We start from the raw sequence: 576,716 nt of genomic DNA on the forward strand, positions 1-576,716 counted from the left end.
TGTGGTTTATTGGAAAGTGTCCAAATTGAGAGCAGGTAATGGTTTTCCAGAAGCAAAAGTAGCCTGACTTTACAAAGAGAAAGTAATTCTCTTTGGCTACAACTGCATCTCATGCCCTCCCTATCTACCAGATTTCAAAGGTAGTGATTAAACCATGCAGCTTTTGAGTAAGAAAGACCATCTGGAAGAACCCACTGGAACTTCCTGGAGCATCTCGTTAGGTAGGAGGATATATGATTAGCACATCATTCACAACATAATTATCATAAGCATCATATATTTTTCTCATGGCAATGTTTCAGAACATAGTTATATGATGTTTTGAGGAAGCAAGGTGATTTCCTGATTTGCACAAAGAGCTATATGGGCCAGCGGGGCCCTGGGGGTGCCAGCTGGGAGTGGCGAATGGGACATGTAAAGAGGAGATGAAAGAAGAGAGCAATGGAGTGGGAAGCCCCCAGGCCTCTGCAGAACTGAATGGAACTTAAATTACCCCAAACCCAACTCCTCAAAATTTAGTGAGAGCTTAGGACCATCACACATGGAAATTAACATACCCTGCTAGGAAGAACACAGCTTTTACAAGCTGGTAAGTGCAAGTTGGTCAAACAAGCCATTGTGATAGATTCAGTTCAAGCCCTTTCTCCAAACTCTAGTCATAGCTGGACAAATGCACACTAAGGTGTGCAATGGGGAACCTGCTAACCTGTTACAGTATAACAGGAAGCTGTAAGACCATCTCCTACTGAAAATGCTTCCCAAGGGAAATGTAGGAGCTATTGGCAACATCTAAGCAGAACTTGTCCTGCTATTATTGCCAGAAACAAACCATGCAGCTTCTGCCCAGAACTGGAAACAATGGATGATTTGTACCTAGTGTTCTTTTGGGGTGAAAAAATCTAGATTTTACTGTCATAGTAAACTTAAAAAATAGTTCTACTCATTCATTCTCTATCAAATATACCACTAAACATGTGATGGCATTTCTAAGGACACATAAGAAGAAACATCATGCAAATATAAATTAGGAAAGGTTCTTCAATTTGTTTTGACTATAAGGCATCTATCAGAACAACGATGTCTAAGAAGTTTTCAACATGCACAATTAATTGTGCATATAAGTGAAGTTAAAATAAACAAGAGCCTATTGCTCAGAATGCAGTGGTTCTTGCAGGCAGAGTGCAGATACTTTCAGATTGGGTGGTGAATTTTGGCCTAGGTCATGTGTGGCACGGAGCCATCATAAGAAGCAAGGAGGTAAAAAGGGGTTTCCCCAAGTCCTGAACTAAGCATCTGTTGTGGGAAGAAAGGGGTGGGGATTTTTTAGTATCACCTCTTCATTAAAGCATTATGATGCTGTTAGCTATAGGGCAAGTAACAAACAGCCAGACCTATTTTCTCTTAGTATTTGTTGTAATGACAATAATGTGGAACACTTCATATTTTTAGTGCATAGTCATCACACACATCAATAAGCCCCCAGATTCATTTGTGATAAGAACACTAAGCGAGTCGATGCTCTTAGGGACTATTAATGGGCTTGCTCATCACTCAGCCATGATATGCATAACTACATCCTAAGCTGGGTGAAGGGTGGGGCTCATGCCACAAAAATGATATAGAGCATGCATGAGGCCCAGTCTGGCTAACCAGAATCCCTGGAAGAAAGATACTATCTTTCACTGTGTGCAGCTAAGCTGGGATGCCACATGTCAGATCTGGCTACAGCAATGTCCTTTGCCAAGTGGGAAGCCTGGGAGAGTGAAGGAGATTCTGAAAGCAGGGAGGAGAATGTTCTGAAAGCACAGATCCTGCTCTCAGCTCCTAAAATTCCCCAGACTCTTCTCTCTGCTTCAGATCTTTTGAGTCAATAATCTACCCCATTTTCCTATTACTTAATTCCTGGTTTTATTCAAGCTAATCAGGTTGCAACAGAGAGACTTTTGCCTAATGCAGTTTGCATCAAAGTGACTTCTCAGCATGGGGAACCAAAATAATTGCACTGTGTCACCACCCAAGGAGCCCACTTACATCATATCCAAGAGCTGAACTTGCAGCCATGAACCCAGCTACATCTGTACTTTCTGAATGGACCTCTTGGGACTCTGGAGGCACCTTCTTGATGAACAGAGAGACTGTCAGGCTTTGGGACTCATGCTCTCCCTCAAGTTTGGAATAGGGATAGCAGCAAGCCTGGGGCAGTACTGAGCAGCTCTGGCTGCAGAAGGAGAAGGCACCAGGTGGGAACTCAAATCAGCCTTGTCACAGGAATGTTGGTGGGAGCCTTTCTATCCTGGCCCTAACATTTATGTTGGCTTCCACATAGAACATGATGTCTTTTCAGTATCCTGACCCAGGAGACCAGGGAGAGGTGGAGCCAGCTCTGGGACATTTGGAGCCTATTATAAGGTGGGGCAGCCACGTGGTGGGGCTATTGACCTCCCCCAACTCACACCCACCCTGTACACTAGACAAAAGCTATTCACTGGAATGGAAAACAGAGAAGAAATCCATGGTTTGAAGAAAGGGTCTGCTTTCAGTGTGGATATGTTGAGCTTGAGCTATAATGGGGTGCCCACATGGGTAGGAGAGACCAGTGGTCCCTAAACTTTAGGATAAGCATGAATCATTGGGATCTTATTAAAGTGGATTTTGGTTTAGGAAGTCTGGAGCCTGGCAGCCTGTGTTTCTAATAAGCTCCCAGGGATTACCAATGCTGCTGGTCCCCAAACCACACTTTTGATTGGCACAGATGTAAACTGTTGGGAAAATGTGGACCTGGAACCCCTGGGGAAGTGGGGGTGTCTCCAGAATATAGGTCACAGCTGAAGCCCTGACTGAGCAAAATCCCCAGGGAGAGGTACATAGAGATAGGAGGGAAGATGCCCAGGCCTGCATGATGGAGAGGCCCTGCTGGCAGATTCAGAAACAGGCTGAAAGCCTGAGGATCAAAACAGCAAGGACAGGAGGGTGGAGGGGCCCAGAGAAAACTGTTTGGGAGCTTCTCTAAGGAGGAAGAGCTCAGCAGTGTGAACTATGCCAGGTCGAGTACAATAGAGGGTTAGCCTCTGCTTATTTTGAATTAATTATACATTTCACATTTTAAAGAACAGTTTGTTTTGCTGGAGAAAACAGTTCCCAAAGTGCTCAAGCCTAATGCTTTGGTGTTGAACCATGGCTGCTCTGCTCAGCATATTTTCTTCAAAGCAATCAGTGTCTTTCCATAGGGTGGCTATTTGGAGGAGACTCTTTTTTTTTTTTAATTTTAATCATTGTTCAAGTACAGTTTTCTCCCTTTTACTCCCATTCCAGCTGGAGGAGACTTAATTAATGCATAGGGCAGGGAGTGATGGTAGCCAGGGTAGTTTCCTGCTTCTTCTGTTGTCATTGATAAAAGATGACTTGGTGCCTGCCTGCTTTCTAATAAACACAGCTTGATTAGCTTCACACCAATTTAGTGTGTGATTGTTAAATGTTAATATACTGCACCCTATAGTTTTAAATAGAATTAGAGATGTTTACAGCTTTGGTTAAATGCACCTTGTTCTTCCACATTAAACTTTATTGCAAGTGTCCTCCATCAGCAAATGGGAGAAAAACTCATTAGCAGCTGGTCTGCGCAGGGGCCTTGGCTGCTCCTGAAAGAACCTGCATTCTAGTTTCCTTTATTACAGTTTTCTAGCTGGTGGGGTGGATGGGAGTGATTGCTTCCTATTTGAATATGATTAGAACCTCAGAATCACAAACACATAGGAATTGTTATGCAAAAGTTTGTATTGTGTGTGTAAGAGTCTTATGTTCACCCCAGTTTCCTAAAGATGGAAATTTTAGAGACCTTTGCCAGGGTCCTAATTGCAAGGTCCTTTAGGAGCATTATGATGAAGATTGTGACTTTACTGCCAGGGAAGCTAAGGATATAGGAGGGATCTCCTTCCCTTGAGTGGTGATCATATGGGGGCAGAGCCCAGCTGGAACATGCCTGGTGGCTCTCCATGCATCCCAAATTACTTTCCCTCTCTTCTCCTGCCTGTGTGAATGCTGGCCTCTTGCAGGCCTGGTTTGTGACTCAGGTAAGGATTAGGGCTGCCCAGCCTTCCCTCTGAAGACTTTGCAGTTCTCAGGGTCTCCCAGTTCTAAATGCCTTGTGATCATACCCAGCCTATCGAATGGCCCATTTTACTTTCTACTGGGGTCTGTCTGGTACAAGAACCAAAAAGGAAGTAATCCCAAAATGCCCTGGTAACCAGAAGGAGGAAAGGGTCAGAACAGACATTTGGCAGGAAGTGTCTTTCTGAGCACAACTCTGGTGGAGAGTCAAGAATGTGCCTGAGGGCAGAGAGTAGGGCCTCCCTGGGCTCTAATTATCATCTTACATGCAGTCATCATAGTGGGAGAGCACATCCAGAGAGCAGGGCATTAGGAACCTTGTCAGCCTCACCTGGGGAACTGCAAGGCAAAGGACTAGAGGCTGTTTGGTAAGTGAGATTTCAACAGCAAACAACCAGAGAGGGATGCTGGCTTCTCATGCTTTTCCTTACAACCAACACTTGGGATTGCTTTATTTTTATCCTGAGGAAACTGAGGTTACTCAAAGTTAGGTGAAAAGCTATGGTAAAAGAACCATTAGGTATGCTCAATGGATGGCAGAAAGAGCAAAAGATACATTGCAAAGACAAAGTTTTTTACCTAAACTGTTTCTAAAATTCTGGAATTCTTCTCACTCTCAGCCCCAAGGAAGGGAGCTTGGTGGCTTGGTTACATTGTCTTTGTTTTTTTTTCTCTTGATTTTGACAGATTGAAAATTTATGCAAGTAACTATACACATGATTTATTACAGATATGTTAGTAAGCAGGAGACCTCTGCTAATTTTACACTCCTGTTAAGGGCCGGCTTGACCACTGACTGGCATCTTGAGCATCTGACTAGCAAGACTAATTGTCAGTGTAGAATTCATCCAGGGTTTGGGACTTCCTAAGTTAACAGATACAGTCAGGGTGGCCACACACTATTTCCTTGCCCCTCCCCAGGCTACTCTCGCCTCTGTCCCTCTTTGGCCAACACTGGACAGCAGCAACTACTCACAGTTGAAAGCACTCCTTGGTTGCCATCACCTAGAACTTCAAAACCTCTCTTGCTTCTACACATCCTTTTTCACAGGAACCTTTCTTATTCCCTCCCCTTCACAGCTAGTTCCTTCTGCCTCCTCTATATCCCCACACATTCTCTTTCCAACTCAACCTTGGTCCACATCTCATTGTTTCTCATCTTACATTATATCTCCTTCCCTCTCTCCCTCTCTTTTTGTTCCATTTGCTAGTAAAGTGGTTCTTTATACCATGTGTCAAAAGTAGGGTATGAACCAAGCAAGTATTAGGTTGGCCAAAAATGTCATTTAATTTATTCCATAAGATGGATCTAGTGGTTCTTAGTTGTCCTAACTTCATTTGAAACAATATGGTTAGATTGTATTGTGACAGCTGTAATATCAATGTGCATTTAAAAAAACTTATCAGACTTCCAGCCAAGATGGAGGCATAGGTAGATACACTTTTCCCCCTCACACAACCAAAAGAAGGACAACAACAAATTTAAAAACAAAAATAACCAGAACTGCCAGATAATTGAACTATATGGAAGACTGATGACCAAGGAGTTAAAGAAGACATATTCATTCAGACTGGTAGGAGGGGTCAGATGGGCAGCCAGGGCAGAGAAGACACAATGCAAGGGGGAAGCTGAAGGAATGGGCGGTCCCACATTTGGGTGTGGATAAACCGGGAGGAGCAACTGGGCAGCAGACACACTGTGCAACCCAGGGTTCCAGCACAGGAAAAAGAAAGCCTCAAACCTCTGGCTAGAAAAACCTGTGGGAGATGCACGGGCAAAAGAAACTCCCAGCCTCATAGGAGAGTTCATTGGAGAGATCCAAAGGGTCCTAGAATGTATACAAACCCACCCACCCAGGAACCAGCACTAGAAGGGTCCAATTTGCTTGTGGGTAGCAGGGGAAGTGACTGAAAGTTGACTGAGGGCCAAGCAAGCAACATTGTTCCCTCTCTGACCACTCCACCACATACAGCACAAAAACTAAGCACTGTGGGTTGCCCCACCCTGGCAAACATGTAAGGTTCCACCCCTTACAATGTAACAGCTGTGCCCAGACAAAGAAATATGGCCCAAATGAAAGAACAGATTCTATTTCCAAAAATAGAACTAAGCAATGAAGACATAGCCAACCTATAAGATGCAGAATTCAAAACACTGGTAATAAGGATGCTTACAGAAATGGTTGAGTATGGTTGCAAAATAGAGGAAGAAGCGAAGGCTATGAAAGGTGAAATAAAGGAAAATGTACAGGTGTGGCAGGTACCGGCCAGCAGTATCCATTGCCACTGCAGATGCTCAAGATATGAGAAAAATACACACAGACTACTGAGTCCTGTGGAGGAATAGGAACAGCATGGCCCTCTCTCTAGTGGAGAGTGTGCCGAGTCACTGCCTGAGTAGGCTTTTTATTAGTCAGTATTGGGTAGGAGTACAGATACAGTTTGTGGATTATAGCCTGGCAGGAAGATCAAACGAGTAGGTAACTTTCAAAGAGTTGACAGAGCTCACGCTGAGTTTGGGGTTTTATCACTTAAAAGGCTACAGGGCTAGTTTTAAAATTTCCTGCCTGTGCCTTCATATTCAAGACCATCCTCAGCAAGCAGGTCTCACAGGATCTTGTATATCCTATGCCTCAGGTCTAATTACCCCAGGGGTCCACCAACTCTGGCCTGGACTGCACTGCCCCTGTTATTTCTGCAGGACTGAGTCAGGCAGAGGAGACAAAGGCAGCTGGGAGACTTGGATTTTTCACAGCCAGAACAAGGACTCAGGCTTTGTCAAAGCCAAGGGGGCAGGGGTCTATATTGATCACCCCCTCATTTCCACAGCCCCCCAAGTCCTTCCCTGTGGCTTTCATGTGATCATGCCTGTCTTAGATGATTCCCCCCTTAAGGAATCTTACCCATCATTGGCTAACTTATCAAGCATTGGGGGCCAGGCAAGGAGCAGAAGCAGCACTCCTGGCCAGGGAGATAAGCTTGTCTCCTTAGTGACTTCTGGTCTGGATGTCTCTCACTCAGCATTAGCCATGGGGGGGGGGGGGGGCTACAGCTTCCTGAACCAGGTAGGGCAGACCCCAACATACAGGGAACCAATAGTGAAGGGAAGGAAACCAGGACTCAAATCAATGGTTTGGACCAGAAGGAAGAAAGAAACATTCAACCAGAACAGAATCAAGAAACAAGAATTCAAAAAAATGAAGAGAGGCTTAGGAAACTCTGGAACAACTTTAAATGTTCCAACATATGAATCATAGGGGTACCGGAAGGAGAAGAGGAAAAGCAAGAAATTGAAAACTTATTTGAAAAAATAATGAGGGAGAACTTCCCCAATCTGGCAAAGGAAATAGACTTCCAGGAAGTCCAGGAAGCTCAGAGTCCCAAAGAAATTGCACCCAAGGAAGCACACACCAAGGTACATTTTAATTACATTACCCAAGATTAAAGATAAGGAGAGAATCTTAAAAGCAGCAAGAGAAAAGGAGACAAGTTACCTACAAAGGAGTTCCCATAAGACTTTCAGCTCATTTCTCAAAAGAAACTTTATAGGCAAGAAGGGGCTAAAGAGGTCTTCCAAGTCATGAAAGGCAAGGACCTACATCCAAGATTGCTCTGTCCAGCAAAGCTATCATTTAGAAAGGGAGAGCAGATAAAGTTCTTCACAGATAAGGTCAAGTTAAAGGAGTTCATCATCACCAAGTCCTTATTATATGAATTATTAAAGGGACTTATCTAAGAAAAACAATATGATAAAAACTATGAACAGTAAAATGACAACAAACTCACAAGCATCAACAACTGAACTTTAAAAAAAAATACACAAAGTAAGCAAACAACTAGAACAAGAACAGAATCACACAAATGGAGATTACATGGAGGGTTGTAAGTGGGGAGGGCAATAGGGGAGAATAGGGGAAAAGGCCCAGGGAATAAGAAGCATAAATGGAAGGTACAAAACAGACTGGGGGAGGTTAATAATAATATAGGAAATGGAGAAGCCAAAGAACTTATATGTATGACTCACAGATAAGAACTAAGTTTCGGCGGCAGGGGGGATGCTGGTGAGAGGACGTTTCAGGGTGGAGGGTAATAAAGAGAAGAAAAAATGGGACAACTGTAACAGAATAATCAATGAATTACTTAAAAAAATCAAGCCCTGGCTGGTGTGGCTCGGTGGATTGAGCACCAGACTGTGAATCAAAAGGTTACAGGTTTGATTCCCAGTCAGGGCACATGCATGGTTGCAGGCCAGGTCCCCAGTAGTGGGTGCAAAAGAGGCAACCACACATTGATGTTTCTCTCCCTCTCTTTCTCCCTCCCTTCCCCTCTCTTTAAAAATAAATAAAATAAAATCTTTAAGGAAACACCCAAACTGGTGAATTTCTGTGTAGCCATTTTAATATTGAAGGAGGAAGAACATAAGCAACATTTTTTGCATATTGTGCTTTATTATTTCAAGAAAGGTAAAAATGCAGCTGAAACACACACACAAAATTATTTGTGCAGTGTATCAAGAAGGCTCTGTGACTGAGTGAATGTGTCAGAAGTGGTTCGGGAAGTTCTGTGCTGGAGATTTCTTTCTAGACAATGATCCACAATTAGGTAGACCAGTTGAGGTTGGTAGTGATCAAATCAAGACATTAACTGAAAATAATCAACATTATACAATACAGATGATAACCAACATACTGGAGATATCCAAATCAATAAAGTTATTGGTGAAAATGAAAAATGTGTCTTTTATTTTACTGAAAAAAGTACATGAACTTTTTGGCCAACCCAGTACTTCCAAGCTATTCTCTTGGATGCCAGAGTCAGGATCAGAGTCTGGCATTATTTCTCTTTACACACAGTTTGCTTTCTTTTGCTGTTCTTCCATTTTTTCTCAATCAGTAGCATGAGTAAAAGGACTTAGGGGAGAGTCCAAATATCTGATCCAAATCCTGGGTCTGCTTTTTAGTTGCTATATGTCTTTGAGAAGTTCATTAAGCTCTCTGACCTGCAGTGTCCTCATGTGAAAAATGGCTAGTGCCAACAGGCTTTAGAGTTACTTTCCCATGTGGAGCCAAGTCCACTTTTGGCATTGAGGACAATCATGTGCTCCTAATTCCCAACTCTGGACATGAGCCTCAGAAGACATCAGGGGATGAACAGGTATGTGTATGGCTTCCAGTGTGGGGGCGGGGCAGGTGGTGGCTGCCCCATCCCTACCCCCTCCCCAGGCAGGACCCACTCCACAAACCCAGGACCAGAACACTTGTGCTAAGTAAGAGGTCTAGCCCTCAGGGCTGGCTCTCCTGTCAGCTTGTTCTCAGCTTATCTGGGGATAAAGCATCTGCTGGTATTTACATGGCCTGTGTGAACACATAGAGTGCTGGGCCTGGTGTAGAGAAAATTCTCTAGTCCCTTCCATGAGCCTTGCACCCAGGCTCCAGATCTGATTCTTCTTCTCCAACACATGTTATCTCTCTTAGGCAGCTTTTTGGGGGAACAAGGCAATTAAATAATGACTTTTTTTTTCCATAGGGACAGTGAGTCCCATTGAGGGTAGGCCCCTTGCTGCTTTGTCACCATGCTGTTCCTACAGAGTGTCACACAGCATAGTACCCATCTGCTTCTTAATACTTAGAACAAAAGTGAAGAAGAACTGGGAAGGTGCTTTGAAAACTAAAAAAGCCCACAACCCACATAGAAGGGATTTTTTTCTACAGATTCTATTCCTCTCTAAAGGCCTCAAAATCTTCTGCTTCAAACCACATTATCCAGAGCTTCCCCAGTCAGCAAAAAGACATTGCTATATTTATCCTGTTCTGTCAAAGACCAGCCTGAAATAACATGCCTGTCTGGGGTGAAAAGGCCACAGTGGCTGGCAGCACCCTCTGGCTGTGGTAAGGCCTGGCAGGGAGGCTTGATGAGAATCCTGGGATGTCTAGCACTTAATGCTCCTGCAGAGGTTCCTCTCCAGGGACAAGAAGGAGCTGGTGTGTTGTTCTGAGCAGCACTGTATGGTGGCACACCTGGATCCCGACTTGGGGCTGGCCCCACAGTCTTGAACTCACAATTGCATCTGAAGCCACCACAGTCAGAAGACCACAGCTGAGGTTTGAGGTCTTCAGGACAAGTTGTCAGCCTCCAAGAAAGGTACCTGGGCACAGTATCGAGGCAGTTCCAGACCAGTCTGTAGAAACTGAGACAATATTTTATTTCCTAACTGTGGAATAGGTAATGAGAGTGGCTTATGTTTGTAAGTTGCTTACACTTTACAAAGGGTGTTCCTGGTATGTTATTTTTCTCCCCCAAATCGAACACATTTTTTCAGTACTTTCTCTGAGGAACAGCCAGGGATCCTTTTAATTTCCTACCACTCCAGCACTTCCCTGCAACTTAAGAAAATCAGGGCATCTCCCATTGCCTCCCTGCACCCCCGGCCTCCTCATTCCTCTCATGTTCCTTGTCTGTGTCAAATTGCCTCTCATACCCCAGTGATGCCACATCCCCACCTACTCTGCTGCCTCTTATGTTCAGCCAGGCTCAGTTCTCCCCTGAGTAGCTCAGTATGACTCTACAGCTCACAAAATGACATCTTGCAACAGACGGAAACAGAACATTTAGCCACAGATGAACCCAAATGGACAAACATAAAATGAATTAGTTTGTGTCTGTCATTTGAGCTGTCATGTGTCATCTGCAGTATGGATCATCCCCACTAGAAGCCATGTTTCTTTGCTTTTTTAAATTGTGGTAAAATATGCATAACGTAAGATTTACTATCTTAACCATTTTTAAGTGTACACTTCAGTAGCATGAAGTGGCTTCAGTGTTGTGCAACAATCACCACCATCTGGAGGACTTTTTCACCTTTCCACACTGAAACTCTGTACTTGTTGTTAAATACTAACTCCCTAATACCCCATCGTCAAGCCCCCTAGAAACCACCACTTTACTTTTTGTGTCTTTGAATTTGACTACTCTAGGTACATCACATAAGTGGAATTATACAGTATTTGTCTTTTTCTGATTGGCTTACTGCACTTAGCATAATGTCCTCAAGTTTCATTCATGTTGTAGCATGTATCAAAATTTCCTTCTTTTTTGAGCTGAATAATATTCCATTGTATGTAGATACTGAATTTTGCTTATTCATGTATATGTCAATGCACACTGAGTCATTTCTACTTTACAGCACAATTGTAAATAGTGCTGTTATGAATGTGGTGTGCAAATACCTGTTGAAAAAGCATTTGATAAAATTAAGTGCCCATTTATGATAAAAACTATCAGCAAACTGGGAATAGAGGGAACATGCCTAAGCATAATAAAGGCCATATGTGACAAACTCAGTGCCAGCACCTTACTCAATGGGCAAAAACTGCAAGTGTTCCCCTTAAGATCAGGAACAAGACAGAGATGCCTGCATTCACCTCTCTTCTTCAACATAGTACTGGGAGTCCTAGCAATAGCAATCAAATAAGAAGAAGAAACAAAAGGCATCCAAATTGGAAAGGAAGGAGTAAAACTGTCTTTCTTTGCAGGTGACATGATACTGTACATAGAAAACCCTAAAAGGTTCTGCCAAGAAATTATTACAACTGATAAATGAATTCAGTGAAGTAGCAGGATACAAAATTAATACCAGAAATCAGTTGCACTTTTATATAGCAGTAATGAACTATCAGAAAGGGAGATTAAGAAAACAATCCCATTCACAGTTGCTTCAAAAAGAATAAAATACCTTGGAATAAACCTGACCAAGGATATAAAAGACCTGTTCTTGGAAAATTATAAGAAACTGAAGAAAGAAATTGAAGAAGATACAAATAAGTGAAAACACATACTGTCTTCATGGAGAGGAAGAATTGGCATCATTACAATGTCTATACTGCCCAAAGCAATCTATATATTCAATGCAATTCCTGTCAAGATACCAATGACATGTTCCACAGAACTATAACAAATATTTCAAAAATTTATATGGAACCACAAAAAGCCCCAAATATCAACAGCAATCCTGAGAAAGAAGAACAAAGTGGGAGGAATCATGTTACCTGATACCAAACTATATTTATAAGGCCACAGTAATCAAAACAACATGGTACTGTCATAAAAACAAACACATAGATCAATGGAACAGAATAGAGAATACAGAAATAAACCCAAGGCTTTACATTCCATTAATATTTCACAGAGGAAGCAAGCACATACAATGAGCTAAAGATAGTTTATTCAATAAATGGTGTTGGAAAAATTGGTCAGATACATGCAGAAAAATGAAACTAGACCATCTTCTTATGCCACACATAAGAATAAATTAAAAATGGATTAAAGACTTAATTGTTAGATCTGAAACCATAAAAATCCTAGAAGAAAACATAGGCAGTAAAATCTTGGTCATTGCTCATAGCAGTATTTTTTTCTGATATCTCCTCAGGCAAGGGAAACAAAAGAAAAATGGGACTACATCAAACTGAAAACTTTTTTGCACAGCAAAGGAAACCATCAACAAAATGAAAAGACAACCCACAGAATAAGAGAACATATTCACCAATATATCTGCTAAGGGGTTAATATCAAAAATTTATGAAGAACTTACAAAACTCTACACCATAAAAACAAACAACTCAAAAAATGGGCAAAAGACCTGAATAGATATTTCTCCATTAAAGGACATACAGATGGCCAATAGACATATGAAAAGATGCTCAATGTCACTAATCATCAGAGAAATATAAATTAAAACCACAATGAGATACCATCTCACACCTGTCAGAATGGCTATCATCAATAAATCAACAAACAAGAAGTGCTGGTGAGGATGTGGAGAGAGGGAACCCTATTGCACTGTTGGTGGGAGTGCAGATTGGTTCAGCCACTGTGGAAAGCACTATGGAGATACCTCAAAAATTAAAAATAGATCTGCCTTAATGACTCAGTGATTCCACTTTTGGGAATATATCTGAAGAAACCCAAAACACTAATTAAAAAAACATAAGCACCCCTATGCTCATTGCAGCATTATTTACAATCACCAAGATATGGAAGCAGCCCAAGTGTCCATCAGTAGATGAGTGGATAAAACAACTATGGGACATTTACAGAATGGAATACTACTTGGCCATAAAAAAGAAGAAAAAATTACCCTTTGTGTAAATTTTTCAGCATGGATGGATCTGGAAAACACCATGCTAAGTGAAATAAGCCAGTCAGAGAAAGACAAATACCATACGATTTCACTCATATGTGGAATCTAATGAGCAAACTGAACTAACAAGCAAAATAGAAACAGACTCATAGATAGAGAGCAGGCTGACACCTCTGGCAGGGGAGGGGGCAGGTAAGGGATAGAGGAATTAAGCAAAAAAGGAAAAAGGACTCATGGGCATGGACAACAGTGTGGTGATTGCAGGCAGTGGTGTATAAAGGGGACAAATGGTAATGGAAAATACAATAAAAAAGACCTTACTTTCAAAGGATGCATTTTTAAGGGGTTTTTATCATTGCCCAGCATGAGGCCTTGCACAGATGGACCATCCAGTAGATGAGCACTAGCTGCCTTATTGCCACTCTCACCATCCTGGAGCAGGTCCCATACTGTTGAGATGAAAATGCCTTTGGAAGTCAAGGTTATCTTTGAGGGACATGTAGAAATTATGATGTATTCAATTAATAATAACCAAAGATATAATTTAGTACTACATTAGGTATCTAATTTGTACTTAAGAATATTCTACTAATGTAACTCAACAATTTGGGGAATGGTAGAGTATCCTGAATGAGAATTGGGATAACACTGGAGTCTTTGGTTTTTATAATGGAACATTCCAGAAGTCATGTTTGCCAAGCATCATGTGAGATCTGTATTGATTTGTATCCTCACAGGATCTCAGGGATTGATGAGAATGGATAGGCTCACAGGTGTGAGGGTGGCCAGCACTCTCGCCTGGCAGCATCTCCATCCAGGAACCATTGATCTAAATTGATCTACTCACACAGCTCAGCTGAAGCAACTCTTGTTTCTGTTCTTTAAAAGGAACCCTAAGGGCATGAGGACCAGCAGGCTGGGGAACTTAGGGCATGGCAGAGAGAGGCCAGCACTGTCTGAGTCGCTGGGGCGGAGCTGGGCACCTGGTGACAACTCTTCATTTTTGTGAGTCTCAAAGCATTTCCCAGCCTCTTTCTTGCTGTTTTCAGCTTCTGAATCTCCTCAATTATCAGCTTCTCATCTATAAAATGGAGATATTTCTCCTTGGGATGGTTGCAAGCTTAAAGAAGCCAGTAACAGGCCAGCAGATTCCTTAAGGTGCTCATTTCTGAAAAAACAGGCACAGTCCTGGCCAGCCTTCCAGGCCTACCAGCCACACCTCTGCTTCGTCACTTCAGATGCCCTCAGTTTTGCATTTTTCAAGGTTCTGCCATCACTGGTGTCCTGGAAGACCTTTTGTGAAAATGAAACAAAATTGCATGGAAAACTGCTGTGCCAGGAAAGGTGGACAGTAGGTGCTGAGTTTATGGTGATGGCTCTCTGGGGACTGGCAGTAATTCTGGGTGACACAGGTATTCCTTTGCTTTCCTTGCACTCCATGTGTCTTAATGGCTACCTTGGGCCTCTGGCAGGGGTTGCAGGTGGGAGTCCCCAGAAGGTCTCTGCTCAAGCGATACTAATTGTGCCAGGGAGAACGGCTCACTAGAGTGGAAAATAGTTTTCATATATCTAGCCGAAGATGATAATGACCTTTTAAATAACAGAAGCAATTTAATTTCAATACCTCGATTACTCTGAACTCTCAAATGTCAAAGTGCTTGGCACTTTCAAAATAGCTTAATATAGACATTTATAGCACTTAGACACAGCTAGTTTCTTACCTAACCTAATTATGTGTTGTACAGGAAATGGCAAGGCCTGCCATCTGTATGATTTTTCAGTGAGCCCCACGTTTGGCCTGGGGCTTGGCCTGGAGTCTGGCAGTTGGAATTTCTCCCCAGCTGAGGATGTGCTGTCCTAGGAGAAGAAAGATTGAGTCCCTGTCAGGACCTGGCTTTAGCCAAATGGAGAAAGGGGATTTGATGTGGGCCTCCCAGTTTGGTTCATGTCCATAACACTGTGTCTGGATTTTGATGACAACTTCTGCATGTGTGAGATGCCAGGGCCACTGGGACTGGAAGGAATGGCCAAGAAGTGGGTGAGTGTGATCTGTGGCAGGGGCAGCACTCTGCCTCATAGGGCAAAGCCAGGATATGGGTGGTGTGAGGCCAGGATGACCTGGCTTGGCCAGACTGCTACATTCTGTTGCTATTTTTTATTTTTATTTTAAAAAATGTGCCCTCAACCAAGGGCATGCTTATTGATTTTAGAGAGAGGGGAAGGGAGAGAGAGAGGAAGAAACATTAATTAGTTACCTCCAGTGTGTGCCTCAACTGGTGACCAAACCCACAATTTACACATGTGTCCTGACCAGGAATCAAACCCATGACCCTTTGGTTTACAGGACAACACTCCAACCAATGGAGCCACACCAACCAAGGCCTGTTGCTATTTTTTAGAAGTTACCCTCCCTTCTCCATGTCTGCAATTCGCAGGCTCTAGGACTCCCTATGATTCTCTTCCCCTTTCTACTCTGATCCTTCCCCTGCTCTTCTCCATCACTCTGCCCCACTCAGTCACTTTTCAGCTGTTTCTCAGGGCAGCATGCCTCTGTTTCAGGGACCTTCCCTTGCTTATCTCTGTGCTGGAATTTTCTGCCCTAACACCTACATGGCTCACTCCCTTGTGTGCTTCAACTCTCATATATCACCTTACTTGGAAGGCTATCCTGGGTACCCTGTCACATGTTTCTCTTCATACTTTCTTACCTCCTCCCAGTTTTTTTTCTTTTCTTTCTCTTTAGAGCAGTATGTTACTTGCTAAGTATTTTTCTTATGTATCTATTGTTCATCTTCCCACAGAGAATGTAAGCTCCTTGAAGGCTGGGGTTTTTGTTTATCAGTTACTACTCTGTGTCCACTGCCTTGACCAGTGCTGGACACACAGCAATCACCTAATTAACAGTGTTCAACATACGATGAATGAGTGAGTGGGTGGAGAGCCAGGAAGACAGGGCCAGTCCAGGGGAGATATCCATGGAGGGGTCAGGCTAGGCTGGTTGACAAGTATGCTCTAAGAGGCCAGCTTTGCCACTTACCACTGTACCAGGAACCTGACAAAGGGAATGCATGCTTTGTATGTTATACATTTTAACCCCCCCCCCAATAGAATTGGTATGATCACCGACATTCTACACATTTGGAAGTTGAGGCTTTGAGTGGTTATGCAAGGTTCCTGGCATTCCTCAGATGGGCATGTACAAAACTGGGGTGTAAGTCACAACCTATTCTACTCTAAAGACACATCTTGGTTGGTTCAGTGTCCCCACAGTTGGCAGCTGCAGTGAGACTGCCAATCTTGAGAAGATCTAACTGTGTTTGCTGATTACCAGGCATTCTGCTCCCTATACAGTCCCTGTCTAAAAGAGGGAGCCTGATCCATGGGGCAGTAGGCAGCCCCTTGCACTCAGTATATCCTGTCTTTCTCTTGGTTTCTCTGTCTCCACTTTGCTTCTTTTTGGTTATAAATATCTGGCTCCCACTTTCTTAATCCCAAACCAAGCACCTGCTGGCCCCAGGCAAGGCATCACAGGGGCAGGTAGGCAGTCCTCCTGTCCTTCCACCACAGCGGTGCTCTCTGCACTGTTATGCTCTTTGCAAGACATTCACAAAACACCTTTGCAGAACTTTTGAGGTCACCTTTCAGTTCATCATTCCTTCATTTATCCACTTACTCACTCATTCACCACGCCTTTATGGAGTACCCATGTGGGACCAGCCCTTCTATGCAGTACAGAAAGAGATAAATAAATAGAAACTTATCTCTGATCTTGAGATCCTCACAAGGGCTTTGGGGGCTGTCTGGAAATGGGAAATTTCAATTCAGAATGTTGGGCTGGCATATTGGCAGCACAGGATTAGAGGAGCCAGGAAGGGGTCTAGCTAGTTGCTGGTTGGTACTTTGGCACAGGGTCTCCTCTCTCTGGAATCTTCTTATCTTGCAACCCACATGGAATAAAGAGTCTTCCTTAGGGTCTTCATGGGAAGAGGAGGGGCAGATTTATATCCTCCACCCTTGCTGAGAAGAGGACACCTCTCCCAGCTGGCGAGGCACTCTGAGCAAGCCTGGGCCCTTTCAAAGTAGCTTCTGCCCTGCAACAGGCCATGGGCTTGGCACTAGTGCTCTGACAGAAAGTAGCAAGGACCTCCTGTTTTGTTGATTGCATAGCACAGGGGCAGGCAAACAGCAAATAGAAAGGAGCTCCCCCTCGGTAGGGCTTGGTGCTGTTGGCAGGTCTCTGGACAAGAAGTCCTGCAGCTCTTTCTGTGGTGCAGTGTGGAGCATTGAGAGAGACTCAGTGGAATCCAGGCCACTGCAGCTGGACTGGCTCTCAGCCTCTCCAAGCATTTCCTTAACTGTAACACATGAGGATTACATGAGATAACAAGTACCTGCATCCCTCTCAACATTCTCTGGAGTGTTCCTCACTACCCTACCTTGAGCATCTCCTGATCTCCCATTTCAGAGGACACAGCTCCTATTCAGCTGAGATCTTCTCATTTTTTTGTTGCCTGTCTCCATGAGTAGACTGTAAACTCCCTGAGGTCAGAGATCTTATCTGCCTCTTTCACCATTGTATCCTGGCACCTAGAAGAGTTATAAGTAAATGTGGAATGAATTGGAAGGTGCCTGGCAGAGTGAGTCACTCCAGAAAGCTGTTTAGAAATCCTTGCAAACCACTTACTGACTTGAAGTGGCCTGGAGTCTGGGGGCAGTGGGCTGTGCACAGCAGGCTAGAGACACCTGCACATTTCCCAAGCCCTGACTCTGTTCCAAGGTGCTGGCCCAGTATCCATAAATTAAAATGAGTCTGGGAACCATCTACAATGTGAATGCCTAAAACAGAAAGCAAAACAAAGCAATAAGAAATGGTGGGGTCTGCTGTGAAATGAAAGGCTAAACCAGCCTCTCCAAGGCAGTCAAACAATTAGCACTGCATGACCTTAACAGGAGACACCGGCAGGCTCTACCTGATTCCCCAAACCACCAATCTGTGACCCTACTTTGGCCAGTATAGAGACTGGGAGGCCAAGGGACCCCCCGTCAAGGCTGATGTAGATAATCACGAGTCACAAGGTACACCACTAGCCGGTCCTTTGGTCATTACACATGAAACCAGAAAAGACACCAGAGCTCATGCTGCCTGTCACTCTACCAAACCAAATAAGCAGAGACAGAGATTGAATCTTTATGGGCACTTTATTCAGGTGGCCAGCGATCTGAGAAGGCAGCCAGTTCACACCCTAACAGACTGTCTTACATTTTCTTTCCAGGCTAGACAAAGTGCAGTGAAGGGTTTTGAAATTCAGGGAAAATTAGGTTAAAAAACTGCAATATTCTCGCCCTGGGCAGTTAGCTATTCCCAGGGGCGGGTGGTCATCTGTCTCTTTCAGGAACACAATGGCCCAGCTGCCTCCACTTGTCCCCAGGCAGTAATCTTTAGCAGTGTCCCAGGAAGTTTGCTGTTTCTCCCAGGAGTCAGGATGGTCCATATCTGTAGTTTCTGAAACAAAAGCTTTAACATATGCATTACTTTCTAGGCTTATAACTATTTACCTTAAACTAAAATTTTCCAACTCTTGAATCCCCTATCACATGTTCCTGAAGAGCCGAGGCCCCTAACACTGGTGAGGCAGGCCTTGCTCACTGCATCTTGGGACCCAAATGTCCAAGATTTTTCCAGCCTGTGGTTCATGTGAGAAGTGGGAATGTCCCACCTTTGGGGACTGTGTTCCCCACTGCATAATGGTAGGTCCTTTAGATGGGAACCTTCAGTTATTTAAGGAAGTCACCTGAGGGTGTACTATGCCCACAGGATTGGATCTCCCAGGATGCTTCTGCTCCAGCTTCCCCATGGGTCACCTCCAACACCTTGGGAGCTGCTTGCTTCCCTGTCCACCTTGCTTCCTGAACCCCCTGTGCTGTGCCCCTCAGCTTTGTTGAACCCCAATCACACTGAATTTCATGCTCAATAGGGAGAGGATGTCCTCCTAATTGGGGTCTACTTTGCTGCCTTGGTCTCCCATCAGGGGCCTTATACCTGGGGTCTCTACTGCTCCTCACAAAACTAACTGCCCCAGGTACTTATCCAAGAGCAGGGCAGAGAACTATAGACTTGTTTTGATGCACCCAGCAAGTTAAGAATGATTTGAATATTTTAACCTGTTTGAAAAAAATCAAAAGAAGGATAATATTCTGTGATGTGAAAATTATATGAAATGTACATTTCAATGTCCATAAATAAAGTTGTATTGGCACAAAGTCATACTCACTTATTTTTATATTTTTATATTGTGTATGGCTGGTTTCACACTATAAGGGAGAGTTTATCTTTCTAGAAACTGCCAAACTGTTTTCCAAAGTGGTGTATCACTTTACATTTCCATCTGCTATATATAAGTTTCTGTTTCTCCACATCCTTGTCAATGCTTGGTATGAACAGCCTTTTAGGTATTTTTATAGTATAGTGACCTATCATTTGGTTTTAATTTGTGTTTGTGTTTGTCTAATGATAATGAGAATATTTTCATGTGCCTAATTTACTGTCCAGATATTTTCTTTGATGAAGTATCTGTCAAACATTTTGCACATTTTTTTACTGGGTTGTTTTCTGATTATTCAATATTGGAGGGTTTAACATATAATGTGGATACAAGTTCTTGGTCATATATGTGATTTGCAAATATTTTCTCTCAATCTGGGATTCATCTTTTATTTTGTTGACATTATATTTCAAAGAACAGAAGATGTTCAATTTGACAAAGTCCAGTTTATCCACATTTTCCTTAATGGATCATACTTTGGTATTGTATCATTGAATAATCCAAGGTCACAAGAATTTTTCCTTCCTTTTTTCTGGAAGTTTTATGATTTTATCTTCATGTTTAGGTCTATGATTTATTTTAAATTATTTTTACTTTATACTGTCAAATGCAGATGACAGGCTTTTTTTTGCATATGAATATCCAGTGTTTGAGCTCCATTTTATGAAAAAACTATTATTTATCCACTGAATTGCCTTGAAACCTTTGTTGAAAACCTTATTTGAGTTTCTGGACTGTCTTCTGTCCCATCAATTTGTCTATTATGATGTTCATAGAACTCTGTCTTAATTACTGTAGCTTTCTAATAAGTTTTGATATCAAGTAGTGTAAGTCCTTCAACTTTGCTTTTTGTTCAATGTGTTTAGGTTATTCTAGGTCCTTTGCATTTCCATGTGAATTTTAGAGTCAGCTTGTCAGTTTCTACCAAAAAAAAGCCCCTTCTATGACTTTGATTGGGATTGTGTTGAATCTGTAGATCAGTTTTGGGAGAATTATCACCTTATTGGGGTTGAGTCTTTTGATCCATGGCTACAGGGTTATCTCTGCATGTATTTAGGCCTTTAGTTTCCTTCAGTAATGTTTTTGTAGTTTTTAGTGGGGTTTTCAGATCTTTCACATCTTTTGTCATATCTATTCTCTAAGTATTTCATGTTTTTAATGAGATTCCAAGTGGTACTGACATTTTAGTTTTAATTTCTAATTGTCTGTTAGAGCTGAGACAATTTCCTAAGAGACTAGGTATGGAGTGTGAAGGAGGAGCATACTCAAAGATGTCCCAGAGGGTTTTGGTCCAAGCTACTAGTAGGATCCCGTCCTTGATGCTGGCCAAGAAGAGACTGGATGTTAATAATCATATAACTTTTTTATCACTATTATATTGCTGATAACATTGCATGTTCCTGACATTGGATTTCTTACCTCACATAAATATTTTTTAAAAATTCTTACAACCATCCTATATGGTAGGTTCTATAATAAGATTCTTGTTTTACAGAAGAAAACACCAAGATACAAGAGCATTAACCAGCTTTTCTAAAGTTACCTAGAATGTGAGAGGAAGCCAGGTCTTGAACTCCATCTGCCTGCAGATGGGAACCACAGCCTTGTGCCTCCTCTTCTCAGAGCACAGTAAAAGGCACTCCTTGGGGGGTGGGGATGAGAGTTGGGCCCTCCCCCACTTTACTAATCCAGGGTGGGTGAACATACCCAGGGCTTCTCTGGTCCAGCTGCTCCCTGAACAAAACATAGTACCTGTCCCAGGACCTTGGGTAAGAACAGTGTCTCCTAAAATGTGGGTCAGGGACCTCAAGACCATGTGGTGATTATAGTGGGTATAAGGACAAGAGTTGTTTTTTCTGTATATTTTTCTGTACCTAGAAAAAAAATAGACTGTACATCAAAACTGTGATTTCAAAGACATTACAATAAATAAGTGATTAAAGACAATATGAAGGTACTTGTAATTGATACAAGTCAGGTAGAAAAATCGTGAAGGCGGTAAGGGATTGAGAAAATCCAGAAAATATATGAATGAAAGGGACAATTTCTTAAAGAGGAGAGCAGAGAAAAGAGAATGTATTCATTATTCCCTTATCAGGCTCAATGTGAGAAACCACATTAATCATCATCATCTTCATAATAATTAACATTTGCTGAGCCCCTGCTCTGTGTTGGGAACTGTGCACACATTATTTCATTTACTCTTCACAACAACCTGTGAGGTCAGTAATTATTACTTTAATTTTATCAAACAGCAGCAAGAAGACATGAGAACAACTAAGTCTGTGGGACAAACAGCACAAGAATGCAGAAGAGGGTCCTGAATTGTGTGTCTCCCAGCTTTTACTCCAAGGAGCTCAGGGGCCTCCTGCAACCTGTACTCCAAGGAGGGAGGATGGTCCACCAAGTTGCCATCTGTGGCAGTGAGTTTCTTGTCCCAGGAAGTACTTAAGCTGGTCTCCTCCAACACAAAGGTGCTAACCCTTTTCCTGTTTTTATTCCTCCAAAAGCATCCTTTGTGTTTTGTGATAGTGTGGGGGGAGCAGCTGCTCTTTGAAACCTAGACACTGGCCAGCAGGAAAGAGGCCCCGAAACTCTAGGGCCTGGAGGCAGGCTGTTTAGACTTCAACCTGTCTGTGGAGCCCAAGGAACATGATGCTGCATTGTGCTGCAGAAGGTATGCTCTGGCCTAAAACCTTGACCAGGTTCTGTTGCTGACCTTAGACAAGTCCCTTTTCTGGGCCCTTATCTGAATATGGCAGAGTTAGAGGGTCTGTGGCCATGAGCTCTTAGGAGTTAAGTTTCAGGCATCTGTGTCCAGACTTAGCCTCTCTCCATCAGGCCTAGCCTGGCTTGGTACAAACACTCAGTGAATCCTTGGGAAATGCTAGTGAGTGAATGAATTGATGTATGAATGAACAATTGAATGAATTGACAGTTAACGTAAGCCATCACTCTGATGTCAGTGCCTGACACCTGTGTGGCAACTACAGGGCTACCATGTGTGCTCTGCACAGCACTGGGGCATTGAGTACTCTGAATCTTTGACTGAGTGATTTATTTATGACAAAGTATTTTTGGCGAATGGTAGTGAGGGGTCTTGGACAAGGGGTGTCCCTGTATCAGCTAGTTTGGGGGCAGAAAGAGATCTCAGTATGAAACAGTGTGCAGCCAAGAGGGGGGCCCCAAATAGGGATTTGGAATGGGGTCCAGACCCAAGGTGTCTAGGAAATATTAGAAAGATATATAAGATGTTCTCCCCCTCTCCCCCTCAACAGGTTTGAGTTGGGGGAAGGGACACATGGAGCAGGAGCATGCAGAGCCGTTTTGTACAGCCACAGCTTTGCAGCTAATCCATGGCATGGTCATTTAACATATATATAACTTTTAACTGGTTGCATAGAAATGTTAAATAGATGTGGCCATGCTCTGAGCCAGGGGAATGGAAAGGACTTCCACCCAAGAAGGAACTGGGAGGCAGGTCCCCCGGGTTACAGTGCCTGCGTGAGAGCTTGGACAAGATTGGCTCCATGACATGGGGCCACACCTGCCCATACTCACAATGGCAGCCCAGTAAACTTGGAATATTACAGGAATGCTGGCAGGTGTAACTGATAGGAGGAGTCAGAAATGGGGATACAGAGGAAGATTAGCACGGGGATTTAAACCCAGAGATTGCAGCCATTGGAGAGAGAACCACGTGGCTTTGTCAAAGTGGGGGCCCCTGCAGCTTTGGTAGAAGAGGGCCATGTGGCTTTGGGGTGCTCCCTTTGGCCATGTGGCCTGGGAAGCAGGAAAGACTTTGCCTGGAAGAAGGGTGAAAGAACATTTGCCAGTAGGCCATGAGAAGGTGCCACACAGCTTTGGATTAATTAGGGATCCTGCCTGGATGGTGACACAACTGATGGTGCTGGCAGCCTGAATCACAGATGTTTGCTTCTTTTCCTTAGATACGGTATCCCAAATTAGGGCAGGGGGAGAAGGAAACACTGTGGGTGTCTGTGGGTATCCAAAGGACTTTGATATTTTAATGAAGATATTGGGTCACTACTTTAAGTCTGTATAGCTTTAAATAAACATTTCCTTTCCTTTTCAGAAATCTCTGGCATTGAGAGACGTCTTTCCTAAGGCAGCAGACAATCAAACCTAGTGGGGGGTCCTTTTGGCAATTGTATATCGTACCCTCCATGGCCTTGTTCTGTAACAAGTGCAGGGCAATAGAGTGTTCTTTGAACTTTCAGAGATATGGGAGAAGGAGACTTTGGAGAATGCTGTTTACTAAAATGGCTATGAAGGTGCTGAAGCAACAGCCTGTAAGAGTGAAATGGAAACAACATACTCTTATGTGAGCACACACACACACCAGATCCCAGCCTGTCATATGTATGTAGAACTTACTAAAGCAAAACTGATTTGGGCTGAGACAGATTTGATTTTATGCTAAACAAATTTCATCAAGATTTTCATATGAAGAGTCTATTTCTCCCCAAATGTACTCTGCTTGGCTGCATGTTAATGTGCTCAAATCCAATCTCAAGTTCTCTGCCACTTTAGGGGAGGCAGTTGTCCTGAGTGGCTTTCAGGGAGCTCAGAGTACAGAGAGAGGCCAGGGTAAGAATTGCCATGATGGATGAGTGGAAAAGAAGCACTTGTTTGGATGAAAAAAGCTGAGACTTTCCCCAGGTGGGAGCAAGGTCTGTGGCATTGCTGGTGAAGGCAAGAGAGAGAGAGAGAGCGCTCAGCCATCCCAGTGGTGGGGTAGGAGTAGGAGCTGGCCTCATGGCTATTAAGAAGATACAATGGGAAGAAGCTCAGCTGGGAGAGAGCTAGGCCTGGCTGCTGTCTCAGGCTGAGCTCATGGAAGTGAGTGGAATTGGGGTCCCTCATCCCTGAAGCCAGGAAAGCCCCTCACAAGTCACCTGTCCTGAGACTATAGGGCAAATAATTCCATGCTCATGCTGTCTTGTCACTGTCCACTGCAAAGTATCTCCAAGTAGGGATCCTGGAGCCTGCATCAGCACTGTCTGGAAAATGGTTTCACATGCATGCTGTGGCTTCGGCTCTAGCCAGTGGGTCCACAGTCTGGGGACCAAGAGTCTAAGACTGGACTTGTATTCTAGATGTTACAAAAGCAGTACCATCCCTGTGTGAGCATTCCTGCTCCAGTCTGGTATAGTTCTGAGCATAAAAATGTGCCTCCTCCCATGTTTTCTCTGCACCTCTCTCCAGCCCAGGTAGAGAACTTCTCCAAGCACAGCACATGTTTTTCTGTCCCCAGGGCCTGCCACAGGGCCTGGATCTACCAGATAAAACACTGGCGAGTGAATGAGTAAGTGATTTGTTGAAGACTGCATAGTGTCAGGGATAGTCAGTGTGTCATTGGCTTCATTCCTCCATAAAAGAAACAGACATGATTTTAATCTCATGAAAAACCATCAGGTAGACACTGGGATCCAATTTTATACATACAGAAAGTGAGGCTAATATTGGCAGGAAGTGAGGACATAGGGAATGGGGCTCAGGCTGTCTGGCTGTCTGGCCTTGCTCTTATCTATAACCCTCATTGCAGACACCAGTCCTGACATTCACTCTCTAGATACCAAGCTGTGGTTGGACAGCTTTGCACTGATCCATCTCTGGGGTCTCCTGGTCCCTGCTGGATTTGGGATTCTGCCATCTCTGGATCCACATGGCCCTTGCAGCTTGGTCCAGGAAGCCAGAACTCCTGGCCACTGATCCAGTCTGTTCTTCTGCTCTGGTCCTTGGTGTAGAGCCTGCTCTCTCCCTCCCCTCCCTAACCCTCCGGTCTCTGCCCTGAACTTTTCTGCATCACTGACAACCATCAAGGACTCTTTTTTTTTAAATATTTTATTTATTTATTTTTTAGAGAGGGGAAGGGAGGGAGAAAGAGAGAGAGAGAAACATCAATGTGTGGTTGCCTCTCATGTGGCCCCCACTGGGGACTCGGCCTGCAACCCAGGCATGTGCCCTGACTGGGAATCAAACCTGCAATGCTTTGGTTCATAGCCTGTGCTCAATCCACTGAGCTATGCCAGCCAGGGCTTCCATCAAGGACTCTTGTCTTGGCCAGTTAGCTTCTGAAATACTGGGACCAGCAGAAACCACCTATTCCCTTAGTTGCCAAGAAACTTTAGTCTCAGCACTAAAGGACCTAGCCCCTGGGCCTTGTCTCCATGCCCCCATCCCAGGCCTGCTCTGTTTGTCTCCCCAGCAGACTGTTTCTGACCCCGTTGGAGTGTACAGTATGACCAGGTCTGCAGTGAAGGCCCTGGGTGTCCCTGTTCCCTCTGGATTTGTGTGTGGAGCAGAGAACTGGCCCTGGAGGATGTGTCGTAGGCCCTAGTGAAATGCCAGGATCTCGCTTTAGTGCTACAAGGAAAGAGGCCACTCCCAGGCAGTCACCTGAATCTTACCTGACAGACACAGGAGGGCCTGACAGTGAGCCTGTCTTCTGCAGTCTTCCTTTGCCTCCTTCTCAGAGCACATTCTGCCCAATGCCCTCTCCTCTTCCCATGGTTGCCTCTTATGCTCTCAGCTCCATGGATGGCACTAGTTTACTCTCAGGCTTCTGGCATCATCCCCTACAACATCCTGGTCCCAGACTATGACATCCCACCAGTTTCCTTGAGCCTCTTCCCACCTTTTTCACTCCATTTTGCTTTACCCCACTATGAAAGGCTTGCTGCCTGGACCTGCCATCACTCAGTGTAGGAGTCCATTCTGCATGGCATGGGCCCAGCTCCCACTCAGAGATGCACAGGACCCACACCCACAGATAGGTTCTCCCGTGGGAATCAGGCCTGCAATGTACCTAGGCCACTTTGAGACTTGCTTTTGCTAAAGCTCCCTCACCCTGAATTGAGGCAGCAAACCTTTACTGCAAAGTAACTTCTTAAAATCCATGCTAAACCTTCCAAGGACAAGTGTAACTGGTTCAACCACTTTTCTCTTTGCACTTGCAAATATCTGTCTTCTGTGATGTGATTAGTGGCATTGGCTCCTTTGTTTTCTGTAAAAGGTAACCATCTAAAGTGAACCTGTGCATAGTAAATGAGGACCATCATGTAATGTGCCCAGAAAAGAAAGAAAGGCCTGTCATGGTGGATGCTGCAGCTTTCGCTCCCCTTGAGAGAAAGGTCATGCTTGCCCTTTTCCTCCACTGGACTCCATAGTCTGTGTGAATGTCTTGTGTCTCATCCACAATGTGGTGGACCCCACGAGCCTGGGTCTGCATCAACTCAGAGATACTTTTTTACTCCCAGAACCACCAACTTTGAAATGTCTGTGATCACGGCTCATTCATTCATCTTCATGTTCATATACTTAAGCAACATTTGTGGAGCATCTTCTATGAGCTGGGCACTGGGAATATATCTCTATGGGGTAGATGGTCCATCTCTGCCCATGACTCCCACTCACCTTTCCCCATCACCTGCCTCCAGCCCCTGTAGCCTCAGAGCAATAGCCTCTCTTGCTGCCAGCCTCCACTTGGCCCTCCATCTTTGCCCATTTGTTCATTCTACTTCTAGCCCCTTGTGCCCTGTGTGTTTGTCAATGTTGTCCCTTCTTCCTGTAATACCCTACTCTTTATTCTAACAAGGCCAAATTATATCTGCTCCCCTAGGTCCTGCTCTAGGGCCACCTCCTTCAGTCAGTGTTATAAAGTGAATTGTGTCCCTCTAAAATTTGTATGTTGATATCCTAATCCCCAGTATCTCAGAATGTGACTGTATTTGGAGATGCTTCTTTAAGGAGGTAATTAAGTTAAAATTATATCATTGGGGTGGGACCCAATCTATTCTGACTGGTGTCCTTATAAAAAGAAGAAATTTGGACACAGTTACAAAGGGGAGACCATGTGAGGACACAGGGAAAAGACAAAGAGAAAACAAAACCCTGCTGTCACTTTGATCTTAGGTATCTAGTCTCCAGAATAGTGAGACAACTTTGTTGCTTAAACTGCCCAGCCTGTGGTCCTTTGCCATGACAGACAAGTGAAGGAAGACAGCCAGAATGCCACCTGTGTCTCCCCTAGGGCATGAGCTATCTCTCCCTGTAGCTTCTCCACCTCTAGTCAAGTCTTGTTTGCACAGACTCCAGCAGCAAGACCCTGCAGTGTCCCCCATCTTCCCCATGGTATTGGGAAACAAAAGGCAATGCTCAGGAAATGCTTGAATGAATGTGCCCAAGAGAAGCTATGGACCAGCAGACCTTCAGCCTTGGACAAATATTGTGAATTGTGTTTTGAAACACATGTGAAACATAATAGCAGGCCCAGCCTTGATGTTTATGACATTGCTTCTTGGCCTTCCTGGGGAGCTGTGCTCTCCACTCTTCAATTTATGGTCCTCTGGTGTAGCCCCAGATGGACGAGGAGACTGCAAATGACTTGTCTGCTAATAGTGCAGGCAGACAGTACAGGGGGTAGCTGTCCTTGGTCTGGGGTCAGCCCTTCTCACCCAGGGTCAGTGCTCTGAACCTGAAATGTGTCTCCTCCTCTACCTTCCCCTTTGCAAGCACTTCAAAATTTACATATAGGTCCCTATTTTCTAACAATCCCTTACTCTCTATTTTAGATATAGCTTCTTTCTCATTTTTCTTTAAATTAACCCTGGCCATAAGACACTGAGTCCATTTTATTGCTATCCCCAGGCCTATGCTAAATTGGGTGGTGTCAGCCTGTGGGGCCTCTGCATAGCTAGAAGAATATGGGAATGCTTAGGATTCCCTAGAAGGAAAATCTCAGGGAGGGTAGAGGACATTAAGGATCTTAGCTGCCCAAGTCCCTCTGCATCCACCTGGGCTTGATATTGAGAGGCACGTGAATTTCTTTCAAGGCATTCTGAGGGGTGGGGTGGGAAGAAGACATCAGAATGAGGGTGAGGCCTTCAATGTCCAGCAGTTGAGTCGAGGGTGACCCAAGCACTGGAGGGTACTGAATTTCTCAGAGGGACTAACTACCTACTTGCCATGTAATTTTACATGTAGAACAAAAGTTACATAGCTATCAGATTTTCCCAGGATGAGCTCCAGCTCAAAATCAATATGTGAGCTGTGGCCCTGGACCTCCATGTAAGGATGTGCCCTGGAAAGAGTCTGCCAAGCCAGGACCTGACCAGGACCCACCACCTGCTATGGGGTGCAGAGACAAGGCAGGCAGGCCTAGGTGGGGTGTCTCTCCAAGCTGACTTCCCTATGCTTGCAGTGGGCAGTGTCATGTCTGTGTCCTGTGCCTCAGCCACAGAAGCCTGTTGAGAGTGGCCCCTCACTCTCCATGAGGCTCTGCATGGCAGGCAAGACCACCCTGGAGGAGCCTGGGGTGGAGCCAAATTCCAAGGGATTTGGAATTTGGAGGAGGATTGAAGAATGCTGAAGAAAGGTGATACTTCCCTGGGGCCTTTCTGCCTATCTCAAAATAGAGATGTAAATACCTGAGTGGAAAAGGGTGGCAACTTTAAACTCAAGAGCTCTTTATACTGGAAAATAGTTGTTTTAATAAAATAAAGACAATACAATATTTCCCCTTAGTTTCCAGTAAGCGATACTTTTTTTTTTCAGTGCAATAAGCTCTTTGGAAAAGTGAGAACTATGTGATTTGGTGTGCAGGTGGCATCCAAGAATCTGGGCTTCCAGTGTACTGCCCCCAGGGACCCCAAAACAAGCTTTCATTTGTTTGTAAAAGCGCATCCTTGTGCCATTCAAGGCCATAGTCCCACCAGCCCTTCCTCAGTGGCCATGTGGAGTGGAAATCCTGAGGTTTTCCTTGTGCCCAGGCACTGCGTCATCCTAGCAGCTGCCATGACTGCCAGGCCAGGGCCACCACCATCTCCTTCTTCCTATCCTTCTGCAGACCAGCAGAATATTCTCCCCTTCTCATCACCTACAAGGAGTTTGGTCTGGTTTCTGAGGAAGAAAAAGAATAGGCAGGAGTGTTAGAGTCAAGCCTGTGGTCCCGCTCATCCCAGTGGGCAATCAGGAAATTGCCAATATGGAAGTTTCAGTCAGGGACACCTGGAGCCTGCACCTAGCCTCCACCTGAGGCAGGGGAGGGAGCAGGAAGACTGGAGAATCTTTTGACTCTGCAGGGTAAGGGGAGTTATGTTTGAACTAAGAGGGTTGTGGCTCCCAAAGCACTGGGGGATTATCCACGAAGCTGGGGCCCCAGGAAGCAGGAGGAAGCCCTGGCTTTTTCTTTCCAATACTTCTAGCTGCCTCCTGTCCTGTCCTCTGAGAGGTGTGGCCAGGACCCTGTGGTGCATCTGACATTAGCTGTTCTACATTTGTTTGGAGCCCTTGAAAGGCATTTTCTGCAATATAGGATAACTATCACCTCAAATATTACAATTGGCAGTGGCCCTCAGGAAAAAGTTCCTCTTTAGGAAAGCAATATAATCTTTGGATTTTTTTATGAATTCATGGATATTCAATGAGAGAGGGCAGAAACATTGTTAAGAAACAATTCCTATGGCCATACATGGTCACCTGTCCTGAATCCTGTGCATGGCAGGCCCACCTGAACCACTGTCCTGAGGCTACTTCTCAGGACCAGGCTCCTAAGCAGAGACACAGACTTTCTCAGGGTGGCCACAGCACTCTCTGCGGGAGGACTCAAGGAGCCAAGCTGTGGTTACCTGGACATGGCGAGAGCTGTTACTGCAATGCTGGTCTTGCTGGACTTTCCTGTCAAAGCAACACTGATGTCCAGCTCTCTGCACAGGGCAAGATTCTTCTCCCACCTGTGGCCTGTGGGGATCGAGTGAGAATGTAGTTAGAAAACCCAAGTGGCTTCACACACATGCATGTGTACATCTACACAGAGGGCCACAAACACATACACACATATTTATATTTGTGGTCAGCAACTTGTTAAATTGAGGGGGAAAATATACTTAATCTTGGCCTGTGCTGTTGCAAAAAGGGCTGCCCCAATTTAATTTGCAGGCTGTGATAGTTACATGTGCTGACGTGCTGCGGTATCCATTGTGTACCAAATTGGATTTGTGTATTATTGCTTTCTAAATTGCATGCCTAGTTCAGCAAAATTGTTCATCAGTGTTTACTGGCTTTATGCTTAATAACATGCCCCACAATACCTTGCTGTTGGGAGGTAATGTAGCCCATAATTGCCTAGTGAAAATAAATTACATAAAGTTGGCTTTATCAATTTATCCAAATCCTCTCACACCACAGCCAATAATTAAATGCTGAGAATGTTTTTTCAAAAATATAACTCAATGATTGTTACTTTACTCATTTTAATGGCCACATTTGGGGGCAGACAGTAATGCCTTCAATGTGGAGGGTGAAAAGGCGAGACATGAGCTGGGTCTATCCCTGTGAAGTCACTCTGCAGGAGTCAGGAGAGAATGATGCAGCTGCCCCAGCTGTCCCCAGTCAGGGGCTGAAGGTGGCTCCTTGTGCATGCAGACAGGCCTGTGCACCAGGAAATGCATGTGCCCTGTTTGTGTTTATGGAAAAGTCTAAGCAACCAGCTTTCCCCAAGCACTTTTTATAAGCCAGATTGAATAAAAATCTATGAGGTGTTCCCTAAATAAATTGTGCTCAACTGGGTTGGTCCTGCTGCCAATAAAAAAGAAATGAATTCCAGACAGAAGTTAGATTACATGTGCACACACACACGCAGTACCTTTAATATCTTCAAGGATCTCCTTTTTTTGCCCCTTTTGACATTTGAGGAATATAGTAATATACACAACAGGAGAACACATATGCAAATATCCACTACTGGTGTCCTTTCCAACAATGGAAAGTTTTGAACAATGTTATGAGAACAACAAGACCTTCATTGGCTTAGGTTTGTAGATTTGCACATGGGTTTGCTAACTCTAAATTGTGGCTCAGCCTGATTTTTATGACTATCTCTGTGGCCTCTTGTCATTTTATCCTAATCCTCCTGTGAACTGTAACCACACCCTGGCACTTAAATCTATGGGGAAGTGGTGACCACAGGTCAGGACAAACAACAAGAAAAGGACATGGACCCACTGGCCTGAAGCCAGCTTGTAAGTTCCCTAATGTCATCAGCTGGTATATTAGGGGAACAGTTTCTTAGAGATCTGAGAAAATGACAGTAATTACCTACATTTTGTTGAGTAGATTCTTGTTTATGTCTATAATTTTTTGTGTCTTCCTCTCTGTACAAGTTAGGATATACAAAAAAATACCTCCATTTGACAGAGAATAAAATTGTGTGCCAGAGAAAGCTAGGTCTAGGACCTACTTTCCTGTTTCTCATCTCTAGTCTTCTTTACCAATAAACACAGCCTCACCCCAACTCTTGATCCTGAATAGAAACCTATGAATTTACCAGCACTACCAGAACCAATGTAGTGTCTCTGAGGTGTTCTTTGTTCATCTGCCCTTCCATGTATCTACCAAATCATCCAGCCATCATTCTTTCCCAGACATCCATTTATCAACCATCAGCTGAGCTTAGCTTACTGGACCTTGATAGCTTCAGAAGAGGACAGTAGAGCTCTAGACTACAGTGGCATGCTCTCATCCAGGTATACCACAGAACTGCTTCCTAAGCAGTCTAGAGAAGAAGAGCCCTGTGCTTTATCTCTTCCAAATAGATGGGAATAGGGGAGGATGTTTGCTGCCTGCTCTCTAAAGAAGAGCTATGAGTTCCTTGCCTAAGCCTCACCTCTCTTTTGTGAGATAGGCTGATTCCTTGTGGCCCTGAAGGGCCTTAGAGATACTAGGACTAGTGAACTGAATGTAATTGTAAATCTTTTTGAGGTCACTACTCTAGGTCAGCCCAGATTGTTGATGAGGGCTCCCAGATGGTATTATTTTGAAGCAAATTATTCCCATGTACAGCCTAGAACCTAGTAGCTGAGTAGCTGTGAGCTTGTATGAATAAAGATCCGTAAATCTATGACTAAATTAATCAAGGAAGTATGGAGTACATTTTAGAAATAAACTAATTGAATATGGCTACTCTTTTCCAAAGGCAATCCTCAGCAATCTGGAAAATTCTCTCCTGTTGTTAATTATGGGTCTGGGGATTCAGAACAAACTAGCAGGCCTCATAACAACAGAATTCTCACTTCCTAGTAGAATGTCTCCTTCCATCAAAGGCACCAAGAAAGATGTCTCTGTTCTGGGCCAGAACCTTTGATGAACACAGTACTAGGAAAGGTAGGCTTCATTGAAGTAGGTGGTGGTGGGACCACTGGGAGGTGAGAAAAGGAGGTGATAGCTGTGACAGGTCTGGTGGTGGTGGTGATGGTGGTTACATGGTAGTCACTACCTATGTTGATATTAACTTGCAGAGGTCACATCTGCTCTGGTGGCAGCACAAGTGAGAATGATAGTAATCATATGCTTCTGGGTAACTTTGGGCAAGTTACTGAATCCCTCTGTGCCTTAGTTTCCTTCTTTCTCATATGGCTGCTATAGTAATATCTACCTCATAGGGCTGCCATGAGAAGTGAGAGAATGCATGGCAAGTGTACACAGTGGAATTGCTCATGGTCAGCTCTCACCCTCACAGCTTTGTAATGATGGTGACAACAGAGCCAGTGGTCATGAAAGCAAAAGGTAAAGCAGATTTTCTTACTTCAGTCACCTCTCCCACAACTCAAAGAGGGCTCTCCTCCAGAAGGGTGGTTCTCTCACTTTGGTGCACTTTGGGAACTTGATAGACACAGAAAGTCTAACAATTCCAATCTTTTCCCAGGAGTTGGGTTGAGAACAGAACCCAGATCTACATCTTAATAAACCTCCTGGGTGATGCTGATGCAGACAACCCTGGAGCCAAGTTGAGGAATTTGTCATGGGGAGTTTGTTGGGTTGAGCCAGAATTAAAAGGGCAGGCTGGGGCCTATGGAACCACTTCCTATCCCTATGGATAAGGCAAGGCCCCTCCCTGCTCCTGTCTGTAGCCTCACTCTCCAAACAAGTAGCCAGCTGGACCCAGGCCCTGGGCGGGGAGTTTGACATTGAAGAGTCCTCCAGGCAGATGGAAATCATCAGATTAAGCTCTGCAAGTTGTGTCCCTTTCCTGATGCTCAGGAGGCCCTGGCAACTCCCACCACCACTGTTCACATATCCAAGCAGCACCCCAGAGCTCACTGGTCCCTGCAAGATGAGGTAGGAACTCAACAGAGCTTCTACATGTAGCTTTACTTTCCACCAGCATTTCAAGATAAACTGTGTTTCCATATCCCCAGCCCTTGGCAATGGCTTCCCTGGGCTCTGAAAGCCTGGGTGGAGCCACAGCCCTCAGGCTGAGCGGGGAGACATGGAGGCCTGAGCAAGACAAAGGTACCTTGCATTTCCCCTAGCAGGGCAGTTACCTCTCAGGCTGGCAGGCTGAGCCGAGGGCTCCTGTTGGGCTACCAGCCCAGGAACAGACATCTTCACATCCTCAGTCTTCCAAATCTGCCCAGAAAACAAATAACACCATGAATTGGTGAAATGATCCTGTCTGCAGGCCCAGGGCCCATCCCATTCTTTCATACCTGGGGTACCTCCAGGGAACGGGCAAGGGCATGGCACCTTTTCACCTCTGATTGTAATGGATTATTGGGAAAAAGGTACTTGGGCTCCAGCTTCCATGTGCAAAGGGTTAGCCAAATACAGTTGCAGCTTGAACAAGTTTACTCTCTATCCCATGTGCATAGTACATCTTCCCCCAACCCTTTACCTGTTGGGATGAGACTCAGCAGCCAATTTATTATCATTTTACATAGCTAATGTCATCTTGTCCCTCTGCCACCATCTCTGGAGGCCTCCTTCACCACTCAGCTACTGGGCCTCCCTGTCCTCTGTATCTGGCCCTTAGTCCCAAAGCATACTGCCTGGCCTTTAGTCCCTCAGGCTGACCACACATGGCTTCTCATTTTGCTGAGTCTGGACTTTCTGTTGCTTAAGGACAAGGACCATTCCATTTAAATGCTGCTGGGCCATACCAAGAGCTCAGTCACCAAGCTGAATGAGCGGTGGGCCCATGGAAGAAATGCACTTCATGCTCAGCCAGCCAGGCTCCTCTGATTTACCCATGGTGTGGACAATACCCCACTTCACATTCCAGCCAGCTCAGGATACCCTGCTCTGCAGAGATTCTGTGCTCCTCACAGCCCACAGATGGGGTCCTGTAGAGAGACTTCTCAGGAGATCCTCCTCAGCCTTATTTCCTGTTCATGTACACTGGCCCCTCAGCCAGCATGGCCTTCTCCATATTCTCTGAATTTTCCTTATCCTCAGAAATTGGTTGAAATGCCACCTTCTCTGATGCCTCTGTTGAAGATAAGTCCATTCTCCTGTTGATATGTCCACCATGTTATCCATTCTGTTTCTTGAAGCATCATCTCCATGATTACCCTGAGACTGAGGGTGGAGGGCCTTGAAGGGCAAGGCCAGGTTGGCACACAGCAAGCTCTCAAAAATGCTTGTGGAATTCAATGGGCATTTTGTTGAATATCTTGTAGTATTTGATTAATATGTCCTTTTACAAACTGTTAAATTCAATTGAGAGTTTTTTGAGTAAGCCTTTTAGTTGTTTATATCTTTACTCATTCATTCATCTTTCATGTCAGTTTCAGAAAAATCACCTATATTTTGTTTTTTTCCCATCCAGTTCTTTCTACCTCAGTATTTCTCTTTCCTTCTCAGTTTCTTGATGGTCTCCCTCTCTCTATATATATATTTACTATATATAGTTTCCTGATGATCTCCCTCTCTATATATAACATATATGTATAACATATATATAACATATATATTATATGTATAATTTTAAAATTTATTTAACTGTTGGCCTGAGAAGAGCCTTGTCCTTGCTCTCACTTGCTATAGGGACCTGGTCCAGAATGGTCTCAAATGCAGCTGCAGATTCAGACCTTTGGAGGAAGCAAGCAGAATAAAGATGAACACATTTCTTTTACGATGCCCTCATTCTGCCCAGGCCACACCTACCCGGACTATGCCATCTCGACTTCCAGTGATGATGACATGGCTTGAGTCCCATGCTGGCCCTTCCACCATGCAGCAGCAGGTTATGGCTCCTTCTGGGCCCCAGGCTGTGGTGATGTTGGCTAGGGGCTGTCCATTGACATTCCACAGGGACAAATGGGCTCCAGCACAGGAGACAATGGTGCCCTGCAGCAGTGAGATTTGGCATCACTCCATGCTGGATTACTGCCTGCCCATCATGCACTTGCTTAGCTGCTCAGTTTGTACACCCAACCACCCTCACCCTGATATCCTTTGAAGACTAATCAAGAGACTCCCAGACCTGCTAAGACATTTCCTTTTTCCCAGCTGCCTCACAGGCTTGCTCTGCTTCCCCATAACTATAAATTCCTAGCTTTTCACATCCTGTAACCACATGTTTGGGTACTGCCTTCCCTGCACCACTGACTGGCTCACCCTTTGGACTCCTCTCACAACTCTCTCCCTGGCAGTGTCCACCTCTGGCTCTGTACACAGGGCTTACACCTGGTTGGCCATCCCTGTTCCCAAGAAGTTTTGGACATTATCTGAGATAAAGCAGAATACAGATGTTCAAATGACTGCATGTGGCTCATAAAATTGAACAATATCTCCCTAGTGAGAATTTCTGAAGAGAAATTTTCTTACTGCAGCTTCTAAAACGTTTCTATCCAGAATGTTTTCTCTTCAAGTGCTTGTCTACTTTGTGTTCAGTACAGCAGTCACAGGTGCTCAAAGAATCATGTCTTTAAGCCTTGCATTATTATCCACAGAAGGGATTCAGACAGCTCTGTGACCTCCATAGCCTCCCTGAGCTGGGCTCTATCATGTCCCTGTCTCAATGGTTTGCTGTCCTCTTCCTGAGGCCAAAGACCTTGTCTGCCCAGCATTGAGCAGTAGGACCAGCAGGTAATTAGTAAACTAAGTTGGCTCCTAGACGAGTTCAATAATTTGCCCTGATAAGTCTTCTCTGATGTCTGGTACATCACTCATTATGGGTTTTGTCACTCATCACAGATCAGGGCTGGCTCCTTCCCAATACATCTACCCATTCAGCTACTTACCCAGTATCCTTCCATCCCTTTATCCATCCATTCCATCCATCCATCCATCTATCCATCCATCCACTTGTCTATCCATCCATCCCCCATTCATCCATTCATTTATCTATCCTCCATCTGCCCATGTAACATTCATTTTGGATTCAAGCCTACCTGGGACATCATTTTTAGCCAAAGTTGGACCAGAAATCTCCTTTATCTCCCCTACCCTATGTTCCCCTTTCCTACTGTATTCATGTCCTAGGGCCCTGGGGTTTTCTATAGCAGATGTAGAGCCTCTGTATTTTCAGGGAACACTATACCCTATGACAGGGGTGTCAAGCTCATTTCCACTGGGACCCATATCAGCCTCACAGTTGCTTTCAACGGGCCAAATGTAATTGCAACTCCTTAACAGGTAAGGAGTAGTTACATTTATATAGTCCTAAAATTATTTTGGCCCTTTGAAGGCAACTGCAAGGCTGATGTGGCCCCAGTAAAAATGAGTTTGACACCCCTGCCCCCCTATGATGTGGATTCTAGCTTGGGAGAAACTCCCCACTGAGATTTACATATGTATTTATCTAACTCTCTCTCTCTCTCTCTCTCTCTCTTTCACACACACACACACACACAACTCTTGATAGGCTTTTCTTTGGTGGCCAGCATAGAGAGACAGGCATAAACACTTCCTGCCATGGAGACCAGAGGCACCAGCTGAGTCAACACTGATTTATAGTCAACAAGCTGAATTAGTTAAGCCCAGTGGATCCCTCACCAAAGCCAACTTCTTGCCCCAACTTCCTGATACCCATGCCGGAACAGAAACTTCCCACTGCCCCCACTGCACCAAGGGAGAAAAATAAGAAAGCAAAAAGTTAACTCTAGACCCAGATGCTGCACGTGTTAATGACTCCATATCTGCCTGTGTAGAGAATGCTCTACACATTTGGGGCCCTATCAGCATGCTAGGGTCAGCATTTCTCTGCCCCTGAATTTTCTCTAGGGGAATCATCTACCATGCAAGCACCCAGGCTCACAGAAATGTCAAGGACATAGACATTATGAAAGAGGGGCCTCACTGAGATGTCACTGATGGCCATGGCAGATATGCCCTCCTGGTGGGCAGGCAGGCGAGCCACATGAGTGAGGTGGTCTAGGTCCCACAGGATGCAGGTGCAGTCTTGGGAGCCACTCACAAGGATGCTGAAGGTGACTGATGCTGCCAGGCATGTGACAGCCTGCGTGTGTCCATACAATGCCTAGAGACACAAGGCAGAACCACAGATTATGAAAGGGACCAGCAATCCAGCTACTTGGTGAGATACTCCACCCTCCCTTTTATTGTTGGGCCCCAGATGAGGAAACAGATTTGGAATGATTCAGTGATTCCAAAGTCTGTAGGATGTGTGTGCCTGTGTGTGTCTATGTGTCTATGGCAGCCCCCTCAGTTCTATCCATCTCCAGCATTGAAGTCCAGCTGAGAGAACTGGTATCCTTTTATCATAACTCAAGCGGACACCAGCAGCACCCTTATGCTCTGTATTGCCTATGTTTGTCTCTCATCCTGAAGCAGCATGTGCTACTATTAATACACAAGGGTGCTGATTTACAATGTGTGCATTCCAAACAGCGGCATAAACATCACTTGTGAACTTCTTAGAAATGCAAATTCTTGGATCCTAACCCAGATCCACTGAATTAAGAACTCTGGGGGTAGAACCCCAAAACTCAGGTTTTCACAAACCTTCTGGAGAATTTTCACACACATTCAAATTTGCATGGAAAAAAAAAAGGGACCTCAGAAATGCATGCAACCCTGGAAACTAAATTTGAAAGAAAGCAGGGAATTCAGGTCATAGTTAAAACAATATAACTTTTCAAGTCTAATGAATCCAGGTTCATAGCCAGTCTGGCCATGTGGCAGTGGGTGACTCAAGGCCTCAGCCTCAGCTCCTCAGGATGGCCTGCCTGTGCATGGTCTGGCCTGGCTCATGAATGGTTTGTGTCCATATCAGGCCAGAGGGCTTGTTCCCTAAGAGCTTGTTCCTGGGGGGTTGGGAACTGCCACTGGTAATGATGTGTTTGCTACCAGAACTGTCCTGGAGGTTCCTGGTAAGCCTGATGTGAACCGCTTTTCACACATATGCTTTCTGCCCTCTGAAATCAGACAGAGAAGTGTGGAGGTGGCTGTTTTAAATGTGGTAAACCTCCGTCTTCTGCACAGACCACCTCTCATTCACTTGTGTCAAAACTGTCACTTTGCCTGGTCACAGCAGTTATAAGTTCTGCCTCAGATTTCTGTTTGTCCTCAGTGGAACCTAACATGGCACCAACCAGATGGTACTGGCAAGGTTCTAGCCATAACCCACAGAAGAACATTTTGGTCATCTTGGGAAAATAGAAACTGTCTAGATGAATAGAAGAAAGCAGAGGATTTGACAGGAGCTTTCTGGTTGTCTTTTCAGAATAAGTTAAGTATGGTGACTAAGTTCTAACCATAGGGGACAGTGACTCCAAAGAGTGAAGGCCAGGAGGCCCAGGAAGAGGGCTGGGGATTCAGAGTGAGGAGCTCTGAGCCTGCTGTTTGTTAATAGAGCTGCATCTGCTGCTACCTGCAGGGAAGCTGCAGAGTGAAGGATCAGCCTGCATACATGGGCACCACCCACCTACACAAGGCTTGTTGCCTAAACTGAAGCACCAGGAGGCAGCCAGCATCACCCCATCTAGAAAGACCTGGGAAATCAGAGAAGGTGTACAGCAGTTTTAAATGTGTCCTCCATCAGTTCCTGTTGTTCCTCAGAATAATACTTCTCTCCATGGTCAGTTAAAATAACTTCATTGTATCATCTTAGGAAGAACTAAAGTAGCAAAAATTAAATGAAATAAAAACCTCTTACAATAATTCTTCATGCTGGTACAGTGAGGTAAGATGGGCCCTCCTAATTAAGGCCCTCCTAATTTGAGGCACCATAAATCTATATAATCATTATAGAAAGCATTATGTCACTGTTCCCTAATTTTGCTTCTTAAAAATTTATTTTAAGGAAACAATCAGAAGCAAACAGCAATCTACATAGGATGTTTGCTGTGGCACTATTCAAAATAGTTAAAGCTTGGTAACAATGGAATTGTTTAGTTTTAGAAGAAATGGTTTATAGAACTATGGCACATTGACATAAAACAATTGAAATGTAATTTTATGAAAATAAAATAATATGAAACAAATGAAATGTAAATTATAGAGACTGTAGAAAAGCAAAAATGATTTGACAGGCTGGGTGAAAATGGAATAAACATATGTACACAATGGTATACACAGAATGGTATAAATGTGTATATTTGGGGTGATAGCATGCAATGATGAAAACTTTTATAGGGATTACAGAAAATTGTTCTACTTGGAAGTAAATTTGAAATTAGTCTTTAATGGTATAATATCTTTTAAAATAAAACACTTTCAAAAACTGTTTATAAAACTATTTAATGAAGACTTCTCTGTTTATAACTTAGGGGCAGGCCCCCAATGCCCAGCAGCTGGTAGTCTGGGGGATCCCCAAGTCCATGTCAGCCTCTGTAGGCACATGATAAGGGATTTTATTTTGCCTAGGAAATAGGAACATGCAGGACTCCCATACCCTTTTCTCTTGTTTTAGAACAAGGAGAGGATGATAAATTACATTTTATCCTGTCAGTGCTGGGCTTGTACAGTGCATCTTCACTAGTGAACAAGACCTTGGAGTAGGGGTGCAAGGGTTGCTTCCCTTGCTCCCAAGGCTTGTGATAGCTGGGAAAGGAGGACAGTCTACAGAGCGATGAATGCACAGTGTATTCACTTAGGTCTGGAATAAAAACCCAGACCTCTGACATGGCAGTTGATAGAATGGAGAAACATGAAAATGTGAAAGGGCAGAAGCTCTGAGATTGGCTTTGGGGGACTCCTCTGAGAGTCTAGGCAAGGCAGCCTGCACTTGACCTGCACAGCTGCCTCTTAGCAGGTTCTGCCACCTCTGCAGACTGATTAACTCCCTCGTGGTTACTGTGTGCCCAGTGCACACCACACATGTGCTGGGATGGACTGGGAACACCCACAGAAACCCAGGATTAGTTCCAGTGAGACATGTTCAGTTTAGGAAATCTGGTCAGTGGTCTGTTTTGTATGATTAATTTTGTTTTTTGTTACTTTAGGGCTATATGGTTATTACAAAACAGATATAAAAAGTCATGGCATTTTAGAGTTGGAAGTGTCCCCTAGTGATATTCTTGGGCAGGTTCAACAGTACACAGGGGAAAAGCATGGGTTTAGAGTTAGACAAACCTAGATTAAAATGCAAACTTGACCTTTCTGAGTGTCAGTTCTGAAAGTAGAATAAGAATACCTGCTTTACAAAATAGATTAATGTGTGGAGCTTTCCATAAACAGTGAATAGCATTCTGCTTATCACTAGGAGTAATGCTGTTTGTGAGGTGAGACCACCCCCCTGCCCATCTGCTTTGCTTTCCTGCCACCACCACTCTTGTCTTTCATTTCCTGACTCTGTGATTTTGGATGAGTCATTTAACTTCCTCGCACCTAATTTTTCCCCTACTAGTAATGTAGGAATGACAATGGTACCTACTTTACAGAGCTGTTGAGGGGGTGAAGTGAGGTTACCTACATAAATGTGCCCATGGCAAATGCTCAAACATGTTCTCTAATGCAAAGAAACCAGTCTCACTGGCACTGAGGTGTGGTGGCACCTACCCTGTGCACTTGCATGGACATGAAACTGTGCCCTGATGACACAGAGCTATATGCCACCCTCTGTGCATCACTTCATTCTCTGCTTCTGAGGTTAGGAAGTTGGGGCCTGTGAGCACACTGTACCTGACCAAGGTACACTTGCACTATGTACTATACCTGCCCAAGCCACCACACCTGCCCAGGCACTGTACCTGCTTGAGGTGTAGGCCTCTTGGGCGGCCTTTGGCTGCATTGAGCTCCCATACACACACCACAGTGCTAGTCCCTGAGGTGATGATTGTCGTGGGGGATGGGCACACTGCACACAAACAGCGGCCCCAGGCAGCCAGGTTCTCAAATGTCATCAGGATCTGTGGAAGACAAATAGAATAGACTCCTTAGAATGAGTTTGGAGGCTCGGCCTACAAGTACCCTTGGCACAGTCACATGAACCCTCTTACTCCTGGGCTGGGAGCAGAGCTACGTGGAAGATATGGGCCATGGGTGACTGTGCCTACTTTAGACTCACCCATCTCCTGACCATCTCTGCCCCATCCAGAAGGAGGTTGAGACCTGCAGTTGCCCTGGTTCTCTGGCCTACTCACCTTGTCAGAGCCATAGTTCCCCAGGCAGCAGCTGAAGTCATCAAAGCCCCAGCTGAATGTCCTGTTCCAGAGAGGAGGCAGCAACACCTTGTTCTTCTCCACAGCCAGGATTGTCTTCTCAGTGGGAACAATGTGGCCAATGGCACCTTTGGGGGACTCAGAGCCTAGAGAGAAAAGGTACATATCTGCCCCCTAGTTAGTATGGTGGGGCTCACAGTCAAAGGACAACATCCCCTTTAGCTGAGCCCAGAAAGGAGCCAAGAACAGGCAACCTGGACTCAGCAAAAAAGGAACCTGGGCAGGAATGACTGGCCAAGGCACCTCACCTTAAGGCCTTATTCAAGGGGCAATGTTAGATCCTGGCCCCTAGGAAGCCCCATGGCCCTGAGGCTATCCCCTGGTCCCAGGCTCTATCCCTAACTTAGCAAATACCTTCAGTGTGTGGCCATGTGGGTCTTCAGTGTCTCTTAAGGGATGATGATAGGGAAGCAGAGGCCAAGGTTGTAGAGGCAGATGGCACAAAACCATAGGAGCCTCGGGAGGTTCTGTCCTTCTTGCCCTTCACAGGCACCATGTCTAACAGGGCTGGATGTGCCAAGGACACTGTTCTTGGACTTCAGAGCAAAAAATTACAACAAACTTGACTTTACACTGCTCGGAACCAGAATGTCCTATGCAATGGGATTTCCCAAATTCAGTGCACACCTCAGGGTGTCACAGATGTCAGAATTCACCCACCCACAGCTTCTCTAGGAAGTGACAGGGCTGGAACTCACACCCAGGCCATCTTCCCAAGGGCACATACTCTTGTTAACTGGCTGCAGGCCCACCTAGGTACTCAGGAGAAGCAGAGACTTCAGGTACCAAGCACAGGAGGCTGCAGCCCTCCCTTGAGAAACCTGGGACTTCACCATTCAGCTTTGAAGGTATGGACAGGTGTATGTGTGCATGAAATGGAGAGAAAGAAAAATAAGAGAAAGAGAAATAGGGGGTTGTATATGTATGTCTCAGATAGATAGACACACAGGGTGTGATAAAATTCATCCTGGACACTGTCAGAGCAGAGGCCTTCCCAGATTCCTTCTAGGCCTAGATACACAGTTGGACCCAAAGCCCCTGCCAAAGTCTGTGCCCCTGAAGCTCCAGAGGAATGCCAGTCACTGACGGGAAACTCTTGAGCAGAGAGCCAAACTAAACAGGGCCAGATACTCACCTTTGACTGTAACCTGGGAGGGTCGCAGTGACTGTAGGCTATAGAAAAAGGGCTGTGGGTGGCTGGGCAGGCTCAAAGGTGTGGAAACATCCTTTCCAGATGAAGGCTTCCCCGCAGCTGTCCTGGCTGGGTGGGGTTTAGTAAAGAGCTGGAAAGACAAGATGACAGGCATACATGCACAGACCCTCAGGGGCACACAGATAGGCAGACAGGCAGACAGTTAGAAGAGTTGTGTGCGTGCAAGTTGCAGCTGCCCTCTGCTCTGGGTGCTGCCTAGGCTGGGCTTGTCCCTGACCTGGGTGGACATAATCAGCATAAACAGAACCATCTGGTTAAACCCTTGGATGTCAGAGATGAAAGGCTTGGGGATCAGAGAGGGGCAACTAGTTGCTCAAGGTCACAGTGTAGGATTGGTAGGCATAACTTTCCTGGCTGCCAAATTTGTCTTCTTAACCAAGCTGCTTGGGAAAAGCATGACCTCACTGAGGAGCCTCTGGTCCCCAGAACAGTTGTCTTTCATATTATGGGATCAGAATGGCCCTCTCCTCATCCCAGATCAATGTCTCTCTTCATTCGCTGATACTGTTTCTCACATTTTCCCCTTCCTTATACACTTTCTGCAGCTGTGTCCATCTGATACAGAATTCTTTAATAGCTTCTATTAAAGTATTTCAAAGAGCACAGGCAAACCCCATCAGAGGCCTTTCTTATTTTTATTTTTCATAGATCTCTATTGTCAAATTGTCCCTAATGCCAAACTTTTTGCATAACCAGGCAAAGGAGGAAGTGAAGTCTGTGCTGCCTGGCAGAATCCTTGCTGCTAGGCAATAGAGGGTGGGAGAGGCTAGTTCTAGTCCTCCATATCCCCTCACTTCATGACTGAGTTCCTGATAGGATGCTTTCCTTAGTCAGTGGGCGCATTCCTAGGTACCATAATGGAGGGGCTGAGGTGGGAGCTGGCCTCAGCTGGGCACTCAGGCAGAGGCAGGGCTCTGTGGGCAGCTGGGGGCCTCAGAACAGCCTTGGTTCAGTTACAGTACTCTATCACATGCTGATTACTTAGTAAAGCTAGGTGGGTGGCAATAGAAACAGAAATCAGAGTGATGATCTTTACATGAGCATTAGGTAAAGAACATTCCCTTGCACAGCAGAATGACTATAGCACTGAGTGTCACAGCTTTGGCAGGCACAACCTCTTGATGGAATGGTACACAGTACTACACCATTTTTTAAAAAGATTTTATTTATTTTACCTTTAGAGAAAGAGGAAGGGAAGGAGAAAGAGAGGGAGAGAAACATCAATGTATGGTTGCCTCTTGCATGCCCCCAACTGGGGACCTGGCCCACAGCCGAGGCATGTGACCTGACTGGGAGTTGAACCGGCAACCCTTTGGTTCGCAGGTCAGCCCTCAATCACTGAGCCACACAAGCCAAGGGCTGAACCACTTTAACTTTGTCTTCAGGATGGGACCACTTGGAGAATTCTAATTCTGATAATTATTTATAAATATTTTTAACAGCTTACATGATATATCATTAAGTAAAATCAGAACCTAAAATTCCGTGTACTCTATTATCACATGATGTGAAAATATTTTTCCTTATGAACAAGATTGTGATTATATAACACAGTACACAGATGGTAGTGACTACTGTTTTGAATTATTTACTTGCTTTATCTGTATTATTCTACCTTTAAAGTGAAATAAATAAAACCATTAGGCTGCCCAAGTTTCTTTCCTAAAATTCTCTCCTTTCTACCAAGCCTTCTCTGAGAAAATCCACATTCAAATGTGCCATCTATTCTTTAAGTCACCCTTAGGACTTGGACCTTCCATAGTCCCCTTATGATAGCTAAGTAAACACAAGCATGTCACCTAAGACCAGGCAGAAAAAGATGTTATCAGTTTTGCATTAACTGAGTTGATCCTGTCCACTTCTCATGCAAGAAAGGCTGTTGCCTAGGATGGGCCTGGAATTGGCTGGTCTTATGCATTCATTTCGCAGTGTAACTCCTGATTGCCCAGGCTGGGACACCAGCTGGGTGGTTATGCTTCTAAATCCAGATGGCTGTGCCACAGATAAAATTCCTCTACACTAAACTCAAGTTTGAAGATCAACAGAGCCAGAATCATTTAAGTAAATATTCAACTCTTCTGCACGCCATTCGTCAGAGTGTCAACATGAATGTACAGCCTCATATTGCTACATGACTATCCTGACAGGGAATGGAGCCAGTAATAGGCTCATGTGAGATCCCTGTGATTTCACCAGGGGCCCAAGGGGGGCAGAACTGAAGTGTTCTCCCATGAGGGCAGTATGACATGGATTTGCTGGTCAGCCAGATATGGCTGAAGCTCTACTTCTGTTCCCAGCTAATGATTCAATTGTGGGAAAATTATTTATTTCCTCATCTATAAAAGAGTAATTATTTTTACACAGAGCTTATGAGAGGATTCAATGAGGTAACCACACTAGTAACTAACATTTGTTGAGTGCTAATCATATTTCAGGTACTTTTGAGTACCTCATATCTTCACTCATTTGATCTTCACAACAACTCTAGAGGGTGGATATATATAAAGGATTACATCCTGTGGATTTATCATACTGTCATCAAGTACATCAGAGATGGATGTAGTCTTCATCATTATCATGAATAATGTCATCACTTTCATCAGCACCTGATGATAACCGAGAGTGGGCTTTGATATTGAAGGTGCAGGCAGATGAACAGAGACCATTTTGCCTATTCAGTCCTCTCTCTTGCTCCCATCCTAGGGGCAAGTTCTCTCTCTCTCTCTCTATCTCGCTTGCTCACTCTCACTCTCACTCTTGCTCTCGCTCTTGCTCTCGCTCTCTTTCCTCTGTCCCCACTCCAAGCTCATTTATTTGATAAAGGAAGACAAAGGATATGGCATGCTGTACCTGTTTGGGAACCTGTCCAAAGTTGCTGACAAATCCCAAGATGGTGTTCCTGATCAGGGGGTCACTGATGCTGCTGAGGTCCATTTTGTCACCATAGAAGTAGGGGTGGAAGGTATTAACAGCCTCCACTGCTGCTGATCCTTGCTGCTTATACCCAAAAATGAGGTCTATCCAGTGATGGAGGTTGGCACTGACGAAGTCACTTTCCAAAGCCTGGAACAAAAACCCAAAGAGCATGTAAAATGCAGGCCTCTCAGAGACTCACTGCACATATCAGGAAGGGCAAATGGTTCCTGACTCTGCACAGGAAATGAGTGATGACTCCCTGGACTTGATGAGTTCTAAGTGGGCAGATGTGCAGGACACCCAAGGATACCCAGTTACTGCCCTCAGCTAGTGGCAAAACAGATCTGACTGTTCCCACTACCCTAGCTCATCCACTCCATAAAATAACCATGAGGGCCAGAATATCTAAAAGAAGTGACAGCCAAAGGGAAGAGTCCAAACTGAAAATAAATTCTTGGGGTCCTGCTGAGATCTGACACAGAAGAAATGAGAGCTGATCCTAATCAGAGAATGTTGGGTGGCTGAGACTAAATGTTACAGTTAGGAGAACATACTCTGGAGAGGACTGGACCCTAGCACTGCGACTTATGTTCCTTAACATCTCTGTTCCTCAGTTTCTTCATCTGCAAAATAGGGACAATAATTGTACCTTCTTTATGGGTTTATGGGCAGATTAGTTCATGCCTGGTGCATGGTTATCTCCATGTAGTATTAGCCACAATGATTACATTGAGCACCCACTAGGTACGGGGCATGGCTTGGGGTTTTATGTGTGCTGTCTCTGCTCATTAGCACCACCTTTTGCTGGCATGAAAAATGCAATATTCTTAGTGATTTCACTCTCTCACCTTTGAATTCCTTAAGCTTCATTTCTACAATGACTTTTACCTCCATTCAACCTAATCACGCACTCCCATAGACACACCTTCACCCATGCCAGTATCTGTAACTACTTTTCTTCGAAATCACTCATTCAATCATTCCATTGGTGAAAGCCACATCTTCACTTTGCTGGTTGTTTAACTGCTTTCTAAAATTATTCTTCCACCTTATTAGTACATACAGTCCCTTGCCCCTCTACTTATTTTAGTTGTTAATCTATCAACACTCTCCAGTCTTTAGCAACATCTTGATCCAGCTCAAATTTAGTGGGCCAATATTTCAATAACACTATGGCCAATATCTCATTTTATGAATCATATGTACTTCCATCTTTTTATAACATTCTGAGTAAATTCAAATATTTTCTGTCTTCATGCCTATACCAGAGCAGCTGAAGAACATCACACAAGTGGGAACATTGAACAATCTATAATTTTGGGTCATTAATCTCAAATGGACAATGAGCATTGCCAGATAACCCAGATATGTTTCTCTGGTCAACTCATGCTAAATTGTTTCACATAACTATTTCCCATTTCCTGTAAATCTCCTCAATTCTGACCCTGGCAGTCGGTCCACTGTCAGCAGTTAACCATACCTTCCACTTTACAAAGAAAAATAGAAGCCAATTAGGAAGTCATACATCTTCCTGAAAACACATAAACCTACCCTCATCTGCTACTTGCTGATTTCCTTCCTTCCTGTTTAAATCAAGAAGCTATCCCACTTCTTCCACAAAGTTTAACCCTCTACCTTTGATTTCAATTCCAAATCCTCCTGCTTTCTCATGAAGTTATTAATCCTTTTTTATATTCAATGTCCCTTTCCCACTGTCTCTTAAACATGCTTTTTAAACATTTAGATACAAAGCCTTAACATTTCCTTAAACTGTCATCTCATCCAGGTACTATTCTCTCTTCATTCTCTCCTTCACAACCAGAATTTTTGTTACCCATCCTTACCCTCTCCATTTCCTTATTGTCGTTCACTTACTTTATTTTTATGTGTATTTGACTTATTGTCTAGTGCCCTTTTTTCAGGATGAATAACTGCCTTTAATATTTCGCACACAGCAGGCCTGCTAGTGATAAATTCTCTGTTTTATTTATCTGGGAATGTCTTAATAAATTTATTCTTCAGTTTTGAAGAATATGTTTTGCTTGACATAGAATTCATGGTTGGCATTCTTTTAGCACTATCAATATGTCATGCAACTGCCTTCTGGACTCCTGGTTTCTAAAACAATATTAAATGTTAATCTTATTGAAGACAAATTTTAGGTGATGACTTCACTCTTCTTGTTTTCAAAATTCTTGTTTTGACTTTATCTCTTTTTAAACTTTATTTTTCAACTACAGGTTACATTTAATATTATTTTGTATTACATTCATGTGTATAGCATATTGGTTAGATAATCATATACTCTGCAAAGTATTCCCCCAATATTTCAAGTACCTGCCTGGTATCATACATAGTTATTACAATACTATTGACTATATTCCCTCTGCTGTCTGTACTTTATATCCCCATGACATTTTGTATCAATTTGTAGTTCTTCATCCCTTCACATTTTCACCCAACCTCCCAACCCCTTTCCCTTCTAGAAATTGTCAAAATGTTTTCTGTATCTGTGAGTCTGTTTCTATTTTGTTTGTTTATTTTGCTCATTAGATTACACATACAAGGTCTGGAACAAATAATACCCTTTTATATTACAAAATCTTTTATTACAAAATCATGAGCATGTAATTCTGTAACAACAATATCACAATCAAGCACACCTATACTATAAATTATACTATACTATACCTATACTATACCTGTACTATAAGTTATACTAAAAACTATAAATTATTACACTTATATTGTTACCCTACCAACCACACTCACACAGGTGTTACTTCTGCTAGATCCTGTGTAATCAAAATCATGAAGTATTTGTCTTTTACTGTCTGACTTACTTCATTTAGCCTGAAACACTCTAGGTCCATCAATACTGTTGTAAATGGTAAAATTTCATTTTTTTATGGTGGAGTAATATTCTATTGTATATATGTACTACAGGTTTTTTATTTTTTATCCATTTGTCTATTGATGGGAACTTGGGTTGCTTCCATAACTTGGCTATTGTAAATAACACTGCAATGAACATAATGGTGCATATATCCTTTCAAATTAGTGTTTGGGACTTCTTCAAACTTATACCCAGAACAGGAATTGCTGGTTCATAAGGAAGTTCTATTTTTAATTTTTTGAGGGATGTCCATACTGTTTTCCATAGTAGCTGCACCAATATGCATTCTCACTAACAATGCTCAAAGGTTCCCTTTTTTCCACAGCATTGCCAACATTTGTTGCTGGTTGATTTATTGATAATAGCCATTCTGGAAGGTGTGAGGTTATATTTCATTGTGGTCTTAATTTGTATTTCTATGATGATTAGTGACTTTGAGTTCCTTTCATATGTTTATAGGTTATCTGTATGTCATCTTTGGAGAAGGGTCTGTTCAAACCTCTGCCCACTTTTACATTAGATTGTTTACTTTTTGGTGTTGAATTGTATGAGTTGTTTATAAAATTTGGATATTAATATCCTTATCAGATGTATCATTGGCAAATATGTTCTCTCATTCAGTGGGTTGTCATTTCATTTTGTTGATGGTTTCCTTTGTTGTGCAAAAACTTTTTAGTTTGCTTTCTGACTGATGTAGTCCAGTTGGTTGAGCATCATCTTACAAAGTGAAAACTCACTGGTTTGATTCCCAGTCAGGGCATGGGCCTGGGTTGTGGTCCTGTTTCCCCTGTCAGGGCATGTATGAGAGGCAACAAATTGATGTTTCTCTCCCTTTCTTCCTCCTTTTCCCTCTCCCTAAGAATAAGTAAAAGTTTAAAAATCTCTAAAAAATAAAATAATTTTTTTTAGTTTGATGTAGTCCCATTTGTTAGTTTTTCTATTTTTTCCCATTCCTGAGGGAATATTTCAGAAAAATATTCCTAAGAAAAATGGCAGAGATTTTACTACCTAAGTTTTCTTATAGGAGTTTTAGGGTTTGGGTCTCTTACATTTAAGTCTTTAATTTATTTTGATTTTATTCTTGTATATGGTGTAAGAAAGTCATCTAGTTTTATTTTTGCATGTATTTGTCTAATTTTCCCAATACCATTTATTGACTAGACTGTTTTTATCTCATTGCATGTTCTTGCCTCTTTTGGTATATATTAATTGACCAATTATGTGTGGATTTATTTCTGGGCTCTCTATTTTGTTCTATTGGTGTTTGCGTCTGTTTTTATGCCGGTACCATGCTGTTTTGATTACTATAACCTTGTAGTATAGTTTGATATCTGGTAGCATGATACATCCAAATTTGTACTTCTTTCTAAGATTGCTATGGCTTTTCAGGGTCTTTTGTGATTCCATATAAACTTATGGATTATTAGTTCCAGTTCTGTAAATAAGGCCATTAGTATTTTTAATTAGAATTTTGTTGAATCTATAGATTTCTTTGGGTAATATGGACATTTTAATGATATTAATTCTTCCTATTCATACACACAGTATATGTTCTACTTATTTGTATCTTCTACATTTTTTTTCAGTGTTTTAATTTTCTGAGTACAGGTCTTTTACCTTGGTGAAATTTATTCCTAGGTATTTTTTGGATGCAATTGTAAGTGCGTTTTCTTAGTTTCCCTTTCTGATAGTTCGTTTTTGGTGTATAAAAGCACAACAATTTCTGAATATTTATCCTTCTACTTTGAGTTCATTTACCAGTTCTAGTAATTTTTTAGTGGACTCTTTAGGGAGGGCTCTCTATGTATGTCACCTGCAAGTAATGACAGCTTTACTTCCTTATTTCCAATTTAGATACTGTGTATTTCTTCTTATCTGATAGCTATGGCTAGTACTTCCTGTTGTATGGTAAGTAAGAATGATGAAAGCAGATATCCCTGTATTTTTCCTTATCTCTAGCAAAACACTTTCAGTTTCTTCATACTGAGTATGATGTTGGCTGTGGGTTTGTCATATTGCCTTTATTATGTTAAGGTTTGTTCCCTTTATTCCTGCATTGCTTAGAGTTTTTATCATAAATAGGTGCTGAATTTTGTCAAATTCTTTTCCTGAATTGATTGATATGATCATATGATTTTTAGCCTTAATTTTGTTTATGTGGTGTATCATGTTAAGTGATTTGCAGATATTGAAACAATGTTGTATCTCATGAATAAAGTCCACCTGATCATGGCATATAAGCTTATTAATGTATTGCTGAATATTTTGTTGAGGATTTTTGCATTTATGTTCATCAGGGATATTGGCCTATAATTTTCTTCCTTTGTAGTGTCTTTGTCTGGTTTTGGTATCAGGATTATGCTGGCATCATGAAGTGATGTTGGAAGTTTTTCCTCCCCTTAATTTTTTAAGAAAGTCTTGAGAAGAGTAGGTGTTTGTTCTTCTTTGAATGTTTGGTAAAATTATCCATGTTAAACTATCTTATCCCAGGTGTTTGTTTGATGGGAGTTTTTTTATTACTGAATTGATTTCATTGGTTATAATTGATCTGTTAAGATTTTCTGTTTCTTCTTGATTCACTCTAGGAAGAGTTCATGCTTCTGTAAATGTATCCATTTCTTTAAGCTTCTCCAATGTGTTGGTGTATCCTTGTTCATAATATTTTCTTATAATCCTGTTTATTTCTGTAGTGTCATTTGTTACTTCTCATCTTCATTTCTGATTTTATTTATTTGTGTTCTCCCTTTTTTTTCTTGATGAGCCTGGTTAAAGTTTTATCAATCTTGTTTACGTTTAAAGAAAACCATGCTATTTGTTCAATTGAACTTTGTATTGCTTTTAGACTTTATTTCATCTATTTCTAATTTTACTTTATATTTCCTTCCTTTCACTCACTTTGGGCTTGTTGTTGTTGTTGTGTTTCTAGTTCCTTTAGGTGTAAGGAGAGCTTATTTATTTGAGAGTTTTCTCATTTCTTGAGGTAGTCCTGTATTGCATAAATCTCTCTCATAGAACTGATTTTACTGTGCCACAGATTTTGGGGTTGTGTTTTCATTTTCATTTGTTCCAAGGTATCTCTTGATTTCTTCCTTGACCTCATTGTTAACTCATTCATTGTTTTAGTAACATGTTTTTAGCCTTCATGTGTTTTGTGTTTTTAAGTTTTTTTCTTGTAAATAATTTTTTGTTTCATATTATGGTCAGAGAAGATGTTTGATATGATTTCAGTCTTTTTAAATTCATTGAGATGTGTTCTATATTGGAAAATATTCCATGTGCACTTGAAAAGAATGTATATTCTGCTGCTTTGGAATGATATGCTCTGAAATATTATTTAAATTCAGCTGGTCTAGTGTGTCATTAAGGCCACTGTTTCTTTGTTGATTTTCTGTCTGAAAAACCTATCTATTGATCTCAATGGAGCATTAAAGTCATTTATTTTTACTGGTTTATTGTCAGTCTCTCACTTTATGTCTATCAATATTTGCTTTGTATATTTAGGTGGTTCTATTTTGGGTGCATAAATGTTTATAAGGGTTATGTCCTTTTGTTGAATTGATCTCTTTATCATTCTGTAATGTTTTTCTTCTTCTCTTATTATGGTCTTTGTTTTAAAGTTTATTTTCTCTGATTTAAGTATTGCTACCCCAGCTTTTTAATTTTTTTCATTTCCATCCATTTCTTTTCAGTGTTGTGTATTTCTTTTTATCTGAGTGGATTTGATCTTTTGTAGACAAAATAGTATATGGGATATGGGTCTTGTTTTCTTATATAATCAGCTATCCTAAGTCCTTTGATCAGAGCATTTAATTCTTTTACATTTAAAGTGACTGTTGATGGGTACATATTTATTCCCATTATACATTTTATGTTTTTCTTTTTCTTATTTCTTCTTACATTAATATTTCTTATAATATCGGGTTGGTGGTAATGAACTTTAGCTTTTTGTTATCTAGGAAGCTCTTTATTTCTTCTTCAATTTTAAATGATAGCCTTCCTGGTTAGAGTATTCTTGGTTGTTTGTCCTTGCTTTTCATCAGTTTATTTTGTACCAGTCTTTTCTGGTCTGAAATGTTTCTATTGAAAATAAGCTGCTTTGTGTGATCTTCCTGTCTTTAACTAAACATCTTGTTCTTGCTGATTAAGATTCTTTCATTTGTTTCATTTTGTTCTTAACCTTTGCCATTTTAATTTTAATGTGTCTTAGTGTGGGCCTCTTTGGGTTCATCTTGTTTGGGGCTGTTGGCACTTCCTGGACTTGTGTGCCTTTTTTCTTCACCAGGTTAGGAAAGTTTTTAGTCATTAGGTTCTCAATCTCTTGTTCTTTCTTTTCTCCTTCTTGTACCCCTATGATGGGGATGTTGTTATGCTTGATGTTGTCCCAGAGATGGCTTAAACCATCCTTACTTTTTCATTGTTTTCTTTTTGCTGCTCTGAGTGCATGTTTTCTGCTATCTTATCTTCCAAATCACTGATTTAATCCTGTTTTATCTAATCTATTTTTATTCCATCTAGTGTATTCTTCATTTCACATATTGAATTTTTCATTTCTGATTCTTTTTTTATGATTTCTATTCCCTCTTTTATGTTTGCTATCTCTTTTTTGAAGTTCTTACTAAGTTCATGCATTCTTTTTCTAAGTTTCTTGAACCTCTTATAACCATCGTTCTGAACTCTAAGTCTGGAAAATTGTTTGCCTTCATTTAATGTATTTATTTATTTATGGTGATTTCTCTTGTTCTTCATTTGGAGCATGTTTCTTTGTCTTTCCATTTTGGCTGCTTTTCTGTATTTGTTTCTGCATACTGGGTAATCTTCTATGTCCCCCAGTCTTGTTAAGGTGGCTTTATGTAGTTCACATCCTGTGTGGTCCAGAGGAACAGTTACCTGATCATCTGATTTAGGTGCTCCAGGAATGTCTCTTATGTGGGCTATGTGAGCACTCGCATTATAGTTCAGTTTTGAATTCCGATGGCCCATCCATGGGATTGACTCTTAGGCTGGCTCACTGTGAGAATTTCCCCCACTCACAGTGTATGAGCTCCTACGCAAGGGCTGACCCCACAAAATGAAATTTGCCTCTGCAGGCTCTGGAGCCTGGCAAGACCTCACTTGAGTATGCCATTTGGGGAGCTAATTGGGTCATGCTCTGATGTGGTCTAAACCCAGCCACCAGGTGTGTTGGTCCTAAAGCCTCTTCAAAGGGACTCTGGTACAGGTGAATGTCAGATACTGTCTGTGACTGGCCCTGGGCTACCTGTTTGGATCTATAAAGCAAATCATGCTCAGTAGCTGCCTCTGCTGAGCCTGGGTGTGTATAGGAGAAGTTCAGCTTCTACCAGTACCCAGCCTGGAGAAGTATAAGAAAAGGCTCAAAACACCCTGAGATCCATCTCTGCCTGCCGGCTCTCTGTTAGGGTCAGTCACTAAAAGAGTTGCCTGAGGTAAGTTCTCAGTGTGTTACCTAGTAGGTGAGAGTGGTGTTCAGAAGACTGATACAGATTCAAACTTGGCACCAGTACTGAATCTGAGGCCAGTTAGCAAATCTCTCAGAGTTAGTTCATCAAGGCCAACTGTCACCTGCCTGGGGCCTGTGAACCTTCGGGGCTGGGTCACAGGGAGTCATCAGGATGAGGCCAGTGAAGTTCATCAAGCTAAACAGATTAAGATTTGGCCATGTTGGGGGAGGGCTCTGCATAGGAATGATGGTGCCAGTTGGGTCACACAGAAAAAAATGGTCCTTGCCTAAAAGCCACACAACTCAGTCTCTCCCTGTGTCTTCCACAGCTCCTGAGTCTGCCCAGACCTCTTTGAGAGCCTTCCAAGAAAGATTGTCTGGGCCCACTCTGGCTGCAGTTAGGAGACTCTCTGAATGTTTTGAGCTTGGCAGGGCAGAGCCACAGGTAGTAGCAAGGGTGGGGCTAGTGCATCTGCCCAGGCCAATGCTGTGGGGAGAAAGTGTGGTGCTGATTGGGCACTGGGGAAGAAGGAGGAACAGCCCTTCCCTAAAGCTGCTCCATTCAGTTTCTCTCTATGCATCTCTGACAACCCTGAGTTTTCTTGGACTTCTTTGAGAACATTCCAAGAAAGATTGCAACAAGCCCAGACTGGCTACAGCTAGCTGATTCCTCTGCTGGGCACAAGTATGGTAGGCAGGACAACTGGTAGGATGGTGGGAATAGTGCATTCCCTCCCAGGCTGAATTAATATAGAGGGGAGTGGTCAACTCAGGATTGATGGCATCTGTGGGCAGTGTGGGAGAGGGTCTCGGCACAGAGACAATGGTGGCTGTCCCTACAGCTCGATATCCAGAGCCACACTATCCATTCTTTCCCTGCATGACTCCAGTCTACTCTGTACTGCCTTCCCTGGGCTGGAGCCCAGGATAAGTGTCTGCAAACACACTTTTTTTGTGTTAGGCTTTTAAAAGAGTGCCTGAGTGTTTAGCACTTTCTGCCTCACACTGGCAGACAGAATCTTCACTGATTTTCACAGCGAGATATTATATAGTCTTCTCTTCCTAGCACTAGTGTTCTGGTTTGGGGAGCTCTGCATGGAGTTGGGACACTTCACTTCTTAGGAGCAACTTTTGCAGCTGAGATATTCCTACAGTTTCTCAATTGCTGTACATAGATTCAGGTCCAGCTTTTTTCACATCTCTGCCATTTCTATCAGTCTTGATGTAGCTTCTTTTGTATATCTTTAGTTATAAGACTTTTGTTCAGCTACTCTCTAGTTGGTTATTCAGGTTGATTGTTTCATAATTTAATTGCCATTTTGATTTGGTTCTGGAAGGAGGTGAGTATAACTTCCACCTAATTCATCACCAGTTTGAATCTCTTGACTTTATCTTTTAACAGTTTATGTTGTTCCTGAGTGTGGATCTCTGAGTTTATTCTTCTTGGAGTTTCTTTAGTATTATGGACATATAAATTAATGCTTTGCAACAAATTTGGGATATTTTTGGACATTATTTTCTCAAATATTCTTTCTTTCCCTTTTTCTCTTCTCTTTTTTGTACTTCCTTATGTGTATGCTTGATGGTGGTACACAGGTCTCTAGGTTCTGTTTATTTTTCTTTATTATTTTTTTCCTTTTTCCTTAGAATTGATCATCTTAATTGATTTATCTTTCAAGTTTGCTGATTCTCTCTTCCACCTGCTCAAACCTATTAATTCCCTCTACTGAAATTTTCATTTTAGTTACTGGAATTTTTAATTTCACAATTTCTATTTGGCTCCCTTCAACAATTTTAATCTTTTTATTGATATTTTCTATTGATGAGATGTAATTATCACTCTGCACCTTAATAACTGAGATGTGGTTTTATTTAGTTCTTGAAACATTTACAATAGCTGTTGTGAAGTGTTTGTCTAGTAAGTTTAGACTTACTCAGGTATGGTTTTATTGACTACATCCCCCACCACACCCCACTTTGTATGGTCCATACTTTCTTTTTCTTTACCTGCTTTATACTTTTTATGGAACATTGAGCATTTTAAGTAATATGATGTGGCAATTCTGAAAATCAAGTTTTCCTCACTCCCTAGGACTTGTTGTGGTTGTTTGTCTAGTAACTTTTCTGAACTAGTTCTACAATGTCTGTATTTTTTGTTGCATGTGGCCACTGAAGTCTCTACTCTGTTAGTTTAATGATAAGCTGATCAGTGGGTAAAGATTTCTTTGTATGCTTGAAACCAGTAAGTCTCTCAGTCTTTGCCAAAGGGCTTTCTGTGCATGATAGGGCATGGTTTCTATGTTCAGCCAGGCAATTAGAAACTGTACCTTTGCTTTCAAATCCTACTTGTCCTGAGCCTCAATGTCAATTTGAAGTGAGAACATAAGACCTTTTTGTGTCTTTCTGGAGTGTGAGCACAACCTTATGCATAAAACAGCCCTTCAGATATTTGTCCTTTTAGGTCCTCAGTGATATTTTTAAGTTTTTTAAGGCCTCCTATAAACACCTCATTTGCCAGTTTTTCCTTAAGCTTTATTGTTGGCCAAAAAATATTGTTTGCCAATTATCTACTGCCTCTAGCAGCCACTGTGGTTTTTTTTTCTGATTGTTTTTAACAAATGATGCTAAAGAAAAGGCTGTTTGCACTAGGTAGACTCTAAGTGGGGTCTTTCAGGGAACACCAGACAGGTCAAATAATGACAGTTCTCTGGGTCTGGGTCTTTGAAGAAGTTCCAATTCCATTCTTCCCCCACCAGTGACTGCCAGGCTGTTAGTTTTTATTGTGATTGTAGACTGTTGGTTTTCAAGGCTACTATGGAGCTGGTAAGGAGAATTGAAAATAGTGCAAGTTAAAACACTGCAAGTCTTTTTATTCTTACCAAGATTCAGCCATTTTCCTTGATGGAACATTCCACTGATTATTACAAGCCTTTGGCTAATTCCCAGGGGTCAAAACATTTGTTTTGACCATTTTTCCATTACTTTTACTGATTTTATGGAGTAGAATATTTTCAGTATATATTCTGATGTTTTCACTGACATTGATCTTCAACATCCTAATTTACTCCAATTCAATCTTCATTCCTCCAAAAGAGTTCCCACCACTGTTATCATCACTATCCAGTTTCCCTGGATCATATTTCTAACCTATATTTTGTGGCACTCTCTGTGTAACCTTTCTAGCATTTTCAGATACAGTTTCCCTACTATTCTGTGGTTGTTTGATTATCTGGCTCCCCACTACACACACCATTAGCATCTGCAGCCATGCCTGTAGAGTGAGCTTTCTCACTCATTCCTGGCCAAGAACTTGTCTGAGAACATCTGGGGAAAAAGACTGCTGCCACCTGAAGGTCAAGTTCATCTCTGGTCCAAGTACTAAACACCAGTGGACTCTATGAGGTATGACTGCTGTTACTGAATTTTCAGAGGCAAGGCAGAGTTAAACTAGAGGAGAATTTTCATTTTGGAAATAAATCAGGACAGAGAAAAGGCACAGCTTTGTTGTTAGTAGTCAGGCCTTCCATAGGTTTTTTTTTTAGGTATAATTTACATACAATAAAATTCACCTTTATTAAATATACAGTTTAATGTATTCTGACAAATGTATGCAGTCATGTACCCATGACAATAATCAAAATATAGTACATTTACATAAACTCAAACATTCTATACTCCTTTGCTGTCACCCTTACTCTAGACCTTAGTAATCAGTGACCTGAGCTCTGTCCCTACAGTTTTACTTTTTACAGAATATCATATAAATATGATGTTATAGTACATAGCTTTGGATTTGGGCTTTTTTTTCTGCTTAAAACAGTGCTTTTGAGAGTCATCATGTTGCTCCAGGTATTAGTAATCTGTTCCTTTTTATTGTTAAATACTATTCCATTGGTGTGTATGTATTATTTGGTTCTTTTACCAGTTGATAAACATTTGTGTTGTTTTCAGTTTTTTGACTAAGATGGATAAAACTGATGAATTTTTATGTACATACTTTCTATGGAGCCATTTTCATTTCTCTTATGGAAATAGTTACAAGCGGAATTTCTGGGTGATATGATATGTTAAGTGCATCTTCAACTTTATAAGAAACTACCAATATGTTTTGGTTTTGGGTTTTTTTTTTTTCCAAAGTGGTTATGCTATTTTGCTTTTCCTACCAGCAATGTATGATGAATTCTGGTTGTTCCACACTCTTTCTTACTTACTCTTGGTTTTATTTATAATTTAAATTTTTGCCCATCTTGTGGAGTGTACAATAGCATTTTATTGTAGTTTTTTTTAACTTTTATTTTAATGTATATTTCCTTAATGACTAATGATATTGAACATATTTTCATGTGTTTATGCTAACCCAGGTACTTGATCCAGCATATGTATCCCAAAATGGACTCTGCCTTCCATCCACATGAGCCTTTCTGGATAATAAACCAAGTCTTCCCCAATCCTAGTAAATCTTTTGGCCACTGGGGACCTCTTGGGGGCTGGAGTCCAGGATGTGGCCCAGGATATGGCTCTGCCTTTAGGGCTGACTAAGGACACTGACTTGTCCTTTAGGGCATCCAACAAGAATCTGAATTTACTTCCTTAAGAGATTTACACAGAAAACTGGCATAAGGGCAAAGCCTAATGTAGCTATCAAAAAGCCCAGAACATAATCATTTTCTTTCCAACAGGGAGCATAGAGCCCAGCCCCTTCTCTGGGCTCTCTAGACATAAGAACCTCAGAAGTGCTTGTTGGTAGCCTCCAATTACACAGAAAGTCTTCCTGGAGATTGAGGTGATGTTGAGGTCTTTACTCAGGATTTCAGGCACTTTGTCATGACCGTGATCAACTCACCTGTCTGTGCAGGCTGATGAATTTTCGAGGATCCTCATCAGCCCAGGGAGGGAGTTGCACATCCCCCAGTACTGTCCCATCCTGCATGCAGCCTGAGTAGGGTGAGAAACAGCAGGGATTTGGGTAAATGGAAGCCAAAATTGGGCTAGGAATTAGGGCATGTGACAATGTGCTGTCCAGGACTACTTATTCCATGCAGATCAGGCTGCAGTTTGTATCCTACATGGGCTACACTGCCTCTTGCTTCCTTTGTCTGGAATGTCCCACTCTCTAACTCTCTAAATCTCTGACCCCTCCCCAAAGCACCCCCCTTGCTTCCCAGGCAGTATCTGTGCTTGATCTACAAGTTGTATAAAATGATTGTAGTGTCATTATTGCTTGTACATTTCTTTCCCACCACCCTATGCTTTCTCATCAGGGTGCCTTCCATACAGTATTAAAACAAGGAGATAATAACAATAGAAATGAAAGCTGTTGTATTTTGAGCACCTAGTTTGATGCCAGGTCACTATACTAGGTGCTTGGCACATGTAGTCCTATTGAATCTTCATTCAGTTCCATAATTTGTACATTCTCTCTCCATTTTTAGAGTGAGGACAACTTGGTTTTCAGACAAAGCATCCCCAGACACAGGGATGTCCAACCAGCAGCCCACTGGCCACACATGGCCCAGGATGGCTATGAATGTGGCCCAACACAAAATCACAAATTTCCTTAAAACATTTTGAGATTTTTTTGTGATTATGTGTCACAATGTATTGAACTTGTTGCCCAAGATAACTCTTCTTCTTCCAGTATGGCCCAGAGACACTAAAAGGTTGGACACCCCTGCTTAATAAAAGCAGAGTAGATTCAAGCCTGAGTTTCTCTCCTGCCCATTAGCTACACAACCTTGAGAAAATTGCTTAATGGCTTTGGGATTCACTTTCCTCACCTATTACCTCCCATGGCTGGTATAAGGATTAAAAGAGAAAATACATATAACATTAGAATAATTTCCAGCATATGAAAGTTGCTCTACAAACATTAGCTATAGTCTTGCTTAAACTCTCTAGAGCCTTCATGGTACAACTGAAATAAAACCTTCCTCTCCTCTCTGTGGCCTACAGGGTTGTGCCTGGTCTGGCTTTTCTCATCATTCAATCTCAGCTCACCTGTTACCTCCTTAGGCAGGACCTTCCTGGGGATCAGAATTAATACAGGGCCCTCTGAGTCACTCTCAAACCATTTTCCTACCTTCTCAGCATCAAACAGTATGTCATTTATTTATTTGTGTTTATTTTCCATCCCCTTCCCCCATTTCTGCATAGAATATAAACACCTTCAGGGCAATCTATTCCAGGAGATCCAACTAAATCCCTAGTGCCTAAAAAAGTTCCTCCACAAATTAGGTGCTCAATAACCCATGGTTTCTTTGACCTTCTTGGGAACACCCAGTCTTTGGCACGTGCACCATTTCTGAGGCTAAGTCCTTGCCAATTCTGCATAGAGCCTCACCTTCCTTTCCAAGACAGAATGAGTACTGTCCCCGGCCCCAGCATGAGGCCAGCTGGCCACCCCTCTTTTGGTTTCCATTGTCTCTGGTTTCCTTACTCCTTTCTTGGACCACCCCCACCACTATGCCTCATAGGAACTGGCCTTTACACTTTCCCATTCTCATCCTTGGTGTACATGAATATCTGAGAACCTGAATATGGCAAAGCCACCAAGTTCCATGGGATCAGACTCACTGGGAACAAGCATGTTCTAAATATTTCACAGGTATTTTGGCTGCAAACAAGAGGTTAGTGCCTGGGGTAGGGACTGGACTATTTCACCTGTGTCCCTAGGCCTATATCTGGCTTCATTTGAGTTATATGATGGAATGTGCTGTTTGGAGAAAGAAGGACAAGGAAGAAGGGGAGCTCTAGGCCCCCAACTGTGTGCTGGTGACATTCATAAGTGTCCTTTACAGGGTGGGTGATTCCATCTCTGTCTTGGGTGGAGTTGCCCATGCCCTGCTTTAGGCTCTGCCCACATAATCTCTCTACACGTCACCCTGACATTTGCAGTGGAGGCTCCTAAGGTATATACACAGTCACAAGGGGACTTGCTTACTGGGCCTTCTGATATGAAATGAGCCTCAAGCAATCAGTGAAAAGGTGTGGTTCATCCTGGGGTGAAGCCTGAAGAAAAAGGAGGAGTCACCAGGGTGCTTGTACAACTGCCCTTGGATACCATCCAGCAACATATCTTAACTGCATCTCTGTGTCTCGCTCACAGAATATAAGTTAACCCATATTTGGGATACAGAAGGAAACAACACTAGAGGTGGTCATGGTCTTGCCCCAGGTCACACAGTAGAGCAGTGCCAGACCTGGCTGTTAGCAAGGTCTGTTGCTCCCCAGCCACTCCTTGATACAGATGAAGGCCTGGAGAAGTCATGGGTAGGACTGTGTCTCAGAGCAGTTCTGGTATCCTGGGCCCAGTATCCTCCAGCTCTCACCTTTTCATTGGGTGCTGCCACCCAGTGGAGGCCTCTCACAACTGCAAAGGTCTTATAAGGTGCCTGTATAGTTAGTTGCTCAGCCAAGATACTGACAAAGTTAGAACTGTGAGAAAGAGACCCTATGCTGGCCTCACCCAGGGCTCCACTCACCAAACTCCACTGCATTGCAGTTGGTTAGAAACTCAGGCAGGTAGAAGAACTCCGGTGTCAGCTCCCTGACATCACTCATGTTCTCTCTGGAGGCTGACTCCCATGCATTCTTTACGCTGTGGAACATTCTATCTGCCACATCGAAGCTTCCACCCTGTGAGGAAAAGGAGCCAACATGATCAGCTGCTTGTGGTGAAAACTTAGGCTGTGTGGCACCCAAGTTCAGGCTTGTGTGTGCCTCCATTTGTCCCTTCAGTCACTGAGAAAAGGGTCCTGCCATTAGAACTCCTCATTCATTCCCCTACACATGTTTATTCATCAGCCCATGCATGTATGTGATAGTTTCTTAAGACATTTTTTCACTCAGCCACTCTCTGGAAACTTACACTAAGAGCTTGCACAGAGAATGCATAAATAATCACTGTAATAAAAGAGTCAGATCAGAGAGGAAAACCCTGATCATTTGTCTGATCAATCCTTGCATATACTAAGGACCAGCTCTGAATCAGGAACCAAGATAGGGTCCAAAGAACCAACTGCAGGACCAGACTACTGCAAGAGTAGTTCAGACATTCTAGGTGAAGGTCAAGGGAAGATTCCTGGAGAAGTGGACCCCTGGTGAATCTGCAAGCCTGGTGACAGAGAAATTAGTGTTCTAAGCAAAGAGCAAGGATCAGAGGTGGAAGAAAGAAGATTAGGTCAGGGTTATCTAACTTAGCATGGGGACATTTAACATAGCAGCCTTGAGAAGAGTGAGCAGGTCTGAGGATGGAGAGCCTGAGATGGGACCCTGCTGTATGAAGATGTCTATAGCACTAGCCAAGGGCAGCCTTGGTTCCAAGGACCATTTTCACACAACTTGATGTAGCCCTGAACTTGGCAACTTCAAATGGAACAGATAAGACAAGGCAAATTTTTTGATTCCCTGCTCTACTTATTCATCCACTTGTCTTGGTGATCAGAGGGGGCAGAGAGGTTCCAGTGAGAATAATGAAGGTGCTGGGGGCAAAGAGTCTCTAGGAAACAGTTTCTGAAATGGGGCTTTGGGTCTACTTAAGCTTAGGAACACCGTTAAGCTTAGGAACACCTTCTCAAGCTTTAGGAAAACCTTGATGTATCATGAAAGCTAGGCCTTTGTTCAACCAGGACTTGCTTTCCTTCTGTCAGCTTCTGCAGAGTGCACATGTGGCTTTAAAAACAGAGGAGTACAACATAAAATGTCAATCCCTCCTCTGCTCCCCTTGGATCCCTTCACTTTTTAGTGGTCTAATTTTTCTTCTCAGCATACAGGGTGAAATAAAATAGGTTTATAGTTGTGAATACATGAAACAGTTTATTGTTATATTATTACTGACTAATTATTATATTATTTTCCATATGAACAACTATAAACCTACTTTTCCCTTTCCCTGTGTACCTAGGTAAAATGTGGGCAGCTGCACGTGGATGAAGGGTAAAGAAGGCAGGAGCCTTCTCTATGCTGGCACACTGCACACATAGAAATGCTTTCTCTCACAGCAGATGCGTTAGGAAAGAATTAATGCTGTCATTTTGCAGACCAGAAAACAGACTCCTCAAAGTTTATTGGCAGAGCAATAAGTGGCAGAACTGGGGTTGAATCCATGGTTGCAACTTCAAAGGCCATGTTTTGCCTTGTTCCAGTTTACTAGGGGAACCCTTGAGCCTGGGCAAACTTAATCTATTATATGTGGGCCAAGGGGACTCAGCTGTTTCTGAAAAGGGAGATCTTGCCACGCACTTGAGGTGGGCCACTCCTGGGCATTATGGAGGCTGGTCAATTTTTTAAGTCAGACTTGAGGATCCACTAAGATCCATGGGTCATTCTTTGCATAAGGACAAGGGCACCAAGAGACTCAGTTACTTATCCCTGGTATCCCAACCATACACAGTACATGGGCAGCTTAAAGATGTGGCTTTCCTCTAAGGTCACTCTTGGTTGACATTAGAGGGATGGTGTCCACCATTTGATTGAAATTGTGATGGAATCAAAATGGAGATAGAATGTTTTAAAATAAATTTTCACCTAACAAGTCACTCATTGAAACATATTAAGAGCTTTGCATATTTAATCTGCAGCTCAAGCCTCACATTGGCAGAGATTGATGCCTCCTCGTCATTCCATTTTCCTTTTGCAGCTTTTATGAGTGCTGATGGTAATCTCCTGAGACACAATATGATTTGGTAATAAAAAGATTACCTGTATTAAATAAAAATAATATATACATAGGAAATATTGTTAGTGCTACAAACCTGGTTAAAGATATTACCACAAAGAAAAATGTTATTTTTTTCACAGCTGTCTAATGCATTTTAGCAAAAGTAATATCTTTAAAACTTAAGCCTGTATTATTTATAAAGGAAGCAATAACTGATTTCCTATTTCCTATATTAATAAATGTATTTGCATACATCTGTTTCAAAATTAATGGGTTTTCTCACTTCTGCAATGCAAAAGAAACACCAATTCCCTGGAACAAAAGAGTGGAGCTGCTTTTTATGGGCACCAAATGCCTGTGGGGCAACACAAAGGCTGCTGGCTGCCAGCAGTGAGGCCCCACCAGGACTTGACTCTCAGGACAGGACAGAAAGAAAGGGAAAAAGGGAGAGAAAGAGTGAGGCAGAGAGGCAAAATTGAGGTCTATAAAATGCCTTAATAAAGAAAATCCAAAACAAAAGAAAATAAAACAGCAAATGAAGTCTGGAGATTAGATGGAAACAAAGTGATCAGAGAGAATTACTGAACCAAGATCTACCCCTAAATCTATTCTGCAGATACTCTTGATTATCAAGAAAACTGAAATCTATGTGTATCCAAACAGACCAAAGAATAATAGCAAGATTATTATCATCAGTGAAGGAACAGCCTGTTCTTAGCAGCAGACATTTCCCATGTGACACTGAAAACAGGAGCCAAGGGAGCCAAGAGAGCCAAGGCTGGAGGTTCCGAGGCAAAGGGCACAGTGTGGGTTGTGTGGCTGTGTGGCTAAGACCTTGCTTATATGTAAAGACTCCAGAAACATATTTTGAATATTTAAGGATTCAGATCTAGACCACCTTATTATACCACACACAAGAATAAACTCAAAATTGATTAAAAACTTAAATGTTAGACTGAAATCATAAAAATCATAGAAGAAAACATATGCAGTAAAATCTCAGACATTTCTTATAGTGATATTTTTTCTGATATTTACCTCCTAGGGCAAGCGAAACAAAAGAAAAAATAAACAAATGGGACTATATCAAACTAAAAAGTTTTGTACAGAAGAGAAAACCACCAACAAAATGAAAATGCAACCGAGTGGGGGAACATATTTACCAATGATATATCTGATAAGGGGTTAACATCCAAAATTTGTAAAGAACTTGTAAAACTCAAAACCAAAAAAACAAGCAATCCAATTAAAACATGGGCAAAGGACCTGAACAAACACTTTTTCAAAGAGGACATGCAGAAGGACCATAGGCTTTTGAAAAGAGCCTCAATGTCACAGATGTGCCATTGGTGACTATGTTCTCCCATTCAGCAGATGGTCTTCATTTTGTTGATGGTTTCCTCTGCTGTGCAAGGTTATCAGAGAAGTGTAGTGTGATATCACCTCATACCTCTCAGAATGGTTATATCAACAAATCAACAAACAACAAGTGTTGGCAAGGTTGTGGAGAAAAGGGAATCCTCATGCACTGTTAGTGGGAATGCAGACTGGTGCCACCGCAGGAAAGCAGTATTGAGTTTCCTCAAAATTAAAAATGGAACTGCCTTATGACCCAGCAATTCTACTGGGAATATATCTGAAAAAAAAAAACCTGAAATGCTGTTTTAAAAGAATATAAGCATGCCTATGTTCATTGTAGTGTTATTTATAATAGTCAAGATTTGGAAGCAGCCCAAGTACCCATCAGTAGATGAGTGGATAAAAAAGCTGTGGTAAATTTACACAATGGAATGTACTCGGTCATAAATAAGAATGAAATCTTATCTTTTGTGACAGCATGGATAGACCTGGAGAGCATTATGCTAAGTGATATAATCTAGTCAAAGAAAGACAAATACCATATAATTGCACTTGTATGTGGAATCAAATGAACAAAAACTAACAAGCAAAATACAAACAGACTCGTATATAGAAAACAGACTGACAGCTGTCAGAGGGGAGAAGGGTTGTGGGGCTAGGTGAAAAAGATTAAGGGATTAAGCAAAACAAAACAAACTCATAGACACAGACAACGGCATGGTGGTTACAAGAGGGGAAGGGGGAAGGCAGAAGAGGGTAAAAGGGGTTAAAAATTTATGAAAGGAGACTTGACTTGGAGTGATGAACACAGAATACAATGTACAGGTGATGTACTGTAGCATTGTACACTTGAAATCTATATAATTTTATTAACAAATGTCACTCCAATAAATTAAGAAAAAGAAATAACATCATACTAGATAGCCCTCCTCAATTAAAATATTTTAAGAGGTGCTTGACTTTGCTAAGATGAAACAAAATTAAAATCAAAATAATGATGGAATATGTGACCAACAAAGTCTATTGTTGAATATTGACTTGAGTTAAAAAACAGAGGAGAATATGGTGGTGAGATAGGAGGGAGCAGATTCCACTTTACCCTATAAATGGGAGAAAAACCTAGCTAATCTATGGAGGAACAGAGCAAACAGCCAACAGTACCCCAGCATATATGAAGATAGAAGACCAAAAATTGTAGAGGACATTGAAAAACCAGACAGTAAAGAGAGTGCTTCAGGACAATAAGGTTCCTGGGACCTGTGCAGGGACCAGGGCAGTGGCAGTCCCAGGCCTGGAGCTAGCCACAGAGAGCCAGGTCAACGGCTCTCTCCCCTGCCAAACAAGGTTTGAATAGCACTGGGAGAGACCTGGTTGCTTGAAGTTGAAGAGAGGGGAATAAGGACTAAGTGGCAAACACACAGGGGCCGTGAACACCCATGGAGTCTGTGGACATGGCTAAGGAGCGTTGAGAGTTAGGCCCAGCTGGGCCATGACAGGCCGTGACCCAGTAGTCCCTGGTCTGATTGGGAAATTGGGTTGTGTGAGAGGCCAGACCTCTGTACAGAGTGCCAGGCTTGAGTAGGAGGAATTTCTCAAAAAGAAAAAGTAAAAAAAAATAGACACTGTTTGGGGAATTCTACAGCAGCAGCTCCAGCCTCCTCCCCACTGGGGATGTGGCATGCAAAGCCCTGCACACCCCCATAGCCCTGGGAAGAGGGCTTACCTGAACCTGAGGGATTGGAGGTGGTCTGGCCACCCGCAACCCAGGGAGAGTGTGCTCTATCAAAGGGCCCGAGTCCAAAACCCTAACCCCAGGCAGAGTGCGCTCTGAGGAAGGCTGGGCTACCACAAACAAAGTCCCAGGGAGAGGCACCCGGTTAACCCTGGGGAGAGTGTACAACTGAACTGTGGAACTTGAGGGGCTAGAGGCTGCTGGGAAGCTAAGCTGGAGGCTTACTACTGCTGATTAAGAAGGGAGAAAAGCAAAATCAACTGCCCCTCAGCCTGCTGCAGCCAGGAAGACCAGCAAGACCGGCTTGGTAGATTGAAGCCAGCAAGAAACTTTTTTAAAGTAATTCTTTATTTTTTAAATTTTTATTATTTTTTATCTTTTAACTCCTTTTCCCTCTCTTTCCTTTTTTTTTGTTTAATTCCACCATACTTTCTTTCCCATTTTATTTGTTCTTCCTTCCTTCTTCTTCTTCTTTTTTTAATTCCCACAAGTGAGACAAAAAAACCTGGAACTGTGAAAAGACCAGAATTGGACCCAAAGAGGGGCCATCCCAACAGCTGAGACGGTGAGACAAATTACACTTTGCTACTACAGAGAACCTGCAAGTTATTGCATATTTGTATTATTATTATTTTTATTATTCTTACATCTTTTATTTTATTAGTATTTTTGTATTCCTCTTTCTATTTAGTCTTCTTTGCTTGGCTGGTTAAATTGTATTGTTTGGCAGGTTTTCCTTGTTCTCTCTTTCATAATGTATTGTTAATTTACTGTCCTTCACTTCACTTGTGTTCCATTAGCATACTACTACAGGTCCTATACTTCCCATTCTTATTATCCAGATCACAGAGATTCTGTCACATGATTGTTGCTTCATTATTATTGTAAATAATAGCTGTTCCATACAATTGTAAATACTACACAACACCCCTTCCAGATCTTAGCTCATTTCAAAGTTTCCTGAACTCTATTACCATAGTGGTTAACTCTATTCTCTCACGCACTACACTGATTTACTAACTTTTAATGTCACCTTACCTCAAAATCTGACCTACCACAACCTCACTTCCTTCTAGATCCAGCTCACAATCCTTCCCTCCCCAACAAGAGTATTATCTTCTTTCCACACTTTCTAAAAAGTTGTTAGTTGGGTGGAAGACCACAGTTAACACTATACATAGCCAAAGGATCTCCTATCTCTTTTCTACCAGCTGCTACTGTAAATATCATAGAATACTCTCTTGCTGTTTTAAACCATTTTGCCTTCCCCCTCCAACTGATCACAAAAAAGAATAGGTGGAAGCTGTGAACACCAGGATACCTCCTGGGAGAGGAAACCCAACAACAAAGGAACCACTAACAGATAACAACAGAAGAAGGTGAAGGAGGGAGTGGAAGCCACACTAATCTGAATCCAGGACCTATCTGGAAATACAACTAAATACAGGAGAAATTATCCAGAACAAACAACTGAACAAGAGCAAGAGAGAATCATCAAAACCTTGTACACACAGAAGAACAAGCTTCAACACAACCTGCCCACACTAGCACAACAAAATATGAGAGGTGGTGGACAGAGTGACCCTCAGTTAACCAGCTGGTGAAAAGGACCCACCGAAAAAACACCCAATGACAGTCAAAACTCAAAGACAAACACAAGCCAACATAAATGACAGCCCAAGACCAGTGAGCTTGGGAGATCAAGGAGATGGCACCACTGAACAGGTATTCTTACCATAGAAGTGTTGGGAGACACCCTGCTTGGTTTCAGCAACTGTAACACCCCCCCATGGCTAAGGCTGAGTGAGCAACCTTCAGAACATAAGCCATTAGGGGGACAAAGCTTATCTCCCTGGCAGGAACCCTGCTTCTGCTCCTTTTTCTATAACTGGCCCTGAATGCTCGATCAGTTAGCCAATGATGAGTAAGATTCCCCAAGGAGGGAATGACCTGATACAGGCATGATCATGTGGAGACCCCAGGGAAGGACTTTGGGGGCTACAGCAAAAGGGGGTGATGGATCCTCACCCACCAGCTTTGACGAAGCCTAAGTCCTCATCCTGCCTGCGAAAAGTCTCCTAATTTCTTGGCTATCTTGCCTCATCTGCCTGACTTAATCCTGAAAAAATAACAGAGGGCAGTACAGCCATGTGCTGGAAAGGGCAGGTTCCCTGGGTGATCAGGCCTGAGAAAGAATACACAAACTCCTGTGAAACTTGCTTTGCTAAGAATGTTCTCAATTAAATGATAAAGGTCTGAGCAGGAAATGAATTTGTTTTCCAAAGTTTTGTAGCCTGTTAGCTAACAGGCTCTGACTGAGAATGGGCCCTCAGAGTCTTTGTATGTTATCTATTGTTTGATCCTTACTGCCTGACAATGATTAATAAACTTTACCTGTATTTCTGAGCAATTTAAAAGACAATAAAAACCTATGAAGAGAAGGATCGGTGCTCTCTCCCATAGAGAGAGTGGCCAGGCTACTCTAAGGCACCCTCCCCTTGAAAAGGTAGCTGCACGATCCCTTTTCCTCCACAGGACTTGGTAACCCATGTGAATGTATCTGGTCTTATCCATAACGCTATGGACACTGCAGGCCAGTATCTGCATCAGAAGTTCACACCATAAACCCAGGGAGTCAGGAGAGATAAATTTAAGAAGCTGAGGTTAACCAGAAGAGTCTCAAAAACACCTGGAAGACAAAGACACAATCCCCAAATAAAGGAAAGGAGGAATCCTCAGGCAGCATGTTAAATGAAATACAGGCAACTCAACTATCAGATATTGAGTTCAAAGCACTGGTTATCAGGAAGCTCAATGAGCTCACAGAGAATTATCAGAAACTACAGGGAAACAACAATGAACTCACAGCACACAATAGCAACATGAAAAAGGAAATAGAAACTATTAACAAGGTCCAAGAGCAAATGAAGAATACAATTTCTGAACTGAAGAACACAGTAGAAGGAATCAAAATCAGGCTAGATGAAGCAGAAGATCAGATCAGTGAGCTGGAAGACAAGGTAGGAGAAAAAAAAACCAGAAAGAGCAAGGAAAGGAAAAGAGGCTCAGAAAGAATGAAGAGGAAATAAGGGAAATGCAGGACAATATGAAATATAATAATGTCCATATAAGAGGTGTAACAGAAGGAGAAGAAGAGCAAGCGATAGCAAACCTGTTTGAAAAAGTAATGACAGAAAACTTCCCTAATTTGATGAAAGAAAAAGTCACAAAAATCCAGGAAACACAGAGAGTTCTAATCAAGAGGAATCCAAAGAGGCCTACTTTAAGACATATCATAATTAAAATGGCAAAATTCCAAGACAAAGAGAGAATCTTAAAGGCAGCAAGGCAGAAACAGGAAGCAACATACAAGAGAGCCCCAATAAGGTTAGCAGCTGACTTCTCAATGGAAATCCTCCAAGCCAGAAGAGAATGGCAAGAAACATTCCAAGTAATAAAAACCAGAGGTCTGCAACAAAGGCTACTTTACCCAGCAAGGCTCTCAATCAAGATAGAAGGCCAAATAAGGAGCTTCCCAGACAAAAGAAATCTAAAAAAAAATGCACCTCCACCAAACCAGCTCTTCAAGAGATGCTAAAGGGACTGCTTTATGGAAAGCAAGGAAGAGAGAGACAGAGAGAAGAACACACGTACAAAAATGGCAATGAATAAGTACCTATCAATAATAACCTTAAATGTAAATGGACTAAATGCTCCAAGCAAAAGACATAGAATAGCTGAATGGATAAGCAAGCATGAACCACATGTATGCTGCCTACAAGAGACTGACTTCAGAACAAAAGACCTACACAGACTGAAAGTGAAGGGCTGGAAACAAATATTCCAAGCAAACAAACAGGAAGGAAAAGCCAGGTAGCAATACTCATATCAGACAAAATAGACTTCAAAAAAAGGGGCCATAAAGAGAGACACAGAAGGTCACTTCATAATACTCAAGAGAAGAATCCACCAAGAAGACATAAACATTATAAATATACACACACCCAACATAAGAACACCCAAATACATACAGAAAATTGTAGACAACTTCAGGAAAGATGTTGACAGCAACACAATTATAGTAGGGGATTTTAACACCCCACTGTCAAAAATGGACAGATCTTCCAAACAAAATATCAACAAAGATATTGTGGCATTGAACAATGTCCTAGATGAAATGGACTTAACTGATACATAAAGAGTCTTTCATCCAAAAGAAGCTAAGTACATATTCTTTTCAAACCTGCATGGACCATTTTCAAAGATAGACCACATGATAACACACAAAGCAAGCTTCAACAAATTTAAGAAAATTGAAATCATATCAAGCACTTTCTTTGACCACAAGGGACTGAAACTAGAAACAAACCCCAGGGCAAAAAACCCAAAACACTCAAAATCATGGATATTGAATAGCATACTATTAAACAATGAATGGGTCAAGAATGAAATTAGGGAAGAAATAAAAATGTTTCTGGAAACAAATGAAAATGAACTCACAACAACCCAAAACTTATGGGACACAGCCAAGGCAGTCCTTAAAGGGAAGTTCATAGTGATACAGGCCTACCTAAAAAAGATAGAAACATTTCAAACAAACAACCTAACCCTACATCTACAAGAACTCGAGGAACAACAACAAAGACAGCCCAGAGCAAGTAGAAGGAAGGAAATAACCAACATCAGAGCAGAATTAAATAACATAGAGACTAAAAGTACAATACTAAGGATCAATGAATCCAGGAGCTGGTTCTTTGGAAAGATAAACAAAATTGACAAGCCTTTAAGCAGGCTTATCAAGAAAAAAAGAGAAAGGATCCAGATAAACACAATCAGAAATGAAAGAGGAGAGATTACAGCTGATAGCACAGAAATAAACTTCAAAAAAAGGGTCCATAAAGAGAGACACAGAAGGTCACTTCATAATACTCAAGACCTACCTTCTTAAAGGATTGTAAGAAATTACTATGAAGAACTGTATGCCAAGAAAATTGAAAACCTAGGTGAAGTGGACAAATTTCTAGAAAAATATAATCTTCAAAAACTCAATAAAAAAAGCAGAAAGCCTGAACAGACCAATAACAGCAGATGAAATTGAAGCAGTAGTCAAAGAACTCCCGACACACAAAAGTCTGGGTCTGGACAGTTTCACAGGAGAATTCTACAAAACATTTAAGGAAGAGCTAACCCCTATCCTTCACAGACTAGTCCAAAAAATCCAGAATGATGGAAGACTCCCAAACTCTTTTTATGAAGCCAGCATCATCCTAATCCCCAAACCAGATAAAGACACAACAAAGAAAAAACAAACTTCAGGCCAATATCGCTGATGAACATAGACACTAAAATCCTCAAGAAAAATATTGGCAAATTGCATCCAGCAATACATTAAAAAGATCATACACCATGTCCATGTAGGATTAATCCCAGGGATGCAAGGATGGTACAATACTTGCAAATCAGTAAAAGTAATACATCACGTAAACAAAAGCAAAGGCAAAAATCATATGATCATATCAATGCCCAAAAAGCATTTGATAAGGTACAGCACCCATTTATGATAAAAACACTCAGTGAAGTGGGAATAGAGGGAGCTTTCCTCAACATAATAAAGGCCATATATGAAAGACCTACAGCCAATATCATACTCAATGGGAAACAACTAAAAATTTTCCCACTGAGATCAGGAACAAGACAAGGTTGTCCACTTTCACCACTTTTATTCAATATAGTATTGGAAGTTTTAGCCACAGCGATCAGACAAGAAAAAGAAATAAAAGGCATCCAAATTGGATAGGAGAAAACAAAACTGTCATTGTTTGCAGATGACATGATAGTGTATGTAAAAAATCCTATAGATTCAGCCCAAAACCTGCTCTACCTAAGAAATGAATTTGGCAAAACAGTGGGATACAAAGTCAATATTCAGAAATCAAAAGCATTTTTGTAAACCAACAAGGAAACATCAGAAGAAGAAATCAAGAAAAAATCCCATTTGATACAGCAACAAGAAAAATAAAATACCTAGGAATAAACCTAACCAAGGAGGTGAAAGACTTGTACTCAGAAAACTACACAACACTCAAGAAATAAATCAAGGAAGACACAAACAAATGGAAACATATACCATGTTCATGGATTGGAAGAATAAACATCATCAACAGGTCCATAATACCCAAAGTAATCCACAGGTTCAATGCAATACCTACTAAAGTACTAATGGCATATTTTAAAGACATAGAACAAACACTTTAACATTTATATAGAACCATAAACAACTCCAAATAGCTGCTGCAATTTTGAGAAAGAAGGGCAAAGTAGGAGGGACCACAATACCTGATACTAAACTGTATTACAAGGACACTGTAATTGAAACAGCCTGGTACTGGCATAAAAACAGGCATATGGACCATTGGAACAGAACAGAGAGCCCAGAAATAAACCCAAGTCTCTATGGTCAATTAATTTTCAAGAAAGGGGGCAGCAACATAAAATGGAGTAAAAATATCCTCTTCAACAAATGGTGTTGGGAGAGCTGTATAGCTACATGCAAAAAAAAAAAAAATGAAACTCAAGCACCAACTTACACCATCCACAAAAATAAATTCAAGGTGGATAAAAGACTTAAATATAAGCCATGTCACTATTAAAATCCTAGAGGAGAACACAGGCAGGAAAATCTCAGATATTTCACCCAGCAATATTTTCAGTGATATGTCCCCTAGAACAAGGGACATAATGGAAAAAATAAACAAGTGGGATCTCACCAAAATAAAAAGCATCTACATGGCTAAAGAAAACAGTATTAAAATAAAAAGATAATCAACTGTATGGGAAAACATATTTACCAATGATACCTTAGACAAGGGTTTAATCTCCAAAATATATAAAGAACTCAGAAGACCCTACTCTAAGAAGACAAGCAACCCAATTAACAAATGGGTAAAGGACTTGAACAAACAGTTCTCCAAGGAGGACATACAGAGGATCCAGAGACACATGCTCAGTACTGCTAGCTACAAGAGAGATGCAAATTAAAACCACAATGAGGTACCACTTCACACCGTTCAGAATGGTCATCATAAACAAAGCAACAAACAAGTGTTGGAGAGGTTGTGGAGAAAAGGGGACCCTAGTGCACTGTTGGTGGGATTGCAGATTGGTACAACCACTATGGAAAACAGTATGGAATTTTCTCAGAAAACTAAAAATGGAACTTCCTTTTGACCCAGCAATTCTACTGCTAGGATTATATCCTAAGAACCCTGAAACACCAATCCAAAAGCACCTACATACCCCAATGTTCATAGTAGCACAATTTACAATAGCCAAGTGCTGGAAGCAACCTACGTGCCCATCACTAAATGAATGGATCAAAAAACTATGGTCCATTTACATAATGGAATTCTATGCAGCAGAAAGAAAGGAGCTCCTACCCTTTGATATCATGGGTGCAACTGGAAAGCATTATGCTAAGCAAAATAAGTCAGGCAGTGAAAGACAAATACCATATGATCTCACTTTTAACAGGAATCTAATCAACAAAACAAACAAACAAGCAAAATATAACCAAACACAGAAAGAGATAACAGGCTGACAGCAGAAGGAGGAGGGGAGGGAATTTCAGGAGAAGCGGGGAAGGGTTTGCAGGAACTAGTAAAAAGGACACATGGACAATAATAAGGGTGGGGATGGTGATGAGAGGGAGAAGGGGAGGGTTGGGGGTGGGGGGTAAAGGGCAGAAAACTGTACTTGAACAACAATTAAAATTAAAAAAAAACAGAGAAAATTCCATAATTATGGAATATTGATTAAAACAAGAAACATTCTTGAAAGGAGTGTTCTGTAATAAAGTTACTACCTGTTTGTGGATAAAGTTAATGTACACCTGTGTCCCTGGGTAAATATATCTATTGTGACATTCTCAAACCCTGATCCAATGTGGGTAGGAAAACTATGTTGAAAAAAAAACTCAAATTTTAATCCATATCCTCAAGAATATCAGCAATTGCATGTGCTCGAGGACACTTAAGCACAGAGATATTTTTAAAATACATGCTAGAAAGTCTATTCCTTCTTTCAGGTGGTACTGACCCAAATCAACCACTGCCACATGTAAATAACGGGATTGCTTCTGTGAGATGGCTGACAGCCTGCTCTCTTAACAGATATTTTTTCTACTTGTTTACAAACATCTCATGTGAACGATGTCCTTACAGCACCCTGTGGTTACATCAACTGATCTCAGCTGCTGTTCTTCTTCCATCAAAAAGACAGTGTGTGGTGAAAAGCACCTCAGCTTTGGAACCAAGCTAACTTGGATGGGAATTTTAGCACCCACTACAGTGTGAACTTGAGAGAGTTCCTCAGTCCCTTTAATTTCCCATGGTCTCCTCCACCAGCCTGGATGATTGTTGTGGGTGTGAAAACAATGTGTGTATGAGTGTGTGAGAGTGTGAGTGAAAATGTCAATGTGGGTGAATATGAGTGTGTGTCAGTGTGCAGGTGAGTGCAAAGTGTGTAAGGGTGACAGTGAATGCGTGTGTATGCCCATGTGTGTGATGTATCTTGGGCAGTGCCAGGCCCACAGGAAGAGGTGTGGGATGAGCCCAGCTCCTGTGTCCCTTTCCTGTCATAGACTAGAACTGGGGAGCAATCCTGAGTATGGGCCCCAATCTCAGTGTATACAGGAAAGGTAACCAGAGGCTCAAAAAAGTAAAAAGGACTTAGAAATTATTGGAAGTAGATGGTGGAGTGTAGGGGGAAGTGAAGAGGGTTAGGATCCTGGGATGGTTTGGGGGCAGTGAAGACTAAATGCCTATGGGATGGGAATGGAAAATGGCTTATGCATCATCGGGGCAGTTTTGCAGTGGAGAGTAGGACTTGGCTTTCTGTCAACTTCCACAGAAAATACCTGACTCAGGAAGCTAAGAGTTGGGTGTCCGACATCAGATCTGCGAAGCCCATGGACCAGTTAAGTTACTTTGTCAGTCTTATTCTTCTTGACTGAGGACAGCTGACTCCAGAGTAGCCATCAGCCTTCCTCCCTGTAGAGTATGGCCTTTTACTCAACAAATAAAACCCATAAAGGCATTTTGAAAATCTGCTTCCTACTCTTAAGGGGTGGAGAGCAGACATATATGGTGTACTTAGACATAGCCAAGCAGTTCGTTCTCATGCAGTATCTCACTTAAGTCTTACCACTAGCTGAGTTAAAAGAAACAGGATCAGTTATTCAACACCATACCAATAGAAAGTTCTACAGCCAGGACTTCTTCCCCAGTCTGTCTGACTCTATTACAGTGCATTTTTTAACATGTCTCACTGAGTCAGTATAATAATAATTATACCTTTATTTTTTACATAGCTCTGCCCAGACCTGGGGCTGGCACCAGAGAGGCTCCCAGGTGAATAGCCTGGGCTGGCCAAGACCTACCTGTGGCTCTCAGCTTCTCTGTAGCTACCATATGTCTTACACAAGAGACAGCCATCTCACCTCAGGTGGTTCAAAAAACCCCCACTGCTGGTAACAGCTGACTTCACACAGGCTGTGACTTAATTAACACAGCACTTTATTTCAGCTTCTTATTAAATACAGCAGCACCACCACCACTGAGCCCTCACTGGGGCACTGGCTGCCTTGCTCTGCCCCACCTAGGTTGAATCTGAGCTCAGGCCTGAAGTATCTGGTGCTTTCACCGGGTCAGAAACAGGAACCTGGCTGTGGCCCCAGCAGCAGCATGGCCTCCCAGTTGCTCACAGACACCAGCTCCTCCAGGCAGGTGAGGTTCCCAAGAGTTATAGCATCCTGCAGGCAAACCTCACTCCAGCAGGCAGCTGTCATACCTCCAAGGGAATGGGGCCAACAGAGCATAGCTGACTCCTATCTGGGTCACCCTGTCTGTGTGTGTCACCTGTTCAGGTCATACTGCACATAGCCATATATTCTAGATTTAAGAGTCTATCATTGTAATAAATGGTTTGAGGCAGAAAAACAAACACACATGGCATCAATTCTAGGACCTGCTCAAACTCAATAAGGTATAAATGTGAAGGGAATATAGCACAACTGATACCCAGGAGTCATAATATGCCTCACTGAAATTCTTAGGCTCTGTGTGACAGCCCTCATGCTGGTCACATCTCTGCACACTGCCCAGTGGGCAGGCCGCTGTGCCCAAAGAATTCTGTGCCTGCCTCTTAGTGCATCAGCCCACACTGGGTGCACCACATAGGCACACAACTCTTCACATAGAAGGTACCTCCATGACCAAGCCATCCTGCAGGAAAATAACTCTGGCTCACTCACAATAACAGCAAACAAGTAGAGCTTGCTTACTGCAGAAGGGAGAAGTATACACTTTCTTATGCTGATGGTTGCAGGTACGTCTGGCTCTAGAACCACCCAACATTCTCCTATTGCCACTCCCCAGATAAATGAGGAAGACCTCAATGCCTGGATTCTGCACCCTCTCTACCATTTTTACTCTTTCCTGCTCTACTTTCCACACTGGGATTGGGAGTCTCAGGCTGTTGAGAATATAGAGGCTTTTTTCCTTATTACCACACAAGGGCGAGGCAAAGGTCTCTTGAAAAGAAATGGTCCTGCCCACTAGAAGGGAAGATCCTGAGCTCAGAAAGGTGCCGTAACATTCCTAAGAAGTCCTGTGAAGTCCCCAGGGCTTCAAAGGAGAGCTGGGCATGTTCCCCCTAGATGTATCCTTTGTACCCATTCCCTTGAGAGCTAAAATTCATCTTTTATTTAAGGGGAAAAAGCAGATGGTTGGTTCTTCTGCTAGTTCCAAAGGCTTGAAACAGTTGTGACCCACTAGAAAAGGCAGTTAAAAATTGTTGAAAGCAATTTAGAAGTACACATGGAGAGCCCAATGTGGCTTAGATGGGTCAATAAGCCACAGGTAGATTTGAATCTGGAAAAATCAGAGTCATATCAGATTTCAACATGGGAGACAAAGGCTCAAACTAATGGCTGCAGATAGGCCAGTATGAAAGCACATAATATTGGCTCTGACATTCTCATACTGATTTATACCATCTCAAACCAGTTTGGACTGGTCACCAATGGACCAAACTGACTAAAATAAGATCAAACTAGTTGTGACTAGCTTCAAAGTGGCATTAACCCAGTATCCTTCTGGATTCACATCACAGTCTTTCTTCTGGATCATGCCACATTGCAACACTCAGATGCTGTCCAGACTGTTTTGAATTAGCTTAAAAGGGGATGAGGAGGAAGGGGCAGCTAGAACAAGTTTAGGCTTGCTCAGATTAGGCCTACTCTGATTGCAGGGGGAAGAAGAAAACTAACAATGGTAAAATAAAGTCTTTAGCTCAGGGCTGTACACTACATAGAAGGAAACTAAGTATGTAGTGTACAGCCCTGAGCTAGGGACTTTATCCACACTGTGCCATTTAATCTCAGTAGCCTGATAAGGTGTGTATAATTAATTACTCCTATTTCCTGAGGTATTACAATAAGGTGTGGAAGATTTTGTATCTATTGAGTGGCAGAGCTGGAATGCAAATCTCGTGGCGGGCACTCTTTCTACTTCACTCTGCCCTCTCTCCATGTGAAAGACTCTGAGTAACAGGTAGAAATGTGCTTTAATAGATTAGACCATAGGACAAGGAGAAAACTTAAGGCTCCAGAACTCCCTAAATGGAAAGTCTTAACAAAATGCATCACCCTCATCATCAACAGTGATCATCATTTTTTGTGGATTAATGAGCAAAAGCTGGATGGGATTCCTGGCATGGAGTATAGCTCTGGGACCAACTGTGTTCCAAACCAAATGTACTTAAAATGCTGGATGCCTGAGAAAGTCTCAGGGGAAGCACATTTATTATTTTTGAGTGAATTTCCAGGGAGAGGGGTTACACAATGTCTAGACAAGCTATTCTGTCAAGAAGAGAGAAGACCGTGCCAAGAAACAGAACACAGGAAGTTTTTTGCCCATTGGAGAAAGCAACTTGACCTTGCCTACCCATTCCTGTCCAGAGGAGTGATCCCACCTCAGAGGAGTGATCACAAAGAGCGACCTTGCTGGTGAGGCAGACCAAAAAACACAAATCTTGGGACACTCATACTTTCCTTTGGTAAGATTTTATTGTCAGAGCAAGCCCGTGCATGTTCCACGCAGTCATGCCTTGCTCTCCACAGGTCCCTGGCAAGGCCTGAATTGGGGCAGGTCCTAAATTTGGGTGTGTGCTGTATTTGTTGTGGAGTTGGCCAAGCCTGCAGGCTGCAGCTTGGCAACTTGGTAGTTGTTCCCAGTCAAAAGGTTGCCCCTGGGACAACCAAAGAAACAGGATCCCAGTGATGAGGTCAGAAGGGGATGAGAGAAAAAAATCTCTGCTGCTCCCAAGGGACTGTCCAGCAATCCCACGTGCATTGGACACCACTGTCCATTCAGACTTGCTCACTTCCTGTTCGTATAAGGTGTCCAGGAAAAACACAGGAGGCCAAGCTACCCTTGAATTTCAGATAAACACAATTTTTTAGTATAAATCATTGTCTACCTTAAATTCAAATTTACCTGAACAAGTTGTAGTTTTATTTGCAAAATCTGACAACCCTAAGCTGCCATGTTAATCTGTTTGTTCATGAGTAAGCAAGGTGATTATCTTCTTTATCTGATTTAGCTGTTCATTTCAGTATTCACATATTTTGTTTGTCCCTTTAAACCTCTTGTATTTAGAGTAGCTTTATGTATTCTGTTATCATGAGTGATATACTTTTTATTCTTCCTTCTTTGTGTTTATTTTTATAATTGTTGAAGACCTACCTTTAAGGAAGTCTTTAAGCTTCCTGCTTTTCCTTTTCTACTAAAACCTGTTTAAAAATTCCCTGCATCTCTCTCATTTCTTATATTTCAGAGTCTTTTTGCAAGACTGTTGGGCAGACATACAGGTACAACTGGCAAAGAGCAGTGTGCCTACCAGACAGCCAGGAGACTGAAGCCAGTCAAGTGGGAATCACTGGCTGGAGACTGGATTTCTAGCAGGGTAGGTCCCTGCCCCATCCAAGCCCCACTGTTAGTCTGTGAGATATGCCTCTGTGTGTGAGTGCATGTGCATGTGTGGAGGGGAGTGAGGGAGCTTACCTGCAGAGAACAGAAGGCCTGGGTAAAGGGTGGCATCCGGACCAGGTAGGAAGCAATGATGATGGCCGAGGAGTAGTGAGTACAGTAGTGACATTGGACAGTCATGTCTCCTGCAATGAAAGGAATTTCCTGGGTGGCTTTCCACCCGTGCTGGGGCAGGCTGCAGACACACAGACTGTATGGTGCTCAAGGATGAGCAGCAAACATGAGTCCTGCTTTGGAGAGAATCTGCAGGTCAGCAGAGCTTTAGTGTTCTGCCCACAGATGTCATAATTTGGTCAGTGGCTACCACTGGTAAAAAGCACATTCAAGACTGAGATGCAACATCCCCTTATGCCAAATACATGACAGAAAAATTTCTTATTAAAATACATTTATTAAATTTTAAGTAAATAGACCTAAAAAAGTCATAAAGGCAATAAGTCATAAAGGCACAGTGGCACATGAATAGGCAAAATTTGTAAAGGTGGTGTGCAGATGACCAAAGTTGGAGCCCTGAAATTTAAAGGTTATACTCTTGAATAAGTTGCTTGAACTCTCTGAGTTTCAATGTCCTTTTTGAAATAGTCCATTGTTTGCATGAATGCAGGTTGGCCTGTGCTTGCAATATAGAAAACACTGCAGAAATGTTCATTTCCTCTGCATTTCCTGCACCTAGGTATGGAGGTATTAGCTGTTAGCACAATAGTTCTCAGTCCTTGTTGCACTTCAGCACAGACTAATTCCAATCAGAATTTCTAGAGATGGAGCCAGATCATCAGTATATTTTAAAAGCTCTCTAAGTGATTCTTACATGCAGCCAGGGTGTAGACCATGGGATTAAAGAGTTCTCTGTTGATGTGTAATTATTTGTAGGCTAAGTAATGGTCTAAATAGTTATCAATTATCATTTTAGGGCATTCAGATGAAGAGCATTGCAGAAAAAAATCAAGCTGGAGTCTACCCACCTTCAGTCTTCTCAACCTCTTTAAACCTCTGGATAAATTTCAGCTTTCTTTCCTTGGTCTGGGCTCCCATGGGCTTTGAAAGGTCCCGAAAAGTCTTGGGATTTGTCAGGTTCAATGTCTAAAAAGCAGATTGTGCAGCTGGAGTTAACTACCCTAGGCCCTCGTGTGCCCCAGTGAGATTTCAGGAGCCATGCTCTTTAGTTTTATGGTTTTCTTTACTGGTTTAGTATCATTTGGTCAGAACCTTCTGGTGATTAGAAGGTCTGCTGAGGTTTAATGACCCTGGAACCAGTGATCCACAAAGACTTAATAGGAGGGAGATGAAAAATTAGAGGAGGGGAAGATTGAGTTCACACTGAACCTGTTCCAAGTTGACCCAAATCAGAACATCACCACCAGTTACTGAAAAGTTGTGTTCAAAAGAATTCCTTTTGTCTCTGAGGTACTTGACACAGCCTTCCTGAAGCAGTTTGCTTAAATAGTTCAAGGTCCCTGTTTAGAATCAAACTGTTTTCTAGGAAGTGAGAAATCATTTGTTTGGGGAGGAATGTAGAGGGGCAGCCTCATTTCTTGGGATACCCACTGCAAAATGAAGGCATAGAAGGTTGCCCCTTCCTCTGCCCTTAGGAACACACAACAGTGGTGCCCTGAAGAGTTTTTAGGGCCAGGTGTCCTCAATATTTTAGTTTATCAAGATGTTCTGTGTGTTAGCAGAGGGACCACATGCTCCCCAGGTTTGCATGTCTGTATAGAAGGAGGGGTTTTTAACCTGCTTCCTTATCACTAGCAGTTCCCCAGGGGTCAGCGTCTGCAGGTGTGAGGTCACCACCTCACACCTGCAGAAACTAGGTGTGGGCAAGAGAGAAGCAGGCTCTCTAAGACTCCCAGGTGCCACCATATGTGGGGACCCACACTCAGCCATGGCTGATTTTGCCAGGGCAGAATGGGGCTTCATAGCTGTAAGATCTCCTGATTCTTCAAAAAGTAATGGAAATCCAGATTTGGGGGAGGAATCTTGGCTTTTAAATGCCAATAAGTGATCAGAATTTGGGGCTAAACCAAAGAGGCTGGTAAGCCAGCACTTTGTAAAATGTGAGTTAAAACTGCAATTTGCAAGTTTTATTTTAGAAATACCTCATATGGCTGGTGAGAAAAGTTGTTCTGTGTTAACTGCCTTAAGTGGGGATGGGAGGTTACAAAAAACTGAGGCCACCTTTCCCAAATCCTGAGGGTCAGTCATCTAAGCAGCACCAGGCAGGACTGGGTGTGACTGGTCTGAACCAGGACCCAGACACCTTCTTCCCCTTACACACACACACACACACACACACACACACACACACACACACACCTCCTGACAGCCAGAGCCAGGTGATGGAGACACTGCTGCATAGTCTGGTCTTCCCTGTGTGACACCACCTTGGTCCAACTGTGTCAGTTCTCCTTTTTACCCCTCCCCTACCTGCTGGGGACCAAGACAAGAAGCCAAAAAAGTGAATTATCTGGTCTTGCCATTAGCCTCTCCTGTTGCTACATGTCTCACTCCAGACACTGGGCCAAGTGCACAGACCACCACTTCAGGCTGAAGTTGGTCTACAGTGGAGTAGTTCATTCGTTCTCTGTCTCTGTGTCTCTCTCTCTTACTTTTGTCCTTCCTTCCCACAACACCCCACCCCAATGCACACATACTGTTGATTCTAAGAAAAATTCTGTGGCTCACTTCATGTAAAGGACCATGTCAGTCCACAACACTCTCAGCCGATGAGTGTCATTTGCCCTCAATGCAGTGAGTAAGCCAGGAAGCCCTCTGGGGCACATGTTAGATGTTGTCCTACCCATGTTGATAAGCTCACAGGTAGGGCCACCTTCCCACAGGTGTGGCTGGACAGGATCCCAGGCAGCTGGACTCACAGGCCTTCCCCAAGGTGAGAGGCTGACATGGAGCAGCCTTGTGCCCAGGTGGACTGAACCTTATAGCAGAGGCTGTGTGGTGATTTAGAACGCTTTGGGAGTCAGAGTCAGAATGCTTCAGGAAGCCTGCATAGTGCCCATGTGAATGCCATACCTGTGAGGTGTAGTCAGCCAGGACCCAGGGAAATACTGGGTATTGCATGTAGTCATTGTAGGTCCTCCCAGCTATGGTGTTGAGGTGCATGAGATACTCGAAATTGCTGATGTCCCTTTTCTACCAGAAGAAACAAAAAAAGGATAAAGAAAACACAGTTGACATCTCCCTGAGGACCATGGGGTTTAAACTCCCAGCCCTCTGCAGGAGGCCCTCATTGTGCAGGTAAGAGCAGGCAGCAGCCACCGCCATTGTTCACCATGCACCTATGTATTCACCATGTCAGCTCAGGGAGACCACGCTCATTCCAACATGAATGAAAGCAAATATAGTCTGGAAGCAGAGCCTGCCTGAAAGGAAGTATAGCTCAGCAGCCTGAAGCCAAGGACAAAGCATTCCTTTGTGTTAACTGTTGGGTGTGATACTTAAAGTTGGTTAAAATAATAGCATCAATGCTGTGTGGATAAACTTACTGCTGACCTCATTATGATTTAAAAAATAAGTTGAGGGGACTTTGCAGTCACAGAGGGAGAGGCTCTCACCAGTGGGCTAATTGATCTGTCCTCCTCTTAGACTTTAGAATTTTTTTCCTTTGTCTTTGAGATAATACTCACTTTTAGGGCCCTAAAATGTAGTTACAGATGGAGAAAGCGACTACACTTGGGAAAATTTCACCATGGGCAACTGGTGAATGAATGAGCAGTCCATTAGAGTCCCATATCATCTCTGACATGGAACCTGCATGCTGTGGTCTCTTTCTTTAGCCTGCTCCTGAGTGACAAAGAATTACTTTCTTGTTGCCATGTAACCTCTAGGATGGGTCCTCTTGGGGTTCCTTCTTTTCACTGAGAACCCCAGGCTCAAGTCAACTCATCGAGGCTGGGAGTCAGGTGCATCTCCCCAGGACAAGAAGTGGATGGTGTATGCTCCTGAGCTATGTCCATTGATACATAGGTGTACACCTTTATGGACAGAGCATGCATGGACACACACAAGCACGCACGCACGTGCACACGCATGCATGTGCACACGCACACACACACTCCATAGCTTTGATTCCAAGGCTCAAGAATCACCTTCAATCACTGAGATCTTTTCAGGAGATTATTTGGGACATTTTGGTAAATTAGAAAAACAAGATCCTTTCTGATTCATTCACAAGCTTTCTCTTTCCATCACTGGAGCCTGAACTATTTTCTGACTTACAGTCCCAGTGGGACTCTGAGGGGGTCACTGTACCTGCCACCTCTGCAACATGGTCCTGTCAGAGCCAGGATATTTCCTGTGGGATGGAAAAAAATGTTGATCACCAAATATCCTGAGGTACAAGCATTAGAAGATGTGGGACTTCCAGGATTTTGTGGGGATAGGACTTTCAGGAGAAGATAGACTTCTAGAGCACATAGCAGCTCTCCCACATTATTAGCAGCCAAGGCAACACATTATTATCCAAGCTCTTCATGCCCCCACCCCACCATGATGAAGGTGAGGTTCTTGCAGTCACTGTCACACTTATGTGGCACTTGTGCCAGAATATGTCACTGCCTTAAGTGTGGCCCATGTAGAGTCCCAGGGTCATGCAGGAGCAAGCTCAGGGCCTCATGTGGCACATTGATTTCCCACGAATACATATCAGCTTTCTTTGCCATTGTGAGTATAATATAGGTCACATGTATTATGTGAACATAATATATGCATGTGGTTAAAAATGCAAACAATGTAAAACACAAATATAAAATAAGAGTTTCTGAACTACCTCTCCCATTTAGGAATAACCACAGTTACCAAGTTTCCAGATGAGTTTTTCTCACATGCTGTCTATATGCTCATATAGTTTTTAACTGATGATGAATGGGGCTGTCTCATCTGTGCAGGCCTCCACCTGCTTCATGTCTAACAGCACCTTGGGGCATATTCACTCCTCCAGCAGCGGATGCCACCATACAAGTGGGTTCAAACTTGGTGAGCCTACCTCCGTTGTAGGCTTTGGCCTAGCAAATCATATTTCCATGACCACCTTCAGACATGCATCTCTGAATATTCTGTGTCTCCATGAGATAAATTTCCAGCTAAAGTACCACTGGCCTAAAAAGTCAATATTTTTGTTTTCCACATATTACCAAATTGTCCTCTTAAAAGACTGTGTCTACTTATGCTTCTACAAATACAATTAAGAAATACAAATTAAATTTGTTCCTGTAAACCCTTCCCATTCTCCCTTGAAATTTAAAGGACACATGGACAAAAACTAGGGGGAGGGTGGCAATGGGAGGGAAGTGGTGAGGGTTGGGTTGGTGGGCTGGAATGGGAGTAAAAGGGAGAAAACTGTACTTGAACAATGATTAAAATAAAATTTAAAAAAGAAAATATTACAGGAAAAAAAAGAAATACAAATTAAACCAAAGAAATACCACCTCTGACCAATCTGGCAGTGAAGGGTTAGAAGTGTTTGGAGATCCCATGTTGGAAGGTTGTGAGGAGGAAACTTCTCCATGTGAAGTGTCCCTCCTGCTCAGCAGGGATTTGTATAGTTCAGTTCCTCAGCCTCTGTTTTGTTCCTTGGCTCCTTTTCCATTTTGTTTCTTTCCCCTCTGTGTCTTTGAGACTCTCTCTCTACTCCTAAGACCAGGTCTTTGCTCAGATGCTCCACCAAACCAAGCCAAATCATGTTTCTTTCCAGATATGTCCTCTGCCTCAGTGCTGTTCAGGCACCCACGGCCCCCTCTCCATGTGCATTCTATGTCCAGCCACATGAACTGGGCCAGAATCCCAGGCCTCTGCCTAGATAAGCCTGGCTGCCTAAGCTCCCCAGCAAGGGCAGCGTCTCCTGCCCCCTCACAGCACGGTGGTCATATCACCTGTCCCAGGCTCCCAAGCCCCCCTTATTCAATTCTTTCCTAATGGGTTTCTAGAAACAGAAAGCAACTTCCAGGCTGGGATCCACTTCTTCCCCACTATAGAGAAATCATCTATTTGGTCCATTTTATCCACGTAAAGAACAGAAGCAAAACACTTTTATTTCAGTCTGCAAAGGCTTAGGTGAAGATCTGGTTCTCCTGCTTTGTTTATGAGCCTGTCTCCTACCCCATCCCAAATGGCAGGGCACTTTGAAGGTTGTTAACAATAGCAGAGCCAAGAATGGAGATAGTAGGGTCAACTCCTTGAAAAGGATGTGTGCTGAACCTTCCTGAGGATGTGGAGTTGATATGGCAAATACCAACTGCTCATCTTGCTACTTTATTTTAGAAGTTTGAGAGTGGAGAGGAGGTAGCAGAACAAAATGCACCTGCTAGGGAGAGAGGTTCTGTCATTTTCTCTTTCAGAAAGAGTTCTAGAATTTTGCTTGTGGTCTTTTGTGACATTGCCACCAGGTAGAATGGTGTGCAGAAGGTAAAGGCATTTTACCATCCCATTCCTCATTTCATCTGCTATGAGCTCCAAGGAAGATCCATCACTTTGGTACCATCAAAAAAAGGACGCCATTGCCAGCAGTGCCAAGACACCTAACTAAAGGCGAGCTCTTTTTTTTAAGTCATATTAATCTGAAGGTGATCACAGAACTACTAGTATAGTAAATTTTTCAAATTCCTAATTAAATTATTTCTTTAACAATAGATAACTGCATTATTTCATCAATATAGTATAAGTTTTATATTAAACAATGTGCCATAGGTGGCTCTTGACTTTTCAAAGCCCCCCTACAGTCTGGGACAGGCAGCGTGGGAAAGCGCACTGGCTTTGGAGTCAACAGAACCTGAGTCCAAGTCCTGCTCCCACTACTTGGCTGCTCTGAACTGCTTTTACCTCATCCTTTTAACATGCAGATCACACCTGTCACACCTGCATGCTGGGTGTGGAGGACAAGTGGGATCATAGCACTGGAAAAGACTATCACAGGTCATAGATGTGGGCACAGGGCTTCCTCAACTGGGCAGAGTTCCAGTGGCTGCTGATGCTACTTCAGAGCAGGGTATATTCTCTCCTACTTTGAGAGGAAGAAAAGTATGGTATAAGAGTGAAGACTTACTTCTGGTCAGACCTGTCTAGTTCGGCCAACAGATTTCTGTATGATCTTAGATGTATTGTGCCACTTGTAAATTAGATAATACTATTATGTGGCCTCAGGACCCTCCCTACTCTTATGCCCCTGGTTTGCTGACTCTACTATCTTGGACTAGCTCCACCTGACTCATACCTCTACTCTACCCTCTACTCCACTGTGAGCCTGGCCCTCAGAGAGAAACAGAGTTATGGCCCAGAAACTCACCTCTTTCCTAGAAAAGCTGGCAGAGAACCCTGGAGGAGCCTTCAGAGGGTGGGTTAGCCCAGGCCAAAGGGTCTCTGCCAAGGGACTCATCTGGTTGGACTCCATGTTCTCAGTCCAGGAAGAGATAGGATCTGGGGCCTCTGCCTATCCTTCTTAACTCTGGGACTAGGGGACCAGGGCTAATCCTTAGGCACTGAGAAAAAATAACACAGGTATTTGAGGCAGGCCCTCCAGGAAACTGGGGCTCCCGAGCTAAAGCTGACACATTTGAAACTCCTGCTTTCTCTTCAAATTCTTCTGTGCATCTCCCATTTGTGAGATAGCTATGAGGACATGGTGAAATAGGTTAGTGAGGGACTGAGAGGGGTCAAGAAAATACAAGCCAGCCCTGGCTGGTGTGGCTTAGCAGATTGTGCACTGGCCTGTGAACCAAAGGGTCCCTGCTTGATTCCCAGACAGGGCACATGCCTGGGTTGCAGACCAGGTCCTCAGCAGGGGGCACTTGAGAGGAAACCACATATTGATGTTTCTCTCCCTCTCTTTCTCCTACCCTTCCCTTCTATCTAAAAATAAATAAATAAAACCTTTTTAAAAAAGAAAACTGAAACCATATGAGAAGAAAAGCCACTCATGTGGGCAAACTGGATATTTATTTGCCTAATAAAGGGTTCAGTTTCTGTCCCAGAACAGGACAAGTGTCTCGAGGGTCCTGTCCATCCTCCCACCTGTGTGAGGCTCCAGAATAAGGAACATACTTGGTTTGCTGAATGATTCTGGGGAGGCAGTCTGTAGCATAAGAAAGTTTTCCATGAGCAGTCCAGAGATTAGCCATACAGACACACCCCTTCTACTCTTTTTCTCCTGAGGAGCAAATTTGGGTTAGTCTAGTTTTCAGATCCAGGTTATAGGTCAATAGAAATCCATGAAAAGACAGACATTTTTGCAAACCAGAGATTTTACCCTGTATTCAAAGAATATTCACTCTTTCTGTTATAGTTTCCTGACTTTCTTCATTTTTCTAACATGTAGAAATCTTGCATGTGGTCCTAGATATAATAATAACAATAATTGCTTAAGGCATTATAGACTGCAGTCTCTGTTTGTTGTCTAATTTTTACAAAGACTCATGCAGTAGCATTCTCTCCATTTACAGATGAGGAAATGGAACCAAGGTGAGGCAGTGGGTGGACTAGGGAAGTCTGCAATAGCTGGCTGGAGCCACCCAGAGGCCTGGTGCAGAGCAGGTACCCATGCACTCCAGCTCAGGCTATGCAGGGAGGGCACCTGCAGGTACCAAACCTTGACTCCAGAACCTAAATCCAAAGACAAGCTCTTTCCTTTGAAGAAGAAAAAAAATAAAACAAAAGCAAATAAAAAGGGACAACACAAAACTCTGAGTTTTATACTTACCTGAGAAACTACTAATTTGTGTATATCTGGAGTCAAATGAGCATTAAAAAAATAACCAAATTATTATTGCATACCTGTGCAATAACATAACATTGTGCATGTATTAAAAGTCTGGAAGGTTATACAACATGACTTTACCTCTAGATGGTGAAAATGGGTTGCTTTAATTTTTATTAGGTTTTACATATCTGTATTTTAAAATGTATCTATTGTCTCATGTATTTTCTTCCTTAAAATATTGACTTATTTTTGATTACCTGTGTTTTATAATTTTTATATTATTTATTTTCTAATTTAAAGCATGCACTTTCATGAATATTCTTTTTTAAAATTTTATTTTAATTGTTGTTGCAGTATATTTTTCTCTTTTACTCCCATCGAAGCCCACCTACCCAGCACCCCCCTCCTCCCTCCCATTTACACCCACCCCTAGTTTTTATCTATGTGTCCTTTATACTTGTTCTTGTAAACCCTTCCCCTTTTCCCCTGAAATTCCCATGAAATTCCTCCCCTCTCCCCTCTGAACACTGTCAGTCTGTTCTGTTTCAGTGTCTTTGGTTATATTTTGCTTGTTTCTTTGTTTTGTTGTTTAAGTTCCTGTTAAAGGTGAGATCATATGGTATTTGTCTTTTACTGCCTGGCTTATTTCACTTAGCCTGTTGTTTTCCAGTTGCATCCATGCCATTGCAAAGGGTAGGAGCTCCTTCTTTCTTTCTGCTGCATAGAATTCCATTGTGGAAATGTACCACAGTTTTTTTATCCATTCATTTACTGATGAGCACCTAGGTTGCTTCTAGCACTTGGCTATTGTAAATGGTGCTATTATGAACATTGGGGTGCACAGGTTCTTTTGGACTGGTGTTTCAGGGTTTGTAGGATATAATCCTAACAGTGGAATTGCTGGGTCAAAAGGAAGTTCCATTTTTAGTTTTCAGAGAAAATTTCATGCTGTTTTCCATAGTGGTTGTACCCAGTCTACAATCTGACCAACAGTGCCCTAGGGTCCCCTTTTCTCCACAACCTCTCCAACATTTGTTGTTTGTTGCTTTGTTTATGATGGCCATTCTGACTGGTGTAAAGTGGTACCTAATTGTGGTTTTCATTTGCATCTCTCTGATAGCTAGCAGTACTGATCATCTTTTCATGTGTCTCTGGATCCTCTGTATGTCCTCCTTGGAGAAGTGTCTGTTAAAGTCCTTTGCCCATTTTTTAATTGGGTTGCTTTTGTTCTTAGAGTGGAGTCATGTGAGTTATTTATATATTTTGGAGATTAAACCCTTGTTTGAGGTATCATTGGCAAATATGTTTTCCCATACAGTTGGTTCTCTTTTTATTTTAATACTGTTTTCTTTAGCCATGCAGAAGCTTTTTATTATGATGAGATCCCATTTGTTTATTCTTTCCTTTATGTCCTTTGCTCTGGGGGACATATCAGTAAAAAAGTTTCTGCGTGAAATATCTGACATTTTCTTGCATATGTTCTCCTCTAGGACTTTAATAGTGATATGGCTTATATTTAAGTCTTTTATCCACCTTGAATTTATTTTTGTGGATGGTGTAAGTTGGTGCTCGAGTTTCAGTTTTTTGCATGTAGCTGCCCAGTTCTCCCAACACCATTTGTTCAAGAGACTGTTTTTACTCCATTTTATGTTGGTGCCTTCTTTGTCAAATATTAATTGACTGTAGAGACGTGGGTTTATTTCTGGGCTCTCTGTTCTGTTCCATTGGCCCATGTGCCTGGTTTTATGCCAGTACCAGACTGCTTTGATTACAGTGGCCTTGTAGTATAATTTAGTGTCAGGTATTGTGATCCCTTTTACATTGCTCTTCTTTCTCAAAAGTGCAGCAGTTACTCGGGGTTGTTTATGGTTCCATATAAATTTTTGAAGTGTTTGTTCTATGTCTGTGAAATATGCCATTGGTACTTTAATAGGTATTGCATTGAATCTGTAACTTGCTTTGGGTAGTGTGGACATTTTGATGATGTTAATTCTTCCAATCCATGAATATGGTATATGTTTCCATTTGTTTGTCTTCCTTCATTCCTTTCTTCAGTGTTGTGTAGTTTTCTGCATACAGGTCTTTTACTTCCTTGGTTAGAGTTTTTCCTAGGTATTTTATTTTTCTTTTTGCTATATCAAATAGGATTTTTTTCTTGATTTCTGCTTCTGATGTTTTATTGTTGGTTTACAAAAATGCCTTTGATTTCTGAATATTGACTTTGTATCCCACTGTTTTGCCAAATTCACTTATTAGGTCGAGCAGTTTTTTGACTGAGTCTACAGGATTTTTTATGTACACTATCATGTCATCTGCAAACAATGACAGTTTTGTTTCCTCCATTTTCATTTGGATACCTTTTATTTCCCTTTCTTGTCTGATCGCTGTGGCTAAAACTTCCAATACTATATTAAATAAAAGTGGTGAAAGTGGACAACCTTGTCTTGTTCTTGATCTTAGTGAAAAAGATTTTAGTTTTTGCCCATTGAGTATGATGCTGGCTGTAGATGTCTCATATATAGCCTTTATTACGTTGAAGAATGCTCCCTCTATTCCCACTTTGCTGAGTGTTTTTATCATAAATGGGTGCTGTACCTTATCAAATGCTTTTTGGGCATCTATTGATATGATTATGTGATTTTTGTTTTTGCTTTTATTTATGTGATGTATTACTTTTATTGATTTGCAAGTATTGTACCATCCTTGCATCCCTGGGATGAATCCCACTTGGACATGGTGTATGATCTTTTTAATGTATTGCTGGATGCAATTTGCCAATATTTTTCTTGAGGATTTTAGTGTCTATTTTCATCAGCGATATTGGCCTGAAGTTTTTTTTTTTTTCTTTGTTGTGTCTTTATCTGGTTTGGGGATTAGGATGATGCTGGCTTCATAAAAAGAGTTTGGGAGTCTTCCATCATTCTGGATTTTTTGGACTAGTCTGTGAAGGATAGAGGTTATCTCTTCCTTAAATGCTTTGTAGAATTCTCCTGTGAAACTGTCCAGACCCAGACTTTTGTGTGTCGGGAGTTCTTTGACTACTGCTTCAATTTCATCTGCTGTTATTGGTCTGTTCAGGCTTTCTGCTTTTTTTATTGAGTTTTTGAAGATTATATTTTTCTAGAAATTTGTCCACTTCACCTAGGTTTTCAATTTTCTTGGCATACAGTTCTTCATAGTAATTTCTTACAATCCTTTAAGAAGGTAGGTCTTGAGTATTATGAAGTGACCTTCTGTGTCTCTCCTTATGGCCCCTTTTTTTGAAGTCTATTTCTGTGCTGTCAGCTGTAATCTCTCCTCTTTCTTTTCTGACTGTGTTTATCTGGATCCTTTCTCTTTTTTTCTTGATGAGCCTGCTTAAAGGCTTGTCAATTTTGTTTATCTTTTCAAAGAACCAGCTCCTGGATTCATTGATCCTTAGTATTGTACTTTTAGTCTCTATGTTATTTAATTCTGCTCTGATGTTGGTTATTTCCTTCCTTCTACTTGCTCTGGGCTGTCTTTGTTGTTGTTCCTCGAGTTCTTGTAGATGTAGGGTTAAGTTGTTTGTTTGAAATGTTTTTATCTTTTTTTGGTAGGCCTGTATCACTATGAACTTCCCTTTAAGGACTGCCTTGGCTGTGTCCCATAAGTTTTGGGTTGTTGTTAGTTCATTTTCCTTTGTTTCCAGAAACTTTTTGATTTCTTCTCTAATTTCATTCTTGACCCATTCATTATTTAATAGCATGCTATTCAGTCTCCATGATTTTCAGTGTTTTGGGTTTCTTCCCTTGGGGTTTGTTTCTAGTTTCAATCCCTTGTGGTCAGAGAAAATGCTTGATATGATTTCAATTTTCTTGAATTTGTTGAAGCTTGCTTTGTGTCCTATCATGTGGTCTATCTTTGAATATGGTCCGTGTGCATTTGAAAAGAATGTGTATTTAGCTTCTTTGGGATGAAGGGCTGTATATATATATCAGTTAAGTCTATTTCCTCTAGGGCATTGTTCAATGCCACAATATCTTTGTTGATATTTTGTTTGGAAGATCTGTCCATTTTTGACAGTGGGGTGTTAAAATCACACACTATAATTGTGTTGCTATCAATATCTTTCCTGAGGTCCTCTAAGATTTTCTTTATGTATTTGGGTGCTCCTATGTTGGGTGCATATATATTTACAATGTTTATGTCTTCTTGGTAGATTCTTCACTTGAGTATTATGAAGTGACCTTCTGGGTCTCTTTTTATGGCCCCGTTTTTGAAGTCTATTTTGTGTGATATGAGTATTGCTACCCGGTTTTTTTCCCTGTCCATTTGCTTGAAAAATTTGTGTCCAGCTCTTCACTTTTAGTCTGTGTAGATCTTTTGTCCTTAGGTGGGTCTTTTGTAGGGAACATATGTGTAGGTCATGCTTTCTTATCCATTCAGCTATTCTATGTCTTTTGCTTAGAGCATTTAATCCATTTACAGTTAAGGTTATTACTGATAGGTACTTATTCATTGCCATTTCTGTACCTGTGTTTCTCTCTCTCTCTCTCTCTTTTTCCTTCCTTTTCTTAACGCAGTCCCTTTAGCATGTCTGGCAGAGCTGGTTTGGTAGAGGTGTATTTTAGATTTCTTTTGTGTGGGAAGCTTCTTATTTGGCCTTCTATCTTGATTGAGAGCCTTGCTGGGTAAAGTAGCCTTGGTGGTAGACCTCTGGATCTCATTACTTGGAATATTTCTGGCCATTCTCTTCTGGCTTGGAGTGTTTCCATTGAGAATTCAGATGCTAGACTTATTGGGGCTCCCTTGTATGTTACTTCCTTTTTTACCTTGCTGCTTTTAAGATTCTCTCTTTGTCTCGGTATTTTACCATTTTAATTATGGTATGTCTTGAAGTGGCCCTCTTTGGGTTCCTCTTGATTGGAACTCTGTGTTTCCTGGATTTTTGTGACTTTTTCCCTCATCACATTAGGGAGATTTTCTGTTGTTACTTTTTCAAACAGGTTTTCTATCCCTTGCTCTTCTTCTTCTGGTATCTCCATTATATGGATATTATTATGTTTCATATTGTCTTGCATTTCTCTGAATCCCTCTTCATTCTTTCTGAGCTTCTTTTCCCTTTCTTGCTCTTTCTGGGTGTTTTTTTCTACTTTGTCCTCCAATTTGCTGATCCAATCTTCTCCTTCATCAATCCTGGTTTTGATTCCTTTCACTGTGTTCTTTAGTTCAGAAATTGTATTCTTCATTTCCTCTTGGCCCTTGTTGATAGTTTCTATTTCCTTTTTCATGTTGATATAGTTTGCAGTGAGTTTGTTGTAGGTTCCCTGTAGTTTCTGGTAGCTCATTGTGAGCTCATTGAGCTTCCTGACAATCATTGCTTTGAATTCAATATCTGATAGTTGAGTTGCCTTGTTTCATTTAGCATTCTTTCTGAGGCTTCCTCCTTTCCTTTGGGGATTGCTTCTTTGTCTTCTCATTGTTTGTGAGACTCTTCTTGTTAGCCTCAGCTTCTTCAATTAATCTGTTCTGGTTCCCTGGATGTATGGTGTGAACTTATGTGGTAGAATACCAGTGAGTTTCAGTGGTGCAGTTCCCTTGATCTCCCGAGCTCACTGGTCTTGGGCTGTCATTTAAGTTGGCTCTGTGTTTGTCTTTGGGTTTTGATTGTTGTTGGGTCTTTCTTTGGTGGTTCCTTCCCACCAGCTGGTTAAATGAGGGTCACTTTGTCCACCACCTCTTGTATTTTGTTGTGCTGCTGAGGGCAGGTGGTGTTGAAGCTGTTTTTTCTGTGTGTATAAGGTTTTGAGGATTGTCTCTTGCTCTTGTCCAAGTGTTTGTACTGGATACTGTCTCCACTGTTTAGTTGTATTTCCAGATAGGTCCTGGATTGATGTTTGTGTGGTTTCTACTCTGTCCTTCACCTTCTTCTGTTGTTATCTGTTAGTGGTTCCTTTGTTGTTGGATTTCCTCTTCCAGTCAGTATCCTGCTGTTCATTGCTTCCACCTACTCCTTTTTGTGATCAGTTGGAGGGGGAAGGCAAAATGGTTTAAGACAGCAAGAGAGTATTCTATGATATTTACAGTAGCAGCTGGTAGAGAAGAGATAGGAGATCCTTTGGCTATGTATAGTGTTAACTGTGGTCTTCCACCTAGCTAGCTGATTTTTAGAAAGGATGGAAAGAAGGTAAGACTCTTGTTGGGAAAGGAAGGATTGTGAGTTGGATCTATAAATCAGTGAGGTTGTGGGAGGTCAGATTCTGAGGTAAGGTGAGAGTAAAAGATAGTAAATAGGTGTAGTGTGTGAGAGAATAGAGTTAACCACTATGGTAATAGAGTTCAGGAAACTTTGAAATGAGCTAAGATCTGGAAGGAGTGTTGTGTAGTATTTACAATTGTATGGAACAGCTATTATTTACAATAATAATGAAGCAACAGTCATGTAGCAGAATCTCTGTGATCTGGATAACAAGAATAGGGAGTATAGAACCTTGAGTAGAGTGGTAACAGGACACAGGTGAGGTGAAGGACAGTAAATTAGCAATGCGCCATGAAAGAGATATCAGGGGAAACCTGTCAGGTGATACAATATAGCCAACCTAGCAAAGCAGACTATACAGAAAAAAAGAGGAATACAAAAATACTATGAAGAAAAAAATGTAAGAATAATGAAAAAATAATAATACTTATATGCAATAACTTGCAGGTTCTCTGTAATAGCAGAGTGAAATTTGTCTCACTGTCCCAACTGTTGTGATGCCCTTTCTTTGGGCTCAACTCTGGTCTTTTCACAGTTCCAGGTTTTTGTCTCACTTGTAGGTATTTAAAAAAATAAAAAAGGCAGACAAAGGAAGGAAGAAGGGATAAAATTGGAGGAAAGAAAGGAGGAAGGAATAATACAAGAAAGCAGGAAAGAGAGGAAAAAGAAATTGAAAGAGAATAAAAATAATAAAAATTTTAAAATTAAGAATTGTTAAAAAAAATAGAATAAAATTAAAAGCCTCTTGGTTTCAAAGTGGCCAAACCAGTTTTTCTGGTCTTGCTGGCTGCAGCAGGCTGAAGGGTGATTGGTATGGCTTTTCTTCCTTCCAGATCTGAGATATGCACTCAGTCAGTGGGGCTAACCTGGCTCCTTGCCCCTTCGGCCTGGTTGTGGGAACCAGGCCATTCTCCAGGGTTACTGCTGTGGGCTGGGGTGTGGGGATGCACTCCCGCACACATGCGCCCTCAGCCAGACTGCCTCACCCTTCCCAGTGCTATGGGGGTGCACAGGGTCTTCCACACAAGCACAATCTTCCGCACAACCTGGGGATCACTGCCTGGCTGGGTGGCAGGGAGGCTGGAGTAATTGCTCTAGTAGAATTCCCCAAACAGTGTCTGTCTTTTCACTCCTTCCTCTTGAGAAATTCCTCCTACTCAAGCCTGCCGCTCCATACAGTGGTCTGGCTTCTCCCACAGCCCAACTCTCCAGCCAGACCAGTGACAGTGGTGGTCAGGGCCCATTGTGCGACCCAGCCCCACCAGTGTCCACAGACTCCAAGGGTGCTCATAGCCCTTGTGTGTTTGCTAGCAACTGGGTTCCTCCCAGTGCCACTCAGACCTTGTTTGGCTGGGGAGGGAGCAGTTGCCCTGGCTCTTTCCCAAGGACTCTGTGGCAAACCCGGCAGTGGGTGCTGAGGCTGGGGCTGCAGCACCCCTGGACCCCACGCTGGTCCCTGGGATCCTACCATGTTGCAGCACTCTTCTCACCATCTGGTTTTTCGGTTCCACCACAATCCTTGGTCCCCTATTTTTACATATGCTGAGGTATGTTGGCTGCTTGCTCCTCTACTCCGTAGATTGGCCAGGATTTTCTCCTGTGTGCAGGAAAGAGCAGAATCTGCTCCCTCCTACTCTGGTGCCGTTGTCCTTCTCTCTTTCATGAATATTATAATTAGAAATACACTATGTCATAGTACTTCAGGTAATTAGCAATTATCTACTTATCTTACTTTGCTAATTATTTTAAATTCATTTATTGTCTAAATTAAGTGAACCATTTTATTTTACTATTTTATTAAATAAAACAGTGGTGGGAACATATGCATAAATTTTTCATGTATTTAAAATTCATACATTTAAAATTTTTATTGTTAACTGTATTCCTAATTTGATGATTTATTATATTTTATTTTGTAATTTAAACTAGTTCATTTTGCTTTTTGTACTTTCTAAAATTTATATTTCTTAGATTAGTTTGCATTCCAAATTATTTACTTGATAATTATTTTCCTAATTCTGTCTAGGTAGGACAATTTAGAGTATTTTTATTTGTATATATGCATTTTCTAATTTTCTACAATGTTATTTTATTATTTGCATAATAATTTTAATATTTATCTTTTTCAACAATTTTCTCAATTTCTAGAAATTGAATTTAAAGAAAAAACCTGAACAAAGTCTATAAATGCACACAAATATATTCATTGCAGACTTAGTCATACTAGTGCCAAATTGGAAACAACAGGAGAAGCAAAATCCACCAGATTCAGTATTATGCATTCATTCAAAATGTAGATTTAATGGTATAAAAAGGGTGCAAAGAGAAAAATGCAAGAAATAATTAAATTTAAATAAATAAATAGATAAAACACAGCCTTCTTGAAAACCAAAGAATAGAAAAATGCTAGCTGGACAAATTACAAGGAAGTATAATGATATTTCATGGGACTCGATACTATAGAAGTAAGCTACTTGTCCCTGGAAGGAGACAAAAGTGTTTTTTTCCATTAGCCATGTCCACTTGGGTTGTCCTGTGGAAAGCTGCTCTGTCCTGGAGCTGTACCCCTCCCACTGCACTGTGGGGATGGGGCAGGAGTAACCCCACTGTGGGAGTCCTCTCAGCCCCAGCCCAGGAAAGAAAGTTTGGTTGTCCTAGAGACCCTTTCTTTCAGCCATTGCATTCTTTCATTTTGCAGACTTGCGTCAAGACTATGCTAATTAACTCCAGAGGAGTCTCCTGTTACCTGGTGATGAAGTTGTACAGTTGAGGAGGAAGAACTGGGACAACAAGGTAAGTTTTTCTCTGGTGGTGGTCCTGCATTTATAGATTTACTTTGGCAAACCACTTCAAACTCTGTGTTTTCTCTCTTCCTCTGAGTTAGCAGCTTTGGAAACACTGGTTCTCCCTGTGTGCTTTATTTACAAACCCCAGCTGTGAGCTCATTCATTATTTAGGAGAGGAACAAGCTAGCCCTGGGCCCTGGGCAGGCAAAGCAACTATCTTAGAACCCAACTGGGTTCTCAGGTGCTCAGCTGTGAGACCAGCTTGGACAGGATGGGGTGTGAGTCCATGGGGCTTTGGGGTCATGCCTGATTCTTTTTCCAAAGTCTGAGTCTCCTTGAGCATTTTGTGGTTACACAAGCAGGTAGAGACTAGTGTTTGAAGTGCTTCTTCCTCCAACCAGTTACCACTTTAAGGAAACTGCAGTGTGGATACTGGTTCACTCAGGAGGCTTGAGCTTGGTAAGGCAACTTAAGCAGACTTTACTTTGTTATTGCTACCTGTGCTGAGCTTTGGAGCACAATTCATCTTTTGAGAAATCTGGAGGCAAACCCCTTCCACAAACTCTCCCAAACACTGAAACTTGTTAACAAGTGGTTAGTCTGAGGTTGGGCAGGGCCTTGCAAAGATGGACTCTTCATGGGAGATAGTAGAACTCACACCTCATGACCCTATTTCCATAGCAGGTATAATGGGAAAAGGCAAGAGCCCTTATTTCAAATCTGCATGACTGTGGACAAGTTACATGGCCTCTGCACCTATGTTGCCATATCTGTCCAGTGGAGATAAAAATTAATACATCAGGTGGTTATGAGAGTTACATGTAATATCTGGACCTAAGCCTCAGCCTGGAACGGTAGAAGGGAGGTGCTAAGACTGCCACTGTCCTCTCTGCAGAGTGCCTCAGCCCCACAGTTGTCTAGAGACTGAATTTTATGGCCTGGCACTTGGTAGCTCCAGCTTCATCTTCCCAATGCTCCATGGCTAGCAATGCTGAGGAGAGGGAACAGTGACCATGCTCTGATCTCCACCCATCATCTGGGTGATGGGGGAGGCCAAAGACAGATGTGTCCTAGTCCCTGGTATCCCTAGAACACAAGGTGTACAACTGAACCATACCTCCCCAAATGGGCATGATGGACTACCATCCTGTACAATCCATCACCAGCTTTTAGTTCATTACCGATTTTTAATTTTCAAGCTCTCTACCAGTGTCACACAACAGAGCTCATCTCAACTCCCAGAACAGGCTCTGATAACACATGAATGCTTTCTTTCCTGTGAGGCATGAGCCTTAAAAATGGGCCTTAGCCTGGATTAAAGTTCCCATAAGATCCAGCTCACCTTAGGCTAGTGTTCAGAAAACATGATGAGTTAGCAGCTTCCTTGTTATCCCAGAGAGACAAATTTATCACAGGATGTTGTAACATCAAACTTTTATAGAAAAGCCCAATGGCAATTAAATCCACAGACAAGGGAACCGAGCTGATGTTGGCTCTGCTTGTATAGTGTGTGACTTTGACAAGGGATATGCTCTGGAGGCTCAGTGTTCTATCTATAAAGTAGGCTCAATACAAAATATATAAAAAACACCAGGTCCACTAGTAATTGTCTGCTCTGGCATTTTTGACCCATATATGCAATCACAAGACTGTTCAATCAGTTCTGCTTCAGCCACATATCTTGAATATGTACTGTTGTCCCCTGCCTCCCCTGCCCCTCAGTACATGTTCCCTTCTTTTTCTGCTTGCAACCAGCCTGTCTTCATCTACTCTCCCCTCCCTATCTCTGTTGCCTTCCTGCAGTCAGGGTAAGCCTTTTAAACTTTCCCCCAGCTCTGCCCACATCTTCTACCTTCTTTCTTCCAGCTCCTGCTCTGACTGCCCCACCCCCCAACACCACATTTCCTTTTTCTTAAACACCTCTAGCATCTCCCTACTGTGAGGGCTTTGCACTTGGTATGCCCTCTTCTGAGGTGTTCTTCCCCAGATCCTCCTGTGTGGCTCTAAGGCCACTTCAGAGAGGACTTCCCTAACCATCTCATTTTAAATTAGCTCTCCCTAACTAGTCTCTTCCTGACTCTTGGCATTCCTTCCCATACCAACAGATTTTATTTTCTGAATTCTTGGATCTTTTTGTTTTGTTTTTATTGTTTGATTTGCTTTCTCCTAAAATGGGAGCTTCATGAGAAACATGACAGTATTTGTCTTATTCACTGCATATCTTCTGACTGGACCTGACCAACAAAATGATGCAAATACCAATTGTTGAATGAATGCATGCATGAATGAATGAATGAGCAAGTGAGTAGCTTGGGCCATAGTGAGCTTTAGAGGTTAAAAGTGGATAAAGGTATAATCATATCTGCAAATTGCTATCATTATATTTACATTTATTCTTATTAATACTATTATTAATAATCTGTGTTTAAAAGATGGCAAAGAGTTTTGTGCTTGGGAATCAGCAAAGATTGTTCCACAAGTCCTATATCTGGGATTAATGACCAGTGGGGAGTTTCCTGGGCTGCTAATTTGAGGGAGGCAATCATGACAGTGCTGTTTGATGAACCTACCAGAATTATTTACCATCCAAAGGCAATGACTGCAGGAGCCAGATCACTGGGTACCCACTACACATTAGTCATAAGATATAGTCATCACCTCAATACTCTTCACAACAACCTGCATTTTTCTAAACCATTTTGCATATCTGTAAGTTGAGCTCATGATTAAAACCAGGTTGGCAGTGAAGGTGAGAGTGTGAAGCTTAGTTCCATTAGCCTCAAAACCTATTTGTTGCCTGCTGCCCATATGCCTGCCTTCTACTGAGCACTTTTATATACACAGGAAATGAACAGACTTCACAGAATTCATCTAATCAAAAAGGAAGTGGAATTGTGAGTATGTGAATGCATGTTTGTTACTAGGTGATATCACCAAGGAATCGAGTGTAGATCAGCAAGGCAAGTATAGATAGAAGAGGAGCAGGTGGGTTGGCCATGGCCTCAGGGAGTACGTGGAAGAGGTAGCTTCCAATCCAGCCTGGTCTACTTCCTTCCATGTCTGGGCTACTTCTATTGCCCCCAGGTACACCCACTTAGTGGGCTGGATTACGGGGTCAGCACATGGTAGCTCCCTGGTGGACTCCAGACCCTATTTGTGAGCACACACTCAGAGAAGAGAAGGGCCAGCCCAGTACAATTCAATGGCTAATGCTAGCCTCAGGGCTGGGTTTCCTCCTATCTCAGGTATAACTCAGAAGACAGAGGTCAAAATCCTGTCTGTGTCCACCTTGGGAGAAATGCAGACACTGGCTTTTTCTCCTTGGTTTGACATGCCCTGGGGATTCTTCTGACAATAGTTAGAGGATCATTTGAAAAATAAGCCTGATCATGTCTGCCCTCATTTTGTTTTCCTAAATTATGCCCCGACCTTCCTTTCTTCCTCCTCTTTGTCTTTCTTTCCCTCCGTCCTTTTCTCCTTCCTTCCATCGTCTCTCCTCTTCCTCCTCCTCCACTTGTTGTTTCTCCCTTCCCCTCTGCCTTTCCATCTGATGTTTCCTCTATCTGGAACACCCTCCCCAGCTCCCTGAATCCTCACTTCCCTCAGTATCTGTTCAGCTGTCCTTCCTGGTCAGCCTCTCCTAAGAAGTACATCTCCCTAGTGCCACCATTTCTTTTGTCCCCCTTCTTTCTCTAGCTTTATTGCCACCTGGCCTTATACATTTGTTCATTTTCCTCTAGAAGGTGAACAGAGCCTTCATTTTCGAAAGAGCCATGGAAAGTTAAGTTGTCCCTTTATACCCGATCTTCAGGGCTTCCCTCCAAAGTATCTCTCAGCTTCATAGGTTGGTGGATTTACAGAAAAGCCTTCTTTAGAGCTGGGAGCTACCTAACAGCAGAGGGGATACCACACCTGGGTACCTGCCAGTGTACACCAGGGACTGTGCCATGCCTATTCTCAGTAAGTTCTTACTGGGGCCACATGGAGTTGTGGGTAGAATACACACGCCACAGGGCATGAAAAGAACTGCCCCCACTCTGTGATTCTGGAGGGCTTGTGCCTCAAAGAAGGTATGACCCTTTGTCCTCCAGGATAAAGTAATCCAAAGTCTGCACAGACAAGGCAGGGGTACCTGAGTAAACAAGCACTCTGGGGTGTAGACTCTGAACCTGGTTTCTCCCTGGTGGAATCCCTAAGACTGGTTCCACCATGGATCAGCTATGCCATAGCTCCTCTTCCAACTCCCCTTACACAAAGTCCCAACAGAGGTGTTTGAGGTCCCCACCTACCCTCACCTCACCCTTCAGAAGCAGGTGTTTCTAGTATCCTATCTACAGAAGGAGACCTAAAGCTCAGTGAGGTCAGGAGGCTGTCCGGGGTCTCCTGGATGGTACGTGGGGAGCTGACAGCAGTGCATGTGGGTCAAAACTCGGTGTTTTTCCCTTCCCAAGTAGTTTCTATGAACTCCAGTTTCCATATCTGTAAGGGAGGCCATGGCTGTGAGGAGAAAGCACAGTGATGTATGTGGTTTTAAGTAGCAGCACTTAAACCATATTGTTGAAATTGAATTATTGCTCTCCTCATGGAAATTAAAGGTGCCAGGACTGACTGTGGTTCCTATACTTTCCTGTGTGTTGAGATTCACTTGTGTGTTTTGAATGTGTTGGTTGATGAACAGGGCATTCCTGGTCTGTTAAATTAATAATCTTAATATTTTACTTTAATTGTAAGGCACCTATTCCCTTTTGTTCTTTTAACAGATGCAATTAAAACAGAACACATTCAGAATTACAGAATGGATGCTATTAAACCAATAAGAAATCATCATCTTTTGTTATTGGGCCATGTGACCCCCTGGGAACGTTTGCTCCAAATAAAAGTTGAATTTTTATTTTCAGCTAGGGTAAAGGGGGTAGTTGACAGATAATAGCTTCCCTGGCAGTCCATGTACAGAGCTCCACTGGTGATGGAGAAGCAAATACTGTTAGGGGTAGACAAAGCTGCACACGCATATTCTCCAGAAAGGTGCTCAAAAGCCATCAACATGGCTTTTTCAGCACCTTCAAATTAGCCTGATAATTACCAAAGGACATGAACCCAACGATTTCCATATAGACAGCTTGCTTGCTGAGGCTGAGATATCATGGAAAATGCTTCATCCAGAAATTCTGGGACAAAGCAAGCTGTGTGAGTGCATAAGTCACTCTCCCTGCCGTAGCACCACCGGCATCCTTATCTCTGGGTACGGGGACTATTCTTGCCCAAAGGAGATCTGTGGTGACAGAATGAAATGGTAAGTGGGAGGTTGCTCTGTAAAGAGAAGGCTTGAGGTGCCTCCAAGGGGTGGTGTGAAGAATGTGTGTTAGGGCAGGGGGCAGGGAATAGCATCAAAAGACAGACACATGGGGGAGGCTGTTGTTTGAGAAAAGTGGAAGTGGATGGTATAGCAGTTAGACTTTAAAGGGAGCCTACATGGTGAATGTCTAACTTCTGGTGGCCTGCATGCAGCCTCTCAGGGCCACCACAGAGACCACAGCTCCCAGTGCAGAGGAGGGCTCTGCTGCTCTGAGCACCTGGGAATGAGTGGACTAATGTTTCAGGCCAGGCTGCATGAAAAACCTATATCTTTACACTCACTATGGGGCCCATGGGGACTGGAAGGGCTGAGCAACAATCAATACCTGTATCCATCACTGCTCACTTGAGACACATGCTTAGTAAACGAACTGACCGGTGGCATGATGTGTACCCTTTAAACTGCTTCTCTCTCTCTCTCTCTCTCTCTCTCTCTCTCTCTCTCTCTCTCTCTGTCTCTCTCTTTATCTCTTTTCTCCCTCTTTCTACCCTTCCCTTTCACCTTTCCTCCCCCTCACTGCTGATCTCCAAGCTCTTATAGTTAAATGACTCTATTAATGCTATTAAAATATCTTTAAAATTCACATTATGTAGATATGTTTAGATATATGCATGCATATATGTTTCTACAAAAATGAGCTCCCCACACATTAGCCCTTAGGTAGTGGAGTGAATAAGTATTGGGTCCAGCTGAAATGGTTTCTTTGGGAACCCTGATTTGGATGTGGTCCCTTCAAAAAGTCATTGGGACATCTACATTAGTTATCCCTGCAGGGACTTTGGACAGAAATTGCACCTCCTTCTCCTCACTGTCCGTAAGGTTGACTGGCTACCTCAGCTGAGAGTACTCCAGTCTCCTTTAGGCGGTCTGTGGTGAATGCCTCCTCAGGTCCCTCACTAGCCCACACCAAACTAGAATGGACCCAAGCAAGAAACTGGTCACTCAGAGAACTCTGTGACTCTCCTTGGTTCCAATGTCAGAGAGCCCATGGGTGACCCAAAACAGCACACACCTAAAAAAGGACATGTGGGGCAGGCAGCCATAATTTTTTGTCAGAGAGGCAGCACTTGCCCTGGGAGTGCTAGTGCTCCAGATTACCTGCTACTCCTTGGAGTCCTTGGGCCCAGCACTGAGTCCTTCAGGTCAAGGCATTTCCTACTGCTTGGGCAACAGCAACAGAAGGCAGAAAAGAGAGAAGCAGAAAAATGTACTGACAAGATCATAGCTTAGGTATCAGACACATCTGTGGTTGTGTTGTGTTGTCTGTGTGATCTTCAGGAAGTCACTTGACTTCTCTGAGCCTCAATTCTCTTATTTTAAAAAAAAAGGATTGACACTTGGCATAGATGCTATGGAGATTAGAGATGCAGGAAGAGCCCAGCAGCATGCTTGCAACAGTTAATTTGGTACATGTGACCTGACTGAGTGATGGTAAGTGGCTCTTGACATTATGTAATATACCTCAAATTAATGTTGGGAGACCCTTATCAGGCAGGGCTTCTGTAAGACTCCATTCCTACTGTCTACATCTCTTTCCAACCTATCTTTGTCATCTCCATCAATTCTTCCAAGTGTGTCTGGTGCTGCTATCTTGGGAGCACCACAGAAATCTTTCTGCCTCTAGGTCATCCCTGTCCTAGCAGTCTTTCCTTTCCCTAACATAATACAGTGAGGCAGGAGTAGAAAAAAAAAATTAAAGCACTTCATGTTTACATTCCTAGTGAGTCTATACTCCAAAAACCAGATAACACTGTAGAGCAACTAGCAGAGCACATAGCTCCTAAACCAAAGTGGGCACCAGACAAGTGGTTATTCTTTCCCCCCATGCAGACTTTGCCTGAGTCAAACATTAATGTCTATTATAGAGGTCTGACCAGAGGTTCTGGACATACCCACTCCACAGAGGGCTCTGTGGTGACCACCCCACATCTCTACCTGCCATGTGGCTTCTTGTGTGAACATGCAGCTCATTCTAGGGAGGGGTGGAGGACACAATGAATGATTTGGAGCTATGAAGGAAATCACAGCAGAGGTGAGGCTGGTCTGTTACATGTCTAGTGAATGGGTCTCAGGAGAATTGTGGGAGAGAATAAATGCAATGACTTTTGAATGAGTGACTTTATAGAGGGAGGTTTGCATCACTTTCCCTTGAGAGATGGCCCATAAGCAAATGGTATTTCTCATCCACATGGCTTGAACCTTGCATGAAGTTAGTCCTGAGTATTGATGATGAAAAAGCAAATTTGAGGTTTCAGTTCTACAGTGTGTCTATCCTGTGTCTCAATGCATCAGTCAAAAGAATGAAATTATTATGAGGTCACATTAGCAAGATGTTTAAAAATATCATATATATCCAAAACTGTTTCACTTAAAAACATAACAATACATGAGCATAAAGCATCAGATAAATTCTATTATCATAGTGATGATAATGATCTTACAACTGGAATGCTTGCAAATATTTTGATGGCATTAAATATAGATTTCCATTACATTTTTAATTTAGATATCCATGGGGTGTCCCACCATGCTGTTTGATTCACAATGACTAGATCAAAAAAATTAATTAGAAATTAAAGTTAAACCAACTGGCTCAGTTTTTCCAAAGTATAAAAACAAATTGTACAAGAGGAAAAGACATTGTACATTTAGAAACTTCTCATATTTGGCTTCCTGAGCTGTTCATGTAAAATGTAATCTATTATTTGTCTATCCATCCAATCACCTGTCCTTTGGTCTGCCCATCCATTCATCCAGCAATCTATTTACATCTCTCCTGTCTATAATTGTCACCTTCTCTTGCATAGGTTGGCCCCACACTTAAGAATTCTGTGAACTGATAATAGGCCATCTAACTAGTGTAAGTTGTTTCTAAAGATCTTCTCTTTCACACTTCTTTTGCTAGCAGGCCTGGGCAGGATGTTGACCATTGAGAGTTGAATGAGAGAAGGGATGTCCTGTCAGTGGTCTGCTTCTAGTAATATTCAGTAGCTTAGGTCCAGAATGGATGCTGAGCAACACAACACACCTTGCCCTCCATAACCAAATGCAAGGGGCCCAGTCAGGTAGGGTGGCCCTTAGGAGAAGCATGGAAGGATTGGGGCTGATCATGTTCTATCTGACCTAGAACTTTCTGGAGACTAAAACACATTGGGGAGGAGGTGAAGTACATTATCCCAGCCAGCCCTTACTTAGCTGTGGAGGTGAGTGACGAACAGATTTAGAGCCAAAGCTTCTGTTGGAGAGAAGCTCCTTAATAGAGAAGTATTCTGCAGACAGCTCCATGCTGCTTCCTCCCCATCATTCATCAGAACTGATAGGGCTTCTTATCATGGTGCAAATGGGCTATGGGGAGCAGGCTCAGCTACAATGAACTGACTGGATCTCCAGTCTCCTGGAAGCAGCCTCCCTATACACAGCTCCTCTAACCCTTGCTTGATGCATTTGGCCTCCTGGATCTGAACTTTGTGTTAAATATAAGAGACACAAAAGACAGCCCAGGCTTTTGGGTGCTCAGGGGAATCTGGTGGCCAGAATCAGTAACAATCTAGATTTTAGCTCTTTGAACTTGAAGACTAGCCATATTTATTGCTCATCTGTGCAACACAGAATTTTGATGCATAGTAGGCTCTCAATGTATTTACTGAATGAGTGAACAAACAAAGGTATGCAGGAATAAGCATTGACTTGGCTTAAATTAGTTCCAAAAGACTAATTAGGGGTCATGGACAAAGGAAACTTTATTAGTTATTCAGGCCTATGGGATAGAATTACCAAATATTATAAAATACAGAGCTATGCAACATGTGGGACATGCATACTAAAAACTACCTATTGCTTATCTCAAGCTCAAATGTAACTGGACATTTTGTAATTTTATTTGCTAAATCTGGCAATCCACCATGAGGAGAAGTCATTGATAAACATATGATCAGAACACAGGCTCCCCCAATCAGGCTATCCTTTTTTTAATTAGATTTTAACTTAACTGCACTAAGACAATTTTTCTGACATACGACCTTGTGCAGTTATTTCCTGAAGTGTGCAAATGTGCACACACATGGTAGACATGCATACATACCACAGCAGTGCCCACATGGTATACATTTGGATGACCTTTACAAGGCAAAACAGGGCTGAAGAATGGGTGGCATGAAAAAGTCACAGACTTCCACATTGGGCTGAGCAAGCAACTGAGGTCAGAGAGACAGAAATAGAATATAGAGTCCCAAATATTTCTAAGATTTTTAAAAAACTTAAATTTATCTACAATAAAATTGCCTTTTTTGTGTGTAGACAGTTCTTTGAGCTCTAACATATGTGCAGCTTCGCCTAACCACCACCACAGTAAGGACATAGATAGTTCTAGCACTCCAGATACTCAAACAGCTACTCTCTTCCCTTCAAACCTTCCCCACCCCCATCCCTGACAAACACTGATCTGTGATCTCTACCTATAGTTGTGGCTTCTCCAGTATGTCATATAAATACAATTATCCATTATGTGCACTTTTGAGATTGGTTTCTTTGCCCCAGCAAAATGCTTTTGAGATTCATCCACATTGTTACACATATTCATAGATTTGTCCTCTTTATGCTTAATAGCATGCCATTACAAGATGTGCCACAGTTTCTTTTTTAAACATGTTTTAGAGATTTTATTTATTTATTTTTAGAGAGAAGGGAATGGAGATAGAATGACAGGGAGAGAAACATCAATGTGTGGTTGCCTCTCATGTGCCCCCTACTGCGGACATGGCCTGCAACCGAGGCCCTGTGCTCTGACTGAGAATCGAAACAGGGACCCTTTGGTTAGCAGGCCAGTGCTCAATCCACTGAGACACATCAACCAAGGAAAGATGTGCCACAATCTCTTTATCCATCTACCCACTAAAAGATCTCTGGATTTTTTTTCCTGCTTTTGCAATTATGAATAGAGCAGCTATAAGCATACATGAACAAGTTTTTGTGTGAACATAAGTTTTTGTTTTTCTAGGGTAAATACCTGGTTGGGGAAATGCTGGGTCATACGTACTGATTAATTTTATAAGAAATTGCCACAGTTTTTCAGAGTAAATGCATTGTTTCAAATTCTCACCAACAATATATGAGTACTCTTAGTTGTTTCACATCCTTGCCAAATCTTTGTATTATTGGTCTTTATGTTTTGTTGGTTTTTTTTTTAATTTTAGAAATTCTAATAACTGTAGTGGTATCTGATTGTGATTTTAATTAGCATTTTCCTGGTGACTAATAATGCAGAGCAACTCTCTGTGGGCTCATCTGCCAACTATATAACTTCTATAGTAAAATGTTTTATTAAATCTTTTGGGCATTTTTTAATTGCATTGTTTGCTTTCTTACTATTGACCTTGAGTTCTTTATAGATTCTGGATACTAGTACTTTGTTGAGTATGTGATTTGCAAATATTTTCTTCTAGCCTGTACCTTGTCTTTCATTCTCAACAGTTGTTTTTACGGGGCAAAAATTTTAAATTTTGTTGAAGCCCAATTTGTAAGTATTTTCTTTAAGGATTGTATTTTTGTCTAATTCAAAGTCATGAAGATTTTCTCCTGTTTTCTTTGAAAAGTTTAATGGTTTCATATTTTATATTCATATCTATCATTAATTTTGAGTTAATCTGAGGTAATTTCACTAAGTTAAGATTCAGTTTTGTTTGCATATGGGCAACCAACTGTTGCAACATCATTTCTTGAAACTTTACTGTTTTTCCATTGAACATTCTCTAACTTTTTTCAAAAACTAATGGACTATATTGACCATAGTTATGTGGATCTGTTTCTGGATTCTACTTTCTGTTTCACTGATCTAGGTATTTGTCCCTTTGCCAATATCACATATTGTAATTATTACATGATAAGTTTTAAAATTGGGAAGCATGAATCCTCCAATTTTATTTTTATTTTTAAATTTTTTTGTATTTATAGTTTCTTTTCCTTTCAACATAAATTTTGGAATCTGTTTATTCATATACATGCATAATCCTGTTGGAATTTTTATTGGAATTACATTGATCTTTAGACCAATTTGGGAAGAGCTGACATCTTAACCATACTGAGTCTTCCAACTCATGGTCATGGTATGTTTCTACATTTAATTAGATTTTTACTTTCTTTCATCAATATTTTGTAATTTTTACCCTAGTAATCCTGAATATTTTTGTTACTTATGTGAAATACACAAGTGTTTTAATTTCTAAAACATTATTTTTCAAATTTCAGCATTTAGTTCTTTATTACTAGTATATAAAAATTCAGTGGGGGTTTGTGTGTTAACATTGTATCCTGCAACCTTGCTAAACTCATTAAGTAGTTCCAAGAGTATTTATTTAAATTCTGTAGGATTCTCTATGTGGACAAATCAGGTCATCTGTGAGTAGGGACAGTTTTATTTCAATTTTTCCTATCTGTATGTCTTCTATTTTTCTTGCATTATTGCACTGGCTACAATTTCCATTATAATATTGAAAGGTATAGTAAGAGTTTACCTTCTTGCTCAGTTCTTGAACTTAGGGGGGAAAACATTTATTCTGTTACCAAGCATGATTTGGTTGTGGGGTGTGTGTGTGTGTGTGTGTGTGTGTGTGTGTGTATGAAAGAGAAAGAGGAGGAGGAGAGAGAGAGAGAATCCTTTATCAGGTTAAGAAAAAGCCTTTATATTACTGGCTTGCTGAGAGTTTTTGTTGTGAATCAATGTTAAATTTTGTCACATTTTTTCAGCATCAGTTGATATGATTATGTACTTTTTTCTTTTAAACCTAATATGCTATATTACATTGATCACTGAATAATGAATCAATTTGCATTCCTACTTGGTTGTTGTGTATTTTTTTTTACATATTTCTGGATTCAATTTACCATTTTGTTGAAGTATTTTGTGTCTATATTCATTGGGAATATTGACCTATAGTCTTCTTTCTTTACATTGTCTATTTGTGATTTTAGTATCAGGGTAAGCTGGCCTCAGAAAATAAGTTAAGAATTGCCCCTTCTTCTATTTTCTGGAAAAGATCATGTAAAATTGTTATTGTCATCTTTAAATGTTTGGCAAAATTTTCCATTAAAACCAATTGGTGCTAGAGTTTTGGGGGAAAGCTTCTCAACTATAAATTCAGCCTCTTCAAAATATATAGGTCTTTATGGGCTATTTGTTCATGAGTGAGATTTTAGTTTGTGAGAGCCTTATAGTTAAATAATCTTCACTCCCTTGAAGCCCTATAAGAGGGGGGTTTCCACAACTGAGTAAACTGAAGCACTGGAACCTAAAAAAGTTGTTTGTGGCAGAGCTGGACTTCTAAGCCAGCATCTAAAGCCAGAATCCACCCCTCACTCTGTGCATTCTACTTCTCCATATGGTAACAGTCATAACCATCAGAATACCTTTCAGTGCACAGGTGTCTAGAGTTGAATTTCACTGTGAAGAATGGGAACAGAGGCAGTGCAGGGGGCAGGAGGTAAAAAGGGCAGCATTCTCTTTTAAGTTCTGCCAGGCACTAAGTTCAGACCTGGCCCCTCCATGCTAACAGGCATGGTGTAGGCAGATCCTCTTACTTGTGGGCTGAGCAAAAGACTTTTATGAGCTTCTCCCATTGCATGACAGTTAGAGTAGCCACAGCTTGACTAGTTCCTCTGGGTCCTGAAGGTGAAGAAAGATATAAGTACAGAAACTGCAGGGCACTTAAGTCATTCTTAACTCTCACCCTATTCCTTCATATCCACACTATGGTAGTTCTGAGAACTCAGCAGTTCCACACTAGGAATATTGAGATAACTCTAAGGAAAGACAAGATTTATGTGAGGATCTGTTAAATGGCAGATACCCAAGAAAACACACAAACACACATACATGTACCCTGGGCAAAGAGAGGAGGGATATTTGAAAAGTTCAGGACAATGGAGAGATTCACAATAAGACAGGAATGGCACAGCCAGATGGGCACTGAACATCCTTCAGGCCAAACCTGCACCTCTCACTTTACATCTGGAAACATTGAGAAGAGAGCATTCAATTTGCTGAAGGTCTTTGTCTAGGTTACTTCTGCTGATGCCCTATTTTCTCCACTCTCCTCTTTCTTTTCTTTTTTAAAAAGATTTTATTTATGTATTGTTAGAGAAAGGGAAAAGTGGGGAGAAAGAAAGAAAATCATCAATGTGTGGTTGCCTCTTGAGTGTCCCCCAACAGGGACCTGACCCACAACCCAGGCATGTGCCTTGACTGGGAATTGACCCTTCAGTTCACAGGCTGGCATTCAATCCACTGAGTCACACCAGCCAGGGCTCTTATTTTAAATTATTAGAGAGAAAAGCATTATGATTTCAGGAGAATCCAGTACCCTCATGTCATCACCTAACTTGATATTTTTTTCCTCTTATTAGAGTATATCTTCTAGTAGTTTCATGTGATTTTTTTCCTCAAACTGATCACCAACCAACCAGAACAACATATTTCATACATACTTCTTTATTAAAGAACATGGCCAAAGGTGGAAAAGGCCCTAAGGGCAAGAAGATAACCCTCAATGTGGCTAAGAATTGTATCAAAATCACATTTGATGGGAGAAAGCGCCTCGACTTGAGCAAGATGGGAATTACGAACTTCCCTAAGTGTATTCTGAGACTCAATGATATAGATGAGCTTGATCTTAGCCGGAATATGATCAAGAAGATCCCTGATTCAATCTCCAAGTTCCAGAACCTACGGTGGCTGGACCTGCACAGCAACTACATTGACAAGCTCCCTGAGTCCATTGGCCAGATGACTACTCTGCTCTACCTCAATGTCAGCAACAACAGGCTGACTACTAACGGGCTGCCTGTGGAACTTAACCAGCTCAAGAACATCCGCACTGTGAATTTAGGCTTGAACCACCTGGACAGTGTGCCCACCACGCTGGGTGCTCTGAAGGAGCTCCATGAGGTAGGACTCCATGACAACCTGCTCAACAACATCCCCAACAGCATCTCCAAGCTGCCCAAGCTCAAAAAGCTCAACACAAAGCGAAACCCCTTCCCCATGGCAGAGGAGGCTGATGCATTCATAGACTCCATCAAGAGGCTGGAAAACTTATACCTGGTCGAGGCCAAGGATCTGTGTGGGCCTTGCCTGAGAAAATGCCAGCAGGCCCGAGACAAGCTGAACAGAATAAAAAGCATGGCTGTGACAACACCAAGAAAGGCCATCTTCAGCAATTTGGTCTCACCCAACTCCATGGCCAAGGAGTCTCAAGAAGATTGGAGGTGACCTTGGACCCTGACCCTGAGGCAGAAAGGGAAAACAGAGGGAGGGTAGATGACAATGGGCTGCATCCACAGAAAATTGAGAGATTGACTTATTACTGCAATAGTTCTTCCAGTCAAGCCCATAAAATACCTTTCCCTACCATGCTGGTTTGTGATTTTGTTGATTGAAAGGCTTTTAGTTCTTTGTCATTGTCTTCTCCACCCATTCACACCCACACATGAGAAAAGAAAGAGCTTTCCATCTCACTTATGTTCCATAACTCTCCTGCCTGCAGACCCATGGTCTGAGCAGTTAATGTTGTTAGCACACTCTTGGTCTCATTATCATACATTTCAGGACTAACCACCAGCTTCCAAAAGTGGAGCTTGTTCTATGGATCTGTTTGGGGTCAGAGCTTCAAATGCCAGGGATCTCAGAGCATGGGTGCTAGAAGCAGATGGGCATTTAGCCTTGGATGGGAACAAAACTAGGACACAGAGATGGGCAGTTATTACCATTAAGTATTGGCAGATAACATATTGGGCTCAAAGCAGTGCCATCTTCTCTTATCTGTGTTTGCATAATTTGCTCTAGGTGATTTCTATAGACTAAACCTCATGCCCTTAACTATGAATGAAAGAGGTTTCAGTCCCATCTTATTCTGTCCAGTTCTTTTCCAGACTCTTGTAGGAGCAGGGAAAGAAAGGCTACAGGAATGAGTTGGTACAGTCAATAAATAAATGACCTTACTAGGCACTGTGCTTGGTGCAGGGACTGTGTCCAATGGGGAAAAGCTTGGCTTATCCTGTGCGGCCTGTAGGGAAGACCCACTGAAAACAGATAGACAGAATGCCATTATCTGAGGAAATTAGGAGATCAGGACCATGTAGTGCACAGGGCTGGCTTGGCAGAGAGAAAGTCAAAGACTCAGTAGTTGGCCAGATGTAGGTTCAGGAATACTGTTCTTGCTATTTTCTTGGGCATCTCACTTAGATTTGGTTCCCTCATCTGTAAGGTGGGAATAATTCAACCTCAAATCCAAGGGTCATTGTGCGTCTAAAGCAAACACCATAGAGTGTAAGTACTCAATAGAAGTAAATTCTCTCCAAGAACTGGAACTTTGTCTGAAGTACTACTTTGGACATTGTCTCTCTTTATACCAGATCTTTAGACAGAAAAGATGGGTAGAGTCAGTCCTCACAATAGCAGAGAACTTTCACTGTACCACTCACTCACACCTCCATACTGCATAAAAAATCAAGAAAAATATCTTTAGGAAAGATACTTTTTAAAAAAATTAATGAAGAATTTTCTGTGTTGGCAACCAGTTCTATCAAATGAAAGCACTGAGAAACCTGCTGGGTTTGGTGGAAATAGCTTATTTCTTTTTTCACATTATAAACCACAGCAGACTGCATACTTCATTTATTTATTTCTCATTGCTTATTCTCCTTTATAATGCTTAGCCATTGTCTTTCTAAGATATAGATTAAAAATTTCCTTTTCAGCATTCCCTTTATTAAATGTTTTCCATTATGAAAGTGACAAAACCACACCATAATTTTAAACATAACAGCTTTAACATAGACACAATTCTATGGTGTAAGCCAGATATAATATTGACAGAGTTCCTTACTAGTTATTTTTCTGTGTGTATTTTTATGTAGTTAAAATTACATCATTCACCTCATTTTCATCTTTCTTTGAAACCTGTGTTGTTACATGGTCTTAATAACCATAATTTCAAACATCTGCAAGATAAACATAGATATACATAACTATGTTACTATTGAGCATTTAATTTGTTTCCAGTTTTTCACTAATAGAAACAGTTTTGTGATGAAAGCCTGAATGATTAAGATTTTTGAAATATGTTGCATTATTTCCTTGGTATAGCTCCAATATTACAAATATTGTGTTGAAGGGTGTGTTTTTTAAAAAATGTTTGATACATGCTATCAATTACCTTATAAAAAGTTTATGCATATTCATATATCTACTAGTAATATTTTAGAGAATCCATTTTACTGTGTCCTTGCCAGCATTAAATAGCATCCTTTATACTTTTCCCTTTGTTTAATGTTGGATAAAATTAAAAGCCCTTCTGAAGATTAATGGAGCAGTTGTGTCCATGATATATATAGTGAGATGTCATGCTAGGAGCCACTGCTAGTATGTTGGGCCTTGAGCATGTCCTTAAGGTAGACTTCCTGCTATGTTAGCTACTTCACCTCTGGGCCAAGAAGTATAGAATCTCCTTAGAATTGGTGTTCCCTTCTTATTTATTCAAAAGGATCAGCAAAGAACCAGGGATTAAGTAAAAAGATTTCCCTTCGCCCCTAGGAAGGATCTTGGCCTGCACCGTGGATTTGCCCCTCTACTTGCTCTCTGCCCCATTGCAGCACAGCTCTTTCACTTCACTGGTCCTCAAAATCCTTCTCCAAGGTACCACTCTGGATTTGCTGCCAACTGAATGGTTGGCATGCAAGATGACATTTATCTGCCAGCTTTGATATAGGTGCTTTTTTATGCTGTCTTTCTCACAGCCATATTTTAAGAAGAGTATTTTTTTAATCTCCACCCAAGGGCATGTTTATAGATTTTAAAGAGAGAAGAAAGGTGAGAGAAAGAGATAGAAAGAAATATCAATGTAAGAAACATTAACTGGTTGTCTCCCACATATGTCCCAACCAGGGATTGAACCCACAAACCTGGTTATGTTCCCTGACTGGGAATCGAATCCACATTGGGTGTATGAGATGACGCTCCTACCTGGCCAAGCCACCCAGCCAGGGAAGGAAGAGGTTTTAAGTGTATTTAATTTCAGCAGTATTGAGATATCAATGGACAGAGGGTTTTGGTTTTCCATCAGCCCTTAGATACCTTAGGTAACATTAGATACCTTGTTAACCAGGAAATCCTGGCTGTTAAGGATGAAGCAAAGAATAGAGATAGAAATAATTTAGGAATCATTTTCTACATTTTGTTTCTTTTTCTGTCAAAGAAAATGTTTGGTGTTGATGTTTATTCATGCTCTAAAATACCACTTTAATCTTTAGTTCCTGGAAATTGTAGTAAGCCTAAAAACACTTGATAGGAAAACCATGGGGTTTCTCTTTCTTCAAACAGAATGAAAGCTTATTCCACTAACCCACTCATCACCCTCTCTGAAAGCCAAGTGTAACCTAGGTGGCCCATGTATGACCTCTGTCCTTGTGTTTTATCTCTGCAATCTGGAGTAATTGCCTCTGCCTCTTGTGTCTCTGTTCCCAGGATAGGCTCAGCATCTCCCTAGAGTAGCTTATGTCAAAAAGTTGAAGACTGATCAGCTAACACAAATAATCAACTCTGAAGAAGAAAAGCTCTCAGAAGGAGAGAGTGAAAGGGAACATTCTGGAAGCCAAGCTTCCTGGTGCTGGCCAAGCCACAGACTTGCTTCTTAAATTCACTATGCCTCTCTTTGCTTTAGATCATCTGTGTGTGGAAATGACTTTGGAAAATATTTTTCATGTATATAAAGAAAATATTAAAGAAAATAATAGATATAAATTATAGACAATTAAAATTTTTAAAGAAGACATTAAGACTTAAAAGACATATGGTCTGTACACTTCACTCAACCTGGTAAAATCTTGACACTAGTTGCCTGTCATGATTTATGTACATATAATGTAATACCCCAATCAACTAAAATGTATACAAAAAATTTATAAAAGAAATATACTAAAATACTATAGGTAAATCAAAGTAGAATTTTAACAAATCTTTCAGTAATGCACAGGCAGGAAGGAAAAAGAAAACACAGGTGAACAACAGGGAAAAGAATAAGAAACAAGAAATAAAACAGCAGACTTCTGCTCTAACATTTTAATAATTACATTAAATGTAAATAGTCTTCTTTATTTGTAATGGCTTCAAACTATAAGCAACCAAATTTCCCTGAATAGACAAGTGGTTAAACACTATGGTGTACCCATACCATAGAATACTCATCAGCAATAAAAAGGAACATAGTATTGACACATTCAAGAACTCAAGATAGATCTCACCGACGTTATGCTGAGTAAAACTGGCCCATCTCCAAAAGTCACATACTCTGTGATGCCATATGGAGAACATTTTCTAAATGACAAAAATTATAGAAATGAAAAACAAATCAGAGGTTGCCAGGCTTTCAGGTTGGTGAGGTGTGGTAGAAAGTGGGCTTGACCACAAAGTGGTAGCACAAGATATAGCCTGCAGCAATAAAAATAATTCTGTGTGTTGGTGGTGGTGGATGTTACACAAAACTACACATATGATAAAATGACAAAAGACTGTGCACTCATATTGTACCAACATCAATTTACCAGTTTTCAAATTGTACTGTAGTTACATAAAGTGCAAGTATTGGCAGAAATTAAATGAAGGCTATGTGGGGACTCTATGTATTATTTTTGCAACTTCCTGTGCATATGTAGTTAATTTAAAACAAAAAAAATTAAAAACAATCTTACAACCCAGATCCAGCAATAAATGGATCTTTGTACATGTGTCAAGTGTTAACTTATGAGTAACCATGGGGAAGACTATCCCCTAAGAACATCCCAAAGAGTTAAGGCATTTTAGGACAAAGAGTACCTTCACCTCAGTTCACCAAACTAATCTAAATTATTCATTGTTCATCATGTCCTTGAAGGTCTCTGAGAAAGATGCTGAAATAAAAGAAAACATCTGGCTTCTCTACCCTTGTCCCAGGCTTTTTGGAAGAGGCTGGGCCCAAAATCAAATGGATGGGTGGGCTTTGAACCAGTGAATTTCCGCCTTCACAGTTCTGGGTTTCTGTACTCCTGTCCCTAACCCCATGGAAGCAGCCCACCAGGTTGTTCAGTTCACTCTGGTTCCATCAATCCTGCCCTGGACCCAGGTCTGAGCTGGGTAGTCTCTATAATCACACTCCCAGGGCTGTGCTGTACCAAGAAGCATATGACCATGTTTCTGTACTCAGTGACAGAGCTGCAGCTCTCTTCACCCGAGTAACTGTGTGCATCACAGACACATAGCCTCTTGGTTGGTCAGCCATGTCAGTCTCCAGAGAACAGGATTGAAGATCAGATTGGGGAGGAAGAGGACTTCAATTTTAGCCTCTACACTGCCAGCAGTGGTGCCTCTGGGCTGTTATTGACTCTCTTGGAAGGTCATGTTCTTATAGGTGTTTATGGCTCTTTAGGGTTTGATTTTTAAGTTCTTTGTCTTTCATTATTTTTCAAAAATAACCTATAAAAGGAAATTCTGACAACACTGAAATATAGAACTTTGTGCCAAAAAAATACATTTCATTCTAAACATTATTAAGTAAGCTATGCAACTGAGAGAACGCTTTAGAAATTATAGACACCCAGATACAATAGGGTCCCAAATATAAGCAATGTCTCACACCCAACATCTTCCTCTAAGCCCAGGATACTTCTGACTTGATGACACATCAAGTGAGTATTTTACTTGGTCAGAGACCACGGCTACAGAGGAAGGCCTTTTGCACATTTGAAGATTTGTGCTGTGTGAGAGTGGAAGAGCCAGATAGGCATCCTAATCTTGTATCTGAGTTTTTCTAAATTGAATTTTCTAAACTCTCTGCTCAGTATGAACCAAGATCAATGGGAAGCAATACAACTGAACTAGATTATGCTAGCTTCCCAAATAAATGTCTGTATACAAATAAGTCCAAATACTAGGGCCCTACTTTTTCAGAGAAACAATATAGAGAATTATATTCTGCAGCACTCTTTCTTCAAATTTTATAAAAATGACATTGACTTCTTTGGTACCCACTACCCTTTAGGCAAGGGCACACTTGATATTCAGTGCCAAAAGAAAGTATATTTTGTGGGGAAAAGTATAAAAATCCCCATTTCTTGTTATGTGTCACTGGAAAATGATGTAACCCAGCACAATGGCTTTGTTCTTTTATAGTTTCAGGACAATTAGAATAACTGGATGACTCCAGGTTCATGATCACATTTACTTATTTTCTCCTTTAAAGGAGTTTTGGGGTAATTTTTAAAAGGTCATTGTACCTCATATTTAATTTTGAAGCTTTTTGCAGACCTTTGTGGAAGGGCACAGATAACTATAATTGTAAGGATATATGTTTTTTCTCATTGATATTCTAAACTAAGCTGTCCTTTCCCTATAACTTCAGCTGTTCTTGCTGTTTTCTGGCTGGTCCCCTCACCTCTCAGCATAGCCTGCCTGCATCTACCATGGAGGAGTTTTCTGGCTGTCAGACTTATCCAAGGGGTCTGACTGGTTTTAGAGTAGAAACCTTTGTCAGCTTGCAGAGCCCAGCAGCCCACAAATGTTTGATTATGCTGCCATGCTGCTTTCAGAATTGTCTAGTCTTGTACCATGGGGAGATGCAGGTAGATTACAGATCCTAGGTTCATCCAAACTTTGCAAGTATTTTCTCCTCAGGATCCAGGCTCACAGAAGCTCCTTGGAATTCAATTAGGAAAGCTGCCATGACCATTGGAATTCTAGGCAAATCTCTGGTACTCAAAGATTCTGTTTTCCTATGTGTGGGGGATGGCCTCCAGAGAGGCTAAGTCAGTCACCAAGAGCTGGAGGCTGGAGGTATGAAAACCTATAGAACAAGCCAAGCATCTTGGGCCAGTTGAAACCTCTCAGAATGGACCTTCTTCAATGCAGAGAAGCTCGTGATCACTAGAGTGTCCAAAACACAGCTTGGCATTTTTAAAGATTAATAGTATGGACTGGGCATTGTCATTTGAAATGCAAATTTAAAAATGTCAGGAACAATGGCCAGCCTAAGGCTGGTAGCTACCACTGCCTCATCATCCTGAAGTTCTAAAGGCATGAGGGGGCTCTTGAGAGAGGGCAGAAAAGGAGGGAGGCCAAAGAGCAAACAGTATAGAAGCTGCTTGTTTTTAATCAATCACTCCATAAACATGGCCCCCAAAGACAGTAGGTGATTCTTAAACTAAGCAAATAAATTACAATTTATTGAGTACCTACTCTGAGCCCAAATTGGTTTGATCCCAAAGGTCACAGCTGGATGTTGCTGCACAGCCTCACCATGTGCCCAGGCTGCGTGCATGGTTTCGAAGCCTAGCACCAACGATCTGGCTGGGGCTTCCTCATTTTGTCAAAGCTCCCCCTCTGTTACTTCTTGGAGCACTGTGCATTGTTCCCAACTGACCTCAGCAGCTTACCCATTTGATATTTTCCAAGCATCTCTATGCTTGGAGCTGTGCTGGTGCTCTGCCAGGGAAGCACAGAGTGGCCCTGGAACATCCTGCTCCAATAGGCTCAGATGGCCATGATGGAAAAAATTAACACAGTGGAAATAAAATCCACACACTGCCCAACTGTCCCACAGGTGCAAAGTGATACACAGGTTGCTGTCTAGAGTTATTCCTATGGATGAGTGAGAAGTAATTTCTGCACATTTGACTCATCCCCAGGGTAAGAATGATCTCTTCCACTTGGCAGTCATTTTTATATAGACAACCAATATAGTGGCCATAGCCACAGTTTGGCTTCTCTGTCCCTCATCTATAGCTACTCCCTCTCTATCTGGGGCAGAAATTTAGACCCTTACCTGTGTGGATAAAGGTACACATTATTGGGGCAAAGCACCTCTAAAACCCTGAGGACAATGAAATAGAAATGGATAGGCTACTGCTCACAGCTGTAGGGACAGCTACATGATCACCGAGTGATATTACACACATAATACTTTTATAAGAGGGTGATCTGCAGAGACAAATGGGATTCAGTGAAGTGACCTGTTTCAAAGTTGATGCAAAAAAATAGAAGTTTCAGGGAGTGAGAAAATGGACATCCAGCCCATGAGTGCTGTAGTCCCTGGGGGAGCTTTCTGGCTGGAACAGTGGATGACCATCTGCTTTTGTTGACACTTCAGCATTTACCCGTCTGTGATAACAGCACCTGAATCTTCTTGGAAAATGTCTATCTCCTCAGTATGGTCTCTGTCATTGGGTGGGACTGAATCCCCAAGCTAGGTGGGCACAAGCCCCTGACCTGGCCTATGAAAGCACTTGATTGGTTCTGGATTGAGCGCTAACCTGACTTGGGCAGATGAAAATCACTTTTGGGGACTTTTGCTGATATTACTGGGACAGAGCATTCTTTGTGTGACAGAATCCCTATGTAATTGACTATCAGCATGACACTGTTGGGGGGAAGTGATGCCCTTCTGCTAAGATAGCCTGCTAAGAAGGGAGCTAATCCAGGGGAGATTCTCACTGTGAGATGGAGAGCCACAGTGTCCTGAGGACTTAGTGAGTCCGAAAATTCACACACCTGGAGCCAGACTTATTTTGTCCTTTAGATTTGTGAGGTGACAAATCTTCTTTTCTGCTTGTTAGTTTGAAATGTCTTTTTACCACTTGCATTGAAACATTACAGAGTAATCTAAGTATGGAAATTAAAGTTTATATGAAACATAAACAATATGAGATCACCAGGGCTAATATTCAATTTATATATACAGTTAGGTTTCTACTATTATTGAACTATTGAAATACACCCAGTCCAGTTTGTAAACAGCTACTCCACCTCCGGTGGCTTCCTGCCACCCAGGCCTCCTTGACCATTGCAGGGTATATCCTAGACTTCTCCATAATCTACCAAGTAAAGAGGTATTGCCTGAAACCACAGGGAGTTTCTTCTGGCAGCTACTCAAATGGATCTTTTGAAGATCATTAATGACCCCCATGCTGCAGTCAATGGTCATTTCTTGGTTCTTATCTTACTTGGCCTACCAACAACACTTGATGAGCAGCACAGTTGACCACTCCTTCCTCTCTCTGCTCATTCCTCTCCAGGTCTTTAACTACTAAAGTCTGATGTACCCCAGGGACAAACCTCTTGTCCATGTATACTCATTCTCTTGGTAATCTTACCCAGTCTCATGTTTTAAATACTATTCCAAATTTACCTCTCACCTGGATTACAGAAAAGCCTCCTAACTGACCTCCCAACTCTGCCTTTACCCCCTTGTGATTTGTTCTCCACACAGCAGACAGGTAAGTCTTTTAAAATATAAGTTGGTCACACCATTCCTCCAATATGCCAACACCGTTACTGTGAGCCCCAAGGCTTACATGAGCTAGCCCTATTATCTCTCTCACCTCTCTTCCCACTGACTCCCAGCTGTCAACCACTCTTTCCCCAATCATGCCACCATGCTGTCCCTTTTTTGCTCTTCCCTTTGCCTGAAATGCTCTTTCCTTAGTTATCTGCATAACTTGTCTCCCCATTTTGTTCAGGTCTTAAATTAAATAGTGCTTCTTACTGAGGCCTTCCCTTACTATCCTGTCTAAGATTTCATTACCTATTTCTATCTACTGTATATTTTATCCTTATTATTATCTAATATGCTTTGTATTTCATTTATTTAAATTGTTTTATCTTCCTCAAGAGAATATAAAGGCAGAGAAGAGCTTCAATATTTTGCTCATTGCTCTGTCAAGTAGCAAACATGACATATAACAAACTATCAATAAATAATTTTGAATGACTTGGTGGTCCCCATTCCATAGTCAGTATAGTTATTTTGAATACTACTCCTGAAGAAATCCCTCCCTCCCCTATCCCCACACACTCCTGGAGAAAACTAGCAACCAACATCTTTCTTCCTTTATTCTCACTCCTAAATGGCCTACTGATTACCAACTGGCCTTATAGAAAACTGGGTACTTGTAAGGGGTGCCTTGGGAAGGGGCTGTAAGCATTTCATTCCCTGGGAAATATGCTCCCTGCCATAGATTGATAAATTAAATCTGATTCACACACCAACATACATGAATTTAGGTTCTGAGTTTTCTGAGAGCCTCATATAGGAAGGGCAGGCCTGGGACTGCTCACAGCCCTGCCTGAGGGCCTGATGCCAAGGCTGCCCTGGGATGGCACTTCTTTGACAACCTGCTCCCCCCCCCACCACAGGCAGAGGCCTGCTCCTTGCCACTTTGGTCTGAAAAAGCCACAATGCATATGGGACATTCTATCTGGTTTAGAGGTTTAATTGGCAGAATGAATTTCAGGAGCAGGATGAGGCAGTCTAGGCTGGGAGAGAGAAAAATAAGGGGAAGGTGGGTTGGCACATTTTTTGCATGACAACTTTACAGTAGGATCAGGCAAATGAAATCAAAGCATGGCTAACACCATGCCTCCAGAGCATGGCTGGACCTCTCCCCACACCATTACCTTAGATTGATGGGTTCCTCGATAATGCTTTTCCCCTTCAAGCTGGGTTGAAAAGAGCAGAAGCTAAACAAGCAGACAAAGTAAAAAGGATCATTTTATCAGCAGAGATGAGACCCTTCCACCACCAGGGAGACACTTTCAGAGCTAGGCTAGAGCTTGGGTGCTTGACCCTCCAGCCCCATCCTACATCCAGGCTGTGAGCACTGAGCACGAGGCCTGGGTGCAGCTCTGAAGCACACACAACACCTTCAAGCTTTGCACACACATTCAAAAAGCATTACACATTCAAGCCTTGGTAATACCAATTATAACAATAAAAAAACAACAGTTACAATTTTAAAAAATACATGTTTTAGATACCTCCTCTGGGCCAGTTTCACTGGGCAAACTTGCCCAGAGACAAGTTTGCCTCTGGGCAAATTTCTATTGCCAATTTCACAAAGCACTGCTGTATTCGGGGGGCAAATGCAATCTTAATTGAAAGCTCCTTGAGTAGGGTGGGGTGCAGGTGGGCAAGGTTCACTACACGGGCTACAGATGCATGACTTCTAGATTAGCTGAAAAAACTTTAATACCCAGAAATCACAAGGGAAAGGAACACAATGTTCAACATTGCATGTCTACTGCTTTAGTGTAGTCTAAAATGGAGCCTGAAGAAAACTTTAGAAGCAATATAACAGTAGTTCTTGGAAGAACCTCAAAGGGAAGTTCATAGCTAATGGAGATGTGCCCAGACTGGTGCACACAGACTCTCTGCAGGAGTTTTCTCCGCTCTGGCCCTGTCTTGTGCACATTGCAGCTGGTCCTGGTGCCAGTGACTAGCCAGGGCCAACAGGAAGGCAAGGCTAGAACATCTGAGCACTAAATGGCCTGGGACATTCAGGTCAGGGATGTCAAATCTTACTTCACAACTTCCTGCCCAGAGTGGAGCCAAACATTGCCACCCCAACTTCTGTGTGGTCTGCTTATGGCTAGGAACCTACCTTCTCTTCTGTCCCTACTAGATTCTCTCTACAAATCTCAAATTATTTATAAATTTAAGAATAATAAAAGTAAATAGATATTAGTATGAAATGTTTTAGCTTACATTTCTTAGATTGATTAATCTATTTGGAGAAAGAAAAGCTAAACTAAAACAGCAGACTTCGGTCTTTAAGAAAAAAAGATGTTTATGCAGAAGTGGAAAGTCAGGGTTTGGAATTCTTTCCAATGAAATATAAAGTTAGAACAACCTAAAATTGGCAACTGGACTCAAAAGAAAGTTTAAGCCAAGAAAAGTAACTTGGAAAGTTACAATATGAAGCCAGAAAATTCTGGAAGGCCCATTAAACAGCCAGTTTCTTAAATCTGTTGTGTCTGCACAATTTTTTTCTCTCTTTAGGAACTACTGTCCTAAATTAATGAATTTTGCCATGTGTAATGCACACCTACATTTTTGGCCTGAACTTCTAGGGAAAAAATCTTTTATTTTAATTTTTAATTCAATTTTTATTTATTTATATTTAGAAACAAACCAATTGTTGTATTTCAAAGTATTATTTTGCATATGGATATTGTTATTATTTTCTAGAGTTATACTTTTAAAGCATAAGCATAAATAAAAAAATGAAAAACATTTATATAGATACAGAATTAGTACTGACCATGTATAATGCACATCCTTATTTTTCCCTGAAAATTTTGGGCAAAAATTGTGCCTTGTATGCAGCAAAATATGGTACTTCAGTCCATAAAAAGGATCCTTTTTCTCAGGACTTAGAAAAGGTGATTCTCTAGTTTTCTGTATACTTTGTTCCATAATTCAAGAGCTCTGTGGGCCAGTAATTTCTTCCTTGTGTCTAACCTAAATCCTCTTCACTGTGGGTTTGAACAGTTCTCCTGAGAACAAGCTGAGCAGCCTCTGTTCCTTTGCTCTCAGCTCTGGATCAGTTTCCTCAGAGGATTTTCAAATGCTTACCTTTTGAAGACTTTACTCCGATCACTGTTGTAGAAGACAAAAAACTTGGAATATCCATTTTGGAAAAAGATCTCCAGGGCAATGTCCTACAAAGAGAAACCTGTGTACTTATCCTGAAGTTTCCTCAATAGCAATATCCTCAGTCAACAGAGCTATTGGCAATAGATCATTGGGTCTCTGTGTCAAGTGGGAAAGGATTTCAATCTAAAATGGAACCAGAGAATATGAAATGGAGACTTTCATGCATGCACCCTCAGAAGACTGGAACTTAAAAACTGAGAGACTGATTTCCCATAAGTGCCTGATTTACAGAAGATTGAGACTTATCTCCTGACCAGTGAACATACACCAGGTCGTGTGGGTCAAGGTCAGACTCGGATGGAATGCTGCATCCAACAACACAGTCTGGTCCTGCTTCTGCCTGGCTGCAATGGAGATCTCAAAGTTCAGTTCACTGGGCTCCTGAGCAGAGGGAAAGTATTTGTAATGATTAAGCAAACCACTGTCCTCTACAGGTGCACATAAGAGCCTCGGATTTTTTTCTATAAACAGAAATATAAATAATGTGTGAATAGATGGTGAATATAGAATCTATAGAGGTTGTGGCTTGTCCAACAACCTTGAGTGCCCATGATCAGACCTCCTCCTGGGAGAATCCAGGGCTGGACACATGGTGGCCTTGTTCACACAGCTCCCTGCCCCACTGGTTGTGCACATACCACTCCCAAAGCTGGCTTCCACCACTCTCAAGCTAGCCAACCATCTGGAAACAGTTACCATTTGCTGGGGGAAAGAAGTTCACTTACTGATACCTATCTGCTACTATGTATTATCTGTGAGGTAGATAGACAATAACTGAAAAATACTTTTGATTATTAGTATATGCCCCCCAAATGTGCTAGGTCCTATATATGTAATGGTAGAAAAGACAAGATGTGGTCCTCTGCTTACTTGGGGGAAACAGGAGCCCAGAGAGGTGCCCAATTGTGCCTATGTGGTGGAGCTGTGGTCAGGACTAGGTCCATGCTGGCCACACTGCCCTGAACCTTCAGGGCAGGACCTTTGCAATTCATCCCCTTCTCATTCAATTCTTTGCAAAGAAGTGCAAGAATACCAGGCAAAATGAGAACCAACACTTTGTGAGCAAAAGCAGTGGAGTGGCAGGAAGAAAGAGAAAGAGATGGTCAGATGCCAGCAGCTTGCTGGACCTTTGTCATTTCTGATGCCTTTTAAAATGAGCCCCACAGAAAGGCCTCCCTGAGTTGTAGTTTCAGAGAATAATAAGGACACCTCAAGAGGATCACAGGCTAAATTATACAACCAAAGAAATTTATGAATAAAAGGCATTCTTATTCTCTCCTTAGGGCAAAGCATTGCCCCCTATTGGACTTTGCAGAACAAACACTCACAGAGAGGGTAGGGGGTGAGGATCTGGCCCCTCTTTTCCTAAAGGGTAAATCCTGATCTCCCCCTGCCTGCTGCCTGGGAGGCCCCTGGGCAAGAGTGCAGCTTTGCTATCACAGAGGTTGGGCTGGCGAAGGTCAAATGTGTCTAAAGCCACTGGGAGCCTCACAGTTCTTCCTCCCTTTGCCACTAAGCTAATGCTTCTAAACCTTCTAAACTGAGTCATTTATACCTTAGGTGGGACCAGAACTTTAGGTTTTGACTAGCTGACAGCAGAGCTCTGCCTCTGAAAGGAATCTGCTCTGTTTAGTATGTGGGTGAGCGCTTCAAAGACCCCCTAAGCATGGCTCTGGGACCCTTGCTGAAAGAAACAATCAGTACATCTCTAAACTATTTGGCCCAGTAAATTACCAAGAGCTTGGAGATAGGTGAGACGTGGGGAGGGTGGATGGAGGGTGGCAGCCAGCTGAGAGGTCCACAGGATCAGAACAGATCAGGGCAGACCCTCACTCAACTCTCAGGTATCAGCTCCACTCTGGGACAATGGAGCTGCCCTGTCCTGTATTCCTGAATATCCCAGGAAGATCTGGGGATGTCAAAGGGAAAATAAAGCAAACAGGCTGGATTCTAGATGACACAGAGCCACAAGCTCCTGATAGTCAAGTGGCAGGTGCTGGAGTGAGAGTGAAAAAGTGAGAATCCTGAGCCAGGGAACCAGACCCAATATAAGCCAGGGGAATGCACAGGTATGTCCCACAGGTCACTGGGCTATGCACAGGCAGGAAGGGGTCAGGGGCATGTGTCCCTCACATTGAGATGGGGCATTGATGGCACCTGGACCACCAGTCTAATGACAAGATCGTCTTTCCCTTCCCCTTCCTGGAGCATACCTGCAGGAGAAAGCGTGCCTGCCGGAGCTCTCTGAGGTCACCATAGTTGTGGCGCTGGCATGAGTAATGGTTGGAGCACCTGTCTTTGCTGCACAGGTTGAAAATGAATGGATCACTGATGCTGAAAAGAAAATAAGACATGCAGTGAGAGGGTATCTAGTGGGCTTGTCCTGCTTCTGTCCCACAGCCCTACCTGAGTTTCTGGGACATACTGGGGGTGCTACAGTCAATGCCACCCAGGGTGTCAGTACCCACTGACCCGATAAACCCTAAGCACCTGTCCTCATTAGCTCTGCCCTGAGGAGTAGGATGGGGCATCAGCCTCACCAGGTGAGGGGGCAGCAAAGGGACAGATTCCAGGACTGACAGTGGCACTGAATGAAGAGCAGAAGAGCATGCATATACAAAATCTCCCTCAGTTCAGTGGTCCAAGTGGATTGAGGGGGTAGGGGAAGACTGAAGGAGATACTCTAGTCATATCTGGGGAAAGTTCAGGCTCTGGAAATAGGGCATAAATATGACAAGACCCAATAAAAAAGTTCAAGTTAGGCATGGCCTCAGGCAGCATGGGGCCTGGTACATTGGCATCTAGTATAGCATGAGAGAAAGTTGCAGAGAACACCGAGCCCCCACAAGGGTATGCAGCAGGTCTGAGATGCCAGTGTGCTGGGAAACAAAGACCACAGCTTCAGCAATGGCCTCCAGAGCACATGCCCAGAGCCAGAGACCAGACACATGGCAGCAGAGGCCAGACCAGGGCAGCTCCCAGAATTGAATAACTCCCCATGGGAAGAAAGGAAGAAGAAGGGTAGGGAGAATCATAAGTTTGATTAATACTTACCTCAAAAAGAATTTCTGCACTGGAAGTAACTGAAATACCTTTAGATAACCACATGAAGCTTTTATACACCAATACAAAGGGAACTCAAGAAATAAAGTGATTTCAGTTATGGACAGTTACATTTCTGAATATCTGAGTGATGTGGTAATTTCAGATCATATACATGACCACAGAAGCTCTGATAGAACGCCCTTTTAAGACCTGAGGAATGAAGGGTCTCAAAAGCCCTTTAGCCCCCATGAGTACCAATTGTAGCCCCAAAGAATCAAGAGCTGAAAGAGTCCCACACACCAGTACATGGTGGCATAATTGGTGAGAAGAATGTGTTTTACCCCTTCCCCATCCCAGCTCCAACTACAGCCCTCATTGGCTAGCCTACCGGCCATGCTTCCAAGGGAAACCGAGAAAGAGATCAGGCCCTCAGGCCAGACCAGCAGAACTTCTTCAGTCAGCAATCAGGAGTGGTGATCCAGCACCTGTCATGCTAACAGCTTGGACTTATTATTGTGCTTAATGGCCACTGCTGGGCAGAAGGGAAGGCTGCTCACAAGGGACACAGCCTGAGCCATTGTTTAGCTCCCTGCATAGCTAGACCTCAAGGGTATGGATTCCAGCCCTCTGCAGCTCCTCCTGCCCCTTCTTGGAACAATCCTCTCAGGCCTCCTGCTCTGAGCCATGTTGCTATAGGACTGATCAAATACAAGTGTGGCTCTTATTCTGGATGCTTCTGCTCAGAGGCTTTAATTCAAACCTACTGCTGGCTGAGGCCCTTAGTTCATTATTAATGCCTCCCTCTGTGGCCAAGATCAGTTTCCCATAAATTTGTCTGACTCCCAATGAGGCCATAGAAGTAATTCTAGCTCCTACCCTTGGCTTAGGTTAAATAGCATCACAGGTCAAGGCATTGGTGAGAATGACAAGGACAACTCCATTATCCAATTATTATTATCACCCAATATTCAATTATTGTCAGAATTTATACCTAAAATTCATACCTAGAATCATTCACTAGATCACAAACTCTTTACCAGAATCAGCCCACATCTGACTTACATTTTTGTATCTATGGAGTCTATCACAGTGCCTGGCACAAGACAGATTTTCAATGAGTATTTGAAGAATTGAACTAAATGGAGAAATGATGCCTTAAAATGCTGACTGATAGGGAGGAAATATCTGATTAAAAACACCCTCTTTCAAAGAGCTGATTGGATGGTTTGGATTTCTACCAAATTAACTTTTGAACTTGACCAACAGTGTTATGATTTAAATTATTTCCCCCTAAAGAGATATTTTGAAGCACTACCCCACAAATACCTCACTATGAGACTTTATTCAACAAAATGAACAAGCAAGCGAAGTATAGCCAAAGACATTGAAATTGAGAACAGGCTGACAGTGATCAGAAGGGAGAGCAGAGGGGATAATGGGGGAAAAGGGTGAAGGGTTTACAGGAACAAGTATAAAGGACACATGGACAACAAAAAGGGCGGTGGAAATGGGGGAGGGAGGTGGGGATGGTTGGGGTGGTGGGAAAAGGCAGAAAACTGTACTTGAACAGCAATAAAAAGTTTTCTAAAAATAAATAAAATAAAATAGGTAAATACCAGAGGTAATAAAATCAAAATAAGTTGTTAAGATAGGCCCTCATCCAATATGACTAGTCCCCTTATGGGAAACTTGGACATAGAATAGACATGCACTGAGGAAAGATCATGTGAAGACACACAGAGAAAAGATGGCCATGTGACTGGAGTGATGTATCTACAAGCAAATGAATACCAAGGATGGCCAGGAAACACCAGAGGCTAGAAAAGGCAAAAAAGGATCTTCCTCTAGAGCTGTAGAAGTGGAGTGACACCTCCCATACTGCTGTCTGACTTCTCGCCTCCAGCACTGTGAGACAATAAATATCTGTTTTTTAAAGCCACACAGCTTTTGATATTTTGTTACAGCAATCCTAGTAACCTAGTGGAGTCATCCTATTCAACTAAAGTGGGATACTATGAAAACAAAATAAAAACTTCTAGAAAGGTTCTTAGTTTCTAAGAAAAGTTCCAAAGTGCAAACTCCAATCTCTGCTGGAGGATGTGCAGTGAGTGTTCTTGAGTTTATTTCGATATTTTTATGGTACATCAGAGAGCTTCTTTCAAAGTCTAATGCTCAACTGCACTCAATTTGATGGCAGTCTTTTAGAGAAACATTTCAGGGTTGACTTAGCTTTATTTTTAACTGGCTTGTTTATGTATCTTCTTTAGTCTCCATGGTCAAAACAAGACTTGATCCCCACTGATTTGACATGATCTATAGCCTGTCTGTCTCTCCACATGAGTGCTGGCAGTTTCTTAGGGCAGTAGACAAGATCTTGGAGAGAAAGCACTGTGTGGGTTAACAAATACTTCTCTGAGGTATGGTGACTGAAATTACCTATGAAACCTCCAAATGACATTCCAGGGTGTAATTTGTTTTCACTATACTCCTACATGCATTCTAGAAAAGTGTATTTCCAGACATGGGAATCTCCCTTTTCATTTCAAATCCAGTGAGTACATACAATCTGAAAACTGTGCTTCTATTAAAAGCAAAGATATAGTCAATTTGATCATTATTAGATGCATCTCATAAACGCAATTTTTCTAATCAATAAGATCTTGTCTAACACTAGTGGGATTTAACACAGAGGTGAAGAGGGAAGCAATGGATTGTGCCAGTTATCACATGTGCCCACCATGAATATAGGTACAGTAGAGAGCTTTCATCAGCTCTCAGAAAGGCAAGTGTGCAGACGCATTGTCCATATTGATCAGTATCAATAAAACATGAACAATAAGATGAGATGTATGTGCCAAGTATTAATTATGCTCTCCTGCCTTAGAAAAGCACAGAGGACTCCCAGCAATCAGTAAATATTTGGTATGAATAAAAGATGAAAATTAGCAGAAAGAAAAATGTCAAGCATTTTAAAGCAAATCTAAATCAAAGGAGGGTGGGCTGACATCTACTTTTCCACACTCCTTGAACCCTGCTTCCTGACATAGGCTGGAAATAATATAGCAACTGAGAATAAAAATTCTTAGTTATTGGCAGGTAAGACTCTGACTCTGTCAATAGTCTAAAACAGTTCTCAAAGTGTGGCCTCCAGTCCAGTAGCACCAGCAGCAGAAAAAAAACTTGATAAAATCTCAGTCCTTACTCCTGGTCTGCCAAATTAGAAACTGGGGTAAAAGTGAGTCTCAAAAATCTGTTTTAACAAGGCTTCCAGGTGATTCAGTGTAAGTTAATTTGAGAAACACTGGACTAATAGGTCATCATTTGAGCCTTAGAAAAGTCTGGGCTTATCTCTGGATGAAGAAATCCTCATCCAAATCCTTTCAAAAGCAATGATTATCTAAAAACACAACTTAATAACTGAACTTCTAGCAAAAGTGCAAACATAGTCAACTTGATTTTTGAATGGCCATAGTCTACAAGCATGAGAGAATTAATAAGAGCTTGATTGAACTAAAATAGACCAAATACATTTGATCATAAAAAGTAACCTTGGAATTCCCTGCCAGAGACCTCTGGTGTTAGTTGGTATAAAGTAACTCTTCAAATTTCTACCCAAATCCTTCAAGATTCAGATCTTAGCCCACTTCCTTTTGCCATCTTTCCAACTGTGAACTCCAAAGAATCCTTCTATATCACATATTTTGCCTTGCAATGCTAGTGTGATCCAAATTCTTGCCAAAGGAACCTCCCATGCTGCCATTTGCACTTGCTGGGCATGAAAGGGCAGCACCTGATGTCTTACATACGAATGAGTAATCAACAAGTTGTTGAATGAGTAAACTGGTGGGACTGGATTCTATTACCCAAATAACCTAAGGAATGACCCCTTTGTCTTGTGGTGGACTCCACATCAGGAGAGGCATGAGGAGCTGTCACACTGTTATCCATTCTGGATTTTAGCTTTGGGGAACCAGAGTCAAGGAAGCCTGTGCTTTAAGTTTCTTTTGTTTTACTTCATGGTTCATTTCAGGCCCATATCTAAGTCCATTGTAACAGCAAAGTGGGAGGGGTAGCAGTGAGAGTAGCTGAGAAGGAAGATTGGAGCTCAGAGGACAATCTGCTGGAGGAAGTGGAGACTCACTTGGATAAGCAGTGGCGGGTGCAGTACACATCACCCACAGGAGAGAGTGTGAAGTTCTCGCAGATGTAGAAGTGCTGGTGGCCAAAAAGCAGGAGCCCTTCAGAGATTAGGTGGCCTTGTACAATCACCATGGAGTACTTCTGTGTCACCTGGAGGAAGAGAGCACCAGAGTCAGGCCATGGGCAAGTGAAGCATGTCTGTCATTTTTATGAAGGGTGGGAGGGCAGTGACTGGTCACCCACTGGGCATTTGGAGGTAAGAGTAGCACCTGTAAGAATAGCAGCCATTGTCCCAGAGCTGCACTGCTCATCACAGTGTAAGTGGGTCTTCTATACCCAACACTTTGTTTAGTTACTTGATGTACTTACTATCCATGGCCACCCCCACTTTCATTAGAGATTTCATCACAGCACCACTTCCCCCTCTGCCCAGTCCTATAACCCTCACTCTCAATAAGCTTCCTGGCTCAGACTTGGATTTCCAGGGAGCCTAACTTGTGACCATGTCTTGGTATGACCCAGACATGGAGTAAGGACTTAGTGGGCCCGTACATGGAATAAATTTCTGAAGAAATAAGTGTGGGAATAAGTAAATTTCAGATGATAGCCCAAATGGACCAAGAATAATTCAAAGGATGAGATTTTTTCAGGATAATAATGAGTTAATTCCTGTTACACAAAAGAAGACCTGACATTTTCTGACTACCCTCCATATGATGATTGTAAATATTTTACACACTAACCAATATAATTTTTACAATTGGGCAAGGGAGATTTTACTACTCTAATTTAGAAATAAAAATTAAAAATAGGTTCCAGAGATAAGACTCTCATCAAAGATTGAAGCTAAGTTTCCTGTTCACCATTGGGAGCAAGGATGAGGGCACAGCAGTGAAATCTGGAGAGCAGGCCCCAAGTGAGTTGTCTATAACTTCCATGTCAAATGGGATTAGTCAAAGTGAGAGTCAAGGCCACCAAGGGCTTGTTCCAAGATAAGTATTTACCACTACAATCCAGGATAAGTCATTACGGAACTATTTTTACTAACTGAGAATGAGCTAAGGGTCTTACTTAGTTCCTATAACCCAGGCTGCTGCAGGAAGCTGGTTCCTGGCCTCTTCTGCATCTACTGGAGTAGGCCCTAAAACCATCCTCAGAGCCACTTTCAACATGGACTCATTTACAACTTCATTTATTCGGTCAGACATTTTTCAATTCAACAGTTACAGATTCAGCATTGACTACATGCCAGGCCCTGAGCCAGGCTTTGAGCATAGAGGGAGGAACAAGATAAGCAAGAATCCTATTCCCATGGGACTTAATGTCCAGTAGAGGTACATGAATAGTAGACAAATATGTCAACTAATAAACTATTACAAATTATAATATGTGCTGAGAGGGAAAAAAGCAGGGCAATGACAAGGCAGAGAGAAACTTGGGGGCATTATTTTAGAAAAACCCTGAGAATTGAAAGGTGGAAATGGGGCAGCATAGAAAAGCTGGGAGAAAAGATATCAGGGAAAGGGAAGGTTGGTTCAAAGCCTAGAGGCAGGGAGGAGAGAGAAGAGATCAGTATGACTGACACAAAGTTGGAAAGTAGGAGTGCTCAGAAAAAGAGGGCCTTAGATGCCTTGGTAGGGCTATTGGATTTTATTCTGGTTACAATAGAAAGCCAAGGAAGGGTCATTCCTCAAAGATGACACTGGCTGCTGGCTGGATAGTAGGTTGGAAAGAGCCAAGAGTGGCAGGAGGGTGATCAGTCATGTGGCTACCTCAGTGGTCCTGTTGAGGGGTGATGGCTTTGGATGGGGTGGCAGAAGGAAGTGGGAGGACAGGAAGACATAATTGAATCTAAACAAGAAGAGGTAGAATTGACAGTAATTACTACTAGACACGCTGCGGAAAGTAAAAGTAAAAAATAAAAAAGGAAGCATTGAGGATAAAAGAATCATTAACCATGATTCCATGACCACCATAACCACCATAACCATGAGCTTGTATCAAGCTCAAACATGACACCTTGGCATCAGAATTATTTTGAGTTAAAGGCACTTGAAAAATAAGGTACAAATAGGCTACTTGGGCTTTTCCTTTCCTTCCTGAAAGCAGGCAATAAAACTCCCATATGAAAGATGGCCACCCTATGTCAGGAGGAAAAGAACATTCTTGTCACCAGAGATAAAGAGGCAAGGCTGAGAGAAATCTGTACAAACAAACCTTAATAAACTAACCCTTACCTTCCTTTAGCCTCCCTATACATTTTAATTGCTTTTTCACAGTTACTACTCTGTTCAGCCTAGTATATAAACACTTAAACCTAACCACCTTTAAGGTCTTCATTTTCCGATGAAGGCTATCAAGTACACATGAAAATAAAATGTTTGCTTTTCTCCTGTTAATCTGTATTCTGTCAACTCAATTCTCAGGCCTAGCCGAACACTCTAATAAGAGGGTAGAAGGGAAACTTTACTTTTCCTATAATATATCCTTCTGAAGAGATTCCATGAATAATGCATAAGCCTGTTTTATACATATTCTCTTTATTTACACAAATAGCATATTCCTATACTTACTGTTTTGCATCTAGTTTTTTATTCCTCTAACAGCCCATCTTGGAGACCCTTCCAAGTAACTTCTTATAGAATTGTCCCACCCTTATTAATTGATGCAGACCGTTCACTTGCACAGTTGTACTACGAGTTATTGGAGCAATCCTCTCTTAATTAGCATTGTTTTCAAATGTTTTGACATGACAAATGATGCTGCAGAGACCATCCTGGACATATGGCCCTTTGAATACACAAGTAAAACTGTAGATTAAATTCCTAGAAATAGAATTTCCAGTCTGGGGTGTGAGTATCTTCAACTCTGATAACTATTGCCAGATTGCCCCCTCACAGGTGGCACCAGTTCACACTCCTATCAGCACTGTTAGGAGGGCTATGCCAGGCTGTTCAAACTTTTTTCAAGTCCACCTGGTGAGATGTAGAATGGCAGCACCAGTTCTGCCTTATGAACCTCCAAAACCCCTCCCTCCACAGGGGGTCCCACCTTCACCCAACCCCTGTGGCCCCAACAGCAGGGGCTGGAGCATATTCTCATAGTGTTCTGGTGCTTTCCTTTGGGAAGAACTAAGTAACAATGAGAACAAACCAAACTACAAGAAAAATGTCTAATGAGAGCAGGGTTAATAGCTGAAACATTGATTCTGCTAGAAAAGAATGGCATTTTAAAAACTGGCAAATGAACCCAAGTGAACTATTGCCCTCTCTTCCATTTAAATCAGCCCTGGGAGGGCCCCAGCCCCAGTTTACTCATGCTTAAGAAATCTCTTATGCCCTGAGTCTATTGATCATTGTAGAAAGAGTAGAACTTCTGCTTCGTAAGTAGAATTTCTTTACAATCAGCTGGATGAGACACAATCTCCTGACTAGGTAAATAATTAAGATGTGCTGACACCTGGACCTGTGTGCAAGGAACAGTTTGTCTGGAAATCCAAAATGCTAGAGCTGAAATTAGAGAAGCATTCCATTGAAGCCCATGACAGTAGGTCCTGCAGGAGTCAGGTCTCAGGGTGCATATCTGCAAAAGCAGAAGATCAGCAGCAGGTGCTCAAATTTTTTCCCATGCTATTCACCTGAAATTGAGTGCAACACTCTGATATCATTAGTGGGAAAATAGAGGTGCAGAGCTGTCATATGAGGTATGTGGAACAGAGTTAATATGTCCATTCACTTATATTTGTGCAAAATCTACCAGAGAATGCTTTAGCCTGCTCATATGTAGCATGCATGCCTTTCTGTACATCTCTTGCTTGCATACACCTTGTATTGATACAGTCTCCTATACTGGCATATAGAATGAGTATGCTCATTTTTCAAAATTGCACAGATTGCTGAGGAAAAGTTGGGTATCAAAAAAGAGATAAACTATATGAATTACATTTATATTGGCTACCTAATGCAGTGTGGCATATACTCTTGCTACCTTGAACATTTTTAGATGAAGCACTCTGTCACACTAGTAATCAATAAAAGTATATTAAAATGATAAGGACATACTGTGTTTTATATACTGATTTGGCAAATCTGAGAAGGTAGTGTGAGGATCTCTTTGCATAAGCTCATCTCTTTCAGCAGATACAGAGCAGGAAAGCCCCTTGCCTGCCTCCATGAGCCACTGCCACAAGCAAGCCCGTGATCAGGCATGACTCCAGCCCTGCCTCATGGAGGAGACTAGGTGGGAAAGGATGGAAACTACCCCAGCATACAGTGAACGTTTTACAGTTCTGAAGATTGTTCAAAGCGCAATATCTGGCTGAAGCTGCATTTACTAAGGATCTGTTCAATGGTGACTAACTGAAATGGAAACACGTTTCTCGCTGGGGCATCTCTGAATATTGTAAAACCTGGACTTGTGGATCTCAGGCACTTATTCAAAGAGTTGATATGTATAAGAATCACTTGGATGCTTGTTGAAGTTCATATTCTCAGGTCACATCCCCAGAGATTCCCATTTAGGAGGTGCAGAGCAAGCCCTAGAATCTGTATTTTAATAAACAGCCCAGATGATTTGGATGTAGGTTATCTGAAGACTATACTTTGAGAAACTGACTTATGAATACCTGTGAGGCTATGAAAGCATATTTCTCAACACTCATTTATTTGTTCATGCATTCCTTTAATAGATAATTATTGAATGTTTGGTGTGTACCCCACACACTGTTAAGCACAAAGAGAAATAAAGCCTTCGTGGTGCTCATGGTCTAACAAGAGAGATGGAAGAGTATAGACTGTCCTGGCATAGTATGGCAGGGATGCTGTGGGCACTCAGAGGATACAGAGCAGGGAGCATGACCAGACAAGAGTGAGAGAAGTGGCAGAAGTGACACCAGATAAGTGGTTCTCACAGAGGTGACCCCAAGGCAGGATAAGGAGTTAAGAAGATAAACACAGGGAGGAGCAATCCAGGGTATTAAGTCTAGAGCCAGAAGGATGTGTTTGGAGATTACAAGTAATTATGTATAATTAGAGCATAAAATTTGGGGTGTGTGCATGTGTGTGCATGTGTGTGTACATAAAGGTGAGGGAGGCCAGTCCAGAAAAGGGCAGGGCCAGCTCAGAAGTGGTCTTGTGCACAAAATATGCCAAAGACAGGCTCAAAAGTCATTAAGTAGGGATGACATGTGCAACTCTATGTTTTAGAAAGTCAGTCATGACAATTCACACAGAGGGGAAGTTAAAACCTGGAAAGGTTAACAGGCTTCTTCACCTTCTACACACAAAAAAATGCCTGGAAAGAGCTTGGCACTGCACTTTACTGTCCAGAGCAAAACTTTCCTTTTGAGCTGATTTCATTCCACCAATGTCTAACTAATATTTTATACTGAGTTTGCATAAAAATAACTACAGTTCAGTTTTTAATGTAATTAATGAGAACACCGGTAGTGAAAATAACCCTTACTCGACTCATGACTGAACTGGGTCTGAGCCTCACCTCTCAGAGCCTCTGCATGGAAGGCACAAGGGACTGTCCCCAACACCACAGTGGCTGACTCAGGCTTACCGTGAACATGCATTAAATAAACCACTCTCCATGTCAAGTGGAGCTGTTGGGAGAGAAATGTGTTTGCGGTTTGGGGAATCATTAATCAATGACACCAAGGTGACACAGAATAATTACTGTCCCAGGAACATCACTGGAGGCAATCAAAGCTCCCTCATGCACACAGAGAAGTGAGTTAAACTGCTACTATCCTGCAGTTCCAGGCTACCTGCTGCCCCAGAGGCCTTCTGTAGGTGGCCATCCAGAAGCCTGAAAGGCTGTTACACTCTGGAGTCCCCTGCACTGTGCATGGCAAAAGCCATGAAAGCTTGTATTTCTGAGATGGCAGGAAATGAGGAGCCAGGGCTGCCTGCCCATCTTAGTGATAGCCACTGGAAGGTAGGTGCTCCTAGGTGTTCTGAGCATGGGACACACCACCACCCACAGCATCTTGTTGGTGTGCTTTTCTTTAGAGAAAGCACAAGGCCCCCAGGCTTTATGAAGATATCTGAATTAGGGAAATTCCCAGTTTGTATTTCATACTTGCTACAAAATGTCTTAACACAAGCAAAAAGTATCAGCCCAGGAAATGCAGAAAACTCCTCCCTGCACATCCACACACACACACACCCCTGCTACTGCTACGTACAAACTTTCTGCACCTTTGTTTGAACACATTCATGGTTCAAAGGTAACTACAATAATCCTTCCTTCTTCAACTTCCAGATCTATCCTGACAAAAAGTATAGTGGACAGGGATGATGGCCATAGCAAACTGGTGCTAAGGCATGTGCAGACAAGCAGGTTGGTAAGTGCTTGATGTGCTATGTCTCAGGGAGAGATGCCATGTGTGCTGAGGGTCCTGGAGGGCCACCTGCCTAGGCCACCTGCTAACTGGAAAGATTATACAGGAAGCACTGTAGGGCCTGGAGCCAATATTCCCAAGCCCAACATGGGAAGGTTGTTGAAGGACAGGGTGGCGGAGAGTTTACATAACTTGCCCAGTACAGTAGGCTGGGAAATAGCAGAGAGAGTGAAAAATCAGGTGAACTTAGAGTAAGACAGGCCTGAGATGAAATCCCAGCAATTCCAGTTAGTAGCCCACCCAGGCTGTTTTTGCCATCTTTGAAATGGAAATGGAAAGTCTCCATTGTGGGACCATGGAGAGATCAGAGGACATGCCTTATGAAGAGCACACTTAGCAGGGGCTCCAGGTGTCTGACATTTTTGCCAATGATGGAAATGAACAAAGAAGAATGATGCTTTCAGTCTGTCTGAGCACCTTCCCAGTGCCAAGTTGCCCCTTGACACTAACTGCTGGCAACTGCCTCCCTGGTAACAGTGGTGGTAGAGTTACTATGGTGACCAGCCTTTGCCAAGCTATGTCCCACCTGCTCCCAGAGAGGCTCCCCTGTGAGAGAGGTCCACCCAGTGCCTGCCACCCCTTGACCAGAGTCCCCAGGCCCTCAAGGGCAGACCCAAGTTGAAGCTGTAAGCAGGTTGCCCACTCTTTGAACCCCCACTCTGCCCCTCTGCATACCTGCTGGCTCCCTGCACATGGCTTCCTGACCTAGCCATGCTTTCCAGGTCTTCCCAGAGCACAAATGCTGTATGTCATGAGAGACAAGGATGAACCCAAGCATGCCCCTGCCTTTAAAGAAATTACAGTCAGATGCAGAAATAATTACAGAGCCATGCAATGAGAAAGATGCTGGCAGCAGAGTGAACAGGGTGCTGTGGAAGGTGCAGGGTGCTGTGGAAAGTCCAGGGCCCTGAGTGCATTGTGGATAGGAACACCAGGACAGTCTCACTCAGGCAGGAGGCCTCAGCTGCAGGGGGGTGGTAAGTAGGTGGTCATCAGGCTGTGAGGATCTAAGTTGTGAGATGTACAGGGCCTGGTTACAGAGGCCTCATTAGCCCACCTGTCAGCTGGGGCTGATCCACAAAGAATTCTCTACTCTAGATATGACTTATCTCTTCTGACCCAAGGATGTTCTTGAGCTCTGGGGCCTACCTCCCTGCACTTCTCCCTACCTCATGCTTTAAACTCAGGGGCCTCCTCGGTTTAATCACACATCAATCCATGCCCCAAACCTAGCAACTTCCCTCTTTTCCATAAAATGTTGCATTTCATAAGTGGTACAGAACTCCTAGAGGGGCCCCATCCCAGTAGGTCAGGCCTCTCATGGGCTCTACTCTGACCCATTGTCTCATCATCCACCATCTCAGAAGGACAACAGGACCATTTAGACTCCTGGGTCCCCCATTCTGCCCAAGCTTTCACTATGGCATTTCCCTAACCCCTGAAGTTCCTTGTCTCACAGGAGCACCCAGAGGCTGTCTGGGAACAGGTTTGAATTAGAGTACCTCATTGTTTGCACTGACAGGACTTTTCCTACTTCCTCAGAGCCATAGTCTAGATACCAGGGTTCGTACCCCACTCCTCATTCCTTCTTGGAGTGAGAGAACAAGGGTTCATACCCAACTCTTCCTTCCTTTGTGGAGTGAGAGAACAAATCCTAAGAGACTATTAAAAAACGAGCAACAGTGTACTAGGGTTCCCTTTTCTCCATAACCTCTCCAACACTTGTTTGTTGCTTTGTTTGTGATGGCTATTCTAACCAGTGTGAAGTGGTATCTTGTTGTGGTTTTAATTTTCAGCTCTCTGATGGCTAGTGATACTGAGCATCTTTTCATGTGCCTCTGGATCCTCTGTATGCCCTCCTTGGAAAAGTGTTTGTTCAAATCCTTTGCCCATTTTTTAATTGGGTTGCTTGTCTTCTTAAAGTGGTGTTGTGTAATGTTGCTGGGATTGCAGACTGGTACAACCATTATGGAAAACAGTTTGGAATTTTCTCAGAAAACTAAAAATGGATCTGCCTTTTTACCCAGCAATTCCACTTCCCAGATTATATCCTAAGAACCCTGAAACACCAATCCAAAAGAACCTATGCACCTCAATGTTCATAGCACCACAATTTACAATAGCCAAGTGTTGGAAGTAACCTAGGTATGCATCAGTAAATGAATGGATCAAAAAACTATGGTCCATTTACACAATGGAATTCTGTGCAGCAGAAAGAAAGAAGGAGCTCCTACCCTTTGTGGGCATGGATGGAACTGAAAAGCATTATGCTAAGTGAAATAAGCCAGGCGGTGACAGACAAATACCATATGATCTCACCTTTAACAGGAACCTAAACAACAAAACAAAGAAACAAGCAAAATATAACCAAAGACATTGAAATAGAGAACAGGCTGACAGTGGCCAGAGGGGTGAGGGGAGGGAATTTCAGGGGAGAATGGGAAGGGTTTACAGGAACAAGTGTAAAGGACACATGGACAAAAACTAGGGGTGGGGTAAAAGTGGGAAGGAGGTGGGGAGGACTGGAAGGGTGGGTGGATGGGAGTGCACAGAGTTTTAGACAGGAATACATAGCACCTCTTTGATCTTTGACACAAACTGATGAGTCAAAGAGTATAGTCCCATTTTAAAAATAAATGAAATGAGGCTCAGGAGTGGTTCTGCTACTTACCCAAAGTCACTGGATGTATTAGTGGTGGAGGTGCAATTAGGCAGGTGGGGTTTATATAGCATTCACCTATGGCATCTGCACACCCTACCATAGGGAGTCTGTCCCCCATGGCCTTGGCCTTTCTCTTTCCATACTTGCTTCTTCAGTGAGCAGGTGTGTCTGGTGGTTGGGTTCCTCTGACAGTGGAGAAACTCAGGCTGAATCAAGAAATAATCTCTCCCACAATTTACCAGGAAACAGAGGTAACACGTATAACTCAATGAAAGGAATGAAAACAACTCATGAAAAAAACACAGGTCCAGACAAAAAAATCACCTTGCCCTTGCAGTTGCTCAATATCCTGTTCAGGGGGCTGACACTCATTTGAGCCCCCAACTCAGGCTGGCCCCTTCTGGCAGGCAAGGGGACACCAGTGCTAGATGGACACTCCTGTTCTCTGCCCTTGATGGCTTCTGCTCACTCCTGTCTGCACAGCCTGGCATTCCTGCTATCATAATAAGCCATGTGTGGCACTTCTGATGGCTTCCTGTTGGGCAACATGGAGACCGAATAGGACTGAAGTTTAAGTACAAGACAGGGGAGGATGGGAGAACAGCCTCTTCCTGGTTCTGTCCTGCCTCTTAGGAGCTGGGAAAGTAAGTCACTTGTGGGCTTCAGGCTCTTGCTCCCCAACAAAGCCTCTAAGGGAAATGTGACTGGGTGAGACAATCAGCAAAAACAAGACTCTCTGAGACCAGCACAAGTACCATCTGCTGCACAGCTGGGGCTGAGACTAGTTCTTGGCTGTGACTATAAGCTCCAGACTTTGCCCACAGCCCAGCCCAGTCCAGGCTGGAACCAGCAGGCAGACTTTGGGAAGCTCATGGGAACTGGGCCATCTGCAGAAGCTCTCCTTGGAAGAGCACAGAGAAAGAATGTAGATGAGGATCTGGGATATGGATCCTGAATTATAGCAATGTGGTGGGTAGTATTCCAAAGATGTCCTGCCAGAGCTTCCTTTCTAGTTATCCTATCAAACTCTCACCTAGGCAGTGCTTAAAGGGACTAGGCAGATGAAATTAAGGTTATGAGTCAATGGGCCTTAACATAGGGAGATTATTCTGATTATCTGGAGAATCCAATGTAATATCTTGAGCCCTTTGCATCAGAAGAGGAAGGCAGAAGTGTAGGTAGGAGAGATGTAATGGAAGGGTAAGGTGGGGGGACATGGGGCAGAAGTGGTTCAGAGAGATTGGAAGGGTAAGAAGGATTCCACCTGCTACAGCTTGCTCTGAACATGGAGGGAGGGTCCACAAGGCAAGGGATGTGGCTGGCCTTTAGAACCTAAGTATTGGCCTTGTTTGGCAGCAGGCAAAGAAACTAGGACATCAGTCCTACAGAAACATGGACCTGAATTCTGCCAACACCTGAATGAGCTAGGAAACAAATTCATTCCCAGAGCCTCTAGAAAGAAATGCATCCCTGCCAACACTTCAGCTTCAGCCCTGTGAGACTCTAAGCAGAGAACAAGCTGAGACATATTGTCTCCAGACTTTTAAGATTATAAATGTATGTTGTTTTAAGTCACTATATTTATGATAATTTGTTCAGGCAGCAATAGAAAAGTAGCATGCCAAACTAAACCAAAGCATTGCTTTTGATGTCTTCCTATCGAAATGATGAAAAGATCCAATGTGGAACAATGAATAACTCAACATTTCCTTACCCTGTCAGGCAGGACTTAAGATCTGTTTAATATGTATTCTTCATGTCAGGGTATCTCACCTTGGCACTATAGATATTTTGGGCTGAATAATTATTTCCTGGTAAAGGGTGGGCCTCTCCTGAGCTTTGTAGGGATGCTTGGCAGATCCCTGGCCTCTGCCCAAAATATGCCAGAAGCACCCATAACCCCAAGTTATGACAACTAAAAATGTCTCCAGATGTTGGCAAATATCTTCCAGGGATAAAATTGCCCCCTGTTGAGAATCACTGTTTTATATATTCCTTTAAGGTTAAGACAAAGAAAAGTTATAGTAAGAAAGCATTGATCTCAGCTGTTTCTTTTTGGTTTACTAAACATTTACTAAATATCCATTTACCTATACGAACATATTAACATATTACAAATCCAAACTATTATCTGCTGTTAGCTCTCAGCAGCTATGGATACTATATATGCATACACACATATATATTTATATGTGTATATGTTTCATATATATTTTAAAATCTACTTTAAAAATTTTATAGTAGACATATATTACTTCCATAATCAAAATAAAATTAATGTGGATTTAATAAATCTTCATTCGTTAGCATTTACTGAATGACTTCTCCAGGTAGTGAGAGAGGCAGAAGGTGATGTGGTGATGGTTGGCCTGGGTGCCAAGATCATGGACAGGAGGTGATGCAGAAGACAGTAGAGACAGCAACAAAGGAGAGACCATTTTTCCAGGTCTCAGAGCAGGCAGTGGTCAAGATCAGCAACCCAAATGAATAGACAAGTGGATAAAAAAGCTGTGGTACATATATGCAATGGAATATTACTTGGCCACAAAAAAGAATGAAATCTTACCATTTGCAACAGCACTGATGGACCTAGAGGGTATTATGCTAAGTGAAATAAGTCAGTCAGAGAAAGACAAATAACATATTATTTCACTTCCATGTGTAATCTAAAGAACAAAACAAATGAACAAACAAAATTGACACAGACTCATAGATACAGACAACATACTGATGGTAGCCTTAGGGGAAGGAATTTGGGTGAAAAAGATGAATGGATTAAAAAGTACAAATTGGTAATTACAGAATAGTCATGAGGATGTAAAGTACAACTTAGGGAATATAGTTAATAATATTTTTGTAATAACTCTGTATGGTGCCAGGTAGGTAGTGGAAATATTGAGGGGAACACTTGTAAAGTATGTGATTGTCTGACCACTACGTTGTATACCTGAAACCAATACAAAATAATACTGAATGTAAACTGTAATTGAAAAATGAAATTTAAAAATATAAGCTTCAGAGAGTCAGATGCTGAGAGTCCAGTGGGAAGGGCACCACACTTAGATGAACAGTGTGAGCAAAGACACAGTGAACGGCACGAGGAATACCTGACAATGTTCTCTATGCCTGAAAGCTTTGGGTTAAGCAGGTGTAAGAAGGACATGTTGTTATAGGACTGTGTTGCTTGAACTGTTATCCAAATCTGAAAGTAGCTAAGCAACTTGCTGAAAATTTTGCAGCAATCCATTTGGCCAATCCACTTTAAGCCAGCTCTTCTATCCAACCCCTTGAAGGAGCAAGTCCCAGCTTAACACCCTCCAGGAGTCTCTGCAAGACAGCTGCCCCTAGAAAAGACATGCTTTAGTTTCTACACCTTGCTCATGTTCATCACAGGCTCTCTAAGTATATCTCCTGCTCCTGGAAATCCAAGCTGCTTACTCTGTAGCCTTTAGTTCAAATCTACTTCCATCCACCCTGAGGCCCAACTGGCCCTCAGCTCTCACACACTTATGTATGGCACCTGCATGGCTTGCCGAATTTCTGTTTTGCTGAGGCATCTCCTTCACATGTATCTGGTACAGAGGAATTGATGGATAAGACCCTGAAATCCACCTAGCCCTTAAAATCACTCAACCTTTGGAAAGGGAGGAAATAGTTTTCAATGAGCAACTAGCTTTTCTCTGAGCTAGTGCCTAGCTCTGAGCTAGTCTCTTTATCCCATTTAAGCCTTACAAGAATATTGTTATGTGGTTGGTATAAATTTCATACTGAAAATAAGAAAAATTAGGGCTCCCAAAAGTTAGGTGACATGCCATGTAGTATGTGGTTACTCTGGGATTTGAGCTTAGGTCTGTTCTACTCTAAGACATGTGCTTCACAATTTCCATACCTTTCTCAGACTTGGGAAAGAGGAGCCCTGTGCTGGGCCCACACTTCAGGGAGACCCCTCTGGCCCTCCTGCAGTCATACCAAAGGGACATGAACCAGCTTCAGATATCCCAAATGTAGACTTCCCTGCTAATTGCTCTAGCCTACCTCCTGGCCCTGCACATTTTATCTCCAAGTTCACACTTCTGAGGGTTGACAGTGGCAGCAGTGTGCTTATATGCCAAGGCTTGAGAGGTGTAGGGCATGGGAACAACTTGGACATATGGGTCAGGGTGTCCAAACACATCCACCAAAGCCCCTCAAGATGGGAGCACTTATGGAAGCACCATCTTCTCATTGTACCCTTCAGGGTGGTCAGGCTGCACACAGGGGCCAAGAGGACAAACTACAAGGACAAGAATTCTACATTTAAAACTGATTTCCCAGGTATTATAAAGGTTAGAGCATATTTCACTTAACTGTTTATTAGCTTGATTTTAACCTTTAAAATACAGTGAGGCAGGCTGTGTAGTTCCATCTGCATGCCTGCCCTGGGCACACAAATTCAGGAGCATGCATATTGATTTTTTTATAGTGCAGGGAGCTATCCCCTTCCGTGTGAGTGAAGAAAGCTTAGTTTTTTCATGTCTGAGTACCTTGAAAGAACAGTCATGATGGACTGTATTACCTTTTCATGATCAAGAAGTTCTTGTAAAATAACTTGTCTTTCCCGACACAGTTCCAAGAAATCTTCAGAATGCTGACTTTCATGTAAGGCAGGGAAGAAGGTAAGCTGGGTGCAATCTGCTGCCACCTCACCTCTCTCGCTCTCAGCTTCTTTCAGTGTCAGCTCATCTGTAGTGGCATAAAGCAACACAGTTTTGGCATGAGTCATCTGGCACCCCAAGGGGTGGTATGCTGTCTGGGCCTGTGTTGCTGTGAGGAACTGCAATGTTTCAGGAAAGACCTGAGTGGTGTGCATCTCAGTGTGTCCCTCACTGTTTCCAAAAGTGGACACCACCCCTCCAACCCTTTGGTGTGGTCAACACACCCTTGGATTGATTCCTTCCAGATGATGTGCCCAGGCCTGGCTGCTCCACCAGGGTTTGCTTTATCTGAATTTTACTTTATTCACTCTTTGAAAAGAATGTTTTTTTTAAACAAATTATTGGAGCACTATCTTCTTATTGTACAATTTTTAAAAAACTTGGAAAAAACATAAAATTGTAAAAAATAAAACAAATATTCATGTACCTAGAGATAGTATAAATAATAGCAGATCCCATCTAGTAAGCATGTTCTCTGTGCTGGGCACTTTTAATGACATTTTTCATCCAGTCCTACCAGTTGTAGATTCTACTTATCCTCAGTTTACAAATAGGAAAATTGAAAGTGGCTAAATACTTTGCTCAAGGTATTATGATTGCTGTAATAGAGGCAAAATCTTAGTCCCTTTTCAACTCTAGGCTGTTTTTCTTCACAGTCCACAGTTTGGTTTATTTACTTCTGCTATCTTTTTTTGTACATGTATGTATAAGCACACACATTATGTAATTTTTGACATGGTAGGAATTACACTGCATTTATAGTTTTTTTCTATTTTTTTTACTCAAGATTGTATTATGAGCACTTAACCATTCCATTAGAAGTTCTTTGAAAACAATATTCTATTGTGTGGCTTTTTCATAATCACCTAACCCATCTCCTATTTTTTGGAGATACAGGTGGTTTGTGTATCTGTATCTGTACTTCTGTGACTGTACTATGCTACAGTCATTCATGTACACCTCTATACTTATTTCCTAAGAATGCACTCCTGGGCATGGATGTTTGAGCACCAGCTAAGAACATACCTATGTGGATTTCTAGATTCTACTCCTCCACCCTGTCCTGGGTGCCCACCTGCCTGGAGCAGTCACACTGCACATGACTGTGAAGTCAAGGCATTTTCTTTAAGCCAAGATGGTCACCTCTGTGACCTCATTCCCACATGGGTCTCTCACATATGGATGAACAAAAGTGTCTGCTGCAGGCTTTCCCCAGCAGGGAGAACACCATGTAGTTACAGGCACCCAGGAAGTCATGTTGGAGACCCACAGGCCCTTTCTTCCCCACTGATTGAGCTCCCTAGGGACCAGAGGACTCAGCAGTCCATGACTGTAGTTCAATAAAATCAGCTCACACTTTCCACCATTGCACTCTCTGTAGCCACCCTCTCTCAAAGAGAGAGTGGGCAGATTCTCATTTTGATCTTAAGTTGTGGGCCTTGGGGTGGAAAGAAGAGAAGCAAATGGATATTACAATGTTACCATACATCCTATACCACAGTGGGACTCCCAAATCAAACTGGGATTCGAAGCCCAGGATCCCCACTTTAGGGAAATACTACAGACTGGCAAGATATCCAGCTCAAAAGAAAATCCAGTACCAAGATCTTAAATGAAACAACATGATCAACACTAAGAAGTTGTAATTTGGTTAAAACTATGACACTATCTGCAGCCTAGGATATAGTGAAAGTAATGGATAGGGAGTGCCTGAAGCAAAAGGCAGAGTCTGGTAGAAACACACAAACCCTGAAATATAATGTGTACATCTGTGTGTCCATGTGTATCAATGTGTTCTTAACAAACTGACCTCTGAAAATGAAGCCCAAATTTCAGCAAATCAACTCAATCAAATTTCTCCATGAAAATGATACAAATAAGGCATAAATATACACATAAAATATGATTCAAAGTGTTTTTTATGCTTGGGAAGTGCTAAATTTATCTGTGGTTTCACTTGTTCCAGTTTCAGTTTTCTGCAGTTAAACACAGTCCAAAAATATTAAATGGAAAACTCCAGAAATAAACAATTCATAAGTTTTAAATTGTGTGTTGTTCTAAGTAGCATAATGACAACTCCAGCAATCTTGCTCCATCCCATCCAGAAAGTGCTTCTCCCTTCATCCAGCATCTCCATGCTGTGTATAGTACCCAACCGTTAGTCATTTAGTAGTGCCTCCATTCTCAGATTGATTGTCAAGGTATCACAGTGATTGTGCTTATTTTACTTAATAATGATCCCAAAGTATTAGAGTGCTTCCTTTAAGTGGAAAGGTGTGAATGTATAGGAAAAACATAGTATGGTCTTACAATGTATCCCTCATGGATAAGAGGGGACTACTGTAATAATGACTATTTTATCTGTAATTTTTACAATCAGAGAGTTCAGTGTAAGAACTATTAAATATATGTTCTATCCACTTAAAACAGTCTGTTATTTTCCTCCTACGTGTTTGGGATCATGTACTACTGAACATGTATTTGTACTATTTGGGGCACTTTTCAGGTTTCCCTGATACAGCAAATTGACAAGATAGTTTCCCTGAAAAAAAATTTATTGTTATAGAGTTATATAAAATTCTCCCCCTAAAGGAGTTCTGGGGCCTGGAGTAAATTTCTTAATTCTGGGGAGCATAGTAATGAAAAGAGTCTTAGCACTCTGTGCTCTGGACCTCCAATATTTTCTTCCCCCAAAATACTAATTCCATCTCTTTAATGAGATATTAAATAAAACCAAGAATTGGTTTAATTTTTAAATAAAAAATAGGTAAATTGATAAACTGAGTACCTTTGTTTTCAGCATTTGTTTGAGAAACATCACCATTTATGTCTTGGCTTTCCTGAAATAAAACCAGAGAAAAGAGAAATTAAGTCCTGGGTACTACCTATATGCAGCCCCCCCTTCTACAAATTCACATACACATGCATGTGATCACTTCAAATAAATTACATATTTCACACTCAGATGCCAGGAGAGAAAATGTTAAATCATAAAGAACCACAATAAAATGCAAGTATTAATGTTCTTGAGTCAAAGGGGAAAACCTGACAATCTTCCATTAAGTGGAATTACAGTAATCACCAAAAATGATGCTGAAATAAGATTAGACAGCATCCTGGACTATGGTGTGGACCACCCTGGAGGTGGGTCAGGGACAGACTTGGCTTTGTAGCCAGCCTCTGCTTGGTCACCAGCACAATGTGTGGGCTACTTATTTCTTCTGCCTCTATTTCCTAACAAATATATTAAGGAAAACATACTATATACTGCAAGATGTTCAGTGACAATACATTCAAATTTCAAGTGTCTACTGAAAAAATGAATTACCATGTTCCCATTAGGTTTTATAAATGATTTAATATAGATAACAGATTCTGAGGTTATAGACTAGAAAATAGACACAACATTGTCTTGTGTTCCAGTGTTTGGAAGGATGGCTTTTAGACTTTTTTAAATTGGGAATTGTTCAATGAAGAAATAAAAAGCTATTAACAGCTTTTTCTATATCCACTACCAATCCAACTGATTCCCAGTCCTTTAAAAGGCAAAAACATAAGTCTGATGACAGAGTTCAATTTATTATAGCAAGCCCCTGAGGTCTGCCCAGATTCCATTGCTTAGGGATTCAGTAGTTTCAATGTCATTCAAACTAAGTGGGTCACTGACTTGAGCTTGCAGAAATAGCTGAATTCAAGATGCTCCTACTGTAAAACTTGCTACAAGATTTGCTAGTACAATTATGCCCAGAGCAGTGCTGGTCATGACTGCTCTGCAACAAGTAACTGATGCAAGCTGACAGTGATCATCACGTGGCTCTTTCCCAACAATGGCAATCAGATTATTCCACCGAACTTTTGTGGACGTCGGTGTGGTCTAGGTCAGTGGTAAAGATATGACCCATTCACCTATTCATTCACTCACTCATTGGTTCATTCATTTAGGCTGTGGTTACAGCATCCCTCCTCTGTTACCTGGGAGGGCAAGTGATTCTTTTTTTCTGTTAGATAGCATCAGGAATAAATCAGGGCAATCCTGCCTTAACTACATACATTTTCTCTCTGACCTGCCCATATCAAAGCTCTTGCAAAGCACACTGGGAAGAGTCCTGATGAAAAAACAAAATGAGATGGAAAAGCTAAGGAGACTGTACCCTACTCTTCCTGCACTGAAGCATCACTATCTTATTGCGTGGAGCTCTTACCTTGAAGTTTTCTGCACTCAAGGACTCCAGTGGAGATAAGCATCTGAGTCGCTTCCTCATGCGAGCAGGTCCTTCTCTCCAGTCCAGTTCCCACCGGGAACAGGGTGTGACTTCTGCTGGATGGCGCCACAAGCCCAGCTCCCCAAAAAGCTGCTCCTGGATCTGGGCCCAGGCTTTGGCTGCCTTGATGTTGCCACATCTCCGCCTCTGCAAAACAGAAGTGCAGTATAACCCCTGGACATTTCACACACAAGCCTGACTCTGAACTTCGTGGGGTAAACAGACCAAGTCCCTCATAACTGTCTGAGAAAACTGGCCCCTAATAGGCATCCCCAAGAACCCTCAGAATGTGTAGTGTATCCAAGACCTGGCCCAGAGAAGAAATTGGTTTCTCAGTTTTGAGGCCAGTTAATCCTGAAGAAGGGAGGAAAAAGCCATCATCCTTTTAGAATTCAGAGCCATGTGATTGCTGGTTGTTGGGCAGAGGGCGACAGGTCTCCAAGATCCTGCTGCTAATCATCAGAGTGGATTGGACATCTATGTTATAACATAGATACAGAATTTTACCTAGCCCATACAATTCAAAATGGACAGGAAATTTTACCATACCCTACCCTTCCAAAATGATGCTGAAAATACTTCTTTTGGTCCTCTGGTGTAGCACTGTGGTAGGAATTAGCAGACTAGCCTACAATGGATTGAGTTGAGCAAGTTATTTCTGTCTCTGGACATCTCCAACTGTGAAATGAGAGGTTTGGCCTGGATGATATGGAAGGGTTTTTTAAATCCTAATATATGTTTCTAGAATGTTCAAGGATTCTGGAATGTTCTCAGAACCTAAAACCTTTGATGTTAATGAAATCCTCATAGTTTGTGCCTGTGGCACTTGATTATTACACTTTCTGCTAGAGTATAACTCAAATCTTTTCATCGACACCCTTAAACTGCTTTTGTATGCCACATTCAAGTTTCATACATCACCTGTCAAGGAAACATTTCAATTCATTTTGGGCAGTTGAATCAACTTTGCTTGCAGGGTAAACTTTTGCAATTATGCAAATATTTAATGACATTTGCCTGAAACTTTAATTTTATTTTTTCAGAAACTGAAAGGTGAAACAAGAGGCACAGGTGGCATAAACTTAATGTAAAAAGGAAAGAAACGAATTATCATGTGTTAAGCTGATCCCCTCATCTATTGTATCTCATTTCCTCTATCCAGTGGTTCCATGAGTGAAACTTACACATGTAAGATTTCTATAATCCTCATAGTAGAAATTTCATTGGCTTAAGGAAACCAAGTCTAGGAAAGGAGAAGTGATTTCTCCAAGAACCACCTGGTGACCGAGCTGAAATTTAAACCCAGCTGTCTAATTCCAAAGCCTATACTTGAGCCTGTGGACTAGATTCTTTTCCTGGGAGCCTAGTTTCATTTTATTAACTCATGGTTTCTGCCAATATTACTTCAAAGACCATTTTGAACAGGTCAATTATTCTCAGAACTTGAAAATTTGCATGAAAATATAAAAGATAGTATAGTGAGTAGCACATGGTCTTTGGCATCAGATGAACCTGGGCTGTCACCATGTTTTTACCATTCATGAGCTATTTAACCTGAAGGACATTTAGCTTCCCATCAGTCAAATTTAGTTAATATTATTACCATAATAATAAAACCATGGGATTATGTAAGCAATAAATCAGGAGTTTTATATGATGCCTCACCCAGTTTAAGGAATTAGTATTAATGTGAATTCACTAAATCCTATTTTGAAACAAGATTATTTTGTTTCTCCACAGTTCTTACATTAATATCCAAAACAGTTACAGCATTTTACACTCAACTCCCACTGCTTAATAAAGAGCTCCAGAAAAATAATGACTATCCAAAGCCTTTTACAGGGATTTGGTTATATAAAATGAACACTTGTTTTGGGAAAATAATTCAGCTCCCTGGAAATTTTTGCTGTGTTTGCAGTAACATACTGAGCTCCATAGATTATGAATAATTCCTGAGCTACTGGGTTATCCACCCTGGACTTCAAATTAGTCTTTTAGGAGCACCTTCTTCATTCCAAGGCCCCACAAATGTAATTGTGGTTCATGGCTCCCTGAGTCTTCATCACAGGCAAAGTGAGTTGTCTTGAGTACCTGCAGCCACACAGCTATGTGTCAGCAATGAGACCCCTCAGAGATGAATGACTGCTCAACCACAATAAAAAGGTTCATGTGGTCCTGGGGAAGAGGACATGAGGTGACTAAATAGCAAAAGTCTTGAGTTCCCATGCTTGCAAACTACTCTGTCATGCTCATGTTTCTGCACAATGCAACATCCTCATTCAAAACTTGAGTGGGCCCAGTGCTACCCCAGAGACTCAAAGGCAGGAGGTTCTGGCATGTTAGAGGCAGCTATGATTTTTGGCTGAAAAGAAAGTCTTGGATAGCATCATTGAGACTTTCCTCTAGGTGACCTTCCTTGTTTTAAGTCTCTGGTGCTTTGGTAGGGCTGACTCTAGCCCTGGCTTTGGGGTTTAATGTGTCACCCAAGACTGGGAAATCTAAGTGGTACTGTATGGTTATTGATGGACTATTGTGCATCATTCCCCAGGGTGGCAATCAATGGTGCTCCAGAGCCCATACAGAGGAGACAGTGCAGAGAGGTAGATGTGCAGATATATATCCAGGCCACTCACCACAGTCCCAGGACACCTTTATGTGCATCAGGACAAGTGCCCCCTCAGACAGATATGGCATACAGCCTTGCAACTTGGCAAGGAGACAGTGGCATTATACAAGTTAGAAAATGGTTCCCCATGAACACTGCCTCATTCTAGGATGTGCAGCCCAGGGACTAGAACATGAGTTCCCTTCACACTCACATGCTCTCTCATTCATGTGCTCTGGTGCCTCAAATGCATTAGTAACTCATGAATTTTTGTGTATTTATGTAAATGTGTAAGCATGTAGGAGAGAGGAGAAAGAGAGGGAGAGAAGACAGATTCCTTAGAGTGGGGCTTGAATGCCTAGACCCTGAGACCTGTGCTTCCCCTGGACATTTTAATAGCACAAAACATTTCATTTGTTGCCTGAGTCAGTTTGAGTTGACTTTCTAATACTTGTATCTGACAGAGCTGTGACAAAACTTAATGGACATACAGACACTGAGCAAGAAGTAGCAACAGCCTGTTGGCCCCTAGAGAGCTCAGAATACAGTGAAACAGCACAGTGTACCCACTATTGAGAGAAAAGCCATTTCTGGGACGGAAGGCATCTAGCCATGAGTTTTAACCAGTCAAGATTGCAGTGTTATAAAAACAGCATAGGCATGAGGAGGCATTTCTATAAATTACAATGAGGACTTGATATAAGAAAGGATGGTCTGTGTACATAACAGGGTAGAACCAGAGCGTATGGACCATAGAGAAGGGAACAAATAGAATTTGAACAGGCAAAGGCAACTCTGAGCAGGGCCAGAGGACAGGCAACTGTTTTTGCCAGGACTTTGAGAGCGATGAGAAGTTTGGGAGATTAAATATTAGAATTGCTCAATTTGCTGGTGATAGAATGATGGGGCATAAATATTCTTGGGCTAACTTCCAGAGCACTGAGTATTGATCATGTTATTTTGTCTTGCTGTGGGCTCCCACCATCTCTAATGACGTCTTAGTTGTGGGTAAAATGCCATGTTAGAGAAGTTTTTCCCAATCTAGCACTGAGAGCCCTGTGAGCTGAGGCCCCTGAGTCTCATTATCACCAGCCTCTTGGAAGGACCTCACGAAGGTCCTTGGAAGGACCTTCTTGCACTGGCAAGAAGCAGTACTTGAAGAACATGGTAAGCTTGACAAGCCTGATTTCTTTCTAGAATTTGGAATTGACTTTGCTGGAAGTAGAGTGAGCTCTGCATTAGGAAAATATTTCCCCTTAAAAAAATTTGGATGAGTGCTCCAGACCTGGTTCTCTCTGGCAGACAATGATTGTTTCTGTGTTCCTTTAAACATGGTAACAATCTGTCTGAAATATTTAAACACTTGGAAAGTATTTTTATGGATTAGCCTCAGAATGTTGACTTTCTTGAGTATACCTCACTCAACAGTGAAACTCTGTGCATCTTTCTCAACTCTCCAAACCCCAGTCAGGCCTGCTGATAAAAATGAGCAAGGCCACCTTCTGGAAAGCTGGATCTTTTCTTTCTTGGCTTGGAGATTCTGCTGCGGTCTGCCCTTCCCACATGCACTTGACACCCCAAAACTGCTCTCCCACCTCTGACATGTCTGATAACCTGCAAACTCGTAAGACAGCCTGGGGGCTGTGCTGCCAGACTGTGTTCCTGCAGTGCAGGCAGCACATCTCTTAAACCCCTATTCTCAGGGCATGTGGTGGACTCCCAAGGAGCTTATGTGGAGGGAATCAGACCATGTCAATTGGCTTAAATTGATCATGGCCTATTTTGTTTCCCCTGACCTTGGGCACCACTGTTTCACCATTCCTTGACCCTCAACCCGATACCCCAAATGTCTCCTCATACCCCAATGTTTCTCTTCTAAGAACAGAACATCCTAGTATTGGCCTTATCACCCTGTTTGTGGTTATTTCTTTACTTTGTCTGCTTATTAAGTTTTATGAACCCTCAATATAGAGCATTGACATTATAATCTTTGTCATTCTTAGACCTAGCACAAGCTTTGGAACAGAGAAATTATAAAGTAAATAATATAAGTAGTAAGGTTGTAATTCTATGTGTTGTGCTCTATTATTAATCATTTTTTAAAAGTTTAACAACAAAACCAAATAAAAATAACTTCTTAGCCATTCCATCACCATATATGGGACATATCCTGCCAGCCACCATCTAGTTGCTTTATAGTTGTTCTTTAGCCTTTACAGGAAGTGTCAGCCCATCTGAAAGATCAGGAGCCCGAGGCTCAGACTGCGGGCTTATGTAAAAGCAGGCCCAAGATTAAACAGCAGTCTCACTGGCTTAACAGCCAGTGCTTTTTATCTAGATTGCAGAAATATCATGCCTAGACAGGTGTTTTAAATATCTAAACCTGCCCTCATCAGTGGCAACCCACTGCACTTAAAAAAAAAAAGCAGAATTCCTAATGTGGTGGGTGACAAGCACTGGCTGCTCCCACCTGCCTCATCCTTACCCTGCCCAGCTCGGGTCAGTCAGTCACTTTTCTTCTTTCCAGTTAATTGATGACACCCAGCTTTTTCCTGACTCAGGACCTTCAAGCATGCCCTCCCCTTAACCAAAATAACTTCTTCTGAAACACTTTAGCCAATATTTCTCCTTCAGATCTCAACTTACAGATTACCTCCTTTGAGGGAGCTTCTGACCCACCCAAATTAAATTCTTTCCCCTGTTGTGATCTCTCATTGTACCTGTACTTTCTGTTTCTATTATACATCACAAGTTATAATGATCTATTTATTTCTGTAGTTATTTAATGTATATTTCTCCTTTTTAGTAAAGCTATCTGGGAGTTAGGCCCATGTCTATGTTTACAAATGTAGCCCTAGTTCCTAGCAACGTGGTCTGAGACACTCTGAGTGGATGAGTGGATAGACACATTACCTGTCTCCTCAGTTGCTGACAATATGGATTCAAACCCCTTCCACAGTTCATGCAAGCTGGACTGACTTGATGATTGAGTTAAGCAGTTTAGAACTTAAACCAAAGGCCCTGCTGATTCTCTATTTCAGATTCAGGGAAGCTTTCAGCCTATTATATAGAGAAAGGACCTGTTTTGTTTTTTTACCTGTATATGATCTTTGTATAAATATGCATAGAGCTCTTGTCCTCTTCTTCTGTAGTTTTCAATACATGACACAAAATCCTAGAAAACAAAGGCAAGTCACAGATTAATGATAGTTAGTTTTAGATAAGACCTTCTCTACTCTGACCAATTACCAAAGGAAATAACACAGAATTTGTTAGTTAAACTAATCACAACCTCATGAATAAAGACTTCTCCTATGCTGATACACTCATAAACATACATACATGTTTATGTGGTACTTCCACTTCCAGCTCATAGTGATAAATCTTCCTTCCAACAAAAACTAGAAAATTATATTTGAATTAACTGCTTTAAGACAGTAGAGAGCTACCAAGAGAGCCAAGATTTAAGGAGCCAAGATATTGGAGAGAGAAAAAAAACCTTTCTGAGATGTTCTCAATGCCTAATATTTGTGCTTTTTTAAATTTTCCCTTGAGATATTTACATTTTTGAAAATAACACAAGAGGCTGACAAGCTAAACAGCAAGTGGTGGCTAGGAAGCAGGGGAGCTTAACAGAGTTTTTGAAAGTCTCAGGTGGCTAAGGAGACAAAAATTGGAGTTCAGACTCACCAGGGCACCCAGAACATAACGGAATAAGAGCCCAAAATAAGACAATAAAGAAAAATAAGCCCAGCTTTCTACACTGATGTTCCCCTTTAAAGGAGTTGCTAATTCATGAGCAGTGTGGGGCTGAGAGGCTAAGAAAATAAGTAAAGCTTCCAGCAGTCTCAGTTTGTAGAAACTAGCAGGAATTGGGTTTTAAGGTGGGATCTCTGAAGGGCAGCACCACAGGGATCAGGGAAGAGCAGAAACAGACCAGTCCTTACAACAATGAAACCCAATTTCTAAGACCTCAACCTCTGAGTATATTATGGGGATCACCCCTACTGCAAATATATTCCAGAAGACAAAGGAAGCTCTCTTTTGATAAAGGTCACATCATCTGAACTTCTAATAGACAATTTTTATACAAGAGATTCAGCAGTCAACTAGAAATTGCTAGATAGGCCCATAAAAATGACCAATAGAAAAATAAACAATAAAATTATGCCCACATGTAAACAGACACTAGAGTTATCAGACCTCAACCTTAAAATAATGCAAGTAATATAGTGCAAAATGCAATATGAAGAATTTTTCAAGAGACATGCAATCTGTGAAAAATAACCAAATAAAAGAGGGAAGATGGCCATGTGGTAGGAGTGAGCAGATTCCACTTTCTTCTACACATGGGAGAAAAACCTCGCCAATCTACAGAGGAACAGAGCAAACAGCCAATAGTACCATAGCATATATGAAAATAGGAGATCAAAAATTGTAGCGGACATTGAAAAACCAAATGGTAAGGAGAGCACTTCAGGACAATAAGGACCCAGGGATAGCACAGGGACCAGCCCCAGGCCCTGCATTCTCTGGGTCTCCCACAGGGCTCTTGGGAGAGAGTTGGGTCAACTTCTCCCTCCCCAGCCAAACAAGGATTGAGCAGCACAGGGGGAGTCCTGGTTGCTTGCAGGTGCAGAGAGGGGAGTGAGGACTGAGTGGAAAACACACAGGGGCTGTGAGCACCCACACATAGTCCTGGGAAAAGTGCGCACCCCAGCCCATGCGACCAGGGGTGGCCGGGCCACATGCACATGTCCACAACCCAGGGAGAGTGTGCTTTGTGGAAGACCTGGAGCACAAAGCCATAAACCCAAGGGAAGTGCATGCTCCTCAGGAGCCCTGGAGCCCACATCCATGAACCTGGGGGAAGTGTACTTAGGAAGGCCCAGATCCCACACCCAGGGCCCTGAGGAGAGGTACCAGACTGGCTTTGGGAAGAATGAGCTACTGAGGGCTGAACAGGAAGGGAGGAAAGCGAAACCAATGCCCCTGAGCCTACTGCAGCCAGCAAGACCAGAAAAACCAGGTTGGCCAGTTTGAAACCAACCACAGGGTTTTGTTTGTTTGTTTGATTTTTTAAAGTAATTTTTTATTTTTTCATTTTTATTATTTTTATATCTCTCAATTCTTTTTGATTCTCTTTCCTTCTTTCTAGTTTTATTCCTTCTTCCTTTCTTTCCAATTTTATGTCTTCTTTCTTCCTTATTCTGCTTTTTTCTTTTTTTTTCCTTTTTCTTTTTAAATACCCACAAGTGAGACCAAAAAACAACAAAAAAAACAAGACCTGTGAAAAGACCAGAGTTGGACCCAAAGAGGGGGCATCCCAACAGCTGAGACAGTGAGACAAATTTCACTTTGCTATTACAGAGAACCTGCACATTATTGCATATGTGTATTATTATTTTTTCATTATTCTTACATCTTTTATTTTAATAGTATTTTTGTATTTCTCTTCTTTCTCTATAGTCTTCTTTGCTTGGCTGGTTATATTATATTGTTTGACAGGTTTCCCCTGTTATCTCTTTCATAGTGTATTGCTAATTTACTGTCCTTCACTTCATTTGTGTTCCATTAGAACACTACTCAAGGTTCTATACTTCCTATTCTTGTTATCTAGATCTCATAGATTATATCATATGATTGTTGCTCTAATATCACTGTAAATAATAGCTATTCTGTACAATTGTAAATACTACACAACACCCCTCCACACACCCAGATCTTAGCCCACTTCACGGTTTACTGAAATATATTACTATAGTGGTTAACTCTATTCTCTGACACACTATACCTATTTACTATCCTTTACTCTCACCTTACACCACTTACACCACAATCTGACCTCCCACAACCTCACTGCTTTCTAGATCCAACTCACAATCCTTCCCTCCCCAACAAGAGTCTTATGTTCTTTCCATCGTTTCTACAAAGTGGCTAGTTGGGTGGAAGATCACAGTTAACACTATACATAGCCAAAGGATCTCCTATCTCTTCTCTACCAGCTGCTACTGTAAATATCATAGAATACCCTCTTTCTATCTTAAACCATTTTGCCTTATCCTCAAACTGATCATAAAAAAGAGTAGGTAGAAGCTGTGAACACCAGGATACCTGAAGGAGACTGCACCACTGAATCTCACAGCTATTCTACCACAGAACTTCACACCATAAATCCAGGGAGCCAGAACAGATCAATTTAAGAAGCAGAGGTTAACAGGAAGAGTCTCACAAACATTAGGAAGGCAAAGAAAAAATCTTCAAATGAAGGGAAATGAGGAAGCCTCAGAAAGAATGATAAATGAAATAGAGGCAACTCAACTAGCAGATATTGAGTTCAAAGCAATGATTATTGCAAGAGGAAACTACATATTAACAATGACTATCAGGAAGCTCAATGAGCTCACAATGAGCTACCAGAAACTACAGGGAAACTACAATGAATTCACTGCAAACTATATTAACATGAAAAAGGAAATAGAAACTCTCAACAAGGGCCAAGAGCAAATAAAGAATACAATTTCTGAACTGAAGAACACAGTAGAAGGAATAAAACAAGGACTGATGAAGCAGAAGATTGGATCAGTGAGCTGGAGGACAAGGTAGACAAAAATACCCATAAGGAGTAAGAAAGGAAAAACAGGCACAGAAAGAATAAAGAGGGATTAAGAGAAATGCACAATAATATGAAACATAATAATATCCATATAAGAGGGATACCAGAAGGAGAAGAAGAAGAGCATGGGGTAGAAAACCTGTTTGAGAAAGTAATGATGGAAAACTTCCCTAATTTGATGAGAGAAAAAGTCACACAAATCCAGGAAACACAGAGAGTCCCAATCAAAAGGAACCCAAAGGCCCACATCAAGACACATCATAATTAAAATGGCAAAATTTCAAGACAAAGAGAGAATCTTGAAGGCAGCAAGGGAGAAACCAGAAGTAACATAAAGGGAGCCCCAATAAGGCTAGTAGCTGACTTCTCAATGAAAATTCTCCAAGCCAGAAGAGAATTGCAAGAAATATTCTGAGTAATGAGAACCAGAGGCCTGCAACCAAGGCCACTTTACCCAGCAAGGCTCTCAATCAAAATAGAAGGCCAAATAAGGAGCTTCCCAGACAAAAGAAGTCTAAAAGAATACACCTTCACCAAACCATCTCTGTAAGAGATGCTAAAGGGACTGCTTTAAGAAAAGGAAGGAAAAGGGGGCGGGGGACACAGGTACAAAAATGGCAATGAATAAGTCCTATCAATAATAACCTTAAATGTAAATGGATTAAATGTTCTAATCAAAAGACATAGAATAGCTGAATAGATAAGAAAGCATGACCTACATGTATGCTGCCTACAAGAGACTGACTTCAGAATAAAAGACCTACACAGACTGAAAGTGAAGGCCTGGAAACAAAATTTCCAAGCAAAGAGACAGTTAAAAAAAAAAAAAAAAAGCTGGGGTAGCAATACTCATGTCAGACAAAATAGACTTCAAAAAAAGGGCCATAAAAAGAGACCCAGAAGGTTACTTCATAATACTCAAGGGAAGAATCCACCAAGAAGACATAAACTTTGTAACTATACATGCACCCAACATAGGAACACCCAAATACATAAAGAAAATCATAGAAGACTTCAACAAAGATATAGACAGCAACACAATTATGATAGGGTATTTTAACACCCTACTGTCAAAAATGAACAGGTTCTCCAAACAAAATATCAACAAAGATATTGTGGCATTGAATACTGCCCTAGAGGAAATGGACTTAACTGATATATATAGCCATCCACCCAAAGAAGCTAAATACACATTCTTTTCAAATGTACATGGAAAATTTTCAAAGATAGACCACATGATAGGACACAAAACAAGCTTCAACAATTTCAAAAGAATTGAAATCATATCAAGCATCTTCACTGACCACAAGGGACTGAAACTAGAAACCAACCACAAGGGGAAAAAAAAAAACCCAAACACTCTAACTCATAGAGATTAAATAGCATGCTATTAAACAATGAATGAGTCAAGACTGAAATTAGGGAAGAAATAAAAAAGTTTCTGGAAACAAATGAAAATGAACTCACAATAATCCAAACTTTACGGGACACAGCCAAGGCAGTCCTGAAAGGGAAGTTCATAGTGATATAGACCTACCTAAAAAAGATAGAAACATTTCAAACAAACAACTTAACCCTACGCCTACAAGAACTCAAGGAACAACAACAAAGACAGCCTAGAGCAAGTAGAAGGAAGGAAATAACCAAGATTAAAGCAGAATTAAATGACATAGAGACTAAAAGTACAATTCTAACAATCAATGAATCCAGGAGCTGGTTCTTTGAAAAGATAAACAAAATTGACAAGCCTCTAAATAGGCTCATCAAGAAAAAAAGAGAGAATACCCAAATAAACACAATCAGAAATGAAAGAGGAGAGATTACAACTGATACTGCAGAAATAGAAAGAACTGTAAGAAATTAGTATGAAGAACTGTATGCCAAGAAACTTGAAAACCTAGGTGAAGTGGACAAATTTCTAGAAAAATAGAGTCTTCCAAAACTGAATGAAGAACAAGCAGAAAGCCTGGAGAGACCAATAATAGCAGATGAAACTGAAGTAGTGCTAAAAAAACCTCCCAACACACAAAAGCCCTGGACCAGATGGTTTCATGGGAGAATTCTATGAAGCATTTAAGGAACAGCTAACCTGTATCCTTCACACACTATTCCAAAAAATGCAAAATAATGGAATCCAAATTGTCCAAACTCTTTTTATGAAGCCAGTATCATCCTAATCCCAAAACCAGATAAAGACACAACAAAGAAAAAAAAACTTCAGGCCAATATCACTGATGAACATAGACACTAAAATCCTCAACAAAATGTGGGCAAACCGCATCCAACAATAAATTACAAAGATCATACACCATGACCAAGTGGGATTCATCCCAAGGATGCAAGGATCATACAATATTTGCAAATCAGTAAATGTAATACATAACATAAACAAAAGCAAAGACAAAAATCACATGATCATATCAATAGATGCCCAAAAAGCATTTGATAAGGTACAGCACCCATTTTGATAAAAATACTCAGCAAAGTGGGAATAGAGGGAGTATTCCTCAACATAATAAAGGCCAGCAACATTTTTACTGATATGTCCCTTAGAACAAGGGACATAAAGGAAAGAATAAACAAATGGGATCTCATCAAAATAAAAAGCTTCTGCATGGCTAAAGAAAACAGTATTAAAGTAAAAAGAGAACCAAGCGTATGGGAAAACATATTTGCCAATGATACCTCAGACAAGGGTTTAATCTCCAAAATATATAAATAACTCACATGACTCCACTCTAAGAACAAAAGCAACCCAATTTAAAAATGGGCAAAGGACTTGAAGAGACAGTTTCCCAAGGAGGGCACACAGAGGATCCAGAGACACATGAAAAGATTTTCAATATCGCTAGCTATCAGAGAGAGGCAAATGAAAACCACAATGAGATGTCACTTCACACCCGTCAGAATGACCATCATAAACAAAGCAATAAACAACAAGTATTGGAGAGGTTGTGGAGAAAAGGGGACCCTAGTGTACTGTTGGTGGGATTGCAGATTTGTACAATCATTATGGAAAACAGTATGGAATTTTCTCAGAAAACTAAAAATGGAACTGCCTTGGACCCAGCAATTCCACTGCTGGGATTATATCCTACAAACCCTGAAACACCAATCCAAAAGAACCTATGCACCCCAGTGTTCATAGCAGTACAATTTATAATAGCCAAGTGTTGGAAGCAACCTAGGTGCCCAACAGTAAATGAATGGATCAAAAAACTATGGTCCATTTACACAATGGAATTCTATGCAGCAGAAAGAAAGAAGGAGCTCCTACCCTTTGCAATGGCATGGATGAAACTGGAAAGCAGTATGCTAAGTGAAGTAAGCCAGGCAGTGAAAGACAAATACCATATGATCTCACCTTTAACAAGAACCTAAACAACAACAACCAAAAAACCCAAAAAGCAAAATATAACCTAAGACACTGAAATAGAGAACAGGCTGACAGTGACCAGAGGGGGCAGTGGAGGGAATTTCATGGGAATTTCAGGGGAAAAGTGGAAGGGTATACAGGAACAAGTGTAAAGGACACACAGACAAAAACTAGGGGGATGTGAAAATGGGAGAGAGGTGGGGAGGGATGGGTGGGTGGGCTGGGATGGGAGTAAAGGACAGAAAACTGTACTTGAACAATGATTAAAATAAAATTTAAAAATTTTAAAAAATAATCAAATAAAAATTATAAATTTGTAAAATGGATTAAATGAAATAAGAAACTCTATAGGTGAGTTTAACAGAATAGGGGATCAATAAACTTGAAAAAATGTCCTTTTAAAATATGATGAGATAAATGTATGGGAAATATTAAAAAGATAGAGATAGTCAGATACATGTGTAATTTGGAGAAAGCATCTAGCTTATGTGGAATGGAGTCTCTAAAGCGTAGGAGGGAAAGACAGCATCAAAAACAATAAACAACTATATGAAAAGTTAATGAGAATTTTCTGAAATAGATGAAAGGCCATAGCCACAGATTTGACAAATCCTACAAACCTAAAAGTAAATAAATATTTTAAAAACCACATATAAGCCCATCATAGTAAAACTGCAAAAATGTTTTAAAATATTGAAAAACACAGAGGAAAAAAGTCATATTATCTTTTTAAAATGAACAATGAGAATGTACAATCCAGAAGACAGTGAAACATGTTCATGTCCTGACAGAAAATATCTGTCAAACTTTAATTCTCTATTCATTAAAAATCTTTGAAAACTAAAACATTTCAGTTGAATAATACTGAGAGAATGCATCACCAACAGTACTACACCAATTGAAACACTAAAGAGCTTTTTAGGTAGAATGAAAATGATTCCATACTGAAGCAGGAAATTTTGGAATGAATAAAAAGCTATGGAAATAATGAATATGTTAGCATATGTAAGTGAATATTGGCTGTTGGAAAATGATAATAACAACAACAAATTCTTATGGAATTTGAAAAAATGAGGAATTAAAATACTTGAAAAAAGAAAAGATGAATGGGGTAAATGAAATAAAGTATCCTAACTTTCTTTAAGTTTTTTTAAAAGGGGTTACTTAAAATTTACACTTTACACTAGACACTAATAAAGCAAATGTGTATGTTGTAATTTCTATAGTAACCACTGAAAACATAATAAAAGAATATGTAACATCCAGCTAATAATGGAAGTAAGTGAAATAATTTAAAGCAGTTGATAATATGTTGAAAGAGAAAAAAGGGAACAAACAACAGATATTACAAATGGAAAATAAACATTAAGATGGATTTGAACTAAATATATCATTAATTACATTAAATGTAAATGACTATGCTCTAAAGAAAAGATAAACATAGAAACACTGGATCAAAAGCAAAAACCTCATCAAGGAACATGTATAAAGGACCCATGGACAAAGACATGGGGTGGGGGAGGATTGAATGGGATGTGGGGGTGGGTAGGTTGGAGGAGAGTAATGGGGGTAAAATGGGGACAACTGTAATTAAATGACAAAAAATCCAAATTAAAACTGCAAGTAAGTTCTTTTTAAAAAAGCAAAAACCTAAGTAAATACTACATCTAAAAAACACTTGACGAAAATAAGGACATAGAAAGTTGAAGGTACAAGGCTGAAAAAAGATGAACTGTATAAGCACCATCCAAAAGAAATCTGGTAAAAATATACAAATATTTTATAAAGTAGTCATAATGCAAGAATTGTTACTAGACAAGAAAAAGGATGTTTCATAATGATAAAAGGGTCAATACACCAACCAAGAAAGTATAAGTTTTAAATGTGAAACATCTAAGGACTTAGCTTCAATAAAAACAATGTAAGTAACAGCACTAAATGGAGAAACAAATTTATAATAAGACAGGAAGATGGTAATTCATTTCTCAGTAACTAAATAGAATAATCTGATAAGAAAGATAAAGATGTAGAATATTTGAAGAGCATAATAATCAAACTTGACCTAATCAATTAAAACAAAATGAAGAAAATGAAAAATTGCAGAATATACAGTGAAATCACTACTAAAACTTACCATATGATGAAACATGAAGCGAGTTTAAGATAATTGCAAATAACTAAAACTATATTTTTTCTGAACATGGTGGCATGAAGCTATAAGTAAATATCAAAAAGAAAATCCCCAAATATTTAGAAATTAAGTAATAATAGTCTAAGTAACCCATGGGTCAAAGAAGAAATCAAAATAGAAATTAAAATATATTATAATATATACTTGAAATTTGCTAAGAAGGGAGATCTTAAGTGATGCCCTTACAAAAAAAAAAAAAGATAACTATGTGAGGTAATGGATATGTTCATTAGCTTGACTGTGGTGATTATTTCACAATGTGTATGTGCATCAAAATATCGAGCTGTGTCTTGTATAACTGGTACATCTGTGGTTTTTAATCTGTGCTAGACCTCAAAACTATGATCTCCTGTTATTGCATGCAACCTTGAACTCCACCACTGCAGAGGTTCCTCTGCGATTAAACAGGTTATAATTATAAGCAAAATTCAGAGCAACTGAGTACTTAACTAAAAGGATTAACTTTGGCTGGAGGTGAGCTGCACTGAACCTTGACAACAAAATTTCTCTGGACAAGCAGAGTAAGAGAAGAGAAACAAAAGAACAGTAATTCATCTGTAATTTACTGTTGGTCAGCCTAGCAGTAAAAAAGATGTTGGTCAATTTCTCTGACCCTAATGAATTTATAAACTGAGATCATTGTTGTTTATGCTTGCAGATGTTAACTGAAAAAGTTATATATGCAGAAATCTTTTTTCCTTGGATTTGGAAGATACATATAATTATATTAAAATGGCTCTGGCATGAAAAGATATCAAGCTGTACATCTTATAGACAATTTTACCTTTAAAAAATTAAAATTTTTTATAATTTTAAAAATTTAAATGAAGTAACTTTAAAATGTTTGTGTCTTGGAGCCTCTAATGAAAAAGAAAAAAGTAAAGCTCTCAAATCAAGAATCTAAACTCCCACTCAAGAAATTAGAAAAAAAAGAGAAAAATAAACCCAAGGCAAGCAAAAGAAAGTGAATTACAAAGAGAAGAAATCAATGAAATTTAAAACAGATGAACATGAAGCAAACCATTGAAACAAGCTGGTTCTTTGAAAAGATTGATAAAATTTAGAAACCTGTAGGAACACTGTCAAAGAAAAGGAGAGAAGACACAAATTCCCAAATTCAAGAATGAGATAGAGACTCTCACTGCTGGGGCAGACATCAAAAAAGATAACAAGAAACAGTACAAACAACTGTACATACATAAATGTGACACCTTATTTAGATAAAAATGGACAAATTGTTAACAAAACACAAACTACCTCAACTTACCCAATATAAAATTGATCATTGGAATAGCCCGATCATTGTTAAGGACATTAAATTAATAATTTATTTATTTTTATTTTAATTACAGGAGACTAAATGGTAATCGAAAAAATACAATAAAAAATAAAGAAAATTCATGGTCTGAAAAAAGTAAAAATAAAAATTCTGTTTTAATTTCTAATATGGTAAGATCAACAGATACAGTCTACCTAGACAACAGTTCTTCTGAGTTCTCAGCAATTTTTAAGAGGGTAATGGGATCCTAAGATCAAAAAAGTTTGACAATTCTATGAAAATGTTGCTTTACCACTAGGACATAAATGAACTTTATGCAATTACATGGATAAATTTTGCATACTAGTTTGGAGTGAAATAAGTCAGACAGAAAAGTACATACTATGTTATTTCATTTATATAAAAGTAAAAATGTGGAAAATTAATGTATGAGATTAAATGTCAGGGGCATAGCTACTTTGGGGGAAGGAGGAGCTAGCCACTAGAATGGTGGCAGGGAATGGGGGCTGCTTCTGGGGTGCCATTAATGTTGTAATTTTTTATCTGTATAGTGGTCACATGCTTATGCAGTTAAAATTCTTAAGTCTGTATATTTGTTATTTGAACACTTTTCTATCTATGTTATACTTCAACAAAATAAAAAATAACAGTAAAAGTTCAAAAATGTGGATCTACAATTTTTTTGGAATAGTGCGAATAGGGTGATTTTTATTTCTTTTTCTTCTCTATCCTTCTTGTTGTTGTTGTTTACAAAATTTTCTTTAAAATTTCCATCACATGTTTATATGCATTTATAAATAAAGCAATCATGAGCATGTCAAGTGACTTGAAATGCTGACAAATTTGGCTAATTTTATATCCAAGGCAAAAGCCAAGACTTCTTTCTAATATGATGCTTTGAAGACATGCAACAGGGGAACAGAACCCTTGGGGGAAACCTGGACCCAAAGCAGTTCCCCTGAAATAGCAAATATGTCATCTAGCCAAAGAGGGATGACCCCAGGGGGTTAAGTAAAACCAGGCTAGGGAGTTTCAGGCAGACAGATCTCAGCAGGATATAGGAAAAGATATTCAGACTTCTGTGTTCTTCTGAGTGTTGTCGAATGACAATGTGGTAGGTAGAAAGAGTAGAACTTCAGACACCTTGGTTCTTTGCCCTTAATGGCCACATTTCATGGACAAATAACTAATATTTCTGAAATCTGATTTACCATCTATAACATGAGGTTAATGGCACCTCCTTTGTCTACTCTGAGGAGATGTTATGAAGATAGGATGAGATAGCAGAATACTTCATAAGCTGAAAATTTCACCCACTTTTCAACCACTTTTGGTGTAAGTCCTGGGTAAGAACAGTTGAAAACAATTGGCCTTGATAGTTACTTCAAAATTAATGGGGATAGAAAATACTATATGAGTTCAGTTATAAGTCATCCTTAATTTTCAAATACTCTGTCTATAATAACTACAGCCAGGGTTCTTGATTCTCTTGCTCAGATACTCCATTTCTAGCTTCATAGTTACTCTCTGTTGTTAGTTCAGCAAACATTCACTGTCATCATATTATTTTTTTAGCACTGGTGTGCAAAGATGAACTCATGTTTGATTTTATGAAGCCCAATGGAAGATACAGATGGTTAAGAGCTGACATGGCCAATGCTGAGACAGAACTGTGCACAGAGTAACCACAGGACCCAGCATATGGTGACACAGGATGCAACACGTGGAAGAGGGGACCTTGATGTGGATCATGTCCTGAGATGTCTCCCTGAGAAAGATGTCACTTTAGCTGATTCTTAAATGAGAGGTTTTAAATATAAGCCTGACATGGTCCCATTAGCATTATTGATAACTCATTCTGGTGGCAATTTGCAGGATGGAATTGATAAAGCAAGACTGGAAGTAGACACTATAAAGACTGTCAAATGAGAGTTCAACAAGGGAATTAGAAGAGTCAAATTCAAGAACTATATGAAAAGTAAAACTGGTAGGAAATGGTGATTGTGTGAGATGGTAAGAATTACCAAAATTTCTTGTTTACCTGATGGAGTAAATTAAGTTAGATAAACTGAAAAAAAGAAAAGACATATCACAAAAGCAAGACAAAAAACAAGTTTAAGTGATATGAGGACCTGTTGAATTTGAAGGGTCAATACAACTTAGGTGGAAGGTCCAATACCAATATAAAGCTGTGAGTCATGAGCAATCAGGTGATAGGATGAACCCTGAGGAATGCTAAGCTCTCTTATGAACAGTAAGTACCAAGAGGATATTGAGACAAGGTCAGAAACCTGGAGAACACAAAAATTTAGGCCTGGAGAAGGAAGGTTATAGAAGTTTAAGGAAAATCAGAAAAAGGTGTCATGGAAACCAAGGACTATTTTAAATACAGTAAATGCATCAGAAAAATCCTGTAAGATGAGACCTTAACATGGCCACTGGATTTGTCTGATACAATTAGTCCTTGGTGATTCCTGCAAGACTTATTTCATAGGAATGATTCAATGGCAATGATGTCAACTGGAAATTTGGAGGTAAGGAAATAGAAGCAGTGAATATAGACAACTTATTCAATAAACGTGACTCTGCAGAAGAGAAAAAAACAATGCAGACATGGTCATATAATGTAAGAGGAAGGATATGACTCCGGTATATGGGTAGGCTGAGGGCAGCATGGCAGTAGATGTAAGAAGTTTGAAAGCAAATTAAAAAAAAAAAAGCAATACTGCTGGGACAGGTTCTATGGGGTAAGAGAAATAAGAATGAGATCAGCACCCTATGAGCAATGGAGAAGGTAGAGGCTCCTCATTCTCTTAGGCTCAAGGTGGGTACTTGAGGATGGTGCAGAGGTGAAATGATGGGAAGTGAGGTGGTTCACACCTGGTAGGGGTATATTGGTCTGCTTCCTCTGAGAGCAGAGCAGGGGTATGAAACAGAATGGTGAAGGTTCGAATGGTGGATTAGGAAGATGGAAAAAGGAACTGACCAAGGGCACATTGATGGATTACCCAAGGGTGTTGACCATCCAAACAGTTGTTATGTGTTGGCACCAAGAGACATCTGTTATCTGTTATCTGTTTGGTCTGTTCCCTCAATATTACATCCAATTGACTAATAATGAACAAAGCACTTTAGAGTCAACAAAAGAATTTCCTTGTACATAATCACATTTAATATTTAGGCTCCTGACAAATCTCTATTGATTATTCCCATTTTACAGAAAAGAAAACCAAGGACAAGGGAGGATAAGTGACTCCAAGAATACAGGAAGTGGTAGTGCCAGGAAGTGAGGTCTCAGACTCTTTTGCCACGTGCATCTCTCCTTTGTGCATTTCCACTTTGTACACCTCATTGTGAAGCAAACACTACTCTCCTATTGGGCTTTGAGACCTGCCAAGCCCTGGAAACTTGTCATACTAAGGATGTGGAGATAGGAGGAAGCCAACTCGGGTCAGCTCAAGGGCACAGGCCCATCTGCCTGGGCATCAGTGAATGTGGCATATCGATTAGGGACAAATTCAGAGCAGAGCTCTGCATGGCTTATTGGATCTAAATAGACTTTGTTTAGCAACTGCCTGTACATTAAAGAGTTTGAGAACCTTTGAAGTAGAACAAAGGGCCTATGAAGGCCATTTGGAGATTTGAGAGGAAAAGCAGATCTGGATTAAAGGGTCTGTGCTCTGCTCTCTCCCAGTGTCTCCTTAAGGAAGGATTTGGCTAAAGGGTACAGATCAGAGCTGGGAAAGGGGCAAATCCCACACAGAGGGTCATTGTTAAGTGAACTGACCCCAACTTGATGGTGCCTACCTTTGCCAGGGTCACCCCTAGGGCAGACCAGCTGCTGGTGACCCTCCTGTCCAAGCTGTCCCATAGGAAGTGTCTGCTGTCTACTGATGACAATCATTACACTTGTTTGTTTAAAGCATCATTAGTCTTGTATTCACAGTTGTGTGGCCTTGCAGAAATGAGAAAGGCCAACATCTGAAGGCAGCCCCTCAGATCCTGCTCAGACACTTGGTGCCAAGATTACAGTTATAAATCTTTCCAGTCAAACACTATACATGCCAGGTCTGGGATTAAACTCAGTAGTGATAAATGCCAAGTCTTGTGTGCACTTTATCTACCATGTGCGGACACCTTTGCATCTCATTTTAATCTTTCAACTCACCATTTCACTGCTAGTAATTTATTCCAAGGAAACCATAAAATATATGCACAGAAATTCCCTGGACAACATTGTTCACCATCCTATTTATAGTAGCACAAAATGAAACAATTTAAATATCAGCACATACTTATCTTAAAGTATTATGCAGTCACCATGAGTCATCACAAAGGGCCATCACTAGCCCATAAAATACTTCTGCATACCTTTGGGAAGACACAGTCCTGGACCTGAATAGATTACTTGATTAGTGGAGCAAAGGCTGGATTTAAATTTCCTTTTCTCATTCTGACCACATGTCCTTGCACACAACCTACATAACTGTTTGCTAAAGCCTTGGTGTCAAGAAAAAAAAATTTAAGGATATGAGACCAAGTTTATGATGTCTCAAGATTTTTTAAATTAGGTTAGAAAATGTATACTAACAATAAAATAATTATATCTGTATAGATTTACATAGAAAAACGGAAATAAAATACAGTGTGCTAGTATTAATGCTGTTTGCCAAATAGTCCTAGTTCTTTCCTCCTGTAGGAACATAGCACTGGTCATTTTCTTGCCACCACTGAGTGAGGTGAGGACAAAGAGAAGTGTGCAGAAGCTTAAAGGGCTCATGAGCAACATGCTAAGCACTTTTTCAACTGTCTCCACAATACTCAATGTCCTAGACAAGGCTGCTCTCTGAGCTAGTGTTGCTGAAGGAGGAAAAGACACCAGCAGATTCCCTGCCAACTCACAATGCACTTGTAGCACAGTGAGAAATAAATCTTTGCTAATTTTAGGCCAATTATATTTGGGAGTATTTGTTACTGCAACATAACCTAAGTTTTCCTGAATGATACACACATAAAAAAATGTTAAGAAAAGTTGTAGTACAACATTTAACCACATAAAACTCATGTGGAATTATATTTGTGATCAGTGCAAAAATGATCGAGAGCAGTATAGTGAAAACAAGTTTAAGATCAATTAAATACTAGAGCAATATGCTGAAACAATTTGAGCAACAACAACAACAAAATAACAGGCTTAATGTCCCTGGCTGGAATGGCTCAGTGGATTGAGTGCCAGCTTGAGAACCAAAGAGTCACCACTTGGATTAGCAGTTGGGGAACATGCCTGGGTTGTGGGCCAGGTCCCCAGGAGGGGCACATTGATGTTTGTCTCCCATTTTTCCTCCCTGCCTTCCTCCCTGTCTAAAAATAAATAAATAAAATCTTCTTTAAAAATAACAGGCTTGAAGAGATCCATAACAGTTAATAAAATGAAAGCCACAATCAAAAAACTACCAGCACACAAAAGCCCTGGGCCAGACGGTTTCACAGGGGATTTTTACAAAACATTTAAGGAAGAGTTAACCCCTACCCCTCACAGACTACTCCAAAAAATCCAAGAAGAAGGAAGACTCACAAACTCTTTCTATGAAGCCAGCATCATCCTAATCACCAAAACAGATAAAGACACAACAAAGAAAGAAAACTACAGGCAAATATCGCTGATGAACATAGATGCTGAAATCTTCAACAAAATATTGGCTAACAGCATCCAGCAATACATTAAAAAGCATACACCATGATAAAGTGGGATTTACCCCAGAGATGTAAGCATAGTACAATATTTACAATTCAATAAATGTAATACACCACATAAACAAAACCAAAGACAAAAATCACATGATCATTTCAATAGATGTGGAAAAAGCATTTGATGAAGTACAGCACCCATTTAGGATAAAAAAAAATACCTCAGCAAAGTGGGAATAGAGGGAGCATTGCTCAACATAATAAAGGCCATATATGAGAAACCTACAGCCAATACCATACTCAATGAGCAAAAACTAAAATCTTTCCCACTTTTATTCAACATAGTATTGGAAGTCCTAGCCACAGCAATCAGACAAGAAAAAGAAATAAAGGCATCCAAATTGGAAAGGAGGAGGCAAAACTGTCATGGTTTGCAGATGATATGATAGTGTACAGAAAATCCTATAGGCTCTACTAAAACAACTACTTGACCTAATAAGTGAATTTGGGAAAACAGAGGGATATAAGTCAGTATTCAGAAATCAAAGGCATTTTTGTACACAAACAATGAAATATCAGAAACAGAAATCGGGGAAAAAATCCCATTTGAAATACCAACAAGAAAAATAAAGTACCTATGGTTAAACCTAACCAAGAAGGTAAAAGACCTGTACTCAGAAAACTAGATAACACTGAAGAAAGACATTAAAGAAGATACAAATAAATGAAAACATGTACCATGTTCATGGATTAGAAGAATTAACATCATCAAAATATCCATACTACCCAAAGCAATTTATAGATTCAATGAAATCCATATTAAGGTACCAATGACATATTTCACAGATACAGAACAAACATTTCAGAAATTTATATGGAACCATAAATGAACCTGAAGAGCTGCAGCAATTTTGAGAAAAAAGAACAGAGTAGGAGGGATCACAATACCTGATATCAAACTGTATTAGAAGGCCACTGTAATCAAAACAGCCTGGTACTGGCATAAGAACAGACACATAGACCAATGGAACAGACCAGAGAGCCCAGAAATAAACTCAAGTCTCTATGGTCAATTAATATTTGACAAAGGGGGCAGAAGCATAAAATGGAGTAAAAATAGCCTCAACAAATGGTGTTGGGAGAGCTGGACAGCTACATGCAAAAAGTAAGTTGTAATGTAAGTTGATCAAATGTAAGTTGATCACCAACTTACACCATACACAAAAATAAATTCAAGGTGGGGAAAAGGCTTAAGTATAAGTCATGACACCATGAGAGTCCTAGAAGAGAACAGAAGTAGGAATATATTAGATATTCCATGCAGTAATATTTTCACTGATATGTCCTCTAGAACAAGGGACATAAAGGAAAGAGTAAACAAATGGGACCTCATCAAAGTAAAAAGCTTCTGCACAACTAAAGAAAACAGTATTAAAATAAAAAGAGAACCAACTGTATGGAAAAACATATTTGACAATGCTACCTCAGACAAGGGTTTAATCTCCAAAATATATAAATAACTCACATGACTCCACTCTAGGAAGACAGCCCAATTAAAAAATGGGCAAAAGATTTGAACAGACACTTCTCCAAGGAGGACATACAAATGGCTCAAAGATATATGAAAAAATGCTCAGCATCACTAGCTATCAGAGAGATGCAAATTAAAACTACAATGAAATACCACTTTACACTGGTGAGAATGGGCATCAGAAACAAATGAATAAACAAGTGTTGGAGATGATGTGGAGGAAAGAGAACCCTAGTGCAATGTTGGTGGGAATGTAGACTGGTGCAGCCACTGTGGAAAACATTATGGAATTTCCTCAGAAAACTAAAAATGAACCTGCCTTTTGACATGGCAATTCTACTGCTGGGATCATACCCTAAGACCTCTGAAACACCAATCCAAAAGAACCTAGGCACTCTAATGTTTATAGCATCACAATTTTCAATAGCCAAGTGCTGGAAGCAACCTACATGCCCATCGGTAAGTGAATGGATCAAAAAAGTATGGTACATTTACACAATGGAATACTACACAGCAGAAAGAAAGAAGGAGCTCCTACCCTTTGGAACAGCATAAATGGAACTGGAGAGTATTATGTGAAGTGAAATAAGCCAGGTGCTGAAAGGCAAATACCATATTATTTCACCTTTACGTGGAACCTAATCAACAAAACAAATAAGAAAGCAAAATATAACCAGAGACATTGAAATTAAAAACAAACTGACAGTAACCAGAGGGGAGGTGGGAAAAGATAAAGGTGGGGGAAAGGGGAAGGGTTTTCAGGAACATCTGTGAAGGACACTTGGACAAAACCAAAGAGGAATAGGATGAAGGGTGAGAAGTGGGGATGCCTCAGGGGATTGGTGGGGGGAAATGGAGACAATTATATTTGAATAACACTAAAATAAAAGTTAAAAAAATAACAGGCTTAATGGAATATAGCCTGAATTACACATACAGATTTGTTCCTATTGGTATAAGTAATATTGAATAAATAAATTGGTAGGGGGAAAAGAGACAAACTTTCCTTACAGAAGAACTCAAAATAATGTACATACATATGTTTCCTACCAGGATGCAGAACTTAATCACTTACATTACTTAAGGGTAGTCTGGGCTTAATGAGTTGCTCCCAAAGAATCATGTATGGAAAGAGAAAAATAGTAACTATGTAGCGGAAAAATCAGCCAGACACTATGTGACCATATGATGAAGGCTGACATCACTACTGATGATGTCACATGGATCCTGTGTAGCCCTGAGTTGATGTGACAAGAAGGGCACTTCTCCTCTTGGTTTTTGTTCTGCAAATCCACAACTCTGGGCTAAATATGAGAAAAATATTAAATGAACCAAAATTGAGGCATATTTTATAAAATATCTGACCACTACTTCTCAAAACTGTCAAGGTCATGAAAAGGTAACTCTGCCCTGGCTGGGTTGCTCAGTTGGTTGGAGTATCATCCCATAAATCAAAACATTGTGGGTTCTATCCCAGTTCAGGGCATATGCCAAGGTTGTGAGTTCAACTCCTGGTCAGGGCACATATGGGAAGCAACTGACTTATATTTCTCTCTCACATCAATGTTTCTCTCCCTCTCTCTCTAAAAATCAATAAAAATATCCTTGGGTGAGGATTAAAAAAGAATTTTAAAGGTAAGTCTGAGAAATTGTCACAGAATAGAAGAGACTAAGGAGATCCGATAACTAAAATGTAATATGGTGCCTTGAACTGGATCTTGGGTTAGTAAGAAAATTGGTGAAGAAAATAAAGTCTGGAGTTTAGTTCCTAGTAATATACCAGTCAATATCAGTTTCTCAGCTTTGACAAATGCCCATGGTAATGTAAGATGTCAATCACATGGGAAATTGGGAGAGGAGTATATGGCAATAGTGAATATATGAAGTTTGTCCAGCAAAAGTCCAGCCATTGCTAATATAATGAGAATGGTTTGCTCAAGAATGATGTAACCTGGCAGCTAAGGAGGGTGAACTGGAATGTGCATAGCTGAACAATGATGACTTCACTGTACTAGTCAGTGGGAGCAGTAGACACCATTAAGTGAGCATGTGTACTCTGTGGCTGTTACATTCAAAATGATTGATCAAGTAGACCAATGAATCTATATTACATTTTGCGTTAAGCTTGAATGTTCTTGCATGGAAACTATTCAGATGATTTCGAAGGCCACAGCTATGGGCAACTGGTGACTTGCAGCTTCATCACAACAATGAACCTGCTTATACATCACATCTCATGCAGTTTTTTGACAAAACATCAAATCACCCAGTTGACTCAGTCCCCCTACAGCCCAGATTTGGTGCCCCATGAGTCCTGGCTTTTCCCAACCTTTGAAAGGGAAGAGATTTCAGACTTTTAATTAGATGCAAGAAAATATAATGGGGCAGCTGATGGCAACTGGGAGAACTGTGTGAGGTCCTAAGGTGCCTGCTTTGAAAGGGACTGAAGTGTTATTGTCCTATGTACAATGTTTCTTGTATCTTGTATCTTCTTCAATAAATGTCTCTATTTTTCATATTACATGGCTTTATACTTTCTGGACAGGCCTTATAAATATGAAAAGTATATAAAAGTTATTCCAAAATAAAAGCATATTGAAAAAATACAACAGAATCCTCACAACCCTCCACCTAAGCCCCATCATGAGACTGAAATGGAAGATGAGTCACTGGTTTCAGTTGTACATAGTCTCCTATTTCTCTTGGGTGTATACAATTCGTTGTATAGAGTAAAATTCTCATATTTAAAGACCAATAAATTTTGTTAAATCTTGTTCCAAATTGCACAAGCCAACCACTTCATCAGACACTTAACAAAGAAATAGTAACTGACCTCCAAATGATGAAAAAGCTTCCTGGTGGGTGTTCAGAAGACTGGTACAGAGTTCAAAAACCACAAATGGATCATTGTTAATGAATAATTTAATGGAATTTTAAGAGCATTGTTGACAATTTGATTTCCATTTTATGAATATATTTTAAAATATAACACCATATAACATAACTTCACTATGGGCAGTATTTTTCATAATTATTTAAGATTTCTAAATATTCATTTATAATTCCATAAAAAGCAATAACTATGTTGTGTGATGTTAGTGACAAACCTACATTTCTTTAACATCTGACTTTCTTTGGCCAAAGGAACGAGTGACATATTCAAGTTCAACTCAAGTGACCTCTCATTCATCAAGGCTTGAGTGAAACTTCATATGTGGAGGAGATGTGTGTCCCATGTGTCTCTGTTCTCACTGATCACTCTCATTAGTCACACTGGTCACTTGTTGGTCACTTCTCCTCCACTGGAGGGGGCTGAGAGGATGAGGTAGTTTAATAACTGTGCCATAGTGCTGGGTGGCATTGAGCAACAGAGGGTGTCATATCTGTGCCAGTAGTGTGGTTATTGTGTAACCAGTGATTATTATTACTGCCCTTCTCTCTCCAGCACCCCTCCTCAGGGTTCCTGCCATATAGCATAAATGTTCCATTACAGCAGCTGGGTGCCCCACCAGCCTCCCCCCACCATAATCTCCTTGAGAATACCACCCATCTCTGTCCCCAAGGGCCTGAAAAATGGAGGCAACTATAAAAGTTTGAGGTACTGAAATGAAACTTATATACCCTCCTCACTCCTCTGAGCCAAGGTCTCTGCAGCTGATCTTTCTCTGCCCAGAGTGAAAGATTCACATGGTAAGGATTAATGAGCCCCAAAAGGTCAGTTGACAACACTACAGGTCTGCAAAGGATGAGGACCAGGAGCTGGGGAAGTTCTGGATGTCATTACCACTGCCACATTTAGACCTATCTGAAATTCAGTATTTTCCTTGTTGCAAACAGTCACCAAATAGATTACCTACACCGTTTTTCTATTATGCCTTTTGTAAACATATCTGCCTTTGAACCTAAGTCCTTAGTGGCAACCTGGTTTGAGTTAGATGATGAACAATGAGAAGACAATGAAATGCTTTCCCTGTTTGTTGGAAAAATATATACAGTATCTACAAGTGCACCCACAAAATGAAGAAGATACAATGTGTGCCAAGTGACACAACAGCCTGGGCTCTGAATCAAGTCATGGTCAGGTCATGGTCAAAGGGTCTTTGGGGATATTTATTTGGATGACTCAGGTCAGGAAATATTTTTTCTCTAAGTGCTCAATAATTGCACTTTTGTCTGTGTGGAGACATAGCCCCTGGATTCTTAATAAATGTCAAGCAATACCAGAGTAATAATCATATTTCCAGCAATAATGACAAACAACTGGGGCTTGGAGTGGGTGAAGAGGGACCAGATCACCACAGTGCAATTCATCTCTTGTTAAATTCACTCATAGATTAATTTCTAAGATGAACGGTGGTTTCTAATTTGTCTGTTTTGAACTGTGATGTTTTTATTAAATTCAATTGTCATGAGTACATGGAGAAAAATTACTTAAAAAATACTTTGGTGTAGCCAAGGACAAAAACTTCAGAACTGCAGATATAGGGACTTCTCAAAGAGCCTCCCTCACTCATTCCTGTCTCTGTGCCTCTGTATTGGGCTTAAGGGCCTCTATTAGGCTCTAACAGAGGGGAAGTGTTGCCATGCTGCCCTTCTCTGAACTCAGCCCAGTCTCACTGGGTTCCTGTCAGCCTTGTCCTCACAGGTAAGGCTCATGGCTGTACACACCTCGTCAGGCAGGGACAGAAGTTTAGGAATTATGGAAGGGGCCTGTGTGGGAGATAAATGTAAGGATCTATCCCAAGGGTTTGAAATCCATGGAAACATCTCCCCCTAAACATGTATTGATACTTGAGGTGTTTTTATAAGCTAAATTGTGTTCTCCAAAATGTACATGTTGAAGTTTAACTTCTAATATCTCAGAATGTGACTGAGGCACATGGAGATAGGGCTTTTAAAGAGGTGATTTGATTAAATAAGACTCTTAGAGTGGGCCCTAATCCAGTCTGGTTGGTACCTTCATAAGAAAAGGAAGAGAAAACAGGGATGCTTGCAAAAAGAAGATTGCTGTCTATAAGCCAAGGAGAGAGGCCTCCAGAAAAACCAAACCTGCCAACACCTTGATCTCAGATTTCCAGCCTCTGGAACTGGGAAAATAAATGTCTGTTGGTGAATCCCCCTAGCTATTGGATTTGTCATAGCAGCTCAAGCAAACTAATATAGCTCCTTTTATTCCAGATAATGCCTGCAATGAGGCAGCTCTGCAGCTGACATCTCAGAGAGACAGCAAATGGGCACTAGAGTTTATGGGGAGGATTCCTCCTTTAGGCTATATGGAGATATCCAAGGCCATATTGTCAAAGACAACCCTGTCACTACCCATCCCCAGAGCAGAAACCTTGGTCCAAGCTCTCAGGACAGTGCGGATAGCAATCTGGGTCCATACCAGGAGTGTCCAGAGGGCCACCCTGACCACATCCTGCCCTCCAGCACACTGAACACACCTGCTTGCCTTTACGCTCTCAGGGGGTACACCAGGACTTGCCAGTAGGCTCCTATAGTTGGGTTTCATGTGGCTCACAGGCAACCTAATCAACACCAACCCCTCCCATGTCCCTTAGGCTGAGCTCTCATAGATGTGGCCACTGTGTGAAAATAGGCCTGATTTCTTTCTTTAGTCTTTTCTCAGCCAAAAATTTCTAGCACCTGTCCCAGTCTAGGCCCTGTGCTAGCCCTATGGCCTTGAAGATGACCAGGGCACACAGTTTGCCCTCCAGAAACTTAAAAATCTAACCAGGGAGATAAGTAAGACAATCATACTCCCATGGCATGGGCCAGGTGGCTGTGGCCACTCAGGGTCACAGCCAGGCTGGAGAGAGATTGGCAGGCATTCAGTGGGGCAGTGTTCCTCAAGTGCAGGAGAGAGCTCAGGGACCATATAGATGCTTGACTAAGTCTTCAGAGACCACACATTTATGATCTTAATTCCCCAGGAATTGACTTCCTCCTTTTATTATTATTGTTCCTGATCTCATTTCTTTATTTTATTTCATGCATTCTTATCTACAGTTACTATAAATGCCCTGAGGAATGAGCCAGATATAAATAAATATATGACATTAGGAGAAACTGGATATAATACTTCAGTAATACCAAACCAGCAGCTGACCTGCAGGTATATGGCCACAACTATCTCTTTGCTCCTGAAAAGGCTCCTCTCTCACCACCAATCTTTCCTCACATCCTCCTCCTCTGAGTCTCGGCTGAAACTGTCCCAAGAAGACCAACTTAGGCCTGCCCTCTTCTGGGCATCTTTTGAGCCTTATGCTTCTTGTTACATTGCAGTTGTCTCATCAGCCTAGAAGGTCATCCTGGCAGGCCAGCAATTGTGACTTTTCTTGTCCACAAGAAGTGTGGACCATACTGAAGACTGGTATTACCTGGTCTTCACCCAGGGGTCTTGGATATGGCAGGAAATCAATGAATGATTGTGGAATGTTGAATGAGGGACCATTCAGAGCAGAAAGGGTTGTTTTGTAGATGAAATATATAGATGATATAGATATAGATATAGATATAGATAGATAGATAGATAGATAGATAGATAGATAGAGATAGAGATAGATACAGATGAAGTCATGGACATAGAGGTATTTTCTGGACTCTTAGAGAAATTGGAATATGCTTGGCAACTGGCTGCATTCCCCGTCCTCCTGGACCACACCTCTATTTAATCTCTGCACTCCACCAGCATGAGTCTCTCTCTCAGTTGTCAAATATACAAACTCATGACCACCCTCGAGCCTTGACACAAGCTGAGTCATTTTTAGGTCACCCCCAGATGTTGGATGGCTACTTCTCCCTCTCAGCTTCATTGTCGCTTCCTTGGAGAGGTCTTCTGTGACCTGCCAACTGACAGCAATCACAAGGCAGACTTCAGCCCATGGCTGATTTCTTTCCGATAATGTCACATTCTCTGATATTTTCTTTTCTATTCCCATTGCTTACACTGTTTCCCCAGACAGCAGAGGCCTGTGACCCAGTCCCTGCATAGGTTTTAGCACAGAAGTCCAAGAGTCAGAGCTACTGCAATAACCACTCGGACACATGCTCATTGAACTGCACTTTTGTTACCCAAGGACCTCAGCCACACCCTTTATCACTCATAGTTACACCCATACATAAATTAGCACCCAAGGGCTCTGAGCCTTGCCCTCAGGTCAGCTAGGATGGTGTCCCCACTCTCTTCTTTCCACAGTCAGTCTCCCTTCTTTGCCAGGACAAAGAGCCAAGTTTTCACTAACCCCCATCAACAATAGCAAAGAGAAGGAAACTTCAGAACTTTCTGTTCTGAGACTTTGAAAGAATTTTTTAATTAACCAAAATTGTTTCTCATAATAGATGGGTCCCAGGGCAGAGCACACTATAGCTTGTGTGGCAGGTTCCTGGCGGCTAAGTGGTGCAAGGGGGGCCTCATGGGTTGTGAATGGCAGCAGTGGCTCAGGAGGGCCCCAGCCTGATTCTCCACACCAGGACCATCTGCTGTTTCATTATTTATGTAGTTGGGAATGCTTCTGTGTGTGAACTCTAAAGCATTTTTTGCACTGATAAGTATGTTAAGTATTCAAGTTTAGAGGAATAAACAAAGGTATGTTTCCTCTATCCATAAGTCATATTAAAAAAAAATTTAAGGCATTTTGTGAGATGATGCTACCCTCCCCTAACCACAATGTTAGTTTTTGGAATGCAGGTATACCTCACATTAGGAAATCCAATATACAAAAATCTGAACCTCAAAAAAAACTTCCTGGGTATAATTAGCCTGTTAAGTAAGGGACTATACTTAGTTTTCAAAAAGGATTCAACCCAAGATTAATCTGTTTTAGTTCACAAAATCTTTATCATTTTTCAAAACCCCATTTACAATGATTCTTTTTAGATGCTACAAACTGGGGAGATAAATGACCAGACTACAAGGACTATTTACATATAAAGACCATATGTTGTTCATTTCTATATTCTTATCTAGTAATGTTATATCTCATCAAAATTCATGTGTTGTTGAATTGCATATGATACAGCATTTCTGTGCATTAAAATTTTGTGGGTTGAGCTGTAGACTTGAATCTTAGGTTATTTTGAAAAATTTCCTAATGACAGTCATCATACATGGCATATAAACACAGTTTGGCTGATTTGTTAATAAAATAAAATAGAATAAAATAAAATAAAATATTATAGGATATATAAGAAAAAATCAGTAAATAATTAGAAGAAAGTGAAAAGATCTAGCTAACCTTTTCAGACTAGACATTTCTATTGAGAGAAGTCTTTGGAGAAGGAACTAAGCATCTGTATCCCTAAGGAGTTTTCAAAACATGACTTAGATTCAATGTGTCTTTCAAAAAGCAGTGACTGTGACCTTATGTTGAGAATATTACATTGATGCATAGAACTTGCATAACTGCATGCCTGTTCTCTTGGAGGGGATTCAAGCTATCATCTTGCTACCAAAAGGAAAACAACTTTAATCTCATTTGTTATGAGGCCAAATGCTCATAAGAGTGGTCAAGAAGGTGGCTTTGAGCTGATCTCTCATGGCAGAGCCCATGGCATCATGAGCTTTTGTGGAGCATAGTGGTAGAGCCATGCCTTAGTGCCAATTATGGGTGAGAAAGTGTGTGACTAGCAGGAGGCAAAACTACAAGAAACCCATGGGATGAAATGAATTCTGTCTTTATAGATTATTCACTTCTTGTGTGGATTTTGCATTCTGATAAGTTATAATATAGTAGAGCATGTTTTAAGATAAGTTTTAAGAATAAATTGTTGAGAGGAAAATTCCAGTAAGGAAAGTTCACTCAGCTAAGTGAGGTAGGTGCTTGCTGTATGTCAGAAGAAGGTTGCCCTTCTCTGATTTTGTCAGCAGGATCCCTTGGTCAGTTAAGGCTATCTGCTAACCTAGCCACAGTCTTAAACATGAATTAGAAGGAGCCTCTCTGAAGGGACAAATGAGAACAAGGAACCCTTCTTCTGGTGGATACAGACTATACTACAGACTACTGCTTGCTAGGAGAGCTCAGACAGAAGTCAGGAGGGCCCAGACCATAAACTTCTCATCTCTGTGTGAGCCCTGTGCAGGTCCCTTTCCTCTACATGAGAGTACTGATTGCTGTAGTCCAGCCAGCTCCACAACCACCACCAGTAATTCTGCAAAGATGCCTGTCCCCTACTTAAACCAAGAGCCCAGCATCTCTCTGTTTGGACTATGGGAATATCTGTCTATACCCACAGTGATGAGCAGGTAGTAGGTCAGTGGGCTCTATTCAGGGCCAAGCCTTAACATTGATCTTTAAAGGGCATAAGGAACAGGCTCTCTTAGGCTATTATATTCTCTCTGCATTTACCTGAAATCTTGTTCACATTAAATTGATAGGCCTGGAATTGGCACCACCTAAATCCATCCCTGAAAAATCATTTTAACAGGTTGAGGAGGCTCAATATCATGAGTGGAACCTATTCTCCTCATGAGATAGGTAACAGCGCAATGCTCAAACAGCCCAGGGATCTTCATGCCTGAAGATAGCAGAGATGAGTATCATGTCCACTGAGCTCTCACAACAAACTCTAAGCTTCAGTGGAAGATTAGCATCCCAGGATTCAGTTTAAATGTTTAAGGAATAAAACTCTGGGGCTTTTGGCACTGTGGCTTCTATCTTGGAAGCTCCTTTCCAGCAAATGTGATGTTTCAGGAAAGATTCTAATCTGATGGGGTTACTGTATTTAGCAGTACATGCTCATGCCAGTTATAGTATGTCATCAGAAACCAAGGGGGTCCCCCCCACAAAAAAAAGTGGAAAAATGTGAACTTGCAGCTGAGGACATTGAACCACTAGTTTGATCTTTGCAGCTTCTGTCCTTCCTGTATATGTCACTTACTCTCAGCAAGTCATTGATTACATTCTCCAAACCTAACTTGACAGAAAGGACACATTAAAAGATTTGCCCTAAGATGCTTTTAAGGGGTAAACACAACTAGAGAATTTAAGTTGTAGAATTTTTTTAGGAAAAATATCAGTTATAATATTTTTAACACAAAGGATATAAACATAAATGAACATATTAAATAAAATGATAAAATAAGAACAGAAGCACAAATCACAGTAGCAAATACACCAACTAAACAGTCTGTGTCACATTATGCCATAACCTCGCTGTGATGCAAAAACATCAAACCACAGAATGGCAACTTTAATATATACCCCTAATAGCAAAATGTCTGCTTTTATTGAAGAAAAAAACAAAAACTATATTGCTCTAAGCGGTTTTGAAATGAATATCTGATTCAAAACTTCCCCTGTGCATATAATTGCATGCTAATTTACATTTTAATTACTTCCTAAGAAATCAAAAGCATTTGTTGACAATAGAACATAATGTCAACTTCACAGTGCACTGTTGGTGAATGCTTAATGAACTTAATTAGATAATTAGTGATGTTAATTATCCTTCTATTACAAAGATAAAGATGTCTCACAAATGATGCACTTGGTAAAGAAACATCAGTAAGGGCATCTGTATTTGCTTTGTTCACTTACTTCTATTTTTCAAACTCCCATAACAGGCTCTTGTGATAGACTGGTAATATTTATACTTCCTTAAAATGAAAAAATAAAAGCCACTGGGTACATCAGCCCATAATTGTGCTTCCCCATTATTCTAAATACTAACATGTTGGTGATGCTGCTTTTTCAAATTCTCTGCTGTCAGGACCTATTGACTGTGTTCAGTTATGGTGTATAGTTCCTTGTTCAAAGGAATTCCTTCCCACTCACTTCTCACTGATGTGATGGACAGGTTCTAACATCAATTGTTTGCAGAATGGTGGTGGTGGTGGTGGTGGTGGTGGTGGTGGTGGTGGTGGTGTGTGTGTGTGTGTGTGTGTGCGTGTGATTAAGGGAAGAGAGGAAAAGAGAGAGAGTGCCCTAGTTTAGTGCCCAGACTACTAGAAGAAATTCTTGAGGGCCAATGTATCCCTCCCTCTCTGCTGCCTGCCTGTCTGCATAGCCCCAACTGCCCCAGGACACCATGCTGCTATGAAAAGGTCAATTCTGGGTACAGTGTTGGAGCACAGCTGCCTGCAAGACCAAGGGCTAAGACACATGTTGCAGTTAAAGTGAAAAAGGAAACTTCAGAGTTTGAAGAAATGATACTATTGGACTTAATAATAATTTTTCTCTTTTTTTGCCCCCATATTCCACCACAACCAAAGCATGATGAAAGCTCTTTCTGGAAAGGTCTCTAATCCAGACATACCCCAAAAAGGTCTAAGGCCAGGGTGAGCAGAGTGGTATAAGTTTTAGGGTCAGTTATCTCAGGAAAAGCATTAACAGAAAATAAGTCATTTGCAGTCTTGCCCACTACAATTAGGGAAACCATGATTACATCAGCAGGGTGGTTTACAGTTTTCAAAGTCTTTTGTTAAAATGACACTTTCATTTGTTTGTGAGTGGTTTTATTCATTAAACATCTAATTACTTGCTCGTGTTTAATTACCTGCTCACAAGACTTTTTCACCACCAAATACAAATTGGGATTTTTCATAGTTTGTGATTTCAGGTTTTCTGAATCACTCCTCTTTCCTATAGTTTTTGATGGTATTGTCTCTCCAGCCCACTTATTACCTGATTTGCTGACACAGGTTGCCCTCTCTGCCCTTCTTCCATGGCAGTGAGAATGGATCGTCAAGATTTCACCTCTCTCAGTCCACTTCAATTTGAGAAATCCTCATGTGTCTTAATTTCCCCCAAACTTTAGCCACTTGCTTTGAAACATATCTCTTATAGGCACATTCACCTCCTGCAAAAGTTCTCTCTGTTGTCCACAAACACCATTCTGAATTTACTACAAGTTTAAGTAAAAGTATTCTATATGACAACCTTCTGAATTTCAGATCTTTAAAATTTCCTACAATCTCTTAAAGAAGTTAGACTTTGCCTCTTTTTACAGAACTTCCCTGGGAATTCTAACTTTCATTTTCACAAATGTATTTTTACTTCCTCAGCTCTTACCCTGGGCTCTTTGGCTTATTTCCCTCCCATTCATTTCAAAGCCCTTTCCTTTCTATTTTCACAGTCTCTTCTCAGACCGGACTCACCTAAGTTGTGAGCTTTTCTCCCAGCCAAGTGCACTTTGAGGCTTCCTCCACCACTGAACACTGAACTCACAAGCACATGTGTCCCACATCAGACCTCACCCTCCTTCCTGAAACAGGGGTATAAGTTCATGAGGCTCCCCATGTGTTCAGCCTCAGCAAGACCATCATCATTCAGCAGCAAAAGACAAATACAAACACACTGAAAAGTAAGACCAGAAATTGCTGAATCGCTCCCACAGTGACTGCTAAAGCCTTCCAATTCTACCCACTTGCTTTCTTTTCTGCAATTTTTATTTGGATTCCATGATTTCTTTAAAGAAAAAATAAGGATACAGAAACATTTGTGCATGAAATGATATGATGTCTGGGATATTGCTTCAAAATTATTTTGTGCGGAGGGGAAAGCGGGTAGTGATGGAGATGAGATAAGACTGGTAATGAGTTGATATTGTGGAAATGATGGATAGATACATGGGAATTCATTTTATTATTTTCTCTACTTCTGTATGTTTGAATTTTAACAATGATTTTTAAAAGAGATAATGGGTAAAGTGCTCAGAATGGATGGTCAAAATGTCCTGTCCCTGCCAGGGACCCAAGCCAAAACTGCTCTTCATATAGGTATCACCCAGCTAGTCTTAGGCAGCATCTCTGCCAGGGGCACAGCAGCGTATCAGCTGCGGGTGGGAATCAGTGGGCCTGTGCACACATTCAGGAAAGCAGCCCATAGCAGGTCCATAGTCACCTCCCCACACAGGTGTCCAGTCTCAGAAATCTTCAAGGCCCCCATGTGTAGGCACTGCTGGCCTTACAGGTGTCTGGGTGGGAAGGGCACTTGCCCACAGGCAGCCTTTAGAGGACCCCAGGGGGCCTTGGAGCAAATGCCCAGTGCTCTTGTGTCCTTGCCAGGCAGACAAATTTCAGTGTGCTACTCTCTGGCTTTTGGTGCCTTTCAATCCACTTCTGTTACTTTTCATATAGCCCTTGCTTCCCTACGCAGGCCAATTACACTTTGAAAACAGCAACTGAAATCTTACTCGACTATCTCCAAAAGCCATGAAACATGAAAAACACAGCCCAGCCCTGCTCCACAGGGTTTGCTACTCTATAAGCCCCTAATTTTTGCTCCAGTGGGGCCCACCTGGCCCCTGCATGAGACAATGTTTAATTGATCCCAGGAGGAAAGTGGGGTGAAATCCAACTGACTCTTTGCCAAACAATACACAGGTCAGGCAGCTGCACCCACCCAGAGGGGCTCCCACTATACTCTCAACCTATCTCCTTTGGCTTGTTCCTCTCTGTTCTCTGCAGAGCCAGCAGAACCACCTCTTATGCCTGGACACCCCCATTTCTCAAGGCCTGGTTTCTTTGTCTTTTGTGAGCCCCTTTTTTGCTCATCTCAGCCTTGGTTAAACAAAATTCTCTGGTGTGTTCTTTAATTCCCACAGCTCTGACCACTGCTGTTAATGGTCCTTATCGTGTCCTTCCTGAATGACTACTCTATAGTCCCCAGACTGGCTCTGACCTCTGGGTCCCTAACCTCTAGTCTAACCTGTACATACAGAAACATTGTGCTTCTCTGCTCAGCCCCCACCTATGGGCCACAACATCCCCCAACCTGGCCCCATGCTCATCTTGCCACCTGTCACACCCCCAGTCACCCCTCTGCTCTGTTGAGGCCCAGGACCCACTCATCTGCTCAGCCCTATCCCTCCCAGTCCCCAGCTCCCATATGCAGTGTATCCATTTCTGCTTGCTAATACTTTAAAAAAACATATGATGACAGACAAACTTTATATTTTGGAATAATTTGGATTTACAGAAAAGTTCTAAAGATAGTACAGAGTCCTTATCAAGCCCTTACCTGGTTTCTCATATTTTAATATCATTTTCATTGAAACCATCACCATGGTGTGCCTGACGAAACTAAGAAACTAAAAATAAAAAATAAATAAAAATAAAAAACTAAGAAATTGACAATGGATGTTGATGTTTATTCAACTTTTTTTTAAACAAAAAAATTCTTACACTGAGCTGGTAAGCAAAGTTACGACCACTGCTGTGAGGATAAATGGCTGACCATATTGGGCTGGAATTATGAAGTGGCTTCCAGGACACCCTGAGTTGGCCTTTGGTGCCCCTAAGGGAGCCCAAGATCCCAGCCTCTGTCTAACAGGCTGACACCACAGGCCTTCACTCTGGTAGAGACCATTACTTTACAGCTAGATCCCAGAAGGGACTCTAAGGGTGTCAGAGGAAGAAAAGAGGAAATAGCATCTATCATATCAGTCTTGCCTCAAAGGCTCACCTGCCAAGAAGAAAACATTTTCTGCTAAAGATGAAGGTAGGTAAAAGGAATTAGGACCTGTACATTGTGTGTTTGGCTCCAAGGAACAATTTATCAGAGCTGCAGAGCTGTCAGAGGCTGACATGATAAGGAATAACACCAAATGAATAATGTTTCCTCCAAAACCAACTCCTTTAATTATAAGCCTCTCCTTTCCAGAAGAGAGACAGAAGATGCAGAAACACCAATTTCATGCACTTGTGCCTGAATAATGTCTCCATGCTGCTCTTTCCAGATGGCGACCTTCTCACTGGAGAGACTAATGATGTGGGCATATTTAGGGGAAAACCAATAACAGAGTCTTTAACCTTCAACAACAAAAAGTGTGTTGTACAAAATGTTCCTTGGGATACATTAGAAAATATCAATTACATTGCTCACTGAGGTGTAATCAGCTGTAATAATCAAAATTAATTTTAAAAAATAATTAAACAGACCCCAGGGCAAATAGTTGATACTCTTATCCTATGACATCACAGTGTACATATGTACCTGAGAAGTTGTGCCTTCTGTTAGCAACAAAGGCATCTCATGAGGATATGTGATGAGAGCAGGGTCTGAGGCTAGTGAGTTCCACCCAAGGCAAAGGACAGGGAGCTCCATGCAGTTCCCTACACGTTCTTTAAGAAACTTCTATGTAACAGGCACTGTGCCCAGCCCAGACTGAGGTACTGGAATAGGATGCTTCTAAGCAAAGACACAGTTAATTTTCAAAGTTAAAACATAATCCACTTTGTTTCAAAAATAATTTGGCTTTAAAAAATCCACAGGCTCTTAAGTTGTAGAAAGGATAAACAAATCACATTTAAGAATAAACAAGTAAGGCTCAAATAGGAAGGAAGAAGCCAGGGGCAGAGGTATGTGCACATAAATGTGTGTGTGTGTGTGTGTGTGTGTGTACATGTTTTATAGAAGTTTAGCCCACTAGGTATGTGCAGTTATAAGAATCAAGACATGCTTATCTCTACAAGCTCCTAAGTGCCCATATCAAAGAGGAAAACAACAGTGACAGAGTCCTGTTGGTCACAAGTTACTGTAGGAAAGCACAGATTTCTAGGGAGTAACAGTGAGGGTACAGTCCCTCGTGGCTGTCCTCTCTCCACTTTGGTCCGGACACACTGGCTGTTCCTGCCCTAGGACACCCCCACTGCCTGCCTCAGTGCTTTGGCCTGGCAGTCCTTTATGCCTGACCACTCTCTCCTGGAGAGTAATAAGGCTTGTGTCCTTCCTTGTTTCTCTACTCTAATGCCTCCTGCGGAGAGGGCATCTGACCATCTCCACCTAAATAGTCTGGCACCTCTCTCACCATCTTCTTCAGCCACCCTGCTCTATTTTTCCTCATTGCAATTAGCAGTCCCTACATTTATTGTCAATCTTCAGCCCCTGGAAAGCAGCCTCCATTAAAGCAGAGAATAGATTAGTTTTTCTCTCTTCTGTAACCTCAGTGCTTAAAGCAGGAGGTAGAGTCAGCACTTAGTGAAGATTTGTTGAGTAAATGAATGAATGAATGACACCTGAGTTGATGTAGTAACATCTTCAACAGCCTGCCTTCACAAAACAACAGAGCCAATTTCAAATATTCTTATTTCCAGATTTCTCAATGAGTCAAGAGTGAACAATGACAAGCTATTTGTGAACCTACATGACCCAAACATTGCAGTCTATTCAAGCTTCATCCAGATAAGCTGGTTTCACAACCCATCTCTCTAGGACTCAAAAACAGCTGAGCTGAGACAATGGCAGTGACCTGGAAGGGGGTGTGGCACTGGCGAGAGGTAGCACCAATAGCCTGTATGTCCATATCCAACATCCCAGCAGCCATCCCTTTCCTAGATCCAAGACAGACATACCTGACTTCCCATGGACAATACTGATTTGGTCAATCAGTAGAAGCTACAGGGTAAACCCAAGGGAAGAGGGCAGGATCCCTCCTGCCACAAATGTCATTTGTCAAGGGCAAGTGCATAGGCAAGTAGGGATGCTCCAGCTCCCAGGGCATAGTGCAGCAACATCTTGTGTGGAATGGTCATTCCCTTGGTAAAGAAAGCTATACAGTAAAAGAGATCCAAGATGGATGGAGAGTATCTGGAAGCTCTGTCCTATTGCTCCCAGACCTGGACTGCTCTCACAGCTAAACCACAGAGCAATCCATTCTAAAATCCAGTAGAGAGTGAGTGACAGCATGTGTAAGTGATACATATACAGACAACAGTATGGAGCATGTGCATGTGTTGGAGAGAGCCTGCCTTCCTGCAGGGCATTCAGGAGCAGGCAGACCGGGCTCTCCTAGTGGAGTAACTGCTGCCCCAACTGGGACTTCTGGCTGCACAGACTAGGGGAGGCTACAGAATGGCTCAGGAACCACAAGCTCTGGGGGCAGAGAAAGATGGATGGGGAGGTGCTGGCTGCAGAAACAACACAGCAGGGGGTAGGCCCAGCCAAGACTGAGAACCTCTGGAGGGAGTGGGGACAGCACCCCACCACAGCCCTGTGTTACAATATCACTGCAGAACTCCCCAGAGCCATTTAGGGGAGATACAGAGACAAACTTCATCTAAAACTGTCAAAGACTCTGGCAAGTGGTACCCAGCCCTGATGGAGAGACACTCTGTGATTTATGGGGAAAGGGAACATGTGGAGAACAGGTCCCCCCCCCGCCCCAGGGTTTGGTGCTGCAGCATGGGGGACACACAAAAATTCTTAAAAGGGGAGCTGAGGCAAGACACAAGCCTCAGCAGGGACCCAGTGCTTATGTGCATGAGCATGCATGTGTAGCAGCTCTGCTAACAAAGAACTCAGAGAGATACAGTCACACTGAAGGGACTGTGGGACCCAACCCAACATGGCTGTCAAGCAGGGGACTGAACAGGGTAGAGAGTTTGGACTTGAGCCTCCAACAAGAGAGCAGCAGGCTAGAGGCTGGCCAGCCAGAGCCTGAACAACTGAGATTTGCTGCAGCCAGGCAGGTCCCCACATAGACAGGTGAGCCCAACCCCAATCCGTGGTATTACAGGCTCTGCAGATCAGTGAGGCCTGGTTTAGGAGTCCTGTGCTGGGCCCATTTCCACAGGGGAAGGAATTGAAAGCAGGCTAGATGAAACAGAGGATCAAATCAGTGAGCTCAAGGACAAGAAAAAAAAACTCCCAGACAGAGAAACAAAATGAAAAAAGACTAAAAAAGAATGAAGAGGATTTAAGGGAGGCGTAGTACAACATGAAATGTAATAATATTCATATCATAAGGATACCAAAAAGAGAAGAAGAGGAGCAAAGGATAGAAAACCTGTTTGAAAAAGTACTAACAGAAAACTACCTTAACTTGATGAGGGAAAAGTCACACAAGTCCAGGAAGCACAGAGAGTTCCAATCAAGATGAACCCAAAGAGGCCCACTCCAAGACATATCATAATTAAAATGGCAAAATTCCAAGACAAAGAGAGAATCTTAAAGGCAGAAATGGAGAAACAGTTAGTTACATGCAAGGGAGCTCTGATACAGACATCAGCTCATTTCTCAAGTAAAACACCACAAGCCAAAAGGGAATGGGAAGAAGTATTCAAAGTAATGAAAAGCAAAGGCCTTCGAACAACTCTATTCTAACCAGCAAGACTTTCCATTAAAGTGGAAGGCGAAATAAGGAGTTTCCCAGACAAAACATGGGTAAAAGAACATACCTCCACCAAACCAGCACTGCAAGATATGCTAAAAGAACTTGTTTAAGAAGAGGAAGAAAAAGAGTGAGTTGAGGGAGGACACAGGCATGAAGGGGAAAATGGCAATGAATAAGTACCTATCAATAATAACCTTAAATGTAAATGGATTAAATGCTTCAATAAAAAAACATAGGGTAGCAGACTGGATAAGAAAACATGATGCACACATATGCTGCCTACAAGTGGCCCACTTCAGAACAAAAGATCTACACAGACTGAAAGTGACAAATTAGAAAAAAATATTAGAAATATTAGAAGAAAATGGACAAGAAAAGAAAAGCTGGGGTAGTAATACGTATATCAGGCAAAATAGAAATTTAAAAAAGGACATAAAAAGAGACAAAGATGGACACTTCATAGTTCTCAAGGGAAGAATTCATCAAGAAGACATAAATATTATAAACATATGTGCATCCAATATAGGAGCACCCAAATATAAAATGAAAATCTTGAAAGACTTGAAGAAAGATATAGACAGCAACACACTTATAGTAGGGGATTTTAACACCTCCTGTCAAAAATGTGTAGATCTTCCAAACAAAATATCAACAAGAATATTGTGGTATTGAACAATGCCCTAAATCAAATGGACTTAACTGATACATATAGAACCTTTCATCCCAGAGAAGCAAAATACATATTCTTTTCAAATGCACATGGAACATTTTAAAGATAGATCACATGATAGGACTCAAAACAAGCCTCAACAAATTCAAGAAAATTAAAATCATATCAGCATTTTCTCTGACCACAAGGGACTAGAACTGAAAACCAACCTCAATGAAATGACTCAAAAACACTCAAACTCATGGTGATTGAATAGCATGCTATTAAACAATGAATGGGTCAAGAATGATATCAAGGAAGAAATCAAAAAGTTTCTGGAAACAAAGGAAAATGAACACATAACAGTCCAAAATACATGGGATACAGCAAAGGAAGTCTTGAGAGGGAAGTTCATAGCAATTCAGGTATACCTAAAAAGATAAAAACATTTCAAATAAACAACCTAAGGCTGTACCTTCAAGAGCTGGAAGAACAACAACAACAAACAAAGCCCAGACTGACTAGAAGGAAGGAAATAACCAAGATTAGAACAGAATTAAATGACATAGAGACTAAAAGAACAATTCAAAGGATCAATAAATCCAGGAGCTGGTTCTTTAAAAACATAAACAAAATTGACAAGCCTTTAAGCAGATTCATCAAGAAAAAAAAGAGGAGTCAAATAAATAAAATGAGAAATGAGAGGATAAATTACAACTTATACCACAGAAATACAAATGTTTGTAAGAAATTACTATGAACAACAGTATGTCATGATATTTAAAAACCTGGATGAAGTGGGAAAATTTCTAGAAAAATATAACTTCCAAAACTTAATGAAGAAGAAGCAGATAGTCTAAATAGAATGATAACAGCTGATGAAATTGAAGCAGTAATAAAAAAACTCCTAGCACACAAAATCCCTGGACCAGATGGTTTCACAGGAGAATTTTACAAAACATTTAGGGAAGAATTAACCCCCATCCTTTTCGAATTACAAAATTTCCAAAAAGATGGAAAACTCCCAAACTCTTTTGAAGAAGCCATCACCATCCTACTCCCAAAACCAGATAAAGACACAGCAAAGAAAGAAAACTATAGGCTAATATCTCTGATGAACATAGATGCTAAAATCCTCAACAAAATATTGGCAAATCACATCCAGCAATACATTAAAAGGTCATACACCATAATCAAGTGGGATTCATCCCAGGGATGCAAGCATAGTACAATATTCCCAAATCAATCAACATAATATATCACATAAACAAAAGGAAAGACAAAAATCACATGATCATATCAATAGCTATAGAAAAAGCATTAGATAAGGTACAGCACCCATTTATGATAAAAAATACTCAGCAAAGTGGGAGTAGAGAGAGCATTCCTCAACAAAATGAAGGCCATCTATCAGAAACCTACAGCCAACATCATACTCAATGGGCAAAAACTAAAAGCTTTCCCATGAAAATCAGGAGTAAGACAAGGATATACACTTTCATCACTTCTATTCAACATAGTATTGGAAGCCCTGGGTACAGTGATTAGACAAGAAAAAGAAATAAAGGCATCCAAATTGGAAAGGAGGAGGCAAAATTGTCATGGTTTGCAGATGACATGATAGTATACATAGAAAATCTTATAGACTTCACCAAAAACAAACAAAGAAACAAACAAATAAAAAACTACTTGACCTAATAAGTGAATTTGGGAAAACAGAGGGATACAAAGTCAATATCCAGAAATCAAAGGCATTTTTGTATACAAACAATGAAATATCAGAAACAGAAATCAGGGGAAAAAATCCCATTTGAAATACCAACAAGAAAAATAAAGTACCTGTGAATAAACCTAACCAAGAAGGTAAAAGACCTGTACTCAGAAAACTAGACAATACTGAAGAAAGAAATTAAGGAAGACACAAATAAATGGAAGCATATACCATATTCATGGACTAGAGGAATTAACATCATCAAAATGTCCATACTATCCAAAGCAATTTATATTCAACACAATCCCTATTAGAATACCAATGATGTATTCCACAGATATAGAACAAACATTTCAGAAATTTATATGGAACTGAAAACACCCTGAATAGCCACAGCAATATTGAGTAAGAAGAACAAAGTAGGAAGGATCACAGTACCTGACATCAAACTATATTACAAGGCCACAATAATCAAAACAGTCTAATACTGGCATAAAAACAGACACATAGATCAGTGGAACAGATTAGGGAGCTCAGAAATAAATCCATGTCTCTGTGGTCAATTGATACTTGACAAAGGAGCCATGAGCATACCATGGAGCAAAGATAGCCTCTTCAATAAATGGTGTTCGAAGAAATGGACTGGTACATGCAAAAAAATGAAACTAGAGCACCAACTTACACTATACACCAGAATAAACTCAAAATTGATAAAAGACTTAAATATAAGTCATGACACATAAAAGTCCTAGAAGAAAACATAGGCAATAACATTTCAAATATCCTACATAGCAATATTTTTGCCAATACATCTCCCTAGGTCAAGGGAAATAAAGGGAAAAATAAACAAATAGGACTACATCAAACTAAAAATCTACTTGGCTAAATAAACCATCATGAAAATGAAAAAGGAACAGACTGTATGGGTGGACATATTTGCCAATGATACATTGGACAGGGGTTTGATCTCCAAAATATATAAAAAACTCACATGACTCCAAACCAGGAAGACAAACAATCCAATGAAAAAATGGGCAAAGGATCTGAACAGACACTGCTCCGAGGAGGGCTTACAGATGGCCCATAGACATATGAAAAGATGTTCAACATCACTAGTCATCAAGGAGATACAAATAAAAACCATAATGAGGTATTACCTCACACCTGGAAGAATGGCCATCATTAATAAATCAACAAACAAGCGCTGGTGAGGATGTGGGGAAAAGGGAACCCTAGTGTACTCTTGGTGGGAATGCAGACTGGTGCAGCCACTTTGGAAAACTGTATGGAACTTCCTTAAAAACCTAAAAATGGAACTGCCTTTTGACCCAGCAATTCTCCTGCTGGGAATGTACCTTAAGAATCCCAAATCACCAATTTAAACGAATTTATGCACCCCAATGCTCATAGCAGCACTATTTACAATATCAAGTGCTAGAAATAATCTAAGTGCTCATCAGTAAATGAGCGGATCAAAAACCTGTAGTACATTTACACAATGGAATACTATGCAGCAGAAAGAAAGAAGGAACTCCTACCTTTTGTGATAGTATGGATGGAAGTGAAGAATATCATGCTGAGTGAAATAAGCCAGCTAATGAAAGACAAATACCATATGATCTCATGTGCCAAATGACTCTAAAGAACAAAATAAACTAATAAATAAAATAGAACCACAGGCATGGAAATATGGAACCAACTGAAAGTGATTGAAGCAGAGGCGGGAGGCAGATAATGCTAAAAAGAAGGGGAAGGGAGAGGACCTGACAAAGAACAAGTATGAATGACTCATGGACATGGACAGAGTGAAGGAATGAACTGTGGATGTGGGGGTTGGGATGGGTGGAGGAGGGCAAAGGGGGAAAAATGGGATGACTGTAATAAATAACCAAAAAATTAAAATAATTTTTAAAAAGCTATACAGTAAGATGGAATTTTGTAAACTGTCTTTTATTTCTAAAGCACTTGCAGTTTCCATGTGTTTCCCTACATTCTAGTGTAAACAGAGCACATTCTCAGTTGTGTGTTTGGGAATCAAAGGTCTGAGAGGTTATGAAAGGGCAAGGTCATGCATGGCAGTACAGAGGTAGGAAATGATACCTTCACTCTGCTACCTCCTGGCTGCAAAGCCCTTGCCATTTTTTTAGATTCAGTTTCCGTATCTGTAAAATGGAGCTTATAATTGCTGTGTAATGCAACAGATATAAAATCTAAGTTATTCACTCACCCACTGGGCCAGTAAGTCTGTCCACACACTTACCAAGCAGTGTCTTCCACAGCCCCAAGTGCTTAGGACACAGGCTATTCTGGTTCTAAACTAGGAGGCCAGCCAGTCCAGGCAAGCTCACTTCCTGTCTTTCCTTCTATGATTAGGCTTTCTCCATATATCCTGAGGCCTCTTGTTTTGCTTGCTTAGAACAAAGAAACTCTCCTAACCTTGGCAGCCTGGGTGGTTACAGGAAGCCTTCATTCCTCTCTTCTCTCCAGTATGTGATGACAGTGCATTAGTTACTAACCACAGTGGACACATGGAGACAGCAAGGCCCAGATTCTGAGCAGGTGTAATTTGAAGTCAAGCTCAGTTTCCAAAGTTAAATGGGCAGAGAGCTCAAATTGTATAGCGTGTCTATCAACCTTGGGGAGCTCTTTCTCACAGTCTCTCACAGTTATTATTCCCAGTGTAGAGGTAAGAAGATAAAAACTCAGGGAAGGTAAATAAACTGCCCAAGCCCTCCTCACCCTAAAGCTATATCCATTCAATGATCATAGTCTGCCTCTGCAGATAAATCAGTGGCTCCAACATTAAAACATATGACAGATTGTGTTTTCCAAAAAGAGCCTACATGTTCTTGCAGAACCTTGACACTTCCTTCCCCAAAAGTAGAGTATATTTCCCTGCCCTTGAACCTGGACAGAACTTTGTGCCTATTAAATCCAAAGAACACAACAGAGGTGATGCTGCATAGCTTCCAAAGCAAGGTTATGGAAGGCAAGGCAATGTGGCTTCTGCCTGGATTGTTTCTCCCTCTCTCTTTCCCTCTCTCTCTTCCTCTCTCTCCACCCCCCATCTCATCTTTCTCCTCCCTAGGGAAACTGGTCCTTGAAGCCCTGTCACCAGGTTGTAAGGAAGCCCAGCACACATGGAGAAGCTCTGTATAGTCCAACCAATGTCTCAGTAAGGTCTCAGATTAAAGTCAGCAGCAACCACTAGATGTGTGAGTAAAAGAGACTTCCACTGATTCTAGAAAAGGCCCAGACATCTTGGAGTAGAAACACATCCCCAAACCTGCTATGCTCCAAATTCCTTACCACAGTATATATGATCACAAAAAATTATTGTTGGTGCCACTGAGTTTTAGGATCATGTGTTATGCACCTTTAGAGAAACAAATTAGAAAATCCCAACATCAAAGCCCCACCTAGTCAAGAGGATCTAACACTATATCTCCCAGTAATAGCACCAACATTTCTTCCCCCTTTGCTGAGCCCACACACCCAGCTCCTACTGAGGTATGAGCTAGTGCTCACTGAGTACATCTGACTCAAAAGGAGAATGGGTCAAGAATCCCATTCTTGGATTTTAATGCCATAATGAGCATCTGCTCTTGGCACTCAAGGGGAGCCCATAGCCACTTTAATTTAAAACTAACCTAAGACCCGGCTCCTCTAGATGTAGCCTCAACTGGGAAGCCACATGTATACCCTTAAAAGTTCAGAATAACATGGAATTGGATTTGTCTAGTGACAACAGAAAGAGAAGATATGGCTCATGGGGTTTGAAGAAAATGCCTGATGGAAAAGTGTCCTGGGCTCACCTCTGTCTTACACTCAGGGTCCTTGGTGGGTCGCCCAGGAATCAGCCTCATGGCTGAGGACAAACTTCCACTCCATGAAGTGACTTTGCTATGGTGTCCAACACTCAAGCGACTGGCCAGAGATTTCTTCTCAGATGCTGGGGACAGAAAAGCAAAAACTGTCAAAGGAGAAATTGAGAGGAAAACATGCACTATTTCTATAGCTGGCTTGGCTTTCAAATGGCTATCCAGAGGCTTCAGCCCAGTGTGCCTGCTTCCAATAGGGAAAACAGCCCAGGCTACCAGCTGCTGGCTTAGACTCCTAGCTCCACAGCTCATTGACTGTTGGACAAGTTAGCTACAGTTCCTAAACCTCAGTGTTTTCATCCAGTAAAATGGGAATAACAGTACCTAAGCTCACTGTGGTATCATGGAGAGTAAATAAGATTATGTGTTTAAAAGACTGGCCATGAAATATAAGTTTGCAAAGTATGGTTGTTGCCCCTGCCAAAAAAAGAGCCATTTGTAATCTTAAAGTCCATCTCACCATTTTATTTCACTGTGTGTGTGTGTGTGTGTGTGTGTATAAATGAGGGGGGATGCCCCCAAAAGGAAATTATCTTCTAGAGGGTGGGCCCCTTGTAGCATACACTTCCCCTGCTAGATGAGTATTCTAGAAACCCATTCGTATCAGTGTACAATCTGTATCAGCTGCATTGTTGTGATAGGCTGCGTTTGACTTCAGTGAATTTTTCTGAAGACTATCAACACATTTGCCCATTTCATGATGGGTGATTTACAAGGGCACCTGCCCACACAGTGCTGAGTGTTTAGCAGTTTTGGGCTAAAAATGCCATGAGCCCCATGCCCCACACTCTCTATTCACCTGGTCTTGCCCCAAGAAACTTTTTTTTTGTTGTTTTCCCAGATAAAAAAATTCCTCAAAGGGAAATATGTTGCCAATGTGGATGAGGTGAAACAAAAAATGGCAGAAGTGCTAAAAGACATCAAAATTGATGAGTCCAAAAACTGTTTTGAGCAGTTGAAAAAACCTGTCAATAGGTGTATTGCATCAAATGGAGAGTACTTTGAAGGTGACTAAAGTTTAAACATGTAAGAATAAATATACAACTTTTTATAAATAAATTCTGGGTTTTGGGGAATCCCCCCTTGCATAAAGGTATATATGTCCTATTTTATTGAACTTTTCCCTGAAATGGAATATGACATCTTGAGTTCAAATTGTTCATGCATGTAGATACATATTTGTGAGGGCTAATTTGGGAAACCAAGAAAATAAAAGATGCTATATCACTAAGTAGTCTGAGACAACATAGATGGAAATAACTGACTCTCAAATAACTGTGAATTTTGTGATGCTGAGACTTAAAAGTATTTGAGCCAGAATTTTAGAGCAATGAACTCTTTAGAAATAAAATTAATGCATCATTCTCACAGCTACAGAGGCTAATATGCAGGTAAAAATGTTGAGTCATTGACAGAATACAAGAGACATTAATATTTTTGGCATGAAGACTTTTTCTTGGAACATAAAGAAACTGAGGCTCCAGGTCACTACATAACTTGGTGCAAGGCTTCAAGGCTGGTAGGTGAATATCAGGGCAGGACATAGAATCTCAAGCTCCAGAGCCCAGGATGGAGTTCTGACATTGTGGCCCTTTGATCTAAGAAGTTTCTAAAATCTGCTTGCTTGGTTGACACCTCTGGCCTTTCTTTCACCTAAGATGCAAAGCAGCTTTTGACTTGGACACCGGCCCTCAGTGTGCATGTTATGGATGAGATGAGACATCCACATGGACTACCGAGTCCTGTGGAGGAAAAGGGATGGCATAGTTACTCAAGGGGAGAGCACCTTGGAGCAGCCTAGCCACTCTCTCAAGAGGAAAGCGTCCTGACCCCTGCCTTGACAGGTTTTTATTGATTTTCAGTTTGCACAGGAATGCAGGTAAAGCTCATTAATCATTGTCAGGCAGTAAGGATCAAACAATAGATAACAAAGAAATCTGAGGGCTATTTTGAGTCAGGGTCAGATAGCTAAAGAGCTATAAAACTTTGCGGAACAAACTCACTTCTTGCTTGGACCCTTATCATTTAATTGAGAGCTTTCTAAACAAAGCAGTTTTCACAGGATTTTACATATTCTTTCTTAGGCCCAATCACCTGGGAAACCTGCCCTTTCCAGCACAGGGCTGCACCTCCCTCTGTCATTGTTTCAGGCTTAAGTCAGGCAGGGGAAGTAATGCAGCGAAGAGATTAGGAGACTTCTTGCAGGCAGAATGAGGACTCAGGCTGTGTCAAAGCCGAGGGGTGAGGATCCATCACCCCCTTTTGCTATAGCCTACAAGTCCTTCCCTGGGGCCTCCCCGTGATCGGGCCTGTCTTAGGTTGTTCCTCCCTTGAGGAATCTTACCTATCATTGGCTAACCGATTAAGCATTGGGGGCCAGGCAGGGTGCAGTAAAAGGAGCAGAAGCAGTGCTCCTGCCAGGGAGATAAGCTTTGTCTCCTTAGTGGCTTATGGTCTGAAGGTCACTCACTTAGCCTTAGCCAATGGAGGGGAGGGGTACAGCTTCTGAAACCAGGCAGGGCAGTTCCCAACAAGCATTTATTCTTTGTGAGCAAATATTTATGAGGTTTCAGTAATATAAATACCACCCCCAAGGAATGAGAGAGAAGCTCTGGGTGGAAAGGGCTCTGGGCCCTCTGTGGAACCCCAGGAAAGTCTGGCTCTATGAGACCCAGAAGTTCTGTTCTCTGGAGCCAAGTGGATAGAGACCTAGGTAATGCTGCCAGGCCTTGAGCATCGTCTCCTCCCAGAGCGGGGTGACCTCTTCAATCTTCACTTCTCTTTCCCCAGGTTTTACAGAGAGATCAATCTTCAAGGTGTCCTCCAGCTCTTGCCGCCTCTGTGCCATGAGCTGCTGCCAGAGCATCTGCACCATCTTCTGGATGCTGTGTTGGACTGAGAGGAAGAGCACATCACATGATTAGGAGGGCCTCCATGCTCCTCCCAGAGAGACAAAGAGATGGCATGTTGTGGCTGCTTTCATTGACATCCATTTTGAACATGTTCCTAGATTTGCAATACTACCAACATCCATGTGAGCTGGCTTTTACCCTGCTTATAACTTCCCACCACCAAATCCTGCCTGCATCACATGTCCAGAGCTGGAAATCATGATTGACAGGGTTAAGAAACTTCTTTCTCTCACCTCCCAATTCTTTTAGATGCTACACTGGGGAGCATCTGAGGATGGACATTGCTCAGTCCACATGACCACCAAGTCCCCAAATGCTAAAGTTCATGTTGTAATCAGTATTGTCAGAGTACAATTTAAATTCACAAGATTTTTGAGTACTGTCTTGAGTACTATCTGACAAGAAAGCAGGCTCTCACACCCACCATCTAGTATCACAAACTCTCACATGGTAACTGGCAGCAAACTGAAGCAGTCTGCTAAAGCCTTCTGGACCAAAGAGAGCAATCTCCAAGACACATGGATTCAAATTCTTTTTTGTTTTTACAAATTACCAATCCCTTTAACTTCACTTGATATTAGCTAATAAACTCTATTAAACTAAATATTTTATAAAAAGAAATTAGTTTATTAACTCCTGTTTTCTGCGGAAGAAAGCTAAAGGGACAGCTATATAATGGTTTCAACTGAGATGGTATCTAGTGGTCCAAAGGAAAATTCAAGAGACTAACTGAGAAGTAAAATCAACTTACAGTGAGGTCATCTGAAATTTTGGTAAGAACACCAAGTTCTTAGTCAAACCAAGTTCCACAGAGCTCTCTCTTCTTCCACCCATCCATCCATCATCCCATTCCATGTTTAATATGCAAAGATCACTCCAATTTTATTCTCATTTAAGTTACCTTGCTGTACTGCTATATCATTATGGGATTTTCTAGGGCTTCTTCTGCTCTTTGAATATCTCCTTAGTAGTATTTGTTTCCTTATCTTGGGAAAGATAAACTAAAGAATGCAACCCTAGCAGTTATCACTTCACTATCCATCTACTCCCCCAAAATAACAATGGATAAAATGTACCATCACTCAAACTTGGGAAGTCATCCACTCTTTTTTCTCTCACTTCTTCATTTGGAGAAAGAAACACTTGATGATAAGGAGTCATTCGAGGCTTGGGTTCCAATCCAAATCCTTCTGGATAACTTATAGACAAGAGATTTTTCATTATAAAGTCTAATTTCTTTGTGAGTATGTCATCATTCTTTATTATAAATGATTATTTTACAAACTCAATACACATCAATATGGAAAAACTGCCTAATCAAGTTCAAGCAAACAGCTTATGACAACTTCTATGACAGGTATTATATAATAGCATCCTGGAAAATAGAAAAACACCTTTTTTTTTGTTCCTATCTTATTAAATCTAATCCATGCTCCTAGCAGACCACCTGAACCCTTTCCTGGTTTCTCCACTATTATAATTGGTCATTTCTTTTTGCAGACTTCCAAAGCACTGAACTCTGCCTTTGTTTGGCATGAATCTCACTCTTCCTGGAATGGGGCTAGGGCCAGCTCCATGGGCCTCTGACCTGTGCAATATTACTGAGTCCATATTTAGAAAGGCACCATGCTTGGGGTCTTCTGTTGTCATCTTGAAATTCATAGTAATTTTTGAACAAGAGACCCTCATTTGTACTTTTCCAAGGCCTGTACATCCCATAGTTAGTTCTAAGTTAAGTGGTTGGTTCTAACATATTAGGTTCCCCATTAACTGTGTGCTGCAAGGCTCCTAGTCATGTGAATATATATGTGCCCCTTCTCTGGGACCCCTCAGCCAACCAAGCATAATATTCACTCAGTACATGTTTGTGATTGAACAAAAAAATGACAAACAAAAAAAAGGAAAAAATATAGCAGCATATGAGTACATCCACTCTTGAAATTTCTAGCATTGAGTGCCTTAGGATTTTGAAGTCCATTTTACTAAATGGAGGAGTGTGATGAGAGTGGAACTTTAAGCACACAAACAAATCTGCATTCTGTTCTGTTTACCTTTACTTTCAGTATGGATGAGACCTAATTCTTGAAATACAGAAAATACAATTTAATCTACACACTGAAAATAAGTTCTTTTATTTCAAACAAATAAAAAGCAAGTGTGTCCTCTGGGCTAGGGGGCTAGGAGTATTTTTCTGGTGCTTCCCAGAGAGTTACTCTAGTGTCTGTAATGCTTAATAGTCAACTCAACTGGATTTTTTTTCCAGGAATGAAACATAATTTGTACTGGGATAAATAAAATCATCCAATAGTCCTCTCTTCCTCTCCACTCAGCATGGCTCTCTATTAATGAGATAATATTCACAGGCTGTATGACACCAAGGCCCTGGTGGCACATGATGTATACACATTGCCATACACAGACAGGGAAAGTACACATGCACACACACACACACAGAAATGTAATATTTTCAAACTTTTAACTTTAAGAAAATGATTTAAAGTGGGTTAATTTTTTGTTATCAGTATTTCTATACACAAGTGTACTTATGGGTATTATTTTATATCATAAATTATCTATATATTATTTATGTAAGCAAAATTATTCCTCACTTACATAATATAATTTATTTTATGTTTTTCCATTCTATGGTTGTATTTATCAAAGGTTAATATTTCTGAAGTCTGCCTACATCATAAAATCAATGTGCATATTTAAAGTTGAAGTTTTCTACCCCTAAAATTAATTCAATGAGGAATTTTAACTGAGAATTGTGGAAATTGGGTAAATTATTATTTTACGATTATTCTAGATGCTCAGTCATATGGACATGGTTGAGGAAGACCTACCATATTATCAAACATTGTACGTAATTTGGAAAACCAGACTAAAAAAGGATTTTATCATTTATATTGACTTCAATCAAATGTCCCTCTGAATGGTCTGTTCTGCATTGACTACTGGTGGGCAAGAAAATAGAAAAGTGGATAGCTCTTACCTCCTCGCACTAAGCAGAAACAGACAATGCATGATACACAGTAAGAAGCTGGAGTTGGAGTTGTAGGTGGCAAAGATAATGTCCCAGTGTTCCTGCAGGAATTCCAGAATGCTGAGAAGGCTGAGGCATTCAGAGAGAGACTGGTGGGGCTTGGAGAGGCAATAAAGAATGACTTTATTTAAACTGCTGTATAAAGCACTGATGACAGTGTCCCTTTGTGAAGAGGCATTTTCGATGACCTGTGTCATAAAGTAAACACACACATACAAAAACATATTTGTGAACACTTTATGATTTTAGAACTGACCTAGTTAACTGTGAAGATGATACGATCTAAGCCTTTTCTGTATTTCAAAAAGAGGCATGATCTAAAATTCAAATAGGGCTATTTTCTCTACCTTTGAGCTTCTATTTAAGTGAATGATCAATAACAGTAGTTAAAATTGTTGGATTTACTAAAAATTAGTGGAAAAAAATTTAAATTTACCACAGTCATATTATAGAAAATAGACAGGGGAACCAGAGATTTCTGATATATAGGTAAAATGGTTGACCTTCAGTGTATAAGAACATGCTATTAATGTCTAATTAAAAATATGTCCCTAACTGTACATATTAGTTATCAAGCACGGAATTTTTATATTACAGGTACATACTAAGCATTTTTGAATTAAATTATATATATTGTCTCAGTTAAGCATCCAAACAACATGATGAAATAAACACTAAGGTTGTCCCACTTTAGAGATAAGAAGGATAAGGGCCAAAGAGGTTCACTGGTCAGCAAGGGTTGAACCAATACCAGACATCTGAACCATGCCCTTAACCACCATAGCATCTAAGGGAGACAGGAGCCCAATGAATTTTAGCACATGAGAAACTTAGATGGGGAAGTAAAAAAGTCCTGACTTGTAGCCCTAACACTAATCTATTTATTTGGCTTCATCAAAAAGAATCCACAGAACAATAATTACACGCAAAATTTTTTAATCTAATAGAAAGGTCATTTATTAGTTATAGATTGCTCTCAGAATTTTATGGATACTGCAAGTATTTATATTAATGAAGTTAATTTTATTTAAGTCTGCTGTAATTTGGGGTTTGTTTTTTATCACTGTCTTCTCCTGCTCCTCAGATTGGTCATATCTTTCAAACTGAGGTTAGGAGTTATGAGTCATAAACAGGAGAGAAGGATGGCAAATGTGGATAGAACTGAGAGTCCTTGGGCCTGGCTCCCCTGAAGGCACATAAGGCCCAGCAGGCACCCACTTTTTAGTATTAGCTCTGAGTTTTTGCTTTGACCATTATAATTTGCGATGGCTTAATGTATGTGTTCTATCCCAAATTTCATATGTTGAAATTCTAACACTCGATGCAATGGTATTTGGTTATGGGGTCTTTGGGAAGTGATTAGGTCATGGGGAAAGAGCCCTCATGATGGGATTTCTAAAAGGATAAGAAGAGGCTAGAGAGAGACTTTTTCCTCCTTCTCCATAATATGAAGATACAGTAAGAAGATGGCCATCTGAAAACCAGGAAGAGAGCCCTCACCAGACACTAGATCTGTCGGTATATTGATCTTGGACTTCCTAGCCTCCAGCACAATGAAAAGTAAATGTTTGTTGGTAAGGTCCCCAGTCCATGGCATTCTGTGACAGTAGTCTGAATGAAATCAGGAGCTCCACAGCTACTTTCATTCTCAATACAGCTTCCCAGGAATCTGAGTTTAATCTTCTTAGAGATGACAAGGGATATTTATGTCCTCTTAAAGTTTTTCTTGAAAGCCTCTGACTACATTATTTTGGGGCTTGCCTGGGACTGTGTTTCAGGCAGACTATCACCCTAGGAATTGTCCTGGGGTCTATAGTAACTTTACAGACAGAAGGGTGTTTGTAGTTCTCATGTCACTCCCCCTACGCAACATAAAGAGGAAGGACAGTGGTTCGCCTGTGTTCCGCTGAAGAAGACACACCAAGAGCAGCTTGCAAGAGTTATTGGAGGCAGAGTTCCACTGAGTAAGAGAAAGCGTTCTCTGACAATCACAGGTGTCCCAATGGCTGGGACCACCTTGTCCCATAGTAAACTCCTCATACAGGGAAGTTTTGAGGAAAGAAAAAATGGCCACTTGTTAGAAAAGGTTTCCAGAATAAAATGGGTGACAAGGAGCAGGAAAAAAAATAGTTCGACTCTAGAATTTTGAGATTGTATGATTGTGTGTGTATATACATGTACAATAAAGACTCTGTATACATGTATATACTCTTATACCTAAGGATGTATCTATAGGCATGGCCATCTATGTGTTTGTCTGTGGATCTGTCTGAAGAGAGAGAGCACATGCAAGAATAATAGGACTATCCCAAACATGACAAATGGTGGTGAACACTAAAGAAGAAAATGAAATAGATCTTTTGGGGATAAAGACCTTTTTGGCCCTTTCTTTGTTGATGAAGAATAACAACAATTAAGATTAAAACAACAATCACAATAAAAACCCAAAAGAAATTTGCAGAGTCTAGAAGGAGACAAAATTCAAGTGCTGGCATAGGGTACCATGGCTCCCAACCACTGAGGTGGATCTCAGGTGGTTTGAGGTGAGTGCTCTGCAGGGTACTCAACAGCCACCAGGTATTGCCTAGGCCATAAAGATCTTCCTCTTTTTGCCCACCCACCTCAGATCCTGTTTCCAGGAAGGACAGCTGGTCAATCTAAACAAACTGCATAGCCAGCAGCATGTCATACAGACATTTGGTCAGTCAGCAGAACTTTCCATACCATCATTGCCAGCCTGGGGTTCTTACCACCATGATGTGTTCTGTGATGAAGAGAAGGATGTGTCTGGGGTCTGCTGAGAATATCCCACTATACAGCTTCTCTACCAGCTTCTGGGTGAAATGGAAGATGTTCGTGAGTGAAGAAGCAGCAGCAGCAGCAGCTTCTGTGTTTGGCTGAGGCTCTTTATTGCCTAAGGTGGATTGAGGAGACAGACTGGGTTTGAGAAATCATCAGAGTCTGAATGGCCTTCTTTCCACAACAGTCTCCAGTCCCTCTTGGTAACCAACTACCTTCCACTCACCTCTTTTTATCCCATTGTAGCCCACTGTATTCCCCGTTGCTCTGAAGATAGGGTCTTAACACACAGGTGCCCAATGAAGACCCATGTATTCAAAATAAATTGGCCTTGAACAGTCTAGTCAGTGATATAAACCAAGTAGAGAGGAAGCCAATGTGGGGCACTAATTCTTCCAGTGGCCATTTGAAATGAGGGTGGAGGAAAATTTAGGCATAAAATAAGTAGGAAGACTGTCATGGTGACCTGAGGCCCTGCTGCTATGTCAGGCAGAGGATGAAGCTGTAATGTGGATTATCTGTCCCGTGCAAGGATGCTTTGATCTCAGTTAATCCTATTAACAACCTTCTGAGTTAGCCACTATAGTTGTCACTCCCAGATTCAGGCACCTGTCTAGAGTTATACCACCACCCAGTGACAGAGCCAAGATCAGATCTGGGACTTTCAAGCTCACGCTTTCTACTGCTCTGCTCTACCACATTTCACATAGTCCAATAGCCAGGGTTTCTACGTTGTGGGGCAAGGAGGAGTCTGTAAGATGAGTCATGTCACTAAGAATTTCATGGCTCAGAAACCACAGAAAGGACTTTGTTTAATCTTGTTAGGAAGGTACAGCTGCCCTGGAACTAAGTCTTCTGAATGAAACATTAGTCCGAACTTAGGGGCAATAGCAACATCTTCATCCAGGTTCATTTGTTTAAGAAACATTTGTTGTGCCCAGGCATAGGTACAAAGAATAAGATGCTGAGCATAAGAATGCTGACTTCTAGATGACATCTTGAATTACTTCATGGGAAGAGGACACAATTCTACTGAAGATAGAGGAGAACTGGAGTTCGCTGAGAGGGCAGAAGGACTTTCTGTCTCCAAGTGGCCCAATGATGACAGGGGTGTCATGGAAAGAAGCAAGCATGCCTTCCCTGGGGCCTCTAGGCAGGGCCAGCGACCTTCTACTGCAGATTTGTTGAGAGCATCTTCCCAAGGCCCCCAGAGCATCCTGCAGCACTAAGACCCAGGCCTCCCCTAGGAAACTGAGGTCCATGGCTGGTGGGCATGTTGGCTTTTCTGCTCAGCTGTCAGCAGCTCTGTGTGATAACAGTGAAAAGCGAGTGTTTTCCACTCACCTCTGAACATTGACATGTCACTTCCACTCATCACATGAAATATTTCCATGGCAGAGAGCAGGATCTCAGACTGGAATTCTTGCTTCTGTTGACTGGTAGCATTATCTGGAGAAGCCTGGAAGCACACCCAGAATTCAAACACTAGCCACATGACTATCATGTCTACTCAGTGCCTACTGGGTCCCCTTACCTGGCCTGTAGGCTGATACCATAGCTGCTGGGAGTGTGGGCTGCCAACAGCTCATGCCTGCCCCTTCTCCAAAGCATTGCCTTCTGCTGACCAAGTTGCTTTATCTGGAAGTGATGCCCACTTCCTGGGCAAGGCAAGTGGGGGGTGGCCCACAGACAATGACTGCCTGGCAGGTGCCTAAAGGTGGGGCCAACTCTGGGATGTAGGTAGCATACCTGTGCTTCCCTTGGGGTCAGGCTGTGGCTGAGATCATTTTCTGGCTAACTTCTACCTCATCTTCTTTGCATCCCTTCTCTGCCTCCCCTGAGAACATAGCCTTTAATAAATCACTTCTCTACAATCCCTGTATCAGGTTCTGCTTCTAGGAACCTGGCTAAGACCTGCCCTCATTCGTCTCTTTACTCACTGCTAGTATGCTCCCTGCTCTGCCACGGCTTGTGGTTCCTGTAGCACACTCTCCCACCACATCACTAAAGTCCCAGATGTTCTAGACTATGAGCTGGTTCTCACAAGAGATCAGTCCCAAGGTCTCTCTGAACATACCACACCCTTGCAGAGCCCATGACCTCTGGCAGCAGATGGCCTAGCAGCCCCTGTGCACTCACCTCCAGAAGCACCTCCAGAGGCAAACACTGCTTGGTGCTGGGAGCAGCAATCAAGAGCTCCCTCAACAGTAGCTGCAGAAACACCCTTAGCTGTTTCCATGTGGGATGTGACTTGGCAGACATCTGCAGACCCTCCGCAATGCTGTCGCCTTCAGCCTCAGTCCCAGGACTGCTGGCATTCTGGGAAGACTCGGTTGTGACCCCCTCAAAGTCAAGAGAACCCTGAGTAAGTGGTCTGCATGGCCTCAAAGTGCACTCCTATTTACTGCTGAAGTGTGCATGGATGAGATTCTGATCAAAGCCATTAACATGTAAAGGAATTGAGGGTCCATCAAAGTAGGTAACTTGCTCAGAGTCTCATGACTCATAAGGGTACCTGTTATGGTCCCCGAACCCAAGGTAGATGGAAGTTATGGAAAGAAGCTGAGCATGAAGCAATAGAAGCCTGTGGCACTCAGCAGAGAAGCCTAGAATGTGACCTGGGTAAGTTGTTTCCTCCTCAGAGCTACAGCCCTCATCAGTCAAATGAAGATACAGAAAGGCACATCACAGACATGTGTGAGAACAAATGCAAGAGCAGTGCATGCCACAGTACATGGCCCTGGTATATGGTCGAGAAAGCTGGTTCCTGCCTTCTGGAGGAACCCTCACATTTACTGCCTCCCAGGCTCTTTGCTGATTGTGACAAGTAGGATCCTCAAGTGAAAAGAGGATCTAGGACTTCAGCAAGTCTTGGCAACCAAGTCCCTGAAGCACTTTGGCTTTCACATTCTCATTTTTATATTTGTAGAAATATGCATAGATAAATGAGGCAGCATCATTAGCCCAGCTACATCCAGAAAATCACAGAGATACTGGGAGGCTGAATGATATGCCCAAGGACATATGGCCAGGGACTCCTAACTCCCAGCCAGTGAAATGTCCATGGGCATTCTTTGGTTGGCACTTCCCTTTGCTCATTCATAAAATTCATGCAGCTGTTCTTAATTAAGCCATAAAATGAATTTAATGACCCCTAGGGAGGTGGTGACTGCATTAATTAGCTCTTTGTGGCCTTGACTGGAAAGATGCCATATAAATTCACAGCAAACCAAAGCCTTCTGGCCAGCAGATTTCTGCATGAAGATGATCTGTCACATTTAGGTACAATGAAAGTCTTTTGAAGCTGACTTGAAATTGGGACAAGGCAAGGAGGTATGGTGATAAGTGCTATGGAACTGGATCCAGGGGCCCCAAGGCAGTGCCTGGCTCATATGAGTTTATCTGGGAGGTGACATTGGTCCTGGCCCTCCCCCAGGCAGGAAGTGTTGAGCAGGGAGAGGAAGAAACCTGGGTCAGGGTATTCCTGTTGCCTTTGGGCAGCCAGCTGGAACCCCTACTCAGCAAGCAGTGAGCCTGGCCCACTCTGCAGGGGCTAAGGTGGGGATCTAGGCTAAAAATGTCAGGACTTCAGGGTTCTGGCCACCTCCAGAGGTCCTGCTTAGAGGGATGGTAGAGGTCAGCCTGTGGGATTGTCCTTTCTCCCTGCCTGGCCTCTGTGTGGGGGATGCCATCTCCCAGCCCCTCTGGTGTATCCTTTTCCTTAGTCTTACTTTTCTAGTGTGTTTCTTTAGTTAATATTAGCCCAATAGACCATTTTATCTTTTTACAAATCTTCTAGTCTTTATACTTAGTCTTTTCATTAAAACAAATTATGGCACTCTTAAATTTTACTTGGCCATTTGATTTTATTTTAAACTGATGGTGATAGAAAGGATATGGATCTTAGTGTGAGTGTTAGGGGTAGAGAGGGGCCTATGGGAAGGGATGGGTGAGGTTTAAATCTTGGCTCTGTCACTTATTAATCACATAAACCTGGGTGTATTTTACTCTCTGAACCATTTTGTAAGATACAGCTTAGGCTCCCACTAAACCCAGAGGATACTGGTCAGTGCCACTCACTGCTGTCAGTCTCCCTTTCCCTGACTAACACACATGACCTGTGCAGGATGCCAATTACAGTGACATGAAGCACTAGGCTCAGGTCTGCTGTAGGCATTCAGTAGATGGAGGCTGTCACCATGCATACACTTATAGGAAAGATTAGCTGAAAGAGTACATCATCCATTCATTTGGTCATTTAGCAGATAATGATGGATCCTGTGCTGTGCTTGGCCTCATTTCTAACCTCTCTCCTTACCATTCTTTGGTAAGGAGAATTTACCTTTAACTGCAATTACAGATTTGCAGACAGGTATCACTAGCTCATGTTTCCTGCTTTGGTCTCAGTTTCCTACACTACCAAGGAGGGGTGATGCATAGGTTTACCAGACAGATTTGGTTCTTCACACTCACTGAGTCCCCTTAACCTGCTGGGAATGGCTTTCAGTCTCAAACTCACTCATATCTCTTCCTGTAGCCCCTTCTCTACTCCACACTCACACCTTGCCCTCCAGACCCAATTGGTCCCTCTGCTCTCCCAGACACTGCTGACTTCAAGGAGTCCTGAGTCATGGCCTACAAACAAGACTAGGGTCCTGAGAATAAAAAGCAGAGCAAGTCATTATTCCAGCTCCCTGCCCCCCACGCACCTACCCACCTTAGTCTGGGTCACAGCCACAGGCATCCTGGGATGAAATTTGTTGGGAATTTGTTTCACATTATCAGTGGGAGAAGATTCCATATAGAGTTGGACCTGATCTGCCATCAAATTACCAAGATTACTAACAACTCAAAAAAAATTACTGAATCTGAGTTAAAAATGACCTCAAGCTGCATCTCAGCTGAGAAAGAAAAATTACTCAAGTTTTTACTTACTGTTTCAGTCAAGTTGCCTCAAAATGTACCATAATTGGAGGTGGGAGGGTGTGACAGAGAGGAATTTTGCTCTTCGCTCTTGAAGAATGATACCACTTGCCCCTGTTTCATTGGGTCAAGGTTGTGGCATGTCCTACCTTGTGGGTTTGCAGGGGGAAGGTGATGGCAGCCAAGGTCTGGAGGAACTCTGGTGCCCGCCAGGCTGGATCTTGTGGGTAGGTGCTGTGCACAAGGGTGAGGAACTGCAGCACACTGGCTGGGAAGGTTTGCTCCCAGGCACCATCTCCACTCCCTGTTAAGGGCTGAAAACACATGATGAGAGGGATGTGTGGAAACCAGAGGATTTGAAGTCTAGGAAGAAAACCTGCTTTCTGTTACTGTCCCCCAGGCATTTCATTGCAAGACCTCTAAGATTGTGGATTGGCTTGAGATACTGGTCTTCAGCTGCAGAAGGGTTTCATGCACATAGGCATTGTTCTACAGGCTTCACACATACTCCTCTTTCCACCTCATAACAATCCTCTGAGGTAGGTCCTATGTTTATCCTTATTTTACAGATGGGACAACAAAGGCATAGAGAGGTTAAACAGCTTGCCAAAGGTCACCTAGTAGGTAAGGAGCAGATCCAGGAGTTGACTGAGTCCAAGTAATATGGCTATAAAGTCTGCCTATCTTTCCCATATTCTCATATTGCCTCTATATGATTTGATGTGGCCTTTTTGCCCAAGGAACTTGCAAATCAAGGTCAACTTCAGCCTTTCACAGCCCAGTGCTTTTGCTCCCATCTCTAGACCTTGCCTTGGCTTATATATGTCCAGACCTCTCAGAACTTGAGGAACCCTATCCCTTCCAGCTAGGGATCTGGAGTGGATCATGTATGTAGCTGATACCCAGTACCCTGAGGGGACTGGGGCACATGTCCATCCCCATACCAAAACCTAGCCTCAGTCACATGGCTGAGTCTCCATCCTGGCTGCACACTAGTGTCCCCCTGGAGCTCAGCTCTCTTAATTAGCTGTGCCAAGTCACTCTCTCTGGAGATTGACTATAGCCTCAATATGTCCAACTTCTGTCTGAGGTCCTGCTCTATCTGATAGACAGCCTGGAACTTGAAAATTGGACCACCTTGCATAGCCACATCAACAACCAGATGGAGTGATGCTCTGACTACCCCTATGAGTGGATGTCAGGTCTTCCTTTGGCCAACTATTGTATTTTGCTGTGTATAATGAGTACCCATGTTTTTGACCCAAACTTTCAGGGAAAATATTTGTTGTTTAAATTTTTAATTAACTTTTTATTTATATTTAGATACTTATATTTGTATTATAAAGTAATTTTAACATTTATTTTTTAATGTATTATGGTATAAGAAATTTTATGTAACAAATAATTACAAAACATGAGAACAGATACAAGATATTTCAGTTACTACGCATGTATAATGTGCACCCTTATTCTTCCCTAAAACTTTTGGGCAAAAAAAAATGTGCACCATACATGGCAAAATACAGTACTCAGCCACTCCCATCCATGGCTTCCTCATTTCCCCACCAGTCTGCTTCAAGTCCCGGCCTCATATTCCTGAGCCAAATGTCCTGTTTACTAAGCAGATACTGAGTTCCTGGAACTGAGTCTCATACTAGAATACTCAAACCTATTATTGAAAGAAAGGCCTTGTACATGGAACAGCTAGGAAGCAGATTTTACACTGTATCCTGCAAGGGTTTGGTATGGGCTGAGCAAGCAGGCAGAGAGAAACTGATTCTGACTTATCTACCAGGTGCTTCCAGCACAAGATTAGATTTCAGGGGGAATACCAGAGGTTGGAGTTCAGAGAATGCTTTTTGGAGTTACTCTGTCTGATTTGAACCCTGAATCTTCCTCTTAGTGACTGTGTATCCCTCAGAAGGTTGAAACAATTTCTTAATCTCCCCACACCTCCAGTCCCAACTCTGTAAAACAAGGATTGTAATATGACCTATTTCATTTGGTTATTGTGAGGACTGAATGAGACATTTTAATCCTTTGGCCTTATTTTCATAGTGACTAGCACAGGGTAAATAGAGAAAAAGCTGGTAGACAAGATCAGATAGACAGGACTTGAACTTTTAGAGGAGAAACTTGAATTTCATATACTGAGCAACCAGAACCCCCTGAAAGTTTTTATGCGTGATGGTGATAAAAAAATGTAATGCTGATGGCTGGACATAGGTACATTCACCATGCCCTTGCTCCATAAACTTGCCTAAGGGAGCTAACCTCCATAGCTACAGTTTCTACATTTGCACAATGGAGATAATGCTGTCTGACTTAAAGGACTGTTGAACGCAGTGAAATGACTAACATCTATGAGATCAACAACGTAAATACATTGGAAAGAACTTGGAGAAATTAGAACCTCTCAAATAAAATAAAAGCTTGTGAAAGCATAAGTTGACACTTCACTTTGAAGAAACATCTGGTTATATCTACTAAAGCAAGTCATGTGTATAACTAGTGACCCACAATTTCACTCCTGGGCATATTTCTTTCTAACAAAAAATATGTATCCCCAGCCAAAAATATGTACAAAGCAGCTTTATTTGTAATATTTCAAAATGGAAACAACCAAGAATAGTTCAATAAATTGTGATAAGTTATCACAATAAAATGCTACTCAATAAAACAAAAATGAATTACTGACACATACAACATCATGAATGAACTCCACAAATATGAGGATGAGTGAAAGAAGCCAGATGTGATAGATTACATACTGCATGATTCAATTTATATCAAGTTCACAAATAAGCAAATTAATCTGTGGTAGGTTAGTTACCACTGGGCAAGGGAATAACATCAAACCAAGTAAGTTCTGAGCAAATAATAATATAAATAAGACAAATAAAAGAAAATAAATGGTTTGAGAAAGGTACCTTAGAGTTATTTGCTACAATTAACTTTCTGGTCTTTCTCTCTTATCCTTCCAGTTTTTATGTTTATATTTTGACACTGGTTATGACACATATCTTCATTGAACCAATACAACCTTTGGGTGACTTTGCTTTTATTATGTTTGTTAGATATCAGAAGATTGGGCCTTGTTTATTGACCAATCTGAGAGTCCCATCTGTAATATACCAATTCACCATTTTATGTTTGATATTATAATGTAAATGTTTAGTTTTATTTTTTATTTCTGTCAGCATACTATATATTTTCTTTATTTTAAATATGTTCATGTTATTCCTTTTGCTTTTTGAAAAGTAACATTAATTTGTTAGAAAGGTAAGAGACTTCTTATCCTGTAAACAGAAAAATATATAATCTTTCAGGTACCCCAAAAATAATTTCAACATTAGGTCTATAAGGGAACCATGAATAAGTTCCTCAAAGATATGAAGTGTACAATTCACATGCTCTGACTAGGACAAAACAAAACTGAAATGGTTAACAACAATAAAAGAAACAAAAAGTTCAACCACATGGACATTGTAAAATATAAATCAAGAAGTCTTTAAAACTGCAATCACAGAAACTCCAGAAGACAAAACAAAACAAAAAGAAAACAAAGGTGCCAAATGTCAAAATCTTAGAACTAGCCAGAAAAAAAATATCAGGAAAATGATAAATGTATCCTAAGGTGGTTCTTTAAATAAAGCTGCAGGTCCTGAGCTTCTTAAATAATGGGAGTGGTGGGGCAAAGAGAGTATAAGCTTATAAATTAAGAATTATAAAGAAAAAATAATCACACAAAAATTAAATAATTTTAAAAAGTATTCAGAAAACTATATAACACTGAGGAAAGAAATCAAGGAAGACACAGAGAGAAGCATGTAACATGTTCATGGATTAGAAGAATTAACATCATCAAAATGTTCATACTACCCAAAGCAATTTATAAATTCAATGCAATCCCTATTAAAATACCAATGACATATTTCACAGATATAGAGCCAACATTTCAGAAATTTATATGGAACCATAAATGACCCTGAAGAGCTGCAGCAATTTTGAGAAAGAAGAACAAAGTAGGAGGGATCACAGTACCTGATATCAATCAAACTGTATTAGAAGGCCACTGTCATCAAAACAGCCTGGTACTGGCATAAGAACAGACACATAGACCAATGGAACAGAACAGAGAGCCCAGAAATAAACCCAAGTTTCTATGGTCAATTAATATTTGACAAAGGGAGAAGAAGAGTAACATAGAGTACAAATAGCCTCTTCAACAAATGGTGTTGTAAGAGCTGAACAGCTACATGAAAGAAAAGTGAAACTTGATCACCAACTTACACCATAACAAAAATAAATTTAAGGTGGGTAAAACACTTAAATATAAGTCTTGACACTATAAAAGTCCTAGAGGAAAACATTGGCAGGAAATTCTCAGACATCCCATGCAGCAACATCTTCACCGATATGTTCCCTAAAGCAAGAGACGTAAAGGAGAAAGTAAACAAAATGGGACCTCATCAAAATAAAAAGCTTCAGCATGGCTAAAGAAAACAGCATTAAAATGAAAAGAAAACCAACTGTGTGGGAAAACATATTTACCAATGATACCTCGGACAAGGGTTTGATCTCCAAAATATATAAAGAACTCACATGACTCCACTTCAGGGAGACAAAAAACCCAATTAAAAAATGGGCAAAAGACTCGAACAGATACTTCTCCAAGGAGGACATAGAGACTACTCAGAGACATATGAAAAGATGCTCAGCATCACTAGCCATCACAGAGATGCAAATTAAAACCACAATGAGATGCCACTTCACACTGGTCACAATGGCCATCATAAACAAAGCAACAAACAACTTCTGGTGAGGATGTGGAGAAAAGGGAACATTAGTGCACTGTTGGGGGGCGGGGATGCAGACTGGTACAACCATTGTAGAAGACAATATGGAATTTCCTCAGAAAACTAAAAATGGAACTGCCTTTTGACCCAGCAGTTCCACTGCTGGAATTATATCCTAAGAACCCTGAAACACTAATCCAAAAAAACCTATGCACCCCAATGTTCATAGCAGCACAATTTACAATAGCCAAGTGCTGGAAGCAACCTACATGCCCATCAGTAAATGAATGGATCAAAAAAGTATGGTACATTTACACAATGGAATATTACACAGCAGAAAGAAAGAATGAGCTCCTACCCTTTGGGACAGCATGGATAAAACTGGAGAGCATTATACTAAGTGAAATAAGCCAAGCAGTGAGGGATAAATACCATATGATCTCATCTTTAAATGGAACATAATCAACAAAAGAAAAAAGCAAGAAAAATATAACCAGAGACACTGAAAAGTAAGAACAATCTACTATAGAACTACTACTACTACTAAGAACTACTATAAAGGACACATGGACACACAAGGGGGGGAGGGAAGCAAGGGAGAGAGGAGGGTTTGGCTGGGGTAGGGGGCAGCAGTGGGGGGAAACTGTAATTGAACAACAATAAAATAATAAAAAAGAGATCAAATGAGTGTATTCAATAAATGGGGAGATTTTTTAAAACGTTACCTAAACTAGGTCAAAGAGACATTTAAAAGCCTAAAAAAGGCAATAATGGAAAAAATTAGTCCCAAGATGTTTTACAGGAAGAATTTAAATAATATAAAAACTATGGATTTACTATCTTCTTAAATATAGTCTTTTAAAAATAAAGCTAGCATAATACTGATATAAAAACCTGACATTTGCCTTCATGTCAAAAACAACCTCTCTACCCACCTATGGTGGACTTAGATGACTTTAATTGAGGGATCTCCATGAAGTCTTTCTATGTCATGTCTATATTGGGTAGACATCCATCTTCTCTAATACAAGTCTCACTACATGTGTGGCCCACCTGCCCTGGCCAAGGTGAGCTCCCTGAGAGAAGAGGCCCTATTTCCCTATCAACAGGGTCCCAAAACTCTTGACCTAAAGTACTTACTCAAAAATGTTCCCTTTGACTGAACACATAAATCTCCCAGTGATGAAAGTCAAATGATTAAGCAAATGAAGATAAGGTCAATTAATATTTGACAAAGGGGGCATGGGCATAAAATGGAATAAAAACAGCCTCTTCAACAAATGGTATTAGGAGATGTGAACAGCTACACGCAAAAAATTATTTGACCACCAGCTTACACCATACAGAAAAATAAACTCAAGATGGATAAAAGACTTAAGTATAAATCATGACACCACAAAAGTTCTAGAAGAGAACATAGGGAGGAAAATTTCAGATATGGCACACAGAATTATTTTTACCCATATGTCCCCTAGGGCAAGTGATATAAAAGAAAGAGTAAACAAATGGGACTACATAAAATTAAAAAGCTTCTGCACAGGTGAAGACAACATCAGCAAAATAAGAAAGGAACCAATTGTATGGGAAAATATATTTGCCAATGATACCTCAGACAAGGGTTTTATCTCCAAAATATATAAAGAACTCACAGGGCTTCACACCAGGAAGACAAACAATCCAATTAAAAAATGGATGAAGGACATGAACAGACACTTCTCCAAGGAGGGCATACAGAGGGCCTAGACACCTATGAAAGCATGCTCAATATCATTAGCCATCAGAGAATACAAATTAAAACCACAATGAGATACCACTTCACACAGGTCAGAATCGCCATCAGTAGCAAATCAACAAACAACAAGTGCTGGTGAAGATGTGGAGAAAAGGGAACTCTAGTGCATTGTTGGTGGGAATGCAGACTGGTGCAGTCACTGTGGAAAACAGTATGAAATTCCCACAAAAAACTAAAGAGGGAACTGCCTTTTGGTCCAACGATTCCACTGTTAACATTATACCATAAAAATCCTGAATCACCAATTCAAAAGAACCTATTTACTCAAATGTTCATAACAGCATTATTTGCAATAGCCACATTCTAGAAAGAGCTTAAATGTCCATCAGTAAATGAGTAGATCAAAAAACTGGTGCATTTACGAATGGAGTATTACGCAGCATAAAGAAAGAAGGAACTCCTACTTTTCACAACAGCATAGATGGAACTGGAGAGTACTATGCTAAGTGAAATAAGCCAGACAGTGAAAAACTAGTACCATATGATCTCACCTATAAAAGGAACCTAATCAACAAAACAAACAAATTAGCAAAAAAGAACCAGAGACATGGAAATAAAGAACAATGGACAGGGACCCAAGGGGAGGGTGACAGGGATAACAGGGGAAAGAAGGGGAACACGTACAAAGGACCTATGGACAAGGACAATGGGAAAGGGATAGTCTTTGGGATCTGGGGTCAGATGAGGCAGGGGAGAGCAATGGAGCGGGGAATGGGGACAACTGTATCTGAACATCAATAAAAAAAACAGTAGCAACTTCAGTAACAACAATAAAGGAAGGGAGGGAGGGAAGGAAAGGGAAGGGAAGGGAAGGAGGGAGGGAGGAAAGAAGGAAGGAAGGAAGGAAGGAAGGAAGGAAGGAAGGAAGGAAGGAAGGAAGGAAGAGAAAGAAAGAAAGAAAGAAAGAAAGAAAGAAAGAAAGAAAGAAAGAAAGAAAGAAAGAAAGAAAGAAAGAAAAAGGAAAGGAAAGAAAAGAAAAGAAAAGAAAAGAAAAGAAAAGAAAAGAAAAGAAAAGAAAAAGAAATCCTAGTGCACTGTTGGTGGGAATGCAAACTGGTGCAGACACTGTGGAAAACGGTATGGAATTTCCACAAAAAAACTAATGAAGGAACTGCCTTTTGATCCAGAAGTCTTGGCAAGAGTGGATAAATGGCACTGGAAACATTTAGGCTGGTTTTTCCTTTTGTGCACCTAAGTTATCACCAGGAACCCACCTTGCTTCTTTTATCAAGGATTCTAAATAACACTTGCTAATTACTGGCATTACTTGGAAACTACTGGGAAAAGTCAAGGTGACCCTTCCAGATGTGTCTGACCTTCATCATGGCATTGGAGAATGGAACTCACCTGGCTCATTGTGGCCTTCAGCATCTGCAGGAGCAGCAGGGCACCCTCAGTGCACAGCCCAGACCGAAGGACTTCCTCTGTGTGGTGCTTCTGCAGAATCCATTGCAGTGCAGCATCCAGGCTGTCCTGAAAGAGGAGGCCAGGGCTGCAATGATGCCTGCACCTGGCAACACACCAGGATGGCTGCTTTTTCAGCCAGGATGTTGAGTTCCCCAAAGGGCCCCATTGAGAAAGGCAGAACAGCACATTAACACCTTGGCTGGCTGGTCGATATGGGGAATTTTAGCCCACTTGGTGCATAAGGGAAATACACACCTCCAAGAAGGCACTGGAGGCATCAAAAATACTGTCCCAATCAACTTTAATGAATCTTTGTGAATGACATGATAGAAACATGACAAATTCACTTCAGGGAAAGTTCACACTGTGGTGGACAGAGCACTGGTTGACAAGCAGGATGATCCAATTTTGCCTCTTTAAAAGATGAATTTAATCATGCTCTTCACCAGATCCATCCATGGTGTCACAAAGGGTAAGAACTCCTTCTTTCTTTCTGCTGCATAGTATTCCATTGTGTAAATGTACCATCATTTTTTAATCCACTCATTTACTGATAGGCATTTAGATTGCTTCCAGCACTTAGCTATTGTAAATTGTACTGCTATGAATATTGGGGTGCATAGGTTCTTTTGAACTGGTGTTTCATCATTCTTAGGATATAATCCCAGCAATGAAATTGCCAGGTCAGACAAATACCATATGATCTTACCTGTAAGTGGAACCTAATCAACAAAACAAACAAGCAAGCAAAATATAACCAGAAACATTGAAATTAAGAACAAACTGACAGTAACTAGAGGGGAGGTGGGAGAGGATAATGGGGGTAAAGGGGGGAAGGGTTTTCAGGCACATCTATAATGGACATATGGACAAAACCAAAAAGGGGTAGGATCAAGGGTGAGAAGTGGAGGTGGCTGGGGTCAGGGGGGAGTGGGTATGGGAAATGGAGACAATTGTACTTAAACAACAATACAAAAAAATGTAAAAAACATCCTGAAAAAAAAAAACATGCTGTTCAGCCTCTTGCCAGTTTAGTTTCTCTCTCTGTGAAATAAAAATTGTGTTATCTACCCCATGGAATTGTCATAATATCAAGTGAAATAAAATATGTTAAATATTTATCATGGGTTCTGATACTCAGCAGATATGTGTTTCCTAGATACATTGTCAGAGAAATAAAAATACAGTGTTTTGATGCATTTAGCTCAGCATACAGAACACTTTATTTTGAAGTGGAATTTATAACACTTCAATTATATATCAAGATTTAAATCTGTCAAATATAATAATGAACAGCCCTGACCAGTGTGGCTCAGTGGGTTGTACATTGTACTGCAAACCAAAGGGTTACCAGTTCAATTCCTGGTCAGAGCACATGCCTGGGTTGCAGGCCAGGTTCCCAGTTAGGAGTGTGTGAGAAGTGACCAATCGTGCATTGATGTTTCTCTCCCTCTCTTTCTCCCTCCCTTTCCTTCTCTCTAAGGATAAATAAATAAAATCTTTTTAAAAAGTATATAATGAGTGCAAAGGAAGGGGACTTTTTAGCCTTCTATTTGCAAACCATGACCCCAGCCCATTTCAATTCAGTGCAGTTTAACTCAACTCAATTAAGACCAAAAAAAAAAAAACACAAAAATTTTGATTCTGCTATTTGTCAGGAGCTTAACAAGGTGAGTAAAAGGTGGTTCTATTCTTGAGGTGTTCAGCACCTAAAGAGAAAGGCAAATAGGTAAGTGTGTCTGTGCTCCATAAGGCAAAGGTATGCTGAGGCACAAAGGAGCAATGGCTCCCTCTATCCAGAGGGTCTAAGTAGGAGGTGGCATCTGAGGCAGGTGATTGTGGGAGAAAAAGATCATTAAAGGCACAGGGTGGCCAAGCACACCTTGTAGAGGTGACTCAGGAAGATCACAGCATGAAGGGCAGGCAAGTATAGAAGCTGGGCAAATGTGGGGCACAAGACTCAACACATACAAGGTTTATATCAGAATATAGGGGAATAACAGGGGTATTACTAAAGTGAAGGACTAAACTGAGGCTCTGTGTCTTTGATGGCAGCTATGCACCTCCCTACACCACCCACCACCATCACAGAATTCTCTAGCTGTGCCCAAAAGGAGAAAAATCTAAAAGTGGGACTGATAAAAATGTAAGCTGCTGGGGAAGATGATGGGAGGCAGAGGAGGAGGAAGTCAAGGGTATTTGAAGAGCCAGCCAAGGTGTGTGGACTGCTACGGAAAGAAATGGGTCAGGACAATAGACTCTGGAAGAAGTGGATCAGGGCAAGGGTGGAGGGTCTTAGGCAACTGATTCAGTCATATGGAGTCAGAAAACCAAGTGTGTCTCTCCATCCCTGGGGTGTCCCCAGAACCTACTTTGGGCCCGCCCGTCAGTTCTGTAAGTGGCGTCTGTAGAAAGAAGGTGGACACGATGAGGTAGATATCCGGAATATGAACATGGTGGGCCAGAAAGTCATTCAGAACACGGAATCCAGGAAGCAGGCAGGGGCTCTGGTCAGGCATGGGAACGTGGTTCTTCAGGTTATCTATTGATCAGGAATGGGCACAAAATCCAACTGAGAACAACTGCAATTGATTCTGACCAAGCTGAGGATTGGGCACATAAGGGAATTCCTTGCCCCCCACTCATCCCATAGAAATTCTAGGTAGAAATATACACATGGGCACAAGAAAATTCTCAACAATAATTCCTTTCTCTTTTCCTGACATGCTCTTTCATTCATTCAAACACAAATATTTAGTGCCTACAACCTTGAAGTCCACAAAGTAACTTTGTATTAGGTAACAAGGACATAATGTCCCCCAAAATGTACAGAAACCTAGGCCCTCACCAAGTACCTACAATAGTGGAAGGGACAGGCATCAAGTGATTAAATATCAACTAAATATGTGCTTATATTTATAAATAAATAAGCATATTTATATGCTTATAAATACACTATAAAGGACAATAATAGGGGCAAAAGAATATAATAGAGGTACCCTAATTCAAGTGGGACCCTCCTTTCTTAGAGAAAGTGACACTTGAACTGAGACCTTCAGGGTGAATCAACATCAGCCAAGAGATGCCTGCTGGTATTGTGGGTTGGGAGAACATCCTAGAAACAGGGAAAGGGCTAAGGAGCCTTTGAGAAGTAGAAGGAAGTCCCCAGTATCTGGAGAGCAGTGAGGCCCTTGGGGATCCTATAAGGGAAATCAGAGAGGGCTGGGTTGATTGGGAACCAGGGGTCAAGGTGATACTACTGCACAGGAGTCCTGTAGGTCCCAAGCAGAGAGGAAAAGACAGGCAAGTCCCATGCCCCCATTGAGGAGATGGTGCCCAGCCTGCTGGAGATAGGCTCACACTCACCCATCATGATGTGCACGCCTTTGGAGCTGCATTCCACCCAGGATCCTGCAGACAGGCCATCTTTGAATCGTGTGAGGAGGTTAGGGCTTGACAGAAAGTGCAGCAACAGCTTCAATCCCAGCACAGTGGTGCTGGAGTGGAGGTGGCCTTGCAGGAACAGCAGAAACCAGTCGGGACCTAGGCTCAGAAACACCTCCTCTTTCATCCTGGGGGGTCAGTAAATGCAATGAATTATCCCATTCTATGTGCAAATGGAATGTTCAGAAAATATGAATAATGACCAGCCTCACTTGTCATCCCAGAAAGGCAAACTAAGGTTAACATTTGGATATCACTCAGCAAAATACATATTGCATTTTAAAAGAATGGTAAATAAAATGCTAGCAAAATTGTTGCAAAATAGATGAATTTGTCTATTTTTCTTAAAGATTTTATTTACTTATTTTTAGAGAGAGGGGGAAGAAGAAAGAGGGAGAGAAACACCAATTTGTGCTTGCCTCTCACATGCCCCTAACTAGCCCACAACCCAGGCATGTGCCCTGACTGTGATTCAAACCAACAACCTTTTGGTTCACAAACTGGCACCCAATCCACTAAGCCACACCAGCCAGGGCTGAATTTGTTTATTAATGGCTGAAGTATAAGTTGGCAGAAGGTTTTCAAAACAATTGGAAACTATGTATCAATTGCTATAAAACATGCAGGCCCCTTGATAGCCCTACTCCACTGATACACACACTCACACAGTGTCTGATAACCACCCATCTAATTTCAATAATATAGCCATATAAAACACAAAATGGTTATTTACTTCCCTTTTGACCATACACTGGTCAAAACTAATCTAAACAGAATAGTCCAAACTTTCTGCATCTTTATCACTTTAGGAAAAAAAAACATGATTTACTGTCACTTTCAAAAATGAATTTTAAAATGATGGGTCTGGAGAACACAGACTTGCTAGAGGGAAGTGGAAGACAGGGAGGTGGATGGTGTCTTCTAGTCCTGCCTCTGAATTGAAGACAATGACTTTGTCAGAACTGTTGATGTACTCTGGTCATTTTCCTCGATGATGGTGGTGTGGTGGTGATGGTGATGATGATGACAGCAGTTAGCTTATAAAGTATTTATATTATCTTAGGCACCATGCTCCAGGCTATCCACATATTAATTTTCATTTATGGCAAGTACTCCTTTTATTCTCACATAGATGAGTAGAAGAGAGCATTGAGAGTTTAAGTTACTTCCCCTTGGAACAGAGCTGGGGTTTGATCCCAGAAGTTCTTACATCTGAGCCCAGATGCTTAAGTACTATACTACATTCCCTTTCAAAAATAATGAAAAACAAAAGTTGAGACTAGCACATCTTCAGGTTTTCCAGTTCTACCACGTTTTGATTCTAGCAAGGTGAAGACTTAAGGGCTGGCAAATTTTTAAGCACAGTTTGCAAAGCTGTTTTTCTAAGGGATAACAGCCACTCCTTCTCCAAATACACATAAACTATAGAATGTCAATTTGGCAAGGTCAAGGATCTAGAATGACTTGCTCAGCACCACATTCTTGCATCAAGGAACAGTGTCTGGCACATAGTAGGTGTTCAACAAATAGTTGTTAAATAAATGACTCCAGGGTTGGATGTCAAACAGACAGTGGGAAAATTAATGGAATTTTATGATTACACATGGTTTTGAAAGCTGATTGAAGGCAGATATTTCTTTTTCTGACTTGGAAAAATAACTAAGTAACTAACAGTAAATAGCAGAGAAATTGGGAAAGCCTTTGCCTTGATAGATGTTATTTAGGCTAACCATTTGTCTGCCAAGTAAAGAACATCAAAATCGGTAATTATCACAACTGCTGAAACACTAACAATTATATTAGAGCAATGGTGACAAAGGAGCTTATTGTAATTATACCAAATCTGTTTCCAGCTACTATGTCCATTAAACATTTTCACTAAAATATCTTAGGGCAAGGTCTGCTTTATTGGGTGGAGAGAATGTAATTTTCTTTTTGACTAGAGCAGGAAACATATTGCAGAAAAACAACTCTGAGATGCTAAACTTTTCATTAAGAAAAGTTTTTAACACCACACCCTGTATGAGGCAGCCTCATGCCAAATCACTCTTCCTGGAGCTACTTACTCAGAAGACAGATGAAGTTGGGAGGAAGATATTACACTGAGCAGCATCTCCAGTAGCTGGTTTCTGAGCCAGATTGTCTTTCCAGATGTTTGGCTTCCAGCTACAAAAGAGAAAATTTAGATTTGAGAGTGAATGTTGTAAAGAGACATATTTTCTTCAGTAAGCAATCATATTCACAAAATGCTCACTTCATTCAGGACTTAGGGCATGGGTGGAACTCCAAATTTTGCCATTCAATTCTAGACTTTAATACAATGCTTTAAAAAAATTTCAGGAAGTATTCTTAAAGTTCTCTTTAACTAGAGATATTTTTAATCTCCCTATCTTCAGAAAAAATACATCTTCCAATAGAAGATTTTTAAAAATTATCATAGGCTGCAACACTTCTGAGCATGCACTAGCTGCTGGGTATTATGCCAGGCATTGAGGGTAGAGTGTGAAGACCATGGTACTCAGTATTGGTTCCTGCTATCAACTAGCCTCTACCCTAGGCCTTTGGCATGTTGATGCTGCAATAAGAATAAGCTTGTGAGCACAGTCCATTCCAATAAGAGTAGGGAGAAGCTGTGAACACCAGGATACATGAAGGAGATTGCACTACTGAATCTCACAAATATTCTACCACAGAAGTTCACACCATAATTACAGGAAATCAGAACAGATCAAATTAACAAACAAGAAGAAAAAAGAAGAAACCCACAAAAAATGAGAAAACAAAGAAACAACCCCCAGTTGAAGGGAAACGAGGAAGCCTCAGGAAAAATGCTAAATGAAATAGAGGCAACTCAACTATCAGATAGTGATTTCAAAATAATGATTACCAGGAAGTTCAATGAACTCACAATGAGCATTCAGAAATTAGAGGGAAACTACATCAATCTCACGGCAAACTATATAAACATGAAAAAGGAAATAGAAACTCTCAAGAAAGGTCAAGAGGAAATGAAGAATACAATTTCTGAACTGAAGAATACAATAGAAGGAGTGAAAAGCAGGATCGATGAAGCAGAAGATCAGATTAGCGAGCTGGAGGACAAAGTAGAAAACAACATCCAGAAAGAGCAAGAAAAGGAAAAGAGGCTCAGAAAGAATGAAGAGGGATTAAGAGAAATGCAAGACAATATGAAACGTAATAATATCCTTATAATAGGGATACCAGAAGGAGAAGAAGAAGAGCAAGGGATCGAAAACCTAGTTGAACAAGTAATGAAGGAGAACTTCCGTAATTTAATGAGAGAAAAAGTCACACAAATCCAGGAAACACAAAGAGTCCCAATCAAGAGGAACCCAAAGAGGCCCACCTCAAGACACATCATAATTAAAATGGCAAAATTCCAAGACAAAGAGAGAATCTTAAAGGCAGCAGGGGAGAAAAAGGAAGTAACATACAAGGGAGCCCCCAATAAGGCTAACAGCTGACTTCTCAATGGAAACACTTCAAGCCAGAAGAGAATGGCAAGAAATACTCCAGGTAATGAGAACCAGAGGTCTGCAACCAAGGCTACTATATCCAGCAAGGCTCTTGATCAAGATAGAAGGCCAAATAAGAAGCTTCCCAGACAAAAGAAGTCTAAAAGAATACACCTCGACAAAACCAGCTCTGCAAGAGATTCTAAAAGGACTGATTTAAGGAAGGGAAGGAAAAGAGAGAGAGAGAGAGGAACACACATACATAAAAGACAATGAATAAGTACCTATCAATAATAACTTTAAATGTAAATGGATTAAATGTTCCAATCAAAAGACATAGAATAGCTGAATGGATAAGAAAAAATGGACCACATATCTGCTGTCTACAAGAGACCCACGTCAGGATAAAAGACCTACACACGCTGAAAGTGAAGGTCTGGAAACAAATCTTCCATGCAAATGGACAGAAAAAAAAAGCCGGGGTAGCAATACTCATATCAGACAAAATAGACTTCCAAAAAAGGTCCATTAAGAGAGACCCAGAAGGTCATTTCATAATACTCAAGGGAAGAATCCACCAAGAAGACATAAATATTGTAAATATATATGCACCCAACATAGGAGCACAGAAATACATAAAGAAAATCTTAGAGGACTTCAAGAAAGATATGGTCAGCAACACAATTATAATGGGAGATTTTAACACCCCACTATCAAAAATGGACAGATCTTCCAAACAAAATATCAACAAAGATATTGTGGCATTGAACAATACCCTTGATGAAATGGGCTTTACTGATACATACAGAGCCCTCTATCCAAAAGAAGCTAAATATACATTCTTTTCAAAAGTACACACAACATTTTCAAAGATAGACCACATGATAGGACACAAAACCAGCCTCAAGAATTTCAAGAAAATTGAAATCATACCAAGCATTTTCTCAGACCTCAAGGGACTGAAGCTAGAAACCAACCCCAAGGAAAAAAACCAAAAACACTCAAAATCATGGAGATTAAATAGCATGCTATTAAACAATGAATGGGTCAAGAATGATATTAAGGAAGAAATCAAAAGGTTTCTGGAAACAAATGAAAACGAACTCACAACAACCCAAAACTTATGGGACACAGCCAAGGCAGTCCTGAGAGAGAAGTTCATAGCAATACAGGCCCACCTAAAAAGGTTAGAAACATTCCAAACAAACAACCTAACCCTATGTTTACAAGAACTCGAGGAACAACAACAAAGGCAGCCCAGAGCAAGCAGAAGGAAGGAAATAACCAAGATCAGAGCAGAATTAAATGACATAGAGACTAAAAGCACAATTCTAAGGACCAATGAATCCAAGAACTGGTTCTTTGAAAAGATAAACAAAGTCGACAAGCCTTTAAGCAGACTCATCAAGAAAAAAAAGAGAGAAGACCCAATTAAACACTATCAGAAATGAAAGAGGAGAGATTACCACAGAAATACAAAGGATTGTAAGAAATTACTACAAAGAACTGTATGCCAAAAAATCTGAAAACCTAGATGAAATGGACAAATTTCTAGAAAAATATAATCTTCCAAAACTCAATGAAAAAGAAGCTGAAAGCCTGAACAGACCAATAACAACAAAAGAAATTGAAGCAGTAATCAAAAAACTCCCAACACACAAAAGCCCGGGACCAGATGGTTTCACAGGAAAATTCTACAAAGCATTTAAGGAAGAGCTAACCTGTATCCTTCACAGACTATTCCAAAAAATCCAAAAAGATGGGAGTCTCCCAAACTCTTTTTATGAGGCCAACATCATCCTAATTCCAAAACCAAATAAAGACACAACAAAGAAAGAAAACTTCAGGCCAATATCACTGATGAACATTGATGCTAAAATCCTCAACAAAATACTGGCAAACTGCATCCAACAATACATTATAAAGATTATACATCATGACCAAGTGAGATTCATTCCAGGGATGCAAGGATGGTTCAATATTCGCAAGTCAGTAAATGTAATACATCACATAAACAAAAGCAAAGACAAAAACCACATGATCATATCAATTGATGCAGAAAAAGCATTTGATAAGGTACAGCACCCATTCATGATAAAAACGCTCGGCAAAGTGGGAATAGAGGGAGCATTCCTCAACATAATAAAGGCCATATATGAGAGACCTACAGCCAACATCATACTTAATGGGCAAAAATTAAAATCTTTTCCACTAAGATCAGGAACTAGACAAGGATGTCCACTGTCACCACTTCTATTCAATATAGTACTGGAAGTTTTAGCCACAGCAATCAGACAAGAAAAAGAAATAAAAGGCATCCAAATCGGAAAGGAGGAAACAAAACTGTCACTGTTTGCAGATGACATGATAGTATACATAGAAAATCCTATAGACTCTACCAAAAAACTGCTTGACCTAATAAATGAATTTGGAAAAACAGTGGGATACAAAGTCAATATCCAGAAATCAAAGGCTTTTCTGTACACCAACAATGAAACAGCAGAAACAGAGATCAAAGAAAAAATCCCATTTGAAATAGCAAAAAGAAAAATAAAATATCAGGGAATAAACCTAACCAAAGAGGTAAAAGACCTGTATGCAGAAAACTACACAACACTGAAGAAAGAAATCAAGGAAGACACAGACAAATGGAAACATATACTGTGCTCATGGATTGGAAGAATATCGTCAAAATGTCCATACTACCCAAAGCAATTTACACATTCAATGCAATTCCTATTAAAGTACCAATGGCATATTTAACAGACATAGAACAAACACTTCAAAAATGTATATGGAATTATAAACAACCCCAAATAGCTGCTGCAATTTTGAGAAAGAAGAGTAAAGTAGGAGGGATCAGAATACCTGACACTAAACTATACTACAAGGCCACTGTAATCAAAACAGCCTGGTACTGGCATCAAAACAGGCACATAGACCAATGGAACAGAACAGAGAGCCCAGAAATAAGCCCAATTGTCTATAGTCAATTAATATTTGACAAAGGAGGCAGCAACATAAAATGGAGTAAAAATAGCCTCTTCAACAAATGGTGTTGGGAGAACTGGACAGCCACGTGCAAAAAAAAATGAAACTTGAGCACCAACTTACACCATATACAAAAATAAATTCAAGGTGGATAAAGAACTTAAATATAAAATGTGACCATTAAAGTCCTAGAGGAGAATGTAGGTAGGAAAATCTCAGATATTTCACAAAGAAACTTTTTTACTGACTTGTCCCCTAGAGCAAGGGACATAAAGGAAAGAATAAAAAAATGGGACCTCGTCAAAATTAAAAGCTTCTGCACAGCTAAAGAAAACAGTATCAAAATTAAAAGAGAATCAACTGTTTGGGAAAACATATTTGCCAATGATACCTCAGACAAGGGTTTAATCTCCAAAATATGTAAAGAACTTATAAGACTGCACTCTAAGAAGACAAGGAATCCAACTAAAAAGTGGGCAAAGGACTTGAACAGACACTTCTCCAAGGAGGACCTACAGAAAATCCAAAGACACATGAAATGATGTTCAATATTGCTAGCTATCAGAGAGATGCAAATTAAAACCACAATGAGATACACTTCACACTGGTCACAATGGCCATCAGAAACAAAGCAACAAACAACAAGTGTTGGAGAGATTGTGGAGAAAAGGGATCCCTAGTACACTGCTGGTGGGACTTCAGACTGGTACAACCACTATGGAAAAAAGTATGGAACTTCCTCAGGAAACTAAAAATGGATCTGCCTTTTGACCCTGCAATTCCACTGCTGGGACTCTATCCTAAGAATACTAAAACACCAATTCAAATGAACCTATGCATCCCAATGTTCATATCAGCACAATTTACAATAGCTAGATTCTGGAAGCAACCAAGATGCCCATCAGTAAATGAATGGATCAAAAAACTATGGCACATTTACACAATGGAATTCTATGCAGCAGAAAGAAAGAAGGAGCTCCTACCCTTTGCAACAGCGTGGTTGGAGCTGGAAAACATTATGCTAAGCGAAACAAGCCAGGCAGTGAAAGACAAATACCATATGGTCTCACCTTTAACAGGAACCTAAACAACAAAACAAAGAAACAAGCAAAATATAACCAAAGACACTGAAATAGAGGTCAGGCTGACAGTGCCCCCAGAAGAGAGTAGAGGGAATTTCAGGGGACAGTAGGAAGGGTTCACAGGAACAAACTTAAAGGACACATGGTCATAAACTAAGGGGAGGGTGGTAATGGGAGGGAAGTGGGGAGGTGTGGGAGTGGGGACTGGATTGGGAGTAAAAAGGAGAATACTGTATTTGAACAATAATTAAAAAAATAGAGTTTAAGTTAAAGCAAGAGGTATATAGATCCAGTAGAGAAAGAAACTTTACTTCTGAATGTTATTATAGTCCTGAAGGACATGTGAACACTGTGCCAATAGATGTTTTTACAAAAGTTTCACAATGGAGTCCATATAAGGAGGGTTGGCTAAGTAAGCTCACTGTTATCCCATTATGCATTCATTCATTCCTTTGGTTAGCCAGTTGTTTTGTAATTAACTTGCGGCACAGGCACTAAGCTATAGAAATAGAACTAATGAAGCAGCTTGACAAAGTGGAGTTGGGTTCCTCTCTATTTGGATTCTGGTTCAATTTCTTATTAAAGTCCTAATATCTCTGAGCCTCAATTTCCTCACCTGCAAAATGGGAATGAGAATTCCTACTTTTCAGTCCTGCTCCAAGGAGAAGAGAGAACTAATTTAGATTTAGTAATGCTATCCAGGAGACTCTTTTGCAATGATAAAAATGTTCTATATCTGCCTGTCCATGTGGTAACCACTAGCCTCCTGTAGCTATCAAGCACTTGTAATGTGGCTAATGAGACTGAGGAATGGAATTTTTAATTGCATTTCAATTAATTACAATAAAATGGCTTCATGTGTATGGAGGCTCCCATCTTGGACAGCATGGATCTGGAGGGCCCAGGACCAAGTGGACAGTAACTGTTCCCTCATACCAGTCCTAGCAGAGGAAATGTGGAACACAACATAGCTGCTATTCTACCTGGTTAGGGAGAGACACATTCAAAAAAGAAACCAATCACAAAGCTGTGCAATAGAGTAAGTACAAGGGCTTTAGAAGCCTAGAGGAGGTGACTTAACATGGCTTGGTGGGACTAGGAATGGCTAATCTAGAGGGATGAGGTAGGGAATGGGAATAGAGGAGGGTAGGTATTCCTTCAGAGGGAACAGCATGTGCACAGCATGGATAGAGGACAGATCGTTACACATTAGGGCCTGCAAGGGCTTCAGAGTGCTGAAATTGGGGCTCACCAGGGAAGCAAGGGTGGGAAGATTCAATCAGGAAGGTAGGCATGGGCTGGGCATTGAAAGATCCCACCTCCTAGTCTACAGAAAACTGAGTTTTATCCTGGAAGCCATTTGAGGTTGTAAAGAAAGAATATACAGTTTAATTTAGTTTGTGACCCTCATCATAAAACCTGACCTCACAAGTCACTATTTGGGAACAACTTCTTAGCTATGGATGCCTTCCCCTTCCTTTGTCTTAGCTCTTCCCCCTGCAAAATGGCCCACAATGTGTAGCTGTCAGGCATGCTGTGAGGGTCATCCTGCTGCCTCAGACTGTCTTCTGGGAAAGGTCTTCTCACCAGGCACAGAGTAGCCCGGGGCTCCATCCATGCAGATCTGCCTCTCATCCACCGATGAAGGCTTGAGAGTATACACGACAAACACTGCAACCCTTAATATAGAGAAAGAAGGATACATTCAACATGGGGCTCAGTCACATCTGCTGAACACATATGAAGGTTTTCTATATAGATCCACTGAAATGCAGCTTCAAGGTAGGGTTCAAGGGGAATCACATTATTCTGCACTTAATGCAATATTTCCAGAGACCTCTAAAATCTTCCAGGATTCATCAGAGCAGTTAGCTCTGGCTCTGCCAGATCACTAGAAGAGATCATGATGATGATGAACAAGTTTAAATGCCACACCAGCTGAGACTGCTTTTTGGGAAGTCTGCAAAAGGCAGGCATGTTGGATCATCAGCTGTGGTGATGGCTGTGCTTATGGAAAGGCTTGAATTTGTGTTACAACAGGCATTTCTGAGCACCAGGGAGCAGTGAACACACAGCCCTGCTGGGGACTCTCACACATTTACCCTTTTCTTCAACGTTTGGCCCTGATCAGAAATCTCCTTGAAGATTCCAAGGAATAGAACCTGCCATTGCATTGAAAGGTAGTGATGCTGGGTTGAGTGTGGTCAGGAGACAGCTGGGCCTATATTCCCTCATGAAACAGTCAGAGGATCTGCCCTTTCCCCTGGGAAGTTTGGTGTGGTACCTGAGCAAGTCCTGTATACTGAAGTGGCCCCTCAGCTGACAGTGCAGGATGGCCATGATGGTGGGGATCTTGGAGGGGGTGAGGCCTGGCTCATTGAAGAGGAAGATGAGCTTGGGTATAAGCTGGGCCTGGTGAGCAACTTCAGCATTCCGGGGTCCTTCCCTGGTGAGCCCAGGAGAGAAGCAGTAAAAGCTTTTACTGGAATGAACCAAATTTGCTGTGTTTCTGCTAAAAAGGTTTTCCAGGCTGGGCTTACTCTGTGGTCCTCTGACTCCAATGCTGACTTGGCAGTTAATCAAAATGCTGTCAGACACCCATTGAATAAGTGTCTTCCAAGTTCCAGGGCCACTAGGGACAAAGCTCCTGTACCTTTCTACTGCCCCTCTCCAGAAACTGCCTTCAAAGACAACCCCCAATTATTGACTTTTAAATTCCATTCTCCAGGGAAAACTAATGGTGGTCTCAGAAAACTCAGAACAAAGACAGCAGAATTGAGTGTGACTGTGAGCACTTCCCAACAGCCAGGAGCATGGGGCCCTTGGCGAGCCTGTCTGGTGTGTGCTCTTCCTGCCACCCTAAAACCACAAAGTGGATGAACACATCGCTGAAAGTCAAAGGGGAACCTTTGACAGAATTCAAACATCCACATTCCCCTCCTTGGGCTAATCACAATGCAATTTCCAGTAAATTCTACTCCCCCCAAGAAAACAGCTACCACAGTAAATGCCTACCTCTTAGAAAACAACAGGTTCAGAGAGAAAGTGGAAAATGGGAAAGACAAAGAGATGGAAGAAGGATAATTTGGGTGAATTCTTCCTTCTTGAACTTCCATTTAGTTCTAACATGCTAAATTCTGCAGGGCTCCACATCCCTGATACACGAGAGGCAGAGCAGCCCAGCTCTGTGTGTGATATGTCTGTTGTTTATAAGCCTTGGTGTCTTTCATGAGCTTTCTCATTACAGCACTGAGCAGGCCATTTTTTCTGTATTTCTTCTCCACAGGATTATATCTTGTTCTTCTCTGAACTTTCAGCACCAAGGAGCCATGTGAAATGGAACGTTCATATGTTGGCTTCCCTGCCTCTCTTCTCCCTTATTCTGATCACAACCCTTGGTTTTCTTTGGGAAACACTTCTTTCTAACTCCTCTCCACCTACCCAATAGGTGAAGTCATGTTTCCAGCTGGGACAAATGACCCCAGATGGCCCTGTGAGGCTTCATCCTATTGCTAGGATTATGGAATAAAGAGAAGCCCTCTCTGGGACTGTGCTGAGCAGAGGATATGCTCTGAGGAGCCCAGCAGCCACCTTGCTGCCACAGAAGGCCTGCTGAAATGACACTAGCAAGGAAGAAAGCCAGGACAACATCAGTGACAGATCTCAGAAAAAGTGCTATGAGTGCCACCCAGCCATAGCTAAAGATCTGCCCCATTCAGTTGTATAAGCAATAAATTCCTTTTTTCTCCATTCCCTTTCTCCTTCCCTTTCTTTCTTCCCTAAATTGCTTGTAGGGTAGTTTTGCCACTTGCAACAAAAAGAGCTCTGACTAATTCAAAAAGTAACTTGGAGAGGTCACTTAGAGGGACAGTGGGTTGGGAGGCAGGTGGGTTCTCCTCTACTGGCCCCACTTACTGATCCCTAAGAAGGTGCTAGTTGCCAGGGCTAGAAAGCTGCCTTCTAAGGCCCCAAAACAGCAGGGGAGACAGACATGCCCCACATAAATGAACCACTGGGAAGGGTATTGCTACAAACTGAATATTTGTGGCCCCCCTAAATTCTTGTGTTGAATCCTTACCCTCAGTGGTGGGGCCTTGGGAGGCTATTAGGTCATGAAGATGATGCCCCATGAATAGGATTAGTGCCATCATAAAGGAAGCACTAGAGAGCTCCCATGTCCCTTTTAACAGTTGAAGTTATAGCAATAAGACAGACTTCTATGAACCAGGAAGTGGGGTCCTCACCAGACACCAAATCTATCAGCCTCTAGAACTGTGAGAAATAAATTTTTGTTGTTCATAAGTCACCCAGCCTGTGGTATTTTGTTATAGAAGCCTGGACAGTTTAAGACAAACATGCTACCATCAGGAGACTCAGTGCTCTGGGAGTGGGCAGGGGCCATGGTTGCTCAGCCAATGGCCGTCTTGCCCTCTCAGTCCCTTTTCTTGGCATGAAACCTTTGGCTCTAAGGCCCAGGCTGCCAAAGCCCAGCCTACCTTGGTGATCGAAGGATTTCCACAAGATGGGAAAAGAGGGAGAGATCCAGGTTGTCCACAGTATTCATCCAGAGCTAGAAGACAGCAAACACACAGTGAAACCAAGGCATGTGTGAAAAAAGGGGGTTTCCAGGAAGTTTGAACAGATAATGTGCTAGACATAGTGTCCTTTCACTTGGAGTCACTAACACAATTTTTCACCTCTGGAATCAGACCAAATCTCTTGTTGACAGAATGTAAAGGGCTCCAGCCCTGGGGGAAAGCTCAAACATCATTTCTCTCCTCCTCATCTCTGTTGCTGCCTGGAACTTCACTATGGGTTTAGATTCCAACTAAGGACACCTGTGCTAACCAATGTCTGTCCAGCCTTGGGCCCTAGACAGTCCATATACCAAATTCATCTCATCCTGCCAGGAAAATGCCAGTGTTCCCACTTTAGAGATGAGAAAATAGAGGCTGAGATAGACCAGCTGAGTGATGAGTCCCACTCACCACCAACAAGTGGTAGGACTGGAATTAGAAGCTGGGTCTCACTTTTCTGGTTTTACGGTATAGCAGGTACACACCCAGTTTGTGCATGCAACACTTTCTTCATAAAACCTGAGCACAGCCCACACTGCCTTCTGTACAACAGAACTTTGAGTGACACAGATGTGAAATGCACCAAGATTCCCAAAGTGAAGGTAATCACTCAGGTTGTTTTCATTCATAGTAAACAAAATGCAGCTGCTAACTATCCTCTAGGACCAAGTTGATGGTGACCCTTCATGTCTCATTTCTACACCCCTTTTAGAGAGCTCTATTATTTCTTATCTCTAAATACTGAAAATTTCCTAAGGCCCCACATGTAGAGGATTCAGATGTGGTATTATACAGGGCAGTCATCTAACACCAAAAAGAGCTCACACTTACAAATTATACCATTTGTGGGAGGTAAGAACTGTCATGCAAAGTCCTAAAATGATATCTGCATTTAGTAGATGAGAAGATTGAGGCTCACAGACACTAAGTAACTTGGCAACCAAGTTACTTGGCAACCAAAATGGCAACCATTTATTAATTGGCACATTTATCAAAGCCTGGTCTGTCCAACCATGGAGCCTATCCTTTTGCCCCCTCACTGTGCAACAGGCCAGTGAGATTCCCAACAGGCCATCTGTAGAGTGTAACCCATAGGGTCAATAATCACCCTCACTTGAATGAAGCAGGCAGCCATGGCTATGCTCTTAAGAGGGAAAGCAGAAGAGTTTCAGTGGATCCAAGTTTATCAGGAGGCCCATGAAGACAGAGACCACCCCCTGCAATCCCCAGGACCTAGCATTATACCTACCTCATGGTGAGCACATAATAAGAACCCATTAATTTTTTAAAGAATGAATGCAAGGAAAATCAAGGTGAAATAAATGTATTGCTCTAAACCAGAAACAAGCTGACAGATTTCCAGCCCCTGTAAGCACAGTCACTGCTCAGAGCACATGGAGGTAGGGCAGCTACCATGGGAGAGCTTGTGTGGCTGACGTGGCTCCAGTAGGGGATGGGTGAAAGTCATGGCACCTCAAAGTACACATCAGTAGGATGACAAGAGCCCTTCACGCTTGGAATATTCATTCACAAAGGGAGTCACAGAACACATGACACACCAAGCTCCATGTTGAGAACTGAGAGACAGAAAAACATGAACCTAACCAATCTAGGATGCTCCTAGGCCCCTTCCCCTTCCCACCATAGCACATCCCTGATTTGCTTTCCAGGAGCATTAGAACACTAAGACATTGCCATAGCACATTTGATGCTGATAGCTCTTTTAGAAATTACTTTACATAATACCAAGTATCTAAATTTTGGAGAATGAAGATAATTGAATCTTTTGCTTGTTTTCCTGTTATATAACCTGTTTTCTAAGGACTTCATTGAGATATATGATTTATTTAAATATCGAATAAGTAATGTGTCTAAATGTGCCTTCTCCCCACCTGAGATCACCTCACAAGCCAGAATGTGCCAACCTGTCCCTGCTTCAAAGAACCAAAAGTCTAAGACTTGAATGCCCTCAACTTCATGTCTCTTCTCCCTCTCAGCTGTCTGTCCCAGTCATTGAGGACCCCGCCCTTTCTCCTGTAACCCCTTTACTTGTCTCCAAACCCTCCTTCTTCTTTAAAGACTTGTGCCATCAATAGCAGTTTCTCCATCTTGGTATTTTAACCACACTTTTCCCACTACTTCCTCCTTCTCAGCCTATAATCAGACTCACCTCCTATCTTAGGTCCTGAAACTCCTCCCCTCTATTTTCTTTTCTTCTTCAAAAGACTGTCTCTGATTTCATCCTCCTCCCTACTCTTCACCTGACTTCTGACCCTATTATTTACTTTTCATTAGGCTTGTCACTGACCTCCAAATGCAATGTACACATCTCTGCCTTTATTTTACTTGATGTAGAGATACATTTAGGAAACTCTTCCTTTTCGATCTTTTCTCAAAATTTTATTTTACTTTATTTCATTTTGCTTTACTTGGGTTTTTTATTCTTAACCTAAGCTTTAAAAGCACCAGCTCACCCAAGGAAATAGTTTACTCAGGGAGGGTGATGCCATTTGTCATTTCAGGAGAGGGCAGTGGGAGCCTGGAGGGTTCTTGCATGAGTCATTTCTGAGCCAGGCTGGTGGCAGGGGTTCCATGATGCCTCAGCAGGAACACAGCATTTTGGACAGGACATGTTGTCCACTTATCCATGTAGCAGAGCCACTTGAGCACATCTCTTTTCCTGTTGTGCACAGGGAGTCCACATACCAGGCCCTGCTGTCTTCCCTCACACATACCAGGCCCTGCTGTCTTCCCTCACAATCCTAAATTTATCTTCAGATCCAGGGCCAGTGGAACTTCTCTGCATTCCAGGTGTAGATTTTAATTATTTATTTTTAGAAAGAGGGAAAGGGAGGGAGAAGGAGAGGGGGAGAAACATCAATGTGGTTGCCTCTCACACATCCCCTACTAGGGACCTGGCCTGTAACCCAGGCACATGCCTTGATTGGGAATCGAACCTGCAACCCTTTGGTTCACAGGCCGGCACTTAATCCACTGAGCCATATTAGCCAGGGCTTCCTGTCTTCTTTCTATTAGAACCAGTTAACTAGTGTCAATGATCCTTTCTTTGTTTATTTCTTTACTATTTAAATAATTAATGTTCTCATCTTTATTATTCCTTCTTTCTTTCTTGAAAATCTGCTTTTGTTTTTTGTTTTGTTTTTTTTTTAATTTCTTTTATTGTTGTTCAAGTACAGTTTTCTGCCTTTCTGCTTTTCTCACACCAGCCCTCTCACCTCCCTCCCCCATTTCCACAACCCCCTTGTTATTGCCTATATGTCCTTTATAATTGTTCCTGTAAACCCTTCACCATTTTCCCCATTGCCCCTCCCCTCTCCCTTCTGATCACTGTCAGCCTGTTCTCAATTTCAATGTCTTTTGCTATACTTTGTTTGCTTGTTCATTTTGTTGATTAGTTTCCTGTTAATAGTGAAATCATATGGTATTTGTTTGCGGTTTTTGTATTTTTCTTTTTATTTGTTTTGGTTTGGGTTTGTTTTTCAGTTGTTTTAACTTCTTGATCTGAAGCCCCTGTTCATTAATTTAAAATGTTCTCTTTTCTAACATGGACATTGATGACTATAAATTTTCTTCTATCTCCAGCTTTCAGCAGTGCCCCCACAGTGTTTTGATATATAGTATTTTCTTTGTTATTCAGTTCTATAGAAACAAATTCTAATTTGAATTATTATCCTCATTGATCCTTTTATCTCACTGCCTTTGTGGCAGTTCACGTTTCAAAATTATCCACCTGGTTTTCTGTAACAATCTCATGACCCATCTCCCTGCCTGGGATTCTTACCACCTAAGTGATAGACCTAGAATAAAATTTTGATTCTCTAAATAACATCCTTAAGTAGCTGCAGTTCAGCAAAACTTATCAACAATCTCAAATTTATTATATTTTTGAAACAAGCCAGGCATTGAAAGACAAATACCATATGATCTCACCTATAAATGGAACCTAATCAACAAAGCAAGTGAACAAAATATAACCAGAGACATGAAATTAAAGAACAAACTGACAGTGACCAGAGGGAAGTGGGGAGAGAGATAATGGGGAAAGAATGGGAAGAGTCATCAAGGAACATGTATAAAGGACCCATGGACAAAGACAAGGGTTGATGGAGGGTTGAATGAGGGGGGCTGCATGTACAGGACAGGGGAGAGCAATTGGGAGAAAAATAGAGACAACTGTCATTGAACAACAATAAAAAATTTTATAATAAAAGCCTTTATTCTAGTAATTCTAAGGAATTTTTACATAGGAGGAAAGTACACACAAAAGTGTTATGTATAACAGCATTCAATCATAACAACAATATGTAGAAATAATCGAAGAATTTGACAATAGGGGAATTATGAAGTAACCAGATGCAACACAGATTATATTCTGACCTCAGAACAATGCTTGTAAAAGTCTGTAATAAAATTTTTTAAATGTTTATGTTATGTGGTGAAAGGTTGGACTAATAATATCTACACTAATATTATGACTATGATAAAAAATACAATAGTATGCATAGAGAGTTAAGAAAGGATATCTTGAAGGTTGACAACAATCATCTGGGTCTCAGAAATATGAGTCCCTCCTACACTTTTCTCTTATTTAAAGTATTCTGTAATAAGAATATATTATATTTAACTTAGAAAACAGTTTTTAAAATACTTCCATGGGCTCCAGCACACTCTCGTATATTGATTAAAATGCATGTCCTGCAGTTTAGCATCTTCAGCCTGCCTTCTCACCCTCCCCTTCCAGTCTCAGGTCTATTTGCAACAACTCCCTGACAGGTGCTCTCCAGGCCACTTTCTCTCAGTCCCCCTGGCTGCTTTCATCCCTGCATGTGTGCAAATAACATGCACTCTGCCTTGAATGTCCCCCAATGCATGCACTCTTCTAGGCTCAGCCCCAGGGTCCCTGATCTGTAGAGCTGACTGAGTGTTCTCTCACTCCCACCCCCCAGAAGCCCTGTGCCTGTCCCCCTCACACTCAGCACATTGTATGTCACCTTTGTTGTGTCCCAAGCCCAGGCAGCTGTAAGGAGAGACTGCATCCATGTTATCACCATGACTCCAGGATACCTTCATATCTGACCCCAGTGTGACCTCAGTAAATTATGCTTCCTGAATGGATATATCTACCCAAAGTTCTGTGCAAAACTCTGCTCTGAGCCTGAGGCATACCCTCAGCATTTCTCAGTCATCCTTTCAAAGGAGCACTTGTGAACAGCAAGACACCATTCAAAAGAACTGGCAGATTACACACACACACACACACACACACACACACACACACACACACAAATATGTTTTAATCCTGACCTGAGGATATGTTTTGTTTTGTTTTTTATTGATTTTAGAGAAAGGAAGGGAGAGAAATAGAGAGAAACATCAATGTAACAGAGAAACATAGATTGGTTGCTTCCTGTATGCACCCAACTGGGGATCAAATCCGTAACCCTTTGGTGTAAGGGGTGACACTCCAACAAACTAAGCCACCTGGCCAGGGAAGAATATATTTTTAAACATATAAATTATCCTACAGTTTTAAAATTCTTTCTCAGATACTACCTGGTTTGACATGCACACAAGCCTGTTAAGGAAGATGATGGTCTTTATTTCATGCTTGAGAAAACTGTAACTCAGAGAAGTCAAGAGACTTTCCCAAGGCCATACAGCCCATTAGTGTTAGGATTTCATTATAAACCAGGACCTCTATGCTCCAAAGTCTTTGAGGTTTTCCCTCTTATAACCATCATAACTATTGAGGAAGCCAATGTGCTAGGTTTAGAGAAAGTTCCAGACTTTTTTAACCATCTCACATTCCTTTACAATTCAAATTCCATCTCCAGTTTACCTCAAAATCACAGAGAATGTGCTGAAAAACACCAACATTGGTGATGGTGGATGACCTGAAGCCCAGTTCTGCAGTGCCAGCAATGGAGAGGATCAGCTGAAATACTCGATGGTTTAGAAGAGAGGTATTCTTCCTCAGGAGGAATGCCAGTATCTGGAAAGGTTAAAACAAGAAGCATTCTTCACATGAGTTTAGTGTCAGGACTCTGTTCCTCACCTGCTTGTCCCATCATCTTTGGTCAGCCTGGTCTGAACTCCTCTGCTCTTCGGGGCTACCTCCTTGTTCCTATGGGCTCAGAAGAAAAAACATGTGCCAACTCCTGTGGCTGCTTCCCCATCAGTGCCTACCATTCTGTACATGTGCTTCTTCCTAAATCTCTTCCTCTGTATTCCAGAATTCCTCGATGCCTTCTCCCCTCTCAGTTTCCTCCAGTTTCTGTGTTCCTTCTCATGTACCTAAATGGATCCTCTATTCATAACCATCCCATAAGTGCTGCTCTATCACCAGGAAGGTACCAACAACCCATGAACTCAGTTACACCCAATGTCACTCCAGTTACAGCCACCAGATGTGTCATTCTGCTGTGCAAACCCTGGGAAACCAGCACCATGCAGGCACCCATATAGGAAGGAGGCTCTGGAATCCCAGTGGCCAAGACCAGTCTCAGAGACTAGTAAAGTAGATCACTCTGGGCCTCCTGTTTCTGTTGGCCTCAGTCACAAAAGTCAGGCTATGTAGCCATCCACTGGTAACTGGGTTCTCACCCATCCCATCTGGATTCTCAGCTTAGCTTTCCCACAGCTCAGTTCCCTGTGCATGGGTCTGACATAGCCCACCCTTCTTCACATCCTTTCAGACACACTCTTTCAGTGTGCCATTGGGAAGTCCTGTTAATTATCATGGACTGAATGTTTGTGTCCTCCCAAAACCTGTAGGTTGAAAATTTTACCCCACAACATGATGATATTTGGAGGTGGGTCCTTTGTGATATAGTTAGGATTAGATGAGGTCAAGAGGGTAGAGCCTTCACAAATGGGATTAGTGTCCTTACAAGAGAACTTGCTTCTTCTCTCTGCTCTCTGCCATGTGAGGACCCAATGAGAAACTGGCCATCTGGAATCCAGAAGAGGGCCTTCACCCAAACCTGACCATGCTGGCACCTGATCTTGAACTTTCCACCCTCTAGAACTATGAGAAAATTAATTTCTGTTGTTCATAAGCTACCCAGTTTATCGTATGCTGTTATAGCAGTCCAAACTTGCTAAGACAATTGCAATAATCAAATACTCAGTATCTTATATTGTTCTTGTCAACTCTTTGACCATTCCTCCTCTCCCATCAGAATATAATTAGGATGGCTGAAAATTGCTTGAGAAAAATCACATTCAGGCTGGCTGGTTTCATTTTACATTATTAGTGTCAAATATCAAATGGGTACTCAATTTGGCCTGGCAGTCTAAATCTGTTTTTCTAGCAAGCTAATTTTCCTTTTCCTAAAGACAATGATTTCATCTCTTCTTCCTCCCTCAACCTTCCTTCCCTTCTACCACTCTACCTCATACTCCGCTGAGAAGATGTAACTGTCAGACATGGACACTCTCACCTCCTGAACACCATATCAATAAAGGCCTGTATTGCATTCCTTCCTCTCCCACCTGGCCTCTAGAGCCCACTCCTCACCTTCTCAAGGACACTGTTTCTTAACATAACTCTCCTCTTTTAACTCTCTCTCTCTCTCTCTCTGTCACTTCCACCAAAAAAATGTGCTCTAGTATTTCTCTTCTTAAAATATTTCTCCCTCAACCCCTAATCTATCTAGCTGTCACCCCATTTTGCCACTCTTCTTCAAATTTCTAGAAAGCACTATGGCCACACTGGCTCTATATCCTCATCTTACTTTCTCTCTTCAACCCCCTTCACCTGGTTGCTGCCTCCACCTGTCCATCTGCCTTAGAAAGGTCACCAATGACTTCCAGGAGCCAAGTTCGTTGGAAATATCTCTTTTCTTAGTCTGCTTTGTTCTGTTAACCACATTGGCTTTCTCAAATACTTTCTTCTTTCAGATCTTTGGCAAAATTTTCTTTAGTTTCTCTTACTTCTTTTTTCTCAGTCTCCTTAGTTGGGTTTTAACCATTTCTAACCTCTACATGATTAGTTTTTTCTTTCTCTTTAGCCTTCTTCTTTATTCTCTCTACTCCTCTTGACTATTTCATCAATTTTCTTGAATTAAGTAGCATCATGATGATATTAATAACTCACATTCATACCTCAAGCCTAGCTTGCCCTTCTGATCTTGAGCAATCTATCCCACTTGATATTTCACTTTTGATATCTCACACAGCCCCAGCTGCTCCCCTTTGCTGTCTTCCCAGGCTCTCTCAGGGTCCCAGTCTCTCCAGGATGCAGTTTTCACAGCATACAGTGCTCTGTCTCAGTCTCCTGCTCAAATCTCCCCCTCTGACCCATCCTCCACCCTGGGGTCAAAAGTCATTCTAAAGCATTAATCATTCCATTTCCCTGTCCCAAATCTTCCTATAATTACTCATAATTTCCAAATTAAAAATCACTGCTTCCTAGAGTATCAGATTTCTGGTCCTACTCTCTCTCTCTACCCAACCATGAGGAAGAACTTCAAGTGTATTTTTTATGTGAGTCGGGAATGCCAGTCTTCTTATTTACCGTGTTATGAAAATCTGTCTTATAAAACTCAGGATATCACCTAGTCTGAGAAGAGGATAATAAATAAATTTGATAGAAATAACAAATAGAAAAATGCATGCTCTTGTTGTGCTCTCACATCCAATCAACAAATCAGCAAATAAATACAGAGTAAAAATATTAAAAAATATTAAATCCACTCCTGAGAAAACTTTAATTGAAGACCCTTATTATAATTCTCTAATTAATTCCGCAAATCATTATTAAAACCTGCTGCCTACCGTGTGCTCTTTGGGTGCAGCAATGAGCAAGCAGACCAGTCCTGCCCTCAGTGAGCCTGTGTCTATGGGGTAAAACAGACCACAAGCACATATAGATCATGCCAACTGGGCATGAAGGTTATGGAGAAAAAGAAAATAAGAAAATGTGTCTAAAAAAAGGATGAGATAGGATGTGAGCCATGCTTTATAAAGAGGCAAGGGAGACAAATAGTAATAATAATCTTGTTTCTTTATATAAACCTGGGCATTCCCACCACCACCACTGCCTAGCCTCTTCTTCTGATTTTCCATGAGGACATAAATATTTGAAATGTTTCTTTTTTAAGCCATAAGAATATTTTATATATTTCCTTCTTCTGTACCATGTGTAAAGGTACAATAAATCCCTGAATCTGATGGGTTCTTCATTCAAATAAAGTATTTGGAAGTCTTTGTCTCACAATAATAATATTTTTCTGTCTGTCCCATTAGACAGTGCTATAAAATGAATGTTTATGTCCCCTCAAAATTTATATGTTAAAACCTAATCCCCAATGTGATGGCATTAGGAGGTGGGGCCTTTGGGAGATGATTAGGTCATGAGAATGGAGCCTTTAGTGGGATTAGTGTCCTTATAAAGAACTCTCTTGCCTCTTCCACCTTGTGAGGTCATCTATGAACCAGGAAGTAAATTCTCACCAGACACTGAATTTGCCAGCACCTTGGTCTTGGACTTCCCAGCCTACAGGACTGTGAGAAACAAATTTCTGTTGTTTATAAGCCACACAGTTTATGGTGATTTTGCTATAAAAGCCTGAATAGACTAAGACAGTAAGTTCTACAGAAGGACAAACTAAACCTATGTTGTTCACTCACCTCCCTGAGCCTAGCACACTGCCTAGCACAGTGCCTGGCTCTTAAGTAGTGTTCAGTCAACACAAGTTGAGTAGGTAAATCTGTGGGTTTCTCCTTGCCTCTACTACCTCCTCCATAAGCTCAGCCAACCCAGTGCCCTGGTCCTCCTCCAATTGCCATTCTTTTTAATGAATATCTTTTGGCACCCCACCTTTATGTGACATCAGCCACCTTTGCAGCTCTGTGGCACATTCTCTCTCTCAAGGCACTGTGTTCATGTGACAAGCATGTGACAAGCACTTGTGAAGAACTCATGGTATGTCAGGTTCTATACTTGGCAGTAAGGAGACAGCAGTGAGCACATAGGGTCCCAACTCTTACAGTACTCAGACTTTCTGGGAAGATGGCTGCATTACCACTGAGTCACAGATTGTGGTGGTCTAGAAGAGACTCTGGTATGTATTCAATGTATACTGAAATTATCTTGGTATTTGTCCAATTTTATCATTCTTGATATACCCATGACAGAAGAAATTGCTTTGTAACTTTTTGGAAGTGCTCATAATAATTATTAAAATCCCTGGCCACAGCCAATATCTAAGTGCTAAATTGGGTCAAATCCCACTATTACCTTTAGCAATTAAAAAAAAACTTGCATATACAAAAAATCCCAAATCTTCAGTTTTAATATAAACCCAAATATACCCATTCACTTATTAACAAAATATTTACAGAGTATCTGTTTGGTCTCAGCAATACTCTGGAAACAAGAAATGCCCAGGAATTTAGATGATCACAATCGAGTGGAGAAAAGCAGATGATTGTTATAGCACTGCATGAGCATGGTTAGCACTGGGTATCACACAATGCCACAGGAGGCCAGAGATGGCCACACAATAAGCTCAGGGGCTGGGAAGAATAGCCTGGGGAGACTAGCCTGGGAAGATATGAATGAGTGTACCTAGGAAAGAGAAGGAGGTGGCACTCTAAACCCAGGGTACATATACACCAAGTCACAGGTTACATTTAACTAAATGTAACTGTGCAGGATTTGGGAGGTAGAAGTGCAGGGTGGGAAATGTTGGTAGGGTTAGGGGTCAGGTTGGTGGACAGGTTGGCAAGCAGTTTTGAAGGCCTTTAGAAACTAATCCTGAGCCTGGAATGTTGTGTTAGCTGTTGATGCCTGTGAAGAATGCACACAGGGGAGAAGTATCACCAGGTCTGCAATGCAGACTGTGCCTGGTGTCAGTGGCTTTGAGGAGCAGCAGGAAGAAGGGACCCCTATCCAGCTATGTAGAAGTCCAGAAAAGAAGACTGTGCCTGAAGTGACATTACACTGCTTTCTTCTGCTCAGACCCTGGCTTAGGAGCCAAAAAGCAGGAATGCTCTTTCCCAGCTCCCCCTGCACCAGGAAGAAACACTGTGGCCTTTGTGTCCCTGACCTTGTCTAGTCTTGCACCCTAGGCCTGTCCCTGGTGATTTCTTGCATGGTTACTTCCCAGCCATGCAGGAAGGTGCTCCAGGGCTGTGACCAGTGTCATCTGACTTTGTGAACAGTAAATAGCAATAACAGTCACAGTGAACAAAGACAGCAGACACTCTGAGTAGACACTTTTCTAAGCACTCAGCACATATTAACTGAATTATCACAGCACTACATAATAGGTGTTATTATGATCCCCATTTTACATACGGGAGCCCTGAGAAACAGAAAGATTAAAGACTAAAGTTGCTCAAACAACAAGTGTTGGAGAGGTTGTGGAGAAAAGGGATCCCTAGTGCACTGTTGGTGAGACTGCAGACTGGTACAACCACTATGGAAAGCAGTATGGAACTTCCTCAGAAAACTGAAAATGGATCTGCCTTTTGACCCTGCAATTCCACTGCTGGAACTCTATCCTAAGAATACTAAAATACCAATTCAAAAGAACCTATGCATCCCAGTGTTCATATCAGCACAATTTACAATAGCTAGATGCTGGAAGCAACCAAGATGCCCATCAGTAAATGAATGGATCAAAAAACTATGGTCCATTTACACAATGGAATTCTATGCAGCAGAAAGAAAGAAGGAGCTCCTACCCTTTGCAACAGCGTGGATGGAGCTAGAAAACATTATGCTAAGCGAAACAAGCCAGGCAGTGAAAGGCAAATACCATATGGTCTCACCTTTAACAGGAACCTAAACAACAAAACAAAGAAACAAGCAAAATATAACCAAAGACACTGAAATAGAGGTCAGGCTGACAGTGCCCCCCAGAAGAGAGTAGAGGGAATTTCAGGGGACAGTAGGAAGGGTTCACAGGAACAAACTTAAAGGACACATGGTCATAAACTAAGGGGAGGGTGGTAATGGGAGGGAAGTGGGGAGGGGTGGGAGGGGGACTGGATTGGGAGTAAAAAGGAGAAAACTGTATTTGAACAATGATTAAAATAAAAAAAAAAAGACTAAAGTTGCTGAACATTTACAGGGCACTTATTCTGAGCCAGACATAATTCTAAGTCCTCTACCTGTATTAAATAATTTAGTCCTCTCTGCAGCCCAATGATACAGGAGGCACAAGAGTCTGTATCATAGAGGTGGGGAAATGGAGAGAGAGGCTGAGTAACTCATCCAGAATTAAATAGCAAGTTAAAGGGTAAGGCAGGTTCAAACCTCACACTTTGGCTCCATGGTCTAGCTTCTTTGGCCATCATGCTAGACACAGTGGAGGACAATGAATGGTTCTTGAATTCGTTAGTGAAAGTTGCTGGTAGACACAGACAGGTGTGCATCCCCATCTAGATCAAAGTGTCTCCCTGGCTGGCTGTCACCTGACCCTGTGAGCCAGAGTCTCCAGAGTCTCAGGACCCAAGGGCTTTAGGCTCCTCTTCTCCAGAAGTCACTCTAGAGGAAATATCCACTGGGGCAAGAGAAGCTCCTCCCCTTTCTCTGGGGAGTCAGAGACTCAGATGGAAGGGCCGGATTACCTGGTACCCAAAGATGTGTTGCATCAGGCGGTCACACATGACATTGCTGGTCAAGACTAAGTGCAGGACTTTCACAGCTGCATACATAGTATGGTCATCTGTTGCTAAGGAAATGAAGCCCAGGAGGATGGCAGGCCCACCAATGAAGTCCAGGCTGCTAGCAGCAGGGCTAGAGTGGAACACCCGTACCCCTGTGTGGGAGAAAAGAGCATTCCATCAGTAGTCAGAGCTTCATTACAATGAAAAGTCCCCAATAGCATGCTGGGGTAAATGAGCTGCCAGAGCCACTCACCACTTATAGCAGAGGAGCCTGTGCACATGGGACAGGCTGGAAGGAAGGGCAGGGGGCTACTCTGAGTCCTTCCTGTGTCATCAGAGACTGCAACACCCCAAGGGATTTCAGATCACTCTCCTCCATCACAGTCCAAAGTGTTGGAGGAGCCAGATGCCTTAGATGCCATCTGACCCTCAGTCCATGCTGGCTCTTCTGACACCCTTTGTTCTCTAGATCCTATGGGGCTGGGTACTTGCACCAAGTCACTGCTTTGATGGTCACTAGCTATTGTTTTCACTCCAACAACCACTGCCTCTGTACAAGACCCTACTGTGCTCACTATATGGGTTCCATTGTTCATAGATGCCAGTCTTGTTAGCAGCTGACTTCACCACCAACTGTCAGAGGCAGCGAAGTGAGCTGACATCATTCAATGTGGGAAGCCAACTCTCCAGCAGGGTTATCTCACCAACTCTGCCCCCACCGACCAACAAGCTCTGATCTGACTGCCACTCAGAATCCCAAGCTACACAAGTGATGACATCTGCAAGTCCTTTTTCCCAAATAGCAGGAAAAGTCCATGGCCTGACATACCCAATTGGCCCACAGCCACGGCTCCAATGGTTCGAAGAGAACCCGAGAGATGGCTAGCACAGTTTCTTAGCAAGAACACGGGCATGGCATTGTCACGGGATGAAATGTTCATCTAGAGAAATCGGTAACAGTTAGTCCAGAAATTCTTTCATGTAAAGGAAGAAGTCTTATTTATAAGTTCCTGGAGGGTAGGCACCTTGAGTCCTGGCCCAGTGTTGGTGTTCAGTAAAGAAATAATAGTAGAACCAATGTCAGGCAGACTGAAACCAGAATTCAGAATCTTATGTCATGTCTGTTAAGCTGTGGCTTAATCAAGGGAGGAGCTTTGGTTACAGTTGTGCCATTAGTGTCCAACACACTCATAGTGAGTAGCTAACAGGGGCAAGAGTGATCCTAGGACACCTGGAGGTGGACAGTGCTACAAAGGCCAGCATTGCCTTAGTCCCAGGCTAGGGTTGTCCAGTCTCTGCAAGCCCCAGCCTATCTGGTTTCAGAGAACCAGTGAAATGGGAATCCTGGCTTCCTCCATCAGTAGGAACTCTGTCAGGAAGGCACTTCTTTGGTGCTCAACAGGACTTAACCCCTGACCCCTTGTCTTCAATAAAGGGAGGTGACCCTCTGTCTGGGAAGGTGGAGTCAATGGAAAGGCATCAACCCAAATTCATCAGCAATAAGCAAAAGGTTCTTAAACAGGAATTAGGGAATAGTAAATCTAATGGCATCTTCACTTACAGACATGTCTGCTTGCTGTTCCACAAGTTCATTGTTTAAAATAAACAGAGAAATTCACAGGACAGTCTGCTGTGTAAGTGGTGGTAGTGGTGGTGATGGTGGTGGGGTTGGTAGCACTCCAGAAAGGGAAGCTACCTAGTACTCTCCATGTCACAAAGGTTTTTAAATATTTCGTTTGTTCTAGCTCTACCATGAAGAGTGAAGAGCATCTATTTTCTTCTCTGAGCAATTACAAATAAAATGGTTATCTTGGGGGAAGTTAATGGGGGAGGAGTCATAGAAAACTTTAACAAATGAAGTGGGAAGCACTCCTGTATGTATTAACCACCACATGTGCAAACATGAATTACCATTTACTCAGTTATGAAAAACTGAAGCCAGCCATGAGATCATGATTCTGGGGGCAGCAAGTAACATTGAAGGCATACCTCTTTGGCAATCAGGCGGCTGTCCACCTCATTATACGTGTTTCTGATGTCCACAGCACTGGTGGTAGAGGAGCTGGCTACATGAAGGCCAAAGGAAACTCTTTCCTCTGCAACCAGGGGTGCCACTTCTGTGCCAGTGCCCTCACCTAAATCAACACATTTTCAATTATTTGTACTCTCACTGTACAGAGAAGAAAATTAACCCTCAGAAAAGTAAGTATCTACTGATATATGGCAAAGTAATCATCCAGAGAATATTGTTATATTATATGTTGCTATGTGCTTACAGATTTTTACTTTGTATGCTTGCATGTTTTATGTTCTTATGTCTCATGTTTTGCCCCTACTTGTGCTTTTTTGACACTTATGAAAAATCATGGAGAAATCTTCACAATGCTAACCCTACCATAATTATAGGGGCATTCCAAACCTCTAATATAGAGGCTTATTATAGACTTGAAATGCCTATCAAGGATGTAATCTCACTCCCCAAAACCAAAATGACAAATGATGAGAAAGCTTGCTTATAAAAATTAAGAGACAGGCTGGACTGAAAGTCCTAAGATTTTCAGTGAGCTGAATATCCATGGGAAACATCCCACTTGGAATTAGTACTCTGGTCCCTGCATCAAGGAGAGCCACATATTTGACTTGAGAAGCATGGTAAGGCCAGAGAGTCAGTGAAACTTTGGTTATAGATTTCACCTGTCACATTGTTCGGACCAGTGCAATTTGCCAGAGGAAATGAAGTTAGAAAAAGACCTTGGACCTAGAGAAAGAAACACTCAACAGCTCTTCATCACTCTTCACCACACACAAGACTTCTGTACATGGATGCATTTATCATTTTTCCCACATGGGCGCTGACTCCGTTAACTTGATGGAGCGCAAAGAGCAATGATCCCTGCTTGAACAACCAACAATCAATAATGAAAATGTGGATGTTTTGTCTGTCTGTTTAATAATTGAAAACAACAGCATACTTTAGTTAAAAAGCTCCTTCATTAAAAGGAATGTAACTTATTTATCTCATTCTCTTCTCTTTCTTTGTTGATGGTATTACCAACCCACTCTTCTCCATTATGTGCTTTGAAGCTGAAATATGAAGGATATTGTCAGTTCCTCTTTTTGTGACATTTTCTGTTGGGTTGTAAATATATAATGATCCAATTGCAGAGGTATTCCCCAATGACTGACCTGTGCTGAGTTTATTCTTTATACATATGCTATAAACAAATGGATGTCTAGTTTTAAAATAAAATCAGCAAGATAATTATAAATAAAAACACTTCATACCTTGGACATGCACAGCTTGGAAGTTGCTACAGTATCTTGGGCCAAGTTTGTTAATAACTTCCAGAGTTTCCATTGAGATGGCTTCTTCAAAGAGGTATGTAGGGCCAAGTCGCCATATTAATGATGACTTCTGTTTCCAAACTTGAGGGGTAGCGATATATCCATAAACATCCACAAATGATGATGGATCCATTGAAAGGAAAGGTCCTGGTAAGGTCTGAATGTATAACATCTGTTAAAATAAAAAGGATGGAAGGTGGTTAAATTTGGAATTAATCAAATAAATACATATGGATATAAAATGATGTACCTTATATTTCCCTCAAAGTAAAAACTTATTTCACCTAAAAACACTAAAAAGATGACTCTCAAAGCTGAGAAAAGTGTTCCAAAACCAGTTATAAAATGCTGGTAGGAGTAAAAGAGTGACACTATGCCTTTGGGAACAAATTTGAAAAGAACACTGAAAACCCCTGTAACACCTTTTTGTTCCAGCCATCCAGTAAGAACCTATATTCCATCACTGAGTTAATTTCATGTACTGAAAATAATTACAGATATATAGATAGGAAGAAAATAAATAAAACTCTCTCTTTTTGTAAATGACACATCCATGTAGAAAGTGTCAGGAATCTACAAAAAGAAAAAAAAAAGGAAACAAGAAGCCAAAATTCCAGAACTAAGAAGTCAATTCAGCAAGGTCACAGGATACATAATCAACACACAAAAATCAACTGCATTCTAAGTCTAACAATGAACATGCAGAAACTACAATTAAAAACAATGCCATTTACAATTGCTTAAAGTAAAATGAAATACTTAATAATATCTGTACCCTGAAAATTCCAAAAGAATAATAAAATAAATCAAATAAAACCTATACAGGTGAGGAGACATACCATGTTCCTGGATAGGAAGACTTAACATAACAGAGATGACTTTTCTCCCCAAAATGATCTACAGGTTTAATGCAATCCTATCACAATCTCAGAAGACTTTTTGTAGACAGACAAGCTAATTCTAAAATTTATATGAAAAGATACAGGCTCTAGAATGGCTTAAACAAATAGTTTAACAAATAGATTAAGTTTTCTTTTTTGAAAAAGAGGAACTAAGTGGTACATACTATCCTACCCAATATTAAGTCTATTATATAGCTATAATATTTAAGAGAGTATGGTACTGGTAGGAGGATAGACATGCAGATCAATGGACTAAAGTAGAGAACCCAGAAATGAACCTATAGAAATATGCCTAATTCCCTGGCTGGTGTGGCTCAGTGGATTGAGCACTGGCCTGTGAACCAAAGGGTCGCCAGTTCAAATTCCAGTGAGGGCACATGCCTGTGTTGTGGGCCAGGTCACCAGTAGGGGGCACTTGAGAGGCAACCATATGTTGATGTTTCTCTCCCTCTCTTTCTCCCTCCTTTCCCCTCTGCCTAAAAATAAACAAACAAAAAACTCTAAAAGAAAAAAGAAAAGAAAAGAAATATGCCTAACTGATTTTTAACAAAGATTTAAAAGTAATTCAACGGTGGAGGAGTGGCATCTTCAGCAAACGATGCTAGGAAAACTGGACAATCATAGGTAAAGAAATAAACATAGACCTAAAACTCATGCTTTACACAAAAATTAATGCAAAATTGATCAGAAACTTAAATGTAAAATTTAAAACTGAAAAATGCTTTTAAAAGGCATAGGAGAAAATTTTCAGGCTCTAATAGTACACAAAGAGTTCTTAGGCTTGACACTAAAAGAAGGAACTGTAAGAGAAAAACTGATAAATTACATTTGATTAAAATAAAATTTTGGCTTTGAAAATTTCAGTGTGAAAGAGGGTTAAAACCAAGCTATCTACATTAGCAAAAATTATTTGCAAATTACATAGTTGACAAAGGACTAGGATATCTAGGATATATATTTTTTAAAGATTTTATTTATTTTTAGAGAGAGGGAGAGAAACATCACTGTGTGGCTGCCTCTCACATGCCCGCCCCCCAACTGGGGACCTGGCCTATAACCCAGGCATGTACCCTGACTGGGAATCGAACCAGTGACCCTTTGGTTCACAGGCCAGCACTCAATCCACTGAGTCACACCAGCCAGGGCTAGAATATATTTTTTTAAAACCATTAGACCTCAACAGTAAAAAACAAACAATCCAATTAGAAAATAGGCAAAAGACTGGAACAGGCATCACTGAAGAGTATATGCAGATAATAAAAAAGCATGTGGGATCTTCAGTCTCATTAACCACTAAGGAGATGCAAATTAAAAACACTCCAGGAAAAGTTAACATTGTTAAAATGTCCATTCTACCCTAAGCAATCTATAGATTTTATGCAATCCCTATCAAAATGCCAATGATGCATTTCACAGTACTAGAACAAATAATTCAAACATTTATATAAAACTACAAAAGACCCCAAATTGCCATGAACTTGAAGGAATCATGCTACCTGTTGAAGTTGAAGGAAACATGATATCAAACCATACTACAAGGCCATAGTAATTAAAGCAGTATGACATTAGCATGAAAACAGACATATAGATCAATGGAATTGAGTGGAGAACCCAAAAATAAATCCATGCCTCTATGGCCAATTAATATTTGACAAAGAAGGCAAGAACATACAGTGGGGTAAAGAGAGTCTATTCAACAAATGACAGGAAAATTGGACATATACTTGCAAAAAAATGAAATTAGACCACCTTCTTACACCATATACAAGAGTTAGCTCAAAACAGATTAAAGACTTAAATGTAAGACTTGATACAATTAAAATCCTATAATAAAACATAGGCTGTAAAATCTCTGACATTTCTCTTCGTATTTTTTTCAGACATATCTCCTCAGGCAAGGGCAACAAAAGAAAAAATAAACAAATGAGACTACATCAAACTAAAAAGCTTTTACAACAAAGGAAACCATCATCAACATGAAAAGACAACTCACTGAATGGGAGAACATATTCACCAATGATACATATGACAAGGGGTTAATACCCAAAATTCATTAAGAACTTATACAACTCAACACCAAAAACCAAACAATTTAATTTAAAAAAAGGGCAAAGGACCTGAATAGACACTTCCCAAAGGAAGACATACAGATGGTCAACAGACATATGAAAAGATGCTCAATGTCACTAATCATCAGAGAAGTGCAAATTAAACCACAATGAGATATCACCTCACACCTGTCTGAATGACTATCATCAGTAAACAAACAAACAAACAAACAAAAAAGCAGTGGCAAGGATGTAGAGCAAAGGGAACCCTCATACACTGTTAGTAGGAATGCAGACTGGTACAGTCACTGTAGAAAACAGTACGAAGGTGGCTCAAAAATTAAAAATAAAACTGTCTTATGACCCAGCAATTCCACTTCTGGATACATATTTGAAGAAACTCAAAATGTTGGGAACTGCCCTGCCTAGTTTCAGAAGCTGTAACCTCCCATGGCTAAGGCTGAGTGAGCGACCTTCAGACCATAAGCCGCTAAGGAGACAAAGCTTATCTCCCTGGCAGGGGCACCACTTCTGGTCTTTTTCTTCACCCTGCCTGGCCCCCAATGCTTAATCAGTTAACCAATGATGGGTAAGATTCCCCAAGGGGGGAATGACCTAAGACAGACATGATCACAGGGAGGCCCCAGGGAAAAACTTGGGGGGCTATAAAGAAATGGGATGATGGACCCTCACCCCATGGCTTTGACAAAACCTGAGTCCTCATTCTGTCTGCAAGAGGTCTCCTAATCTCTTGGCTGCCTTACTTCCCCTGTCTAACTTAAGCCTGAAACAATGACAGAGGGAGGTGCAGCCCTGTGCTGGAAAGGGCAGGTTTCCCAGGTGATTGGGCCTAAGAAAGAATATGTAAAATCTTGTGAAATCTGCTTTGTTTAGAATGCTCTCAATTAAATGATAAGGGTCCAAGCAAGAAGTGAGTTTGTTCTGAAAAGTTTTATAGCTCTCTAGCTATCTGACCCTGACTCAAATAGCCCTCAGAGTTCTTTGTTATCTATTGTTTGATCCTTACTGCCTGACAATGATTAATGAGCTTTACCTATAATCTTGTGCAAATTGAACGCTAATAAAAACCTTTCAAGGCAAGGATCAGGGTGCTCTCCCCTTGAGAGAGTAGCCATGCCATCCCTTTTCCTCCACAGGGCTCAGTAGTCCATGTGAATTTATGTCGTTTGTCATCCATAACGCCTCGGACACTGCGAGCCAGTGTCCAGATCACCAAAACACTAATTTGAAAGAATATATGCTCCTGTATGTTCATTGCAGCATTATTTACAACAGCCACCTTTGGAAGCAATCCAAGTGCCCATCAGCAGATGAGTGGATAAAAAAACTATGGCACATAGATACAATGGAATATTACTTGGCCATAAAAAAGAATAAAATTCTACCATTTGCAACAGCATGGATGGATCTAGAGAGTATTATGCTAAGTGAAATAAGTCAGAGAAAGACAAATATCTTATGATTTCACTTATATGTGGAATCTAAAGAACAATATAAATAAAAAAACAGAAACATACTCATAGATACAGGGAAAAGACTGATGGCTGTCAGAGGGGAGCGTGGTTGGGGGACTGGGTAAAAAGATAAAGAATTGAGAAGTACAGACTTGTAGTTACAAAATAGTCATGGGAATGGAAAGTACAGCATAGGAATTATTATAATAACTATGTACGGTACCAGTTGAGTATTAGAAATATCAGGGAGAATACTTTGAATAGTATACGGTTGTCTAACCACTATGCAGTACACCTGAAACCAATATAAAATAATATTTAATGTAAACTTTGATTGAAAAAATTTTAAATCAAAATAAAATACCACTACACACCTATCAAACTAATTTTAAAAATAGTGGCAACACCAAATGCAGAGAAACTGAATCACTCATTTATTGCTGGTGGTAATGTAAAATGTTATAGTCACTCTGGAAAATAGTTTGGTAGTTTCTTATAAAACTAACCATGTAATTACCATATAACCAAGCAATTGGACTCTTAGGTATTTATTTCAGAGAAATGAAGAATTAAGTTCACACAAAAAACTGTATACAAATGTTTATAGTAGCTTTATTTGTAACAGCCAAAAACTGGAAACAATGCAGATGTTCTTCAATGGTTATATACCTATATCATGGAATAATTAGTTCTCAGCAATAAAAAGAAATGTTGCATGTGTTGTTGACACATGCAACAACTTGGATGAATTTCCAGAGATCATGCTGAATGAAAAATCTAATCCTAAAAGATCCCATAGATATAACACCTTGAAATGACATTTTTAGATATTGGTTGCCAAGGTTAGGAACAGGGATAGAGGAAGGGGTGAGGGTGGGATGTGACTGTGGTTATAACTTTTTTTTATTGTTGTTCAAGTACAGTTGTCTCCATTTATGCGGCCACTGTGGAAAACAGTAAGGAATTTCCTCAGAAAACTAAAAATGGAACTGCCTTTTGACCCAGCAATTCCACTGCTGAATTATACCCTAAGAACCCTGAAACACCAATCCAAAAGGACCTATGCATCCCAATGTTCATAACAGCACAATTTACAATAGCCAAGTGCTGGAAGCAACCTAAGTGTGGTTATAACTTTTATGAAAGGACAACATTAGGACCCTTGTGGTGACAGAAATGGTTTGTATTTTAGCAGTAGTAGTAGATGTAGGAACCTATGCATATGATAAAATTATGGTACTAAATACACAGACACAAACACAAGTAGAATAGGTGAAATATGAATAAATTAGTACATTATAGCAATGTCAATATTTTGGTTGTGATATTGTCCTCTAGTTTTGCAAGGTATTACCATCAGATGAAACTGATTAAAAGATGCCAAGGTTTCTAGCTATTATTTGTTACATTTTAGCTTACAATTATCTCAATAAAAATTTTAATAAAATATATATAATTAACTCATTATCACAGATTTAAAAAATAATAACTCAAAGTCCATGTAGATAATTTTTTAAATAATAGTATAAGTTAACTAAAAAGTGTACAAAATTTTCTGTATAATAAAGTTACAACTAATTTTTAAAGGGAAAAAGCTGAAAGAAACTACAAACTATGGTAAGATAGAAGGAATTTGGGTAGTCTTTCTTCTTTGCTTTATTTTTCAGTTATTTCAAAATATATTGATATTATTTTTATGAGGACTATAAAATCACTATATCTATTAATATGTGTATAAATACATATTTTTGTAAATGAGAGGTCATATATTTTCATAAATATTTTCCCTACGAATTCAATGAGGTTTTCAAATAAAAATAAACCAAGTGTCCAGCTAGCAAGCCTGCCTAGAGTGGAGTCCACTGTGCTCCCTCTTTCCTTCCCCACCCTCCCAGGCAGAGATTTCTCTGTCTCCCACACTGAAGCTCTGCCCCACCCCTCCAATCCAGCTTGCCCCTTTCTCCCTAAGTTCCTACTGTGAATTCTTATTGTACCATTCAGAATAATTTATAAAATTAAGATGTTTTAAATTTCTCCCACATTATTTTGTTCAATTCAGGTTGTCAAAACACTCTCCACCTTTCTAAATTTAGCTTATCTTCCCTTGGAAATTAAATCAAAGGCTCTTACGTTTGAGAATAATTGTTAAGCTGGGTCAGTCCCAGCCCAAGCTCTCCCATATTATCCTTGCCCAGCAGACATTTGCATCTAAACACAGGCCTTTATATTTATCTCAGATATCACTACCAATTTCTTGAGATCACCTTGGAAAGTCAAGTCCATCAGCCTTGGGCCTTGGCCATTCTCCATAGAATATTTTGGCATATTTGGCATATACCATGGTGTCAGATCACTCCCAACCATCCTGCTGACTGACTCTGGTTCAGCTTGTTCTGTGAGGTATGATGCTCATCCATGTACCAATTCAGTCAACTACAGTATCAGCCTGTCAATGCTACACCTTATGGCTGTAAATTCAGTGAAATTCCCTAAGTGTTTATTGTATGTTTACTGTGTGCCAGTCCCTGCCTAGATGCAAGTCAGGTCCAAATACCAATAGGACACACCTATTAGACTCAAGGTACATGAACTGTTTCACAGAATAGCAATTTATCTGTTGGGGAAAAAAAGACAAAAACAAGCCCATTCCATAATCATGCCTAAACAGATAAAAACAAAGACACCATGCTGGCTAACATGAGTGACTACAGCTTCCTCTCCAATGATAGCTCCATCCCTGCTCCATTTCCCCCATTCCCTAGGTAAAGTGTTGAACATACACAGACACCAAATTGCCTTTCTGATAGCACCCAATTCAGAATCCTCCCCAAAAATCACCTAAAAGAAGCCAAAATCCTATGTAAGGCTCTTTTAACTCCTTGTAATCTAGGAGGTAAGGAATCTCTTGCTACAGCAAGCTCAATAAATCTAACTTTTATTTTGTACTATATGCACAATCCTGGAAGTGTTTGACTGGTGGGCATGGACAGTTTCCAGCACCTAGACCAATACTTAACACATGATCATAACTGCTCAATAGATAAGTAATGAAGGAGGGAAGGAAGAAAGGAAGGACCAGTATAGTTAGTGATTGGAAATAAAAGTTAACTCTGTTTTGTAGAACCTGTTTTTCTTATTCTCTTGCCAAAGCATTCCAATTACCAGTGACATTTGTTTTTATAACATAATTTTACCAAAAGATAGCATCAAATTCATCTTTAGGTGTTCTATAGAATTTAGGTTGCTGTAACCTAATGAGTCTCAACCTGAGTGATTTTGCCTCACCGCCTCTGAAAGCAGACATCTGAAAACATCTGGAGATATTTTTCATAGTCACAACTGGGAAGAAGGACATGCTATGGTATCCAGGGAATCCCACAGATATTGCTAAATGTCCTAACATATATAGAATCAGTCCCCAGAACAAAAAAGTATCTGTTCTCATATGTCAATACTATTGATATGGAGATACCTTATTAATCTAAGGTTCTCCATTCTGGCTGCATATTAAAATCATCCAGGAAACTTTTAAAACATTACAATATTCCCTACCCACAGAGGTTCTGCAGTAACTGATCTGGGACATAGCCTGCAAGACTTTCCATGTGACTCAAAAATGCAACCTAGGTTAGGATGCTATTTCTGGAACCTGCTCTCTGTGGTCTTCTGGGCCCAGAGAGGGCCCTTACCTCTCTGTTTTCTTTGATGATCTCTGCCAGTGGCTGTGGGAACACAACTAACAGGCCCTTCATCTCCTAGCTTCCTCTCCCTTATACCTCAGGACTTCAGGTGTCCAGATGCTAGTGATGAGATGCTTCCTCCAAATATGTGTTCACATTCCATTACCTTCTCTAAGCAGGGGATGTGTCCTTTCCTGATCATTTTTTTTCTAAATCTGGCAAGATGTGTTGATGTCTTTATACCTTGCTGTTAGGTGTAGCGCAAAATTCAGACCAGCTGCATTAGACTCACCAGGAAACCTTTTAGAAAAGTCAAGCTTTGGCCCTGCTCAGACCTCCCTTGGGAATTCATACCTTAAAATGTAAAAAGTTGTGTGTGTGTGTGTGTGTGTGTGTGTGTGTGTGTGTGTGTTTTACTCTGGAGACATGTATCTTATGACTATTCTTATTTCTGCATTTTAACTTCTGCCCCAGTTGTGTGACCTTTATTCCATTTTTTAAAGATGCCCTTTTTATTCCTGAGTTCAGTCATGTGTTCTGGACAACAAAGGGATTTCATTGGATTCCAACACCACTGCCAAAAGAAAACATATAGCTGAAGTGAGGCCACCCAGCATGGTGTGGCCCAGAGGCATGGTAGAGGAGCAAGCACAGCTGGGGAACCATCTCACCTTGGCTGAGCCAATGACTTGTCCATCCAGATAAGTGGAAATGGTACAATTCCTTTTTATTTCCTTGGTGACAACCACAGCCAGGTGATGCCACTGACCACAGGCCAGGAGCTGGCCACACCTGACCCGAAGCTGGCGTCCTGCAGAGGGCTCAGAAATATCCTCGGGTTCCATAACATCTGAAAAAGAGAAAAAATGCCAGACTCACATGTGACTTATGCTGCGGCAACCAGGAGAATGCGGCCTCATGCCAGAGGAGCCATAGCTATGTCCCCACTTACAAAATGATGACAACAGTAGTTATCATTGCTGAGGTCATGCTTGGTGTCTGACATTATTTTCAGGTTTGTTACAAATATTAGCTCATTTCATTTCCATTACAACCCTGAGTTATAGAGAGGTTAGGTAACTTGCCCAAAGTCACACAGCCAGGGCTCAAACTCCAGGTCTACCTCACACCAGACTGTCTCCATAGTGATGCACATTTGCTGGCAAAGTCTTTGCAGTGAGGAAAGGACAGTTGTGCTATGTGTCAAAAATGCCAAGCTATCCTCTGGGCCTTCTCATGTTTCACTGTGAAACAGTGACACTTTCAGGGCCCACTAGAAGGACAGGTGTGGCTAGGATACACTGAGCTAGGCTATCTCAGGCCACTTGTAGTCATCACAGGCAGGAGAGCTTAGAGAGCCAAGCTGTGACAGCAGAGCTGGGACCTGCCCCTAACACTACTGAAGGAAGGTAAGGTTTCCAGGCTCTTGTGCCAAGAGCTGAGGACTTAGCCTCATGTCCCCAAGTGTGAGAGATACTAGCTTTGGTTCCCAATGCCTTACCTAGTGGCTGAAACTCTTTCTCTTCCGTGGACACAACCAAGGAGAGATCTTCTGGGCAGAGGCTGACAGAAAAGCAGACAAAGGGTTGTTCTGTCCTGGCCAGGTGGCGCACCAGGGTTAGGAAGCGCAGTGGGTGGCCCTCAGTGACCCTGCCATGCCTGCTGATGAGGAACCAGCAGGAAAAGGTCAGGCCTCCAGGTGGAGGGAAGGACCTGGCAGCACCTGTGGTCAGAACACAAGAACATGCTTAGGCTTCGTCCTGTTGTGGAAACTTGTCTAGATAAACTATGGCTCTGATTTCACCCAGGTTTGGTCCTACTGTGCCTCTCTGACCCATGCCCACTTTACATCAACCATACCTAGTAGGATGCCCTTGTGTCATTACTTATACTCTCAGGAAAAGTCCTTTTCTCACCAGGACATGAGCCTAGATCCTCAAACACTCTTCCCAACTGTGTCCTATCCATTACTCCATGCTGCCTTGCCAAGGGAGTGGAGAGGGGGCACAACCCTGAGGCCTGCCACCATTTGGCTCACTGATCAGCTGATCTAAAGCCAGGCAGTGTGTTCCATCAGGCAGAGAGCTCAGCCTTGTAGGGAGAATGTTCCACTCTAAGGAAATCCATGCCCTCCCACCTCAGAAAAGGGTTGGCAGTACAGGCAGGGCCTGCTGTCCTCAATGAATGAGCATAATCAGACTTGGTGCCCACAGTGATGTGCCCTGAATAGAATGGTGCCTCAGCACCCATCTTCCTATAGAAACCCTGGTTCTCCTAACAGAGGGTGCTTGGTTGTCTGCTGAAGACAATATTACACAGCATACCAAGGCCTGTGCTAATCCTTACATGAGCCAAGGGCAAGCTTATTTCTGAATGGCTATCAATATAGAACTCATGTTTATTCTGCCTGTCAGAAGTGAGGAGAGCTCGGCTGAGCTAAACCCCTGGGAAGCACCCACCTGTCCCAATCCCTCCAGAGATCGAGTACTCAGTGCTGGTTCCCATAACTGTAGACAGGGTTGGAATAAATAAACACCTGGAAACAGGAAAACATCTCAGATTATTGATGCTCAAGCCACCTCTGTTTTACGACAACTCCTCTCTGTCCTTTTTGCAGGGCCTCACTTGCTCTTAGACCATGAGACTCCAGCAACAGAAAGTAGCTAATATTGGTACCATGGCCCTAGAAAAGGAATCCAAACCAGTGGCTGGAAGAGAGAACATTCCAGAATGCAGACATGCCAGGGGAAGGAGAGGGTCCTGGCCCTACACAGCTGAGGACACTGACCCTTTGAAGCCACTGAGTAGATGGGGTGTGCACGACTTAGACATAGTTCACTGCTGAGTGTGAGAGCTAATGGGAACTACAATTTTATAATCAACATAACTCATCTGAGGCATTAGGAAATTAATTAAGTATATTTTAAATATTCAAAGACTCATACCCATAACCTTCCATGGACATGTCAAATTCCACAAATGATGGAGCCAGGGCAGCCCTGTGAGGCTGCAGGTTGCGCGGAGAGGTCATGGAGATGAGACTCAGTAGTGTCTGAAGGGCAGTGGTGGAGCTCTGAAACAGCCCTGAGGGCCTGTGGACCTGTGCAACTGCTAGACATGGGCCAGCATCCTGAGCAGCTCCTGCAGGAACCTCAGCAGTCAGTGGTGCCACTGCCTGTGACCCTAAGGCAGAAAGTCAGAGAAGAGATGTGTCTTTGTTCAAAGCATTTGCACCCCTCTTCTGACAACAGGCCCTGACATTTCTGCCACTGGGAAGGAGGGCATTGCAGAGTCACTATGCATTGATTTCCTAGCCCCAGGCAGGGGAGTTCTCCTGGGTCCTCCCAGCTGGGTTCTCTGTTGATTCTGATAACATTGAACTAAGGTGAAAACGTGTTTCTCCTAGAAACTTCTCCCTTTAATCCCATATGTTCCCTCTTCCTGTTTCTGTGATTGGCTTGCTCCAATGGTAGTCACTCACTGAGGCTTTGTCCTGGCTCACTGACTTCCACACTCTTTTTCACAATAGCCTATTTCCTTTAAAGTTCTTATCTCCCACCTCTGGCTGCCAGCCCAAGCCTCACTCCATTCTCACTCTCTAGTTGGTACTCCTTGCCTTAATGTTCTATATGACCTTACATTTAGTGAATGCAGAGCTTTCTTTTCTCAAAGCCATTTCCCTGGACCAGCAGCCTTCCAGGTGTCAGGACTGATTCTAAGGGATGCACCCAATGCTTTGGCCTCCTGACCACCACACCCTCTGAGCTGTGAGTTATGCAGAAATCCATTGCTGTTCACCTTCTCCCACAAGCCACACTGGGTACTCCATCTGTTCTGTGATCTGGGCCCAAAGGGTTCAAGTGCATGCCTATCCTCACCTACCTTATATGGTGGTGAGGGTGGTCCTTCTCCTTAGAGATCTGGTCTCTTTTGGGGGACTTCTGCTTTTCCTCATTTGCTCCACTGAGCACCAGGCAAAATCATTTTTAAAATCTGTCTGCTTCCCATTTGTTATAAATGAGCCCTTACAAGGAATGCACATGTTCTTACAATTTCCATTAACCTTCCCCTGTTCTTTTCTCTGTCCTCACCTGAGCATCCAGAGTCCCCTTCATGTACATAAGATGAATTGGGTATTTTCATCACAGCTGATGGAGGTGGGGGAATTCCAAGACCTAGAAACTGTCTGAATATCATAACATATGAGAGAAGCAAATGAAGAAGAGATTTCATTGGCAGAAGTTTTCTCCAGCTTCATCTGAGTACTTTTCTGCATCCCATTGCTCCTGATCCCCCTCCCAGCTTTCTTCTCTCTTCCTGGAAACCCTTTCTCAAGTCACACAGAAGCAGTCCATTCCTCTCCCAGCACCCAGCCTGGACAGTTGATGAGTTTTAAATTGTTAGATGCTTTTGACATAACCAGTGACCAGCTAGGGTCCTCAAACTAGACCTTGAAAGGAAAAGAAATTTGTTGGAAAATAACTTTGACAAGCATTCTTTATAAGTTTCTAATGGAATTTACTAGACATCCAAATTATGCATGGTAGCATTGTCTGGCAGTGGGCATATCAGGAAGAGGCTGGCCTGGCCCAAGTCCCATGTCTGCCAACCAGAAGAGTTGTTTTCCATCCCCTCTACACTTGGTCCTGTGTGCCAGTGGAGGCCCAGGAGACATGTGACCCTTGAACACTGTCCTCTCTCCACTATGGTACCTGGCTGGGTGGCCCAGGCACAGGTACTCAGGAGACTCTTGACCTCCCTCCTATAGCCTTTCTCTCCTCTGCCTTTTTGTCTTCTGGGTCTGCTCTGCCTTGTGCCTCTTCCCTCCCTACTGAGGCTCTTCAGAAAAGCTGTGTTTTCACGGAGGGGCTGCCAGCAGGAAAGCCTCCATAGGTTGCAGTGGCACAGGTTTTCTCATCCTCCTTGTCAGGATCCCAGCCGCTGCCCCTCGCACCAGCTAAACTCCGTGCAGTCTAGCCTCTCTCAGCCCTACTCCCTCACAGAATGTTTTTCCATGCTGGGTTCCCTTCTCTCCTAGTCTCAGGGCTCACCAGTGGGCCTTCTTGAAGCCCCACCTCTTTACTCCTAATCTCCCAATAATGGTTCTCCCAGTTCCAAGCAGCTCCAGCATTTCCACCAAGCCTTCCTGCAGCACTACTCTATTGTCACAGGACCCTTTGAATATTGTCCCTTCTCCCTGAGACCAGAAGCTCATGGGAGGGCCTCTGTCTGCTTTGTAGGCCCTTATACTGTCTGCATGGTCCCAATGATCCTCCCTGGATGGTGGAGGGGAGTGGGGACACCTGTCCTGTGCGTTCCTCCTGCCAACCGTGTGTGAGCAGATCCATCAGATACTCAGCAGCATTTTATGTGCAGCACATGATACCTTAACACATCTGGTTCGATGGCCTGAGAAGCGAGCTTTTCAAAAATCCTGATGAGGGCTGAGTGCAGGGAACTGCTGCTGGTGGTCAGGGCCTGGTGGCAGGAGGTCATGAGGGTCCTGAGCATCCCCGCCTCACACATAACCTGACGGTTCTTCTCTGATTTCACCAGGAACTGGATGTGACTGGCCATGGAGCACTGGATTTCCTTGGAAAGCTAAGAAGTAACCAAAGCCTGTGTTAAGTCCTTGAGGACAGAATGTTTGGTGGGAAACTTTGATAGGCTACCAAATAGAACTTGAATTGGTTGTGGGGCCCAGAGACTGCACCCACCACAGCCTGTTTTCACTGTACTCCCATTCATCTTAGGTATCCTCAGATGTGTCCTCCTCACATGTAGCGGTAGGCCCTGGACCCTGGATACTAGTTTATAGGAGGAGAGGAGCAGCCGGGATCAGATATCACAGAAGCAGATGGCCTAAAACAGAGACTGAAAACAGGCAAGTGAGTTGCACATCTGCCCCAGAGATGGGTGGTTGCAACCCACATAATGTTGAAGTAATTTCTGAATTCATTGCTAAAATTTGTAAGTCTGAAGATTTCACAATAAAAATCTAGACATGTGGCTTCTCGCAAAAATTAGAGAGCATCTGGTGGGGCAGGTTGATAGTCTTGTGTCTGTCAACAAGTGGTGGAGCTGGGCAGTGGCTATATTCTCTGGTGGGCCTCATATCCCCACCCCCAGCTGGCTGGCCTCATTAAACAGTCCTGCAGTTGAATTTTCACCCCCTGTCCTTGAAAGTGGAATTCGCCTGGGAGTGCAGACCTCAGGAAATATCTCCCATGTCCGGCTGGCCATAGTAGATCAGCCCTCTTTGTCTTCACATATGGAAACATGCACAGTGTGTGCAGGCCAGCTGGAGTCATGGCTCCAGGGGAAGCCATTGGTGATACCCCTATATTATCCTACAGGTGTCATCTCCCTCCCCACCAGCCTCCAATTGTCTTTTGTCCTGCTATCCATTTTAAGCACTTCCTGACATATACACAGGCATGTTCTTATCTTTCCCTTACTAGATTTCAAGTCACTTTACTATCTTTACATCTTGGAAGCTCACAGAATAGAGTACAAGAGTCAGCTCGGTAAACATTTGAACCAAGTAGAATACATTGTTTGACAATCTTCATTCATAAAAAGATAAATATCTGGAATTCCCAGCTATCCCTAGATACACAAATGGTGGTAGAGGGTGGTAGAATTTTCTGTACAAACCTCTGAGGACATCCACATTCTTTTACTATTGTAATAAAATATTGTCTGAAGTGAGAGGGATACCAGTTAGATCTTAATGGAATTTTCCTGCAGTGGATACTGTTGGGGGTCCCACCCAGACCCACTTTGTGGGTAAGCATCCCATTCACAGCTGTCCCTTTTCTGCAGTAATGCCCTTCCCTCAGTGAGTGGTGCTTTGCCCATGGTCTATATATTCCCCCCCATACATCTGTTCACACACACACACACACACACACACACACACACCCCTCAGACTACAGACAATGAGTTTGTGCCCTTTAGCCTCTGTGGTATAATTCAGAGCCTCTATGGGCTCAAGCTGAAGTTATATTTCAGCTGACAGCACATCTCCACTCAGCTCTTTCTCCTGCACCCTCCTGTTTTCCTCCCTCCTTTCCCCTGTATCCCTCCTTCCGTGAATCTTATCACATGTACCCTTGTCTTGAGCTCCACCTACAGGGAACCCAAAGTGAGGCACTAGCATGATTTTCACATGGCATGCCTTTGCCCTAGATTGTGATTTCAAGAAAAAAAATCTGGGACAATGACTTCTAGGTTAATCCACCAATGTAAACCCAGGGATAACCATAGAGGTGTTTATTGAATAATCTTTTTTAAAAATTTTATTTGAGTACAGTTGTCTCCATTTTCCCACCAGCAGTTTCCCCCATCCCGAGTACCCTCACTTCCCACCCTCAAACCTACCCTCCTTTGGCTTTGTCCATGGGTCCTTTATACATGTTCCTTGATGACCCTTCCCTGAGTAACCTTTATCTAATGAGGATGAGCTTCTGGTCCCTTCAAATCCCAGACCATCTTTCATCCACATGTATCCCCCATGAAAGCTTTCTTGAAGAATTTCCCCGCTTTCTTTACTTCCTCTTCTTCCTCAAACAAGCATTAATTGCCTCTTCAATGTCAGATCTGGGCAAAGTTTTAGGCATTTCAAGATGAATATGTCCTTGCTTTCAAGGTAATCATGGACTGAAGGCAAGAAAGGTGAAAAATAATCTCAGCCCAGTGGGAGACATGTTCTAGCAGAGAATTTATGGAGCCTGGGAGGAAAGGGGTTCCCACATAGCCCTTTGCACATTTAAAGGAGTTCTTGGAGTTGTAAGGAAGTCTGGGCCTAGACCTACTTTGGGGGCCAAATTTTACCCTGATGGGAATATTCAAGATATGCCAGGCCCTAGATGAAACATGTTGTCATGTATACATTAGACAATCCCTGTGAGGAGCTCCATAAGGGAGATACTGTTCTACTGCTTTACCCATTTTACAGATGAGAACACTGAGCCCAGAGAAGTCAGTTGTCCAGGTCACATGGTAAGACCAAAGCCTGGCTCAGAATCACCACACTCCACCATCTCTGGAGGCATCCTGCCCAAAGATGGTCAAGAGAATGTACCACTAAGGGACAGAAATTAATAAGATGGCATTCTTCCACAGGCCATGAACACACTTTTGTAGCATATATGTTTCAAGGATTATATTGTATTATGAAACATATTTACATTGTTAATCACCAGTTTCTATATTTTTTGTCTTTTTTATTATTATTTTATTATTTTATTGTTGTTCAATTACAGTTGTCTGCATTTACCCCTGACCACTAACACCCCCACCCCAGCCATCCCAACCTGCCACCCTTAATCCTACCCTCCCTTGGTTTTGTCCATGTGTCTTTTAATTCCTGAAAAGTCTTCCCCACCCCTATTAGCCCCTCTGGTTACTGTCAGATTGTTCTTAATTTCAATGTTTCTGTTTACATTTTTCTTGCTTGTTTGTTTTGTCTAGGTTTTTGTAAATGAATGTCACCGAGCTCACCCTTCTGTCTTCCCACCTGCCTTCCAGTAGCACAGCACCCACAGCTCCTGCCTCAGACTGATGGCATTCAGTGAAATTCCGTCTTTACCATACTTTCAGTAAAATTTCAGATTTAAAACTTTAGACTATTTAATTTTAGTTTAAAACTTAACTAAATTATAATGGCTTTTCAGGAGGACTGCTCCCAAACAAGATTTGCCATTCTGAAATGTCATTTTGCCAACATTACTGATGTCAAGGAGAAATCTAATCACTCCAAGATGATGGTCTTACAATGGACTGAATGTGTGTTCCCTCAAATACATATGTTGAAACCTAACCCCCAATGTGATAGTATTAGGAGGTATGGAATTTGTATCCTTACTAAAAAGACCCCAGAGAGCTCCCTCCTCTCCTACACTATTTGAGGACAGTGTAAGAAGGGGTCCATCACTCTGCTTGGTGTGACTCAGTGGATTGAGCACAGGCCTGTGAACCAAAGGGTCACTGGTTCGATTCCCAGTTTAGGGCACATGCCTGGGTTGCTTACCAAGTCCCAAGTAGGGAGTGAGTGAGAGGCAACCGTACATTGATGTTTCTCTCCCTCTCTTTCTCCCTCCCTTGCCCTCTCTAAAAATAAATGAATAAAATCTTTAAAAAAATAAAGGAGGCCATCAATGTCTCACCAGATACCAAATCTACCAGTATTGTGATCTTCAACCTCTCAGCCTCTAGAACTGTGAGAAATAAATTTCTGTTATTTATAAGCTACCTAGGCTGTGGTATTTTGTCATAGCAGCCTGAGTGAAATGAGATAAACCCTCCCCTGTCACTGTGGTTTGTACACAACCAGTCTGAACTGGTAAAGGGACATATGTAGCCAGCATGGACCAGAAACAGAAGGTAGAAATGCCAAAATTCATCTGCCATAAACAATTCCATAACTTTTACTTTGAGGAGCCCTTCTGTGTGGAACCCTCCCCAACATTCTTGGCTCCCTTCCTTACATCTTTCTTCTGATGCTCAGAGTGTCCCTTCCTGCATCCAACAGAACCTGCTCTTCTGCCTTCATCTCCATTCTTCTCAAAATAGAAAAGGAGCTTCCACCCTCTGGACTTGAACTTTCCAACACCAAGAACTTGGTATTTGGTAACTACAGTCTTTTAATTTGCAGGGAGAGTCAGGGAGTCTTAGGGTAAGTGGAAGAATTGTATGAAGCAAGATGCAAAAATGACATCACAATGTATTATTATTAAGAATTAAAAAGATATATCTACAATCTCCTGTTTTTATTACCAGCACTTCATTTATTGCTTCAGGTGCTTTCTGGGTTTTTTTGTTTGTTTGCTAGTTTTGCTTCCTCCCCCCACCCCACCACTCCACCACCCCACTCCCAACCCCTGCTGGCAGGAATACTTAAAATATAAATACACCAAAAAAAGAAAGAAAAAAAAGTTTTCAAAAAGAAGAAATGCTGATCTTGCCTAATAATGCCACACGTTTACTCCAAAATTGCTCAATACCCCATAATGGAGGAGGGAAAATTGATCGTCCTCATTATCACTGCAGCTCTGTCAATACCAATATTGCCTTGTTTTGAATAAAATGTGCTTTTTTTTCAATGTTGGTTCCAGTAAAATGGGGTTTTAATGAAAATATGAGCACTAGCAGGAAACCAGTCTCCTCCTACAAATGGATTGATTTTCCTAACACATACTACTTCCAATGCAGGAAAGGGGATGATGGTTCAATTAGGACTCAGTGGTAAGCACACAGAGTCACCAGACTGGCTGAAAGTCTGGATTCTCAAGGCAAATTATTATAGAGCAGGAGTGTCAAACTCGTTTTTACCAGGGGCCACATCAGCCTCACGGTTGCCTTCAGAGGGTTGAATGTAATTTTAGGACTGCATAAATGTAACTACTCCTTAACAGTTAAGTGAGAGCTCCCTGCTGTCACCAGGTAGAAACAGGATACCAAACTGGATAAAACAAGGTGGAGGGCCGGATTCAGCCTGCAGGGCCTTATGTTTGCCACCTGTGTATTAGAGTAATTTGTATGGTGGCCTTATAAGGAGTTTCTGCTTTCTCCACTTAATAGTCAAACTTTCAAGTCTGTCCTTGTCCAGCAATGGACAAGGATGTTTATTCTCCTTTATTTCTTTCTTCCCACTCTATCTCCTGGTCCAAATTAAAATGATCCCAGAACCCATATGATCCCAGAACCCATATTCACCCCAGTGGGTGAATTTGTCCAAGAAGGCATGGGCTTTGGGTACCTCATCAGTTCACATTGTGTCTTCTAGACATGAACCACATTGTCCTGACATAGATGTAAAAACCATCAAATGACCAGTACCTGTTTCCCCCCAATACTTAAAAAGTATTATGCTAAGTGAAATCAGCCAGGCAGTGAAAGACAAATACCATATGATCTCACCTTTAAGTGGAACCTAATCAACAAAATGAACAAGCAAGCAAAATATAACCAAAGACACTGAAATTGAGAACAAGCTGACAGTGACCAGAAGGGAGAGTGGAGGGGATAATGGGGGAAAAGGGTGAAGCATTTGCAGGAACAGTTATAAAGGACACATGGACAATAACAAGGGGGGGGTGGGAACAAGGGAGGGAGGTGAGAGGGCTGGGGTGATGGGAGCGGGTGGGGGAAAAAGGTAGAAAACTCTACTTGAACAACAATAAAAATGTTAAAATTTTAAAAAAGAACTGGAAATTTCTATTGACCTTCTGAAATTTGAAATAGTTGCTTATTACAATTTGGTTGACATATTCTTTAGCTGATGATTTCAGAAGAGAAATGGTACAATTTAAGTGACCTCAGCTCAAAGATCAAAGATTGTAAATGGGATGTATACAGAATTGTTTATTTGACAAGCTATTTTAGTTTTTATCTTTGCTTACTTAGTTCTCTCTTTGTAAGGGTAAAAACGTTTCCATTTTGCCACAGTCCCTAGCAGTCTGATACATTCATTTGTGGTACCCATACTGCCTTGTATGCATGGAAGTTTGTGATCTTGGTTTAAGTGCAAGAGGGTCAAAATCCCATGGCTTCCTTGATGCACTTGTGTAGATTTGCAACTAAGACCAAGGTAGATGCATGTGAGAGCCTGCTCCAAATCTTTTCCTTTTTTTAATGAATTACACACATATGATGGCCAATGCTTCCTGGTAACTGAAGCTAAGGATGGTCTGTTTATAAAGTATTTGTCTCTTTCCAACTTTACTTTCCATCCTCCCCTTGGTCCACCCAGCACTCTAGCCCTAGGAACATTCTCACCCTTTACTGACTACATCATGCATTCCTGATTAATGCCCAAAGTTGGGAAAGACGTTTTCAATCCCATCCTTTGGTTAGCATCTACTTGTTAGTCAAGACACAATTGACATGTTTTCTCATCTAAGAAAACTTTTCTGACTTCCCCAACCAACTTGCACTCTCTCTTGCTTTCACTCTCGCTCCCTCCACACCACACTCCATCTCCACCACACTGTGAGCTGCTGCCTGAGATAAGAACTCTTCTCCCTTGTTTCCCTAGCACCTATCTCTGTGCCTCAGATGCAATAGCTGCCTAGTAAGTGCAAGAACAAGACACAAGATACCCTAGGACACAGGAGGTGCATTTAACCCAGAAGGCTGAGAGGGCAGTCAGAAAAAGTGATGTGCTGGTGAAGTGTTAAAAGATAATGAAGGGAGAACCAGGCCAGCAGAAAAAATGGTCTTTCTAGGAGAGGGTACTGCAGCATGCACATGCAAATGCCAGGGAGTGAGAGTGAGTATGGCCTTTCAGGGAAATGCTAGGGGTCATTGGCAGTTGTCAGCCTGGCTCATTCACCCCAGCATGCATACTCCTACCCTGAAATGAGCCTGTGGTCAGTCCTGATTTGGAGCATGAGAATATCACCAGGGGAACCAGCTTGAAACACCCAGCCAGAAGAATGCCTGTGCAGCCTGGAACCTGAAACATCTGTAGAAAGTTTCCATCACTTTGGACACACCCCTCAGTCTGAGATAACTGTATCAGGTGAGCAGTGTAGTTCAATGGAGGGCTCCCAGAGACTCATAACCATCTTCCAGCCCTCAGCCAGAACCCCTCCCTCCTGTAGCTGGGGCATTCTCCTGCAGGGCAGGAAGAGAAGCATTCACTTACTCTTAGTTTCTCTATTTCCCTGGTACAAAGTAAACTGCTGACACAACTCTTTTGTTAAGAGGTATTTTAAAAACAGAGTTGTTATGTTAACAGATTTCCACCCATGGTTGTCTGGAGGAGTTTCCTTGCACATGACTGTAGAGAACACAACTTCTTGCAGAAAAGAGGGATCTATCCATAAACAAATTATGCCACAAGGGCTGGTGTACTGCTTCTGAGCTTCCAAATAGACATTCACCCTTCCATCATTTTTTAGGTACAGGCACATGCACACAAATGCCTACTCAGAAGTAGGTTCTCATGCTGATTGGACACTAACTAATAGGCTAACTTGGACTAGTTACTTTCTCTAAGCCTGTTTCCTTAGCTTAAAAATGTAAATAATAAAAATACCTATCTCACAGTATGTTGTATTTTTTTGTGGGAGTTAATAGAAACAGCATGTATGAGAGCACTTCTGCTTATAGTATGCAAGTGTTTGGAAGGTATTACCCCCTACCCTGGTTGCAGTTTTTTCTTGCCTACTGTCAGTACAGTTCTTTCCAACTGAGTAGTCAGTATACACAACCACTGCATGGTGTGCCAGCTCAAAACAGGAGAAGCACACATCTGCCTTTTCCTCAGGTCCCACCACTGGTATTACAGCTAAAGTCACTGTGTGCCTACTATTTGCAAGCACTCTTCTAAGTGCTTTTGTGTACTGGCTCATTTAAACCTCAGGTAAATAATAGCACCATCTGCTAGGTGCTATTATTACCCATTTTATAGATAAGGGTACTGAGGCCCAAAGAGATTATGACTTGGTGAGGTTACATGGTGAATGAAGAGACAGCAATTCAAACCAGGAGGCTCAGTCCAGAGGCCACTTCATTGCTGCAATCACTGCCTCTCAGTCTGCTGGGTGCTGAAGCTCAGAGAGCACCAGCTAATTAGCTCCAGTTTTCAGAGCTGCCTTTACCTTGCAGGTTCTGTGAGCAGCAGTACCCTCAACCCCTTGTAGGTCATGGATTCTGTGGGAACTGAATCAACCTGAGCTGAATCCAGGCAAAATTGAAACTGTTGATGCTGTAGATTGGGCACTGAAAACCCTTCTCACCTTGTTTAAGGCCAACCCCTCAAAACTTATAGGAAAAACTAAGTATGCACTGCTCTGCCCCATAGAAAAGTTACCTGAATTTAGTAATGGGTACACAAAGTTGGCCATAAAGCACACCTAAACAGGTGTGGCTGTTTCCACCACCTTAAGAGGCCAGGTGGATATCTAAGATAAATGTATGCTCCTCAGTCACATTCTCAGTCCATGGGCTCTCAGAACCAGGCAGGATTATAGGGTCACCAAGGCCAACCTTGGTTTGGGGTCTGGATTCTCTCCATCTCAAACCTAACACCTGCTTGGAATGACCAGTGCAGAGTTGCTCACTACCTCCACAGCCGTACATCAAATGTCTGCAAGTGTTTCCTTATATTGAGCCTAAATCTTTCACTGTTTAGCTAACTGGTCCTTGTCGGTCTTTTATTGTTCTACCACCAAACAACCAGCAAATATTTTCCCAGCTCTCATTCTCCCAGTCTTTTCTCTTGAGCCTGTACACCCTGAGTTCTGTTCACTATTCCTCCCAGACCAGGGAGATTTTTCAGGTGCCTCATCATCCTAGTTTCTTGTCTCTGGACAAACACAGGTGTGGTGTGTTTCAGAGATCAGTGGGACTATTACCTCCTTTTGTCTGGACACTACACTTCTATACATATAGCTGAAAATAAAATTCATGATAGTGGTGTCCTTACCCCACTTGGGATTATTATTGACCTTGCACTAAACCCCCCAGGACTCTTTCACACATGCTCATCTCTTCCTCCTTGCCCAGTACGTACATGTCTGTACATATTAAAGTATGAGCACAAGCATGACTATCCCTGATGAATTTTGACTCAATAAGTTTTGATTCATGGATTAAGCTGATAGAGATCCTTTCCATCCCCCTTCTGCCATCTTCTATTTGAGCTTCACTCAGATCACTGATCAAATGCAGAAAAGGCAGAGGAGAGAACTTGCCTTTTGATTCATAAGTAGTTATTAACATAGTTCAGTATTAATTGTCTGTTATTAATTTATCAATAGTAAGATGCCTGTTGGAAATACACCTAAAATGTATTAACTTTCATTTAAAATTTACAGCACTTTATGTATCCTGGCTGAACCCTAGCAACACAGAGTGCCAAAGCTGGAAGAGAAGATGGGAGTATGAAGCAGCCAGCATCTGATGAGCAACACACTGTATGCCAGGTGATGAACCAAGTATTTTACAACTATATTCTCCACTGCTCTTCTCAATAGGAAAATAATGTGAGACACTGAGATCTGAAAAGATTACATTGTTTCCTAAGGTTACACAGCTATGGAGTGGCAGAACTGGTGCTCCAACCCAAACCTTACTCCAAAACCCATAATTTTAACACTGCATCATGTACTCATAAGGACGGGAACTTGGTATTTCATAAGGATCATAAACTGATGGTCTATAGAAGTGTTTTATTTGGTGGGCATAGTTTGGCTTTGTTTACATTTTATTTCCTTCTTAGTTAGATATGAATACTTTAAGCAGGGCAAGTAACCTTTCCTATAGCCACAGGCCTTACCACTCCCTATTGTTGACACCAGACTTAATTTACACTTTTCCTTTACTTCTCTGGCCCCAAAACATTGACTCTGCAACTCCTGTAACCTAGGCCAAATGTTAGTAGCTGAATTTGAGATGGTAAAAGAGACTAGGAGAAGGATCATCTGCTAATTGGAGCGGAGCTCATCCTATCCAGTTTTAATTTTCACTCCATCATTCTATGCCCATTGTAACTTGCTTTTGATTCTCTTCATCTCTATGCAAGGCTATTTTTATTTGCTCCATTTAGGAGACTATCCTAAGAAGTCATATGGGGTCTAACAAGGATCTAAGATTTTCCACTTAGAAACAATAAAAATATTTTGGGGTTAGGTATAAAGGACACATGGACAAAGCCAAAGGGGGATGGGATTGAGGGTGAGAGGTGGGGATGGTTGTTTTGGGGCAAGTGGTGGGGGGGAAATGGAGACAACTGTACTTGAACAACAGTAAAAAAAGGGTATAAAGGCAAAACTCATATTTGAAATAAAATGTACTGTGGAAGCATTTAAAAATATTTTGTGGAAGTATTTAAAAATATTTTTGGGAATGAAAGAGCATGAGAAACCTAGAAACTCAACATATTTTGAATTTCTAATGTGTTATAATTTAACAAAACAAGACTCCTACTCTACCAATTCCCTTGGAGGAAGTAGCTCTTTTTTAAATAGCCTGCCCTTACACAGTGCTATCCAGGACTATTAATGCTGTCGATACTTTGGTTATTTGAAACTCATATAATTAGTTCAATGTGTTTGAAATACAGGCTAATTCCCAAAAATGGCATCCATTTCCAAATTGAGGAACAAGTGAGTTGATGGACAAATACAGCTCCCAGCCCTACTTCTTTCTCTCCCATCAGACCATGCAGGAGGTTCCGGTAGAATCTGAAATGTACCAAATGATGACGGGAGGTCAGAATGATCATTTTGTTGCTTCCCATAAACTCTCATGGGTACCACTTCTTTACGGGAAAGGCAACTTGGCACAGAGGCAGGAGGTCTGGGAGCCTTCCATCACGGATGTCTACTACCTGGCTATGATATTAACTCTGTCATTTAATTGCTACAGGTTTCAAGACCTTACCTGCCAAGTGAAAATATTAATAACCATCTTGTAGACTTATAAAGATTGCATCACAAAATAATAATTGTTGAGTTTTGAACAACTGAAGCAGTAGCTACACCACTTAGCAAGTGCATTCAATGCTGCAGTATATGTCTTCTCACCATGTGAAACATTCATGCATTGCTTCATTTACTCTTCATGGTAATGCCTCAAGGAAGATGATATTACCCTCATATTACAACAAAGAAAGCTAAGGATCAAAGAGGTTATGTAATTTTCCATGGTTCTGTGACTGTTGAGTGGCAGAGCTGAGATGTGACCAAAATCTGCTGTCTTCAGAGTTTGAACTCTGCTTTCACATAGTAGATGCTCATTAAAAATCATTGTGGTGGTGGCGATGATGCTGCTGCTGCTGATGATGATGATGATGACGACGACAATGACAAAGGATGATAACCCACTGAAGTTTCATTCTCTTAACACAGTATTCAAGGCCCTTCATAATGTGGCTTCGGCTAACCTGTTCAGCTCCAGTTACTGCTTTCCTACCCAGATGGTCTATCTTAGTGGGCATCTTCCTTTGTTCCTCTCTCTGTGTCTGAGCTTTCTTGCCTTCCTCCTCTACCTAATGTGGCATGGACATATCTTTTCTTTAAAGCTTGGCTTCTGTGTCCCCATCTCTCTGGCTTTCCCTTTGTTCTATCCCAGGGTCTGTGGACAAACACTTGTTGCAGCCATTAGAACATTGTCCTACTGTTTTCTACATCCTCTGCCTACCCATTCTCAAACTAAGACTGTGAGTTCCTGTAACATTCATCTCTGAATCCCCAATAGCACCTCATAGGGGTTTACCAATTACTCCTAAAAGCAGAAGCATTTATGACAAGACCCAAATGGCAGCAGAGTATTCTGGAAATGGAATATATCTTTATTCCCAATTAGTTATTTGTTTCTGGGGCCAACTCAGCTTCAAGAGAACTTAAGCTAAACTCCATTTTTGCCTTGTGCTTAGGACAGCAACATTCACAGTAAAATTCCCACAGTCCACATTTAATGCTGGTGATGACACAAGAGGAAAACAAAACCAGCTGGATTATCTGTTTCCAAGAGCAGCTTGCAGCACTAGTATTTTGGAAAGAGGAAAAAAAAACACCTCTTGGTTTTGAGCAGAGCAAATTTAATGTGGCCACAATAAGAAATAAATCTGATAACCCATAAATGCAGTTGTTTAGATTGTTCCTTCTGAAATGGCATCTGCACCTGGAAAAGCCATAAATTTCTCATACATAAGGTAAAAAGAGCATCTGGTGGTGTAAAGTGGGTAAGAGCTTAGGGAAGCTGGGAGCCATCAGATCTAAAGGGAGATAGTGAAAACTCTCATCCTATTTTTTTAATAATACTGCCCTCTACTGAAAGTTGCTGCTCCTTTTTCTGCAACAAAATACACAGTCCTGCAGTCAATTTCCTTTCATCACTTTCTTGTGTGGCCTCAGTTCTCTATTCTACTTGTTGTTTTGAGGTTTACACCTCCCCTTTCAGAAGCTAATTACTGCAACTTTGAATAGCTGCTGATTTGGCAATTGCAGAAAAAAAATGAAAAACTGCACCACTACCGTTCATATGCATATTTGAGAAACAGGAGATATTAGACTTTTCTTAAATTACTTATTGCGACCTGAATAGAGAACAAGTATCCTTCCAAATGGGATTCCCATTTTCATATTTAATTTGTCTAATTACCATCACAGAATGAAAGGAAGTTCTCTTCCATATACTAATGTGACAGCTCATGGAGTTCATCTCAGACTCACCCACAGTTTCCCTGCACTGGGAGCAGGAAGGACAGGCCACTGTCTGCTCTGAGTCACTGCATCAGTGAGTGTCATGGTGGAGTTTGCACAACACATCCACAAAAAGCCATTTGAGTGATAAGAATGTCCAAACCATTGGCTTCATCCTCACTCCAAGTCCATTGCACAGTACAAAATAGTCGACAAAGCCAGACACCCTCATAATGAGGCAGCTGCAGTTGGAAATGAGCAATGCTCAGACTGTATGACTTGCATCCTTCAATAGCTGCAAAGATGAGAGACCTGTTCATCAAATACCTTTTGACCTTTGGCCTGGGAAAGTTTCACATCTCTCCTCAGCAGCCCCAAGACCTTAAGAAGTTGCACAATGTTCCTGAGCCTCAAACATCTGCAAAATGGGGAGGTTCTTATGCACTTTACAATGAGCAGTTGTGAATGTTGATAAGATAACATTCTTGGCATAGAAGAATATGTTAATTTCCAGTATTCTTCAGATAAGCCCTGTCTTGAATACCAAGGTAAAGAAATGAGGATCCCAGGTTTTACATAACTATATAATTAGAAGACATTTGGTTTAGGAGTCAAATATTTTTATTCATCAGATGGATGCTTAAGGTAAGTATGGTATCTGGTGTTTAATGATGGCCCCAAACAGTTCCCTCTCTCCTGTACGCACAATGCTACCTCACATGTCAGTAGAGGAAAAACATATGTCCCTTCCCATTGAGTCTAAGCTGAACCTTTCACTTGCTTTGACCAACAGAAGATGGAGAAGCAATGCTAGCTTGTTCCTGGCCTAAGCCTTCAGAAGGCCTGGCAGCTTCTGCTTTTGTGCCTTTAAGGGCCCTGAGTTTCAGTGTAGCCTACTGGAGCATCCATGTGGAGGGACACGGGTAAAACTCAGGCTCCTACCAGAAGCTCAAACCAATACCCCAGACATCTGATCCAGTTGGCCAGCCCAGGAGCCCTGGGCCATTTGAGCAGCATTGTGAAGTGCCAGCTTTGTGAGTAAAGAAGCCAACTTGGATGCTGCAGCCCAGCCAATACCATATCGGGCAGAGATGAGCTATCTCTGCTGTGCCTGTCTAAACTCTTGACCCACAGAACCATGAGAAAGGATGAATGGGCATTGTTACTCAGCAGAAGTTTTTTACACAGTAATGGATCACTCAATGAGCAATTTAAGCCATCTTATACCAGTCCACTGCTCTTCTATAAATGTTGAAAACTATAAAGTGCATTCATTTTACTATTAGACCTATCCCTATTATTGGTTTGAACATCATTTTATTGTCACTTGTAAGCAGAGGAACAGGATAAGAAAAAGGATTCCAGTTACAAAGGGATATGTAGACATGACACTGTATTAGTCCTTTTTTTAAACTCCTATACCAAATACTACAGAATTTCATGGGTGAAAACAATTCTCTTCTCTACACATCAAGTAAGTTTCTTCTCTACTCCACTTCTCTAACTGACTTAAGAGGGCTTGCAATATTTCTACTAAGTCATTGTTAGTCTGGGTCAGTGATTAATAATGCCACTAGTTGTCTTTCTTCCTAAGATGTATCACCTGCTTTTAAATACCCAGAGTGACTCCCACCTCCATTTTTTCTCTAGAAGCCACTGCTGTGCAGGGGAAAGACCACAAGACTTGCCAGCAGATAGGGCCACATTCAATACCAGGTCTACCAACTGGGAATCCTTAAAAATTATTTAAATTGTATGAGCCCTCCCACTGGTTAAATGGAGATAATAATATGCCCCCCCAAAACTGCTATGAGGATGAATAAACAGCAGAAGGGCCAGCACCATGCCAAGGACACAGCAGCTGTGCATTTCAATTTATTTCCTTTCTCTGCTGTTGATAAATCTAAAGTGTGCATTTTCCAGGTCTTCTTCAACTCTTCCAACTTCTTCCTCAGAACTTCTAAAGTACTGATTTTCCAAACTGAGAGTGCTTTCTCAGGATTTGCCTCGTTTTCTCTCTCAGTACTGTCACCCATTTAAGTATTTCATCTTGCACTGGAGGTCTTTGTTCTACCATATTCCTACTACCTGTACCTTGTTCATCTCAGGGCCTGTGATTCTATCTCTGATGGGTCCCTTGACTCCTTTCTCTTCACCTTTTTCAACAAACACCATAATTGAGTAACACCATGTGTTACTTGGACTGTAGATATGGCTTCCTAACCACTCCCCTTGCCTCTTCCACATGGCCCCAGCCCCAGGCCGTCCTCCACAAAACACCCACAGACATGTTTTTAATACAAAAACCTGATAGTGTCATCTCACACTCACTTGAGAGAGTTGCTTGTTTCCTGGGAATAACTCCACACTGTGGGCAAGTCTCCCACCTTCCTCTGCCTGCCCCACCTCACGCATTTCCCACTCTCCCCCTGGCTGCCCTCACCCAAGCCACCTGCAGCAGGTGCCTGCCCAGCTGATTAATTTATACACATCTTTCAGGGCCCTGCTTAAATGTCACCATCTAAGAGATGGTTTCCCTGACCTTCTCTCTTTTGTCTAGGTTAGATTTAATTATGTCTTCCTCCCACTTCCATTCCCATTATTCTCTCTCAGCACCCTGGATTTTCCCCTTGATATCATTTGTCATGATTTGTAATTGGATATTACAATAAACATGTCTATTCACTTTTGAGCATATTTATTTAGTCTGTCTGCACTGTTACCACCTCCTGGTCTCCACTGTAGATGCAGGTTCCATGAACAGTGTCCGTCTTGTTAGCCCAGCACATCCTGCACAGAGTACAGTCCCAGGATTGTGGCCATACCCATGAGATAGATGAATATACAGAGAGTGAAGGACTTTTGGTCCTATAAATTCCCAATGCTGTCCTTAGCATCCCAGACTCACTTTACAAAGGTGAAATCATTTCAGCTGACTTGTGTTTCACAGGGTCACTACACCAACAGAAGTGGTCTGTTTTCAATGGTCTTAGGAGGTGGACAAAACTCACCCAAGGGTCTCAGATACATTGACACTCCCCTGCAGAAGGAACTTGGCAAGAATGACTCTGCTCATGCAGGATACTGAGAGCAAAGGCAAAAGGGAAAACCAAGTCTCCAGTCAGAAGGAGCTTAAAAGATCAGTCATATGAAGCCCTGGCTGGTATAGCTGAGTGGATTGAGCACAGACTGTGAACCAAAGGGTTGCCAGTTCAATTCCCAGTAAGGGCACATGGCTGGGTTGTGGGTCAGGTCCCAGAGGGGGCCACATCAGAGGCAACCGCACGTTGATGGTTCTCTCCCTTTCTTTTTCCCTCCATTCTCCTCTCTCTAAAAATAAATAAATAAAACCTTTTAAAAATACCTTTTAAAAAGATCAGTCATGTGAAAAAAAGACAAATATGTGTTGTTATCAACAAATACCTGAGGGTGATCTTCATGGTACAACCGAGGCAGCAGCCTAACCATGATGCACAGGATCCCAGGATGCTTGATCACAGCATCACCTTCATCCATCCTGAAGACAGAAGAGAAGCAGGATATCAGTCTTCTAGTCTCTTCTGTTTTTCACAGACTTTTCTGGATCTTTCTAATAGAGGCCATGATACACATCTTCAGTCTAACATTTATTATATATATTGCCTTGAATTTCTTCATCTGAGCCTAATTTCCCCCAACTATACAATGAAACTAACAGTACTATACTTTCCTCACAGAGGTATAGAATAATGGTTTTGTGCACTAAGGCACAATGCCTGGCACACAGTTGATGCTCAATGGAAGTCAATTCCCTGGTCCTCTCCCCTTCTCTCCAGATATGTAAGAGATGGTGAAGTTCTTGTTTTATGTTAAACACTCACACACACACACACACACACACACATGAACTTCCAGATCCCTTCAAGATAGTGTAAGCACACCCTACTCTGTTCTATCCACTGAATGTAACTAAAAACCCAGAGATAATGCTTGAGAAGCTCCCTAAGAATTCTGAAGATTAAATGATAGCAGAGAAAGAAACCAAATCCAAAGCACCATGCAAGGGAAATGAGTTTCCTGGGCTTTCCCCTCCAGCATCCCCTGGTATGGACTTACAGGAAGCCTGAAACCCAGCACTGTGCACCAGGTATGGACTGGACACACAGAGATCTAAGAGCAGTGCTCTATTCCTGCTCTGAGGAGCAGGAAATATAGTGCTTCCAGAGAATGGGGAAGAACCCCAGGAACATTTTTTTTGGATTTCTCCATTCTTTCTCAACCTAGTCATCAGGCAATCTCTCAGCAGAAGCAGTGTCCAGACAGTCATCTAAAACTCATGGAGAGGAGAATCATTTTCCTCTCACTAGAGGTCCCAAAAGAGTAGGCAAAATCCTCCTTATTTTTGTCCCTCTTTTTCCACTACCTGCTTGGCCCCAAAGACGGGTGCAGTTATGGGAAGAGTGTGGCAGAGCAGAGAAATAAAAGCTGTGACTTTCTAGGAGAGGAGAAGGAAAGGGGCCCTGGGAGCCAGAAAGTATTGGGGAGATGATAAAGAGGAAAAGGCTTAAGAAAATGACACCATTGAGCTCCACATCAAACTCTGGGCTAAATTCTGAGCTGCACATGTGCAGATCTGACCCTAAACCACATTATAAAGGGTTTGAGAACTGAACTTGGTGGCAGACCACCACCCAAGACTGGGTACTTCATGGGGCAAGTGTGGAATAGATCAAAACACTCTGCAAATTCTTTGAAAACTGAACTCATACAGAAGCTGGGTAAAAAACTTGTAGCCTGAACTCCAAATGGACCAACTTTTTGGCAAAAGAAAATAATTAACATTCTCCAGAAGATGTTAACAAGAGCCAGAATTCATAACATTCACAATATCTGGGATTCGATCTGAAATTACTCAGCATAGAATTAAACAGGTAAATCTCATTATCTCTCCCAGGAAAATGTAATCAACAGGTGCTAAGTCTGAAATGACACAGATATTGAATTATTGAACAAAAACTTTCAAGCAGTTATTATTAACCAGGCTCCAAGAAGTAAGGGTTAGTATTATTGAAATGAATGAAAAACTAGAAAGTCTCAGTAAAGAAATGGAATCAGTAGAAAATAATCCAAAAATTTAAGAACTGAAAATTACAATAACTAAAACTTTAAAATCTCATTGAATGAGAACAATAGATGAGATAAGAAAAGAAATAGCACACGAATTCAAAGTTAGATCAGTAGAAATTGCCCAATCTGAATAAAAAATGAAGAAAGCCTCAAGGTCATGTCATGATACTAAAGAATCTCTTATTTGAGTTCCAGAAATAGAGAAGGAAATGTGAGGTATACAAATAAAACAAATGTTCAGGAAGATTTTAGCCAGTATTTCTTCAAATCTGGTAAAATACATAACTGTAAAGGTTCAAGAATCTTAGCTAAACCCAAACAAAATCAACAACAACTATGACAACAAAATCCATGCTCAGACATAGTATAATCAACTGTTGAATCTTCAAGACAATGAAAAAAATCTTGAAAGCAGCCAGAGAAAAACCACACATATATAGGGAAGCAACAGTATGAATGACTGTGGATTTTCTCATGAGAAATCAAAAGGGAGGGGAAAAATGTTTTTAAATTACTAAAAAGAAACTCACAGAACTTCATATCCAGCAAAAATATCTTTCAAGAATGAAGGCACAAATAAATATATCCCCAGAGAAAAGGAAACAAAAAGAGTTTCTTGTCATCAGATTTTCCTTAAAAACAATAATACTAAAAGAAGTTTTTCTGATCAGAAGAAATAATAACAGGAAGGAACTTGGGTATTCAGAAATGGCAAGAGAACAACATAAATGATAAATTTGTGGATAAATATAATAGACTATTTGTCTATTAAGTTCTTAAAACATGTATAATGGTTGAAAGCAAATTGTAGATATAATGCATATGATAACTATAACAGAAATAGGGGAAGACAAAGGGACCCACATAAAGGTAAATTTTCTATATTTCATTCAAAGTAGCAAAGCATGAATTCTAAGTAGGCTGTTAAAAATTAAGGATGTATATTGTAATTCTTAGAGCAGGCATGAAAGAGCCTAGCAAAGGGAAATAGTCAAAAATTCAGTAGATAAATTCAAATAGAATAATAAAATACAGCATATTCGAATAATCCACATAAAAGTAGGAAAAGAGATATAAAGGAGCAAAAAAAGAGGGAATAAAGAGTAAATGAATAAGACAGTAGGCTTAAAGTCAAACACATAAAAAATACACTGAATAAAAATGGTTTACATATACAAATTAATGGGCACATATCATCAGAATAACAAAAGTAAAAGACCAAATTATATGCCACTTACAAGAAGCCCACTTTAAATATAGTGATATAGATAGTTAAAAGGAAAAGCTTTATGCCATGCTGACATTAATTCAAACAAAGCTGGCTGTGGCTCTATTAATTTAATTTAATTTATTTTTTTTCCAGCAGGGCTCTGATTTATTTTATTTATTTATTTTCTTTTTTAATTGTCATTCAAGTACAGTTGTCTCCATTCCACCCTCAACTCCCCCTATTAATTTTAGAGAAAGAGGAATTCAGAGCAAGGAATATTACCAGGAATAAACAGGTTTTATTGCATAATAATTAAAGGAGGCATAACATCCAAAACATGTAGGTACTTCATGAAAGAGCATCAAAATTCATTAAGAAAAACTGATAAAAGTAAAAGGAGAAATGGACAGTTCCTCACTTATATATAATTCAACACCTTTTTATCAGTAATTGATTTAAAAAGTAGAGAGAAAATCATCAAAGATAGAACTGAACACCATAAACCAACTGATGTAATTGACATTTATAGAGCACTCCACCAAACAACTACAGAATACACATTATTTTCAAATTTTCATGGAACATTTGTCAAAAATCAGATGTATTCTGCTATGAATATGGGGGTACATAGGTTGGATGGATCTGCAGAGCATTACACTAAGTGAAATAAGCCAGGTGGTGAAAGACAAATACCATATAATCTCACCTATAAGTGGAACCTAATCAACAAAACAAATAAGCAAGCAAAATATAACCAGAGATGTTGAAATTAAGAACAAATTGACAATAACACCAGACGGGAGGTGGAAAAGGATAATGGGGGAAAAGGGGAAAGTGTTGTCAAGGAACATGTATAAAGGACACATGGACAAAGCAAAAAGAGGGTAGGATTGAGAGTGGGAGGTGGGGATTGCTGGGGTGGGGGGCAGTGGGGGAGGAATAGAGACAACTGTACTTGAATAACAATAAAAAAGTATGAAAAAAGATGTGTTCTTGTTCATAAAACAAACCTTAACACATTTCAAATAAATAAATTCATGCAAGGTGTATTCTCTAAACATAACAAAATTAAAAGTACATAATAGAAAAAACACAGGGCTTCTGGACCAGAAGGAGGCATAGGAAGATATGCTTCACTTCCTTGTACAACCAAAAGAAGAATAACAACCAATTTAAAAACAAAAACAACCAGAACTGCCAGAAAATTGAACTGTATGGAAGTCCAACAACCAAGAAGTTAAAGAAACATTCATCCAGACTGTTGGGAGGGGCAGAGACAGGAACCCAGGGCTGTGAGGATATGCAACAAAGGGGCTGCTGGAAGTCTGGGTGGTCCCATATTCATGTGCAGATAAACCAGGAGGAACAACTGAGGAGCAAGGCAGACTGAAATGCAGGTTCCAGCATGGGAAACTAAAGCTTCAAAAACTTCTGGCTATAAAAACTTCTGGGGGTTGCAGCAGTGGGAGAAGCTCCCAGTCTCACAAAGAATCCATTGGAGAGACCCAAAAGATCCTAAAATGTACACAAAATCACCCACCTAAAAATCAGCACCAGAAATGGCACAATCTGCTTTTGCGAGGCAAGAGACGTGACTGAAAGTGGGGTGAGAGCCAAGCAAACAGCATTGGTCCCTCTCTGACACCTCCCCCACATACAGCACTGGAACACAGTGAAATGGGTGGACCCACCCTAGTGAACACTTAAGGTTCCACCCCTTAAAATGTAACAGGTGCACAGAAACAAAGAAATATGGCTTAAGTTAAAGAACAGATCAAAACTCCAAAAATAGAACTAAGCAATGAAGGCATAGCCAACCTATCAGATGCAGAATTCAAAACACTGGTGATAAGGATGCTCACAGAAATAGTTGAGTATGGTTGCAAGATAGAGGAAGAAGTGAAGGCTATGAAAAGTGAAATAAAGAAAAATATACAGGGAATCAACAGTGAAGGGAAGAAAGCCAGGACTCAAATCAATGGTTTGGACCAGAAGAAAGAAAGAAACATTCAACCAGAACAGAATCAAGAAACAAGAATTCAAAAAAATGAGGAGAGGCTTAGGAAACTGGGACAACTTTAAATGTTCTAACATCTGAATCATAGGGGTGCTAGAAGGAGAAGAGAAAAAACAAGAAATTGAAAACTTATTTGAAAAATATAATAAAAGGGAACTTCCCCAATCTGGCAAAGGAAATAGATTTCCAGGAAGTCCAGGAAGCTCAGAGAGTCTTAAAGAAGTTGGACCCAAGGAAGCACACACCAAGGCGCATCATAATTACATTACCCAAGATTAAAGATAAGGAGAGAATCTTAAAATCAGCAAAAGAAAGAGACGGTTACCTACAAAGGAGTTCCCATAAGACTAACAGCTGATTTCTGAAGAGAAAATTGGCAAGCAAGAAGGGGCTGGAAAGAAGTATTTAGGGCATGAAATGGCATAAAAGCAAGGACTTAAATCCAAGATTACTCTATCTAGCAAAGCTATCATTTATAACAGAAGGGCAAATAAAGTGCATGGCAGATAAAATTTTTCCCAGATAAGGTCAGGTTAAAGGAGTTCATCATCACCAAGCCCTTATTATATGAATTGTTAAAGGGACTTAGCTAAGAAAAAGAATAAGATCAAAACTATGAACAGTAAAATGACAATAAACTCACAACTATCAACAAGTGAATCTAAAAAAAAAAAAACCTAAGGAAATAACTAGAAGAGAAACAGAAATATAGCAATGGAGATCACATGGAGGGAGATCATCAGTGGGGAGGGAGGAGAATGGGGGTCAAAGGTATAGGGTATAAGAAGCATAAATAGTAGGTATAAAATATACAAGGGGAGGTTAAGAATGGTATAGGAAATGTAGAAGCCAAAGACCTTATATGTACAACCCATGGATATGAACTAAGGTGGGGGAATGCTGGTGGGAGTAGAGTTGCAGTTTGGAGGGGAGTAAGGGGAGAAAAAAATGGGACAACTGTAACAGCATAATCAATAAAATAAACTTAAAAAAAGAAAACAAAAATCTTCTAGTACTTGGGAATTACACAACATACTTTTTTTTTACTGTGGTAAAATACACATAATATAAAACTTACTCTCCAAACCATTTTAAGTGTACAGTTCAGTGGTATTAAGTACACACATTTTGTAATTGACATATTTCTAAATAGTCAATGGGTCAAAGAGAAAGTTTCAAGGAAAATTTTAATATATTTTGAACTTAAATAAAATGACATATACCATTGAAAAATTTATGATGTGCTGCTAAAGCAGTACTTAGAAGAAAATTTATAGATTAAAATTTTTACATTACAGCAGAATAAAGTAGTCCAATTAAAATTCCAAGTTTTCTCCTGGCTGGGTGATTCAGTTGGTTGCAGTGTCATCCCATCCAACAAAAGGTTGTGGGTTTGATCTCTAGTCAGGGCACATACCTAGGTAGCATTTGAATCCACAGTCAGGGTACATATGAGGGGGTACCCCTCAAAATATCTGTATTATCTTCTGGATGGTGGGCCTCTTGTAGTACAGGCTTTCTTCACTAGATGAGTGTTCTAGGAACTCATTTGTATCAGTGTACTGGCTGGCATTGTTGTGAGAGGCTGAATTTGGCTTCAGTGATTTTTTTAAAGATTCCTTTGACATGTTTTTCCATTTCATGATGGGTGAATTATGACCCCACCTGCCCACACTGTGCTGAGTGTTCAGCAGTTTTTGACCAAAAATGACATAACTTTTGTGCCCTACCTTCTCTATTTACCCAATCCTGCCCTGAGAATTTTTTTAGTTTCCACATGAAAAAAGTCCTCAAATAAAATGTTTTGCTGATGTGAAAGAGGTGAAACAAACAAAAAAAATGGCAGAAGCACTAAAAGGCACCAAAACCAATAAGTTCAAAAACTGTTCCCAGTAGTGAAAAAAATATCTCAACAGTTGTATGCATCAAATTGAGAACATTGGGTTGTCCAGAAAGTCCATTTGTTTTTTTTCCATAAGATGGTTGTAGTAAAATTTAGTTTTCTTTAACTTCATTTGAAACAATTTTTTGTTAGATTGTATTGCGACAGCCATCATATCAGTGTGCTTTTTTAAAAACCTTATCAAGACTTCCAAGTCTCATAGGTAGGTGTAGGTATATACACTGTGTCTCCTCCCACAACCAAAAGGAGGACAACAACAAATTTAAAAACAACAACAACAACAAAAACAACCAGAACTGACAGAAAATCAAACTGTATGGAAGTCTGACAAGTAAGAAATTAAAGAAGAAACATTCATCCAGACCGGTAGGAGGGGTGGAGGAGGGCAGCCAGGTGAAGAGGACTCACAGCAAGGCAACAGCTAGTGAATCAGGTGGTCCTACTTTTGCATGTGTACAAACTGGGAGGAACAACTGGGGAGTGAGACAGACTGCACAATCCAGGGTTATAGCGCATGAAAACAAAGCCTTAAAACCTCTGACTGGGCCCTGGCTGGCATAGCTCAGTGGATTGAGCGTGGGCTGTGAACCAAAGCATCGCAGGTTTGATCCCCAGTCAGGGCACATGCCTGGGTTGCAGGCCATGGCCCCCAGCAACCGCACATTGATGTTTCTCTCTCTCTCTTTCTCCCTCCCTTCCCTCTCTAAAAATAAATAAAAAATAAATAAAACCTAAAAAAAAATAAACCCTCTGACTGAAAAAACCTGTGGGGGCTGAAATGGTGGGGAAAACTCCCAGTCTCACATAAGAATTTTGTTGGAGAGACCCACAGGGGCCTAGAACATATACAGAATGACCAACCTAGAAATCAGCACCAGAAGGGCCCAATTCACTTGTGGGTAGTGGTGGAAGTAACTGAAAGCTGGCAAAGAGCTGAACAAGTGGCCCTGTTCCCTCTCATGCCCTCCTCCACATACAGTGCCACAACTCAGCCACATGGGTTGCCCCATCCTGGCAAATACTTAAGGTTCCACCACTTACAATGTAACAGGCACACCAAGACAAAAAAAATGGCCCAAATGAAAGAACAGATCAAAGCTCCAGAAAAAAATACCACTAAGCAACAATGAGATAGTCAACCTAACAGATGCCCAGTTCAAAACACTGGTAATCAGGATGTTCACAGAATTGGTTGAGTATGGTCACAAAATAGAGGAAAAAGTGAAGGCTATGAAAAGTGAAATAAAGGAAAATATACAGGGAACCAGAAGTGTCTGCAAGGAAACTGGGACTCATATGAACAATTAGGACCAGAAGGAAGAAAGAAACATTCAACCAGAACCAAATGAAGAAACAAGAATTCAAAAAATGAGAGGCTTAGGAACCTCCATGAGAACTATAAACATTCCAACATCTGAATCATAGGGGTGCCAGAAGGAGAAAAGAAAGAGCATGAAATTAAAAACTTATCTGAAAAAATAACAAAGGAGAACTTCCCCAATCTGGCAAAGGAATAGACTTCCAGGAAGTCCAGGAAGCCCAAAGACTCCCAAAGAAATTGGACCCAAGGAAGCACAGACCAAAGGACCTCACAATTACATTACTTAAGATTAAAGATAAAGAGAGAATCTTTTTTTCTTTCTTTTTTTTAGTTTTCTCCCTTTTACTCCCATTCCAGCCTGCCCACCCTTCCCTCCCTTCTTCCCTCCCATTACCGCCCTCCCCCTAGTTTTGTCCATGTGTCCTTCATATTTGTTCCTATAAACCCTTCCCATTTTCCCCTGAAACTCCCTCTTCTCTCCCCTCTTGTCACTGTCAGCCTGTCCTCTATTTCAGTGTCTTTGACTATATTTTGCTTGTTTCTTTAACAAGCAAAATATTTGCTTTGTTAAAGTAAATATTTGTTTTGTTCTTTGTTTTGTTGTTTAGGCTCCTGTTAAAGGTGAGATCATATGGTATTTGTCTTTCACTGCCTGGCTTATTTTGCTTAGCATAGTGCCTTCTACCTTCTTGCAAACCACACTTTCCTCTAATGCCTCTCTTAGAGACTGGGGCTGGGCACTCCCATTCCCACCCTCATCTAATTGGTTACCAAGGCCTGGAAATGCTATGTCCTAAACATGTCTTAAAACATTCTCCTACTAGCAGTGCCATTATCTTATTAAAGCCATTGCCATCTCTAGGACAGACTAACATCTCTTGCACTCCTCTTTTCCCCATTCTTATTGCTACCCATCCATCCTCCCAACACACACTCATATACTAGAGTGGCTTCTGTAACATGTTTACCTGCTCCTCAGGAAATAACAGTTGGCAAGGCCATTCATGCCTGAATACCCACTTTTGGGCTCAGGACCCAGTGCTGGGCTCTAGTCTGAGGCTCTAAGTCTCAGCAATTCCTACCAAAGGCCAGAGCCTTTCTCACTCAGCATGATTGTTTTTTTAGTTTCTCCTCTAGGCCTTAGAATGCCTTCCCCAACCCATATTAACTCAGGTAGCTCTCTCCCTTTTATTACAGCTTAATTCTGTGATCCCCATATCCTTGAAGGCCTTGCCAATTCACCCTGAGACTATATTAGATACACTATTGGAAAAGTGAGGCATCATTTTTCCTCTTCTCCCAGTATTATCCAATGCCTGGCAATGAGCTGGCTTTCCCTGAAAGCTTATTGAAAATCCCAGACCATCAGTAAATGAGTGGATCAAAAGCACCATAGTACATTTACATGATGGAATACTATCAGCAGAAAAAAAGGAGCTCCTACCCTTTGCAACAGCATGGATGGAACTGGAGAGCACTATGCTAAGTGAAGTAAGCCAGGGAGTGAAAGACAAAACAAGCAAGCAAAATATAACCAGACATTGAAATAAAGAACAAACTGAGAGTAACACCAGACGGGCAGGGGACTGGGAGAGGGGAAATGGGAGAAAGAAAAGGAAGGGTTGTCAAGGAATACGTATAAAGGACCCATAAACAAAACCAAAGGGGGGTAGGATTAAGGGTGGGAGGTGGGGGTGGGTGGGGCAGGAGAGAGTGGTGGGGGGTAAATGGAGACAATTGTACTTGAAAAACAATAAAAAAAGAAAAATAAAAAGAAAATCCCATACCCAAGCTGTTGGGACTCAGATGGCTGTACTGGGAAGGAAGCTGTAAGAAAGATACAGGCAGGGGCAACCACCTCTGAGGAGAAGCAGGATCAGCGCACACTGGAAAGCTTAGGCACATCAGCTGGAACGGTCACTCTGCAAGGGAAGAGACTGGCTCCATATTGGGTTATGTGGCAGTTAAAATAGTCTGAGCTCCACTAATCACAAAAGCTACCACAGGGTAACTGCCATCTAAGAGAAAGGACCCTGAGAGGCCAGGGCTCTATAGGTGGAGAACAGAAGTGAGGCAGATGCTTCCTGATGAGCAGGATCCTTACACCTGAGAAGCATGTTCAACTGCCAATGTACTAAAATCACTAGCACACACAGGTATCCACACATGTGCACACAGACATACACGCATACCCTAAACTCCATCCATGGCCATCCAGAGGAACATGGAAAAGCCAGCCTGATTTGAAGGCAAAATGTGACAGAGCAAGACCCACAAAGAAGGTGACTGGTCAGGGAACTGTGGCCTACTCAGCGGGGTGGTAGCCATAACATCTTCCAACGACACCTAAGGTCTAGATCCAGGGTACTCAGGCATAGATTCTTAGAGAATGGGGTTCGATGTCAGAGAGGACCAAGAGGGGAAACCAGCCTCAGAGGGACACCCTCCAATCTATCTCCATCTTAGTGCCCACAGGCTTCAGAGGGAGCTGCAAAAAGTCAGACACAAATGCAGCCCTGTGTGTGGACCTTCTAATTCCAGGAAATGCCTAGACACCCTGGAGGCATGGGCATGTGCCAATATTTGCCTAAGCTACCACGCAAAAGGCAAAAGGTTTGAGTGTGTCACCTGTACAGTTTATCAAGCACCTTCATTGGGTCCTTCCAATTGACAGCATAGTATATGTGCATCCAGAAAGTCCAATCTTACTAGGTTATGAACCTGTAATATTTCTTGAGTGATTACTAAGTCCTATTCCAGATGTTTTATAATATTCAAGCCATTAAGTTCCTAAACAACATAGATATTGATTGTCCCATTGTACAAAAAACAGCTTCAGAGAGCTTGAGTAAATTGCTTAAGTAAATTGCTTAATGTCATTTAAAGTTAAGGGAAGTCTCCAGCCCTGGCAGGCTCCATTGTTTCTCTGACCCTGGTGTTTCTATGTAGGCTGCAGATCTGCACTTTAGGAAGCCTCCTGTTAGCACAAATGCTGGCTTTTCAGGCCAGTGTGAAGCTGGCTTACCCAAGTATCAGTGGAGGGAAGAACTGAGCCCCATGTCATCTACTCCCAACCCATCTACTGCCCTGCCCTTTACCTGACTTTCTCAGGACAGGCCAAGTTTCACTTCTCTAACCATTAGGGAATGTCAAGGGTGGCATATGTCCTTTAATGAGAAAAAATTCTCTATTTATGAAATTTTACTCTTATACATTTAAAAAATCCTCATTGTGAAACCAGGATGACATTTGACACAGAAATTATTAGTAAAGAATTAGGCTGAAACTATCTATAGCTTAGAAACCAAACTTTAAATTACTATGCAAAATGTTTGGCAAATCATCACCATTACTGTAAGAGTATCTAGAAAAATCAGGGAAAACACATACACACACACATACATACACACACGGATGCATGCATACACACACACAGGCTTTGGTAGGTAAACCTGAGTTCAAAGACTGGCTCTATCAATTACTAAATGTGTGACCTTTGGCTATGTTATTTTGCCTTTCTCTGGCTTGGTTTTTTCATTAGTAACATTTTAGGATTGTAGAGGAAAGTAAATGAAAATAAGTGTTTAGTGTTCAGACTCCAGAGACATTCTTACCCAGTACCACTTACTAAGTGCCCTTTGGTGCTGACAAATACTTCTTTGCCCTCTGGGAGCTTGTGGAATGAGTTGAACAAGGTTCAACAATGAGATCCCAAGTTAACCTTCACATGTCCAGGTGGTCAATCACAGGCCTCCTCAGGCACCTACCCCACACATACACCTCTGGCCAGACCAGGGAAATGGAATTCTTTCCAAAGTCAAAGTAAGAAGAAAAGGGCCTGAAATCTGGGCAAGGCTTAACTCACACAGGTAGCTACAGACTCACTAAGTTCAGTCTCATGTCTGCAGAAAGAGAGGCTGGTCAGAGTAAGAAGGATGGGCTTCATGGATACTGGGAAATGGAAAGTTTTGGAGCAAGAATCACAGTCAACAATCATAAACCACACAAAGAAATAAGAATTAGACACAGAAAAAAATAATTATGATTCATATATTTGAAGAAATAAAGAAGAGTAAAATATGGGTGAGGGGAAAAAATCTATAAAATCATCAAGTTCATTTGAAAAAGAACCAAATGGTATCTAGAAACATAAAATATGACTATTAAAAGTAAAAATTCAAAACCTAAATGGGTAGATTAAATAGTCTTAAACCCAGCTAATAGGAGATCCAGTGAGTTGGAAAAGAGATCAAAAAGATATTGCACAGAACACAGCACAAAGAGACAAAGACATGGAAAATGTGAAACAGAAGTAGAAGATAAAATGGAAGATAGAATAAAAAAGTAAAGTATACATATCTTTGGTGTTCTAGAAAACTGTAATAAAACAAAGATGGGGAAGAGGTAGTAAATTAAGGTGAGTATCCAGAATTGATGAAAGACACCTGATATCAAATTCAGGAATTCCAATAAATTTCAAGCAGAATAAATTTCAAAAATAATCTCAATAAAGACACATTATAGTAAAACTCTAAAACAAGAATGCAGAAAATTTTAAAAGCAGCCAGAGAAAAATGACAAATTACTTTCAAAGGAAGGGCAATAAAAATGTAGGTTATTTCTTGATGGCAACAGTAGAAGCTTTTGACTCCATTCTGTGCTATCAAACAATAACTGTCAATCAAGAATGTATACCCAGAAAATCTTTCAATAATTAGGGAAGGAATAAAGACATTTAAAAACAAAACAAAACAAGACAGTTTACCACAGACACTCAGTAAAAAAAATAGGTCTAACACAGGTATTGCTTGCAGATGGAAAATGAGCCCACATAGAAGGTATAGATTTGAGAATGCTGTGCACAGATATTGAAAAATATGTAGGTAAACTTAAATACACATTGTTTAAAACAATAATAATAAATTTCTTATTTAATGGTTTAACTAAAATTGGATAGAATAAAAATATTGGACAATGGTAATATATATGTTAAGAAACAGTAATGATATTCAGTGTCTATGGTCTTTACATATTAACTGGAAGGAGGATAAACATAAACACTAAAGTGCACAGTAAATAGTTAAACCTTATGAGGATTCCCATTAAATTATTTTAGGGTAACCACTAAAAGACTAATCAGAGAGCATAAGTTGCAAACTAGTACATAGAAAAAATTAAATTTAAAAACTCAAATAATTCAAAAGAAAGAAGAAAAAGGTCAAAAGAGACAGACAAATAGCAAAAAAAGGAAAAGTAGAAGTCACATGAAATATATGTCATGTGACATATGTCAAGTCACATAAATAAAAATTAATATTTATGAAAAATGTAAACAAAGCTCATGTTTCAGTAAAATAAGAAAAACACTATTTTAAAAACCTAAAACAACAAAAACAGGTTTTCAGGAACAACTATAAAGGTCACATGGACAAAACTAAGTAGGACTAGAATCAGGGGAGGGAGATAGGGATGGTTGGGGTGGTGAAGGAGAGGTGGAGAGAAAAGGCAGACAACTGTATTTAACAACAATAAAATTTTTAAAAATGGAAAAAATAGCTCCTTACTGTTTGTTTACAAGAGAAACACCTAAAATGTAAGGACACAGAAAGCTTAAGACAAAAGAATAAAAAAGTTCCAGGCATTCATTAACCAAAAAAAAGCTGGTATAGGCCTATTATTATTAGACATAATTGTTATGGCAAAAAATAAAGGTCACTGTATAATAAAAATTTTGATTCTACCAGATGACATAAAAATTATAAATATGTGTGATTCTAATAGGTTCAGATATATATGGCAAAAATTAATAAAAATTGATAAATCTACCATTATAATAGAAGATATTTAACATACTTAGTAACTGGTATGCCAAGAGATTAAGAAATTGTAAATTTGAAAGACAATTGAAACATTTGATCTAAAAGACATAAATAAAACAATGAACTTAACTAGAAAATATTCATTTCTTTAAGCACACATAAAACATCTATGAAAATTTACCACATTCGGGCACCAAGTCAAACTCAATTTCAAAAGACTAGCATTGTAAATCCACTTTGTCTCATTATGATATAATATGACAGTGTCCAGAGGGGAGGGAATTTCAGGGGAATTTCAGGGGAAAAGGGGAAGGGTTTACACGAACAAGTATAAAGAACCCATGGACAAAACCTAGGGGTAGATGGAAATGGGAGGGAGTTGGGGAGGGCTGGGTGGGTGAGCTGGGATGGGAGTAAAAGATAGAAAATTGTATTTGAACAACAATTAAAATAAATTTTAAAACAAAGAAGTCGATAACAAAAAGATGACCAAAAATACTTCATAACTTTGGGAATTTGTAATTCAAATAAAGTTCAAGAATAAAACTCACATTTAACAGGAACCTAAACAACAAAACAAACAAATAAGCAAAATATAACCAAAGACACTGAAATAGGGAACAGGCTGACAGTGACCAGAGGGGAGAGAGGAGGGAATTTCAGGGGAAAAGGGGAAGGTTTTACTGGAACAAGTATGAAGGACACATGGACAAAAACTAGGGGGGGTGGAAATGGGAGGGAGGTGGGGAGGGTTGAGAGTGTTGGCTGGGATGGGAGTAAAAGACAGAAAACTGTACTTGAGCAACAATTAAATAAAATTTTTAAAAAGAAGAAGAAAAATAAAAATAAAATTTAAAAAACACTGTAAGTCATGAGGGAAATTAGGAAGTATTTATAACTGAATTATATTAAAAACACAATATAAAATTTGTGTGATACAGCTAATTACAGAGAAATTTATATTTTAAAAACAGGACTGAAAAGTAATCTAATGAATTAAGTTAAAAAAAAGAATACCAGAATAAATAAGCTCAAAGAAAGTAGAAGGAAATAATAAGGACTATAAAAAGATATAGAAATTTATTTATGAGTGATGGAAAATATTAAAAGTTGGTTCATAGAACACACTGATTAATAAACCTCTGCCAAGAATGTCGGGGTGCTGGGGGACAGACAGAAGACTCAAATCAAAATGTTAAGAATAAAATGTAAAAATTATATTGTAAACTGCCTTATGCCAACCAATTAAAACTTAGATGAAATGGGAAAATAAACTTGCAAATTAACTTACTAAGAATGATTTGAGAATAAATCTCACACAAAAAAATCAGGTCATTAGGTTTTACTAGCAAAGACCTATCTGGTAGCTGATAAGGAGGATGAGGGGACACAGCTCAACTCATGCTATGAGGCTAGCATAAATTTGATAGTCAAGAAAGGGATGTAAAAAGCCAAATTTTCTCATTAACAAAAATTCTTTTAAAAATTAGCAGATCAAATCTAGCAATAGTTATATAATTAGAAAATTGTGCAGGACTGAAAAATTAGAGAACAACTGATTTGCCACATTAACCAAACAGGAGCAGTCAAGGGGATGGAAATTTGACATCCATCCCCTTCCCAACCAACAGCCAACATTAAAATATGGCCAACAAGAACTTTCTTTTTTTTTAATAAGAATCTATTTCAACAACTCTTTTTTTAAAAGACTTTATTTTATTTTTCTTTTAGAAAGGGAAGGGAGAGAGAAAGAGAGAGAGAGAGAGAAACATCAATGTGCGGTTGCTGGGGGTCATGGCCTGCAACCCAGGCATGTACCCTGACTGGGAATCGAACCTGCGACACTAAGAACTTTCTTTGGATAAAAATGTGTAATGTCTTCCAGAAGGGTGCCCTATAATGTTAAGGCAAGATGACATAGACAGGTGGTAGGCAGGATAGTTTATCACAATATTAATTTGTGTTTTTTCGTCGCTGCTTTGGAGGAATGAAGAAAGATACCAACTATTATTGGTTTGTTCTTTTGTTTTTCCCCTCTGGCTTCAAGGGTCATGGGGGTGGAAAATGGGGGTGAAGGATGGGGTTCTCTGCCCTCCCTAGCTCTAGTGAAATTCTGTGTTACAGAAATGAAAGTAAAAAGTGGTTTAGGGAAATCTGAACTCATCGAAGAGATTGGCCTACAGAAGTAAGAGGAGTGATTGTCCTCACTAGGAGAATTGGAAACAGCAGGCAAGAACAGGAAGAGGTCCATGATTGGGAAGGATAAAGTAGTTTGTGTTGTATAAGTCAAAGGACCGCACCATCTCCTGGCAGTGCTCTGAGGGGTAGAGAATACAAGGCAAAGGCTGCCAGCATATAAAGGAGGCTGGGTACAGGCACCAAAGCTTCAAAGAGCATTAAAGATGCCAAAGGAGAAGGTGAGCCTATCTACAGAGTTCTGCACCCAGTTTCTAAGACTGGAAAGCTTTCCTGGTTCTTGTGGGACGCAACAACATCCCCCCACCCTGAATTGACTCAGATTGGTTTCCCCTTAGCTCCCATAGAAGGGAAGCTTGATGTCAGAGTTAACTTGGTTTAAAGAAAAGGAAGTCATGTGACATTTCTGCAAACCCAGCTTGCAGCCTAGGATTTCTACCCACTTACACATGCAGGATGTTTGGTGAGGAAACCAGAGACAAACACATTGATGACCCCACTGCAGAAGCAGATAGAAAAGCTCTACCTCTCTTCCAGGTCTGGCCACTGCTCGAAGTTGCCTTGGGGGTCACTGGTAGCTTCTCCCTTCTGGGCATCCACAGGTGCTTCCTGCACCACTCCTAGGGGCTCCTTCAGGTCTCTGCATAGGTGGAGGGTTCCACTGGCCATGCTGTCCAGGAAACTGAGGATCTGGAGGCAGCTCTGTATCTTGGGTGGGAATGGGCTGGCAGAGGAAAAGGCTAGACTCAGTAAATCAGCAAATGGCCTGGCCTTTGTGTTCTCCCAAGAATGCAGAGGAGCTCCTTCTTCCTCAATGGCCCCAAAACAGCCCAACAAGCAGAGGTCCTCAGTCAGCTTCTCAAAGAGTCCATTCCTCCTGAAAAAGTCACTGTTGACAGGGTCCAGGTGCAGTGCTGCAGAGACAGCACAGAGAGTGTGCAGGACCAGGTCCAGCGTCTGCCTGTGGGACACTGGCTTCCACATCTGCAGTGGGGGATCCTGGAGAGAACCCTCCAGGTCAGCGAGCAGGGACAGCAGCCCATTGAACCCACTGGAGACTCTGAAAGCAGTACGGCCTTTGGGGGTCTCCAGGATCCGGAGTAGAGACTGAAACATCAAGAAGATAAAAATGAGTAAAGTCTAGGAGGCAGAATTTTAACACCAAGCTCCTGCACATCCATGCCAAAGCATTGGTGGTGCTCTTCCTCACTCAAGCATAGGAACAGCTAGCTACCTGAAGGACAATTGTGAAACATCAGGAGCTAAACACTGTCCCTCTCAATTTTAGTTTTAGGTTGGCCCTCAGAGACTTCTTGCAAATGGCCTCTTATAAAGAATGTGCCAACTTATAGGGTTGATTTACTGCCCTATGTCTTTACTTATATGCATCTCCCTCCAGAAAGCTTTTCCTGACCCCTAGTTCACACTTATCCCAGGCTGAGGGCTTGCATGGCCTCCTCTAACTCCTTGATCAAAGCTCTCATCACACTGGATTACACTTACTTGACAACTGTCTCAGCTCTCCACCAGACCAAGAACCATGCAATCAAGCTCTCTTACTGCTGTGGAACACAGCACACACTTAATAAGTATTCATTAAACAAATGAAATGAACCATTTCTTCTATTGCAAAGGAGGCTCACAGTGAAATCTATATAAAGCAATTTATTATTAATATCTCTCTGTGCAAGCATGGGTACCACTATTAAATGAGGAATTATAGTAAAATAAATCTACTTAAAATCTGTTGTGAGCATATGAGGGAATCAAGGTACAGAAGAAAAACCTTTAATGAAAGGTAACCCATAGGTATAGCATATAGAAGAGACTATGTTGAAGTTTAGGCTACTATACACAGTAAAATTTACCCTCTCTAAATTACTGGTCACCCAAACTTTTAATTCCTTCTAAAGCAAAACATTTATTTATTTTTTAAAATATATTTCATTGACTATGCTATTACATTTGTCCCATTTTCCCTTCTTTATTCCCCTCCACCCTGCACGCCTTCTCCCACCCACATTTCCCCCCTTTTAGTTCATGTCCATGCATCATACATATAAGTTATTTGGCTTCTACATTTCCTATACTATTCCTAACCCCACACCCAACTATTTTCTACTTACCATTTATGCTACTTATTCTCTGTACCTTTTCCCTTTCTCTCCTCTTCCCACTCCCCTGCTGATAACCCTCCATGTGATCTCCATTGCTGTGATCTGTTCCTGTTCTAGTTGTTCACTTAGTTGTTTTTCTCTTTGTTTTAGTTTTTTAGGTTCAGTTTTTAATAGCTGTGACTTTCTTGTCATTTTACTGTTCATATTTTTATCTTCTTTTTCTTAGATAAGTCCCTTTAACATTTCATATAATAAGGGCTTAGTGATTAACTCTTTTAGCATGACCTCATCTGGGAAGCACTTTATCTGCCTTTCCATTCTAAATGATAGCTTTGCTGGATAGAGTAATCTTGGATGTAGGTCCTATCTTTCATGACTTTGAATACTTCTTTCCAGCCCCTTCTTGCCTGCAAGATTTCTTTTCAGAAATGATCTGTTAGTTCTATGGGGACTCCTTTGTAGGTAACTGTCTCCTTTTCTCTTGTTGCTTTTAAGATTCTCTCTTTATCTTTAATCTTGGGTAATGTAATTATGATGTGCCTTGGTGTGTGCTGCTTTGTGTTCAACTTTTTGGGGACTCACTGAGCTTCCTGGACTTCCTAGAAGTCTATTTCTTTGACAGATTGGGGAAGTTCCCCTTCATTATTTTTTTCAAATGAGTTTTCAATTTCTTGTTCTTCCCTTCTCCTTCTGGCACCCTTAAGATTTGAATGTTGGAACATTTAAAGATATCCTGGAGCTTCCTAAGCCTCTCCTCATTTTTTTTTTGAATTCTTGTTTCTTGATTCTGTTCTGGTTGAATGTTTCTTTCTTCCTTCTAGTCCAAACCATTGATTTGAGTCCCAGTTTCCTTCCTGTAACTGTTGGTTCCCTGTTCATTTTCCTTTGTTTCAATTTTTCCTCTATTTCACAACCATATTGAGCTAATTCAGTGAGTATCCTGATTACCAGTGTTTTGAACTGTTAATTTGATAAGTTGGCTATCTCTCCGTCGCTTAGTTGTATTTTTTCTCGAGCTTTGATCTGTTCTTTCATTTGGGCCATCTTTTTTTTTTTTTGTCTTGGCATGCCTGTTATGTAGTAAGGGGTGGAGCCTTAGGTGTTCACTAGGGTGTGGCAACCCTCATGGCTGGGTTGTGGTGCTATATGTGGGGGAGGGGTCCAAGAGGGAACAATGCCACTTGCTCTGCCCTTTGCCAGTTTTCAGTCACTTCCTCTGCTACCCATAATCAATTTGGGTCCTTCTGGTGCTGATTCCCAGGTGGATGGGTTAGTGTATGTTCTAGGACCCTGTGGGTCTCTCCCATGAACTCTCCTGTGAAGCTGGAAGTTTCTCCACCTATCACCTCAACCCTCACAGGTGTTGTCAGTCAGAGGCTTAGAGGCTTTATTTTCCTGTGCTGGAACACTGTGTTGAGCAGTCTATCTTGCTCCCTAGTTGTTCCTCCCAGTTTATGCACAGGCAAAAGTGGAACCACCCAGTCCACCAGCGTCCACCTTGCCCTCCTCGGTTCTCCAGCCACTGCCTTGCTGTGAGTCCTCTCCACCCTGGCTGCCTGTCTCCGCCCCTCCTACCAGTCTGGATGAATGTTTCTTCAACTCCTTGGTTGTCAGACTTCCATACAGTTCGCATTTTGGCAGTTCTGGTTGTTTTTTGTTTTTAATTTTGCATTGTCCTTCTTTTGGTTGTGCAAGGAGGCACAGTGTGTCTACCTATGCCTCCGTCATGGCCAGCAGAAAACATTTATTCAGCACTTACATTGTGTCACTCATTGAGCCTAGGGCATGGTATACACCTAATAAATGGAATATATTTAATAAATGTTTTAGAAGGAAGGACTGAATTGAAGAAGCTCTTATTATGTGCTAAAGCTTCATGCCTAAAAGTGAGAAATGTGTGGATAATATTTAGTTATTTATTCTTTACAAAAATTGCATGGAACTCCATGAAAGACCCAGGCATCTTATGCATATTTTCCAGAAAAATGGCCAGTCAATGAAATTTGGTTAGTAGGCTCTGGAGGGAGATTTGAATTGTTTTGTCCTTTCAGATATTTACTGCTCTAGTGACACAGGGAAAACAATGGTCTCAGCAGGCCCAATTTAGAGTCAATTCCAAGATACCTGAAACAAGATTCAAAGAGAAAAAACTAAATTCCCAATTTGGGAAGGAGGGGTCGATGTTGTCTCTTAAATGCATAGTTTAGGATAACAATTGATAGTATAATGCTCAAATAGACAAAAGGAAATTGTATGTCAGATTTTTTAAAAGGCAGAAGAAACTAAATAAAAACATATAGAGAGTGTCAAATAGATACTCAGTAAAATGACAGGTAACTAGGTAACTATGAATTATGGACTCATGCACTAAGGAGGGATAAAGGTAATTTTTTAGCTTTATCCTTAAAATGCTAGTAATCCTAAACTAACACTAGTTTTGACCTGAAGAAATATGTGTTCCCCTAACACAAAAATGTTTTTATCTAATATTATATTCTCTACAAGAAACCTGAACTGCTTAGTGGGAAGTAGATTTCCTGCTTAGCTAGGAGAACACAGAATGAGCCAGAAATAAGTGAATGTGCACAGGTGAGAACTTTCAAAATGACAAGATGTGATGACAAATGAGCTGCTGAAAGGGTTCCACTGCCCCATCAATGACATTTTGAGAAGTTTGAGAACAAAACAAGACAAAGATTGTAGTAACTAGGAGAGTCTATGAAACGCCAAAGTCCATGATTATGTTCAAAATGGATATATGATGGACCTGGAAAACATTATACTAAGTTAAATAAGCCAGTCAGAGAAAGAAAAGTACCATATGATTTTACTCATATGTAGAAGATAATGAACAAATTGAACTAACAAGCAAAATAAAGACAGACTTATAGAAAGAGAGTAGGCTGACAGTTTTGGGGATACAGGGATGGAGGAATTGAGAAAAAAATAAAGAATTCAGGGACAGCAGTGTGGTGATTGTGGGTGGGATTGGAGGAGGAGAGGTGAAAAAAGTTGTGGGGGGATAAATGGTGATAGAAAAAAAGTTAATTTAATTTAAATTAAAAAATATAAAGCAGACATTTTAAAAGTAATAAATTACTTTACATACAAAAATGGGAAAATTATCCCTGGCTGGTGTAGCTCAGTGGATAGAGCATGGGCTTCAAGCCAAAGTGTCGCAGGTTTGATTTCCAGTGAGGGTACATGCCTGGGTTGCTGGCCATGACCCCAAGCAACCACACATTGTTGTTTTTCTCTCTCTCTTTCTCCCTCCCTTCCCTCTCTAATAAATAAATAAATAAATAAATAAATAAATAAATAAATAAATAATCTTTAAAAAATGGGTAAATTATAAAGTGAAATAGAAAAACTGACTATTTTCCTGAGTATAGAAAGAGAAAAATACATGACTTCTGGTGGTTAGATCAATGCTTGGCCACCAGAACTCAGGAAGACAATTGTGGAGAAACTGAATTGTCATTTTGTTCTTTAAACAAAACTCAGTATCAGGGCCAACATCTAATGAGAGATGAAATCAAAGTTGTGGAATAGACTTCAGAGAGAAGGACACAGAAAAGAAATATTAAGGACTAAGTAATAACTACTGCTTTCTCCTGCTGGGTAAGGATATGGCCTAACTATTTCTTTAGTAGTAATCAGTCCATCAGATTTTCTGATTCTTCTCAATTATATGTGTCCAAAAATTTATCCATTTCCTCCAGATTTGTCCAGTTTGTTGGCATACAGTTGTTCATAGTATTTTCTTATAATCCTTTGAATTTTTGTAGTAGTCAGTTGTAACTTCTCTTTCATTTCTGATTTAATTTATTTAGATCCTCTTTCTTTTTATTTTGATGACTCTGGTTCATCAATTTTTCTTGATGACTCTGGTTTATCATTTTTTTTTTGTCTTTTCAAAGAACCAGCTCTTGGTTTCATTGATCTTTTGTATTGTTTTTTTAGACTCTATTTCATTTATTTCTACCTAATCTGTATTATTTTTTCCTTCTATTCACTTTGGGCTTTTAACTTGTTATTCCTGTTTAGCTCCTTAAGGTGTAAGGTTAGGTTGTTTATTTGATATGAACAATTATGAGGTCTGCCCAGAAAGTATCTAGCCATGCAATATGAAAAACAGAGACATTTACTAAAGAAGTTATGAGATACAAGAAACATTGTATGTAGGACAATGACACCTCAGACCCCTTGAAATAGGCACCTTGGGAGTTCACAGTTCTCCCAATTGCCATCAGCTGCCCTGTTAGATTTTCCTGAATCTCATCAATGGTCTGAAATATCTTCCCTTTTAAAGGTGATTTTAATTTTGGGAAAAGCCAGAAGTCACAGAGCACCAAATCTGGGCTATAGTGGGGCTGGGTCACCTGGGTGATTTGATGTTTAGCTAAAAAGTTCTGCAGAAGACATGATGCATGAGTAGACACATTGTCATGCTGAAGCTGCCAATCACCAGTTGCCCATAGCTCTGGCCTTCGGAATCATCCAAATAGTTTCTACAGAAGAATGTTCAGGCTTAACACAAAATCTCATGTAGCTTCATTGCTCTACTCATTCAGTCTTTTTTAATGTGATGGTTATACAGTAGACACACTCACTCAACAAGTCTGCCAACCCCACTGACTAGAGCAGTGAAGTTTTCATTGTTCATCCATGCACATTCCAGTCCACTCTCCTTGGCACCAGGTTACATCAATGTCATGCAAACTGTTCTTATTATAACAATGGCTGGACTTTTTCTGCACAGACCTCGTATATGCCAACACATTGGTCAATCTGAAAGAAATGGATAAATTCCTAGAAACATACAATTTTCCAAGACTCAACCAAGAAGAAAGAGAAAATATGAACAGACTGAATAAAACCAATGAAATAGAATTAGTAATCAAAATACACTCAACAAACAAAAATCCTGGACTGGATAGATTCACAGGTAAGTTTCATTAAACATTCAGGAAAGAATTAACACCCATCTTCTCAAACAATTCCAAAAAATTTAAGAAAAGGGAAAACTCCTAAGCTCATTTTACAAGTCCAGTGTTATCCCAATTAAGAAACCAGATAAAGGCACTACAAAGAAATGAAATTATAGGCCAATATCCCTGATGAATGTAGTTACTAAAATCCTCAACAAAATATTAGCAATCTGAATTCAGCAATACTTTAAAAAGATCATAGTCCATGATTAAGTGATATTTATTCCTGGGATGCAAGGTTTATACAATACTCACCAATCAATTAATGTGATATGCCACATAAACAAATTAGGGATGAAAATCATATGATGACATCAATAAATACAGAAAAAGCATTTGACACAACCCTGCACCTATTTATGATAAATTATCTCAGCAGAGTGGGACTAGAGAAACATACCACAATGTAATTAATACCATGTATGACAACCCCACAACAAACATCATACTCAATGGGAACAAGCTAAAAGCATTTCCCTTAAGATCAGGAAAAAACAAGGATGTCAAACTTTATCACTTTTATTACTATAAAAGTACTATTAACATAGTACTAGAAGTCTAGCCACAATAATCAGAAAAAATTTAAAGGAAAGAAGTAAAACTGTCCTTTCTTGCTGATGACATGACACTATAGATAGAGGAGCCTATAGATTTCACCAAAAAAATATTAGAACTGATAAATGAATTCAATAAAGTAGCAGGTTACAGAACAAATATTCAGAAATCAGTTGCATTTCTATACACCAATAATGAATTATCAGAAAGAAAAACTAATAAAACTATCCCACTCACAATTACATTAAAAATAACTGGGAATGAATTTATCCAAGAAGGTAAAAGACCTATACTCAGAAAATTATAAGATCCTGAATAAAGAAATTAAAGAAGATACATGCCTGGGTTGCAGACCATGACCCCCAGCAACCACACATTGATGTTTCTCTCTCTCTCTTTCTCCCTCCCTTCCCTCTCTAAAAATAAATAAATAAAATCTTAAAAAAAGAACATATATTTAAGAAATTAAAGAAGATACAAATAAATGGAAGCATTTACTGTGCTCATGAATAGGAATTAACTTCACTAAAATGTCCATACTCACCAAAGCAATCTATAGGTTCAAGGCAATTCCTGTTGAAATACCAATGGCATTTTTATAGAACTAAATTAAATAATCCCAAAATTTATATGGAACCACAAGACACTAAAGAGACTCAGCAATCTTGAGAAAAAATAAAGTTGGAGGTATACTACCTATTATCAAACTACCCTACAAGGCCATAGTAATCAAAAATAGTATAATATTGGTATAAAAACAGACACAGAGATCAATGAAGCAGAATAGAGAGCCAGAAATAACCTAGAGTTATATGGTCAGTTATTGTAGTGAATGACAAAGGAGGCAAGAAGATACAATAAGATAAAGACAGTCTATTCAGTAAATGGTATTAGGAAAATTGGGCAGATACATAAATGCAAATAATGAAAACTAGAGTACTTCTTTACACTATATACAAGAATAAACTCAAAATAGATTAAAGACTTACTGTAAGACTTGTAAAACTCCTAGAAGAAAACTTAAGATGTAAAACCTCTACCATTTCCCTTAGCAATATTTTTTTCTGTTATCTACTTGGACAAGGGTAACAAAAGAAATAAATAAACAAGTGGAACTACATCAAACTAAAAAGTTTTTGCACAGCAAAGGAAATTATTGATAAAATGAAAAGACAACTTACCCATTGAAAGAAGATATTCACCAATGATATATTCAATAAAGGGTTAATATCCAAACTTTATAAAGTACTCATACAACCAATACCAAAAACACAAACAATCCAATTAAAAAATGGGCAGAGGACTTTCACAAACACTTCTCCAAAGAGGACTTGCAAATGGCCAATGGACATGTGAAAAGATATTCAGTGCCACTAATCATCAGAGAAATGCAAATTAAAACCACAATGAGATATTACCTCTCATATGTCAGAATGGCTACCATCATCAGTCAAGATGGAGTCATAGGTAAACACGCTTCACCTCCTTGCATGGCCACAGAAAGAATTACAACTAGACCTAAAAATAACACCTAGAACCATCAGAAAATTAGCTGTATGGAAGTGTGACAACCAAGGATTTAAAGAAGCCACATTCATCCAGATGGGTAGGAGGGGCAGAGATGAAGAAATGGATGGAGAGGTGCAGAGATGTGGTGTGGTGCAGAGAGGCAGCAGCAGCAAAATGGGCAGTCTCACGTTCATGTGTGGTAGATAAAAATTGGGAGGGATACCTCAGGATTGAATGATCCCAGTCACAGACCAGACCATGCAGCCCAGGATTCCAGCACCAGGAAGATAAATCCCCATAACTTCTGACTAAAAACCAGTGGGGGTTGGGGCAGTGGAAGAAACTTCTGGATTTTCAAAAAATGTCTCTTAAAGGGCCCACACAGACTTAAAATGTATGCAGACTCACCACCTCTGGGCTTCAGCACCAGGGCAACAGCTGGAAGGGCACCAGTTGCACAAGGTGAGTGCTGGGCAAACTTTCAGAAGCCAGGCAGTGATACTCCCTTCTGAGAGCCTTACCCCTACAGACAGCCACAAAGTGGTAAGGCTGGTTGCCCTGCCCTGGCAATTACCTAAGGCTCCACCCCACGTAGTTTAACAGTGCTTTTTCTACAATAGGCCATGCTCCTAAGACAGGGAATCAAAGCAGCTCCACTTAATACAAAGAAGCAAATACAGGGAGGCTGCCAAATTGAGAAGACAGAGAAATATGACCCAAATGAAATAACAGAACAAAACCCCAGGAAAAGAACTAAATGAAACTAAATGCAACCTATCAGATGCAGAGATCAAAACACTAATGATCAAGATGCTCAAAGAAATCATTGCATCAAAATAAAAAAGACCCAGGAAGAAGTGAAGATTACACTAAGTGAAATAAAGAAAAATCTACAGGGAACCAACAGTGGAGGGAATGAAGCCAGGATTCAAATTCATGATATGGAGCATAAGGAAGAAATAAGCATTCAACCAGAACAGCAAGAAGATAAAAGAATGTAGAAAAACAAGGATACTATAAAGTGCCTCTGGGACATCTCCAAACATACCAACATCCAAATCATAGGGATGCCAGAAGGAGAAGAGTAAGAGCAAGGAATTGAACACTTACTGTAAACAAAATAATGAAAGAAAACTTCCCTAATTTGGTGAAGGAAATAGACATACAAGTCCAGGAAACACAGAGAGTCCCAAACAAGTTGGTTCCAAAGAGGACCACACCAAGACACATCATAATTAAGATGCCAAAGGTTAGAGACAAAGAGAGAATCTTAACAGAAGCAAGAGAAAAGCAGAGAGTTACTTACAAATGAGTTCCCATAAGATTGTCATCTGATTTCTCAAAAGATACTCTGCAGGAAAGAAGGGACTGGCAAGAAGTATTCATAGTTTCTTTTTTAAATGATTTTATTTATTTAATTTTACAGAGGGGAAGGGAGGGAGAAAGAGAGGTAGAGAAATGTCAATGTATGGTTCCCCCCACACACCCCCAACCAGGGACCTGGCCTGCAACTCAGACTTGTGCCCTGACTGGGAATCGAACTGGTGATCCTTTGGTTTCCAGGCTGGTGCTCAATCCACTGAGCCACACCAGCCAGGGCAAGAAGCATTCGAAGTGATGAAAAAGGAAGGACCTACAACCTAGATTACTCTATCCAGCTATAATTTAAAGCTATAATTTAGAATGGAAGGGTAGATAAAGTACTTCCTAGACAAGGTAAAGCTAAAGTAGTTCATCATCACCAATCCATTATTACATGAAAAGTTAAAGGGACTTATTTTTTAAAAAGATCAAAACTATAAATATTAAAATGGCAACATTTATGACTATCAACAACTAAACCTAAAAAAAAAACCCAAACTATGCAAACAACCAGAACAGAAACAGAATCATAGATATGGAGATCATTTTGGAAGATTACCAGCTGAGAGAGGGAAGAGGGAGGATGGGGGAAAATGTACAGGTAATAAGAACCATAATTGGTAGGTACAAAATAGACAGGGGGGGTGTTAAGAACAGTATAAGAAATGGAGAAGTCAAAGAATTTATGCATGACCCACGGACATGAACTAAAGGGGGGTTGCTGGAGGTAATGGGGGTACTGGGCAGAGGGTGGCAAAGGGAGAAAATTGGGATGACTGTAATTGCATGGTACATACAATATATTTAACAATTTTTTAAAAATAAGATTAGTGAACATCCTCAGGTGAGGATTAAAAAAATTAGAATGGCTATCACCAATAAATCAACAAACCACAAGTGTTGTCAAGATTCTAGACAAAAGGGAACCCTCATGCACTGTTGCTGACAATGCAGACTGGTGCAGTCACTGTGAAAAACAGTATGGAGGTGCCTCAGAAAATTAAAAATGAAACTGCCTTATGACCCAGTGATTCCATTCTGGGTGTATATCTAAAGAAATCAAAAACACTAATTTGAAAGGATATATGCATCCCTATGTTCATTGCAGTGTTATTTATAATAACCAGGATATGGAAGCAAGCCAAGTACTGATCAACAGACAAGTGGATAAAAAACTTGTGTTGTAGCCCTGGCTGGCGTAGCTCAGTGGATTGAGTGCGGGCTGGGAACCAAAGTGTCCCAGGTTCGATTCCCAGCTAGGGTACATTCCTGGGTTGCAGGCCATAACCCCCAGCAACCACACATTGATGTCTCTCTCTCTCTCTCTCTCTCTCTCTCAATCTCTCCCCTCCTCCTCCTCCCTCCCTAAAAATAAATAAATAAACTCTTTAAAAAAAAAACTTGTGTTGTGATACATATATACAATGGAATATTAATTGGCCATATAAAAAATGAAACCTTAACATTCGTAACAACATGGATGAACCTAGAAGGTAGAAGCAAAGTAAAAAAAGTCAATCAAAGACAAATACCATGTTATTTTACTTAAATGTGGAATCTAAAGAGCAAAATAAGTGAACAAACAAAATAGAAACACACTCATAGATACAGAGAACAGGCTGATGATAGACAGAGTGGAGAGGTGTCGGGGAACAGGAAAAATGTGAAGGGATAAAAAAGTACACATTCACTTCCTTCCCACTTCACCCTCTTTGCAAGAATGCCCTCTCTGACCTCCCTTTTCACATCCAACCTTCATTAAAGAGAATTTCGTGATTTCACTGCAAAAAAAGTACACATTGGTAGTTAAAAAATAGTCATGAGATGTAAAGTAGGGAATATAGTCAATAATACTGTAACAGATATGTATCGTACCAGGTGGATCCTGGAAATATTGGGGGAGTGCTTTGCAAAGTATATCATTGTATAATCACTATATTGTACACCTAAAACATACACAAAATAATATTGAATATAAACTGTAGGTGAAATATGAAGTTTTTATATGCAAAGAAAGAGAAAGGAAAATACCCTCAAATGCAATGGCAATAATGAGTTTTAGATGAAAAAATAACCTAGAAAAAAAAGCGGTAACACATGGCCCATTGAAATACAAATATAAGGAATTTAGAGACCTATATTAGATCAATTTCATGAAACTGCAAGAGCGAAGGAGTCAACTTCTTTGATAAATGTAGGTATTACTAAACACGCAATGTACTCAGCATGTATCTAGTTTAGCTCCCCAAATGCTGGTGACATGGGAGACTATAAGAAAATGTATTCTGTGAGATTGTTTGAGATTTTTTTCTTGTTGTTTTTTTTTTGTTTGTTTGTTTTGGTAGACCTGTATTACTATAAATTTCTCTCTTAGGACTGCTTTTGTTGGGTCCCATTGATTTGGAATCATTGTGTTTTCATTTTCATTTATGTCAAGATACATTTTCATTTCTTCCTTAATCTTATTACACCCATTGTTTAGTAGCATATTACTTAATACTCCATGTGCTGGTGTGTTTTTCAATTTCTTTTCTTGGGAATTATTTCCGCTTTCATACCATAGTGGCTGGAGAAGATTCTTGATATGATTTCAATCTTCTTAATTTTATAGAGACTTGTTTGGTGTCCTAACATATTATCTAGCCTAGAAAATGTTCCATGTGCAACTTGAAGAGAATGTATATTCTGCTGCGTTGGGATGAAATGCTTTAAAAATATAACTTTAATTTATCTAGTCTAGGGTGTCATTTAAGGCCACTGTTTCCTTGCTGATTTTCTATCTGGAAAATCTATCTGCTGATATTAATGAGGTGTTAAAGTCCTCTGCTATGAGTTTATTACTGCCTATCTCTCCCATGTCCATCAAAATTTGCTTTATATGTGTAGGTGCTTCTCTGCTGGGTACATAATTGTTTACAAGGGTAAAATCCTCCTTTTGGATTGATCCCTCTACCATTATGAAATGGCCTTTGTCTCCTATTAATGGCCTTTGTTCTAAAGTCTATTGTGTCTGATATAAGTGTTGTCACCCAGCTTCTTTTTTTGTTTCCATTTACATAAAATATTTTTCCATCCCTTTATTTTCAGTTTGTGTCTTTCAATCTGAAGTGGGTTTCTTTTAGACAGCAGTTGTATTGATCTCATTTTCTTATCCATTCAGCTATTCTATGTCTTTAATTAGAACATTTACATCCATTTACATTTAAAGTGCTTACTTAATAGGAACATAATTATCACCATTTTATTGTTCATATTTATGTTCTTTTTTTCTTCTGCTACTTCTTAAAGAAGTCCCTTCAACATTTCTTGGAACACTGGTTTAGGGAAGCTAAACTCTTTTAGCTTTTTTTCCTCTTGGGACCTCATTATTCCTCCTTCAATTTTAAATTATAGAAGTGCAGATCAGGTAGCCTTGGTTGTAGGTCCTTGGTTTTCATCACTTTGAGTATTTTGTGGCAATCCCTTCTGGGCTCAAAAGTTTCTGTTGATAAATCAGCTGACAGTATTATGAGAGCTCCCATGTAGGCAATTTTCTCTTGCTACTTTTAAGATGCTCTCTTTGGAATGTCATCTGGAATTCTAACCAAGATGGAAGCATAGGTGGAAATGCTTCACTTCCTCAAACAACCAAAAGGGATAACAACCAATTTAAAAAAAATAAACAACCATAACTGCCAGAATAGCAAACTGCATAGAACTCTGACAACCAAGGAGTTGAAGACACATTCATCTGGACCAGTAGGAGGGGGCAGAGACAGGTAGCCAGGTGGGTGGAGAGAACCCATGGAAAGGGTGGTGGTCCATGCAAGTGAGGAGAAGCTGGATCACCAGGAAAACAAAGACTCAAACTCTCTACTGGTAAAATACTATGTGGGTTGTGAAGGTGTGAGAAACTCCCAGTCTCACAGAATAGTTGGAGAGTGGGGCTAGAGAAGAATGAGCCAGCAGCATTTTTCCTTCTCTGACCCCTCCCCCACAGACAGCACCACATTGCAGCAAAAAGGGTTGTCCTGCCCTGGTCAATACCTAAGGCTCTACCTCCTTACAACTTAATAGGTGTGCTGAGGCAAAGAAATACAGTCAAAATAAAAGAACAGATCAAAACTCCAGAAAAATATCTAAGTGATGAGGAGATAGACAACATACTTGATGCAGAGTTCAAAACACTGGTAATCAGGATGCTCACAGAATTTATTGAGCTCAGTCGCAAAATGAAGGAAGAAATGAAGGCTAAACAAAGTGAAATAAAGCAAACTATACAAGGAACCAACCGTGGAAGGAAGGAAACCAGGACTCAAATCAATAATTTTGAACAAAAGGAAGAAATAAATACCCAACCAGAACAGAATAAAGAAATAAGAATTTATAAAAATGATGGGAGGATTAGGAAACTCTGAGACAACTTTAAGCACTCCAACATCAAAATCACAGGGCTTCCAGAAGGAGAAAGGGAACAACAAGAAATTGAAAACTTACTTGAAAGAACAATGATGGAGAACTTCCCCAATCTGGCAAAGGAAATAGACTTCCAGGAAGTCCAGGAAGCTCAGAGACTCCCAAAGAAGTTGGATCCAAGGAGGAACACACCAAGGCACATCGTAATTACATTACCCAAGATTAAAGATAAGGAATCTTAAAAGCAGCAAGAGAAAAGGAGACAGTTACCTACAAAGGAGTCCCCATAAAACTAACAGGTCATTAAAAAAAAAAAACGTTGCAGGCAAGAAGGGGCTGGAAAGAAGTATTCAGTCATGAAAGGCAAGGGCCTACATCCAAGATCACTCTATCCGGCAAAGCTATCATTTAGAATGGAAGGGCAGATAAAGGGCTTCCAAGATAAGGTAAAGTTAAAGGAATTCATCATCACCAAATCCTTACTATTTGAAATGTTAAAGGGACTTATCTAAGAAATAGATCAGAATCTATGAATAATAAAATGACAACTCATAACTATCAACAACTTAACCTAAAAATAAACAAACTAAGCAAACAACTGGAATAGGAACAGATTCACAGAAATGAAGATCACATGGAGGGTTATCGATGGGGACGGGGAGGCAGAGAAGGGGGGAAATGTACAGGGAGCAAAAGGATAATTAATAGGCATAAAATAGACAGGAGTAGGTTAAGAATAGTATAGGAAATGCAGAAGTCAAAGAACTTACATGTACAACCCATGGGTGGGAGGTATGCTAGAGGGTGAGGGGGTGCAGGGCAGATGGTGGAGAAAAGGGAGAAAAAGTTGGGGCAACTATAATAGCATAGTCAATAATATATACTTTTTAAAGAAGATGTTCTCTTTGTCTTAACCTTAGTCCTTTAAATTATGATGTGTCTTGGGATGAGCTTCTTTGGGTTCATCTTATTTAGGATTCTGCACTTCATGGACTTGTATGTCTATTTCTTTCACCAGGTTAGGGAAGTTTCAGTCATTATTTCTTTTTTTATTTTATTTTAATTGTTGTTCAAGTACAGTTTTCTGTCCTTGACTCCCATCCCAGCCCACTCACCCATCCCTCCCCACCTCCCTCCCATTTCCACTCCCCCCCTAGTTTTTCTCCATGTGTCCTTTACATTTGTTCCCTATACCCTTCTTGATTTCCACTGAAATTCCCTCCCTTCTCTCCTCTGGTCACTGTCAGTCTGTTCTCAATTTCAGTGTCTTTGGTTATATTTTGTTTGTTTGTTTGTTTTGTTGTTTAGGTTCCTGTTAAAGGTGAGATCATATGGTATTTGTCTTTCACCACCAGGCTTATTTCGCTTAGCATGCTTTCCAGCTCCATCCATGCCGTCACAAAGGGTAGGAGCTCCTTCTTTCTTTCTGCTGCATAGAATTCTGTTGTGTAAATGTGCCATAGTTATTTTATCCATTCATTTACTTATGGGCACTTAGGTTGTTCCCAGCACTTGGCTATTGTAAACTGTGGTACTATGAACATTGGGGTGCATAGGTTCTTTTGTATTGCTGTTTCAGGGTTCTTAGGATATAATCCCAGCAGTGAAATTGCTGTGTCAAAAAGCAGATTCATTTTTAGTTTTCTGAGAAAATGCCATACTGTTTCCCACAGTGGTTGTACCAGTCTGCAATCCTACCAACAGTGAACTAGGGTTCCCTTTTCTCCACAACCTCTCCAACACTTGTTTGTTGCTTTGTTTATGATAGCCATTCTGAATGGTGTGAAGTGGTATCTCATTGTGGTTTTAATGTGCATCTCTCTGATAGCTAGAGATATTAAGCATCTTTTCATGTGTCTCTGGATCCTCTGTGTGTCCTCCTCAGAGAAGTGTCTGTTTGAGTCTTTTTCCCATTTTTAATTGGGTTGCTTTTCTTCTTAGAGTGGAGTTGTGTAAGTTCTTTATATATTTTGGACATTAAACCCTTGTCTGAGGTGTCATTGGCAAATATGTTTTCCCATATAGTTGGTTCTCTTTTTATTTTAATACCGTTTTCTTTAGCCATACAGAGAGGTTTTTCATTTTTATGAGATCTCATTTGCTTATTCTTTCCTTTATGTCCCTTGTTCTAGGGGACATATCAGTAAAAATGTTGCTGTATGAAATATCTGAGATTTTCCTGCCTATGTTCTTTTGTAGGACTTTAATGATGTCACAACTTATATTTAAGTCTTTTATCCACCTTGAATTTATTTTTGCGTATGGTATAAGTTGGTGCTCGAGTTTCATTTTTTTGCACATAGCTGTCCTATTCCCCTGCTTCATTTCCCTGCACCCTGCACACCCTCTCCCACCCACATTCCCAACCTTTAGTTCATGTCCATGTATCATAAGTTCTTTAGTTTCTACATTTCCCATACTATTTTGCCCCCCTGTCTATTTTCTACTTACCACCTATACTACTTATTCTCTGTACCTTTTCCCCCTCTCTCCTCCCACTCCCCTGTTTCTAACCCTCCATGTGATCTCCATTTCTGTGGTTCTGTTCCCGTTCTAGTTGTTTGCTTAGCTTGTTTTTGTTTTAGGTGTGGTTGTTAGTAACTGTGAGTTGGCTGTTTTTTTTACTGTTCATATTTTTTATCTTCTTTTTCTTAGATAAGTCCCTTTAACATTTCATATAATAAGGGCTTGGTGATGATGAGCTCCTTTAACTTGACCTTATCTGAGAATCACGTTATCTGCTCTTCCATTTTAAATGAAAGCTTTTCTGGATAGAGCAATCTTGAATGTAGGTCCTTGCCTTTCATGACTTGGAATACTTCTTTCCAGCCCCTTCTTGCCTGTAAGGTCTCTTTTGAGAAATTAGCTGACAGTTTGATGGGCACTCCTTTGTAGGTGACTGTCCCTTTATCTCTTGCTGCTTCTAGGATTCTCTCCTTCATTTCTACCTTGGTTAATGTAATTATGATGTGCCTTGGTGTGTTTCTCCTTGGTTCAAACTTCTTTGGGACTCTCTGAGCTTCCTGGACTTCCTAGAAGTCTATTTCCTTTACCAGATTGGGGAAGTTCTCCTTTATTATTTGTTCAAATAACTTTTCCATTTGTTGCTCTTCCTCTTTCCCTTCTGATAACCCTATAATTCGGATGTTGGAACATTTAAATATGTCCTGGGGTTTTCTAAGGCTCTCCTCATTTGTTTGAATTCTTGTTTATTCCTTCTTTTCTGTTTGGTTGTTTCTTTCTTCCTTCTGGTCCACTCCATCGATTTAAGTCCCAGTTTTCTTCCCCTTCACTATTGGTTCCCTGTGCATTTTCCTTCATTTCATTTAGTGAAGCCTTCATTTTTTCATCTAATTTTTGACCAAAATCAACCAATTCTGTGAACATCCTGATCACCAGTGTTTTGAACTGTGCATCTGATAGTTTGGCTATCTCTTAGTCACTTAGAGGTATTGGCTCTGGGGCTTTGATCTGTTCTTCTGTTTGAGCCATTTTTTTTTGGTGGGGAGGTCTGGTCATACTTGGTACAGAGTGAGGGGTGGAGCCTTAGGTGTTCACCAGGGTGGGGCATCCCAGTTGTTGGGTTGTGACGCTCTATATGGGGGTGGGGTCTGAGAGGGAACAATGGCACTTGCTCTGCTCTCATATTTCAGTCTCTTCTGCCACTTCCCAGAAGCAAATTGGGCTCTTCTGGTGCTGGTTCCTGGGTGGGTAGGCTTGTGTACGTTCTAGGACCCCGTGGATCTCTCCAACAAACTTCTGTGAGGCTGGGAGTCTCTCCTGGCACCTCAAACTCCACAAGTATTTTCAATCAGTGCTCTTAGGCTTTATTTCCTGGGGCTGGGGCTGGGTTGTGCAGTCTGTCTTGCTCCCTGTTTTTGCCTGGTTTTACTGAGTGTGAATGTGTGTCTGTGGTCAGCCAGAAGCCTTACGTGTCTCACTGGCTCTGCCCATTGCCACCCCGTTCCTGGGGCCTTCCAGCTGCTGGCTATGTCCCCAGGACCCCCAACCACCTCTTTTTCCCACTGTTACCCATCTTCACAGGCCACCAACTCTGCCTCTCTTACCAGTCTGAATGAATGGTTGTCAGACTTCCATACAGTTCAATTTTCTGTCAGCTCTGGTTGTTTTTTTTGTTTCTAAATTTTTGTTGTCCTTAATTTTGGTTGTGCAAGGAGGCACAGTGTGTCTACCTATGCCTCCATCTTGGCCAGAAGTCCCAGTCATTATTTCTTCAAACAGGTTTTTAATTCTCTGTTCTCTCTTCTCCCTCTGGTACACCTATGATGCAATGTTATGCTTGATGTTTTCCGAGATGTTCTTTAAACTGTTCTCATTTTTTATTCCTTCTTTCCTCTTTCTGTTCTAATTAAGTATTGTCTTCTACCTGGTCTGTCAATTTGTTGATTCGATCCTCTGCTTCATCTCATCTACTATTGATTCCTTCTTTGTATTCTACATTTCAGTTATTGTATTCTTCATTTCTGACTGGTTCTTTTTCATTTTTTCTATATTCTATTTTTAGTTTTAGTATCCTTTTGTTGAAGTTCTCACTAAGTTTCTTGAACATCCTTATAACTACTATTTTTGAACTCTGTATCTGGTAGATTGCTTGCCTACATTTTATTTATTTTTCCTGTAGTTTTCTTGTGTTCTTCCATTTGAGACATGTTTCTTTGCTCATTTTGGCTGCCTCCATGTGTTTGCTTCTCTGTATATTAGGTAGGTCTGCTACATGTTCCAGTCTTCACCAGGTGGCCTTATATAGCAGGTGAGCTGTGGGCCCAGTGGTACACCTCCCTGATTATTTGACCCGTGTGGTCCAGGAGTTGCCCTTCTATCGATGCTGTGTGCCCTCCTATTGTAGTTGAACCTTAATTGCTGTTGTCACATCAGTGGATAGAATTGACCTTCAGGCTGAGTGGCTGTGAGTGTTGGCCATGATCACAGTGTGTAAGCTGCTGTACTAGGCTAACCACCATGGAGTGGGATTTTCCCCAGAGGGCTTTAGTAGCTGCTAAATCACTTAAAGATCTAATCTGGTCGTGCTTGTTTTGGTCTGAAGTGACCACTGGGTGTGTTGGTTCTTGGTCCTTTTGGGAGGGGCTCTGATGTAGGCCAAGGTCAGCCACTGCCAGTGCCTGGCCCAAGGCTACCTGGTAAAAGTAATCCACACTTGGAAACTGCCTCTTCTGGGCTTAGATGTCTGCGGAAAATTTCATATTGTGAACTAAGGCCATTTGCCACCAGTACCTGGCCTGGGAACACTCAGCAGAAGGCACAGAGCACCCTGAGACCTGCCACCACCTGCCAGCTGCCCGTAAGCCTCAGCCCATGAAAGAGCCTTAGACTATATGAAAATCTGGTGAGGTAGGGTTTCATGTAGTCACCAGAGTAGGGGAAATGTTCATCAGGTCAATGCAGGTTGAGACTTGGCTCCAGTGCCAAGTCTGGGATCATTTAGCAAAGGCACAGGGTACAGTGAGGCCAGCTGCTGCCTGCCTACAGACCTTTGAGAGTTTCTACGAAAGACTTTAGCTAAGGCTAGATTAGATTCCTGCTGCTAAAAGAGCCTCTGGCAGTATGGGAGCTGGTTGGGGTCACTCCTCAGGGGGTCTTCAGGTGGGGTGAGTGGTGTCCATGAAGCTACTGCAGATTCAGATTTGGCAAAGTGATAGAAGGGCTCAACACAGGAAAGAGTGCCTGTCTGCCAGATGGGTTGGAAAAAAGTTCAATGCAAGAACAATGGCTACTGTCTCTCCAGCCCTCACTCTGAAGCCATGTATCTCAGTTTCCCCCTGTATATCTCTGGCAACCTCTGAGCTGCTGTCCCTTTACCTAACCCAGGGTGAGTGATTGCAAAAGAGTGAGTCTGTGAGCTCTTTAAGAGGATGCCTAGTTTCCAGCAGCCTTTAATCTCACCCAGACTAATGGAATTGCCACTGATTTTTATAGCCAGATGTTGTAGGGTCTTCTCTTCTCAGCACTGGTGAGCCTGTTATGGATCTGGCATCTCTTGCTTCTCAGAAGGACAGCTGTAGCTGAGATATTCTTCCTGATCCTCAACTGCTACACATGACTGTGGAGCCAGCCCATTTGTGGACTCCTCCCCTCCCACCAATAATTACATGGTTTCTTCTGTATATCCACAGTTATAGAACTTCTGTACAGCCAGTCTTCAGATGGATCCCCAGGTTGACTGTTGTATCATTTATTTGTAATTTTGACAGGGTCATGGGAGGAATCAAGGACAGCATTTACCTCCCCTGTCATTTTGACCTAACTACTTCTGAATTTGGCTCAAAACAAGGAAAGGTTGATATTCATAGTCATGTCCTTAGGGAGAAACATATAAATTGTTAGATCAGGTTCTCTAGACTAGTGATGTTCAGTGAATGTTAAAGCTTGGCATAGCAATACTGAGCTGTCTAGACTAGGCAAAGCCTCTCTCTCTGTAGCAGCATCACCAAAGCTGCCTACCCCTACCACTAACCCTGGGGACTCTAAGGTCAGGAGACACTACAGACAGATATGCTGTGTCTGTGCCTGCCTTGTGTGAGAAACTCACTCCTGACAATATTATTTCTTTGTCTGAGTTGGAAACACACTACAGCCTTAAAGTCTGTGTGGTGGTACTTTCTTCCTGCCCCTGAAAATCCACAGAAAAGACTAAAGTTTAGCCACTAAACACTGGTGCATGTTACAGCATGTATTGCATGGTCTAGACCTGACCTTCTTGTTCCTGGTCACATGACTCCTACACTGAAAAATAAATAAATCATAAAGACATTGGGAAATCTTATGCTCCAGGATATTAAGTCATCCAAATTTATGTCAGAAATTTCAATGGTTCCTAAACCTTAGAAGGTTATTGAAAACAAATGGAATGAATGAAACTCTTCTGTTTATCATACAACAAAACAAATACCAAAAAGAGGAAATGATTTAAAAACAAAACTAATTAGACTATATATATATATGTATATAGGCAATCGTCTTAACACTAGATGGCCACTAAAATTCCCTCTTCCCTAAAGAAACAACCTTCCACTTTTGTCTAATTTGACACCAGCTATTGCTCAAAAGGACTCCATCATTCAAGATGAAAAGAGACATGAGTTGGTGCAGTGAACACACAATACAATATAAAGATAATGTATTATAAACTTGTACACCTGCAACCTATATAATTGTATTAACCAATGTAACCCCAATAAATTCAATTAAAATTTGTCATTCCTCACATAAAAATAGAGCAATTACAACAATATTTTATAATAACAAAACAGCAAAGAGTATTTAGAACAGATATTTTTTAAAGAGAAGCAACCCAATACCAGTTCTCCTTAGATCTCTGTCTCTCAGAATGTCTGTTCCCTGTAATTTCTAGATGGCTCTTTTTTCCTCCTGTTAGGAGGGGGGAGGAGAAAGGGATGGCTGTCCTTAATTGTTGCTTTGTTTGATTTATTAAATTCAGAGTAATTATCTAAAATGGGGGTAATCTCATTAGAACTTAAACTGCTCTATTATTTCTTGGGATGGGGTTAATTTCATATTTGCAGAGTCATAAACTAAAGAGTTCAAAATCCAATTACAAAGGCTTAATTTCATAGCAACTAAAAAGAAACATTTCTATCATAAAGGAAAATAAATACTGTGTTACTTCAGGAAATGATTTGTCAGGAACTGGGGGCCTAGGAGAAGGGTCTCCATTACTGTCATTCAGCTCTGCATAATAATGCATCACCAAGGCTGGTGAGTCTGTGGAAGGGAGTAAATTTAATCAGCTAAAGTCAAAGTAATCAGGCTATGGTTGACACATTTCAAGAAAGGTCAGCATTAAGCCCATTTTCTTCTCCTTAATCCAGTTAACAAGTCATCGTCTCTGAGTTAGTATTCCTCCAGCCTGAACCTATAAAATGGATGTCTGCTGCAAAGCGCTAACTATGTTAGGACTAACAGGATTTCTTTCACATTCTATTATTTGTTATTCCTCATAATTTTCCATGTGTCATGCTGGAAGACCGGTAAGGTAATATGATTAAGCTCAGAGTTGAATAGCTAAATGTATATTAGCAAATCAATCTGAATTTGTGCATAACTCAATCATGGCCCCACCTGCTATGGAGAGGAAATTCATTTGCTTACATTCCTCTTCAACTCAGTTATCATTTGCCAGAATTAGGTGATGAAGTCACATGTGCTTCTGTATCGGTATGGAAACACCACTGGGATTTGGAAACTACTGTCCTAAATTGGGTGTTTCTGGCTGATTCTGCCTCAGGGAAGGGAGGTGAGGATGACACCATGATGTGAATGCACTTCAGAGATGGCAAACCTTTATAGGTGGCAGGGAGAACTGCCTTTAAGTTCCCCCTACTTCATGACTTCCCCCTCATTCTACATCTGACCTATTTTGCAGGCATAGTGCCTCAGGCAGCATCCACTCACAACTTCTAAAAGGGGAGTCCAGCCAGAAAGAGCTAATTTTACATCTTTGTTTCTAAAGTTCCAAGGGGTTCCCAAGATGACTGAGAAGAAATATAAATCCCATATCAAATTTCAGCAAATGTTGGATAGGTGCTCACATGATTCAGTGGTGGCCAAATCTGGAAAAGACTCTTGGGCCCCATCCCTCCCCATCATGCACTGGGACAGCAATATGTTGACAGCATTGGTCCTGGGAGAGCAATAGCAGCTCCAGGCGCCCTCCTGACTGCCCAGGAAAAAGATAGCACATTGAGCCCAGAGTTTGACTTTGTTAAATAAGCTTACACAGTATTTATCCCTGACATGCTCTCTTGATAGTGTGATTCTGAAATGATATTGAATCTGTAAAACACCATAATGGCTTTACATTGCTAATTTTAGAAATTCATACTATTACCCAAGGGCCGGCACTCCAATAAGGTGCCTCTGAGCTGTAGAGTAAATAAGATGAACTTTTCCATGAGCAAAGAAGAGCTCTCTTTTCTACAATGAAGACAGAAACACTCGTACTCTCCAAGCAAAGTAAAACCATAACATTCTTCTCTATAGGTCTGTTTGACTTTCCATATCAGAAACAAATGGAGATTCCAATTATTCACCCAGTAGAGAACCAAAGTTCTGACTACTTTGGCCCATGACTTCCCTGGTCCTTGCAAGGGGCATGCAAGTTGAGCAGAACATGGACTTAATAGAAAAAAAATGCAGCAAACAGTATAGTGAAGAGGAAAGATGGCTAGATTTTAAGTCACTAGTCTTAGGTTCAAACTAACTTCACCACTTAGTAATAGAAACTGTTAGACATGTCTCTACTGGAATATTAAGACTGGACCAAATGAAGCTAAGGCCCTTCCCAGCTTTAAATTGTCATTAATTTTTTACATTTCTCTCCCTTACTCTCTCTATTATGTGCTCCCTTCAGTTCCTTCATGGCACATAATCATGAGACTCTACTGTTTTTCAAATTATATTAACTTTCCTTTTTTGTCCATATAAATCACCATCAATGATTTTTTTTGCCTTGTAATTAAATTACTCTTTTGGTTCTTGTCATCTGTGAAATCCATGATAGTTATGGGCATAATGTTACTTTTAGGTGCACCTCTCAAGACGTTTTGGCCACACCTACCACCTGCAGGCTTAGACCACATGATGACAGTAACACAGCTACTTCAGTGTCTGATACGGACTCTATATATAGAGAGATAAAGTAGTTAAAATAAGCCAAACACTATGCTCTAACTGTTTTTGTAAGTGGTCATTGATAATTAAGGTTAATGGTTTAATTTTGGAAGTCAAAGCAACTTTGTATTTTCCTTAGTTCTCCAGTGTGGTGTGTTACTGACACAAGAGCATGTGTTTTACATAGGACTGTGTTGCACATATTTGTGAGGGGTCCTGAGCTCAGCTACCTGGGGGCTATCTGAATTTACATCTGTTCTTCTTTTAAACAGCATATAACAAAAAAAAGAAGATATTTTTTAAGGCATGAGCCCAGAAAGACAAAGGGAATTAAAAAGCAGGAACAGCAAAAACAATGTGAATGCTATCAGGCAGAAGAGATGATGACAGTGATACTTACTATTTTTAACTGTTTTAAGAAAATTTAATTAAAAAAATTTACTCCTCTTTGCTGCCCAAAGTTGACACCCACTGCTCACTTTGCCCTTTTTCTCATTTGCCTATCACAAATGTTCTCTGTGCACCTTCCCCAACCATGGCCAGCAGCTCCCAGATGGTGAGAGCTGTGTGTCACCCAATGGGTGTCACAGGCACTATGCATCAGACCTGGTAATTGCTAGGTGCTCACTGAATGCTGGCCTAGTAAATGAGGCAGCTGCTTGGGCACAAATGATTAAGGTTCCTCCTCTGTAGTTTACAGGGTAACTGGGAAATAGCTGTTCAGCCAGCGACTATATGGCCTGGCACTCATGTCCATCATGAGTCCTGTTCAAAGTTGTGCCTGAAGAAAATTGCACAAAAGCTACCATATGCCAGTTGTAGGTCTGAACAAAGAGGCATTATGTAACTCCATGTTTTCCATTCCTCTGTCTTCTGGCTGGATTAGAAGTCCAGATGACAGCTGTCCCTAGAGGACACCCTTCCCCAATCATTGACTGGACTGTACACAACAAAGAAACTTCTGTGTCAGGCTACTGAGGATGTGGGGTTTATTTGTTATTGCAACTGGTACTACCTTATCTGTATAATACAGTGACTAAATGAATGAATGAATGCCCAGGCCAATGTTGATCACCTGCTATGTGTCCATGGACAAACCCATCACAAAGAGGACTTGACATCACCTTTAGGAGATCCAGTTTCAGACGCAGTTCCCCTTGAGTGGATGAGCACAAAGCACCCACAATGATGCTCATGTACTCCTCAGTGTTGATGACTGAGAGTTGTTCCAAGATACTAAGTGAGGCTCCCCGGTACCATTCGTCATCCAGGAAGATCTTGATGAAGGGCACCATGCCATGATCTTTCAGGACAACTGCAGACCAGACAGACAGTATGGGTTATAGTGAGAGAGGCTTCTGCACGTCAGTGCCAATTATAAGAAAGCTTTTCCTTATAATATCCAAATTTGTTTTGCTACATTTTTATGTGTCTCTTTTGGCCATTATAATTTTTTTCAAAGTCTATACACACTATTAAAATGAGAAGAGGAAAAGAGAAACTGTACAGCAGAGAATTAAAAAGAAAAACTTTTTCTCCAGTGAGAATTCTGTTTGGGGAAAACAACCTTTTTTTTAAATTTAGAAACCTAAGTAATACAAACTTTAACTAGATATACCACTGCTGTTTATTTCTACTTAATTCCCTAATCCAAAGCAGAGGCAATTCTCCCTCTCTCTCTCCCCCACCCCAACTTTTGCAAAAATTCTTAGTAAAAGCAAACTAGAATTGAAGTTAAGAATATATTTAATTCCTTGGTATTTTCTTGAAAAGGTGGGGGGGGGGGGTAGGTAGTATGTTTTTCTTTAAAAGTAATTCTAAGAATTTCTTCCCCAGGATCAATATTTGGAGTGATCATATGGAATGAAAACTGGGAAGTATCTGGATCATTCCAATGGCATGATGTGGATTTGACTGGTCAATTCCATAGACAGGAGTAGCCAGATGCTCCCTACATGGAAATCGCCTTTTTAAAATTAGATTCCTGAGCTCTATGTTGGCCTGCTGCTAATTAAATCTCTGGGAGGGAGCCTAGAAATATGCACTTTAACCAGCATCTCCAGGGAATTTTTTATAATCTAACATTAGAGATCCTCTGTCATAGGAAATTGTCATTCATATTTGGTATAGGTGATCTATGAGAACTTCAAATAAACACACCACAAATCACCAAATTCACTATCACTTTGTCAATGCACTGCTTCATAGTATAATATATATGCATACATATTCTATGCACATATTTTTTTAAAAAACAACATAGAAGGTTCACAATCTTAGGAAGCTAAAAAAAATTTTGGATGGATGAAACTACTAAGTCCATCATAGGCAGGAAGCACATCAAATTAACTCTCTTAAAAATTAAAAGCTTTCTTTGCCTCTATTTTACGATTTGGCATTTTTTATTGTTGTTCAAGTATAGTTGTCTTCCTTTAATCACCACCACTCCCTGCCACCCCACCCATCCCCACCTCCCACCCTTGATCCTATCCTCCTTTGACTTTGTCCATGTGTTCTGTATACATGTTCCTTGAGGACCCTTCCCCTTTTTTTCCTCGTTACCCCCTCCCCTCTGGTTACTGTCAGTTTGTTCTTTATTTCAATGTCTCTGGTTCTATTTTGCCTGCTTGTTTGTTACCTTGCTGCACTGACTGTATGCTTTAAAAAATCCTAATCAACAGTTAGAATTCTTTTTAAAGCATAGAGTCAGTGCAGCAAGATATTAATGGATTTTACATGAAAGCATGAGGTGGGGAGATACTCTTTGATCTCATAAATTTAGGATATATTTTTGCTTCATAAACTTCTTTATCAGCTTTAAAAATAAAAGGTGTCAAGCCCTGGCTGGCGTAGCTCAGTGGACTGAGCGCAGGCTGTGAACCAAAGCGTTGCAGGTTCAATTCCCAGTCAGGGCACATGCCTGAGTTGCAGGCCACGGCCCCCAGCAACCGGCCCCCAGCAACCATGCATTGATGTTTCTCTCTCTCTCTCTCTTTCTCCCTCCCTTCCCTTTTTAAAAATAAATAAATAAAAAAATTTTAAAAAAATAAATAAATAAATAAAAGGTGTCAACCAAGGTGTCTACCAATTTACTCATAAACATTGAACATAAACCAGAAAATAGTTATTAACCACACATTAGTGCTGGTCACTCCTTGTATATAACCTTTGATCATTGATGTAAATCACTTAAAACAGTTAATGTTTTCCCAAGCAGTGACAAGCAAATTTGGTGCATCTTTACCGGCATTCCGAACTGAGCCTTTCAGAAGCGTGACTACAGTTTTCAGCATCACACAGGTCAATTCTCTTTCTGGATCCTGAATGCCAAGAGAGGACTCTTTGTTTCCTGCCACATTTAAGAAGCAATAAAAGCATTTTAAAGGCACATTGTATGATCTCAAATCTCTGATTCCATTAGTTTTCTGCCCTCTTAAGGAAATGTGAATATAATGCTTCTATTATAAAAGAGTGTGCATTCCAATTTATAAGATGTAACTCTACTACCCGTTAGAGCAGTGGTTCTCCAACTGAACCACATCAAAACCTCCCAGAGGGGAGGTTTTGTTAAAATCCAGAAGCTGGTCCCTTTCCCCAGTGTGTCTGACTTAAGAGGTCTTGGGTGGAGTTCCTGTAACTGCATCTCTAGAAAGTTTCCATTTGATGCCGACAGGCAGGTCTGAGGACCACACTTGGAGAATCACTCTTCTATACAATACCTGAGGCCCTGCCTTCTTGACTTTCCTTTGGACACTTGGCTAGTTTAGTATTCATGCTGGGGAGGGGACTGCCAGCTCACACCATAGGCATGAGATACTTGAGAGATTATGGATTAGATAGGTGTCACTATTAGATCCATGAGGGAAAACCATGTCTATGTGTTCACCATTGAATTTCCAGTGCCAGAAAGTACCTGACACAAGAGGGAAATTCAGTAAATTTTTGAGGAATGAAAGAATGAGTGAATAAACATAGAGTTTATTAATTAGAAGACAACGTATCCAAGAAACAGCAAGAAACACTTAAGAATAGAGGTACAAAGATCAGATACATAAGTTCACAAAAAAGAAAAAAAAGCTCCAATTCTCTTGGGAATGGTAATAGGTCTTGGACTGGGTTTAAAAGTAAATTCAATGTCAGGCTGCTGAAAAGCAATACACATCTAAGATAACACACAAAAATTAAACAAAAAGACTGAGCAGAGAACAATAGAAAGAAGCACATAAAAAGGTCTCTTTAAGACCTGGCTTTGGGCCCAGGTATGCCAAGATGGGAGCAACTAATCCTAAACCCTATCACTCCCAGGGAGGTAGGGGTCCTTCTCAGACTCCAACAGGAGTGTGAGAGCTTCTCATCACATGTTTATCTCAGTCTTTTGTGCTGTAGCTCAGGGTATATAGGGATAAGATGATTAACATTCTTAACACCTATTATGCACCAAGCACAACAATGGATCCTTTTCAGATCCATTTCTTCATTGAGTTTTCACTATATATAATTGCCATTTTACAGAGGAAAAAGGCTCATAAAAGTGAAACAATTTGCTTGGGATCACTCAGCTCGTGAGTAGCACAGCCAGGATTCGGCCCAGGGCCAGCTGGCCCCATGCCCATGCTCACCCTTTTGTCTTCTTCACACATACAGAGGCCCAGGATGCAGACAGACAGATGCCTTTAGCTTGAGACTGAGAAGAATATAAAAGAGACCAATGGCCAGAGAGCCCAAGCTCCCTCCCACCCAGTAAAGTAGGAGAAGGAGAAGAGGCTAAAAGGTAGAAATAGGTTAGTAACTCAGTCTTGTCCTGGAGTCCCTCCAGACTAAAGCCCCAGAGGGTCAGGTGTAGGCTGACTGATAGAAAGCCAGAGGAACTGAAAGGATATTTTATGCTCTGATCCTATTTGAAAGTTGGTGGAGATGGAGTTTCAGACTACCACGTAGAGCGACCCCAGCAGGGTATGTTTATGGGTGTGGTTAGGCAGTGAAAGAACCCAGGCCAGCATTCCTGAGTGTACTACCACTGGAAAAAGGGACCTTGAAGTCCCATGGGGGAGTGCAGAGACTGTTGATGTTGAGAGTGCAGGGGCTGAGGCAGGGATGAAGGGATAATGACAAGGAGCCATAGGCATATGGCTCAGCAGGCTACACAACAGTGTAGCCAAAATTCAGAGAGGACAAGCTGACAGCAATGATTCCTGCTCCAAATGGAAGACCACTGAGTCCAACAACATCGAATGAGCAATACAGCCATATCCCAGGTTACCCAGACAGATGGGCCACCAGAGCCCCAGCTTATTTGAGCTCCCATTCCCCTTTGTATTCCTGAAAACCTGTTCTTCTCCCTGCTGTTGCCCCATTTACATACTCAGGCAATATTTAAGGCAGGAACTGCCTGAAAGCTGAGAATTTATTGGCCTGAGTTAGCTCCATGAGTCTTTAAGATTATATCTATCCCCTTCATCTCTCCATGGGGAAGATCAGGCCAGTTATAGAAAATAGGGAGGCTGTTGCTCTGTGAAGTCATATGTCCCAGGGATAACTTCCCTGAGGACAGAGTGACATGGGTATGCTCACTTTCTCTGTTATGTTGCTGAGTGTCAGAGTGAGCTGGTAGAACAGGCTTAGCTAAAAAATTGTTCAACCCTGTTCCCCCTCCCACCTTTGAGGCTTAAGCTCACCTGACTTCCTTAGAATCTTGGCCTGCTTCCGCAGCTGAGCTAGCAGCAGGCCCAGGAGTCCGGAGTCCCTGAAAATGTCTGTGAAGAGTGGGTCTGCACCAGCTATCCTGAGGACACTCTGCATGGCCACAAGGGTGCAAAGTGGCTCAGGGCTCTCCTTGATCAAACGCTGCACCTTTCCCAGGATCTCGTGGGGCACATAATGCAGCTCAAACACCAGGGCCTCCAGCAGCTGGAAGAAATGCACCTGCACTTGGGTTGGCTTCAGGGATATGATCTCTACAAACTGTGAGATGGGCTGAAGAGTCCACTCCAGCAGGAAGAAGTTACGAGCGTTCCAGTCCCACATGGTCCTGATGGCCAACAGGACTCGTGTGCAGAGGATGGAGTCTCTAGCTTTGTGGAAAACATTTTGCAGGACTTGGAAGGCCTGAAGATTCTTAATGGTTGCCCCTGAAAATGAAGGAAGAAATAGTCATACAAGTCATTTTTCCTGTTTATGCCTAGAAATAACGATTGCATTATCATCAATAAATATCATTTAAAGTCTCCATTTTCTGGCATCTATAGGTAAACATCTATCATAAATTCAGAAATCCTAAACAAGCCAGGCAGTGAAAGACAAATACCATATGATCTCACGTTTAACAGGAACCTAAACAACAAAACAAAGAAACAAGCAAAATATAACCAAAGACACTGAAATAGGGGACAGACTGACAGTGACCAGAGGGGAGAGAAGAGGGAATTTCAGGGGAGAATGGGAAGGGTTTATAGGAACAAATTTAAAGGACACATGGACAAAAACAAGGGGGAGGGTGGTAATGGGAGGGAAGTAGGGAGGGTTGGGTGGGTGGGCTGGAATTGGAGTAAAAGGGAGAAAACTGTACTTGAACAATGATTAAAATAAAATTTAAAAAGAAATTCAGAAATCCAACTGCCCAGAATGTAAGACCAGAACTCCATTGTCCAAGATGTGGTGGCTAACTGAGCCCTTGAAATGTCACTCTGAACTGAGGTGTTTCATGAGTGTAAAAATGCATACTGGACTTCCAAGATGTAGCACAAAGAAAATGATACCAAAAAAGTCATTAACAATTATTTATAATGATCACATGTTGAGATAATGATAGTTTAGATATTCAATAGTATATTGGGTTAAATAGAATTATTATGAAAAATAATTTAAGCTACTTTTTTAAAAATACGGTTTCTAAAACATTTAAAATTAGATAATATGACCCATTGTATTTCCATTGGGTAGCATTGGGCTGAAGGATTGGTTTTAATCAATTAAAGTAAAATTATTTTAAAGATTACTAGGCCAAGTTCATACCCCTCCCTCCTTTCTCTACAGCTTGAAGGTTATCTCATTCTCTCTTGCCCAGGAGACACTTCATGTGAAAATTCCTTGCATCCAACCCTCTCTGTTTCAGACACCTGAGATGTTTCTGGAAATTCCCTTTGATCTGGACACTTCCTTGTAAGACTGCTAGAGACCCATTCAATGCCTCTTCCTAGATTGACCCCCCAAGCTCTGAAGCCTTTGCATTCTGGTCTGTTCATGTCTCTGTGCCCATTTCCCCAGATTCATCCAGATGTTTTCAGTCACCACTTATTTCCCTAGGCTGTACTTTCTGTCCTTAAACTTCTCCTTCCTTTCTACCTGGACAATCCACACTTGGCCTTGAAACCTCACATTTTGTGCAGGGCTTCTTGACTAACACAGAGAGCTGGCCCACCTGCCTGGTGTAGCTACAGCGCCTGAGGTTTTTATCAGTGAGGTTATGCATATTATTTTACAGAGTAGATTATGGTTCAGTGTATGTGGAATAGTCTCTTCAGAGAATATTCAGGGAGCAGACACCTGGTACTTAGCATGGGGCAGACTGGCTGCTGCCCAGTGTACCAGTGCATGTTAATTGAGTTCATTGATAAATCAATCAGTATCTCAAAGAACTGAGGAAGCACTGACTCGAAGCCTTGGAGACTATTTCAGGGCTATCTCTTCATTATATAAGCAAATGTCACAGGGTGTATTATACCAGAGATGATGGTGGAGAGCAGAGGCTCCTTCCATTCTTTGAGAGTCTTCACCTTTATTAAGCAAACATTTACTCTAAATCCCACCCAAAACATATAGAAAAATGTATGAAGGAGAGATTTTAAATCTATAAGCAATCTCCCTAAAGGCATGATAGCACTGGACCCTATTGTGTCACTAACAGGTGGCAAGCGTTTGTTTATTTACAAATAATTGGGGGAAAACCTATGTAGCCTTGTCAGGGCACAGCACCAACTACTGCTGGGCCCCCAGGAGACACAGGATAACCCACCAGAAGCCTCCTTATGGAACTTGAAGCCTTCCAGCTGAGGGTAAGTGATGCTGTCAAACACCTTCAGCTCTGACCTCCCACAGGTTGTTAGCCACACCACCAGCCTGAGGAGCTCATCCAGGTGGGGATCCACTTCACTCTGGGTCAGCGTGTCATACCTGCAGAGACAGATGAGGCCAATTCCCTGGATTCTTGGACAAAGCAACCACATTTGTTCATGGTGCTCCTCACTGGGGTACAGAGGCAATGCAGACTGAGGTGCTGGGAAAGACCCCAAAGGTGTCCACTGAGTCAGCACTAAAAGGCAATGGAAGTGCCCTGGGTAAAAGTCACTGCATTTTGCAAAGGTCAGCCATAGATCTAAACGTGCAATCAGAATACAAAAAAACCTGGAAAGAGCAATAGCATCCTCTCATGAAAAGGCTGCTTTCCATGGCTGGACCTCTCAAAAGGCATGTGCTTTGGGCAGGAGTACCTCCAAAATGAGAGATTTAACATTTCCAAAGAGCAACAATAATTAAAAAAATCATTGGAAATAATCTAACTTTATTAGACTTTCTTATGCTTATTTCAAAGTTGAGTGTTGTTTCTATTTTTTAGCTACTTATGTGTAGATAGGATACCCTGTTCTTGTGGAGAAGAATTTCTCAAGTCTTATTCCAGCTCTGTCATGTCAAGAGTAAAAGTGTTTGCAGTGTAACTTTAGTTAAGGCAGAAAGGAAAACCAATGAGCTGCAATGGATCCTTCCTGGCATTCCCTTGAACAGGCTCATTTCCCTCCCCTGACTCCCATTTAATTAAAAAAACATTCAAGAACTGCTATGCCATAGACCTTCATATTAGCAATAGCCAATTAGTCATAGTTCAGACTAATGTAAAATGTGGTATCACCATAGGGACATTTATTGTTATGTCCTTTTGGAGGAAGGCCCTCAGGATTGTCATTTAATCACCTCTTTACCCTCTCACCCAAGTCACCCCTCTAGAATGGAATCCTGGCTCGCAGTGAAGTCCATGAAGCACAGTATAGACTGAATCCCACAGGGAAAGGGGCTTCTCCTATTCAGAGCAAAGCCCAAGGAAATATACATGGCCTTGCCCTAAAGTAGCTTCCCTAAGATCAGTGGAAGAGTTTGGAAAATCCAGAAATTTCTTATTTCCATCTTTTGACTTATCCAGTCCCTGGACCTAGCCTGAGGATGACATGGCAAATCAGAATAGAACAAGTCAGAAGAATCAGTCCTGACCCAGCTGCAGAGTGTCTACATTTGGGTTCCCATGGGTCAAGGATCTGAGGGAGGGAAAGTAGTTTATTTGGGAGTTGATCTCCCAAGTAGCAGAGATGCTCTGTGAGACAGAGAAGGGAAAGGAGCCAGTTTAGAGCATTATCAAGTACATGGCTCATCAGGCAACTGGAGCTTAATCCTTGGGGACTCTGGGAGGCAGGTAGAGCTCACCCTTCCCCTACCCACAACAGGCAACTTTCTGGGTATTTCTCCATCAGCTTCTACCAATCATTGGTTGAGGACTGCTCTTGCAGGTTGTTGATTTATTTGCACTTCCAGCCCTCAAGCATACAGGCAGAGCCCATTGCCCATTACAGAAGTTCCAGAAAGCCCTCCAACACAGCGATGTGGGTTCTGACAGGTGTCTGCCAGGCTGCCAGGCATGACAATGGTGCCTACCACCAAAGGGACTTGGTAAAATTAGTATCACAATGACCCACTTGTTCTCTAAGGGAGTGACTCTGGCTCTCAAGCCCAATGAACGTTGAATTACCTTTGCAATAAAAGTCTCTCTGTCTATGGTCTACATACAGAGATTTGTATTTCAGAAGACACTCTGAGAAGCCTCTGTATGTGTCTTTCTCTAAAGCACCCCGAATGATTCTGAGGAGGACCTAGGTTTTGAGGTTTCTCCCCCACCAAACACATCCACTTACCGAAGTAACACTTTGAGAAGCAGAGGGTAGCCCTCCGCATTCTCAAACTCCATGAGCAGAGCCGAGGAGACAGAGTAGGAGTCCTTCACAAAGCCCAAAATGAGACTCACAGCCTCTCCCAGCTCTGGAGCAAGGAGAGAGTCTGCAAGCCTGGAGAGGTTTTGGAGGGAGATCTTGACACAATCCATTGCTGAGGGGAAAAAGACACCACTGTTTCCTCAGAAGCAATAGCTTTTCTGCCACAATCATTCCCTACCCCCCCACCCCCTTTAAACTTGGATCAAGAAGACAACTCCCTTGCCCTGGCTGTTGTGGTTGAGTGGATTGAGCACTGGCCTGAAAATCAAAAAGAAGACAACTCCCCCTTGGGAAGTGCTATCCTGAAAGCCACGTTCTGCAGGTTCAAATGGACAACAGGTGAACCAGGAAGAAGAAAGCCTCTCAGCCCTCTCCTCCTAATTCCCAGCATGTGGAACATCTCAGTTCACTGAGTAACAAGATGCATGACCTAATACCCAAACACTGTGGAAGACCTTAAGGAAACAGCACTGGAGATGAGCAGAAATTAGCTTAATGAAGAGTGTAGAGAGTATATGGATGTGTGAAGGTAAGGTGGTGAAAAAATGATGTGTCTCAGCTACTAAAGAATCAGGAGTCTGGGACCCTTCTGTGGAACACAGGAAAGTGGGGGAAAGCAAGTCCCACTCATGTGAAAGCTGGTCATGGTGGTCCCTCAGAGCCATGAGAAACCAGAGGAAATTTGAATCAGAAGAGAAATGTCATTGGGTGTGCATTTTGATTGATGGCCATTTTTAGGGCTCTTTCATTGGGAAGTCTCTTCTGAGTACTGAGAAAGTCAGGAAACATGCCTGCTTGGAACCTGAGATAACTATGCCCAGTCCCTCAATGGTGAGGCTGAGATGCATGGAGTCTACATGCCAGACAGGTCAGCCCTAACAGTTCAGGGCTTGGCAGGTGGCTTCCAATCCAGCCCCTTACTTTTCTAACCTTCTCCTCAACCCATTATGCCCACAAAAACTACTCATTTCTCTAAGGGGACACAGTGCTAAGGTGGTAGGCTTCTCAGTGAAGTGGAATTTTTCATTTCCAGTTGAAAATAATGACACAATGAGGGCCTTTTACCACTAATGCAAGCAGCCTTTTTGTAGGGGTCTCCAACTCTAGCCTGTGAGCAATGGTGGGGGGTGGAGGGGATCTGAGCTATAAAATGTCTCAGGCCCAGTCAGCCCTGGACTACTAACACTGGGCCCTGGCTTCTCCAGGAATGTAACTCCCTCAACTGGTGCTTCTACTTCATTTGGGTTCCATAGCAACAACAGGGTAGGCTGGTCACCCTGGCAAGTATGGCTCAGTTGGTTGGAGTATTGTCCCATAAACTGTAAAGTTGTGGGTTGAATCCCTGGTCAGGGCACATGCCTAGGCTGTGGGTTTGATCCCCAGTCAGGGAGCATTCAAGAGGTAACCGATCCATGTATCCCTCTCATGTCAATATTTTTCTTCCTCTCTTCCCCCACTCCCTTCCTTTCTCTCTACAAAAGCAATGAAAAAAATCTTCTTGGGTGAGGATTAAAAAAAAAAGGAGGGTAGGCTCATTGAGAGTTCCCAGCTCTCACCAGCTGATTCCCTCTGCTATAGGAGACCTCAGAAAGAAGACACATCACAGGGCCAGTGTTTGTGTGAGCATGCTGGAAGGCTCTGACCTACTCCCAAAAAGACTCCATACCTTGGGGTCAGCCCAAGGGATGGACAGCTGTGCTCCCAAGAGGTACGTTAGCTATGGAGCTAAGGAAATGCCGCAGAGTGGGTAAGGCTGTAGTGAACCTCTGTCAGAATGTTCCCCTTGAGTCAGCTTTGCAGAGTCTACCTTCTGGCCTCATGATGGCCCAGTTGCTGAGAGGAGGCCAAAACAGTTTCCCAAGACTGTGTGAGCCATGGCACCCACTGTGATCTGTGTTCTTGGAAAGAGGCAAGAGAGGCTGAAGGAGCCCCTGGTCCCACCAATGGAGTTGACACCCTTAGCACCTTGCTTTGATCCCACCAGGTATTGATGCTGTGATGATGACAGCTGTGGGGAATCCACTGTGTGCCAAGTGCTGCCTAAGCACTTCAAATACGTCAGTTCACCAAAGCCTTACCACAGTCCAATGAGATCAGCAGGATTCTTGTCCCCATTTTACAGACAAAAACATCAGGACACCCAGTCAGGTAAGTGCCCAAGGTCACTCAATTATAAGGACAGAGCTGGTTCAGAACTGATTATCTTAACCCCTATATGTCCTGACCAGAGCTGAACCTAAGGCACTGGGATCAAGCATCTCCAAGTTTAAATTTGATTCTCTTCTTAGAAAGCTGGGGAGACTTGGCAAATTCTTCAGCAAACACTAATCTGTTTCCCACTGCATCATGGTAATAATCTTTGATATCTATCGCAAAGAAACAAATGAGATGACATACAAATGGGTCCAGCAGTTTCTGTTTAACAGTATGCAGGCAGTAAATGAGTTTCCCTTTCCCTCCCTCCTTCAATGTAGCATCAAAATGAACAATACAAGCACTTTCATGAATGGAACCAAACAATATAGGGTCATCTACTGGGCATAACTGGGCCTTGATGTAAACCTTGTTTGTCCACATCTTTTTTTGTCCCAGAAATCTATCCTAACTCTGCAAGAGCATAACAGGGTCTTGTGGAAAGTGGGCCCAGAGTCCACCCCTGGTACCCTGAGGACTTACCCTGCAAGTATTGGATGATGCTGAGGTTCTGGGCCTTGGAGATTGCCCTCAGCACACAGAAGGTGGGCTCCTTCCAAAAGCGGCAGCTATGCTCCTGAAGACAGGTTGTGGCAATCACTAAAGACTGGAGCTCATTCCCTGAGAGAAGTCCCTCCAGCGCCTGAGACTCACTGCAAATGTTGAGCAACATCTGAAAGAGAGAGAGGGAAGGGAGGAAGGGAGGGAGGGAGGGAGAGCCAAGAAGGCTCTAATTAGGAAGACTCCTTCCTGCAATAGATTTTTCCCTACGTTTCAAGAACACTGATAGCATGTATCAACACAAAAGATGGAGTTGTATGTTGCCACCCTCTGCCCCAGACCAGCATGGTCAAAAGTACCACCTTAAAAGATTAAGGGGTTTTGGCTGTCTGAACTCATAACCCCTGTAAAAGCAGTAGTTATCCCTTCTAAGCCAGAATAACAAAGAAATGTTTAAGTTGGGTGTCTTTTTTATAGAAATGCCAGGAAAATGCCATCTACTGTCCAAGCATAGAAGTAATAGGACTCAATGTAATTTAAAAAGCAAGATGTATTCCTGAATCCCTGGTTAGCATTCAAACTCTACTTCTCTATAAGATCATGCATGCTGTCCTGTAACCTCCTAACTGAGGTCTTTTCTGCCAATTTCTGCCAATTCAGTCTTCCTGTGGACTTCAGAAATGGTCTATCCACTTGACGTGAATAACGGTACACAGAGCTCTTCAGGGACTTGCTCTGCCTCCTCTCTCTTTGGCTCTTGATGGTTTAACTTTGCATATTTTTCAGTTTGGAAAATATGGAAAGCTCCTTCCACCTGAACCTGAACCTCCAGCACCAGGACAGAGTCCCAGATGGATAGCCCTGGGACTGGCTACAGGTCCCTGCATGTGGATGTGGCCACACACCCCTTGGCTCAGATGACAGTTTCTGCTCTTGGCCCTGCTCTTCCCCATCACAGCTCCACCCCAACCTTTATCTCTGGTTCAATGCCATCTCCTCAGAACAGCCTCTTTTATGCTCTACTGTAAACCAGGTCCCCTGTCCTCATTTCCTGGCACACCTTTGGTTTTTTCTTCAGAGCACTTAAACATTAGATATGCTAATTTATTTATGTCACTATTTTCCCCACTTGGCTTCCACATCTTCTTTCTGTCATATATATGAGAAAGGGGACTGTGATCACTGAAGGAATCATCAGTCTGGCATACAGCCACACCCAGGAGGAGCTTCATATTTTTTGCGAAATGAAATAAGGAAAACCTTGTTGAACACAGATGAATTCTATCACTGTGGTTTGCACTCTGTCCATCCTTGGAGAAAACTGTAAACACAGGGCTGCACTCACTTCCTGAAGAACACGTAAAAAACACAGGATAAATATTTGTTCACATGCCCAGCACTGTGTCCTGGCCACCATTTGGAATATGATAATATACAAGTAAATGAAGCCTAAGTTTCCAACAAATGCAGTTTAGGGGATAACCCACCACAAGTGAAAATCCACCAGAACTTGTTTGATACCCTCTAGTAATGATGACTGTGGCTTGAGAATTAGTCTAAAATGGATGTTAATCTGTATGCAGATGTCCAACAGATAGTTGCACTTGAAAATTCCCAAATGGTCCCAAGTGCCTGCTTGTGTGAGACACTGCCCAGGTCATGACATATAGACATGAGTAAAACACACAGCCCTCCTCACCCTCCAAGGTGAGAGAAGCAGAAGGGGTTTTCTGTAGACCTCAGCCTCCCAGAAGATGGGAAAGTGGAAAGTGTCAGTGAAGGGCAGGGGAAGGAGTTATGTTAAAAATTGCTGCTGTCAGTCAGAGGGGATAGGAGAGATGGGAAATGACAAGAGGAAACCACATGTGGTTCTCAGTAGTCTAAGATGGTTAAAAGCCTGACTGTGAGTGAGCTAGGAGCCAGATTCCTGAGGCTCCACCCAGCCCCTGAGCTCATGTTTACTTACTGTGCCTTAGTTTGCATAGAATCAGGAACACAGTACTATACATGCCCCAAGATGGAAGAGTAGGCTCTTGGAGGTGACAGAGGAGAGGTCATAGAGCAAGGTATATAGCAAGTACTTAGAAAACAGGGGCCACAATTATGCAAGTGGAGTTAGGTACTTGTTCTCAGAGGGAAAGTAGCCAGAGGTGGAAGGTTCCCAATGCTGGGGAGGGCCAGCAGGGTCCAGCAACACAGACTGGAGAAGGAGCTGGTGGGGCCAAGTGGAGAAGAAGAAGCTCATCTTACTGGGAAAATAAAAACAAGGGGAGTATTGATAGAAAGATACAGTGAGATAGAAGAGAAGAAAATCCATTTTCCCGATACACAAGCTTCCCGGTGTTTGCAGAACATGAGGACAGAGAGGTGAGCTGGGACCTTGCAGAGAACAAAGAAGCTCCAGAACTAGGACCAAAAAAGATAAGAGCACCTCTGAGGAGCAGAGTGCGGCCTTGGCCCAGAGGAGTTTAACCCCTCCTCTCACTCACCTGCACAAACATCCTCTGAACTTGAAGATCGTTCTCAAAAAACTCATCCTTTTCCAGAGGAAAGACAAAAAAGAGGTAGAGACACTGCAGAAGCAGGGCTGGGAGCCCAGATTCAGCAACTCTGCCCAGTGTTTCCTGCAAAGGAAGAGCAGAGGTAAAGTGACCCAAGGGCAGAACTGGCCACCCTAGTTCAGACTCATGCTGTTGGTATGTGCAGCCATCGTGGCCGGAACATGTGTAAGTCACTGCCTCTCTCTGGGCAATACACTCTCCAGTAAGAATGGAGATAGACATAGGACCTACCTAGGATGACTGTGCAGTTTTAGTTTAGATAAAGTGTATGTTGCATGCTCAACAAATGTTATATCTTTTATAAGATAGATAGTTGATAGGGAGAAAAGCAGGGAAGGAGGGAAAGAGGGAGAGGGTGATGCAAAGCAAAAAACAAGGGCTTCCTTAGGAAACCACACCACTGACTTGGTAGGCTACCTCCTGATTAGGGCACTGGGAACTCAGTCAGGAGGGGATAGTTGGTAACAAGTGCAAACAACTGAATTAAGGATCTGATCAGCATCCCTCCCACCCCCTTATTCAGATCTAAAACCTCACTGTGACCTGTAGGCAAAGACCACTAACTAGAGTTACCAGACAGAGGAGAGAAGACAGGGAGCTGGAGGAGAGAACCACCTGAGTGCAGAGCTCCTGGGGGCCTCTCTTCCATGGACTCTGCCTACAGCTCCACCAGGATTATTATGGCAACCCTCTTTGTGTGTGTATGTGCATATGTGTATGTGAATGAATGTGAGCATATACAGGGCTCATCTAAAGTATATTGTCCCCACAATCTCCACCTGATTCACTAATCTGACAAACATGGTAGGTAAATTAGAAAAACAAAAAGGAACAATGCACAGGCCAGGCCAGGCCAAGAATATCACGCAGTACACTGGGTCTACCTTGTCCCCTAAAAGCTCCTAATGCCAGTACTGTCCACCCCTTTCCTTGACACCTGACTCTATGGTGATCCCACTCAGGGTAGCTCTCCTTATCCCCATTGCTACTTTGGCTCCACTGAAAGCCAGCTGCTTACTTTTCTCACTGCTTTTGGGTCTAGCTGCTCACAGTGGAAGACCAGTCTTTAGGTTAATGTTTTACTACTCAGACTGTAAACAGTCCTTTCCCAGAAGCAGAAGAGCCCTGCTCTGTGCTTCAGGCTGCTCCACCTAACAGTGCTCCAAACAGTTTACACAGAGGAAGAGCCAGGTGGCCCTCCCTCTGGCTGACATCTGCAACTCTGCTCCACCCACCCCCACTTACTGTCTCCAAAGTCTCATCTGATATCTGTGTCATCATTACATTGCTATGTGCTAGATCTATCAGGGTGGGCATTCCCCATAGATGATGGACAAATGAGTCTCTGGGACCACCCTGTATGCAGTCTCTGGCCATTTCTACTGATGGCCACAGATGCCAGGACTGCTTTTGTCTAAGAGGACAACAGCCATTAGCAAACCACTCAGAGGAAAGCACCAGGCCCTCTCTTCACACGGGGCCCACTGGCCTGACTACAGCCAGGATGGGGTGCAGGAAGGAAGAAAAGGGGGAGAGGCCCCATTTGAGCATTGTCTCTGGACTGGCATGCATGAACAGGTGACTACAGTTGTGGCTCCTTCAGTCTGAGTTTGACAGGAGGCAAAAAGAGAGAAGCAACTCAGAGCATGGGCCCCAGAGTCAGACAGACTGCAGTTATACAACATGGGTAAACTTGATTGCTCACCACCAATGTGACATCACCAAATCCAACTCCTAGGGTTTGGGAGGATTAATGAGCACAGTGCATGGGACACACCCAGCCTTGCCCTGACACACAGGGACATCAGCCATTTTCAATTTTCACAGCAACCCTAGAAGTGAGGCATTATCATCCTAAATTCTAAAATTAGCAACACAACAGGGTCACAGAGAGGTAGTGCAATTTGCTTGAGGTTACACAGTTTGTCAACTGAAAGACAGTATTCAAACTCAAATTTCAGAATTGCAGAAGTCCATGTTCTACATCAAAAGAGAAATAAGGGAGGAGAAACAAGAAATCAGTTTCATGGAAAGAAAGAGTCTTGAGACATGCCACTGCCCTGTGCTGAGACTTCCCTGTGCATGTGGGTGAGGAAGGCCAGGGCTGGGCCAGTGGGTCCTGGCACTTACCGAGTCTGTCCCTGTGAGCACGAACACTGACTTGAGGAGCAGGTAGCCATCCTGATCCGTATCCCCCTTCCACCTCAGCAACTGCCCAGCGGCTGCCCGTGCTTGCTCTGACAACAATACAAGAAGAGGAAAAAGTGTCCGCAGTAGAATGATGCAGTGACTTGCTCACCTAGTTCCCTGTCTACTTGGGCTCCTATTACTGGGAGATGCACCTTAGCATCTTTAGGGGACTTCTGCCCTCCTCAGAAGGCCACCTGAAACTACACCAAACTTGCATACATGGCCAGATTAATCGTCTTGAAGGACAGTTGTTAGCATGCAATCATCCTTGTTCAACAGCCATCAATGGCTCCCTATTGCCAAATGATGAGCAAGTTCCTCAGCGATAAACTTCCCATAATCCAAAGTCTTCACCTCACTTTCTGTATCAGGCAGCCCTTTATATTGCAGGGACTCCTGCAATCTACACCATGCTCACGCTATTCCTTCCCCCTGGAATTTTCTCTATATCCCAGCCGCCAGAGTCCAACTTCCTGAGTGGCAGAATGCAAGTCAGAAACCCCATAACAAATATGCTTTGACCTCTGTGTCTTTTCTGCATCAAGCTCTCCATTAAATATTCAGTTGCACATTTTATCCTAGCACTTCCTCTCAGAACCCCTGGGTGTGTGTGTGTGTGTGTGTGTGTGTGTGTGTGTGTGTGTGTGTCTGCCTGTCCCTCCCAGGAGCAGCAGAGTTACTTAAGTCCCCCTTCTCTGCTGCTGTGCTAGCCTTTCCCTTTGTTCCCAAGGTACTCAGTGGGAGAACTGGGCCCACTGGTCGTTTGGAAGGCACTACTCTAACTCCACTGGAAAGGAGAGAGGGACAGAGCAGGAGGCCTGGGAGGAGCCTTCAGAGCTGTTTTGTTCTCCCATAAGTTTTCTTCAGGGCCTCTCTTCTCTTACCTGCAGGCTTTCCCACAAGCACCTTCTGTATTTCTTGGGCTAGCTGGTTGGAAACCTCTTCAGCCAGCTTTTGGAGACTGGGAAAGCAGATGATCCCCACGGAGTGTTCCCAGGCCTGATGCAAACAACAGGATTTGGTCAGAGATGTCACAGCTACAAAGCAAGGCCAGAGAGTCACCTCCCTGTCTCCTTGTCAACCCAAACCAGTGGTTCAACTCACTTTCTCCGGTGCCCAAAGGCCACTACATTAACTACCCTCGGGCTTCTACTGTATCCCTAACCTCATGCCTGTTGAATTCTGATGAGCTCCAAACCCACAGCCACCTGGGTCCTGGACATCTCCCCTGAACTCATGCTTTTGAAACATCAAACACACATCACTGAATCCATTGCCTACCCCCAAACCTGTTGCATCTTATCTCAGCAAATGGCCTTGCCAAGCACCCAGTTGCCCTTGTAGGAAATTCCAAGGGTGTCTCCCTCTTTGCTAGGTCTCCCTCTCCCTCACTTTCCTTACTCCATCAATTACTATACCTCACCAATTCTCTTTTCAGAATTTCCCCTGGTTTCTGCAGTAATACTGTTCCTAGTTTTGCTTTTCATCTGAGTCTTTTCCCTTGAAAAGGGATCTGAAAGATCTGACTGAGATCTTCCTTTTAGAGAAGCTGAGAAAGGCATCATATTATGAAGAGAAATCATTTTGGTGTATTTCCTTACTACAGATACTATATTTGTTAAAAAGTAAAAATCTTTAAAAATCTTCTTTATATTAAAGATGCTGTATACAAAATGCAGATGCAGGCCACAGATTGGTAGAAAATATTTGCAATGCATATAACTGACAAATGAATTATATCCAGACTGCTACAAATTAATAAGATAAAGATTAACAACTTGATTTTTTAAAAACAGGCAAATGAAACAAGTAACTAATAACAGATAAAATAAGTATAAAATTACTGATAATAAGGAAAATGCAAATTAGAACCACAATGAAATATTGTATACCTTTCAAGTTGGTAATAATGACAATCCTGACAATATGTGAGTGAATGTGAGGGGCTGCATAACCCCCATGTGGTCTGATGCATGTCCTCTACTGATGAAGTGTCACTTGGAAGAACTTCTTTGAAGAGCATTTAACCAATCCAAGAATGCTAAAGGAGAACATGTGCTACAGCCCAGCAATTCCACTACTAGGTTCCCTAAGGAAAGGCTGGCACACATGCACATGGGGATGTGGACAATAAATATGTCTGCAGCATTATTTGTGATTGTGAAAAATGGGAAAAACAATGTTCATCAGTAGGACCATGAGTAAATAATTTGTGACATATTTATATAAGGATACCAATAAGCGCGGGCTGTGAACCAAAGTGTTGCAGGTTCGATTCCCAGTCAGGGTACATGCCTGGGTTGCAGGCCATGACCCCCAGCAACCACACATTGATGTTTCTCTCTCTCTCTCTCTCTCTCTCTCTCTCTCTCTCTCTCTTTCTCCCTGCCTTCCCTCTCTGAAAATAAATAAATTTAAAAAAGGATACCAATAGAACTGAAAAAGAAATAGATCTTCAGATGAACCCCAGAAATAGAATGTTGAGTGAAAAAAACAAGTTGCAGAAGTACATTACAATATGAGCCTATGAAAACCTGTGGAACTATGTATGTTTGTGCATGTATACATATTCCTGATAATTCAACAGATAAGAGTTACCAATGGAGGAGGGTGGAAGGTGAATGAATGAGCTCCAGAATGCATGCAGAGGTGACTTTAGTTTATCTAAAATGTATGATTTACTTTACATGGGTGGGGAGTACCTTGGTATTTATTTTCTTTTGAAAAAAACCTTTTTTTCTGAAAATTGTTATTTTCTGTCCTATAAACCAAGTTGTCCCTTTCCTTTGTATATAAAAAGGCAGTGCACCAGAACTTTGCTAAAACTACAAAAAAAGCTAAATAAATTTCAAACACCATTACACATAGTAGACCTTCAACAGTTATTTGATAGGTGAACCCATGATCATGAAAGCCCCAATATGCAGAACAATAGCCAAGTGTATTTTGTGCTGGTCTTGAGCTAAACACTGGGCCAAACACTTACATGCATTGTTCCCACTAACCCTCACAACAGCTGGTATTAATATTATTCCCACTTTACAGAAACTGAAGATGAGCCAGGGGATAAGCCCAGAGAATCAGTTAAGCCACAGAGTGGGAAGTTGAATTACCTCACGCATATCTAAGTAGCATGCGCATGTCTAAGAAATTTATGGCGACCACCTGGAAACTAGCTATTACTCATAAACTTTAATCTATGGGAAGAAAAAGTCAGTTCTTTAGCTGGGAACTTGTGTGGTAAGATTATTTCCCTCCCCAGGAATGAGAGCTCTGCTATGATGTCTTCCTAACAAATTCTATGCCCCCTCACTACACTGGCAAAACTCCTCAAAGACCAATTTGCAGGCAATTGACTCAGAAGCATCTAGATCGTCTTTGAGCAGTGGGACTCCAGGAGGCACTCTACAATAAAGCAAATTGGGCCACTGTGAGTTGAACAGTAATTGTACATTCAGCCAGATCCTCCCAAGGCTCACACTCCTTCCTGGGACCTCAATGGGCACTTCTGGAAGCTGTATTAACTCTTTTAGGCCACTGGGGTGCTATTTGATGCACAGAGCAATCATTTATGGAATGATACCATGGAGACCCCAAAGAGTTAAGGCAGCTTCCAAAAGGACCTTTTTTTTCCCCAAGCTGGGACTTGCATGCTGGAATATTGCTCAATATTTTTAAAAACTTTTATTTACTCACATTATCTAAGCTGTGCCATCATGCCTTGTGGCTCTCCCCTCACATGAAAGAGAGAGAAAGAAAATGATGCTGTGCTCTCCAGTGGAAAATAAGGAATGAGAAAAACTCTTGAGGAGATGGGAGAAAACCTTCACTTTTGAATGACAGAGAACCTAGTTGGTTTCCAAATATGACAGCATATTACTACTTCTTCATTACTGCAGAGTTTGGTGGTTTGGTCTTTAAGTGAACTCGAAACACTTTTGAGACTTTATATGAGTTTCCCCTGCTAGTGTGACACAGTTGATTCTCTCCTTTGTAAATAAAAGAGTGATGCATCAAAATTTTTGTTAGTACAACAAAAATGTCTTTTTCCCAAAATGGGAATAAATCATGTTGCAGCCCCACTCTGACAGGATAGAGTCAAGGATGGACAAGGAGGGGTGTTGACTCTCACCATCCTCTCTGGATACCACACTTGGAAATAATCATTGGTTATTATTGTTAGTATACTTAACATTACTTATTTCTCATCCCTTGTCAGTTGGGTCTCTGCATGTTTTTTAAAAAATATTTTACTTATTTGTTTTCTAGAGAAAGGGGAAAGGAAGAACAAAGGAGAGAAACATCAATGTGTGGTTGCCTCTCAAGCATCCCCTACTGAGGAGTAGGCCTGCAACCCAGGCATGTTCCCTGACTGGGTATTGAACTGGTGACCCTTTGCCTCTCAGTCTGGTGCTCAATACACTGAGCCACACCAGCCAGGGATCCTGCATGGTTTTTATGACAATGATTAACCACACTTAATGGCATGAAGTCTGCACCACTGGCCAGTCACAGACTAAATTTCATGCCTGTGTACACTCACATGGGTACACATACATGCATATACTTACACATGTGCACATGCACACTCACAAACACTCACCTCCAAGTACAACCAACTGAGTGTTGATTGCAATCCTTCCACACTAAGAAATGAATAAATTTCTCCCCATGTTATCCACTGCTCTAGTTATCTGTTACTATAAAGCAAACTACCGCCAAACTGAGTACCTTAAAATAACAACAATCTTTTTTTGTGTGTGTGGATCTGCAATTTGGGCACAGCACAGCAGGCAGAGATTTTTCTGCTTTCCTCAGCTGGGGCAGCTAACAGAGGCTAAGAAATCCAGTTCCAAGATGGTGCACTCACATGGCTGGTAAGTCGGTGCTAGCCATCAGCAACACAGGCAGCTGCAAGATCAGGGGCTTTGGTTCCTCTTCACATAGGCCTTTACGTAGGGCTGCTTGGTCTTTCTCACAACATGGCAGCAGGGTGCTAAGAGTGAATGTTCCAACATAGAGGAAGAAGCTACAAGTTTCTGGAGATCTAGGCATGGAAATGTCACTACTGCCTTATTCCATTAGCTACACCATCACACACCCACTCAGATTCAAAGGAAGGGAACATAGATGCTACCTCTCAAAGGCAGCAGTGTGAACTCATTTACAGCCTCTCTAATCTACCACATCCATAGGTCTCCTTTTTTTCTCCCATGTTGTCCCACCTTCTGTTTGTCTGTCCCAGACAGTGAGGAATTTTACACTAATTGCTGGGGATTCCCTATCTCACTACCTGCTTTCTCTCAAAGCATGTATTCTAAGAATAATGTTCAATAGCTCTAGCTTCCCCCATGTCTACTATCATGCAATGTATATACAACATGAGGACCTGAAGTGGTTCCCTTTGCCTCAAAGAAAACTCAACTGAAAGCTAGTGGAATCTGCCCATGCTTGCTAGAGGAACACCTTCTACTCTGGGTGTGAAATCCTATGATAGGAAAAGTTCTAGGAAGAACAGACATGAACAATAGTGTCATCTGATGGTGACAAGGTAGGTGGGAGCAAACCCTACTTCCCCTGTTACACAGGTGGAACATCCAGCCAATCTTCTGAGGAACAGAGTGAACAACCAATGGTATCCCAGCATATATGAAGGTTGGAAGCCAAAAATTGCAGAGGACATTGAAAAATAGATAAGAAGATCGCTTTGGGATAATAAGGTCCCTGAGACCAGAGTGGGAACCAGGGCTTCTGCAGCCCCAGGCCTGACACCTGATAGGTCTACTGGAGGATCCTTGGATGAGAGCTAAATAAACAATTCCTTCCCCTACCAAACAGGGAGGATAGAGCAGCACCAGGATGGGCCTGGAGGCTTGAAGTCGCTGGGGAGAATAAACATGAAGTGGCAAATGAACAGGGGTGGTGTTCACCCACTGAGACTGTGGACACTGGCTGGGTCATTACCAGAGAAATAGGGGAGCTGGGTGATACCTGAAGAAGGGAGAAGAGTTGGGCCATGTCAGACCCTGACCCGCATAGTCTCTAGTCTGGTTGGATAGTTGGGCTGTGTGAGATGCTGGGTACCTGTTAGGAGTGGCAGTCTTGAACAGGAAGATTTTGTTCAAAAAAGGCTCTTGATGGCTGTTTAGGGAACTCTCTCACAGTAGCTGCACCACAGCCCCCACCACCCCAGCAGCCAGGGCCCCACCACCACCCCTGCTACCCCACAACTGGCTGTGCCCATACCCCTGCACCTAGGTGGTGGAGGCCATGCTTCTGCCCCCGCTGCCATAGCATCAGCTAAGTGCCCAACCCCATGGGCAAGGTTATGGCCCTGGTGCCCTGATGACTGTGCCCCCACTGCTGCACACTGGCTGGCTGGCTAGCTAAGAGGAAGGAGGAGGCCCAGCCCCAACAGAAGAGAGCAGTAGGGTTCAGGGAGATAGCAGTCCTCAGAAAGAATTAACTCAGTGGGAGAGCTAAGCTACCATGAAGAGACTTTGAGAGTGCCTAGCACCTAGGACAGCAAAAAGGGAGGAGGCAAGTGAATTTTCCCTAATTAGTGCACCTCAAGGAAAGCACAACTGGTAGATTGAAGGTGCCAGGCTGGTGCAAAGGGGCAGTAGGGGCCTGGCAGTGAATGGAGGAACTGCGCTGGAGGCTGTGCAACTGTGAAGATTGTAGCCCACACTGGGCCCCCATACTCCCAAAACCATAGGAAGGGAGAAAAGCGAAGCCCACCCCCACTCAGTGTACTACAGCCAGAAAGACCAGCAGAACTCACTTGGTTGGTTTAAAGTCAGCAGAAGGCTTTTTCCTTTTTTTGTTTTTTTTTCTTTTTTATTCCCCAAGTGAGACAACAAGACCTGGATCTGTGAAAGGACCAGAGTCAGACTCAAAAAGAGGTCACAAAGCTAATCCCAACAACTGAGAAACTGAGACAAATTTTACTTCACTATTCCAGAGAACTTGCATGTTATTATTTATTTGTATTACTATTTATTATTATTATTTTCATTATTTTTACTTTTATTTTATTAGTATTTTTTATTTCTCTTCTTTCTGTTTAATTTTCTTCATTTTATTTGTTTGTTTAATTGCATTGTTTGACTGGTTTTCCTGGCTTTTCTCTTTCATAGTGTATTTTAATTTTCCCTCTTTAACTTCACTTGGGTTCCAATAGCACACTACTCTAGGTCATGTACTTACTATTCTTGTTATTCAGAACATATAGTTTCTTTCATATGATTGTTGTTCCAGTATTATTGTAAATAATAGTTGTTCCATACAATTGAAAATACTACACAGCACCCCCACAACCACATCTTAGCCCATTTCACTGACTTCCAGAACTTTATTACTGTTGTGGTTAACTCTATTCTCTCATACAGTACTGCTATTTTCTATCCTTTACTCTCACTACATCTCATAATCTGACCTCCCACAAACTCTCTGTTTTCTGGACTCAACTCACAATCCTTTCTCCCTCTAAAAAGAGTCTTGTCTCCTTTCTAAAAAGTGGCTAGTTAGGTGAAATATCGCAGTTAACACTATACTTATCCAAAGAATCTCCCATCTCTTCTCTATGGGTTGGTTCTTTAAATCCCATAGAATACACTCCTGCTACCTTAATCTATTTTGCCTTCACCCTCCAACTGATCACATAAAAGAGTAGGTGGGAGCTGTGAACACCAATACACCTGCTGGAAGAAAGAACCCACCAACAAAGGAACCACCAGCAGATGGTAAAGGAAGATGGTGGAGGAGACAGTGAAAGCCACACTAACCTCCACCCAGGACCAATTTGGAATTACAACTAAATGGAGAAATTATTCAGCTCAAACAACTAAATAATAGTGAGAGAGAAGCCCCAAAACCTTGGACAGAGAGAAGAACCAGCTTTGACACAACCTGTCCACACCTGTACAACACCATATGTGACATAGTGGGTGAAGTGACCCTCAGTTAACCAGCTGGAGAGAAGGATCCATCAAAGAAAGACCCAACTACAATCAAAACCCAAAGACATCCAGAGAACCAACATAAATGACAGCCCAAGAGCAGTAGGTTCAGGAGATCAAGGAGACTGAACCACTGAATCTCAAAGGTATACTACTATAGAAGGTCATACCACAGAAAGAGGAAATCAGAACAGATCAATTTAAGTAGAAGAGGCTAACAAGAAGAGTTTCACAAAAAGTGAGAAGACAAAGAAACAATCCCCAAAATGAAAGGAAAGGAGGAAGCCTCAGAAAGAATGCTAAATGAAATAGAAGCAACTCAACTATCAAATATTGAGTTCAAAGCAATGGTTATAAGGAAGCTCAATGAGCTCACAGGGAATTACCAGAAACTACAAAAAAAAAATTACGATGAACTCACTGAAAACTATATCAACATGAAAAAGGAAATAGAAACTATCAACAAGGGGCCAAGAGGAAATAAAGAATACAATTTGTGAACTGAAAAACATAGTAGAAGAAATAAAAAACAAGGTAGAAAAAAACACCCAGATAGAGCAAGAAAAGGAAGAGAGACTCAGAAGGAAGGAAGAGGAGTTAAGGGAACTACAGAACAACATTACATGGAATAATATCTGTATAATAGGGATACTAGAAAGAGAAGAAAAAGAAGAGCAAGGGACAGAAAACCTGTTTGAAAAAGTAATGATGGAAAACTTCTCTAATTTGATGAGAGAAAAAGTCACACAAATCCAGGAAACACAGAGAGTCCCAATTAAGAGGAACCCAAAGAGGCCCACTTCAAAACACATAAAAAACAATGGAAAAATTCCAAGACAAAGAGAGAATCTTAAAGGCAGCAAGGGAGAAACAGGAAGTAACATACAAGGGAGCCTTGATAAGACTGGCAGCTGACTTCTCAATGGAAATGCTCCAAGTCTGAAGAGAATGACAATAAATATTCCAAGTAATGAAAGCCAGAAGTCTGAAACCAAGATTACTCTACACAGCAAGGCTCTCAATTAAAATGGAAGGTCAAATAAGGAGTTTACCAACAAAAGAAGTCTAAATAATACACCTCCACCAAACAGCTCTGCAAGAGATGCTAAAGGGGCTGCTTTAAGAAAAGGGGAAAAAAGTGAGAGAGAGAGGAACACAGGTATGAAGAAATGGCAATGAATAAGTACCTATCAATAATAACCTTAAACATAAACAGATTGAGTGCTCCAATGAAAAGACATGGAGTAGCCGAATAGATAAGAAAGCATGACTCACACATGTGCTGCCTACAAGGGACCTACCTCAGAACAAAAGACTTACACATACTGAAAGTGAAGGGCTGTAAACAAATATTCCAAGCAAACAGAAAAAAAAGCCAGGGTAGCAATACTCATATCACACACAATAGACTTCAAAAGAAGGGCCATAAAAAGAGGCCCAGAAGGTCACTTCATAATATTCAAGGGGAGAATCCACCAAGAAGATGTAAACATTGTAAATATATATCCACTCAATACAGGAGCACGCAAATACATAAAGAAAATCTTGGAGGACTTCAGAAAAGATATCAATAGCAACACAATTATAGTAGTAGATTTCAACAACCCACCATAAAAAGTGGATAGATCTTCCAAACAAAATTTCAACAAAGATATTGTGGAATTGAACAATGCCCTAGATCAAATGGACTTAACTGATATATATAAAGCCTTTCCTGCCAAGGAAGAAAAATACACATTCTTTTCAAAACTACATGGAACATTTTCAAAGATAGACCACATGATAGGTACCAAACAAGCCTAAAAAAATTCAAGAAAATTGAAATCATATCAAGCATTTTCTCTGACCACAAAAAACTGAAACTAGAAACCACCTCAAGGAAAAAACTCAAAAACACTCAAACTCATGGAAATTGATTACCATGCTATTAAACAATGAATGGGTCAAGAATGAGATTAGGGAAGAAATAAAAAAGTTTCCTGAAACAAATGAAAATGAACTCATTACCACTCAAAATTTATGGGCACTGTGAAGGCAGGTCTGAATGGGAAGTTCATAGCAATACAGACCTACCTAAGAACATGGAAACATTTCAAATAAAGAACCTAGCCCTACACCTACAAGAACTCAAAGAACAGCAAAGACAGCTCAGAGTAAGTAGAAGGAAGGAAACAACCAAGATCAGGGCAGAGTTAAATGACATAGAGACTAAAAGCACAATTTGAAGGATCAGTGAATCCAGGAGCTGGTTCTTTGAAAAGATAAACAAAATTGGCAAGCTGTTAAGCAGACTCATTGAGAAAAAGAGAGAGGATCCAAATAAACACAATCAGAAATGAAAGGAGAAATTACAATTGGCACCACAGAAATGCAAAGGATTGTAAGATTACTACAAAGAACTATATGGCAAGAAACATGAAAGCCTAGGTGAAATGGACAAATTTCTAGAAAAATATGATCTTCCAAAACTCAATGAAGAAGAAGCAGAAAGCCTGCACAGACCAAAACAGCAGATAAAATTGAAGCAGTAATTAAAAAACTCACCACACACAAAAGCCCTGGACCAGACAGTTTCACAGGAGAATTCTACAAAGCATTTAAGGAAGAGCTAACCCCTATCCTTCACAGACTATTCCAAAAAATCCAAAAGGATGGAAGATTCCCAAACTCTTTTTATGAGGCCAGCATCATCCTAATCCCAAAACCAGATAAAGACACAACAAAGGAAGAAAACTTCAGGCCAATATCACTGATGAACATAGATGCTAACATCCTTGACAAAATATTGGCAAACTGCATCCAGCAATACATTAAAAACATCATACACCATGACCAAATGGATTCACCCTAGGGATGCAAGGATGGTACAATATTTGCAAATCAATAAACATAATATATCACATAACCAAAAGCAAAGACAAAAATCACATGATCATAGTAATAGATGCAGAAAGGCATTTGATGAGGTTCAGCACTCATTTATGATAAAAACACTCAGCAAAGTGGGAGTAGAGGGAGCATTCCCCAACATAATCAAGGCCATATATGAGAGACCTACAGCCAACATCATACTCAATGGGCAAAAAGTAAAAACTTTCTCATTAATACTGGGAACAAGACAAGGTTTCCCACTTTCACCACTTCTATTCAACACAGTATTGGAAGTCCTAGCCATAGCAATCAATAACAACAACAACAACAACAACAACAACAACAACAAAAGACTTCCAAATTGGAAAAGAGGAAACAAAACTGGCATTGTTTGCAGATGACATAAGAGTATACACAGAAAATCCTATACATTCTACCAAAAAACTGCTCAACCTAATAAATGAATTTGGCAAAACAGTGGGATACAAAGTCAATATCCAGAAATCAAAGGCATTTTTGTATACCAACAATGAAACATCAGAAACAGAAATCAGGAAAACAAATCCCATTTGATAAAGCAACAAGAAAAATAAAATACTTAGGAATAAGCCTAACCAAGGAGGTGAAAGGCCTATACTCAGAAAACTACACAGCACCAAAGAAAGAAATTAAGAAAGATAAGAACAAATGGAAACATATACTGTGTTCATGGATCAGGAGAATTAACATAATCAAAACATCCATACTACCCAAAGTAATTTATAGATTCAATGCAATACCTACTAAAGTACCAATGGCATATTTCACATATATAGAACAACATTTTAAAAATTTATATGGAACCATAAATGACCCCGAATAGCTGCAGCAATTTTAAGAAAGAAGAACAAAGTAGGAAGGATCACAATACCTGATACCAAAATGTATTACAAGGCCACTGTCATGGTATTGGCATAAGAACAGACACATGGGCAAATGAAAGAGAATAGAGAACCCAGAAATAAACCCAAGCCTCTGGGTCAATTAATTTTCAACAAAGTGGGCAGCAGCATTAAATGGAGCAAAAATATCCTCTTCAACAAATGGTGTTGGGAGAGCTGGACAACTACAAAATCAAACTTGAGCACCAACTTACAACCATACACAAAAATAAATTCAAGGTGGATAAAAGATTTAAATATAAGTTGTGACACCATTAAAGTCCTAGAGGAGAACATAGTCAGGAAAATCTCACATATTCCATGTAGCAATATTTTCACTGATATATTCCCCAGAGCAAGGGACATAAAAGAAAGAATAAACAAATGGGATCTCATTAAAATAAAAAGTTTCTGCACAGCTAAAGAAAACATTATTAAAATGAAAAAAGAACCAACCAAATGAGAAAATGCATTTGCCAATGATAATTCAAACAAAGATTTAATCTCCAAAATATATAAAGAACTCACACAACTCCACTCTAAGACAAGCAACCCAATTAAAAAATGGGCAAAGGACTTGAACAGACACTTCCACAAGGAGGACATACAGAGGGTCCAGAGACATATGAAAAGATGCTCAGTACCACTAGCTATCAGAGAGATACAAATTAAAACCACAATGAGATACCACTTCACACTGGTCACAATGGCCATCATAAAGAAAACAACAAACAACAACTGTTGAAGCGTCTCGGAGAAAAGGAAATCCTAGTGTACTGTTGGTGGGATTGCAGACTGGTGCAACCATTATGGAAAACAGTACAGAATTTCCTCAGAAAACTAAAAATGGAACTGCCTTTTGACCCAGCAATTTCACTGCTGGGATTATATCCTAAGAACTCTGAAACACCAATCCAAAAGAACCTATGCACCCCAATGTTCATAGCAGCACAATTTACAATAGCCAAGTGCTGGGAGCAACCTAAGTGCCCATGAATAAATGAATGGATCAAAAAACTATAGTACATTTATTCAATGGAATACTACACAGCAGAAAGAAAGGAGCTTCTACTCTTTGGGACAGCATGGATAAAACTGGAGAGCATTATGATAAGTGAAATAAGCCAGGAAGTGAGGGACAAATACTCTATGATTTCACCTTTAACTGGAACATAATCAACAAAAGAAAAAAGCAAGCAAGATATAACCAGAGACCTTGAAATGTAAGAACAATCTGACAGTAACCAGAGGGGAGATGGGAGGGGATAATGGAGGGAAGGGTTTTCAGGAACTACTATAAAGGACACGTGGACAAAACAAGGGGGGGTGGAATCAGGGGAGGAAGGTGGGGATGGCTGGGGTGGCGAGGGAAAATGCAGACAACTGTACTTGAACAACTATAAAATATTTAAAAAAAAAGAATTAAAAGTTCTAGGAAGAACATAGCCCTAGGTGCTTGGCAGGAAGAGTATAACAGTCAATTGAATCTTTCCTAAAAGCACTGCTCTGCACATGGAGAAGTTACTGGCTCTGCTGCTTCCAGTGTGATGCAATAAAACCTCCTCTATATCTAAAACCTTTTGGAGTCAGCTATCCAGAATTAGCATCTATTTGTACACAAAGGAAATGCAGGTACTAGTCAGGCAAAGCCATTGTCCAGTGAATCACGGGGTAGGAACAAAAACAGATGTGCGGTATTCTACAGACTCCAGCACTGTCTGAGTGAGCCTAGTGGTTAATGACAGGGGCCTAAGCAGACTGCCTGGGTTAAGTTCTGCTTTCCACTAACAACTTGGTAATCTTGGCCAAGTTTTAAAACATCTCTAAACCTCTCTTTCCTCATTTATAAAGCTGGGATAAAAATAGCCCTCACTTCACAGAATAACTGTAAGGACTTGTAAACACTAAACAAAATGCTTGTTTTAGTTAGTTAGAGCTTGGTGAGTATTACACTCTATCAGCAGTGAAAGTAACCACTTGTTCTGGCTAAGATTGCTCCTCTTTGACCTATGAAGGGGTGAAGGGGAGTGATGGAGCCCAGTGGAGGAAGAGAACCTGCAGTTCTGAATGAGAGCTTTGTTTTTGACTCATCCCCTAAGGACAGCTCTGTGCTATGACTCCAATGCCCAAAGACTCCATTAGGCAATTCTTTATTACCAAGACAGCAAACAAAATGTTGAGTAGGTTCACTCCTTGACACCCTACAGTTGTGTTTTAACTGTGGAAATGAGACAATGGGGCTAGAATTTAATATGGACCCTACCATGCTCTTCTTTGGATTTGCCTAGCAGTTAATGCAGATGTATGTATAAACAACAGGGATGAGGGGAAAATGTGCCCTCTGCTGTGGTTTGCAGGAATCAGATATGAGAGAAAGCCAAAAAGGAAGTTCTTTGTGGAGAAGATGCCAAAGAAGCCTCTCCGAGGGAGTCTGCTATGCAAGACAACATCAATTATCAAATCTCAAGACTGACTAGGGTGGGACACATACTGTCATCAACCTTTGCCAAAGTTCTAACTACACATGGACCACCCTTTCCATGCTGGGTTTGACTGATAGAGTCTGGCCCAGTAACACAAAATTCCACTACCCAGGAACATAACTCTTTCTAAGTAGGGGACACAATTCAAAATCTCTTGTCTTAGAATAAAGAATATTTCAGATCATCTTAATTTTCTTTGGGCCCCAAATGCACAAAGCCAGGTATAGAGAATTGATATCTACCAAACAAAGCATTCCAGGACTCTTAAATGTGCTCAGAAGTCTCCTAGCCCAATTGGGTCATGGTTTCCATGACAACCAATACATGAATAAGGCTTTGAGGTTAATGGCCACATTCCACAGGACATGGTATAACTTTTTAAGTCTTGATATTTCTATGCGAGTTCTTCATATATGACCTTGAAGAACACTGTTTTGTGGTTATAAAATCCAGAACAGAGTGGTTACAAGCTTGATTTCTTACACAAGTACCTATATTCCAGTGGATGTTTTCAGTCCTCATCTATTGCTCAGATTTTATCTCACTACATGTGAAAAAAAACCTCCTACTTTCCCCATGTTTCTTTCCACCACAAACTTTTAATGAAGAAGCCTGGGGGCTCTGGCTCTGGCAGGGTTTTATTAGTTGGAACAGAAACATAGAAATAATATGTTTATAGACATGTAGGACTTAATAAAAAATGTAGATCTTAACAAATGATTAAAAGCCTATAATATTCTGCTTCTCCAGGGTTCGTCAGAGGTGAACTCCAGGGATCCAAAACATAGGTTCTATCAGTAGTTTGAGGAATCATGGTGACAGGATCTTAAACTGCATGTTTGTGGTTAGTATTCTGGAAGCTATTCGGAAGGTTATAGGGACTGTGTCTGCTTTCCATGTACCCTGGATTTCAAATCATCATCTTATTTCACCTTCACAGTCTCCCAGCAAAGTGTTATTGATTATACTTTACAGATGAGAAACTGAAGTTCAATAATACTTAGTAACTTGCTCAAGGATGCACAGCTAATAAACAATGGATCCAGGGCTTAAGTCCTGCTGGCTTCAACTTAAAAGCCCATGCATGAACCATTATGCCTTCAATCACCAGGACAAGGCCTAGGACACAGGGACCAATATCAAGGTCCATTTGTAATAGGAACTGCATGCTACCTATGGGGTCACAAGCTCAGATGCCTATAGGGTCAAATGACATAAATTAGTATGGTACATGGGGTAAAAGATATTAGGGGGTAGGGAACTGGGATAAAATAAGAGACCAAGACCATTTTCTGTCTAAAAGAGGTGCCTCTAAACATCTCCATATAATTGTTGGCATTACAACTATCAAAATTTTCAAGAAACTGGAAATCTGATTTTTAAGTGAAAGATTTTCATTTTGAAAAAATGGCCAGTAACCCCTGGCTTCATTTTTAACCCCTATAAGCCAAACAAAATACATTCTGGTGCTATTCAATATCCTCTGCTTTTGGACTGAACTGCTATAAGGGTAAAACCTCCGTCTTCTTTACTCTTATAGATCCAGACCCTAGAACAGAGTATAAATGCTTAATAAATTTTTATACAAGTGAAGAAATTCTCAGATCAACATTCTGGAGAGGTGAAGAAGTATAGAGCCCTGGCTCTTAGATACAGAGTACTTTCATCAGAGCCAGGCTGCCCACGTTAGTGGAAAAGCTACAATATAGCAGATGGACCCATAAATATTCCCAGTGAATTTCAGTCAGGGTGGGAAGCAGATCACATCTTTCCTTTGGGGAGCACAAAGTTGATCTGAGAACTGGGTAAGACTGAGCTAGCACCCAAACACTGGGACTGTCAGGGAAGGGAGGCTAGAAATAAAAAACCTGAACCACGTCTCCCAGCCTAGTTCTTCTTTTCCAGTATATTCCCTATGTTCCAGTTATCCAGTCTGTGAAATGGGGTGAATGGGGTATACAAGTCCAAATCATGAAAGAAAATAATGAGTTAATGAACAATAAGTTATTTGGCATTTTTTACAGAAAAACATGCCAAAGTATTCAATGCCTCTTATAAATATGATCCCAAGAAGATTCTGAGTCATCTTTGAAAATCCATAAATATCTCTGGATAATAAATTAGATGAAATGTTAACAAAGGGGTTTCCCAATAAAAACCTGCCTAAGCCTCCATCCATCTTAGTCTATTTTCAATGTGAAAAGTATCTCGTATTTTCTGTTCTTTGATTGTAGGTATGTTTTTTGGGATAATAACTCAAAATTAACAGTCAAGCAAAAACTAAGTCCTCATAAAAAGGTATGCTTCCAACTGTATGACTAACCTTCAATATATTCAGCTCTAAAGCAGACCTCACTGTCAGGAGCCTTGTTCCAAGACAACAAGGAAAATCACTTATACCTATGCTGTCACCAGCTGCCACTAGCTAGAGTATTGGCCCAGTACACAGGCTAGACTTCTCCCACATGCCTGTAAGCAGGAAAAGGAGCACTGCTTTCATGCTCCCCACTGATTATACCTTAGTATGCACTACTGGCACAATTTGATGTTCTGGCTCTCCCAGGCCCTGGTGTTGGCATGACCAGAGCTTGAGATTGCTAGCCATCCCTGTGACTCACGTCTCAAGACACATACTCCTTTCCTAGTTCCTAAAGGAGTTGGTCTCTTCCCTGTCTTTTAAGCTAAGACTATACCTGAACAATATATCTTTTTAAACTAAAGAGACAGTATTACCCCATACTCAATAGTCCATTCATTCACAGCCCTTCCTCATCCTGGAGAATAGTTTTGCTTGACATCTTTATTAAATAATACAACGTACTCCTCTAAGCAACCACAGACAACTTGTGATGATATTAAAACCAACCAACTCCAGCTTCCAATCATTCCAAAAGTACTCCCAGAGCACAGTATGATACAACTTCAAAAATAAGAATACCAACCTTTAGGAACAGTGGGAGAAGACTCAACAGGCTCCTCTGACGCTCAGCTGGGCTCCTATGATCCAACTGCTGATATTCCAGAAATTTCTTTTCTACCTTCTTCCAGAGAGCTGTGGGGCCCTGGAACTGCCCTCCATGTGGGAAGTCAGGCTGAACAACATCAGGCTGGCTTTCATTTTTGGAACCTGGATCCTTAGCTCTGTCTTCAGCCTTTGAAACATCTTCTCCCTCCATGCCTTAGCAAAGCAGCTCTGAATTCAGAACAGAAAAACAAAAATGAAAAGTCCTTTCACAGCACTTCCTGATGAATCTGGTTGTGGGACAAGGTACTGTATACATCAGTCCAGTTCCTCCTGAAGATGGTTCCTCTAAGAATCTGAAACCAACTAAAATAGGAAGAATTTGTAAAAAAGAGACTCAGATTTACAGTTACTCACAGATATTGACAATCTAACATGTGCTGGGCTTTTAACACAGACTCTTATGAGAGAAATGTGTATTCTGAATTTCTCTACATGGTTAGTTAGCAAACCAACTGGGACAGAGCTATAGGAACAGCTAAATGTCCACTTGAAATGCAAACCTTTACCAAAGCCCATTTTCTTATTTCCTGGTGCTGTATCTCTTTTAAAAGACTGTTAATAGGAGAGACATGTGGAAATTATCTCACCAATATTTGTAGAAGCAAGTAATTCTGTATATTCAATTATAACTTCCTTCTACCCCAGGAGTCTACAGGATATAGGTTTTTCATTCTCAGCATTATTTGATTCACACTCAATATTTTTAGAGGACTTTGTCCTCAAAGTGACTTCCTAACCCTCCATAATAACTTGGAAACCTCTAATAGTGCAATCAGGAGCAGTTTATGCAAGTTGGAGGCCTTGAGTCAGTAGGCATAAGGACAAAAACTTATGCCATTAAAATAGTCAAAGACTGACTTTCCAGATAGGTAACCCTGAGAAGGTACCTTTATCTGTGCCCTTGACTTTTCAATTGCCGTAATCTTTAAGTGGGTCATGAATGACTTGGCACAAGAAAGGTTTCTTTATTGTTTATTTGTCAAGAGTTCGGGAAGCTCCAAGTAGGGACCAGACTGTCCAGGTTCCCTGAAAGAAGCCCTCCACCCCAACCACAATGTCACCAGGTAGCAATCCATTCTGGAATCTGGCCAGCAAACAACAAGCACTAATCACAAGATAGCAACCAGGCAGAGAGACACATGCAGTGGGTTTAACAGTGTTTTGCTCTGGGCTGCAGCAATGGAGGGGGTGCACCCTGCTTTATTTTTAGCCCAAACACACACACTCACACACACACACACACACACACACCCCTTGCAGGCTGGAATGGGAATTAACTAAAGATCACATGGCTGGACTAACCATCCCCTCGCTGAAACTTTCTCAGTCTTTATATGCAAAATTCCATGTGTCCCTGGCTTTTCTTCTATCACATTTACTTATTACTCAAACTCCATTTTCAGAAATCATTTTATTTTTACAAAAGCCATGTAAGTGCAGTATTGAAAAGTGGGAAGGTGTTACAAAGAATATCAAGCTTGCTTATACCCAGAGAAATGACTGTTGATATTCCTGCTTCCATCTATGACTATACAGTTTAATAAAAACACACTAATGATATCATTAAGGCAAACTTTTTATTTATATTTTTTCTTTTTTGGTTGGTTTTCTGAAAGTTGGTGGGGGCTTATTTGTTTCCTTTTGGGGGTTGATCCGTAGGGCAGATGGTGGGGTGCCTCATGTTCCTCAGTCTCAGCATAGTCTCTTCCCTGACCTAGGCCAGTCTCCTTTCTGGCTTTGTTAGTTTATTCATCTATTATTGGACCTCCATTGCCACTCCCATTCCCTTCTCCACCACCCTGCCCACTGCATCTACTTGATAGCATGGGTTCCTATCAAATATGTGAGATTTCTGAATGCCTGCATTGGAAACTGCCTGACTGACCTTCTGCATCTTTTCTACAGCTCATTTTTTCACTCAGCATTATGTCTTCAGACCTAATGGTGCAGCAGTTTGTCAACTTCATTTCTTCTAACTGCTGTCTCCTGTTACAAAATGGGCAGGCATCAGGTGCTATTTGACTTGTTCGCTCTGCAGTGGCAATAGCTAGTTCCCAACAACATCCTATACTGCTCTTGATCCTGTCCTGACACTCCCATGAAGGGCTCCTCAGGCACTGCATGTTCCTGGTTCTAGGTATGAATGTGGGAGCAGAAATGTGGAACAAGTGTATACATCTGTTCAATTTCAACTATGTATCAGCAGCTAAGATGCCACTAGAAACCTGGCAGCAGACCACACTCCACACATGGAGCACATGACAGCTCCTCTACCATCTCATTCATACCTCTGCTTCCCACCACCCAATTTCTAGTGTTTGCCAATGTGACTGAAGTAAAGTGATTCTTTGTCATTTTAATTTGCATTCCTCTAAGCTCATAATGAGTCTGAACATCTCTATATGCCTATTAGCCTTTCAGATTGTCTCTTCTGCAAACTAACTGACCATAACCTCTACTTATTTTTCCTTGTCTATCTTTTTCTTTTTGCTTTGCAAGAGTTTATTCTAGAAACTGTTCCTCTGTTGGTTTTAAAAATTGCTAATTCTTCTCTCAATCCATTTTTAATAAATTAGTTCATAATTTTATTATGCCACAAAAACATTATCATGAATATTTTCCATGTTGCTAAAGATCTTCATTTTTAATGGCTGTGTGGTGGCTGTAGAGCCATATTGATCTTTAATTTAACTAACTTCCTACACTTACATATTCAAGTGGTTTCCAATTATTTGTGGCTATCAGCAACACTGTAACATCAGGCTTTGTGTTTATGTCTGTCCACATATTCATGATTAAATAACAAATTACAACATGTTCCTAAATTTCTGAAAGAAAATAGCTGAATCTAAAGGCAGGTAAATTTTCCAGGCTCTTGACACATTTACAAACAGTTTCTCCTGAAACACCCTATCAGTGTACAATCCTACCAAGAATGTACAAGAGTTTACATTTCCTCTGCTGCCTTTTTTTTAAATCTAGCTGATCTGATAGGTAAAAAAAAAAATAAATGCATCTCTGTTGTTTCTTAGTCATGTTTTGTTATAATGTGAGGAGCTGAGCATACGTCTGTCTGTCTGCAGCTCTGTCTCCCTCAGGAAGCCCAGCAGTGGCTTTCTGGGTCAGACCCTCCTTGACTGACCAATTCATTCAATGAACCATGTCCAAGGCCTCACCAGCACACCACATTTTTAGGATAAGTGGTAAGAGGACAAGTTCAGCATCAGGTCAAAATGTGAAAATACAGTCCTGGGGACCTGTAGGAGAGCTCAGCTCCTTCCCATGCCTTTAATTGCCCCTGGGAGCCACATATCCACTAAATGTTAGCTCTGTGAAGGAAAACCATATATCAGCAGTTGACACAATGTAGATACTCAATGAAATGTTACTGAATAGGTAAACAAAGAAACCTGTATGCTGACGGCACCCAAATCTTTCTCTCTCTGTAGCCCAAACCCCTCTTCCAAACAAGTCCTTTTTTCTCACTCAAAGATTTCTACTTGGATTTCCTGCAGACTCTGAAAGTCACTATGGGCCAATCAAACCACCACCCCTGTCACCCACAGAGCCAGCCCTGTCAGGCTGGGCATCCCCACTCACAGATGGCTGTTAGAGTGTCACTAAGTGTTATCTCTTATCATATAAATGTCATTTTGTGGCCACACCTGCAGGTGCTCCTGAACAATTCATTCCATGAACCATGTCCCAGGCCTTGGCAAGACTCCACATTTTTAGGATAAGCAGGTAAGAGAACAAGTTCAGCATCAAGTCAGAATGTGAAAATACAGTCCTAGGGACCACTGCTGGGTACTCAGGGGAAATAACAGAAACAGCTTCAGATCTTCTGAAGTTAAGAAGCCTTGTTTATTGTAGTGAAAAGATTAAATAGACAGAGATTTTTTGAGAAACAAGAATTTCTAACAAGTGGAGAATCTATGAAATCCCATGGAGAAATGGTATGACTCCAGTGTCAAGCTGTGTCCCCCTCCTGTGCTCCCCCTGTCACCCTTGGCCTGCTTGGGTTTTATTTGTAAAAAGGAAGCAAACAAGGAATAGGCTCTCAGAGTTATGTGAAGAACAGCAAGAAGAAATCATTCTAACTCACTTCATTGTCAAACATGCCCTCTATGAGTGCCAGCACATTCTCATCCACAGGAAAAGGGGATGTGTTCGGGGAGGGTTACTGGGAGTCTAGGGTAGGGCTGGAATTATGGTAAGGCAAGTGGAACACTCACCTCAGGCCCAAGACTTAAGTGGGGGTCACAAAAATCTCAGTAGCCAAGTTAAATAACAGAATGCAATATTTTCAAAAATCAAAATTAATGCCAAAAATGCATAATGAACAAAATATCAAAAACTTAAAAGCCACATCCTGGCCTAGACTTCTGTGGATTCTATTTTAATATGTAGTGTAGTGGCCATGAACTGAAGTTTTGGGCCAAATCTAATGGGCTCTGATCATAAGACCAAGGAATGAAACTCATCCCTGACTCAGTGTCCTCATCTGTAGACAGGACAATAATAGAACCCTCAGAGGGTGCCATGTCAATTGAGTCAATGCCCGGCACATGTCATTTTTAGGATTGAGGGACAGGCATTTATCAGTGCCTCCTCGGTGCAGACATTTACATGTGCGGCTTCACTTAACCTTCCTACCATCCAGCCACGTCAAAGCTATTGGCCTTCATCCACAGATAGTACTGAGGTTAGGAACAGAGAAATTACCTACACAGGGTCCCATTGCCAGCTAGTGGCCAAAGAGAGTCCACCACAGTCTGTCTTGGCTTTTGCTGCCTTAGAGCATCACTCAAAACACACACTAGAGGCTGAGCTCCAAGAAGGGCTCACCTGCCAAGGTGGAGAGAGGGGGGTTGAGACCTGCTTGACCAGGTAACACAGACCAAGGGAAGCTTACCACCCAGAAAGCTTTCTTGGAGAGGTGAAATTCTGGAAGAGAGATGAAGGGGAAGGTGGTTTTGGCAGGACTAAGAACTGAAGTCTACGAAGGGTTCCAGGTTGCCAGAAAAAGACAAAGCCCTCCTCTCTGACAGAAAGCTATTTCTGAGTTGGGGTCTAGCTTGAGGAAGACCAGCATCCCTGCTTTCCTGCAGCCTGCATGAGGCAGCAAGAGACAGCCACACAGGAACCTGCCCACTCATGCAGCCCTGAAGCAGAAGGGAGCCATGGACTGGGGTGGCAGTCAGAGGACAGGATCCATCATACCCAGCTTGGCCACTTCAATGCCTTAACCAGCTTACTTCCCCTCTTTGAAATTAGATTTGCCTCATCAAAACAGTCCTGGTTAGCTCAGCTCTACCCTCTGGCCTCAATGCGTTAACATTGGGAAAGATGCATGACAGTGAGTCAGGGTAGAATGGCTGGAGATGCCTGAGTGGGCTGAGAACCTGTGGGTTCCATGTACTGAGGGGCATTATGTACATAGAACCAGATATGTCTGACCCACAGGGGGTTTCCTATGACCTCAGTGGCACCAGAGCTAGGAGTGGCCATGTGGGCCCCAGCCCTCTGGTGTCACAGCTCATCTTTGCTCTGGCCTCCAACCCACACCCACACCTAACCCCAGTACAGATTTGTATCATCTACACAGCTCTGCTTCAGAATGGTTCAAAGCACCCAGGGCATCCTGCTTGCAGCTGACACACTGGAGGGTGACATCCAGAACCTGAGAAAAGGTTGAGTTGCTGATGTTTGGACCACTAAGCCAACACTCTGATTGACTGTTTCATCCCTTTTTGTGGAGCTTAGAGCTGCTGAGGAATTGCTGTGATAAAAGTCAAGATGAAAGTCGCCCCTCCCGCTTTCTTGTCAGTGTGTGTGGCTGTTCCCCTTTCTGGACTGCACCCCCTGGTGCTGAGGTAGACCTGTTTGCCATCTAAGACACAGGCCATGGTTCCCAGACCCCAGAGCTGGGGGAGCCTCTAAACCAGATGATATAGAACAGAACAGCAACTTCCTCTGTTTCCCTTTCCATTCTAAAGCCAGTTCCTCACTTCACATCAGCAGATCCAAACACTCTTGCGCCTGTGTCAGCCAGAAGCTATCAGAAAAAAACAACACAGCACTCTTGTTCCAAAAATTTGTGCAGGGTGGGGCTAGGCCTTCCTTCCCTCTTCCCTACCATTTCCTATTAATAGGAGAGTTTACAAGTTGAAAGTAAATTGAAAAGGAATCAGGTGAAAAAACAAAAGTTGTAACAAGGAGGCTTTGTTTATATCTCTACTCCAAAGCCCACTGTAGCTAATCAGAAATACTGAGGGAACAGCAGCATTCTCATTAGGGAATTGCTAATTAAATCCACACCAAGATACCAGGACATACCTGTTAGAATGTCTTTAAAAACAGACAAAGAAAACCCAGAAAGTGCTGGCAAGGATGCAGAGAGACTACAACTCTCAACCTGGCTGGTAGAAATGCCAGTGGTACAGCCACTCGGGAAGTGGCCCAGCCATCTGGGCACTTTCTGAGAAAAGTTTACATATATCCAGCAATTTTGCTCTTAGGTATCATTTACCTTAGAGAAATGAAAACTTATGTTCCTACAAAACCTATACATGAATGTTTATATTAGGTCTATCGATAGCAGTCCAAATCTGGAAATAACCCAAATGTCCCTCAGTGGTGAATGGGACACTCCTCCACAGAAAGGAGCCTACTGACCCTCACAGCAACCTAGATGAATTTCAAAGTCCTTAAGGCAAGTGACAGGAGCCAGTTTCAATGGCTCCTGTTATCTCTATCTGTTTATTTGATGTTCTAGAAAAGGCAAAATTACGGGGACAAAAAAAATAGATCAGTGGTTGCCAGGGATTGGTGATAGGAGGGTGGCCATGAAAGGATGAAAGGGACTTTTTCTACATAAAAAAACCCAAACATTCTGGGGTTGAAAGTGTGTCAATAGAAAAGCTAGAGGCAGAAGTTTTAGTCCTTACATTCGTTTTTAGTCAGTATAAAGGGGATACAGCTACACAGAACTACAGTAATAATTTCACCTGATGAGCACATACTTTATTGTGGCTCTGCATCCTTATCTCTGTATCATCCCACTTCATCTTCACAACACTTCACAAAGAAGCAAACAGCAGCAGTATTGTACAGGTGCTGAAAGCAAGGTTCAGAGAGGTTTAATCTTCCCAAAATGGCGACAATGTAAGTTCTGTGTGTCTGACGCTAAAACTCATATGATCCTCCTTATCCACACCTCCATCTTCCTAGGAATGTCACAAATTAGGGAGAGAATCAAAGCTCCTGTGAACTTAAGGCACCCTAGGGGCTCACCCAATGGCCTTCCTATTCTCAGCCTTTGTGATGGTAAAGTGTGGGGACTGCTCCATAAATTCAAGTTCACTTTTCCATCCGATTAAAAAAATATTTATGCTCACCTTTAATAGGAACCTAAACAACAAAACAAAGAAACAAGCAAAATATAACCAAAGTCACTGAAATAGAGGACAGGCTAATAGTGACCAGAGGGGAGAGAAGAGGGAATTTCAGGGGAGAATGGGTAGGGTTTACAGGAACAAATTTAAAGGACACATGGTCATAAGCTAAGGGGAGGGTGGTAATGGGAGGGAAGTGGGGAGGTTTGGGTGGGTGGGCTGGAATGGGAGTAAAAGGGAGAAAACTGTACTTGAACAAAGATTAAAATAAAAAAAAAGTATGAATAATGATGTTGTCAAAGTGGCTGAACTAATGGACAAGGTGAGTCAATTACAAACAGTAAAATGATAACCAAAAGAATTAAAAGCAGAAGACCAACAGATTATTTACAATGGCAAGAAGGTGGAAACAATTCAAATTTCCATCAACAGATAAATGGATAAACAAAATATGATCTGTCCATACAATGGAACATTATTCAGCCTTAAAAAGGAAGTAAATTCTGACACATACTACAACTTGGATGAAAGCTGAGGACATTATGCTAAGTGAAATAAGCCAGTTACAAAAGGACAGATAATGTATTATTGCACTTAATAAGCTACCTAGAATAGCCAAATTCATCCAGACAGAAAGTTGATTGATGATTGCCAAGAGTTGGAGGGAGGGGAGAATAAGGAGTTAATGTTTAATGGGAATAGAGTTCCAGTTTTGCAAGATAAAAAGAGTTCTGGAGATGGATGGTGGCACAATAATTTGAATATATTCAATGCCACTAAGCTGCGCACATAAAATGGAAAATTTTATGTAATGTTTACTTTTCCACAGCAAGTACATAGATAATGTATGTTTAAAGAAGAGGATGTAAGTCCTCCAGTTTGATGACTGTAGTAAAGTAATAAAAATAATAACATCTATTGAGTTCATACTCTGCCCTGAGCATAGTGTGCAGTGCTTCACATATGTAACTAATTTAATTCTCCCTGAGTCCTGTGGCACAGGGACTCTAGTGTCTGTTCTGACATCCCTTACAGGTGAGGAAACAGTCACCACTGAGTTTCAGCTGCATTCCCAGTGTAACATACCTGATGTTTTCAAAGGTGGGACAGGAATACCCCTTTGGCCCAAGATATCCGTAAACATTTGCTACACACACAGCTGTTCTGGATGAAGGAGGAAGAATCAGTTACAGAGGCTCTGTGTCCATACCTGAGTTAGATCTGGGACAAGAGGACTGACATAGTATAGAAGGGCAGATGAAAATGAGACAGCAACAAGGTCAGAGGAGACAGGAAACAGAAGTGGCTTGAACAACATAAGCCTCAAGAATTTATAGAAAGTGAGCAAGAGTATTGAATTCCTATAGGATAGGGCCCAAGAGCACAGTCCCTAGAACACTCAAAGGAAAGGAGTAGAGGGTAAACTTGCAGAGTAACATGAGAGTCTTGAGGTTTCCATGGGGCTTTGTGAGGAGTTGACAGGAGGTCAAAATAGTCTGAGAATTTGCTTTGACAGGTCTTACCTGGCATGGCAACCAGCCTTCAGTTGGTGCTGGAAGGCCAACGGTCAGGACCTTTGGCCTACAACCTGCCCTCTAAGAGAAGGAGTTTCTGAAGGCAGTGGTCTTGATGCTTTGACGTATATCAGCTTTGCCTGAAAAGATTATTAAAACCCATGTTTCTGTACCCCACTCACAATTTCTGATTCAGGGGTAAGGTACAAAAATTTGTATCTAACAAGTTTCTAGGTGGTTCCAAAGCATCTAGTGCAAGGGCCACACCATGAGGACCACAAGGGGCCACACTTTGAGAACCACCAAGGGCCACATCTTTGGAACCACAAGAAATCATGCCCTGAGAACAACCAGCAAACACACCTTGAGGACTGCCTGGGGACATACCTTGGGAAACTACCAGGGGCCACATCTGAGAGACCACCAACCCCTGAACCACCAGGGGCCATGCTTTGAGGACCACCACCCAAAGAGATGCCTTGGAGAGGGCCTTGGGAATCAGAAATGTTTTGTCATCTAGTTTTTGCCTAGCAGTACTGCAAGCCCCAAATAGGCATGCTGTTCTTAGGAGCTATGCTCCAGGGCAAGAACAAGAGCACATGCAGGGGACAGTATGGTAGGGGCAGTCAAGAAGACAGCAGCCCCACAGATGGGGTCTGGGAAGCCAGAGGAATGCTCAGTGCCAAAGGTGCTCCAATGCATGGCTCCAGGACAAGAAGCAGGGCTTGGCCAGAAATCACCTTGGCGTTGCCCCAAACCCACCCCAGTTAGAAGTGTCCCCACCTCCTGCATCAGCCAAGGGCTGAGTGCTTGCAGGCAGACAACAGTAGAGCCCAGTGCTTCACATCCTGCCTGAAATGACTCAAGAGAGAAAGAGACAGCTCAGGTTTTTTCCAGAAGTTCAGGAATTCCCCTTAAGACTAAGATGGGAACTGCAATTATCAGGAACCAGGTAGACTGAGCGGCACCTCCCATGGCCTTCAACACTTCCTTTTTCTGATTCCCATCCATGCACTCCTGGCCAGCACACACCTCTACGGTTTTTGCAACATTAACAGAATGTAGGAACTCACAGTGGCCTGCAGAAGAGAGCCAGTTTTATATATCAGAATGTGTACTAACTTCCACATTGCCAAAAATGCTCAGGGAGCAGTTCCCCTGGGCGGATCCTTGAAGTTCAGCTGCAACTGTGCTATCCCCATCAACACTAGGACATGGGCTTGTGACCACACAGGTAACAAGAAACCCAGCTCCAGTAACTGTGGTGTCTCTAGTGTGGGAGCCAATGCATGGCTCAGTCTCTAGTAAGGAAATGCTGCTTGTGTAAGAATGGCCACAACCACTTTGTAAAATATATGATAGTCTACTATGCTATATACCTAAAATTAATGCAAAATAATATTGTAATATTGTAATAATGTAAACTGTAATTAAAAAATTTAAACAATGGCCATAAGTAAATGAGAATCTATTAGCAGAGCCACCAGTGTTCTCTAATCTTAGAAAACTTACACAGCAGGCATCACTGTTCCCATTATACAGATGAAAAAGCAAGATTCAAAGAAACTGAGATTCAGAGAAAATAGGTTACTTATCTGAAATAAAACTGCTAATAAGCCTCAGAATCAAGGTCAAACCCAGACTATTCTGACTCCAAAGCTCCATACCCCCTCCACAACTCCTGCTTGGTTTGATACATGTGGTAAGAATAAACTCCAGGAAGCACTGCAGGGGGCCCTGGCTGGTCTTACAAAGTTATTGCTAACCCCTGGCAGTAGAAGGTCAAGAGCCTGGACTGCTTTCTGGCCCTAGTTCACACCACAAACAAGCAGTAATAGAATAGGACCCTGTGGCCTTGTTATTCCCCAGGAGAAGAGCTGGTACCTGAGGGCTACCAGGCCAAGGGTTTGTTAGTCTGGGCACAAAGTAGACACCAGCTGAGCAGTCACTCCCTGGGCTGATACCGACAGCATACCCAGCACTAGTCACTCATCCTCCAGGGCTCCTCATCCTCCAATCCCAGGAGAACTGAAACCACTGAGAACTTTGTAGCATCCTTTACACTTCTCAGGCCACTTGTTAAGATGTGATAAGTGAAAAAAGATTTATAGCATTGGTTAGTTGACACAGTTGTCCTGTTTAGCTTATTAAATTTCAAGTATAATTTGGTCAGAATATATACACAAGAATCACTAAACTTTATATTGTATCTAGAAGATTATATTCCTGGCTTTTAAGGAATTAAGCATCTCTTAATTCCCATGGAATTAATTACTAAATCAGAGAATTAACTTTTAATTCTCACAGACCAAAGAAAGCCTACCAAAGTGAGAGCACAAACCACCTGCATCACATGTAAAGAGAAATAGTCGTCCTGCATTCCTTTCTTATGCCAGGCAAAACTAAATCCAGAAAACTCTGCTTTGGGGTTAGTGAGAAAAGAGACACTTCCATGTGCAACTTTGCACATGGTGCTTTTTCACAAAAGTACAGAGCAAGGAAACAGTGCTAGCAGTGGAAGGCAGGTTCATTACCCCCTGGGCTGAGTCTCTTTGCCTCTCTGTGACTCAGTCCCCACCTGTAACATCAGGCTCCTTAAGGGTCTGTCCACCAGTGAAAGTCTGCTTTTCAAAGTACTCTCATGTTCAGAGTCTTCAAGTTTTTCCCCTGAGACCTAGATATTTGTTAACCAGAATGAATCTTGGCAAAACTCTTGATGTGTCAGGAATATTTTTAACTCAGACCTAATTCTTCTACATGCCTTGGAGATGGGAAGCAGCACCCAAGGAAACTCAAGGGAGGCAAGGAGCCTCAGCATACTACACAAGTAAGTGAAGCAGTTTCTCTAGGTACCTGCCCTCTGTGGGGGTATGACAAGTGCTACCGCCGCTGCTCCTTCATCTCTCTCCCAGCCTTGCTATGCAGGCCTCTCTGCCTCCAGTCTACACTGCCTCCCAACCCACCCATATTTGTCACTCCCTTGCTGAAATGTCTTCAAAAGCTACCCAAGTTCTCAAGGAACATTCCCACATTTTGGGCCCTGAATGACATGCCCCCCTCTTCATCGCCTAATCTCCCACTGCACCCCCAGTGGTGTCTGGCCAAATTAACTGTTCACTTATGCTCTGACCCTATGCTCTTACTCAGGTGACTCGTCTGCCTTAGATGCCCTCCTTTGACTTCACATGTCCAAATACTGCTGCCTTCAAAATACAGTTCCAGGCTGCCTGCTGGGCATAGCTTCCCTGATGTCCCAACCAAAAAGGTGACACTCATCTCTCCAGCTCCCAAATTCCCACCACCACTGGCCCCATCTGTGATTAGAAAGCAGCCACTACCAGCATGTGACAGCACTTTGCAGTTTTCAAAGCTGCATCCACACTTGATCTCAGTAATGACACAAGAGTGTGCAGGGTTTTGATCATCCCCATGTGTGGGTGAAGAGGGGAGCCTGGGAGTGAAAGTCACTTGTGCTCAGGCACGGTGGAGTCAGGCAGAGTAAAAGTGCATATTTAGTAATTCCCATATTTACCATTTTTCCCCAGTAACTGCCCTGTAACTGCAGCAATCATCACTTTCTTCACATTATTATTATTCATGAATATGCTTTTCTTTCTCATTCCTGTATTTTCTCAGTTCCAAGTTTTGATCAATTATAAAATGTCACTACTATTTAATAAGGTGTGGGGGGTGGCATATCATAACATTAAACATGTCAAAAATGATCTATTCTGACACACTAAATTGTGTGAGGAAACAGTATTTCTTGTACAGAAGGTGATATTTTATGTGGGTGATGCAAGGGGGACCCCTTTTTTAAAACGGAAGTAGTAGAATGACTGAAGGGTAACTGACCCTCTGTTCTCCTGTCCCAAGACAAAACTATGGCCCCATTTCAGTTACCCTGACATGTGTCATTTACATGTGAAATGTTTCCTGGAGACCGGTGTGTGAGAGCAAAAACTAAGATAAGCTAAGACTTGGTGTTTTTTTCTGGTTGAGGAGTAGTGCACTGGGGGTGGGGTGGTGGTGGTGGGGTGTGTGTGTGTGTGTGTGTGTGTGTGTGTGTGTGTGTTTGTCTTCTTTTGAATACCTAGACATTTCCTCATCCTGACGCTCCCAGTTTTTTTCCTCACCCCGGCAACCCTCAGCAGCTGCACCCCATGCAGCTGCTGCGCATGTGCTGGATGCCCAGCACCCTGGTGGGAGACTGGCGTTTGCGGAAGAGAAGAGTGCCTAGTGGTTTACACCTCCCCCTTTAGGGCTGCAGCTCCCTCTTCGTCACTATGCTCGTGCAGGATCCGTACTCTCAAGGCAGAGACAGTGTTTTATACACGTCTCCCAGCCCACTGCCTTCTGCGCACGAGGCCACTTTCTCCTTGATCTGGTCTACGCTCAAGAGGCCCAGGGGAAAGCCCTACATTAACTCCCGGTATGCTTTGACCAAGTATATAACTCAATTTTTTCATGTGTACATATCTTTATTCTTCTTTGTATGTATCTTATAATATGTGCATGTCCTTTGAAAATCCGATATGGAGTGCTACTTGGGAAAAATTTATTATTACATTGAAAACACAAAAATCAAAAAAGTATCCCCCCTTTTTTGCATACTACTTTTACATCGAAGCATATTTTATTTGTAATTGATATATAAACAATTTTAATTGCATGAATCACCCATCATCATATGATAAACATATTCCATGTTGTCCTTTCCCCTAAATTATCAGATTTAATCATCATAAAGCATCTCTTGATCTGTCTGACATAATTGACTTACTCCCTAATAACTGGATGCTGAGGGTGTCTCCATTGCTCTTATGGGCAATGCTGGAGAAAGGACACCCACTTAATCATTTAGTTTCCTGGGGATCATCTGTGAAGATGAATTCTCAAAAGAAAGATTCATAATTGGGCCAAAAGGACAGTTTTTGCACTAGTGCCAAACATTGACTATTGATATTCAGAAGTAGTTCCTCAACTCGTTAGTAGAAGTGTTGCCAATTGCAAAGGGCACAGGCTTTAACATCAGGTGGAATTGGCTCAAACTTCAGCTTAGTCACTTACTGTCCGAGGGACTAAGGACTTTACCTCTCTGAGCCTCCATAATATCATCTGTAAAATGGGAGTAATGAAACTGATCTCGTTGAGGAGATTAAATGAATTTGTAAATAGTGGTGCCCTACCCAGTTCCTGCTTGTTTGTAGGGACTAAATCCATTCTTCTAGCCCTCCATGCTTTCTATCTTCTTGAAATTATTTGAGACATGAGGCCTTTCACTTCCTACCATCCCATCCTTCTTGAACCATGTTCCCCACAAGAGCCTCTGGCCATAATACATCTTCCTCTATGGGTGCTGCTCACCAGAAATATAAAGCCAGCTACAGATTCAAGCCACATGTGTAATTTTAAATTTTCTGGCAGCCACATAATAAATAGGCTACATTAATTAAACCTGTTTATTTAAATACATTTGCAAATATTTTATTTAACCCAATATATCTCAAATACTATCTTTTCGACATGCAATCAATGTTCTTTAACTATTAAGGAGATATTTAATATTTGTTTTTATTGTTTGTAATATCTTTGAAATCAGATGTATATCATACACTCACAGCACATCTCAGTTCAGGCTGTTTACATTTCAGGTTGGGCTACAGACTACTATCCAGGTAGCCCACATCTAGACTTTGAGACTTAAGCTTTTAACAGGTATGTGGATTCTTCAAATGGGACTATCAGCTAAGGATTTAGGAATGTTGTCTGGAGACATCATTTCAAAGGCAAAATGAAGAAGCATTTTGATCGTTTGCAGCACTTGGAGGGAGATAAATGCAAGGCTCTAGTTGTAAATAAAATGGGTAGCAGCTCTGTAGTGTGGCTCAAAGAACTCTGAGGAGCCCATCTTCCTCCTTTCCCTCCTACACAAAATGTCTCCCCTCTCCCTCCCCAATGGCCAGGCTGACTTTCTTTTCTACCATGAAGGTCACTTGGGGACATGAGGAGCCAAGATTTTATGTCTCCACTTAATGTCTAATACATATCATCACCTTTGTGTGTTCAAACCTATATTGTGTAATAACCACCACCTTGTACATATGCTTCTTCACCTTGACCCAGCTCAGTAAATGACATCTCCATTCTCTCTGTTGCTCTAGAGTCATCTTCAACTTTTTTCTGCCCCACAACCTATATTTAAAACATCATCAAATCTTCCCTGACTAGTGTGGCTCAGCGGATTGAGTGCTGACCTGCGAACCAAAGGGTCACTGATTTAATTCCCAATCAGGGCACATGCCTGGGTTGCAGGCCAGGTCCCCAGTAGGGGACACATGAGAGGCAACCACACACTGATGTTTCTCTTCCTTTCTCCTTCCCTTTCCCTCTCTCTAAAAATAAAAAAAATTAAATCTTTAAAATATCATCAAATCTGACTATCAGAAAGTATCTAGAATCTCACCACTCTGACCATGTGTCATTATCTCTATTACTATCACTTTTGGGCAAGCCACCATTACCTCTAGCCTGGATTATTACAGCAGCCTCTTGACTGATAGCCTTGTTTCTTCCTTTGCTACTCTTTGAGAAGCTAGAGTGATTCTTTTCTAAAATGTAAATATAAATCAGAAAGCAAAAAATGTATTTAAATTATGACTGAAAATATATAAAAATATAAAATTCTTAGTAATAAATCTAGGCAAAAATATATACTATTTTTACGAAGAAAATTATTAAATTTTATTTAAATACTTTAAAGAAGACCTAAATAAGTGTGGAGATGAATCTTTTTCATAAATTGGAGGAGTAAATTTCACAAAGATATCACCTCTTTCCAAATTATATTTCCAATTAAATCTGAACATAGTTTTTTTGTTGAACCTGAAAAGCTGGTCCTAAAATTCATATGAAGGACGAATATACCAAGAATGTGAAGATGGAATGGAAGAAAGAAAAAAAAAAGAGGAGACTTTTCCCAGATATCAAAATTTATTATAAGCCTATAGTTAATATTATGTAGTATTGGCAAAGGGTTATTGCCAAACAAATCGACAGCTTAGAAAAACAGACCCAAATATACACAACAACCTGGTTTACAACAGAACTGTTGTAGATGAGTGGGTAAAGAATGGCTTGTGAATATCCACACAGGAAAATCAGAATAAAATACAGTGTCCCCCCATATCACACCACACAGAAAAATTATTTTCAGCTGAGACTAAAGACTTAAGTGTGGAAATCAAAATTATTTCTAAATTTTAAAAATAATATAAGAGAATAATTTTGTAACTTTATAGTGAAGAATTTCTTAGACAATGCATAAGTATATATCATAAAGGAATATATGGATAAATAAGCCCATTTAGAATTAAGATACTTGCTCATTAATAGAAATCACAAAGAATGTAAGGGTGCAAGGCACAAACAAGAGAAAAATATTTACAACATACATAAATGATAAAGGATTAGTACCAAGTATGTACTGAGTTACAGTAAATCAACAGAACAAAAGACAGATGACCTCATAAAAAAATGGGAAAGAATTTGAACCAACAAAAAAAGAAGGAACACTGAATGACCAAAAAACATATAAAAGATGTTCAACCTTAGTAATTGAGGAAATGCAAATTTAAACAGTTTGATAGTTTTTCATTTTCACTGGATTGGCAAAAATTAAAACTCTAACATCAAATGTTGGTGAAGATGTGGAACAACAAAAACTTTTACACAATGCTGATGGGTGGGGAAAAAGATATCATGCTGGTATTATCCAGTCAGGTTGAAGATATATATATAACCCACCAATTGCACTTCTAGGACATGTACCCTAGGGAATTCTTGCACATGTGCCCTAGGATACATGTGCAAGGAGAGTCCTAGCAGCACATACAAGTGCTAGAACATCTATCAATTTATAATAGGAAAATAAAAACCTAGAAACATCCCAATTTCCCATCAGAAATAACTTGGAGAAGTATACTGAGATATATTACTATATAACAGAATACTATACAGCTGTAAACATCAATGAATTAGAGGCTTATGCAACAATATGAAGAAATTTCAGAAACATAATTTTGCAAGCAAATTAAGTCTTAAAAGAATATGTAATTCCGGTTAAAAAAGTTCAAAAACATGCAAGACAAAGTAACATATATTTAGCCTTTTAAATGTATAAGGTAAACCTACAAAGAAAATCAAGGAAACAATAAGCCCTACATTTAAGACCACAGTTTTCTGTGACAAGAGAAGGAGAGGGACAAGCAAGGGAGTATGCCAAATATGCTGATAATCTCTAAAAACACACTAAGGTGGCAGCACACAGGGTCCATGGCGTATTTATTCTTTATACACTATACACTTTTCCTAAATATTCTTTTCTATCTAGTCAACATTTAAAAGCTTCCCAAATCAGGGGGAATACAACCCAAGTCCTCACACTGCAGAGGAAGGCCCTTTCTGACCTAACCCTAGCCGACCCCTCTCTAGCTGGTCACTGCATGCCACACAACCCTCTGCTATGCTGGCCTCTAATTCTGCACCTGGGCCTTCTCCATTCCCCTGCCAGAGATCTCTTTTCAGAAAACCACAGGGCTCAGGCCCTCCCTTCCTTCCACTCTCCACTCATCAGGCACATATATTCCCAACCTCCCAACCCCCACTCCCCACCTCCAGCTCTCCATCCCACTGTAGCCCATGGCACCAAGCACCACCAGCCCATCACTGACCCCATGGCCTTTAACAGTGCCTGGCAGGAGGTGGTTTTTAATAAATATTTGTTGAACAATGAAATGGATGATTACGCAGAAAATCATATTAAAATTAAAATTCTCCATGGAAAGGGTAGTAACACACAAAATTCTTAGTAACCAGATTAGCTGCTCATCACTTCAGACAGGTTGGGACAAAGGATTGGTTCAGTGTTTTCAAAGGTGGGGTTTCAGGGGAGGGGAAAAGAGCGAACTCTCAATCAACAAGACAGGCCTACTCATTTAGAAAATGTTGGCATTTCTAAGGTTTAATGTGGTAATTTAGATGAGGAAAGGGAGGCCCACACAGGCACCTACTTACCAGACTCCCAGAAGTGACCACAAGGCCAGGACAGAGCCAGCTCTCTTGGTGACCAGTCAGAAGTGAGCCCTACAGCTCATCAACCTTCAGAGGCCTACTTAGGGGCTAGGCAAGGGAGTTTCATAGTCAGCCCACCTCTCCACCCCTGAACAGTTGGTACCACCTCCCTAGGTGTGGCAGACCTTCTTCTTTAGCAGAATCATGAGTAAAGACCTGACCTGGAGTCGGAGGATGAGCATTGGTGCTAGAGCCTGGCCTGTCCCGGCAAGCCCCAGAAGTGACAGACACCCCAGCAGATCCCAGCATCAGAGTGGCCCTGACCACAGATGCCGCCCATCCTGCAAAAAATTCATGCTCCTCAACTCACCTCCTTTCCCACATCCACAAACCCAGACCAGGCACTGGTGGCCAAATGTGTTCCTATGCTTAGCTTTCCTGGAGGCAGCCAGTAGGCCCCACCCTGACAGACAGGAACCCTATGCCCACCTCTGCATTAGTCTGGCTTGGACAAGAGCAAGGTAACCTACCCAGAGGTGTGTCGGTCAGGGCCTGCACACATCAGATGGCATGGGTGCCCCCACATCCAGTCAGAACCCCCCAGGCCTGAGGGAAGAAGACCCGGTCCAGCATCATCAGCCTTCAATGGCGTTTCACTATGAGTCACTCAAGCTAGGCCTCTGCTCATTTCCTGGAGAAAGGAGAAGTGGGGAATCTGCAAATGACTGATTCTGCCCACTCCTCAGCCATCAACAAAACTGCCAGAGTTCTTGTGGGTGACTCAGGCCCTGCAGAGAGAGCCCTTAGGGCAGTATGTCTCAGTGGTCAGGCAGTGCTGATGGGGGCAAGAACAAAGAGAAAAAGCTTGTGAATGGTGGAAAGGACTTTAGCTCAGTGCTATCAGGCTGGACTTTTCCTCTTCCTCAGCCCCACCTATGTTCTCTGAGCCTCCAGTAAAATGACAATGATGATGGTATTTATGTGAATTTAATTAGAGGTGTGTCTACAGAGCCTCCATGGACATTGCATGGGCCTCCTTTCTGCCAGCCCAGAGAGAGCTTACATCCTTTTCTCCATCCTCAGACCTAACTTGTACAACTGATCAAGATGAAAATAAAATTAAATAATAGGATGAAGTTCTCTGAATCTCAGTATCAATATTCTTCTTCCTTTGAATTTATTATGTTGAATCATTCCTATCATCCATTCCTATCATTCATGTATGACCAGCCAGCATGTCCATTCAAACACAATGCCTCTCTGTGCCACATGAGCATGAGAAGTTGTTGGAATGATCGCCTAAGCCTTAAAGCTAGCTCTTCACCTGTTTCTTCTACTCACAACCAACTGACCACTTATAGGTAACTATTAATGAAAAGTAACATCACCTGTTATGGGAAGCAAAAAAAGCTGAGATTTGTTTCAAGATGAAAACACCATTTGTAATGAAACTTCAACTCTTACCAATGCAAACTTGCCAGTAAACAGTGGCCAAAATAGACCTGTCTGATTGAGGACCTGGGCCACATGCTCATGCTGACTCCATGGGCAAAGGTTCCAATATTTCTGCTCAGGCTTTCATTTCTCATTCCACTGTCCTTGGGTAGAAAGGAAGTGAGAAAGGAAGGTGTAAGGGTGCACAGCACAATAGGGCACTGCAGAGCATCCTGAGACATGCAGTGAGTGTGCGTAGCAGCACAAGTATGACCTTGTCAAGCCAGAATGGCCTCTAGTACATTTAAAGGAACATTTAAATTAAAACTCATGGTTATACCAGTTCCAGGATCCACTGTGCTATAGTGTGTACCATTATAGGAAATGGTTGGGAAAATGTTAATTTTCTTGGCAGTTGGTATAAGACTACCCTAGAAAGAGACCTGCTTTGGTTCACTAAAGATAACAGGCTCGTAGAGGCTAGAATTTTAGGTTGAAAATCTGGGTTGAAACTCTCATGACTACATTAAGACAATTAACATCTTTATGGAACTACCATATTTTTCTGTCTATAATGTGCACTTTTCTGCACAAATTTTTGAGGGAAAAATAAGGATGTCCATTATACATGGGTAGTAACTGAAAAACATTATATTTGTTCTTGTTTTATAATTGTTTGTTAAATAAAATTTCTTATACCATAATATGTTCAAAAATAAATGCTAAAGTTCCTTTACAATACAAAAAATAAGTACCTAAATATAAATAAACAAAAATTGAATTAAAAAATTAAAACATAAGATTTTTTTCCTGAAAGTTTGGGCCAAAAATGTGGGTGTGCATTATGCATAGCAAAATGCAGGGCAATGTGATGCAAGAAATGAAGCAATATTTTCAAGAGAACTTTAAAACACTAAATGGTCTATACAAATGTGAATTATTATTTAGAGAGTTACTCATGCTAAGACATTGAAACAGCCAGAACAACTACAAACTGCCCAAGTACATGTGCATTTTTGTTGAGCAGAAATGTGAAATACTCTGATTTTTTCTTACTGTCCAAAAATAACAATTATACTTCTGCTTCCAGTTATGACAGGGCATACCCTCCCACTGGAAGCAACTCTAAAATAGAACAAATATTATGAGAAAACTGTTTTCAGGCATTTACTATCAGGCAGCATAAGACTATGATCTTTGAAATAAGAAAAACACATAAGGTAAGTCCCACAATTACCCTGGCTTTCTTCCTGCTGGTGCTTTCCTGCCACTCTGCAAGAGCTGGGGCCCCAGATTCAGTAACCTCCCATAACTGAAAAGGTGTAAGTCAAATAGTTCCAGGTTTCTGAAGGGGCTGGAATTTTCAGGACAGGGTCCTGAGAAGGATGTGTTGTGTGGGAATTCATTGTGTGTGTCTTTAGCTGAGGGTTGCCTGTATATGCAATGAGTGAGACTCCAAGAGACTGAATAGAGATCCTCTGCTCCAAGGTTGAGAACAAAATGGAGATAACAAAGATCGGGGAATGTTAGGAAAGTTGGAGTTTGATCTCATCCAGAGTGGAGAGACTTCACTGGGAATCTTGGGATTTCATTTTATACCCCAGAAAGGGCACACCTGAGAAATAAGAACAATACCCTACATCAAAAGCCAGGAACTAGGAACAAGTTCCAAATTTAAATGGACTAGCCCTAACAAAGAATAAAAGTAAGCCTGACAGATCTAAAGGAATATTCCATAAGTTAACTGCCAATCAGAACAAAAATCATCATTCTTTAAAGAAAGAAAACATAATGCAGCATCCCTTCCATGTAACATCCACACTGTCCAGCTTGTAACCAAAATTAGTAGAAATACTAAGAAACAGAAAAATGTAATCTATAAGAAGGAAAATACTCATCAACTGAAACTGATTCCACAATGAACCAGATGTTGAAATTATCACACAAAGATTTTAAAGCAGCTATTAGAAATATTTTCAAAGAATTAAAAATATTTATAATAACTGAAAGGTGGTAAATTTCAGCAAATAAATGGAAAATATAAGAAGATTTGAGTGTGGGAGGGGGTTGGGTAGATAAGGTGAAGGGATTAAGTATAAATTAGTTGTTGGAGAATAGTCATGAGGATGTAAAGTACAGCATGGGAAATACAGTCAATAATATTATAATATTGATAACTACATATGGTGCCAGGTGGGTACTGGCAATGTCAGGGGGAACATTTTATAAAGTATATGATTGTCTAAGCATTATGCTATGTACCTGAAACCAATATAAAACAATATTAGATGCAAAATGTAATTGAAAATTTTTTTAAAGATTAGAATGTAAATTCTAGAACTGAAAAGTATATCTGCAATGAAAATTTTCCTGGTGAGCTGATAGCAGATTGTTGATCTAAAAAACAAAAACAAAAACAAAATTCCCATCAGTGAATCAATAGGAATTATTCAATCTGAAAGACAGAAAGAAAATTGAATGAAAATAAACACACACTCAGTTGCATTTGGAACAATACCAAATAGTATGTTCTGTGTGTAGCAGGTGTCACAGAGAGGTAAAAGAGAAAGAAGAGCAAGAAAAAGTATTTGAAGAAATAATATTAAATTCCTAAAGTCTGCTGAAAAACAGCAAATTGCAGATATAATAAGCTTAGTAAACCCCAAGAAGAACAAAATGGAAAGAAAGTCACATCTGGGTACATCATAGTCAAATTCATAAACATCAAAAATTAAAAGATAATCTTAAAAGCAGTCAACAAAAACACAACCTCAGGCAAATGCTTTATCAGAAACAATGGAAGTCATAAGACACTAGAATGATATCTCTAACATGCTAAAAGAAAAAACAAAAACTATCAACCCATAACACTTTAATCAATTATATCCTTGACAAAAATAAAGATATAATAAAGTTATTTCCAGATAATGACAGCTGAAACCATTCATCTCCAGAGGACTTGTACTACAGGATATTCTAAAGAAAGTTTTTGTGGTTGAAGGGAAAGACTTAAGATAGAAACTTGGATCTACAGAAGGGAAAGAAAACCACTATTAATGGCAAATGTATAACTAAATATAAACCAACTATGTACCTTTCCTTATTTTAATTTCTTTAAAAAGCCTATGTCTATTTAAATAAAAAAAACTTTGGAGTTTACACCATATATAGATAAAATATACATGACAACAATTCCACCAAAGATGAAGGAATAAATGGAAGCACACTGTTGCAAGCTTACCACATTTTACATGAAATAGCATTGTATTAACTCTAAGTAATAATAAAATTGTGATAAGTTAAGGACACGTTTTATTTATAGCTTTGTGAAAAAGGTATCAGGAAAAGTCATAGTTCAGTTCTAATAAACAAACCCACACTGAGCATCTATTCTGTGCCAGATTCCAGCTAGACCCTAGAGAAACAGAAATGAATAAGGCAAATCATCTGGGTTATTTCCTACAACAGTTGCTGAAGGTGGGCAGGTAGTTCTCACTTATACAGTCATTTAGAAACACAAAGTCCTTTGTCCCTTAGAGTCTATTTGTTATCCACATCCAATCAGCAAAAGGGTAAAGAAAATGTACAAGACAGACCTCCACTCATAAAAGCCCAGCCTGTAAGTGGCATGCATCACTTTGATTCACATTTCATTGTAACTGCATGACCATATCTAATGTCAAGGAAAGAGGGGAAGTAGAGTCCAGCTATGTGCCACGTTGATCTGTAATTAGGAGAGAATGCATTGTGTTAGGCTGTCAGTCTCTACCATATGCTTTTCAGAGAGCTTATGATCTATACAAAAGACAATATATTAAAAAGTTAATAATTCTTTCCTGACATTTAAAAGAAATCATTTTAATTTTGTATATGATGCAAAAGTATAAATAATAAAATGAAAATCAGTCCTGGTTGCTGTAGCTCAGTGGATTGAGTGTTGGCCTGCAAATGAAAGAGTCACAGATTCAATTCCCAGGAAGGGCACATGCCTGGGTTGTAGGACAGGTCCCTGGTAGGAGGTGTGTCAGAGGCCACTACACATTGATGTTTCTCTCCCTCTCTTTCTCCCTCCCTTCCTCTCTCTCTAAAAAAATAAATAAATAAAATCTTTTTAAAAAGAAAAGAAAAGCTACGCTATAAAAGAAAATGAAAATCATTAATACCCTAACAGCTAAACAATAGCCATGTGAAAATAGGATTTCATTCTTTTTTTTCTGTTTACCAAAGTATATTTTTGGTCTTATTTTTTTTAACACTTTAGAATCGTGCCATAAATTTTGCTTCATAATCTGTTAGGGTTTTTATTCACTGACTTCATCATAAAAACTTTCCCATTTTATTATTACAATGTATCTTTAATATGTTTCATTGATTATGCTATTATAGTTGTCCAATTCCCCCCTTTTATTTCCCTCCACCCTGCACACCCTCTCCCACCCACATTCCCCACCTTTATTTCATGTCCATGGGTCATACATGTAAGTTCTTTGGCTTCTACATTTCCTATACTATTCTCAACCTCCCACTGTCTCTTTTCTACCTACCATTTATGCTTCTTATTCCATGTATGCTTTTCCCCCTCTCTTCCGCTCCTACTCCCCCACTGATAACCCTCCATGTGATCTCCATTTCTGGATTCTGCTCCTGTTCTAGTTGTTTGCTTAGTTCATTTTTATTTTCTTAGGTTTGGTTACTGATAGTTGTGAGTTTCATGTCATTTTACTGTTCATATTTTTATCTTCTTTTACTTAGATAAGTCCCTTTAACATTTCATATAGTAAGGGTTGGGTGATGATGAATTCCTTTAACTTGAACTTATCTGGGAAGCACTTTGTCTGCCCTTACATTCTAAATGATAGCTTTGCTGGATAGAGTAATCTTCGATGTAAGCCCTTGCCTTTCATGACTTGGAATACTTCTTTCCAGCCCCTTCTTGCCTGCAAAATTTCTTTTCAGAAATGAGTTGTTAGTCTTATGGGAACTCCCTTGCAGGTAACTGTCTCATTTTCTCTTGCTGCTTTTAAGATTCTCTCCTTATCTCTAATCTTGGGTAATGTAATTATGATGTCTCTTGGTGTGTAGTTCCTTGGGTCCAACTGCTTTGGGACTCTCTGAGCTTCCTGGACTTCCTAGAAGTCTATTTCCTTGCCAGATTGGGGAAATCCTCCTTCATTATTTTTTCAAATAAGTTTTCAGTTTCTTGATCTTCCTCTTCTCCTTCTGGTACCCTTATGATTCAGATGTGGGAATGTTTAAAGATGTCCTGGAAGTTCCAAAGCCTCTCCTCATACTTTTGAATTCTTGTTTCTTGATTCTGTTCTGGTTGAATGTTTCTTTCTTCCTTTTGGTCCAAACCATTGATTTGAGTCCCAGTTTCCTTCCCATCACTGTTGGTTCCCTATACATTTTCCTTAATTTCACTTTTCACAGCCTTCACTTTTACCTCTATTTTGTGACTATATTCAGCCAATTCTCTGAGCATCCTGATTACCAGTGTTTTGAACTTTGCATCTGCTGGTTTGGTTATCTCTTTATCCCTCAGTTATATTTCTTCTGGAGCTTTGATCTGTTCCTTCATTTGGCCTTTTTTTTTTTGGTCTGGGCATGCCTGTTATGTAGGAAGGGGAGGATCGTTAGGTATTCACCAGGGTGTGGCAACACACTTTAGTGTTGTGATGCTGTATGTGGGGAGAGGTCCAAGAGGGAAAAATCCCACTTGTTCAGCTCTCTGTCAACTTTCAGTCACTTCTTCTGCTACCCACAATCAAATTGGGCCATTCTGGTGTTAATTCTCGGGTGGGTGGTTTTGTGTATGTTCTAGGACCCTGTGGGTCCCTCCAACAAACTCTCCTGTGAGGCTGGGAGTTTCTCCAGCTGCTGCCTCAACCCTCACAAGTGTTTTCAGTGACAGACTTAGAGGCTTTATTTGCCTGTACTGTAACCCTGGGTTGTGGAGCCTATCTCGCTCCCTAGTTGTTCCTCCCAGTTTATCTGCACTCGAATGTGGGACCACCCAGTCCACCAGCCACCACCTTACCCTTCTCGATCCTTCAGCCACTGCCTTGCTGCAAGTCCTCTCCACCCAGCTGCCCATCTCCTCCCACCTCCCTACCAGTCTGGATGAATGTTTCTTCTTTAACTCTTTGGTTGTCAGACTTCCAGACAGTTCAATTCTCTCTCAGTGCTGGTTGTTTAAATTTGTTGTTCTTCTTCTTCTGGTTGTGCGAAGAGGTACAATGTGTCTACTTATGCCACCATCTTGGTCAGAAGTCTAAAATATATTTTTAATATCAATTGGGATCAAGAAGAAGGAAGATTGTATATGCAGCAAATTTTTTAAACCTGGAGAGAAAGCTTCAGTTTAGTTCTGAGTGCTTTTATGCCCTTACACCACTGCTGTGGCATTGGCAGAATTTAGGTTTTCCCTAGAGTCTCAACTTTGGGGAAGACCTCATGGAACCAAAGTGAGGATATCAATATGTAGCAGGCCTTGAAGAATGGGGTGAAGCCCCATTCTTCCTTGCAATAAGGCAGGTGAGGAATTGTTTGAAAAAAGATTCATGGGAAACATATGGCATTGGAACAACATAGACATCCATGATGAAAATAAATCAATCCCAATCTCTACCTACCTCATACCATATACAAAAAACCCCACATGTTTCTCAGGTTAAACTTAAAAAGCTAAAGCTATAATGCTCCTAGGAGAAAACATAGGAGAATCTAGGCAACCTGAAAGTAAGAAAGGTTTCTTGGACAGAACCCAGAAAGCAATAACCATTTTAAAAATTGATAAATTAAACTTTATCAAAATTTAAAAACTCCTTCTGATTTTCCTAAAAGACACTATTAGAAAATGAAAAAAAAACAAGTCAAAAAATAGCCATGAAGTGTATATATAAACAAGGAAATATTTAGAACATATAAAGATCACCAATAAATCACTAATTAAAAGATAAACAACCCAATAAAAAAATGGACTTAGACACCAGAAAACAAAATGTGCACACACACACACATTATTGACCACCTTTAGACCATTTGTGTATATATGTATGTATATGTATATGGCCAAAAAGTACATAAAAATGTGCTTGATATTGTTAATTATCAGGTAAAGACAAATTAAAACCCTTTAAGACACCTCAGCACACCCACTAGAATGGCTAAAACTTAAAAGATTATTAGCACCTGACAATGAGGATGTAAAGCCACTGGAATGCTCTTACATTGCTGGTAAGAATGTATAGTGATAGAACTACTTTTGAAAACAGTTTAGCATCTTCTGATAAAGTTAAGCATACACATATCATGTGCCCCAGCAATTCCACTCCCATAACCTTACCCAAGATAAATGAAAATACATGTTCACACAAAGATTATACATGAATATTCATAACAGCTTTATTCATGACAGCTGTAAAACAGAAACAAACCAAATTTCACCAACTGGATAATGAATAAACAAATCATGGTATATATACACACAGTGGAATTCTACTCAGCAATAAAAATATCCAACTATCGATACATCTTTCAACATGAATAAATTGCATAGACATTACTGAGAAGCTGCACACAAAAAATGCATTCTGTGATTCCATTTACACACAAAATCAATCTATACTGGAAAAAAATTAGAACAATGGTTGCCTCTGGGAAAGAGGTAGTATAGTGAGTGGAAAGGGGCACAAAGAAATTTTATGAGGTGATGTATTTTATGTCTTGATAGAGGTATGGGTTACACAGGTGGAACAATTTTTTTTAAATCATGCAGCTAAGATTTGTACATTTAGATATATATAACACTTTACATTAAAAAATCTATAAAAATAATTAAGTGGGGGATGGGTGGAGGTATAAATGAAACAAAAATGGCAAGTTGTTGATCAAGGTTGAAGGCTGCACCATGGGTACATGGGTTCATTGTATCATTATGTTTACTTTATACATGTTCAAATTCTCCCATAATAAAACAGTTAAAAAATAAGAGTAAAAATGGAAAGCTACTTTTACCAGAAATTAAAATATATTCTATATCTTTCATCACAAAAACAATGTTCACATAGATAAACAAAACAATGGAACAATATAGAATACCAGGAAATAGCCTCAATTACATATACAAATTTAGTATACTCAAAGGTGACATCTCAAATCAGTAGGGAAAGAAATATGGATTATTAATAAGTAGTGTTAAGATAATCAGATATATGGATATACATATATGAAAAAATAAAATTAAATAATCTCTCACAACTCAATAAAATCCAAACAAATGCACTGTTTACATGTCAAAAACAAAATTAAACAAATGCTAATAAAAGCAATAAAGAATTCACATTGCATCTGACAGGCACTAGTAGGGACATTTTTCTGCAGAAGTGGACACCAAGAAGGTCAGCCTCAAGGACATGCCAGGGCACCAGACTATGAGTGAGAGCCTGAGGGTAGGCCAGTGTGGAGAGCTAGGAGGCAGAGCTAAGCATTGGTGCACGTGGCCCCAGAGGCTGCTTACAGGCCTGGGGAAACCAAATCAAACCATGAGTTCATTTCACAAGTGCATGGGACTTTGCCATGAAAGGATTGGGCTGGTCACACCAAATCAACCACATCTGCAGCAGCTGCTTCATGAGGAGTAGGGGAAAGAAAGGGAATGTGGACAGGAGAAGAGCATACTGCATGTATAGTGCCAGGAACAATCATGGCAGGCCCCAACAGAGTCCTGGACAAAGATGGCAGAAGAAGGATGCCTTCCATAGCAAAGCCACAGGGGAGAGGAGTTAAGACCTTTGGATGGTGAGCCTTCTAAAATTCTTCCTAATCCAGGAGAGGCTCTTTCACAGTTTCTAAAGGTCATATTCAGCGTGTAATAGGTACAGAGAACTCTCCCACAGGGACAGCCTGAGAAGAATTTATCTTCAAATGAGAGAAAGAAAACACTAACAGCATCAAGCACCTTGAAGACAGTTGGCAACACCTTCCCCTACCACAGAAGGTGGTAAGGGCTGAGATATGACTCCTGGGAGCACAGAAATCAGCGGGCCACAGAGACACCTGACAAAATCTGTTGGAGACCCCCTCCCCCGAAGCTTGCAGGTAAGCTGACACAGTGGATGGAAAGTGCTGCATGGTGATGCTCAACTCTCCTAGGTTGAAACCAGAAAGATGAAGTAGAAAAAGTGGCACCCAAAGGCCTGCTATGTATCCTCAAGAGTTCTGGCTAGGAAGAATAAGTGACTCTCTGGGCAAACCGTGAATGAGCAACCCCAAAGATGCTGTTCCTCTTGTCCCTGAACCCCACTGTCTGTATCATCCTGTGTGTAGGTCTCTCCCAGCTCCACCCTGGTTCACAGCACTCAAGGCAGAACACAGCCAGCCTGGCTCCTGAGAGTTCCCTGTCACATGAGTTCTAGCCTCCCAAAGAAAGTTATTTTCTATTCTCACACCTCCATTTGGGTCAGTGAACACCGGAACCAACCAAATGTGGCCTGGACAGGACCTGGGAAGTGACTATAACTGGGTCACTATGGTTCAGTATGGGTTGGTACCCCAATCAGAATAATCACTGGTGGCAGGATGCCCACCTGGCTCACACTGAGCAAAACTAGCTCTTTTGACTGCAACCACATGAGGGGTTGGGGGTATAAGAGGCACAAAGGGTGTCTCATCCTATAACCTGACCAGGTGCTCATGCTCCAGAGAGGTCATCTTACAGTGGTCAATGACTAACAGCTAGGCATGTCCTCTGCTTGAACTGAAGGAGACAAAAGGAATGAGAACATGTTGAGAGATGCTATCATTCTTAACTCTGAAGGAAGGCAGAGAAAACCAAAGGCCTGGGAGCCTGAGGTTGGTGTGTTCAAAGACCTAAGAGGTTTCGTAGGCCTCTCATGGGCACAGCACAAACAGGCAGGGTGTCAGAGTATAAAGAGCAGAGTGGCCTAACTTTCGTTCTTGCATGCATGTATGAGCTTGGCCAAGGTTAACTGCCTCTCAGTGGAGGAGCCTCCCTCTGAACTCCTGCCAAGATGGACTGAGATGCTGTGAAGGAAGGAAAACACCTTTTTCCTTGTACAAGGTCATTCACAGGTTCAGGTTCCTCTTCAGCCATTCTGGGCTCCACTTTGCTTTCACACAGCTCCCTCCAGATGTCAGCTTTTGGTTACAAGGGAAGTAGGTGGGGCTCCACACTTCACTAGCCACCTTGGTATCTCGCCCATGGTCCCTGTGGGCATCCACTCAGCCATGGTTCCTGGACATGCCCTGCCAAAATAGACAGTGCCAGAGATCAATGTCAGCTCTGAGCACCAATAGCAATGGGGCCACCTTGGTTCCCACCAGAAGCACTGAGCCCATGTGGTCGGAGAAAAGGCTATGGGATTTTGCCATCTTGCCTCCTAAGAGCACTATTTCTAGCAGCCACGAGGCCTAACAAAGGAAGAACAGCTAGAGGACCAGTCACATCTTGCTGGAGGGCGGGGGATGGGAGGCAGATCTAGGAAGGTGGGGAGAGAAGAAGGAAAAGGGTGATCATGGGCACATTTCACAGGAATTTTGTTTTAATGAGAATTAAAGCTGGCAGATCAGAGTGCCTTCCTCTTCTCATCACAGACCTGCTTGGAGGCACACTAGTGACTTTCTGCAGTTTGAGGGACCTCCAGGGGCAGACAAGATGATGCCTTCCCACCCTGTTCTGCCCCTGAGCTACTGGGAAGGAAAGTCCCCATCTGCAGGCTGCAGACTCCCCCTCTACTTTGAAGAGTGTATGAGACTTAAGGATCTCTACAATGGGAGCCTTAGGCACTGACTTCTTACTCGGGGGAGCCTACACTTCCTGGAGAGGATAATGCTCTGGCCAGTATTGGGTTAGCTATCTTAACCCTTTGCTACAGAGAACAGGACCTGCCAAGTTAAGCCACCACACTGTAGGACTCTGAGGATGTCATCTAGCCACCCTGAGCCTTCCTTTTCATATAGATAAATTTAAGATAATGATGATTAATAATAAGAATGTGCTGTGGACTCTGAGAAAGAAGATACAGAAAGGGGTTCCTGGTGGCTAACTTGTCTCAAATTTAAAAAACAGAACCTAGCAGCCATTTCCAAAGAGGCCAGTTACACAAGTTGTACTTCAGGGAGAAGCCTGAATAAGCCTGCCTCCTGCATTGCCTGCCAGCACTGTGTTCCTGTCAGCTGAACCAGACCTTACAAAGACATTTCCAGATTAGTATTTCAACCAAGAGGATTGAGGCTTTCCTGTCCAATTGGAGCTGCACAGGTATATCCCCATCGTGTCTTCACTGACGAATCAGGGCAGTATTTTTTGGACAAACCAGACTTTGAGAATTTGCAGTCCTCATTCGCATGAGCACAGACTAATCAGGGACCTGGGGTGGGGATATCTTTCTATATAAAGCAGCTCTCCAGTGACTTAAAGAGTGCACTTTCCCTTTCCACCAAAGACTGAAGACTCTGTTTCCCCAGATGGAGCTGAAACACAGATGTCTGCCGGCCAGCCAGCCAGAGGGAGGCCTGGCCCAGGGCTACCTCATAGCCATGCTGTCCTGCTTCATAATTGAGCTATGATATTATTGAGCTGCTCCGCAGCAGTGCCATGCTGTATCACACCTTAGCTCTTTGCACTTAAAAAGTTTTCTTCTTCACTGAACTCCAAAGTAGAGATTCCCCTTGCCATTGAATTGATGCCAACAACCATCAGTTAACAGTACCATATGGCAGAGTGCAATGTTCAGAACATTGTTGGTGGTGTAAAGAAGCGTGAAATATGACCACTCTCACTGTAACTGCAGAACTTCCCGGGCTGAGAGAGGGAAGGGGGAGGGCCATGGGAGCTGGAAATAGAAATTAAGTGTGACTTTAGGCATTTCAGAATGTTTGCACATGTTGTCAAAAGCACATACTGTAAAGGGAGTACTGCAAAGTATATGGGGTCTAGGCTGCAGAGAGCAGTTGCTTTTTAAGTTTTTATTTTTTAACTTACAAAATTATACCTGCACATGGAAGCAAAATTCAGTGTATCAGAACATAAAAAGCAACTTCACTTTTGGCCATGGTCATTTACTTTTTGGCCAAATAATCACTAAGAGTGATTATTTTTAGATCTTCTGCTGAGTACAATTAAAGCTGTACTGTTTACTTCTATTTTAGGATTAATTTGAAATAGTACCCTTGGACCTTCAGAAATGAAAAATAAACATAATTATTGCTTATATTATTTTCCTATCTCTCCCATACTCCTTCCTGATTTGTAATTATATTTTATTTTTTTAAATGTTGCCTTTCCTACTTTGTTCAAGATATTTTTATGCTTCCTTCCAGTAAATGCTTTATGGCTTTAAATAGTATATTCACTCAAATATGTACTAAATTAAGGTAATATTTGCTACTATAAAAGATAAGGATAGTAGTGTAGTTATTCTCCCTTCCTCTTTCCTCTCTCTGTTTTTGTTCTTTGTGTTATTGTTCTCACATCATTGTGGTTTAAAATATCTTTGTTAGCAAACTAAAAGTCTCTTACTTGCTTTGTCAATGGGTTAACAATAAAAATTAGAAAACTAATAAATTTCATTGACAATATGGTGATCTCAAAGAAAACATTCACTGTAGAACCAAGAAACATGATTAACCCACAGAAAATAGTACTTCTGCATCAGTAAAACTTTAAAATTAAATTAAATAAGTTTATCATTAAGTAAACTATATTAAAACAAGGTAATAAGTGCTCAAAAATAACTCATTATTTTGTTACATTTACCCTTGTGTTCTTGAGGTTACAAAGACCTACTGTGTCTGTGCGATGGAAACACTGTGTAAGACATGCTACTGTACATCTGCCAACTGTGCATCTGGTGATGGCATATTGGTGGGAGAATTTATTACATCACCAAAAATGGAAAAAGCTACAAAAAGAGCTTAAGAAGTGGTGGATAAACTATTTCTAATGTGGACTAAATTTTAGCTGTGCTGTGTTTGCAGCCATTACATTGTGACTAGCACAAGAAAAATTGAGGAAATATTTTTCCAATTTGAAAATGATAATCCAATTCAATGAAGTTACTCACACCACTGAAAACTAAGTATAGTTCTGACATCCATGGTGTGAAAACTGAAAATGGTTTCAGTTAAAAGAATATCATCTGTATGAGGATAAGAAACACTTTAACAGTAGATTACATATTAGATTTAATGACTAGAAATTATTGGGTCAAGTATTGTGGGTCAGGATGCAACTCCATTTGTCAAACTTAAATTGAGACTATAGGTTAGCTCCAGATTCAAGAATGTGGCTAAAGGTGAGAAAACATTCTATAAGAATCAACTGGCTGCTTAGAATTTACAACAGAGAATTGTATTCTATTATTTGTAAATCATATGCTACACATACCTTATGTCAGTAAAATTTATAATAAACTTAGGTAGATGGAGGGTCAGAGGGAGTAAGGGAAGGGGGAAGGATAGATGCATTTTTGAAAGCCATTTATTGTCACTTACCAGCACACCATTGTATCAGAGGCAGGTTGTATTTACCATCACATCACATAACGAATTTGGAAAAAATGGAGAGAAATGAGGCTGTTAGACTCATGAGGTGGATGATTAGGACTCATCATCAAGGAAGCAGAAGCAAAAGCTGGGAGACAGCATGGCTGACAGCACAGGTCACTCCTCCGAGCCTTCTCACACATTTCTAAAAAGGGGGCTGCTGATTCCTCCCCCCAGCCTCATGGTGGCAGTTGTGAGACTCAAGACCATAACATGGCTACATGCCCATAGCAATACTTGCTCCTTAAGAGAGGTGCCCCCATCTTCACCACTAATTACTGACAGAACCATTGCTCAAACAAAATATGGTCACCCACTCTGAGGCTTACCCTGGAAATTGTCAGCACAGGAGCCAATGCAGGGGCCAGCCTGACTCTGAAGTAAGGGGAAGGGGCAGGGAGGTGAGACCACTTCTGCTTTCTGCTCATATCCGCTGAGGTAACAGCCCAGCACATATGAATCCTAAAACCTCAGCCACAGGTTCACTTCAAGTTTTGAGGGAAAACATACTGGCAGTTTCACTATAACTCAGTATGGCTGGTTCCTTTATAGAAGTATCTCTCTGTGCATCCAGAGAACTATGAAATGTGAGAATAATTGCTCTAACTATGGGTGGATGTGGCTTTTACCCACAGAAGTTGATTGCCTTTTTGCTCCAGGCATTTCTTATAGTAAACCTAAATTTAAAGTATTCATTTACCCTTCTGTGAATCTGTCCTAAGAAAATGAGCCAGAAGGTGGGTGAAAAAGGTGAAGGGATTAGGAAGCCCAGAGTGGTAGCTTCAAAATAGTCACAGAGATGTGAAGCAGAGGATAGGAAATATAGTCAATAATATTGCAATAATTATATATGGTGCCAGGTGGGTACTAGATTTATCAGGGTGATCACTTCATACATTATATAAATGTCTAACCACTATGCTATATACCTGAAACTAATATAAAATAGTACTAAATGCCAACTGTAACTCAAAAACATTTTTATATTTTATTGATCATGCTATTGCAGTTGTCCCATTTTCCCCTTTATTCCCCTCTACTCATCACCTCCCTCCCACCCACCCTCAGCCACCTTAGTTCATGTCCACGGGTTGTACATAAGTTCTTCAGCTTCTACATTTCCAATACTATTCTTAACCTCCTACTGTCTATTTTCTACCTATTATTTATGCTTCTTGTACCCTATCCCTTTTCCCCCATCTCCCTCTCCCCATTCCCCTCCCTGCTGATAACCCTCCTTGTGATCTCCATTTCTGGATTCTGTTCCTGTTCTAGTTGTTTGCTTAGTTTGGTTTTATTTATTTAGGTCCAGTTGTTGAAAGTTTTGAGTCTGTTGTCATTTTACTGTTCATAGTTTTTGATCTGCATCTTTTCCTTAGATAAGTCCCTTTAACATTTCATATAATAAGGGCTTGATGATGATGAACTCCTTTAACTTGAACTTATCTGGGAAGCACTTTGTCTGCCCTTACATTCTAAATGATAGTTTTGCTGGATAGAGTAATCTTGTGTGTAGGTCCTTGCCTTTCATGACTTGGAATACTTCTTTCCAGTCCCTTCTTGCCTGCAAGGTTTCTTTTCAGAAATGAGCTGTTAGTCTTCTGGAAACTCCTTTGTAGGTAACTGTCTCCTTTTCTCTTGCTGCTTTTAAGATTCTCTCATCTTTAATCTTGGGTAATGTAATTTTGATGTGCCTTGGTGTGTGTTTTCTTGGATCCAACTTCTTTAGGATTCTCTGAGCTTCCTGTGCTTCCTAGAAATCTATTTCCTTTGCCAGATTAGGGAAGTTCTCCTTCATTATTTTTTCAAATAAATTTTCAATTTCTTGCTCTTCCTCTTCTCCTTCTGACATCCCTATACTGAGATGTTAGAACATTCAAAGTTTTCCCACAGGTTCCAAAGCCTCTCCTCATATTTTTGAATTCTTATTTCTTCATTCTGTTCTGGTTGAATATTTATTTTTTCTTTCTGGTTAAGCTGTTGATTTGAGTCCCAGTTTCCTTCCCATCACTATTGGTTGCCTGGGCATTTTCTTTAATTCACTTTTCATAGCCTTCACTCTTTCCTCTATTTTGCAGCCATACTTGACCATTTCTGTGAGCATCCTGATCACCAGTGTTTTGAACTGTGTACCTAATAGGTTGCCTATCTCTTTGTTGCTTAGTTGTATTTTTTCTGGAGCTTTGATCTGTTCTTTCATTTAGGCCATTTTTTTTGTCTGGGCACACCTGTTATGTAGTAAGGGGTGGGGCCTTAGGTATTTACCAGGGCAGGGCACCCCATGTGGCTGGGTTGTGGCCCTGTATGTGGGGAATGGGTCTGAGAGGTAACAATGCTGCTTGCTGTGCTCTCTGCCACCTTTCAGTCACTTCCCTCCTACCCACAAGCAAATTGGGCCCTTCTGGTACTGACTCTCAGGTGGGTGGTTTTATGTATGTTCTAGGACCCTGTGGCAGGGGCGGGGGGCGTTGTTTCTTTCCAAAAAACTTTCCTGTGAGGCTGGGGGTTTCTCCTGCTGCCTCTACCCCCAAAGGATTTTTCAGTCAGAGGTTTTGAGGCTTTATTTCCCAGCTCCAGAACCCTGGGTTGCATGGTCTGTCTCATTCCCCATTTGTTCCTCCCAGAGTATCTGCAGACAAATGTGAGACTGCCTGGTCCACCAGTCACCATCTCACCCACTCCTCCAGCCACTGCCTTGTGGTGAATGCTCTCCACACCAGCTGCCCAGCTCTGCCCCTCCTACTGGTCTGGATGAATATTTCTTCTTTAACTCCTTGGTTGTCAGACTTTCAAACAGTTCAATTTTCTGGCAGTTATGGTTTTTTGTTTTTAAATTTATTGTCCTTTTTTTTGGTTGTGTGAGGAGGCACAGTATATCTACCTACACCTCCATCTTGGCTGTAACTCACAGTCTTTCAGCCTCAAAAAAATTTTTAAAAGAAAAAAGCAAATAACCCAATATTCACAAAAGGAGATATAGATAGACAGATATAGATTGATATAGATATAGATACAGATAGATCTAGACATATATATATATATATATAGAGAGAGAGAGAGAGAGATATCTGCCCCAAATTCTTTTCTGAGATAACAGAATGGGGGGGGGGGGCGCACAAATAAATGCAAAAGTAAGGCTTGATGTGGAAAGTTGCTCTCTGAATGCTAGAAATAATATGAAGTGTTAAAGTGTTAAATTTTAGGAGACTTTAAAATGAACTACTATATAGCCATTACTATGCCATTTCAGAAATCATTTTTAACATTGTTAAAATGTTAAAATGAGGATGTGCTTGATTTATAATGTTAACTTAAAAAGCAGGTGAGCAGCATCGTGGCTGCAAGCTCCTGCTCTGGGGTCTGACACCCTCAGTCACAGGCCTGCCTCTCTTCCTTATTAACTGCCTCACCTTAAGCAAGTCTCTTCAGGTCCTTAATCCTTAGGCTTCTCATCAATTTAATGGGACCATACAGTATTCTCCTTTGTGTGTGGTTGTGAACAAAACAATAAGATGATTCACAACATCTTGCTTGTGGTAAGTCTTTGTCATCATCTGTAACCAGCATCTTTATTGCATTTATGGCAAAATCCATCCACATAAATTCCTGGAAAGAAATGTCACAAACTAGTGGTTTGTGTGCAGTGGAACTGGGGGATATGCCTCGTCTTTTTCCTGCCTTTCTAGAACACAGTCTCTCTCCCCCTGATCCCTACATCACCTTCCACTTTCCTTGCTGCTCATCCACTAGGCAAAACACTTTGTTAGAGTTGCCTCCTTCCAACTGTGAGCTCTTGAGTCAAGGGTCCTTTATTGTTTTATTTCTATGGCCCCAGCCCCAAGCAGGGAACCTGGCAAACAGTAGGTACTCAATCAAACATTTGACCATCAAATTTTTCCATGTTTTTTTGGGGAGTGTTATGGATATCTACTGCTGTATAACAAAATAGAGTGGCTTAAAATAACAGCTTTTTATTGTTTCTCATGGTTCTTTGGTACAGTAAGCAGGCAGAGCTAGGCTAAGCAGTTTCTCAGCTCCACAAAATGTGTGCTGGAGGCTTCCCTCTGCTCCCTCCAGGCCCGATAGGAATTGGAAAATCCATGAGGCTTTACTGACACAACTGGTACCTGAGCTCCCAGTGCCTCTTACCCACTTGACCTCTCATCACTCCTCAGACTAGTGTAATCCTTTCACAGTATGGCAGTTGACTTCCAGAGAGATAAAGTGAAGCTTCCAGCCTTAGGGGATATGTACAGAACTGTCACAGCATCATGTCCACCTCATGGGAGGAGGGGCATATTCATGTGGAGAAGGGAAGAATTTGGATTGCCGTCTTTGTAGCATCTGATGTTGAAGAGAAAAAAAAGAAAACTTTTTTTAAAAAGTAATACTAGTTCAAGCTGGTTTAGAGAAGTATTATTTGAGGTTTTTGCTATTTCTTTCCAGAGTAGCACTGAGTCCCCAGCACTACTGCAGCTGTAGCTCCCTGGCCCAGGACCAGCAAGACCAGAGTCACCCTGCAGGAAGACTGTGCTCTACTTCACTGCATGTGACCACAGGGCTCAGTACCCAGTGGACCCTTATAGAAACTTGCCCATCTTGTGTTCCCCAAAGCCCCTGAGCCCCAGCACCTATGTGCTGTGTCTTCTGGGGGGAAGACTGAGGTAAGCAGGGCAGCCTCCAAGTCCTATGACAGCCAGTCCTTTTGGAGAAGAAGGAGTGACCCTGACAATACATTGCCATTGAAACAGGCACCTAAGTACCCACATGAACACACAGAAAGTGCTACATGTCTATAAGAAAGGGGGCTCCATGCTTTGAGGGCCCACAGTAAACACAAAAATACAAAATTACATCTATTAAAAATACATGGGACCCTGGTTGGTATAGCTCAGTGGATTGGGTGTTGACCTGTGAACCAAAGGGTCACCAGTTTGATTCCCAGTCAGGGCACATGCCTGGGCTGTAGGCTAGGTCCTCAGTAGGGGGCACTTGAGAGGCAACCACACACTAATGTTTCTCCTCTCTTTCTCCCTCCCTTTTCCTCTCTAAAAATAAATGAATAATTAAAAAAATACATGGGCCTCTCTGTCCTTTGAGATTTTCACTTAGCAGCCAGGTGGCTAGTGCACCTGCTTCCTTAGCCCAATGCAGCCCAGTGTCACAGTCACAGCCAATTCTCTGCTCCCAGAGCCAGGATCCAGCAGTACCTTCCAGCTCCACCTCTGCCCCTAGCCATCATCTTTCACCATCTTTCTGCCACCTCTCTCCAACATCTGTCACCTCCTAGCTCCCTCTGTCACACATCAGTTTCCCTCAAAAAATCATGGTCATAAAGAAACCATCCAACCTGAAGTGCTTATTACAAAGTGAAAGAAGCCAATCTGAAAAGCCTACATACTGTGTGCTTCCAAGTATGTGACATTCTGGAAAAGTCAAAACTATGGAGACAGCAAAAAGATAGGTGGTTGGCAGCAGTTACGGGAGGAGGAGAGATGAATAAGAAGAGCATGGAGGCTCTTAAGGCAGTGAAACTATTCTGCATGATAGTACAGTGGTGGAGACATGTCATTACACATTTGTCAAAACCCACAGAATGGACATCACTGAGAGTGAACCCAAATGTAACCGTAGACTTTGGATAATAATGGCGTGTCAGTGTAGGTTTATCATTTTAATAAATGACCCATTCTGGTGCAGGATGTTGATGGTGGAGGAGGCTGTGCATGTGGAAATAAACAGTATATGAGAAATCTCTGTATTTACCACTCTATTTTTACTGTGAACCTAAAAGTGCTCTAAAAAGCAAAAGAAAAAATATGTCCTTTCCTCACTCTGCCACTAATGGAGAATGTCAGCAGGGATACAGACCTTTCAGCAAACAAGCTAAGGGCCTCCTTCCAGATGTGCACCTCCATATCCTCAGCCAGCTGTGGCCTGCCAGGGACTTTGTGGCCTTTGCAGAGAGAAGTCTGAAGGACAATAGGTGGTCAGCAATCACTGGTGAATGGCTCTCTGGACTCTCTCACTCAGTGCCAAGATACACTTGCCATACGCTCCCACCCACACACTTCCATCTGGGGCTGAGAATGGGGTTCCCATAAATGGGCCTCCCATCACTGCCCTGCATAGGTGCCTCAGATACCCCTTGACAAGGGAGTTCTCCAGTGCCTAATTCTGGAGTATTCACCTAGGGACAACTTGATCCTTCTGGCCAACACTCCTACACATAGTCACTGCTGCAATTGTCGTGAAGACAATCCCCCCACTGCTCCTGACTTCCAGAGAAAACAGCCTCTGTGTTTCACATTCCCAGGCTACATCCTGGATACCAGCCAGCTTTCTCCAAGGTGTGCTGCCTACTGTATATGGCAGCTCCCCTGGCATCATGCCCCACTTCCACAGACCCACATGCCTCATGCACAAGGAACATGCACACATTCTCCAGCCTACCTAGATTCTCTGGAAGGTTGCCCAGACTTTGGGGGTCTGGGCAACTGTAAGAAAGTAAGAAATTAAATTCCTTTATGGTTCCTTAAACCACTCAAAGCATGAATCAGTGCAGGTATGGAACATAGTAGGTGCCCAATAAATGCTACCTGTGGTTATTATTAGGAGTTATCATCATTACAGGGCTCACTGGCTTAGAAATAAGGAGGCACCATTTCATTTCTGATCAAAGCACTAAACTACTGACCTGTGTATCCTGTCATCTGGCAGGGTGGTTCTGAAGCACTTAGAGGTACTGATGATAGCAGGGGATACCCTCTCCACATAGCAAGTACAAAGTGTTTGTACAATTTCAGGGCTTTGTTCACCCCCAGGTAGAAATCTCTGATCCAGCAGACACCTGGAACATAGTAGGTTCCCAGGCAGCACCTGGGATCACAGCCAGGCACAGAGCATAAGAGTGGATACTTCTACTGGCAGAGGCTGAGCTTCAAAGGCAGGCACCCTCACTCTTTTGAGGTAGACATTTGTGCTTTGTCTGCCTGGTTTCCACCTCGCTGTCTGGTCCTTTCTCCCTGATTCTCTTCTGGGTCCCCTCCCTTGCTCTCAGAGCTGACTCCACATTTTGCTGCTCAGGCTAGAACAATTGGAGCACTCCAGCCCATAGTGATTGGCACGAAAATAGCACATGACCCAGGTTGATCCAATGAGACCTAATCCTAAGACTTTTGCTAGAACCATGGGAAGGGGAAGCTCTCTTTCTGTTGTGATGCCAAGCTGGTAGATTGTGCCCTGAGAGCTGCTGGGCAACATTCCACCTCCCCACAGAGAGGCAGAGTATAAAGCTAATATTGAGAAAGGCAGCACAGACAGAGGGAGATGGGAGTCCTAATGACATCATTGAGACCCATGGAAATAGCTGTACCTGAAGCTGGACTCACTTCAAACTCCTCAAACCCTTGAACCAAAAAATATATTTTTAGTGTCTTTTCCTTTTCACTTTATATGAATATATTTATTTATTGTTCTACATGGTTTTATGAGCAAGTTATTATCCAAATTGAAATGGATAGAGCTTGCTTAATGATTCTGTAACCTGGGTCTGCTGGACTGGGACCTGAGAGAGAGCCACAATGGCCGAAAACGGTGATGAAAAAATGGCTGCTCTGGAGGCTAAAATCTGTCATCAAATCAAGTATTATTTTGGTGACTTCAATTTGCCATGGGAAAAATTTTTAAAGGAACAAATCAAACTGGACGAAGGCTGGGTACCTTTAGAAATAATGATAAAATTCAATAGGTGAAACCATCTAACAACAGACTTTAATGTAATACTGAAACCATTGAGCAAACCAAAGGCAGAACTCATGGAGATAAGTGAAGATAAAACCAAAATCAGATCTCCAAACAAACCCCTCCCTGAAGTGACTGATGAGTATAAAAATGATGTAAAAAACAGATTTGTTTACATTAAAGATTCCCCTACTGATTCAACCCTTGATGACATTAAAGAATGGTTAGAAGACAAAGGTCAAGTACTAAATATTCAGATGAGAAGAACATTGCACAAACCATTTCAGAGATCAATATTTGCTGTGTTTGATAGCATTGACTCTGCTAAAAAGTTTGTGGAGACCCCTGGACAAAAGTACAAAGACACAGATCTACCAATACTTTTCAAGGAAGATTATTTTGCAAAAGAAAAAAGAAAGCAAAATAAAGTGGAAGCAAAATTATGAGCTAAACAAGAGCAAAAAGAAAAATAAAAGTTAGCAGAAAATGCTGAAATCAAATCTCTAGAAGAAAAGATTGGCTGCTTGCTGAAATTTCTGGGAAACCTAGATGATCACATCTGTAGAGAAGATTTGCACATCCTTTTCTCAAATCATGGTGAAATAAAATGGATAGACTTTGTCAGAGGAGCAAAAGTAGGAATAATTCTATTTAAAGAAAAAAAACTAAGGAAGCACTGGATAAAGCCAAAGATGCAAATAATGGTAACCTACAACTAAGAAACAAAGAAATGACATGGGAAGTACTAGACAGAGATATGGAAAAAGAAGCACTAAAGAAAATCATAGATCAACAAGAATCCCTAAACAAATGGAAGTCAAAAGGTTGCAGATTTAAAGGAAAAGGAAAGGGAAATAAAGCTGCCCAGACTGGGTCTGCTAAAGGAAAAGTACAGTTTCAGGGCAAGAAGACTAAATTTCATAGTGATGAGGAACATGATGCAAATGGTGCATCTGGACAAGAAAAAGGGCAAGAGAAGAGACAAAAAAGAAAAACCTACATTAAAACAGCAGAAAACAGAAAATGGTGCCAGAGACCAGTAGGTTAGTAAAAAAACGTTTTATTCATTTAATTAAGTTTTCAGCTGCTTTTGTCTTTGGAGGCTTTTGAAAAGAAAACTGAATTAGGTAAACTTCAAAGTCCACCTGTAAAAAGGAAAATTTTTTGTTGTTTAGCTTTTCTTTTTTGTTGTTGTTATCTAAATGAGGATATTTTTATGTACAGTTTTATGTTATTTCAGATTATCCAATATCAGAAGAAAAATTCTTTGCATTAAATTGCCTTTGTAATATGAGAATGTATTAGTACAAACTAATAAAATATACTATATAAAAAGAGAAAAAAAAAGAAAGAAATGGATGGAGCTTGCTAAAACATCTTGTCCTGCTCCTTCTTAGCTGTGTGACCTTGATCCAATTTCTTCACCTCTCTGAGCTTCAACTTCTTCATCAGTAAAGAGGAGTTGCTATTTGTACCTACTGTATAGGAAGATTGCTTGGTGGATTAAATAAGATAAAGTAGAGGCATAGGTAGACATACTGTGCGTCCTCACAAAACCAAAAGAAAGACAACAGAAAATTTAAAAAACAACCAGAACTGACAGAAAATCAAACTGTAAGGAAGTCTGACAACTAAGAAGTTAAAGAAGAAACATTCATCTAGACTTGTAGAAGGGCGGAAGAGGGCAACCAGGTGTTGAAGACTCAGAGTGACAGAGAGGCTGGTGGACCAGGCGGTCCCACTTTTGCATGCACATAAACTGGGAGGAACAACTAGGGAGTGAGATAGGCTGCACAACCCAGGGTTACAGTACAGGCAAATAAAGCTTCATTTCCTCTAACTGAAAAAGCATGTGGGGGCTGAGGTGACAGATGGAGAAACTCCCAGCCTCACAGGAGAGTTCTGTGGGAGAGACCCACAGGGTCCTAGAACATACACAAAACCACCCACCCGAGAATTAACACCAGAATGGCCCAATTTGAGTGTGGGTAGCAGAAGTGACTGAAAGTTGACAGAGAGCTGAATAAGTGGGATTTTTCCCTCTTGGACCTCTCCCCCCCAATACAGCATCACAACACTCAAAGTGTGTTGCCACACCCTGGTGAATACCTAACGATCCTCCCCTTCCTACATAACAGGCATGCCCAGACCAAAAAAAAAAAAAAAGCCAAATGAAAGAACAGATCAAAGCTCCAGAAGAAATATAACTGAGGGATAAAGAGATAACCAAACCAGCAGATGCAAAGTTCAAAACACTGGTAATCAGGATGCTCAGAGAATTGGCTGAATATAGTCACAAAATAGAGGTAAAAGTGAAGGCTGTGAAAAGTGAAATTAAGGAAAATGTATAGGGAACCAACAGTGATGGGAAGGAAACTGGGACTCAAATCAATGGTTTGGACCAAAAGGAAGAAAGAAACATTCAACCAGAACAGAATCAAGAAACAAGAATTCAAAAGTATGAGGAGAGGCTTTGGAACTTCCAGGACATCTTTAAACATTCCCACATCTGAATCATAAGGGTACCAGAAGGAGAAGAGGAAGAGCAAGAAACTGAAAACTTATTTGAAAAAATAATGAAGGAGGATTTCCCCAATCTGGCAAGGAAATAGACTTCTAGGAAGTCCAGGAAGCTCAGAGAGTCCCAAAGCAGTTGGACCCAAGGAACTACACACCAAGAGACATCATAATTACATTACCCAAGATTAGAGATAAGGAGAGAATCTTAAAAGCAGCAAGAGAAAATGAGACAGTTACCCGCAAGGGAGTTCCCATAAGACTAACAACTCATTTCTGAAAAGAAATTTTGCAGGCAAGAAGGGGCTGGAAAGAAGTATTCCAAGTCATGAAAGGCAAGGGCTTACATCGAAGATTACTCTATCCAGCAAAGCTATCATTTAGAATGTAAGGGCAGACAAAGTGCTTCCCAGATAAGTTCAAGTTAAAGGAGTTCATCATCACCAAGCCCTTATTATATGAAATGTTAAAGGGACTTATCTAAGCAAAAGATGCAGATCAAAAACTATGAACAGTAAAATGACAACAAACTCACAACTATCAAAAACCAAACCTAAAAACAAAAACAAACTAAGCAAACACCTAGAATAGGAATAGAATCACAGAAATGGAGATCACAGGAGGGTTATCAGTGGGGAGGGGGAGAGGGGAAAGTGGGAGAAATGATACAGGGAATAAGTAGCATAAATGGTAGGTAGACAATAGACAGGGGTAGGTTAAGAGTAGTATATGAAATATAGAAGCCAAAGAACTTATACATAGGATCCTTAGACATGAACTGAAGTGGGGGGTGAATGTGGGTGGAAGGGTGTGTGCAGGACAGAGGGGAGTAATGGGGAGGGGGAATGGGACAACTGTAATAGCATAATCAGTAAAATGTATTTTTTTAAAGAAAACAGAAAATAACAAGTGTTGGTGATGATGTGGAAGAATTGGAACCATTATGCACTGTTGGTGGTTTGCAGTTGCTATGGAAAATAGTAAAACAGTTCCCCAAATACTGAAAATAGAAAATAGAATTTCCATATAATCCAGCAATCCAAAAATAGATAAAATAAAGCACTTAGAGCAGTGTTTAATAAATGGTGATTGCTATAATTCTAACTTACTAATTAAACATAATTTACTAAATAATAATTTTAAAAGAATTTCTTCAGTGCCCAAGTCTCTTGAACTCTTAGAACTTCAGTTATCTGACTTTTAAATGGGACCTTACTACAAAAGGACCTGTTGCTCTCCTTTATAAACAACAATGTGAGTTCCTTCAAGATTTTTCAAAGAAAGGGCACAAAAATCTATTCAATTCCTATCTTCTTTTACTACCAAAACAAAGAAAACTGCACTGCTTCCCACTGTAGCTCAGCCACTCTTGGCCACATCATCCAGGGCCTCCTAGAAGTGAAGAGGCAGAGCCAGCAGGGTTTCTGAAGTCCTTAGGCTGAGGGAGTATCCCAAAAGGCCACTGAGCAAATGGATCTAGAGGAAAGACCCAGCTGTCCACCTATGGGTGGCTGTTGGGAACCTCCCTGCCTGGTTTCAGGAGCTGTAACCCTCCCACAGATAATGCTGAGTGAACAACCATAAGCCACTAAGGAGACAAAGCTTATCTCTCTGGCAGGGGCACTGACTCTGCTCCTTTTACTTCACCCTGCCTGGCCCCCAGTGCTTGATCAGTTAGCCAGACAAGTAAGATTCCTCAAGGGAGGGATGACCTATGACAGACATGATCACAGGGAGCCCCAGGGAAGGACTTGGGGGGCTATAGAAAAAGGGGTTGAGGGACCCTTGCCCCTTGGCTTTGACATAGCCTGAGTCCTCATTCTGTCTGCAAGAAGTCTCCTAATCTCTTGGCTTCCTTATTTCCCCTGCCTGACTTAAGCCTGAAACAATGCTGGAGGTAGGTGCCACCCTGTGCTGAAACAGGCAGGTTCCCTAGAGTGATCAGGCCTAAGAAAGAATGCAGAAAATCCTACGAAACCTACTTTGCTAATACCCTCAATGATAAGGGCCCAAGCAGAAAGTGAGTTTGTTTCCCCAAAATTTTATGGCATTTTAGCTATCTGACTCTAACTCTAAATAGGCCCTCAGAGTTCTTTGAATGTTATCTATTATTTAATCATTTCTGCCTGACAATGGTTGATGAGCTTTATTCCTGTGCAAATTGAACCCAATAAAAGTTTGTGAAGGCAAGGGTCAGGGCTCTCTCCTCTTGAGAGAGTAGCTGTGCCATCCCTTTTCCTCCACAGGACTCAGTAGTTCATGTGAATGTCTCATTTCATCCATAACACTGCAGACACTGCAGGACAGTGTCCATGTCAGGTGGCCATACAGACTGTCAAGACTCAGCTCTCCTTTGGAACCCATACATACCCCTTCCCAGGTTACAGCACTGCTCCTGCAGACAGGACACCTTCAGCCCAGGTTTTACCCAGAGAGAATGAGATCCCACACTAAGCACCAGCAACTTCTTATGAGACCAGAAAGGGCAGCAAAATGTTCTTATGGAAATGAGACTATCTGGCTCCTAACTCAATGAGCCAAACACAAGTGCCTGGCTCACCAATAAATACTGTGGAGTGTCTGGCTGGCAGGGTTGGCATAATAGCACTGCTGCAAGGTAGGTGATGCCCCCAGTGTTAGATACACAAGGAAACTGAAGCCAGAGAGATTCATGCAGCTGCTAAAATGGCAGGGCCACAGCTGGAACTCAGGACTGTTCAGTTCCAAAGATTGGCTCGTTCCCCAACTCCATACTCTCAGCATAGCTCATAACCACATGTGGGTCACTGATTTGGGCTCTAGAGTAATGTAAAGCAGGAGCCAGATCCCCAAACTATACTACTGACAATTTCCATGCCCTTAGGAAATTTACTTGCCATCTCTGTGCCTCAATTTTCTTATCTATAAGGGAGAGGGTTTATCCACCTCAGGGGGCTTTGGAATAATTAAATGAGGTCATTCATATAAAATGCTCAGTAAATGCCATTTTTAAAAAACCTTTATCCTATTAAAATGACTTTAGTCGAGCCCTTGGTTTCCTGATTAAAGAGCTCCAAAAAAGAGCTTTCTGGAGTAAAGACTCCAAAAAGGTCTTATCAGCTATTGAGTTTTAATGAATCTTAAGTATAGACTTGGCAAATTCAGAGGACAGAAAATATCAGGGAGACTTGGCTCTCGGAAAGTGATGTCAGCCAAATTAGATGATTCAAGGTTCTCAGAATCCTGGAACTTGTCCAATCTCATTCACTTAGAAAGCAAGAGATTGCAACAAGGAGAGGGGACCTACTAGAAGGCCAAAGGTAGTTAGAAGCAGAGCAGAGATGAGGACTCAGGTGTCCTAGCTCCCCATGGTGATAACAAAAGTGCCCTTCCTACCTGCCAACTAGCAACAAATGCTACCACCTTCTCCCAAAGCCCTTTATGAGGTTATGGCAGTGGAGACCCAGCTAGACTGCATAAGAGACAGAACTAGGCAGGAAAGTCAGGGCCCTTGCTGCCATCCTCATCACATTGAGCCAGGGGCTAAAGTCCAAGCCATCATTATCAGAAGCTCCCAGAAGCTGCACTGTCACAGACCCAAAAAAGCATCACAGTGCACTGACAGATATGACTGCTGTCTTAAGCCCTAGAGCATGACACACAGAAACTGTTTGAGTCAACCCAGTCAGCATCAGAGAGCCCCAAAGTATCCCATCCAGAATGTCTGCATTCATTCTGCAAGCATTTCTGGAAACCCTACTTGTCCCAGCAGGGGAGTAAAGGGGGCAGCTGTAATTTCTAGCCCAAAAATTAAAAGCTCAAAGAACAACATAGAAGTTTCCTCTCTTGCCTAATGATTTTCTACTACCCCCCATTTATCACCTACATTTATTGCTTGCTTTGTAGCCTGAGCAGTCTACAACACAGGTGACTTCATGTTCCCCTCTTGCTCAAAACTCCTTCATGGCTCCCATGTCACTCAGAGTAAAAGCCAAAGCTTCCAAGGGATGATCAGCCTCCTGTTCCATCTCTGACCATATCTCCTCCTCCTCCACTCTTGGTTACTTCTCTTCAGTCTCACTGGCCTGCTTGCTATTTACTGTTCCCAACTCCAGGCCTTTGCATATGCTGTTCCCTCTGTCAGTAACACCCTTCTGGCAGTCATCTGCATGGCTCCCTCCTTTCCTTCAGGTCTCTGCTCAAATGTCACTCCATCACAGAGACAATCTCTGACCATCCTCTGGAAAGTCCTTTCCACAACTCTCCAGTCCTTTCCAGCTTTCTTTTACTCATGACACTTTTTACTACTAATGTATATTAGGTTGGGAAAAAGTAGGTTTATAATCATAAAACAAATAAATAAAACAATAATTAATAAATAATAAGAATAAACTCTGTGTTTTGTGTACTCACAACTGTAAGCCTACTTTTTCCCACCCCTGTATTTATTGCTTATCTATCTCTCCCCAACTAGACTGTATGCTTCATTAGAACAGGTGAGCAGTGATGTTGCTTGGCTCACTTCTCAACCCAAAGTTCTTAGAACAATGCCAGTACATACTAGATGCTCAATAAATATTTGTGGAAGAAAAGAAGGAAGAAATGGAGAGAAGGAGGGAAAATGGGAGGGAAGAGAAAGAGAGTATGGGAGGAGGGGAGAAAAGAAGAGGAAAATAAAAGAAGAAAGGAAGAAAAGAAGGAGGAAAGTTTTCTTCTAAGAACTGGCAGAAAGGGGCTACCCTGGCCCTTGCCATCAGCTGAAACTTCCTGAAGTATGAATCCAAATAAGACCTTCCTTGCTCATAAATCCCCCATAGCTCCCACTATCTAATGGAGCAAACACTGCAGCCTGTCATTCACAACCCTGCACAAGCTACAACTAATAGAATTTTCCTGCCTCATCTCCTTCCATTACACACAACTGACCCCAAATCATTTCCAGGGAGTCTTCAGAAGCTCATAGCTTCCTACCACTGCCCTCTATGTATCAGGGTCATGAAACTACCCTCCAGATCCTGACAAAGTGAGATTTGTTCCTGGCTTCCTCATGGACTGCCTGCGTGACCTTAAAGTGAGCTGCTTAACATCTCTGTGCCTCTGGTTCCTCATCAATCAAGTGAAGAAGATAAGTATTCTCCCTCTTGGGCTGTCCTGAGAGTGAAGAAGGAGATGCTTGAGAACTTGGGACAATGCCCAGCAAAGAGGCTTCTCAACCTCAATAGCAGTGCCTTTATGGGCTGGACACTTCTTTGTGGTGGAGCCATCCTGTGCATTGTAGGAAGTTGGGCAGCATCTCTAGCCTCTTCCTACTAGATTCTAGCAGCAATCACAGTTGTGACAACCAAAAATGTCTCTAGACATTGCCAAATGTCCCCTGGGGAAGGGATACCAGATTTAGCAATATATATTTTTACTAAATTACCTGAAATTCATCATTAATTCAAATTTAATTGTGTAACTTGTGTGTTACTTGGCAACCCTACCTTGGGGGTGAGGGGGCTAAATTAAGAACCTTCATTAAAAACCACTGGGTTAAGGGAGAACCACCATGGGGTCCCAGTAGTAACCTCAGTTGTTTCTCTCCTCTTCCTCCAACCTTCTTAGCATGTCCTTCCCACTTCCCCATCCCACTGCCTTCCACTCAGGGGACGGGAGAGTTAGCTCCCCAAACAAGCCTAGCTCAGCCCTTGTGATGATACATCCCATGATAGCCATTCCACCAGCCCTGGTCTGCAGCCCTGGTCTGCAGAGCTTCCTCTCTAGCACTCAATTTATCCCTCTGCCTACTTCCTGGGGCCTGTCCTCCTTCCAGCAAGTCCCAGCTTTCTCCCCTCCAATTAAGAGGCTTCCCAGGCCCAGCTGGAGGCAGGAAAACAAGGCAGTCACTTTGCTTCCCTTAGCCACTCAGAGTCACATGGCTGGCTTCTTTAATGGCAGTCATCAAGGCAACAGAAAGCCAGTCCCCACTACTCTCTGTGGGAACCAAAACAAAATTAAGTGGTGGAGAAAAGCGACATCAGAGAAATGATGGCATCAGTTCCCACTAAGCTTCAACAATTTGAACAGCTGCAACTCAACAAAGAATTCCCTGCTCAACACACAAACACACCTGAGTGGTCTGCACATTGAAACTTCTAAAGGCGGGCAAGTGAAAGCAAAAGGGTGAGGGAGAAGGGAAAAAGGCTGAGACAAGCCCAGAGACCTGGGAAGGACACAGCACTAGGGTGCAGCTGCAGTTGTCAGGCAGTTGGCTTTCCAGGAAGAAAAACAAAGCCACGGAGCCCTGCCACCCTGTAGCCTCCCAGAGCTTGCCTCCCTTTGCCCTTGGTGTTGGGTTGCAGAGCACATTATTTGCAAAACAAAGAACTGGTACCACAGAATCACTTTTTCCCTGAGCAGAGTGCACACTGTGATCAGTCCTGGGGTCAGGGTGCAGGGGGCACCCCATGGATGTCTGAGGTTGTCAGTACCAGGTGGGCAAAACAATAAATAATCTACCAGTTCCTTCCCCTCACCCACCACACTGTGACACATCACAGCTCCACTGATGACACTGCAGCTACCAAACACAACACTAGGATTTCACAGAGCTAAAAAGCTTGAGATTCAGTGCCACCTACTGGAAAATAAGAAAAAGACCTCTTCATATTAATCTGCTAGAGAAGTGCCACTCACACAAAGATGCCTAGACAGAGAAGCAAACCATCAAATAGCATAAGTAACCAAGGCAGCAAGGCAGCTAAGAAAGAAAATTAAAAATATTCAGAAAGTAAACTTAAAAATGTGGAAAATATGTGATATAAATTACAGAGAATTCAAGATGACAGTTCTGAAAATACTCAACAAGATGAGAGAAAATACACATGATCAGAAAACAAATCAACAAACTAAATGAGTATTTTACCAGAGATCGAAACTTTAAAAAAGAATCAAACAGAAATTCTGGATATCAATAATTCAATAAAATAGAGATCGAGAATAAACTAGCAAGCATAGGAAATAGAGCTGACCAAATGAAGAAAAGGATTAGTGATACTAAAGCTAGAAATCTAGAAATGACCAGAGGGAAAGAGATGCTTGAATATAAAAAGAAATGAAAGAACTCTATGAGAACTATCTGACTCCACCAGAAAGATCAATATAAAAATAACAGGCACACCAGAACAAGAAGAAAAAGAGAAAGGAACAGAGAGCTTATTCAAACAAACAGTGGATGAGAATTTCCCTAACCTATGGAAATAATTAGATCCTCAAATCCAAGAAGCAAACAGAAAACCCCGTTACCTCAATTTAAAGAGTTCTTCTTCAAGGCACATTGTATTAAACTGTCAAAAATTAATGACAAAGAAAGAATTCTTAAGACAGCCAGGAAAAAGAAAAAAGTAACCTATAGAGAAAAGCCCATTACATTATCATTGGACTTTGCAGCAGATATTGTGCAATCCAGAAGAGAGTGGAACCAAATGTTCAAGCTGTTGAAAGAAAGAAATCACCAGCCAAGAATAATATATCCAGCAAAGTTATCCTTTAAATATAAAGAAGAAATAAAGACTTTTCCAGACATACAGAAGCTGAGGGAATTTGTCACCAGAAAACCTCCACTACAGAAAATAACCTTCAGGGATCATTGTACCTGAAACAAGGAACAAAGGTCACAAAACTAGAAGTGTGATCATTAACACACTTGCAGCATAAACAGGGATAACTTGAGACAAAAAATAGGGTGGGGTAAAGGTCTGAATTTGTAAAAAAGGATGGAGATCAGATGCATTCAAAGGAAAAGGAGACTGCTGTATATATAAAACTTTCTTTTTCATAAACCTAATGATAACTACACACAAAAAACCCTCAAAACTGAAACATATAACTTTAAAAAGGAGGAAAGAGAGTAAAGAAGTATGGAATACCAACCAAACAAAAACAACAGACAGAAACACAAAGGGAAAAAAACAATGGAGGCACAGGGATACAAGAAAACTAAAAGTAATACGGCTATAGGAAATCCTGATACATCAATAATTACCCAAAATGTAAATGGACTGAAATAACCAATAAAGAGGCACAGAGTAGGAGACTAGATTAAAACACAAAACCCAACCATATGCTGCCTTCAGGAGACATATCTAAGCTGCAAAGATGAAGTTAGATGCAAAGTGAAAGGGTGGAAAATGATTTTCCAAGTGAATGGCATCCACAGAAAAGCAGGTATAGCCATACTTATATTTGACAAATTAGTTTTCATGATAAGAAAGGTAACAAGAGACAAGGAGGGACATTTTATAATAACATAGGAGACACAACATCAAAAAGATGTAATACTTGTTAACATATACACACCCAATTAGGGAGCACCAAAATGTATAAAGCAACTATTAACAGAACTAAAGGGAAAAACAGACAAAAACACAAAATCAGAGTTGGGGACCTTAATATTCCACTGACAGTGTTAAAGAGATCATCCAAACAGAAAATCAACAAATATTGGCCTTAAATGACACATTATACCAAATGGACATAACTGACATTTACAAAGTATTTCATCCCAGAACATCACATTACACATTCTTCTCAAATGCACGTGGAACACACTCAAGGACAGATCATATATTGGGTCACAAAACTAGCTTCAGCAATTTCAAGATAACTGAAACTATATGAGGCATATTCTCTGACCACAATGCTTAGAAATTGGAAATCAACTGCAAAAATTGAAGAAACTCACAAATATGTGGAGATTAAACAACACACTACTAAAAAAATGAGTCAAAGAAAAAATAAAAGGTGAGATCAAAAGATATATACAGGCAAACGAGAATTACAACTTAACATATCAAAACTTCTGAAATGCAGCAAAAACAGTAATGAGGAAATTTTATATCATTACAGGCCTATCTCAAGGAACAGCAGAAATCCCAAGTAAACAACCTAACATTACATCTTAAAGAACTAGAAGATCAGCCCTGGCTGGCGTAGCTCAGTGGATTGAGTGAGGGCTGGGAACCAAAGTGTCCCAGGTTCGATTCCCAGCCAGGGTACATTCCTGGGTTGCAGGCCAGAACCCCCAGCAACCGCACATTGATGTCTCTCTCTCTCTCTCTCTCTCTCTCTCTCTCTCTCTCTCTCTCTCTCTCTCTCTCTCTCTCTCTCTCTCTTCATTCCTGGGTTGCAGGCCAGAACCCCCAGCAACCGCACATTGATCTCTCTCTCTCTCTCTCTCTCTCTCTCTCCCTCCCTCCCTTCCCTCTCTAAAAATAAATAAATAAAATCTTTAAAAAAAAAAGAACTAGAAGATCAAAATCAACCCAAAGTTAGCAGAAAAAAAGGAAACAATAAATATTAGGGCAGAATTAAATGAAATAGAAAACAAAAAAAAACTATATAAAAAAGTAATACAACAAAGAGCTGGTTCTTTGAAAAGATTGATAAAATTGGCAAACCCCTGGCTAGACTCACTGAGGAAGAGAGAAAGGACTCATATAAACAAAATCAGAATGTCAGGATGGGCGGGGTAGGACAAGTGGGAATTTAGTTACAATTAGCATTTTGGACTACAAATATGGCCACCGTTTGGACTACAAGTAATATGGTAACTGAACTGTGACCCAGAAGAGGTGACTGAAGTTGGACCAGGAACCACCAATAATATGTTGCTTCTTTGTTCACCAAGAACCAATCCTTGGCTCCCACGAGAAGTCAAGCCATATAAAACTCCCAGCCTTTCCCTTCTCCCACACAGTCTTTTCTTAGCCCCTTCTCCAGGTGAGGAAAACATCGCCTGGGAGCACAAACTTCCAAAATAAAGCTCATCTGCCTGTTTCCATGGCTAATTGGCTGTTTATTTCCTTGGCAGGGACTAAAAAAACCTTACACAGACATTAAAGAGGAGAAGTTACCACAAAGACATAAAGGATCATACTAGAATACTATGAAAGAGTATATGCCACCAAATTCAATAACATTGAAGAAATGATAAGTTCCTAGAAATATATAACCTTCCTAGACTGAATCATGAAGAACTGGAAAATCTAAATAGACCAATAAACAGTGAAGAAATTGAAACAACCATCAAAAACCTCCCAAGAAATGAAAGTCCAGAATCAGACAGCTTCACTAGTGAATTCTACCAAACATTCAAAATTTGATACCTATCCTCAAACTCTTTGAAAAAACTGAAGAGGCAATACTTCCTAACACATTTATGAGGCCAACATAACACAGATACAAAAACCTGGCAAGAATAACACACAAAAAAGAAAACTACAAGCCAATATCTTTGATGAATACAAATGCAAAAGTCCTTTACAAAATACTAGTAAACCGAATACAACCATAAATTTTAAAAAATAATATATCACAATCAAGTGGGATTCATTGCAGGGGCACAAGGATAGTTCAATATATGCAAATTGATCAATGTAATACTCCACATTAACAAAACAAGGGATAAAAATCATATGATCTTATCAATAGATTCAGAAAAAGCATTTGATAAAGTACAACATCCATTTATGATTAAAATACAATATAATGGACATTGAAGGAAAGTACTGCAACATAATAAGGTCCATACATGGCAAACCCTTGACCTATATCATACTCAATAATGAGAAACTGAAAGCTTTTCCTCTAAAATCAGGAATAAGACAAGGATGCCCACTCTCATCACTTTTATTCAACATAGCTCTGGAAGTCCGAGCCAGAGCAGTCAGGCAAGAGAAAGACATAAAAGGCATCCAAAGTTGGTAAGGAAGTAAAAGTGTCACTTTTTGTAGATGACATGATTCTGTATGTAGAAAACCCTAAAAAATCCACCAAAAAAAACTATTAGAAACAATAAAAAATACAGCAAATTTGCAGGATGCAAAATCAAAGTACAATCCACTGGTTTCCTAAATACTAACAATGAAAGTTCAGAAAAAAAAAATGAAAAAAAAATTCCTTTTACAATTGAAACCAAAATAAAATAAAACACCTAAGAATAAATTTAACAAAAGATGTGAAGAAACCTATATACTGAAAACTACAAAGCAGTATTAAAAGACACAATGAAATGGAAAAATATTCTGTATTCATAGATTGGAAGAATCATTATAGTTAAAATGGCCATATTACCCAAAGCAACATACAAATTTAATGGAATCCCTACCAAAATCCCAATGCCATTTCTTTAAAAAAATAGAAACAAAAAATATCAGATTTGAATGGAACCACAAAAGACCCCAAAAGACCCCAAAATAGCCAGAGCAATCCTGAGAGAAAAGAACAAAGCCAGAGGAATCACACTACAAACTTCAAATTATACTACAGAGCTCTGAGAATCAGAACCACATGGTATTGGCAGAAAAACAAACATAGAGACCAATGGAACAGAACTGAGAGGCCAGAAAGAAAATCACATGTATATGGACAAATAATTTTTGACAAAGGAGTCAAAAACATACAATGGAGAAAAGAAAGCTTCATCAATAAATGGTGCTGGGAAAATTGGAACATTACATGCAAAAGAAGGAAACTAGATTACAGTTTGTCCCCATGTACAAAAATTAATCAAAATGGATCAAAGACCTAAATATAGGATTAAAAATAATAAATTATTTTTGGAAGATGGCAGCAAGATATGTGAGAGCAGAGTCCACTTCTCCCTGCACACAGGTGAAACACCTAGCCTATCTTCTGAGGAACAGAGTGAACAGAAAACAGTATCCCAGCAAATATGAAGATTGGAGGCCAAAAACTGTAGAAGACATTGAAAAATCAGATGGTAAGGAGGGTGATTCAGGACAATAGGCTCCTGGAACCAGCGCAAGAGCCAGGGTGGCTGCAGCCCCAGGCCTGACACCTACCAGGTGCTGCAGGATTCTTGGGAGAGAGCCAGGCTGGGCTGTGTGAGAGGTCAGGTGCTTGTTTGGATGAGTGGGCTTGAATAGAAGGAATTTTTCAAAAAGAAAAAGATAAAAAAGAGGTACTCTGTGGCTGTTTGGGGAATTCCCTGCAGCAGCCTATGCCCCTCCTGTGCCCCTACCCCTGCAGCCCTGGGGTCTGTGCACAACCGATCAGAAGCTAGAGGAGGCCTGCCTGCACCCACACCCAAAACACTAGGGTCAGTGTGCACACCCAGTCTGAGGCCCAGAGGTGGCCCACCCATGCCCACACCTGAGGCACCAAGGACAGAGCACGTCCCACCTGGCCCCTGCACCCAGGGCCCTGCAGGGCCAACTGACTCTCTAGGAGGAAGGCAGAAACACCCCGCAGAGGAGAGCTGCAGTCCCTGGAAAGACATGAATCAATAGGAGGCTGAACTACCCTGAAGGGGTGCTTAGAGTCCCAAGCATCTGGGACAGCAAAGAGCGAGAAGGTGGTATGTGAGTTGCCCCTAATTGGTGCACCTCAAAGACAGTGCAACTGGTGGACTAAAGGCCTAGGCTGGGTGCAAAAGGGCACTGCGTTAGAGACTGGACAACAACTAAGAGTGCAGCTCAGGAAGGGAGAAAAGAGAGACAAACCTTCCCCAGCCTGATGCAGCCATGAAGACTAGCAGAACTGGCCTGACTGGTTTAAAGTCAGAAGAAGGCTTTTTTTTTAATTCCTTATTCCTTTCTGTCCTTATTTTTTTATTCCTCCTTCTTTTCTTTCCATTTTTATTCCTTCTTCCTTTTATTTATTTTTTAATTTAATTCTATTTTTTAATATCTTCTTCCTTTCTTTCCTTCTTTCCTTTTTTGTACTTTCTCCCTTCACTCCTTCCCTTTTTTTCTTTCTTCTTTTCCCACAGGTGAGACAATAAAACTTGGAGCTGTGAAAACACCAGAGTTAAACCAAATCAGGGGTCATCCCAAAAACAGAGACAGACAAATTTCACCTTGCTACTACAGAGAACTTGCAAGGTGGGAACAGTGAACTGCTGTTCACCTGCTGGAAGTACGCCTGCTGGAAAAGGAAACCCACCAACAAAGGAACCACTAACAGATAACAGTAGAAGATGAAAGAGGGAGTGGAAGCCACACTAAGATCAATCCAGGACCAATCTGTAAATACAACCAAATGGTGGAGAAATTACCCACAAAAAAAAATAACTGAACAAGAGGTAGAGAGAAGCCTCAAAACCCTGAACACACAAAATAATCAGCTTCAAAACAACCTGCCCACACCTGCACAACAGAATGCAAGGTGTGGTGGATGGAGTGACCATCAGCTAACCTGCTAAAGGAAAGGACCCACCAAAGAAAGACCCAACAACAATCAAAACCCAAGACATACAGAAAGCCAACATACATGACAGCCCAACACCAGTGAGCTGAGGAGATTAACGAGACTGCTCCACTGAATATCACAGGTCTTCCACCATAGAAGTTCACACCATTAACCCAGGGAGTCAGAACAGATCAATTTAAGTAGCAGAGGCTAACAAGAAGAGTCTCACAAACAATGGGAAGACAAAGAAACAATGCCCAAATGAAAGGAAAGGATGCTGGGCCCCAGAAAGACTGCTAAATCAAATAGAGGCAAGTCAACTATCAGATATTGAATTCAAAGCAGTGGTTATCAGGAAGTTCAATGAGATCACAGACAATTACCAGAAACTACAAGGAAAATATGATGAACTCACTGAAAACTTTATCAACATATAAAAGGAAATGGAAACTATCAACAAGGAGCCAAGGGGAAATGAAGATTACAATTTCTGAACTGAAGAACACAATCAAAAGCAGCCTAGATGAAGAAGAGGACTAGATAAGCAATCTGGAGGACAAGGTAGAAAAAAACACCCAGAAAGACCAAGAAAAGGAAAAGAGGCTAAGAAAAAATGAAGAGGGATTAAGGGAAATGCAGAAAAACATGAAATGTAATAATATCTGTATAATAAGGATACCAGAAGAAGAAGAACAAGGGACAGAAAACCTGTTTGAAAAAGTAATGATGGAAAACTTCCCTATTTTGATGAGAGAAAAAGTCACAGAAATCCAAGAAAAAAAAGAGAGTTCCAATCAATAGGAACCCAAAGAGGCCCACTTCAAGGCACATCATAATTAAAATGGCAAAATTACAAGACAAAGAGAGAATCTTAAAGGCAGCAAGGGAGAAACAGGAAGTAACATAAAAGGGAGCCCTGATACGGCTAGCAGCTGACTTCTCAATGGAAACACTGCAAGCTAGAAGAGAATGGGAAGAAATATTCCAAATAATGAGAACCAGAGGCCTGCAATCAAGGCCACTTTACCCAGCAAGGTTTTCAATCAAGATAGAAGGCCAAATAAGGAGTTTCCCAGACCAAAGAAGTCTAAAAGAATACACCTCCACCAAACCAGCTATGCAAAAGATGATAAAGGGACTGCTTTAAGGAAAGGAAGGACGAGAGGGAGAGAGAGAGAGAACGAGGAATACAGGTACAGAAAATATGGTAATGAATAAGTAACTATCAATAATAACCTTAAACATAAATGGATCAAATGCTCCAATCAAAAGACATAGAATAGCTGAATGGATGAGAAAGCATGACCCACATATATGCTGCCTACAGGAGACCCTCCTTGGAACAAAAGACCTACATGTACTGAAAGTGAAGGCCTGGAAACAAAATTTCCAAGTAAAAGGACAGGAAAAAAAGCCAGGGTGGCAATACTCAATGAGACAAAACAGACTCCAAAAAAAGGGCCATAAAGAGAGATCCAGAAGGTGACTTCATAATACTCAAGGGAAGTATCCATCAAGAAGACATAAACATTCTAAACATATATGCACCCAACACAGGAGCACCCAAATATGAAAAGAAAATATTGGAGGACTTCAAGGAAGATATTGACAGAAGCACAATTATACTGGGGGATTTTAACACCCCACTGCCAAAGATGGACAGATCTTCCAAAAAAAAAGTCACAATATCAACAAGGATATTGTGGCATTGAACAATGCCCTAGATCAAATGGACTTAACTGATGCATATAGAGTCTTTCATCCCAAAGAAGCTAAATACACATTCTTTTCAAATGCACATGGAATTTTCAAAGATAGACCACATGATAGGACACAAAACAAGCCTCGACAAATTCAAGAAAATTGAAATCATATCAAGCATCTTCTCCAACTACAAGGAACTGAAATTAGAAACCAACCCCAAGGAAAAAACTCCAAAACACTCAAACTCATGAAGATTGAATAGCATGCTATTAAACAATGAATGGGCCAACAATGAGATTAGGGAAGAAATAAAAAAGTTTCTGGAAGCAAAGTAAAATGAACTCACAACCACCCAAAACTTATGGGACACAGCAAAGGCAGTCCTGAGAGAGAAGTTTATAGTGATACAAGCCTACCTAACAAAGACAGAAACATTTCAAACAAACAACTAACCCTACACCTGTAAGAACTTGAGGAACAACAAGAAAAGACAGTCGAGAGCAAGTAAAAGGAAGGAAATAACCAAGATCAGAGCAGAATTAAATGACATAGAGACTAAAAGCACAATTTGAAGGACCAACGAATCCAGGAGCTGGATTCATTCTTTGAAAAGATAAACAAAATTGACAAGCCTTTAAGTAGGCTCATCAAGAAAAAAATTAGAGGACCCAAATAAACATAATCAGAAATGAAAGAAGAGAGATTACAACTGATACCACAGAAATACTAAGGATTGTAAGAAATTACTACAAAGAACTATATGCCAAGAAATTTGAAAACCTAAGTGAAGTGCACAAATTTCTAGAAAAATATAATCTTCCAAAATGCAATGAAGAAGAAGCAGAAAGCCTGCACAAAACAGCAGATAAAATTGAAGCAGTAATTAAAAAACTCACCACACACAAAAACCCTGGACCAGACAGTTTCACAGGAGAATTCTACAAAGCATTTAAAGAAGAGCTAACCCCTATCCTTCACAGACTATTCCAAAAACTCCAACAAGATGGAAGACTCCCAAACTTTTTTTATGAAGCCAGCATCATCCTAATCCCAAAACCAGATAAAGACACAACAAAGAAAGAAAACTACAGGCCAATATCACTGATGAACATAGACACTAAAATCCTCAACAAAATATTGGCAAATTGCATCCAGCAATGCATTAAAAACATCATACACCATGACCAAGTGGGATTCATCCCACAGATGCAAGGATGGTAAAATTTTCACATATCAATAAATGTAATACATCACATAAACAAAAGCAAAGGCAAAAATCACATGATCATAGCAATAGATGTGGAACTAGCATTCAATAAGGTATAATACTCATTTATGATAAAAACACTCAGCAAAGTGGGAGTAGAGGGAGCATTCCTGAACATAATCAAGGCCATATATGAGAGACCTACAGCCAACATCATACTCAATGGGCAAAAACTAAAATCTTTCCCACTAAGATCAGGAACAAGACGAGGTTGTCTGCTTTCACCACTTCTATTCAACATAGTATTGAAAGTCCCAGCCACAGCAATCAGACAAGAAAAGGAAATAAAAGGAATCCAAATTGAAAAAGAGAAAACAAAACTGTCACCCTTGCAGATTACATGATAGTGTACATAGAAAATCATAATATGACTTCACCAAAAAGCTACATAACCTAATAAATGAATTTGGCAAAATAGCAGGATACAAAGTCAATATTCAGAAATCAAAGGCATTTTTGTAAACCAACAATGAAACATCAGAAGAAGAAATCAAGAAAAAAATCCCATTTGATACAGCAACATTAAAAAGAAAATACCTAGGAATAAACCTAACCAAGGAGGTGAAAGACCTGTACTCAGAAAACTACACAACACTGAAGAAATAAATCAAGGAAGACACAAACAAATGGAATCATATACCGTGTTCATGGATTGGAAGAATTAACATCATCAACAGGTCCATAATACCCAAAGCAATCCACAGGTTCAATGCAATACCTACTAAAATACTAATGGCATATTTTACAGACATAGAACAAACACTTTAACATTTATATAGAACCATAAACAACTCCAAATAGCTGCTGCAATTTTGAGAAAAAAAATGGCAAAGTAGGAGGGACCATAATACCTGATACCAAAATGTATTACAAGCCCACTATAATGAAAACAGCCTCATACTGGCATAAAAACAGACCAATGGAACAGAAAACAGAGCCCAGAAATAAACACAAGTCTCTATGGTCAATTAATTTTCAACAAAGTGGGCAGCATCATTAAATGGAGTAAAAATAGCCTCTTCAACAAATGGTGTTGGGAGAGCTGGACAACTACATGCAAAAAAATGAAACTTGAGCACCAACTTACACCACACACAAAAATAAATTCAAGGTGGATCAAAGATTTAAATATAAGTTGTGACACCATTAAAGTCCTAGAGGAGAACATAGGCAGGAAAATCTCAGATATTTCATGCAGCAGTATTTTCACTGATATGTCCTCTAGAGCAAGGGACATAAAGGAAAGAATAAACAAATGAGATATCATTAAAATAAAAAACTACTTGCATGGCTAAAGAAAACAGCATTAAAATAAAAAGAGAACCAACTGTATGGGAAAACATATTTGCCAATGATACCTTAGACAAGGGTTTGATCTCCAAAATATATAAATAACTCACATTACTCCACTCTAAGAAGACAAGCAACCCAATTAACAAATGGGCAAAGGACTTCAACAGACACTTCTACATGGAGGACATACAGAGGGTGCAGAGACATATGAAAAGATGTTCAGCATCACTAGCCATCAGAGAGATGCAAATTAGAACCACAATGAGATACCACTTCACACCAGTCAGAATGGCCATCATAAACAAAGCAACAAACAACAAGTGTTGGAGAGGTTATGGAGAAAAGGGAACCCTAGTTCACTGTTGGTGGGATTGCACACTAGTACAACCATTATGGGAAACAGTATATAATTTCCTCAGAAAACTAAAAATGAATCTGCCTTTTGACCCAGCAATTCCACTGCTAGGGTTATATCCTAAGAACCCTGAAACACCAATCCAAAAGAACCTATGCACCACAATTTACAATAGCCAAGTGCTGGAAGCAATCTAAGTGCCCATCAGTAAATGAATGAATCAAAAACTATGGTACATTTACACTATGGAATTCTATGCAGCAGAAAGAAAGGAGCTCCTACCCTTTGTGACAGCATGGATGGAACTGGAGAGCATTATGCTAAGTGAAAAAAGCCATGCAGTAAAAGACAAATACCACATGATCTCACCTTTAACCTAATCATGAAAATAAACAAGCAAGCAAAATATAACCAAAGACATTGAAATTAAGAACAAACTGACAGTAACCAGGGGAGAGGGGAGGGGATAATGAGGGGAAAGGGTGAAAGGTTCACAGAACAACTATAAAGGACACATGGACAAAAACAAGGGGTGTTGGAAACAGGGGAGCCCGGTGGGGGTGGATGGGGTGGTGGGGAGGGGTCGGGGGGAAGGCAGAAAAGTGTACTTGAACAACAATAAAATTCAAAAGTATTTAATAAAAGAAAGTGTCCTTCAAGAGAGAATTGGATAAAGAAGATGTGGTACATATATACAATGGAATATTCTCAGCTATAAGAAAAAAAGAATATTGCCATTTGTGACATGAATGGACCTTGAGAATATCACGCTAAATGAAATAAGTCCTTCAGAAAAAGCTAAGAACCCTATGATTTCACTTATATGTGGGATACAAAACTGAAACTCATAGACACAGAGAATACTATGGTGGTTGCCATAGGGAAGGGAGTGGGGGTAGTAGAAGGAAAAGGGGGCTAAATATATGGTGATGGAAGATGATTTGACTTAGGGTGGTAGGCACACAATGCAGTATACAGATCATGTATATTACAGGTCTATGATAATATATCATTTCTATGATATTACAGATCAAATAAATGTAATTAAAAAGAAGACAAAATTAAGTGGTGGAGGTGGGGAAGGAAAAGCAAGGGAGGGGAAGCAAGCCAGGAACAAACCAGGATTGAGTTGGCTGGATTTAACTAGAGGAAATCATGCTGAGGCTACCCTACCTCCAGCTTTCTCTTGGTGGCACTGGGGAGAAAGAAAACTAAGACACCTGTTCTGGAGAAGCTCAAGCTAACATGGTGGGTGTTTTCACACTGTTTATCCTGACAATTAAGTAATTTTCAGCTCCATTATGAATAAACTGAAAACCAGACAGGATTGTGAAATTTATATCACAATATCAGCTCCTCCATCTTCTTTCTATATTCCTTAAGTCCTCCCCACTTCTTCCCCCTTGCTTTAATAATAGCACCAGGTGCTCTGCCCCAGCTGCATCCAACACTCTTCTCCTTCCTCTTGGAACTCCCCCAACTTCCTTCCGAGTGCTCCCATTCCTCAAGTTCATGATGTTCCATCTGGCCATAAAGTGTTTACTTATGCAATTCCCTTTGACAGGAATGGTTTTCCTCTCTCTCTTCCTACCTCATAACTTTACCTAAAAGGCCTATTCATCCTTCACATATCTTCTTAGACATGAGATATGTTTAAGATACATGATTGCAGGTGGTTACTTTTCTGTTATGTGTTCTTGTGACACAAAGTGTCTCTTGTGACCTTGGTGCACAGCCTGTAATTATCTTTTTAAATACATTCAGACTGTCTTTTGGGGTCTGAGGTCAACGGACATGGTTCTTCTCCCATGAGTGAGTGCTGATCAGGCGACCAATGGCCAGAAGGAATGTGTATTATTTTAGGAATGGATTGTAATTCCCTCCTTATCTCCTTCTGGGAGTGGCTTCTTGTCCTGTGACTGTTTTTTGACCCTTTTACACAGTGAGGTAATATAGTTGAGAGTCATGAGTGGAACAGGTGCCTTCTTTGTCTGAGACCCCTAAGAGCCTCAGACTGGAGGAGGTGTGGTCTCTTGCACAACCTGCCACTGTCAGTGTATTTCCCTGACATGTGAGTATTAAACAGTATGTCCACATCGGCTAGTTCACCAGATGGTTTTTTTTGAAAATTACGAAAACTTAAGCAGCTCCCTGGTTTGGGGTTCCTGTGCTACAGGGTCTGTCTAATGTACTGGAATGTCAGCCCCAAGAAGGCAGGGCCTATTTTGTTCAAGCTATATCCACAGAGCCCAGTGCAGCCTCTGGAACACAGATGCCCCTTAGTAAATAAATGTACCAGCATTTAAACCCAGCTCTGGCTGATCCCAGAGCTCCTCCTTGCTCTGCTTCATGGTGCTGGGTCACAATGGCTCAGCAATGAACAGAGCCTCCAGGCTTGCCTTTGTGGCTTCAGTGGCTCAAGCAAAGCTTGAAGACCTGTCAGAATTGTTAAACCATCTTTTGCAGAAAAAAGAATGGAAGGTGTCTCTGGGTAAGGCAGTGACAAGCATGGATATAACTCCTCTGAACCCAAACATGAGGAGAGGGAACATCTGACTTGACTCCCAAATTTTTATGCATTCCACTAGAGACTGGCTCTTTGATATCAGGGAGAGATACTCCCCAAAAAGGAAGAAAGAAAGAGGTCTGCTTTGTGAGAAAATTGCTGCCATGGCCTTATGGATACCCATGCTAAACAGTGGGGCTCACAGGCACAAGATTAGAACCTGTTCCCCTTGAGTCATCTGTACCATTGAAATATCACTTATTCTCTCTGGGCCAGTATTCTAATTTGTATTATGGAAATTATACCACCCACACATGCCAAAATTTTAGTGCTGTGCAGATGTGGGTGGGCATGTTTGTGATATATGGGGGAAGAGCATGGCTCTTTTGTCAAAGAGACTGGAGGGTTATGTACCCAACTCTTCCCCTTCTTGCTGTATGCACTTGAGCAACTCACTCTTCCTCTCTGAGCCCAATTCCTTGTCTACAAGATGGGGACAACCTCACTCACCTCATAAAGTTACTGTGCACACAGGGTAGGGCACAGAGTAGCCCCCAATATATGAGAGCTCTGATTGCTAAAACAATGTGCCCCAAGAAATGCAAAATTTAGACATGGCCACCAACTTGTGACTGTTAAGTCCTGCCTTCTAATCACAGATCTGGGGTCAATGGGTGCTTGAGGCCTTTGGTCTAAACTTACAAGGTTCTGCCCCTGCCACCCTCAGGAACCAAAAGGATGCCAGGAGTTCCCTCTGATCAAAAGATGATCTCGGCCTGGAGCCAAGCAGAAAAACCCAGCTCCTCAAGGGAGACAGGATACAGGCCTGACCACTGGCTACCAGGAACAAAGTGTTCCCCCTAGTTCCAGCCTAGCCTGGCCAATAACCCAAACTAGACTGATATGATGGGACCTCCAAGGGCACTGGACAATGCTTCATTCTCCAGATAAGCAAACTGAGTCCCTGAGAGGAAAAGGAACTTGTCCAAGGCACCAAAGGAGCTGGTGGCAAAGCTGGGACCAGGGTCGCAACTGGAGCTCACCCAGAAGCAGGAAGCGCTGCCCTCCCCAGATGCCTTGCAGACATGCTCTTTTGCTTGCAGCCCCCTCCTAATGGAACCAGCCAACCATTTTCTTAACCACAGAGCCATTCCAGATGAAAACAACTGAGGAACATATATTACATCTAGGTTTGGTTAAACAATGAATAAAAAGACTACAGGCTTTTACCCTGAACACTTTAGGGGGAGGGTCTAAACATACCCTCCCCTGAAATAGTCATCAGAATGTATGTGCCTATAGGTTTGGAAAGAGAGTGTAGGTGTTGGAAAGAGAGTCTCCTCTAGACAGAGTTTTCTTCAGGTCCCCATGGCAGTCTCTTTGAGGACTGAGCTGAAAAGTTCTGGGCCTTTCTGAGGGATCCCATGTATCTTGTATATTTCCTTATTCAGAAAGGCCAGAATGTGCAACCAGCCCTGGAACTGCTTCTTGAAACAACATGGGGCATGCCACACACATACATACACACAGACACACATCCACAATCTCCGAGGAGGGCTGCCCTTCATGGCTGTCTACCACCAAGTGAAGAAGGATTTCTTGGTGCTCAGCACTGACAGCTCAAACACACAGAGCTACAGGGATCGGGCCAGCCCCCTAGGTCTGCAGGCTGAGGACTGAAGGTACACCAGTGATGCTGTCTCAGCAGCAATGGGGTCCCAGGCTGAGATGTGGGTGACATGAGGAGGGCAATACACACACACAGTCACAGCCTCATTCATTCACACACAGACTCATGCATCACATCACATACACATGGGTAGACACACAGTCACAGCCTCACTGGTCATACAGATTATTGGATCACTCAGATACACATCATACTCAAAACTACAGATAAACACATAGACATACAGATACATGTACATATGATACATGGAGATTACACTGAGGTGGCTCTAGACAGAAGCACAGATGTTCTCAGATACAGTCACAGGCACATGTCCTAACCTACACAGGCATGTACATTCATACACATCTACAATCCAGGCATCTAAATGCTTCCCCAACACCCACTGCTATAGATTCTGTATCTGTGGGAAGTCAAGGGCTATTAACTCTAAAGGGTAGACTGGGCTCCTTGCTCACCCCAGGGAAAGAAGGACAGAAGGGCAGCTGAACCCTGTCTGACTCTCATCCTTGAGCACATGCCCACAAATGGAGCAACATACTGTCCAGAGACTCTCAGAGAGCGAGGCTCTTGGCTCCTGAGAATGCCTCAAAGGACTAAGAATTCAGAAGGGGGACCAGGGGATGTGTTGGGGAGGCTTTATTTCCCCAAAGGCTTAGCTTCCCCTTTCCTGAAGCATGGTCCTCCCGCTGCAGGCCCATCCAGACCCCCACCCCCTGCTTGTTTCATCTTAGTGAGACTCACCCACCAGCTCCACCACAAGAGGGGTCCTACCCAGACACATGCAGGAGTGCCCCACTGCTGGAGAGCCCTCACGCTGCATATGCCCAAGAACACAGCAGAAAAAAATCCAGAGTCCTTCCCCAACACCTGAAGCCTCTACCCTGAAACACTAGCCTCCAGTCCTGCGCAAGGTCATTCATCCAGGTAAGCACCACAACCAAGGCGGCCGCCCCCTTCTGCCACTGGCCACCCCACCTTTGAGGCTCTTTCCTGGGGAGGAGGCGGCTACCACTGTCCCCCGCAGAGGTTGCGCCCTCCCAAACCCTCTACCTTCATTAAGCCCCCCTTCCTCACCTCACCACCTACATCCTAGGCTGTGCAGAGCAGCCTCTGTCGGATCTCCACCTCTCTGGCACAAAACCGGAAGGCAGCCGTCGTGTGGGGGCTGGACCGGGGATTGGGGCTGCCCTCCCGCTCTTTACCCTCGGGGCATGCCACGAGAGGCATCTGGGGCATTGCAGTATCATTGTGGTGGGACTCTAGAGACTCGGCCTGGGGGTGGAGCCGAGTGCCCAGTGACGTTGGCACCTATAGCGCACGTAGTTGCCTCCCCCAAGAAACTCACTGCCCTAGAGCCAGGTTTTCCACGCGAACGTTCTGCCGGCCAGATGCACACCCTCACTCTTGCACCTGCAGCACTTGGACCCCACAATGAAACCTCTCACTTTCCTGCCCTACGTCCGTGCCCCACCCACCCTTAATGGGGCAGGGAAGGACAGCATCATTTATTCAATATCTGCTTTGTGCCAGCCTCAAGAAAGTGGCGGGAGATAGAGGGGCACGTTCTCCAAAACTCGGTTTTCTCAGGGTATGATATGATTACCTCATGGGAATGGTGTAAGACTGGAGTGAGATATTGAATGTAAAACTCTAAGCGCAGTCCCAGGGTTAAAAAGGCCAGCACTCACAAAAGGTTACTACAGCTGCCATTTTTACCATTTATTATTATTATTATTATTATTATTATTATTATTATTATTATTATTTATTGCTGAGAGTCTTACAAGGCTCTCCTTAAAGGAGAGGCCAGGCCTTAAGTGGCCCCCTCTCCTCACCACATGCAGGTCACTGGGAGAATGGGGTCCTCCCAGGAGCCTGTTCCCAGTGGGGTGCAGCTGTTAGCCAAGATCTCCGGGGCTGTGCAGGCAATGGGCCCTGTGAGACCAAACCTTGTTTCATCAAGTTTCTGACTGAATGCACCCAGAATGCAATTCAGGTCAACAAATATGTATTGAGAACCTATTATGTGCCAGATTACTGTGCATGCTGGGGATACTGAAACAAACAATACAAACAATAAACCCTGGCTTGTGGAGCTTTGGAGATAGACAACAAAATATATAAGTGATATATTATGTTGGAAGATTCTGGAGAAAAATAAACTAGGCAAGGGAGACAGGATGGGCCCTGATGGGTGGGGTTTGTATTTTGATGTAGAGTGGTTGAGAGAGGCTCCACTGAAAAGGTGACATTTGAGCAAACAGGAATAAGAGTACAATATAGGGGTTTTTGAAGGATGAGCATTTCAGACAAAAAGAACAGTAAGTGCAAAGGCCCTGGGGTTGGAGATACCCACCAAGTGTACCAAATTGCAAGGAGTCCAGTGCGGCTGGAGTGGCATGAACAAGTCCACTTTAAGGATTTGCCATCCTGCCCCCAAAGCTACCCCTGCTACCACCAGTATTCAGTCCTCCTTTCGGAAGGACTGAGAACAGCTCAGAGTGTGCCCTCTTCCTGCAGTAGTGAATCCATAGCCCCCTCTTTCCCATTTGTCAAGTGTCTGGTATCTTTGCTCATATGCCACAGAAGCCGATTTTGGCTAATTTGGACAAAAGGGAATAAACTGGAAAGCTAATGGGTATCTAATGGGTATTCTCAGAATCTATGGGAGCCTGAAAAATTCCTGGGAAAGTGGAAAATGGTATGAAACCAAGGCAGCTCTGGAAGACCAGAAAGGGAGACTCTCAGGAATAGTCACCTGGTAAAGAGCATACTTAGGCATCCAGTTGGTTTGGCCTGGGACACACCCCTGTGGGAGGGGAGTCTCAATCACAACCTCATCACCCCATTATCTCCAGTGAAGGTGTAGTGAATCCCCCAGGATCCCAGAGAATGCAAAATGGTTGCTTGGTAGAAAACAAACAAAAAATGTGTATTATTGCCATATATCAAGGACCTACTATTTGTCAGGCACTGTGCCAAGGTCTTTGGGCTTTGCTTGCTTATCTTATTGACCTGACTCACTACCCTAGGATTTTTTTTATTAACTACAGTGGAGGCCAAGGCTAGAGAGGGCTTTGCCCAAGTTCACAAAGCAAGTGAGAAACAGCCAGAATAATGACCTCAGAGCCTAAAAAATTGATCCACTGCTTCTTCTCCTAAGGTAACTGGGGTTCTTTAAAGAAGCAGGGTGCCTAAGCCTCACCCAGTGGAGCCATTCTTCAAAACTCACATCTTTTCCTTCCCAGACAAGCACTAAGTCTGGAAAGTTCACCTGTTCTGGTCTTTCCTTGAAAATCTGGAGCTTTTCTGCAAAGATAAAGGACTCAATGGTATTTGATTTAACAGCAACAGGAATGTGGGCATTGATGGGACCAGGGCTTGCTTGGGTTTCTGAACCAGCTTAGCTCCCTCCACTGCAGTTGGATCACTCACCACTAGGGGCACAATCACCTAAAATCAGTTTGGGAAGAGTTGAACTCTTACTGAGGCCAGACAAAACTTTCCTGGATCCCAAAGCTTCCCCGAGAGTCTGAGAATTCCATCACTTGACCCATGGTACCCAGGCTACTTCTCATATTTGCTGTGCTGACCGCTGGTGAGGCAGCCAGAAGAGTGAGAAGTCTTCTCCTATAGTTCCTTCAGTGCCCTCTACTGAAAAAGCTCAGCATCGTGCTCAGAATGAAAGAAATGTTTACGACGTGCTCTTTATTATGGAGTAGCAAGCATTGAAGACTGAATTTGAAGCTGAGAGGCAGTACACTGATAACTGGCACAATGCATGACTTCACAATGCATAATATAATAATAATGATAATAACAACTATAATTGAACACTTAAATGTGTCTGGGATTGTGCTATAAACTTCCCACATATTATCTTATTTAATGCACCAAACAGCCCTATGATATAGGTTCTTTCCATTATCTGTGTTTTATAGTGAAGGCTGAGTTAAATAGTTTAAATAGTTAAAATAGTTTAACCAAAAACTACCTGGTTAAATAGTTTTACCAAAAGCATTTCGCCAAAACACAAGAGAGGCTGGATGCAAACCAAGGTGCTCTTAACCAACTTACACACAGAAATCCTAGTTAGCATTGTGTTGTATGCCTTATGCAGCAGATGCCCTTCATTGCTGGCATGGTTCATTTTGTATGTTAACTTGACTGGGCCACAGGGTGCCCAGATATTTGGTGATGTATTGTTCTGGGTCTGTCTGTATGGGTGTTGCTGGATTATATTAACATCTGACCAAAGCAGATTCTCCTCCTTAATGTGGTGGGCCTTGTCTAATTAGTTGATGACCTGGATAGAACAAAGAAGGCTGAGTAAGAGCCTATGTGCATGCACTCGTGTCCAGCTTGATGGTCAATAGGCATTCACACCCTCTCTCTCAGTGACCTCTCCCAACAAGTCTTGTTGACCTGAACTGGGTTTCATGGTCATTTTTACTGCAAGGGGTACTGGACAACTGAGTATCTGCCAAAGGGAAGGAGATTATACTTGTTATATTTAATCATTTGCTGTTCAGTCAGTGGGGGTGTACCACCTCTGCATACATAAAATGCAGAAATAAAAATTTGAGAAGCATCCAGAGACCTCATGACAGGCCAGGCACCTAACTCACGGCTCTCATGAAGCTTATACAGGTGACTTATGGACACCAGGGTGAGCCAGAACAGAGAAAAGTCAACACAGCAGGCAGTGAGTGGTGATTGTAGCCTCAGGTAAGTTTATGAGTCTCTTCTTAGAGGACATCCAAGTATTGGAGCAAGAAGATTTTTACAGGAAAAATAGAGATGTTGTGTGAGCAGATGAAGGGAATAGAAATGATGTCTTAATGTGAATGTCACTTTGCAGGCTGTCAGCACCTGGACACATTTGGGTCTTGGCAAGTAGTATCTGTGGGCCCTGAGGTTTTGATGCCATCTTGGAATGGGGCATGAGGGTGGGAGGCTTCAGTGAATTTTAAGAGGAAAACTGACAGTTCCCTTTGTTGGATGGCCCTGGTGGGTAGCAAGTTAATGGATGAGATGATCTCACCACAATAAATTTCCAAGTCTAACACTGAGGCAAAAAAATATATATATCTCACTTCCCCCTATAGACAGATAATAACTGCTGCTATCAACTTTGCTTTACTTGAATCATTTAAACAAGACTGGAATTTTTTCCTGACTTTTCCAGGTAAGTTTCATTCATTCACTTGTTCAACAAGTCTTTACTGAGAACACACCATATGCTCAACATCAGGGATGTGGTGTGAATAAGTCAAGTTATTTTTCACATGAAGTAAACATTTGAGCTAAAGGGATAAAGACAATAAGCAAGTGATCAAATCAATAAAATATGTGACCAGTGCTCTGAAGCATGTGGACTGGTTGGCATGATAGTGAGTGCCCATAGATTTGGGACCCCAAGAAGATGAGGAGGAGCCAATCAGTCTTATGGAAGAGTGTTTGAGGAGGTGTCAGCATGGCTGAGACATGAATGGAGAGGGTAGCAGTCAGGCTAAGAGTTGAAGGAAGCCTATTCCAGGCACATGGAAGAGCAGGTAAGAAGGTCCAGGGGTGAGAATAAGCATGCCAAAAAAAAAAAAGAGAAAAGATGCAGTGGAGACTGAAACAGTGAGTTCTTAAGGGCCCAGCAGGCCATAACTTCCAAAAAAAAAAAAAAAAACCTCAGAAGAGTCCCTTTCACACTCTCATACCACATTTGATTTGCTGATATATTCCGTATATCAGCAAGCCTTTCTTATTTATTATGGTAACATTCATAGAATATTCACTGTTTTAAAGTATATAATTCAGTGGCATTTAGTACATTCACAATCTGAAACCATCACCACTGTCTAGAACATTTTCTCACTTCAAAAGGTGTTGCGTGGGTCACCGGCCAGCAGTGATCATGGAACGCTGTGGATGGCTCGACGATAAACATGCGAGAAAAAACATGCACAGAGACAAACTAGTTTCTGTGGAGAAGTAGGGACGAAATGGCCACCCCTTCTAGTGAGGAGCGCGCCGATTTACAGTCCATACCTGCTTTTATTGGGCTCATTTTGCATAATAATTCAGGTAAAGTACAGTACTCATTAGGGGAAGTAAGGAATCATAGAAAACAAAGAACTCTGCCGGTCTATTGAGTTGGGGGTCAAAGAGCTGTAAGACTGAGGAACAAAATAACTTCCTCCTAAGACCCTTCTCATTCAACTGAGAGCATTCTAAACAAAGAAGGTTTCACAGTAATTTACATGTTCTTTCTTAGGCCTGATCAGCCCGGGGAATCTACACTTCTCAGTACCGAGCTGCACCACCCTGTCATTGTTTCAGGCTTAGGTGGAGCAAGGGAACTAAGGCAACTGGGAGACAAGGAGGTTTTCTCCCAGACGCTGAGAAATCAGGCTATGTCAAAGCCGAGGAGCGAGGGTCTATCACCCCCTTTTGCTGCAGCCCCCCAAGTCCTTCTTTTGGGGGGCCTCCCAAAGTGATCGTGCCTGTCTTAGGTCGTTCCCCCCGTAGGGAATCTTACCCATCTTTGGCTAACCGACAAAGCTTTTTGGGGTTCAGTCATGAATAAAGCAGCAGAAGCAGCATTCTTGCCAGGGAGATAAGCTTTTGTCTCCTTGCTGGCTTACAGTTCCAAGGGAGTTCCCTTGCCTTAGCCTAGGCGGGGGTTTCAGCTTCTGATACCAGTCAGGGCGGTTCCCAACAAAAAGGAAATCCTGTCCCATTAAGCAGTCATTCCTCATTTTGCCTTCTCCCCAGCCACTAGCAACCATTAGTTTTCTTTCTGTTTTTATGAGTTTGTCTATTCTGCATATGTAAATGGAATGATACATTGTGTGTAGCCTTTGTGTCTGGCTCCATTCACATACCATATTTTGGAGATTCATCCATAGTAGTACCATGTATTAATATTTTATTCCTAGTTATGGCTGAATAATATCCCATTATAAGGAAACATTTGTTTATCTATACATCAAGTGATGGATGTTTGGATTGTCTGCACCTCTTGGCTATTGTGAATGGTGCTGCTATGAACACTTGTGTACAAGTTTTTGTGTGGACATATATATTTTATGTCACTTGAATATATACCTAGAAGTCGAATTGCTAGACTGAATGTTTCCACAAACAATTAATATGTTGACACCTAATCCCCAATTTATTTAGAGGTACAGCCTTTTGGAGATGATTAGGTCTTGCGGGTAGAGTCCTCATGAATGGGATTAGTGCCTTAAATAAGAGACCCCAGACAGTTCCCTTGTTCCTTGTGCCATGAATGGACACAGCAAGAAGACAGTCACCTATGAATCAGAAAACAAGTTCTCACCAGACACAGAATCCATTAACGCCTTGATCTCCTAGACTCCCTATCCTCCAGAACTATGATAAATAAGTTTCTGTGTTTGTAAGCCACCCAGCCTAGGGTACTTTGTTATATAGCAGGCTGAAATAAGACACAGATTATCCAGTAATTCTATGTTACACATTTTGAGGAACCTCCAAATTCTTTCCCATAGTGATTGCACCATTTTTTAGGCATACATCACCTACAAGCAATGTATGAGGACTTCAATTTTCCACATGGTTGCCAAAAGTTATTTTCATTTTTTAAAATTATAGTCATCTGAGCAGGTGTGAAGTGGTGTGTCTTTGTGATTTTGATTTGCATTTCCTAAGACTAATTATATTGGACAAATATGCCTGTGAGCCATTTTTATAACTTCTTTGGAGAAATTCTATTTCAGTCCTTTGCTCATTTATAAACCGGATTATTTGTCTTTTTGTTGGCAAGTTGTAAAATTTCTTTATAAATTCTGGATACTAGATTCTTATTACACAAATGATTTGTAAATAGTTTCTCCTATTCTAGAGGTTGTCTTTTCTATTTTTTATTGTGACCTATTAAGATAGTATACAAAAGTTTTAAAATTTTATGAAATCAAATTTATGTATGTTTTGTTGTTGGTGCTTTTAGTGTCAAAACCCAAGATTATGACTATTTGCTCCTATGTTTTCTTCTAAGAGATTTATGTTTAAAGCTCTTATATTTGGGTCTCCACTCACCTCCCTGGGTCACTTTGATGGCTGCTTTCAGTGATGCTGTTTACCATTATATCGGGCAGCATCATGATGTTGCTCCACGCAGACAGCATCACCCTCATCATCTTTCTGTGGCCCATCTGAGGCAAAATCCAGAGAAAACAATAATAATTGAGTAATAACCAAGTTACCACCTTGAGAAATTAGGGATAGTGCAGTGGCTCCATCATAAATCTGCTCATGGATGCTGGCTCCATGCTTCAGCAAGGTACTGACCACTTGCATGTGCCCATACTGACTTGTGACTAATAGGGCAGCAAATCTGTCTTTGGTCCTAACTTTAGTGGATGCTCCAAATTCAAAGAGAAATCTCACGATGTCATTATAGCCTTGCTGGGCAGCAAAGAACAAGGCAGTTTTACATGACTTGAGATTGATATCTGTTCCTTGGAGAATGAGTTCCATCATACCATCTATGTGACAAACATAGGAGGTGACCATGAGTAGTGTGATGCCATAACTGTTCCTGCAGTCCCCATCCACTCAACCACTGTTCAAGAACAGCCTAAGCAGAACCAGGTTTGCTCTCCTCACTGTCCACAATGTGGCCTTGGCAAATGGGGCTTCCTTCTTTGAGGGCATCCTGCACATGTCTGCAGCTGCCCAAGTAGGACCTGCACAATTCCAGCAGGGGCTCAGACCAAACAGCATACTTCTACATAATCCATCAGTCAAAGAAATCACAAGGGAAATTTGAAAATATTTTTGACTTAAAAAATGAAAATACTACATATCAAATTTGGAGAATGAAGCTAAAGCAGTATGTGCAGGAAAATTTATAGCATTGAATCCATTAAAAAAGAAGAAAGAATGAGAGCCAGGTGGCTTAGTTTGCTAAAGTGTTTTCCCACACAACAGAAGGTTGTGGGGTTGGATTCCCAGTCAGGTCACATACCTAGGTTGTAGGTTTTATCCCTGGTCAAGGTGCATCCAGGAGGCAGCTGGTCAATGTTTCTCTCTCACATCAATATTTCTCTATCCCTGCTTCCCTCCCTTCCTCCTTCCCTCTCTCTTTTCCTGTCATTCTAAAATGAATAAATATATCCTCAAGTTAGGATTTAAAAAATAAAATAAAATAACAGGAGAAATAAATGACATTGTGAACAGAAAACCATCAGAGAAAAAAATCAATGAAATTCAAACTTGTTTCCATTGAAAAGAACAATGTAATTTATAAATCTGTTAATAAACTTTTAAAAAGAGAAAGGATACGGCAAGACAGAAAATTCAGAAATGAAAAGAGAGATGTCACTATAGACCTTACAAAAACAGAGGCATAGATGTGCGGAATGGAGAAACAGCTGTCAAAGGGGAGAGGGGAGGCAAGGACCAGATGAAAAAAGGTGAAGGCATTAGCTGAAGAACATATATGCATTACTCATGGACATGAACAACAGTGTGGTGACAGCAGGAGGGAAGGGGGTGGGGGATGAGTGGAGGCAGGCAAGTGGGGCATCACTCCCACTCCCTGTACTGTTGACACTACTGTAAGAGTGTCAACATTTAAAAAAAGACAATACAGATATATTACAAACAACTTAATGCCCATAAATTTGAAAAATTAAGTGAAAGATAATTCTTTGAAAGACACTAACCAAACTCACTCAAAAACAAATATAAAAAGAATAGTCTTATATTGATTAAAGAATTTTAACTTATAGTTTTAAAAAATTCCCACAAAGGAAACTCAAGACCCAGATAGATTTGCTGGTGAATTCTACCAAGGATTCAAGAAACACTTGATACAAATTCTACGCAGAAATTTTCAGAAAAATGATGTAACATTTCCTAACAATTTCTATAAGGTATTACCAGATATAAAACCACTCAAGGCTTATAAGAATAAAAAGATATTATAAGAAAATAACAAACAACAGTTCTCATGAACATAGAAACAGGATAATAAATAACATATGGAGTTTATCCCAAAAATACAAAATGGCTTAGTATTTGGAAATCAATCATTTCAACTCACCATGTTGACAGACTTAAAAAGAAACTTAGATATAATCATTCTAATGGATCCAGAAAAAGTACTTAATAAAAATACAATTATTTGCAATAAAAACTCTTGGCAAACTGGGAATAAGAAAGAGAACCTCCACAACGTGAAAAGGGCATCTGTGAAAAACCTACAGCTAAGATTAAACTTAATGGTAAAAGACTGACTGCTTTCTCTCTAAGATGAGAAAAGAGGCAAAAATGTATGTTTTCACTATTTCTTTACAGCATTGCACTGGAAGTCCTAGCCAGTAAAGTAAGGCAAGAAAGGGGGGAAGGAGATACTGAAACTGGAAAGAACTGAAACACTCTTTATTCACAGATGACATGATTGTCTAGGTACAAATCTTAAGAAGTTTATTTTAAAAAGCTACTAGAACTAGTAAATGAGTTTATCAAGGTTGTGAGATACAAAAGTGATTGTACTGCCATATTGCAGCAAAAAACAATTGGAAATTTAAATTTTAAAAAATACCATTTACACTAGTATCAAAAAATTGGAACACCTAAGCATAAATTAAAGAAACAATCTGTGTATCCTGTACACTGAAAACTACCAAATATTACTAAAAAACTTAAAGAAGACCTAAATAAATATAGAAAAATAAGGTATTCATAGATCAGAAGACTCAATATTGTTAAGATGGTAACTATCTCCAAATTGATCTATACATTCAATGCAATCACAATCAAAAGTTCCGGCAGTTTGTATGTGTGTGTGTGTGTGTGTGTGTGTGTGTGTGTGTGTGGAAATTCACAAGTTGATTTGAAATTCTATATAGAAATGCAAATAAAGAAAAACTAGAATAGCCAAAAAAATTTGCAAAACTAAAATTTGGAGAATTTATATTATTTGATTTCAAGACATTATAAAGCTACTATAATCAACACATTGTGGTATTGTATTAAAGACAGACATATAGTTCAATGGAACACAATACAGAGCTGAGAAATAGACCCACACTTATATAGTTAATTTGCTTTCAACACAAATGCCAAAACAGTGTAATTGCAAAAAGATGTTCTGCTCAACAAACTGGATATTCAAATGCAGAAAAATAAACCTTGACCTTTATCTCACACCATATTTAAAACTAACTAGAAAGAGATCATAGATCTAAATATAAGGACAACACCTTAAAATATCTAATATAAGCAAAGGAGAAAATCTTTGTCACAGTGGTTCTGGCAAAGCTTTCTTAAGTAGGATACAGAGACATGAAGTATAAAAGAAAAATGTTAAATTTCCCTTCATCAAAATTAAAAGATTTTGCTCCCTGAAAAACAGTGTTATAAAAGTAAATCAATCTATGTAGAGGATTTCATCTCTGGATTGTTGGTGTGTACTAGCCTTAAAATATTATTCAAAAGATTATATCTCTGAATTGAATAATTATTACCCTATAGTTTTGGGGCAAAGGATACATATAGCCATTTCTGCTACAAATTTGTCTTCCATGGTAATAAAAGAATGCAGATGTAAAAATTATATGTAAGAATAAAAATAAAAAAGCAAGCCACAGGCAGGAAGAAAACATTTGCAAAAATACATATGCTAAAACTCATATTTAGAATATTTTCTTATTTTATTTTTTAAATTGTTGTTCAAGTACAGTAGTCTCCATTTTCCTACCACCACTCATGCCAGTCCCACCCATCCCCATCTCCCCACCTCAATCCTACCCCCTTTGATTTTGCCCATGTGTCCTTTATACATGTTCCTCCATGACCCTTCCCCTTTATTACCCCATTATCCCCTCCACCCTTCTAGTTACTCTCAGTTTGTTCTTGATTTCAATGTCTCTGCCTATATTTTCTGCTCATTTGTTTCTTGATTAGGTTCCACTTATAGGTGAAATCATATGATATTTGTGTTTCACCGTCTAGCTTATTTCACTTAGCATAATGCTCTCCAGATCAATCCATAATGTCACAAAGGTTAGGAGCACCTCCTTTCTTTCTGCTGCATAGAATTCTGTTGTGTAAATGTCCCACATTTTATTGATTCATTCATTTACTGAAGGGCACTTAGGCTGCTTCCAGCACTTGGCTATTGTAAATTGCATGGCTATGAACATTGAGGTGCAAAGGTTCTTTTGGATTGGTGTTTCGGGTTTCTTAGGGTATAATCCCAGCAGTGGAATTGCTGGGTCAAAATGCAGATCCATTGTTAGTTTTTCAAGGAAATTCCATACTGTTTTCCACAGTGGCTGCCCCAGTCTGCATTTCCACCAACAGTGTACTAGGCTTCTCTTTTCTCCACAACCTTGCAGGCATTGGATTTTGTTGATTTGTTCATGATGGCCATTCTGACTGGTGTGAAATGGTATCTCACTGTGGTTTTAATTTGCATCTCTCTGATGGCTAGTGATGCTGAGCATCTTTTCATATGTCTCTGGACCCTCTGTATGTCCTTGGAGAAGTGTCTGTTCAACTCCTTTACCCATTTTTTAATTGGGTTGTATTTCTTCCTGGAGTGGAGTTGTATGTGTTCTTTATATACTGTGGAGATCGAACCCTTGTCCTAGGTGTCATTTGCAAATACATTTTCCCATACAGTTGGTTCATTTTTCATTTTGCTGGTGTTTTCTTAAGCTATGCAGAATCTTTTTATTTGAATGAAGTCCTATTTGTTTATTCATTCCTTTATGTCTCTTGCTTTAGGGGACATATTAGTGAAAATATCGCTGCTTAGAATATCTCAGATTTTCCTATGTTCTTCCCTAGGACTTTTATGATGTCATAACTTCTATTTAAGTGTTTTATCAATGTTGAGTTTATTTTTGTGTATGGTGTAAGTTGGTGGTCAAGTTTCATTTTTTTGCATGTGGCTGTCCTGACCTCCCAACACCATTTGTTAAAGAGGCTGTTTTTACTCCATTTTATGCTTCTACTCCCTTTGTTGAATATTAATTGATGATAGAAAATTAATTTATTGTTGTTTATAAATTAACAATAAACAACAATATTGAGTTTGTTTACCCAATTATGGGTAAATTATTTACCCAGTAAATAATTGGGTTTATTATTGGGTTTATTTTGAGCTCTCTATTCTGTTCCATTGATCTATATCTGTTCTTATGCCAATACCAGACTGTTTTGATTATCCTGGCCTTGTAGTATAGTTTGATGTCAGGTATTGTAATCGCTCCTACTTTGCTGTTCTTTCTCAAAATGGCTGTGGCTATTCAGGGTCATTTGTGGTTCCACATTAATTTTTGAAATGTTCGTTCTATATCTGTGAAATATATCATTGGTATTCTAACAGAGATTGTACTGAATCTATAAATTGCTTTGGATAGTATGGACATTTTGATGATGTTAATTTTTCTGATCCATGAGCACAGTATATGTTTCCATTTGTTTGTATCTTCCTTAATTTCTTTCTTCAGTGTTGTCTAGTTTTCTGAGTACAAGTTTTTTACCTCCTTGGTTAGGTTTATTCCTAGGTATTTTGTTTTTCTTGTTGCTCTGTCAAGTGGAATCCCTCCCCCCCAATTTCTGTTTCTTATATTTCATTGTTGGTGTACAAAAATGCCTTTGATTTCTGAATATTGACTTTGTATCCAGCTATTTTGCCAAAATCACTCATCAGGTGGAGTTGGTTTTGTGCAAAAGTCTAAGACTTTCTATGTACACCGTTGTCATCTGCAAACAATGACAGTTTTGCTTCCTCTTTTTCAATTTGGATGCTTTTATTTCTCTTTCTTGTATGATTGCTTTAGCTGGGACTTCCAATACTATGTTGAATAGAAGTTGTGAAAGTGGATGTCCTTTCTTCATTGGAAAGCTTTTAGTTTTTGCCCACTGAGTATGATGTTGGCTGTAGGTCTCTCATATATGGCCTTCATTATGTTGAGGAATGCTCCCTCTACTCCCACTTTGCTGAGTGTTTTTATCATAAATTGGTACTGTGCCTTATCAAATGCTTTTTCCACATCTATTGACGTGATCATGTGATTTTTACCTTTCCTTTTGTTTATGTTATGCATTATGTTTATTGATTTGTAAATATTGTACCATCCTTGCATCCCTGGGATGAATCCCACTTGATCATGGTCGATGATTATTTTTAATGTATTGCTGGATGCAGTTTGCCAATATTTTGTTGAGGATTTTAGCATCTATGTTCATCATCAGTATTTGCCTGTAGTTTTCTTTGTTTGTTTTGTCTTTATTCATTTTGGGATTAGTATGATGCTGACTTCATAAAAAGAGTTTGGGAGTTTTCCATCTTCTTGGAATTTTTGGAATATTCTGTGAAAGATGGGGGTTAGCTCTTCCCTAAATATTTTGTGAACTTCTCCTGTGAAACTATCCTGTCCAGGGCTTTTGTGTGCTGGGAGTTTTTTTATTACTGCTTCAATTTCATCAGCTGTTATTGGTCTGTTCAGGCTTTCTACTTCTTCTTCACTGAGTTTTGGAAGATTATATTTTTCTAGAACTTTGTCCATTTCACACAGGTTTTCAAATATCATAACATACTGTTCTTCATAGTAATTTCTTACAATTCTTTGTATTTTCATGGTACGAGTTGTAATTTATCCTCTTAATTTATGATTTTATTTATTTGACTCCATCTCTTGTTTTCTTGATGAGTCTTCTTAAAGGCTTGTCAATTTTTTTATCTTTTCAAAGAATCTTGGATTTCTTGATCCTTTTAATTTTGCTTTTAGTCTCTATGTAATTTAATTTTGCTCTGATCTTGGTTATTTCCTTCCTTCTACTCTGTCTGGGCTTTGTTTGTTGTTGTTCCTCCAGTTCTTGAAGGTGCAGCCTTAGGTTGTTTATTTGAAATGTTTCTATCTTTTTTAGGTAGGCCTGTATGACTATGAATTTCCTTCTCAAGACTGCCTTGCTGCATCCCATGAGTTTTTAGAGTGTTGTGTGTTCATTTTCCTTTGTTTCCAGAAATTTTTGATTTCTTCCTTAATCTCATTCTAAGCCCAATCATTGTTTAATAGCATGCCATTCAATCTCTACAAATTTGAGTGATTTTGAGTTTTTTCCTTGAGGCTGGTTCCTAGTTTCAGGCCCTTGTGGTCTGAGAAAATGCTTCATATTATTTCATATTTCTTGAATCTGTTGAGGTTTGCTTTGAGTACTATCAAGTGGTCTATCTTTGAAATGTTACATGTGTATTTGAAAAGAATGTGCATTTTTCTTCTTTGGGATGAAAAGTGCTTTGTATATATATAAGTTAAGTCCATTCGATCTAGGGCATTGTTTAATGCCACAATATCCTTGTTGATATTTTGTTTGAAAGGTCTACCCATTTTTGACAGTGGGGTGTTATAATCTCTTAGTATAAGTGTGTTGCTGTCTATATCTTTCTTCAAGTCTTTCAAGATTTTCATTATATATTTGGGTGCTCCTATATTGGGTGCATATATGTGTATAATATTTATGTCTTCTTGATGGATTCTTCCCTTGAGACTTATGAAGTGTCCTTCTTTGTCTTTTTTTATGGCCTTTGTTTTGAAGTCTATTTTGTCTGATATAAGTGTCACTACCCCAGCTTTACTTTTTCTGTCCATTTGCTTGGAATTTTTTTTTTTCTAATTTGTCACTTTCAGTCTGTGTACATCTTTTGTTCTGAAGTGGGCCATTTGTAGGCAGCATATGTGTGCATCATGTTTTCTTATCCATTCTGCTACTCTATGTCTTTTGACTGGAGCATTTAATCCATTTACATTAAGATTATTATTGATAGGTACTTATTCATTGCCATTTTTCCCTGTGTATCTGTGTCCTCCCCCAATTCACTCTTTTTCTTCCTCTTCTTAAACAGTCCCTTTAGCATATCTTGCAGTGCTGATTTGGGGGTGGTGTGTTCTTTTACCCATGTTTTGTTTGGGAAACTCCTTATTTCCCCTTCCATTTTAATGGAGAGCCTTGCTGGGTAGGGTAGTCTTGTTTGCAAGCCTTTGATTTTCATTACTTTGAATACTTCTTCCCATTCCCTTCTAGTTTGTAATGTTTCTGTTGAGAAGGCAGCTGACAGTCTTATCAGGGCTCCCTTGTATGTTACTTTCTGTTTATCCCTTGTTGCCTTTAAGGTTCTCTCTTTGTCTTTAAATTTTGCCTTTTGAATTAATATGTGTCTTGGAGTGGGCCTCTTTGGGTTCCTCTTGATTGGGACTCTCTGTGCTTCCTGGTTTTGTGTGACTTCTTCCTTCATCAGGTTAGTGTTTTCTCTGTTATTACTTTTTCAAATTGGTTTTCTATCACTTGTTATTTTTATTCTCCTTTTGGTATCCCTATGGTATGAATATTTTTATGTTTTATGTTGTCCTGAAGCTCCCTTAAACTCTCTTATTTGTATTTGAGTCTTTTTTCATTTCCTTGTTCTTTTTGGGAGTTTTTTTCTACCTTGTCCTCCATCTCACTGATTCGATTTTCTGCTTCATCTAGCCTGCTTTTAATTCCTTCTTTTGTGTTCTTCCTTTTGGATACTTTATTCTTCATTTCCTCCTGGATCTTATTGATAGTTTGTGTGTCCTTTTTCATACTGACATAGTTCCCCGTAAATTCCTTGTAGTATTCACTGAGCTTCTGGAACATCCTTACAACCATTATTTCGAAATTAATGTCTGATAGATTGCTTGCCTCAATTTCACTTAGCACTCTTTCTGGGAATCATCCTTTCCTTTCAGTTGGAGGTTCTTTGTCTCCCCATTTTAGGTGACTTTGCTTGTTTGATCCTGCATATTAGATTAATCTTCTTTGACTGCTTCTCTTCATTGTGTGACCTTTTGTGGTAGGAGTCCTGTGGGACTCTGTGGTGCAGTCTTCTTGGTCTCCTGAGATGGATGCTCTTGGGATTCCCTTTATGCCATTTGTGTGGGCTTTCTTGTAATTGGGTTTTGGTTGTTGCTCGGTCATATTTGCTGTTCTTCCCTCTGTCTGACTGACTGAGAGTCACACCACCCACCATGTTTTTTATGCTGTTGTACAAGAGCTGCCAGAACAAAAAAAAAAAAACCCAGGAAACAAAACCACCACTTTCAGTAATAAGCCCACCCACAACCACACTATCAACAGCAAATGAGCAAATATTAATAAAGGTATAAAGAGTTTAAGACTAATACAAGAAAGAAAAGTGAATATGAGATGACTAACTGAAAGAAAAAATGATTTTGATAGAGTTGGAGGGGAAATAATAAGATTAGGGAATACAAAGAAACTGAAGAAAGAAAAAATAGAATTTAAATTGCAATATTTTAATATATTTTATTGATTATGCTATTAGAGTTGTCCCATTTCCCCCCTTTATGCCCTTCCACCTTTCACACCTCCTCCCACACACATCCCCCCCTCCTTTATTCATGTCCATGGGTCATACATATAAGTTCTTTGGCTTCTACATTTCCTATACTATTCTTAACCTTCCCCTGTCTATTTTGTACATACCATTTATGCTACTTATTCTCTGTAACTTTTCCCTTTTTCTCCCCCTCCCACTCCCCCACTGATAACCCTCCATGTGATCTCCATTTCTGTGATTCTGTTCCTGTTCTAGTTGTTTGTTTAGTTTGGTTTTCTTTTAGGTGTGGTTGTTAACAACTGTGCATTTGTTTTCATTGTACTGTTCATACATTTGATCTTCTTTTTCTTAGATAAGTCCTTTTAACATTTCATATAATAAGGGTTTGGTGATAATTAACTCATTTAACTTGACCTTGCCTGGGAAGCACTGTATCTGCCCTTCTATTCTAAATGAAAGCTTTGCTTGATAGAGTAATCTTGGATAGAGGTCCTTGCCTTTCATGACTTGGAATACTTCTTTCCAGCCCCTTCTTGCCTGCAAGATTTCTTTACAGAAATTAGCTGACAGTCTTATGGGAACTCCTTTTTAGGTAACTGTCTTCTTTTCTCTTGCTGCTTTTGAGATTCTCTCCTTATCTTTAATCTTGGGTAACGTAATTTTGATGTGCCTTGTTGTGTGCTTCCTTGGGTCCAACTTCTTTGGGACTCTCTGAGCTTCCTGTGCTTCCTAGAAGTCTATTTCCTTTGCCAGATTGGGGAAGTTCTCCTTTATTATTTGTTCAAATAACTTTTCCACTTGTTCTTCCTCTTCTCCTTCTGGTACCCCTATAACTTGGATGCTGGAACATTTAACAATGTTCTGGAGGTTCCTAAGCTTCTCCTCATTTTTTTGCATTCTTATTTCTTCATTCTTTTCTGGTTGAATATCGCTTTCTTCTTTCCGGTCCACACCATTGATTTGAGTCTCAGTTTCCTTCCCATCACTTATTGGTTCCCTGTACATTTTCCTTTATTTCACTTAGCATAGCCTTCATTTTTTCATCTAATTTGTGACCTAATTCAACCAATTCTGTGAGCATCCTGATTACCAGTGTTTTGAACTGCGTATCTGGTAGATTGGCTATCTCTTCATCACGTAGTTATATTTTCTCTGGAGCTTTGATCTGTTCTTTCATTTGAGCCATTTTTTTTTTTTGTCTTGATGTGCCTGTTACATACTGAGGGGAGGAGCCTTAGGTGTTCACCAGGGCAGGGTAACCCACATTGCTGGGTTGTGATGCTGTATGTGGGGGAGGGGTCCAAGAGAGAACAATGGCACTTCACTCTCTGCCAGTGTTTAGTCACTTCCCCCACTACCCACAGTCAAATTGAGTCCTTCTGGTGCTGATTCCCAGGTGAGTGGGTTTGTGTATGTTTCTAGGATTCTGTGGTACTCTCCAACAAACTCTCCTGTGAGGCTGTGAGTTTCACCTGCTGCCACCTCAACCCCCACAGGTATATTCAACCAGAGCTTTGAGGCTTGATTTCCCTGAACTGAAACTCTGGGTTGCCTGGTCTGTCTCACTCCCCCGTTGTTTTCCCAGTTGTCTGCACATGAATGTGGGATTGCCCAGTCCACAATCCTCTTCCTCTCTGGGTCCACCAGCTGCAGCCTTGCCCATCCCAGTCCTCCAGTTGCTGCCTTGCCTAAGTCCTCTCTGCCTGGCTACTCACTACTGGTCTCTGCCCCTCCTACCAGTCTGGATGAATGTTTCTTCTTTAACTCCTTGGTTGTCAGATTTCCATACAGTTAAATTTTCTGTCAGCTCTGGTTTTTTGTTTTTAAGTTTGTTGTTGTCCTTCTTTTGGTTGTACAAGGAGGTGCAGTGTGTCTACCTATGCCTCCATCTTGGCCAGAAGTCTAAATTGTAATTTTTAAAAAGAAAGGCAAGAAGGTAAAATGGAGTAAGAAATGTGAAGATTACAGTACAAGATTTTAAATACATTTTTAACAATAATTTAAGAATTAGGAACCAAATTATAGATAAGTGTCCACCACAGCAATATCAACAACAAGTGAGCAAAGATTAATACTGGTGGACTAGAAATGAGAAAGAAAAAAGAAATAAAAAACAGTTTATGAGATGCCTAGAGGAGAGAAGTGATTTTTAGAGGATAGAGGAAGAAGAAACACTAAGAGTGAGGAATTCAAACTAGGATAATCCAGGTAAAAAGTAAAATTTAAAATGAAAAAGAAAGGGCAAGAAAAGGCAAAATGGAGTAGAAGAGAGAAATGATAAAATTTTAGACTTGAAATACAAAAACAATGAAGATCTAGGAATAAAATTGAAGAAATGAAACAACAGCCACCGTATCAACAACCAATGATTGAATATTGATAAAGGTGGAGAGGGAATAAGGATATTTTAAGTACAGGAAAAGAATGTAAGATGACTATTGACAAAGAAAATTGTTTTTCGAGGCTAGAGGGGGGAGAAATAGAAACAGTGCAGAATATAAACAAGTCATAGCAAGAGAAAATGAAATTTAAAACATAAGAAGTGGGAAGAAGAAGGTAAAATGGAGTTAGAGAAGTGAGGAAGAAATATGAGATTTGAAATAAACTAAAATTTTAAAACTAGTGAGATAATACACACAAACTTGAAGGAAAAGAAATGAATGTTAAAAGGTTATGCAGGAGAGAAAATAACACAAATAATGCAGAAATTCATGGTGGAATTCACCTCTGTAAAATCCAGTGTTTACCACTGTCCTCTCTTTCTGTACCCACTCAGGTAATGTCAGATGGTGTCCTAGTCTGGCCCTAGGCAGCCTGTTCAAGACTACAAGTGATCCACCCTGGCTGGGTCAGTGGATCACGTGGCTCAGTGGATTGAGCATGGGCTGTGAACCAAAGTGTCGCAGGTTCGATTCCCAGTCAGGGCACATGCCTGGGTTGCAGGCCATGATTCCCAGCAACCGCACATTGATGTTTCTCTCTCTCTCTCTATCTCCCTCCCTTCTCTCTCTAAAAATAAATAAATAAAATCTTAAAAAAAAAGACTACAAGTGATCCATAGTCTTTGGCTGTCTCCTTCTGCTTTGGTGGGTCCCCACTATTCTGCCCTGCCAGCTTTTCATCAGCCAAGGGCTCAGTAGTGGTTCCTTTAATGACCCAAGGGTACTGCCAATACATTATCCATCTGTCTCCAGACAGCACCTCTGGTTTGATCAGGAGGGTGTGAACTCTGGGTTACCCCCCAGGAGGTGCTGTTCAGCTTTCTGGGAAGATGGTAGGAGAGTTTTCTCACTCCCTTGCCACACGACTTGTTCTGTCCCAGATTCTTTCCAATGTTGTATAGTTTGTAGTGAATTAGTTGTCTGTTTCCTGTGAGGAGCCAATCTGTGTAAAAGGGGAAGCTCTTTTTAGCTTGGCACAGATAGCAGCTCTGTCTAGGCACAGAGGCTGGGCAGGGCCCTGAAACCACCCCCACCCCTTTGTTGTGCCTGTCTCTAATCTTTCTTTTCTGCTGGTTTCAGTGGAACAAAGTCTGAGGAACAGTGTAGCTCATAGTGTCTAGTATAAAGGGCCCTTTCAGAGTGTTTCTTTTTTTCTCCTGCAGATATGCACCCAGCAGAAGACTCATGAATCTGGCCTCATTGATCTGCAGAGCCTGTAATCCTGCAGGTGATTGTTGGGCATGCCTGCCTGTGAGGGGACCTGTCTGGGGCTGTAATCTCAGGTGCTCAACTCCTGGCAACTGTATGCAAGAACAGTGTCCCTGCATAGTCTTGAGTCATGCCTCAGCTCCTCTTTGAAAAGAGTTTCTGTGTGGGCCTCTCACAGCAGGACCAAGCCCTGGGGACCTGTTCTCCTCATGTTCACCCTCCCCAAAGAACACAAAGTCTCTCTTGGTCAGGGCTCCCTAGTCTGCCAGAGCCTCCAATATTTTACATAAAGTTTCTCTCTGGATCTCTCCCAGATGGTGCTGGGAAGAGTCCTGAAGCAACACTATAACATGGGGCAGTGGTGGATTGCTCTCACTACTCTCTCCAGTGAGTCTCAGCCTTGTGCAGGACTGCTCCAGCCATGCTGTTTTTGCAGCCAGCAGCTCCCTAGCTATCTCTCCCCACCTCCAGAGCCTGTAGCTCCTGAGCAAAATGGCAGCTTCCTCTGTCAAATTCTTTCTTGTTCATATTCTCATGGCACAAAGGACCAGGGAGGCAACAGCTCCTTCCCCAGTATGTACCACAGTCACTGTATCCAGAATCCTGGCAGCAGCAGGGTATATGGCCCTGCTGGGACCAATGTGCAGGCACTCTAGTAGCTTCTTCCCAGGAAGGATATTTTAGATTCCTCAAAATGGCTCCCTCCCCAATTCTGGACATCCTGAAATGCCAGGTTGGGCAGTTTCAATGGCAGCTGCTCCACTAGGAGAAATCTGGCCTCCTACTCCCAAGTGCCCTGCAGGCAGGCAGGCCCTTGACCACTCACACACATGCCCCGCTCACTCATCTGTGTACACGCTCACTCCCACATGCTCCCATCCACCCTCAGTTAGATTTTTGAGTTGATTGCTCTATGATTTAGCTGCAGGACCAGTACAGGTCTGGGAAGAAGTAGACAGAGCTTCCAGCTACTCTGCAGCCATCTTGGATTTGTAGTCTATGTGCTCTTACTAACCAATATAAATCAAGAGGTGTGTTCCCACTTCTAAAAAATGCATCAGTCCTCTTAGATCAGCATCCTTTTAAAGTCTGATGAAGCAGAAACTTCATGAAAGCAAGGATATATCTGTATTTACCACATCTTTTGCTATCCAGGATAATGTAAGCCTTCTTTTATTGAATGCTTATTATGTGTCAGTGGTTGTTGTAAATACTTTACAGGGATTTGCAGTTTTAAACCTTTCAAGGAGGCTAGCAGGAGAAAGAGTAATAATTACCATTTTAAAGAAGAGGACACAGCCCTGGCTGGTGTGGCTCAGTGGATTGAGTTCCAGCCTGTGAACCAAAGGGTCACAGGTTCGATTCCAAGTCAGGGGACATGCCTGGGTTGTGACCAGATCCCCGATAAGGGGCGTGTGAGAGGCAACCACACACTGATGTTTCTCTCCCTGTTTTTCTCCCTCTTTTCCCCTCTCTCTAAAAAATAAAATAAAATAAAATAAAAGATTTTTTAAAAAAGAAAAAGAAGAGGACACAGACTCCCAGAAGGCCTAGATTATTTGGCAAAGATTATATAGCTAATAAAACACAAAAGCAAGATTCAAAGCCTGATAGTTCAATATCAAATCCTAGGTCTACACCACCACTGTGCCACTTCCTAATAAATAAGTGTCAAATTAATAAATAAATACAATGTCACCATAGGTTAATATTTAAAATAAAATATTAATATAGATATTAAAATGAAAAAATAATTTAAAATGCTATATTGTAATATTCTTGGTAAGGACAACCTATTTCTGTCTATTCTGTTCTTGTTTGGGAGGTACATTAATATATGTGCTCAAACTAATGTGAGAGAACAGTTTTACAGAAGTCTGGGCTTGGAGTCAGATATAAATACTGGCTCTGATTGACACACAAAAAATGTCAGTGTCTCTCTCCCCTTTATATTTTCCTTTTTCTTTTCATTCTTCTTTCTACTTGCCATTAACCAAATGTCCTTGAAAGAGTTACTCAACCTTTTCAGGGTTCCCTTATCTATAAAACAAGTGGGCTAGTTATTTGGTCTCCTAGATCCTTCGATTCTATACTTCTGTGATTCAGTGATGTAATAACTTGGTTTTTCTTTGTATCATGAAAATCCAACTTATTGAGAGGTAATCTTGAAATGAGGCCTCTCTAGTTAGTATAGTTGATTAAATTGCTTTTTTTTTTCAAGAGAGCTCATTACATAGGAGTTAATTTAGAGAGATTTGAGCTAAATAGGACAAAAACTTGGTTTATATTTAAATAGTATTACAGCAACAATACATATTAATTGCATCTACTAGTAGCCACCTTTTCCAAAGGATTTATGTCTTTCTTCCTTTAGGTACTATGAAGGAAACCTGGAAGCTAAGTCAACAAATTATAAAACTCTAGGTTTGGTTCACACAGCCACAAAAGGGTTAATAAGATCTATTAAATATGGTGGAATAAATTCTGTGATGGAATAGAAAGTAGGTGAAGTGCTGAGCTGGACAAACACACTGAACTTTGATGAGTAAATACATGTGAATCTTCTTGGGAAACAAGGGTAGGCATCATATTTTTCTTTGTAATATTTTCCACTCCCATGTTGAATCTAGGGCTCACAACATAATCTTCTCTCTCAAATAAGTATTTACTACTTGCCTAAAAAGTAATAAAAAATGAGGGAGAAAGTTATAAAAAGGGTAATCTAAAAGTAGAAAAAAATACGTATTCTTTATTGTCAGATTTTATTCTTATGCTTTAGTGTAAATGTGCTTTTTTTCTCACTTTAGGATTTAGACACAAGACTAAGAACATGAAAATAATAATACAAAGAATTTCCTTAATTTATAGTGCCTAATCTTCTCATGTGAGACATTAAAAGTTATAATTTTTCAGCGACTATGGCCTTTGGAAGACATTTTTAGGATTTTTTGAGGTGGAAATTTAAAAACACTTAATATAACAATCAGAAAAACTCTAGATAAAACCACAATGAGATTCTACTTCAGACCAATTAAGATGGGTATAATAAAGAAGACAGAAAGTAATGTAATGTATTGGTAAGGAGGTGGAGGAATTGGAACACTTATCCTGTCAGTGGAAATGTACAATGGTGGAGCCATTTTGGAAAACAATCTGGCAGTTTCTCAAATGATTAAACATGAAGTTACCATATGGTCAAGCAATTTCAATCCCCAGTACATATGTTCAAGGAAAATAAAAACATGTCCACGCAAAAACATACATAACTGTTTATAGCAGCACTATTCATAGTATAATCAAAAAGTAGAAAAAAAAAACCCTAATATACATGCACTGATGAATGGATAAATAAAATGTAGTATATTCATACAATGGAATATTATTCTTCAATCTAAAACAATGCTCAAACATGCTACAATGATGATGAACCTGCTAAGTGAAAGAAGCAAATCAAAAAGACCACATATTCAGCTTGGGACTGCTGCCCAGGGCAAGAATGCTGGGGTTGTTTTTTTTTCCTAATAAAAAAAAGACCACATATTGTATAATTTCATTTATATGAAATATTCACAATAGACAAATCTATAGAGACAGAAAGTAGATCACTGGTTGCCTAGGGCTGGAAGACTTATGGGAATTTGGAGATGATGGCTGAAAGTGACAGTTTCTTTTTGGGGAAATAAACATGTCCTAAAGTTGATTGTGATGATGGATGCACAACTCTGTGGGTACACTAAAAGCCACTGAATTATACACTTTAAATGGGTGGACTGTATGGAATGTGAATTATATCTCAAAAAGTTTTTAAATATATTGAATATTTATTCAGCTACAATAATGAATGTAAACACTGCATGAATGAAAAGGCAGAAAAATTGAAATGAAGATTGTGTAAATAAAGAAACATAAGAAAAAGGAAGAAATTAGGAAGGGAGATAAGAAAACAGAATTGGAAAAACAAACATGTCCTTAAACAATAGAACAGAAAGAGAAACTATGAAGAATCAGAGAAAAGAAAAATGAGAAAAGAAGAAAAAGAAAGACTAAGAAAGATAGAAAAAGAATAAAAGAAAAAAGATATGATGGGAAGAATATATTAGAAAATAAAAAGAGAAAGATAAGAAATAAAGAACTAATTTTGCATAGTAGATACATGCTCTAAACTATTTCTAATACATAAATAGTACAAAGAGATTACTATGATTCATTAATCCCAATATCTTGTTCAGACTATAGTATTGGGATTCTCTATAGACAAAACATCTCTGGTTTTTGAGATACTAAATAAATGCAGATGTTAATAATGATGCAAGAAATGACATCCAAAGAAAGGCACTGTAATGCTATACTTCTTCTTTAATAGAAAGTACATTTATTTTTTATTATACTTTATTGATTATGCTATTACAGTTCTAATTTTTCCCCTTTTGCCCCAAACCACCTAGCACCCCTCACTCCCTCAAGCAATCCCCCCACACTTTTTTCAGGTCATGGGTCGTGCATATTAAGTTCTTTGACTACTCTGTTTCCTATACTGTACTTTACATCCCCATGGCTATTCTATAACTACTTACCATATTTTTTGGACTATAAGATGTGCTTCCCCCCCGCCGCCCAGATTTGGGAGGAATAGTGGTTGTTAATGCTGCTGCTGAATTCTGTTTACATTTACCTTGGTGAAATATTATGTTATTTATGTTATTAAATATTTTACCAATTTTTTGCTTCAAATTTGTTTTCCTATCTTCCTCATCTAAAACCTAGGTGTGTCTTATGGTCTGAAAAATACAGTATATTTATTTTTTACATTCAATATTTTGCATTAGTTTCAGGTGTACATCTTAGTAGTTCAACAATCATATACTTAGGTAATGTTGTATCTTTATTTTTTTATGAGTGAAAATTGCTGGGTAAAGATTAAAGGGAAGAAATAAGATGAGAAATAAGACAAGGATGCCTGCTTTTACCACTCCTATTCAATGTAGTATTGGAAGTCTTAGCCACAGCATTCAGACAACAAGAAGAAACAAAAGGCATTGAAATTGGAAAGAAGTAAAACTGTCATTGTTTGCAGATGGCATGATAGTATACATAGAACATCCCGCAGACTCCACTAAAAAACTACTCAATTTAATAAGTAAATTCAGCAAAACAGGGGTATGTAACGTCAATATTGAGAAATCAAAGGCATTTTTGTACACCAACAATGAAATATAAGAAACAGAAAAAAATCCCATTTGACATAGCAACAAGAAAAATATAGTATCTAGGAACAAACCTAACCAAGGATGTAAAAGATCTGTACTCAGAAAACTACACAAAACTGAAGAAAGAAATTAAGGAGGACACAAACAAATGGAAGCATGTACCATGACCACAGGTTGGAAGAATTAACACCATCAAAATATCCATACTACGCAAAGCAATTTATAGATTAAATGCAATCCCTATTAAAATACCAATGATATATTTCACAGATATAGAAGAAACACTTCAAAAATTTATATTGAACTATAAATGACCCCTAATAGCAGCAGCAATTTTAAGAAAGAAGAAAAATGTAGGAGGGATCACAATACCTGGTATCAAACAGTATTAAAAGGCCACTGTAACCAAAACACCCTGGTACTGGCATAAGAAGGGACACAGAGACCCATGGAACAGAATGGAGAGCCCAGAAATAAACCTGAGTCTTTCTGATCAATTAATATTTGACAAAGGGGGCAGCATGAAATGGGGTAAAAATAGCCTCTTCAACAAATGGTGTTGGGAGATCTTTACAGCTATATGCAAAAAAAGAAAATGAAACTGGATCACCAACTTACACCATAAACAAAAATAAATTCACATGGATAAAAATCTTAAATATGAGCTGTGACACCATAAAAGTCCTTGAGGAAAACATAGGCAGGAAAATCTCAGAAATTCCAGGCACCAAAATTTTCACCAAGAAGTCCTCTAGAGCAAGGGACATAAAGGAAAGAATAAACAAATGAGACCTTGTCAAAGTAAAAAGCTTCTGCATGTCTAAAGAAAACAGCTTTAATATAAAAAGAGAACCAACTATATGGGAAAACATATTAACCAATGGTACCTTGGTCAAGGGTTTGATCTCCAAAGTATATAAAGAACTCACATGAATCCACTCCACGAAGACAAACAACCCAATTAAAAAATGGTCAAAGGACTTGAACAGACATTTCTCCAAGGAGGACATACAGAGGGCCCAGAGACATATGAAAGGATGCTCAGCAGCACTAGCCATCAGAGAGATGCAAATTAAATCCACAATGAGATACTACTTTACACTGGGGAGAATGGCCATCAGAAACAAATCAACAAACAACAAGTGTTGGAGAGGATGTGGAGAAAAGGGAACCCTAGTACACTGTTGGTGGGAATGCAGATTGGGGCAGCGACTGTGAAAAACAGTATGGGATTTCCTCAGAAAACTGAAAATGGATATGCCTTTTGACCCAGCAATTCCATTGCTGGGATTATATCTTAAGATTCCTGAAACATTAATTTAAAAGAACCTATGCATCCCAATGTTCATAGCAGCACAATTTGCAATAGCCAAGTGCTAGAAGCAAGTAAGTGCCCATCAGTAAATGAGTGGATGAATAATCTATGGTACATTTACATGATGGAATACTGTGCAGCAGAAAGAAAGGAGCCCCTGACCTTTGCAACAACATGGATGGAACTGCAGAACTTTATGCTAAGTGAAATGAGGCTAAGTGGTGAGGGACAAATATCATATGATCTCACCTATGAGTGGAACCCAATCAACAAAAGAAAAAAACAAGCAAAATATAACCAGAGACATTGAAATTCAGAACAATCTTACAGTAACCAGAAGGGAGATGAGAGGGGATAATGTGGGGAAAGTGGGGAAGGGTTTTCAGGAACAACTATAAAGGACACATGGACAAAACCAAGGGGGGTGGAAGCAGGGGAGGGAGGGATGGATGGTTGGGGTGGGGGTGGAGTGGCAGAGAGTTAATGTGGACAGCTGTAACTGAACAATAAAACATTTTTTTTAACTGAGATAGTGATTCTTTACAAATTTAAGTAAACACAATAGGAATACTTAATCCCTTCTTTAGCAATTACAACATGGAAGTGCTATCTTAAAGTGCTTTATAATATTAACTTATTTCACCTTCAGACCAAACAAATGAGTAAGATTATATTATCTGCATTTTATAGACCAGCAAGCAAAGAGATTATTTGCTTGCTCAACATTTCTCCTGTGAAGAGCAACATTTGAACTGAGGCAGGCTAGCTCCAGAACTCATGTTCCTAATGATGACTACCGCTGCCTCCCATAGTTTTCCTCTACTCCTGGAATAAAATCCTGACTTTAGGATGTCTTTCAACCCTTATCATGTCTCATACTTCCCCTCGCTCACAATCCTACTGTCACTGGCTTCTTGCCTGTTCCTCAGCATTGTGGTTTCTACTTTGGGGTTTAATGGAGTTGCTGGCCTTCGATAGAACAGTTTTAGGTAACTATCTCCACTTAAGGGCTAAGAATTTTGTGTTCTGTTTGCTACTGAATCCCCAATGCATACCACATCATAAGTTTTCAACAAAAAATAAAAAATATAGAGGAATGACAAAACAAAAATTAAAGCATAGAATATAAAATACTGAGTTAAAAGAGATTACAGGCAAACCTTAGAGATATGGCAGGTTCAGTCAGTTCCAGACCGCCACACTAAACCAAGTATTGCAATAAGGTGAGTCATAATTTTGTTCTGGTGGTGGATCTTGCCATCCATTTAAAAAAAAATGACATCTGTGAAGCAGAGTAAAGTGAGGACAATAAAATTAGGTCTGCTTCTACTTCAAGATGATGGAAATAGATAGCATGATAATTGGAAGGAGCACATACAAGATGGAGTTGTAGGTAGATACACTTTGCCTCCTCACACAACCAAAAGAAGGACAACAAATTTTAAAATTAAATACAACCAGAAATGTCAGAAAATTGAACTGTGTGGAAGTCCAACAACCAAGGAGTTAAAGAAGAAACATTCATCAACACCGGAAAGAGGGGTGGAGACTGGCAGCCTATGCAGAGAGAATCAGCAGCAAAGTGGTGGCTGGAGGACCAGATGGGTGAGGTGGCAGCTGGAAGAATGGGCAGTCCCATATTTGAATGCAGATAAACTGGGAGGAACAACTGGGGAGTAAGACAGACCATGCAACCCAGGGTTCCATCACCAGGAAATAAAGCCTCAAAACCTCTGGCTCTAAAACCTGTGGGAACTGAAGCTGCAGCAGAAACTCCCAGCCTCACAGGAGAGTTCATTGGAGAGACCCACAGAGTCCTAGAACATACACAAGCACACACACCCTGAAATCAGCAAAAGATGGGCCCAAGTAGCTTCTGGGAAGTGGGGGGAGTGACTGAAAGCTCGCTGAGAGCCCAGCAAGCAGCACTGTTCCCTTTCAGACCCCTTCCCCAGATACAGTGCCACAATGCAGGGTTGTAGACTGTCCCGCCCTGATGAATACCTAAGGCTACTCCCCTTAGAACATAACAGGATGTCCAGACAAAATCATATAGCCCAAATGAAAGAACAGATCAAACTTCCAAAAATGGAACTAAGCTATGAAGAGACAGCCAACCTATCAGATGCAGAGGTCAAAACAATGGTAATCATGATGCTCACAGAAATACTTGAGTATGGCCACAAAAATAGAAGAAGGGAAGGCTATGCAAATTGAAATAAAGCAAAATATACAAGAAACCAACAGTGAAGGGAAGGAAACCAGGACTCAGATCAATGATTTGGAGCAGAAGGAAGAAATAAGCATTCAACCAGAACAGAACAAAGAAACAAGAATTTTTTAAAAAAATGAGGAGGGCTTGGGAACCTCCAGGACAACTCTAAACATCTGAATCTCAGGGGTGCCAGAAGGAGAAGAGGAAGAGCAAGAAATTGAAAACTTATTTGAAAAAATAATGAAGGAAAACTTCCCTAATCTGGTGAAGGAAATAGACTTCCAGGAAGTCCAGAAGCTCAAAGAGTCCCAAAGAAGTTGGACCCAGGGAGTAACACACCAAGGAACATCATAATTACATTACCAAGATTAAAATAAGGGGAGAATCTTAAAAGCAGCTAGAGGAAAAGAAGACAATTACCTACAAAGGAGTTCCCATAAGACCAGCAGCTGATTTCTCAAAAAGAAAATTTGCAGGCAAGGGGCTGGAAAGAGGTTTTGGAAGTCATGAAAGGCAAGGACCTACATCCAAGATTACTCTATCCAACAAAGCTATCATTTAGAATGTAAGGGCAGATAAAGTGTTTCCCAGATAAAGTCAAGTTCAAGGAGTTTATTATCAGCAAGTCCTTGTTATATGAAATATTAAAAGGATTTATCTAAAAAAGGATGATCAAAAACTATGAACAGTAATATGACAACAAACTCACAATATCAACAACTGCACCTAAAAAAAAAAACTAAGCAAACAACTAGAACAGGAATAGTATCACAGAAATTCAGATCATATGAAGGGTTATCAGTGGGGAAGGGGAGAGGAGAATGGGGGAAAAGATACAGGGAATAAGAAGCATAATTGACAGGGGGAGGTTAAGTATAGTATAGGAAGTAGAGAAGGTACAGAACTGATATGTACAACCATGGACATAAACTAAGGGGGGACAATGCTGGAGGGAGGGGGCTTTGCAAGGTGGAGGGGGGATAAAAGGGAGACAAAAATGGGACAACTACAATAGTATAATGCATAAAATATACTTAAAAATATTGGGTAACCTGTGAGTAAATTCTTCATTCTTCAGTGAAAGTTCCTTCTTGATTATATTTAATATAAATTAATCATTAATTCATTTCAGTGGGTATATACTGGAAGAAAAATGCATTTCTGTTTTTAAGACAGATTATGACATGCCTTAAAATGCTTTTAACCTAATAAAAGACACTAGGTGGTGTTACAGAAAAGACACTAAATAGGGAGTCAGGATGTCTGAATGCCTGGCTAACTCTGTCATCAACTGGGCCTACTTTCCTGTTTATACACTAAACTAATTGAATCAGGTTAATTATTGTCAAGTTAGAAAAGAAGAGGATTTAATAATTACCTACAACTTTTTTAAAACACACATGCTTTGCCTTCCTGGGATATGGTACCTAAATGATAGAGGCATTAGTCTTTAGTTAAAAACCAGCAGATTGAAAGATCTCTGACATTCATTTGTTCTCAAACTCTAATATTTTGTTAATTGACCTATCTAGCTATTCTAGTCTCTTAGAAATCAAAAAAATAAAAATATATGTTGTGTTGTACACTGAATATTTAAATATATATCATTATTTCTACTCTAAAAACAAAATTCCATTAAACAGAATCAATTATTGAGTGATAATATTATGGTCTTATAGAGGTTCTGTGGAAAAGAAAAATAATCAAAGGAAATAACTTATATGCAGTTATCACAGGTTTTATTATTTTCCAAAGAAAATCTCAGAAAATAATATAGCAAATTTAGGAAGATAAAATGAGCCATACTCACTATTAAACAACAAAGAATAACCAGTCTTATTTCCCTGCCTTGGGGTAGGAGAATTCTCTCCTGCTAAAACTAAGAAGAGCTACAATAAGAAGGTAAGAATCAGGGTGAATAAGAAACTCAACACTCTAATGAGGAAGACAGTTTGGTTGATAACCACCATCAACACCACCATCCCCTGCAACTAAGAATGAAGTAAGTGCTGAATCTACTAAAATGTATAAGAGTACCAATAGAAGCAGCAGCCACACTGCGAGTATAGGCCCATCATTTTTCAGACCAAACAGCTAAGTCCAAGATTTTTTCAAGCAGAAGTAATAGAAAACTGGTTGAAAATTCTGACAAATATCATATTTCTCTTCATAAGACTTGTTCTGTACAACCTTTAAATAGATCAAATATAAAATTATTGTCTCGATATTGTGTTAAACTAATTTAAGTCTGATAAAAGTATCTATATGGAAAGTAACATGATAGACATAGAGGCAACAAAAAGATAAACAAGATATCTCTACTTAAAAGAAGCTAACAGTTGGGGAAGATGGCGGCTTTACTCTAGGCAGCGTTTTTCTCGGCTTCTGTGAAGAGGGGGGAAACTCATGGATCGGTGGAGAAACAGAGCAAGTGGGCTAGTTTACCAAGTCACTTTTGAAAGCAGGACATCAAAAATTATTGCAGTCACTGGAAAACCAGACGGTAAGGAGATGGCTACAGGACAAAAGGGGCCCAGGGATCAGCATGGGCTCTAGGGGTGTGCAGACCCCAGGCCCACCCCGTGCTCCGGGGTCTGCCCCAGGGCCCCAGGAGAGGGAAGTCACTGCTCCCTCCCCCGAATACGGGGGTAAGCAACTCCAGGGGAGAACGTGTTGCTAAAAGGAACAGATTGGCCAGCTGGACTGGGAAAAAATCGCCCAAGGACTATGAACACCCACCCAGAGACCTGGGAGGAGTGAGGGCCTCTAGCCGACAGGACCAGGGGCAGCCTGGAAGGGCGCCTGCACCCCTAGCCCAGTGGAAGTGCAGATCGGTGGAGAGTACAGAGCCGGGCCAAGCTCCGCTCGAGCCCCATAGGGAGGCCTGAATCACCCTCTGCGATCCCTGGAGGTACATGGCGCTTGATGCGTTCCTACAGTGGTGACTCAGAGATTTCCAGCCAGCCCCACCAGGGGAGCCAGGAAAGGCTCCAACAACTGGTCGGAGTGCGGTTTGGCCGGGAACACGGAGCTGGAAACGCCTTGGCTCGCACACCGTCAGGATGACTGACTCTCGTGCGCTTTGATCCCGCAAGCATCGAGGCGAGGTGCTTAGGGTGATCCTAGACCCCAATCTCAAAAGTTTGGGGGAGGGGCACGCCTTTTACGATACCCAGGGACAGTGCAGTGAATCCCAAAACATCACGGGTGCCTCCTGAGATCATAGAGCTGGAAACCTGCAGGACCCTGGAGTCCAGAAGAATGTGGGAGTGAGATACAAAGAGCCAGTGTATTCAGGAGTGCCAAGGCTACCTGACAGAATTGCTGAGATCTGGCTGGGAGAGAGAGAAGCATTTCAAAGGTCCCTCAGCCAGCTGAAGCCAGCAAGATCAGAAAAACTGGTCTGGCCAGTTAGAAACCAACAAGAGGTTTTTTTTTATTTTATTTTGTTTGGTTTGGTTTGGTTTGGTTTGGTTTTTGTGGCTGTTGTTGGATGATTGATTTTATCTTGTGTTTTATGTGACATTTTATTTTTCAATTCTTATTATTTTTATCTCTCAATCCCTTATGTTTCTCTTCCATTCATCCTAATATTATTCTTTCCACTCCAAATTTAACTCTCCTGAACCACATCTTCTGCTTTTCTTTCCTTTTTTTTAATCTTACAAGTTACTGTAAATTTGTACTATCTTTTTCTCACTCTTCCGACATTTTTTATTTCAATAATATTTTGGTATTCTTTTTCTTTCTGTATAATCTTCTTTGCTTGGCTGGATATACTGTCATTTGATAGGTTCCCCCTGGTATCTCAGTCACAAGGTGTAGATAAGTTACTATCCTTCATCTGTGTTCCATTAATACACCTCTCAAGGTTCTATACTCTTTATTCTTGTTATCTAGATCTCATCAATTCTGCCACAAGACTGTCACTTTACTATTACTGCTAGTAAGACCTAGTCTATACAATTGTAAATGCTTCTCAATACCCCTACCTGATCTCAGCCCACTTTGCAATTTCCTGAACTATACTATTGTGGGGGTTGTCTCTATTCTTTTACTCACTACTCCTATATACTAATCTTTAGTCCAACCCTACCTTAGAATCTGACCTTCCACAGCCTCACAGCTTTCTAGATCCAAATAACAATCCTCTTGTCCCTGATAAGAGTCTTACCTTCTTTCCATCCTTTTTAAAACATGGATAGTGGGGTGGAGGATCACAGTTAACACTATAAGGAGCCAAAGGATAACCCATCTCTTCTCTACTGGCTGCTAAAGTAAATATCATAGAATACTGTCTTACTGTTTTAAACCATTTTGCCTTACTCCTCCAACTGATCACAAAAAAGAGTAGGGGGAAGCTGTGAGCACCAGGATACATGAAGGAGATTGCACCACTGAATCTCACAAATATTCTACCACAGAAGTTCACACCATAATTAAAGGGAATCAGAACAGATCAAATTAACAAACAAGAAGAAAAAAGAAGAAACCCACAAATAATGAGAAAACAAAGAAACAACCCCCAATTGAAGGGAAATGAGGAAGCCTCAGGAAAAATTCTCAATGAAATAGAGGCAACTCAACTATCAGATAGGGAGTTCAAAACAATGATTACCAGGAAGTTCAATGAACTCACAATGAGCTTTCAGAAATTAGAGGGAAACTACATCAATCTCACTGCAAACTATATAAACATGAAAAAGGAAATAGAAACTCTCAACAAAGGTCAAGAGGAAATGAAGAATACAATTTCTGAACTGAAGAACACAGTAGAAGGAATGAAAAGCAGGATCGATGAAGCAGAAGATCGGATTAGCGAGCTGGAGGACAAAATAGAAAACAGCATCCAGAAAGAGCAAGAAAAGGAAAAGAGGCTCAGAAAGAATGAAGAGGGATTAAGAGAAATGCAAGACAATATGAAACGTAATAATATCCGTATAATAGGGATACCAAAAGGAGAAGAAGAAAAGCAAGGGATTGAAAACTTAGTTGAACAAGTAATGAAGCAGAACTTCCCTAATTTGATGAGAAAAAAAGTCACACAAATCCAGGAAACACAAAGAGTCCCAATCAAGAGGAACCCAAAGAGACACACCCCAAGGCACATCATAATTAAAATCGCAAAACTTTAAGACAAAGAGAGAATCTTAAAGGCAACAAGGGAGAAAAAGGAAGTTACATACAAGTGAGCCCCAATAAGGCTAACAGCTGACTTCTCAATGGAAACACTTCAAGCCAGAAGAGAATGGCAAGAAATACTCCAGGTAATGAGAACCAGAGGGATGCAACCAAGGCTACTATATCCAGCAAGGCTCTCGATCAAGACAGAGGGCCAAATAAGAAGCTTCCCAGACAAAAGAAGTCTAAAAGGATACACCTCGGCCAAACCAAATCTGCAAGAGATTCTAAAAGGACTGCTTTAAGGAAAAAAGAGAGAGAGAGAGAGGAACAAACGTACATAAAAGACAATGAATAAGTACCTATCAATAATAACCTTAAACATAAATGGATTAAATGCTCCAATCAAAAGACATAGAATAGCTGATTGGATAAGAAAAAATGACCCACATATCTGCTGTCTACAAGAGACCCACCTCAGGATAAAAGACCTGCATAGGCTGAAAGTGAAGGGCTGGAAACAAATCTTCCAAGCAAATGGACAGGAAAAAAAAAGCCGGGGTAGCAATACTCATATCAGACAAAATAGACTTCCAAAAAAGGTCCATAAAGAGAGACCCAGAAGGTCACTTCGTAATACTCAAAGGAAGAATCCATCAAAAAGACATAAATATTGTAAATATATATGCACCCAACATAGGAGCACCGAAATACATAAAGAAAATCTTAAAGGACTTCAAGAAAGATATGGACAGCAACACAATTATAGTGGGAGATTTTAACACCCCACTATCAAAAATGGACAGATCTTCTAAACAAAAATATCAACAAAGATATTGTGGCATTGAACAATACCCTTGATGAAATGGGCTTTACTGATATATACCGGGCCCTCCATCCAAAAGAAGCTAAATATACATTCTTTTCAAATGTACATGGAACATTCTCAAAGATAGACACCATGATAGGACACAAAACAAGTCTCAAGAATTTCAAGAAAATTGAAATCATACCAAGCATTTTCTAAGACCACAAGGGACTGAAGCTAGAAACCAACCCGAAGGAAATAAAACAAAAACACTAAAAATCATGGAGATTAAATAGCATGCTATTAAACAATGAATGGGTCAAGAATGATATTAGGGAAGAAATCTAAAGGTTTCTGGAAACAAATGAAAATGAACTCACAACAACCCAAAACTTATGGGACACAGCCAAGGCAGTCCTGAGAGGGAAGTTCATAGCGATACAAGCCCACCTAAAAAGGTTAGAAACATTCCAAACAAACAACCTAACCCTACATCTACAAGAACTCAAGGAACAACAAAGGCAGCCCAGAGCAAGCAGAAGGAAAGAAATAACCAAGATCAGAGCAGAATTAAATGACATAGAGACTAAAAGCACAATTCTAAGGATCAATGAACCCAAGAGCTGGTTCATTGAAAAGATAAACAAAATCAACAAGCCTTTAAGCAGACTCATCAAGAAAAAAAGAGAGAAGACCCAAATAAACACAATCAGAAATGAAAGAGGAGAGATTACAACAGATACCACAGAAATACAAAGAATTGTAAGAAATTACTACAAAGAGCTGTATGCCAAGAAATTTGAAAACCTAGGTGAAATGGACAACTTTCTAGAAAAATATAATCTTCCAAAACTCAATGAAAAAGAAGCAGAAAGCCTGAAGAGACCAATAACAACAAAAAGAAATTGAAGCAGTAATCAAAAAAACTCCCAACACACAAAAGCCCTGGAGCAGATGGTTTCACAGGAGAATTCTACAAAGCATTTAAGGAAGAGCTAACCCCTATCCTTCACAGACTATTCCAAAGAATCCAAAAACATGGGAGTCTCCCAAACTTTTTTTCTGAGGCCAACATCATCCTAATTCCAAAACCAAATAAAGACACAACAAAGAAAGAAAACTTCAGGCCAATATCACTGATAAACATTGACACTAAAATCCTCAACAAAATACTGGCAAAGCGCATCCAACAATACATTAAAAATATCATACACCATGACCAAGTGGGATTCATTCCAGGGATGCAAGGATGGTTCAATATTCGCAAGTCAGTAAATGTAATACATCACATAAACAAAAGCAAAGACGAAAACCACATGATCATATCAATTGATGCAGAAAAAGCATTTGATAAGGTACAGCACCCATTCATGATAAAAACACTTGGCAAAGTGGGAATAGAGGGAGCATTCCTCCACATAATAAAGACCACACATGAGAGACCTTCAGCCAACATCATACTCAATGGCCAAAAATTAAAATCTTTTCCACTAAGATCAGGAACAAGACAAAGCTGTCCACTTTCACCACTTCTATTCAATATAGTACTGGAAGTTTTAGCCACAGCAATCAGACAAGAAAAAGAAATAAAAGGCACTCAAATCGAAAAGTAGGAAACAAAACTGTCACTGTTTGCAGATGACATGATAGTACACCTAGAAAATCCTATAGACTCTACCAAAAAACTGCTTGATCTAATAAATGAATTTGGCAAAAAAGCGAGATACAAAGTCAATATCCAGAAATCAAAGGCATTTCTGTACACCAACAATGAAATAGCAGAAACAGAGATCAAAGAAAAAATCCCATTTGAAATAGCAAAAAGAAAAATAAAATATCTAGGAATAAACCTAACCAAAGAAGTAAAAGAACTGTATTCAGAAAACTACATAACACTCAGGAAAGAAATCAAGGAAGACACAAACAAATGGAAACATATACCATGTTCATGGATTGGAAGAATTAATATCATCAAAATGTCCATACTACCCAAAGCAATATACACATTCAATGCAATACCTATTAAAGTACCAATGGCTTATTTCACAGACATAGAACAAACACTTCAAAAATTTATATGGAATTATAAATGACCCCGAATAGCTGCTGCAATTTTGAGAAAGAAGAGTAAAGTAGGAGGGATCACAATACCCAACACTAAACTATACTACAAGGCCACTGTAATCAAAACAGCCTGGTACTGGCATCAAAACAGGCACATAGACCAATGGAACAGAACAGAGAGCCCAGAAATAAGCCCAGTCTCTATGGTCAATTAATATTTGACAAAGGAGGCAGCAACATTAAATGGAATAAAAATAGCCTCTTCAACAAATGGTGTTGGGAGAACTCGACAGCCACGTGCAAAACAATGAAACTTGAGCACCAACTTACACCATATACAAAAATAAATTCAAGGTGGATAAAAGACTTAAATATAAAATGTGACACCATTAAAGTCCTAGAGGAGAACGTAGGTAGGAAAATCTCAGATATTTCACGAAGAAAATTTTTAATGACTTGTCCCCTAGAGCAAGGGACATAAAGGAAAGAATAAACAAATGGGACCTCATCAAAATTAAAAGCTTCTGCACAGCTAAAGACAACAGTATTAAAATTAAGAAAACCAACTGTATGGGAAAACATATTTGCCAATGATACCTCAGACAAGGGTTTAATCTCCAAAATATATAAAGAACTTACACGACTGCACTCTAAGAAGACAAGAAATCCTATTAACAAGTGGGCAAAGGACTTGAACAGACACTTCTCCAAGGAGGACATACAGAAAATCCAAAGACACATGAAACAATGTTCAATATCGCTAGCTATCGCTAGAGAGATGCAAATTAAAACCACAATGAGATACCACTTCACACCAGTCAGAATGGCCATCATAAACAAAGCAACAAACAATAAGTGTTGGAGAGGTTGTGGAGAAAAGGGGACCCTAGTGCACTGCTGGTGGGACTGCAGACTGGTACAACCACTATGGAAAGCAGTATGGAACTTCCTCAGAAAACTAAAAATGGATCTGCCTTTTGACCCTGCAATTCCACTGCTGAGACTCTATCCTAAGAACACTAAAACACCAATCCAAAAGAACCTTTGCATCCCAATGTTCATAGCAGCATAATTTACAATAGCTAGATGCTGGAAGCAACCAAGATGCCCATCAGTAAATGAATGGATCAAAAAACTATGGTCCATTTACACAACGGAATGCTATGCAGCAGAAAGAAAGAAGGAGCTCCTACCCTTTGCAACAGCGTGGATGGAGCTGGAAAACATTATGCTAAGCAAAACAAGCCAGGCAGTGAAAGACAAATACCATATGATCTCACCTTTAACAGGAACCTAAATAACAAAACAAAGAAACAAGCAAAATATAACCAAAGACACTGAAATAAAGGACAGGCTGACGGTGACCAGTGGGGAGAGAAGAGGGAATTTAAGGGGACAGTGGGAAAGGTTCACAGGAACAAACTTAAAGGACACATGGTCATAAGCTAAGGGGAGGGTGGTAATGGGAGGGAAGTGGGGAGGGTGGGAGGGGGCACTGGACTGGGAGTAAAAAGGAGAAAACTGTATTTGAACAATGATTAAAATTAAAAAAAGAAGAAGCTAACAGTCTGGTCAGAAAAGCAATTAATAAGTTTTAATCCTTTTATGGTTTTCAGCTTAATATTAGTGGAAGGAGGCACAACCACAGTGACTGTTTTTAAGTAAATTCTAACTTTCATGAAACTTTAATTTACAAGGAAGTAAACACAAAAAATGACAAAGGTAGCTCCAGATAGTCTTAGGTGGTATCACAACAATAGCGGTGGAATAGGAAACAGAAAAGGAGGAAGAAGGAATCACTGATGGATGCAAAGCAGCTGACATGTCTCGGATCTGTCCTCTAACATCTTCTCACTATACAATGTAAACTTTCCTGAAGCAAAACTTGTCTACTTCAGTGGGCTAGTCTGTTACCTATGTGCTGATGACTTTCAGATCTCTTTGGCCAGAACATCTTTATTAAGCTCCAGCTTGATGTACTTCTCCAACTGTCCATTCAACATCTTTATTTGTATCACTTTCAAATTCAAACTACTGGTAATCTACCTTCTCGACTCTGGCAAAGTTTAGCCACTTCCTCTATTTTTTGACACAGTAAACAGACTCTCCATTCACCCCACTACCCCAACAAGAAAACTGAGTGCTACTGATGACTTTTTTCACCAATCCCACTTCTAATCAGCAACCAAATCCTATCAGTTCTGCCTACTTAATATTTCTCATATGTACCCCTTCTTCTTTATCCTTACTGTTATGAATCTTAGTTCATATGCCCTGCTTCATGCCTCTAGTCTGCTTTTTCAAAAATTTAACCCACAGTGCTGTCGGAGTTATATTTCTAAAAAACAAATCTGGTATTAATATTCTTCTCAAGAGTTCTTTATTGCCTACAGGATAAAGTGCAAATTTCTTAGCATATTGTAAAACAGTCCTCCATTTTTTTGTCTAATGATTACTGCTCCAACCTTCTCTCTGCTCCTGCTCCTCCTTAAAGCATAAGCCTATGGTGTCTTTAACTGTGTGTTCATGCCTCCTTCTCTTTGCTTGTACCTCATTCTGCTAGGAGAACCAATTAATTTACAAAACCTGGCTCAAAAAAAACTTGACTCAAACACCATCTCTTCTATAAAGGCTTTCTTAAATCTGATTCTCTCCACTATCCCCTGTTCCATGTAGAACTACTTCCTTCTCTGCGCCTTCACTGTACCCTCCGTACCCTGCACAGTCTTCTTTCACAATGCCTATAACACCATACCACACATTAAAAATATATATAACAAAAAACAAAAGTATTAAAAAGTAAAATAAAATAAAAATAAAAATATATATAACAGAAAGCACAACAAAAGGACAAGTGAATGGTTTTTAGAGTTGGAAAGATAAGGTTCAAATTCTTACTCCACTATTTATTAGCTCATTGACCTTGTGCAAGTGAAATTCTCTGGATTTCTTCTCATCTTTCAATAAGAATAAGTACAATGATGGTTATTCATAACACCTGGGAATTTTCCAATGTGTGAAATATCAGCTGGTACAGAGGAGGCATTAAATATATGTTGCTGATTGAGTGAATGTCAGACCAAATGGCCAGTGTAATGTGGCAAGTCTTAGAAGCTCTCTGTTAGTTTCACATAAAAGTTATTTCGTAGTGTTTTTGTTTTAATTAGTGTTTTGTTTGTCTTATTCAAAATTAGCATACCCCACCTTGGGTAGTATTGCTTAATTAGTTGGAGCATTGTCCCATAAACGAAAAGGTACTAGGTTCAATTCCTGGTCAGGGCACATGGCTAGAGTGCAGATTCAGTCCCCCATCAAGGAATTTACAAGAGGCAACTAATCAATGTTTCTTTCTCACAGAAATGTTTCTCTTCCTCTATCTCTTCCTCCCTACCTCTCTCCCTAAAATCAATGAGCATGTCTTCAGGTGAGGATAAAAAAAATTAGCTTACTTCAAACTGGAAGCAAATTACTATACATTGAAAAATGTAAAATTTCTCATCAGCCAAGGGTTGACATTATACAGATTAAAAATTTCATTTTTCACTCTCACGCCTTTTCATTCTGGTGAGTGTACTTTCTTTTACTTAGTATCATTCACAATTATCAGCTGGAATTAAAGCTATTTGTATTCTATAATATTTGATAACTATCAGCTTGAACAAGTTATTAAATAATCTTGCAATAACTCATATTTTTTATTGTCACCATTTTTTCCTGGCAATCAAAGGCACTGATGTCCTTTGGCAGGTGTCTTTCATGTGCACCATTCACATTGTTAACAAAAAAGGTATCAGTAGGGAGAGTTTCCATGACCCATTCAAAAATACCACTTCTCTGAGAAAGGGGAACCACCTGAAGTTAAATATTAAATTCCTTTTGATTATAGAAGAACATTAAATGATATGTGACAATCATTCAACTACTGGAGTCAATGTGAAGGAAGCATTTTCCCAAGGTTGTATTACTACTTCTCTGTCCAAAAGAAACAGAGGTTCTTAAGGAAAGCAACAAAAAAAAATATACTTAAGCTCAAAGAGTAAGATTTTCTAGCTTGCTGCTTAGACTTCTGAGAACCTGTTCATCTCTTAGTCTCTATGATTCCATTTAGAAGTCCATCCTGTTAGTAATACACTTCATCACCTATGACTGAGTCATGCTTCATTTGTTCCATTTGGAAGAGGAATTAATCTAGCTTTCCTTATACTTTTAATATCAAACATATTTGAAAAATTTCACTTTGGAAAATATTGAATGTAGCATCAGTTTTAGTATATCTTAACAATTGCAAGTATATGTATTTTTGCTTTATAGTCATGTTAGTTTCTCCAAGAGGAAATATACTCTTAAACATAAAATGAGCAATTTTTTACTGGGAAGATTAAAAACTCTGACATTATAAACAGACATAAATTTTGAAAATGATATAAACAAATATCCTTTTGATGGGGGGACCCAAGAGTTAATTATTTTAGCCTTAGCTGATAGGCTTAAGTGATTAATGCATGTAGAAAGATATTATTCCAGGAACTGGAATACATGACCATGTGACTCTAAGATGTCAACAAGCAATTCAACCTTTGTGTCCCAGGGGGTCTGGAGCTGTGGAAAGGGTATGTGAGCCACTGTGTTCCAGGAAAGGAATGTCCATGACTCAGATAAAGAACTGTTGGTCAGATAAAGCAGTACTAGAAAAATCACTATTGGACAACTATTATCCAATTAACCTTTTTTTCCCAAACCACTTACCTACCTTTTCTTCTTGTTAAAAGCTCAGCCTGAGGGAATTATGCCAAGTGAAATAAGCCAGGCAGTGAAAGACAAATACTATATGATCTCACCTATAAGTGGAACTTAATCAACAAAATAAATAAGCAAGCAAAATATAACCAGAGACATTGAAACTAAGAACAAACTGACAGCAACCAGAGGGGAGGTGGGATGGGGACAAAGTGGGCAAAGGGTGAAGTGTTTTCAGGAACATGTATAAAGAACACATGGACAAAACCAAAGGAGGGTAGGATCAAGAGTGAGAAGTAGGGATGGCTGGCATGGGGGTGGGGGAGTGGTGGTGGGGAAATGGAGACAACTGTACTTGAACAACAATAAAAGAATGTGAAAAAAAGGTCAGCTTGAAATGGGATGTTAAAATGGCTTTTGAGGGTACATAACCCACAGTCTTCTCAGATTGCTAGCCATCTGAATAAAGTGTCCATAAAGATTCAACCCTTATCTTTACTTATTGGTTCTGGTAGTGACAGGCAGTACAAACACTGACTTTTCCAGTTTCAGTGTGACTTTAGAACTGTCTTCTCAGGCAAACTTCTCAATAAAATGAAAATTGGTACATCTCTCCCTTGAGGGTAATCTCACAATGTCTACCAAATTTTAGGTGTGAGGCTGGAAAGTTAGAATAGGGAACAAAGGCCTCAACTTCTATACCTCCCCTTCTCCATCTTGGTTGGAATATCACAGGTGTGACCTTCACTAACCACCTGTTTCCCTGCTTCCCCCTCCTCAATTTCCTGCAATTGAGAGGATAAAAAAAATGCAATCTGGAGAGGAGAGACAAGGTTGACCCATGTTGGCAGTCACCCCAGCAGTGTCAGAAGCTGAGGACCACCCTAGCCCACATTTAATAAAAGCTTTCCACCCAGACACCATTGGCATGTCTCATTCTCACTTTCTAAGTGCATCCTATTGCTTTAATAAATTTATTGTGCTTTGCTAAATATTTGTCATGTCCCCAAATTCCTTCTTGTTACATGACAAGAAACTGGATTGGGTTTGGAACTGGCTAGTAATCCAGGAAAAGTGGAATAAGAAAGCTGAGGCAGAAAAAGGACCAAGCAATTTAAAACTATCTAATAAATCACAAAACCCTACTTTCTAACCAAGGACACTAAATGTTTTATTTACCCTTCTCAGGGAGATGCAATAGATAGCAGAAATCCAATTAATGCCATTTGCCAACCACACCCAAAGACAGATGAGATGAAGTTAAGAGAATAAATCTTATTTTGGTACATTAGCATAAAAACTCATAAATAGTCTATTAATACTTTCTCCTAAGACTTCCCTTTTTAAAATCCCAGCCTTTAAAAACTCTCAAAATGAAGGAAAACAACATGTGCTCTCCCTCCTGAAAGCATACCCATACCTTTTCCTCCCCCGCCCTTTTCTTCCCTCACAGGCAAGCATCTCCTAAACTCTAAGGGGTCCTACAAGATTTGCAACCAGGGGAGCAATGGGCAGTGGCAGCTCATCCCAGGCTAATCCCTGAACCTGTCCACAAGGCCCCCTTTTCTCTGAATCTCCAGTGAGCTGACAGCAGTCCCACCTTGACTCACTTCCTTCACATAAAGTTTTTAGAGAGCTAAAGCAGCCCCACCTAATCTCTCTCCTGTTGCTTCTTCTATCCTAAGCCCTATCTTGTTTCACTGTCCCAGCTTTAATAAACATACTCTCAAAATCATCTGTACTCGTGTTGTGAAGTCTTTCCAGAACCACGTCAAGAACCCACACTCTACAGGCAGGCCCTAGTTAGACCCATTAAGGGCCAGATCCCTTTCTGGTAATAAGTCGAGGCCTCTCCTGTCCTTCCCATGTGCTACCCGACATCAGGTGCACTTACCCTCTGAGCCATCAGTGCAACTTGTAGAAATCTATCCTACAAATTGATTTGCACATATATGAAATATTATGTGTTCAAGGTTATTCATTGAAGCATAGAATTGTTTACAATAGCATAAGGCTACTAATGACACAAATGTCCACTTTATACAATAAGGACTTTTATAATATCCATGTGACACAAAAAATGCAGCTTCGCTGGAAAGTGGCAGCAAAATAGGTGGGAACAGAGTCCACTTCCCTCTGCAGACAGGTGGGACATCTAGCTGATCTTCTGAGGAAGAGAGTGAACAGCTAACAGTATCCCAGCATATATAAAGATTGGAGGCCAAAACTGTAGAAGACATTGAAAAATCAGATAGTAAGGAGAGTGCTTCAGGATAATAAGGTCCCTGGGATCAGTGCCGGGACCAGCACGGGGACCAGGACTGCTGCAGCACCAGGCCTGGTGCCCACTGGATCTGTGGCAGGATTCTTGAGAGAGAACCTGGTCAAGGGCTCCCTCCCCTGCCAAACAAGTTTTGAGCAGCACCGGGATGGGCCTGGATACTTGAAGTCACAGCGGGGGAATAAGAATGAAGTGGCAAACACACAGGGGTGGTGTGCAGACCCTGAGACTGTGGACACCAGCTGGGAAAAATTGGTCCATGATGGAACCTGACCCCAATAGTCCCCGGTCTAGTTGAAGATTTGGGCTGTGTGACATACCAGACCCTTGTACGGAGCAGGAGGCTTGAGCAGGAAAGATTTTTCAAAAAGATAAAGAAAAAAATAGACACTCAGCAGCTGTTTGGGAAATTCTCCCCAGGCAGCCATCCCCACCTGCCATCTGCACTGGAGCAGCCTCTGCAGCCTCCGCAGCCTAAACTGTGGGCCACCTCTGCTGCCAGGACCACAACTGTGCATCTAACCCAGGCCCCAGAGGTGGAAAGCACCCAGCCGTGTCTGCGACCTCAGAGGTGCAGCACCAACCCAGCCGCCCCCCACCCCACACTGGCTGCCACCTCAGCAGCTGCGCACTCACACCCAAAAACCTGGGATGGTGCATGTCCAAACCCATGGTCTAGTGGCTGCTGGTCCCACTCCAGAAGCAGAGGCCAAGCACTCGTACCTGCAGCCACGGGGACAGAGCACACCTGACCTTGCTGCCCAGAGGCACCTCACATCCAACACCACCAATCCCTGCTCAGCTTGCTGCAGCCAGGAAGTCCATCAGAACTGGTTTGGCTTGTTTAAAGCCAGCAGGAAGCTTCCTTTTTATTTTTTTAATTTCTTCTTCCTTTCTTTCCTTATTTCCTTTTTTATTATTTCTTCCTTCCTTTTCTTTTCTTTCTTTCTTTCTTTCTTTCTTTCTTTCTTTCTTTCTTTCTTTCTTTCTTTCGTTCTTTCTTTCATTCTAATTCCTTCTTCCTTCCTTCCTTTTTTTTTCTTCCCACAAGTGAGACAATAAAACCTGGAGCTGTGAAAGGACCACAGTTAGAACCAAAGAAGGGTCATCAAGACAACTGAGACAGTGAGAAAATTTCACTTTGCTACTTCAGAGACTTGCAAGTTATTGTATATTTGTATTATTATTATTATTATTATTATTATTATTATTATTATTATTTCACTATTTTTGCATGTTTTATTTTATTAGTATTTTTTATTTCTCTTCTTTCTGTTTAGTCTTCCTCGCTTGGTTTGTTAAATTGCATTGTTTGACTAGTATGCCTTGTTCTCTCTTTCATAGCATAATTTTAATTTCCCTTCTTTCACTTTACTTGTGTTCCAATAGCACACTATTCTAAGTCTTGTACTTCCTACTCTTATTATTCAGATCACATATATTCTGTCATATGATTGTTGCTCCATTACTATTATAAATAATTGTAGTTTCATACAATTGAAAATACCACACAACACCCTTCTTGGATCTTGTCTCACTTCACTATTTCTGGAACTTCAATGCTGTTGTGGTTAACTCTATTCTCTCAAGTACTACACCTATTTTTCATCCTTTACTCTCACTTTACCTCATAGCCTGACCTCCCACAAGCTCACTGCTTTCTAGATACAACTCACAATCCTTCCCCTGCCCTCTGCCCCCCCGGCAACAAGAATCTTCTCTTTTCCACCCTTTCTAAAAAGTGGCTACTTTGGTGAAATATCCTGGTTAACACTATACATATCCAAAGGCTCTCCTATCTCTTCTCTATGAGTTAGTACTTTAAATGCCATAGAATACATTCCTGCTATCTTAAATGATTTTGCCTTCTGCCTCCAAATGAACAAAAACAAACAATGGGAAGACAAAGAAACAATCCCCAAATGAAAGGAAAAGAGGAAGCCTCAGAAAGAATACTAAATGAAATAGAGGCAAGTCAACTACCAGATATTGAGTTCAAAGCAATGGTTATCAGGAAGCTCAATGAGCTCACAGAAAATTACCAAAAACTATAGGGAAAATACAATGAACTCACTGTAAACTATATCAACATGAAAAAAGAAATATAAACTATCAACAAAAGCCCATAGGAAATGAAGAATACAATTTCTGAACTGAAGAACACAGTAGAAGAAATCAAAACTGGGCTCAATGAAGCAGAGAACTGAATTGGCAACTGAAGGATGAGGTGGAAAGAAACACCCAGAAACAGTAAGAAAATGAAAAGAGACTAAGAAAGAATGAAAAGCGGTTAAGAGAAATACAGGACAACATGAACATAATAATATCTATATAACAGGGATACTAGCAGGAGGAGAAGAAGAAGAGCAAAAAATAGAAAACCTGCTTGAAAAAGTAATGATGGAAAACTTCCCTAATTTGATGAGAAAAAAAGGCACACAAATCCAGGAAACACAGAGAGTCTCAATCAAGAGGAGCCCAAAGAGGCCCACTTCAAGGCACATCATAATTAAAATGGCAAAATTTCAAGAAAAAGACAGAATCTTAAAGGCACCAAGGGAGAAACAGGAAGTAACATACAAGGGAGCCCCAATAAGGCTAGCAACTGAATTCTCAGTGGAAACACACTAAGCCAGAAGGTAATGACAAGAAACATTCCAGATAAGGCAAATGAAGGGACTGCAACAGAAACTACTCTACCCAGTAAGGCTCTCAATTAAAATGGAAGGCCAAATAAGAACCTTCCCAGACAAAAGAAGCCACAAAGAATATAACTCCTCCAAACCAGCTCCACAAGACATGTTAAAGGGTCTGCTCTAAGAACAGGAAGAAAAACAGTGAGAGAGAGAGGAACACAGGTATAATGGCAATGAGTAAGTACCTATCAATCACAACATTAAACATAAATGGTTTAAATGCCCCAGTCAAAACACATAGAATAGCAGAATAGATAAGAAAGCATGACCCACATGTATGCTGCCTACAAGAAGCAAGAGAACTACAAAAACTGAAAGTGAAGGGCTGGAAACAAATCTTCCAAGCAAATGGACAGGGGAAAAAACGGCCAGAGTAGCAATAGTCATATCAGACAAAATAGACTTCAAAAAAAAAGGCCATAAAAAGAGGCCCAGAAGGTCACTTCATAATACTCAAGGGGAGAATCCAACAAGAAGATATAAACATTGTAAATGTATATGCACCCAACATAGGAGCACCCAACTACATAATGAAAATCTTGGAGGACTTCAAGAAAGATATTGACAGCAATACAATTATAGTAGGGGATTTTAACACCCCATTGTTAAAAATGGACAGATATTCCCAACAAAATATGAACAAAGATATTGTGGCATTGGACAATGTGCTAAATCAAATGGACTTAACCAATATATAGAGAGCCTTTCATCCCAAAGAAGCAGAATACACATTCTTCTCAAAAGCACATGGAACATTTTCAAAGATAGACCTCATGATAGGACACAAAACAAGCCTCAACAAATTCAAGAAAATTGAAATCATATCAAGCATCTTCTCTGACCACAAAGGACTGAAACTATAAACAAACTACAAGGAAAAAAACCCAAATCACTCAAATTCATGGAGATTGAATAGCATTTTATTAAACAATGATTGGGTTTAGCATGAGATTAAGGAAGAAATCAAGAAGTTTCTGGAAACAAATGAAAATGAACTCACAACATTCCAAAACCCATGGGACACAGAAAAGGCAGTCCTGAGAAGGAAGTTCACAGTGATACAGGCCTACCTAAAAAAACATAGAAACACTTTGAAAAAACAACCCAACCCTATGCCTACAAGAACTTCAAGAAAAACAAAAAAAAAAAGACAGCCCAGAGCAAGTAGAAGGAAGGAAATAACCAAGATCAGAGCAGAATTAAATGACATAGAGACTAAGAGCACAATTCTAAGGATCAATGAATCCAGGAGCTGGTTCCTTGAAAGATAAATAAAATCAACAAGCCTTTAAGCAGACTCATCAAGAAAAAAAGAGAGAGGACACAAATAAACACAATCAGAAATAAAAGAGGAGAGATTACAACTGATACCACAGAAATACTAAGGATTGTAAGAAATTACTACAAAGAACTATATGCCAAGAAATTTGAAAACCTTGGTGAAATGGACAAGCTTCTAAAAAATATAATTTTCCAAAAATCCATGAAGAAGAATCAGAAAGCCTGAACACACCAATAACAGCTGATGAAATTGAAGCACTAATCAAAAAATTCCAACACACAAAAGCCCTGGACCAGTTTCACAGGAGAATTCTACAGGGAAGTTAGGGTATTCAAGGAAGACCTAATTTCCATCCTTCACAGACTATTCCAAAAAATCCAACAAGATGGAATTCTCCCAAACTCTTTTTATGAAGCCAGCATCTTCCTAATCAAGGAAAGCAATAAAGACAAAACAAGGAAAGATAACTTGAGGCCAGTATCACTAATGAACATAGACACTAAAATTCTCAACAAAATATTGGCAAACTGCTTCCAGTGATACGTTAAAAAGATCATATACCATGATCAGGTGGGATTCATCCCAGGGATCCAAGGATGATACAATATTTCCAAATCAATAAATATAATAGATCATATAAACAAAAAGAAAGACATAAATCACATGATCATAGCAATAGATGTGGAAAAAGTATTTGATAAGGTACAGCACCCATTTATGATAAAAAAGAAACTCAGCAACATGGGAATAGAGGGAGCATTCCTTAACATAATAAAGGCCATATATGAGAGACCTACAGCCAACATCATACTCAATGGGCAAAACTTAGAGATTTCCCACTAAAATCAGGAACAAGTAAAGGATGATGCTTTCACCACTCCTATTCAACGTAGTATTGGTAGTCCTAGCCACAGCAATCTGAAAAGAAAAAGAAATAAAGGTATCCAAATTTGAAAGGAGGAAGTAAAGCAGTCATTGTTTGCAGATGACATGATAGTGTACATAGAAAATCCTATAGACTGCACCAAAAAGTCACTCAACATAATAAGTGAATTTTGCAAAATAGCAGGATACAAAGTCAGTATGCAGAAATCAAAGGCATTTTTGTACACCAACAACGAAATATCAGAAACAGAAATCAGGGGGGAAGTCCCATATGATATAGCAACAAGAAAAATAAAGTACTTAGGAACAAACCTAATCAAGGATGTAAAAGATCTGTACTCAGAAAACTATACAAAACTGAAGAAAGAAATTAAGGAGGACACAAACAAATGGAAGCTCATACCATGCTTATGGATTGGAAGAATTAATATCATCAAAATATCCATACTACCCAAAGCAATTTATAGAATCAATGCAATACCTGTTCAAGTATTGATGTCATATTGCACAGATATAGAACAAACATTTTAAAAATTTATATAGAACCATAAACAACCCTGAATAGCTGCAGCAACTTTGAGAAAGAAGAACAAAGTAGAAGGTATCACAATGACTGACATCAAACTGTATTACAAGGCCACTGTCATCAAAATAGCCTGGTATTAGCATAAAAACAGGCACATGAACCAATGGAACAGCACAGAGAGTCCAGAAATAAACCCAAGTCTCTATGGTCAATTGATATTAGACAAAGGGTGCAGAAGCATAAAATGGAGTAAAAAATAGCCTCTTCAACAAATGGTGTTGGGAAATCTGGACAGCTATATGCAAAAAAATGAAACTCAAGCACCAACTTATACCATACACAAAAATCGATTCAAGGTGGATAAAACACTTAAATATAAGTCATGACACCATAAAAGTCGTATAGGAAAACATCAGCAGGAAAATCTCACAGCATTCTACACAGCAACATGTTCACTGATACATCCCCTAAAACAAGGGACATAAAGGAAAGAATACAAATGGGACCTCATCAAAGTAAAAAGCTTCTGCATGGCCAAAGAAAACAGCATTAAAATGAAAAGAGAACCAACTATATGGGAAAACATATTTGCCAATGATACCTTGGGCAAAGGTTTGATCTCCAAAATATATAAAGAACTCACACAACTCCACTCCAGGAAGACAAACAACCAAATTAAAAAATGGGCAAAAGACTTGAACAGATACTTCTCCAAGGAGGACATACAGAGGGTCCAGAGACATATGAAAGGATACTCAGCATCACTAGCCATCAGAAAGCTGCAAATTAAAACCACAATGAGATACCACCTCACACAGGTCAGAATGGCCATCATAAACAAATCAACAAACAAGTGTTAGAGAGGATGTGAAGAAAAAGTAACTCTAGTGCACTGTTAGTGGGAATGCAGACTGGTACAACCACTGTGGAAAACAGTATGGGATTTCCTCAGAACACTAAAAATACAGTTGCCTTTTGACCCAACAGTTCCACACTGGGATTATATTCCAAGAACCCTGAAACACCAATCCAAAAGAACCTATGCATCCCAATGTTCATAGCAGCACAATTTATAATAGCCAAGTGCTGGAAGCAATAAGTGCCCAACAGTATATGAGTGGATCAAAGCGCTATGGTACATTTACACAATGGAATTCTACGCAGCAGAAAGAAAGAAGGAGCTCCTACCCTTTGTAACAGCATGGATAAAACTGGAGAGTGTTATGCTAAGTGAAATACGCCAGGTAGTGAGGGACAAATGCCATATGATCTCACCTTTATCTGGAACACAATCAACCAAAGGAAAAAGCAAACAGAATATAACCAGAGACATTGAAATTAAGAACAATCTAACAATAATCAGAGGGGAGAGGGGAGATGGGAGGGGACAGTGGAGAGAAGGGTTTTTAGGAACTACTATAAAGGATACCTGCACAAAACCAAGGTGGAGGGTGGAAGCAAGGGAGGGAGGTGGGTTTGGCTAGGGTTGGAGGGGGATTGGTTGGGGGGAAATGCAGACAACTGTAATTGAACAACAATAAAATAATTATTTTTTAAATGCAGCTCTTGAAATTGAGAAAGATCTCTATAATATACTGCTAAAATTTTAAAAAAGATATGTATGTTGGCTTTTCTCTACAAAAAAGGAAAATTATGGAAATATAGTAATATATTCTACGTGCATTATGGTGGAAACAAATAAAGATGCTACCTATAGTTGTAAAATGGGGTGCATTGAAGTTCATAGGATTAAAGTTGAGAAAAGGCTTCTCTTTTTATACCTTTTTCTGCTGTTGAATTTTTGAACCATGCAAACTTATTAGCTAGTCAAAAACTAACAAATGAAAAAATTTTAAAGCCTATTTGCTATAGTCTTTATTGAATCAGTATTTTCTTCTAAATATGACTTACTTTTCTTAATAGTATTTTTATATGAGAAATAAGCCAGACAATTTAAGATAAAAACACTTTAGTTGATTACAAGAAACATCTAACTGTGATTAACAATTAGTTCAGAAGAAGAAGGAGGAGGAGGAGGAGAAAGGAAAGACAATGTGGCTAAATCAGAGGTTGGGAATCTACACCTTTGGACCAAACCCAGCACCAGAGTATTTTGTATAGCCTGTAAACTAAGTATGGGGTTTCAGGTAAAAAGGTTTGTAAAGAAAATATAAGGAATATGTGAGAGACCTTGTATGGCCCATAAAGTCTCAAAAGTTTACTGTCTTGTATTTCACTGAAAACACTTACTAACTCTTGCTCTGAATAATGGCATCATTTATATGCTCTTGGTGAAGCAGCAGAAGTATATATTATTGTCATAGGTCGGCACAGGTAACCAGGTTCTTGGTAATCACAGGCAAAGAATTGAACCAAACACACACAGAGTTTATAGCAGAAAGGGAGAGAGCAGATTAAGCAATAGTACACTCCACAGAACATGGGAGTGGGCCAATTCTGAGCAGAGATTGATCTCAAGGGCTGGAGTGATTCTTTTCTTATAGGATGTATCTTTCCTGGCTAGTTTGGTGGGATTTTATTGTGCATATACAAATAGTTGTATTACTTTAAAGCTACTGCACATATGGTCTCCAATGATTTTCTTTGATTGGCCACCAGAGAAAGGGGTCACACAATGTTAATTTATTATAATGCTATTATAAAGAAGCAAGGGTGATGTAGCATCTTCTGTGCAGGTGCATTCATGATTCATCATGATTCAGCACTTTTCCAGAAAGCAGGAACAACAGGTCTTAGAACAGGGTCTCTGTCCTGTATGGATGTCCTTTATGTTAGCCCTGGAGCACCTCTGGAGTTTCTTCCTTCCTGACTATCTCCTGCCTCACTAGTGAACTTGTGGGTGCAGATAGTCAATTTCCTCTTACTGGTGTCAGGGTTACTCTGCAATGATGTGTTACACATCTGGAATTCCTGCTGCATGACAGCATCTGGTGTCAGGTCATCCTAACCCTTCAAGAAAATCACAACAGGAATAACCAAGCACAGTTCATTTTATTATTATAAAATCATGCCAAAAGTCACCTGAGGACAGTGAAAGGGCACTCAAAAATCAATCTGAGCATCAGTGCTCCTCTTAAAAGTCTCTTAAATAATTAATGCCTACAGGAGAAATGCAAATTAAAACCACAATGAGATATCATCACACACCTGGCAGAATGGTTATCATCAATAAATCAGCAAACAGTAAGTGCTGGCGAGGATATGGAGAAAATGGAACTCTAATGCACTGTTGGGGGGATTGCAGACTGGTGAAACAATTATGGAAAACAGCATGGAACTTCCTCAAAAAATTAAAAATAAAACTGCCTTTTTACTCGGTGATTCCACTGCTGGGTATATGTCCTCAGAATCTCAAAACACTAATCAGAAAAAATATATGCACCTGTTATATTCATAGCAGTGCTATTTACAATACCCAAGTGTTGGAAACAGCCCAAGTGCCCATCAGTAGATGAGTGGATTAAAAAACAGTGGTATATTTACACAATGGAATATTACACAGCAGAAAGAAAGAATGAACTCCTACCCTTTGCAACAGCATGGATGGAACTGGAGAATATTATGCTAAGTGAAATATGCCAGGTGGTAAAAGACAAATATAATATGATCTCACCTATAAGTGGAACCTAATCAATAAAACAAACAAATGAGTAAAATAGAGCCAGACTTGAAAATAAAGAACAAACTGACAATGACCGGAGGAGAATGGTGAGGGAGATATTGGGGGAAGAAGGGGAAGGGGCAAGTCAAGGAAAAAAAATAGAGGACTCATGTGCATGGATTGGGAGATTGACTATGGGAGTGGTGGGGGACTGGGCAGGGGAGAGCAATCGAGAAAAAGGCAGGACTGCTACAACGGAACAACAATACAAACAATTAAAAAAACAGACGTTGGTGGAGGGAACACTATGTTACATAGTGTTGCACATGATTGTCTAACCACTATGCTTTACACCTGAAACTAATGCAAAGCAATACTGAACATCAACTGTAATTGAAAAATAAAAATAAAAAATAACTTGTTCTGTGGAGTCCCTCCCTCTCTCTAGCTATCCAGCCAGCTACCCAGTCATCCACCCACGTGTGTGTCTGTCTGCCTCTCTTTCTGTACGTACATTCACCAAATATATGTAGAATATCTGTCACATGCCAAGAGTGTGCTAGGCACTGGGGATATGGGAGAAAATATGACTAAACAGGTCCCCACTCTCAAAGACCTGATATTCTAGAATGAAGACACTTAATAATCAAGTAAAAAATGAAAACATCAGGAGGTGATAAAGACTCTGATGAGAATGAAAACATGTGTCAACTGGCTGGCCATAGCTGTGCCTGAGAGTGTCAGGAATCCTCTCTGGTTGTGAAGATCCTTGGGGTGGATGTTTGTGGTTTAGGGAAAAAATTCTGTCAAAATCCAAAGTCAGTTGCCCCACTATAGTCACTAGCTTCCAGAAAGGCAGAAAGAGCCATGCCTCTGAAGAATTGGATCAGAAGCAGTAGTTTCCTGGTTTGGCCTCCAGATGAATGAAAATAAATCATTTTCTTTTAGTGCCCACTTCAGAAAAGAGGGGCTCCATAATCATGTCTCTATTCAGAGTCAATTTAACAGGGTATTGAAATTCCTAAATGGAGGAAATTTGGCCAAAGACAGATAACTCAGTAAGCTCTAGAAAAGGTGGGGTTTACATTTCAAGTGACTATGGAAAAGGGGACCTTTACCCACATCTGTCTAGAGAAGGTTTGGAAAGTGGAGTTTTGAATTGTGTTTCTAATGGGAACTTCCCAGCCCACTTCTCCTAGAGTCCAAATCCCTCTTTCCTGAAGAGAGTCCATTTCACATGGTGTGGTTGGACTGACCCTCACAGTGGCCAGCCAAAACTATGGACATGCTGCCACATGTAGTTAATCAGAATATCTGTTACTTCTGGTCACTGCAGTTGACTCGATGGTGGGCTCATGAACCAAGCCAAAGAACCAGAGCCCCTCCTGGGATTTTTTTTACTGGAGTTCTCGGGAAAGATGGTTTTCTTGCCAAGAGAGTTTATCAGAACAATATGAGTCCACGGCTGCTAATGGCTGTGTTTCCCACCACATCACAAGAACCAGAGAAAATAAAGAGGCAGTTTCCTGATGGTGTTCAATTTGAATTCTTGAATCCAGCTATGTCTGAATTCCAAACTCACTCTGAGATTTTGTGTTTCATGAGCCAGTATGTTCCAATTTTTCTGAAGCTAGTTTGGTTGGGTCTCTATCACTTGCAACTCAAAAGAATTCATGCTAATATAAATTCAAAATACAAGGGATTGTAGCATTTTATGTGGCCTCTCTGGTCTGTAACCTACCTGTCAAGAGTTCCATTCCATTTCATTGCCTCTCATTTGATTCCACTGACTATTCAATTCATCCAACTATATACTCAACATTTTACTAGGTTCTATGGATTCAGAGGTAAGTGCTCATCTTTCCTCTTAGAGTGTTAAAACTCTCTTAGAAACTGTCACTGAACCTTGTGATAAATATTCTTATTCCTAAGTGCAGTGGGACCGAGGGAAAGACAGAACTCTCACAGTTCTGATTTATTTATTTTTTACTAACATGGAAGTCAGTGGTGGGTAGTACTCAAGAGCAAGAACTTTAGGAATAGACAGATTTATGTGATGTGTTTTAACTGGCTGATCTATCTGAGCCTTACTTGTCTCACCTGCAAAATGGGTCTGAAAATAGAATCTATGTGGGTTTGTTGTAAAAAGTCAATGGGAGAATCAACAGGTCAAATGCCTGGCACACACTAAGTGTCAATAAATGATCATTACCTCTATCCTCTCTGCCTGTGGGGAGCAGTAGGTGGGTGGAGATGGCAGAGAACAATGGGGTCAACAACAGAGTTCTCTCTACACCCCCTTAGACACCACAGCCTTTGGGTCTTACACCCTTCTGGCACTTAAAAAATGCTTAAAACAATTTTGATACAGTATATTGAGTGAAAAGTAAGAATTGTTGAAAGCAGACTGAGGTCTAAGCTCTCAGCAGGGCTTAGTGTTAATGCCAGAATCCCTCTCTGAAAGAGGTGTAGGGGTCAAGTTTGCCAGAACTATGCATGGGCTGGGGACTTGACTTGAAGCTTTACAATAGGCAAAACCCTTCACCGAAGATTTAGAAAATGTCTATTTATATCAACAACTAGAGATCAATGGTGGAGATTATTGGAAGTATGGTCTAAATCCACTGGGGAAGGTTACTCTGTCCCTCTCCAAATATCCCTCTGGTAATTTGGGACAAATGACGAGGAGTTGGAGGGAAGTTTGAAGGTCAGTAACCCAGTGTGACCAAAGGGAAAACCAAGGCACAGGGGAGCTTCTCCATGGTGACCTGTTAGGTTCATGACAGGTCCAGACAGGAGGAACTTGTTTATGCTGTCATTCTTCCATTCTACCCAAATCACTCCCTGCCTCAAAGATTTTTATGACACCTGAGCTGCACAGAAAGGGAAGCTAGAGTGGACCATGGCAAGAGGACAACTTGAATATATCCCATTCACTCTGCCATGCTTTCACTTCACACCCCATAAGACCTTTTTCTGCCCACTGTTTCCCCTCATTTTCTTGAGGGGCAAGTTCTTTGGTCTCACATCTGAATGGTCTGCCTCTTCCCTCAACACCTCTTGTAACCAGCCCTACCTTTTCTAATCTAGCCCCTACAACATGGAACAAAAAGTCAAATTTTCAGAGGTGCCAGGCCCAGAACAAATGAGAGAGCCAGGTTCAATACAGTATGGAATGGTGAGGACTGTGGCAAACTCAGAGAGTCAATGCCTGTCTAAAAGAGGCAGCTGCTTACTACTCAGCTCATACTGATATTGCCACAGGAAAAAAATGTGGGCTTGGGGTGGCCAGTCTTACAATTTTTAGAAGAAGTCAGAAATGGAAAATTTTTTATCCAGTTTCCAATTTAGACAGATGACACGTATGCTGGCGAAGCTGACCCTCAGTTTACTACTTGTAATGTTCTCCCCTACCCATTGTTGACCCAGGCTTCAGAGTGTGAAGATCAGCCCCACAGACAGAATGGGAAAAATGGAGCCAGACAGGAGCAAGAAAGAGGCCTCAGCAAAGTTGCTGAGTGTCTGAAACTCCAGGTGCTCCATGCTGTGATTTTCTCTGCTGCACAAAACCAACTTCTGCCAGGCTCCTGGATACTGACAGCTCAGGATGTGGAATTTACTTTGAAGTGCTAATTATGGGTGAAAGTGATATTGATGTTGCCACTAATTAAGGGCTGGCCTGCTTTAAACTTTGGAGGTCTCCCGCCTTCCTTTGACCTTGGTGGCAGCCTGGAAAGAGGTTGTTTTTATTAAATCCGAGAGTTGAGTTGAATGGCCTAATTGGATAGGGGGAAGTGGAGGGTAGAATCACAGCACATGGAGACCTGTGAATTCATCACAACTCATTTACAAAGATAGAGATGGAGGGACATGGGTCTCAGCACATTAACCCTGGAGCCATCTCCCATCCAGGTTTGCTGATCGTAGATAGGAGATGGAGTAATGTAACAGGTCTGGTGACAGGACTTGGTCTTATTGAAAGTGGAAATTGCACAAAGCAACTGATTAGAGTGAACAGCAGTGATTTATGGGAGGCCTCATTTGCAGATTCTCTTTGCAAGAGTTTGAGTTTTTCTTGGAGACTGTCCAGAATTAGAAGCTTCCAAGACAATTAGCATTCACGGCCTCTAAAGGCCAGCACCTAGTAGGCAGGGAAACAGGCTCATAGCTGTCTCCTCACTGCCCCATGAAGAATTTTCTGGTCTCTGGATCTTTAAAAACAGCTGATGCTTATTGAAAGCTGGACAGATTATGACCTTATTGTTTCCATTTTATAGATGAGGAAACAGATCTAGAGAGGGTCAAGCAACACTGTGAGCAGCAGAAATAGGATTCAGACCCAGACAGCCTGACTCCAAGGTTCAAGGTCTTAGCCCCCTGACTGTAGCCCCTTTGTCTCTTCCCAATGCCTGGCACACAGGAAATGCTAAATAGGTTCATTCATTCACTCACTCACACATTCTCATTCATTTACTTACATGTATTAAATGCTTCCATATGCTAGCTTATTGGGTCTGACAAGAACCTAGCCAAGAAATTTCACTCCATTTTTATAGATGTGACATGGAGGTTGAGGCATGTTCACTGGCCTGCTGCTCACAATATTGGTACAGCCTCAGAGTTGTAGGCATTGGAAGTATGATTCATGACTTAATCTTCTGACCCTGATTCTAGTATTTTTACTACTCTAAAGCCTGGCACTGAAATAAAAATTCCTTGAAGGCAGGCAAAGGTTGTCACACTAAGTTCTCATTCCCTAGGGTGCCTAGTGCAAAGCTGAGCATGTCATTCACTCAAATAACAAATGTGTAAATGAAATGCCTTTCTTGGCTATGCTGAGAGATTGGGCTAGAACTACAAGCCAGTATACATGGTCCTGCCCCAATGACCACAACAAGAGATGGAGGTGGGAAATGTGGCCTTTTAAATTACTGCTTATACCTTTCTCACCCAGTGCAATGGCTAGTGAGAGGATTGAATCAGACCAACTGAAATCTGAAATGGAGGGATAGGGCCTGAAGGTCAGAGAAATTCTTCTGGTGTATTATTTACAGCTATAGCCTTGGATCCAGACAGGCTTGAGTTGGGATCCTGCCTTCTCAATTTAATAGCCATGTGTCCTCAGGAAAGCCACCACACCTCTCTGAGCTGATTTCCTTCTCTGTAGAATGGGTTTCAAAATACCTGTCTTCCAGGATTAAACAAGAAAAAATATATGACACACTGAGGACAGAACCTGATCTGTAGACTCTGAAGGCCCTGCCTGATTCGTTTTTCCAACTTCCTTGGCTCCATTGCTGACACTGACTAACACTTGTTCTGTCTTCCTTCTGAACCACCTAGCGGTAAGCTCTGCACTATTGCTGTCTCAGGGTGCTAAGAAGATCATAGTCTATCCATCATCTGAGCTCTTGATCTGGAACTCCAATACTTCTGGTCAAATGGTAGAAACAAGTATTCTTTTTATTGTTGATACATTAAAATTGTCTCCATTTTCCCCCTTTTTGACCATCTCCACTGAGCCCCCACCACACCCTTCTGACCATCACCACCCCACTGTCCATGTCTGCAAGTCATGTATACATGTTCCTTGGCTAATCCCTTCACCTTCTTTCTTCTTATGCCCCCTTTCCTCTCCCCTCAGACAGCTGTCAGACTGTTCCCTGTACCCATGCCTCTGTTTCAATTTTGTTTATCAGCTTATTTTATTTATTAGATACTACATATAAGTGACATTTATCATTAGGTTAAAGAATATAGTAGAGTGTGTAGATTATTTCAGCATTTGTACTAAAAAAAGAATAAAACACATGTGCACACAGAATTTGCACACTATTTTCATGCAAACAGAAGCTATTTCAAGTTTTAAAATCTTGATGTGACACTCAACCAATAAGGGATGAGCTCTGGGGGATAAATATACCATATTTCTTGTGTCTCAGGAAACACAACTGAGAGACATGGACTGAACTTCAATTACTCACAGTTGTAACCTGCTCACTTACACATACTTGGATTCCCAGAGAGAGACAGACCTTTCTCTGTCTCTCTTCCCTACTCTTTAACCATGCTGCCTAGATAATCTCTCAAATGAACTATTAGTACCTTAAGGTCTATTTTGAGGGGACCCAAATTAAAACAATGTAAACTGCTTGTATAGAGATTGAAAGTAGACAGTCAGCAGCCTTTGGGGAGAAATGTGTAGCTAAGGGCAGGAATGGCAGGTGGGATATTCATTATAGAACTTTTGGTATCTTTTGAAATGTGTACTGTAGAAAATGTTACTTATTGGAAAATAAGGACACACCAAAGAAAGACCAACAATAATCAAACCCAAAAACATCCAGAGAGCCAACATAAATGACAGAGCAAGAGGCGCAAATGCAGGAGATCAAGGAGACTGCAACACTGAATCTCACAGGTCTCCTACCACAGAATTTCATACCACAAACCCAGGGAGTCACAACACATCAATTTAAGAAGCAGAAGCTAACAAGAAGAGTCTCACAAAAAATGGGAAGACCAAAAAAACAAAAAAAAAGGAAAGGAGGAAGCCTCAGAAAGAGTGCTAAATCAAACAGAGGCAAGTCAACTATCAGATATTGAATTCAAAGCAATGGTTATAAAGAAGCTCAATGAACTCACTGAGAATTACCAAAAACTACAGGGAAAATACAATGAACTCACTGTAAACTATATCAACATGAAAAAGGAAACAGGAACTATCAACAAAAGCCAAGAGGAAATGAAGAATACAATTTCTGAATTGAAGAACACAGTACAAGTAATCAAAAGAAGGCTCAATGAAGCAGAGGATAGAATGAGTGAACTGGAGGACAAGATAGAATAGGAAAAAAGACTCAGAAAGAAGGAAGACATGTTAAAATAACTGCAGGACAACATGAAACATAATAATATCCATATAATGGGGATACCAGAAGGAGAAGAAGAAGAGCAAGCAATAGAAAACCTGTTTGAAAAGGTAATGATGGAAAACTTCTCTAATTTGGTGAGAGAAAAAGTCACACAAATCCAGGAAACACAGAGCATCCCAATGAAGAGGAACCCAAAGAGGCCCACTTCAAGACACATCATAATTAAAATGGCGAAATTTCAAGACAAAGAAGGAATCTTAAAGGCACCAAGGGAGAAACAGGAAGTAATAATATACAAGGGAGCCCCAATAAGATTGGCAGCTGACTTCTCAATGGAAATTCTCCAAGCCAGAAGAGAATGGCAAGGAGTATTCCAAGTAATGAAAAACAAACTCCTGCAACAAAAACTACTCCATCCAGCAAGGCTCTCAATTAAAACTGAAGGTGAAATAAGGAGTTTCTCAGACAAAAGAAGTCTAAGAGAATACAGATCCTCCAAACCAGCTATGAAAGATATGTTAAAGGGTCCGTTTTAAGAAAAGGAAAAACAAGAGTGAGAGAGACGATCACAGGTATGAAGGAAGTAAAAAGCAACAGACTCAGTACTTATCAATAATAACCTTAAACATAAATGGATTAAATGCTTCAATCAAAAGACATAGAACAGTTGAATGGATGAGAAAACATGATCCACAAATCTGCTGCCTATCAGAGACCCACCTCAGAACAAAAGACCTACACAGGCTGAAAGTGAAGGGCTCTAAACACATTGCCCAAGCAAATGGACAGGGAAAAAAACCTAGGGTAGCAATAATCATATCAGACAAAATAGACCTCAAAAAAAAGGTCCACAAAAGGAGACCCAGAGTGTCATTTCATAATACCCAAGGGAAGAATCCTTCAATAAGACATGAAATTTTAAACATATATGCACCCAACATAGGAGCACCAAAATATATAAAGAAAATCTTGGAGGACTTCTAAAACAATATAGACATAAACATTTGTTATTGACAAACTGTCTGGTCCAGGGCTTTTGTGTATTGGGAGTTTTTTTTATTACTGCTTCAATTTCATGAGCTGTTATTGGTCTATTCAGGCTTTCTGCTTCCTCTTGGAAGCTGAAAGTTCTGGAAGATTATATTTTTCTAGAAATTTGTCCACTTCACCTAGCTTTTCAAATTTCTTGGCATATAGTTCTTCATAGTAATTTCTTACAATACTTTGTATTTCTGTGGTATCAGTTGTAATCTCTCCTCTTTCATTTCTGATTGTATTTATTTGGGTCTGCTCTCTTTTTTTCTTGATGAGTCTGCTTAAAGGCTTGTCAATTTTGTTTATCTTTTCAAAGAACCAGCTCCTGTATTTATTGATCTCAAAAAATGTACTTTTAGTCTCTATGTCAATTAATTATGCTCTGATCCTGGTTATTTCTTTCCTTCCACTTGTTCTGGGCTGTGTTTGTTGCTGTTTTTCAAGTTCTTGTAGGTGTAGGGTCAGTTGTTTATTTGTAATGTTTCTTTTTGAGAGGCCTGTATCTCTTTGAACTTCCCTCTCAGGACTGCCTAAGTTTTGGGTTGTTGTGAGTTCATTTTCATTTGTTTCCAGAAATTTTCTGATTTCTTCCTTGATCTCATTCTTCATCCAGTCATTGTTTAATAGCATGTCATTCAATATCAGTGAGTTTGAGTGTTTTTGAGTTTTTTCCTTGAGGTTGGTTTCTAGTATCAGTCCCTTGTGGTCAGAGAAGATGCTTGATATGATTTCAATTTTCTTGAAATTTTTGAGGCTTGTTTTGTGTCATATCATGTGGTCTATATTTGAAAATATTCCATGTGCATTTGAAAAGAATGTGTATTTAGCTTCTTTGGGATGAAAGGCTCTCTATATATCAGTTAAGTCCATTTGATCTAGGGCACTGTTCAATGACACATCTTTGTTGAAATTTTGTTTGGAAGATCTATCCATTTTTTATGGTGGGTTGTTGAAATCCCTTAATATAATTGTGTTGCTGTTCATATCTTTCTTGAAGTCCTCCAAGATTGTCATTATGTATTTGGGTGCTCCTGTGTTGGGAGCATATATATTTACAATGTTTATGTCTTCTTGATGGATACTTCCCTAGAGTATTATGAAGTGACCTTCTGGGCCTCTTTTTATAGCCCTTTTTTTTAAGTCTGTTTTGTCTGATATGAGTATTGCCACCCCTGCTTTTTTCTTTCCAGTCCATTTTCTTGGAATATTTGTTTCTAGCCCTTCACTTTCAGTTTGTGTATATCTTTTGCTCTGAGGTGGGTCTCTTGTAGGAAGTATGTATGTGCATCATATTTTTTCTTTCATTCAGCTCTTCTATGTCTTTTGATTGGATCATTTATTCCATTTACACTTAAGGTTATTTTGATAGGTACTTATTCATTGCCATTTTTTGTACCAGTGTTCCTATCTCTCTCTCTCTCTCTCTCTCTTTTCTTTCCTTTTCTTAAAGCAGTGCCTTTAGCATCTCTTGCAGAGCTGCTTTGGTGGAAGTGTGTTTTTAAGACATCTTTTGTCTGAGAAATTCCTTGTTTTGCTTTCCATTTTAATTGAGAACTCTGCTGGATGAAGTATTCATGGCTGCAGGCCTTTGGTTTTCATTACTTGGAACATTTCTTCCAATTTTCTTCTGGCTTGGAGAATTTACATTGAGAAGTCAGCTGCTAGTCTTACATGAGCTCCCTTGTATGTTATTTCCTTTTTCTCCCTTGCTGCTTTTAAGATTCTCTCTTTGTCTTGGAATTGCCATTTTAATTATGATGTGTCTTGAAGTGGGCCTCTTTGGGTTCCTCTTGATTGGGATGCTCTGTGTTTCCTGCATTTGTGTGATTTTTTTCTCTCATCAAATTAGGGAGTTTTCCATCATTGCCTTTTCAAACAGGTTTTCTATTGCTTGCTCTTCTTCTTCTCCTTCTGGTATCCCTATTATATGGATATTGTTATGTTTCATGTTATCCTGCAGCTCCCTTACCACCTCTTTTTTATTTCTGAGTCTCTTTTTCTTTTCTTGCTCCTTCTGGATGTTTTTTCTACCTTGTCCTCTAGCTTGCTGATCTGATGCTCTGCTTCATCCAGCCTGCTTGTAATTCTTTCTAGTGTGTTTTTTTTTATTTCCAAGATTTTATTGTTTATTTCTTCCTGTTTTTTGTTTATAGTTTCTCACTCAGTCCCTTGTAGTTGTCTGTGAGTTCTTTGAGCATCTTTATAACCATTATTTTGAGTTCTATATCTGATAGTTTTGTTACCTGCACTTTGTTCAGCTCTTTTAGTGGGAAGTCTTCCATTCCTTTTGATTGCATGTTCTTTTTTTGTCTCCCCATTTTAGGTAACTCTCTTTGTTTGTTTCTGTTCTTCCTGGTGTTTTGCTTTGGTAGCTCTCTTTGCATGGTGAACTTCTATGGTAGGAATTCTATGGTGTACAGTGGTATGGTCTCTTTGATCTCCTTGTCTGGACACTCTAGGTTTGCCCTTTCTTCAGTTTTGGGGGGCTTGAAACCAGAATCTTTTTTAGTAGCATCAGTATTCTCTTTTGGAGGCTCAGCCAATAAACATACTGCATAATATAGTTTTCCAAGAGAAACAAACTCCTGCTTTCCTCAGTAGCTCACAGTGATCCCAAGGCCACACTCCCGAAAGGATCAGTTGCTTGGCCATGCCCAGTGTTGAGGACAGATTGACTAGGCAGGTGCTGAAGTTGGACTCCCTGGGGTTGATCCCTCACTGACATTAGCTAGCTATGTGACCCTGGACCATGTACCGAACCTTGATGATCCTCAGTTTTACCTAACTGTGAAATGGGAATTATAATCATAACCACCTTGGAATATTATAAGGAATAAGTGACATAATCCATGTGAAACATCTAGCCCAGCCCCTAGTCCATGTAAGGGCTCAATAACTGTTACTGATAAATTCCCTCTCCCCCCCCCCCCCGGGACTGTCTGACTTTCTAGATTTGACATAGTGTTTTGTGCCGGTCTCAGCCTATGAATAACTAATGTTGTATAGTTGGACCAGCCCATATGGTTCTTATGATTGCAAGAAGCCGTTCAGCAATAACCACTCTTTATTGGTTTAAAACATGAGAGTGAGAATTAAAGCTCAAGAAAAGAAAAAAAAGTGGTCCAAATGGTCAGTTGCTGAAATCAACCAAGACTGTAAAACTGAAGAACCTCATTGGGGGCAGCAGCCTGGCTCTTTACCCAGTGGTGTGGCTGGCCATGTGTTTGTTTGAGATAGAGATTAAAGTGGATGCCTCTTTGAAATAAATGCCTTGGAAATCAAACTCACGCAAAGCACTTGCATTACAAAAAAGAAAAATACTGTCAGGGCTTACACTACATATACTACATACACTCATTCCTCTAATCATTGGAGATGTGTTATAATATAACTTTGTGTTGCAAGCTACTGACTTAACTGGCAGAAGGGGTTGGACATGGAGAGGTGGAAGGGTGGAAGAATGTTCTATTCTGGTTTGAGACCATCTAAATCTAGCCCTAGTCCAATGCAGAAGATGCTGGTGAATATGGGCCATGAAAGAAGCTCAGTGTTAGGTAAGCCCAGAGCTGAATAACCATGTCTACACTCCCTGAGCACACAGTCTCCTAGAATAAGAGATACATACACATGTGTAGTCAGGACAATGGCTTTGGGTTATCCCACCATGTTGGGCCACCTTGTAATTTAACGTTAGAGTGTTGTAAGAAATTAGTAACCCTTCACTACCAACCCATTCATCCATTAAAAAAACATAATAATCAGTCTTTTGGCTAATCCTTGGGGGGAGGGTCACCCTCCAAATAGAATAAAAACACTCCTTCATTCCTTCAGGGAAGGGCTTTTCCAGTCATGGGCCCTCCCTGGCATGTCACAGCTTGCTAAAGGCATGGGTTTCTTTTCAACACTTTCAGATGTGCCATTAAATATTGTGGCATACAAGAATTTTGACTATGAACTTAAAGATGGATAAAGCTGGACCCAAGGCTAGGAAAGGGGGAAGAGGCTGAGGCCTAATACTTGAATGCTCGTGCTACATTCCCGAGACAGTGACTCTAGTGGTCAGTGAGCAGCAGAGGACCAGGATAGAAGCTGTGAGGTGTAGCATTTGAGCCCAGCCCTATGGGGACCAGCCCAATGGCCTGTGGATGGCTCACCCAGCCTGTATGTCCAACAAATCCAAGAAACCAGCCTCTGCCTGGGTCTCTAGATCTTCCCTTCCAACTATCCTGCCACCAGGTAAGTTCATCAAGGCTTTCCCTGTGCTTTGTGACCTATTCCCTGTAAATAATACTGCCCTAAAGAAACTCACCTATCCTCAGAAGATACCTAGAGACCCCAGAAATGTGTGGGTGCAGTGAGGGGAGCTCCCAAAGGAGCTATTTGTGATTTGACTGAGCTCAACCTGTTACAGATGAAAATTTACTTCTTAAGAAAACCATAGAAATGCAAGGGCTAATATAACCAAAAAGTGCAGAAGTAGATGTGGACCAAGCAAGATAGATCCAGTAGCTCTGCATGGTAACTAGGAATCTTATTCCCCCAGTTTCTCCTCTCTCTGCCTTCCATGTGTCCACTTGATCTGAACATTGCCTTCCTGTGGTCAAAGAGATCTGTCAGAGCCTTTTCTGGGTGCATAAGTTCCCTCATTCACACACAGGGGAGAGAGAGTGGATTTTTGGAAGAATTCACATAAATCTTGAGTCTCTCTTGCTCATTAGACTGAAGTCTGTAACATGTCTATTTTTTAACCAATCCTGATGGCTGGGGAGAGGCAGGGAGTTGGAATTCATTGGTTGGCTCAACCACTCCCTGGAGCTGGAGTAGAGTCTGAACCACATTGTGGCATTACCACATAGCAGGGAAGATTTTCCTAAGGGAAGAAATCAGAAGGAAAGAGGGGCAGAGAAGAGCTGTGTTTGGGAGGTGTCTTGAGTTGTATTTTCTCAAAAGCCAATCCTGAGACAAGGATTCCAGTGCAAGTGGTTTATTCAGGAGGTGATTCCAGGAAGCAGGAAGGAGAAGTAGGGAAATGAGACAGGAAACAAAGGGTAGCTAATACAGAGAGTGTAATTAAGACAGCCACAGCAGAAGGTACCTGGAGTGACTCCCAGGGGCGACCCTGGAAAATGGTGTAGAACACCCAGTATAGAATGACTCCCCTGAGAAACCAGAAAGCTGATCTATTTATACTTCCACTCCCCTCGGTTGGTCCAGGGCTGCTCCTCCAAGGTGCTAAATCCCCAGCAGACAGAATAGTTTTCCAAATATCTGGAAAGCACTTGGGCAGAGAGATGCAGACAGTGGCAATCTCAAATTGTCTGAAGCACACTGGATTGGAAAGGTATGGGGGACACTGTTGGGGGCTAACAGTATCTGTCACAAGAAGCAATTCTGGGAGCAGTAGTAGAGGTGGATGGCCAAGTCAGATCTGAATTTATGAACTAACCCTAGAGGCCAAATCAAATCTCAAGAGAATCATGTCCACTCCTTGCTCTGTGGTCCAGTCACACAGAGGGTGTGTATCAGAAGGTAAGGCTATGGTAAACACTTGGAACAGAGAATTGCTGTGGCTCAAACTGCTCAGCACCAGCCAGGTCCCTAACTAATTATTAGCAAAGTCATTCAGGAGGCACTCAAAGTTACTGCCTGTCTCAGATTCCAAGAGCCAGGGAGAAGGTTCTAGGTAGGCTGCTGTCGCTGGGAGCACACCTGCTGGGGACTTGGCCTGCCTTCTAGCAGAAGGCACAACTGAAACAGTGTTCCATGTGGGATGGGCTCATAGTCAACATCTTGATACCTGGGAGCCTCCAGGCCAAGGAAATTAAGGCTTCATGACCACCACTGTGTTCAGCCTTCTGGTGGAGGGAAGTGGCTATTTTCCTATTTAGTCTCTATTCAGGGTTTTTTCCCCTCAATGTTAAAATGTGTTTGAAAATAAGAAAAAATGTTTCCAGACAGCTGCACTTCCACTAAGAAAAGAAAGGACATTGAATGTGAGGACAAGAAAACTAGGATGTGGTCCTTTATTTGGTGCAAAAGTGATATGAATTTTGACCAGTCAATTCACCTCTCTGGTGAGCAATTTCTCACCTTCCCACTCTTCCACCTTCACTCCTACATGAGATTCTCACTCTTGTTCCTTGTTTCAGGGTCTACTACTGGGAAATTAAGGATTCTTTTCTCTATCTTTATTCCGCCATGTCCATTCTTCTTTAACACCTGTCTCCTTAAATATCTCTCCAATCTGACCTCTCCTCTTCCTTCCTGCCGCTACTGTCTTAGACCAAGCCACCAGCATCTCTGAGTCAGACCCTGCCAAGCCAACTCAACCTGTTGCCCAGCCTCCTGTCTTGCCTTTGAAAGACATTATTTGGATGCATTCAAGGAGACTTTGTAGAATGAAAACTATCATGCCATGGGTCTGCTTAATCCCCCACCACAACAATGGCTCCCCATTGCCTGCAGGAACCAGAGCATACTCTCCAATTTGACTCACAACATCCTCCATGATCTAGTCTAAGGTTTTTTGCATGGAGTTCCTTGTTCCTATAATCCCCAACTGCCCTTGGCCATCCCTTTTGTCAGGCTCTTTACTATTCATGCTGCTCATTAATAACCGCCTATTCTGGGAAGCCTTCCTACACTTGTCCTCCAACCCCAAACTGAATTAGGTGACTATGTCAGTCTGTTTGGGCTGCCATAACACAATACACAGTCTGAGTCACTTAACCAACAGCAATTTATTTCTCACATTTATGGAAGCTCAAAGTTCAAGATCAAGGTGTTAGCACATCTGGTTTCCTGTGAGGTCTCCTTCCTTTACTTCAGATGGCAATCTTCTCTCTGTGCCCTCATGAGCTTGTACCCTTCAATTTGTGTAGTGCTCATGTCTTATAAGGATACCAATGATATTGGATTAGGCTCCACCCTAGTGACTCCATTTTACCTAATCACTTCCTTAAAGGCTTATCTACAGATGATACAGTCACATTCTGAGCTACAAGGGGTTAGGAATTCAATATATGAATTTTGAGAAGGATGCAATTCCACCTACAACAGTAACCTTTCTCTTTGCTCTCATAGCCCTTTTCTAACACACCTTTTTCTAACTCAGAAATAATCACATTCTATTTAGTCCTCCTTTTCCCTGAGTAAGTCTACTCACCTCTGTGAGGGCAGGAATCAGGTGTGTTTCACAACTCTATCCCCACTGTGTTTAGGATGCTACCTAGTACACAATAAGGACTTGACAAATAATCATAAAACACATGAGTATATTTACCATCTTGGTCATTCTTATGATTAAATGAGGGGGAAAAGAAGGAAGATGCACTTTTATACACAGCCTGAGACTGACCTGCATCTAGATACAGTGGGATGTTGGTGCAAGCCCATACCTCCAAGGCCAGATTCTCCTTTGGTACGTACATCAGCCATAGGTCTTCTCTTCTTTGGATGGTAATCCTGCTCACCTGATTCTACTTTCTCACCCACCAGATCCCACCAGTGTGGGGGAATGTACCCAACAGTGTCCCCACACTCTGTTGCTATGAGCAGTCAGGCTCTCTCCAATCATAATCATCCTAGACAGATCAATATGGGCCTTTGTTAGCAGTTGCAAGGCAAGAAGCAGCTAATCTTGTTCAGGGTGGGGCACCCTGCTTTAAAAGTCAGGGTGGAGGTGAAGACATCTAGATTATTTTGTGTCCAAATGCCAGCAAATCAAGTGATATTTTCTTAATGACTTTGTGTTGACATTTCAGAAATGACTTTCTCTTTTTTTTTCATTGATCTTCTTGCCAGCTACTGTGATCCTTTGATTATATTTCCATTTTCCTTGCTGCTTCTAGTGTCTCTGACAAATTGTAACAATGATCTGTAAACAAACATATACATGCACCAGGGGAACAACTCTTGAAAAGAACTTTGCACAGCAGGAGGCAGGCAGCAGAGCAAAACATTGAAGTTGCAGAATCACAGCTCTACACTCTAGAACAATGCAATCTTATACAGCATTCTATAATGATTGTAATGTTCCACATCTGTGCTGTCCAGTGCTATAGCCATTAGCCACATGTGGCTATTAAGCTCTTGAAATATGGGCAGTGTCACTGAGGAACTAGATTTTTAATTAATTTTAATTTTAATTAACTTAAATCTAAATAGTGGCATGTGGCTAGAGGCTATTGTCCTGGATAGTGCAGTTTTAGAGGCCAATCATGTCACCTCTCTGAGCCTCTACTTCCTCCCCTATAAAATAGAATATTAATCTCTGTTGCATTGGATCAACTGTTGTAACAAACAGGCTCCACCACAAAATTAGACTAACAAGTCAGAAGTTTATTTCTTGCCCATATAACAGTCTAGGTCATGCCTCTTACAAAATATTTAAGATGATGGGCTCTTCTACCTCCAACAAATAGTCATTCTAGTTATCCCAGTTTAGTCAGCAGGAAGGGAAATATCGCAGAATGCCAAGGCTAGGGATTTTTGTTTTATGCAATTGAGACAGAAGATGCAACATCATTTTCACTCTTCTGATTCTTGGCAACCACTCACTCACATTGTCATGCATAGAGGATCTGAGAAATTTAGTCCTAGGTAGCTGTGTCCTAGTTAAAACTCTTTTGCTTTGAGATAAAAAAAAAAAGAACATATTTTGGAAGATAGATAATTGTATCCATCACGCCTACTTCGGAAGGTTGTTGTAAGGGTTAAATGATATTAAATGATATTATGTATGATACACAGTTGTTTTTGTATCAGCTGTTGCTGTTAAAAAAAACGACCAATCCTAACATGTAGTGTCTTGTAACAATTTAGTTCACAATTTGAGCTGCCTCCACTTGAATGGGTCTAGTTTCAACTGATCTCAACTTCCACATGCCATGTCAGTCAACTGCTGGGCTGGGCTGGCATGGAGCTGTCTGGCTGATCTAGGATGCCTCAAGCTGAACCATCTTATCTCTGCTCTACTTAATATCTTCTCCTCCAGCTGGTTAGTGACAGGGTTCCAAGGTAGTGAGGGACATACACAAGGCATATTGGGGATAAGATTAGAACTAGAACCCAAACACTTCTGCCACATCCTGTTGACTAAAACAAGTCAGAAGAGCAATCAAGATTCAGGGACAGGAAAATAGATCCCATCTGTTGGTGGGAGGAAATGCAGTTACATTGCCAAGAGGTATAGATACAGGGAGGGAAATAATTAGAGCTATTTGCCATCTATCATATTTTGGCACACAATTTATTCAGTAAATGATTCCCAAAATTATATTATTAATCCATGAAGAAAAATATATATTTCTATATTGTCCATTTATTCACTCAAAATTTATTATTTACTGTGGGTCAGGACCTATGCTTGGTATGGTATGTTGGGCACTGAACTGCCACCAAAAAGTCAGTTGATTTTTATATCATAAAGAGGGAACAAATAAACTTCAGGATAGCTGCTACTTCTCTACCTTCAGCCCTTAACTCATGCCCAGCATCTTCTGGTCATTTCCTGGTACCTCCAATAAAAAGGTACTTTGTTAACCATGACCACTGTTGTTTTGACTAGGGTGTGGCCATCTCTCTGGGCCTGAATGAATTACCAATGAGGTTTGTAACCACTTGTTACTTTGTCAGCAGTTGGGAAGCACTATAGGATGAATCTGGATGGATTCAGCACAACTGACAGAAGCCTTTGGGGAGAGAGAATAAACAACCTAATTATTTAGAGGACTATAAAAGGAATCCTTCTTGCTTCAGCATAAAGTAACTTGTCTCTCCTGCAAGATGAATCAGAAGCATAAAGGGTAATAAATGGAAGGGCTTTTCAAAGCACTTGGAAATATCATGGGTCCCCAGTGAAGTCACATCTGGTGATTGTAAGGTACATCTATCTTGTGCCCAATGACATCTATCTCTGTCTCTCCTCAGGCACCTGTAGCCTTGCTCCCACAATCTTGCTATCACAACAAGTCTTTTGCAGTTGAGATTCTTGTTGGTTACATGCCTTCTGAACCTGACAATCCCAAACAAAAAGAAAATGCATATTGTAGACCAAAATGCCCCAGACAGGGGATCCTGGAAAGATAAGCATTCCAGGCTCTTGCCTTCTACTGCCTTTCTGTCTCTTGCTTTGGGCATCTGTGACTTATAAAAGAAATAGATAGGGGCTATTTGCACTAGAAAAGAATCATTTCTGGGCAATTTTCTCCCCAACATTTGATTAGGAAAAGTTTCAAACCTATAGCAAAGATCTTTTATCCATCACAAAGATTCAACCTCTAACATTTTATTTTTCTTGCCCTATCACTGATCTATTAGTCAACCCACCCTTTTTACTTTTCTGGTACATTTCAAAGTAAATTGCAGTCATCAGCACATTTGGGCAGGGACTCTCTAAGACCACAGTTGTCAGAAAACCACATCCAGGTCCCCAAATAAGTAGCCAAGTGATCTTCATTTTTCATAATTATTAACCCTACTTTGCATGTGAAAAAACTGAAGCTCAGAGGTGGGTAACAAAAACTGCCTAAGGTCCCATAGGAAGTAGGTGCTAGAAGAGGATTCAAACTCACTCAAGGCCTTTAAACCCCAAGCCTGTGCTCTGCCCATTCTGCTACAAAAGCCGCCTGTGAGATCTGCACCTCACTTTTCTCCTGGCCAAGAAATGTCCATGTGGGTGTGATGTGGACTCTGGCCAGTGGTGTCCAAGATGTTGACAAACAAATTCACATGAACTGCGGAAATCCTGTGGAGAAAAGGGACAGCATGGCCACTCCCTGAGTGAGAGAATGCGCTGACCCTTGCCTGGACAAACTTTTATTGCTTTTCTGGGAGCATTTCCTCAAGGAAGGTCTTCATTCATCATTGTCAGGCAGAAATGATCAACATTCAAAGAACTATGAGGGCTTATTCTGAGTTAGGGTCAGTTAGCTAAAGGGCTATAAAACTTTGGGAAACAAACTCATTTTATGCTTGGACCCTTATCATTTAAATTGAGAGTATTAGCAAAGCAGGTTTCACAGGGTTTTATACATTCTTTCTTAGGCCTGATTTTCCTGAAGAACTGCCCTTTCCAGCACAGGGCCTCACTGACCTCTGGCATTGTTTCAGGTTTAAGTTAGGTGGTGGTGTGGGCAGCCAAGAGATTAGAAGACTTTTTACAAATAGAATGAGCACTCAGGCTATGACCAAGCTGAGGGGTGAAGGTCTATCACCCACTTTTTCTATAGCCCCCAAAGTCCTTCCCTGAGGGCCCCTTCATGACTGTGCCTGTCTTAGGTTATCCCTCCCTTGAGGAATCTTACCCATCATTAGATAACCAGTCAACTGCAGGGGCCAAGCAGGGTGAAGTAAAAGGGGGCAGAGGTGGTGCTACTGCCAGGAAGATAAGCTTTGTCTTTTTAGTGGCTTATGGTCCCAAGGTCTCTTTATTCAGCCTTAGCCTTGGGGGTGGGGGTGGGGTGGGGGCAGTTACAGCTTCCGAAACTAGGCAGGGCAGTTCCCAACATGGGTGGACCTCAGAGCACCCCAATTTAGCAACTGTGTCTCTGATTTCTCAGAGCATGGAACTTCGACTGGATCCAGGCATAGAGTCCATGGTTTGGACTAGACTCTGACCTTGGTTGTAGCCCATGAACGGAGAGTTCCTGAAACTCTTGAAATCTGTAAATTGGGTATAACAGTGGTTTCTGACTCATGGTTTAACGAGATTCATTCATGGAAATGTCTAAGTGCTGGTAAGAAGTAGCTTTTATGATGATATTCATTCATAAGTATATTCTTATAAATCTCAGTATAGCCCTTACCAGTGTAGCTCAGTTGGTTGGACATCACCAGTTCAATTCCCAGTCAGAGCACAGGCCTGGGTTGTGGGTTTGGTCCTCAGAAGGCATGCCTAGGAGAGGCAAACAATCCATGTGTCTCTCTCACACTGATGTGTCTGTCCCCCTCTTCATCCTGCCCTTCCCTTCTCTCTAAAAATAAATAAAATCTTTTAAAATTTATTTTTATACATATTTTACTGATTATTTTATTATAGCCATCCCAATTGTTTTCTCCCTTTATTCCCTTCCACTCTGTACCCCCACTCCTACCAGCATTTCTCCACTTTAGTTCATGTCCATGGATCATACATATAAGTTCTTTGGCTTCTCTATTTCCTATACTATTCTTAACCTCCCCCATCTATTTTCTACCTACCATTTATGCTACTTATTCCCTGGACTGTCTCCACTATTTTTCTCCATCCCCTTTCCTACTGATAACCCTCCATGTGATCTCCATTTCTGTGATTCCATTCCTGTTCTAGTTGTTTGCTTAGTTCATTTTTGTGTTCTTAGGTTTGGTTGCTGACAGTTGTTAGTTTGTTGTCATTTTACTGTCTGTATTTTTTATCTTCCTTTACTTACATAAGTCACTTTAACATTTCATATAAGGGTTTGATGATGATGAACTCCTTTAACTTGACCTTATCTGGGAAGCACTTTATCTGCCCTTCCATTCTAAATGATAGCTTTGCTGGATAGAGTAATCATGGATATAAGTCCTTGCTTTTTATGACTTCAAATACTTCTTTCCAGCCCCTTCTTGCCTGCAAGATTTCTTTTGAGAATCCAGCTGATAGTCTTATGGGAACTCCTTTGTTGGTAAATGTTTCCTCTTCTCTTGCTGCTTTTAAGATTCTCTCCTTATCTGTAATCTTGGGTAATGTAATTATGATGTGCCTTTGTGTGTGTTTCTTTGGGTCCAGTTTCTTTGGGACTCTCTGAGCTTCCTGAACTTCCCGGAAGACTATTTCCTTTGCCAGATTGGGAAAGTTCTCCTTCATTATTTTTTCAAATAAGTTTTCAATTTGTTGCTCTTCCTCTTCTCTTTATGGCACCCCTGTGATTCAGATGTTGGAGTGTTTAAAGTTGTCCCAGAAGTACCTAAGCCTCTCCTCATTTTTTGAATTCTAGTTTTCTTCATTTTGTTCTGGTTGAATGCTTATTTCTTCCTTCTGCTCCAATCCATTGATTTGAGTCCTGGATTCCTTCCCTTCCTTGTTGGTTCCCTGTACATTTTCCTTTATTTCAATTTGCATAGCCTTTACTTCTTCCTCGATTTTGCGACCATACTCAAGTATTTCTGTGAGCATCCTGATTACCAGTGTTTTGAATTCTGCATCTAATAGGTTGGCTATCTCTTCATTGTTTAGTTCGATTTTTGGAGCTTTGATCTGTTCTTTCATCTGGGCCATATTTGTTTTGTCTCAGTGCACCTGTTCCATATTAATGGGCAAAGCCTTAGGTATTCACCAGGGCAGGGCAACCCATATCACTGCATTTTGGTGCTATATGTGGGAGAGGGGTCAGAGAAGAAACAATGCCACTTGCTCAGCTCTTGGCTGGCTTTCAGTCACTTCCCCCACTACTCACAAGTGAATTGGGCCCTTCTGGTGCTGATTCCTGGGTTGGTGGGTGTGTATGTACTAGGACCCTGTGGGTGTCTCCAGTGAATTCTCCTGTGAGATTGGGAGTTTCTCCTGCCACCACAACCCCCACAGGTTTTTACAGTCAGAGGTTTTAAGGTTTTATTTCCCCATGCTGGAGCCCTGCTTGCATGGCCTCACTCCTCACTTGTTCCTACTGGTTTATCCACATGCAAATATGGGACAGCCTGGTCCACCAGCCACTATGCCCACTCTGGTCCTCTTCCCGGTGCCTTGCTGAGACTCCTCTCAGCCTTGGCTTCCCATCTCTACCCCTTCTACCAGTCTGGGTGAATATTTCTTCTTTAACTCCTTGGTCATCATACTTCCATACAGTTCAATTTTCTGGAAGCTCTGGTTATTATTTTATTTTAAAATTTGTTGTTGTCCTGTTTTTAGTTGTGCAAGGAGGCAAAGTGTATCTACCTATGCCTCCATCTTGGCCAGAAGTGACGCTGTGGTCAATAAAATATTTTTTAAATATCTGTCCATAAACTCAGGCAAGCATGTAAGTATAACTTAATTTTTCTCCTACCACCAAACTCAGTATTATTTTGAGCTCCTATGTTACATTGGATTCCTCAGAGACAAAATATAAGATGAGGGTTCATGTAAAAATGACATATAGGAAAGTGATCTAAGGAAAATCTGATCATCTGATCAAAGAATAGGCAAGTGAGACACCCCTGTTTCCAGGGGAAATGCATCAAGCCAAGTCCCATGGAGATAATCTTCCCTCAGTCCTGCAGGGCACTGGGTACAGTGATAGCCACACATCAGAGTTTTCCAGATGGGGCCACAGAAGCTGAAGAATTTGTGTCTTCCCCTCCCTGCACCTTTTAGATGTTAGTTAAGGGTTCCTGGGGGATGTGAATACACAGGCATTTTGACTTCTTGAGGTGGCCAAGGGAAGTCTGGAAGTCTGACTATTACAGAAACAAACCCCTATCCCCTGGGCTCTTTTTTTTTTTATTATTGTTCACCTTTGCCCACTGCCATGTTAGGAATTGTAGCTCTCAAATGCCAGAGTTTGGTAAAAAGAAAAGGAACTATTTATTCAAAAGTCATACAAGTTTAAAGTAATGGCAGAATGTCACCGTTAAATCCCAAAGTCCCTTTAAGACGCCCACGAGCACACACACAGTCCAGCTTCCCCTTGCCAAACCAGGCCAGGCAGAGGTACTGTATCTCAGGAAAAGAAATAGTAGTCTGTAGATTGGCTAGAATCCTGGTGTACTATTGGTTCCTCCCAATAGTACATGCTCATCTGGGCAGGTCTCCCACAGTCCCCAGCACCATCAGCTGTGACACCACTGCAATCTCCAGTTCTTAATCCAAAACCATGTGGCACTGCCTCATGACCTACCAGTGAGAGTCCTTTCACCCCTTTTCTTCCCACATGGTCTCATATTATCCCTGTCCCACATGGCAACCCACCTTTCTGTTTAAATCCCAGCATGGAACCTCCTCCATAACCCCATTTCTGACTCCTCTCACAATTGGCTACACCTGCTAGCACTCCCACAGCTTTTAGTCTTTCTTGTCTGTCATAGTTAGTTGGGGCTGGTGTGGCCAGTGGCATGGAGCAAACCATCTTCAAGCTCTCACACAGGCACTGTAACGGAGAAGCTGCCTCCCAGTTACATCATGGGTCAAAGTCATGTCTATCTCAGTAACTAGCTTGCTGTTATTGATATGCAAAATAACTCTCAATCCTTGTGCTGCTGCTTTTCTCAGCTCCCCCAAGCTAAGTGTGTGAGGCAGCCCTGGGGCCTCTCAGCCTATACCACATTAAGCCTATACCCTGTTAAGCCTATACCCCATTAAGCCTACACCCCATTACATGAGGGCAGCTCTGTCACAAAAAGAGGTAGGTGCTGGCCATGGAAAGTCAAACCACACAAAGATGGTTTGTATGAATATGACAGAGCATGAGAGATGAAGGCAAGGCACTGATAGCATCTGCTACAGACCCTATTATGCCTCCTAGTCTAGTCTCTGTCTAATTAAGGTTTCCTTGGAGTTGTAGCTAGTACCAAAGCATGGCAGTGAGATGGGGATCTGATTTTTCTGTTCTAGTTCATGTCAGCTAGAAACAGTTGTCATATCTTGAACTGTCTGCTCTTCTTGCATCTCCCCATTTATATCATTGATGAATGAGTCTGAATTTCTGAACCAGGGTCTTTTCAGGCCCTCAACTTGTCCTGTAGGATCCTTTCTGCTGCTTTCACACCACTCTGGGGTTTAGGAAACTCTTTCTCCAAGACCCACTGAGCACCTGGATTATCTTTCTGCTCCCACACTATGCTATGGCCAGGAATCTCAGGAGAATGGGTCTCAGGTTCACATATGAGAACTATCCCATGCTAGGCATTAATAACTCTGAGGTCTTAAACCTGCCCTCCACAGATTAGACCCCTGGGAAGGGCTGGTGAAAATGTCTGTTGCTCTCAGTCCCCCACTCTACCTGGGAACCCTTCAATGCTCCCCAGAATCAGACTGAGAGTCAAGAGGGTGAGGAGTAGCATTCTCTCTTGTGGTCCTAATACTATCTGAACTCTTTGGTTTTCTTATTCTCTGCTTCCTTAATAGGGGAGCTTTCCCAAGAATTAAGATATCTTGTTCTGGCCCTGGCTGGCGTAGCTCAGTGGATTGAGTGTGGGCTGCGAACCAAAGTGTTGCAGGTTTGATTCACAGTTAGGGTACATGCCTGGGTTGCAGGCCATGACCCCAGCAACTGCACATTGATGTTTCTCTCTCTCTCTCTCTATCTCCCTCCCTTCCCTCTCTATAAATAAATTAAAATTTTTTTTAAAAAGATATCTTGTTCTTTCTAAACATTCTTCCAAACTTTATCAGCAGCCCAAGAGTGCTTCTTAAACTTTAGTGCTCATCAGAATCACCTGGGAAATGTATAAAACTGCAGTTCTTTGTCAAATCCTCAGAGATACTGATGCAGGAGAAAGACTTTAAAACTCTCAAGCCAGGAACCTGACTGCTTTACTAAGTCTACTTTTCTGTGTCAACTCTTCCTTAGGCAGGGATGGCTGGCCACCCACTTGCTGGCGGAATGTGAACAGAGGATGAGCTTTAAAGAAAGGCAGTGTGGAAAACACTCCAGAACTTTATCCTACCACACAAGCTTTTATCCCTTTTCTAAAAAATTATCTTGAACTCTTTGATTTTTCAGTCTCCAAGTTCCCTCTTTACTTCCATTTGCATGTCCTCATTGCTCAGACACCCTGTTGTGATTTTTGTAATTTTGGGTGGTTTTTCTCCCCCTCCCTCAGCTTTCTCTTTGCCAAGTCCTCTCTAGGGGATTTTTCTTTCTATATGATAGACATAGGATTAAACAAAAATCCACTTAGCTGTGGGTTCTTCCTAAATTTCATATTGAATGGTTTCTGTGTATAAAACATTACTTGCTTTGAGGGAAGAAGGCAGCAGGTAAAAAAATGTAGAATGTAAAGGATGTGTGATATTCTGCCTGTTACTTCTAAGCTATGTGATTTCAGGCAAGTTTGTTTCCCTAAGTCTTGGTTTCTTAAATGTGGAAATGAGGATACTAATATGATCTACCATGGAGGCAGACTGTCAGGACTTAAATGAACAAGTGTATGGAAAACATTTAATACAGGAAATGAGTGGTTGTTACAGGTCCCCATAATAGCAGGTGTTTGATGTTGGGGTCTTAGCCTGATATTCATCCTGGAAATTTTCCAAGTGAACCCCATTGTCCCATTTGGGTGCCCTTCCCCTTTGTCTACAGAAGGGGGAAGGAGGGATGGACTAGGTTCAAAAAGGAGTGGGGGTTGGAAAATGTCCATCAAGGAAAGGGATCCAGTGAGAGAGGGTTTTATGCCATTCTAGAGAATGTCCACTTTACATTAAATCAGAAGTATCTTTTGGCTCTGAAAAAGCTTTGTTAGAAATAACAACCATTAGGCATAGATGATGTTAGAGAAATCCCAGTTTGGGGTTTGGAAAAGAGAGGTAGTGGGGTGCAGAAACTCACTTCACAGCACCTACCACTTATTGAAGCCTACTATGTACTAAGAACTTTGCACATATTATTTTATTTCATACTGTCTTAGTCAGCTTGGTCTGCTGTAATAAATACCATAGATTGGGTGGTTTAAGAAATAAACATTTATTTCTCACAGCTCTGGAAGCCAGAAAGTCCAAGATCATGGTGCTGGCAGGTTGGAGTCTGCTGGGGTCTCCCTCTGTTTTTCAGATGGCCGGAGTCTTGCTGTATCCTCACATGATGGAAAGAGAGGAAACAAGTTGTCTCATATCCCTTACTATAAAGTCACTAATCCCATCATGAGGGCTCCACTTGTGTCATCTAATTACCTCCCAAAGGCCCTCATTTCCAAATACATTCACATTGAGGAGTAGAGTTTCAATATTTGAATCATTTGAATTTGGGGGAGACACATTTGGTCTATAACACATCCCTACAATAACAATTCTGTAGACTAGGTAACATTTTGACCCCCATCTAAAAGGCAAGGAGGCCCGTCTTTGAGATGGTAACTAACTCATCTAAGTTCACATTGCTATATGATGATAGTGCCAGGATTTAATGCAGGTGAGCAATGGAGTGGAAGACACAAGGGTCTCCAGATCCTGCATCTTTTGTGCTGCTTTATTTGATGCTTTCCACTTAAAGTGAACCCCTCTTCTCCTTCAAACAACTCTTTAGAGCAGTGGGTTTAAATTTTTTGAGAACCCAATGAAACTCATGCATCCTCACATCTGAAAGCATATAAAATTTAATAACTTCTGAAGCTGTGTCAGGAATGCCTAATTCAATGTCAGTTTGTGCAGTTCAGATATCTCTCTTAGGGTATCACCTGCACCTTCCAATCTTTGGTGTGCATAAGTCAGGGATTCAGCAATAGACCAAATATACAAATAAACTTCACAACAAGCTCACTCATCTGTTCACAGGGATTACACTGCCATAACCTTGGTCAAGCCATTTACATCTCCAAGGTTTAGTTTTCTCATCTGTAAAATAAGGTGGTAGTAGTGTTACGCAGGAGACCCAAGTTAGAGGGACCCCTTCCTTGGTTATTGCCTTGCTTGCAAGAGAAGAATTCAAGTGAGAGACAACACGTATAATGGAAATGAGATAGCACATTTATTTATGAAATACACTTGAGCATGAAGCTGCAAGCAGGCACCTAGCTAGTCTGAGTGTTCCAACTATAAGGATTTTAGGGGTTTTATGCTTTTAGCCAGCTTCTAGGTTCCCTCTCTCCCTCCCCTCTCCAGATCTTGGGATTAATACACAGTTTGAAAGGCTTTCCTTCCCAGATAGTAGAAATGATACGTACAGAATTTCGAGGGCCCCCCTCCTCCTGTGCTATCATGGTTTTCCTTGTGATTTTTCGGAACACCTGACAATCTTATCATACCAGGCTCAGGACTGCTGAGTTAATAGGTGAGACCTATCTCCCTCCTCCTCCATGCCTTGGTTTACTATCTATCCTACCTAACAGTAGTACTTACTTCCAGGGTTTTGTAGAGATTTTGTAAGATAGTGTACATAAATTTCTTGTAACAGGGCCTGGTACTACATACATTTTCCAATAAGTATTTGCTCTCATATTATTATTACTATTATTATTATTAGTCCACAAACAGTAGCCTTATTTTTCTTAAGTATGCATGTTGCTTCTTCAACAGGCAGTGAGCTCCTGAGGGCAGCCAGACTGCTTGGGATTAGATCCCAAATTTATTTCTCTCTAGTATGTGCCCTTGAGAAAATCCCTTCATTTTACTGAGCCTGCTTCCTCTCCTGTAAAATAGAAATACCATATTTTGCCATGTATAATGCACACCCACATTTTTGGCCCAAACTTTCAGGAAAAAAATCTTTCATTTTAATTTTTTAATTCAATTTTTTAGTTATTTATATTTAGAAATAAAACAATTATCATATTTCAGGGTATTATTTTGCATATGGATATCATTATTGCTTTCTACAGTTATACTTTTAATGCATAAGCATAAATAAAAGAATTAAAAATATTTATATAGATATAAAATTAGTACTAGCCATGTATAATACACATTCTTATTTTTCCCTCAAAATTTGGGCAAAAAAAAGTGCACATTATACGTGCAAAAATGTGGTAATAATAGCATCTACCCTGAAGTATTGTTTATATATGTGCAACATGCTAGAACAGTACCGGTAACACAGTAAGGGCTATATAAATGTTAGCTACTATTGTTATAGTTACTGGCATTATTATCAATAACAATCCCACTGTGAGCTGAGCTCACAGATGGATCTCAATAAATGCTGGTTGGTTGACAGGTGACCCCTTCCAGGTCACATAATTAGTTATACTCCAATCAGTGGGTTTCTTCTTACTGGGAAGGAGCATGGGCCCTGTAGTAATACATAAAGCAGCAGGTTCAACATTCATCCTCGCAGATCTAGGACCAAGAATCCAGGGTGGAATCAGACACTGAAATACAATGCTTCTGGCCCAATAAAATTGTCAGATGGACCACTCTGAGAAAGTGTCTGATTAAGCAAGTCTAACCTCAGTCACGGGTTGTTCCTTGGCACCATTGATGAACTACAATCAGTTGATTGTCTGGGCTGGAAGCAGGGGCAGGACAGGGAGGTGAGGATGTCCAGGTAGGCCTCCACTGGCAGAAACAAATTAATTATGTCTCCAGGGCTGCTGGCAGGTAGTGAATTGGTGGCATGGGGGTTAGATAATGCTCAGATGAATTAGGGGCTCCAGAGGAGGTGGAAGACCAGGGCTCCAGTGGGGCTATATCAGAACAGACCAAATAGCTCCAAACATGTCTCTCCTCTTTCTAAGTGTGTGACTTAGGGCAAGTCACTTAACCTTGAAGGGACCATTTCCACATCTACAAATTAGGGCTATTAATACTTCCCAAGGCTACTGGAAAAATTATATGAGATGCAGGCAGCCTACCACTGCCCTGTCCACTATGAGAGCCACATGTGGCTACTGAACACTTTCAATGCAGCAGGTCCAAACTGACATGTACTTCAAGTGTGAAAGGACATGCCAGATGTTGAAAATCAGGATGATAAAAGAAATGGCAAATATCTCAATGCTTTTCACACTGATTGCACATTGAAATACTTTAGATATATATATGAAATAATAACACTTGAATATATATTGCTATAATGATAAAATACATTATTAAAATTAATTTTACCCATTTCATTTTACCTTTAAAAATGTGACTACAAAAAAATCTAAAGTTATATAGTGACCCTTATTACATTGCTATTAAATTACATTTGTCCAGTCCTTTCTTTATCTCATATTGCAACAGGGGGTGGGGACCAACCACTCAGAAATGGGAAGGGTTGGAGGAGGACCAAAGATGGCACATGCATGTGTCACCTCAGGGATGATGCATGCATGATGTAGGAAAAAGAGATGCATAGGGCTTATGCCAAAAGCTGGGGAGGTAATTGGTTGAGGGGATACACCCTCCCATCTATTTCAGCTGTGTGGGGAATTATGGAGGCAGTTTTAAAAATCAGAGCCCGTGGAAAACTCATGCTCTTACTCCCCAGTATCCTTACCGGTGAGTCCATGGCTGTGGGCTGAGATTCCTGAGCCAGCAGGCCTTGCCAAGAGGATTTCCCTTGGAGTGCAGCAGGTGCCAGTAAGAGGGCAGTGGGGTGGCTTGGGCTGGTGGGCTCAGGGAGCATGGCTGGCTGGCAAGCCTCGGGTTCCTTCCCCAGACAGGAAGCCACAGTGGATGGCTGCTGCCTATCCACAGCCCATGCCAGTGCCATGACCGGTGCAGCTAGATCAGTCAGGTCTCAAGGGAAGGCGATGGGGGGATTGAAAAATAAAGAGACAGATCAAAGAGGGATCAGGTGGAGTCCCTTCTCTGGAATGCAGAGGAGGGAACTGTTTATTGGTGAAGTTAGGCTGTATATTGAGTAAGCTTTGAAGCAGAGCGTGAGAAAGACAAACTGTGAAGCTAGGTACATTTTATTTTTTAAGAATATTTGCTGCTCCTTCTTGGTACAGTAATATAGAAAGCAGCCAAGTCATTCTTTCCTTACAACAATCTATCAGGCATGGAAGACTCCATGGCCCAGGGCAGCTGTGCTGAACCTGATGCCTGCTTCCAATTCCCTTGGCTCCCCACACACTAGTGTGGGCCTGTTAGGTATGGCTCCAGCACAGCTTGGGGATAGGCCCTGACCCCTCCTTGAGCTCTGGGCCTGAACAGGAGTACTGAGAACACTAGGCTGGTAAAAAAGGGTGGAGTGGAGGCTAGGGTCCCATGGGACCAGGGAGGCAGCATGGCCAGGTGGCAAGCCCTGCACCCTCCCTCATGCCCAAAGCCTCAGGAAGCCTCAGCGGCAGCCATCCACCAGCTGCCTGTGCACTCCTCTAGCAATGGGGGTGATGGGGACATCAAACAAAACTGACAAAGGTATTTTATTTTATTTTTTATATATTTTATTGATTATGCTATTACAGTTGTCCCATTTCCCCCCTTCACTCCCCTCCACTCTGCACACCTTCTCCCGCCCACATTCACCCTCTTTAGTTTATGTCTATGTCATAAGATCTTTAGCTTCTACATTTCCCATACTGTTCTTACCACCCCTGTCTATTTTCTACCTACCATCTATGCTACTTATTCTCTGTACCTTTTCCCCCTCTCTCCTTCTCCCACTCCCCTGTTGCTAACCCTCCATGTGATCTCCATTTCTGTGGTTCTGTTCCCGTTCTAGTTGTTTGCTTAGCTTGCTTTTTTTTAAGGTGTGGTTGTTAATAACTATGAGTTTGCTGTCTTTTTACTGTTCATATTTTTTATCTTCTTTTTCTTAGATAAGTCCCTTTAACATTTCATATAACAAGGGTTTAGTGATGATGAGCTCCTTTAACTTGACCTTATTTGAGAATCACTTTATCTGCCCTTCCATTTTAAATGAAAGTTTTTCTGGATAGAGCAATCTTGAATGTAGGTCCTTGCCTTTCATGACTTGGAATATTTCTTTCCAGCCCCTTCTTTCCTGTAAGATCTTTTTTGAGAAATTAGCTGACAATCTGATGGGAACTCCTTTGTAGGTGACTGTCCCTTTATCTCTTGCTGCTTCTAGGATTCTCTCCTTCATTTTTACCTTGACTAATATAATTATGATGTGCCTTGGTGTGTTCCTCCTTGGGTCCAAATTCTTTCGGACTCTCTGAGCTTCCTGGAATTCCTAGAAGTCTATTTCCTTTACCAGATCGGGGAAGTTCTCCTTTATTATTTGTTCAAATAACTTTTCCATTTGTTGCTCTTCTTCTTTCCCTTCTGATATCCCTATAATTTGGATGTTGGAACATTTAAAGATGTCCTGAAGGCTCCTAAGCCTCTCCTCATTTTTTTGAATTCTTATTTCTCCATTCTTTTCTGTTTGGTTGTTTCTTTCTTCCTTCTGGTCCACTGTATTGATTTGAGTCCCAGTTTCTTTCCCATCACTATTGGTTCCCTATGCATTTTCCTTCATTTCACTTAGCATAGCCTTCATTTTTTCACCTAATTTGCAACCAAATTCAACCAATTCTGTGAGCATCCTGATCACCAGTGCTTTGAACTGTGCATCTGATGGGTTGGCTATCTCTTGGTCACTTAGTTGTATTTGCTGTGGAGCTTTGATCTGTTCTTCCATTCAGACCATTTTTTTGTCTTGTCACACCTGTTACATAGTGAGGGGAGGAGCCATAGGTGTTCACCAGGGCAGGGTAACCCAGGTTGCTGGGTTGTGACACTGTATGTGGGGGCGGGGTCTGAGAGGAAACAATGGCACTTGCTCCTCTCTCTGTTGGATTTCAGTCCCTTCCACCACTTCCCCCAAGCTAACTGGGCCTTTCTGGTGCACTTTCCCATGTTAGTGGGTTTATGCATATTCTAGGACCCCATGGGTCTCTCCAACACACTTTCCTGTGAGGCTGGGAGTCTCTCCCTATGCCTCAACCCCCACCAGGTGTTTTCAATCAGTGTCCAGAGGCTCTATTTCCCGTCACTGGGACCCTGGGTTGCGGGGTCTGTCTCACTGCCCAATTTCACCTGGTTTATCTGAGAATGAATATGGGATCACCCAGACAGCCAGGTGCCTTGTGCGCAGAACCTCATTTCACAGTCACTGCCTAGCTGGGTCTGCCAGCCGCCTGTGCGCCCAGGGTCTGCACTCTGCGGTCTTGTGCCCAGGATGCCTTACGCACCCCATGCCACCACTTTTTGTGCCTCAACCCCTCTCCACTCAGCTGCCTGACTCCGCCCTTCCTACCGGTCTGGATGAATGTGTATATTTTAACTCCTTGGTTGTCCAACTTCCATACAGTTCAACTTTCTATCAGATCTGATTGTTATCTTATTTCTAAATTGTTGCTGACCTTATTCTGGTTGTGCTAGGAGGCACAATGTGTCTACCTATGTCTCCATCTTGGCCGGCAGTTGATAAGCATATTTTAAATTAAAAAATTTATTTTTCCTTTCTATCAGACTCTGTCTCTGGAGCTTTTGCTTATGGGCAGAAAGTGGTAGTACCCCACTGGTTGTTTAGTTACAATAATGGCATCCAATGTGGGGCCCTAGCCACTCATGGCAAGTTGATCCCCACCCCAAGGAGGGGATTGTGGGGCTCCCCAGTTACTGAGAATTTATCTGAACATTCACTATAGGCACTGGCAGCTTAAACACACCTGGTAGGTGGAAAGAAAATGAGTCTGGGAAGGAAACAGACTCTGGGAAGGAGGAAGGACCACCTCAGTTTTAGGGCTGCAAGCCAGGGTCTAGATGAGAAGTGATTGAGTTTGGGGGAAGCCATTGCTAGAATATCACTGTTTGTGAGATTGACTGACAGAAAACTCACTTCTGAGCACTAGTTTAGAATAATGGAGTTGGTTATATCCCAATTTGCCTGGGGTCTACTTGTGTTCCTACTTAAAAGTCTGTACATCCAGATTATCAAGAGCTGTTATGCTTCAACTCTTGGAGGGATCCTACTGGATCAGATTTTAGAGGAATTGACTTTTTACTGCAACAGAGTATGGCCTATGTATATTTTAGACTGTGGGGGGAAATAGCCCCTCAATTTTTCCCTAAAACTCAATTGAACCTATATTGCCAATGGCCAGGCAAATGGGATGAGATGCTTTAAGGCATTTATCTCTTTGCTTAAGTTTTCACCAGGTATAGAGAACCTCTTGGTGGTTCAGAGAAAGAAAGTGGCCTCATAACTCCTCCCTGATAATAAGACACAGGAAAGTCTCAATAAGGCACTGAACCCCAGAGATTCAAGATTGATCACAGGAAGACCTCCAAAAGTCTGGTTTCCACCATAGCTGTAGACCTCCACCATGGCTGTAGAGCTCCAATGGGATGACATAGCCAGAGCAGCTGTTCACCATGACTCAAGCTACCAAATGCTGTTAAATTAGCTGAGAGAAATCACAGGCATTCAAAAAACTTCTTCCCTTCATGAAGTTCTGAAGGCCAGTAACAGTGACATCACTCTGACAGTCAGTCTTCTCACTAATAATAGCAGTAAGAAACCCAGGAGCCTGGTCAAGACACTGTTGCTATAGAACCACCTGAATTAAAAGGGAATGCTGTCAACGAAAAAGTATTAGAAAAGGTATTCATGAAAACAAAGGTGATATTCAGGTTACCATTGCTCTCAACCTACTGAAGTCCCCCAAAATTAAGGCTGGTGGAAGAAATCCTAATAGAATTGCACAAGGCAACCTCTGCAGAAACTAAATGCTCAAAGAGAAAATGCTGTAAAGTCTGGGGAGAAAAATCCCAATCCCAATGACTGGAGGTTAGCCAGTTGAGCTGAAAAGTGTTGCCAATATATGTTGGTTTAGTGCCATCATTCAGTCTCTTTCAATTGCTCAACTTTCAGACTTGTCCTCGGCTACAGTCTGCCATAGAACGTATTTGAAAATTATCCAAGTTACACAGAAAAGAGAAATATCATATTTATGCAAGAGCTTCAGTGTTTGTTAGCTCTGCTGATAGGATCAAACTAAAAATTTGTTTTTTGATCCTATCAGATAAAACTACAGCAGGCCTGAATCTCTTAAAGGAAGCATTCCAATCAACTGAGGAACAGCAGCAAGATGTGAGTGAATTCACACACAAGCTCCTGGATTGGCCAGAGCACCCATTTCAGCTAGTGTTGATGGTGTCAATCCTAGGAAAAAATATAAAAATCCAATGTTGCAGCTATTCTATGGTACTTTCCTCATTGAAGGGGTTTGTGAAGGAAATCCTTTTTGTAACAGTGAGACCTTTGGTCAGTATTCCCTTCAGGTAAATAGTTATCACAACTTAAATTAATGTTTGGAAGGGGCCTTGGAGGAGGATGACTTTGAGCTGCTTCCTTCTGATCATTCAGTAAAATATGGACAGAAGTGTTGACCTTTGAAATTTCAAGATTTGAGCACAATAAATCCCTCAGTCAGCCAGAAAAATACACAGTGAGCTGGAATTTCCTTAGATCACTTACGGCTAGGAATATGTACAGAAACAAAGAGCTTGTTTGAAGCAAAAGAAAGTGTTATGAGAAGTTGAAAAAGGAAGCAAAACTCCTACAGCAAAAACTGGAAACATATGGGAAGTACAACTTGGGCCCAGCTTGGTTCCCACTCCTGGACATGTTGACACCTCAAAGTGACCCAAGTATTACCACATTCTTTAGTGATAAGTAAAGAAAACTCTTCTCAGGATGTTAAAAGTATCTTTTCTGAAGATTGTCTCCACAAGTCTTTGACAATGAATATTCCCTTACATCTTCATGGTCTTCTATGGAAGTTCCTGCACACCCAAATCCTTGAACAGTCACAAATGAAGTGATAAACTTTGTTAAGACCTGTCTTCAGAGGCAGAGAAGTGAGATTGAAAAAGATAACAAGATTTAAAGAATTGTACTGCAAGTGCTACCCATACTATTAAGCAGATGTACTCTGATCCTTTCCTTAGTCAGGTGCCTTCTCACTTGCATGCAATTCTTGTTCATGAAGGACAAGCAAATGCTGGACACTACTAGGCCTATATTTATCATTGATCCTGACAAGTCTGGCTCAAGTACAATAACATCTCTGTTACCAAACCTTCCTGGGAAAAACTTGAAAGAGATTCTTATGGAGGTTTAAGCAATGTTAGTACTTACTGTCTTAAGTACCTTAAAAACAAGCTATACTACAGTGTCAAGGCAGTCTTAAGTGAATCAAATCAATGGAAAGAGGATTGGAAGCCTTATTTGATGAACTTAAGCATCACATTCAGGGAGATAACTGGAGACTTGAACAGGAAGTAGAGGAGTGGGGAGAAGAGCAGTCTTGTAATATCCCACAAATGGAATCCTCCACCAACTCAACATCTCAGAATTTCTCAACATCACAAGAGCCTTTGGTAGCCTCTTCTCATGGGATTCTCTGCTTGCCACATAGGCATGCTATGAGTGTCAAGGAGCAGACTGTCCAGGCCACTGTACACACAACGCCTGCCTATGGGAAGAGTGATGTGGAAGAGGTCTGGAGTGAGGCATTCCATGGGAAATACTCTAGGTTCTATCAGCAAGGAATGGACAAACGAGTCTGTGTTCTAAGAAGTTAAAGACAGTGTAGGGATTTTTGAAGTTTTATCTGTAAGTTTTAATGTATTAGTATATTTATGTTAGTCCCTTAACAGTATTTCTAGTCCATCCATTTCCTTACTTGACCCTGAAAAATGGAAGCCTGTTATCTCATGTATATTGGTTTTTCCTATATTATTTCCAAATTGTAAACAAATTTAAATGTTTATATGGCCAAAGATAGGTAAAGTAAGTTTATGGAGGGAAATGTGTTTGCAGATTTAGGGACTTTTAGCTACCAAATACTGAGTAGATTTTAGCTACCAAATCCTTGTAAGATTACAAGTGTCCGAAGTGATAAAGGGGGAATAGTAATGGGGAGACCACACCCCTGGAAATGGGGAGGGGTGGAGAAGTGCCATAAACAAATATGTGTGCATCACTCTGGTAACTGGGACAACACACGCTATGTATGACACAGCGAAAAAAGATACATAGGGCTGGTGCCAAAAGCCAGGGAAGTAATTGGATTGGGGGACATACCCTCCCATTTACTTCCACTGCACAGGGGATTACAGGAGCAGTTTTTAAAAGTGGAGCATGTCAAAAATGCATGCCTTTGCTCCCCCATCCCCTGGCTTATGGGTCTGCAGCTGGAGACTGAGGTTCCTGAGCCAGTGGGCCTTGTCAGGAGAATTCCCCATGCTTCTCCCCAAGTGTTCCAGGACTTGCATGGCCAGGAGCCCAGCAAGTTTCAGTTAGAGAGCAGGGGAGATGCTCAGGCTGGCAGGCTCAGTAAGCCAAGTGCTCCTTTCCTGGATGAGAAACCGCAGTGGCTACCACCCATCTGCAGCCCACGCCTCTGATGCAGGTCCAGCAAGCCCCATACTCCTTTCTCAGATGGAAAGCCATGGTGGTATGGACCTGTTGGGTATGCCAGTGTGGACCTGTTGGGTATGGCTCCTTCACAGCCAGGGAATACACCCACACCCATGCAAGAGTCCTCTAGGTATGACAATGAGTACTGCAAATGCTAGGCTGATAAGAAGGGGTGGGGAGGAGGCTTGGGCCAGCAGGACCTTGGAAGTGGCACAGCTGGGCAGCAAACCCCATGCCCTCCCCTGCATGTGTAGCCATGGGAAGCCACTGCAATAGCCTCCCACCAGCCACCCGTGTGCTTCTCCAGTGGGGGTGTGGCCTATCAAGAAACCTGTTGTGCATATTTTAAGTAAAAAAATTCCTTTTTCTTTCCACTGGACTCTGTCTCTACAGTTTTTGCCTTTGGAAAGCAAGTGGTGAGATCCCACTGGTTGTTCAGTTACAATATGTTTTTGCTTCATGAAATTTGATAAACTGCTCTGCTGTCCTGGACAAACCTTTTCATCCTACCTGAGTCTCAGTTTTCTCACTTGTCAGGAAGAGAGAATAATTATAGTTAAAAATTATGGAGCCTTTACCATGTATTTAATACTGTTCTAATCATGTTACATTCATTGGCTAAGTTGCCCCACAGAAGGATATTACAAAGTATACATTAACCCATTGCACAGCTGAGGACACTGAGGCTCATTTGGTAAGTAAATCCCTTACCAAAGTTGTGTAACCAGTGAGGAGAAAAAAAGTCAGAATTTGAACCTGGTTCTACTTCACCCCAAAGCCTATATTCTTTGCTACTACTTTATACTTGTCCATATTCACATGCTTAATTTGGGGCCTCAGGCATGTCAGGACATATGGGCAAGTAGGAATTGCATACTCAGTAAAATTCTTCATTCAGCCAGTGAACTCCAAGTGTTCTGTGATATTGTCCTCAAAGATGTTCTGGAGCTGGAGTCTTCCTGGTGCTGAAAGGGTGAGCTAGCTATTGTAATCTGAGAATAGGATAGCCTCCACCTCTTCCCTCTCACCTTTACCTGATTTTCTTACGGCTTTCTGAAAATGTTATTCTAATTCTTGAAAGTGGTATTGCCAGATAAATAGGCTGCTTTATTTGCCTTTTTCTCATTGAGGAGGGGTGCATGTATTTGTGGTTGGTTGTTTGTGGAATAATTGCATTACCTGATGTAGGTCAGTTTTTAAATTTGTATGTGTAGAAAGAAGAGTAGGTGCAAGGCAGCCAAGGGGTGGAATGTAATTCTCTGTGTGCATGTGTGTGCCTGCTCATGCCCATGATCCTCTCTCATTATTCTGGAAACAACAGCCCCTTTCTTTAGGGAACTTTCCCTCTTCCCTTCTATGTCATGCCATGAAGCTACCACACATAGATCTCCATCCTTTTGACTGAAGGGGTACCCATATAACCCAAGCTAAGCCAATCAGAGTCCCTTTCTTGGGGATTTGAATATTTAGCAGATACCATAAGGACAAAAAGAATTTATTTGTTCTTTGAGGCAGCACACCATTCTTGTTGCTGATGTCCCGGGCTCTAGTCTGGTCACTGGCCTTTCTACATCCTGTTGTTTAGCTCATGTGTCAATTTTGTGAGCTCCCAGTAACTTTCCAATTTACCCTCCCCTTGTTTTTAAACTAGAGTCAATCTGTCTTTGCTTTTTCATTAAAGACTTCAGGTCATCAAGGAATATGTATAAAGGACCCATGGACAAAGCCAAAGTGGGGTAGGATTGAGGGTGGGATGGGGGAAAGTGGTGGCAGGAAAATGGAGACAACTGCACTTGAACAACAATGAAAGAAGATATAAAATGTTAACAAAAAATAAAAATAAATAAATAAATAAAATCTTTTAAAAAAAACCTCAACATTTTATAGAACTGGCCACCAACAGAAAGGAAGGACCCCCTTCTCTGAACTATCTGCCTTGCTGGAGTATTTGGAGGGAGGGGTTTAAGTGGAGAGAAGTCTTAACATAATGGTGACTCAGTGATAGCCTGAAAAATTCAGGCCCCTCCTAAAAATTTCTTCCATTTCTCAGGATTCATGTTTCCATGGTTCTTGCTCCTGTACTATGTGGCCCCATACCACTTCAGATGGTCTGGCATGAAACTAAGCTTCCTGTTTCAATTCCATTTAAAAAGTTAGAAAGAATGCCCTGGCTGAGTGGTTCAGTTAGTTGGGGCATCACCCCCCCACCACCAAAAGACTGTGGATTCAATCCCCAGTCAGGGCACACACCTAGGTTAGAGGTTTGATTCCCAGAAGGGGCAGATGTGGGAGGCAACCATTCAATGTTTCTCTCTCACATTGATGTTTCTCTGTCTCTTTCTCTTCCCATCCCTTCCACCGTGTCTCTCTAAAATCAATGAACATATTATCCTTAGGAGAGGATTTAAAAAATAGAAAGAAATTCAATTGTATAAAGCATTTTTGAGAATAGTAGAATTTTCTGCAGATTAGAGGCATAAAGGTGGAAGACAGGAGAGATTAACATTGCTTTAATATAACCCACATTAAAATGGATCATCAACCTGGCTGGCGTAGCTCAGTGGATTGAGCGTGGGCTGCAAACCAAAGTGTCACAGGTTCGATTCCCAGCCAGGGTACCTGCGTGGGTTGCAGGCCATAACCCCCAGCAACCGCACATTGATATGTCTCTCTCTCTCTCCCTCTCCCTCTCTCTCTCTCTCTCTCTCTCTATCTCCCTCCCTTCCCTCTCTAAAAATAAATAAATAAAATCTTTAAAAAAAATGGATCATCAGGCACTACAGGTTTTTGTTGTTGTTGTTGTTGTTGTTGGCTAGGGGGTGTGCTTAAATCCAGATATCTTTTTTGTTTGTGTACAATATTCCTTTTATAATCTACTGCAATAACGTTATCAAAAAAAGGAAGTAGTTTTATGTTGCATGATTGGCTATCTGTGAATGCTTACTGACTCTTTTGTTTAACATTCAATATGATTTTGTATTAGTTTTAGGAGTACAGAATAGTGGTTAGACAATCATATACTTTACAAAGTTTTCCCCAATATTTCTAATCATCTAGTCACCTGGCACCTTACATAGTTATTACAATATTATTGACTATATTCCCTATCCTGTACTTTATATCCCTGTGATTATTTTATAACTACCAATTTATAGTTTTTAATACCTTCACCTTTTTTAACCCAGTCCTCTAATGTCCTCCCCACTTAGGCAACACAGTTTTTAAAATGTCCCTTGATCAACCCTTTCTAGTATTGGTGGTGGTGATGAGGTGCTTCAACACCCCTTCCCTAACCCAGCTCTAGCCTCTCTCCATCTTGCTGGTTTTTATCTTACTTTCTTTCTTCAGCTTTTCTAATCTTCCATTTTGCCATGTACCCTCAGTGAACTGGTGTGATACTAAAAATGATGAAGAAGGAGGCCAGAAGGAAATGTCTTTTTAAAAGGACACATGAGGCCATGGATGGCTAAGTATCTCATTTGGTTAGAGCACTGTCCTGATATGCCAAGGATATGGGTTCAATCCTTAGTCAGGGCACATGCAAGAATCAACCAGTGAATACATAATAAGTGGAACAACAGATCTCTCTCTCTCTCCCTCCTTCTCTCTCTCTCTCTCTCTGAAATCAATAAATAGGAGAGTCATAAGATGGCAGCAGAGTAGGAAGATATATCACTCACCTCCTTCCAGAATCTAACAGGAAATAAAACTAAAGAGGAGAATAGTCACCTGAAATAAACTGAAGACTACCCAAAAAAGAGACTTTGAACCACAGATGGGCAAAAACCACCAGAAGACGAGTAGGAAAACTGAGGTGATTAAAGGGGTCAGCCCCATTCACACAGGCAGAGGGCCAGGGCAGTGACATGGCTCTGGGAGCTTCCCCATGAAAGGATAGAAGCTTTGACCACACACCAGGCTCCCAGGCACAGAATACAAGTGCCAAGATCTGCAGACCACATAAGATCCATCAGTGAAAGGCTGAGGGGTTTTCTTTGCTGGGGAGAAGAGAGACCTACTGGAGACAAAGCCACTTTTTTTTTCTTAATTCTTAAAGGGGTCAAAACACATGTTTTTTGTTCACAGCCACTCATCTTGGGCTGCAATAAAGGGAGGGTAGCACAGCCTGGAGTCGCACAAGGGTAGTCTCGAGTGGGAAGCATAGGGGAGAGACGTGGGGGAACAGCCATGGGGTTTTCTATGCCAGGGTTTCCACAGCAGCCACCTTTCTTGACAAGAGCAGGCTCCTCCCAAGGGAAAAGCATTTACCTTGCCCTGTAAGATACCGCTCCCCCATATCTCTGGAATACTGCTTGCTCCATCCTGCATCTTTTTTTCTCTTTTATTTGTTTTGCTCTTTTTTGTTTTGTTTTGTTTTTTTTTTAGTCTGTTTTTCCCCTTTTCTTCTTTCTTTTCTCCTATTCTGCATCGTAGCTCCTGCTGAGGAGACAGAAACATATGCATACTCAGGGGGATGTTAGAGACAGGCTGTAGGGCACAGCCATTTCATACACTTTCCCAGGAAACATACTGGCATTACCTGCTCATGATAGAGCAATGGACACACCCTCTTGGTTTCTGGCAGACCCAAAACCTGGCTCTGGAGAAGCACCCCACCATTAGCCTACTAGGGGTCCCTCCCTGCTGAGTACAGGGAAATAATCCAGGGCAGATTCAGACTAGTGTCTTGGGGCCGGGGACATACACCCACCATCTTCTCTGAAAGGCACCTGCCATGGGAGATCCAACAGTCCCATCCTCTCCCCTCCCCTCATTCTGCCAGAAGCCCTCTAAGACACTGTTGGGTCTGTGACTAGTCAAAGGCTGACAGCAGGACAGCAGGCAGAGACAGGCAGAGGTAGATCCTGTAGTGACTTGCAACATTAGCTGACATTCCTGGGCCCAGTGCTGATAAAACCCACCTTTGCAGAGAAGCTTGACCCATTCTGGGCACAGCCAAGCCTGGAGGAAATAGCCACAAACTGTGGATCCCTTGCAGCTTCACACAGGCTTCCAAGGGCTAGATGTGGACAGCACCTCACATTGGCTTACACTAACCTCAGACATCACCAGTGTGATATCCAAAGGGAGAATCCAGCAGGCAAGAACTAAGCTCTGCTGAGACAAATTCCACCTTGTTTTTTTTTTTTTCAATATTTTCATTATCTTTTCTTTTTCATGGCCTTTTTACTATTTTTTCTTCTATTTTTTTTTTGGCTTTATGTTTTCTTTCATGTTTCTTTTGTTTTTAATTTTATTTTAATCATTGTTCAAATACAGTTTTCTCCTTTTTACTCCCAGTCCAGCCCCCCTTCCCACCCCTCCCCACTTCCCTCCCATTACCACCCTCACCCTAGTTTCTGACTATGTGTCATTTAAGTTTGTTCCCGTGAAACCTTCCCAATGTCCCCTTAAATTCCCTCTACTCTCCTCTGTGGTCACTGTCAGCCTGTCCTCTATTTCAGTGTCTTTGGTTATATTTTGCTTGTTTCTTTGTTTTGTTATTTAGGTTCCTGTTAAAGGTGAGATCATATGGTAATTGTCTTTCACTGCCTGGCTTGTTTTGCTTAGCATAATGTTTTCCAGCTCCATCCACGCTGTTGCAAAGGGTAGGAGCTCCTTCTTTCTTTCTGCTGCATAGCATTCCGTTGTGTAAATGGACCATAGTTTTTTGATCCATTCATTTACTGATGGGCATCTTGGTTGCTTCCAGCATCTAGCTATTGTAAATTGTGCTGCTATGAACATTGGGATGCAAAGGTTCTTTTGGATTGGTGTTTTAGTGTTCTTAGGATAGAGTCCCAGCAGTGGAATTGCAGGGTCAAAAGGCAGATTCATTTTTAGTTTTCTGAGGAAGTTCCATACTGCTTTCCATAGTGGTTGTACCAGTCTGCAGTCCCACCAACAGTGCACTAGGGATCCCTTTTCTCCACAACCTCTCCAACACTTATTGTTTGTTGCTTTGTTTATGATGGCCATTCTGACTGGTGTGAAGTGATATCTCATTGTGGTTTTAATGTGCATCTCTCTGATAGCTAGAGATATTGAACATTGTTTCATGTGTCTTTGGATTTTCTGTATGTCCTCCTTGGAGAAGTGTCTGTTCAAGTCCTTTGCCCACTTTTTAATTGGATTTCTTGTCTTCTTAGAGTGCAGTCGTGTAAATTCTTTATATATTTTGGAGATTAAACCCTTGTCCGAGACATCATTGGCAAATATGTTTTCCCATACAGTTGGTTCTCTTTTAATTTTGATACTGTTTTCTTTAGCTGTGCAGCTTTTAATTTTGAGGAGGTCCCATTTGTTTATTCTTTCCTTTATGTCCCTTGTTCTAGGGGACAAGTCAGTAAAAAAGTTTGTTCATGAAATATCTGAGATTTTCCTACCTACGTTCTCCTCTAGGACTTTAATGGTGTCAGGTTTTATGTTTAAGCCTTTTATCCACCTTGAATTTATTTTTGTATATGGTGTAAGTTGGTGTTCAAGTTTCATTTTTTTGCACGTGGCTGTCCAGTTCTCCCGACACCATTTGTTGAAGAGGCTATTTTTACTCCATTTTATGTTGCTGCCTCCTTTGTCAAATATTAATTGACCATAGAGACTTGGGTTTATTTCTGGGCTCTCTGTTCTGTTCCATTGGTCTATGTGCCTGTTTTGATGCCAGTACCAGGCTGTTTTGATTACAGTGGCCTTGTAGTATAGTTTAGGGTCGGGTATTGTGATCCCTCCTACTTTACTCTTCTTTCTCAAAATTGCAGCATCTACTCGAGGTCGTTTATAATTCCATATAAATTTTTGAAGTGTTTGTTCTATGTCTGTGAAATATGCCATTGGTACTTTAATAGGAATTACATTGGATGTGTAAATTGCTTTGGGTAGTATGGACATTTTGATGGTATTAATTCTTCCAATCCATGAACACGGTGTATGTTTCCATTTGTTTGTGTCTTCCTTGATTTTTTTCCTGAGTGTTATGTAGTTTTCTGAATACAGGTCTTTTACCTCTTTGGTTAGGTTTATTCCCTGATATTTTATTTTTATTTTTGCTATTTCAAATGGGATTTTTTCTTTGATCTCTGTTTCTGCTGTTTCATTGTTGGTGTACAGAAATGCCTTTGATTTCTGGATATTGACTTTGTATCCCGCTGTTTTGCCAAATTCATTTATTAGGTCAAGCAGATTTTTGGTGGAGTCTATAGGATTTTCTATGTATACTATCATGTCATCTGCAAACAGTGACAGTTTTATTTCCTCCTTTCCGATTTGGATGCCTTTTATTTCTTTTTCTTGTCTGATCGCTGTGGCTAAAACTTCCAGTACTATATTGAATAGAAGTGGTGAAAGTGGACAGCCTTGTCTTGTTCCTGATCTTAGTGGAAAAGATTTTAATTTTTCCCATTGAGAATGATGTTGGCTGTAGGTCTCTCATGTATGGCCTTTATTGTGTTGAGGAATGCTCCCTCAATTTCCACTTTGCTGTGTGTTTTGATCATGAATGGGTGCTGTATCTTATCAAACGCTTTTTCTGCATCAATTGATATGATCATGTGGTTTTCATCTTTGCTTTTGTTTATGTGATGTATTACATTTACTGATTTGCGAATATTGTACCATCCTTGCATCCCTGGAATGAATCCCACTTGGTCATGGTGTATGATTTTTTTAATGTATTGTTGGATACAGTTTGCCAGTATTTTGTTGAGGATTTTAGCATCAATGTTCATCAGTGATATTGGCCTGAAGTTTTCTTTCTTTGTTGTGTCTTTATCTGGTTTTGGAATTAGGATGATGTTGGCCTCATAAAAAGAGTTTGGGAGACTCCCATCTTTTTGGATTTTTTGGAATAGTCTGTGAAGGATAGGGGTTAGCTCTTCCTTAAATGCTTTGTTGAATTCTCCTGTGAAACCATCTCAAGCACGGCTTTTGTGTGTTGGGAGTTTTTTGATTACTGCTCCAATTTCTTTTGTTGTTATTGGTCTGTTCAGGCTTTCTGCTTCTTTTTCATTGCATTTTGGAAGATTATACTTTTCTAGAAATTTGTCCACTTCACCTAGCTTTTCAAATTTCTTGACATACAGTTCTTTGTAGTAATTTCTTACAATTCTTTGTATTTCTGTGGTATCAGTTGTAATCTCTCCTCTTTCATTTCTGATTGTGTTTATTTGGGTCTTCTCTCTTTTTTTCTTGATGAGTCTGCTTAAAGGCTTGTTGATTTTGTTTATCTTTTCAAAGAACTAGCTCTTGGGTTCATTGATCCTTAGAATTGTGCTTTTAGTCTCTATGTCATTTAATTCTGCTCTGATCTTGGTTATTTCCTTCCTTCTGCTTCCTCTGGGCTGTCTTTGTTGTTGTTCCTCAAGTTCTTGTAGACGTAGGGTTAGGTTGTTTGTTTGGAATGTTTCTAACCTTTTTAGGTGGGCTTGTATCGCTATGAACTTCCCTCTCAGGACTGCCTTGGCTGTGTCCCATAAGTTTTGGGTTGTTGTGAGTTCATTTTCATTTGTTTCCAGAAACCTTTTGATTTCTTCCCTAATTTAATTCTTGACCCATTCATTGTTTAATAGCATGCTATTTAATCTCCATGATTTTTAGTGTTTTAGATTTTTTTCCCTGGGGTTCGTTTCTAGCTTCAGTCCCTTGTGGTCCAAGAAAATGCTTGGTATGATTTCAATTTTCTTGAAATTCTTGAGGCTTGTTTTGTGTCCTATCATGTGGTCTATCTTTGAAAATGTTCCGTGTACATTTGAAAAGAATATATATTTAGCTTCTTTTGGATGGAGGGCTCTGTATATATCAGTAAAGCCCATTTCATCAAGGGTATTGTTCAATGCCACAATATCTTTGTTGATATTTTGCTTGCAAGATCTGTCCATTTTTGATAGTGGGGTGTTAAAATCTCCCACTATAATTGTGTTGCTGTCCATATCTTTCTTGAAGTCCTCTAAGATTTTCTTTATGTATTTTGGTGCTCCTATGTTGGGTGAACATATATTTACAATATTTGTGTCTTCTTGGTGGATTCTTCCCTTGAGTATTATGAAGTGACCTTCTGCGTCTCTCTTTATGACCTTTTTTTGGAAGTCTATTTTGTCTGATATGAGTATTGCTACCCAGCTTTTTTTTTTCCTGTCCATTTGCTTGGAAGATTTGTTTCCAGCCCTTCACTTTCAGCCTGTGTAGGTCTTTTATCCTGAGGTGGGTCTCTTGTAGACAGCACATATGTGGGTCACTTTTTCTTATCCATTCAGCTATTCTGTCTTTTGCTTAGAGCATTTAATCCATTTATGTTTAAGGTTATTATTGATAGGTACTTATTCATTGTCTTTTATGTACGTGTGTTCCTCTCTCTCTCTCTCTCTCTCTTTTCCTTCCCTTACTTAAAGCAGTCCCTTTAGCATCTCTTGCAGAGCTGGTTTAGTGGAGGTGCATTCTTTTAGACTTCTTTTGTCTGGGAAGCTTCTCATTTGGCCTTCTATCTTGATTGAGAGCCTTGCTGGATAAAGTAGCCTTGTTTGCAGACCTCTGGTTCTCATTTCCCGGAGTATTTCTTGCCATTCTCTTCTGGCTTGAAGTGTTTCCATTGAGAATTCAGCTGTTAGCCATATTGGGGCTCCCTTGTATGTACTTCCTGTTTCTCCCTTGCTGCCTTTAAGATTCTCTCTTTGTCTTGGAATTTTGCCATTTTAATTATGATGTGTCTTGAGGTGGGCCTCTTTGGGTTCCTCTTTATTGGGACTCTCTGTGTTTCCTGGATTTGTGTGACTTTTTCTCTCATCAAATTAGGGAAGTTATCCTTCATTACTTGTTCAACTAGGTTTTCAATCCCTTGCTTTTCTTCTTCTCCTTCTGGTATCCCTATTATACGGATATTATTACATTTCATATTGTCTTGCATTTCTCTTAATCCCTCTTCATTCTTTCTGAGCCTCTTTTCCTTTTCTTGCTCTTTCTGGATGTTGTTTTCTACTTTGTCCTCTAGCTCACTAATCCGATCTTCTGCTTCATTGATCCTACTTTTCATTCCTTCTACTGTGTTCTTCAGTTCAGAGATTGTATTCTTCATTTCCTCTTGGCCTTTCTTGAGAGTTTCTATTTCCTTTTTCATGTTTATATAGTTTGCAGTGAGACTGATGTAGTTTCCCTCTAATTTCTGAATGCTCATTGTGAGTTCATTGAACTTCCTGATAATCATTGTTTTGAACTCACTATCTGATAGTTGAGTTGCCTCTATTTCATTGAGAATTTTTCCTGAGGCTTCCTCATTTCCCTTCAATTGGGGGTTGTTTCTTTGTTTTCTCATTGTTCGTGGATTTCTTCTTGTTAGCCTCTGTTTCTTAAATTGATCTGTTCTGGTTCCCTGTGTTTATAGTGTGAACTTTTGTGGTAGAATACTTGTGGGATTCAGTGGTGCAATCTCCTTCATGTATCCTGGTGTTCACAGCTTCCCCTTACTCATTTTTTGTGATCAGTTGGAGGAGTAAGGTGAAGTGGTTTAAGACAGCAAGACAGTGTAGTATGATATATACATTACCAGCCAGTAGAGAAGAGATGGGTTATCTTTTGGCTCCTTTTAGTGTTAACCGTGATCCTCCACCTCACTATCCGCATTTTAGAAAGGATGGAAAGAGAGTAAGACTCTTGTTGGGAACGAGAGGATTGTTATTTGGATCTAGAAAGCTGTGAGGCTGTGGGAGGTCAGATTCTAAGGTAGGGTTGGATAAAAGATTAGTATATGAGTAGTGAGTAAAAGAATAGAGACAACCCCCACAATAGTATAGTTCAGGAAATTGCAAAGTGGGCTGAGATCAGGTAGGGTTATTGAGTAGTATTTACAATTGTAAGGACTAGGTCTTATTAACTGTAATAGTAAAGTGACAGTCTTGTGGCAGAATTGATGAGATCTAGATAACAAGAATAAAGAGTATAGAACCTTGAGAGGTGTATTAATGGAACACAGATGAAGGATAGTAAATTATCAACACACTGTGACTGAGATACCAGGGGGAACCTATCAAATGACAGTATAACCAGCCAAGCAAAGAAGATTATACAAAAAGAAAAAGAATACCAAAATATTATTAAAATAAAAAATATCAGAAAGGTGAGAAAAAGATAATACAAATTTACAGTAACTTGCAAGATTAAAAAAAGGGGGAAGAAAAGCAGAAGATGGAGTGCAGGAGAGATAAATTTGGATTGGAAAGAATAATATTAGGATGAATGGAAGAGAAACATAAGGGATTGAGAGATAAAAATAATAAGAATTGAAAAATAAAATGTCACATAAAACACAAGATAAAATCAATCATCCAACAACAGCCACAAAAACCAAACCAAACCAAACCAAACCAAACAAAATAAAAATAAAAAAAACCTCTTGTTGGTTTCTAACTGGCCAGGCCAGTTTTTCTGATCTTTCTGGCTTCAGCTGGCTGAGGGACCTTTGAAATGCTTCTCTCTCTTCCCAGCCATATTTCAGCAAGTCTCTCAATAACCCTAGGCACTCCAGAGCACACTCCCTCTCTGGAGCTCACTGCCACGTTCTTCTGGACTCCAGGGTCCCTGCATGGTTCCAGCTCTATGATTTCAGGAGGCACCCATGATGTTTTGGGATTCACTGCACCCTCCCTGGGAGCCATAAAAGGGCACGCCCCTCCACTGAACTTTTGAGATTCGGGCTATAGGAAGGCACTAAGCGCCCGTCCCTTCCGGGATCACAGCTCACCGAGTCAAGATTCCCCATGGGGCACGCACTTCCCCAGATCAGAACTGCTGGCTCCCGAGACCAGAAAATGCCCAAGCCCCTCCCGGCTCTGGGTCCTCCATCAATCTGCACTTCCACCGGGCTATGGGTGCAGGTGCATTTCCCGGCTGCCCCTGGTTGGGCTGGCTGGAAATTTTTTAGTTTGGGGCTATAGGAAGGCACTAAGGGCTGCGTCCCTTCCACGGTCACAGTACGTGTGTCAAGATTCCCGATGGGGCGCACACTTTCCCAGATCACAACTGCTGGCTCCCGAGACCTGAAAATGCCCTATCCCCTCCTGGCTCCGTGTCCTCCACCAGTCCGCACTTCTGCCGTGCTATGGGTGTGGGCACATTTCCAGGCTTCCCCAGGTCGGGCTGGCTGGAAATTTTTGAGTTTCAGGCTATGGGAAGGCACTAAGCACTGCGTCCCTTCCGGGATCACAGCATGCGAGTCAAGATTCCTGAAGGGGCACGCACTTTCCCAGATCAGAACTGCTGGCTCCCGAGACCTGAAAGCGCCCAAGTTCTTCCCATCTCTGAGTTTTCCACCGATCCGCACTTCCACCGGGATAGGGGTGTGGGCACTCTTCCAGGGTGTCCCTGGTCATGCTGGCTGGAGGCCCTCACTTCTCCCAGGTCTCTGGGTGGGTGCTCATAGTCCCTGGGCGATTCCATCCCAGTCCAACTGGCCAACCTGTGCCTTCAAGCAACAAGCTCTCCCCTGGAGTTGCTCAACCCCTGTATCCAGGGGAGGGAGCAGCGACTCCCCTCTCCCAGGAGCCCCGAGGCAGACCCAGGAGCACCAGGCCTGGGGACTGCACACCCCTAGTCCCCACGCTGATCCCTAGGTCCCTTTTGTCCTGAAGCAGTCTCCTTACCATCTGGTTTTTTAATGATCACAATAATTTTTGATGTCTTGCTTTCAAAAGTGATTCGGTAACCTAGTCCATTTGCTCCTCTTCTCCACCGAACCACGAGTTTCCCTCCTCTTCACAGAAGCCGAGAAATGCTGCCTAGAGCAAAGCCGCCATCTTGTTTTTCTCTTTCATGTTTCTTATTTTGCTCTTATATTTGATTAATCCAGTGTTCCCTTCTTATTTCTTTTTCTTATTTTTGTTATTCCTTCTCTTTCCTTGCCTTTTTTCATGTTTCCTCTATCAATTCATTATGCATATATATTTCCTTCCCTTTTCTCCTCCCCTTTTAGCTTCTTTTTATTGTGGGGGGCTTTTTCCTAATATTCCATTTCTCTTTCCACTGTTGTTATTTTTTTATATTTTCTCATTGATATTGCTGCTGTTGGGAGGGGGTTGCTTGTTTTGGTACCTTTTTTTTTGTACTGTTTCACTTTGTTTTGTCAGCACCTGTACAACAGTGTACAAGACATGATGGGAATGGAGCCTCTCAGTCAGCCAGCTGGAGGGGTGATTCTACCAACAAAGAGACCAACAACATTCCGGGTCCAAATACAATAGGAGAGCCCTAATAACCCACAGGAAGGGCATTCCTAGAACAACCAGATCAGGAGAACAAAGTGTCTGCACCACTGGTTCCCATAGGAAGACCACTCCATAAGACAAGAAATCAAAGCATATCTATCTAATACATAGAAACAAACAAAAGGAGACAGCTAAAATGGTGAGACAAAGAAACAACAACCAAACAAAAGAAAAGAAGGAATTCCCAGAAACAGGGCTAAATGAAATTGACACAAGCAAATTATCAGCATAGAGTTCAAAGTAATGGTTATAAGGATGCTCAAGGAACTCAGTGAGAACTTCATCAACATGGAAAAGGACATAGCAACCATGAAAAAGAACAAGTTGGAAAGGAAATGCAATATTTTAAATGAAGTATACACTAAATGAATTAAAAACAAACTAGATGAAGCAGAGTATTGAATCAGCAATTTGGAAGACAAGATAGAAAAAAATGTCCAATCAAAGCAACAAAAATAAAAATCAACTTAAAAAGTAAGAGAATGGCTTCAGGAAACAATGGGAAAACATGAAATGTAATAATATCCACATCACAAGGATACCAGAAGGAGAAAGTAGGCAAAGGGTACAAAACCTGTTTGAAGATAAATGACAAAATTTTCCCTAATCTGTTGAAGGAAAATGTCACACAAGTTCAGGACTCACAGAGCATCCCATTAAGAGGAACCCAAGAGACCCAACCAAAAAACACATCATAACTAAAATGACAAAGTTTAAAGACAACAGAGAATCTTAAAGGCAACAAGACATGAAGTCAGTTACCTACAAGGGAGCTCAAATAAGACTGTCAGCTGATTTTCAACAGAAACACTTCAGGCCAGAAAGGATTAGTATGAAATATTCAAAGTAATGAAAAGCAAGAATCTGCAACACTATCCAGCAAGGCTATCATTTAAAATTAAAGACAAAATAAAGAACCTCCCAGACCAAAAATTTTTAAAAAAAGGGTAAAGGAATTCATTAACACCAAACAAGCACTGCAAGACATGTTAAAGGGACTACTTTTTTAAAAAAGAAGTCTGTATGTGTGTGTGTGTGTGTGAGAGAGAGAGAGACAGACAGACAGACAGACAGACAGACAAGAACATAGAACTAAGGAATAAAATGGCAATGAACAAGTACCTAGAAATAGTAACTTTAAATATAAATGGATTTAATGCTCCAATCAAAAGACATAAGGTAGCTGAATGGATAAGAAAACATGGCCTATAGATATTCTATCTAAAAGAGACACACCTAAGAACAAAATATTTACATAGACTGAAAGAGAAAATCATAAAAAATATTCCAGAAATAACAGTTGATACCATAGAAATACAAAGAATTGTAAGAAAATACTATGAACAATCATATGCAAAGAAAATGGACAACCTGGGCAAAATAGACAATTTCTAGAATCATACTATATCCCAAGACTGAATCAGAAAGAAGCAGAACTCCTGAATAAACCAGTAAAAACTAATGAAATTGAAGCAGTAATCCAAAAAAAAAAAAAAAGCCCAGCAAAGAAAAGCCCTGGACCAGATGACTTCACAGGCAAATTTTACCAGCTATTCAAAGGAAAACTAACACTTATCCTTTTCAACAATTTCAAAAAATTCAAGAAGAGGAAAGACTCCCAAACTCTTTTTACCAGGCCAGCATTATCCTAATTCCAAAACCATGTAAAGATATAGCAAAGAAAGAAAATTGTAAGCCAATATCCCTGATGGGCATAGATGCTAAAATCCTCAAAAAAATATTAACAAACTGAATCCAGTGCGACATTAAAAAGACTATACACCATGATCAAGTGGGATTTATTTCAGGGTTGTAAGGATAGTACAATATTCACAAATCAATAAATGTGATATATCACCTAAACAAAAGGAAAAACAAAAATCACATGATCATATCAATATATGCAGAAAAAGCATTTGATAAAATCCAGCACACACTTATGATAAAAAACACTCACCAAAATGAGAACAAAAGGAAGATACCTCAACATAATAAAGAACATATATGAAAACCCTTGTGCCAACATCATAATCAATGGGCAAAAACTAAAAGCATTTCCTTTAAGATCAGGAACACAGGTTGTCCTTTTTCACCACTTTTATTCAACATAGTGCTAGAAGTCCTTGCCACAGCAATCAGAGAAGAAGAAATAGAAACATCCATATTGCAAAGGTGTAAGTAAAACTGTCAGTATTTGGAGACGACATGATAATGTACATAGAAAATACTATAGGCTCCACCAAAAGAACCTACTCAACCCAGTAAATGAATTTAGCAAAGTAGTAAGATACAAAGTCAATACTCATAAATCAATGGTATTTTTATATACCAATAATGAACTATCAGAAAGAGAAACTAAGAAAACAATCCCAACAATATTTGCTTAATATCGCAACAAAAAAAAGTACCTAGGAATAAATTTATGCAAAGAGGTAAAGACCTGTACTTGGAAAATTACAAGACACTGAAGTGGGAGCATAGGCCACGTTCATGGATTTGAAGAATTTACATTATTAAAATGTCTGTACTACCCAAACAAATCTATACATTCAATGCAATTGCTATTGAAATACCAAAGACATATTTCATAGATGCAGAACAAATATTCCAAAAATGTATGTGGATCCAAAAAAAAAAAACCCTCCTAATAGCCTTCAGCAAACTTGAGAAAGAACAACTAAGTTGGAGGGACCACAATATCTTATATCAAACTATACTAAAAGGCTACTGTAATCAAAACAGTCAGGTACTGTCATAAGAACAGACACATAGAACAATGGAACAGAATAAAGAACCCAGAAATCAAACCACACCTGTATGGTCAATTAATATTTGACAATGGAAACAAAAGCATACAATGGAGTAAAGACAGTCTCTTCAATAAATGGTGCTGGGATAACTGAACTATTACATTCAAAAAATGAACCCAGACCACCAACTTACAACAAACAAAAGAATACGTTCAAAATGGTAAAAGACTTAAATGTAAGCCAGGACATGATAGAAGTCCTAAGGAAAACATAGGCAAACAGAACCTTTCATCCCAAAGAGGCAAAATACACATTCTTTTCAAATGCACATGGAACATTTTCAAAAATACACCACATGACAGGACACAAAACAAGCCTCAGCAAATTAAGGGTGAAGGGTTTACAGGAACAATTATAAAGGACACATGGACAATAACAAGGGGGGCTGGAAAAGGGGAGGGAGGTGGGGTGAGCAGGGGTGGTGGGAAGGGGGTGGGGTAAAGACAGAAAATTGTACTTGAACAACAATTTAAAAAGTTTATAGTAAGAGAATAAATAAATAAATAAATAAATAAATAACAAATTCAAGAAAATTCAAATTGGAGATGAAGATGGTGGTGTGGTAGGAGAGAGCATATTTCACTTCCCCCTATGCATGGGAGAGAATCTGGCCGATCTGCGGAGGAACAGAGCAAGGGGCCAACAATATCACAACCTTTATGAAAACAGAACATCAAAAATTATAGCGGACATTGAAAAACCAGATGGCAAGGAGACTGCTTCAGGGTAATAAGGGCCCAGGGATCAGTGCCGGGAGCAGGGAGGCTGCAGCCCCCAGGCCCGGTGCTCCTGGGTCAGCCTCAGGGCACTCCAGAGAGCTGGGTCAACCACTCTCTCCCTGGCCAAACAAGGATTGAGCAGCACAAGGGGAGGATTTGTTGCTTGAAGGCACAGAGAGGGGAACGAGGACTGAGAGACAATCACACAGGGGCTGCGAGCACCCATGCATAGCCCTGGGAACAGTGAGTGCCCCAGCCTGCACAACCAAGTGCACCCTGGCCATGCACCCCCACCCTCAACCCAGAGATAGGGTGGTTTGGTGGAAGACCCAGACCCTGTAGCACTGAACAAGGAAAGGACACAAGTGCTCGGGGGGAACCTGGAGCCCAGGGAAGTGTGCACCCCCTTGGGATTCCTGGAGCTTACACAACGAAGTCATGCCCCTTCAGGATCCTCAGAGCTTACACTGTGAAACTGGAAAAGACTTGGGTGGTCTGCGGGACACCGGAGCACAGCAGCCTGCAGTGGCGAGCTCCAGAGAGCGTGCTTGGGAGTGCCCAGACCCACACACAACAACCTGCAGAGAGGTACCAGACTGGCTCTGGGGAGAGCATGAGACTAGCCCTGGGGACAGTATGTGAGAGACTGACTGAGTTCTGACTGGAAAGGGTGAAAAGCATTCCAATTGCCCCTCAGCCTGCTGATGCCAGCAAGACCAGAAAAACTGGTTTGGCCAGTTAGAAACCAACAAGAGGTTGTTCATTTGTTTTTTCCTTTTGTTTGTTTGTTTTCATTTTTTGTTGTTTTTGTTGTTTGATTGTTTGATTTTATCTTTTTTTAAGTAACTTTTTATTTTTTAATTCTTATTATTTTTATATCTCTCAATTCCTTATGTTTCTCTTCCTTTCATCTTAGTGTTATTCCTTCCACTCCGAATTTATCTCTCCTTCATCCCATCTTCTGCTTTTTTTCCCTTTTCTTTTTTTTTGAAACTGAAAGTTACTGCAAATTTGTATTATCTTTTTTTCATTATTCTTACATTTTTTATTTTAGTAGTATTTTGGTATCCTTCTTTTCTCTGTATAGACTTCTTTGCTTGGTTGGTTATACATTATCGTTTGATAGGTTTCCCCTGTTAACTCATTTATAGTGTATTGCTAATTTACTGTCCTTCATTTGTGTTCCATTAGTACACTACTCAAGGTTCTATACTCCCTATTCTTGTTGTCTAGGTCTCATAGATTCTGCCATATGATTGTTGCTCTAATATTAATGTAAATAAGACCTATTTCATACAATTGTAAATACTACACAACACCCTTCCCAGATCTCAGCCCACTTCACGGTTTCCTCAATGCTATTATTGTACTGGTTAACTCTATTCTCTTATGCACTACTCCTATTTACTATTCTTTACTCCCACCCTACCTCAGAATCTGACCTCCTACAGCATCACTGCTTTCTAGATCCAACTCACAATCCTTTCCTCCCCAATTAGGGTCTTATCTTCTTTCCATCCTTTCTAAAATGTGGCTAGTGGGGTGGAAGATCATGGTTAACATTATACATAGCCAAAGGATCCCCCATCTCTTCTCTACTACCTGCTACGGTAAATATCATAGAATAATGTCTTAAACTATTTGCCTTACTCCTCCAACTGATCACAAAAAAGAGTAGGGGGAAGCTGAGAACACCAGGATACCCCAAGGAGACTGCACCACTGAATCTTACAGGTATTCTACCACAGAAGTTCACACCATAAACACAGGGAACCAGAACAGGTCAATTTAAGAAGCAGAGGCTACAAGAAGTCTCATGAAAAGTGAAAAGACAAAGAAACAATCCCCAAATGAAGGGAAAGGAGGAAAACTCAGAAAGAATGCTAAATGAAACAGAGGCAACTCAACTTTCAGATATTGAGTTCAAAACAATGATTATCAGGAAGCTCAATGAGTTCACAATGAGCTACCAGAAACTGCAGGGAAACTACAATGAACTCACTGCAAACTATATCAACATGAAAAAGGAAATAGAAACTATCATTAAGGGCCCAGAGCAAATGAAGAATACAATTTCTGAACTGAAGAACACAGTAGAAGGAATGAAAAGCAGGATCGATGAAGCAGAAGATCAGATCAGCGAATTGGAGGAAAAAGTAGAAAAAAACACCAAGAAAGAGCAAGAAAAGGATAAGAGGCTCAGAAAGAATGAAGTGAAATTAAGAGAAATGCAAGACAATATGAAACGTAATAATATCCATATAATAGGGATACCAGAAGGAGAAGAAGAAGAGCAAGGGATAGAAAACCTATTTTAAAAAGTAATGATGGAAAACTTTCCTAATTTGATGAGAGAAAAAGTCACACAAGCCCAAGAAACCCAAGGAGTCCCAATCAAGAGAATCCCAAAGAGGCCCACTTCGAGACACATCATAATTAAAATGGCAAAATTTCAAGAAAAAGAGAAAATCTTAAAGTTATCAAGGGAGAAACAGGAAGTAATATACCAGGGGGCCCCAATAAGGCTGGCAGCTGACTTCTCAATGGAAACACTCCAAGCCAGAAGAGAATGGCCAGAAATATTCCAAGTAATGAGAAGCAGAGGTCTGCAACCAAGGCTACTTTATCCAGCAAGGCTTTCAATCAAGATAGAAAGCCAAATAAGAAGGTTCCCAAACAAAAGAAGTCTAAAAGAATGCACCTCCACCAAATCAGCTCTGCAAGAGATGCTAAAGGGACTGCTTTAAGGAAAGGAAGGAAAAGAGAGAGAGGGAGGAACACAGCTAGGTACAATAATGGCAATGAATAAGTACCTATACATAATAACCTTAACATAAATGGATTAAATACTGCAATCAAAAGACATAGAATAGCTGAATGGATAAGAAAACATGACCAACACATATGCTGCCTACAAGAGACCCACCTCAGGTTAAAAGGCCTACACAGGCTGAAAGTGAAGGGCTGGAAACAAATTTCCCAAGCAAATGGACAGGGCAAAAAAAGCCTGGGTAGCAATACTCATATCAGACAAAATAGACTGCCAAAAAAGGGCCATAAAGAGACACGGAGAAGGTCACTTCATATACTCAAGGGAAGAATTCACCAGGAAGACATAAACATTGTAAATATATATGCACCCAACATAGGAACACCCAAATACATAAAAAAAATCTTAGAGAACTTCAAGAAAGATATTGACAGCAACAAAATTATAGTGGGGGATTTTAACACCCCACTGTCAAAAATGGACAGATCTTCCAAACAAAATATCAACAAAGATATTGAGGCATTGAACAATGGCATAGATGAAATGAACATAGCTGATATATACAGAACCCTCCATCTCCAAGAAGCTAAATACACATTCTTTTCAAATGTACATGGAAAATTTTCAAAGACAGACCACATGATAGGACACAAAACAAGCCTCAACAAATTCAAGAAAACTGAAATCATACCAAGCATTTTCTCAGATAACAAGGGATTGAAACTAGAAACCAACCCCAAGGAGAAAAACCCAAAACACTAAAAATCATGGAGATTAAATAGCATGCTATTAAACAATGAATGGGTCAAGAATTAAATTAGGGAAGAAATCAAAAGGTTTCTGGAAACAAACAAAAATGAACTCACAACAACCCAAAACTTATGAGACACAGCTAAGGCAGTCCTGAGGGGGAAGTTCATAGTGATACAGGACTACCTAAGAAAGATAGAGACATTTCAAACAAATAACCTAACCCTAAGTCTACAAGAACTTGAGGAACAACAAAGACAGCCCGGAGCAAATAGAAGGAAGGAAATAACCAAGATCAGAGCAGTATTAAATGACATAGAGACTAAAAGCACAATTCTAAGGATCAATGAATTCAGGAGCTGGTTCTTTGAAAAGATAAACAAAATCAACAAGCCTTTAAGCAGACTCATCAAGAAAAAAAGAGAGAAGACCCAAATAAACACTATCAGAAATGAAAGAGGAGAGATTACAACTGATACCACAGGAATACAAAAGATTGTAAAAAATTACTACAAAGAACTGTATGCCAAGAAATTTGAAAAGCTAGGTGAAATGGACAAATTTCTAGAAAAATATAATCTTCCAAAATGCAATGAAAAAGAAGCAGAAAGCCTGAACAGACCAATAACAACAAAAGAAATTGAAGCAGTAATCAAAAAACTCCCAACACACAAAAGCCCTGCTTGAGATGGTTTCACAGGAGAATTCAACAAAGCATTTAAGGAAGAGCTAACCCCTATCCTTCACAGACTATTCCAAAAAATCCAAAAAGATGGGATTCTCCCAAACTCTTTTTATGAGGCCAACATCATCCTAATTCCAAAACCAGATAAAGACACAACAAAGAAAGAAAACTTCAGACCAATATCACTGATGAAGATTGATGCTAAAATCCTCAACAAAATACTGGCAAACTGCATCCAACAATACATTAAAAAAATCATACACCACGACCAAGTGGGATTCATTCCAGGAATGCAAAGATGGTACAGTATTCGCAAATCAGTAAATGTAATACATCACATAAACAAAAGCAAAGATGAAAATCACATGATCATATCAATAGATGCAGAAAACGCATTTTATAAGGTACACCACTCTTTTACAATAAAAACACTCAGCAAAGTGGGAATAGAGGGAGCATTCCTCAACATAATAAAGACCATACATGAGAGACCTTCAGCCAACATCATACTCAATGGGAAAAATTAAAATATTTTCCACTAAGATCAGGAACAAGACAAGGCTGTCCACTTTCACCACTTCTATTCAATATAGTATTGGAAGTTTTAGCCACAGCAGTCTAACAAGAAAAGAAAATAAAAGGCATCCAAATCGGAAAGGAGGAAATAAAACTGTCCCTGTTTGCAGATTACATAATAGTGTATGTAGAAAATCCTATAGACTCGGCCAAAAAACTGCTTGACCTAATAAATGAATTTGGCAAAACAGCGGGATACAAAGTCAATATCCAGAAATCAAAGGCATTTCTGGACACCATCAATGAAACAACAGAAGGAAAAATCAAGAAAAAAATCCTATTTGATGTAGCAAAAGGAAAAATAAAATACATAGGAATAAACCTGGCCAAAGAAGTAAAAGACCTGTATTCAGAAAACTACATAACACTGAGGAAAGACATTAGGGAAGACACAAACAAATGGAAACATATACCGTGTTCACGGATAGGAAGAATTAATATCATCAAAATGTCCATACTACCCAAAGCAATGTACACATTCAATACAATACCTATTAAAGTACCAATGACATATTTCACAGACATAGAACAAACACTTCAAAAATTTATGTTACCATAAATGACCCTGAGTAGCAGCAGCAATTTTGAGAAAGAAGAGTAAAGTAGGAGGGATCATAATACCTGATACTAAACTATATTACAAGGCCACTGTAATCAAAACAGCCTGGTAAGGGCATAAAAATAGGCATGTGGACCAATGGAACAGAACAGAGAGCCCAGAAATAAACGTAAGCCTCTATGGTCAATTGATATTTGAGAAAGGGGGCAGCAACATAAAATGGAGTAAAAATAGCCTCTTCAACAATTGATATTGGGAGAACTGGGCAGTTCCATGAAAAAAAAAATGAAACTTGAGCACCAACTTACATCATACACAAAAACCAATTCAAGGTGGATAAAAGACTTAAATATAAACCGTGACACCATTAAAGTCCTAGAGAACATAGGTAGGAAAATCTCAGATATTTCACGCAGAAACATTTTTACTGACATGTCCCCTAGAGCAAGGGGCATAAAGGAAAGAATAAACAAATGGGACCTCATCAAAATAAAATCTGCACAGCTAAAGAAAACTATCAAAATTAAAAGAGAACCAACTGTATGGGAAAACATATTTGCCAATGATACTTCAGACAAGGGTTTAATCTCCAAAATATATAAAGAACTTATATGACTCCACTCTAAGAAGACAAGCAACCCAAATAAAAAATGGGCAAAGGTCAGTGGATTGAGTGCGGGCTTGAACCAAAGCATCTCAGGTTCGATTCCAAGTCAGGGCACATGCCTGGGTTGTAGGCCATGGCCCCCAGCAACTGCACATTGATATTTCTCTCTCTCTCTTTCTCCTTCTCTTCCCTCTCTAAAAATAAATAAGCAGAATCTTTTAAAAAATGGGCAAAGGACTTCAACAGGCACTTCTCCAAGGAAGACATACAGAGGATCCAGAGACACATGAAAAGATGTTCAATATCACTAGCTATCAGAGAGATGCAAATTAAAACCACAATGAGATACTACCTCACACAGGTCAGAATGGCCATCATAAACAAAGCAACAAACAACAAATATTGGAGAGGTTGTGGAGAAAAGGGGACCCTGGTGCATTGTTGGTCGGACTACAGACTGGTAAAACCACTATAGAAAATAGTATGGAACTTTCTCAGAAAACTACAATGGATCTGCCTTTTGACCCAGCAATTCCACTGCTGGGACTATATCCTAAGAACCCTGAAACACCAATCCAAGAGAGCCTTTGCACCCCAATGTTCATAGCAGCGCAATTTACAATAGCTAAGTGCTGGAAGCCACCTAGATGCCCATTAGTAAATGAATGGATCAAAAAACTATGGTACATTTACACAATGAAATTCTATGCAGCAGAAAGAAAGAAGGAGCTTCTACTCTTTGCAACAGCATAGATTGAGCTGGAAAGCATTATGCTAAGTGAAATAAGTCAGGCAGTGAAAGACAAATACCATATGATCTCACCTTTAATAGGAACCTAAACAACAAAACAAAGAAACAAGCAAAATATAGGTAAAGACACTGAAATAGAGGACAGGCTGACAGTGACCAGAGGAGAGAGAAGAGGGAACTTCAGGGGAGAATTGAAAGGGTTTACAGGAACAAATATAAAGGACACATGGACAAAAACTAGGGGGGGGCACAGAAATGGGAGGTAGGTGGGGAAGGATGGGTGGGTGGGCTGGAATGAGAGTAAAAAGCAGAAAACTGTGCTTGAACAATGATTAAAATAAAATGTAAAAAAAATTGAAATCATATGAAGCATCTTCTCAGACCACAAGGGAGAGAAACTAGAAACCAACATCAAAGAAAATACTCAAAAACAGTCAGACTCATGGAGATTGAATAGCATTCTATTAAACAATGAATGGGTCAAGAATGAGACCAAGGAAGAAATCAAAAAGTTTCTGGAACTGTTGGGAACAAGGAAATTAAGAACTAAATTTTAACCTTAATAGACAAGAACCACATTGTAGCTGAAAAGAAATGATAAAAGAGACAAAGTACAGTCAAAGCAAACATCCTGTGTCTAGCAGACGCTCTCCCCTGGGTAGGCTAGATAAGCAGTGCTTTGTAGTTTTTAATGAGAAAATAGAAAACTAGCTAGCTAGAGCCAGGAGATTACTAGGTTAATGAACAAACATCCTGCCTTCCCGCCTTATGAAAGAATGCTTGGTTTGAAATTCCCGCACGCGGTCTTTGTAAGCGAATTACTAACTGCCACGTCTGCTTCCGTATAACGCTTGCTTGCCCGCCCATATATAAGAACGTAGTTGTAAGTGCTCGGCGCGGCTCTCGTTTGCAGCTCCTTGTGGGCACTGTGTTGCTGGACACTTTAAGAGTTCGCCCCTGCGCAGGTTAAACTTGGCCAATAAAGTAACATCTTTGATACCCTGAAAGTCTCCGATATTCGTTCTCGAGTATGCTGGATGCTACAGTGGCCACTGAAGAAAGAACCATGCAGCTGTGGCAGAGCAGGGAGGACAGCAGCCACTGAGAGAACCATGCGACTTTAGCAGAGTGGGGACTCCCGCAGCCATGCAGACACCGTCCGCAATGGCTCCTCTACCTCCTGGCTCCGAGCCCCAGCCGGCTCTGCAGCCACAGCCATGAGAAGGGGCCACCAGTAAGTGACTCGGGAGCACCGGGTCACTGCCCTGCCACCGCAGCCACCGCCAGGCCTTGGCGCGCTGCACCCACGCTCACCGCTAAGGCTCTCAGAGCCTCAGGCCAACCTCGCAGCCACCTGTTCTGTACCTGGGGCCAGGACACAATAAGCTCCGTGCTAGCCCTCTGGGTGCTGCTGCTGCTGCTGCTACTGCCACTGTCGCTCTCCCAGAAGCGGTGTGGGGATCCCCCCACACCCGCAGCCATGAGAAGAATCACCACGAGGCTTTCGCTGGAGATCCTGGCAACACAACCAACGGTGCTGAGAACTAAGGAAGGCCTGCCCGCTGAGCACAAATTACTAGGAAAAACCGAGAGCTGCCTAAGCCACGGACTTCTATTTCTTCTCCTGAGATATGGTACCCCAGACTGGGCAAAGGGGGGAAGGAAGGACTGTGTGTGTTTGTGGGTGTTTCAAGGGACTTTGGGATTTTGACAAAGACATTAAGTCATTACTTTTAGTCTGTATAACTTGAATAAATAACTCTTTTCTTTTTCACCAATCTCAAGCATGGAGAGCTATAATTCTCTGGCTTAGGGAAAGGTGAACCTAGTACAGGGGGACCCCAGGAGAAACGGGGATTAATTCTATAGCATCGTGGGACTCTCTTCCCTGGTGGCCAATCGGGGAGGATCATGGGAAACCACATGCGCAGTAGCTTTAAAGTAATGCAACTACTTGTATATACTCAGTAAAAGCCCACCAAAACTAGCCAGAAAGGATCCTCCCCATAAGAATAGAGTCCCTCCAGCCCATGAGGTCAATCTTTGCTTGGAGTTGGCCTGCTCCCATGTTCTTTTCTATGAACTCTGGGTGTTTGGTTCAATTCTTTGTCCCAATCACTAAGAACCTGGTTACCTGTGCCCACATGTGACACTCGGCTTTGGCAGAGTGGTGACACCCCCCCTCTTGCAACCATTGCGCAGGGGGAGAAGCACATGGTTTTGGCTGAGTGGGGACTCCCATGGCCCTGAGAGAGGACCATGTGCCTTTGCCAGAGTGGGGACCCCCGCAGCTTTAGAAAGGGGAACCACCACCTGGTTTTAGCAGAGATCCTGGCGACTCAGCTGAGGGTGCCAGGAACCCAGGGAGGTCTCCCAGTCGAGATGGAGTACTAACTGGGAAGAACCAGAGGACTGCCTGAGCCATGGACTTATATTTCCTTTCCTGAGATACAGTACTCTGGACTGGGCAAAGGGGGAAGGAAGAAAGGACTGTGTCTGTTTGTGGGTGTTTTAAGGGACTTTGGGATTTTTGATAAAGATGTTAGGTCACTACTTTAAGTTTGTATAGCATTAAATTAACATTTCCTTTCCTTTTCACAAATCTCTGGCATTGAGAGACGTCTTTCCTCGGGAAGCGGACATAACAGACCAGGGGGCTTCTTCCAGTAATAGTATATCGTCCCAGACCCCCCCTTGTTTGTTCTGTAACAATCTTTTTAATGTATTGCTGGTTATAGATTGCCAGACATTTGCAGTGTCCATGTTCATCAGTGATATTGGCCTGCAGTTTTCTTTCTTTTTTGTGTCTTTATCTGGTTTTGGAATTTGGATAATACTGGCATCATAAAAAAAAGAGTTTGGGAGTCTTCCCTTTTCTTGAATTTTCTGAAACAGTTTGAGAAGGATAGGAGTTAGCTCTTTCTTAAATGTTTGGTAAAATTCCCCTGTAAAACCGTCTGGTCTAGCACTTTTGTGTGCCAGAAGTTTTCAGATTACTGCTTCAATTTCACTTGTAGTTATTGGTCTATTCAGACTTTCTGCTTCTTTTTGATTCAGTTTTAGAAGATTGTATGTTTCTAGAAATTTGTCCCATTCACCCAGGTTGTTCAATTTTCATACATACAGTTGTTCATAGTAATTTCTTAAAACTCTTTGTATTTCTGTGGTATTGGTTATAATTTATCCTCTTTTGTTCTCAATTTTATTTATTTGGGTCCCCTCTCTTTTTTTCTTGAGGAGTCTGGTTAAAGGCTTGTCCATTTTGTTTACCTTTCAAAGAACCAGGTTCTGGATTTATTGATTCTTTGAATTGTTCTTTGAGTTTCTAAGTCATTTAATTCTGCCCTGATCTTGATTATTTCCTACTTTTTACTCTCTCCGGGCTTTATTTGTTGTTGTTCCTCTAGTTCATGTAGAGGTAGTGTTAGGTTGTTTATTTGAGATATTTTTCTATCTTTTTTAGGTAGGTCTGTAAACAATTCAGTGTTTACCAGTCTCCTCTTTCTGGATCCACCCTGGTAATATCTGATAGTATCCCAATCTGGCTCTAGGCAGCCTGTTCAAGACTCCAAGTGATCCACAGTCCATGGCTGTCTCCTTCAGATTTGACTGGTCCCCACTGTTCTGCCCTGCTGGCTTTCCATCAGCCCAGAGCTTAGGACTGGTTCATTTAATGACTCTACCTGCCTCCAGAGGGGCCCTCCGGCACAGCTGGAAGGGTGGGAGCCTTGGGTCACCCCCTGGGGAGTTCTGTTCAGTCATAGGGGAAGATGGTTGGGGGCATTTGCTGCCCCCTCACCACACTACTTGGTCTGTCTCAGATTCTTTCCAGTAATGTATGGTTTCTGGTGAATTAGCTGTTTCTCATGAGGGACCAATCTGTGTAAAAGGGGCTGGTTTTTCCTCCTTGGCACAGGCAGAAGCTCTGTCCAGGTACCAAGGCTGGTCAGGGCCCTGAACACACTTTATTGAGCCTTTCTCTAATTTTTGTTCTGCTGGTTTCAGTGGATCAGGGCCCGAGGAAGTGTAACTCATAATGTCTGGTGGAAAGGGCCCTTTCAGAGGTTTTAAAGGGCCCTTTTCCTTCTTTCCCCTGTGGAAGGCACCCAGTAGGAGGCTCCCAAGCCTGGCTTCACTGGTCTGAAGAGCCTGTAATCCCAGAGGTGGGGGTTGGATGTGCCTGTCTGTGAGGGGACCTGCCTGGCTGCAGTGAATCTCAGGTGTTCAGCTCCTGGCCATCCAGTCCCCAGCCTGTCAGTCTTGCAGGAAACTTGGGCCTGAACTCTCTGCTCTGCACAGTCCCCCTCTACCAGCCATTCTGGGTTGGGTGGTAGAATGACGCTACCCTTCAGCATGACGCTATCACTCTGAGTTCTTCGTTGGCAGATCCACTGCACTCATGCTCACATGCATGCAAGCTCAGGGTCCCTGCTGAGTCTTGAGTCTCACCTCAGCTCCTATTTTAAAAAAGTTTCTGTGTGGCACCCACACTGCAGCACTGAGCCCTGGGGGCCCTGTTATCTGTGTACTCCCCCTCCCCAAAAAGCATAAAGCCTCTCTTGATCAGGGCTTGCCACTGTTTGCCAAAGCCTCTGACAGTTATAGATAAAGTTTCTCCCTGGTTCTTTCTGGATGGTGTTGGGAAGAGTCCCACTGTGATACTGTAACATAGGGTGATGTCAGGGCACTGTTGCTGCTCCCCCAGTGGTGTTCACCCTCAGGTGGGCCTGCTCCAGCCACCCTGTTTCTGTGGCCATCTCTCTCCAGAGCTCCTGGCTCCTGAGCTGATACACAGCCTCCTCAGTCAGATTCTGTCCTTTTTGTGGCATCAAGGATTAAGGAGGTAACCGCCCCTTCACCAGTAAGTACTGCAGTCCTCAGATACTGGCTCCTGGCAGCAGCAAGGCATGCAGCCCTGCCCAGGCAAAGGGCACAGAGACACATCTGGGCATTGAGGTGTGGGCACTCTGTAGGTTTCTTTCTGAGAGTTATATTTAAATTCTTCAAAATGACTCCCACTCCAAATCTATGCAGCCAAAAGTGCCAGGTTGTGCAGTGGTGGCAACAGCTACTCAGCTCGGAGAGCCAGGACCACCTGTTTCTGAAGGCCCTGCAGGTGCGTAGGCTCTTTCCCACTCATACACATGCCCTGCACATTCATCCACATGACACTCACACATGCTCTCATGCACTCTCAACTGGATTTTTGAGTTCACTGCTCAGTGGTTTAGCTGTCAGACTGGTCCATGTCTGGAAGCAAGTGGACAGAACTTCCAGCTACTCTGCAGCCATCTAGGATCAACACTCTTCTCCTTCTGATATTCCTATGATATGAATGTTGTTATGCTTCATGTTGTGCTGAAGCTCCCTTAAACTATTCTCATTCTTTTTTAATCTTTTTTTTTATTTTATTGCTCTGACTGGATATTTCTTTCTCCCTTGTCTTCCAGCTCACTGATTCAGTCCTCTGTTTCATCTAGCCTGCTTGTAATTCCTTCTAGTGTATTTTTCACTTCAGATATTGTATTCTTAATTTCCTCCTGGTTCTTATTCATACTTTCGATGTCCTTTTCCATGCTGCTATAGTTCCCTCTCAGTTCCTTATAGTTCTCATAAGGCTCCTTGTAGTCCTCACTGAGTTCCTTGAGTATCCTTATAACCATTATTTTGAATTCTATGCCTTATAGATTGCTTCCTCAATTTCATTTATCTCTTTTTCTGGAGATTTCTTTGTTCCTTTTGATTGGAGTTTTTTTCTTTGTCTCCCCATTTTAGGTGACTTTTTTTGTTTGTTTCTGCATCTCAGGTTTCTCTGCTTTGCCTGCCTGTCTTTGTGAGGAGGACTTCTGTAGTAAGAGTTCTGTGGGACTCGGTGGTGCAGTCTCTTTGATCTCCTGATCTGTACGCTCTAGGGTGGCCCTTTATTCAGTTTATGTGGGCTTTCTTGTTGTGTTTGGGTTTTGATTATTGATGGCTCATTCATTGGTGGGTTTTCCCCTTGAGCTGACTGAATTGGAGTCACAACCCCACCACATCCTCTATGCTGTTGTAGAGGTGCTGGTTAACAAAGAAATATTACCCAGAAAACAAAACCCATGCCAGTAAAAATACCCCCCTACCACATCAGCAATTACAGCGATTGAGTGAACATTAACAAAAGCAGAGAGAAATTAAGAATATTATAAGACAGGAAAAAGGGAATATGAGATGACTAAAGGAGAGAGAAATGATTTTGAGTAAGAAGAGGGAAGAGACGAGATAAGAGTAAGGAAGAGAAACAAGGCAAAGAAAGGGAGAAAATAAAATTTAAAATGTAAGTAAAACAGGTAAGGGCAATGGCAAAATGGAGTAAGGAAGAGGGAGAGTATAATGAAGTTTGAAATGAAATTTTAAAAATAGCAAACCAAAGGGAACAAAATTGCAGAAAAACTACAACAGGGTCAATAACAATGACAGTTGAGCAAAGATTAATAAAAGTGAAAATAGAATAAGAATATTATATGAAAGAGGAAAGACGGTATGGGATATCTACAGTAAAGAAAAAATGATTTTGAGATTATAGAAAAAGGAGAAATAATAAGAGTAAGAAATAGAATTCAGGCTAAAAAAGGGAAAACAATAAAATTCCAAACTCAAATAAGCAAGGGCAGGAGGAAGGCAAAATGAAGTAAGACAGGGGTAGAGTAACCTGTGAGATTTGAATTTTTTTTTAAAAAGTGAACAAACAGGAATACAATTGAAGAAGTACAACAATAGCTAATATCTATGCCAAACAAGCAACAATTTATAAAGGTGGAAAGAAAATAATATCATAAGAAGGGAGAAAAGAATGAAAGCTAAATAAAGGAAGAATTGTTCTGAGAGGATAGAGGAAGGACAAATATTAAGAGTAAGGAATAGGAACAAGGCATAGAATGGGGGGAAATAAAATTTACAATGAAAATAAAAGGCAGGAAGAAGGCAAAATGGAGTAAGACAAGGGAAGGGTACAATGTGAGATGTTAAATAAAAATAAAATATATAAAAATCTAAATAAAATAATTTTAAAAAGACAAAGAATAGTGAATTATTTGGAATACAATTAAAGCAAAAAAGAAATATTAAAAGGCTATGCAAGAGAAAAAATATAATGCAAATTCAGAAGAAGAAAAAGGTGGAATTCAACTCAGTAGTTTGATGTTTGCCTTCTGTCTTCTCTTTCTGGACCAGCCTCTGGCATTTTATCAGCTCAGCGTTCCTGGGTGGGTTGTCCGATTTCTGGCAGCACCACCTGTATCACCTTCACCTGCCTCTACAGGGATCTTCTGTTACAATCGGGAAGTTAGGATCCCTATATCTTCCCTGGAAAGCACTGTTCAGTCTTCTGGAAAAATTGTGGGTATGTTCCCCCTGCCCCTGCACCACCCATCTTGTTCTCTCCCAGCTTATTTCCAATAATGTGTAGTTTATGATGAACTAGATGTCCATTTCAAGGGTGGTGCCAATCTGTGCAAGAGGATCAGCTATTTCCTGCTTTGTGCTGATGGTAGCTCTCTGTGTGAGCCAAGGCTGGGCATGGCCCTGATTCCCCTTTGCTGCACCGATTTCTGATCTCCCTGCCTTGCTTGCCTCAGTGAAAAAGGGCCCTAGGAACGAGTGTATTTTGTCTCCTTGAGAGAAGTTCAAAATGGGTCTTTTAGGTTTTTTTCTTTCTGTCTTCCTCTTGCAGATATGCACCCTTCAGTGTGTTCTTGAGACTGTCCTGTCTGTCTGGAAGAGCTTCCCCATTGGATGAGGTGGGGTGGTACTTGCAGTCCTTTAGGAGGTGGGGCTGGGTGAGTCCTTCCCTCCCCAGAGGTCTGATCTCTGCCAGGTAGGGAAGGGGGCCGACTGGCTGTAAATAATCACAAGTGCTCAACTCTTGCCTGTCCAGTTCCCAGCCCACTGACCTCATGGCAGACACAGTCTGAAACTCTCTACTCTGCACATCCTCCAACCTACTGGCTGTGCCAGGCTGGGGCCAAGAAATTCCCTTGCTATGAACCTTTCTGATTTATCTGCCCAACTGTATTCAGTGGGAGCAAACCATGCTTTTTATCTTTTCCTTTTGCTGGCAGGGCAGCTGCACACAGGGTCCCTTCTCAGCATGCTTCTGCTCTGCTTCTAAAAAGTCTTTCTGGGCACAGCCACTGCAATACTGAGTTACTGTCTGGTTTTCTACACACAACCCCTCTCTGAAAAGCCAAAAGTCTCTCACAGTCCTGGCTGGCTGTGGCCTGCCTCCACTCAACCCAGGTGCAGATAGAATTCCTCTTTCTCTATAGCACTCTTCCAGTTGGCATTTGCCACTGAAGCTATGAGTGTGCAGCTTCCTGTGTGTGTGTACCTGAATCTCCCTGACTTTTTGTATTTAAGTCATTCCCAGCCCAGATCTAGGGGTTCTCTTCCCTCAGAGGAGAGGGAGTCACAAAGCTGTGATCTCTGATCAGACTCTGGCTGCAGACAGCACGCATGGAATATTTCCTCTTCTACCAATAAAATCTCCTTACTGCCCATTATGAAGTATCTTTGGTTCTCCTTGGCTTCCAAACTTCATATCAACTAAGATTCCATTGAGTGTCCAGTTTATTTGTCTGCAGATCAGCTGAGAATACAAGCTAGGAGCAAGAGCAAGTGGACTCAGCTTCTACCTACTTGGTCACCATCTTTTCCCACTTTTATTTTATATTTTTTAAATCAACAAATATTTAGTTTTACTCAAATAATTTTATTTAATTTTATACTCATTAAAATTGTATGTAATTATCATATACATTTTGCCTTTTAATATGTTAGAGAAATCTGTAAGAATATGTTACAGAAAAGTATAAGAATAATATACATTAGCATAGTTTTAGTATCCTAAGAAGACTGTTCTACATGTAGATAGGAATAATAGATTAGGAATGTATATAGTTGCTATCAGTAAGTATTCACTATTTTGTATTCTATGTTTTTAACTTTTTATTTTGAAATTATTAAAGATTCACAGGAAAGTGCAATAATTGCACAAAGTGGTACCCTTTACCCAGTTTCCCCCAGTGGTTACATCTTAAGTAATTATAATGAAATATCAAAACTAGAAAATTGACATTAGCATAGAGTGTATTATTCTATACTTTATTACCTGCACACATTTCTGTAGCCACCATGGTACAGAATTATTTCATCACCACAAAGATCTCTCTCATGCTATCTCTTTGTAACCACATACATTTTAACCCCTTTATCCCTAACCCAAGTCAACCACTAATCTGTTTTCCATGTATACAATCTTGTCATTTTGGGGATGCTGTATAAATAGAATAATACCAAATATGACTTATTAAGATTGGCTTTTTTCTCTCAGTTAGAAATTGTGTAGAGCCTGGAGAACCTGTTTTTCAATCACTCTCAAAGCTAATTTGGAGTAAAAGAAAAAAAAAACCTGTCATCACATGCTACCTTTTCTTAATGTCTTTTGTTGATTGTTAGTTAATCTTCAACCTTTTTGTTTTCTAATACACACATTTAAAGTAAAAAATTTCCTTTTAGGTACTATGTTAGCTACATGTAAGTCTTGAAATGTATTGTTTATGTTGCATTCAATTCTAAGCATTTTTTAATTTCCATTCTAATATTTTCTTATAAACATAAGTTAACAATTTGTTTTTTAGTGTTCAGGTACCTGTCCTTTATCTTTAGCTGTCTTTTTTGTTATTGATATCAAATTTTATTACATTGAGATTAAAGAACTTTAAATAATATTTATTCTTTGATGTTTATTTGTTGAAACTTCTTTTGTGAAGTGATACTTGCTCAATTTCTATATTCCATGAGTAAAGGCTTCTATGTAAGTCTATTATATCAGTTACTTATTTTGTTGCTCAAAATCTTTATGACTTTAACAATTTTTTTGTTATTCTACTTGTTTATCAGCTTCTGATAATGTTGTCATAAAACTTCCACTAAGGTTGTGAATTTCTCAAATTCTCCTCATTATGTCACAGATTTATATTTGCTTGTTTTCTTCCTTTTAGCCTTTGTTATTAGGTGTTTATAGGTTCAAGACTTTTATATCTCTAGAAATTGTACCTTTTATTATCTTGTAATAATTATTATCCCCAGTAAAGCCTTTTCCTTAGTCTGTCTTATGTTAATATTACTGTAATATTCCTTTTAGTTACTATTTGGCTGGTATATAATTTTCAATATTTCTGTGTTCTTATGGCTTAAATATCCTGGCAAACTGTTATAATACTTTTTTTTATTCCAACTAAGTACTCGGTCTTTTGACATGTGAACTTAACCTATTTACGTTTACTATGACTACTTTTATATTTATACATTTTACCTTTTTTGTGTGTTTCTATTTACAATTTTAAAGTTTTTCCTCCCTTTCTTAATTATGTTGAATCATCAAATATTATGTTTTGTCTTTATCTCCCTCTACTGGGTTTGAAAGTTATACATTCTACTGCTAGTCTCTACTTGTTATTCCTAAAATTTTAACATGCATACTTGATTTTTAAAAGTCTAGTGATGCAATGCATGCTACAGTAGGGCTACTAGCCATATGTGGCTATTTAACATTTGAAATGGCATCCACAGAACAATTAAGATTTATTATTTTAATTATTTAAATTTAAATTTAAAACTGACACATTACACAGTAGTTGAAAAGTTTTTACATGTTTGGAACAGTTTGAGTATCTGAATTATCTTTTTCAACTCTAAATTTTGTGAAATCTAATTACAGATGAAATATTTACAATGGAAATTTAGCATCCTAATAAACATGCATTCTAAATACAAAATACACACCAGAGTGGTTCTGGCCAAGATAGAGGCATAGATAGAAATGCTTTGCTTCCTCACACAACCAAAAGAAGGATAAAAACCAATTTAAAAACAAGAACTGCCAGAAAATCAGACTGCATGGAACTCTGACAACCAAGGACTTAAACGTTCATCCAGACTGGTAGGAGGGTCAGAGATGGGTAGCTGGGTGTAGGGGATGCACTGCAAGGCAGCAGACCATGAGGGTGAGGCAGGGGCTGACTGACCAGGAAACTAAAGACTCAAAACCTCTGTCTGTAAAATTCTGTGGGGGTTGCAAAGGCACGAGAAACTCCCACTCTCACAGGAGAGTCTATTGGAGAAGCCCACAGGATCCTGGAATGTACACAAACCCATTCACCTGGGATGCAGCACCTGAAAGGGCACCATCAGCTTGTAGAAAGTGAGGTAAGGGACAGAAAGTAGGGCTAGAGTGGAGCAAGCAGCATTGTTCCCTCTCTGACCCTGACACCACAGACAGCATTGCAACACAGCAAAGAGGGTTGCCTGGCCCTGGAAAATACCTAAGGTTCTTCCCCTTACAATGTAACAGGTGCACAGAGACAACAAAATATATCCCAAATGAAAGAACAGATCAAAGCTCCAGAAAAAGAGCTAAGCGATGAGGACATAGACAACCCATCCAATGCAGAGTTGAAAACACTGGTAATCAGGATGCTCACAGAAATGAATGAGTTTGGTCGACAAAGGAAAATATGAAGGCTATACAAAGTGAAGTAAAGGAAAATATACAGAGAACCAACAGTGCAGAGAAGGAAACTGGGACTCAAATCAATGATTTGGAACAAAAGGAAGAAATAAACATCCAATTGGAACAGAATGAAGAAACAAGAATTCAAAAAAAAAAATGAGGAGAGGCTTAGGAACCTCCAGGACAACTTTAATAAACACTCCAACATCCAAATCATAGGGGTGCCAGAAAAAGAAGAGGAAGAGCACAATATTGAAAACTTATTTGAATAAATACGAAGGAAAACTTCCCCAATACAGTGAAGGCAATGGACTTCCAAGAAGTCCAGAGAGTCCCAAAGGAATTGGATCCAAGGAAGCACACACCAAGGCACATCATAATTATGTTACCCAAGATTAAAGATAAGGAGAGAATCTTAAAAGCAGCAAGAGGAAAAGACACCTTGCAGGCAAGAAAAGGATGGAAAGAAGTATTCCAAGTTATGAAAGGCAAGGACCTATATCCAAGAGTACTCTATCCATCAAAGCTATCATTTAGAACAGAGGGTCAGATAAAGTGCTTCTCACATAAGGTCAAGTTAAAGGAGTTCATCATCACCAAGCCCTTACTATGTGAAATGTTAAAGGGACTTATCTAAGAAATAGAAGAAGATAAAAAACTATGAACAATAAAATGACAACAGACTCACGACTATCAACACCTGAACCTAAAAAAACAAAAACAACCTGGCTGGCGTAGCTCAGTGGATTGAGATCAGGCTGGGAACCAAAGTGTCCCAGGTTCCATTCCCAGCCAGGGTACATTCCTGGGTTGCAGGCCATAACCCCCAGCAACCGCACATTGATGTTTCTCTCTCTCTCTGTCTCTGTCTCTGTCTGTCTGTCTGTCTGTCTCTCTCTCTCTCTCTCTCTCTCTCTCTCTCTCTCTCCCTTCCCTCCCTAAAAATAAATAAATAAAATCTTAAAAAAAAAAAACAAGCTAAGCAAACAACTAGAACAGGAACAGAATCACAGAAATGGGATCACATGGAGGGTTATCAGTGGGGAGGGGGAGAATGGGGGAAAAGGTACAGCGAACTAAGAAGCATAAACAGTAGGCATAAAATAGACAGGGGGAGGTTAAGAATAGTATAGGAAATGTAGAAGCCAAAGAACTTAAATGTACAACCCATGGATATGAACTAAGGTGGGGGAATGCTGCAAGGCCATGGTGGGGTGCAGGGCAAAGGGGAATAAAGGGGAGAAAAAAATTGAGACAACTGTAATAGCATAATCAATAAAATATACTTTAAAAAGTAAAATATACACCAGATTTGGAATATTTAGTATAAAAATATATAAAATGTTTCAATAATATACATATTGATTACATGCTAAAATTAAAATATTTTATGTATATTGCATTAAATAAAATATTAAAATAATTTCACATGATTCTTTTTTAATGTGGCTCCTCTTAAAGTTCTGATTACTTACATGGCATTATATTTCTGTTGGACAGTGCTCATCTAGAATGAAATCCTCAGGTACCTAGGATACCCTATTTCTCCCAACTTTCTTCTTCCATGTTATTGTAGTCAGCATTTAGTTGTGTCATATGCAATATTAGTTTCACCTTCTTCTTCATAACCCCACCTTAATTTTTCACTCTCTTCTTTTATATACAATAATGATCTGCATTAACCAAAATATTTGCCGATTGCTTCACCCACCTGTGCACCTGGCATCCTATGCCTTCTCCAAGTTCAGTTCTTTCTATCTAGCTTCCACAGGCCACACTGTAGACTAAGTTGTCTGTGTCAGTGGTGATACAGGGACTTCAGTGCTGGGCAGATACCCACCTGTGTAGGTGCCAAGGCCTCCACACCTCTTTTGGAGTACAATTTCTCCACTATTCCACTGCCCCCCACCCCTACATCAGTGGAAGCTACCATGTACAGGAGCCACAAAAGTCTGAGGAAACCTGAGCTGCAGACAGGAGAGGAGGTGCCTCAGTAGCATCTGCTCAGCTTACACATGCTGCAGCCCTCTCTGTGACTATCTGCCACATTCACACTCTCCTCTTAGATTTGAATTGGGAATTGGGCAGTGCCTTATTCATTCCCCTTAGTCTCCTCCCAGAAAGTACATCTGATTATCCTGGCCACACTTCTGGGGCAAAGAGCCTTAATGCCTCAGCTATATAAGCTCTACCTGACTATGGCTTATGGTCAAAGTTTATTCCTCTGTTCCAAGGCCTTAGGGGGCCATGCCCCAATGCCTGTGTCACTCCTCACAGATGCATCCCAGAACAGTGGCCCACAGCCTGGACTGGAGGGAGGCAAGTGAGGCACTCACTGACTCCTTAAAATTTTCTCCCTAGATACCTCACTTACCCTACTCTCATTGCATCCATGAAGCCCCCAAAAGTATGTTTCCCATGGGTGCTATGCAGCTGACTCCTCTGAGCCCCTTTAGGCCAACAGAGCCTATATTCCTGGGAAAGGCTTTCCTTAGACTGGTTACAGTGCACTGCTGGGAAACCCATTAATGCCAAAGTAGTGTGCTGAGAGCTTCATCTTGTGGCCATAACTGCCGATTACAGTCAGGATTTAGCTCAGTACCTGTGTTAATTAGTTCAGTGTTTCTTCCACCCAATGGTAGGAATCCCTCTTCCAAAGAAGAGGGAAACATTCCCCAGGCTCCAGCATCAACTTAAGTATTTACACACATGAAACAATATCTGTTCTTCCAATGCTTGTAACATAACAATTAGGAAAAAAGACTTTACTATATAAAAACAAAAAGTTCCCTAAGAACTCAATTCAGCTTGATCTTATTACAGAACAGACCCAGGGGTTGTGAAGGATATACTATTGCCAAATGGACCCACCCTTGTGCTCTGGGGCTCCTCCACCCCATGCTAGGTTCGCCTTGCCTGCCATCAGGGAAAGACATCTCTCAATAACAGAGATTGGAGAAAAGGAAAGGGATTATTTATTTAAAGAGTTATACAAACTTAAGAGTAATGACTTAATGTCTTCATTGAGATCCCAAAGTCTTTTAGAATACCCACAAATGCAGTCCTTCCTTTCCCCCTCTACCAAGTCCGGGCTATCGTATCTCAGAAAAAGAAATAGAAGTCTGTAGTTCTTCAATGCCCAAGCTGAGTGGTCCCGAAAAAATGCCGCATGGCTGCCGCACCTGAGTTTAAATCCCAGCACCAATCTTCCTCTGCTGCACAATTTCCAACTCCTCCCACAATCGGCCACAGCTGCCAGCATTCCTGTATTTTTCTAGCTTTACTGGGATGTCATAGTAAGTCCTTGCAGGTGTGGCCCTGTGGTGTGGAGCCAATCATCTCCAAGCTCTTACGCAGGCTCTGTAACCATGGGGAGTTGCTCTCAGTTACATCATGGGTTGAAGTCACTCCCATCTCCCTGGCTCAAAGCATGGCCACGACTGTTTAACATATCTATAAAACCAGTTAAAGGTTATGGATATGTAAAATGACCATTATAGAGGTTATCTTCAAAACTGTTGCAATTCAAAATGACTCTCAATGGCCCTGCTCCATGCATCCCATCCCCCAGCTCAGACTTGTGTGGGTGAGGACATCCTACATATGTATTTTTCTAATATTTCCTGGACACCGAGTTCTGGAACCCATTACAAATCCCTATTTAGGGACCCCCCCTTGGCTGCACCCTGTTACAAATCCCTCCTTTCTGATATATAACCCCTTTACAGTCATACAAAGGACAATGAGCGAAGGTCTCATCTTGTAACTACTTCCAAGTAGTGGAAGCTGGACATGGATATCATCCTACCTACCCTTTGGGTCAGGGGTACCCTGCAGGGGGGGGCAGTTGCAGCATGTAGGGAGTCCTTCCTGTAAGGGAAAGGACCTTACAGAATCCAGACAGTTGGCTATCACCAGGAAGTTGCAGGCTCAATGTCCAAAGGCTGGCATTACTGCACAGTTGGCATCCTTGTCATATTCTGGAGGTAAAGAATGGCTTATCTGGAGGAAGGTGTACAAGGCATGCTACACTTATCCAAAACCCTTGTAGCCCACTATACTTAACTAGGGCTAAGGGGAATATATTAAGATTTCCCTACTTCCCAGATTTCCCAGATTTCTGGGCCCTTTCCGTCCAAGCTTTTAGGACAGAAAAGGGAAAATCAGTTCTAAAGTAAAGCCCACAGACCACCCCAACCCAACCACTTAGTTCAGCCAAACCGTTGAGTCTCAGGGGGTGATGATGAAGATAGGCTCCTTAAGTGAGGCATATATTGCAACCAATCACTCAGCTAATGAGGGCCTAGGCATATACTCTATGAAAACAGAAGGAAGAACATATGCTAATTTACACAACAATCCCCAAGCCAGTCTCTGTGCTTGTGAGACTGTCTTTTGGGAAGACATCCGGTTGAAGGCCCTTGCTGCAATGACATCTAACAGTGGCAATTTGACAGGTCCTTTGTGTCTGTAACTTGAACATCTTTGGTGATATTACAAACCCAGTTTCAACGTTCAAATGAAAACAAACTTTCAAGACAGTTAGCTGTGCCATTCTGATGTCCAATATTGAGCATTGTGATTTTCTTTGAACCACAATTTTTCTCCCTAAGTTCTCCCTCATTGTTATTAAAGGGACTACATTGAGTCCAGCTTTTAATTTTGCCTGTTCATTTGCATAAACCCACCAAGAACTTCCTGGATCATCTACGATCTTTAAATCTGCTTTGCTGAAACTCACACATGGAACCTTTAGGTTGATTTTTCAGTCTATCCCTCAGGGCATAGAAGCAGAGCTGCACATCTGCCATCTGGCTTTGCTTGTACCAGTTGTTTCGCTCAAATCCTTGAGGCTTCCATTGTGCCTACAGGTTCCTTTTTTTTTTTTTTTTGCCATCTTTCAAGAAAGCAAACTTAGTTCCTTCCCTGGAAAGATTGCCACAAACTGCACAGACAACCAAAGTACCAGCCTTTTTCTTCTGGGCTGTTTTTAGCTTTGCAAGTCATTCCCAGTTCCTCCGGGCTTTCTGGTGACAACCAGAGCCCAGACATGCCTCTTTCAGGCATGACATTCTAATAAAAAATCTTGGTTAACAAACTACCATTAATGGTAGTTTGGTCTTAATGGATTTATGCAAAGGAACATTACGTCATCACTCCTTTAAAATGCAAGATTCTGGAGGGATCGGGTAGGGAGAAAAATACAAAGTGTGAAGGAAAATCCTTTTCCTTCTAATATCCTTTTATATACCTTCTTCATTTATATATCTTACACTTTCCTTTGTTCACTTTCCTACAGAGTGTGAAGTTTTAACCTTCCTTGGAATCCTCAGTTTCCTTTTCAGAGCAGATACAGAGCAAAATCCAAAACACAGAGTTCTAGAGGAACAGTACACAGGTAGAGGCATTCTCTTGTACCAATACGTCCACTGGTGCCTCCGCAGAGATAGGCTCTTTTAGACCAGGTCTCTTGGTAGAAAGAGACCCTTTGCCTCAGGCTGAAACACTCATCAGCCCTGAATAACTTTCCCTGGGTCCCGAGCAGCAAAGGCATTCTCTCCCCAACCAGTTACAGAAGATCTTCCATAGGTCTTACAGGTGACCTTAACCAGGTCTTCAGGTACAGAGGATTTCTGATCAGAAACAAAACCAATGGCAGAGATTTGCTCCTTTCCCATAAAACCAGAAAACAAGTAGTTGAGGTTTCCTTTCCTCCATGTTTAAAAGTTTCACAACCTTTATACATATTTTTACAATCCGTGGTATGTTTTGGCTGAATTTGTGACTGCAGAGGTTCCACTGAGCAGAGGCCTGCAGAGGACTGTTCTGACACACTGATTTCTGGGGGCCTCCAAGGCCCCTGGTCCCATGCAAGGACTTTAATTTCAAGGACACCAGTCAGCCCACTGATGGTTCCTGGCTAGGGTTGAGAGTTCCCACCCAGTCCCCTGGGATGCCCCAGAGAAGCCCCAAGAGGCAACCACAATCCGGCTGCCAGCTCTCCCAGAGAACCACTGCACCAGGGCCCACCATACTAAACATTAAAAACAGACGTATTCTCTGCCATTTGCAGCCAATTTGATTTTAAACACAAATGCAAACTCAGGACCTAACACCACCTAGAAGTGTTTGATTGTAAGGTGGTTATCCCTTACGGCACATAAAAAAATGGCTTATTTTTAATTTATCATGTAAGTTAAAATGCAGAATTTATAAAAATGTCCAGGAAACTCAGTTTGAGAACCAAACATTGCCCCAGCTAATGCTGCTTCTGACAGTGGAAGAAGGTGAAGGAACAGGCACTTTCTGGGCCATGTTAAGAGTCACTTGTCATGGCCATGAAGACGAGTACCAAGCACTTAGCTAAGTTCTTTGCATGACTTACCTCACTCAATTCTCACAACGGACCCTTGGAATCAGGAGTATTATTACCCTCATTTCACAGGTGGGAAGTGAGGCTCAGGTTGGTGTGCTAAGGGCAAGAGTGAAATTCAACTTGGCCTAACTCCAGGGTCCTCATTCTTTCTGCTCTCACTGCCTCATCCAGCATGCCTGGATGGAGAGTTCACCCTACTCAGTGCATGCACAGAGGAAGCCTGGTATAATGCTTCCAATTGAATCTATAATAGGAGTGGGGACTGACAGGGTCTAAGAACAGCACATTACATCTTGCCTCTCAGAGCTCTGAGTTCTCGTCCTACAGCAGAATGTGTGCTCCTTTACCTGTGCCAGAAACCCTCTTCCACCACAGTCTGCCCTGGGCCTGCCTCTGCCATAATCACCTCCATGAGACTCAACTGACCAAGCCTACACCCCAACCCCAGCTCTACCCACAGTCCAACTCTGCCAATCCATAGCCAGCCATGCCTGCCCTGGTCAGGGAGAACACGAGTAAGGGCCATACTGAACCCAGGTGAGGGGGATCCCAGCCCACCCTCAGAGAAGCAGGCTCCCTGTCTATCAGAGCCCCACTGGGAAGCCAGGTTAATGAGGACAACTTGCCTCCCTCTCTCCTTGGTTTGGGCTTTCAAAGGGTTTGAATCAGGTGGCCTTGGTTTCAGTTCTCAACAGTGCCACTTATAATGTCCCTTTGGGAAACTTGCTGAACCTTTCTGATCTCGGTTTCCTAGTCCACATAGTTGGGAGACTTGGATGATGCTCAACACTTGAGAAGAGGCTCAGATAACCCCTCTGCAACCTGAGGGTCCCTCCCCTACTAATGACATCTCCAGTCCTAACTTCCTCCTTATATTGATAACACATAACTGGCCAAAGGTGTGGAATTCAGCTGCTCAAAGGAAGACTCTGTGTAGAAATTCCCAGAAATCAGACACACTCTACCAGCCACACGTGGCTCCAGGGAAAGTGAGGCTACAGGTGAGGGTGGGGCGAGTTGTAGCATGCAGATCCAGAGGCTAGGAGGAATGCAGTGATTCGGCTGGAGGGAAGTAGTGATCCAAGGCCTTGGGAGGCGTAGCCTGCCAGTGCCCTCCAGAGGGCGCTCTGCACCAAGTCAAACTGCTGGCAGCGTCTGCGAGCCTCACTGCCCCAGCAGTTTCTGGCAGAGATCATCTTCACTGGGGAAACATTTCCTGAGATGCGACTGCTTCAGCTTCTTAGAATGCCAAGGACAAGGGCATCAACGCATCATCCCCAGAGGCACTGAGGAGCCAGGGAGCCTGGATCTGACTGATGATGATGCGCAGCTTTCTTTTGGTCCTGCCTACTGGTCCCATGCTTCTGGTCACATGGGGTCCTGGGGCCACGCGGGAAACTGGGGGCAGCGGGGTGAAGCAGGGTGTAGTGAACCTGAGCACTATCTTTAGAAGGCGGGCTCTCCCAGTGGTGGAGACTGAGGGGGCTGACTCGGGGTATCAAGTAAGTAGGCCACCTTAGGGCAACACCCAGGCAGCTTTCCTGGGAGCCAGACACCTTCGTGCCTGTCAGGGCCCAGGTGCCTATCCTGTCATGGGTGCTTATTACCTGTGCTCACACAGGGCACAACCCCAGGGGTGCTATGGAAGATGAATGAGGAGCCATAGGGTGAATAGGGGGGTAGGCCAGTTCAGGACAACTGGGGCCATCTTCACATCTTGAGTGATGAGGGGCAGTGAACAGAAGAACCTAGGTTTGAACCTCTCCTGCATGTTAAACCGTGTGACTTGGGATGGCTCACAGTTGCACTGGAACATTTACCTTAGGGTGCTGGGTTTGAATGTGTTTGGTCCACACTCAGCATCTGCTAACTGCTCACTGTCACTATCAATGATGCCTGGACATGACAGGGGTGGGGGTGGGAGTAGTGGTGAAGTTTTAGGGAATCCTGGCCTGAGTCCAGGAGGACATTCCCAGCAACCCCTATGTGAGCTCATTGATTGCGTGGCCCATGTCAGAGCTGCTCCCAGTTGAGTCACCTAGCTCACTCTCCATGACTGCCCTTCACTGTGCTGCCGGACAGACCCAGGAGCTATTCCCAAGTTGTGCTGAGCTTAGCTGGGGTATGGTCTGCCATTAACCGCTGCTACCAAGAAAGGTGGTTGAGGGTGAGGCAGAGACTGGAGGGTGGGGTAATTAGACAGCAGTTCTCTGGTTCCTTCTCTCCTGAGGCTGCTCTCTCCTGGCTGGTGAGCAGAACCCCCTATACCTGCCCTTTCATTCTATTCCCCCCAAAGTAAATGCCTGTGCCCTGGGGCCTTGCCATCCCCACTGCAGGCTGAGGTTGACCAAGGTCACTCCTTCAACCAGTACCCTCCTGGTGGAATCATGCCCACCTCACACACACAACTGCCTGAGGTAGTAGGGGAAGTGAAGGGCATGGACCTTCCCAGGGCATAAGCACACGGCACAGATAGGACAGAAGCCCAGCTCACTGTCGCCCAGGGAGGCCTCTGTTCTGTGACAGCAGAGCTGAGGTTGAATCATAGACCTGACTAGGAGAAGTGTAGGAGCTGGGAAAGAAAGTAAAGGCTGTCAGCATGTCCAAGAGGAGGAACTAATATTCACACACACACACACACACACACACACACACACACCTGAGGGGTCAGTCTCATCTCTCTTACCCTTTGATGAGCCTACTGTGGGCATTGTATTCTTGGAGTTCTTCCCCTCTTCCTGCAGTCACAGTGCTCTGGCATCTATTATAGCTATACCTCTTTCCTACACCAGCACAGATAGATGCCTGTGGAAGCCAAGTTCCTGGGACAGATCCAGGTTGCTCTAGCAATCAGCATCTCTCATTGCCAGGCCTCAGGATTGGTTCAGTTATAGATTGGTTGCCCAATCAAGGTCATGCAGAAAGAGGAGATATTTAGGAGGGTAGGGAGAGGAAACTTCTCAGCCTTTCTGAGAGACACTAGAAGATGTGTTATTTCTTATTGTTAGACATGAAGGAGGAAGTATTAGCTCCTGATGCTGGTGTCCAGGCTTTTTTAATAATAAGGGAACTTTGATGAGGGTGAAGCAGACACCCAAGGAGGCAACCAGGAGACCTGGGATGGGGGGAATTGTCAAACTACTGAATCCAGCCATGTGTCAAATCCATATTATGAGGACTTTCCCATTAAAGTAGCCAGTAAACCTCCCCTTAAGTTTTAAGCCAATTTTAAAAAAGGACCAGCAGTGCCATTTGGAAGAAAAGAAGAATCAGTAAGCATAGGATAAGCAGCTTCTCCTCCCACTCTTGGTCTCTCTGGGTCAGTCCTTCTATCTCTTCTCTCTCTCCCCCTCCCTTCCTGTCCCCATCCCTCTCTCCCTCCCTCTTCTCTCTCCATAGAGTCTGGAAGAGATTGTTGGGGAACTTGAGCTTGTTTTTAACTGAAATGATCAGAGAATTAGAGCAAATAGAAGATTCCTTAGGGTTAAATTGCACTGCCATACTTCACTTTACTTTGCCCACAATTTTGTCAAACCAAAAACTTGCCTTGCAGCAGGAAGCCAGAGGCCAGCTAGTACAGGTCTGAGTTTCTCAGTCAGGAGCCTTGTGCTGAGACTTGCACCCAGCCATGGGCACCCTTGGCTCCAGCACTTATAGGCTTTTCTTGTGACATTCTGTTCATTCCAACCAGCTGTGGTCTCTTTGCTAACCTGCTTCCCAAACTTCTGCTCACTGGCCTGCCTGACTCTCTCCTAAGGACTGGTGGCTTCTCCCTGTAGCTGACCCTTCTAGGCACTCCCCACCATGAGTATCCCCTGCTCACCTGAATCATTGTGGGAAGAAAGATGGTACTCTCTGCCCATGCCTGGCCAGAGTGTCCAAAATGAAGAAGACATCTCTGAATCCAGCTATTCCTATAGGCCCTAACCTCTTGGCCTACTAGCTGACCTTCAGGACCAAGACCAGGGGACAGCTTGGAAAGGGCATCCTCTTCCATCACACCCCTTTCTCATGCCTTCCCAACTTTGTTTATGTGGCCTTTCTCTGGAATATATGCTCTCCTCCCTCCCTTTCTGTGGATGGCAGGGATGTGAGGTTAACAAGGGAATCCAGGTAGGAAGGTAAGAGTGTGTCCTAGGAGAATAGCAGACTCGGGGAGAAGTATATTGAAGTAGTAGAAATGGAGGAGGTGGTTGACAAGAGTAGAAAGACAGGTCGATGTCATGCAGAGAGACTTGGACTTTCTCATGAACAGTAGGAGCTACTGAGAAACTTATAGTAAACATGGGACTGATCGGATCAGAATTGCTTATAGGAAGAATGATGGCAGCAGGGTATGAAGTCAGCTCTCACCTCTTCATTGGTCTTGCTGATTTCTCATTGGCCTTCCCATCTCTTCTCAATATTGCAGCTAGGCAAGGCTCTTAAAACTGAAATCTAATTAAATCTGTCTAATTAAATCTAATTAAATCCACACATACCAATGGATTCCCATGTCACTCCTCTATCCAGCCCACCACAACCCATCACATCATTTCCTTGCACATCCCCCACTCCCTCAGCACCAGCAATGCTGGCCTCCTTGGTATTCCTCAGTTGTGCCAGGTCTTCATATGCTCTGCCCTCTCTTCAGAGCACCTGTCCCCCGCCCAGATATTTACATGGCTCACAAACTTGCTTTCTTCAGACTTTTACCCAAATGCACCTTCTTTTGAGGCTTTTACTAACTACCTATCTGTGTCACAATGGAATAGGTTACACAGTAAGTGGGTCACAGGTAATCTGTCCATCATAGTGACTCAAAGACCCAGGCTAATGTGGTGCTGGTAGCCAGGCCAGGTGGCAAAGAGAGATTGTGGTCTAGAAGAGTCTCACACCAGCAGTGAAATCCTTGGTCTGGAAGTCACACTCCATTCACAACTCATTGCCCCAACTATACACAAGGGGTTAAGAAAGTACAGCCCTACCACATGCCTGGAAGAAGATAGAAAGTATTCGGCAAACCACACTAATGACTGCACTAACTGCAACCCTACCCTGACATTCTTCTTTACTGCCTTACTTTTCTTCATAGCACTTGTTATTTTCTCACATAGTTATATATTTTAATAGCTTTATTCAGGTGTAAGGTACATATGATAAAATCCATCCATTATAAGTGTACAATTCAATGATTTTTAGTAAGTTTATAGAGTTATACGACCATCACCATAATCCAATTTTAGGACATTTACATCACCCAGAAGAGCTCCCTTGTGCTCATTGCAATTAATTATCACTTTTACCTCTAGCCCATGGAAAGTCTTGATTGGCCTTCTCTATCTGTGAATTTGCTTTTTCTGGATAGACTGTGTAAGTGAAATCATATGCTATGTAGTCTTTTGCATCAGGCTTCCTTCATTTGACCTACAGATTCTGAAGTTCATTCATGTTCTCATGAGTAGTTTGTTCCATTTTAGCTAAATAAGATTCCATTGTGGGTGGGAGGGGGGCTGAATTGGGAGTAAAAAGGAGAAAACTGTAATAGAACAATGATTAAAATAAAATTTAAAAAAAGACTCCATTGTATGGATGTGCATTTTGTTTACCCACTTACCAGTTGAGTTATAGTTTTATGGTCTACCATATGGTCTATCCTGAAGATTGGTCTATATAACATGAAAATAATGTATATTTTCAGTCATTGTGAGGTGTGTCCTATACATATCAATTAGATAAAATTAGTTGACAGTATTGTCCAAGCTTTCTGTGTCATTGCTGATATTCTGCCTAGCTGGTGTATCAATTATTGAGATTGAGATATTGTCATCTCCAACTCTTATTATTCAATTGTCTGCTGACAGCTTTTGCTACATGTATTTTGAGGCTGCCTTGTTAATCTGTGTATATTTATAGTAGTTATAGCTTCCTGATGTATTCACCCCTTTTCCATTGTGAAATACCATATTTTGCCATATATAATGCACTCCCACATTTTTGGCCCAAACTTTCAGGAAAAATTCTTTCATTTTAATTTTTAATTATTTATATTTAGACACTTATTATTAATATTATAAAGGAATTTGGGCATTTATTTTTGAACATACAAGAAATTTTATGTAACAAGTAATTATAAAACACAAGAACAGATACAAGATATTTCAGATACTACCCATGTATAATGTGCATCCTTATTTTTCCCTCAAAATTTTGGGTAAAAAGTATGCATTATACATGGTAAAATGTGATAATTCTCTTTGTTTCTTTTTATAATGTCTACTTTATTTTATATTAACACAGTTCCAACTGTCTTAAGGGTACTGTTGTATGACATATCTTTTTTCATCCTTTACCTTTCAATGGTTTTATGTCATTGACTCTACAGTCTTTTACACAGCATATAATTGAATCCTGCTATTTCTTGAAGATAATCTTTGCCTTTTGATTGATGGATTTAGACCATCCACATTTAATGTAATTATTGATGTGATTGGATTTACATTTACCATTTTGTATTTGTTTTCTATATGTCACCTATGTTTTTATTTCTCTGTTCCTTCTTTACTGTCTTGTTTGTATTAGATAGATGTTTTATTTTTTAAAAAATGTATCTTATTGATTATGCTATTACAGTTGTCCCAATTTTTCCTCCTGTGTCCCCTCCACCCAGCATCCCCACTCCCTCAGGCAATCTCCACACTTTTGTTCATGCCCATGGGTCATGTGTATAGTTCTTTAGCTACTCCATTTCCTATACTGTACTTTACATCCCCATGGCTATTCTGTAACTACCTATTTGTATTTCTTAATCCCTTCACCTCTTCACCCATTCTCTTAAACCCCCTTCTACCTGGCACCCACCAAAATGCTCTCCATATCCATTATTCTGTCTCTGTTCTTCTTGTTTGCCTAGTTTGTTTTTTAGAGTCAATTGTTGATAGATATGTATTTATTACCATTTTATTGTTCACAGCTTGATCTTCTTCTTTTCCCTAAATAAGTCCCTTTAACATTTCATAAAATAATGGTTTAATGATGATGAACTCTTTTCAACTGTCTTAAGGGTACTGTTGTATGACATATCTCTCTTAGATTTCTCTTGTCTTGGAAGCTATTTATCCGCCCTTTCTAAATGATATGTTTGCTGGGTAGAGCAATCTTAGCTATAGGTCCCTGCTTTTCACAACTTTGAATATTTCTTGCCAGTCACTTCTAGTCTGCAAAATTTTTTTAAGAAATCAGTTGGCAGTCTTATGGGAATGCTCCTGTAGGCAACTAACTTCTCTTGCTGCCTTTAATATTATCTCTTTATCTTTAACTTTTGGCATTTTAATTATGATGTGTCTTGGTGTAGGCCCCTTTGCATCCATCTTGTTTGGGACTCTCTGTGTTTCCTGGACTTACATGTCTATTTCGTTCACCAAATTAGGGAAGTTTTCTTTCATTATTTTTTCAAATGTATTTTCAATTTCTTGCTCTTTCTCTTCTTCTGGCACCCCTATTCTGTGAATATTTGAACACTTGAAGTTGTATCAGAGGCTGCTTACATTACCCTTGGGGTTTTTTATTCTTTTTTCTTCTTGTTATTCTGATTGGTTGTTTTTTGCTACCTTATGTTCCAAATCATTGATTTGATTCTTGGCTTCATCCACTCTACTGTTATTTCCCTGTAAATTGTTCTTTATTTCAATTAGTGAATCCTTTGTTTCTGACTGGATCTTTTTTTTATGCTGCTGAGGTCCTTACTAAGTTCCTTGAGCATCCTTTTTGTTGTTCTTGTTTTAGATTTTGTTTATGTATTTTTAAAGAGAGGGGAAGAGAGGGAGAGAGGGAAACATCAATGTGTGGTTGCCTCTTGCACACTCCCTTCTAGGGACCCAGCCTGCAACCCAGGCATGTGCCCTGACTGGGAATCAAACCAGCAACCCTTTGACTTGCAGGCCAGAGTTCAGTCCACTAAGCCATACCAGCCAGGGCCTGAGCATTCATATAACCAGTATTTTGAACTCTTCATCCAATAGATTGCTTATCTCTATTTTATTTAGTTCTTTTTCTGGAGTTTTGATCTGTTCTTTCATTTGGGCCATGTTTCTTTGTCTCCTCATTTTGGCAGTCTCCCTGCATTTGCTTCTATGTATTAGGTAGAGCTGCTATGACTCCCTGTCTTGGTAGCATGGCCTAATGTAGTAGGTGTCCTGTAGGGTCCAGTGGCACAGCTTCCCCTGCCACTCAAGCTGGATATTTCAGGTGTGTCCTTTGTGTGAGCTGAGTATACCTTCTTCTTGTAGTTGAGACTTGATTTCTGTTAGCAGGTCAATTGGAGGGATTTACGTAGGCCGGGCAGCTGCAAGGACTACCTGTGAGCAATGACCACCAACCTCTGCCCTCCATGGAGGATCAGCTGTGCAGAGGCAAAGTGGTGGTGCTCTGACATGGTCTGTAGCTGTCCACTGGGTGTGCAGGCTATGGGCTTTCCCTGGTGGTACAGGCCAAGGTAAGTCACTATCTGTGTTCTTCTAGGGCCACCCAGTATTTTGAAGAGTTCAAAATACTGGTTATATGAGCAACAAAGAAATCCGTAGAAGACTGTTACTTGTGCTAAGTTTAGAGGATCCCAGGAGAAGCTAAGCTGTAAACCTAGCTTGGCTGCTGGTAGTGCTGTGCCTGGGGACACTTAGCAAGAGGTATGGGGACTAGAGGTTCATTGAGGCTAGCTGTTGCTTGTTTGAAAGGATTTGGGAAGATGTGTAGTGTGAGCCAAGACAAGCCATTCATATGGAAAAGCCACTGTTAAAGCTTGGGTGGACATATAAATTGGGTAGGGCAGAGCCTCAGGGAATCACCAGAGCAGTGCAAACAGCGTTGACCAGGTTGATGGAGCCTCAGATATGGCACCAGCCTGCTGGCTCTGTGCCTCTGGGGGTTTGGGGGGTGCTCAGAGAAAGAACAATGGCCTCTGCTTGTAGTTCTCTCTGGGATAAGGCTGACCTCAGCTCTCAGCATGATGCCAGACACTTCATTTCCTCCCTGTATGCCATTGGTGCCTTTCAAGCTGCTACTCCGGTGCTAGAGCTCAGAAAAAGTAAGTCAGTCCATGTATGGGCCCTTTAAGCAGAATTGCTTGGAAATCCAGAAGTTTTTTCCACTGACTCAATACACTCTGGTTTTTACAGCCAGAAAGTATGGGGACTTATCTTCTTAGCACTGAAACCCTAGGCTAGGGATCCTGGTGTAGGGCTGGGTCCCCTCACTCCTGAGATATCACTCCCAATTTTTATCTACCACATGGAGGTGTGGGACCAGCCCATTCTGCATCTGCACATCTCTGCCCCTCATACTAGTCTGGATGGATGTGGTTTCTGTAATTCCACAGTTGTTGGACTTTCATTCAATTCGATTTCTGATGGTTCTGAATGATGGTTGTTCTATAGTTTAGTTGTAGTTTTGATATTGTTGTGCAAGGAGGTGAGTTGTGTTTGCCTACACCTCCATCTTGACTGGAAGTCAGGATATATATTATTTTGGAAATAGAATGTTCCCTTGGCTCTAGTCCAAAGGAACATAAGCAATATGGAAGACCCTAAAGGTGAAGGGAATTGAGAAACCTGAGAAAAGGATATAAAATGGAATGTATTAATAGATTTTAGTCCCTTTAAGTTTTTACTTTTGTGGCAGAGTCCAATGGAGAGCTTTAATGCAGAAGAGACTTGAAGCTTTTACAGAGGACCTAAGTCTTGATGAAATTATTCAAATTCAGATCTTGAATGTGAAATGATGGTAGGCTTTAGGGTCCTCAAAAACTTGTTCTTGATGCTTTCCCAAAGTGTTACGATTTGAATGCCACAATGCAAAATGACTCGTGTTTTTGTCCATCAATGGCCCATGGATTTCTTTAAATGAAGTTCGTGTTAGAGTCCATATCAGTTTCCACAAAACTATCTGGGATCCAAGGCTCCAGAAGGACCACAGGAAGAGCTCTCCATCCATTGCAATACCCTCCATAACCCTGGATAGATATTTTCTAGTAATCCATTTATTTATATTGATTTTTACTACATTTTTCTGTTGTTTAGTTAGTGTTTCCCTAGAGATTACAATATATATTTTATCTTAATCTACTTCAGATTAATACTAAATTTTAGCAAAAATAGAATCTTTGCTCCAAGGTAGTTTTATGTCCTTCCTCCTCATTTGTATTATTGTTATCATGTATGTATTACATCTATACATTATAAATTCCCAAACTACTGTTATAATAATTGGTTTATACATATTTGTATTATTAAAAGATAGTAAAAGAACAAATGAAAAAATATATACAGTCATGTGCAGCAAAACCATGTTTCAGTCAATGACAGACTATATATAGGACAGTAGCCCCATAAGATTTTAATAAGATGAAAACTTCTTATCTAGTGACATCATAGCCACCATAACATTACAGTGCAATGCATTACTCACATGTTTGTGGTGATTCTGCCATACAATGTTTATTAAGTCTACATCAGTGTATAGTAGTATCCTAGGCCTTCACATATCACCACTCACCACTCACTCAGTGACCCATCCAAAACAATTTCTGGTCCTGTAAGTCCATTCATAGTAAATGCCCTATCACAGTGTACCATTTTTAAGTCTTTTATATTATATTTTATTGTACCTTTTCTATGTTTAGATACATAAGTGTTTACCATTGTGTTACAATTGTCTATAGTACTTAGTACAGTAACATGCTGAACAGGTCTATAGCCTAGAAACAATAAGCTACACCATATAGCATAGATATGTAATAGGCTATACCATCTAAATTTGCGTAAGTATACATTAAGATGTTTGTACAATGACAAAATTGCCTAATGACAAATTTCTCAGAATGTATCCCATCATTAAGTGATGCATGACTGTATTTATAGAGTCTTTCATATTAACTCATATATTTATCATTTCCTGTGTGCTTCATTTCTTCCAGTGGACTTAATTTCTTACTGCCTGGTTTTGTTTTCTTTCACCCTGCCTTTTCTTTGTTTTAGTGCCCACACTAAAGGAAGTCTGCCTTTATAGGGCAGATCTTCCAGCAAAGAATTCTCTTAGTCTTTATCTTGAAATGTCTTTATTTTGCCTTTATTTTTGAAGGATAGCTATTTGAATATAGAATTATTAGGTAACAGTTTCTACTTTTGTTTCATCAGTTTGAATACATCCTTCCACCTCTAGCCTCCATTGTTTCATATGAGAAGTCAGCTATGTGATGAGTCATTTTTCTCATGTTGCTTTCAAGATTTGCTCCTTTTCCTTAACAATTTTACTACAATGTATTTAAGTGTAGATCTCTTTGTATTTATCTTACTTGGGATGTTTTCTGAACTTTTCACATGTGAAAACTATATTTTTTCATCAAATGCAGGAAGTTTTTAGCCGCTATTTTTTCAAGTAATTTTTCTGTTACTTTCTCATCTCCATCTAGAGTTTGCATGACAAATATATTGGTATGCTTAATATTTCTTTACTGGCCTCTGATAAGCAGTTTTTTTTCTTCAATTTTTTTGTTCTGAGTTTCTCTAGTTTCTTCAGATTGAATAATTTCTGTATTTCTATCTTCAGGTTCACTTATTCTTTCTTCTGCCATGTCAAATCTTCTGTGGAGGCCCTGTGGTGAATTTTTTATTTCAGTTTTTGGACTTTAAATTCAATAATTTTTATTTTTACCCTGACTGGGATAGCTTAGTTGGTTAGGCATTGTCCTGCAAAGAAAGATATTGCCAGTTTGATTCCAGTCACAGCACATGCCTGGGTTACAGGTTCAGTCTCAGGTCAGGGTGTGCACAAGAGGCAACCAATTGATGTTTCTTTCTCTCTCACATTGATGTCTCTCTTCCTTTCTCTTTCCATCTCTTCCCATCTCTCGAAAAATAAATAAAGTCTTTTTAAAAATAATAATGTCCATTTTAAAAATATTTTGTATCTCATTGAGATTCTCTATTTGTTGATTTATTATTGTCATGCATCATTTAAATTCTTTAAATGTGTTTCCTTTAGTTATTTAAACATATTGCACAGTATTTTTTTTTAAATATTTGTCTGCTAAATACAAAATCTAGGACTACTCAGAGTGTTTCTATTGACTTTTTTCCTAAATATGGGTCACACTTTGCTGTTCCTTCATACAGCACATAACTTTTTTTGTTAAAAACTGGGCATTTTAGATAACATTGCAGAAACTTTGGATTCTTTATTACCCACTAAATACTCTAATGTTGTTATTATTATTAAATTGTTTGGTAAATTTCTTGGGATAAATCTGTCACCCCTACATTGTGCATTCACTTATATTACTGCTTATATTTGTTTTTTTTTCTTTTATTTTTAAACCTGGCTTCCTACAGGTTGCTGTATAACTTAGTGATTGGCCATGACTGGACAGATATTGTTTTCAAATCTTGAGCCAGTAAATCTTCCATTCTGTACCAATAGATCATGTGTGGAGTAGGGAAATTCTGTCAAAGTTTAGGATGACTTCAACTTTTCACTGAATTTTATTTTCCGTTGAGCTCTTCACATCACCTGTGAACATGACAACAATCTGAGGGTTGTCACTGTGAGCCTTCTCTGATCTCCATTTCACATACTTGTCACCTAAATCAGAAACATGTTTTCCCCCCAAAATGACTAAATCCTCAGGTGGAGCATTGTTTCTCCTTCATTTACCTGCTGCCAATATTGGCCATTTTATTGACAATGCCTCTGGGTGTGGGCATCTCTCACCACTCAGACTTGAATGAGCCACTTTTGACTTTGTCAGAAAAGTTGGCCAAGTACCCATGATGTGCCCCATCCTCTCAGAAACTCTGTGATGACTGAGCTGGGGGAAGTGAGATAGAAGCACCCCTAGGCAAGAATGCCAGGCTCCCACTATTCTTACCAAATGTGCTGTAGTTTTTCAAGCTTAAGTACTTTATAGACTGTTGCATGCCTTTGGTCAATTTCCAGAAAATGGAAATGGTTGCTTTGAGAAGTTTGTCTAGATTTATAGTTGCACTTGTGGAAGATAATTTGCTGACCTCATCACTCAGACATAACTAGAAGTCCTGTCTACTTTCTATTTCATTTGTTATCTGTCTCTCCTGTCCTATTAACCTATAAGCTTTATCCTGAAGTCTTTATTTACACTACTCCTTTGCTCACTATTCAAGCACCACTTAGAGGGGAAAAGCAAAGGTTAATGTTAGAGCTGTTTTCACAGTGCCTTGCTGAGGTGAGTGAATAAATGAACAAATGAACAGCATAGAGAGAGGACTAATTGGAGGTCTGGTGGCCTTCCTGAGGACCTGAGTCAATAAGAATATAGAGGGGACAACAGATTCAAGAGATATCAGGGAGGAAAAATGGACAGTGCTTTCAGTGCTGCAGGATGATAGGTGTGGTGATACAGAATAGTGTTTCAGAAACCAAGCCCTTCATCACAGAGATAAACACATGCATACCTGGCCCAGATATCAGAGGAGCTGAAGGAAATTCCATGGGAAGCTGGGGCAATGGCAGGCCCAGCTGCTGCTTCACCCCAATGAGGTGAATCAGCTGATCAGCAACAATGTGTGTGTGCTACAAAATAGCTACTGCTGTCCTTCAATCTCTCAAATCTCACAATAATCTCCCTGTGGCCCATCCTAAAGGGAATCCTGGGAAATATTATTCAGCCTAGCCAAGTTGCATCATGAAGGCATCTCGGGTCCTTATTCTTTAGCTTTGGTTATGGGAAGCTGTGAGGCCATTCTAAGATTCCAGCAAAATGGCTCTGGGAGGTGTGGCTGATGGGTAGAGGAAGAGGAAGCTGGGACAGGCAGACCTATAAGGTAAGAGGCCATTTCAACAGTCCAGGGAAGGGCTGATGAGAAGCTGGGCCAAAATAGTGGTGGTAGAAATAGAATAGTCCAAGAAAGTGGGACACACAGAGATTAGTGGCTGCCTGCATGTGAATGGGGAAAGATGAAAAAAGTCAAAGCTCAGCCTTCTGGCTTGAGAAGCTGGGGAATAGAGGCAGATTGTTGGGAATGGGGTACAGAAGAAGGGACAGGTTTGGAAAAGATTGCTTAGTGCCATTCCTGACCAACCCTTTCAGCATGCTCTGTTCTCTCACTATTCCATCTTACCAATTCCAACACTATCCATTAATTTATCCATCTATCCATCAATCCTTCCATATACCATGTGTTCTCTGTGGGCTGGTCTGGGCAGTAGTTCTGTGAGTAAAGAATGATGCTCACTGCCCAGCTTCACACAAGCCATAATCCATGACACCTGCCCCTGACTCAACACCATAGATATTGTCTCTGTCTGTAGCCTCAAAACTTTTGAGTGCCCAGGGCAGGGGACTGGGAAATCTGTTGTAGAGGTACAGCAGTGGGAGTGGGGGCCATGAGAGGCAAAGAGGATCAGAAACACAATAAAGTATCCCACTTCATGGTAGACACAGAGGGGTCCCTGCCTCCAAGGGCCCCCAAAGGAGCTGGAATTCTTTGTCACAGTGAAGAGGGAGGGCAGGTGTGTTAGTCTGCGCTGGCTGCCATAATAAAGTACCACTGTGGGGCTTAACCAATAGAAATTTATTTTCTTATAATTTTGAAACCTAGAAATCTGAGATCAAGGTATTAGTAAAGTTTGTTTCTTCAGTTTCTTTTCCTTGGTTTGTAAATGGCTGTCTTTTCACATTGTCTTTCTTGTGTGTGTGTGTGTGTGTGTGTGTGTGTGTGTGTGTCCTAATATCCTCTTATTATAAGGACACCAGTCATATTGAATTATACCCATCCTAATGACTTCACTTTAACTTACCTCTTTCAAGAATCCATGACTAAGTACAGTCACATTCTGAGGTCCTGGGGGTCAGGGCTTCAACATATGAATTGTCAGGGGGGACACAATTCAGCCTTTAATCTGGGGAGAGCCCACTTGCCTTCTTGGGTCCCAAGCTGTGGGCCCTGAGGCATCTGTGCCTCAAGAAAAAGGAGGCAAAGGACAGACTGGGCAGAGCCCTCAAACAGGGTCTAGTCAGAAGCTCTGCTAGATGCTCTGATCTCCTGGAGTCAAGCTGAAGCACACACTTATCCACCCCCAGTGAATAAACCAAATAGGGGTTGAGTCAGTTGCCTTCCTTAGTGAACCATTTTCTTATGATAATTTCTGTTCCTGCCTATCTAGGAGAAGTGACTTGGCCCTGAGAGTCATTGTCAAATAGCCAACTGCATTGAGGGCTCATAGTCCTCTACACTCTGCAGCTCTTCCCTCCACCTGACCCCCCACCTGCCCACCCATGCAGACTCATGTAGTGCTGCCCCAGCTCTGTGGGGCTGAGGGGCTCTCCCTATTGGTCAGATAAGGAAGTTGAGATTCAGGAAGTTCATTAACTCTCAAGGGCAAATAGCTAGTGATCAGCAGAAGCAGGACTCAACCCAGAGCTAGGCCTGTCCATCTCTACTGCCCATTTGTAGCTGAACCTCCGCCTTTAGGAACATCAACCACATCCCTTGGCCATCACTATCAACTCCTCCACCCAGATCTGGAATGTATCCATTAGATTCCCCACAGTATGACTGGGTTAGTTGTACAAAATGGCCTCTCCCAATAAGTTAAATGGCTGGCAGGTAAGACCACCAACCAGTTACTCCAGAGACATAGGTGAAAGGAAGCAGCATCCTGGTGCACAGGAAGAAGGTGAGGATGAAAAAGGGGAAATAGATGCCCATGGCGTTGACCTTCAGATACCTGCCCTAAACACTGTCTAAGAGTCAGGGTATCCAAGACCAGCTCAACTCAGTGTTCAGTCAAGAAATGGCCCCCTCTTTTCTGCCCAAACCTTTGCTCTCTCCTCCTCTCACCCCCATGGCATGATCTAGTCCCTGTCAACTTTGGAGTACATAGGGAAAGTCAGCTTGCCCACACTGCCACTGACATCATTTTGCCAGTTCTGAGAAGGTAAAAACAGTCTTTAGAGAAAGACAGGCCTGAGTGTAGATCTTAGTTCCACCACTTACTTAGTTCCTGGTCTTATTCAAGTGATGTAATCTCTCCACTTGCATTCCTCACTATAAAAGGAAGATTGCGATAAGTCATATTTCATAGGACTATTATAAGGATTACATATCTAATAAAAATTGGAATTCAAGGAAGGGCACAGGGTAATTCCTGAGTGAACAGAAACTGCCTCCCACACCAACCATGGATCCTATTGTTAATCTCTGGCTGTGAACTTTTGCTTTGGGGAATTTTTTGAAGAAAAAGTAGAATGATGGCTTTGTTCCTAATGGAGCCTCTGTGTAGGGACACAGAGACCCTATACTTGAGGCCAGTATCCACAGAATGCAAACCTAAGACCAGCCAACTGTCCCAGGGGAAGGTGAACTGTTGTGGAGATGAGAACTAGTGAAGTGATTAACATTGGCCAAGATTGGAAAGTTGATTCAGTGGTTCCCTAATGAACATTTATTTGGTCACTTAGCATGCATTTGTTGTTCCAGGTGCCATTCTAGGCACTGGGGGTATAGCAGATAACAAAAAACTGGAGTCACATTCACCTCTTGTGAACATCTGTCCAATGGAGTCATCTAAAGGAAACTATTCTCTGAAATTCCATGTGTGTCATGGTCTCTGGGATTAAATCAGGATCTTCCAGGAGTAGGGGGCAAAGGGTCAGTAGGGGTTGTTTGATAGAAAATAGTCATTATGCAGAAGTCATGAAAAAGTCCTCAGCTTCTGGTTCCATCTTTGGCTTATAAAAAGCTTAGAAATTGTCATTTCCAATCCTACAACAAGGGGAAAGCTAAGCAAACTTAAAATCAGTGACTTTTCTTAGACCCATCAGAGAATTGAGGTCACAGGGCAAACTACTGCCCCAAATCTAGAGACAAAGAAATTCAGAAAATAACAGCCAGAATTGGCTTACCTGAAGCAGAAGTCATTGGAGCCATAGCCTGGTAACAGTCAAATGGTAAACTGACTACTTGCTGGAGGCTGAGTGTTGATTAGCTTGAGTGGAAGAAACTCCTGGGGCCAGGTATTATTAGTAGGGAGCCACACACTTTCATAGGTTTTTTCCTCCAAGAATTCCACCAGATTCTCAAGATGAAGAATCAAGAAAAATCCCATGTGTTTTTGGCAGGGGGGAGGGAAGAATAACAATTTTGAAATAGGATCAGAGCCTTCTCTGTAACAAGTCCTGCTCTCCAAGTACAAGTTTCCAGAGGCTTAGCTACCTGGCAGAAAGGCAGTTAGCCAACTCCAGCTCCCTCTAAACTTCTCTATCACCTAAGGCAAGGAGAGGAAAAAAAAGCTATGTGATACTTCCGAAGGTCATAGCCTAGGGAGGGACTCAGATGCACAGAAAGACTGATAATTTGTCATAAGACTATAAATGTGTCCCCTCCTCACACCTTACCACCCAGTCAGCAGTGCTCTAGTACAACAGTGATGATAGCTGAAAGAGCTGTAGGACTCAGACTCTGTGGAAAGGGCTGTCAGGGAAACCCAAAGACAACAGAGGAGGAAAACATCTAGGATAGTGAAGAAAACTGAAGCCTCTGGCACCTACAGATAAAATAAACATTCAACACAGAACAGCTACTAGCCAAATTAGATGAAATCTCAAACTGAGATTACTTGCCTCAGTTTCTATGTATGGCTTCCAACAAAAACTACAAAACATTCTAAACAGCAAGAAAAACACAACTTGAAGAGGTAAACTAAGCATTTGACCGTTCACATATGAGGTCTTTCCAGAAGGTATCCAGCCATGTAATATGAAAAATAGAGACATTTACTGAAGAAGATACAATAAATATTATACACAAGACAATGATGCCTCAGTCCCCTTTAAAATAGGCACCTTGGGACTTCACATAGTTCTCCCAATAGCTATCAGCTTCCCCATCATATTTTCTTGAATCTCTTCAATGGTCTGAATGTCTTCCCTTTCAAAGGTGATTTTAGTTTTGAGAAAAGCCAGAAGTCATATGGTGCCAAATCTGGGCTATAAAGTGGCTGAGTCACCTGGGTGATTTGCTGTTTCACCAGAAAACTCTGCATGAGATGTGATGCATGAGCAGGTGCATTGTTGTGATGAAGCTGCCAATCACTAGTTGCCCATAGCCATGGCCTTCTGAATCATCTGAATAGTTTTTGCAGAGGAATGTTTAAGTTTAATGCAAAATTTAATGTCGATTTATTGCTCTACCCAGTCATTTTGAATGTGATGGCCACACAATACACATGCTCACTCAATGGTGTCTACAGCCCCCACTGACTAGTACAGTGAGGTTGTCATTGTTCACACATGCACATTCCAGTCCACTCTCCTTGGCTGCCAGGTTACAACAGTGTCATACAAACCATTCTCAATGTAGTAAAAATGGCTGGATTTTGTCTGAACAGACCTCATATAAGAAGTTTAGAAGTTACTTCTCTGTCCTAACACCAAGTAAAGAGCTGAAGAGACTGAAACATCAATGACTCTTCCAGAATCCATAATAGAGGGGAGGACACAGAACAAACCATAGCCCCTGCCCACCAAATTGGAGAGACAAGTGAATATAGGGAGTCATGACTTACTGGAGCAGAGAATCACAAGTGCAAACCACCAGGGGAGCCAGTGCCAGGGTAAGAATATCGGAACTATAATTGATGAATTGCTGGATCCTCAGTATGGACAATGTCAAGAGTTAAAAAGTCCAGGGGACCCAGTCATAGGGGGTTCCCCACAATATTGTGAGATTTACCAGCAAGAGCTCAGCCAGGTTCCCACAGTAAATATCAGCAAAAAATCTCCTCATGCTTCCAGCAGGAGGAGGAAAAGGGTATCATTTTGAAATGTTAGAGGCTCTGTTCTTCTTAACAAGGCCTGACCTCAGGGGAACAAGTTAACCAGAGCCTAACCTGCTGAGGTTATTAGAGCCTAACCTGCTGAGGTTATTAGATCCTAACTGACCTAGGGAAGGAAAATACTCAACTCCAGCCCACACTAGCCAAGCATCCAGAACCCAATTCAGATATAACAGGGACAGTGGAACTATCACATAGAAAATTTAAAGTAACTGTGATTAGTATGTTAAGGACTCTAATACAAAAAGTAGATAACATGTTGTTGGGGACCGCCCTGCCTGGTCTCAGGAAGCTGTAACCCCCCGTGACTTAGGCTGAGTGAAAGACCTCTGGACCAGGAGCCACTGAGGAGACAAAAAACTTACTTTCCTGGCATGAACGCTGCCTGTTCTAATGCCTGGCTTCCCTTTTGCATGATCGGCAGTCAATGACGGGTAACAATTCTCTAAGAAAAGATGAATCTAAGACAGATGCGATCATGTGGGAATGCCTAAGGGAAGGGACTGTGGATATGAAGGGCTGACTGACATCAACCCCTGCCCCCTTGGCTTTGTCAAAGCCTGAGTCTTTGTTCTTAGATGTGAGAAATCCAAGTCTCCTGGCTGCCTCTGTCTTCTTCCTGCAGGGGTGGCCCAGACCAGAAACGGTGGACTCCCAGGGTGATCAGGCCTGGGACATAGAATATGCAAGATCCTGTGAGATGTGTTTGCTGGAGGATGTTATTAACTTGGAATTTAAAAACACAGGCAGGAAACTTTTGGAACCTGTAGCCCTTTCATATATTAAAGACCACAAACCTTTGCCCAGAATCACAGCAGGAGTTCTGTCTGCACCTTTGTAAGTTACCTACATCTTTTGATCTTTTCTGCCAGACTGTGAATCCACAAGCTAAGTCTGTTTTCTCAATAAAAATCTGCTTGGGAATGGACATGGGGCACCCTCCAGGAGAGAGGGTGGCCAAGTGGTGCCCTCCAGGAGAGAGGGTGGCCAAAGGCACTCCACACTAGAGAGAGTGGCCCTTCTGTCCCTATTCCCCCACAGGACCTGGTTGTCTCTGTGTATGTTTTTCTCGTGATTCAACGAACCATCCACAGCATTCCCTGCTCACTGCAGGCAGGTGGGCATACATCAACATGTGACAACAGGTGGCTAATGTAAGCAGCAAGTTGGGGACTCTAAGAAAAATTCAAAAGGAAGTGTTAGAAATAAGACACATGCCACAAAAATGAAGAACACCTTTGATGGACTCATTAGTAGACTGTACATAGCTAAGGAAAGAATCAGTGAGCTTAAAAATATGCTATTAGAAAATTCCAAACTGAAATGCAAAGAGAATAAAAGAACAAAAATCAGAACAGAATATCCAAGAACTGTCAGAAATTTCAAAAGTTGTAATAAATGCATGATTGGAATACCAGAAAAGAAGAGAGAACAGAAGAAATATATGAAGTAATATGGCTGAGAATTTTCCAAAATTAATGACTGTGTGGTACAAAAAAATTTTTTTACACTTTTGCAACAAATATTTATTACTAGGTAAGCTATGATTCCAGATCCTAGGGTCAGGATCCAGGTTCCCCTTTACCTCCTTGGGAGAAGGATGGAGGACAGAGGACAGGTAGGATGCAGCCAGTACAGATCTTCTCAGGAAGCATGCCTTCTGGCCAGTGATCATCCCAGGCTGACTCCTAGGATATGGTGCAAAGAGACTTGTGCACATGCCAGTACCATTCACTCATGGAGACATCACCTTTAGCATCATTTTCCTCTCACCACGGTGAAAGTTTAGGTAGTTCTGCCAACAGTTGCTGGTCTGGCTCTGGTTGGGGAAGCAGCTGTCAAAACGGGTAATCTGGGTCTAGAAGTTGATTTTGGTCTTTCTTTATGAGTTTTTGTCTTTCTTTTTCTCTTTTTTTTATTGTTCAAGTACACTTGCCTCCATTTTCCCACCACTGCTTTCCCCCACCCCACCCACTGCCACCTCCCACTTCCCACCCTCAATCTTATCCCCCTTTGGTTTTGTCCATGGGTCAATACATGTTCCTTGATGTCCCTTCCCCTTATTTCATCCATTATGCCCCTCTTCCTCCCCTCTTATTACTGCCAGTTTGTTCTTGTCTTCTATCATGTTGCTGACTCCTGAAGTTACCACAGAAGCCACTTGCAGCTCAATGTGACCTCTCCGAAAATACCTGTAGTAGAGAATTTAACCTTGCTCAAAAAGAGGGGTGGTCTTTGTCTTTGGCTTATGGGAGGTAAACTCTGTCATATATGACCAGAGTGTCTTCATTTAGGGCAAGGACTGGCTATACCAGATCTTAGAGTGTTGCTGACCACATCTGACAGTCTTAGGATAGATACCTCCTAAGCAGAAAGATCAACTATGTGATTTAGGGTGGGAGCTTAAGTCATGGGGTATTAGTCTACCTGGAGGCTGAGATCACCCATGTGGACAGTTAATCAAGCTCATGTTATAGAGCCCAAATAAAAACTTTGAAAACTGAGGCTTAGGAAAGCTTCCTGGTTGGCAATAATCTGTGTGTATTGTCACATATTGATACTTGGTGGGAAATGCATCCTGAATCCATGGGATAGAACAAGACAAGTTTCATATTTGGAATCTTCCCATACTCTGCTCTATGCATGTCTTCCTTGGATGATTCTAATTTGTATCCTTTCCTTGTAATAACCCATGATTGTAAGTATAATAGACTTCAGTGAGTTCTGTGAGTCTTCTAGCAAATTCTTGAACCTGAGGTTGTTTGGGGAATACCCCCAACTTGCAGTTGATGATAGAAGTGGAGGACTGTATGCCCTCATACTTGATAGCTGACTCTTAATTTTAAAGTTTGTCCAGCTCCAGTCAGTGACCATCAACAAACCACAGATGCAGAAAGCTCAGAGAACACCAACTAGGGTATGGTTTTATCCAACCTTTCTTTGAATTATCAGTGTAGATGTGAATTGTGTGCTCACAGAAAGCATTCAAACAACATAAAAAAGTGTAAAGCAGAAAGGAAATAACTCTAAGCTTCCATTCCTACTCTGCAGACATAACTACTGTCATCACCAAAACAATTTGACACATACATGACTCTTTCCTTTTGGGAAGGACACAGTGAAATTGGGACATGCATACAGTTTAACAACCAGCGCTTAAGGTGTATAATGTTCACTTAATGACTATATGCTCAGTTATTTCACAATATCCAGCAGATTGGCCTTTATATGCATTGCAGACCCAGTCCCCTAGAAAGCTGACTCTGAGATGGAAGTCATTATGGAGGAAGTATATCAGAACTGACATCTGTGGGGAGTTGGGAAGCAGGACTGAGCAAAGGAGAAGATGGACTGCAATCAGGCAATGACCTAAGTCGACTCCACAATCACCTGAAGCTGGTGTGGATGCACAGGCCTGTGCTAAATTGAGGCAAAGAGGCCAGGCCTTTATACCCCACAATGACCAGCACTTGTGGCACTGCCTGCAAGAAGGGGTGTACCTTAGGTGAGGAAACCTCCAGTGGAGATGGAGGCTGAGGGCTACCTATCACCTGCTGGGGCCCTAGACCCTTCAGTCCTGGAAACATCTGGGTGCTACAGCAGAGCCCACTGTAGATCATCTCCAGATTTTTACTGTTACAATAAAGCTGTGATTGCACCTAACTCTGCAAGACATAACCCTCACCTCACCCCAGGACCTGACAGGCTGCCCAGAGGTATGCATTTCATTCTCCTTTTAGTTGGGGTAGAGGCCACCCCATTTTCAGATCCCAACTACCTCTCAGGGATGGCATTCCTCTCTCTACTCAGGCTTCCTGGGCTGATGCATAGGAAAGCAAGCTTTTTCCCTCCCTTTGAAACATTATACAGCTCCTTCCTTCCCTACCATTGCCCCAACATCCTACCTGCACCAAAGAAGGTAACTCTAAGAGTTCACATGGAGAATGGGAAGGGATTTAGGCCCATTTGTGATGAAATCATTTTGGTCATAAATGTGTTTTAGCATATATTACTGAGGACATTACTGACAATGTTGAAAAAGTCTTTATCCTTTGAATTTTCTACCAAGGGTCATCAGCAAGAATCAAATGCCTTGATAGCAGGTTTCTGGGCCTATTAGTGCTCTGAGGGCCTTGGGTGTGGAGGGTGGAGCCAACAAAACAGACATTCAGCTCTACCATATAGGAACCAGGGTAGACACCTGTGCCCACATTTTCACTATGAAAATGGATGTAGCCACCTGGTGTCAGACACCTGGGGTTGGGATGCCAGCTTAGCCCCTGCTAGCTGCTGATCTGAAACATATCACTTACCCCCTACAAGCCTCACTTTCCTCTTAAGACAGGGATTAATGAAATATCTTTGGGTGCTGATATGTATAAACCATCAAATGTGCTCAGCAAATGGTAACTGCCAAAATAACAATTGCATCCTGGGCTAGGTAGTTCAGTTGGTTGGAGCGTTTTCCCATGACACAGACACTGGCCCACAGTGTCTGTGTCATTATAGATGAGATGAAGTAAATTCACACAGACTACTGAGTCCTGTGGAGAAAAAGGGACTGCATGACTTCTCTCTCAAGGGGAGGGTGCCCCAACCCTTGCATTGAGAGGCTTTTACTGGATTCAATCTGCATAGAAATACAGGGTGTACATGTAAAGCTCATTAATCATTATCAGTCAGTGAGGATCAAACAATAAACAACATACAAAGAACTCTGAGGGTCTATTTTGAGTCAGGGTCAGATAGCTAAAATGACCATAAAACTTTGGAGAACAAACTCCCTTCCTGCTTGGACCCTTATCATTTAATTGAGAGCATTCTAAACAAAGCAGGTTTCACAGGATTTTACGTATTCTTTCCTAGGCCTGATTGCCCTAGGAAACCCACCCTTTTCAGCACAGGGCTGCACCCACCACTGGCATTGTTTCAGGCTTAATTCATTATTTCAGGCTTAAGTCAGGCAGGGGAAGTAAGGCAGCCAGGAGATTAGACTTCCTGCAGATAGAATGAGGATTCAGGCTATGTCAAAGCCAAGGGGCCAGGGTCCATCACCCCTTTTCTGTAGCCCCCAAGTCCTTCTCTAAGGTCCCCCATGATCATGCCTGTCTTAAGTCATCCCTCCCTTGAAGAATCTTACCCGTCATTGGCTAACCGATCAAGCATTGGCGGCCAGGCAGGGTGAAGTAAAAGAGGCAGAGGCAGCACCCCTGACAGGGAGATAAGCTTTGTCTCCTTAGTGGCTTATGGTCCGAAGGTCACTCACTCAGCCTTAGCCATGGAGGGGTTACAGCTCCTGAAACCAGCCAGGGCAGTTCCCAACAGTCCCATACACCAAGACGTTGTGGGTTTAATCCCCGATAAGGACAAACACCTAGGTTGCAGGTTTGATCCCTGATCATGGTATGTATAGGAGGCAAACGATTAATATTTCTCATTCACATTGATATTTCTTTTTCTCTTTCTTTAATCAATAAAGCATACCC

The 576,716-nt window shown here is 41.0% G+C and overlaps 2 protein-coding genes and 3 pseudogenes across 4 annotated transcripts; 3 read left to right on the top strand and 2 right to left on the bottom strand.

Moving 5' to 3' along the window:
• Window positions 1–29,064: 29,064 nt before the first annotated feature.
• WDFY4 (WDFY family member 4) lies at window positions 29,065–374,757 on the bottom strand. Of its 3 annotated transcripts, XM_045841999.1 has the most exons (63): window positions 374,620–374,757; window positions 365,027–365,157; window positions 356,024–356,274; window positions 339,731–339,845; window positions 338,787–338,893; window positions 336,585–336,719; window positions 334,078–334,267; window positions 331,324–331,513; window positions 329,382–329,539; window positions 327,046–327,498; window positions 324,615–324,719; window positions 322,495–322,685; window positions 297,299–297,879; window positions 280,624–280,717; window positions 264,429–264,643; window positions 263,134–263,228; window positions 261,988–262,225; window positions 261,502–261,578; window positions 260,544–260,765; window positions 259,714–259,892; window positions 250,878–251,109; window positions 249,582–249,727; window positions 248,422–248,533; window positions 247,554–247,744; window positions 240,811–240,963; window positions 234,870–234,943; window positions 232,658–232,819; window positions 231,961–232,052; window positions 224,891–224,990; window positions 222,747–222,952; window positions 221,753–221,922; window positions 219,321–219,446; window positions 211,532–211,696; window positions 208,599–208,802; window positions 207,804–207,918; window positions 206,411–206,574; window positions 203,610–203,848; window positions 201,691–201,812; window positions 200,412–200,597; window positions 197,637–197,773; window positions 155,824–155,901; window positions 150,062–150,268; window positions 148,648–148,699; window positions 145,721–145,887; window positions 132,096–132,244; window positions 127,123–127,243; window positions 124,829–124,914; window positions 122,872–122,934; window positions 84,601–84,643; window positions 83,362–83,481; window positions 81,297–81,414; window positions 80,350–80,459; window positions 61,961–62,114; window positions 59,323–59,414; window positions 46,060–46,272; window positions 43,132–43,279; window positions 41,919–42,103; window positions 41,526–41,684; window positions 37,673–37,852; window positions 35,536–35,718; window positions 33,915–33,999; window positions 30,222–30,333; window positions 29,065–29,493 (listed from the first exon to the last, which is right to left on the bottom strand). In XM_045841999.1, the coding sequence occupies exons 3-63, from the start codon at window positions 356,255–356,257 to the stop codon at window positions 29,427–29,429; spliced, it is 9,567 nt and encodes a 3,188-aa protein (XP_045697955.1). In that variant the 5' UTR covers window positions 356,258–356,274; window positions 365,027–365,157; window positions 374,620–374,757; the 3' UTR covers window positions 29,065–29,426. The 3 variants fall into 3 exon arrangements, with proteins under 3 accessions (XP_045697955.1, XP_045697957.1, XP_045697954.1); XM_045842001.1 differs by lacking the exon at window positions 365,027–365,157 and having other exon boundaries at window positions 41,919–42,082; XM_045841998.1 differs by lacking the exon at window positions 365,027–365,157.
• LRRC18 (leucine rich repeat containing 18) lies at window positions 111,895–112,662 on the top strand. The gene has a single exon (XM_045842002.1). It carries the CDS (start codon window positions 111,895–111,897, stop codon window positions 112,660–112,662), a length of 768 nt encoding a protein of 255 aa, XP_045697958.1.
• Window positions 374,758–396,672: 21,915 nt separating the features above from the next.
• Window positions 396,673–397,875, top strand: LOC123821090 (annotated as a pseudogene).
• Window positions 397,876–429,437: 31,562 nt separating this feature from the next.
• On the bottom strand, window positions 429,438–430,037 carry LOC123821130 (annotated as a pseudogene).
• Window positions 430,038–507,891: 77,854 nt separating this feature from the next.
• On the top strand, window positions 507,892–510,154 carry LOC123821131 (annotated as a pseudogene).
• Window positions 510,155–576,716: the final 66,562 nt, after the last annotated feature.

This window comes from Phyllostomus hastatus, unplaced genomic scaffold (assembly GCF_019186645.2).
Source record: "Phyllostomus hastatus isolate PE091 unplaced genomic scaffold, TTU_PhHast_1.1 phas_contig_38, whole genome shotgun sequence".
NCBI lineage: Eukaryota > Metazoa > Chordata > Mammalia > Chiroptera > Phyllostomidae > Phyllostomus > Phyllostomus hastatus.

What these genes read in the sequence shown, in the direction of transcription:
- LRRC18 (XM_045842002.1), top strand. Translation starts at nt 111,895, where the DNA reads ATGGCCAAAGGTGGAAAAGGCCCTAAGGGCAAGAAGATAACCCTCAAT.
- WDFY4 (XM_045841998.1), bottom strand. Translation starts at nt 356,257, where the DNA reads ATGGAGGGAGAAGATGTTTCAAAGGCTGAAGACAGAGCTAAGGATCCA. An exon ending in ACATTCTCTGTGATTTTGAG is followed by an intron (nt 234,944 to 240,810) that starts GTAAACTGGAGA and finishes GCTGTCTTCTAG; the next exon opens with CTCTGGATGAATACTGTGGA. An exon ending in ACCCGCCACTGCTTATCCAA is followed by an intron (nt 127,244 to 132,095) that starts GTGAGTCTCCAC and finishes TTTTCTTTTCAG; the next exon opens with CATCAGTGATCCATTCATTT.